The 502,519-nt window shown below is 44.6% G+C and overlaps 4 protein-coding genes across 24 annotated transcripts; 3 read left to right on the top strand and 1 right to left on the bottom strand.

Moving 5' to 3' along the window:
• The first annotated feature begins 6,631 nt into the window (after nt 1–6,631).
• Nucleotides 6,632–21,669, top strand: ASB18 (ankyrin repeat and SOCS box containing 18). 2 transcript variants are annotated; one of them, XM_057422570.1, is made up of 6 exons: nt 6,632–6,784; nt 9,892–10,162; nt 11,108–11,375; nt 19,192–19,687; nt 20,307–20,420; nt 21,240–21,669. In XM_057422570.1, the coding sequence occupies exons 2-6, from the start codon at nt 9,922–9,924 to the stop codon at nt 21,423–21,425; spliced, it is 1,305 nt and encodes a 434-aa protein (XP_057278553.1). In that variant the 5' UTR covers nt 6,632–6,784; nt 9,892–9,921; the 3' UTR covers nt 21,426–21,669. The 2 variants fall into 2 exon arrangements, with proteins under 2 accessions (XP_057278553.1, XP_057278543.1); XM_057422560.1 differs by lacking the exon at nt 6,632–6,784 and having other exon boundaries at nt 9,678–10,162.
• Nucleotides 21,670–29,508: 7,839 nt separating this feature from the next.
• GBX2 (gastrulation brain homeobox 2) lies at nt 29,509–31,161 on the top strand. Its single transcript, XM_057421904.1, has 2 exons — nt 29,509–30,152; nt 30,536–31,161. Exons 1-2 carry the CDS (start codon nt 29,642–29,644, stop codon nt 31,057–31,059), a joined length of 1,035 nt encoding a protein of 344 aa, XP_057277887.1. The 5' UTR covers nt 29,509–29,641; the 3' UTR covers nt 31,060–31,161.
• Nucleotides 31,162–49,668: 18,507 nt separating this feature from the next.
• On the bottom strand, nt 49,669–370,105 carry AGAP1 (ArfGAP with GTPase domain, ankyrin repeat and PH domain 1). Of its 8 annotated transcripts, none has more exons than XM_057422254.1 (20): nt 369,904–370,105; nt 277,908–277,966; nt 273,585–273,672; nt 272,862–272,873; nt 261,295–261,380; nt 257,216–257,357; nt 253,498–253,632; nt 229,260–229,387; nt 218,973–219,128; nt 214,185–214,277; nt 181,056–181,160; nt 168,310–168,478; nt 153,290–153,451; nt 134,271–134,432; nt 101,953–102,030; nt 93,086–93,240; nt 91,128–91,218; nt 84,522–84,744; nt 51,416–51,671; nt 49,669–51,023 (listed from the first exon to the last, which is right to left on the bottom strand). In XM_057422254.1, the coding sequence occupies exons 1-20, from the start codon at nt 370,064–370,066 to the stop codon at nt 50,820–50,822; spliced, it is 2,667 nt and encodes an 888-aa protein (XP_057278237.1). In that variant the 5' UTR covers nt 370,067–370,105; the 3' UTR covers nt 49,669–50,819. The 8 variants fall into 8 exon arrangements, with proteins under 8 accessions (XP_057278237.1, XP_057278264.1, XP_057278211.1 ...); XM_057422281.1 differs by lacking the exon at nt 369,904–370,105 and adding an exon at nt 346,876–347,083; XM_057422228.1 differs by lacking the exon at nt 369,904–370,105 and adding an exon at nt 307,277–308,506.
• A 78,755-nt stretch (nt 370,106–448,860) lies between these two features.
• On the top strand, nt 448,861–499,184 carry TRPM8 (transient receptor potential cation channel subfamily M member 8). Of its 13 annotated transcripts, none has more exons than XM_057422310.1 (26): nt 448,861–448,961; nt 459,815–459,919; nt 461,162–461,235; nt 463,621–463,777; nt 467,311–467,488; nt 467,853–468,007; nt 468,608–468,782; nt 469,750–469,817; nt 471,217–471,414; nt 473,741–473,843; nt 474,675–474,793; nt 475,134–475,424; nt 476,020–476,115; nt 477,007–477,136; nt 480,031–480,176; nt 480,650–480,762; nt 481,225–481,441; nt 484,278–484,369; nt 485,389–485,527; nt 486,311–486,482; nt 486,727–486,904; nt 489,546–489,736; nt 492,401–492,500; nt 493,844–493,877; nt 496,046–496,132; nt 498,094–499,184. In XM_057422310.1, the coding sequence occupies exons 2-25, from the start codon at nt 459,821–459,823 to the stop codon at nt 496,094–496,096; spliced, it is 3,276 nt and encodes a 1,091-aa protein (XP_057278293.1). In that variant the 5' UTR covers nt 448,861–448,961; nt 459,815–459,820; the 3' UTR covers nt 496,097–496,132; nt 498,094–499,184. The 13 variants fall into 13 exon arrangements, 12 of the variants coding, with proteins under 12 accessions (XP_057278293.1, XP_057278291.1, XP_057278286.1 ...); XM_057422308.1 differs by having other exon boundaries at nt 467,835–468,007; nt 481,225–481,432; XM_057422303.1 differs by having other exon boundaries at nt 467,835–468,007.
• The last annotated feature ends 3,335 nt before the right edge of the window (nt 499,185–502,519 follow it).

The following is a 502,519-nucleotide window of genomic DNA, read 5'->3' as shown; positions in this document are numbered from 1 at the left end:
TGTACTTCATCATAAGATAATTTACCAATAAATTAATTGCCTTAATTGCTTCCTCCAAACCCAGGAGAACCACATATGACATGACTTCTAAAAAGTGTTTGTGCTCATCCCCATTCTCCTGCTTTAACCACGCTGAGGAGGAGCCCCCTTTGAAACACTCAGGAACAGCTGAGAAAGAGGGAGCAAAGTGTGACTTCACCCTCCCAGAGGCAATCAAGTCTTGGCATAACCCTGCCCTGTGGATTCTAACGTGTTTTAAATATAGCCTGTGAGTCCATGCTTGGAGTAGGAGCCCAGGTTTCAGTGTCAGCTTTGCAGGGTCCTGGGTGTTGGGCAAACAGCACAGACCCCATTGAGGCAAGGGGGAGCACCTGGAAGCCATTCTCACCCACATTCCTGTTGTACCAATTCCTCACATCCCCTCTGCCTCCCCAAAATACCAATAACCCTCAATCCCCTTCAGATGAGCGTCAGCCAAACCAGCCAGAGCAGAGGCTCGAGCTGCAGCTGATGGACCTGCTCCAGCTGGAAGTAACTTGCTGCCAATTTCCCACAAGGCAAAAAAGTGCCATAAATCAGAATTTCAGGAGTGCACAGGATACCCTGCCTCAGAGCAGCTCGTTGAAACCCTATCAGTAAGCCCAAGAAACACAAGTTTATATAGTGCTTGGAATAAGCTTGAGTAAGTAACCAATACCAAGTCAAGCTTTAAATCATCCCCAGCCAGCTTGGGAAGAGCCCCACAGTCTCTATCCCTGTTGGCATCCGACCGAAGGCAGCCCCAGTCCCACGCAGCCAGGCAGGAGGCTGCATCCTTGAACAAGGAAGAGGGGAAACCAGCTCTTGCCAGGGAAACAGCAGCAGCCACCATGAAGTCAGGCTTCCACAATGTGCCTTTGGTATTATTAGGTCCCTGGCTTATGTCAAGCGCTTGGGTTATGCCGCTGTGGCCAAAGCCCTTTAATCAGACACTACAACTCCAGTTAAACACGGTGCCAGCACTCCCCTCTCATCCCTTCCAATTCTACATGAGCTATTTTGCCTCACTGACCTGCACTGATTTAAGAGACAGGGTTATCAGGAGCACTGCCGCACAGGGACTTTCACAACCAGCACTGAAGTTCCCTGGCAACCACAGCAAGTCACCCGGAGCTCCCAACCCTCCTTTCCCCAGGAGCTTAGGACAAGTTTACCACTGCTTTCCTCTCCAGGAGATGGAGGAAAGCTCCCTCCAGAGCACAGTGGGTGAGGACAGCCTTTTCCTCCAGCTTCTTGGTTTACGTGGGTTTTAATGCATTAACGGAGCTCTTCGGGAACGGGCTGCACCAGACCCACCACTTTGGCACATGCTCATCCACCAATATGGGGGGATCAGCCCAATTGCAAAATGCTGCTAAATCCTTATTGATGATGATGATTCCTCCTGGTCCTAGGCAGTCTGCATCATGCCAGGCTGGCCAATGGGTCCAGCTCCATGTGGGAGCAGCCCAAAGGAATCCATCTCCCTGGCCAGAGACAATTCCCAGCCACACAGCACCCGTGCAGCTTATTGTTGCCATCAGAACTGAAAAACAAGCTTCCATTTCTCAGCAAACCCCCGAAATCCAGCAGCACAAAGTGAAGCTGACTGTTCCATTAACTCCCATCCTGCATCAGCAATTCTCTAAAGTGTGGAAACATTATAATTGACTTTTCTGCTTGTAGCAAAATGTCATTTTTCCTTAATACTTCCTAAGTCAGTAATGCATTTCAAAAGCCTCCGATGCCACTACTACAACAGGACTTACAAATTAGCACATTTTTAGCTTTTCATTAAACACAATACCAAAAAAAGAAAGTCTCATCATATTAAGGGTTTCTCTCCTCATTATCCAAAGTACTGCGACTTTGGAACTTCGAGCAGCAAATTATAATGCACTCAGCCTGGCTCCATTGTAAATGAGGGCTTCAAAAAAGGTGTCATGTAGTCGGGCCCTCTTTAAGCACTGAAAATATTGGAGTCTATTTGAAAACGCCTTATGTAGTCTCTCACTAGCCTTGCAAATCATCACAGCACCGGGTAGGGCTGCCTTTTATTTTTTGCCTCATGGCATCAAGCCATTTCTATTCCGACCAGAAAAAGAGGATTATTTCTTGCTGGGATTTCAAGGAATAAAACCCCTGTACCTAAGCTAACAAGCTGCATAAAATCCCCGAATCCTTCAGGGCTCTTGTTCAGCTCCGCACAGCATCCATGGGGCTGGCCCCTTCAAAGGGGAGGGGGTTTCTCCAGCCAAGGATGCTTTCTGGAGGCCACTGGTAAAACGCGGTGCAATCAAAGGCACGGTGCCTGCAGCTCATACCCAAGCTCTGTGCTGAAGAGCTGCCACCCTGGGAGGATGCTGCAGAAGAGGGGATGTTTCTTTAGCAGAGCAAACAAGCTCCAGCCCATTCTTCCATGCCAAAAGCATCAAGCACAGGCTGGGGTTACAGACAGGGGATATAACATGGGATGTGCAGCAGGGGAGCAGGGAAAGGCTCACATTCTGCTCCTGGAACCCCCCCTGGAGCATCCAGGCTCTGCTCCCACTGCCCAGAAGCCTTAAGGCCAAAAGATGGGAGATGTAGACTCCACACTTCTCCTCTATTCCCAGTCCTCTGGAAAAAGACTGAACTCATCCCTAATCTCCTCCACACGACTCCAAACAAAGCCAATGCTGCCCAGGTTCCCACAGGTGGGACACCCCTCTCCTTAAACATGCTTACGCTTTAAGTTACTCAAACTAGCAATAAGGTCATCATTGAGAAGACAGGTAAGTGCACTCAGAAGCAAAGGGGCAGAGGCATGGAATAAGGCCATTTGCTTCTGCTGTTGCAAGGCAGCATCAAGATAAAGGGCATTTCCTAATGGCCACTTCCAGCTCCCTTACTTTAGGCTCCTCTCCTGCCTCAGTTTCCCCCAAAACATGAACATGCAACCAGCAGCAATGCAAGGATTGACACAAACACTGAGAAGAGATGAAGGACATCTCTCGGTACAGGCTCAAATAAATGGGAAACACCAACAAACCTCAACGTAAGCAACAGAGAGCAAGGAACTGAACAAGGAGAACCTGCAAATGAAAGCTAAATACCAGCACCACGACAAAAGCAAACACAAGGAACTTTCTTTCCACTGAGGAATCACAGGAACACAGTTGAACACCAGGCAGGAAAAGGACTTCAAGCGCTGCTTTGCCCATTGATGGGCGCGCGGCCGGCTTCCCACTTATTCTCCACCTCTCATGTCTCTTCACAGCGCCTGACTAGAGTCAAGCTCAACGGGGTCTTCTTTCCCCACTGATTCCGCCAAGCCCGTTCCCTTGGCTGTGGTTTCGCTGGATAGTAGGTAGGGACAGTGGGAATCTCGTTCATCCATTCATGCGTGTCACTAGTTAGATGACGACAGCCCATAGCCAACCACCAAACTCTCAGGGGCTCAGGGCTGAGGCTGTTATCTGCTCAGTGAATCACCTGCAAATGGGAAGCACCCGCCCGCACAGCAGGAGGAATTCAGGTGCTGGAATGGGTCGTTGGTAAAGCCAAAGGGACATGAAGCCTGGGGAAGGTCCCCATCCTTTCCTCTATGGGGTGGCCAGGGTAAGGTTCCAGTGTACACATCAGGCTCTCGCAGCACCTCGGCTGGTTGGAACCTTTCCTAGAGGTTTCCATCCACATTTCAGGGCAATAGGTTCTTTCAGCAGAGGACCAGAGGTGCTGGTTTTCAATTCCAGGCACATCGTTATTTGACCTAGCTCCTGGAATCTGTATCATACAAGGAAAAAACACTGAGCCTGCCCACCCAAAGGCTCCTTCATGGAGTGGGACTTGTGTGCTTCTTAAGTAAAAAAACCTCAGGATCAGACTCCAGAAATTAAAAGAAACAAGATGAAGGGGAAAGCGAATGGGCTGAAACAAGCGGAAAACCACTCTGGTTGGGTTTGGAGGCTATTTGGAAAACAAGGGAAAATCTTGGCATCAACCATTAAAGACAGGATACAGAATGATGGGCGGTCGAGCAAGAGCTTGGGGAGAGGTTAAGGGCTGGGTGCAACCCTGACCTCTTGTTAGGAGTAACTGGAGCTGTGAATAGACAGGAGGAGATGAAATCAGCACAAAATCTAGCCAAGTTACACCCATGAATCCTTTAAACAAAGGTGCATCTGAGAGATGGCTCCATCCCAAAAGCTCACAAAAAGCCTCTCAGGCAGTGCCCATGATGGGCAGGGAGGTATGTTTAAAATGCATCAGCTCAGCCTGGAATGTGGGGTCTTAGTGGCAGCATTTCCAAGCCTAATGGAAGGGTGGTGGCTCTCCATCCCACCACCTCTGTCAGCCTAAGAGGACCCAGTGGGAGCAACCCCTCCTCTCCCATTGGAGTGGGTTGGAGGTGCCGCATCATGTCCTAAGAACCTGCCCCATTCTTCCATCCTCTTCTCCAGCCAATCCAGGAGATGCCGCCATCCCCGAGCCAAGATAAAGCTCATGGCAGGGGATTGGAATGGGATGATGGGTCCTTTCCAACCCAAACCATTCTATGTCATTCTATGCTTCTGGGATGTTGCTGCAACACCAGTGACATGCCACCCCCTGGCAAGCAATGCATCCCTCTCTGCCTGCTTAGGAAGCTCTCTTGGGGGGGGGATGTCAGCATGATGGATGGTCCCATCATCAGCACTGGCTCCCGAGAACCAGCAGCCTTATCCCAGCAACCTGTAATTTCAGAGGCGGTGCTCCCAGCCCATAGCCCACCGGTGATAGGGAGAGGTGGGAATGACAGGAATGAAGCAGGCAAACCAGATGGCTCTCTCGTTAAAGTGCAGCTGCACCAAGGAGAGGTCACAGCTGTAATGAATCGGGCCGAGTCCCCACTAATTAACACTGACAAGAGAGGTTCAGATGTGCCTAGTAGTAAGGAATAAATCAGTGCCCCCAGAAATGGATGCAGCCAATGAGGGATGGTTGAGTTTGTTCTTCTCTGTCCCAGAGGGCAAGCAATTATCTCCATAACTTTCTAGTTAGGGTGCACTTGGGAAGCACATTTTCCGATGCACAAATACCTTCCTTCCACAACTCCGATACTCCTTCAGGTGTCAAAAGCTAACCTTGCTCAGGAGCAAAACTACATGGGTATGAAACTAAGCAAAGGGCTTGTATTTAAGCTCATGGTACCATCCAGCTCCTCTGTTTCTACCTCTTGTAGCATTCTGGTAAAGCAAAGCCTGTTGAATGTCAGCGATGCTTCTGGTGGAGACCCAGCTAAGGAACAGCGTGAATCTGCTTCAGTTCTCATGGGTAGCAAAAGGGCTGGTGCTGGAGTCCCGAGATACCTAATGCTGGATCCTCGCCTTTATAGGTAGCCAGCCTGCAAGAGGTGGTATTGACTCATGGCACATCATAGCCCTGGCGTCTCCCATCCCAGGAGATGGTCCTACATTATGGACCCTAATCCCTTCCAATTTCCTCCTTCCCTTTCCTCCCCTGCAATCACAGCCTCTCTCCTCCTCCTATAGGTGCTTACATTGAAGCTGGCCAGCTTAGGGTATCAAAGTTCGAGAAAAAGAGACATTACATAGCAAATCCAGCACCATGGCTTTGGCACAGGGGGACACCAGCCCTTGTACTGCTCATGTGAAGGGGTTTAAACCCCCTTGGGTGAGTTCGGGCAACCCTTAAAAGCAAACACCACCCTCAACCCCTCACTACCCACTACTACTGAGAGCTTCATGTCTGTACCCACTCGTGTCTCTCGCCAAGAGCATTTTGCAGCCCGGAGCAACATAGGCACTGCAGCCCAGCACCTGCCTTTGCCAAGGGGGCTCTACCAGCACTGTAGGATAAGGAAGGGAGAAATGAAACCAAAGACCCGCAGCCTTTACAGCCCTCAGAGCACAACTTCAGGAGTATCTGCTAAAAATAACCCATCTCCTTGCTGCTGCAGACGAAGGGTGAGCTGATAAAGAGCAAACACCATCACCCAGCCTCCTCCTGTCAAGGGGCACGTGATGGAGGCCAGCCCGAGATGGTTTCCAGGCTGGCAACAGGGAGACATCCCATGAGCGCATTACTGAGGGGTTAAATAATTGGACGGGCTCTTCCTCGCCTTTCAAAGGGGATGCGCTCCAGGCCTGGATTCCCAGGGGATAACTCACACAGCTGCAATTCTCCAGCGGGGAGGGAGGAGAGAGGAAGCCTTGTATTTTTAGTTAAGCTAGGAGCTATAGGGGTTTGACTCCTATAACTGATGGGAAAAGGCAGGGGTGGGGAGAGAAAAGCCTGGTTGTAAGGACTGGAAAGGGTGTTTTGTTTTTAATTGAATTAAATTACAACAAAGGGCTGCTACAAACCAGCACTACACAGCATCTTCCTGTGTTACATGAAGCTGTTAAAGGAAAATGTTTCAGCGCTGTTTAAATATTATCTAATTTCCAATAAAACCTGGGCAAAATCAATGCACCTCGGGACGGGTTTGTACTTCCCTGGGCAGCAGCTTTGGAATGAGACACACACACACACACCCCCCTGCACAGATGTTTTGTCTTGGTGGCATTAATCCTGCGTCTCAGCAGACACATAACTGGGCAGCGCTGTCACATGGAGCAGGGGGAGTGCTGGGAATATAAGCGTGGGGATGTTTTGGCAGCAGGGTGCTTGTTTGCAGGGTGGTACCTAGCTCCAAGACAGGAGATCCCAAGCCTCCCACCCCACACTGGTACCCAAGGGGAAGAGCAAGCATCGCCCTGGAGAGCTGCTCTCACCATCCAAGGTAAGCTTGGACAGTGGTTGGTGGCATCGCCATCCTGCCTGCCCCGCTCTGGGTTCCCCCCTGTGGGCACAGCATCCAGCTCATTGTGAGGGGTAAAAGGGGGTGCAAGCTCTAGGTCAGCCACACATTGCAACCTGTGAGCAGCTGGAGGAGGCAGTGCCGCTGCCTGCCAGCCCCTGGGCTCCTTCACCCTGCTGGAGATGCCCCTGGAAAGCATGGAAACATTAAAATTATGCCATTCCCTGCTGCCAGAGGGCAGCTGTAAATCACAGCGGCCATCCCAGGAGCTCCTCACCAGCACATCTGGACTCACCGGATTTGCTAAGGCAGCTCCATGGGGCTGTTTTTAAGCAGCAGGGCAGGTTATTACAGGCTGGAATCTCCCCAGTGTGAGCACTAAGTTGTTATGTGGCAGCTGAACTTGGGGAGCAAGCTCGCGCTGAAGTAATTTTGCTTCTGTGTATCGTGCTCTTTCATGTGCCAGGAATGAGTTTTCCTCGTAATGCGAAGCCAGCACAGACAATTTAAGTCATTATTAATAGATACACTTGATCTGAGGAAGTAAAATGCTTAATGTTTTGTTAAATGAGGTGTACTCTGCAAACAGTCATATGCAGGGAGAAGGTTAAGATGTTCCCCCCACGTTAGAGATTAATGGGTGCAAGGCTACTGCTAATGAAGTGCTCACCCTCGCCAATGTTTGGGACCCGAGTCTGTGTAGAAACAGCTCTTACTGAAGCAAGGACACACAAGGATGATCCCAGGCATAACCAGTTGCAGGATCAGGACCTCAGGATCCCGAGGAATGAGGACTGGAATGCTGGGAGATGTGCCTAGCACAGGACTGGCAGAGGAGGGGGTTAGGGCTGCTGGGTCCCAGCCTTACTCCACCACCCAAAATCACTGCCTTTAAGGTAACAAGTAGCTTTTAACCAGTTGAAGCCCCCTCAGTTTACCCTTCAAAACCCAACCAGTCCCATTCTGGCCAGCCCCAGGATGCTCTGCGGGTGTCCTGTCTGCCAGCTCCTCGCTGCAGTAAATCACTGCCTGTACAGCAGCATTCCCCTTATAAACACAGAAACAGCGATTCATCCTGACATCACTTCCCACTCACCAGTGGAAAAAGCACTTGACTTGGCTGGCAGGAGCTCAGGCTCCTGCATTTATATGTGCCACTCATCTGCAAGAGGACGATTTCTTTCTGCTCTTGCTGGCCCCGGCTATTTTTAACCCCCTCTTTCAGTGATGCTGTTAATCCTGTCATTACCGTGACCCAAGGAGTGAGTGTTACATGCAAATCAACACTGATTAAAAGGCTCGCGAGAAGGGGTCACAGGGTATTTCAACACACTCTCAACAGCAGCTTAATGCCAGGCACACATACATGCACTCAACCCTAACAGAATTAGCCCATGTCTGACCAAGCAGGTCTAGACTCCCTGCTAGACTCCCCAGCTGCAGAGCAGGAGGTGGTCCATGCAATGGGAAGGTGATTCCCACATGAAGGCATGCTTCTTGTGGAGACATTACAGGATTGCTAATGAGCAGAGAGGGAAAGCGAGCCAGGGCTGCGGAAAGATGACCCAGGACAAGTTCCTGGGGAAAACAACCTTCATCCATGCTGCTCCATAGGTCTCTAAACCATCTCCTGTGCTGGCTAAGGGACCCCAGGGGATAACAAGGATGGTTTTCATACCAGAGCAGTGCTTTGAGGAGGTGGTTCGGTTTACAGCATAAGGGTGAACAGGCACAGAGAGGCTGGAGGCAGCTGAATAGCAACACGTGGTGAAAGAAGAGAGAAAGACAAGGGGATTTGGAGGTTACAAACCAATCGAGGAGGGAAGGCCAGCCTTGAGTTCAAAGCAGAGAAAGAAAACCACCTAGGCTGACCTCAAATTAGCTCCCTCTGCAAATGCAGGTGAACAAGAACCTCAAAGCAGGGCTCTTTTACATAGGGATGTCAAACCAGACCCCTCTGGCTCAGCACAACCCCATCCTGAGTGGACGCACTGTGATTTTATTGTGGTTCCATGCCCTTCCCATGGTCTTCAGGCCAGTGGTTGAATGCCACCAAAGCCATGCTGGAGAAACTCAAAGAGAAACCTCAGATGACTCTTGCAGGGCTGGCACAAGGATGCTCACAGTGGCCTGCAGGAGCCCAGCAAGGTCCCTGTTCACAGGGAGCTACAGAGAAGGTCCCAGACATCTCTTCCAGCCTCAGGTTGACTCCACAAAGCACTTGAGCAGCACCTCCACGTCCGTTCTGCTTTGATGCAGTTTAACATCCTCCCAGGATCCTCTTTGATGATGTTTATTCTCCGGGTAGGGGGATGTAAGAGCTAAAGGGGGTATCGTGTCACTCACAGCCTCCAAGTCACGAGATGCCGAGGTCTATTCTCGTCCCCACCGTGCACTTCTCCCGTGACCCTGAGGAAAGGAGCCACGAGCCTCAGGGCAGCAGGAGTTGGGGACGCTCTGCTGGCATCCATCCCTGTGCTTAAATGGCAGCAGAGTCTTTCTCTCTCCTATACAAGGCATGAGCAGGGAAAACGGCTCCCCCTGCCAAAGCCCCAGAGGGATTTGTACCTCGCTGGCCTTGCCAAGTGTTTTGCATCCCTGCAGGGATACACCGGTGTGTGGTGTTGGCCACTAATGTAAAGCTCTGATTTTTAATTATAGTAGCCATGAGGCTGGAAACAGGCAAAACTGCCTCAGAGAAAAAAAAATATAGTGTTAGGTGGAGAAAGCCCCCCCAGTTTTTTAGCTCAGAGCACACAGTAAGGTTATATGGCATTGGGCACACAAGAGCTGACTAAAGTTCTTCTTTTCTGTTGTTTTTTACCCCCTAAATAGCACCTTTTTCCCCCCAGCCTAAACACCCATGTCCCATGCTGCTGCCTGCAATTACACCGGTGATTTAATCCAAGAGGTACTGCCACAACACAGCCCAGTGACCGTCTGACCCTCATTGTATCACATACCCATTATCATCTGACCCCGGTGGAGTTATAAATACAACAACAGTAGAGACCTAACTGGATTATAATTAGACAATGAGCCCAGGAGGATGGGAACAATGAACTATAAAAGCCCATCTACCCTCCCAGCTAGGACCTACACACACGGGAAGCACCAGAATGGGCGAGTTACCAGGACCTGTAACAGAAAAGCTACAGATTTCCCCCAAATTGGATTTGGAGCATCCTCTAACAGCTCACGCTCCTGCCACCAAGTATTACACAGCCCTGGTCACGGGAGACCTGCAAAGCCTCGAGGTGCTGACCGACCGGTACTATCAAGATGTGAACCTGGTTTTTGAGATCAGTAAAGATGAGCTGGAGTGGCAGGTGAAAAGCCAAGCGTCTTATGGACTCTCAGGTACTTCTCCCTTAAAGGCCAGAAACATTAAATAAAGCCAGGTATTTACTAACCCTAAGTGGGAGAGTTGCAGTGCACTGCAGGGCTTAACTCTGCTTTTATAGCACCTGCTCCTGAGGTGGCTGGCTCCTGTTAGCTGACTCTGCCCTGCAGCCCTACCCATAAATATCCAGCACTTCCTTTCACTACTGTATTCTCTTCTGCACATACTAACCCACCAGAAGGGCAGGGAGGTGTAAAACGTGTGTGTACACAGGATCCCATTCAGGCTGTGTTGGGGCACTGTGTGGCTTAGGCATGCTTGCAAGAGGGCTCACAGCCCAGATTCTCTGTGCAGGGGCTCAGAAAGAGCAGCCTGGTCCTATCTGGAAGGAGCAAGACGCTCCCAGGTTAGTGGTACCTGGTGCCGCTCAACCCCAGATGCTCTCCATGGTCACCAGGTGCTCACCGAGCACTGTGCATCTACTGATGGTCCTGGAGGTGATGGGAAACGCATCTTGCTCCAGCTAAGCCCAAAAACCAACATCCCTTCCCCAGCCCTGCATGCTCCCACCAATTCGGGTGCCCTCATGCCCAGCCCAGTCCCAGCAAAGACAGGTTTTTTTTTCCCTCACCTGGTGCCGATGGGGTATTTCCGAGCTGCCTTTCAGCTGCTGCAACAGGGTCTTGCACACAGGATCCCCTACCCAACCGATTACGGGCAGGATATCGGTTTACCCACCTCGTGCTGTTCGAAATCCTGCTCCTGGATGCGCAGGCACCAGGGGGTGAATTCCCCTTCCTCTCTTGCCAGCAGCTCTTGGAGCAGCCACCAGGCTCTTTGTAACACCGAGGGAGCTGGAGGAGCCCACGGAAGCAGCGGGGTACTGGTGCTGTGCATCCCCAGGCCCGGTGCCCGGGAGGGAGCCCCGCGGCTCACCCGTCCTCGCTCGCTTGTCCCCGCAGGGCTGTGGTCGCTGGAGTACAAGCGGGAGCTGAGCACCCCGCTGTGCCTCGCCGCCCGCCGCGGCCACGCCGCCGTCCTGCGCTACCTCCTCCGCCGTCGGGCAGACCCCGACCTGGCGCCGGGCGGGCGCGGGCCCCTGCACGAAGCCTGTCTCGGGGCTCACACGGAGTGCGCCGCGCTGCTGCTGCAGCACAGGGCTGACCCCAACCTGCGGAGCGACCAGGGGCTGGCCCCGCTGCACCTCTGCACCACGCGGGACTCGCTGGGGTAAGGAGAGGAGCGCCCTCAGCATCCCCCCCTCAAACTGATAATCTCGCATCCCCTGCAAGGGCACCTCAGGGTTTTGCCTCTGTGGGGTGCAAAACCAGATGTTGTGGTCCCTGGCAGGGTTCCTGTGCGCTCCTGCACCTCCTGGTTGCAGCAGCTGCTGCTGCAGCACGCTCAGTGCACATAAAAAGGGGGCATTTCAGTGCTGGGAGCATTGCATGGCCCAGGTCTTCTTCCCACAGACAGGAGCAGCCCAGCCTGGCTCCATGTGCTTTTGCTTCCTTCTCTCTTCTGATGGTTTATCCTAAAATCACTATGTCCTGCATCCCTGGTGCAACACACTTTCCTCTGGGAGATGCTCAGGATGGGTACAGTCACAGGCACGTAGGTCACCCTAACCTCCTGTGCTCCTCAGCCCATGCCAACCCCATCCACAAGGCATGTGGTGCCAAACAGGGTGCCCACTCTCCTCCTAAAATCTGATCCCTAGGGGCATAGCAAAGGGATGGGGTCTGCGGAATGGGTTACAGATGGATCCACCTTGGTTTATAGCTGGGGTTAAGGCTTGGCCACGTGCATCTGCTCCCTTCTCACCCTGGATCAGCATCACGCAGAGATGAACATAACCATTGCCTGGAAAACTAAGCTTTGCATGTATGTCTCAGTAAGACTTTAAGTGCCCAAGGAACTTGGATTTGTATAGCTTAACTACAAGGAGGTGGCGAAGGCAAGGTTCCCACTATGGATCCCATGTACCATGGGCGAGGCAAATTGCTCTGCAAAAGAAAAGCAGCCAGAGAGGAAAAGGTTTTTAGATGTAAATACCTTGAGCCCAGTTCACAACTAAGAGTCTCTGTAAGATGGCCAAAACCCAAGCATTAATCAAATTCTGGTTCAGCCAAATATCTAGGGATTAATCAAAAGCATCCTTGGTGTGAAGAGGGTTTGAAGGAGCGGGATGGGTAAGGGAGGATGCTACAAGCAGCACTCATCACTAACAAGGAGCTGGTTTTAATTCCTTTACCCAAACTCCCTCTTGACCTTAAAGCTTTCAGGCTTCAAACCCAAAGCCACCCTAAAAGCCCTGGGGGCGGAGAGGGAGGGAATTTTAGCCTTCACCAACCTGCTCTCCCCAATAGAGTTGGGGCACAGAAACCAACCTGGCGCATGGAGAAGACCCCACAGTCCTGTTTTCAGCCAGGTACTATCCAGCTTGGAAAAGTGTGTATACATACACATATATATATGTGTGTGTGTATGTATATATATATGTATATACACACACTAAAAATGGGCCATTGTCATTGATTTACATGTTATTTCCCCCAGAAGGATGGAGGGGGATGGCAGGTGAGCCAGGGAACAGGGATCAGACACATGCAACATGGAAACAGATGAGTTACAAGCCCTTGAATATTGGGGCTTTATAATGGAAATGCTAAGAGACCCTTAACTATGCTACCCGGCGCTACGGGGGCTTCTACAATAACTGAGGCAACTCCCTTGAAAGATCAAAAATTAATAGACATTTCAGACAGGGTTTGAGGTTTCGACCACTGCTTTTCAATTGCGAAGACTTTGCTAAAGTTAGAGACTGAGGAGGTCAAGCTTTGGGTAACACAAACATTTCCTCTTTGATTAGGGGGAGACTACTTTACCTTGCCTTTTTTCACTATTTTTTTATATATTTTTTTTTTATTGAGGAGTAGATTTTAGGTCATCCTTAATTTTTTCCTGACAATAAAGAGCAGGTCATTGACCTACATAGAGAGCTATTTTATTTTTCTCCCTCTCGATAACAATGGCCAGAACACCTATGTGCCGGGTTCTTCTGTATTCCCATATACTCGGCAATTCACCATGGGGGCAGGACTTAAAACCTTTGAGCCTCTCAGTGACTGGGATAAAAAAAAATTATCTGGGCTTCCTTCCAGCCATTTGAGCTTCAGAATCCATGAGATTTCAACAAAAAGGATATCAGAGCTTTAATCTAGGAGCTTTTTGAAGAGATGGAAAAAAAAAGTTCCAGTAAAGTTCAGTCTTACCTTCTTCACTTTAGGAGCTGTTCATGCCAACGTCGGCCTATTTAGTAGAGTTCCTCTCCTTGACCTCTTTTTTACAGCGGAGATAATTAACATGGTGGGGTAAGATGAGTCTCTAAATTCACTGCACTCTCTCCCTGGTGCTCTCCCGTTTCCCTCTTAAAGCTGGGATGATTAAAGGAGTCTGCCTTTATTGGCACCCCAAAAAAAATAACACAAAAATAATTGAGGGGGAGAGGAAGAGTCTCAGCTCTCCCGGCGGTGCTGGGGGGAAGAGCAGGCATGGGGCGGTGGGAAGGCACATCGCAGGGACGCAGGATGTAGCTCCCACCTCCCATCACGGTACCCACAGCACAAGGGATGGCGAATGCCAGCTACTGCATTTGTGGAGTCCTCCTTCAGATCTTTCCGAGTGGAAAAAAGCTCTCTGAAGATCCCAGGTTTCCCATGCAGCAAGGGAGAGCCTACCTGAAGAGAAACCCCCCAGGATTCTCCAGCCTTCCACAGGGGAAAGAGAGCTTAGTCAAGGCAAGGAAGGAGAAAAGATGTCATCCCTACATCTGTGCAATTTGGGCTTGTGGGTGAGTGATGCCCTTGCATACGGTTCTTCAAGGTGTCTCTTCACTCTGGGAGCTGAAACTACAGTTATCTGCTGGCCCTGAGCCTCCAGCTCTCAGGGATGGGAAATAAATGGTGGGATGAGTCATAGAATCACAGCCTGGTTTGTGTTGGAAGGGACCTTAAAGCTCACCCAGTTCCAACCCCTGCCACGGGCAGGGACACCTTCCACTAGAGCAGGGTGCTCCAAGCCCCCGTGTCCAACCTGGCCTTGAACACTGCCAGGGATGGGGCAGGAGGAGAGTCGGTGTCCATGCAAGAAGCAATAGGGTAGGGAGTGAACGCAAGACTGCCAGCATGGGAACACAGGGCAGGTTTTGCTTAGGGAATGTTAGATGAGGATAGCACACCATGGGAGGAATTAACAGGAAAACAGGAGCCAAGCAGGAAGGCAGGTACCTAAAAAGGCAACGTGATCAAGATAGATGGGCTCCCAAATGCCAGGGAGATGGGCACTGACCTGCCATTGGTGGACCCAACCCATGAGCGCTTTCCAGTTACTCCATCACTGGCCTGGACACACTGCCCTTTTGGCTATGGGAAATAAGTGTTACTACAAATGAGAAGAGATCACAGATTGCAAAAGACAGCATTTAGCATCATCTAGTGCTAAACCTCATCCTCTGCTCTGATCAGCACTGCTGATCTTGAACAAGAAAAAAAGTGCCCAAAAGGGGACACAAAGCACTACCCAAGGCCTGACCCTGCTTTTTGAAGAAGCTGCTCCCTAGGTTGGTGTGACAAAATGAGGGCTCATACAAATGAGTTTCCATGGCTCACAAAGTTTTGGCAAGGAGGCAGTAATGCAGGGAGTAGTGCTCCTGGTCCCCCACACTGGCACAGCATCGCTGGGGCTCACCAGTAGGCTTGCAGTGCTCCACATTTCATCTTTTAAAGAAAACCAGGCTTCCTTCTTGTAGGGAATTAATAAGAATAATCCCTGCATTGGAGAAGGCTGGGGTTTTCCCCCAAGTGGGATCAATCCTGCAATAAATCACAGAAAGATGAAGAGATGGTCACTTGAATACCATGAAAAACAACCAAGCGAAGGATGGGAAAGCCTCACTCCAGCTCCAGGGATGGGGGGGGAGGAAATGAACAGGGGATTTTTCCATAGGAATACTGGGGGCCTGAGCAGGTTTTGGGGACAGGAATTCTCCTGCAGCCTTCGCTGCCCCAACCTCCTGCTCCTCCTGCTGGTTATTCATCACAGCCCATTTCAAGTTAAATCCTGCTTTCCCAGACAGAGCATTTTTCATCCCAAATGGAGCAGGATGCTGGGACCCTTGACCCATCAGCATCAGGCAGGACATGCCCATCTCAGAGCAGGGGATGGCAATGGGCACATCCTACCTGACGCTGCACTGATGTCTGCTCTGACTCTATGGAGGAGTGAGGAAGGAAAATAAACCCCAAAACATTTTATCCCATTTATTTGAGCTAGGACCCCAGCACAAGGCAAACCTGTACTACTAACACCAGTTACTAACAACACAAATCAGTGTGACTTTAAGCTGATGAGTGACTTGCCCAAGCAAGGGAGACATTCAGGTGTGTTACCCATCACCTGCAAATGAGTTAGAAGGGTTTAGAAAGGACTTTAAACAAGTCAGAATTAGCTCTGTGTGAGTGGCTCATTGAAGGTATTGCTGCCACCAGCAAGCTGCTCAGCCAGGTTGATGGTACCCAGATGGATGGAAAACAAACTGGTTTGCTTTGCCACCCTGTGCCTGAGTTTCTGCTACACTAAACCTGTGGCTTCTTACTGTATTCCCAGAAAACTGGGGAGAAGCCCTCAAAAAAGTAGCAAACAATTGCTGGGCCTTATCTGCTGGGATTTGAGTCTAAGCTGATAGTGAATAATGGGGTGTTAACAGGAAACAAACAAGAAGCCAGAGTCACTGGTGATGTGTTAACCATATGAATGCATAAACAGATATTAGAGGCTAAAATAAGAGCATATTGCCAACAAACATGAATGGCATCTACCCAGCACCTGCTGATGCCCCATACATCCGAACAGAAGGCACATGCTCCACACAGGGGCCTCCCATTTGTATTAACTAGAGGACATCACCACATATTTATAGCCCCTTACTAACATTCCCTTTTTGCAGAGGGAAAAGTATCCAGGGGGATAATTCAGTATCAGCTGACTTGGGTTTCTTCCAACAAGTTAGCCATTGAACTTGATAACCATAAAGAATAACCCTTCAGCAAGACAGCATCTGGGAAGGATGGCATTTCCACTTTGGTATCTCTGAAAGGATATTTGAGATGTCCAACATTCCACTCTCTGTAACGGAAAACCCCATGGCGGTGTGAGGATGCTTGGCTGGAGGGGCTAGGCACAGCTCTTAGCTTTTCCAGGCAACCCATGCCATGCCAACCTTTACCTGAAATAAAGGGCAGGGGAATATTCCAGGGAATATTCCAGTATTCCCTCTGCCTTGCCTATGCAGATGTAACTCTTCAGCCTGGGCACTCTGCATACACAGCACATGCCAAAATCAATGTGGTACCTGTGCTCAGGGTCTTTGGCAGAGCTGCCTCCTTGCCAACAAAGTTTTACCAACCAGCAGCATCCAGCAAGTACCGAAAAGGCCTCAGTGAGAAAGCCATTGCTTGAGAAAGGGACTGAACATGATTTAGGATAAAAAGGGAATTGTAAAGTAAGGATCCGAGGATTTGGGGGCTGGCACAACCCCACATTCAGTCCACAGCACAGTGGTGAGATCCACCGTGGGCTGTCAGCACCTGGGAGTAATGCACCTGCAAAGGCCACAGAAAACAGTCTCTCCCCACACATCCTGCAGGAGATGTTTTTCCTGGTAAATTCAGGCTCGATACACATGGGAAAAACAGCCCAAGGAGGCATTTGCAAATCCCACACCACCAAGGACAGTGAATGTCTCACCAGCTCCTGTCAAACCTTAGGGGAGTGGTGCTGCAGGTCCAAAAAGTTTCAAGTAGATAGTATTATTAATAATACTACTACTAATAATGTTATTATTTTCCCCACATATGTCAGCTTTCATCTGGGCCAGGAAAAACAAGCAATACCCTGGCACTATCCTTCCTCCCTGGGGCTCCTCTTCCTTCCCATCCCTCCTGCTGGAGGGATCAGGCTGGGACTCTGCTCCCCAGCAGTTCTCCCTCATTTTGATTCTGTATCAGCTCAGAACCTCACCTACGCTCTGACACCTGAGCTAAAAGTGTATTGGAGGAAAGGTCAACAGGCATGGGGCTCAACGTTGATCCTCCTCCCTGGTCCCCAGACAGCCACTGCTGAGGCTTCCTGAAGGTCGGCTCTTCCCACCTCCCTAGCAGCATTCCTTGGGAAACACAAGCTTGCCATGTTTTCAAGGTCTCCCTTGGACAGCATGTGGGTCTGCCCCCTCCCTCCAAACAGTACCTCCTCCATGCTGCAGCGGTGAGCTCAGCCCCATGCACTAACCTAGGCAGTGACATTGAGCTGTGCCAGCCCCGGTAGCTCCCGGCAGGAGATGGAGCACTCACTCTGATTCATTTAGACTGGCGGATCACATCCATTTACTCACACACACACACACAGGAAACCCCAACCCATCGGGACATACCAGGCATCTTTAACCCTGTCCATTGTCAGAAGGATGCAGGCAGGAAACTCTAATGGGAACCAGTGTTGCCACTCTGCAGCAGGCACAACCCCTCTTTGCAACCACACATGGTAACGTTAGAGAGAAGAAGAAATGGGAGCAGCAAATGGGGATTTGGTTTCCTTACCTTGATTTATAGCTTATGGAGACTGCAGGTGCTGCAACTCCATTGTTACTGGGTGCAGACAAGCCAGCAAAACTCATTACCACAGCCTTAAACCACCTGTGAAGGTGTTCCTTGTCAGAACAGTCAGAAAAACAATCCTTAAGTCCTCTATGGGGTAGGAGCCCAACACAGGAGTTTGGGTGCCTTAACAAGAGAAGAATAATCCGTTTTTATACACAAACAACCCCACACTGCTGCACAGAGGGGTTACAAAGGGTTCAGTTCTGTTCCAAGCACAGATTATTAAGGTGGAGGCAGTGGTTTAGGATGTTTTCAGCTGAGAAACATGGTGGATGGCAGCCACAGGGTGGGATTGTGTAGATCATCTCCGTAACACCCCAGGGCTGTACCCATGCAGGGACATGAAACAGCACCCAACAGGTTAATGGCGCAAAGGAGCCCATCACCCCATGTCTCCTCATTATGGCTGGATGCATCCCGCATCCCGCATCCCACACCGGCCAGGACAGACCCAGCTAGCATGGCTTAGTCGTGCTCCAGCACTGCCCAACCACTGGCACAGCTGGGTCAGGCATCACTGCTCACAGGTGGGACCCTACTGGGTCAAGGTGGTCAGAGATGCCCCCCCTCCACCGCAGTCCTGGTCCAGCTCTGGGGCAACAGCACAAGAGGGAAGTGGAGCTGTTGGAGCGAGGCCAGAGGAGGCCATGGAGATGCTGCGAGGGCTGGAGCAGCTCTGCTCTGGAGCCAGGCTGAGAGAGCTGAGCTGGGTCAGCCTGGAGAAGAGAAGGCTCCTTCAGGGGAGACCTTAGAGCAGCTCCAGTGCCTAAAGGGGCTACAGGAAACCTGGAGAGGGGCTTTGGACAAGGGCCTGTAGGGACAGGACAAGGGGAATGGCTTTAACCTGCCAGAACAGGGGAGACTGAGATGAGCTCTTAGGCAGAAGCTCTTCCCTGTGAGGGTGCTGAGGCGCTGGCACAGGGTGCCCAGAGAAGCTGTAGCTGCCCCATCCCTGGCAGTGTTCAAGGCCAGGTTGGACACAGGGGCTTGGAGCAACCTGCTCTAGTGGAAGGTGTCCCTGCCCGTGGCAGGGGTTGGAACTGGGTGAACTTTGAGGTCCTTTCCAGCCCAAACCATTCTATGGTTCTGTGAATGATGCTGGTCAAGGGTAAGAGGCAGAGTTGCCCAAACCATCATCACCTACACTGTGGTGGGCACCAGGGCACAGGGTCACCCTTCCCAGCCTCTGCTGCTCTCTCCCCATATCCCTACCACAATCCCTTTGGGAGCCCAGCTCCAGCATGACCCCCATTCTCCCCCCCACTGCCTCCCACCCTGTTATCCCTGCTCCATCTCCGCAGTGCACGCCCCATCTCCTCACCTCTTTGCAGATGTGCCAAGCTCCTCCTGAGACACGGAGCCACCGTCAACCTGCCGAGTGAGGACAGGGGGGAGACAGCTCTGCATGTGGCGGCCAGGCACTGCCTCTGCGACCATGCCTGGCTCTACCTGCGCCACGGGGCACACATGGACGCACTCAGCACGCAGGAGGAGACAGCGCTCAACATCCTCTGCGGGCAGGCACCGGGCGCCGAGGGATGCCTGCAGCTCTGCCGGCTCCTGGCTGCCCACGGTGCCAATGTGGATGCCCGGGATGAGGCACGGAGGAGCCCCTTGCACAAGGCTTGTGGGGCTGCCAACGCCGGCCTGGCACGTTTCCTCCTGCAGCACGGGGCTGATGTCAATGCCATTGACTACAATGGCATGTCCCCGCTGGGCTGTGTGCTGCAGGGCGCTGCCTTCAAACGGGACCTGCGGCCCCATGTTGTCGTCCAACTGCTGCTCAACCATGGCTCCCAGAAGATATGGCCCCCCGCCTTTGCCAAGGTACCTCCAAAACCAGCCCCCTATGGCCACTCACAATGGGGAGGTTGCAGGTGGTGATGGGGGCTTTGGGAAGAGCGAGAGAACTTGGGAAAGCCTCTAGGTCCAGGCAGGGAGATGGGACCATGGCACTGGGTTGGCCGTGCTGCTGGGAATGATGGAAAAGGCAACAACTGTATGGTGTGGCAGCAGGGAAATGTAGGCAGGGCAAAGGCAGGTGGGAGGCAGCATGGCCGTGGGGGACCAGCAAGGAGGAGTTTTCCTGCCTGGGAATGTCAGAGATAGGCTTGGTGCATCAGCTGTCAGTGCAGCCGCCATATGGCTCTGTGATTCGTTGGTTTTACATCAGTAAAGAAAATATTATCCTGGCTTATCAAGCCAAAAATGTAAATAAGGAGCAAGGGGCACATCCAGAGGAATAAGTGCCACAGCAAGGCAGATCTTCCCACTGCTTCACACATGGAGAATGATCTCCAAAGCATGCCAGGACAAAACCTACACATGCCTGATATCCCAGCCTGGACCACAGTGGCGTGGGACAAGCCCTGGCTGCAGCGCGGGGACCCTGTCCCCCTCTGGGGCAAGTATCTGTGCCTGACCCCCTCCCATTGCCCATGACTAGGTGCTGAAGTCCTGCGCAGCCGTGCCGGAGGTCGTCGAAGTCCTCTTCAATTCCTACTCACAAATTTCCATCTCCAGGAAGTGGGCTGAGGCCGTGCCGGAGGAGGTGCTTCAGGTGAGGTAGAGATGGGGGCTTGGCAGGGACAGCAGAGCCCTGGGGGGGGGGAGGGGGGGGGTACCTACCAAGAGGTGTTTTCCCCACCCAGACTTCACTTGGGTGGGGGAGAAAAGAAAAGGGATAGTCCTCAGAGCACTACCACACACCTGAGTCATCATAGAACCTTCTTTAGCTCCATCAACACCAAACCCGCCTGCCCTGCAATAAGATACAGTCCCAGCATCTGGAAGTGACCCTCAATCCAGAACCATTGCTCAGGCACCCACACCACATGTTCTGGGTTCTAAAAGCTTGTCCCCAGGTGTGCAACAGGTCTGGCCAGTCTGCTATTGAGTGATCTCTGCTGCCTTGCCCCTACAGGCCTTTGATGACCCTAGCTGCAAGGGGGAATGGCTGCTGAAGTGCAAATAAAGCTCTTCAGCAGGTTCTAGGGGATGGGAGAAAGGGGGTTTGTTCCAAGCTAAGGAAAATGCTGAGGCTGCACAGAGCAGTGCTTCTTTGTTTCCCCATCTTAGAAACAAGCAGGTCTCTTCTGCATCAGCTCTAAGGCTTTCTGCAGGGATGCTGAGAGCATCCTCCCCAAACAGCTCTTGTGGCAAGGCTGGCTTTCTCCATGTGTGCTTCCACAGGAGCATTCCTCATCTAGCTCTTGCTCACAGGAGCCACCTCAGCTCAACAGCTCTTTAACATCACCAGTGGGTTTCTTACCTCCTCCCCTTAGATCCGCATCTCAAAAGTATCTCTGGCTTATTTGGCTTCGTTGGGAACAAAACCCACCCAATGATGCTCCTGTTTCTCCCTCCTCCCCCTTTGCAGCAGCACCAGCTATTCTACGAGTCCCTTTTCCAGCTGGCGGGCACAGTCCGGTGCCTGCAGCATTTGTGCCGCTCCTCCATTCGGGACAAGTTTGGCAACAAATGCCATTGCCTTATCCCTCTGCTGCCTGTGCCCAAGCCGCTGCGTGATTACCTTCTGCTGGTGCCTGAAGGAGTCGTGCTTTGAAGGGCTGAGAGGAGCCGGCTGAGGTCCACCATCCAGCCCTCCCTTGGTGTAGCGCATCCGCATCCACTTCTGTCATCCTGGTGGAGGAGCAGCGCATCCGGTGATGGATGGTTGTTTTTCAGGGATTTATAATGTAACTAAAAGGTGCTTTCGGCTGTAACTTTGTATAGATTTTTTTTTTCTTCCCCTAATTGTGCTTTAAATAGATTATAAAGAGTAATAAAATGATTAGTAGATGTTACAAGCATGCTGCAGATAGGAAGGGTAGTCATTATAAAGGCTCTCTACAAAGCAGCTGGGCTCCTCAGGTGTGCCAAGGCAAGCACCGCGGCAGATGACTAAAATCAGCCCACGCAGGCATCAAATCCCCTTGGATAATCTCCCCTGTGAGTGACACAAGCAGAACTGAGAGCAGAGGTGCGGCATGGAAGCTGTTAGCAGGATGCAGTATCCAGTGGCACTAATATAGACTGTAAAATAGACCAAAAAATCCACTTTTTAAAGGTAGAATCTACGAAGAGTTGGTCACTCCACACAGGACCCGAGGTGGGGGGTGCTGCAGCCCCCTATTTCTCCCAGTTCCCCGCAGTCCAAAGGATGCACCAGCACCTCCTACACCCATTGTGCCTATCGCTGCTCCCAAAGCAGAAGAGTTTGGGCTTTCATTTCACATAGTGACTTGGCAAAAGCTACCAGGAGGAGCAAAGATCTGTTTTCTCACACCCTGAGGCTTCCCAAATTGATTCCTGTTGAACCAAAGCAAGTGTGTGCACATGCCCCTCGGAAGAACAGCTGTCCTTGTGCTAGCAGCTCTGCCGCCAAATTGTTCCATGGCTTAATTACACTCGCTATTTAAATAGGAGTACACATAAATAAATCAGCCTTTTTGCACATTTGGGCTGTGCACCAGCACCCAGTGCTATGATGGGTTATACAGGCGATGCACAGCACGCTGGCAGCATCCCTGAGCCAGTGTTCATGGAGCAGGGAGTGCCCAAATGGGGAGGGAAAGGAAATTCTCCTCCTTCCCAGCTTCCACCTGCTGCTTCTGCAGCTTCCCTCACTCTTTATGCTGTGTACAGACGCCGCCAAGTTCCCCTGTGTTCCCCATCTTTGGTGCCTCTCCCACACAGGAATGCCCCATGGCAAAGCCCCATGACACATTGAGACCTGGCACTTCATGACTTCAGTGGCTCCTTTACTTCATGGTTTGTTTCAGTGGGGGTAGAACTGAAAGGGATTAAGGGAAAACACATCCTGGCTGAGTCATTGTGTGGCTGAACCAGCCAAATCTAAATGTTGGTGCTTCTAATGAGCCTTTCATCTTTAGTGTAGCCCCCGAGTAGAGAAGAATGACATGTTTTACATCCGTATTGGGCAAGCTTGCATGGAGATAGAGTCCCACCAGGCGATCCCATCTTCCCCCCAAATCCATGGCCTCAGTTCTACACCTGCAGCTACCCATGGAGGAAAAAAATGGACATCAAAGGGGTGTAGGGATGGCGGGGGGGGGGGGGGGGGGGGGGAGGGAAAGACTCCTTGCCGCGGGCAGAAGGGTGGCAGGGGTGTAGGGAAGGATGGAAAAGTAGCGGGAAGGGGAAGGGGAAGGGGAAGGGGAAGGGAAGGGAAGGGAAGGGAAGGGAAGGGAAGGGAAGGGAAGGGAAGGGAAGGGAAGGGAAGGGAAGGGAAGGGAAGGGAAGGGAAGGGAAGGGAAGGGAAGGGAAGGGAAGGGAAGGGAAGGAGAGTGGCAAACACCACGGACGAGCTGGGCTGCTCCCCACCCACCCACCCCCCCGCTGCCTGCGCGGCGCCCCGAGGCCAGCAGGGGGCGCCCTGGTCTCGGCCGCTGCCGTCGGGGGCGGGAGCCGCCGGTACCGCGGGCTGCGGAGGCTCCGCACGGAGCCGGGGGAACATCGGAAAAGGGGAAAAAGGGGGGGAAAGGGAGGAAAAAAAGTAAAAAATCTATAAATTTGATGGGCTTGGGGTTTCCCCCCACCACGGTTTAAGCCATTCTGCCGGTGGCCGCGCGGCTCAACTGGGGCTGCTAAGTTTGGCAGGCGGGCAAAAGAGCGGGTGGGTATATACACACATACATATGTGTGTACATATATATACACACACGAACATATATATATGTCAGGGTTTTTTTCCTCCTGCCGGCACCTTGTTTTGATGCAGATGTTATGGGAATGGATCATTTCCATTCTCTTTTCCTTTTTTATTCCAGCAGCTAAAGACGGGAGGTCACATTAACTTATAATACGGAGACACATAAAAATGCGATTATGCCTGCTAAACAGAACACAGTAGGCTGCTAGTTAAGACAATGAGATTTCCAGGAAGCGATGCATAAATTCTTCCCCAAAATGACACATTTTTCACGTTTCATTCCAATTAAATTACTGAGGCAGCGAACACACCATACATTTGGGTGAAATGAAGGGGTTTCTGGGCTTTTTTTTCTTCTGTAAGTCTATCCGGATGCGCGTGTTTTATGAAAGGCGGTTAATATTAAGCTGCTATTAAGGAAAAAAATGTCAGAGACCTTCGCTCCTCGCCTTTTCCTTGTGGCGGGGCTGGTCTGTCTCGGTTTTCCACCCTGCAGCAATAAAACCACCGATGGTCCCGGCCGGCAGCGGCTGCAAAATAAGCTCCAAATAATAGGAATTACCCGCCCTGATGCACACACGTCTCTGTTTGCTGGTTAAACAGCCGGGGATGGGGAGAACTAAGGATACACACACACACACCCCCACACCCCCCAAAAAAAAAGAGGCTTTTCCAGCCAGTCGGGTGTTTTCCGACCCAGGCTCCCTCCGAAGCCGCAGCCGGAACCCCCGGGGCGGCTGCGGGATGAAGTAGTGGGCTGTTTTGAAGGGGGGGGGGGGGATGTTATCCCTATGAGAATTGCTTGCTCCCCACCACCTTCTCAACGGCTGCAAAAGGGGCTCATCAGGGTGGTAATCAAGCCCCGAAGTGGTGTCCCCGGTAATGAAACCGCATTTGATTTTATGATGGTTTTATTTTCCGAAGCAGAGCGAGGCAGCGCGCAGGCTGCGCTGAGGCGGGTGATCCGCAAAGCAATCCCAACCCGAAATGAGATTTCGCCTTCTCTTTTTTTTTCTCCCCTCTCGTAGTCCTAATGAACCTGATTGCAGGAACATTTATAATCCCCCATGGCTTTAAATGAAATCAGATATAATCAGGAGCTATGGGGAAAGGGAGTGTTTACAGGCAGAGATTGGGAAGTGCTGCTGTATTAGTAAAGATGCTGTTCCTTCTATTGATGTCTAAAATGATGGATAATGTGAGAATGGCAAATATACTATTTGTCTAATGGCTCTGCAATTAAATTCCCCTGTAAATGACCCATGCCTCATTTCATCCTAATCTATGGAATTTTGATTGAATTCGTCAGCTCTAATTGAAAAATACTGCACTTTAATGTCTGCAGTGCAGTTTCAGGACCGCGCTGGTTTTAATGAGACGGTGCCCCTCTGACCTGGGAATATTTGAGACTTTTAGTCGGGATTTTTTTAAACTGCCGGATTTCTCCACGATCTTCCCGGGAAAACCGTGCCTGGGAGTGCGTGTGGCTTTTCCACCGCTAGAGAGAATCTCTCCGCAGCGATGCGGTTTGTTCAGCGTCTCCTTTGGTCTTCTTAAAATATTTGGACTCGGGTTATTTAAGTACATATCAATTAAAAGGGGGGGGGAATATATAAATAGAAAAATCGCCCATTTTCCCCTCATCCGAACGAATTTCGGGGTAGGAGTCGGGATTACTAAAGCCAAATGTCTTTTCTTTAACCTGCACGGCGTTATTTTTACCCTTTTAGCCTATTTTTCCCATCCCGAAAATCCCGAGAACCTTCGAGTTTGTTCCCAAAAAAACGAAAGAGACAAACCCCACAAACAGGGGGAAATACAACAAAACAGATGAAAAAGAATTAAACCAACAAACCCGCGTAGCACATCAACAGTGCGGGGAAGAGATCCCCCCCTTAGGAGCGACGGGGGGGGGGGGGGGGGGGGGGGGCAGTCCCAGCTCCCCGCGGGGCCGCGCTCCCAGTTCAAACGGGAACACGGGAAGCAGTTAATGGGATTAAGCGACCAATGATGGAGGCTGGGGGGGGGGGGATCGGTTTGTTTTGGTTTTTCTCTTTCCGTGCTTGGAATCCGAAGGGGGAGGCGGCAGAGGCTTTCCCGGGGCTGTGGTTCGCACCCCTCGGCGCTCAACCTTTGCCAGTGGCCAAATCTTCCTTCCCCAATCCCCATCCCGCTTATTCCCAGCTCCTGCAAGCCCCAACACACTGAAATAAACCCACGGCCACGCACAGAACAGCCTCCCCGCTGCAGGGGTGACGCAGGTAGAGGATGGAGAGCCCCGGCTGCACCCCTTATTTTAGTGTTCAGGGCTCACACCTAATCCCTGCAGCATTAAGTACACACTGATTGCGGGGGAAAGAGTAGTTTTGCTAACAGTCTCCCCTCTTACATATCCCCTCCCTAGAAAAGTCACTTTAAAAACATAAAGGCACAGTGGGGCGAGATGCTTTTGGTGACGTTCCCCATGCGAAGGCATAGTGTCTTCCAAGAACGAGCTTGCCAGGATCTCCATAAACCTGAGTTTTGCCTCTGATAAAGTCATTTGGTTTATCATCCTTTACAAAATAAACCTCATTCATCTCCCAACCCCTCCTCAATGGCCCAGCAGCAGAGTGGACCCTGCTCCAAGTGGTACACCCCCAAATACCCGGTGGGAGGATGGATATGAGCCCCTGTATCCCACATGGAAACCCACAGCACAGCTCCCTGCAAACAGGCTGGAGGTGCCCAAAGGGCCAGAAGCAGCCAATCAGCCCCCAGGTAGGTGAAAGGGATGCTCTTGACCTCTGCCACCCCATAGACTTGCACCTGGCTCAAGAACCTCCAGGTTTTTCTCTTGCTTCCTGGCTCCCCTGTTTCTCTTCCCTTCAAAGAGCTGTATCTCCCTCCCTACACGGATCTGGGGGACAATCTCTCTAGCACATCCCCACCAAAACCTGCCTAATTCACGTATCTGATGCTCCTTTTCTGGGAAGGTTATTTTGGGGAGGAATCCGCCAGGAGCCACCTGCTCTTCAGCAGCCCCTATTTGGTGATGCATGAGCCTCCCCAAGCAGCGTTTGGTACCATGTTTCAAGCTGCGCCCGTGAAGAACCAGGTCTGCACCCACGTGCGGCCCAGTCAGGGGACTTCCCCCACCTCCCAACCAAGCATGACCCTCCAAAGTGCTGATTTCTACCATATAATCAGAGTTAGACCTGCTGGGAAAGGCTCTTCCCATGTCCCAGCCGCGGCAGGGGTCCCTCCATGGGGCACGAGGGGGGGGGCTCCCCTGTTTGCCCTTCACCTCCCTCCCGCCTGTTACACTTCCCAGGCACAATCACGCCGCGACAATCAGGAGATCGCCGACGTTTTTCTCCGGGAGAAAAATCAGCTAATTATGTGCCGAACAAAAAGCCCATTCTCGCCTGCAATAATGCTCCCGTCTTGCAAAGGCACTTGTTTGTGGGCAAATTTTGAAGAGGGCCGACAATAAAAACAGCTGCAGGAGCTGGGTGTTGGTACACATTTCCATGCCCTGCCACATTACCATGCCTAATTATCTCCCCTTCCCGCAACCAAAGGCAGTTTCCTGAAGAGAGATGATTTTTGTTTCCCCCCTCCTCGCTTTTCTATTGAAACGAAAGCTTTGCTTCTCGGCAAGGATTTCCAGCCTGCTCCGGTTGGATTTGGAAGGAGTGGGGATGCTGCTGATTTGGGGGGCTGGAGGGTTTAGCTCGCCTCCATCCACCATGGTGGGAGGCAAAAGAGGAGCTGTGATCGGAGGATGCCTGCTGCTGGATCACAGGGAAGGGGTGGAAGGGAATAAATATCAGATAGAAACAACCACACGTGTGGCTATGAAGCATCTACAGGGGAGAGCGAAGTCTTGCCAGTGCAGTGCTGGGAGAAATCCCGAGCACTACATCACTGCACATATGGTGGCCTCCGCGAGACGGAGCCGGGACATATGGAAATGAGCTGTATAAGTAAACTTTTCCCAGTCCCTTGAAGTCAGAGATGGGCCCCAAAAGTGTGTGTGTGCACACACATCCCCAGCAGCAGCTGCATCCGTGGACGCCAACCCTGTCTCTGCCACATCGCCAGGAAAAAGCGTTTCTCCAGCAGAAACGCAGTGTTGGGGAGGGGAAAATCCCTAAATCCAGTCCTTGGGTGACCAGTGGGTTTGGTACCCCCAAAAGCTGCGTTAAGCCAGGAATGGGGACTCAGATGCAGGACCGGCTGGTGAAACTGCTCCGAGGGCCAAAAGCAATAACCCCCTCACTAATCGTTTCTGCCAAGAAAAGAACGGTTTCAGATGTTGGCTGGAAATGGATAAACTGACCCAGATATCCAGGGGTAGGGTGGGGGGCAGCTCCCCTTTTTGGGGACACCACCAGGCTTCAGTGGTGGGAATGGGTTTGGGGGGCGGGGGGGGGGGCTGCAAATGGGACTTGATGAGGGCTGGGTGGGAGGTTGTGATAAACCTCCCCCCCCCCGCCGAGACAAAACCCAGCTGGCATGTTTTGGGTGGGTAAAGCCTCTGCTGCTTTGAAAGGGGGTGTTCCTTGGGCCATGCAGCCAATGCTGGAGGGACCACCCTCACCCCTTGCCTTGTCCCCATGTGCCCCATGGGGTTTGCGGGGCATGGAGGGTGGGATTTGGGGGACAGAGTGTGGCTGTCCCTATCCTTAGCTGCTGGGAGGTGTCACCTTCCTCATGGGGTATGCAGCCCCCCAGCCTCACATCTGCCATCCTACTCTGGAAAAACATGAGCATCAATTAACCAGAAACGAGCACTGGGCCATTAGGAGCTTCCCAACCAGGCAGGAACAGGATCTGCCGCTGCCCCTTGCTTCAGGGGGATACCCCCCTCAGCCAGAAACCACTTGGAGTCGCGGTTTGTGCCCAAAAGCCTTCCAAACTAAGCCCAGAGGCGCAGTCAGCACCATTGTCCCGGGAAGGCTTCAACTTCCCAAAGGCAGGAGGGATCCCAACTCCAGCCAGCTCCAAACCCCCTCTTCTCCCCCCCCCCCTTCTCCTCTCTCTTTTTGCATTTAATTTTATTTTCCAAACCACTTGATCTTTCCTTGGGAACCTCCATTAATTGCCTGGGTTTGCCTCTTCGCCTGGTCCCTTTATCATTATTTATGGCCTTTGAAATGGTGTAAAGTTCCCTTGACGTTCAATTTACAAGTTTAGGGGCTTTTATTTTTTTCCTTCCCCCCCCACCTCCCCCTTTTTTTTTTTGTCCCAGCTTTTGTCCTCTCCAAAGACATCGTGTTGGAAAAGGCTTTGAGCCGGCCAACATGAGAGGCTCGCCGGAGAAAAGGGAGCAGCCCTCCATCGCTTTTAATTCCGCCGTGTTGCTGAATGGCTCTTTTACATAATTGCAGAAGCAATTTCAAAGCCAAGCCAAGGGGCTGACTTTACCCAGAACCACATGGAGCCTATTTGGGGGCTTTTAAAGGGGAAAAAAAAAAGGGGGGGGGGGGGAAGGGAGAGAAAAGCATGAATAAAATAGGGGGTTTTGTCAAAAATAAAATAAAAAGGGGGTTTTCAATGCTTTTGGAGGCATCAAATCGGTGTGTCCGATGGGCATGAATGTCACACGCCCCGGGGGAGCAGGGGGGACCCCACTGCGGCCCCGACGGCACCGCGGGCTCCCGGTGTGCCCGCGGCCGCTCACGCGTGGACCGCCCCGTCCAGCGGCCGTGATGCTGCTGCGCCGTGGGGAGGGGGGTGTGAACAGAGGAGGTGCTAGGGGCGTGTCCGCCTCCTTACGCCCCGCCTCTCCGCCCTCCCGCCCAATGGCAGGCGGCGGCGGCGGCCACGTGGGGCGGGCAGGGTTCCCAGCCGGGCAAAATGTGAATGGGCGCAGGGGAGCGCGGGCGGGCAGAGCGGCGCGGTGGCGGCGGCGGCGGGCGGGCTCCGCGGGGGCGCACGCGGCGGCGGGCGGGGGCCAGCCCCGATGTGCGGGCGGCGGCGGCGGGCGGCGGCCCCGCTCCGCCCCGGCGCTGCCCGGGCGCTGCCCCACGCGTGAGCGCGGCCCCGAGGAGGAGCAGCAGCGGCGGCGGCGGCAGGAGGAGGAGGAGGAGGAAGGAGGTCGCTCCCGCCGCCGCTCCGGCATGAGCGCGGCTTTCCAGCCCTCGCTGATGATGATGCAGCGCCCGCTGGGAAGCAGCACGGCCTTCAGCATCGACTCGCTCATCGGCAGCCCCCCGCCGCCCGCCCCCGGCCACTTCGTCTACACCGGCTACCCCATGTTCATGCCCTACCGGCCCGTGGTGCTGCCGCCGCCCCCCCCGCCGCCCCCGGCGCTACCGCAGGGCGCACTCCAGCCGGCGCTGCCCCCCGCGCATCCCCACCACCACCAGCTCCCCAGCCTGCCCACGGGTTTCTGCTCCAGCCTGGCCCAGGGCATGGCCCTCACCTCCACCCTCATGGCCACGCTGCCCGGCACCTTCCCCGCCTCCCCCCAGCACCAAGAGGCCGCCAGGAAGTTCGCACCCCCGGGGAACTTCGATAAAGCCGAGGGGATTCCCCCGGACGGCGGCGGCGACGATGGCAAAGCCTTCCTGGGGAAGGACGGAGCCCTCCTGCCATTCCCCGCCGCCGACGCCGTCCAGGCCTCCCTCGGTGAGTGAGCGCCGGCACCGGCGGGGCAAGAGAGGGGGGGGATCGGGGTCTCGCCGTCCTCTCCGCGCAGCATAAGCCGGCGGGGCTGGCTGGGAGGGGGTCGTGGCATGGGGCAGCTCCAGAGACGGGGGACACCCTTGGGGGGAAGCAGGACTGGTGGCGGGGGTCCGCTGGCCGCAAGGCCGAGGAGGGGGAGAAGGAAGGTTTCAAGTCCCAGCAGCTTGAAATAACAGAAATCAAATAAATCCATCCGAATGCCGCAAAAAAAAGAAACGCAAAGTGAAAAATTTTAGGGCGATTGCTGGACCTGTGGCCCGGGGGGCACGGTGGCCATAGGACAGAGGGTACTGAATACTAACGAAAGGCCTCTGCTTCGCTTTCAGCCGGGGCTCTCCGGGGCCAGGGGAAGGAGGACCCCAAAGCAGAAGAGGATGCGAAAGGCAAGGAGGAAAGTTTCTCCATGGACAGCGATCTAGACTATAGCTCGGACGACAACATCCCCGGCCAGGCGGCTCACAAGGAAGAGGACTCTGGCAACGCGCTGGAGGAAAACCCCCAAAACCCCCCCAATTCCACCAACACCACATCCACGGGCAAAAACCGGCGGAGGCGGACAGCCTTCACCAGCGAGCAGCTGCTGGAGCTGGAGAAGGAGTTTCACTGCAAAAAGTACTTGTCCCTGACGGAGAGGTCCCAGATCGCTCACGCCCTCAAACTCAGCGAGGTGCAGGTGAAAATCTGGTTCCAGAACAGACGGGCTAAATGGAAACGGGTCAAGGCGGGCAACGCCAACTCCAAGACAGGGGAGCCCTCCCGAAACCCTAAGATCGTGGTCCCCATCCCGGTGCACGTCAGTAGGTTTGCGATCAGGAGTCAGCACCAGCAGCTGGAGCAAGCCCGACCCTGATCTCTCCCTGCGCTGCTTCAGAGTCACAAGTTTTTGAGGGAAAACTTTCCAAAAATCGGGGTTTCAAAACAACCCACCCGAAAAAAAGAAAAAAAAGAAAGAAAGAAAAATAAGACAAAAAGCAGCAGCAGAAAAATAACCACAAACACAACCCCTAAAGCAGCCGACAACCAACGAGACGAAATCCCACGCGACCGCGCCGCAAATCCCCACCACGACCGAACTTTAAAGCCAAACTTACAGAGTCAAGCAGAGTCTGAGAAGGCAGAGGCTTGGGAGCTGCATTGGTCCGGAGCAGGAATATCAAACCCTGGGAAGAGACACGCACATATTTATTAGCACGCTGCCCCGTTGCTGTCTTGGCCGCGATGGGGACCACAGACGCGGTGTCGGCGCCGGATCCAGCAGCGTGCTCCCCCCCTCCTCATCGGCAGCGATATCCCCAGCGAAACCTGCCTTTAGCCACTCTTTGGGGGTTCTGTTTCTTACCGGGGGAGAAAGGTAAAAATAACCCAAAACAAACAAAGACGAGAGAACAAAACCGAAAGAGAACCAAGAGTTTCATTTCATGCCTTTTTTTTTATTGTTTGATTTGATGGCCGAGGGCTCAGTGGCAGGCACTGGGGGACGGGTTTTTAAATCTATTTTTTGCCTGGCTTTCTGTCGATTTGGTTTGCCTATTCTACTAAGCCATGTTTAACAAGAGAGAGAAAGAGGGGAGGGCGGGGGGGGTGGGAGAAAAATAGCACGATCTTCTCTATTGTGTTTAATTTATTTCAATGTAGCTTATTTCCTTATAAGTTATGAAATTTAAAAGCAAACTAAGTCTTGTGAATAAAAACTGACAAAGAAACAAAAGAGACAAAAAAGAAGCCCTCCATCCCCCGGTTGTTCTGTCCACGAGCTGCCGTGGAGCTGATTTTCTTTCCCCCTCCTGCGCTGCCAGAGCGGACCGATGCTCCTCTCGCCTTATTATAGCGAAGCCACATTTATTGTCGGGGAGGGGAGAAATGGGGAAAAAAGTTTCCTTTTCTTCTGGGGGCGTGTATGAAAACAGGGGAAAAAAAGCTTTTTGTGCAGATAAATGGGGAGGAGGCAGGAGCACTCCCCATATCCCCCCCCCCCGGCATCCCCTATCTCCATGTTTTGGGGGTGCAGCCGCTGGTGTTGCCCCACGGTCACACATACCCCCCTTTAAAGGGGTCGGGACGCTGCGGCCCGGGAGCGGTGATGGGGGAGTCCCACTTGTGTCCCCCCGTTTCCCCCCTTTGCATCCTTTTAATCCCGTTTTCTCGCCCGTTTTACACATCCAGTGCCGGTGAAACCGTTCCTTGGCGGCGGCTATTTGGGATGCAAAAGCATTAATTTCCGAGGAAAACGGGGTGCGGGGAAGAGCCCTGAAATTAAACTAGAGGGATGGGGGCAACCAAGGGAGCGATTCGCTCCAGAGGTAACGGTGAGGCTCGCGGGGCACGCTGCGGCGGGTACACCGAGGTTCGGCGGTGGTCACATCAGTTACAGCCCTTGAGCTTCATCATCTATTTATTAGTATTATTATCGTTATTATTATCACTATTATTTTGCGGGGCCGGGTTCGGAGGGGCTGGAGGCGGCTCCGGGGGGTTGGAGCTGGGGGGGGGGGGTCCCCTCTCCCACCAGCCGCTGCCCCCGAAACCAAACCCTGCTCCTTTGGTTCGTTTGAAAAGATGTTATTAATAATAATGATAATAATAAAGATAATTTTCGGATTCGTTTCTGCTCGGGAGTGAGCGGGGAGCCGGGACACGCTTGATGCCACCCGACCCCCCCCCGCCGCAGTCCTTTCCTGACGGGTTTTCCCAGGGCTGCTCCTCTTCGGATCTCGCTTTCCTTTCGTGATTATTAAGTATGTTAACGTATTTGGCTTTGCTTTTGGTGTAAACGGGATGCTCGTGGGAAGCGCAACTACCCCGGAACCGGCTAGGGCAGACGGCAGCCCGGCTGTACCCCCCCACTGGGCTATGTGGGGTGTCGTATTTTAGGGAGGAGCAGCTGCTCCTCACCCCCGTGTCCCCCCATCCAACCCCACCGCGGGGCATCCCTCCCTCTACATCTGCCCTAGGCACGGGAAAGTTATTTGCTCCGCGAGCTGGGGTCCCCCATTGCAATCCCCACCCCCCCGTACACAGGAACGGGGCTTTGGGGCTGGAAGGGGGGAGCCCCCGGGCCGGGGGGCCGGAGGAGAAGGAGATAAACAAGCGAGGGGGTTGATAGCTGTCATCATCACCATCATCATGGCTTTCATTTGGCTGCCTAATGAGTCAGATCAGAGGCAGAGAGAAAAATTGTCAATCGCCCGGGCTCTAATGAATTTTTTTGCAAATTGTAATCAAGCCAGGCCGTCTCAGCTCGCTGATTAATGAGACCCAGGAGGCCCGGCCAGCACCTCAGCTTTTTATTCCATCCCGTCCTCCCTGCACTAAATTAACAGCAACTTGTCTGAGCTTCAAATTAACTCCCAATGATTAATCCTGATGGGGGGGTCTGAAGAATAGCTCGTCCTAATAGGCACTGGCCTCTGATGCTGTTTGAAATTAATACACTTCCCCTTTGGCTGCCGGCTTTAATCCAAGGTTGGGTTTTGACATCACTATATTTGTTGTTACAATAAATTCCTCTTACATCTGCAGATCAAATAATTGCACTGCTCAGGGAGCGCAGCAGAAATGCCGGCCCGCTTTGCGGCAGCCCAAAGTGGGAGAGGAAGGGAAGCTGCCCGCTCCTCGCCTCCAGCCTGCCTTAGGAGAACCCCTTTTATATATACACATATAACATAGACATTTATAGAGATATTTTATATATACACACATATAACCTTTAAGGCACTTCTGCTCAGCAGCGCTGGGATGTGCCCGGAGGGGACAACCCCTCTCAGGCCAAGCAAGGAGCTTGCTGCCTCCCTCTTAAATAAGACATCATGGTTTTAAATACATCCCCCCAATGCCTTATCCCCTCACTGCAGCGACCCAGCAAACTCACCGCATGCCGGGGCTGCCACAGAGACCAGATGAAGTCAGTGCATGCCAGAGCAGGGGATGAGGGACGACTCCTACTTCCCAAGAAGGGACGGAGCAGCTTCTGCCTTGTTTTTATTTGTATTGATTTAATTGGTTTAATGATTTCAGCTGGGACTGGGCAGGCTCACTTTAGTGCCTTTTATCTGCCCCTGTTGCCCCGAGGCATGCACCGACAAGGACTCCTTTGTGCCTGGGTGGAGGGCACAAATAACCCCTCCGTCGGGGTTACCCTCTGTGATAGAGGGGGTCTCCCTTCCAAGCACCCCCTTGAGTGGGGCCACCCCTAGTATCTGGAGACAGGACTGAGGGAATCTGTCCCCCTGCTGGGAATAGCCCCTACCCAAGGGCTGGGCATCTTCCCCATTTCCCAACGGGTGCACGTTACCCCCCTGCAATAGACATGCACCCCTTGGGGCTCTCTGTCCTGCAGGATCACTCCCCCATCCCTGCACATGCTTCCACAGGGCCATATCAATCTTCATCGGCGAAGAGGAGAGCGATGAGGCCGGTAAGCGGCCGCCAATGCAAATTCCCACCGTCACTGTCATAAAGCACCCGGCACCCTGACACAAAAAAGCAACACCATATGTACGAAGACAACCTGTATGAATTATAAATTACATCATAAAAATTGATTGCCTATCCCAACCCTTCGGAAACACACACGGTGGTGCTGGTGGTGGAGAAACTCCAGCCCCCAACCCAGGCAGAAACCCACCCTGTGCAGCAACTGGCTGCCCCAGGGCAGGAGGGGATGCAGGAGGGGATGCTGATGCTCTGCCAAGCCACCCTGCATCCCCCATGGGTGCGAGGTCCCTTCCCGTCCCCCTCCTCCCGCCACCGCGGGATGCTTGCCCGCCCCTTGCTTGCTCTTTTCTCCCTCCTGCTATGCCTGGCCCATAGAGAGCCTTAATCTATTTATTTCAAGCCACTTCATCCTCTCTCCCGCTTTTGTCCCAGCCCCAGCCTCTGGCTTTGTGGCAGGACCGCTGAGGTTTTAAAAGCCCCTTCCCCTATAGTTTGAGGTCTCCTTGGCTGCCTGAATTACAATGGCTAAAACAGGATTACACTGACCTGATCCTATTAAACTCGCCAATCGATCTGTGCCGCCCTCCCTCCAGCTCCGAAAACTTACTCACCCAACTTTCCCCAGGGTTCAGCCTGGGAAGGGGAGAAGCGGAAGGCTGCCTTCCCAGCAGGCCTGATGGAGGAAGGATGGATGGAGGCTATTTACTGTGGGTTTTTGGAGCCACTTGGGTTTTAAATCTCTGCTTTAGCTCCCAGCATCTCGGCCCCGAAGGAGAACGCAGTGTTTTCCCTGTCTTGCAGGTGCACTGATTGCCCAGCCCCGGGGGGAGATTAAGTCATATAGGTGCATCTTGCAGAAAGGGTATTTTAGCTACAAGCAAAACAATTCTCCCTCTCTTTGGTACGGGCAAACCCGAAGCTGCCTGCTTTGGAGCATGCAGGCTCATGGTCCTCCTACAAACCACCAAAGGAGGGAGAAAACCCCTGCGAATAAACAGCCTCATCCCCTTGCCGTGGTGCTGAGCGTGCCAGAGTGGATCCTGACAGAGCCAGTCCTTCCTCCCTTTCACTTACAAAAGGAGTGGAGGAAGAGCAGCACGGACCCAGCTTCATGCTCTCCTCAGCGGGTAAAGGGACCTCGGATCGGTGGTGTTCTCATGTGGCAGGGGATGCTCTGCATTGCTCAGTGCTGGGGCATGGCACCATCTGCAGAGGAACGGGCACCTGGAATTAATCCCCTGCCATCCCCTGGGAAGATCATTACAAGGCAGGGGAATAATCTGGGAATGGCAGTAAAACATAGGGTGTTTACACTGACCTGCCAGGATGACGGAATGAGTGGCAAGGGGCCTGGATGAGTGGCAAAGGGCCTATCGCCGACTCCGAGGGAGCACTTTTAATGCTCGAATCCTATTAATTAACAGAGCAAAAGACAAACTGAGGACTCCCATTTATAATTTTCTAGGAGCATGTTAGCAGCAGTGAGGAGCTGGAGCTCACAGGGTGAGTATGTGCTGCCAAGTGCCTGCAGCTCTTCCCTCCTCACATCCCCGAGCTACTCTAGAAGGTACCAATACCCCAGAAATGGCCTCCCCAAAAGGGGCATTAGCAGTGATTTATTTATTTACTGAAGGTAACATATCCTGATACTCTCCGGGGTGACAAAAGCTACATCTGCCCAAGTGTAAACAGAAATCATGACTGCTTTCCTTCTGCTTGCAGTCCTGTTCAAGAGGTCTGTTCTTGCAGCAAAAGCATCTGAACTCAGAAAGGATGTGGGAAAACATGACTATGGCCCTAAAAGCCCCTTGCTGGTATTCCTAGAACAGCCAAAAGCCATGGGCACAGTTATACAAACTAAGTGATTGCTTTTTCTTTACTGGCAACCTTGACTCAATGTGAACCAGATGATTCATTTGGGTTACGGCACCATCTCTTCACCGAAAGCCCTCTCGCAGGTATCCCCAAAGCAGCCTCAGGGCATGTCCCATTATCCCAAATTTAGCAGCTAGGGGTAACGTACCCTCTGAAATATACACATATACACAGCCCACCTCAAAACCCTGCATTAAAATTGCCAGGTCACCCTCTTGCCACTTTTCAAGGCCCTGGACAGGCACCCAAGAGACTGCAAGCTTTTAAAACCCAAACCCCAACATCTTCTTCTTAGTGTTTTTCACCCAAAACATCAAGAGGATTTGGGCTGATGTTCTTTCTCCCTTCCTCTCCCAAACCCCAAGAGCCCCCCCCCCCCACTATACAGCAACATATCCCAAAGAATCAAAACACCGCACAAGGACAAGTGCAAAGAGTAGCCCTGTCCAACTGGCACCAGTCACAGCAGCTTTCTCCCCCTAACCACATTCATCTCTTCACACGGGCAGGATGGATGATAGTGGAGACCTTCTGCAAACCTCACAACCTGTAGATACGCCACCGAGCACTGAACATTTACAAATAGCCTGCTCATTGCTAAGAAGCCACTCGGGCTTTTATGAATGTCATTATGGCCGTGGTCTAATGGCATCTATCAAAAACATTGCCTTTCTGAATTAGGGTAATGGTCATTTTTAAGACACACATCTGTATTTTCTTAAGCAGATGCCTGGCTCCTAAGCCCACAACTGCTATTTCTTCCCCTCCCCAATTATTTTTATATTTCTCCATTTCCAAAGCAGCAATAAGTTCCCGCGAAAGAAGGGTAATGGGAAGTCTCTCTCTAAGAGAAATTGTTAATTTGGGATTTATAAAGGACTTTCCTTAATGAATAATAGTTGAGATCGATCTGTCTTCCTGCCTCATTCTGCAAAGTAACATTTGTAAAGTAAGGTGATCCCAATTACTCCCTCTAATAGCCCTCTCCAGCAAGAGCTTTCAGAGCCACAGCCATGAAACCCACCCGCCTGCCTCTGCTCCCCCAGTGCCACGAGCACCGCCTGCATTGGAGCTTCCTGGCTTCATCCTGTTCATGATTCCCCATCTCCCTGCCTGACGCGGACCAGCTCCATCACCTGAAACCCCCAGGGTGGGATGCGGAGAAGGATGCTCCATGTGGGCTATTCCACACTGCTATTGTCAACCCTCTTCACCACGGTCTGGAGGGGGTCTGCAGCCCCTCGATGCTCTGACACCTTCTGGTTTATCAGAGGGAGGAGATCATTGTCCCTGAGTGCCTGCACAGGGAGCAAATCCTGGCACTAAAGGGCCCTTGAATCACCCGGAGGGTGGCAGCGTGAACAGCGGTGACGGCAGCGAGAGCCAGACAGGCTCAAATTAGAAGCAAGGCTTTTCTTGTCTTTTTTTCCCCCTCTTTTTTCCTTTTTTTTTTTTTTTCCCCTTAAAATGAGGAGGACCATTAAAGATCAGAGCCAGGTATCAAGGTTTGGGATGGGGAGGGAGGTGGGTATCTCCAGGCCACAGGGTCTTCAGTTCAGGGATGGATGCTTTAGGGGAAGAGATGCTTTAGCTGAGTGTGGGGTTTTGCCATAGGTGCCTTCTCCAGCTGTTTTGCCATCTCTCCCTTTTCATGCTGCATCCCCTTCCCTTTGGTTCCTCTTTATGGCAGGAAATGAACGTGTGGAAATTCCATTCCTCTCGTTCCTTTGCTTGGTGCCACCCAGATGTGTGTCCCCATCCCACATCCAGAGAATGGCAGCACTTCTGGAGCCAAGGGAAGGGACATTTCACCATGCTTTAATTAACAAGCCCTGCTTCCCTGGCTCCCCAACATTTGGGATAGAGGCAGGCTCTGCCACAGCACCAATGCTGTGCTCAAGAGACATCCAGCATCAGCCCAGGGATGTTCCAGCAAACCCAGGGAGCACCAATGCCACTTTCCTGGTAATCCCAGGAGAAAAGAAAAATCCAGAAAATTTTCCCCTTTTTATTTTTTTTTTTATTTAAAGCAAAATAAACTTCTCTTTCCTGTCACATTTGTGCAGCCAGAGGGAACTGAGAAGGGCAACTTACAAGAGGCTTCAAAAGAGATGACCCATGGACGACACTGCCTTTGGACGCCTTGTCCCAGCCATAAGGACTATTTTGGGTGCTCTGTGACTCTGCAGCATGCGAAGGGCAGGACACTCCCCTTTTCCTGCCTGCAGGCATCATCCTGCAGGTGAGCCAGAGCCGGTCTGAGCTGGGCATGGTGCTTGTACCAGCCCTCACCCCACAGGGAAGGGATGCTGCGGGTACCACCCTGCCTGCATCCGAGCTCAGGCACTCACTGGACAAATACTGCCAGCTCCGAGCGCTGGAAAGGGTGAAATCCTGATGTATTTGTTCACCTGGCACAAACCTCAGTGCTGCCAGTATTAACCGGCCAGGCCGATTAGTGGCAGCCATCAGCCACTAAATAAATTGGAACCATCTCCAGACCTGATTAGCTTGCTAATTAAGCTCAGTTACAGGGAAATCTGCAGTCAATCAGCCCGGCCATTACCAGTTGGATCTGCAGAGCGGGAGCCGTAGATGCTGCATCTCTAGTGGGGAAGAGGAGGAGGGAAGGAAGGGGGTACCCAAATCCATGTTCCTCAGCAGCAACTGGGGATGCTTTTCCATCCGGGGTGATTTCTGGCAGCCTTTGGTGAGCCCCGATGCTGTCGTGGGGGGACTGCCCTTTTCTTCTTCAGTCGCCACCATTCCAGTCCAGAATGCCCCCAAAGAGCTTATTGGGAAGTGTAGACACGGGACTGGGGTGGGGGCTGCTTCCCCTCCCTTTCCCACAGCAATCTGCAGCTCTGACACCTCTCTCTGGCTCCCAGCTCTTCCCTCCTTCACCCACACAGCACTTGGGGACCTGCACCAAGATGCTGATGGGCATTTTCATCCAGCATAGAAGCCAAAGGCTCCCAGTGGTTCCTTCTTGCCTGCAAAGGAGGTGCAGCATCTCCTGTAGGGCCCAAGGCAGAGGTAGGGTTTCAAGATGTGTGCCCATTGTTGCTGCCAGCATTGCAGGATGAGGTGTTTTGGCATTCAGGGACCCCCTTGCTCCATCCAGCTGCAGACTCGCAATCTTGGCAGCTGCCAGTGGGTATCAGGCATTTGCTTTTCTCTCTACCTCATCTTTCCCTCTGGCCTTGGCAGCCCAAGACCGCTTGGTATCCCAGCCCTTGCTTCATTAGATGGAAAGACCTGGCCTTTGGTGCCTACTAATCCTCCAAGATGCCTGCACCAAAATGACACTAAATGATCATTTTCTACCGCAGAAGATGATGAGGAGATGCTCTACACCTGAACAACAAGCAGTGCTCGGTGTTGGCAGCACCAATGCTGAGCCATTTCCTCACAGGCTTGAGCAAACACCCCAGGTGTGCTATGTTCCCTAGGAGCCCAGCATTAATCCCTCGAGCAACAGGAAAGATCTAGCTGGGTGGTTTTGCCACTCTGCATCCCTCCTGCCCCATGGCACAGCATCACCTTTTTCCTTCCTCTGCTTTAGCTCTTCCCATTCCCTCATTGGCAGTCACAGGGAGTCTCCCTGGCTTAAAACCAACCAGCTCTGGAAGTCGGGGGGTGGAGATCAGCGGGGGCAGAATGCAAATACATCCGTGCTAATTGCTGGCAGTGGTGCTGCGTGTGGAGCGTGGTTGTTGTGGCTGCATTTATTGGCCAATTAAGGGTTTTACTGAACATGAGGTGAGATAAACGACTGCCTGGCGTCAGCCTGTGGTTCCCTACTGCACATTTGGTGGTTTCACCAGGAGGAACCAGCCATGCTCCCCTCTCTCAGGCAGTGCTCTATGGTTGGACTTAAGATCTTAAACGTCTTTTCCAATGTACATGATTCCATGGTTCCCTGATGGTTTGGGGCATCGCTCAGGTGGGATGCTATGTGGAACGCCCTACCAGGGACAAAACACATGGCCTGCTTTCCCTGCTCCATATGCACCGCAGGAACAGAGTAAAAGCGGTAAAAGGATGAGTTCAGAAGAGTTTTATGCAGACATGCTGCCCCCCAGCCTGGGCTTTCCATAGGGCGTTAATGAACAAGTAAGGAACAGTAAATTTGATGAGGAAATATTCTGGATGAGGGCTATAAGCAGGCAGCACCTACGGAGGAAGCGTCTTCTGGGCTCTGGAGGTTTCCTAAGCTGGTGCTCCCAGCATCCATCAAGGCTAATCCTTTGCAGACAAGGGTGGAAATGCACCCTTATGCAAGGCCTTATGACAGAATGAGACTGGTCTGCACAGGAATTGCTTTTTAATAATTAAAAAGAAAAAAAGGAAAAAAAGAAAAAAAGTTGTTTTTTTTTCTTCCCCCACTCCCTTGATGGGAATCCACAGCTTTCCTTCGAAAACTTTTCCTGACCCCTGTTCCTTTGCAGTAGGATACTGCCTTTTCTCCTTAGGCTTCTGTGAATGTCACCAGATGAGTGTTTCAGTGGTACAGAGGGGTGGACTTGGGGTAGGTGAGAAATGTGGGGATGAAAGATGTGCTCCACCATCCCTGGCACCAGGACCTTCCAGGAGAAGCCAGATCTCAGGAGGGTTGTCAGGGAGAGGACCCATGCCCATCACAAAATCAAACCCCGCACCCCTTTGAGAGAGCAAAGGAGGGAAGGGACGGATGGTTCCCAATAGCTTTACACCCAGGGGGAGTCCAAAACAAGTTCTCCCATATTCCAAGTTCCTATTTCAAATCCAGAATGGGAGAACACAAAGTACCCACCTCCTACTTTGGTGCTGGGTGGATGGGGTTAAACACGGTGCAAGAACCTCGCGACAACAAAGGTGTACAGTCACTGCATGACAGAACAGTGCTGTAGAGCCCCCAAATGAACAAGATAGAACACTCACAAGCAATCCTGTAGGTTTTCACCCCCACAATGATGCTACAGCCTCCCTGGAGCACTTGGAGAACTGAGGAGCAGCAAAGGACACAGAAACCCTCCCCGATGCCACAAACTAATCCTCCTCAGGCAGGACAGAACCGATGGCTCCCTGCTGGTGGGAGGCCTGATGGGATGGGCACCATGAAGAATGAACAGATTTACACCAAGGCACAAGGAAATGTAAAGGATAAACCCCCCAAAACCCCCAATCCCATTGTGTGGGCAGCCCCGCTCAGCCCATGAAGATGCAAACTCACCTTTCCAGGTCTTCTCTTGAGCAAAACCCTGCTGCAGTGAGGTCTCTGGTCCCGTGATGCATCGGACATCCCATGTGTCTTGGCATCAGTCTTGACTACGCTGCCCTTTAATAACAGCCCATGCACTGTGCTGCTTGCAAGACCAGGAAAAGAGCCCTCTCCAATCTGCTGCTTCTCCCCTGCTTGTCTATGGTTATCAGATCCCCCTCGTTGTGTCTTGTTTTTGAGGGAAATTCCTCACCTTTTCTTCATAGTTCTGCTACTTTCTGACCATCCCTGATTTCTCTGTGTCTTTGATAAGGTGGGACAAGCATTGATGGCCAAACTATAGCACTGGCTGTCTCGCTCCATTGTGGATCTTTAAATCTTGCATTTCCTCACCTCAGAGCATGTATTTAGGTCATTTCCCTTTCCTCCCCCCTTAATGAAGGTTTAGTTGCTCTCTAGGTACCCACCTTGGCACCACACAGCTCCCTTTAACATTATGCAGCTTTCCTGCAGCCACTCAGTGTTATCACCAACCCATTGAGACACACTGGTCCCGGCAGGGACCCTTCCAGCATGTGCCTGCTTACCACCCATCACTCCTTGCTTCCCTCTCCATCCCATCTCCCAACTTCCCGCATTAAGGCAGTATTTTGCCTTCTCCTTGGGCCTACTTAAGCTTCCTGATTCCTTCTCATGGTGTACTCAGGCCAAGACCTTTAACAAGGTAAATAAATGTGTCAATCAGGTGCCCATTGTTCAGGGCTTTAAACGACTTGTTCAGAGCAGCCTAATAGAGAGCCATGATTTCCCTTCAAAGAAGTGATTAGACCAGACCATACCATGACCTTAAAGATGTTTTATTATTCTTATTTTAAATGATCATTTCAACCAATTTAGCAGATACAGATGTAACCGTTAGTGGCCTAATTCCTTGGATCTCCTCCAGAGACTCTTAAAGCTGAGGTGCAACATTTACTACTCTCTCTTCCTCAGGGAGAATAGCTGTTTTTAATGAAAGCTCGCATATTTTCTTTGCTGGGAGATCTGTCATTCAGTTCATCAGCACTTTCGGAACTCTTAGATATACACCATTACAGCCCCGTTGACTTATTGCTTTTTAATTTATCAATTTGCACCATTACCAGCTCTTCTGACATCCCAGCTCTCAGATAATACTTCATCTTTATTACTGGCAAAGAGTGACAGTATCTCATCGTTAACCAGAGAAGGAAGTGGGGCCAGGGCAGGTGTCTCTCAATAACACGGCAATGAAGACTCGAGCAAAGAAGCAAGCTGTGACGAACAAGTTTTCTTGTCTTTATTAGAAAGAGACCTATACAATAGAGCAGCCTCTCTCTGCGGTACTTTACAGCTTTTTTTCCTTTTTTTTTTTTAATTATTATTATTTTTTAATTATTTAGAATACTGTACAGCTGACACAAAAACCCCAATGCGGAGAGAGGGAGGAAAGGGGAACAGAATACAAACTGGCATACTGAATCAAACCAAACCCATATGAAACAACAAGCAAAGTGAAATGTTTGTCAATCAGTTTAATTACAGTACAAACAATATAAATAAAGCATCGTTGAGTCATTGTAAAACAAACTTGCTGAATGAGGTAATATAAAAACCAACAACAAAAGACTTCTTTTTTTTTTTCTTATTTTTAATCATTTCCACACTCTCTGGTCATCGTTTGTACATTACTATTTACAGGAACAGAAAACCCCAAACAAACTCAAAAACTCACTAGAAAGCCTGCCATGTACTAGGTATCTTGTGCCTCTATCCCAAGCAGAGGTGTCCCTACTCACCTGGGCTCCCTTTCTCCCCATCCCAACCAGAAAGACAAACATCACAAAGCAGAACAACTGAAAGACTTGGGGGCTAAATGCAGCTGAACCTAAAATCTGGCCTTTGCAGGCAGTCACAGGGTATTAAGGAAGAAAGGAAAAGAAACCAGTGCATGCATCTGCTTCCCAAGTGGCGTCAACGGCACATCCTATAATAAAGGTGCTGGCGAGATAGAACCTCAAATTACAACTCCGCTGAAACCAGGGGCCCAACTCAAAACATACACTCAAACCCTGCTGAAGTTGAGAGGCTTAAGGCAGCAGGAGCTGCAGGATCAGGCCCCTGGCAATCCCAAACCACAGTCCAAAGGCAACAGTTACACAAAACAAGCCCCTGGTGTTCTAAAAGACCCTCAACTCCCATTACCTCGTCAGTTTGTGCACCCACTGCACAAGTGAAAGAGGCTCTTGACACTGGAATAGGAAGAGAGGGCTGCACTGAAGGCATGCAGTCTCCTGGAAGCTTGGCATTTCCATGGAGCAAAGGGCTGTGCTTTCAGAGGACGGGTACGTCCCATTTTCCCCATGGATTGGCAAAACGAGCTGCGCAGACTCAATGGAGAATCCAGCTGAGTCTCTGGATATACTGGAAGGAGCACCTGGAGGGGTTTCCAACAGCATTCCAAAGGGGTTCTTTTGCCACAGGCACAAGAAGGGGAAATAAAAGATCCTTCACGTTTCCTACTGTACTTTGCCCAGCTCCAGCAAACATCCTTCTTGCCCTGCCAGACTTGCACACCACCCCTCCCGTTCATTTCCCCCGATGAGGACTATAAACCAAAAGCAACAATAGATATGGTCAAGTTTTCCTGGACTACCTGGTTCATGCAGGTCTCTGTATGAGCCCTGACTGCCTTATGGCTCACAAGCATCCCAGTGAGCCTGTACCTCGTATTCCTGCATCTCTCCATCCCTCTCACAGGGGTCCCCCATCCTGCGCCTGCCTTCTGTGCTCTTGGGAATGGCAGGTCTTTAGCTGGGAAACTTGGGATTGTTTAGAAAGATCTAACTAAAAGCCTGGCTCTAGCCATTGATTTTGATTCATGTGTAAGTGTGCACTTTCCACGCTTGCTCACAGCAGGATGCAGCACATACATATGCACACATATGCACACTGAATGCAAAGCACATGTTGTTAGTGCCCTCCATGTGATACACCACTGCCTTTACCTTAGGACTCAAACCAGACTTCACTTCATCCACCAATTCAACTCAACTCAATCTCAGATTCAGGAACTAGTTGCCAAGTAACAACCCACCTTCAGCACCAAGCCCCTTTCTATGGTCCTGCTTGAGACCTTCAGCTCAGGTCAGACACCACCAAGCTGTCCGCTTGGAGGGGTTTTACCGCCTGCGCCTTGTCATTCAAGAGGACCAGGGAAGCGTTTTCAGCTACTTCAGTTCTCAGAAACAAACACCCCACCAATTGGCTCTGGGAAATGGGGCACACACAAAAGACCTGATGGCGCATTCACTGCCAACAAGCAACATGGTCATCCCAAACGCATGCCATGAGACCTCTGTAAGCATCCCCACCCACCCCCCCTTCACATTTTGTACATAACACACAGGCAAAAGTTACTGGCTCTGAAGCACTGCAGAACAGTCAATCCTGAGTGCTGGAAGCGAAACACACATCCAGAACGCTCATGGCCAAGAGAAAGCTGAAGCTCTGCCTGCCACCAGAACTGACCGCTACCACTTGAGTATGCCACAGTGATTTGGGAGACAGGCAGACATAGAGACATGAAGAGGCTACAATGCTGAAATGCACAAAGACATTATTTTATCTGCCCACAAGCAACATTTCCCCCCCCCCCCCAAACATTCAGGGACCGGTAGTAAACAACGGGAGTCAATTCACACACTATTGCTGGCACCCTGAAATGAAACACAGTGGTCAAGATGACCAGAAACATGCTCAGTGATGTGGGGTTTCCGATGGCTCTAAACTCCCCCCCTACCCCCCCAAAACCAACCTTTTGTTTTCAGAGATCATGCAATCCTCCTCTTAACACAGGAACTATTCACAGCTCCTGAAGATCATGGCCAAAACCCTTCGAACCTCCCCTTAAAAACATGAGACAGATTCAGTTAACTGTCTTGGGATGAGATCACCCAACATGTACTTTAAAAACTGGCCCATGCTAAGCAACAAAACCAAACCTAGAATATCCTAATACAACCAAGCTACCTACCTACAGCTTTGGGTATTTTGCTCTATTACCTCTACATTTCTTTCAAACAGGAGATGATTTTCTAATAAAACCATTCAAACTGACCTTTTTGTAGCTCTAGAACTTAAGAAGTTTTTCATTGCAAAACCTTTTCATTTGGGTTAATTTAGAGTCTATCTACCTCAAAAAGAACTTCAATCTGGAGCGAGGTTTTCTTCTGCTACGCAGAAACACAAGACCATCCCAAAATGGTTTTCTACACAATACATTTCACCCACAAATCACCAAGAATGGAAGGAGGTGTTGGGCTGAGGACCAGAGGCTAACAGCCAGAGACCCCACATACAAACTGCTGGAGCAGCCACTAGAGGGGACACAAAGATGCCAGATGATGAGATACTGGTGGGCAATGTCTCCTACCTGGCCAGGCTGCTCCAGACTCCAGGCTCAGTCCCCGGTGCTGTCCTCCAGTTGTTGCTGGAGTCCCTCCAGCAACAACTACCATTTGTTCCTTGCTAAGGTGCAAACGTGGCTCCCCGAGACATTTGGAAAGGGCTCCTTTGGGACGCCCTTGCGAAATCTGTGCTTCTCTCCACTAGTACTACTTTCTACTAGAAACTACAAATTACTTCATTTTTTCCTTATCTCCATACAAATATAAACCATGAAGCTATTCAAACCTCAGATAACCTAATTATACACTACATTACAGTGTCTAAGCCCGTACCTGCATTCTCACCTCTATTCCTCTCCCTACACCGCTCAGCTTCCTCTGGCCAGGGGAAATCTCCAAGTGCAGCTAAAGCTTCTTTTTGCCCTAACACACATAACTTAAAGGAATGGAGAAAAGACAGCAAATCAAACAATAGTCATGTTCACACCGTTATTATGCACTGGGCCCAGATGCTTAAAAATCCTCTCTACCTTCAAGGAGCTCAGCTGGCTTTCTGAGCATTGCCTAGCTCAAAATATACCAAGGTACTCCAAAAAGAGCTTTTCTGATGCCTCCTGTATCGGAAATCTGGTAACCAAAGCCCTTGGCCATATATCTGCACTGGCAGGACCCTGAATATTCCCAAGGTTAGATCTTACTCCTCATAAATAGCAAGGAGAAGTAAACCCTCCTCAAATCTGGCAACATCAAAGTTCAGATGCTGGATCTGACACATCCAACCTGATCTCCACTGTTCAAAAGCAATTAGCTTAAAACAAACAGCAGGAAAGTGCTGATGTTACTAGCAACAGCTGGCTTGCTCCTAGTCTTTTAGTTGGCTGGATAAAGTGCAGAGGAAGGGGAATTTAACGGTATCTGGGAGGATGCAAAGGGTTAAATGGGGGATGCAATGAAAACCACAGCCACAGACTCCATTTCTGGAGAGAACAGCTTTAGCTAATATGTTTCTGCTGGGATTTCTTACTGACTGGATCTCGATTTGGTTTTAATTTCCTCATAACATGCTCAAAGGGCCTAAACAGCCTGGCAAGTGGGTTCCCTAAGAGCAATGAGAGCGAAACATGAGACGAAGAACAGAAAAGGGATAGGTTAACAGAGTGAAAGCAAGGGGAATGATTCTTGACGGTTCTCGAGGTGTCACTTTATATTCCCTGTTTCCACACCCAGATGGCTCCAAGAATACTCTTTGCAAAGTGCAAACGCATCCCCTGAATAGCACATGGAGCCCAGAGACCTTGGCTCACAAAGCCAAGACATCTTCTGGACCTCAGCCATGGAAACCTCCTCCATCCTTGCTCTCAGCTGTGGTGGGAAGGTGTTTCTCCTCCTTTACCATACAAAAAGGGGACGGAGAGTATGCTGGTGGTCCATCCCACCATCAGAAGGTGCCACAGTTTTTCCCAGCCATCCAACCAAACCCATTTGAACAGGGGATGCTGTAGCCAGCAGCCGTGAAGCACAGACCCTCGGTCTGTTCCCCCAGGGCTGGAGCATCACCAGCTGTAGTGTGTTGGAGAGATGGTGCTGGGTCAGCTCTCGTCTTTCAAAGGGGTCATGACTGGGTATCCTCCCCATAGATCCCTAACACATTTGGGCAAGCCATCACATAGCCTATGCTGCCCCAACATAGTTACTGCCAATGCTTACACCTCCATGGGAAAACTATGTTTAGGCTGAAAGCAACTGTGTTACTGATTGATTAAAGTAAGAGGTGATTAGCTGGCTGGCCTGGGTGCATTAATTTCTCCTATAATACAGTGGAATTCAGTCTCCTAAAAATATGCTGTGTTTGCCTTCAGAAAATCTTTGATGAAAGGAGCATATAATTCTACTTGCAATCTGCATGACAGCCTGGCTGCCCTCGTTCCTCAACCATCACTCTCTGCTTTACAAGAGGAACGTGGCCCAAGGAGAGCACTGCATTAGGTACAGAACATATTTTCAATTAGGAACAAACCCAGCTCTGAAACAGAATGTGCATCGAGAACTTAATGGCAGCAAATCTGCCTGCAATGTGTTTGAAACACTGGACTTGGGGTTTGGATACAAATGCCCTTAATGCTCCCAGGGGAACAGCAGGCAGCTATAGCACCTCGGGGACCATGAGCTGTGATTCCTGAATCCCCACTGTGCTCCCCACATAGGGGTGTAAAGCTCATGAGCACCAAGACACAGCAGGCTTCACAGCATCCCCTTCAGGTAGCTGCATGTTACATGGGCTGTCCTGTAACTAAGGACTACCCCTAAGTACCAAAGATCAGGGAGCTGCATTGGAATGATGGAGAAACTGCATTAGACACCCTTCCTCGGTTTAAAACACAATTTGACTTATCCCACTATGAAGAGAATCAGCTGGAGCCTTACTCTGCTGCAGCCAGCCTATGGGGGCTGAAGAAAGATTTCCCCCTCCCCAGCAGTCAAAGGTGTATATGGAAACAACGTACAACACGAGAACACCACCAAAGAGGAAAAGCTGGTCAATACCCTCATGCTTCCACTCTGAGGCTCACTTTTCTTCCGTAACTTGATGATTTTACATCAAATCCCTAATTTTCTATTTTTTTTCCCCATAAGATAACCAGATGATGCTTTTTTTTTCTCCACATTTTGTCCACATCCAGTTTATTTAGCAATTGCTACGCTCCTCCCATTCGTAGGCTAAATGGAATCCAGAGCCCCAAGGAAGAGAACCACTGAAGGCTTGGGAAATAAATATGAGCAGGTAGATTTGCAAATTACTATGCTGTGTGCACCTCACTGCCTTCACATAATTGCTCCTTTGCCATTGAATTCAGTTGAGTTTTCAACTTTCCCTGTGATAGACCCTTCCCCCATCTTCACACTGCCATATGCCACTTAAAAAGAAATCACTTTTCTGCCTGCCAAACCCCATGCTTCCGCATGCCAGAATCCTACTTGGCTGGACACGGGAGAAGCTGGGATCTTCCTGGGAATACCAAAACCATCAACTCAAATATTAAAACTTGGAATTCAAGTGAACTGTCCAGGCTACTTTCACAAGCCGTTTTTCTTCCAGCAAGCAGCCAAGTTGGGAGTCAAGTGCAGCCATGCCCTGCCTGCCGCGGTGAAGGCTATCAATTCTGAGCTTAATCAAATCTGATCGTCCCACAGCCGGGCTTGGGCTTTTTGTCTTGGCTTGTGAAAGCTTTGTGACTCTGGGAGTAAAACACATTTACAGCGCTGAGGAACAGCCTCTTTTTCCTTTCTGAAAGGTCTCACACACCTTGCATTTTCTTGCCAAAACCACCAGCATCTCCTTCTGATACCCTCCTCAAAGGCTGGCGATGGAAACAAGAGTTCACTGCTGGGAATATTGTCAACGTACAATGATCTGCGATGCACAGACCCTAACTAGTTGCACATTATTTAGCTCACATCCATTACAGTTTATAAATTAACAGAGATGTCATTTTCTGTACAACAACAAAAAAATAATCAATGCATATTATTTGTTTTTTATTCAAATAGATTTTACATACATATCATCTAGAGACACAATACAAAAATCTGTATAAGTTAGGCAATGCATCACAGGAGTGACCAAAAACTCAACACATTTACCTTGGCAAAATGACAGAACCTATGTCTGCTGCCTGAAAAAATATTAGCCTTTAATGCGTTTATTAATTTCACTAAACGTACTTGAAATGCTTTTCCTTAGCAGTGTTCATTATTCCTTTCTGTGTTTCAGACTTACTCTTATTTATTTTTTCCATTTTGTTTTTACACCGAGGAGACTGCAGTCAAATAACACTCAGCAACTCATTTCCTCTCTTTGGACTGAAAAATTAAACAGATACTAAATTATGACAGTGAATTTAGAAAGGAGGGCTCCAAGGGCTTGAAAGAACATGTCTGAGATAATATGATGCTTCTAAGAATATTGCAATCACATCCAAGCAATCACCGAAGCGTGCCATGTAACTACCTCCTCAGCTAATATGCTTTTTTCTCCGTGATGACTAATCATGTTCTATTAAACAGCGGTAATGCTGGAAGAACTCAACTATACAAGTGTAATGAAGCCAGTATTCTCCCCGGACAGATTAGCTACAACTGATTTGACACATACCATCATAGGAGCTTCAAACCTGACAAACTCTGTGCTTGCTTCTGATTTATGCCGTCAAGCTCTTCAGAGAAGAGAATGAAATCCAGGCGTTGCGTTTGGTAGAGGTGAAATGTACTGATGTGCTTAACTGTCAGTTACAGAAAGTCACCATCTCTCCTTCCTTCTCTTGCTCGCCTCTCCCTCCGCCCCTTCCCTCCACGCTTGGGGAGCCTGGTCCCCCCCCGGGGACGACCGCTCTCCCATGGTCCCGGTGCCACGCGCAGCGTGTCCTGCTCAACCCCCATGCACTCGCCTGCTTGTTTCCATCGTTGGAGAGCTGCCACTGAAACAACTGCTTTCTCTGCAGCCCCTTTTGCTCCTTCTCATCCCCTCACTGTTTCCGGATGGGACAGGGATGTACCAAAGGGAAAAGGGGAAAGGAGAGTTACCAGACTCACAGAGCAGAGCTGTGATGGGGATGGAGGAATATGAGGCTGCGGATGTAATTCAGGTCAGCGAATACACGAGTGAGCTCCTCCTCAGATGATGGTGGGCATCCTTCCGCTGCTGTTGTTCCGGTTATTGTTCTTCCTGGACAAGTTTGGAGTGGCCATGAGGACGAAGCGCTCGTCGGGGCAGCCGTACTGGAGGAGAACATCAATGCACTCCTGGCTGGAGGCCTGCCGGGCATAGGCCAACGCTGTGTTTCCATGGGCATCGCGTGCCATCACGTCGACGCCATACTACAGAAAGAAGAGAGGTGGTGTTGCCAAGACAGCATTAAAATAGAGGAGTGGATTCGGGACAAACAGAATCATAGAATGGTTTGTGCTGAAGGGACCTTAAAGCTCACCCAGTTCCAGCCCTCTGCTACAGGCAGGGACACCTTCCACTAGAGCAGGGTGCTCCAAGCCCCTGTGTCCAACCTGGCCTTGAACACTGCCAGGGATGGGGCAGCCACAGCTTCTCTGGGCACCCTGTGCCAGCACCTCACCACCCTCACAGGGAAGAGCTGCTGCCTAAGAGCTCATCTCAATCTACCCTCTGGCAGGTTAAAGCCTTAGGTCCTGCCGAGGGACACGGCTAAGCAAAAACCAAACCAGCCAGCTCCCTCCCCTGGACACCAAGTACTTACCCAAATCAAGAGCTGCACTAGCACCACGTTTCCTTTCCTGCATGCCAAGTGGAGGGCAGTGCGCCCATCACCGTCTCCGCAGGTCTCGTTCACCTCTTCCCGCGTCCCATGGGCCAGGAGCAGGATGACTGTCCGCAAGTCCTCCTCAGCTGTAGCCCTCAGGAGATGCTGGCCCAGAGAAAGCTCCAGACACTGCAGCGGGGCAAGGAAGAGCTTCTGCTCATATTTTGCACGTATCCAGAGCTCTTTCTCTTCCCTGGAGAAGCCAAAGGAGAAGGTCACTCTGAGCTACCTTTGTTGCCTCTAACTGGTGGCAGTTCAGGTACCAGCACACTAGCAAACAGCAGTTAACCAACCAGGAGATTATCCCCCCTTAAAATATTTGGCAAGAAAGCCCTCACAGAAACAGTTCATCCAAACCTAGACGTGCCGCAATGTTTGTGTCACCCATCTCATCAGTACTGAGCCGTATTACTGCAGTGCCCAAGATCCCCCTTCCTTGATGCCATGTCTATGGGGTGGTAAGATCACAACATCCAGTAGGTCTTAAAAAGCCCTGCAGTGCAAGAGCCCTCACTGTCATGAAGAGCAAAGACCAGCCAGGCAGCGTGGCTGCATGTTAAGGTTCTGCTGCAAAATATGTCACAGAAAACGCACTGATTTCTGTATCTAAGACCAGAAGTAACCAAGCACCTTGAGCCTGCGTTTCAGACAGGAAGGCAAGCCTTGAAAGACACAGCCATGCTTGCAGGGGTGCGTTTTCCTTCTACAAGTTCCAGTGCAAAAGGCATATGGATGCTTCCTCTGTTTTTCCAAAACGCAAACCCCCAAACCTGTACTTTGAAGCATCGTTTCCTTCTGGTAGGTCAAAGAACTACCAAAAGCTTTCTGCCTCCTATTAGATTACAGGAGAACAAGGACTACAAACAAGTCCCTCAACTCTCCATTAAAAAAATTACCATACAATTATATGATCTAAGAGATCAAGCCCTAGACAAAGTCCCATTTAGAGGCACCTCAGGTAATCTGTTCAGCCTGTGAGAACCACATACATCACCTCAACCAGGCAACTTGTTACTGGTGACAGATTCTCTCTCCTGGAGTACAAAAGGCAAAGCTCTGTTTATGCCTTTCAGCCCTGTTTACACTACTCCCAGTAATCTAGTGTCAGGTTAGCCCTAATCTGTTTTTAAATACTTAGGTAAACAGATCCTTCCAACAGCAAATCTGGATTAGTTTTGCATCATTTCCTGGTACATGTGGAGTGACCTTGCTTTGACCTGCCTGGATGCTTTCAGGCACAGCTTCCCAAAGCATGAGCTTCTCTACCCCGACTACAATTTACCCTACAAACAGGTCCAGGGCTCTCCCCCTCCCCACCAGAAACAAAGCACAAACACAAAATGAACACAAAGAGTGCTTCGTTTAAATCAAACCTTTGAATGCCTCCTGCAAGCTAAAAGACACAAAAAACCCACTCCAAACATTTGGGGAGCTGCAAATTAACCTTTTATGGCAGGCTCTGATAATGAGAGTATCATTTCAGGTATTCCAGATGGAGAGGAGGAAGAAAAAGACTTCTGTTACTGTTGCATCTTTAATTAATGTCCTTTATATTTTGTTTTAAGGTAAAAAAATCAAACCAGAACCAGAACTTTATGCCATGAAAAGGATACAGTAACATGCAATTATTTCTGACAAAATGGGTCTTCTTGCACCACTGCAACAGTTCTGCTTCCCGTATTCACCTAGAGTATCTTCAAGAATGCTTAGCAAATATCTCATCTATGTTTTTTAAACACGGACAGAGGGATTGACAGTATAACCGATATATCCAACTACACGTTTAAAACATGCCAGACTGGAAATTGAAGTGATTCAACCTGTGCTGTTCTACAACAGTGGCACACGTCAGGACCTAGGTAATTTACTTCTTAGACATCCATACATCCTAAAAGCAAAATATATCTCAGACACATAACTAATACAACTGTTTTAGCCTAGTCAATCTTCCCTCTTTAGCCTAGTGCAATCTTCCCTTCATCTTCTCCAGAGCATCTTTTGAGTGATAGTAACTTTTGGCTCCTGTCAGAGCACTGGCTGCTGTGACTGCCACGGCTTGAAGTCCCTTCCTGTTTAGAGAACAAGCTGTTTTATACAAGTCTCCCACTCCTAATCAGAATTTACATGCAACTAAAATAGTGACTCCATGATATGTACCAAAATAAAGACAATAAATGCCAGGCAGAGGCTTGCAGAGCTTTAGGTTACTGATTTACAGATCCACTGACATTTGCCATGTGTTGCAGGGGAGCAATCCAAAGGCAATGCTGCTGCTCTTGGAAGGCTGCAAGAGAGCAAGATAGATACCAACAACCCAATCCTGCTCAGGTTTATCCTACTGCTTCAAAAGTCTGCCAAAAGAACAGAGAACACCCTTAAAAATAAACCTAAAGAGAAAAGGAATGTGCTGCTACTTGCATTAGTGACGGAGAGGATGCAAATGGTCCTTTCTTAAGACACTCTCCTGCAGCATGATCAACTAACCCGTAACAGCTCTGCATTAATGATGACTGTATGCTCCCGGCAGGATTCATCCCTTAACCGGAGGAAATCTGATGCAGAGCTGGGGACCAGCTACGAAGACACTGGGCCCCTCAGAAGATGCTCACTGGTGTGGCTGGTCAGAGCAGGACCCTGCAGGCTGTGCCACTGGGCTAAACTCGCCTAGAAATTCAACCTCTGCATGTGTTATTTCACCTCAGTTCAGTTTCCTGCAGGGCCCCAAAAGACTCAATTCATTAAGGTCCAATTTTACTTTTGGAGTCTCATGTGGTGGGAACACAGCAAACGCTACAGACAAAAATAAAGGTGTTTTAAGAGCCTCAGACATCTGGGGGCAGCGTGTCACTGACATCAACTGTTAAGACAGATCAAGGTCCTGCCCATCAGTACCAACTGGGCACAAGAAAGATAACTTCATTTGGATTTTCTGCTAAAAATCTGTTTCAGAAACGAGTCTCTTTGTCTGACCCAATTCCCTCTGGGGTGCCGTGTCGCCACAAAATCTGTTTCTCAAGGCCCAGGATAGTGTTCTGGGCAGTGGCATGGGGCACAGCGTATGTTTCCAGCCATCTGGTTGTTGCTTCCTCCACGGTAAGCACACGGCGCTTGCCTTGGCAGGTTGGTGGGAGTGTGATATAATCAATCTGCCAGGCCTCCCCATATTTGTACTTCAACCATCGTCCTCCATACCAAAGAGGCTTTAACTGCTTGACTTCTTCAACTGCAGCACATGTTTCACAGTCGTGAATAACCTGGGCAATAGTGCCTATTGTTGAGTCCACCTTTTGATCATGAACCCATCTATATGTTGTATCTCTGCCCTGATGGCCTGAAGTGTCATAGGCCCATCGGGCTAAAAATAATTCACCCTTATGAATTAAGGGTGAATTCACCCTTTGCCAATCTAAACCCATCTTTGGGTGGACTGGCAAATAGATTTGGATAGATTGGCAAATTCACCATCTGAGCCACTTCAGTCTTGGTAGCAAACACTACAGACAAAAATAAAGGTGTTTTAAGAGCTTCAGACATCTGGGGGCAGCGTGCCACTGACACTGACTACTACATCAGATGGACGTCTTGCTTAACAGTCCAAGCTGGGCACAAGAAAGATACATCATTTGGGTTTTCTGGTAGAAAAAGTAACTTTATCATAGAGGCAAGAGGCAAAATACACTTGCCCATGCCTCATGGAACAGCCAAAATGTAGAGAGACTGGTTTTCTATGAGTATCTAGAAAGTCAACATCTATGAACACCCTCCCTACATCTCTGTGCACAAACCATTTCATTTTGAATGGGAAGTCCTGGGGACTTCCCTGGAAGACAACTTCAGCTCTGCTGCTCACATCACCTCAGCAATGCCGACAACATGACATCAATACTGAAACTGTTGCTCTGATGCCCAAATTTCACTTCTGGGATCCACAGCTTGTCTTGGTTGAGGTTTCATTTCCCCGGAGGAAGGCCAGTCCAAGAGCAGAGTTGTCAGCAGTAGATCACTTAACCTCACTGCAGTTCCCTGGAGGACCACTGTTCACATCCCCTGTTAGCTAATGAGCTAAAAAATGAATTATTGGAGCGGTCAGCAATAAGCAGGAAGAGGAGGCACAGTGTTTCATTTCAGCCAGCGCTGACATACCTTTAAATAAATCAACTGAATAAGAGTACGAGGAAATGTGGGCAAGAGCAACCCATCAGAAAGACACTGAACCAATCCCTAAAAATAAAGGAAACATACATCAGCTTGTAAATATGTCCCCCATTTTCTTCCCTTCGCTGTAGTCCTGGGAACTTCTGCTCTAAATGACCCCTTCAATCCCAGAGCTTTTCAGTTGTAGCTGTCAAAGCCAAACCAAGGCTCTTTTACTGAACTTTTGAAGTCCAGTGGAGTCCTTTCCTCAGGACCAGACTAAAGCCAATGTACTGGGAAGGCAACATCATGTGCTCAGATCGCTTCAATGCTATGTAATGCTGGAGAACGTGTGAGCTGCCTCCTCCTCATCTGTATTAAAATGACTTTTTTGCAGGGATCACCCTAACTGCTATATTTTCATTGCAGATATACAAAAAAATTAATGGATTATAAACTCTACCTAGGAGGTCAAAGAGAAACAAAAAAATAACAGAAGATCAGACTTTCCTTGAGCCTTTTATCTCTGAAGCTATCTGTTCAAACCCAGACTGCTGATACAAACTTCAAACCTCAGCGCTCATGCAAGGGCCAGATGCAACAGAGTAAGACTCCAAAATACCCTGTGGTACCAGGAGAGGACTGAGCCACCAAACCTTGGCCAAAAAAAAGTACCACCAAGCTCTTTGCTCACGCAGGAGCATCACCAGTGAATTCTAACGTACACACAGTGGTGTGAACAATGAAATCTCTGCCACGGCAGTGATGCTGTACATAGGTAAAGGGTTACTAGAAACAGATGAAAATTTCAGTTCTCAGTTTATTTTGATCTAATTAGGTGCTTGCTTCTCAAGATAATGTCCAATTATTTAAATTACACTGCCAGCCACATCACATCATTATTATCTGGAAGCATGAATACTGGGCACTGTAAGGGGGAGGGCTAACTGGGTAGCCTGAGAGAACATGAAGAGCAGATTTGCTTAGAGCACAGCTTCACTCAAGGGGCTTCACTGCAATCCTCCCTTGTGGATTTGCACCAGAGATGTTCATTTAGGAGCCCATGTCCTACACGCCTCAGCCCCACAGAGTACACCGTGTGGCTCTCCCACCCGCAGCTTTACACCCAACAAATCTGAGCAGGATACACTGCTGGTCTCAACTCTCCATCCTACTCCTCCTTGCTCCCATTCACCTCTGCCTTCATTTGTACCTCACATACACTTGGTGGAGAGCAATGAAACGCAAACAGGAAAAGGATGTGTAGGGAGGAAATAAAAGCCATGTCATATGGTGCCTCAGAACCAGTTGTGCAGGAAACAGCATGCAGATGAAGAGCCTGAGAACTTGCCATCAGAATACAACAGCTCCAGTGCAAGAGCAGCCTTGCTCTTACCTTGTTCTTACCAAAGTGATAACAAGGATGACACAAAATGTTGTGCCACTTGCTTGTTATCTAAAATGACTCCCATTTGTTAAAAGGTGCAGTGAAATTCTACAAGGTAGCATTACTAACGCAATGGACAGCAGGCATTTAACCACGGCAGAGCATTGATTTCTCGCCACCAGAAATATGGAGCACGCTTGGCACAGGCATTTTGAAGTGAGGTTTTATCACCCACACACCTCTGACAACACTAAAAACCTCTTGAAATCTTTTATCTTTTCTTCACTCTTGCTAAAGAAAAGAATTCTGTCACTGAGGAGGCCTCTAAATGGTCTCTCTCGCGTTGCTGTGCCTGTGTATTGCCACTGCTGGTTGCTCACTGAAGTACAACCATGTAACACAGTAGCAACCTGGCCAGCTCAGCGAGAGCACTACCGCATTTCTCTCCTGTTGGCTGGCTGACAAGTTTACTGTGTCTCTTCCAAGAAAAGGAAATAAATCTAACCCCGTACCACCCAACCTGCCGGACAGTCCCATAATGCGTCATTACCTTTGTGGTCCAGCATGGAAGAAGCTGCATCACCCAATGACCAGCCCCAGGCAGCCGGTTGTGCCAGGGTTACATGTTTAAACAACCCCCTCTGCGACGACCATAGGGTGCATCCCATAAACTGCATGGCTTTGCATAGAGTCAGCAATGCAATGCTGGGATGGGTAAAAGAGAAACACTGGGGTTGGGGGCAGGGATGGGGAACACAAGATGAAGGGATTGAAATGTTGGGGAAAGTCCATGATGTTTTTAATTGCAACTAGCAAGGGGGGGAAAAGAAGAGAAGGCGAGAAGAAAGGGCTAGCAGCAAGGAATTTCCAAAGTGTCTTCCTGCCCCAAGCAAAGCAGGAACTGGGAGGAGAGGCATGGAAGAGGAGCCGGGAACAATATGCTGAGAAAACACAGGGGCTTCCTCTCTCTGCAGGAGAAGACCCCACTCTATTGCAAAGCAAGTGCTTAGCAGTTGACTGCTTCCTAGCATGCATGCCTTCTCTCCCTGGCTGCGTTGCTAAGGGGGAAGGCGCACAAGCCCACCGGGGATATATAGGTCCCTGGCAAACAAGAGGGCTCCAGACAGCAAACAAAGACTGATGGGTATTTATTCCTTAATTACGAAAAGCTTTTAAGAAACAGCCCACTGTAAATCCCGCCTGCCGAGGAAAGGGACCAGGATTTATGTGTGCCAGGGCAAAGAGGAAATAAATATCTCTCTGGCTCCTGATCAATATTATGAGTGTTTTGCCAACCTACAGGGTGTTTTATGAGCTGGAAGGACAGAAAGGGATCATTAATAATTAAATAAAGTCAACCTATTAAGCTTATTACTTCTTACAAGTTAAACATCCCTGATGGACGAAGACCAGCCCTATAGGAGAGCCACAGATAAGACAGCCCATGTCTTGTCTTGGACTCTGGACTAAGGCTGTCCAGCATAGTAACCCAGCTTGGAAATAATTTGGCTACACTTGGGGAAGTTATGTGGCTGAGGACTGCGTTCACACCGCTGTTAAACTGCGGTTTTGTCCACCAGTGAAGATAGGCAGAGAGGGACAATTCAGTGCCATAAAAACATGCCAAACTCAAGTTACTTCTCCTACCATCAGACCTATTCAAGCAACCAAACCAAATCATCAGTCCCAAAAGACAGGTGGCTTCCCATAAGAAGCATGCCTAAAGGCCCTCACGCTGTTGGGGAGCTGTTTTCTTCAGCCCACAGGTCAGGAGCTTCTCTACCATTAGCTTCACTAATGCATTTCCCAGTTTTCCTTTAATAGCTGTGTGTTTAAAGGTAAAACAAAAAGCCCTACTGTGCATGACAGAGACTGCTCAGACGTGCAGAGCTGAATGTGCTTCTCAAATTAATCATGTCCTGCACGACACTTACCAGTACCATAATTCAGATTCAGCGGAGCTTCTCTACTTTCTTTGCCCTCTCTTCTGACAGCATCCCCCTCCAAAATAGCTGCTACCTCTGCACTTGTAGGCTAGCCTTCTAGTGATGCCACAGGGTAAGCAGCAGCTCTCCCTTAGGCATTAAGACAGCTGCAGGATTTATCACTGCACAACATTAATTACCAGCCTGGCCAAGACATCAAGGTTTACTGACTTCAGGCTCTTTAGATAAATACCCTGCAACTGTGGGCTCTGATACAGCACATCAAATTGCAGCAAAGTTATGTTTTCATTGCAAGACACTCAATCTAATCATTTTTAAGGTGTACGCAAAGAAATATATTACGCCTGAGGTTTCCTCCATATAAAGTTAAGCAAAAGCTTTGCGACATAAAATGGCAAGGAATGCTGCCGATGCTAAGAAAAGGCTTATTAAGTTGAGAATAAAGACTGTGTGACAACTGTAAGCCCTGCAAGCTGGTTAGGTCTTTTCTCAACAGAAATCCGAGCATTTTTGTTCCATGCAACTGTGTGAAATGAAAACAGTCCCTAAAGATTTAACAAAAAGCTTGAAGAATGCCACAAATTGTACTTTTCTACTAACCCTGAAAGCCCCAGAATTTTTCTAAGAGCATTGCCAGCAACATTCAGGAGGAAAAAAACACTGACAATGGTGAGCTCTCAGGATTTGAAACACTTAGCTTGGTGAAAACAACTTAAAAAGCACTGCGAACAGTGAAGGAAGATGGGTTTCTGGTAGGATGTGCAAGGAGAGACCTTATGAGAATCTGGAATACAACAGCCATGAATGATCACTCCTTTGCACCCACCCTCTGCTGACCAAAACACTATTCATTTCCTGATCCAATTCCTTTTACCTAGATATTTGATGTACAAGCCTACGAACATCCATGTAGAATTTAAACCAAAACATACCATTGTGCTGGCTACCAAAAATAAGCTAATAAGTTATCACTGTGTGGTTCTAGATATATACATGGACTGCTTCAATTTCTTGGGTGGTCAACCTCAACACTTGGGCATACTACAAGTATTACCTAGAAAAGCCAATAGCTGCTCTACAACAGTTGCCTGGGCATGCTAAACCCAAGGAGTATATTCACTTCTTGCTTGTTTGCAGTAACACATATATATGCAGAGAATCATAATTGCAAACAAGTATCTAATGCCTTTCATTATTCATGTGTAACCATACTTAACCTGATGTCTTAAGTGTATAAATCAAATTGCATTGTGCCAGTACCTAAACACAGACTGGAAATTTCAATTTACAATTTGATATACAGTCACTCAGGTTAGAAGATTCCATTAATTTGCAATTTGTTAACACTAATTTTCTCCTACAGGAAGGCAATGCTTAATGCAACAGTATTTTAAATATAGCTCAAGAAATCATTCCAGGTTTTTTTTTTCCTTTTTTTTGAGGGAAAAAGTATGAAAATTCCATTTTCCCACAAAATTTGGCAAAAAAATTCCATTTTCCCACAAAACATGGCAGTCATTTTGAACAGTTCTGAATGCTACTAAAAATCAACTGTTAGGAAAGGCTTTTTGGAAGTCAAGGTAATCTGTTATCTTGGTTATTCATGCCTAAAAATCTAGCTATTTCCAACCCAAACTGGGCTTCTGCTTCCATATTCTTATTAGAGGAAGCTCTTGTACAGCGTTCAGGGGAGGAGGGAGTGACATACAAATATTTCAATGCATAAATCTCAATAATCTGTGCCAGGTGAGAGACGGAGCGAGGTAGCCAAGTGAGGTTCCCACCGAGCCTGAGTAATGTGGCATGTAACAGGGATGTACATCAGCGATGTGGCTCCTCCCGTGATGCGACTATCACAGCGCATTAAGGATACCATAACAGTCGCTGATGTGATCTGCTTTGGAACGTATCACATCATAAACAGATGAGAGAAGAGAAATGGAGCTTTTCCTAGGCTTGTAATGCTGTAAAGTGGAGAAGCAGCACAACTATGAGTGCACCAATGCCTTATAAATAATGAGATGGGGGGGGGGGGGGAGACCCTCCACTCTACCCAAAGGGCTGACAAACTTGCAGCAGAGACATTAAAGAGATCTCAAATGAGAGCTTGCTTTAGTACACAAAGGCGGCTTCAATGATCCAAAATGAAAAAACATGCTGTGGGCTGCAGAAGGGGAACTCAATCTTTATGTGACAATCAGGAACTGGAAGAGGGCAGTCTAATTACAATGCTTCACAAAGACCTTCCAAAATTTTCTTGACAATTTTGATCCTCTGTTACCAATAACTCCCACAGTTTGGTTTGCAAAGAAAAACAAAAGCCCTTTCAGGGGGCTTTAATACCTTAATTCCAGCACAAGCAATAAGATAGTACTTCTTGGAGTTTTTGGGGAAAAAAACCCCACAACATTACACTGAATTTATGTAAGAGATAAAAACCCACAAGTAATGAACATTGTATTTGAGAAGACTGTGAAGAAAAACACATTTGGAGCAGCAAGCAAATAAAACAAATGCTTGTGCTGCACAAGTCAGTAGTGCAAGGCAGGCACGTTTGCAGCTGAAGGTCTAGAGGGCTGGAAAGTAGTCAGACCATCCCTGCGGGCAGCACTCCTATGACCCTTGTTCTTCAGATGCTACAGGGACCTCTCCCATCTGCCGCCTTCCTCTTCCAACATCTCCTCATCAGTGATTCCAATACATCCCATGCCCTCCTCTTCCTCTCCAACACATCTTCCCTTCTTCACCAACACATCTTTGCCTGTTCCACTTACGCCACCTCTAGTGGTGGCTTCACCAGAGCTACTCTGGCTGCCTCGAACATCTCCCTGAGGCTAAGGACTATACAAAAATCATCATACTTTTCCATTTTTAATGACCACTTTTATTTAGTAAACACGATGCCTGTTGTGCCAAGTTACATCTCCTGAAGTATTCTCTCTGTTCAGCAAATGATGGGATTTCCCTCTACCTCAGTTTCAGCGGATTGCAGGGGTTTGGTGCCTTTCTAAAGCCACAAATGGTAATAAAAGGCTGTTAGTATAGGCCAGCTCACATGTCTGAAAGAGCAAAGACGAAGAATTAACTTGAGCAACTAAGACTGAAAAAAGACTTGAGAACTCCTCAGCAGTTAAACACCCACAGAAATCTGTACCTAAGAAATGAAACCTTAATGCTGTTTTTTCCTGTGTATTTTCAACAACGGGACATGCAACACTGGAATTGGCCAAATGCGTCCCAAAAGGTGAGATTAGAAATGGACTCAGCTTTCAAAAGACACCCGAGTGCTCAAGTACTGCTGAGGCCTTTCTAATTGCACACCTCTGCTGATTAATCACTTGTAAACCTTTAGGCTTTTATGATTTACAAGCCATAGGGTTGGTGCTTAACAGTGGGAAACCCACATAAAACCTGACAGCAAAGAAAATCCACACCAGAGACACTTCCAAAAGTGACAGCAAGCTCTGCTTGGAGAGCACCTCTGGAGAGAGGTGTGCAGGGATTGAAAAGCCGTGTGCCAGAATTAAAGCCTCTTGGCCGAACGCTCTCAGTGCGTAAGTGCCCTCTCTTTTCCAGCTACTTCCCTGCAAATCCCTCTTCAGGACACATTTGGAAATGATTTAAAAAAGATAAACCACCCTTAATCTGTTACCAATTAGGAGAAACATGTGAATATTATTTTCTAATTTGTGACTCCATCTTAAAAGCAAAATCACTGAAATAATTACATCGGCTCCTGAATATTTCTATTGTGCTCCCAAAAAAACCCCAGGAATAGTGGGTATGTCCTCTCCTGGCTGATATGCCCCAGGGCTGAATGTATCAATAAGTACCATCAAAGCCCTGAATGCGAACTGCCAACAAACTGTAATTTCTGGTTTGTGGCAGCTGCAGCCCAAGGGCTGCCAAACTGATTAGTTACCTCCTAACGGTCTTTGTGCAACTTGGGTCTGCAGCGAGGAGGTGGGAAGGAGAGCAAGCCAAGGAGGGTAGAAGTTGCATAGTAAACACACAGTGTTCAAGTTGTCCGCTACACAAGTGACCGGTCTCCAGCAGGCTGTTGATGTACAAGCTCTAAGCCAGGATTTATGTGAGCGGCGACGGAGGCTTCCTTTTAAAACCCAGACGCAGTGTGACTTGAGTGACTAACTCCTGAAAATTGGTAATTTCCTGGTGGTTAGCAGGAGAAGGCCTGCCAATGAGAAAGCAGAAGCTGCTAATAAATTTATAGTGCGTTATATGCCAATTAGACCCCTTCAGCCCTTCAAGAGGCAGCAGCACCAATCAGGTTATCATTCCACAAATGTACTCTTTAGAGCTGATCTCATCACAAATCAATCCTGCATTTAAAGTGCAATTCTCATTAGCATTACTTGGGAATGCACTTGTGAGACAATGCAAGCAGGTATTTTTCCTCTCCCCTCTAAGTGTCCTTCCCCAACGCCTTGTGCACTGCTATTTACTTCTCGCACACAGTCACGTCTGAACTTCAAATGGTAAATAGTCATTTTGAGTATCACATTAATTCTACATTGAACCAGATTTATTACACACATCATACTTGGGAGTTTCACTGTCATTCACAAGCCAGCCGTGAACTTCCTGGTTAAATTACATCCTCGTATCTGACCACGCACCATGCAATATTCTATCAATACCGTGACTCAAGAGCAGATCCTTCAGCTTCCCACCCCATGACATCCACAAGTGCTAAGACAGACAATACTGCTTATTTGGGCATTCAGAAAAAGCAACAATACAGAAGTGGGGAAAAATATATAGTCTGCATGGTTTAGCATCTTCAGCATACATCCAGATCTACCTTAAACCTCTGGTTACAGCTTAAATCACATCTTACAGTCTGTGCAAGCCACACTGCATTTTGGATGCTTTGCAAAGCAAGTTTGCCTTTATTTTCTGCCGAGCAAAGCCAGAAACAAGACTTGTTTCAGCTATGTAACCTACGGCAATATAAAGATGCCTCCTGGTCAGGAGCACAAGCCAAGCTGAGTCACTGATAATGCATTTTCCTTTTCCTTCTCAAGCTAGGTTCAGACCTCAGAGCACAAGTAGCAGACAAATGTCCTATAACTGTAGTTGTTTTGGCTCCGAGTGTGACGGAGTGCTCTTGTTGGGGCTCAGGAAACAGGTTGTGGGAACTTCCGAGCTTGCGCCATGAAGAACAAACCACCATAGACTTTCACAGTGCTTTGCTCTCCTCCTTGTGCACTGAGATGCCCAAGAGCACCAGGATACGGCAGCCCATGCTGGAAGGCAGACTGAAGGAACAAGACCTCCCTAATGCAGGGATTACCAAAGCAACCTTCACCTCCCCGTTCCCTCTCCTGTGCAGTCAGGTAAACTCATCTTTAGTCATGGTAGGACCAAATTCTACTTGCCCCTGCCTCACTCATTTCAGGTTTTGCAGAGCCTCTTCACAAAAGAAACCTCAGGAAGAGCGGTGCACGATGCCTCAAGCCTTGGGCTGTCACCTGCATCTTATTTCTACTTAACCTCTTAAATAACATTGGAATTCACTTTGTCCCCTGATGGGCGCCGTAATGAGAACCACCCGTCAATCATGGCTCCATTAGCTTGCACAGACTTCCACTTCCTGAAACAATTTATTGGATTCCCAGAAGCGAATGGACCTTCTTCCTTTTGAGCTGGGTTTTTTTTGGGGGAGCTATTCAGCGGGAGCGGGTCTCCCTTCTGTTCCTGCTGAGCCAGCATTGTTCCCCCCCGTTTGCTCATGAAAACCGTTTCCTGAGTTGACCCACCTCTTCTTGTCCCAGGCAGGCCGAATGTTTGCCAAAACCTCCTTTTGACTGCTCAGTTCAGCGGCCCTATACAAAACCCACCAGCTGTTTCCAGCCACTGGGGCAGGGGAAGGAGCCAATTGTGCTATTAACCCCTTCCCAACAAAAACCCTCTGCAGAAGGTCTGCTTGGGTTGGGCAGTTGGTTGCATGAATCCATCGTCCTTAGGGCAGATGAGCAGGACTCCAAGGTAGCTCCTTCTTACTTAGGAGAAAAGGATCTGCTTCCATTTAGTGTGAAACTAAAAACAATTTTGTTTTCTTCTTCCTTTCTCTTGGTTACACTCAAATTGCAGCTCAAAGAAAAAAAATCTCCCTAATAGAAGCTAAAACTGCTTTCATTGAAACATTATCCTTAAAGGAGGATTTTCATTTCCCTGAGTGTGTGCAGTCCTTATGAGGTTCATTTGCAATGTGCCTATCTGTTTTGATGGGATAATAAAACGTCTTTTATTTAAAAATATTTCCATTTCCCCCCAAAGGGATTTAAATGGTCAGTTAATCTTTCTGCTTCAGAACAACCCACTGAGTAAATAAAAGAGGGCTCGAGATGATATAAACCAATGTTTTTTTTTCCCCCTAACACTGGTCTCAAAGACTAAAATACAACTGTACCTGAGCATCAGCTGTAGGGCTTTTTTAGTATAAATCAGTTTAAGTTCTAGCCTGGGAAAGAATAAAATGGAAACAAGATGATAGTTATCTCTAGCCTTCTGTGATTCTCAAGTCAATAGTAAATGGGGGGACTCGTTAGTGCCATAGTGATCCAATCAGGATGAAATTATGCAGTCATGTAAGAAATAATATCTATTAGGCTAATTTAATCAACGAATACTTTACAGATGAATTAGAATGCAGAATCCAATTATTTCAAACATTTGGACTGTCAGCCAGTGTGTTTCTGAAGCGGCGGAAGGGGAGAAAAGGAAGGTTTAAGGAGCTTTTTTAAGATGAGGGTGGCTGGGCTGTATTTATAGCAGGATAGCTTCTAACAGCAACAAACCTGACAACTACAATCAGCACCTTCTGCAGCTCAGAGGGCTCACGCACGGGCAGCTCTAATCTAACCCCTCTCCACGGCTCCTGGGGCACCTTCCTTCCTCTGGGATATTGGTATGGACAGCTTGATTTGCTATTTTCAGTGGCTGATAATTAGTCTTACTAACTTCCCCTTGCCAGTCACCCTTTTAAAAGAAGCCTTACACTCTAATTACAATTGGTCTTTTTATTGTGAAGAGAAGATATGCCCCTGGATTAGAGCAAAATACCCTGCAGAACTCCACGTAGTATTTATTTCCCTTGAAAATGAAGAGCTCGCCTTACAACAGCAAATGAAGGGAAATAGTATAAAACATCATTACTACTAGGAGGAGAAATCGGTTTAAAATGCAACTTGACTCGAACAGGAGAGGAAAGAACTGAGAGCTGTGAGTACGCATAGGTCATATCCTTGCTCCAGCACAACTCAACATCTATTTGTCAGATCACAAGAGGATCCTAATACTCATGAGAAGACAGTTATTCCTCCACCCATGAGAAGTGACTGAGAGAAGTCTCCTCATCACCTTTCATCATTTAAGGTGGACTCAAGTCCCTCAGCACTTCTCAAGAACTAGTGAAATATCTTACACACATGTCTACACTGGACAGTCCCATCATGTGGGGCCTGCCCATTGCATTTACTATCAGAGCAGTTATTTCAAGAACTGAAGATGGCAAATGAGGATGTTCTGCTCGTGCCTACAGGTTGAAAATGACGTTTTCCCCCTCTCTCATCATTAATGGACAAGCTACACTGAAAGCTATTACTAGCTTGTACAGTAGAAAACAAGGCTATAAGAAAGCGATGAAGTCTCTATCTCATGGACTTATCTTTTACAAAGAGCTGAATAAGCTTCATACTGTGCCTTAAGCTAAAACCACCTCATGCCATTCTGCTGGCTTATGCATTCCTTTTGAATATTTGAGCAACAGCATGAAGAACACAGAAAACCTTGTGCCTGCTGCAGAATGTAGATGCCCCATTGCTCTGCAAGGTCTGTGCTGTGATTCCCAGCATACCTGTGATCCAAACATTCTGCTGCCCTATCATCTGGAGCTGTTAATGGACTCTCATTGACTGGCTCCTGCTTATTTAAACATTTAATGCTCTTCTGATGCCCAAATGATGCCTGTTTCATGTGACGGATTAGCACAGAATACAGCAGTGACAGTTTTCTGCAATCTGTGGAATATCACATTTTGATTACTTCAGGAGGAGAAAGTAAAGTTCTAAGTAAACTGTTTGAGTGATAAGGAGCAGAGGAATACTTAATGTGGTGGTTCTTTGGAAGCTTAATGAATGCCTGGCAGGACTATGATGAGTCTCCATAGAAGATGGGCAATGGTTCTGGGGAGATTTAAGGTGTTTATTGCTCAAATAAAACAAAGCCAAGTGACATGAGTAGGTGCAGTAGCAGCAGCACAGGGTGACTGCAAGCTGCTGATCGAGACCAAGTGCAATTCTCATTTTTGCAGAGCAAAATCAAACAAATTTCCCAGCTTGCCTATAGAACACTGATGGTTATTTAAGGAATTGCAGATGCTGCTTCTCTTCGCCAAGGAACTGGTTTTCATAGTGCCCTAGTTAATGCTGGTGTTGGTCTACTTCTGGTTGGGAAATTATTTAACAGTACCTTTTTAAGGTGAAGATACAAGATCCGTAGGGGACTTGCTCCTTCAGTGGCAGCATTTCCAGCTATGAGACTATCAACTTCAAGCTGAGAAAGGTTATCCAAAAGGAGTGCTCTTAGCATGGTGATCTGGCTGCCCCCTGCTGAAGTTTGTAAGCACTGATGCCTAGTAAATGTAGTAACTTTTGCTCCAAAGCCACGTGTAGAGCTTCTCTGAAGAGACAGGCTGGCTTCTTATCCATTACCAAACACTCTTATTCAGGGCTTTGATGGCAATAACATGTCAACAATCTTCTTGTGTGGTGATAGAAGCTTCCAGATGTGACCTCCCCACTCTGAAACTGTTGCTGAACTGCATCTTTGTGAAGATCCCCAAAGCTCTCACTGACTGCAAGCAAGGAAGGGACTCTGTATTGAAAGCATCCTCCCAAAACAGCTCAGACTAAGGGAATCTTATGAGACAGAAGGAAGAAAAGAAGCCACTGGTGAAGGGTAAGATGCATTTGAAGGGAGGGCTGTGTCAGAAGCACCTTCTCCTTCAAAAAAGGGAGCTTCGCCAGAGCCCACAGTGCTGTTCTGCTATGAAAAAAGGCACAGTTACAGTGGTGAAGAGAACTGATTGTTTTATCTTCAGTTTCCTAATTTCTGGGTAGGGTTGATGGATGTTTTGGACAGAGGAGGCTGAAAGGAGGCTTTGTGACCCCAGATGATTAAAACAGTTGTTTTGAGTGGAGTTTGTCTAGTCTGAAAAGAAGTGGGGGAGACTCCAACTAATCCATCAGTGATCTACTGCTGGCAGACAGATGCATTGATTAGAAATGACAGCGCTGCAACAAGTTTGATATCCAAGTGCAGTGGAACTAGCTAGCTGTCATATGCTGTTGAAAATGCTGCTTGAGAGCTACAACTATGCTGGTGATCTTCAGCTTTTCTAGCTTACTTCAACATCCAGTGTGTGCTCTGATGGCAACACCAGTGGCTCTGCTGGTGCTCCAAGGAGGGTAAAGATGCTCCTCGTAATGAAGAATGCTTACAACTGTATTTGCAGGCTGAGAACACAGTGGCTCTGGAGGATGCTTTCATATTTCAGGTGCAGAGCAGAACCCAATGACTGATATTATTGCTGACTATCAAAACAGACTATGCAAGAGCAAGGACTAAGGAAGGATCTGTTGTCTTCCCTGAAAAATGCTTGACTTTCCAGAGCTATTAGGTGGGGCCATCACATGTCCCAAATTACTTGTCCTTTGCTGCTAATGTTCAGGATGAGATACTTAAGTGGTAAGTAAGAATCAATTCTCTCTACTGGAAAAGGCTGGACCCTCAAAAAGAAATAATTCCTGATTATTCTGAAATCCAAACAATGTGGCAGACCCAGCTGGTTACCTTATATGGCTTTTATAGTGGAAAAAAAGGCTCCTATTATTGATGTGACCTGGCAATTCAAGTTGGTCTATCAAGGCCTATTAAGATAAGGTCTATCACGTTTTTGAGAGGCTTCTTTTAGCTCCTGGAACAGACAAGATGTACCATGAAGAACTGCCGGGTCAGACCCTAAATCACATCTTGGTGGGGAATGCATGGATCCCAGCCCTGCCTTGCCGAACCACGGCCAGTCCCAGTAATCCCGCTGTTTGCTTGCAGTCCATGTTTTGGGAATCGCTTCTGAGGAACACAATAACCTGGTAGCCCCCTCAAATCCTGTCTGGATGCTTTGAGAAAAGCTATTGCTCCCTTAGAGATCAAGTGGGCAGCAGCCCCTTAACAGGAACTGGTCTATGAGCTACCACCACATGTCTAATTAATGACCCTGCCGGTCGCAGCTGGAAGAGCTGAGCTGGGGGTGATTAATTAAATTAGCTGGCAGAGGAAATTACAGTGGAAAAGCCAAAGTTTGATTGCTCCATAATTAACCACAGTGCAAATAATATCTGCATCTATAACTTCCAGCGATGAGATCAGAAGCCAATTGAATTTGGCACTGATTGAAGCTGTAAATATCCTGTGGTGAAAAATGATAGGTTTGTTCTGCAGGGAAAACTTACAGAAATGGACACGCAGCGGATGCAAGAGGGGAGCAGGGGACATGGGAGGAAAAAGCACTGGAATTAGATCTTGATTTCAGTTGATTTCTGGAGTGATCGAGGACTCAACATGGAACAGGATGAAATATTTAAGTAATCTGCTCTAGCTGCTGAATGCTGCCAGATTCCTTGTCAGAGATCCTATAAAGTAAAGGCCACCTAGATCATTAGGTCCCTTGCCTTGCTCCCTGTCATGTATTTACTCATGGATGGGATTCACTGCTTTGCCTGGGAGATGACTGTACAGCTTAAGGTAACCGGTCCAAACACCTCCTCTCAATTACATCCCCTCCTCCTAGGAGCACTTGCTTGAATTACAAGACCCCCTTTTCACAAGTAGTGCGTCACCTCCAAACGCCTGCAAGCGCCTCCATCCCCATGATTACAATCATTTCATTAACCCCTTCAGCATCTCCTCCTGAAGATGCTCACTGAAGACTCAAAATCTTTCTTACCACTTCTCCCAAACTCCCTTTCTTGTATGGAAAGTTATGGTCTTGACATGCACCCATTCTGATCCCTGCATCAAGCTGAATTACTGTGAGTCTTATCCCACTTACGCTGCTGATGTAGTTCTGGCTTAAAGAAAGCTCACGTTTTTAACTGAGGCTTGAGATGCCCCCACAAAGGAGCTAAGCTTTATTTACACGCTTTGCAATCTGCTACCCAATGTACTCCTGATTAAAACCTCATATTCCAGGTTTTTCCTTATTTTTTTTAAGCAGTGGAACTAGTTTTCCTGAGTGTTTAATAGCGAAACGGCACTACAGACCTATACTAAAAGAGTATTTCCCATTTTATGCATTTTATACATTATGTTGCTCTGCTTGATAAATACACAGTTGGGAAATACACATGCCTGAGAGGAAACTGTACTGTCAAGATTCCATTATAAACCCAGAACCAAATACTCTGAGGCCAGTAAGAATCAGACATTAGCAAAAGGCCCCCAGATCACACTGAACCCCCTGAGGAAACCTGGAAGCAAGCACTTCAACTGAGAGCTGAGTGCTGGGTTTGGGCCAGGCAGCAATTCAATCTCCTGCTTTTTGTGGAAAAGGCTTTCCCTACAACAGCAAACAGAGAGGTGCAATAGAAGCAGATGTGCAGGCTGGAGCAGCTGGTGCCAAGGACCCTCTATATTAATGATCCAGGGGCGTTACTTTGAACTGAACGAGTCTCTTCCTTTGAATTAAACATTCCCAACTACACAAGAGGTTCAAAGCACCATGGGTTGGCCCCTTCAAGTAGAGTGTGGAGCACATGTGGAGCTGCCAAGTGGGCTTCTTCAAAGAGAAACCAGTTTGTATGGACCATCTCATGAACCAAACTAGTACCTTCTGCTCCAGACCAATACACTCACGTAGATCATAGAATCATGGAATGGTTTGGTTTGGAAGGGACTTTAAAGGTTATCTAATTCAACCCCCTGACACAGGCAGGGACACCTTAGATATGAGCACCTACTTTTGCGATCCAACCCACCTTACCAAGTCTGCTGTCTTGCACTGAGCGGTACCAACCGGCCCATGTAAAAGCAAATTACAACTCCTCAATATGCATGAAAACAACAGCACTACATTGATTGCAAGTGCAAAAGTCCTGCTCTGCTTTGTCATTCCTTTTTGACTGAGAAGAGCCCAGACCAATCGTAAGCACCGTGAGAAGACTTCTCCAAGTACATTAGCAAACATCACAGGTATTAATTGCTGTCTGACAAAATAGGTGCCTCCAAATTTACAAGCTACCCTGCCCACGTACATACTCACAAAGTGCCCACTAAATACTGCTTGACAAATTAGTCTCATGATTAACTGGAGACTTAGCCAGTTTCCCTGTAGAGGAGCCAGGCACTGCATCCCATTTCCCTCCTCAGAAACACACAGTCCTGTTCTTGCTCTGGTGCATCCTGCCCCTTTCTGTAAGTCAAGAAGCTCTGTTTATCCCAAGTTATGTATCTCAAATAAAATAAAACCAGTTTCAGGTTTTTTTTTACCACTTTATTACTCCTGAGCTGTCTGCACTATCTTTTGCTTTACCCTGAAGGCCTTCCCTGTAGGCTGGGTTGATGCTGGTCCTTTTCTGAAGGGTATTTTCTTTGCACTACAGAAACATCCCTTCTGAAGACCACAGTAAAATTTATACCAGGACACCTCATGCTCTCTCCACTCTTATTGCACATTTTAACCCATACACTGATAACCAATATATGTGCTGACACACTGGAACATCCTTGGCAGTGTTCAAGGCCAGGTTGGATGGGGCTTGGAGCAAGCTGCTGTAGTGGAAGGTGTCCCTGCCCATGGCAGGAAGATGGAACTGGATGAGCTTTAAGGGCCCTTCCAACCCAAACCATTCTACAATCCTATGATTAAATGAGCTGTCTGGCTCCATTAACAAATGCCAACTAAAACACTGGATTTGGACATATACTAATTTCACAAGTCCCAAAATGTGATCAGAAGAGTGACTTTCTGGACACTCTTCTCTCATTTCATCTCATGTTTTTCTGTGCGCATTTTGTGCATTCCTAGAGCCTCATCTGCTCCTCCACATGCCCCACAAACACCCCAAGGCCCCTTGTAAAACACACTATGTCCTTAATTCAAAATACCAGTGACTTATTTGTAACAGAACTGCCATCACAGATACTTGGCATTTCAAAGGGACCTTTGGCAGGACCTTTAAGCAGCCTCCCAGTATGTTCCATGGAGACGCCATCAAACCTGTGTGCCAGCTACCTGCAGCTGTGCTGGTCTCAGGTCTGATCAGCTACAGGCAAGGGGCTTCGCACAGACTGGGTTTTGAAAGCCCATGAATCAGAAAGAAATTCCATCACATAATTAAGAAATGTTCCCCTTCCCCAATTTTAAATCCTCTGTTGGCTTTAATTAACTTGCCCTAAAGCAATAAGCCATGCAATGAGGTTGGCTTGAAAGTATAAAGCAAGTATGAAGTAAAACTCTGACAAGTATAAAGTGAGTTGTCTCTGCACAGCTCCCTGCCCCACTCACATTTCAAGGTATGGGATGTTCTCCCTTCTGCACCTCTTTTTTTCACCCCTGGCTCTTTAACATGCAAACTCAGTAGTATTTTACAGCCTGCCTCCATGAAGGAAAACCCACATCCAGCTACACAAAAAGAGAAATCCAGCTACACATAGATGGATAGGGCTTGGAGCAACCTGCTTTAGTGGAAGGTGACCCTGCCCATAGAACTAGATGAGATTTAAGGCCCCTTCCAACCCAAACCATTCTAGGATTGAATGACAGTCATCCCATGCACAGGCAGAGAACTGGGAATTTCCTGGAGCCCATGGGTTATCTGCAGTGTGCACACTAGTAAATCCTCGTCTTCTCCCAGAGAAAGCAAGCACTGACCTACACCAATACTCTCCCACCAGTGATGGTGTTCATGGCTGGGTGCACCTATACCAACCACAACTGCAGTTGTGTTTGCTCCGCTCTCTACAACCACCTGAAAGAAGATTGCAGTGAGGTGCATCTGGTCTCTGCTCCCAGGGAACGAGGGATGGCACAAGAGGAAATGGCCTCAAGCTGCACCAGGGCAGGTTTAGATGGAGCTGAGGAACAATTCCTTCCCCACAGGGTGCTCAGGCATTGGAACAGGCTGCCCAGGGCAGGGCTGGAGTCACCGTCCCTGCAAGTGCTCACACACAGTGGAGACGAGGCCTCAGTGCCATGGGTTAGTGGTGGCCTTGGCAGTGCTGGGGAACGGTTGGACTGGATGAGCTTAAAGGGCTTTTCCAACCTGGTTGATTCTGTGATTCTACTTCTAAAAATTGCAACTGCAATAATAATTTAAATCCATTAAAGCTTCTATTTCTCCGCAACAAGAGTCCAATCAAATAACTTTGATTTCTGTAGCTGCTTATCCCTTTCTTTTTTTTTTTTGCCTTAATACAACAGGCCAATCCAAGCAATCTCAGGTATCTATTTATGGCCGGTCTCAGCGGTGGAAGTGGCCAAAGCAGATCTGGTCAGGAAGGGCTCAGACAGGAGCACATGCATGCAATTAGCCAAGGATTAGAGCTGCAGATTTCTGCTTCTTGAGAAAGGGAAAAAGTCAACTTCTAGATATATCTCAAGCTGGAGGCTGAAGATCTCCTTCAGTTTTAGTACATAAGTGACACAAGCCTATTCTTTCCACTTGTGGAGGAGTCTTAAAGCTGTTAACTGAGGCTGTGATTTAATTGTGAGTGCACTTGGTCTCAAGTCCAGCTGGCGCTGTAGAGAAGTGAAAATACATTAAAAACATCACTTGGAAATTCTGACCTGGATGAAACCAGGAAAATTTAAATCTTTTGGGGAAAAAGAAAAGTTAGCTGGGAGATTTCTAGGCCATGACATAATCATCTGTTCAGCATGAAGACTTTTTGAAGCTTATCCTATCCATACCTTTTGAGGCTTACCAATTATTAAGGGATGGCTTCTTCTCACTACCGTACGTCTCTGCAGACCCGCACAAAAAGTGCTCCAGCAACAGGACTTTGCACTGTCTGCACAATTTAGTTAATAGGCACAGCGAGGCATTTTATCTCACTCTAATTCCTCCCCTCTAAAGGCTCCCATTCGTCACCTGCGCTCACCTCAACACATTTTAGCCTGCTATTTAATTACTTTAAAGCTGGAGTGATGGTGGTCTTATTTCTTCCGGTCACTCTTTCCTTTCAGGGGTTTGCTGCTGGCTCCCCTACCAGGCCCTGCACATCTAAAAATCCAGCAGGCAGTGCATTGCCTCTGACAAACGGATAATATTTGAGAGCCGTGGGTACACTGCTTTTGGGCTGATGTGTATATCAAGTTTCAGTCCAGTCAAAAGCCAGCACCATCTTTTCACTGCTGCCCTTTTCATTTAGTTATCTTACTGAAGTCTTATCTCCCCAGTCCCTTGCCAGAGGCTACCAGCTTCCTGCAGAGCCAGAAACAAAGCTCAGTCTTAAACAAAGGGGGAAAAAAATCACAACTGAAAGTTGGTCACAGTTACTGTTATGGAGCCCTGCAGGTTCTGTAGCCACGACTAAAGCAAAGGCATGCTGTTGCTTCTGTGCCTAGTGTCACTGGCCAGCAAAGCCACCAGTAGCACGGCAAGGTATTGCCTTTCTTTCAAGTAGTGTTAAACCTCATCACCGCTGGTTTTAGGCACGTTCTTTTCCCTGCTGCCATCCAAATAACCACTAAAACCAGCCGAAATGGTCAAAAACAATGCGGGAGAATGAAGGAACACAACTACCGTCACCACTAGTGACAGCTACCATGAGCTTGATGCCCATGCAACACAACCTTCCCAGAGCATCCTGTCTGAATTAAGCCCAGGAAAAAGGAAACATGAGGATCACCCTTCCTCCCTCTCAGTGTAACCAGTAACAGCCTGATCTCATAATACACCACAACTGGTTCATGTATCTCTTAACAGCAGAAAATGCATGTAGAGGTGTTAAAAATAACTGATATAATTAAGCTTCAGCAGCACAAACCAGGAAGAAACTGGCTTTACAGCAACTGCTCTTATGCCACATAAAGAAACCAACCTGAATTACATGCTTAGTTAAACCATGACCTTACACAGGAGAAGTTAGAAGAACAGGTTAAACACCGAGTACACAGGAAAGTTTCAAATAAAAAGACAATGTTTTATGTAAGTTTTCTTTCTATATAAGAATAAATATTTGTTAAGGTGCTGGCTATTTCCCTTGCAGTTAAGCAGATCTGTCGAATACCTCAGCAGAACGAAGCTCTCAATGTGCAGTACTTTCTGAACTCTTAATGAGCATCTCATAGATGAGCCTTATGCCTTCTAGAGTAAATTTCATCCTTCAGTTGCTCTTAGCTTGACATATTTAACATGAAACTCTCCATATTTATTCCTCAGGTGCTGTGGAGGAGCAGATATGTGCATGCACAAACACACTGAGCGGTGGCAAGGAACTTAGTATTAGTGTAAATATGAAAATGGGTTCAAGTAAGCCCAGCTAATGTCACTGTAGTCCCCTCCAGAGGCTTAATCATTTCTGTGTTTCTGAACCAGGAGTTGCTCCTGGAGTCACAGAAGTATCTGTTGTCCTCCCAGTAAAAAATCCAACTGATCTGATAGATGCTAAGGCCTGAAAATAAGGAGCACATGAGCTTTGTCAAATTTCTAGTGCTGGTGTGGGGTTTTTTAGGTTTAAATACTCATCTGTGTTGTGCTTGCCCATCTCAGAGTTCTGACTCTGTAAAGCTGCACTGCACTGTACTGCTAATTCAGGTATTTCACCAAAATAAGCACCATAAAACCCCTTGCTTGGGTCCTGAACTCCAATCCTACATTTCCTGAAGTGTAACAGCCCATCAGCTTCTTTTTAGGGAATTTCAGCTTAACTCTTGTGCTTTTCAGTGTGTGACAGCCAAATGCACACAAAAGCAGAACCAAAACTTGTTGAGCATCTCAGCAGAATCAAGGCATCTTGAGGTGACTGTACCTCCAAGATAAACATTTTAGTCTCTATCACCTGTCTTACTGAGAAACCTCAAGAGGCAGAGTGACCACAAACAACTCTGACTTATAAGATGACCAAATGTCACTGGAACTGTAAGAAAATGGCATAGAGCGGCTGCTGACTGCCTCTTCCCTCTGTTGTTGAAAACAAAGCTATCTGCCTCCTCTTTCAAGGTCCCTTGAAGGCTCTTCCCTTCTTTTAATCTTTAGTTCAGTATCCAAAGCTTGACCATTGCCTCTGGCTCACAACTCCGATCTTCATCTGAGTTTGAGGAAGGATCCTGGTCTCTTATCTAGGAGGTATCTTAGCGAGCAGGTTATCAAAACAAGGCCACAACACACTGGTCTCCTCTGTCCTCTTCAAAGGGATGAACAACAAATGGATGTATGGATAGTCCAACGCATGACAAACATCAGAGGAAATGAGAAGGAGACAAAAGCAGTGAGGACTTCTTTGGCTCTTCTCTCCAAAATTCCTAGGCTACACCAGCGATGTTTGGTCAAACTGTGCAGAAGGTTGCAGAAGTTGGTAAGGAAGATGAGGAGGATGTATTATAAACACAGGATAATGGGAAATCTCAGCTGACCACAGGTCGTGTGGGTCCTTACCTGCTCTAGTGGAAGGTGTCCCTGCTCATGGCAGGGGGTTGGAACTGGATGAGCTTTAAGGGCCCTTCCAACCCAAACCATTCTACAATTCTATAACAAACTACGTCACAGCACCTACAGAGCGTGCATCTGTTACACGTGAGGTATGAACGCACAGAGCAGTGTCCCACCTCCATATACATGTAACTCTAAACAGTCAGAGAACTTATTCAAGCGGTACTTACACTATTTAGATTAAAAAGAAGAGAACAGTATCATGGCTTTTACACCTCTGCTTTTTAACTAATGCATTTCAGAAGGGGACAAAAATACTTCCCTTGCATGTTTCTCTTTCACAGGCAGTAAGGAGAATAATGATTATACTCATAATGGCAAACTGGGTTTCTTTGTTTACAAAGGGTTGAGTTTTTATCAAAGGCTCATTTGCACATAAGAAAAATGCAATCAAACCAGGGAGCATTTCAACTATAGCGCTCATTCCTTTGGATAACGAAGGCTGATGGTTCTGTTGCTGTTCTGGTTTGACTTTTAGGCATCCAGGCATCTCCCAGCCACCACACAGGCACCAGGGTTTTCCTGGATCGGGTCCTAGATGACAAGAGCTGCCAAGCAGCTACAAGGACAATAAAACACGCTGTACTACTCCTAACCTTCATCTTTGGAGTACTGCATTTGAGCTGCTGAGGCCTCAAAATGGTGAAATCAGACCAGCCACCACCCAAGCTGACATTTCATTTGCCTCACTAAGTTATTCTTATTAGATGCATTTCCTGGAAGCTACTGGTAAGTGACAATTTATTTCTTTGTTTTCTTTCTTTTTGTTTAATTTCATTTAAAACCAATCACAATTACTCTAATCTGAAAGGATGCAATCTACCATGTCAGAACGAACCAGCTCAGTCCCACAGCCGTACGGGGAAAGCTTCTAAGTTTCCTGGCAGCGATGAATCAGTCTCTTTCTTTATGTGTGCATTGGAAAATGCAATACTGTTGTACCTAATAATTTATTATACATTCTCTTCATTATCTTTATGAAATATCTGCTGTCCAAATCAGAGCTAACAGAGACCGGGAGATGTGCTGCTCAGGGTAGTTCAGCAACCAGAAAGACCAGGAGTGAGTTACGACTTGCAGTGTTTGTGTTTTTCTTCTTTTTCTCCCTTTTTATCACCTCCTTCCCCAATTCTCCCCCATTTTTAGGCTTCACTGAAATATCTGAAGTCAAACCTGAGGTCCCCCAGCAGCTGCAGGGTCAGCAGAAGCCCAGCTGTCTAAACTTTATTGGCAGTAAATGTCATTCTCGCACACAAACCGCACGCCTGGAAAACCCAAAGGCACATCTTGGGCTATCACATCCCATCACGCTCCCCGACGAGATGTGAAAACTGAAATGGAAAACGTCAACAAAGTCCGGCCGCGGTGAGGAGCGGGGCATGCCCGCTGACAAGCGTGCCGCAGTGACAGAAATGGACTTGGAGTTGCAATTAGTAGCACTGTCATTTTCGGCCGCTCCTGCCAATTAATTAAGCCTGTCAAATGGAAAAGCAGCGGCATTCACATGATAATTTATATAGGGAGAGACTGGCCGAGCAAAGCTGCTGCTGCAGCCAACAAAATGCCCTCCGAGCACTTAAAAGGAAAATAAAATAAGAATATAAAGGGGGGGGGAGAGAGAGAAAGAAAGTTAAACTGTCCTTGTTATAATTGTTAACTCTGATCGCTCAAGTAGAAGACGGGCTGATTAAAACTCCAAAGGAGCCCCTAGCTCGCTTAAATCTCAGAGTCCGGAATGATAGAATCAGAGGAGTTTATTCATACCATTAAGCCCCAGAGAACTTAATTGAAAGAAGAGCATAGCCTGGACCTTGACAAGCGGGAGGTCACAGTAATTGCTGCCGGACATATTTAACATTAAGATAATCAGGCCATTAATTACCCTTTGGATCATTAAATCAGCCAGTTGCAAAATGAAATTTCTGCCTCTATTACTCACTTGAGAGACCACAGGGGTGGCTTTTAATTTATCAGTGAGCTTGAGATACAAAGGACCAGGCTTGGGGAGGAAGGAAAGGGGGAGAAAGGAGGGGGTCTGCTTCAGCAGAGGCAGGAATATCAATCCGCCATGCTTGGTGATCTTGGCAAATTAACTAGGTAAGATAACCTCAGCTTCTAAAGGCAGAAGCTGGGGGTATGTAAATAGATGAGGGCAGACAGGGAGATCAGAGCCTGCACACCACTTAGCAGGATAATAAAGGAAATCATCCTTGATTATCAGTGCTAATTTGGACACTGCCGGTAGCTTGTTATGCGTGTTCTGAGTAGCATTTAATTAATTCAATTGCTTGTTAATGAGGGAAGTGACATGTGGGGAGCAGATGCCACCCAACTGCAGATGGGTTCTGGTCAGCCCTTCACAATAAAATCTTTTTTTTTTCTTTTTTTTTTTTTTCCTTTTAAAATTTCTTTTTCCAAACACCCTTCCCCCAGCCCCGCAATAGGAAAGGTGTCAGGCATGGAGGAGCATTCAAAAGGCACAAAACACTGACCTCATCAGGCCAAGAACGGCTAAGAAACCAGACCTGACAATTGTGGATAGAGAGGTACTGATGTTCCCCCAGGCCCCATTTGTAACGCTGCGGCCTTATGCCAGGAATCGCAGACCAACAGGACTGTAACAGCAATCTGATGGCCAAAAGGAACAAGAAAGGAGAGAGAAATGAAACAGAGCATCCTCACAAGATTCAGGATACAATACCGGGATCTTAACTACTTGCTTTCACTGGGTTTACCCTTAATCTGTGCTATTTGTAAAGAAGGAATAGTTATTTCCATCGATAAAGGAAACACAGTTTAACTGTTTTCCTCCAAGTTGCTTCCCAGTTATCCCCCAGAAACCAGTGCATGCTCAGCATAGCTGACACTGGCCTTGAAACAGCAAGCCAGGCTTCAGATTAGGCTTGTAGGAGTCTGCTAAATATAGTCGAGCTGGCACCATTACATTCAGTTTGTTAGTGAGCGAGGGACCAAACTGGACCTTACATTGTAAGGTGAACATCAATTCCCAACACTGCCGGCTCCTAACTCTGGCCTTCTCATCACCTTTGGTAACCAGGATAAACAGGGTGACTGCCGTGCAGACAGACTACCTCAGCAAAACTGCTGCACATGCTCTAAGCTCCATTTAAAGGGTTGCTGCCTGGGGCTGCCTGAGCTTCTACTACTCATCCCTCCCCTTAAAAATAATTTTTAATGGAGTTGGAAGTTCTTGCTATTTGAGTATTCTCAGAAAGATGCAAAAATGATGAAACCCTTCCTTCGCCTTGAAGGTTTGCCTGTAGCTGATACAAATATTCAGCATCACTTGAGCAGGACAATAAAAAGCATGGCTGAGATGGTACCTGGATATGACACTGCCCTCCCTCCTCTTGGCCAGAGGAAAATGCTAACAGCATCTTAGGAAGTTGATGGTGGCAAAGCAAGGCTGCAACCCAGAAGCCACATGGCAAGATTCGTACATCGAGAAAGCAAAACATGCGAGGTGTGTCCAGAAAAAGGCTAAAGATCTAGTGGGAGAGCTACATTCCAATACAAAAGGGTCTAGGCAAAATACAGTGCAGATTCCGCAGGCTGACTTAACCCAACTCCCACATTCCTCCGTGGAGCAGTTCTGCCCCACCGGGCTACTCCTGTGTCACACCACTCCAAATCAATGTTTTAAGAGTGTGCTTAAATACTATCAATAGCAATTAGAGGGGATAATCCTGATCTCATCCCCAGACCCGGTTAATTGTCGCAACATTGATTTACTCTAATTTGACTTCTCACTCCAAATTAAACCTGCATTACCAAAGGAGGAACCGCAGGCAAACTCTGCCCATGCCCCCCTCCTCTCCAAGACAATAAATTTCATATTGAATACCTCTGGAAGAAACCCAGCAGTTGTTGCAGGATCCATACGGAAAGATCTTTTTCCTCCCCCCCCCCCCCCCCCCTTCTTTTTTTTCTTCCTGCGAGTAATTAAAAGATGCTTTTCTTGACTAATGATCCCCCTGTTTAGGAATGGGAAGTCGATATTCCTTCACCAGCAGTCAGCTTCAATTTGTCACAGGGCTCCTGAAGTTTGAGCGGCGGTTCTCAGGGCTGTTGGTAATTGCTGGAACCAATTACCAGCTTTCCAAAGCTGACCTAATCAGGGACCCATGGACACCACTGCTCAGAGGCCAGCTGGTCCCCCCCTCACATCCATGTACTTGCCTGCGCTTGGGTTTGCTGCTGCTTCATCAACTCCTCGTCGTTGCGAGCTCGTGTTCATTCCTCTTCCCGTCTTCACACCCAACACCCTCAGACTGAACTTTGCCTCAAGCTACTGTTTACTCTATGCTGCTTCCATGGGGAACCCATTGCACCTGTCCTGCTTCCCACTTTGATGCTAGAGGCCATCCAAGGTGTTGCCTTCGGTCCAGAGGCATGGAATAACCTGGAGATCTGCTTGTTTCAGAAGCTGCCTGTCAGACTTGATGAGACTTGGACTGTGGTCATGTTACAGGACATACCTGGGCAATATATCCTTGATGAAAGCAACAGCAGTAATGCTTTTTGCTATGAAACTCCCAGGCTTTGAGTTCACACCCTCCAATCCCAATTTCTGACCTTGTTATCTAAATACGTTTCCAGGTTTATCCTTCCCCATGACCTTCTCAGAAAAGGAGTTTAAAATGAATTTGAATGGATGAGGGATGGGCCATAAGTTGTACTCACAGCCTGGCACAGCTCTGTTTGTAGAAATATTAGTGACATGGTCCTGATTAAGACTCCTTAATTATGCCATGACCTAGAGTAGCCATCTGTCAATCCCTCCTGCAAAACATCATCTCCCTGGGGCTCTCCGCCCTTTCCTCTACAACAGGAATGCATGGGATGCCACTGCAATGCCTCAGTGATCAGTGCCAACTACTCCCAAGCTGAAGGGGCTCCTTTTGAAGCCATGTCAAGACTTTCAGGCTCCTTTTAATCCAGAATGTGAATGCTCCTTGAGCCTCCAAGCCCAACAGATTCAGTGTGGGTGGAAAAGTCAGTAACTCTCTTATTTTCCCCTAAAAAGCCTGTGGGTTTCCACCAACGGCTTCATCTCCAATAGAAAGATGCAGCATGAAATCGTGAAACCCATGTATATGCTCTACATACATGTATCCCTTCTATAAGTGTGTATTAAGAGAGGGTCCCCAACAAATATCCTTGGGGAGCTGAGATTTGGAGTTCTGGTGGAGGAGCGATGGAAGGAGTCCAAGGATATTTGGAGATCAGAGAAGAAACAGGCATTCAGCCAAACTCCCGAAGGGGAAGAAAGCTGAGAGCTAGTACTGGGGAGCTGCTCCTGCCCATGCTGATGAGCTCTGGGACCAGCCAGACTCTAAAAGTCACTGTGTGAGGAGGCTAACACACCCAATGTGCTCCTGCTCTACAGACCCCCATCAGATAGGGGAGGGAATTACTCCCATGTGTTCCTCCTGAACTTGTTCATACCCCATTCCCTTCTGCAGCCCCACTCTACTTGCTTGGCTTTTCCCCAGTCCCTCCACTTTGGTTGCCTCTTCCCCCTTCAGTCCCTCATCAACAGAAAAAGGGGGTTTTGTTTAACCCTATATCAGGTCCGTTGTAGCTGATTCTGATTGGCCTCCTCAAGCCAAACTGCAAACAGTAGTGAGAAATGGAATACACAACTTACAGCTAAAGAACTTGAACTTACTCTCTTGTGGTATCTTGGGCAGGAGGAGCATGATGCTGGTAGAGACCACAGCAGAGGCACAGACTGAAAAAGCTTTCAGGTATTTATGTGAAAAAGATCACTTCAGTCCCTGCTGCAAGGGGCAGAAAACAATGGGAGCAGCAAAGCAAGATTCCAATTGCTTTGTGGAAGAACTTGCACATAACCCTAATTCTACTTCTAGCAGCTCCTGTATCACGTAAGTGTGCACCTGGAAACAGATCTGGACAGACACAGTTATAAAATGCATCCTTCTGTCCAAAAATGTTATAGTGCAGGAAGGAAAATGTGATTCTGTCACTGAAACATAAGCAGCTGAATAGAAACATGAAGATGAACAGAAACAATGAAGAATTAAAATAAGCCCTGAGCATGAAATACAAAGAGAACAAAGTTGATTTTCTTTAAGTATCCAATTCCAAACACAAACCTCTGGATTACTGAATTCAAATGGATGGTTTTCTTTTCAGTCACATGTATTTCAGATTTCTCATTATAATATCATTACTATATGAGTACTAAAATGATGTTGTTCTTTAAAAACATCAAAATCCAATTAAGAGTAAGTCTTTTTTCCTTTTAAGTATTTATAACTGTGGTATCTCTCCAGCTCACCTCAGTAGTAAGGAGCAACATGTATTTGTTAGGCACAACAATATAAGGTCTTTCGATTAAAGGGATACTGATGACTGAAAGGCAGCATTGATTTCAATCTACCTGATGAAATAATTATATTCACTAATAATATACACTTATACAGCAGACATACAGGTTACGTATGAACAAAACCTCTGTGGAGGTCCCCCTGAGCATTCTCACACGTCGTCATTCATCTAAGTAGCCTGATTAATGTACTGGCTTCATTCTCGAAGATGAACCAAAGGTGGCACCAAAAATTCATTTTTCAGTGCTAACGAAATAATGCAATAAGAAACACTTTATTACAGACAACAGCACAAACCTACTCCTACACCACAGGAAGTGGCCCAGGTATATGCTCCCAGGTTATAATTTCACTTGATCTGGTACTCGAAAAAGCAGGATCCAGAGATATACACCAACAAAACCCCAACATAATTCCCTCTGATTTCTCTCATATGCAGGAAGCAAACATAGAGCTAAACCTCAATCACACCGTTTGCCACCTGGGGACCTACCAGTGCTCAGATGTTGGGTATCCCACTGGAGCTGCCCCTAAGACAATAACAGTGCACTTCTGAAGACAACTTCAGAGGCTGGCCCAGCCCTGCAAGGAGGTCCTTCTCCTCCCCAAACCCCTGCCGAAATGCAGTCTGTCAGAGGTCATTCTGCTTCCCCCCCAAGCCAATATGTTAGTTCTAACTAGCAGCACTTACATCTCAAACCTACTCACATCAGGAAAGTACTTTCAAAACACCTTTCTTTGACACCGATTAGATAAATTAAAGTTTTTGGTATGACAACGTACTGCAGCTAGATTTTCACTGCGCTGAGCTATGAGTGGTAGGTAAAACACTGTTCCCATTGGAAACACCACCCCCCCAACATATATTCTCACATATATTATAACAGAAGTAAGCAAGACCACAGTGAGCAGAACTTGCACCATCTGTGCTGACAACCTGATGGCAGGTACAAATTCCTGGGTGAGCATGAACTACTTAAGGCATAATAACTAATGACAAACTGAGAGGCCAAGAGTAGGGAACTTTGTGGCTGACCGAAACAAAGGGATGCATTATGGGATCAGTCAGACTGAGGAACAGCCAGGCAGGGGGTTCCAGTCTCCCACTGTGATGTCGGTCAGTCAACTAGCAAAAACACTGTAGGGCTGCTGAGGAAACCTTCACAAGAGTGCAAAAGTAATGGGGTCACTCATCTTTTGACATCTTTGACACACGTTCCTCCTCGGCATGCACTGAAGATATATAGATAGATAGATATATATATATACACACACACATCATGACTTTTACAAGGCATACTCCAAGGGAGAATTTGCAAAGGCCATACTGTAAAACATTGCAACGCCCTACCACCTCTGACTGAGAATCGTGAAGGAGGATTTATGTGCTCACAGCTTGCAGTATGTGGAGGATCACATCCTACCCGCCCGCTGTGTGCCACAGTGAGATGGAGGAAGCAAGCTTACCTTGTGGAGTCTGGAGAAGGTTTCATGTGGCCCTGGCTGCTCTCCTCCCAAACGCTGTTTGCCAGCTCGTTCCCGATAGAAGACATCACCTTAATGAGCTCTATAGGCCAGTCATCCAGGTCAAGAGAGCGGACCCGTGAGAGGTGTGTGCCAAGGTTTCGGTGTATACCTGAGCATTCGATACATATAAGTGCCCCCAGATTCAGGCTGGCCCAGTCAGGGTCTAGGGGAAGAAGAAACACAAGCAATTAGACAACAAAACACCTAACAAAGCTTAATGTTTATGGTTAAGGGTTTTAGCTCTGGGTGTACACTGGGCTGCATCAAAAGAAGCGTGACCAGCAGGTTGAGGGAGGTGATCCTGCCCCTCTGCTCTGCTCTGGTGAGGCCCCACTTGCAGCACTGTGTGCAGTTCTGGTGTCCTCAGCATACAAGGACATGGAGCTGTTGGAGCAAGTCCAGAAGAGGGCCATGAGGATGAGCAGGAGATACATAGCTTCTGTATGAAGACAGGCTGAGAACATTGGGGCTGTTCAGCCTGGAGAAGCTGTGTGGAGACCTCAGAGCAGCTTCCAGTGTCTGAAGGGGGCTACAAGGATGCTGGGGAGGGACTCTTCATTAGGGACTGTAGTGATAGGACAAGGGGTGATGGGTTCAAACTGAAACAGGGGAAGTTCAGGTTGGAGATAAGGCAGAAGCTCTTCCCTGTGAGGGTGCTGAGGCACTGGCACAGGGTGCCCAGAGAAGCTGTGGCTGCCCCATCCCTGGCAGTGTTCCAGGCCAGGTTGGATGGGGTTGGAACTAGATGACCTTTTTAAGTCCCTTCCAACCCAAACCCTTCTATGATTTACTCTAACCTCTATGATTCTATGAAAAATAATGAAGAATGCATGTGTCCTGTCCAAAAGCAGAGCTGGGAGGTCTTCAATCTGGTCAACTTTGCCCCATGGAGATACCAACCCTTCTGAGAAAACCCTCAAGGAATAAGAAAATCACTGGGGGTGGGATGGAGTGCTATCCTCAAAAGATGCCTCATTGCACCTTCAGTTGAAAGAAAAATATGACTTAGAAAAGAAGAAAACACCAACGTAGTGGCAGGTAGCTGATGATGAAGTAGTGGAGAAAACCCCTCCTTGGGAATCTAGAGCCACCCATAACCAGTTACAAGGGAAAAAGGAGGAAAAATCCCAGAGTGACTAGATAGGATGTCTCTGTTGCTGACTGTATCAACTCCCTTATATATAGACTCCACACATGGTTTTTACATCTAACACACCATGGGTATGTTTTCATCTCCAAGATCAGGGAGATCAGTACTAAGATGAAAATGCGATACTCTGAACAGTACCAGTCGTAGTGTATGAGCCAGGATTGCACCGACGCACACATACAAAATAACCCCACAAATGAGAAAACTGGGACAAATTTGGGAAATTCCAAGTCATTTCCCAAGATGGCTCACTTTCTTGTCATTGTCCTGTGTTATTTAAATGTAACTTGGTATGAATCTCCCTCTCCCCAACAAACGGGCATTATAACAAGTGCAATGAAAGGCACAAGGGAGGAATTTTTGGTGGCTTGTTTTCTCCCCCCCCCTGCTGTCACATCTCTTCTTCTCACCTTACCCTGGGCCTCTCAAAGAACTGTCTTAGCCTATCACAAATGCCAAGCAGGGTATTAATTGAGAGGGTAGACAATTTCTATCCAAATCTAAATAAGAAGAATCCTCCACCTCATTTCACTTGAGCAGAAAGTGTTTAAGAAGTTCCTGTCCATACCAGGTCTTACCTAGGAATACACAGTATTTCAGACTTAAAAAAACCAAGATGAGCCAAAGCTCCAGCCATGCTTTCCAAGCCCTTGCTAAGACAACCATGACAATCTGCTTTCCTGCCTACTTCATCAGGTCACCTCTACCAGTTTTGGTGTCTTGGCAGTGGGGGAACTAAGAGTACATTTGAAACACACTAAAAACCCTGAAACACTGATTTGTTGAGAAAAGCTTAAGTAACAGAGCAGATACTCTTTGGAAATTTGCCAACTGTGACTGGGAATGAAATCTCTGCCCCTGCCCTGCAAAGGCCATGCTGATCTTCACTATAATAAAAAGCCACAAGCTCAAAGAGGCACAAACTCAGAATGAAGCAAGAGAAAAGAACACCGATTTAGTTTTCCAGTTATTCTAGCTGATGTTAAGGACCCGACCTCCCTCCCAAATCCCTCTGTGCTCTTGAAGCACATCTAATGCATCTTCTACTAAATACATTTGTTAAATATTCACCTACTTCCAATGGGAGGTGCTGGTGCAATTGAAGCAATGACACCAAAGCAAAGCACCAAGAAGTTACATGGAAGTTTGTTAAGAAAGCATTTTAAATGTCAACAGTCTGCCACCTCACAGCTGAGTTGGAAGGTGGCAAACTAGGAAAGGCAAATAGTGAACTCATTACAGACACCCAGTGAGAAACCAGACTTGCTGGTCTTGGTTACAGCTGGCTAATGCAGAGGCTCTAATGAGGAGCTTGGACAAGTGACATTGTTCAATGGACTCTGGGAAAAACTGACACGGTGCTACTTATGACATTAACTCCAGTGCATGCACATGAAAACCTGTTCTCCAAAGGATGTGTGCTAGATAATTATTGGTGGGTAGTGACTCCTGTTAAGGCATCTCCTTCTTGCCATATGTAGTAGAGCACTTGTAAAATCTCATGCTTGAAAACTGTTAGCACCAATTCAGACTGGAAAGAAGCACAAGTGGTTACAAGCCATAACTATTCACACTGGGGTTTCTGGGTGCCTTTTCAAGAAGGTGATTAAAAAAATCAGCTCCCTTTACCTGCTGATGCTAAGAGTAATTCGGAATTGGAGGATGCTCAGAATACTTGTAAGCAGGTGGTAGGCCTTTCTCCAGTGCGCACATATCCAGATTTGATGGTAAAAGAGAGGAAAAAGCCCGTTCAATGCAGGTGGGGGTGTTAGGAAGGTAGATTCCCCTCTTTGCTTTACTTACAATTTGTCGAACAGAATATGAGCTCTTTTTAACATGGCTGAATACATCCAGATGACAATTTTCAGCTGTCCATATTCTTAAAAGATGTTTAGCTCCCTCCTTCTCTAAAAACCTCCTCCCCACTTTGACTTGCACCTCAAGCTGATTGATCATTTGAAGGTGAAATCTCCTGGAGCAGCTCTTTTAGGAGAATAACCCCTCCCCACCATCTCCTTCATCCTTTTGGACCTGTGGTGGCTGATGAAAGGCTTTGCCATGCTAAATCCTCATGAGTTCAGCATGTGTTAGATAGCTCTGGGCTGAGCAGAGGGAATCTTTAAAGGGAGGAGGAGAAAGGCCAGGGAAAGAAGAAGCAGGGGTGAAGGCATCTTGCAGAGTCACAGCAGAAGAGAGAGAAGAGTTTGCATCACTCCTATGCTTTGAGAGGTTTTTTCCTATTCTGCATATAAAGTTGAATCTTGTGATTGGCACAGTAGACCTGCAGGGCCACCCAAATGATAACTTCAGTGTTTGGCTCTCAGATACAAAATGTACCATAGCAAATTATTAGACTATTGGACTGGAAAACTCATGATGAGACTCTGCATCTTTAAGCCCTCCCTGTTTTCTTCTGCAACAGAAAAGACCTGATATTCCACGCTCTCCAGATTATCTTGGAAGTGACTCATATTTATCCTCTGCTCTGCTCTTTAAGACAAGAAGAACTAAAACCTTTTTGGGGCAGAAATTTAGCTGGGTTTACCTAAGCAATCTGATCATCTTCAGTGCCTTCTCCAGACAGGAGCCAGCACTGGGACTTCAACACTCTGGGAAAAGGCAACATCACTTTCCTTCTGAAACATGAAATGAGATCTTCTTGGGAAAAACCGCCAGCACTAAGGAGCATTTTACCTTACCTCTTGCTCCGGGATGTGAATGTTAAAAAAGGATTTGGAAAAAGTTTACTCTGAGACTGCCAAAGGCACATGGATGCTGCTAGTGCTACTGCTGCTGATTAACATCCAACAAGGCAGAAATTCCCTGGTGAAACAAAGTGCTGCCATGAAGTGCTAAAAAGGCAAAGAGCTCAAGAAAGAGAAAGAATGAGACTTCTGAAGTGGAAGATTGATGGCTCTTCAATAGAGCTGAGGGACAGCAACATCTCATATTCCTTTGCTCCCAAACATCTGGCTTTGTGAAGATGCAAACTATGTGAACTTTCCACAGGAGAGCTGGTGTTTGTGATGCTAAACGCTCTGGGGGGTAAAGACTTGCACAAGCAAGGCAGAAAGGAGAGAAGGAAATAAAGCAAACCCTGGCAAAAAACTGGCAGGCTGAGATTCACCTCATGCTCGTGTTCACATTTTAAGATAAACTGCTTTGGAAATGTCTCAAACTTCTTCTAAAGAACTATGGTAGCCTTAAAATCAGGAAGGCCAAACAGCAAGAAGAGTCCCAGAGGGTATAAATCATCCCCAAGAATACAAACAATCAAGAGGTTCCAAATTCCCCTCTCTCCCTCCCCTCTACACTACAAAACAGAGCATTGAGTGTTGCCAAAAAGGGCAGTCCAAGCCTGCCCCCTCCCAGCAACATGTTCTTGGCACATCCCTCCTGCTGGCACCATGTACCTGTGGCCAACTTGACCCATGAAACAATCTGGAGGAAAAGCAGCCTGGCTGAAATGGGAATAAAAAAAAACAAAGGAAAAAGAAAACAAGAGTGCTGCCTTCTCCATGCACAATCATTTTCCTGATTAAACATTGAGCCTGGTTGCATAAATACATGCACGACTGGAGAGAAACACGTATCTCTGGGGTTAGCCTGGATGGGGCTTGGAGCAAGCTGCTCTAGTGAAAGGTGTCCCTCCCCATGGCAGGGGGTTGAAACTGGATGAGCTTTAAGGTCCCTTCCAATCCAATCCAGTCTGGGATTCTATGAACTGGATCACGGATGTATCATAAGGATGTGCATGAGGGGGGGAAGTCGCCTGGGACACACATTCCCCCTCCACCTGGGTGACCAGTTAGCAGGGTCTAGAAAATGCCACCCACAGCTCTACAGACAGACTGAATAGAAATCAGTAACGGTCCCATTGTGGTCTGCTCACAGACAGCAGCGAGTACTTCAAATGAGCTAAATATTCATCTAGGTCACCTGAAGACCCTGTCCTTCTTATATACAGTGCAGCATCTTACATACCTTTGACTTGAACTGCATCAAAGCTTTGGTGTAAATCTGAATGACTACCAGGTCAATATGAAAGAACTTTAATGAGTGTTGGGCTGTATATGTCAATATATGTATATACCAGTCAAACCAACATTTTCATTTGTTTATTGCATGCTGGATTACTAGCCACTGGAATGTAAAGACCTTAATTTACCAACATTGCTATTATTTCTTTCAGTCTGTGAAATTTCTGCTCAACAAGCTGTTCCTCCAGCATCCCAGTTCTGGTGCTCAAGGCCTGGTCCAGGCAGGCCTCACATCCCTGTGTGCTGAACCACCGGGGACAGCTGCCTTTCTTCTTGATCCATCTCCTATGGACAGCACATGGGTATCTGACAGTGTCCAACTAAAACCAGTCTGGATGTGAAGCTGTTAACGTGCTAACCACCTTCCCTTCAAGCCTTCTAAGCATGAGGCAGGGGATAACAGGGATTTCTGGTGGATGACTGAATGAGTTAAATCAGCAGATAGCAAATTAATTGTGCACAAGCATTAGCATGTCAGTATGACTGTTCATTTTAGAGTGAACTGGGATGCTGGGATGCCTTGGACTAGTAGTCACAATCCTAAACAACAAGTCTTAAAATCAAAAAAGAACTGTACCAAAAGGAAAAAACAAGGACGTTTTTCCATGTGAAGCACTTGTAAAAAACACCAGAAAAGTTCTGACTTTCAAGTATCAAAGAAATACAAATGCGCAAGTGCTCAATCCTTCTGCTTCTACAATTAATTGCTTTACAGCAAGAGTACTTCCTTTTTGTGGCTTTGTTGCAAGCCCCTGGAACTGAAGAGCACCAGAATAATGACCTCAGACAGGGTTAGTGAGGTGAACCACAGCTCAAAGTATTCTTGAGAATACTTTCTGAGCACTACGTATGTGTTTTAAAAAATAAAGAAAGGGAAAGAAACACAAAGGGGAGGAAAAAAGAAAGATCCCAAATCAAGTTTTCAAGTATCCAGATATAATGAGCAATGACTTTGGTTTCTTTTGACAAGGAACCCTAAAAAAAAACAAACCGAAAGAATACCAATCAAGCTCTTTGAAAACAGCACCATGGCACATCTGCCCTCTCCATGCAAAACAGGAGGAAAACAGAAGTTACAACTTCTTTTTCTTTGACAGAAAGTAAAGAAATGATGACATTTAGAAGTGGGATGTGAAAGGGGAAAAATGAGGATGCACTGATGCAACATATATTGAGCACAAATGAACATAAAATAAAGCTGATAAAGCAAACTCCGTAATGAAGCATATAGAATATAATACCAAATATAATGCCAAAACAGACAAAGCCCGTGGTGGGTGTTCACTCAAGTCTTGGCCAAGGAGAAGTGCTGGCCAAGAAGAGGTCTATTTTCTGAAGTGATGTGACCATACTTACTCTGTGCTTCACAGTCCACACAGTGGGAATTGCCTCTGATGTTCCTTATGGACTGAAGGGCCATGGCCTCATTCTGACTTGTCAGGCGGGACTGAATAGATGGAAAGAAATGTAGAAACAACACATAAGGACCCAGTAACATCGGATGACACAACTGTCACGTCAATGAATGGCACAACTCAAAGCTTAGACCAAGGTTGAATGAACATGGTCAAGGAACCTCAAGTCTTGGTTTGCCTCTCAACAGTGATCCTTTGGCATTTCCAAGTACTGCAAGTCCAAACCTGCCAAGCAGGGACTCCTCTTCCCTCCCATGTTTCTTGACAGCATCATATTCCTCCCAGGGATCTCTACCCTGTGCAAGAGCTCCCAGTGCTCTGGGGTCTATTCTAAGAAGGGGGGAGAGTGCACTGAGGAAAACTGAGTCTGGAAATGAAGCCTGCTATTCATAAGAACAGGAGTCACAGGTTAGGTTTGCTTTTTGAGATAAATTAGATAAGAATATTATCGTATAAAATCAATGTCTTTTATTGATGTGTGTGCTTTTGTTAATGAAGACTAAGGGATGGTTTGCAAAAGCAGCTGAAACCTTTTTATCATCCAAAGGTCAGATTTAATCAGATGGCACTCCATGATGACCTGCCAATGACCTCTACTTGGACCTGGAGACACTGTCACAAGGTACAACAGTTCAACTCAACTGTCTTGTGAGCTCTCAGAGAAGTAAACTGTTAGTTATAGCAAGTGATGGACTCTTTGCAATGAACTGATTTAAACAGCATGAGGACCAGGTCTTAAGTATGGCAATGTGGGGATGTGTCCTCCTGACCTACCAATGGGACGCCTACTAAACCTGTTCAACTAAGTGCACTTTGCTATTCCAACTAGTTCTTCTGACATGTTTTGATAGCTCAGTAATACTTTACAGGAAAGAAACCTCCTGGAGCCACTTACCAGGCACTCTTTATCCTCTTTTGGTTTTTTTTATATAGGTGTGAGTGTACACATTTCCTCCTTTGTGTTCCCTTAACGTACATATTAGAATGTGTAAACCCAAGAAAGGCAAGAAAATATGTAAGCAGTGATTTTTCACTATCTCAGAAATACATATTGGAAACAAATTCTTTTCACTTTTAATAGAATGGGAAGTAAATTATGTTGATGATAATCACTGGTGTCTGATCTACTCTGGCAGCTCAGGGTAATGAAAGCAGGCATTCATTCTACCATATCAGTCTCCTTGCAATATAAAGTCATTAAAGACAACACTTAGGCGGATGATGCTAAAGGATCTAGAGGTCTGAACAGTTATTGCACAGTTCTCTTCCTTGACTACCACTCAACACCTTGCCCTCTAGCTGTGAAGAGTGAGCAGACACAGAGACTCAAGAAGCAGGAGCTCTCTGGCCCCTCTAAAGATAAGGGATGTATGAAGAAGTCTCAGATTTTAAACATCGATTCTGAGAGGAAAGGAGAACAAATTGCTTCTGTCATCATATGAAAGCATTGCAAGGTGGAAGGCCCGGTCCTCTTAGGTCATGTTCTTCTTTCTCCAAAATGCTTTGATGAACTGTTTCTGGATTTGCTTTGTTTTAAGACAAAAACCCGTAACAATTTATTTCAGTGAAATTAAAGAAAAGATAAATTGCATCTACGCTTTAGTTTCTGTGATTTGCATTATTCCATCAGGGCAGAATCCTATGGCTGAACATTATTGCACATTTATGGTTAGGTCAGCCAGAATGCTGAGTTAAATTCTGCCATGCAGCAGCTTAGCAGATTTAACTTGAGATTTGACTTGTAAATACATTGGTTTTGGGGTCTGCCTCTGCTCTCCTCTGCAACAGGCTTTTCCTCAAGCGCCTTCTGCAGATCTCTAACCTGACACAAAGCTGAATCTGCATCACTGACTACACCACACAACTTCTTTATTTTCAGTATTCCTCTGTGCACCTTACCTTGTTCTTGCTGCTCTCACATGACTGTAAACTGGCCAAGATCTGACTCTCTATGGCTTGTACCCACGCATCTCTTTCTTCATATGTGGTAGCTTCAAAGTGCCAAGTCTGGCCGGTGAGAGAGACAATGATAAACTCGAAGTTTTCTTCTTGCTCTGAAAAAGACATGCAATACGAAGAGAAGGTTAAGTTTAAGGATACTGACAACTAGGCCTAAACTATCTTTGTTGATGAGCATTTCTTCAATACAACAAGCGAAAGCAGGTCTGGATTGTTGAGGTTTGAGGCTAGATACAGCCAATTCCCTTGCAGTTGCACATCAGAAAACAGCTTGCAGATCCACTGCGTTTATTCTCCAAATGTTATACAGATAAAGTACTGTCATGGGTACATATTCAGTTCCTCTGTGTGTATGTGAGGGTGGTATCAAGGCTATACCCTTCTGGAACACAAAGTGGATAACAAGCATTATTTAGATTTAAACCTGAGGTGCTAAGAGCTACATAATGTAAAAATCAAAGCATGCCATAAAATAACTTAAAAGATGAATGGACTGTTAAAGGCTGACAATACAGAAAATTTCATGATTTCCCCTCTTCCTTCAAGCAGTTTCTTACATGCACAGATTATATTAAAAGTGGATGTGTACATTTTCCTGTCTGCAGCATAAATACACTGGGTTATAATAGAGGATTAAAATCAGTTCAACCTATTCAGCACTCATGTTCGACATGGGAGATGAGAAAATGATCTGAGAAACTCGCAGAAAGGGTCAGTGAAATATCCTTAGGGCTACTAGAGTACAAGGACAAGTATTCAGGCCAGGGGATGGCAGCCTATGAATCTACCAGTAGAAGTGAAATAAATGGACACACACTCCAACCACACATGGGACACCAAAGTCAAATGAAAAAAGAAATCAAGGAAACTGAAACAGAGCAAGTGGAATTAGGAAGGGCAGGCATGAAGCATGAAAAGGCAAAGAATAATAGAGCACAAAGTTCTGGTGAACATCAGCCATAACGGGCATTAGAGTGAGCATTTACATTCACTTGTGTGCTAATGACTTATTATATATTCAGAGCCATGAAACTCCTGCATCACCTTGTCATCCACAAGCGTGCAAAGATAAGTGACAAATCTGGCACTAGCTTTAAAGACAGCACTGTTGCTCACTGGCAGTCATTTTCTCAAGCTGTGGCACAACTGGTTTTCTTTGATAAACTCCATGTTAGCAAGGCCAGTGCCTACTGCTTTAATGATGCCTCAAGAAAGCAGCAGAAGGTGAGAATGCATCTTGAGGTGAGAATAAACACAGAGGTGAAGGTTATTTCCAGGTGCATGAGGGCATAGGCTATGTTATTTTACTGGGATAACCAGGAAAAGAAAGAGAAGAGAAATGATGCAACCTGATAGCTACAGCCAGATTAGCAACATCGTTAGAGACAAACAAGTAGAATCATTATCCAAAATGTTATGAATAACTCATGACAAAAGCCGTATTTACAGAGTTTATGAAAAAGCAGCAAGAGGAAACTACAGTAAATGAATTAATGTTGAGTCCTGTCTGCTGTAGGGTGACACAGTTATGATCATCTACTTATGCAGATGGGTATGTCAGTGGAGGGAGGTACAGACATACTGAAGTTCTGCATCTGTTGATGAAAACAAAGAATGATGATGAAAGAAGAGAACATGAAAAGCTGAATTCCACCTGCAGCAGCCCCCTGCAGAGATCCATTTAGGAAATTCATCATTTTTAGGCCTTTCAGTGGCTTTTCAGTGATAAAGCGTATTCCTGAAATCTTACTAAAGGAGGATTTCCTCACACCTCCTTTTTGGGCAGGGAGGAGTAGGGACACAAAGACACAGAAGGGGACAATGAGAGAGGAGACTTCTGCAGCACACTGACAGGGATGACTTCTCAATACATAGCAACTCAACAAGAAGTTGAGAGGAGGGGCTTTGGACAAGGGCCTGTAGAGACAGGACGAGGAAAATGGCTTCAACATGTCAGAGGGGAGACTGAGATGAGCTCTTAGGCAGAAGCTCTTCCCTGTGAGGGTGCTGAGGCACTGGCACAGGGTGCCCAGAGAAGCTGTGGCTGCCCCATCCCTGGCAGTGTTCAAGGCCAGGTTGGACACAGGGGCTTGGAGCAATCTGCTCTAGTGGAAGGTGTCCCTGCCCATGGCAGGGGTTAGAACTGGATGACTCCCTTCCAACCCAAACCATCTATGACTCTATGAAGAATATACAGTATATAACTAATACTCAACAAGTATATATGGTATATCTTTACAGAGCCACACTATACTACTCCTCTACCATGGCTTTCCAGCACCACAATTCCAGACCTCAAAAGAAGTATATACAATCAAGCTGCTGCATCACTGAAGCCTCTTATCTTCTCTCTGCCAATAATCCCTATCACATACATGAAGCTTATCACACACATGAAGCAAACGCCCCACAGAAATAAACGCTGCAATTCAGCCAGTGTCCCATTGCAAAGTGAGGCTGAAATCCCGTCCCTGCAGCAGCACCTCTGCAAGCTTTGTTTCTCAGAAATGTTACACAAGGTTATTCCCCTGCTTACAGGAGACCTATGGCAGAGGACACAATCCTGGCTATTCAGGCAAGTGGAATGGAATTCAGGAAACACCTCCAGCCGTTCCCCGTGGTCACTCTTTTATATGCTGTCTCCTTTTCCCAAAGGAGAGGCTCCCTTGTTTTATCTCCTGACCTTTCTGCTGTGACCAGCTTACACTGTGACAAAAGCTGCCAAGATCTTACACAGCCTTTGTGGCTGTGGATTGCAAAGTCCACACAGGACACTGGTGAGTCTGTCCCAGTATGGCCCCACCATGGGTTAAGAGGGCTGCAGCACGTTTTAAGGCTGGGCTGGAAGGATGTTTTCAGTACATCACTAAGAAATCTTGGTCATCGCAGATGATACATTAAGAACATGTAAGTTTTTACTCTCTGATATCTACTGTGTTTCAGGTATACTCCTTAAGGAGCTCAGCTGAAAAGCAACCGTGCCAGTTGAAGATGTGTTCAGTAATACATTCTCTGTTCATATACACCACATTTTGTAGGCCCAACTGGGAAACAAAGCAGCAGTGGTGCCTGCTGCACATCACCCACAGGGCAATGCCTACAAGAGGCGAGTAGCAAATGCGGCTGTCCTCAACCACCACATACACCGACAGGAAAATCCAGGCAGGAGGATGGAATTTTCCTCTTCAGTCAAATTATAGGTTGTGCTATTTAAATCCCTGTGGGCCCAATCACAAAATTTTATTAAACAGTTTTCCATGTTTAACAGTTATTCACAGAAAGGTCCACTATAATAGTATTTTAGCACCATCAACCTGTCGAAATCAACCTGCCCAATTACTCCAAACTACATTAATAACACCGGATATTACACTAATTGTGTCCAGTTTCTATGCAGACGAGGTCCCACGGGGCTAATTTTGCATCCTCAGGGGCAAGCAACTTAGCCATCAAGCTGATTTCCCCAGGAATCCCTCCTCATTACACAGGTCCAGGCTGTCAAACTTCTTCCTTTTTTTTAAACTAAAAAAAAGAGGTTAATGGGCCAATCAGTCATCAATTATTTCCTGGGAGGCCAGCAGGCAAAGGGTTAAAGTGGGAAGAACCAGCTGCAACTGAGTTCCATTTGGAAGTTATCAACAGGAGATGTCTCAAATGATGTTGCTGTTGTTTGGTTTGCCCTTTGCTTTAAAGTGGTGGGGGCCAGGATGGGCAATGAGCTGAAACTGTCAGATTATGATGAGATGAACCCAAAGCCATTTATTTCTTCAGTGGAAGTGGACGTGCAACGAGGAAATTTTAGGAAAACCATTGCACTCTCGTAACCACCAAGCCCCTTCCAAGCAGCACCAAGGTCCCACTGTTTATGCTGCACTGTTTGCACCATTATCCTTTCATAGTGAAATTAACTACATTTAAGCCAAGGTCACATTTATTTTGCTCTGCCAAAAGTCAGACATGGCTACAGCCCACCACTTACAGCAAACAAGAGATAGAGCTCCTCAGAAGCAAAGGATTGTGCAAGGGAAATCAAACATTTAGGCATGGTCTCACCGCATTCCCGTACCAATGCCTGTGTTAACTGTATGACACAGAGATCAGATTTAGAAAACTACACTGTCAACGACTACAGGATGCAATTAGTCTGTAACTTGCTTTAGAGAGATCAATTAAGTCTACTACAATGTAGAGAAAATGCAAGTCCGGAAGCAGTTGCACCTCTTGGTATCCTGCAAGATCGGTTCTAAATGGTGTGCAAAGATCAGTTTGTTCCAAATTTCCACTTCCCACATCTTTTATTCTCAATATTAAGGGTTTCAGAAATAGCCACCAACACCTTGCACCAGAGTGGGGTAACCACAAGCACAGCTTGAAGCCAATGGAAGACAAGGGCTCCTTTCCACCAGGCACTCTACAGTCAGGAATTACAGCCATCCCAAAAGTTTCCTTTTAAACAAAACCATTATTTCTATTTTCCATGGCTATAAAACAGACACTCACCAGGCTTCAGGCACCTCTCACAAGCAGACATGAATATTCTACCAGAATCAGAAATAAAACTGGATCTTCTGGCCTCCAAGCCAACCAGCCTCTTTCACTAGGTGCCAGATCGTGTGTTTGCTGTCATCAGAGGACCCTGCTGCTGCTGCTAATGAACAGTAACTCACTGTGCATGTCTGGTGTAGGATGCCACTCAGACAGGAAACACTTTCCAGAAACAAGAAGTCAAGTGCAGAGCCAACAGATTCTCAGTGGTGTATTTCAAACACCTGTGAAGCACCTTCAAGAGTTGAGGTTACAGCCTGAAACCTAGTCAAGTCTGCCTCAAGTAATACTGAGACCTATTTAAACTCCCTTTTTATTCACGCCCTCCTCCCCCTCTCTGTTCAAGCACCCTTTCTTAATAACCCTTCATCTTTTCAAAAGGATGGGAATGAAACAGCGCCAATATGCTCAGCAACCCACATCAGATGTTAACAATATACAATTTGTTTACAATGAAGGCACGTTGGTATTTACGTACTATATGATGTTAACTAGTGTTACCTTTTGCCACTTGGTGTAAATTATCCCTGCAACTCAGAAGATAAGTATGTTTATTAGCAGCCTCAATTAAGGAAATATTTGTGCCATGTCCCACTGGGCATGACTATGCTAATACTTCTCTCCCCTTTCCAAACCCAGTGTCTAAATCTAATTAGTTTTGAAAATCTACCCTATGAGGACAAAATAGCTCTGCTGTTGGTCGCCCACAGCTCTTGATAAAGGTTGTGTTTCACTGGAAGAATTTTGCAGTGGTGCTGTTTTCTATCACTACCTGTGAGTGACAAACTGGTGATGAAAGGCTGGTTCCTCCCCATACGTACTTCTTATTCTATCTGGATGCCGAGGCAACATGGTTTGAATAAATCCATGAAGTAATGCGAGTCTACACTTGCATTAGGTGTTTCCTGATGTGTTTCAAGCTTGAGGTTTCCTTCCAATATGACAACTCCCATGGCAGGGGAATTGGAACTGGATGATCTCGAGGTTCTTTCCAACCCACGCTATTCTATGATTCTATGACACATGTTTCAAAGCTGAAGAGCTTGCTTAACTAAAGGGTGTTGTGAAGGTGAGTCTATAGAGCAGAGCTTACCTCAGGTGCTCCCATCCATCTGCCATCAACATTCCACACAGGCACAGTACCACAGCAGCAGTTATCACTAACTTCTAACCAAAACACAGTTTGAGAGTTAATGAATATGCAGAAGAAAAGTTTTCCAGGAAAGCCTGGCCCTGTTTAACATGTCAGACAGGTAACCAACAAGAGTGGAAAGGTAAGGATTTAATATCTTTATGCATGTTAAAGCAGAGCACAGCCATTTACTTTCTTAAAGATAAGCCTTTCTGCGGTGCTGCAAAATCTACTGATATAGGAAAAGTAATTCTGTATTTCAATTATATTCAGGAACAAGTGACTCTAGCTTGTCGTATAACCAGAGTAGGGTCTGGTTTAAGGATAACACAGTGACATTATGTACGTTCCCCCTAGAGAATCAAAGCATTGCTTAAAGACCGCCTGCCTGCAATAAGGAGCAGGTGGGACTTTTGTATTTGTCAGTGGCTCCCTATAGAAAAAAAACCCAAATCTGAAAATGAGAGAGTTTTAGGCAAACTCTGAAATGAAGAAAATAAAGTTTCTTGCAATCACACAGAACTGACAGAGGACCAGCGGAGGACACACCTGTATGATGTCTGCTTCTTTCTGCCCTCAGAAGCTTGAGTCCTTCAGCTGTGATCTTGTACCCAGCCAACTCTGTGAATATCCTGCCCTTCCTCACTCCTCTGTGACCAGACCTATCAGTAATGGGTCAAGCAATAGCCATGGGTCAGTAACAGCCAGGAAGAGGACTGCCAGCGTTGCACGGCATACAGCAAAAGGGGACCATATGTAAGCAAAACCGACCCACTACGTTGAGGACCATCCATATACCTGCTTCTGCCAAGCACCTACAAAATCAGTTGCATCATCTGAACTGCAGATTTCTCCATCTTAATCAGAGATTTACTACCTGGAAGCATAGAAAATACCTAAAAATAACAGAACCAGTGTTAAAAAACACTGGAGAGGCTGGTTCCTAGATCACGCTTTCAAAAATGGGACCGTACACAATGGAAATGGGTTTTGTCTGTAGAAAAGTGGAAGTGCAATTGAGCAAGCACGCGTTAAAGACCAAAGCAGGTTTGTTATTCTGGACTGTCATTTCCTATCATCATCCTGTTTTTTGAAGGCATAATTATCTAAACATGTGGCTTTTAATACTTACAGTGCTCATTAACTCAGCATTTGCATGTCTCACCATTCCAGCTTCCACACAAAGACTGACGGTACCGGCTCAAAGATGCAAAGCTATGGAGCACATTGATTGCTCTGTTTTCACTGGGGATAATACCTCCAGAAAGAGATACCTTTGCCTAACTTCAGAAGTTGGTTTTGATGATAGGTCTCAAAACTCTTTGGGCTGTGGCCAGCAGGAACATGCTCCCACATGCTTATCCAAGGTGCCTTTGATACTTGGTTTGATCAGTAAGAACAAAAGGTTACTCAAACTAGCCTGGCTGTAAACCACAAGGGAATTCTTCATACTTGTTTCCCTGGTGCCGTTTCCTAACAGGTAGATATAAAATCATAAGCTTCTCAAGCAGGAACAATGAACACGCCGATTAGAAGAAAAATCTGGTTGGGAGATAAAAGCCAGCAAATACGCAGAAAACAAAAATACACAGAAAATGGCAAATCACTAAAAAGTATCTTGTTTCCTATTAAGTGGGAAAAAAACCACACCCAAACCTATTAATATCTGACAACCCCATTCTCTCATTTCATAGTTGACACTTCCTGCAAAATATGCAGGAATACTGCGTATTTTATACTGCAAAACCATCAAAATGGAGCGTTTTGCTCTGAAAAGGGGATAATTTTGCATTTCCGCTGAGAAAGAAACCAAAATTACAACTTAAAACCCCAAAAAGCTTCCTTAAGAAGCTGCAGGAAAAAAATCCCACTTTTGTTTCCTCCCTACACTTTGTTTGGCAGCAAGAGCAAGGCAATAGAGCAGTAATTGTGCAAAAGAAAGGACGGTGATATAAATCACCAAAGGTTAATGATCAGGATGTGAACAGAGGGACTTGTTTACAGAAATAGCATGCAATTTAAAATTTACAAGAGATTTAATGCCACCGCTTGGCAATCACTAAAATCAACAGCCCAGAAAACAGTGACATTAAGAAAAATATTACAGTTATAATCATTCCAAAATAAGTCAATTAGTGTTAGGGCATGCGCTCGCGATTACTTGACCCATTTGCTTTGCACTTAAGTGAAGAGAAAAAAGAAATCCCCCCTCCTTTATACTGAGATTACTGAGTTGTGACCTATTTTGCATTCTCTATTTCTCCCACCATCCCTCTTGCATGCTGCTGGAGATGGTGGTGGAGGGTGGTGGGTGTTTTTTTTGCTCTCCTTGCCTAGCTTCCAAGTAATTCTGACCTCTGACATTTGTAATAAAACAGGGAAAAAAAGAAGGAAGTTTATAATTGTGTTGTTCAAATGAAGGTGGGGAGAGGGGGGGTGGAATATAAAATTCAATGTGCTATTATAGCAAAGCCATGACGGCTGTCTTCGGTGGAAAAAAAGCAATGTAAGTCAATTTGTGAACTTTGCCACCAGGTGACCTTTAGAAATACAACAATATACAGAATTTACAAGCAAGAGTAGCACATGCAAATGACCCGGCACTGTCTCGCCTTTGGATTAGAGCTGCAAAGAGCATTACGGAGAAGGCTTGCACAAAGCAAATTAAGACTGTTACTTAAATGTCACGGCACACTATTGTATTTGGCTACAGATCATTACACCTGATACTAACACTTTTAAAAACTGTAATAACTTGGGAAGTATTACATTGAGTGCCCACATGTAGAAAGAAATATATATATATATAAAAAAAATAGAAAAAAAGGGAAGAAAATGGGTTCCTGCAGTAATTTAAACATCACCACTCCACGACGAGAGGGAAAGGTCAAAATTTAAGTAAGCTGAAAGGAACATGAATGGCAAACTAAAAAGCACAACCAACACACACACAAAAAGGATGAAAAGACCAAGTGGAATGACTCTGCAAACACAAGATGAAAGCACGCATGCTTTGGGCAAATTTGATTTCCATGCCTGCACTGGGGAAGGGGGAGACGCAAGGAGGACGCAGGGTAAAAAATAAAGGGTAAGAGAGGAGGTGTCCATCTACAACGGGTGGGTTTGTTACCTTCAGTGTTGGTGCTGCTGCTGCTGTATATATTTCGCAGGCTACCAACACGGTTTAGTTTCCAAGCTTTGCGTTTGGCTGCGTCCAGAGAGCAGGAGGGGAAGAGAAAAAAACAAAAAGAGAATAAAAATAACGAAAAAGGGAGGAAAGAAAGAAATGAAAAAAAGGGGAGAAAGGAAACATCAAAATAGCATGTGAAGTAAAATACAAGCGCGAGCCTCGTAACACGAAGAGCTGCACACAGAAAATGCACACGGGACTTTACAGCCTCTGCGATCCACGGACAATATGGAAAGCCTCTTATCGAGGGTGATTTTTGAAAGGCTCTAAAACATGACACGATCTGACAAGATTAAATGGATCTGCTATTGGAATAGACAAAACCAGAGCAGTAGAAGTACAAAAATGCAGGAAGTATTTGTACAAAGGATACACGACCAGACAAAAACAGCTACTGCAAAATGGGATTTAATTAATGACGAAACACAGCCAGACAAGAGCTCTTTCTCCTTCACAAGCCTGTACCGCTCACTTAGTGCTTGTAGTTCACCTTTAAACCACTTCTTTACATCATCACCTTTAAAAGTTGAGGTGATGATGCAATAACCTTAAATCCTCATAACAACAAACTGTTATTTGTAGCTTTGAGCTTAGAGAGATTACTTAATTATTTTGAAGGTTGTCAAGTAGACATGGATGCAATTGATGCCTATGGTCCTCCCTTCCTCCCCCAGGCAAATCACTGCAAAAAAATCAAAGTGTATATTCTTCCTGTAAGAGGCAATACCCTCACTTCTTAGAATTGCCCCAAAATTGGAGATTCTCCGAGTTCCCAGCTGCTGTTTTACAATTAGCAGAAAATACTGCTCAAAAGCACTCCAGTCCCGTGCTCATTAGGAAAAAAACCACATTTTTACCTTCTTTTAAACTGACATGTTTCGCCTCAAGAGTGAATTCACAGCATGAAAAGTACCTTCAATCAACAATATGCTTGCTTAGCCTGAGTTTCATCAGGCAGGAACAGTATGAAGCATCTGAGTCCACCATGACACTGCTGGACCCTAACAGTGACTAAAAGAACAGCATTGTGCACTCTTCTTCATGCATACACATCCCCACATCTGAGGAGGTAACTGTGTACCTGCTAAAGTGCTACCTCTATCAGCTTTCCAGCTTACCTAGTTAAGAAATAATGATGCAGCACTGCTTGGCATGCAACTGCTTGTTAAAATCTGTTTTATAGGAGCAAGCAAGAGACCACTGGAGTCAGTGATAAGTGGAAGAGCATCCAGACCTCCTTTTGAGCCGCCCTTCCTAGCAGGTCACCCAGCCCTCCTGTCCACAGACAGTGGAGAGCTTTCAGTTTGGGTGTGAGGCTTCTAGAAAGTTACATTAATTACGATTAATTTCTATGACATGCATCATTGATACATGTAGAAATGGCTTACACAGAGGCAGTCCAGACCAGCCTGTAAAACTCTTCCATAATTTTAGTAACATCATTTCCTCCTTGGAAAATGACTCCCACAGCAGTGCAGGAAGAAATTAAACACACCATGCTTGCACATACCAGAGTTTTCATAGATCTGTAAGTCACAGGACAGGAAACAGCCTCAAGCTGCACCAGGGGAGGTTTAGATGGAGCTGAGGAACAATTCCTTCCCCACAGGGTGCTCAGGCATTGGAACTGGCTGCCCAGGGCAGGGCTGGAGTCACCGTCCCTGCAAGTGCTCACACACCGCGGAGATGAGGCCTCAGTGCCATGGGTTAGTGGTGGCCTTGGCAGGGCTGGGGAACGGTTGGACTGGCTGAGCTTAAAGGGCTTTCCCAACCTGGCTGATTGTGGTTGTACGTTTGAAATTGGAAGAGTCTTCCACTCCCATACAGGTCAGAGTAAAACTCAGCTCGTAAACCTGGAGTACACCCATTCCCATCCTCACCGCAGATGCTCCTCACCCTTTAGGATGACATCAACATCTCACAACGTCATGAGTACTGTGATAACAACTGTTTTACATTTTTCTTTCTATATTTATGAACTTTAACAAAACTCTTGATTTTCAGCTAAAGTGCTAAGGCTGCAAGAGAACTGTCCAAACACCTAGTGTTAATCTACATGCTGTTTTAATAAAGCCATCTGCGGGCTTTAATGCTATGTACTCAAAAAGGAGGACCTGGATGTCTGCATGACATCCTATAGAATGCATCGCACTGAAATGAAAATAGATAACAATATCTGAAAGGAAAAGTTACATCTCTAAAAACTAAAGTTCATCAAATCTATAAATATCTTCACTGAGTGCATCCTTCAGTATGAAAACCCCCTTCAGTTTTCAGACCTATTTAACATGTCCCAACACCTAGAGAGGCACAATTTCCTAGCAGAAAACTTGTTTTTCCTGAGAAACATTTACATATAAATAGGCAAAATCGAGGTTTGGCACCCTTCAGAAAGAGAAGATGGTCTCCAGTACACAAAGACCTTTTCCCAGTCCCTTTTCATTTTTCACACTTTAATGGCACGTTAGAGTATGGCCGTATGAGCAGGAAGTGAACTCGCAGCCTGGTTTTCTATTAACCTATTGATGAAATAATCCATTTTAATGTGTTAAGTGTAATGCCTTTTTCTTCTCTTTAAACAAATGGACTTTTCCACAGTGATGCTGAAGCCCTGATACATCTGAGTGTGTCCTTTAGCATCGATTAGGCTCCTGCCTGCCTCCTCAAGGTGCTCCGCTGTCTTGAGGATTCAATAATATTATCAGCAGCAGTGTTTGGACACTGCCAAGCGCAGCCTCCGCCAGGTGATTGATGTGCATGTAAGCACCAGGGCCCAGCTTAGCCATCCTACCCTGCCTGCCTTCAAAATTACACACTGGCTACACATTTTTGTGACCTACCAACAAGGCTTTAATGGGCACCGAAGTCTGTTATTTATCTGGCTTGTCCTTGACTTCTATCCCAGGACATCCTTTCCGTCCCATCTGGGTTCCAAAGTTAATTCAACAAAAGCTCTTGCTGCCAACTCTGCATGCATATATATATACACACATAAAGTATATATACACTTAAACAACTAAACCCCAGCTGGTTTCCAATAAAAAAGCTATAAGAAGTACTTATTCCATTATTTAATAGCAAACAAAGCCCCCTAATTAGAAAGACAAGACCTTTCTTCAAGGTATATTGATTTCAAGTATTTTCTGGAAGCCTGTTTTCCTCAAAGAAGCCACAAAGAAGCATCTCTGACTAGAAAATCCTGGACAAACACCTCTCTCAGACACCAAGTATCTGGAATGAAGTTAACTATTTCCCAGAAGACAGCGGGTATTTAGCTTGTACTGAAACTGCAACTAGCATTCTGCCTCCTATGTCGTGCTACCTCAACGTGAATGACTAATGTATTTTACTAATGTTTCAAGAAAATCTTCTATTAACTTTGACACTTGCCCTTATCTCTGGCTTCACAGCTGACAAAAACAACACTTCAGAAATCAAAGCAGTCCCCCCATCTTAACCAGTGTGTAGATATGGTGTAGCAGCGCAGTTTCTGCTCTTATCCAAACTCATTAACTCCAGAAACATAGATTGCCAAGATGAAATTCCTATCACTGCTGGGTAAATTCATTTGTGCATCCTAACACTCAGTCTGGACCAGCACAAGCAGTCATTCATTATCTGTCACCCAACAGCACAGAGCTCAGCTTTTAACAACCCTGCAAAACAACACTAGGATGGTTGCTACCTTCAATTTGGTGTAAGCCATTGTCCAGCCATTCCTCCTGGTAGCAACCACAGGAAGAAATCACAATGCACCCAACCATGAAGGCTTTGACTCTCAGAGCCTGAGATGTGTTTCTCTAAGAAAAAGGGTTAAAGTGCTTTATTGAGTTCTTGTGAGGAAACTGCTTACAACTGTATCATCTGTGATGGGATGCATCATGCATCATGCGCGCATGCGGTTCACGTGTACTGGGGTGTCTTGTTCAAACCAGAGAATCAAAGACTGGTTTGGGTTGGGAGAGACCTTAAAGCTCCATCCAGTTCCAACCCCTGCCACAGGCAGGGACACCTTCCACTAGAGCAGGTTGCTCCAAGCCCCATTCAACCTGGCCTTGAGCACTGACAGCAATGGGGCAGGCAGAATCATCTTTCCAGAGGCTTTGAGCTCTTCTGGAGTTAAGCAAGGCTCCCACTCCTTTTGTGTTCCAGAGTAACATCCTGCTTGCTTACTCTTAAAATATATCACCCCCACCAATTTGTCCTTTTTCCCCAACCACATGAGAACAGTCTGGCCTCCAGATCTACATCTTGGACCTTTACAAACCTGTACAATACTGGAATGGTCAGAATTGTTTACTACTGTGGCTTTCCTAATATAGAACTTCAACAAACTGCTTAAATCAAATGGAGGAGGATCTGTGGCTGTAGAGTACATAGAGAGCATGGGAGTTGTGAAAGTCCTTTCTGTGTCTCTGTAGGCACTGACTGGACTCACTGTGCAGGACCAGAGGCAATTCCACTCCATTATTGCAGTTGTCTAGGTCCTTATCTGCAGCTTTTCAGTGTGTAAGGAGGGACTGTAATGCACACACCCTGAAGTGGAAGCTATACAGGTTATTTAAGGCTCTACAAGTCTTTGAACATCCAAACACCGCCGAAAGAGAGCACTAAAAACTGATTCCAAATAGAAGATACTTAAATCTAGTGGGAGATGATTACGTGTTAGGCCTATTAACAATAAAATGGTGGCAACAGCTTGCCTGTTCAGCTGAAGCTCTGGGAGGACATCCAGCTGTATCTGGAGACACAGGCAAGCCTCTGTTTGCTGATGACTTTGAGTACTCCACTTTGGGAGCTGAACTGCACTGATTTAACATACATTCTAAGTGTAAAACAAACTTGCTTATGCATTTTTACTGTGTACATCTTAAACTGAGAATAGGTATGTCAGTATATGAAGCAGAAAACAAGGCTTCAGTACAGACTTTTGTTAAGATATGGAATAACTGGGAATCAATTAAACTTAATCACTCCCAATTACCACATATCTTTGTATTTGTTCAGGCAATAACTTTGCATCTGTGAGCCACCCCTTGCAGGCAGAATTTCTGTGTTTGCTTGCTTTAATAGGGCTGCTATTTATTCTGCGTTAATGAAACTACTTTTCCTGTCTAGTTTTGATTAGTTAGGTGTTGTAGTAAATATGTTTACCGCTGCTATGATCACACACTGTTATCTCTAAATGCAATAGATGTTTTTTACAAAGCACTCTCACCCATGTGTGATCTGAGGATACATCACTTTGATACCTGTGAAGTTCCCTTAAGATACTATACTCAATAAAGCACCAGATTAACCCCCTTTAACTTGCTCAAATTCACTTCTTGATACACTTTGCTAAGCAGAAATTGCCTTTTATTCTTAGGAGAGTCTTAATACCTAAGCCTCCCACTAAAAAACCTTCCTCTGCCACTGCACTGAGGAACTCCAGACATGTTAATGTCACCTCTGGTCTCCATGTGACAGAGTTCTTTGTTGATTAGATAAATAGTCCTCAGATAGCTGATTAAAAAATGATGTAGCCATTCGGTTGTGTGTCCAAGCCTTGTCAGCCATGTTGGATGTTAAAGTGTGCATGAATTACATCCCTGGAGTGTGCTGAACAGTGCTGATTAAATGAGGCACGCCACAGCCCTCAGCATCAATTATCAGAAATAATAGGATCTTTTCACCTACGCTGGAGGAAGGGGGCTGGGGCTGGAATGCCACTCGCTCCTCAGAACATCTCATCATCATCAGCTGCACCACATAAATAATGCTGTCCATTCACCTAAGGACGCTTGTTTATTTATTCTTATTGTGCAACAATTAAAGACAGGGAAGATGTATGAGGAAAAACCTTCTCTCATGGCATAGGCCAGGGGAACGCCGGAAAAATAGGGGTGTATTTGGTACATTTGCCTCTCTGCGTGAGAGGCAAACCTGAGCATCAGAGGGGTATTTCAGGATAAACACCGGGACCATCTAGCTGCCACCCCACTGGGAAAAAGATTCTGCGCTTCAGCCCTCCCCCTGCTCCTTCTCAACTCCTTCTGCATTGTGTGTGGATGCACCAGGAGCTGTAAAAGCGTGGACTGGGAATTCTTATTTCTTGCTGGTCAGCAGAACAGCGATTTGCTCAACAAGACTGTGCTCTTTCACAAGAGGACTGGAATGACTGTGTTAAGATGCAACCCAAGAGGTTCCTACACCATGTAAACTTGTTTCTATGACTGTGGAGGGGCTTGACAATTGCTTTACCCTACATGGAAGCAGCAATGACAGAAATTCCTCAAAAAGGGTTACCCCCCCCCCCCCCCCCCCCCAACAAAAAACAAATCAAAACTGGCACATCTGATGTATGACATTCAGGAAGCAAAATAATCTGGATCCATTAAGTTTCTAGATCTGACCAACACTTAAAATAAAACCACTGACAAAGTGCAAGTATCTTATAAATGTGTACACTACTTTCCTCTAATTCCTAACAAATGCACGCAGTATAGCTACCAAATCAGATTCCCAAAGTCGAGCATCTATTAACACTCGAAAGTGACTCTGATGTTTGCAAACATTTCTGCTTAATGCATTGCTGTTGATAGGACAGACCAAAAAAGTGAAGCCAAAAGATAGAAGATTTAACTGCTGCAGTTAACCTACAAGGTAACAGCCCGTAATATGCCCTTCTTGGATACCAGGATACTCAAAGAAACAAGCTGCAGGGAATTACTGAAGTGCCGAGTTAAAAACACAGCCCAAACACATGTAAAACTAAATGTCTGAACAAACACAAAACCTGAAATCCTTTCAGTGGTCTATTTTAAACTCACACAACACTCTAAAAGTCATACTTCAAATAACATTAATAGTTGATTACATTTGGCTTCCATTCAGCTCTGAACATTTAGAATGAAGGGAAAAAAATGCAAACACATTCATAGTTCTACTCGTGACAGGGGAAAAGTTTCTTTAATTAAACACTTCTAAAATAGCTTTTTAATTCTTCTTCCCCTTTCCCTCCCATAAGAGTTCTCCACTGAAACTTCAGCAGCAGGTAAAGAAGCCACTGAACTCTTTCAGTGCATTTCCAATACACTATAAACATACAAGATCCAAATCGACAAAAGTAAATGTTAATTGGGAACATTTTCCTCTGTTTTTCATTATCTGAAGCAGAAAATTATGGCTCTTTTCTACACACACAAAAATCCTTTTCAACCACCTAGAAAAACTGTCTTTTAATAAAAGCTTGAAATTATACTATCATATTTCAAAGGCAACGAACAGTTAAAGCAGCTAATCAAAGGTATAATTATTTAATGACTACTACTCATGCTATCTAACAGGGCTGTAATTGCTTGGCTGTGATCACTAGACCACCAGCTTCAACAGTGGAAAACAAGTACTTTGCTTGTAGCATTTGATCGACCAATTTCTATGGTTAGTTTCTCCAGTGGGGTTGCCTTCACGAGGCTTGTGGTGTTCCATAAGGAATGAAGAGAATCAGTTTGTCAACTTGCCTCTGCTTCTTTCGTACGCATTTGTACAACAAAGAACTGCAGAGGAAAACAAAATATTTCCCTTGACGAAATGGGATTTGTCAAAATCATCATTGATTCCTTTTCCCCCTTTTAGGGCCACATCAGAGTTTTCTGTAAACCCCAGCTGACCCCACTACAGTAATTCACATGCAAACACCACCCACAATGCGCTTATTGAAAATGGTATTTGTAACTTAATTGCACTTTGGTATTTATTGTCCCTATTAATCTACTCCAGATACAGCAGCACATAAATGCACCCTCTGACTCTGTTCCATTGTCAGTAGCAAGTCTTTTACAGCTAGAAATAGGAGGAGAATAACCTGGCATCATCAGGTATTAATTACAAGAGCTATCCAGAAGCTCTGCAAGTGTACAGACTATGTTGGCTTATTACTGGTTTGGTAACAATGCACTTAAGGAAAGGCAGCTCCTGTCATTATATCTTATCATCAATACTAAATATGAACTACTGCTATTATAGTTCTTTTGTGCCACTAATGCATCTTTGCTGAACAGTCAGATTTGACACAAGACGCTGGGCCCTCTGGAATTCCAAAGATATTTGAATTCCTACCCAGTTATCTAGTCAAGATCTGGATTTCAAGATCAGTCTCATAGTTGCAGTTAGCATCACTGGAGTTCAAGCAACACCACCACCCGAGATGCTACTCTGTAAAACGCACCATTACTAAACCCAACCCATGTATTCAGAAGGAGAGCAGGAAAAAGCATTGCATGGGATGGCTGAAGAGGAAATGGAGTGTGAGGGAAGCATCTGGGACACAGAGAAGAGGAAGGTTAGAGGTGCAAGAGCGGGACATATGGGGGAAGTCTGTTATTCACCATCAGCCCACCTTCTTTCTGCTGTTTAGACACAGTATTGACTCCGTGAAAAGCTTCCTTGCTTACTCCATGCAGAACCACTATTTTTATGGCATGATGGATTTATTCTTGTTTCGGACCATCAGTTTCCTCTATGGATAGGGAGACAACAATCTTGCCGCTATAGACTGATAAACAAGGAGCATTTAAATCCATTAAGCAAAGAGGCATTGTTCTGTACCCTTCTCCCTCTGAACAAAAAGCAGCCACATCTTGATAGTGCGAGCAATTACTGTCAAGAAAACAGTTCCAAAACAACACAAAGAGCTGCTTCTGCTCAAAGGAGTTAAGATTCTCACTGCTCATTTCTAAAAGATACCCTCAACAAAGGCACCTGCAAATTTCCCACGTATTAGGCCATTGCTTTTTCATTAAATTTCTTTTCCAATGAGGTGTCAGAGTGGAAATACTACAAACTAAAAGTAAAATATACTGCAATAACGTAGTATTGTTGGGCTGAATTAATGCCCAAAAGAGCACCTTTGTTTCTTCCCATAGCAGAAAACCCATCACCTGTTTGAAGATAAAAAATATTTAAGTATGAAGTAGGATGGGAAGGAGCTGCCTGCACGATCAATGTGCTTCACAGCATGTGCTATCAGGGTATCCTGCAAGACACAAACCGAAGCTGAGCAGGTATGCAGGCAGCAGGGAACACCCAGATTTATGTAATTCTCACAGTTGTCATTTCCCTGAGATTTTTTCTAAATACATATGATGAAGAGTTAGATTTTCCCAAAGACCTGGTTATGCTGCTTATCTTGGGTTTATTTTGTCCAGCATTTAGCAAAATTAGCTTACAGTCATAAAGGAGACTTCCTGCTACCCTCATAGTTATCGAAGGAGGTATCTAAGGTCTCTATAGAAGTCTTTTAATACAGTATAAAGCTAGACAAGGCATTCAAGTCACTTTGTTAATTCCAGCTTTCACTTATCCTGAAATTTAAAACAATTATAAAACTAAACCATAAGATCACAGAATGATTTAGGTTGGAAGGGACCAAAAAGCCCATCCAGTTCCAACCCCCTGCAACAGGAAGGGACACCTTCCACCAGAGCAGGTTTTTCCAAGCCCTGTCCAACCTGACCTTGAACACTGCCAGGGATGGGGCAGCCACAGCTTCTCTGGGCACCCTGTGCCAGTGCCTCAGCACTCTCACAGGGAAGAACTTCTGCCTCAGATCTAACCTGAACTTCCCCTGCTTCAGTTTGAACCCATCACCCCTTGTCCTGTCGCTACAGCCCCTGATGAAGAGTCCCCCTCCAGCATCCTTGTAGCCCCCTTCAGACACTGGAAGCCAGAACTACACACAGTACTCCAAGTGGGGTCTCAACAGAGCAGAGTAGAGAGGGATTCAAAACAATACCTTGTGCTACACCAGATAACAAAAGGCATCCTAGAAATGGGCTCATTTGAAGAATCTCCTTCCTTTGCAAAAATCCACCCCAGAATCCACGCTCAGCACTTTGCCCTCCAGCATGCTAAGCACTGACAGGCACATCTGAAGAGCATGCAAGCACAAATCTCTTCTGTTTGTTCTTGGGAAATCACGTCCATATGTGAGCAGACACAGCACTACTTTCTACTGCAGCTGTATACAACATGAATTCTTTGTTAATTTTCATCACTTGTAAAAATAAGCATGAGTCAATCTGCCAGTATTAGGTGTTTAATAATTAAGCTTAGCATGTCACTCTGTGGTGCAACTTTGCGTGTTAGTATAAGGATTCCTCACTGGGGAAATTCTAGTTGGAGAGATTTATTGTGTCAAGGTCTTTTCCTACAAACTACTAAACCATCAGTAATGGTTATTTCTCTATAAACCTGAATGCTTGTGCTAAAACAGGAAGGTCACCATCTTCACTTCTGCCTGAGCTTCTGCATCAGCCTGCACCGACAAGAGAAGATGACTTCCACTTCCTTCCCTTGGCTTCATTAGCAAACACAGACCCACAGATGCTGGGTCCTACATTGCGAGGAGGACAACCTGAAGGCACAGAGGGTTTGTTGGAGCTATGGATTAGGGAGAAGTTCCTATCCAGTAGCACATCACAACACCTGCACTTAGGTGTGCTCTCAGAAAGTTCATCAATTTGCATTTCTGGACTCCCCAAAGCCTGCAAGATTTAACAGCTAGCTCAAAGCCAGCAACAGGACAAAGAAGCATAGGCCTTTAACAAGCAGCTTACAGAGCAGCCAACTTAACTTCCTGAACTCACTGCTCAACCAGTGGTTACTACAACGACCTACAAGGGAGTCTGAAGGTCTCTCCCTCTTTGGGCAGGTAGTCTTAACCCAGGTCTCTTCCCCTGGGAAAATATTATGACTCTTCCATTTTAAACTTCTGGTGGGAATACAAAAATTCCTTCCACTGGGAGAGTCAACATTTTGTCTCTTCTCCATACACTGCATCTGAATTTCAAAGAGCTTCACAAGCAGGAAGTTACTGTTACCTACATTTGTATTGGATGGGGCTGCTCAGATTTACTCAAAGTTGTTCATTTGCACCTAAAATGTAAAACCTCACCATCTGCCCAGACCCCCTTTAGAACAAACCCAACAAGACCAGGGCTAACTCCTGACTCTCTGGGGCTGCTCTTACAGGAAGGTTATCATCCCTCTCATTTCACTTGTTTCAGAAGCTGCAGTTGCAGCAAGTCCCTGGGGAGATGCTGTGATTAGCTTTAGATTGAAGAACCTGGAAAAAAAAGGATACAATTGTGCATTTGCATGCACAACCACCACACGGCAGTGGGATAAAGCAAATCCAGGAGGCTCAACAGATTCAAGAGCTTCCCATCTAAGTTGCACTGCCTTTCATCTCTCAGTACAACAGGGAGTAAGGACTGTGTTTTGACTGGAAAGATACATATTAAATCTTGCATTTACATCAGACACTGGTGTCAAAGGCTTCCTCACTAGCCAAAGCTCTGAGTTGTTAACTGCTAAATGGCTAAACGACAATGGCTGTTACTAATCGCTTATTGAATAATGAAAGTGACACAACTGATAAAAGGTTTCAATCCTGGCAAAAAATGATTTATAGGATTTCACTCTGCTGGCACTGTTATTTGTATGACAAATGGTTGGACAGACACCAGTTAATCTCTGCACACCTCCAACTCTGCTGTGGCAGCTTCTGCCAGAGCATCCAAATAATCAAGAACCGCTAACAATACAGCCACACTGTCGTGAGGGGCTGAATGCTGGTATTTTATCAAGGCTGATCCCCAAATCAATTTAAGCAATGGATTTCTTTCCCTCAGTGGGGGAGGGAATGCACGGTGAGAAAGAGGAGGAGTATCATAAAAACGGGAAAGCCACAGCTTGCAGCTAGGACCGCTGGCGCAGAAATGAAATCATCAATACAACGAAGACATTAATGAGTTCAGAAAGCTCACTATAGTTGCTAGATTTCTTTTTGGTGATGGCAAAATCCAACCTACAGCATCATACAGAGCTGTCAGGATCGTTGCAGTGTAATATCACACTGCCTGCTGTGTAATGCAAATCCCATTTTCCCCTCCGATGGGAGAGAGGGATGTGGCTGCTTTTGAGGCAGTACAACATAGGATTCCCCCCTTGCCCTGCCTTGAGAAATGAATCAAGCTTTGTATTTATAAGCAGTCCATCAAGAGTAGCTTTATCTCATTGGTTGTATTGGTATTATCCTACTTCCTGCACAAGTCAAACCTATTTTATCAAGCCAGTGTTTCAAAAGCAGTGCACCCCTCTGAGTGCTGAGCTTCCCAGAACTGGCCTCTCTCGAGTTATCATTCAAATCTGCACCCAAATTTGTCATTTTTCTTACTAAAACGATATCACACCTACTTCTATTGAATGAAGCTGGAGAATTCTGCCAACTCAATAAAGTGATGAACCACAGATTTGTATATTCACGTGATGCAGTTCGCCTAGTACGTGCATTAATATAGCTCACACCTTGCAAATGATTAACTACAAACTCTACACAAGCCCATTAGATTTAAAAGCAGGTTCACATACAGTAGCGGTAGTAAGATAACTTACTCCCTCATCTCATTTTGCTGTTAAAAAAGTTGAATTTAAAATAAACAGCATACTACAATGCAAATAAGACACAATAAAACCAGCTTTTACATGAATGCCAAAGGGTCAAGCAGTCTCATCATATTTAAAGGTTACGCAGTACTTGTAGTGCCCATTTAGAATATGGCCTACAAAGACAAGCTTTCACTCAGTTCTCCACTATTTCCATATAGGCCTTCGTGTAGTGCAGCACTTTGCCACTGCAAGTGTTTTTAGGCTGTAGGAGGCTGATGGTGGGAATTTGAGCAACCTACTCTAGTGGAAGGTGTCCCTGCCCATGGCAGGGGGTTGGAACTGGATGAGCTTTGAGGTCCCTTCCAACCCAAACCGTTGTGTGATTCTGTGATTCTATTTTGATCACTTGTGCTCAACACATGAACAAAGAGTATTTTAGTGAACAGATGTGGAGGTTCACGCAAGGCAGACGCTGGCGTGGTGGAAGTGCATCAGAAAGAGTGGATGCTGTGATGGGCATTCAGACCAGAGAGTGTCAGCCCATCGTTGATGTGATACAGCAGAAAAGGCCATTGGGAAGGACACCAAGTGAAGGGTGACAGCGAAAAGTGGTGGGCCAAGGGAGCGGTCATTGCAGCAGTATCTGGATGGAGCTCAGTGGGTACCACATTTATGGAGGCCAGGAAAAAGGATGCTACAGCAGTTGAGATATGAGGTGGTGAAAGAGGTCGAAGTCAAAAGATGAAGCCCAGATCACATACTCCAGTGACACTCAGAGCTAAAGATGGCATTTTTCTCAGTCACAATGACTTGTAAAGGACAGAGCAATGCAGGTTTTAAGGAAGCTGGTGTAGCTACACAGTGCTAGAGAATACAAAGCCCCACACATCTGAATCTCTGAGTCAGCCAGAGAAAGACAAGAGCTCAGTTTGCATGTGCACATGTGAGATTGTTCAGAGAAGATGAGAAGGGCACCTGACAAAGCAGATGTAGCAAGAAGAATTTTCTTCAGAAGGCCTAAAATATCCCTGGAAAGGTAAAAGTCTTACAGGCTGTGCTCCCACTAACAGGAGAAAGGAGGATAGAGTATGGGAAGCAAGGAAAAAAACTCCTCCATAACACCAAAAAGCATGTGGCTGAAACCAAAACCCAAGTCAACTCTTCCCGGTGTTTGGATGATGGATAGCCATTTACAACTGTTTCTTGTGATCTACTGGTTAGACATTTCAAGCCTCTTAATTGAAATTACACTGATTCTTTCTCTAGTGCTTATCCAGCTTCTTGTTTTAAAGTTCACATTATCAGGCAGGACTAACTCAGTGTATTTGCGCTTGACAAATACCTGTCATAATGTAGCATTAAAAAGTGCTCAGCTTTTTATCACTTGACAGAGATTTAGACAACGCTGTCACTTCCTCTGCCAGTGGAAATCATTTTCTAATCATATCACATATCAGCCTTCCCATTGTGTTGCACAGGATCAATATGAGGTTAAACTACATAAAAGATTCTTCAGGATCCCTTCCCTCTTTTCAGCTACAAGCATAATACCGGTATCATCCCATTCTCCAAAACATTCCCACTGCTGCAAGATCCCTTCAGAATGATGTGACAGTCCATTAGGAAGCTCTTCTTAATCCTGACCACAGCCGATCTGGTTGTGCAGCTATAAATACTAATAATTAAATAAGCCAACACACCCTATTTATAAGTACAAATTTAAGGTAAGATGAATTCTATTTTTCCCAATGGTAGAATATTTCTGGCTTTTTCTTTTTGAAATCAGGATTCATTATTATAACATTTTGTCAAGCATTAGGTTCAAATCATGGCTAGAACTTACCTGTTGTTGATGAATTGAAGAAATTCCTCTTTCATCAGCCTTACAGACCTCACACTGTAGAGAGCACCAATTCTTTCTAATATTTTTAATTTCCTTTATCAATAATTTACATGTTCTGTGTTCTGATCCATATTCATTGCCACCACCTTCACTATCCTTCCCATTGACGCTTTCTTAAATTGCTACCTCCACTTCTACTCTTAATCATAATGCTTCTTAAAACACAGAACCCTTTCCAGTGGAGAACTTTTGCACTTCTTCTTCCCTAAACATTTTCAGATTATTCACATAATTATGTTTAACCTTTCCCTCCACACAAGTTCTCTCACCATCATTCATGGTTACAGAAAATAAGCCTGCTAAAAGCTTGGATTTGTGTATATCTGTATATATATATATTAATGAAGAGAACTAGTTACGTTTGTTCAAGGCAAGAGGAATTAAGCTTCTCTTGTACAATCACAATCTCAATTTTGAGCATTTGAATTATTGCTGTGTTGGAGTGGGGCTGAAGACATTTAATTACTTACTTGGCATCTCCCAGGCATCAGGTATTAGCATAACCCTGCTGTATTCTTCTCGTGCATCCATCACCTCTGTAAAAGGCAGCAGAGGTTCCACCCTTCCACGCAGAGTTAAGGTGCAGGTAGTCACAGTCATTGGTGGCACAGGAAGAACACCCCGCATAATGGGATGAGATTATTGCCTAAACACTGTGCAATCTACTATAATAAAAGCTGATGGACTAGCAGATTCTTTCTTTTATTTGGCATATCTGCATGTGTGCACAAGTTAAAGGCTGCTTGCTCGGTGGGCAAGATCAAATGGGTTTGGTAAAGAAACTAAGCATGGAAAACCAAGCAAAAGCAAGGTACTACCATAGGTAATACAAAGCCTGCTCATGAGAAAACCAGAGCTATCAACCAGAGGCTGCTCTGCTGGGTTCCCTCCAGAGCTATAAAACACATTTTCCACAGGTAAGCCACAACATCACTGAGAGGATATAAAATCCTTAAAAATTCAGTAACCAATACAGTCTGCTTTTCCTGCTTGAAACAGGAATACACTGGATGTACCAAAAGATCATGAGTAACTGATCCAAGCTCTCAGGTTAGTGTAACTGGTAAACAGGAAAACTTCACCCTACTGACTGATGTAGTGTAGACTGGGCTGGAAAGTAGTTTCACCCCAAAAGTGGAGGGGAAACAATGCAACCTGTCCCCAGAGTCATACAGCTGAAATCTAAACAGGAATTGAAAGGGGAATGTTCATGGTAAGTTTCTTAGTATTTCCACAGTTCTCATTTCAACCTACTCCATTCCTCCTATCCCCTTGCAAAAGTGGCTGGACTTCTGACTTGTATTACCATTATGGAGGCTGCATGGCATTTGGCAGTACCTTTGCCTTGCAGATAAAAATCTTCATTGCCTCTTTCCCCAAAGCTTTTCAAGAGGAAAAAGAAGGGGATAAAAAAATACATTCATTTTGAATTTGTCAATCAAAATCTCAAGCATACTGTGGCGGTTGATGTGTTAGGACAGACTTACAACGCTCTGAAAAATGAGTACCTGGTAGGGACTAAGAGCTAGGAGGTGATAATTCCTCCTGATGCTGAACGTGGCATTGCCCTTGAAATGACAAAACCGCTTTTGTACTTGGCGGGGTCTCCATGATCTACTTTGCTCTGGAAGGATAGCTGGAATGAACAAGAACCCCATTCTCTTGACGTGCCATGGAGTTAAGTTTCTTGTATATTCAACGTCTTCCTACACGCAGGACCAAAGCACAGAACAAGGAGGGAGTCAAAGAGACCAACGTGCTGCCTCCTGCATTGCTCAGAAGATCATTTTGGATTTTATTCTGGCTCTGTTCAGGCTCTGGGGGACAGTTGATGTCAATCTTTTCTTCTTCTTTCCAAAGTGTTGTAGGTTAAACTTTGCGTCTAACAACCTTGGCAGCGTCCCTTTACATTTTTTAGACGAGCCATTGAGTAGTATTATGACAAATTATGGGGCCTGATGGTATGTAACAAGAACATGTCCTCAAGTCAAAGGCTGTGGAGGAAATAAAAAGCCTGAAAGAATTATTTCTGGTAAAAAAGGAAGAAAGAAATGTGTTCCTCTTCATTAGTGTAAGGAATTGCAGATGGTGAAATATTTCAATTAACCATGAAGTGGCGTTTCCTTGTTCAGCGACTGTATTCACTTCAGACAGCATGTAGAAGACCCAAACTCTTCCTTTGCTTGTGGAGTCATACAGACAATATACACACAACTTTGAAAAGCATCTTCTTTAAAGCAAAGCTGCCTTTTACATGGTATTTTCTGTACTTCTTTGGTATCGTTCTTCATTATGGAAATAATCTGTATGAAATCAATGTTTCTATCTGAGTCAACTTGACTCTGCTTTGTTGACTGAAAGGAACAGGCTGCTGGCTGTGATGCCAACTCACTGGTGATAAAGGTGTTGAAGCAGCTGAGTTCATTATTAATAGATTATGTAAAAATATTTCCTGAGAGTCATCAGTTGTTTGTCTGGGAATAGCTTTTTAATAACAGCCACAAAATAAAGGAAAACCTCGATGAACTATATGGATATTTTCATTACTAAAGGCAGCAGATAATTATCAATATGGTCAAGAAAAAAACAAAACTGTACTGCCAATCTCTTCTGCAGCTGGTTTTTCATGTCATAATAGTTCTGAACATAGCGTGTGCTCTTTAGTTAGTACCAAGACAGAGTACTGCACTTAAAATCATTGGTATATGCTATTTTGCAGAAGCAGATCCTGATGTAGACCTGTGCTTAGGAGCTTTGGCCATAGCTCACCATAAGTCAGTAATTATGAAGCTAATCCTTACCCAAACTCATCTTCAGAGCAAACCCACCATCATCTCCTAAACCAGTTCTAACGTTGTTTAAGATGACTGAGTAAACTGCAGATAAACATCAACTTTACAGATAAACACCTGCTCTACTATTTAGTGTGAGATGTGATGATTATTTGTTTTTTTAAGATCATAACATAAATCAAAGCCCAGGTGTTCTCTTCTGTAGTGAAATCCCTCCCCATCATTCTAGTACATCCCATTCCTTCATGAGGCACTAACAGTCTGTTACTAAAGTTTACCTTCTCCTTTGGATAAGGGATCAAGAGATTATCTATAGGTAACAGTGACCTAATTATTAATACAAGGCTTGCCTATGCAAACTGGGATCTAACTGTATACTGAGAGTCTGAGAAAGAACAGAGTTGACAAATCGCTAAAATCGATTTTCACATGCTCTGTCTCATCACTTTGGATCCTCACACCAGATTCTTTAAGTAATCTGGTGAGTTTTAACTTACTATTACACATTAAGCACATATTAATCTGTCAGTTACTACAACTAGGTTTGTTATGCTTCACTTAAGCAGCAATGCCTTGTAAGCATCCTATGAAACTCAAGTATGGTGCCTGCAAGCGGGGATATTTTAAAGAACTTGGTTGTGGACAAATTACCCTTGAGGAGTGCTTAGTTTAAGGATGAAAATGTACACATTTGTTATTTACAGGACTTCAACAGAACCTCTCATTTGAGGACGAACTACTGAACTATTTAGTATTTAAACAGACTTGAAGTCTCACAGCATCATTTCTAAAAAGTGTATTCCATTCACATATTGTCTTCAATCTCTGTAATTACCTGTACTATTTTATATATGGCTCTACAGATGTCTATTTAAGAAGTCAACTTGTAATTAACTGTACAGCCTCTTGGGGAGCCCCAGCACAGCTAAATAAAGAACGGGGGAAAATATAAGTATCTTTGGGTCGAGCTCCATGATACACGGAACTTTCCAGCAACCCTTTCATGCAAAACTTCCTATAGTGTGCTGAGAGAATCATGGAATGGTTTGGGATGGAAGAGACCTTAAAGCTCATCCAGTTCCAATCCCCTACCATGGGCAGGGACACCTTCCACCAGAACAGGTTGCTCCAAGCCCCTGTGTCCAACCTGGCCTTGAACACTGCCAGGGATGGGGCAGCCACAGCTTCTCTGGGCATCCTGTGCCAGCACCTCAGCACCCTCACAGGGAAGAGCTTCTGCCTAAGAGCTCATCTCAGTCTCCCCTCTGGCAGGCTAAAGCCATTCCCCTTGGCCTGTCCCTACAGGCTCTGGTAGAAAGTATTTCCCCATGTTTCTCTAAGTCTCATTCATATATTGTTCATTTAGAAGAAAAATTAATATTAAATGAGCATCAGCACAAGGAAAACGAAACTTTTGCAGATACCATTCTGGTCTGAATGGTGGGTATTCATCCAGGCTGCATTAAGTTTTGACTGGTAAAATATGTTTAGCACTTGCATGGAGGAGAAAGCTGTGGTGATCACTCTACAGAGATCTATCAGGATGGCTCTTTACTATCAGCAATGTGTCTCAAGCTACAGGGCACAAGCCATCACGCAGGAGGCTGAAATGTCAACTCCTCATGCAGAGTATTTCCCCTTGACATACTGAAAACTGTAACTTCTGCAGCTGAAGTTGGAATATGAAAGTCAATGTGTACTACTTCATTAGAAATACCCCCCACATTCCTCTGCCACTGTAGATGACACATGGCAAGAATGAACTGTGAGCCTAAGGAAACAAGTTATGGGAAATGGAAAGTATGTTTGGTCACTTCCTATTCAAAATACCTTTTCTTGTCTGATTTCCACCTTTCTAAGCTCAGACTACCTTGACATTCCTTTATGGTGAGCATGTCCAAAAAGTAATCCAACCAAAAAGTAATTATGCATGTGACAATGATGACATTAAGCCAAATCTTAAGTAAATCATGAACTATACGCTTATGCATAAATGTGCTGGTTAAAGCATTCAGTTTGTCTGGAAATGGGCTGGATCACTTTGGTGTTTTGTCTACCATTAGGAAGTATTACCTTGGCTGAAAAGAACCAGTATTTAGGGTAATCACAAACTGGTCACCAGTGCTAATAATTTTCCAGTGATGGTTTCCAAACTAAAATGCCCCTTTTTCTCCTCCTTGGCAATGCACAGCCACTGAAGTCCCAAAAGGAGGAGCTCGGGAAAGGAGACATAAAAGGGAGCTGAAACAGTCTTCAACGGAGCTGCCAATTCCTTGTCAAATGAAGCAGAGTCAGAAATACTCCAGCCTAGCTTTGTCATCCATCACTGGAAACTGCAGCTCTCCCTCCCCAGATCAAAAAGACAGATTCAAACCACTGGAGAAGGAGGCACAAAGGAAGTTAAAGTCAAGTCAATGCTGCATCAGTTTGAAAACCTCCATGAAGATGACTCATCTGTGGCTGTAGAAGCTGACAAATGCCAAACAACCTCTTCTTGGAGGTCCCCTGGAAACTGAAGCCTACCAGGTGAGAATTGTATTCTATCAATTTTGAAAACCAAAACCAAACCAACACAGGTATTTCCTGCATTTCAGCATCCCATTCAAATGGGAAATTGGCCATGATATGTATGAGCCTCACTGGAGTTGGTGTCACTGCAGACACTGTGCTGTTAAATATGCTATGAGATGCTTGCAAGGTATCGTCTGCTACAAAGGAATCTGTTCCATCATAGTCTCCTCCCAACTCTTAGATAAATAATCCTTCAGGGAAAGCATGAGAGACTGTGGCTGCCCCACCCCTGGCAGTGTTCAAGGCCAGTCTGGACACAGGGGCTTGGAGCAACCTGCTCTAGTGGAAGGTGTCCCTGCCTGTGGCAGGGGTTGGAACTGGATGAGCTTTAAGGCCCCTTCCAACCCAAACCAGTCTGGGATTCTATGATTCTGTGTAGTCCCACAGGCAGAGTTGGTAGCAGGCTCACACAACTGAGTCCACCGTTCAAAGAAAGTCATCAGAGCCAATGAAGTAGAACTTTTCCCCCTTAGAAGTCCACCTTTAAGAGCTGACCATGGGCCTTGTGGTTTATTACAACTAGGGCACTAAAGGCTTGGTTCAAAACCTCACCAAGAAAGAAGCACACCAAGGGCCGTCAGCCACTGAGAAATTCCTGTCTCAGTGCAGGTGGCAGAAGGCTGATGAGCGCACAGTAATCCTGGCTGCTGGTATAGGGATAAGCACAGACAGATCAGCAAATACACACATATAGCGAAGTTTCTTTTCCAAAGAAGAAGGATGAAAAAAAGGTTCTCATTGCTCTTGTGGGCTGCTGAGCAGTAGCAAAATCCTACAGAATAAACCACATAAATCCCCCCAAACTAGGCTATGGAATATTGGACGACAGCTGAACCTGAATTCATTGGAAGAAACCCCAACAGCTGTATTGCAAAGAGCAAAAAACTGCCAAGACTGACTCTTTTAGTTGCTCTTAATTCTGCTTTGGCCCCTGTACGGGAAATGAGAACTGATCTTAAAAACCAGAAGGAATTACAAAAACAAACAAAAAATAAAGTGAAAGCTGTTTTCAAAGCGTAGGACTGGCCAGCACAGGATTAGTTTCAATTAGAACATATCACATCAATTTAAGGGGAAGGAATAGAAGAGGTGCAGCATCCATAAGGAAGGGAGGCTGAGAGCCTGCAATGTCTTTTGACAGGACTCTTATCACTGCAGCCAGCAGTGGGCAGGTAGAACAGAATTATACTCCCAAGCAGAAATAACACTTTGGGGTGTTTTTTGCAGTATTTTGACTGCATCTTTTCACTGCCAGTCACAGCATATTCCAAGCAGGGCAAACATAAGCTCTTCATCTGACACGTGCCTAATACAATGTTGTACTTCAGCCTACTATAAAGTCCTATTCCCATCCCTACAAGCTATATATGCAGCCAAGAACCACGTACTGTAGGATATTTCATTCTGAGAAACAAGACTGGTGGTACTGGAACAAGAAGCATTGCTTATGAACCAGTATTTCTCATATGGTGCTTCGAGTTGGATGTACACACTTTCAATGATTTTTCATTTGAGAAGGAATGTGAATTAAGAAAGATGTGACGTTTTTATAGGCAAGAAATTAACAGCAGCCTCATCAGCCTCTAAGACAAGAGAATCTAAACTAAGGACCCAGCTACTGACCTTTTGCTGCTTTGAAAGCACGCAAATTCATCCTCATTATGGGATGAAACCGGCACTTGCTCTGCTTGGTAACGTCATCTTCGTACCACTTGCAGATAAACTGAACACTCAGTGAAACAGGTGAAGAAAAGACAGGTTCTAACAGCCTGAAGGTTAAACTGGATTCATTTGGAAAACCTGGAAACTGAGACGCTGTAATTTAACATGTGCTCAACATGTGTGCTCAGCAGCAACTGGAAATGAAATATATTAAATATTATCAAACGTTACATCATTAAATATAAATTAGATGGAAACAGGGGAAAGCTAAAAATTGACTAGGAGTTTAGCTACTCTAAATGGCTAATCCGTCCATTTTTCACCTGAAGCCCTCTCCAATACAGTTTTGCCATTAAGCAAAAACCTAAAGAAAGGTAATCAATTCCAACTAAAAAGCACTTCTCCCGGAATGACTGCACTTCAAACCCCTGGCTGGCTGCCAGCCCCCCCAGACAACAGCTATCAATGTTTCTGACTATCACAGGAGCATGAGGGGCCATGCATAATTGACTAGAAGATGGGCTAAAACTGTGCCCAATCAGTGTGTGATCAAAACCGCGTGGAATATTCAGCGCCACTTGATTACATGGAGGCACGTCCTTTCGCTCTCCTCAGGAAATCTCTTCAAGGTCCAGAGTACTGTAATAAGATCATTACTGTCAAGCGGTACGAATCGCAGGCAATGAGTCTTGGGATAGGAAGTCATACTTCACAAGCTCCTCTGGTCTTTTTTTTTCCCCTCTCCCCCCTATCCCCCCACCTTCTCTTTTTGTATTTGACTGCGTGTTGAGGCAGCAAGGCGACGAGGTGACAGATAATGATCACATCACTGTGTGGCAACTAGAAAGGCACTTTTAAGAAAGACCACAGAGAAATCAGCTTAACAGAAACTCAAACAATCTTTTCTGGGGGGGGGGGGGGTGTCTTCTCCCCCCCCCCCCTTCCCCCTCAAAAATTAAATAGAATTAAACTGCACAGTGTTCTCCTTTCATGAATTGTGATTTAATGCCATTGAATGTAATCATTTGATAGATTTTCATATTATACCAAAGCCTATTACCTCACAGACAAATGGGCAATTTTCTCCATCTCACACTCACAAAAGAAACCTTTATTATTTCTTTTTTTTCCCCTCCTTTCTGGAGGGGGGGAAGTGGTGGAAAATGTCAATGGTGAGGCCTGTTCAAGTTTGCTTTTTACCTACTCCTTTCACTGGAGTTGCGCACTACACATAATGCATAACACCTATCACAAGTAACCTATCCTTAAAGAGAAAGGTGGAGGGCTTGAAAACAGATTAAAGCACGGGGTATAAAACAAACACGCAGCAAGCTCAGCACTGAAATCTCATGCACAGCACGTGCATCTGCAGTAGAGGCTTCAGATGGAAAGATACCAAGTATCTGCTCACTGAATTTGGCAGCTAATTCAAGGCAACTATTTGATTAACACTTGACAAAACAACACAGGTTGGAAATGACTGACAGGTCAGGAATTGGAAGTAAACGGTCTACATTACTGTTACGGGGTTGTCTAGTAAATGCCTGACATCAATACCACAGAGCACCAAAACTGGAACAAATCCAGAGCTGCGTTTCCAAATGGAAAAGGCTGCTATGGTGAGACAAGAGCCTACCGCTCAGGGAAAGGTAAAGCCAGTCTAGGTAAGAACCCCCACCTCCATTTATGGAAGATGAGATCCGGTACCATGGAGCTCTCCACTTGGCATCTCACTTTCAAGGAACCCACCCTCTCATATTAGTTGGTCACCCTTTCAAACACATACCATTTGGAGGCTCCTCAGAAAAAGATGAAAGTATCCAGCTCCACACTTCACAGACTCTCGCTGGCTCTATTGCTGTGCGAGAACCACAGGTGCCCATCACTTGCCAAGTACATGATGCTGCTATTGCAGCTTAGAGTCCAAGCGAGATTGGAACACCACGACCCCAACCTACCCTTTGAAAATAACTGCATGAAGAGACTAACACCCATGAACACATAAAAATGAGGGAAAAACTATGCTTAAAAATAACAATCTCAGGATTCATTATTAACTTTGGAATCACAAAGAGAAATTGTAAAGGGAATCACCATCTCTTCAAGGAAACCATTTTAACTTGCTCAGGCTTCTGCACTTTGCCCACTTTAAGAAAACTTTCTAGGAGAAATACACACATACTCAACAACTTGTTTAGTAAAATCGTTCATACCCACTGTGTCACCTTCCTCAGTTTTGCTTCGGACCTGCTTTTTCAAAGGTGTCACAAATGTTTTGACACAGAACCAAAATGAAAAGGGCAAAAAGAGTTCCTGATCTATAGGTTGTTACTGAATGTTAAAGCCTAAGAGTGCTGCAAAAAAATCCTGCCAGCAATAAAAAGGGAGCAGAGGAAGCATCTGGCCACAACCAGCAAAATACAGAGTCTGTGTGTAGCAGAACTAGCAAATTCCCCAAGCCTGTAATGCCTTCTACAATGCACAAAAGAGAATATCAGACTCATGACGCTGGGCAAATCCTGTGTATGCAGACTCTTGAACTGGAATCAGCTGGAAACATCATTTCCACTCTCACTTCCATGTAAGCAGACAGTATTAGGTCCACCTACATTCACAAACTTTACCAAATGAGACTTCCTACATGCCTCTTGCTGGATGCCATTGCCTGGAATCCCTTTATTTGGAACACAGAGGGGAGGTGACTGTGAAAGCTGTGCATCTGGGAGCCATCACCATTTGTTTGACCTGGATTTAAAGGCAGATATGGTTTCACTGTCCATTGAGGGTCTTCAGACCTGGCACAAGGAGGCTGATTACACAAGCAGGATTTCCTGACACCATGCTCACATCAGGTCTTAGCCCTAAGTACACACTGAGTAACAGCTGGTATTCTTCAGGGCTTACCCACAATGGACTAAAACGTATGGTTCTGCAACGAAATAGTTACTTCTACATTCTATTCTGTGTGTACCTCTTGATTATGAGTTCTTTTTAGCATAATGCCAAGAGCATGTTTCATAACCCTAGGGTAGATCAGACCCACTGACACATTCCCCCTTGAATTCCAGGTGTGAGCTACACATGGCAAACTTCCACAATCAAGCCATTGGCATTAATCACACGTTCCATATTATGAATAAAAAGCATGTCTGTAATCTGCTGACATCCCATCAACCTTCCCCTCAAAGCTGCCCTGTGCCTCCTAAGGCAAAAACCCATTTAACTAGCCACAGAGAAGCAGAGCATGTGAACAGCCACCACAGGCTGGGGCATGAGGTCCACTTTGCTATGCTTTACACAACAGCTAGTGGGAGATGCCTACTAAAAGCAGAATGGCAACAGATAAAGGAACGTGTACCCTGCTACAGCTTCCAGAACAGTCCATGGCTGGAGGACTTCCTGGGAGAGGTTGCAGTCTTTTAAGATACTTTAATTCAGGTATATAGATTCATAATGAAATTACATGGTCTTATGCTCTGGATAAACTGGCAAGGAGCTTGTAAGATAGAGATGCTTCCTTACATAACAAAATGGATCTAACTTCTCCAGCAGGATTAATATTTTATAAGCACTTCTTGCTATCTTGTAGACATCCTCTTGTGGACATCAGGAACCTTTTCCATAATCCAGGTCTCTGGCTCAGACTGACAGCATAGTTTTAAAGGACACTAATTACCTGAAGCCAGTAAAATGTTAAGGTGTCACTGGTTTTCATTCAATTATGAAGCTGCTTAAAACTTGTTCCTTTTCCAAAAAACCAGGCTAAATCACAGAGCAGCACTTGTACCAAGGATACGCAGCGTACCCTTCTGCAGTCACACAGCACTTCATGTAATAAGAACGGGACACTCTTTAGAGAGATGTAGGGGAAAAATGTGCTATCTTTCTCTAACTATCCATATGTGCCAGTCTGTACAACCACCACCACTTCACCCTGGGACTTATCCTTTCCAGAATCCCCTTTCCTGCTGACCACCACTGCAACACTTTTCCTTTCAACCAGGTAGGTGGAACCAGCAGCCTCTTTTGACCCTGAGCTAACAGTGGTTTTAAAGAGAAGAAGGACTCTTTCAACTTGTTTAGCCTGCAATGAAGTAGGTTAAAACAATAGATGAGCTTCACCTCCCTTGTCTTTTGCTCCTCAGCATCAACATAAATGCCTTTCAGCAGCAAACCTTTCATGTCAGATAGGCTGTGACAACGGAGGCTGCAGGATTCCCAACGAGTGACCTTTATGCCTTGGTTGAAAGCAAGTCTCTGAAGGTTCAGTCTAGATTTTATTAATTTCTGCCCTCCTGTTTCTCAGGTGCACAGCCACCGGCCAGTTCTGTGTCTCCTACAAGGCAGCAAATGAACTTACTGATAAATTACAACCAAAGAGTGTTTTGACACTGAATAGGTGATAACCTCGGAGACACTTGCAGTACGCTCAAATCAAAACAAGCATTTGGCATTACAGACAACAGATATGGTCACATACTGTTGATTCCTTTTCATGCTGACAGAAGGAAAATACAGCTGAGTACTTTGCTCAGTTTTCTTTCATTTTTAATGGCAACTAAGCCCTGGGTTGCTTTTTTTTTGGGGGGGGGAGGAGGTGGGATTAAGTATTTTTACCTACAGAGCAGCTAGAACAGAGAATGGCTGGATCAGGCAAGGCCTACAACTCCTCTGAGTTAACCCACAAAATAAGGATGTAGATGCTGATCAAACCACACTCCTAAAACCTTCCCAAAAGCAAGTTTGCTACACTGCAGGTTTAGTGACGATGAACAAAGCAGAACTTGGCTTTTCTGTGTGCAAAATGCAATTTGCTGAAGTTTCTGCAGTGTTTCATGCACAGGAGGATGACACAAATGACATTACTATCAACACATTGTATATGAAGACAATTCAGCAGTAACCCTCAATGAATTATTTACCCCCCCCCCCCTTCCCAGTTACCTGCTTATACTGCAAACCCTACCAGTTCCAAACAAATGCTTCTTTTCTTCGTTCAACGTTGCAGTCAAAACACCATTTTGGTATCAATATCACTTGAAATATTGCTGAATATTTTTTAAATGGTTGGAACATTTACCTTTTAAAACTTGAGACACTGAAGAGACCAGAAATAGAAGCAAAACATATTCTCACCAAACTGACAACCACAAGATGAAGAGAAATTGAGAGAGAAGAAGCCCAACTGAGAGAGCTAGGCTGGTTCAGCCTGGAGAAGAGAAGGCTCCTTAAGGGGAGACCTTAGAGCAGCTCCAGTGCCTAAAGGGGCTCCAGGAAACCTGGAGAGGGGCTTTGGACAAGGGCCTGCATGGACAGGACAAGGGGAATGGCTTTAACCTGCCAGAACAGGGGAGACTGAGATGAGCTCTTGGGCAGAAGATCTTCCCTGTGAGGGTGCTGAGGTGCTGGCACAGGGTGCCCAGAGAAGCTGTGGCTGCCCCATCCCTGGCAGTGTTCAAGGCCACATTGGACATGGGCTTGGAGCAACCTGCTCTAGTGGAAGGTCTCCCTACCTGTGCAGGGGGTTGGAACTGGATGAGCTTTAAGGTCCCTTCCAACACAAACCAGTCTGGGATTGTACGATTCTATGTAATACTACAAGACAGGATGGAAACACACTCTTCTGTCTATATTTTTTTAGAGGAGGAAAAGCTTAAGATCTCTCTTACATTTAAGGAGGGTATAACTGTAAAAAAATGGGCCTGGAAATCCTTAAGGAATGCCCATTTTCCCCTCCTGATCAATAAGTTTTTATTATTGCTTTACCACACCTAGGGAATCTCCTGTCCCAAACTAGTGTGCTCAGCCATCATGTGCATTGCAGCAGTAGCAGAATCCCAGCGCAGGCTACATACACAGGTACCCTGCAACGGACTGAAAAGAGCTTTTACTTGTAAAAGTTTTGGTGGCAGCTTAGTTCTGTGCATCCCTTCAAGGAATATAATCCATAAAGGGACCTTGACATCCAATAGATTTGATTCCAAAGGTTACATACTCTTTAATAGGTGAGCAGTTTTGCCCTTGTTGCAGCTGCAGGTCAAGATATTAGATTTCACATCTTCCTTGCAGAGAAAAGAGAGTGACGATACTGTGACTTTTTGTGCTGGAAAGGTTTCTGAACATCCTGTCCTCTGACAATGTCAGAATGTTTCTTCCAGACCATAAAAAGCCAAGGAAAAAAAAGGCACCAAGTAAAAATATATCCCATCATCATGGTGCTTAATTCAATATGTTACAAACAAATATTAGCATTAGCAAAGTCAAGTCCATCTGTCAAACAAAGAATCTACTCTCCCACAAACACTAGCTCATTGTTTGCATCTGTTTCACTGAACAGGCCTAGAAAGGTGTGCCAGCAGGTAGATCATGGGATGCTGAGGAAAGCTTTGGGTGAGAAACTGCAGGTAAAATACATTTTTTTTTTCATGCATCATGTACTGCATTTCAGTTAACAGCTGTATTGCTTCCAGTTTACACAAAAACCAAACTTTCAGGCATTACAGATTCCATCCATCGTAGAATCATATACAATGAGAGAACGGTTTGGGTTGGAAAGGACCTTAATGCTCATGTAGTTCCAAGGGCAGGACCTTCCACTAGAGCAGGCTGCTCCAAAGCCCCTGTGTCCAAGCTGGCCTTGAACACTGCCAGGGATGGGGCAACCTATGCAGCTTAGAAACCAGATTAAAGCATCTTTGCTCATTGCTAGAAGTACCAATGAAAAGTCTGACTAAACCCTGGTTTTCCATCCACAGAAAACAAATGACCGTATTTTCATTTAGAATGTAACTACAGTTCATCTTCAATGCTCCCCAAGATTTGTGACATTCAGTGCCATATAAAACATGCATGTGAAGAACACAAGCTTTTGAAGTATCTTTACTGGTTCTCCCCAGGGAAATTACCTATACAGTTCCTCAGTTCACCCTTAGCTACAAGCCAGAAAGTGTACATCTAGAGTTGGGGGCTAGATCAGAAAAGCAAAGGGAAAAGCAATCACTTTACAAGGGGCAGAGAACAAATATCTTTGTGTTCAGAAGATAAACACAAAAGATCCTTCAAAAGTTCTTTAGAAACCAATGAAGAAGAACGTGGAACATAGATTTACAGAGAAAAAGCAGAACTTGAAGAGTTCACCAAGTTGCTGATCAGGTTTATTATTCTATCATCAATTCCTCTTTTTCATCTCCATCGACATGGAGAGGAACACAGAGGATTGTTTTGCCTATGCTGGGAGAGAAAGTAAATTCAAAGCACTGTGCTGGCAGCTGCATTGCATCTCCTTGACCAAAGGAGTGGATTCTCCTCACCTGGAGCAACTGGACTGGCCCTACAGGAGGCAGCAATGTTGGCCCCACTGGCCAGAGCTCTTAGTCAATGGAATAATTGCAGAGCACAGATGATCCAGATTTGATGCTGAAAGACGGCTTTCTATAGCTCCTAAAATCTCAGTGATGGATTGAGGGCAGGCAGGTTCACAGCCATGAAGTTTTAAAGCTGCCTAATAAGAGCGAGAAGAATCAACAGTGGGAAAGGTCTTTCTGTGAAGAGTATTTCCAAGAAAGCTTTTTAATTTTTCTACGTGCTTTCAAGCTGAAAAACCTTCCTATTACCACTGAACACAGCACTAGCTATTCCACTAACTGCAGCAGCACAAGGGTACCAAACCACACCAGGCTCTGAGCAGCTATTCCCCTTTGAATCACAGCACTGTACAATCCTGCTCTGAGCAAGTTTAGACAGCATGGTGGGAAAAACACTGCTGGTTGCTGGCACCTTTCCTAATGTAAGCATTCCTGCTGTTAACCTCAAAAACATGGAGACATTTTTCAGTGGCAAGTTCTGTGCAGGGAACTAAAGAACAACTCTCTGGGTTTCAGAGAGAACTGGGAATATTTTCCCCAGAATCTCATTTTCCAAAGCAGGGAATGAATGTTAATTTTCATCCAACCGCATCACAGTTGCTTCAGGATTTTTGTTACTGGAACCATTGTCTCTAAAACCTGTAGAAGGAGAAACCGAAGAAGATGAAAGAATCAATCCCAGAAAGAGAGGGCTGTGCATGTGCAGATAGTGTGGAGAAAGAAGAATCAGCATGACCTTTATGGAAGGGCATAAAAGAGTTGAGCATCAGTCCTTGGAATTAGTGAATCACCCTGGGTTCATTAGTGCCCATCATCGTGATATCTGAATACTTGGGCAGAGGTCAGTGATCAAAGCAGGCATGTTCAAGCAGAAAAAGAGACTGCAAAGTGAAGTAAAAATGCCTGAGTTTGCTGAAGACCAGATTTAAGTCTCATTGAACACCTCAGCTTTGCTACAGATAAAAATGAAGGAACCCAGAATTCCTATTTGAAAGCTGACACTTGAAACATGCCTAGACCCAAAGGAAGGCAACATACAATCTAGAATTACCCAAATCATTTAACTCTGATCCATTGTAACTGTCTGAGAATACCTACTGCAGGAGGATCCTCCTCTGTTTTTTTCACAGTGTGCCTCAGGATTTCCAGAAGGAACAAAGATACGGTTCTCCCATGATTATCACTACAATCTTCGGTAGCCCATTTTCAACAGGTCACTCTGTGTATAGCAAACACTTGTTCAAAGTTTCTGAGGCAAAGCATGAATGTCTCAGAACATCTTCCTTTGACTGTTTAATGTGGATTTGTGGTCTTCAGAACTGCAGTAATCCTCTGAGGGTTTAAATTTACATTTACAGCCAGCGTAGAGGAAGGGAAATCATAGAACCCCAGACTGGTTTATGTTGGAAGGGACCTTAAAGCTCATCCAGTTCCAACCCCCTGCCACAGGCAGGGACACCTTCCACTAGAGCAGGGTGCTCCAAGCCCCTGTGTCCAACCTGGCCTTGAGCACTGCCAGTGATGGGGCAGCCACAGCTTCTCTGGGCACCCTGTGCCAGCGCCTCAGCACCCTCACAGGGAAGAGCTTCTGCCTAAGAGCTCATCACAATCTACCATCTTTCACCTATGAAAGAGTGCCTATCTCGTAAGACATGTAAGAAGAGGCAGGTCAAAGAAGGCTGATGGGCTAATGTAGAGATATAAAGACTGTAAAAGCAAGTGCTGGCATTCATTGCTACTTTTAAAGCTCCCTGTGTTTTACTTGGTTGCTCCTTGCCAACTAGTTCTTGCCCTCTGGAAGCATATTTATCCCATTTCTATGAGAGGGGACAATTCTGCAGAGTCATTGCAAAGCGATTTCAGACTAACATGTTACAATGCTGGAACACAAGAAGAGCAAGAGGAAACAGAGAAAGTTGAAGGAGCATGTACTTCCCACTCCAATCAGAACAGGGGCTTCAGGGACGAGATGCACAAAAACTGCATATCCCCCATTGCTCGCTGCGGGTCAGGAACCTGCGCCTGCAGACCAGGACCACACAGGTTCCAGCGCCAGTGGCTTGTGAAAATAATCTCCCCAGAAGAAAGAAAACACACATGTATTAACTACTGAGAAAGAGATTTTCAAAGGCTCTTGATATCCAGCTGGTCTTGATTCATATTGACTTCAACAAAATAGTCTTGGACCAATGGTGAGCACTCTGAAAAAGCCCCTCTTCAACTTGCCATTGAGGTATGAAAATACAAGGTATAAAAAGAGATTGTCAAATAAAATAAAGTCTACAAATTAAAAATAAAAGGTTACAATAAAATTTGGCTTTAGGCCATAAACTAGGGGGAAACTGACAGCAAAGACAGTTAAATGATGGCAAAGAGAACGCAACAGGAGCTTGTCTGAAAAAAAAGCTGATGGCTTTTAGAAAAGGATTTGTATAGATAGGTGGGGAAATAAATTCCGGATGGGACAGCAGCGCAATTGAGAAATTAAATAAATGGCAAATAAGGATGACTAAGTAGTAGTTAACATGCCCCTTCTCAGTTGTATACTATTATTACATCTATTTTTAATGTCTCTTCAGCTGTCTGCAATTGTCATCCTTTCTTCAGAACTTGTTCCAATGCTCTTTGATACTGAATTAGCTGTTTTTCACTCTCCGATGCTTACAACCACATCTTGTTCTTACTCAACACTCCCCCTTTCCAACAATGTTATTCCATTGTCTCTGTTTTTCATCTCTCCTCATATGTTGACTCCCCAGTTTCTAAGCCCTCCAACTACCCTTGTTCATCTTCTTTTTTTTTCTGGAGCTCTTTTGGTTGAATCCTAGCATGTTTCTTTTCTTCTTTTCTAAAGATATAAGCATGTTTTATATCATATCTGGCTACTGTACACATTGTTACCCCTTCAGAAGGGCACTGAACAGCGATAGCAGTGTTCGTGTTGGAAATAGTAAGCTAAACTAAGGGAAAAAAAGAAGTTCTTTTTGGCTTTTGCTTTCTGGTTCTTAAAAAAGAACCCAAACATTTAAACTCTCTCCTTTTCCTTTTTATCCTCGAATAACACAATCTGTCCATGAGCAGCTGAATATTCAAACAATAACTGGCACCAGAAGTGTTGGCAATTCTGGAGCTCAGGATGTGTCTAAGGTGAAGTGATAACACTAGATTTAATAATACTGAAAAAACACACAAGTTCTAATGTGATGCGATGGGCTACTGAGTGAACCTGACTTTTTCACCTCGCAAGTATGCCATTCCTTACCTTTATAGCTAATGATGCTCCATATTAACTTGGGGACACTAATTTATATATCAAAAAAAATCACTTCCAAACACGTTTCACACAAACTCGCCATCTTGATGCCTCAGATTATTCAGCTTCACCATTAAAAGATCAGTCTTTAATTTATCTACTTCAAGACAATTCTGTTTACCTTCCATATTCCAAACCAACAGTGTAGTTGAGTTGTACTTAACCACGCTCTTTGGAATGCTATGTTCAATACTCAGACTTCCAGCATAGAGGAAGCTTACCTTCAGCTGTGCCCGAGATACCATCAGCTTTGAAATTGCTTGTGCTTTTCTTCCGGCGGTGTTTCTTTCTGTTCGCATGAGGTGAAGGAGGTGGATCAAGTTTGGGGCTTGTTGTACTTGATATACTTGGGCTTGAACACACAGAATCTCCTAACCCAGTATCTGCAGTTTGGGGTGAAGGGTAGGGGAAGGGGGGGAAGAAGGAACAACAAAAATACTACATCATTTGACTTAATGGTTGCCAAAATCCAAGATATAACTCCTTGCAGTCTATAGCAGCTAATTTCCTGAGCTCATTGACTTCCAAAGGCTACAGGGGAGTCTCCTAACAATACCCATTAGTTTTTCAAACAGGTACAACAAAGCAACTTGGCTGAAGTTATGATTCAAGTCCTACTATATCAACAGTACCCTGCATCAGTTTTAGAAGCAGACCAGCTGGAACACACACAAACCAATGGGAAATCACTTTATTACTTCCAATTGCTCTTTCTTTCAAAGTACTAGAATTATAGAATCCCAGACTGGTTTGGGTTGAAGGGACCTTAAAGCTCATCCAGTTCTAATGCCCAGCCATGGGCAGGGACACCTTCCTCTAGAGCAGGTTGCTCCAAGCCCCTGTGTCCAACCTGGCCTTGAGCACTGCCAGGGATGGGGCAGCCACAGCTTCTCTGAGCACCCTGTATCTTACCGATCCTCAAATTAACTCATGTAACACTAGTCTAGTTTAATACATAGTGGAGCAAATACCCAAACATCCTCTGGACACTATCTGCTTTCATTCATATTAGAGACAGACACACATAGAAAAGGCGGCGATGGCAATAAAGGTGCTAAAATAAGGTAATTAATGTATGCTGGGTAGAAAAAAGTACTACTATGTTCAGTGTGTTTAGTTTCCCACTGTAGTAGCTAGGGTAGCATAACATGCAACCATTTTAAGAACTAATGGCAGAGTCATTTTCTTCCCTCTCCCACCCAATACCTCACACAACCAAATCAAAATGAAAAGCTGGTGACCTCCTCCTCCCATAAGCAGAGACCACAGTCTCTTCCCTGGTCCAGGTAATACATGAATGCCTTCTCTTTGAAGTAGTTCTTGTTTCTTCATGTAACAGCCACATTTAACACAAGTTTAGGCAATGAAGACATACTTGAAATGTCACTTTCCATCTGGGTCCTTTCATGTAGTAAATACTTTAGCAACCTTAATCCAGTATTTTACCCCAAGGCTGGTAATATGGTTTTGGTTTAACTGCAACCACTGTTTGGGTTGTGATTAGTGCTAAATGCAGTTCTTTTTTGTTGGTTTTGTTTTAGTTTTAATCATGAAATTTAACATAACACCCTACACTTTAAGTATAGTGTTTGCTATCATGGAAAGCAAAGCTTTTTCCAGAGCCAGAACAGCACTTAAGATGAATTAATATAGAAAAATATAAAGCCAAAGATTATTTAAAGAGTAACTTTTGGTTCTTTGAATAACTAAATCCACATACAACTGCCTATGTGATAAAGAAACACGCTTTTTTCCCCTAATAAATTTACTTACTAATTACCCATTAAGCACAGTTGTGCTGCAAGTTATTAGGTGGGGATAAATTATGTAGCTGAATGCCTGGCAACAGAGCCCAAATCAAACATAAGCTTTTTGTTCAGGATTTTTGTTCTTTTCCCTATGTCCACCATTTTGTAACTACTCACCAAGGATTTAACCAAAACTGGGAACTATGGGAATGGATTTACTACAGATCTGTGTAGGAGACTTTAAGTATTTGACCCATAAATGTTCAAAGTAACTATCCTGCAAGGGTTTGCTATCTCTCCAGGTGAAGAGGAAGGCAATCCCTGATGAAAATCCACGCCAGTGCTCTGCATGCTCTTTGTAAAGGGGACATGGATACCTTTGGCTCCTTGACACTGAACAGAACGTGCAAAAGAAGATGCCAGCAATACAAAGGCATGACCATGGATGCAAGCTGATTACTGCTGGGCCTAAATATTGACTTGAGAAGGTACAAGGGCTGCCTTCATCACCACTTGCGACTGCAGTATCAACCGTGATGCCTCGGACCCATAAAACAGGGAAGAAATGGTGCTCTGACACAAAACCACAGGGTATGTTTTTCAGTAGGATCCTTGTTTAAGAAGGTGAAGGTAGATCTATGCAATCACTGCAGCTTAGTCTAATTTATAGGCTATAAATTGCACTAACAAAACCCGCTCGTGGGCTCTGAAGAATGAGGACCGTACGGTCTGACTACTTGCACTGGGAAGCTGAAGAATTAACCTCCTGTGGTAAATCCTCGTGATCCACAGCCCTTTCCAGGTAATAACCTGCCGTCCTTGTGTCAAACGGCTCTGTAGCGAAGAGCCCGAAGCTTTCCCTCCCCCTCAACCACAAGAGAGATGCGAGTTGCTCATAAACGGGTGCCGAGCCGATATTGTTGGTGTATTAATGCCCCGTATTCCCAGCTTCGGAGACCACCCTTTGAAGATGGAAGTTATTTAACATTCTCCTGGTTTAAAATATGAGCAATCAAAAGGCGCCGGGCTTACATGCTGTGCTTTCCCATTTCCCACTACTTCTCTTGCCTGACATGGTATTCTTCAAATTGAAAAGAGGGCTCCTGAAAGCCCAGCTTCGGAAAACTGTAAATGAGTTCAGGCTTCAGCCCACTGAATACAATCTCATCCTCCTGACTGAATACAAATAATGCATTTTATTTTGTATCAATTACCACACCTGAGAACAGACGACCACTGCTGGAGCTATTAAATAAATATATATATATAGGGTAAGGGAAAAGGCACGCCAAATTAAAAAAGCAAGCACCTCATTACTCCACACCTAAACCAGCTTTGACAGAGGCACTGGAACTCATAAGATGCGTTTCGCTGGGTTGGGATGGGCTGTTTTGCAGCCATCCCGCACGTTCAATGTCAGCCATTAGTTCTTCCCAATCGGGCATCAATGTTCAACACACACCCAAAAAAATATATAATACTAGTAATAATAATAACAATCTGCAGCCTCTCCGAGCTTCAATACTTGAAGTATGAGTCAAAGAAGCAGTTTCACTTTTCACTCGGGAAGCTGACAAGCATGACTAGAGGGGGAATAAAATAACATTCAGTTCGCATAAATATCAAGCAGGCTGCTTGAGACTGATGGGCCAGGAATGTATTCTTAGCCATCATTCTGGCAGACAGGCCCAAGGACACTCATAACTTATTTTACAATCATTTAGTTTCAGCTCAAGTGGAAAACGTGACAACTTATCTCTGCTGACAAGATGCCATATCGAACCTTACAATTAACTCTCCCACGATTATCTGCCCAGCCCATCATTAGCTTTGCAGTTTTTGATGGACTGTACAGGCAGCTTTCCTTGATGACGGTCATCATTTGCAGGGTGTATGTCTATATTATACAACATTAAGGACAAAACTCTCCCCTTGCCATGTAGCTGGGGTTATCCTGACCAGCACATCCTCAGTTCTGCAACTGCTAAGCCAGGTTTTTAAGTGATGTGCTGCAATGTGCTGCTGAAAAATGTCCTCTCCTCCAAAACAGAGCATCACCATGCTCCAGCCTATGCCTGCTGCTGCCTGCAGCCCAGACAAGCGAGCTAGAGATGCCCATGCCCTCTCCCAGCAAACAGCCAACCTACCTCCCTGCCCTCCTCTAACACCAGTGCCATTATTAACTCCTCTCAGCTGTGAATGAGAGCTGTCATGAGCTGGATCCTTGCAGTTTACCTCTGCATGCTCACAACACCTTAAGGAGGATGTCATGAATTTCACGTGTGCATTTGTCCACTTTCTATACCAACAGGAGAACAGGTTTCTCATTAACGGTGAGCTTCCAGCTTTGCAGCATCATGGAATAACAGGAGGTTTATACCAAGAGATAGCAGGACTTCTACACAAAGCAGTACGAGAAAGTACGTTTCAGAAAAAACAGTAAAATAGACAATTCAGAGTACACATTGAGGGTAAGCTGACATCTATGCAAGTTATTTGAGGTCATTTAAATATGTGTAGTACCTCGCTCCATACCCAGGAGGAACGTGTGATACCTGGTAAACAAGCCCCTTGTTACCAGAAGATGGGATATTAAATAAGCCAACCACTCTGCTGTTAGCACAGTGATTTTTTTTCTATAGGTGCATGACACATGGGATAAGACAAAGACTGTGGTAGGAGAAATAAGAGTTGCAAAGGAAGAAGTATCTTGCCTACAACTACAACCCAGAACTATGAGATGGAACATTAAATGAACAAAGGAACCAACCAAACCTTCTCAGCAGAGTCTCAAGGGCTGTGCTGTTGTACTGTGCTTCATTTGTCATTTGAAACACATCTGCAATCAGTTTCAGGGCAGTATTCTCCTAGTTTGATCCCAGGCCAGTATTATATGTTTGTAAGAGGTAACATTCTATGCAAGTCTCACTTCTCATCTTCTTACAGTTTCGGCTGTATTATATGGAAGGTGCACGCGCTCCACAAAATGATCTCAAAAGACAACTCCATCTGTGCCTTGTAAGGACATTGCAAGAGTCCTCCTGGATTAGAAAAGGGTAAGAAATCCACAGAAATCCATAGGATCCTAGACTGGTTTGTGTTGGAAGGGACCTTAAAGCTCATTCAGTCCCAACCCCTGCCACAGGCAGGGACGCCTTCCACTAGGGCAGGTTGCTCCAAGCTCTGTCCAACCTGGCCTTGAACACTGCCAGGGATGGAGCAGCCACAACACACACAACCTTCTCTCCTCCCCTGTGTAATTCAAAGCCGGCCTGTGCTTCCTTGGTGCCCCTAGCACAGTATGAGTAACTTCCACCCCAAATTTCTCAGCATCTGCACCGAGAATGTCTGAGATTTGAATTGAAGCCGTTTCTTCTTCACTGCTTGCAGTGCCTGCGTTATAGAGCTGCAGAAGATACCAGCACAGGAACCAAGGAGGAGAAGAAAATGAGGGACAATAAAAGCAGGTATGAGTGCCCCAGGCCATGGTAAAGGAGCTGGAGGTGTAAAAAGCATGAGGAAAAGGGGCAACATACAAGGTACAGGTATAGCACAGCACAAAGGCAGAGGTATAAAAATCTGTAAGAGTGGAGCTTCATCTTTGGCCCACAGTTCCTATTCTCTCTCTCCCACACAACCCTCTCTCCTGTGTAACCATGTGCAGTGGAAACAAGGATATTCTGACCTCTTCTATTTTCAAGTCTTTTGATTTATTCCGTATTTTTGTCAAATCACCTATTTACAAGAACTTGAAACAAACTCAACAGGTGACGCTATTCTCCAGAGACCAAAGTCAAGCTTGATCTGGTTTACATTTTTCTTGCATCTTCTTGTTACATTTTTCCAACAGGCTTTCAAAGTGAAATTAGACTTTTTTGTCAAGCCCAGCTCCCCAACATGGCCTTATTCTCAAGTGGCTGGAGATTGATTAATTTGGGTTTTTGATTTGCCCAAGTGACAAGAAGGCAGACGTTAACAAAAGCGGGACCCGTGAATGGGATCAATTAAAGAGCAGAAGCAGCAACACAATTAATAGCACCAGGTTCAAGAGGAAAAAGAAAGCGCTGATGACGAAAACAACAGCAACAGCTCTGACTGCAGCAGGAATCTTTGCCGCGACCCAAGGAAGGCTGGATCCAAAGAGGGTGTTTCAGAACTTTTACTATGCCATTAGTGGTGAAATGAAATAACGCAAAGATGTCGGTAGCTGGTGGACTGAATAATAAAAAAATAGCTGGACACTTTCATCTTCTACACATGTGTTTTAAATAGAGGTGAAAAAAAGCAATCCTTTTATTTAAACACGGGAAGCAATAGACTAAAACCATCTGTAGTTGTATTTCAGACCCATTTCCCCAAGCTGAGATTTTTCTGGCTGTGAAATCCAATGCTCTACAGCTTCCCTTTACAGCTATTACCATAAATGTTCTATCAAGTTCTTTATATTCCTCCTCTGCCTCAAACTGAAGTTAAAGGGATGCTGCAATTGCACAATGACTGCAGAAAGCTGGAGTCAGGCACGGATGGTACAGGACTGACATTAAAATCCTGTCAAAACTGCAGCCTGGCAGAAGTCTGTGGATGGTAATAAACACTCAGAAGTGGGGGAGAAGGGGTGGCACGAGATTACAGCCTACAGACAAAATAAAGAAGGCAGAAATGTCTGAAGTACAGAGAGCTCATACCTTTGGTAGGAATTAGGTTCATCCAGTCATCGTTTAGCTGAATTCAGCTTGGACACTCAAGCTATCGAGGGCTTAAATTAACCTGCTGCACTGAAGGAAATTAAAAGGAAGCTCTGAGCAGAACTGGGGGATGGAGATGAAAGAGCCTCAGGAGTATTCTCTTTCCACGGCGTCTACCATTTTTCCAGTCTTGTGCCTAAAGCCTGTAAATCACAAAGCTATCCTGTCATGTACAGAAAACTCCACTGAATGCCTAAGTTACTGCCTCCTTCCCTCTCATAGCAATTTCAATTAAATAAGGAAAACTAAGATTCCTTCTGGGGGGGGGGAAGGAAAAAGAAAGGGTCTCTTTACCTCTCTGTCTCCCTGCTTTTGGAGGGTCTGGCTTTTGCTATGCGTTCGCATGCCGCAAGCAAAGCAGACCTGGAGGCATGGCAAGATCGTTTCCCCTTGGCAGCCTAATAAGCCACTTTGTGAGAAGTGAGGGACATCATCCACAGTCTTGAGAGATAGAGTCAGGCTCATGACAGCAAGGCACAGGTATCAGAAGGACTGGCTTCAGTAATGTCAGAGATAGTAAAGCCCTTGTTACAATCTCTGTTATCTAAAGGCAACACAAAGTTACTTCTAGCTCATTTTCTACTGATATGCAATGTCTGACCATCATAAAGGAAGCATGAAAGCAAAAATGCAATATAGTGCTTAAACATTCCCCCCCCCCCCCCCCCCCCCCCCCAGTATATTGCTCAGTACATTTTCCCTCCTAAGGAGCACCCTAATACAGTGCTAGTAAAACACCATCCTGCTCCTTAGAAATCAAAGTATTGCTAGCAAGAAGAAAAGCAACTGTATTTTGTTAACTCCCTTTCAAAGCTGTCTTATGAAGTTAGCTTCTCATACCACAGAAGTAATTTACCATCTTACAAAAGGAGAGGATACACCTATTCTTGAGCAACCCTCCTGTGTTGCCAATTCAGTGGCAAGCAAAGTAAAGACTACTGAATATTAGAGCACCTGCAAGCCTCAGAACATGAAACAAGAATGAGATGCTAATCTCTCTTCCACACATCTTGCTTACAGCAGCTTTAGTTCTCAGGGGTAGAGATATTATGAACTACTCCCTGAGTGAACACAGTTTGCTAATCTGTTTTATCCTCCATTATGCAGATGCTTCTTTGCCTCCTTTGTACTGTGTGCTGAATATGCCCTGTGGAAAGATCAAACATGACAAGTTGTTTGAATACATAAGGACAACAAACTAGAAAGAGATGTAAGTCTTAGATGTTGTAGGATTGCAACCACATCCCAAGGCAAACTAACTCCATGGCTCCCACTGAATAAACCCACAGTCTAGATGTATAAGAGATGTCTCTAATTCTTCTGGCATAATGTTTTCACTGGGCAGCATCAGATCCTTTGAAAAGATGTGATTCTTACATGGTGTCACCCTGAATTGCTACAAACTGTGTGTATGATGCTATGGGCATTGCTCCTCCTGGCCATTAAGTGTATACAAAATGGGAAGGTGAGGAATATTACAAAAGGCAGCTGGTTATGGGGATTCATTCCAGGTAAGTAGTTCTTAGCCACCCTGTGAGGGAGAAAGGAGATAGATGGTCCTTTTAAAGACAAACCATACGGCTGTGGAATGTTTTCAGGGCAGTATCTCCTGCTTCGATTCCAGGTTAGTTTATCTCCCACTTCTGAAGACAGGTAATAATCAGACACCTCGAGGAAGTTACCAACTGTGGCACTCTGGACCTAGCAAACCCACCAAGACCACCCCAAGAAATGATGATCTGCAGAAAAGCAAACACTTGGAAGCACCACTAAAAGAACACGTTCTGGATACACAAGCTACACCATGACCGAGTACACACAACACCATGTGACAAATACTATCTTATATCCTTGTCAAAATGGTATGCATAATAAAGTCACCTTAATTACACAGAGAGGGTCAGAGCTCTGCCTGATCTAACAATCAGCATCGTCTTCTAATTGGAAAAAACCCTCAATTAACAATAGCATGCATTGAAACAGAGCCTTGAGGTCTCGAGGCACTCGGAAAATAATGAACCCATGCTCTACTGCATCATTTCCTACTGAAATATTTACCTTGTATTGCAGGATAGGCAAAATAAAGACAGAAAGGAAGAACCGACTCTCTTCAAAGAAAAGCTCAGCGCCAGAAAGATGTCTCTGTCTCTACTCTTGTACTTTAACCTTCAGTCAGTATATAACCTGTGAGCAGCTTCAAGCATCAAACCCACTCACTGGTAATTGAGGAGAGGTTAGGTAGCTCTCCACTGTCAGTCCACAAGACTTCAGTGACAAGCCCAAATATCAGTGATTTGGAAAAAAAAAAAAATCAAGAGACTTTCACCATTAACATTTTCCAATTAAAGCTGAATAACTGCTGTATAATAAATAGGTTGTTAACGGCATCACGGCGGGTAGGAAAAGGCTAAGGCTTTCCTGGTAAAGTATGCCATGAGCACCAGCATCAGAAAGGAAAAGAAATAATGGAAGCAACACCAAGTATACTCTTAATCAAAGACAAAAATCAAACATTTTCCTATTGTAGAAATCTATAGAGGAAAAGTAAAGCATTTAACATAAAGCAACGTCTTTGCCACCCCTTATAGGTGTCAGATAACACAACTGTCATTGACAAACATTTTATCAACCACTCTTTCTAGCTCTTACCAGCTCTTCTGAGGGTTCAGATAACCAGAGCCAGGGCCCTTCTTTTGCTCTCACAAAACCCATGCATCAGAAAAGCCACTCGCCTGGAGTGACGTGTAAACTGGATATTCCTCATCGACCTGGGCTGCAGGTGGCACACACGATGGCTGCATTAAGGGATGAGATCAACTGTAACAAATGAAGGGCCCAGAGACTTGAAAGGAGATGCTCTTCCACCTGCGGGGAAGGCCAGGTCTCTGCGCTTCAGCTGTCCCCCAACAATCAGCAGGTTGTGAAGGACTTGAGCATCGGATCTAACACAGAGGCTTCTTTCACTCCTTGAACTGTGTATACTGTGAAGCAGCTTTGAAGTGTTGGATTCCATAGGTAACATATACACAACGTCCCTGTACCCACTGCCCTGTGATCTGGACTGGAAAGAAACGAAGCCTGCAAACAGGCATGCTTGATGAGGCAACAGCTCTCATGTTGATTGGAACAGAAACTTCATTAAGCTGGAGAAGAAATGAAACCACTGTGTGTATTTCTTGCACTCACTTTGCCCAGATCCTGGCCAAAACAAAGCAGTGTGCTTCTGGACATGCCATAAACAAGAAATCTAATTATTACAGGCATATATGTGTATTTCCAAAGTATGGATATAAAAAGAGGAATTCTGAAATCGCAAATTACTCTGATAGCAGCTATACATTAACCTTTTATATGCTCAACTTTGTGCTTAAAACATACCTAAACTTTATCATATTTAGAATTTGTATTATTATTATAATATAAATTTAGATTATTAAAATTTATATCAAATGGTTAAGTAAACTAAAAGAGTGTCAATCTAGTAAGCTTGCTCTTTTTGCTCCCTGAGTCTTACTTAAAAGGTGCTTAAATGTGGAATGCACTGGGCTCACGACATTTTTAAGCTGCATTATTTGAATCAGAACAGTTTATGAAGTGTCACACTTTGCACTTATGTCTTTTCTTGAGACTGCGTCTCTCAACTTCTACTATTCTCTGCAAACATAATTTACTTTTCTAAGTTCATACTGGGTGAATTTGGCTTGTGTACTTTATTTCCTTGTAATTATGATTGATCAAACTACATCACTCCTGAATGTACACAGGCATCCTCACATCAAATGCTGCTCTTCAGCTTAGCTAGTGCCAAAAGGCCTGCCCTTCTGCTGCTGCTGCTGCTGAATGTGGTCAGTGTGTTGATGTTTCAGCCACTCTTTTAACAGTCTAAAGTCCAAGACCACAGGTCACATTTACTTCTGAGATACTGGGGAAAAACAACTGATCCTCTATCTCAACCTACCTGGCAAGTGACCTGCCAAGAAACATCAGAGCAAAGCTCATTCCAGGCTGCAAACATTTCAGATTAAAGCAATCTTAAAATACAAACATGTGAAAAACACCTTTGAAAGATTAAACTATCTTTTTATACAGATGAGACTGGAGGACAGCCTCCCTGGTGAAGAACTCACTTTGTGCAGGGGTGCGATCATCTTCAGTATTAACCCTTCCACTCTGACACATACTAATATAGAAACAGAGAACAGGATATGTTTTACAGACTTCTAGGTACAGTAAAAACTGTCAAATGTCAGACATCTGAGCTACAGAGAACTGGCTTGCTGCTGAAGTTCCACAGGAAGACAGTTGTGGAGATAAATAAATAAATATATATGTATTTGTCCTGGTTTGGACTGGGACAGAGTTAATTTTTTCTTAGTAGATCATACGGTGCTATGCTTCGGATCTGGTGTGAGAATAATGTTGATAACACACCGATGTTGCTCTAAAACAAGGACTTCTCAGTCTCCCATGCTCTGCCAGTGGGGAGAGGCACAAGAAGCTGAGAGGGAGCACGGCCAGGACAGCGGACTCGCACTAGCCAAAGGAATATGCCATACCACAGCATGTCATGCTCGGGGATAGAGACTAGGGGGAGCTGGCTGTGAGGCACCTACCCGTTACTGGCGTATCCACTTTCCCGCCCTGGGAAGTCCTGATTTTTGGCTACTTAAATACTGAGTGGGACGCTGCAACACACTAACCCTGTGCCTGGACGGTCAGGAATGAGGAGTAAGACACAAGCTTGACGAGGTGATAAAGAGAAGATTCACTGTTCTCACTATTCTTTAGCCAGGCTAAAGTTTATGCTTCAATAATAAAAATACAGTGCTTTGGTTTGGGTTATTTGTTTTCTTTTCTCCTGAGTGGGGACAAACAGAGGAGATTTGAGAATCAAATCCAGCTACAGGCAGAAAAAGCACTGATTCATTGAACGCTGCTAGACAATCAAGTTAGGTTAATCATAGAACCACAGAATGATTTAGGTTGGAGGGACCTTAAAGCTCATCCAGCTCTAACCCCCTGCCACAGGCAGGGACACCTTCCACTAGAGCAGGTTGCTCCAAGCCCCCATGTCCAACCTGGCCTTGAACACTGCCAGGGATGGGGCAGCCACAGCTTCTCTGGGCACCCTGTGCCAGCACCTCAGCACCCTCACAGGGAAGAACTTCTGCCTAAGAGCTCATCTCAATCTCCCCTGTTCTGGCAGGTGAAAGCAATTCCCTTTGGCCTATTGCTACAGTCCCTGATGAAGTGTCCCTCCCCAGCATCCTTGTAGCCCCCTTCAGACACTGGAAGCTGCTCTGAGGTCCCCATGCAGCGTCTCTTCTCCAGACTGAACAGCCCCAATGTTCTCAGCCTCTCTCCATACGGGAGGTGCTCCAGCCACTGATCCTCCTCATGGCCTCCTCTGGACTTGCTCCAGCAGCCCCATGTCCTTCATCAGCGTGATGTCTAATCAACGTCAGTACCAGAAACTCCCCCCCCATGTTTTTCTCCCCTGTTGTAAGAAACATTCCAGGCACATCCTGATTTCAGTTTGAAATCTAAGTGAAACTGAATGCAAAATATGCATCTAAGCATCCATAAGCAAATGGTGGGGAAAACCAAAGCTTTATAGTTCCACTCAAAAAGTTAATTTAGTCACAAAAACAAATTACTGACAGACATTTGGCACTTGAGGCTGTGAACAAGATTAAGATGAGCAGGAGGTTGCCAATGTCAAATTATCTGAAGATGAAACCTCACATTTCTTGCCATTTTGGAGCCAAGCACAGGTTTTAATTGGTGAATGCAACAATTCTTTATATTTTAATGAGGGGGAGTGCAGAAAGAAGAGGATCTTAAACAAGAAAGCAGATGGGTTTCTGGAAAAGTGCAGAACTGTAAAAATCCATATAATACAGCTCACCATTTAAAAAGCAGCACCAGGTAAATGCAGAAGTACTTAGCTGAAATGCAGCAAACTTGTGTGGAAATACCCCCTCCTTAAACTAACATCACAACGCAGCTCAGTTTAAACCTCAAAGGTTTATTGGTGCCATCTCACCCCTCCAGCATGGACACGGAAACTGAAGAACCGCTTTCGTAAGTTTCATTCCTTTAACTCATCATAGAGACATGGAATGGTCCGGGTTGGAAAGGACCTTAAAGCTCATCCAGGTCCAAACCTTGCCACAGGCAGGGACACCTTCCACTAGAGCAGGCTGCTTCAAGCCCCATCCAACCTGGCCTTGTACACTTTGAACCCATACTGCAGACAGGCAGCACACTGCAGTGGTTTTGCTCCTTGACCAGGTTTGCTTTCAAGTGTAGCACACTGGGCAGAGTTTGAGGAACACCTCCTAGTGCTCTTCATCCGTACAACTTGGATGCTCTTCATCCATCATTTTGGCAAAACACACATACCCAGAGAACACGAGATAGTGCCTGTATTTTGTGAACTTGGGTCGGAATGTCCACAATCTTAAGGCGATCTCAAAGTTTCCATTCAACTGAGATTCTTACAGTCTACAAAACAGAATAGGTAAGCACTGAGTCCTACTACTTCTGGATGCTAACACATTCCTAAAACACCACAGGCAGAGAGCATCATTTAACACTCTGAAACCCTCTTCAGAGAGCTCATCCTTCCGCTGACACCATTCTGGAGAAGAAAGCTCAGTGAAAAGACAAATGGGACATACGCGTATATCTCAGAAGCAATCAGAATGATCAGATTTCCTTGCTGACCCCTTTTCAGCTGAGCACTGAAATGCTACGGCTTCCTCCTGCTTTACAACGTTCTAGAAGCCAGTATGAAACACCACCACTCCTAAGGTCTCATTTAAATATAAGACAGCCTTTGGTATCCTCCTGGCCATCTCGCTGCAATGGAAAAATGATGAATGACCCAACTGTGACACTAATAGAGCAGAACATCTAGCCGCAAATGTCATACTCCTGGAGAGTGTCAAGATCTCTACTTCAAACGCCTTATGGTGAGGATCTAGAAGGAGATTCGGAATGCACAGAGACAATGAAAGCTGCATGAGTGAAAACTGCTAAACTTACAGTCTAAACAAGGTGGTTCTGGCAGATTGTTTGGGTAATTGTGCAAAATACGGTAAGGATGTTCCTGTACTCTCTCTCAAGACAACATCATCTGCTTTGAAACCAAGGATGAAGTTTGAGCCTGATTTATTATTATAAGGAACTTACTTGTCACCCCCAGCACAGCAGGAGCTCTGCCCTGCATGCCTTACATTACTCTTGGGAGCCACAGGTTGCAAAACTGCATCTTCCCCTGTATAAGTGAACATCAATCTGAATTCTAAAGTGCTGCAGGATAATTCTTGCTGTGCATTACTGGCCACAAGGAAGGTGCTACAGTGATTCTGATGATGAGAAAATACCAGTTTCCTATTCCATTTCTTGACTGAGTAAAGGCAGACGCATGCCGGTGGAAGCCCAGCTACCTAAGACGTTTATGTGAGTCTTTCTGGTTGACTAAGCTGTTTGAGGGAAGAGCTTGTCAAGCATGTGAGCTAGATTTTAATACTGGAAGTTTTGAGTCTGCAACCTCATGCTGAAAGGGGGTAATTATCCAGAAAAGGCTCAAAAGTTGTACTTGATAACCCAAGGTTCCTTGAGGTATGTTAGGCTGTTTAGAAAGCAGAAGGCAAGAAGAAGTCATTGCTAGCAGAGTTTATTCTGGCTGAACTGGCAAAGGTTCCCTCTGGAACTATGTGCCAGAAGCAATTTGTCTGTTGATAACAAGAGGGTATGCAAAGTACATGAATGTTCCCTTGTCCTTATTAAAGACAATGTAAATTATTTGCACATATTCTGTCTTCTACATGGCAAATTTTACAATAGTAAATATTAGGAACTGCAGGAAAACCCGGAATAACTCTAGAGAAAACAGAACCCAACAGCCCTTTCCCTTTAGATTTGCTTCTCAGTAACGATTTCCTTCTTTAGAAAGAAGAAAAAAGCTCCTCCAACTGAAACCACTGATGTACTTTAACACTATAAATCTATTTGGAATGATATCACAGAATCAAGGAATGGTTTGTGTTGGAAGGGACCTCAAAGCTCATCCAGTCCCAACCCCTGCCACAGGCAGGGACACCTTCCACTAGAGCAGGGTACTCCAAGCCCCTGTGTCCAACGTGGCCTTGAACACTGCCAGGGATGGGGCAGCCACAGCTTCTCTGGGCACCCTGTGCCAGCGCCTCAGCACCCTCACAGGGAAGAATATAATTTATCCTAGTCAAGAACTTGCCTATTGAATTCCTACAACTTACAATGATGCTTTCTGGTTCCCTTTTGAAACGAAAGTGTTAGGACTGTTAGAAGCAGGTTGAACCATTTTCTTTTTCTATGTACAGCAGAAGACTCCATCATTTAATCATTCCAAGTGCTCACGACCAGAGAAGTAAGGCAAGTTGTAAGGTCTGCATTAATATAAACACTCCAATGACCTTTCATACCCTATGGCACAGTGAGAACTCAATTTTACATCAATAAACCCTAACAGCAAACTGTTCGAAACTCCAAAGACACCAGGTATTACAACTTACATAAATTACAGCTGAGATCAAATGGCCCGTACAAGCAATTGTACAGTGATAAAGCCTAAGTGGATGATATTTAAACAGATACTTGATTTACTGCAGAATTTTATATCATGCTAGAATTCAAATGTCAATTTACAAGTCCGGAGGAAAGAAATTCCTGTCCATTGCAAACTACTGTTTGCAGTGCTGTTTCAGAAGAGCTTAATATTGTAAGTTTAAGGAAGAAAACCTTCCCTCTGATAGTCTCAGGACACAATCTTAGAAGCCAAACTATAAACCCTGACATTTAAAAAGAGAATGAACAAGTTACTTTGGAAATAACATCCTCAGCCTTCTGTAAGTGAAGTCTAATGAAGCTGATTTGTGCAGTACAGGTGGCTGTGGTTTCTTCCATCAACCCTTCTGATGTTCAGTTTAAAGATCTGTCTCTCAGGCTCTTTAGGGATGCACAACTGTGAAGGCTGGAGGAACAGCGCCATAACCTATTAGTAGCAGCAACACCACTAGTTAATATTCATCTGCTGTCCATTGCAATCATGCAGATGCATATTCTTGAACCAAAAACTTCAACACCTAAGCAGGTTACGAATGGCTCCCCTGAGACCAGACAACCTTCTTATTCCCCAGCAGCGAGCGAATAGAGGTAACTCTGGGTGAAATGAGAAAGAGCCATTAAAGAAAAGATTTATCAAAGGAAAAAAACTGAAGGCTTCCAATGCGATCCAGGAAAACCTCTTGGCCAATAGCTGCAGCAGCAGTAATTGTTCTAAATCTATCAATAAAGCTAAGCTGCTCCTTCATTGACTGCAAACACCAATTTCTTTCATGGAGGATTATAAGTTGATGCTCATGGTCTCTCTACTGCCATTAGGGTGATAAACAGTTTAAACTACATCAGGATCTGACATGTAGATCAATTCTGAGTCCATAAAGAATCTACACAAGAGCTTCCTGGACAGGGATTTACTGCCCCCAGTTTTTATTCTCTCTTGCTGCTAAAATTACTTCTGTCAAGTACTTAAAAGAGCCAGGGAAAAAATAAAAAGTAAAAAAGAATTAATTTTTCATGTGCTGCTGGAAAGGTCTTTTTAAATTCCAGAGTTTTTAAGGCAAATATGTTCCTGCTTTTAAAATCAAGCTGAACAGTGGGTGGTATTTAGCTAAACAGCGAGCCGCTCGCACGGTCCGCTCACTATCAAGCAGACAGCAATTTGAAACACTGAACTAAGCTGTCTAGATTTTCTCTGAGGGCAGTCACAGGCTTCACGTTACCAGCACCAAATGATATTAGACATTTAATTTTAAACTTCAGGTACTTAAATGTAAAACCTTACAACAGTAATAGTCATAAAGCAGTGGGGCATTCCATTTCAGAGAATGGATTTTTCTATTTTTCCCCTTTAATTTAACCAGCACCTCCTGTTTTGTGGCTCTGCCCACTACAAAGTAATTTATCTAATTAGGAGATGTTCACAGCTGCTTGAAAGACAGAAGCCCCAGGAAACCAAAGGTCTGGTTTCGAAGACTTTGAAAAGTTCTCTGGAGCCACACAAAGTATTAATTTAATGGGGGGGGGGGAAGAAGGTGCAGAGAAAAATTGAATCCCAATATGTTATTTTGTCTACAATAAAACTATGTGACAATAAGCACCATATTCTCCCATACACTGGCATTTGAATTCCAAATGATGCTTAGCTTCTTGCCGTACCTGCTGCTTTCACAGTGTTACCTTTTTATGAGTAAAATTCAACCTCTTTTAATGGAGGAAAAATACCCCCTGAAATTAAAAAGGGTTTTTCATGCGTCAACTTGCCAACCTAAAGGACACATCTCCGAGCTTACCGAAGGATGAGACAATGAGAGCAGTGAATTATGCTGGAGGTTTTGGAGCAGGTTTAGCACAGTCTTGTTTTCTGCTAACCTAAAACACACCTCACCATCAGTCCAATTTCCTCCACATATTTATAAAGTTAAAAATACACCTTGCAGAACCTCTGCAGGAAATTGTTCAAGCCCAGCTTATTCAGAGGTACCCACCAGTCACCTGCGTTTTTTGAGTAGGTATTTCATAGGTAATTCTAGCTGTCGTCTCTTCTGATCCAGAAGTAATCGCAGATGAATGTCAAGTCAGAAAAGGGTACTGCACATACTTGGTAATACAGAGGAGAAAAGGTTCCCTTCACCAGGAATTAAAAGCCAGCTGAAGCTCAGCATCAGGAGCAAAGCACAAGTCCAGCACAGATCTCAAAACCAGAAGCAGCATTACAGTGTAAAGGGGAAAGGGAAAAGTAGGAACTTCGGTTGAATTTCTACTTTTCAACATTCTGATTACATGCCACTTTGAGGAACTTTCTGATCTGCATTTTGAAGACTTTCGTCTCCTATAGCCTCAGTTGGCGCTAAGGAGCACAGGGATGATATATGCTCACCTGCCTATAGGTATGTCAAGCTATAAAGGACTGGAGACTATTTTGTCTTTCACTTGCCTTCCTTCTAGTGCAAACATACAATATTCTCCAACTTTTCTTTGAAAAGCTACAGTATAAAAGAAGGGTGCAGAAAGCCAAAGCTGTGATATAACCTTTCAAAAGGAAAACAGAATTGGGATGGATTAAAACGATAAAGCAGCTCAGGAAAAAGAGAGACACATCTACATCCTTAACTGTGAAATCAGTTCAGTCTAAAGGAATTCATGTAGGGCAATGCAGATTGCCCTATAAGACTAACCAGTTTCTAAAGGAATGGAGGAGTTGAGTGGACACAGAAGGGAACAGTGCTGAAGCATTTTATCTTGTTGATGAACAGGATCTACAGCTGTCACCGAGGCCGAAATAAATTGTGTTTGCTATAGAAATACTTGGTCAAAATCAGTACCATTCTGATGCAAACACCATGCTCCTGAAGATGTCACCCACAGGCTCCATAAATGTATGTGCTGCAGTTATCATAGAATCATAGACTGGTTTGTGTTGGAAGGGACCTTAAAACTCATCCAGTTCCAGGCCCTTGCCATGGGAAGGGACACCTTCCACTAGAGCAGGTTGCTACAACTTCCATCTAATCTGGCCAGTTACTATGGACTTGAGAGCTAATGCCACTCAGAGCCAAGGTGACTGTGATTTTAAACCCTCCATTCTCATAAAGTGGCACTGAAAAGCTGCCCAAAGCTGCTTAAAAACCCAGAGACAGTATCAGGACTATGAAAACCTTATACAGATACATATATATATATATATATGCATATATATACAGGACATGTGAAATACTTTTTCATATTCCTGTAATTCTCACTATTTTAGGGATAAGCCATTCAGAAACAACTTTCCTCCCCCCTTTTCCTGTCCTATTGACATTTCTCCCCATTACCCATATTCTCAGTTTCTTCTCAGTTCACTCTCTTTCACACGTTCTTCTCCTTTTCCCCATTTCATGAACTTTCCATGGTTTCTCCAACTGCCTGTTAAATCCTACACTTCAGGACACATACACTCCAATGCTATGAACCATCTCTGCACCACAACATATTAGAAACACCCATGTCCCAGCACACCCACCACAGCTGCTTCCAGGATGCTCTGATTTGCTTGGTAGCAGGTCAGCTATAGGTGAATAGCATTATATCCCTGTCCTTAGCAGGCACTTCACTGAGGCCAAAGGCACCATTTTGTTACCACATATCATGCCTACCCTTTAGAAACCACACCCCCTGTCTCCCTGATACAATCTAATCACTGCAAAGCACCATCTGGAATAGTGTTTGCTCCTTTTAATGCTGTTAAATGCTCCACAGAGAAAACACTATGACTATGCCAGTAGTGTGCACACATTAAAGCAAGAGCACAGCAGGGAAAGGACATCCCGATGAAAAGATGTGGAGGATAATTTACTACTAAACACCTACCACACAGAGTAAGGAAATAAGAATATCAAGTGAGTAACCTACATGATGTACCTGAAACTAAAATGAAGCTGTATTGTATCAGCTCTCCTTACTGATAAAGAATTGTACTGATCTGTTTCCTAATCTGATTTCTCTTTTTCTCCCAAATGCCACAAGTTTGGCTTCCAACCGAGCATCTGGGTGAACATCAGACTGTTTGGGTCTTTTTCTTCCCTTTAAAAAAGTGAACGACCAGACTCCCCCTTCACCCCAAAGCAGATAATCCCCCCCCAGCTCCAGGTTTCTTACCACTGCTAATGCCAGAGTTTGCAATGACTGTTGCCTCACTCCACTGATCTGCACTGGAGACCGAGTAAGAGCGCTGATGCATACCATCCGGACGGCTGTTGAAGGAGACTAGACTGATCCCACTTGCCATCTGAGACACAGATGTGCTAGTAGTCACGTTCCCTAGACATAAATGGAAAACAAATTGTGTCAATAGAGAAGACAAAATCGATTTGCATGAAGATGGATGGGTGCATCTTAACAGAGCATCAAAAGAGGTCACTTAACCAACACCAAAACCAAGCAGCCCTCCTTGCAACAATGATGGGTGATCAGCTTGGGGCACCGCAGATTTCGGCAGCCCTCTCAAATCCGGCTAGGAACTTCTGACACAAGAGACCGAATTGTCAAGATTTCACCTCATCCTTTCATTCCTCTTCTAGGAAACACCACCTTCCACAACCCTGCTACCAATCACATCCTGTATAGGTTCTCCACTTGATACAGGCAAACACGGAGCATGCAAGGCAGACTGCACAGAAAAGGAAGGTATTCATGAAAACCACTGTTCACACAAGCAACCGAGATGAGCCAACGAAGACTTTAAACCAATCTACCTCAACTCCACAACTTTAAACCAATCTACCTCAAAATACTATTTCACGTAAGCATGTAGCCCAAGTAAAGCCAAGAACACAGCCATGGGGAGCAAGTGACTGGTAGCACTGCAAGACCAAACAAGACACTTAGACTTTTAATCTTAAAACAGTATCACGACACAAAGCACACACTAGAGGTTTGTTCCATTGACTGCAAACATCATTCCTGCGTCTCGTCTCACAGCAACACACCCGTCACAGCTCTGTCTGAAGGTCTATGATGCTACAGGTGAGATACAACAATAGCCTTTCCCCAGCATACATGAGAAACAAGTATTTTCCTCATCACTGAGGTCTGGAACAACAAAATGCTGGGAAGTGTGTGTGAGGGGCAGCAACAGGAACAGGTGGCTCTGGGGAGATGAGCTTTAAAGTTCTTTCCAACACAAACCAGGCCGGGATTCTATGATCTGGTTGAATAAATGCTCAGAGTCAAAACAATAAAAACCTTTGCAGAAAGTCAGGTTTCTGATGGTTTCAGTCACAACTTGATACGGGCTCAAGTCCGCTCGACAGTGTTGGTTTCTGAGTGTATTTGAGTCCAGTTCTATCACAAGACTTGCATATTGCAAAGATACAAAGATTTTACAATGCTACTTCTATTCCTCACGGCAGGCTCTCACAAATTACCCCACAGGTCTTCTATGGATTTAAGAATACTCTTTAAGAACACACATAAAGGGAAAGAGAGACAATTTTACAGAACACCCTAACACTTTGCATTTCCATTGCACCTTCTACTGATGAGTTCAGAAAAATTAATGAATTAATTTTCAATGCTCCTGTGAGGTTGTTAATTATCTGCTATCATTTCCCCCATTTTTCGGAGGTTAAATGACCCAGGGCCACAAAGGAAGATTGTGGCAGACTTGAAAATAAAACCCAGATCTCCCGACTCCCAGTTCTATCATTATGTCTTTTCCCAGAGCAGCCTTTGGGAAGACAGCAGAGCTCTGTGAACTACTTTGTGTTATTAGAGTTGGCGTAATTGTCCCTTTCTCTCTTCCCCTTTCCCAAGACTAAATCTCATCTTTAGCCCCTAGCACAGATCCAGCACTATAGTATCTGTCCACCTGCATCTTCAATGCACTTACACAGTCCCAAGAACTTCTGCATGGTAATTTCTGCTTTGGAGATATGAAATAGATACAGGATTTTGGAACCATGTTGGGACCTCCCAGTGCAGTGCTGTAGCTACTGGCGCATAATTCCTCTCTAATCACCTTCCCTGGGCAACCCTTTTGTCCAAAAGAATCCCATAATTAGAGCATCATCTGCCAAAGTATTGGAAAAATTTATGCCTCCAATATCTTCAGGATATTACGTTCTTGACTCCATCAACTGAGAGCAAGTTGCTAGTGCTGGTATTTTAGCACCTTCCAAAGAAATGTTCAACAAAGAAAGCAGGCCTACAGAAATGCAGGTACAAAGCAGAGGATCAGGTTATAGCTCAGTGTCCTCAAGTCACAACAGATAATGGAAATACTAGCTAACAGTACACAGATTTTAAGATTTCTTAGAAGAAATATCTCCTTCCAAATGAACTTGTGTAATGCTACTGATGCTCACTTTGGAATAACCTTTTCCTGTTGTTTTCACAATCTATTAATAAATGATTTTGATGATACACCACATGAAAGGGAGAGGCTGACATCAGTGACTGAACTTCAGACCAAGTGGACTCTAGAAACTTGAGATTTAGGCCAACATCAACACCATGTGGACCAATAAAGAGATGCCCTAAGATTTGCTCCTAGGGCAGGACAACCTGGTGGAGCAGCGGAGGATGGGGAACAATTGGTTGAGCAGCAGCACTGCTGTGAAGGACTAAGAGTCAACAGTGGATGTCACAATGTGTGGTAACACTGTACTTGACACAAACCACAAGCTGGGCATCTGAAACGCTGTACACAGTGTCTCCCACTTAAAAAAGATGGTTGGGAAATTAGAAAAAAGCCAGCAGAGAACTACCAAGACAGTCAAATCTCTTTGGTTTTGCTGTACGACCTTTTTAGGCATCTTTAGGTTATTACTAGTAAATAGCTTTGGAAACAACTTGTTTTCTTCACAAGCATCTTTAGGTTATTACTGGTAAATAGCTTTGGAAACAACTTGTTTTCTTCACAAGCATCCACCTTGCCAAACTCAAGAGCAATGTCACAAAAGTGCACTTTTAGCCTGTAGCTATCTTTCACATGGCACCTAGAAAAATGGGAAGCCACATGTAATGAATTCCTGGAAACAATTACTGGATGACCCATCCATGTTACCCTGTGCTGGGAGTTGCTCTCTCTCAGCAATAATATGTTGACATCTTCTGACCAGTTCACATTTGAACATAAGTTTTAAGTCACTTCCAGTGACAGGACAAGGGGCAATGGGTGTAAACTGGAGCATAGGAGGTTCCATGTGAACATCAGGAAAAATTTCTTTACTGCGAGAGTGACAGAGCACTGGAACAGGTTGCCCAGGGGGGTTGTGGAGTCTCCTACGTTGGAGATATTCAAGGCCCGCCTGGACAAGTTCCTGTGTGATGTACTCTAGGTTACCCTGCTCTTGCAGGGGGGTTGGACTAGATGATCTTTTGAGGTCCCTTCCAACCCTTGGGGTTCTGTGATTCTGTGATTCCAACCATGATGCAAAAGCAAAACCTTAGAAAAGAGAATATCAAGACTTCTACATCATCATGTCTGCACCCATTTTCACCTTAATACCACCTTCTGAAACTCCATCCCCCATGTTACTGCATCAAACTGTTGAGTACGTGACTTATTCTGCAAACCTAATAAGAATTATTCTTCCATTTAATGTTTCTGAAAGGTACTGCCATAGCGTGATAGACCTGCTGCCTGCACCCCTTGCATTAATACTTATTCAAGGTTAAATTCGACTTTCTTCACGTGCTGTAAGGTTTTCATGGTACATCAGGCCATGCAAGCCAGAATCCATGGGTAGATATCAAAAGGACTGGACTATAGAAACAAAGTGTGCCCTTTCCCCTCCCTTTCTGAATGTGTTCAGCTCTAGCACAAAGTTGTTACTTACAACCTTATTTCAGAATCATTATTTCCCAATTTATAGCTCAATTTTCCACTTCTCAGTTTAACTGCAGCATGCCAGGACATGGATTCCACCACCCCAGTAGGCACTAATGGCATCACACCAAAACAAGGACTACTGGAAGTCAGCTACTGCTCTTGCACACTTTGTACGCTGCACAGTGCTTCTACGAAACAGTCCTATGGATTTTCCGGTCTGTAACAGGCAAACCCCAACCCAGACACCTCAACAAAGCATTTCTGCTCAAGGATAATGCCTCAATAGAAAGCATCTCAGTCTTTCAGAAGAAAAGTGAAAGACAGTTAAAAAGAGGATGCCAGCAATACTCATTGAGAAGTGAACCCTGTACACTGGGTTGGGCACATGAAGCCTTTACATCACGCTTTAGAAGCAATGGCCTTCCTTGATGCATTCTGCCTCTGCTGTCTCCCCCGCTTGTACATGCATACACACACATACGTATATATCACAGAATCCCAGACTGGTTTGGGTTGGAAGGGAGCTTAAAGCTCATCCAGTTCCAAACCCTGCCATGAGCAGGTGTCTAAGAGCTCATCTCAATCTCCCCTGTTCTGGCAGGTTAAAGCCATTCCCCTTGGCCTGTCCCTAGAGGCCCTTGTCCAAAGCCCCTCTCAAGGTTTCTTGTCAGCCCCCTTTGTATCTACCTATCTGTAGACAGAGAAGATACATACATTGACATTAACACGAAATCCATGGTCAGCTACCTGGCCGATTCAGGAGCTGTGAAAGAGTGCTTCTTCAAATACAGCATATATGCATCAGCTGGTTGTTTAAGTTGATTAGCAGGGGGCAGTTAAATTACTATGCTAATCCATGTATTCTCAGCACTGTTTCCTTGATATGGATATGTGTATATGCTTACTGGGAAGCCTTGATTAGTTCAAGCTTCAATGTGTCAAAGGCTCCAGATTCTTTCCAAAGAATAATTTCAGCTGTACTCGCATCCCTAAAGTGTGGGAGCTGATTTGAAAAGGTACTTACCTCTACCATATGCTATTTTTCTTTAAACAATTTGCATTTCAAAGTGAATATGGCATTTATATTTGAATGAATATCAGTATGTTGCCAGAACTCGTCTCAAATGAGCGAAAAAAAAGATGCTGGTCTCCTATTGAACAAAAATGTTTTTATCTACCAAAGGAGCATCAAAGGGAGAGTTCCTCTTTCTAGCTCTAGACAGCTTTATTAAAACTATCTTTTCTGATATTATAAAATACCCTGTTACGATCGCGCTTACAAAACGTTCAAACAATTAAGCTCTACAAAACCCATCCAAATTAAGATTCAAGGCAATTTCCAGCTTGGGTTAAAGCTCAGCAGAAGAGCCTCTACGAAAAGTGAGAGCACTTACACAGAATCCAAAGTGTATGTCCATCTATTCAGGGTAAATAGCCACGAACAGCAAGGAACAAATAAAGACAAGAGGCTCAGCAGAAGATCTGCAGAGTAGTGCATTCCTGTGTGTACATATAAAGAAAGAGGCTGACAGAAACACACACACTAGGGGTAGAACATGTCTCCGTTTCCTATGCACAGAGGGACTTTCTGACAGCACCATATCATAACACTTAGAAATAGGAGGAAAATAAGATTTAAACAAAACCAGGACCATACAGGATGCTAAGTGCACATCTAGTCAGTAAAACCCAAAAGATGAAGACTCAGTGTTCTATAAAAATGTGAATAAAATATACAATAAAGTTTAACAGAATGTTATCTTACATAAATGGTTATCTTACATCTGCACAGAGACCTCAGAGCAGCTGCCAGTGTCTGAAGGGGGCTACAAGGATGCTGGAGAGGGACTCTGCATCAGGGACTGTAGCGACAGGACAAGGGGTGATGGATTGAAACTTAGGGGAGATTTAGGCTAGAAGCTCTTCCCTGTGGGGGTGCTGAGGTGCTGGCACAGGGTGCCCAGAGAAGCTGTGGCTGCCTCATCACTGGCAGTCTTCAAGGCCAGGTTGGACACAGGGGCTTGGAGCAACCTGCTCTAGTGGAAGGTGTCCCTGCCTGTGGCAGGGGTTGGAACTGGAGGAGCTTTAAGGTCCCTTCAACCCAAACCATTCCTTGATTCTACATATGCAGTAACCTGCCCAACTATATAAGAAACCATTCAAGGTTTTTGCCTCTTTCTCCTGTAACAGAACAGGATGATGACAACATCTTAGCTATTCCTCTTTTGCCATCTTTTAGCTTTAACAGAAAGAGCACAGTGAATCCTCACTGGGCAGCACAGGTTATTTTAACACACCCACCACTTTAAACTGAGCCTTCACCAAGGACACCACCCACTAGTTACAAATGCACAATGCGTATCATTCGCAACTATACCCTAAGAGGCCAGATACAAATGACATCGCTGCATGGAGGTGGTCACACATTCGTGATTTCTCCCAAACAAATCACTTAGTTACAAGAAGTTGTATTCAGAGTGCAACTAATATACTCTTGGATTTATGAGACGAGCAGAGATTGCAGGGGTCGTGAAGCAGAACTGTATTTTTCTATGCAGCAGCAGCATGTGAGACCTGCAGAGAGTGGCTGCACAGAAGCACAGAAAGACTGAAGCAGATGAACTAGAGCCGATGCTTTCACCATGGCCGTGGTTTATTTGTGTTACCCTCTTCATGTTCACAATGAGTTTCTCTTCCAAAAAAGAAAAGAAATTAACCTCTTAAGGCCAGAGGGCTGCGCTCACCAGCTGTTAGAACTAATGAAAAATACATTAGAGTTGTGGGTCAGGAAATCCTGACTCTTGATATCAGAGGGTTAATTGTTTCAAATCATGTTGGGTCAATTTATGTTGCAGGAATACTGCCTATTCTTGAAATGCCCTCTAATTCAGTAAAAGGCACTGTCAAGTAGATTAGATTGGCTGTTGGTTGCCTGTTCAAAACCCACTCCTGACGCTGCTCCCTGAAGTTTCTTCAGGCATCAGGGTGCAAAAGGAAAGCGAAAGAGGCCACTCTGCCAGCTGCAAAAAGATGAAAAGCATTCCCTTCCCCTTCCGCAATTCCGCATTGCCCTGATGAACCAGTTCCTAGAGTTGTACAGGTATCTTTCCATTGGACAAATCTTTCCTAAAAGTGGGTGACCATCCAAGCTGCACCACTTTCTGCCTCCTGCTTTGCCTATAAGCATGCATGCTGGGACAACTCCTGCTTTAGCTGGAAAATCTGGGAATGGCTCTTCTGGGTTCCATCCACTTGCTGCTTCACATCCCAGCATCCATGTGTTACAGATGCATCCTCCTTCCCTTCCCTTGCCACCTCTGGAGATCGGGTTCTGCACTAAAATCTGGGAAAAGTACTACTTACAGCATTTTGCCTCTCCAGCTGAGTCAGGGAAGTCCGCATTGGAAAGTACTGCACAGGCATCAGAGCTCTTTCTGGCCACATTTTCGTTAAGAGAGAGCCAAAGAGCTCCAGCTTCTATAACCAGGTTCTTGAGTCAGGTTGTCAGTGGGGGGAATGGACTGGATTCTGACTGAATGACACTGATTCTGTCTGCTGCTTCAATCTGACTGCCGCGTGTGAACAGCACATTGCTCGTGCCTTGGGTCTATCAGGGACCTAAAATAACTTCAGCTTACCTGTACACAGAACAAGAAAAGAGTAAGACAACAGTTTTGGGGAACAGTGATTCCAAAACACGCTGGTTCCAGCACTGAAACTCTCCTTCAATACACTGAGAAGCTTTTTCAATGCTGTAGCAGGCGACTTCCTTGTGGGTTTTACTGATTTTGAAGATGATTTTATTTTTTCCAGAAGCATTTATTTGCTGAACCAATTTCCTGAGGATAAGCAGCTATTAATAGAGGAAGACGTTCCATCTCACAGCCTGGCAGGGTAGCCTCTGCGAACAGGGCTTGATTAGTAGTGTACAAACTGAGAAGGGTCAATACTAATGAACAAGCAAGGCAATGCCAAGAAATATCCTGGCAGTGAAGGACATGGTGCTGGGATTATAACGAGAAAAGCTATTATTCTCAGAGCATGCCAAACCAACACAGCAAGCGTGGAGGAAAATTAAGTCATCAGAGGAGACATCTCTTCTAAAGGAAAGTTAAACCCAAGATCTTCACCACAGGCTTACGCTCAAGATCCCAGACTATTTATTCTACTGGGATCAAAGTGTGTTTTCCCTTCCCAGCAGGCATATTACTATTATTTTTCAGCAGTTTTAAAAAATAATAGTAATAAATAAGGTATGCTTTGCTTTCTGGCCAAGAACTGGTTGTTACCTGCTTGTTAAGGGATTGCATCTATGGAGGTGACCATTTTACACTGGCAAACGCTCTACTTTGGATTGCTGTTATTGGTTGTGAATCCTGTTCACAACTGTGAATCTAACTTGGCAAGAAAAAAACAACAGTGCAAAATGAAACCATCCCGAGGTATTATGCTGCTCACTCGTAAAGCGAAGCATGAGTAGGGGCCCGAGGCAAAAGATGTAAAATGCTTCCTAATCTATTTGACTTGGCTGTGGAAGTTATTAACAACGCAATTGGAGAGGGGCTGGGAAGGAAGAGACTTACTTGTGGTGCTGGATCTACAACAGAAGCTGATTAAGATGAACCAAATGAACTTTGGGAGCCTTCCACCAGCCTACAAACCTGTCCAAGCTCTGCGAGTGGCATCCAGAGCCTCTTTGGGATGGGGAGGGACGACTGCTGGTATTCAAACACCCCCAGACGCTTCAGGAAATGGAACAAAGAAACTTTATTTCCGAACAAGAGACAATAGATACAAATGGGAGATGACTTTTTTTTTTTCCCTCCTATAGCTATTGCCACTGTAACAGCAGCTAAGTGAATGCATGTCTGCAGTGTGAGCAGTTTTGATAAACAGCCTCTGCGGGCCACACAACGGGGATAATGTATCCTTAAGTACTGCCAATGAGCTGCCATTCTGCACAGCCAATTACTTCTGTGCGTCTGTCACTCAAAGGAAAAATGACTGAGCCCATTAGATCAAACCTTTGTCACTGTTCCTAATGCACTCTTAGGCCTCATTAATCTGAGGGAGCAGCAACACAGCCGCCGGTGCCTCATTGCCTCCCCCACAACAGGCCCACGTGAATCTTCTCATCTCTCCCCCAAGTGCACCACGTTAATCAAGCTCTCCTTATTACCCCGGTCCCTGTCACGCCGGAGAGCGCTCTCTCTCTTAAATGCTCTCATTATGGTCCATCTTTAGAGCTGGCTGAGTGGGGAGAAAAAAAAAGCAAGAGCCAGAGAGAAAGAGAAGAGGAAAAAGCAAGTCCGATCGCATTAATATTCATGACAATAATTAGTATTCTAGGTCACTGAATATTCATGCTATTAGTTTGGCTTTTTATGGGTTTGCTGGATGTCCTGATTGCTGGAGTGTGGAGGAAAACAGCATGGTTGGGACTTTAGATGTCAACGGCAGTTCAATACTCAAAACACATTTGTGAATTTTTTTCCCCTTTTGGTAAATCAGCTTCGAGCCTCCTGATGGCTTTAATATTTTAAAATCACTGGGGGGAGAAAGAGCGAGCAATTCCGCAAAGGTCTGAACATCCAACCAAGCAGTGCTACAAGGGGGAACCAGCACAAACCGGCGAGGCTGCATTGGGTGGACAAGACAGATGTGGGATTTTATTCAGGATATGGCGTAACGGAGGCATGAAAATCAACCTGGGAAGAACAGGCAGGGACTGAGCAGCACTGGCTGCATCTTGTCCAGCATCTACATTCATCCCATCATTTCTACCCTTCACCTACATCACCATCACTAGAGATGGGCACCATCAAGAAAGAATCCTAGGACAGATCATTGTTTCCTTCTTTCCTTAAAGAGCAAACGCTTTCCTCTCCCCTCCTCAATATTCAACAAATGCAATTCTTTTATCAAATACATATTTCATCAACACTAATATTTGCTCTGCTCCCTTTCCCCCACTATTAAGCAATACAGGCTACTAAGACAGAAGTATTTCTCTCTTGCTCTGGAAAGAGCAAATCCTAGTCCAAAGGTACTGGAGAGGACGACCTTGAGGGATCCCCTTCTAGTGAGATAAAAGGGAATTCTCCGCTGCACTTAAAATTGGGCTTTTTTTCCTTTGAAACAAGCAAACTGACAACCTCTCCTTTCCTTCGCTGCAGCCGTATATCACTGAACTAACAGCAAACCCAACCACATGGAAAATTGACTTGGGTGATTAATGGCAAAAGTAAGTCACAAACTTGCATTTGTACTCTGTGGCAACATCGTAAAACTCCCACTAAAGTTGAAGCACACGAAATGTTTCATGGTAACACAAGCCAAGGGAGGTACACATAGACTGCATCGGCAGCGAATAACTAACAACTACCAACCTCTGGCACAGTCAAGTCAGACAGTGCTCCAGCACAACAATTTCAGTCATCTCCAAGGAGTTCACAGCAGATTCCAGTATTCAGGATTCAGTTCTGTGTTTATCTGCAAAGGAACCCAAGATCTACAGGCTCTGGAGCAACTGCCTATTCCAGCAAGCTCTTGGCTTGATACATTTTTTACTCATCAACAGCCCAAAAGGGATTTGAATCGTCATAGTCACCTCCAATTAAAAGGTTATTATGAAAATGCTGATGAATTCAGTAATAGCAGCCTTCCAATATTTGAAGGGGGCTACAAGGATGCTGGAGAGGGACTCTTCATCAGGGGCTGTAGCAACAGGACAAAGGGGCGGTAGGCTGAAACTTAAACAGGGGAGATTTAGGCTAGACGTTAGAGCAGAAGTTCTTCCCTGTGAGGGTGCTGAGGCACTGACACAGGGTGCCCAGAGAAGCTGTGGCTGCCCCATCCCTGCAGTGTTCAAGGCCAGGCTGGACACAGGGGCTTGGAGCACCCTGCTCTAGTGGAAGGTGTCCCTGCCTCTGGCAGGGGGTTGGAACGGGATGAGCTTAAGGCCCTTTCCAACCCAAACCTGTGATTCCATGATTCTAATTCAATAGACTTGGCATCAAGACTTGAATTCACAACACATCACAACAGAGGAGTGATCCTAACCATGGTTTTTCATCATGCTTCTCCTGCATATGGCATGCCACACTTCAGAGGGTACTGGCTCTCAGTAATGAACTCAGAAGCTATTAATTCAGATGTGGGAAACAGCTACCCAACTGACTACGGTAGAGCTGCAGCCTGTAAGTCAGGCTTAAAAGGTAAAACAAGAGTAATGCAGTGGTTCAAGAACAGAATTACTAGACGGATACCAGAACCTAAAGTCACCATGCCAGAATGTGAGAAGATACATTAATGGAAACCCAGTTCCCTATGTTTTTAGCAGAAAGCTCTGGAAAGGAGTCAATTCCAACTCATTTGCTTCCCAGTACTTCAGGGTAAAGTAAAATTCCTAATGACCACTATGCTGATTTGATAGATGATCACAGTTAATAACAGATAGAAACCTCACATTTATAAACATGTGAAGACGCCGTGCTTATAACATGTCTGCAATGTCAGATACACTTAGCAGATAACAACCTTTAGCATACTTAACGATGGCTATGTAGCTAACACATTTGAGGATAATTCACATACTGTACAGTCACTATCGTAAGTAAATTTAATAGCACCAAATTATTTAAATGAAGTGTTAATCAGGAAACAATTTATCTCTACACCATAAGCTATTTTTAGATGTGAACTTTCTACATCAGTGGCTCTTGCTGCAGCTCAGGCTTTGGGTTGTTTGTAGAGGAGAAGAAATAAATGACTCCTGGGAGAGATTTCAGGAATAAGTTCACCTTCAGGTCATCCAGCTCAAACCCAGCCCAACTTGGGAGTAACTGAAACCTAGATCCTCTCCTGCTCCAAAGTCATCAAGAGCCGAGTCAGCTTCTAAAAGGCACAGAGACGTGGCCAGTGCCTGATTTCCAGGACTGCCAGCCCTTGGACACTGCTGCCATCTGCTACCAACTGACAGCTGGAATTAAGCAAGTCCTCAAGTTACCCTGTTCTGCAGTACTTCCAACTGAGATGCATCATTCACTGCCATGTAAGTTTAACGGAAATTCAAGTTTCTTAAGCGTCATTCAACAACCTTAAGACATCACAAAAGTAAACATAACCCAAACTATCCCAAGTCTGCCCGTGTGCTACCTCCTATGTGTATGGGTACCAGTCTCTGAGAGAGCACCCCCATAGCATGTATTTTCATAGAATCCTAGACAGCTTTGGTTTGGAAGGGAGCTTAAAGCTCACTCAGTTCCAGCCCCCTGCCACAGGCAGGGACACCTTCCACTAGAGCAGGTTGCTCCAAGCCCCTGTGTCCAACCTGGCCTTCAACACTGCCAGGGATGGGGCAGCCACAGCTTCTCTGGGCACCCTGTGCCAGCGCCTCAGCACCCTCACAGAAGAGCTTCTGCCTAAGAGCTCATCTCAGTCTCCCCTCTGGCAGGTTAAAGCCACTCCCCTTGTTCTTTTACAACCCAGCAGTTGACAGGCAAGAGGCTTTGGCTTTTTCTCCCTATCAGACCAGCTGATGTGTTGTCATCTTCCCAAAAAGCACGAAATTCCACTAAGAGAAAACTGTGCTGAGCATTCGTGAAAGAATGAATTTAAAACTTGACAGTTACAGGCCATCAAACAGACATCTAATACAGATACATATACTTATTAGCAACACTGGCACTGAAAGCCATACTTAAGGGGCAGCAACAGTGTTTAGCAACAGACCACTGATAGCTTCAAATGAAGACATCATGTGAGATAAGCACTATTTGACTGTTTCAACAATAAAAACTGCCTTTTTGGTTTTGATGTTTGAGTGAAAGCAAGTTCAGCTATTTCTAGGAACACAAGTTAGTGGCAAATCTCAGCAGAAGAACGCTTTCAGCGGGCCTGGGCTATCACCACGTATAAGCAAATACGATGAATTCTATTCTGAGGGGCAGTCTGAGACATGATGTTTTAATGGCATTCGTTTAGTATCTTAGCTGCTTTTCAGTAACCTGCACACAGTTCTGTAGCAGCACAAAGAAAATGAGTCTGTTCCTGACTACATCAGACAATTACATGAAATACTCTTCTCACTCATAAGCACAGCAAGTAAAATTCTACTTGAGGTCCCAAATCTGCGTTGGCTGAAGCACAGAAGAACAGAAAACATCATGTTTTGGGAAGAGGCAACATGTGAAGCTGTGAGAATGCAGTATATTTGCAGGCCTAGAAATAAAAAGAGCAAGTGCTGATTCTTTCTGTGTCTGGTCCAAATTTCCTCTGTACAGCAAGTCCATGTACAGAAACCTCCCAAAGGAAAATCAGTGCTAATTTCAGCACGGCAATCAATTCTAATGCATTACACAAGATGAAGACAACATTTTACTAACAGAACAATTGAGAAAAAGCTCTGGGACAGCAGCATAGAGTGCAAATGTTTTTAGTTGCATGAGAGATAACTGCAGAGATCCCACAAGACCTCCTGGAACTCCAGAATCTGGGCACTGAGTACCTACAGGTCTCCTACACAACAGAAGCTGTGACCCCCTGCATAAAATCGACTGTCAATATACCTGATCACATGAAAGCTGAGGCTAACAAGCTAGGCACAGCTGCTGACAGTGTCTTCTTTACCAGACTAGTACTTTCCTGGTATTTTAAAATCACTCCCTGCAATGCAACTCTTTAGTCTTACCTGAACACAAGAGTATTGAGAGTGACAGACAGACTGATGTAGAGCTGAGCTGTGGCTCCCCATCCCTGGCAGTGCTCAAGGCCAGGCTGGACGGGGCTTGGAGCAACCTGCTCTAGTGGAAGGTGTCCCTGCCTGTGGCAGGGGTTGGGACTGGATGAGCTATAAGGTCCCTTCCAACCCAAACCCATCTGGGATTCTATGAAATGTGCAATACCCAATTCAAGGTCACAGAGAAGCTGTTTCCATCTGACCTGACAATTTAAGAGCATGCCAAAACATGTAAATCCCATGCTATAAACTTTATATTAGTATGTATCTCTAAACGTGTTTCCAGACACATACTTCTCTGGAGCAAACAAGTAATTTTTGCCTCTGTTCAAAGGCTTTAAAAGATGATTATCTCTTATTGCAACGTCTTACCACTGGTTTACGGACTCAGTCCAGCATTTTTCTTCCCTAAATATGCTGAAACCCAGAAACATTCCCATCACCCAGTCACGGAAACTGAAGAGCAAAAGGGAAAACTCCAAACCAACCATGAAGAATTCTCTGCTATGAGCTCCTCCAGTGACAATGCCAGCTCGGTGCCTCTTGAGAGGTAGGTTACAACTTGATGTTCAGGCTTCAGACATTTCGGGTCCCAGGCCAAACTAGTATAACATGCCACAGACCTCACCAGGGATGGCTGCTCAATGGCACCACTGCAAAGCCACATGGCTTTGTTTCCTAATGTTTTTTAACCATTCATCTCAATAAGCAGCATCCGCAGCTGGAAGGAAAATTCTTCTCCTCTTCCCCTAACACAGGGGAATGCGCTTTGCAAAAATGCAGGGAATTACATCTTGTCTTAAAGCATAACTATGAATATACAGGAGAAGACTCTTTAATAGCATGGTGATCCTTCCTGTGGTTGCTCATGCTACGTGTGCAGTGTGTACTGCACAGGGACAGAAGTATATTTGGATGTCAGCACATGCTGGAGGTGCCTATGTTAACCATAAATGCAAAAGGCACTCAGCACTTTATGGACTTCATCCCAAACATGCTGACAAAACCTCCATACCAACATTATACGTTATGAGTTTTATAGAAACTGTGCATTTTACAAGAGAAACGGTCTCAAATGTTATTCCTTAATGCAATCTTTTAAATCCACTTTAGCTGTATGACAAGTACTTCAGCAAACAATAAACTGTGTTGTTTAGAGCTCACAAGGAGTCATAAACCACTTCCATAAATGAACTAAAATAGCTTTCTGCAGAAGCATCTTGCTGTTGGAAAGCCCAGAATTAGCCACCCTCCTCAAGGTGGAAAGAGACACCACAAAAAGCCCTTTCAAATGATACATTTCTTTTTTTAACCGGAGTATTAGACCTAACTAGATCAGTTGTAAGGTAAAATCTATTCTTCATATATGTTAATTCACATGAAGTTATGTAGGGTTTTGGCAAGTATAAGGTAACAAATACAAAAAGATGGACGTTGCAGGTTACTTAGAATCTCTTGTGGAGGCTTAGTGTTGCACATCAGTGGTTATTTGGAGTTGTAAATTAACAACACATAGGATCCCCATCACAGTGGTATGTGACAATTGCCTCCAGGCTCTGGCAATGCAGCCTTTCCCTTTACTTCCCTAGCATGATATTCTCTTACCTGAATTGGGCGAGATGTGTAAACTGCTCATGTCCTTGGACAGGCCGTTTGTTTTGGGACTGGAAATGGGGGCACAAGCTGACGTGGCTCGGGGTGGCCTCTTCCCGGGGACTTTCACAGTGGTTCTCAGCAAGTCAATCTCCTTCCCGTGAACGTTCTGCATATAGTCCTAGTGCAAGGAAAAAGAAAACCCCAAGCAACATCAATCAGGTTGTTCTGGAAGCAACAGAACTGGTCATAAGAGTTTTGGTTTTGTAAGACAGCCAGCCAGCACCCACCATGTGTTTCCCCTTCCTTCCGTTTTCTTGATAACCCCTTTAATCTTTCTCACTGCAAATACTCCTAACGAAGCCTGAAGCTTTATAATCCACCCCCCCAGCTACAGGTTGGATAAGAGGCAATTTACAACATGACTAGTTCTGAGCCACATGTCAGAGTTCACCAGCTAGAAGGTCCCAAAGAGAAGACAAGGCTGACTGTCCCCCATGAGCATGCTTACTTGTGTCTCCTCTATGCCAGCATTTTATGCACCTATCTCTTTCTTCCTCAAACCTGGCTGAAACTGGTCAGCAGGCACAAAAGTTATCCTACACACACACACAAAATCATAGAAGGGCAAAACTTATGCAAATTATATCCAATTAAGCACACTGAAAGCTGGAAACTAGAAGTGGAGAAGGCTTTTCCCAATTCTTGTTTGGAAAGCCCACAAACAGGAAATAATCAGATGAAGCTGTGGGAAGACAGCAGCCATCTGACTGGAGAAATCCATGGGAAAGTTCTGCAAAAAGCTTCTGGAAAAACAGGCCCTTGAGATTGTGCTTTCCAGCTCCAAAGGCATTTCCTAAATTATCCATGAGCTGCTTCAGATGAAAACAGAAAAGCAACTGGACATAGATGTCTCTGTCAGAAGGAAAAGGACAATTCATCAGAAGAGAGATTTCCAGTAGAGACAGTGAATGCTAAAGCCCATTCACAAGACACCAAAGTTTTCATCTCCTGGTACACATGGTTGTTGTTATTTGTGTTCCAGAAAACATAACTGAAACTGGAACAACTATGAGAACACTGAAAGAAACAAAGGAGACTGTTCTTTAGCAGAAGACATCCCAGGCAGATAGCACAGGATAGCAAAATCAAGGTGGAAAGGGGTAAAGAGCGCTGCACAAAACTACAACTCGGTCTATATACCCCAAGAGGAAACCAGCAATTTGAACTACAGACTGGGAAAAGAACTGGGCTTAAGCCCAATTCTTTCTCAGATGGAGCTTGATCAGCTTGTAGATGCCTGGGTGATGCTGAGTGGCTGCATGAGCAAAGACTCACCAGCACAGATGTAACTCCCAGTTGTCGACATGGCCAGGGCATGATTTAGCCAGATGATAGGCGTTACAGGAAAGACTACTGATCTTAACTAGGTTGGTTCCAAACACAAGTCTGTACATCGCCAGAGCATCAATTCTACAAGTAAATACCCGGATGGACTAAAAGCACACCCAAAGTCTAACTCACTGCTGTCACAAGAGAGCAATCAGCTCCCTCATAAAAATCCTTCAATCTTTGGTCAGTTTTGACAATACAAATTACATATTCCACCCCAAAAAAAACCCCCATCAACAACCTACGGCTGGACCAGCACTTATTTCCTCATGGGTAATATTAATCTGGGATAAACCTCCCAAACTAAGCCAACACCATCTTTCTTTGGGAATTATTAACAGCAAAAAATGGGGGGGGGGGGGGAGAGGCTGAAAACTTTGTGGGGTGACAATAGAGAGCTCTGCTGCCAACAAAGGCAATCCATTAATAACAATTCATTTGCTAGGTGTTAGAAATGAACAAAACTGCTCCATCCATAAACTATCAAGTTGGCATTAACTTTCTTGTTCAGTGTCAGTTCTTCACAAATTAAAATACAATAAGCAGAACATAATTAAGCATTTATTGCTTATGGGCTTTAAAATGAGCCTTAATCAGATAGTGACTGAACCTCAGCGTGTACTCTTTTTAATAGACACATTTTGTTTAATGTAAAACCACCAGCGGTTCAGTTTGAGGAGGTGTTTATTCCAAATTCTTCAGCTGAATAGCACGTATGATTTCCCTGCTTCCCTGCCAACTTGTGAGATGTGACAGAGCATTATTGAAGCCCTTTTAATTGAGAGTAAACCAGGCTTTGGTGAGCTATAAACCATTCGAGAGAGTAAGTGAATGTTGGCAAGCAGGAAATAAAAGTGCCGGAGCCATACCGTTCTTGTATGAGAAGTGCCCCAACACAACAGATGCCACATAGGTATTAATGTCAGCTTAAATATTTATAGGGATATATCAAATGTAAACAATAAAGCCTCTTTCATTGTGTGCAAGATGCATAGTGATAATCTCTGCGGTCCCCCAAGGAGGAGAGGCAAGCCTTGGGTTTCCAGCCACCGGAGCATCCATCCCCACGCACACTCCCTCAGATCTGCACTTGGGGAATAAAAGTTGGGACTACAAAATAATGTCGCCGCTTCAGAAGCGCAACGGAGGGTTTGATCAGATTAGAACAGATGAGGGTCTTGCTGTCATCTGGAATATGCTGTGTTAAAGAGAAGACAGCAAGCCTGATTTTGATATGCAAATGTTACAGATATAACTCCCATAGATGTTAGCTGTAGAAAATGCTGATCCGAGAAAAAAGGGGAAAAAAGCCCTTTAACAAGGCATGAGGGTAATTCAAAGCCAAGTACTTTTAAACAGCACTTAACAAGTCCCTAGAGCCCACTCAACAGTGGGCCACCCCAGAAGTGCCATCTTCTGCCCCTCAACAGCTTGAAAAAGTAGTAATTGCAAATCCATTTGCATTTTTCTTCTTAACTTGTCCATGTTCATCATTCAACAATGCGGGGGGGGGGAACCCCAAATGAAAAAGGAGAAAAGCAAGCAGCAAAGGCAAAGGAACCCTCCCCAAACATGTGGATAACAGGAGAAGCCAGCGCCCTGGTCCCCCGCACTCCTGCGCCGGCGCCTTTGCCAGCGCTTGTTTTCTACATTTCGCTCCTAATTATGTTGCATCTATTGCCATACACTTAATTAGCTGCATTAATGTGATTTCTTTTCACATAGTCAAGCAATTAAGAGCTATGATTGAGTTTCATTCAATTAGCCTCAACAAACATGCTAATTGATGTCCCAGATGCAAATGAGGTGCAGTGAGAGAAACCTGCTAGCAATTGAGAGTTGTGGTGGGGAGACCCCCCAGCTCCCAGCTTGCTGACAGCAGCACAGCTTAACATGGCTCTCACCTTCCGTGGGGGGGAGACGAGCCATTAGTGCCTCAGTTGTCCCAAAGAGATCCCTACAGGAATAATGGGCAGTGCTTGAATCAAATCAACGTTGTCTCCAATTCTCACAACGGCTGGTATGAGCCGGAGCAGAGCGCAGCGTTTTCCTGCAGCAGGGTGAGCATGGCAGACCCTGTGAATGCTGTGGTTTCTTAAGCGAAGGACCATAAAAGGTCTTCATCTCATCTCCCAGCTTGTGAAATACTACACAGGTAATGGCCTGCAGCTATCAGTAACTGGCAACTTAATCTTAGTCAGCTGTGGGGCGATGCTGCCTCTTCCAGTTAGGGCCAGAACGAATCAATCAATCAATAATCCCTACAGATACACTTGCAATGTTGATTCTCATTGCTTTTCATCCTGAGGTTACCATTAGAGCTTTGCTCAAATATCGTGCTGCTGAAGTGTTAATTTGACTACTCAAGGCCATTGACCATTATCTAGAAGACTAAATAAACTGTGAATAAAATATCAGTGAAAATCATAAAAGCTGCATTGACTGAAGGTGACACAAAATAGTACTTGACAGCAGCACAAAATGAATTGAGTAAGAAAGACATGATGTGCCACAACACAGAATAATGTAGAGCAAAATGACTTCTGTTCTGCTCTTAATACAGCTCTCTGCTTACAATAGCCAAAATTCATTTAACCAATTAACTGAAGAGCAGCTTTTCAGACATGCAAATTGAGCAAATGGGCATGAGCATGTTTTCTAAACAGACCTACCAAAAAGAAACAATGCTATAAAAATCCAAGGAAAGGGATTCATTTAGGATGAACACTGCTATTTTAGGCATGGCACACAGGGACATGGTTTAGTGGTGGACTTCGAAGTGATAAATTAATGGTTGGACTCGACCTTAACAGTCTTTTCCAACCTAAATGATTCTGTGATTCTATTTGGGGGGGGGGGGGGCTTTTTGATTTCAAATGCCAGCAATCATTAAACTTGACGCAATACATCACGATGTTTGATTGCCATCATAACTGATAGCCCTCAAAGACAGAGAAGACACTCCACCAAGGGCCACAAGCTGAACTCAAGCTAAGTGATGCTGCCAGCTCACTGCCTACTTCCTCCTGGACAAGACTGAAGACAACAGGCAAAACATCTCTTCTTCTACAGCTCAGTGCTGCTGCTGCCTGCTTAGCCCCTTATTCAGGGTAGAAGGACACATGGATCAGATGGAGGGAAAGGCAGAAGAAAGTGCTAGTTGCTGCATCCATGAAACTGGGATTCAAATTCACATCATCCAAGCCTACCCCAGTTACCTCAACAAAGACTTCACTAGAGGACCACTGAGCATGTTGCAGCATGTTTCATCCCCAGCATGATCCTTCAGTTAAAGATGAGCTTTAAGGTCTCTTACAACCCAAACCAGTCTGGCATTCTATGTGACACTGTGGATCTCAAAACCATGGAGTTTAAGGATTTTCAAATGTCTCTATCAAAAAATGATGGTCATTTCCATCACACACACACACACACACACACACAAAATGCCTAATACCTAGGTTGCATTTCAAACCCATAGCATTTCATTAGCAGTGTATTAAGCAAGAAACTGTGTACGAATGCTGAGTTACTGAATATAGAATTTATCAGTCAGTACCTTGAGAACTAAATCCCCATGGCTTGTTTGTACTGCCGCCTGCATGCAAAGCAGGAGTACAAACCTGTGTCCTTAAGGCAGGGGTTCTCCTCTTGATTTGCACAACTGCAAAATACTTTCAAGGTAATGGAAAACAAGCCCATGAAGAAGGACAAACAGAAGGCTCAAGCTGCAGAAGACAGCCTTCTGTGGCTGGGCTCAGCTGGATAAAGGAAAAACTTCACTGATGTGAATGTCCCATCCCTGGCTTTGCTCAAGGCCAGGTGGGAGGGGGCATGGAACAACCTGATCTAGTGGAAGGTGTCCCTGCCCATGGCAGGGGGTTAGAACCACATGATCTTGAGGCCCTTTCAAACCCAAACCATTCTATGATTGAAGTTGTATTTTTTACATCATGGCACCAGGTGAATCGGACTCAAAGCTCGCATCAAAACCACTCATCTCAGGATTGGCACGCGTCATAATACTAATGCTCTGAAAAATACCTGCTCCCTCCTAGACAGCCTCCCCATGTGTTTCTTCCACCCTTTTCCAATGTACAACACACCACAAAAGAGAGGCTCTCTGAGACCAGTGCCTATAATGGTACACAAGTAAGAACATCACACTTTTTCTCATTTTAAGCCACTATAATCTCTCAGAAGCAGCCTGGCTTTCCCAACATTAGGAACAGGTCCAGGCCAGGATCATTCTCAGATGTGTCCCTCTGAAACTTCATCTCATAGAAGGTTTTCCCCACCGTTCAACCAGACGAAACACTCCCAAGGGTCAGCTCCCTGAGGCTGTGATAGTGTGTCCTGATTGGAGGTGAAATCGAAATTATTATGGAAAAGAAAGTTTATGGCTGCTCATCCGGATGACATTTGAAAACGGTGGGTGGCCTAGATTCTGAAACACAATTCCCACTTCCTGAGCTGACCCACAAAACCTATTGTTCACCTTCGGCAACAACAAAACCCAATCCCCTTCGCCCTAAACCAACAACCAAAGGACCAAAGGACCAAAGCCCCAATCCTCCGGGAAATGGATGGATGAAGCCTTGACTTTTGTGGCAGTCAGACATTTTTATTGCAAAATGCCGTCTGGAAAAGATGCAAAACAAAATTGGTAAAGTGCAGAAAGAAGAAAGGGGTGGGGGGGGGGGGTGGGGGGGGAAGAAAACAAAAGGCCCCCTTCCCTTTGCTTATTGAGTTCAAAGGCATAACATGCAGCACCCTGCAGCAAATGGGAAGCTACACTAATTTTAAAGCCATAAAACACTATAAAGTGCCCTGCGGGGCAGGACTACACTGAAGCTAGTTGCACCTAAATAAGACATGGTTCATTTACTTCGCAGCTTAGCCTAATGTAATCATCAGTGGATTTCTAGCCTAGAGTTGTAACAGGCAAATAGCCGATGCTGCAGAGGCGACACTCCCAGCCATTGAGGGGCCTCGGCTAGATTGCTGTTGATTAGAAGATTTTTCAGTTTTGACAAGCCCTTAATGAACATAAATCGCTCCTTGATTGGTTTCCAGTTGGGGCCACAGGCACACCTAAGAAGAAACTCAAGTCTCCAACTCCTCACTTCCCGCCCTGTCCACCGCCACCTTCCCAAGGAAGGACCTCGGCAACAAACTTACCATAGGGTTATGAGCCACAGTGGAATGTAGTCATCAAATGTGCCTGTTAAATTAGCCATCCTCTGCATATAAATATGGGCATAATATCATTCAGCTTCATCATGTATAGTTAATCTTAAGAAAAGCAATGAAATGCTTCTGGGGAGAACAGAGGAATGGAAAACGCTGATTACCCTAAAGCATTCTGTCCTGACAAAAAGAAGGTCATCTCAACTCTCTTTTATTCACATTGGGAATCAAGAACATTACATTTCCATAACAAAAAAACATTGATTATATCTCTACTGTGGTGTGAATCAGTTTGAGCGGTGTTGCAGGGGGGGAGAAGTCAAGGCAACACTTTCAACGCAACAGCAGCTTCGCCAAATGTTTGTGTTTGTTTTAAATGGATCACTCATTTTCATAACATTCGAAGGAAATCCTCCTGTCTGCACTTCACTTCTCAGTCAGCCTTTGTAACAAGAACTGCTGTAAAAGACAAATCAGAGTTTTACCATCCTGAGTAATTTATGAAGCGCTTATATCCCCAGCACTTAGCTCTGCTGGACAGGAAGCTCTACTTTTATAAAGCCCCGTGATTAATTAATAGCTTGGCTTTTGCCATTTAAATTGCAACTCATTCTGAAGCCAAAAATTTTCCTGCCTTTTCCTGCTTTTCCTGCCTGAACAGAGGGCAGATGTGACACTGAAATGTATGGTTGCTGCTCCCCACTACATGCTGCAAGTTTGCGCTGCAACAGCAGTACCGCATTTGGCACAATATCCTACGCTAATGACATGATACATCTTGTCATGCCCTCTGAAATGAATGATTTGGAAACAAAAAATGCTTCCTGTTTGCCTCATTTGTGACCTGGGAGTATCTGCAAGAAGTCATGGAAGTGACTGTGAGAAGTTACTGTGAGTGATCAGTCTCCTTCTCCTTTCCCAGGGCCTGGCATTATGTATTTGGTGTAATTCCCAGGGTAGTTTGCTGACCATCAGTAACTACAACCTAATTTTACACTGGGCAGGGCAGGTGCAATGGCACTTTCAAGCAAGACTCTTTCTAGTTTGAAAAGCCACAAAACCAGGGGGGTGGAAAATAACTGGCCTTGACACCTATCCTAAATGACAGGTCTCACTTAAGGACAGCAAATGCATTTTAGCTTCTATTTTCCCCATCCGTTCTTCAGTTTTCCTCCCAACCTAATTTTCTCTCTGTTACATCTTCAGGATGTTAGATGAAATGTAAGAAAGGAGAATGCTGCTCTAAACGCAGCTTTGATGAAAAGGCCAGTCATGTTGAGTGGCAAAGAAATGGCATCAACTCATCGGCTGTAATAAGCAATTACTATACATGTATTTTGTAACTGTCCCTATAATTTGTATTTTCTATCACAACCAATGTTTTAGGGGTATTAATGGATGCAATAACTTTACACACGCTTCAGACAGATTTATCTTCATCACCGCTCGAACTGTATCCTCTTTTTTGCTCTGTAGGATTTGCTTTGATCACTACACTTTCAGGAGGCAGAGCTACATCTTGTGTGAAAAACAACACATGCATATCTCTTTGTCAGTTCAAATATGTATTGACCGAAGCCTGATTTCAGGATTAGGCGTTCACGGAAAGGCCAGATAGAATGGCTTTCAGAGTCAGCCAATATTCAGCTTTACATTCCTTTGAAGGAAAAACAGAGAGAGGGGAAAAAAGGGCATACACGATGGTATTTGAAATATGTAAGAGCATGAATATTTCTATTAAAGCAACACAAACACCACACTTTGGAGCTATTAAACAGCCTGAGGTAAGGTAACCCTGAAAATAAGGCTGAACCGAAGCAATGGCTGTAGGGGGTTACGCATAAGCGTGAAGGTGAGTGCTGCTCCTTGGTAAAACAACCCCCAGCTCCATTGCCAGACTACCCCAGCCATGCACAAAGATGTCACACAGCCCACCTAGCATGGTGGTCTCTTAAAAATAAGGAGAGATGGAATACTTCATTGGCACTGGCACAGGGTGCCCAGAGAAGCTGTGGCTGCCCCATCCCTGGCAGTGTTCAAGGCCAGGTTGGACACAGGGGCTTGGAGCAACCTGCTCTAGCAGAAGGTGTCCCTGCCTGTGGCAAGCATTGGAATCAGTTGAGCTTTAAGGTCCCAGGGCCTCACCACCCTCACAGGGAGGAACTTCTGCCTTATATCTAACCTAAATATTCTAAGTATCTAACCTATTTTCAAGGAAGAGGTTTGAAACTGTGGCTGTCTCAGATGAATTGGGCGGACAGCAGACCAGGTGAATCCACACACTTCTCAAGGAGACAAAGGTAGGTTGTACCCCCCATCACTGTTACAATCCTACACAGCTCAATGCAGGTTATCAAACCGTATCAGTGAGGGTGGGAACAAGGAGTAAGAGTGGCACTGCTGCAATACAGACCTCAGCAAGCAAAAATCAACATCTCCATGTAGGTTTTACATACCAGGGGTGCTCCAGATGGACATCAGACCTACCTCATGTATTCAAGAAGGTGTTCTTCCCCCATAAGGTGCAACTGCACTGTGCTTTTATTTGAAATCAAATCTAGAACAAATTAAATGTAAAAGGGAAAGAATGTGCCTTTTTTCTTTTCATGAATGAGGGGCACTGGTGGTGATAAGGATTCAAGAGCAGACAATGGACATCCACAGCTAAAGTTTTGCCATCTACTGACCTGCGGCACGATGGCAACCCTCTGGCAGACAGACAGTGGTGCAACATCATCAGGTATTTATCAGAGTAAGGCTTAGCTAAAGCAGCAGGATGTAATGCTGCGCAGCAGGTACCCTGGTGAATGCATTTTGGGAGCCTTTGTGCATGGCACTCTGCCATTAAGAGCCAAGAGATGCCCAGACAAATTCCCACATGTCCCTTTGGGGAGGCTGATACTGAATTTGCCAGCCAGAATTTTAGTCATCCACTCAACAGCTATACTCCAGAAGCACAAGATGAATAGGGAGCTATGGTGAACTTTGAAGCCTGCAGGTCAAAGTTCTCTCTCATTATCCCCACCATTTTCTATCGGCACAGCTCCTCAGCATCCCAAGGGACGGGAAGGTTTGAGGCTCTTGAAAAAACCTGACATGACCAAGTCAGAAAACAGTAGGGTGCTTATGTACATGTATTTTTCTTTCCCCGTTTCTCTCTCCCCCCACTTTCTTGAAAAGAAAGAATATGAATTTAGCTATTGTGTCAGACGTCAACCCGGTGGCATTAGGAGTTACTCATTTAGCTGGCACAATACAGCAGTCATTTCAACATGCTGCCCTGCCAAACAGGCCTGACCCTTCCAGGGACACCTCCTCTGTAAGAAAGTACTCATTTGATTTTTCACTCCCCACCCCAAAACCTTTCATTTCGTAGCCAATCCTTTCAAGGAGGATGACAGGACTGATTTCTGCAATAAGGACACATTCTCTGTATTAAAACACTGCCTTCATGCCCAAGCTGCTACTGAACACATCCATCAGAGACAACCGAGCCACTTCTGGCCAAACCTCTGGCAATATTGAACACAGAGCTCTCTATCAGCCGTTAAATATTATAATAGATTCTTCCAATGCAGGTGGTTAGGGTCTGACTTTTGTCAGAGTTCTGTCTGGGGGAAAACCATTCACTTCATTCACTCAGCAATACCCAAGGGGAACTTCTGACTTTCCTGCCTATAAAGTTGTGTACAAACTATGCCAGGAGTGCAACTGACTTCAATCTAGTTCTGCCTCTTCCTCCCACTGAGGTTTGCATTGGGGCTGTTCAGCCTGGAGAAGAGAAGGCTGCATGGAGACCTTATAGCAGCCTTTCAGTATCTGAAGGGGGCCTACAGGGATGCTGGAGAGGGTCTCTTCATTAGGGACTGTAGTGATAGGACAAAGGGTAACGGGTTAAAACTTAAGCAGGGGAAGTTTAGATTGGATATAAGGAGGAAATTCTTTCCTGTTAGGGTGGTGAGGCACTGGAATGGGTTGCCCAGGGAGGTTGTGAATGCTCCATTCCTGGCAGTGTTCAAGACCAGGCTGGACGAAGCCTTGGGTGATATGGTTTAGCCGGAGGTGTCCCTGCCCATGGCAGGGGGGTTGGAACTGGATGATCTTAAGGTCCTTTCCAACCCTAACGATTCTATGATTCTATGATTCTAAGATGCTACTCACATACTACTACAGCCCGATGGGTGAAGAGTGCTCAGGAGGGTATATGAACAATACTTAAATGACAATAAATAGCCCACTGACAGTATGTAGCACAGTGACTCTGTGAAGACTAAAGACAACAGAAGGCTCTACCACCTACCCATGTACAGCTAAGGAAAAGCAGCATCTTAAAACCTCTCCAATCTATGCAAGGAGAGCTAATGGAAGCTAAGGAAGCGAATGGAAGTATGAAGCCATGTACCTTTTTATTGGGGTGGGGGCACATGATGGGGGACAGAGGGAAACAATTACAGGCTAGTAATTACTTCTTTAAATGGATTCTCTCTAATCTCCAATGGATTTACCTCTAATCTCAAAGTAATTACCTCTAATCTCAATGGAGTCTCACTCTGGGGGACACTAAGCAGCTCCAGGGAAGCCTTCAGAGAAGAAGTACTCTATTGTCTGCAAGAGGCAATGAAAACCTAACACGTGCACAGCGACTGCCAGGAACAATAGAGCACTTCCACAAAGCAAGGAAGGGATTTGGGCACCAACAATGGCAGCTTGTCTCCTCCTTGCTTGATGACCCAGAGTTGGCCAACACAACCTAAGGGAAACCCATGTGGGAGCTCCATGGGGAGCGTGCAGTACCTGTGCTTCCCTTCTGTGAGCAACACCAATACACAATTCAGGTATTTCAAGACTACTTGATGGCAGAATTCCCAAAATTTAAAGGCATTAAGAGTGGCCAAAGAGGACAGACTTGCCCAGTTTCACAAAAAGGAACAGTAAAAAGCTTGCTCTAGAGCCCAGTAGCTGAGGGACAAGATTCCTGACAGAAAGCAGCAATGCCTTTAAGTTAGTTGTCATCTAACATTAAATTGTTTTTAAGAGACATGGATGTAACATCAGCAACTATAGCAAAGCATTATTAGTCAGGGTCTGAGACTATGAAATCTTGTGTCAGGTCAGAGAAAGTGATAATATTCTGCAGCCAGGGAACAGCAAGTTGGTGCAAGCACAGCATCAAGTGGCCATGCTCCTCAGACAGCACCCATCTAAAGCAGAAACTCCCTGCATCAGTTCCACTTGCAGGTCTATAAGCCTCAGATCACCTATAAGCCCATGAAATGCATCTGATCAAAACCTTGATTTTTCACTCCTTAATGAAAAATTGCCCAGAAGCTCAAAACGACCAATAGGTTTAGAAACTATTCCTAAAAACATTACAACTGGCTACCCTCAGGTTTTCCTATGTGTTATGATGATAAAATACAAACCCAGATAAGACTGTAAAGATCTTTGTGAGGGTCACACCATGTTTTTTGTCCTATTTTACCATGGCCTGTAGTACAGAGCAAGGGAGGGAGCTGCAATCCCCTGGGACTTTCAAGATCTGGAGTCCCCACATCATCTCTGTCTTTTGAAGTGCTCTGGCATGGAACAAGCTCACTTCTGTTGCTGGTGTGGCTGGGGCAGAAGAGGTGGGCCACTTCTGAGGAAGATCACTGTGCTCCTTCCACCCCCAAACCAGACCTAGAGACTGTGTTATGCACTCATTGAGGAGAAACAGACAAGATCTTTAGCCAGAGACAATGACAGATGCCTCAGTGTGAAGTTTTCTGGCACATTTTAATATCTAAGCCATTTTCAAACCAAGCCATAACCACTGCACACCACAAATACCAGAACTTCCCTCACTCTTTACTACAGCTAGGGCACTTGTTCTTGAAAAATGCTTTTGGTTTTGAATCAAGTCTGTAAAAACATCAGCACAAAATAAAGGTTTAAACCACCTCTTGAGATGCAAAGGGAACCCCAGTTCCAAGGGGTTCAAAGGAACTTGACTGTATTCAGCCTTGCACCAGTGAGTTTTATTTCAGATTATGCCTTTTTCAGATGGGGGGAATGAAGAGAGAGGAAGAAGTTCCCCCACCAAAGAGGGTTCAACAGAACCACATCAGACACACTTAGTACCACTGCTTTATAAGGGCCTGATGCTGCTAAACATTCAGAGAGGATGGTGTACTCACATGTAAACTGGGATGGTAGGTCAGCACACCGTTGTCGCACAACGTCACGTATTTCTTCTTCCACTCTTTATTCAGTGACTTGCCACTTCGCTTTAGCAGCATACCCTATCAGAGCAGAAAAGAAACAAATACCATTAATACTCTTACAAATACCATCAACACTCTTGCCAAGACACAGCTATTGAAGACACAGAAAGAGATAAATATCATTGCCAACAATTCTAGTAACTTCCTTCTGCAAGTTACTCGCTTTCCCCTGCTTCTCCCAGGATGTACGTTTGCTCCCTCAGAAGCTTCAGTGTTTGCAATTTAGGAGGAAAAGCTCTAAATGAGGCTTTCATAAAGCAAGTACAGTAAACAGGAAAGGCTTTAACAGCTCTGGCTTTATTCAACAGGTAGAGAATCCCAGAATCCCAGACTGGTTTATGTTGGAAGAGCATACGTTTGTATGTTCTCATTCCCTTCTGCAGTAAGGTACCACCGCAATGGAAATCCTACCAGCTATTCATTCCAGCAAGCAACAACAATTCCAGGCAAGAGCAACAAAATGGAAACAGGCCAAATACAAAGTTTTCCCAGTAAATTCTGGATAATTTAATGAAAGAGGTGGGCAAGGTGACTCACCTTCCCAAACATTGTATTCAACCTAAACATCAGTGATGAATGCTAACAATCCACAGCTGAGATAAAGTCATCATTGTGTTCACACGGACAAGGACTGCTTCTACATATGAACCCATTCACCGCTTAAAAATAGGAAGTCACTTAGAAAAGCAAAATATACCATGCTGTAGCACAGTGTGGGTGGTAAATGAAGCCATGCTTTAACAATGCACTTCCCTAGGAAAAAAAACAAGCTAGAAGGCAGTTCCCAATGAATTCATACAGTACTTAGGTTACTGAAAGTCTACTGGAGTGTGGAGACACTATGTACAGTACCTACCTCACCAGATCCACCGATCAAGTTCCAATAAAGGGAGACAGATTAATTTCATTAAATCATAAACCTACATCATAAATCTAAATCAATACCAACTTAGTTCTCTAATCCCCATAAAATTAGTTTTTCCATTCTAATTTTCCACAGAAATAAGAAAACAGGACATAGATAGTTGCACTATCAAGCACGGTGCTTCCAGCTCCCATGGAGTTGGTTTTGGTCGAGGTGGGTTAAAAAACCTTGAAAGCAAGTTATGCTATCTTTATCCAGAGAGAGACAAATCCTGGATGTTTTAAGACCCTTGTCACAATCCATATGAACCAACAACTCTCCTTTTGCAACCAGAGAGATGAACCCAGTCGGAAAACCCAAGTTCACAACCGTTGCTGGCCACACACCCTGAATAGCACTTCAGAGAACAACCCTTCCCAAGTTACAGCAACCTGTGGATGGGCCCGTAAAGAAAAGCTGGTGTTGGACGAGTGACTGACACAGTGGTACAACTCCAAACTTCCTGACAGTCTGAGGGTCACATTTCTGGGTTTTTGTGCTTCTTTGCTATGACTCAAAACTTTTCCAAGAGAGAATGGGGTTTCTGTAACACTGTCTTACAAAAGCTTCCATGAGCGCGTCTTGCACATCCCAATTACTGTCTTCCAGTGCTTAGACGTTGTTTTCTTCTATTAAAAAATGAAAGCTTATTCCTGCCTTTGACGTGTGTGTTTGTCTATAGTAGGTGCTCTGTCGCTTCACCTTTCCCATCTTTCATACCTCACCTGCAGCACGTTTGCTGGCGTTTGGGGGACCTAATTCTAGTTACGGCTGTGCTACGGGGATCAAAAATTATTCTTTCCCTGCCAGGGTTTGTTCTTCAGACCTTTTAATGGGGAAAAAGCTGTAAAGATCAGAAGATCACAACAGTGATTTCCCCCCCCCCCCCCCCCCCCAGCCTTTTTCTACACCTTTGAAAAAGGCAAAAAATATGTAATTCACCCCTTTTTAGCTGGCCCTTTGCTAGCTAGAAAACATGTCATGATTCAGGTAGTTTTCAGTTCATCCCAATTATAGCTCCAATAAATAGTAAAAACCCACCACTTTCATGATTTTTACTACACGAGTTCCGCTGCTCTCAAGGTGTGAACTATGAAATTCAGGTTTTGGATCAAAATTAAGAAAATGATTCAAAATGAGGTTTCTCACCTTGCTTTTCAATGTAAAAAAGCCACCACCTCAGCATTAAATAGGGATGCTGTACCTATTTATGCCTAACTAACAAACCAGATTGCCCAATCCACTTTCTTTATGCTCTAACTTGGCAAAAAAGAATAGATTTTTGTATTAGGTGAGAATGAAAAATATCTGCCAGAGGAAACTGCTCTGAATCATAAAATAGTTAGGGTTGGAAAGGACCTTAAGATCATCTAGTTCCAACCCCCAATACAAGGGGCCAACATACACTGTTTCAGAGCAGAAGCCTATGTACCATAAAGCACACTTTTCTTTCCCCCAAGGCCAGAGACTACCACTTTGTCTGGGGTAATTAGATAGAATGGTCCAGAGAGATGCTCTTAGTATGGGAGTTCAGATCAGTTATAAACGCACTTTAACAGTAACTAAACCTAAAAAACCCCAAGAAAACAACAACAGCAACAACAAAAAAACCAATAGATGGCCCATATATGACAAGAAACGTTATTAGAAGAAAATAATAGAAAAAGCCCTTCACTTCAGTCACATTATGTCTACATTTAAGTCACATCAGATACTCTTACCTAGGACACAAGATACATGGTCCCACTGACCTTTGGTACCTCTAAGCAAATTTAGAGCTAGTTTGGGCACATCTCTAGTCCCAGCCAAGCAGCCCCTACATACACACAGCACAGCAGAGAAATCACATTTAGTCACCAAGCGATGCAGTAAGGGATGAAGTAAATCAACTTCCACTTCAAAATACACATTTATCCCTCCCGATAATCTCTGCCTCAGATTATTATTAATTGGATAACATTATTTCTCCTAATGTGTATGAAATCTTTCACTTGTTACAGTCTTCCCTCTGCAGTTCGGTCCAGCTAACCCAAAGCCTCCAGACTCAACACTAGGAATTTAACACCTCTGATTTCCCCCCAAACTGCGGAGAACTTCACACTTCAAATTCAACTTTTCCACCACCTCCCCTCCAAAACTGCCAATCCTGTGTCTGACGGGGGAACGTTTCTCCAACCAGCCTGAACCAGCTTGTACTTTTCATGAGCCACAGGAAAGAGACGTCAAGCGGAGTGCACAAACTTCACTTGTTGGGTTTTTGCTCGAGGAACTGCGTCACTGCACAAAGCAATGGAGTCTGTACGTACTGCGAGCTCTTTATTAGTAATGTGTATGCTACGTCTAGTCCCAGGAGGTCATTGCAAGCCAAAAGCAATGTTAAGTGTACAAGCTTTAAATAACTTACAAAGTTAATGTAATGAATGTAAGTGTTATCTGAAATCCATCACTCAGTGGCTTGCCATAGCCTCAAGCTGTGATAAAACACCACTCATAAATTTATATTAAAACTCTGTTCAATAGCAATTATTTACCAACAAAGATTTATTGATTGCATTTGCTGTTAGAGACTGGGGCCCTAACTGAGTCAATCTGCTTACGCTGTTGAGCTTCAGGGCACCAGGAGAAGTTACAGACTGCCATTAGGCTCTGCATCCCAATCATTACTGCGAGAGCAGGAGCAGCTAATGAAAAGCCACCAGTGTAGGACTGATTGGTCTTAAGGTAAGAAGCAAAACACCCAACATGGGTTAAGGGACCACTACACATAACATACACAGTTCATGTTAATGCACAGTAATTGGCTAAATCTCGCCCCTCACATGCCTTCCCATGAGCTACAAACCTTGCTCGCTTAAACAACAAATGAAGACAAATGGTGAAACAATTATGATCTTGGGTTTGAGAAATATTTCAGGTTTTAAGCAGCAAATTATCAGCACTTAAGAAAGAGACCTGAGGAAGTTGCTTTATTAAGCAACATGAAAGATGCTGGTATGTCAGCTCCCTTAGTTTCTCAGATAGATGGTAGCAGAAGAGACTTAAATACTTCCCAGGTGTGGAGTAACATACTTCATCACTTTCCCATGTATTTTGGCTTTTCCAGGTGCCACAAGATACAAAGGGCTTCACAAACAGTATAATTAACACAGTGATCATGGCTTAACTGAGCACATGGTTTTCCATTTCCTGTTAGCACTTGACTTGAGGTTGGGTTTTTCTTGTTTGTGGGGTTTTTGAGTGGTTGGTTTTGGTTTGCTTGTTTTAATACGACCTGGTACATTTGGCTTTTCTTGGCAATGCCAAGTACAAATGAACCTCTTGGAAAAGACAGTATGGTACTTCGGTTGCCATTCCTTTTCAGAAGTGCACACCACTGCCATGGCTAAGGTACTGCCATCATGCGGGTTTTTTCTTCCCCTCCCTAATTTTTAGCCAACCCCATCCAGTTACCATGATGTTGTTTTGACAAAATGAAATATGTAACCTTGCATTTAATCATTAGAAGTCTAAATGGCTCTATTTCCACACAGGTTCTCAGTTCTCGTAACGGTGATTAGTAGCCAGCAATGCTATGAATTTGACAGCTCTATCATTTGCATCCTGTTCACAACAGGAAAGCCTCATACTCATTAGAAACATCTTCACAGAGCTGCAAGGACAACCATTCATAGCCAGGCTCACGAACTGTTACACATGAATTCTGGACAATAAAACATTCACTTCCTCTAAATCTATCAACATCATGAACAAATGCTGGTAAATCCTCCAGGACTGCATGACCAGCCAGCTTTAGGTAGCCTGGCCAGCAGCACTGAGTCTGGTCTCGCTTGTCCTAATAGCAAATGAGAGATTTGCTCTTAGTTGATCTCCTCTGCTTCCGGAATTTAACTGCAACAGGTTGCAGTTGTGGTGGCCCCATCCCTGGCAGTGTTCAAGGCCAGGTTGGACACAGGGGCTTGGAGCAACCTGCTCTAGTGGAAGGTGTCCCTGCCCATGGCAGGGGTTGGAGCTGGATGAACTTTAAGGTCCCTTCCAACACAAACCAGGCTGGGATTCTATGAATCCTTCCATACAAATGTAACTTGTTTTCTTGATTTCCCAAACTTCAGTATTTATATCCCACAAATTTAAGGGAATGCTGGTCAATTAGCTATGAGGCTTTTTTAGTTTTACAGTTGGAAACTTGTAGTAAACATCTCTTATAGTAACAGGGTGCAACTGGGGACCAACTGAACCACAAACCAAAGGCTACAGAAAGGCTACGGAATGCCTCTAAAGAGATCTGAAAACAGAAGACCTTAAAGGTTCTTCAACTTTACTATCTAACAACACTGCAAAACCCCCTGAAAGACTCCATGTATTCTTACTGCAGCCAGGCACACTAAGGACATGGTAAATGGGAAGAAGCAGCAGCTTAGTGCCTTCTGTTATTGTGGTTTTATTTTTAATGACTGCTCCAACAACTCAGCATCCAGATTCTGACCTTACCCACCAAGAGCAGGTAATGCCCAAGTTCTCCTGATACGCAGCAAATAACTTTAAAGGTAAGCATTCACAACTCCCTGGCTTGCAGCTGTAGGGCTTTTAAAAGGTAGGGTATGTACTTCCAACATGGCACAGGCAAGGATTCCTCAAGGATGTTGCTGAGAACAGGAACCTACTCACTGTACTTTAAGCATGGTGTGGTTGAGAAGAGACAACTGCGCTGCGATGTGGGGACTAAAGGATAGGAAACCATTATCTGTATGTCACATTCACCCACCTAACGAGCAACTTTATGAAGAGGCAAAAAGATGATCATATAAGAACGCTGTCTAAAGAAGAACTGGAATGGAATGCTGAAGATCCAGCTGTGCTGCAGGATCCAGATGGAGCAATAAGCACTGCTCTGGCAAAGCACTGCAAGTCCAAAGCTGCTTTTGTCTGCCACCATAACAGTCCAGACACCCAAACGGGCATCAGAAGACAATGCAGGACATGCAGTTGAAGGACACTGATGCTCAGTAAGACAGTTCCTGAGTTTTCCTTCAGTTTGACAGCTTTGTGAAAGGGGCAGTCTTTTCTTAGCCCCCGTTTATGATTATTTCTAAAATTAGACTTTATAAAACCAAGAGCACCTTGCATACTCTGCAGCCATCTCTATGTCCTTTCTACAGAGTTTAAATCCAAATGTGCTACAAAATGCAATTCCATATTTAAAGGAATGGCACATCTCCCGCTCTAAACCCAGTTTACCTCTGTGCACGAGGCACAGCACCTAATAAGTCACAATATTTTCCTGCCTTGCAGTAGTTTCTATCTCTGTCGCATTATGAGGTTTGTTCCAATTTCCCTGGCCTGGTGAAAAAATAATAATCACAGCCCTTAATAATCTCAAGCAGTCGGTTTATTAACCCCTTGGCATTGGCAGTTGTGGTTTCCCTGACACCATCGTCAGCACTGATGTGAAATGCACCGTGATGCAAATCATTAAGCTTAGTGTGGGAGAAACCAGGCGGCTGATGCCAAGGGGTCTAAGTCAGCAGCAGAGGAGCCGGCAGTGATCGGCTCCGATTGAACTCTTACCTTTTGCTCCAGCACCACGCACTGAGCTCTAACTACCCTGCCCACAACTGAAGTCAGCACTCACGCCAACCGCCTCGCTGAAACACTGCTGCTTAGACTGAAATTAGAAGGAAAAACAACACTGGGAAACTGATCCATTGTGAGCAAACCCGGCTGCGTGTAACGGGTCATTTGGAAAAGGCTCCAAGAGCAGAAACATCCCTGGTGGCAGAGATGGCTGAAGGGTCAGGGATGAAAAAGAAGCAACAAAACATTTATTTCCCTTCAGAAACAAACAGAGCATTTATGGGGGGTGTGTGTATGATATACAGATAAAGAAAGGAATCATCACACAGGCATCGCTACTGCTAGGTAGACGATACAGCTCTCATTACAGTAGGGCTCCATTCCCTGAACCCTGAAATTCTCTTTATCATATTTTATATAAAGTCGGGATTTGGAGGGGGAAGGGGGTTCATGGGAGAAAAGCCATGAAAAGCTTAAAACCCAATTTTAACTTTCTATCCTGATACTACAGTGTTTCCATAGAAACATCAGGCAGACCACTTAAGAGCAGCTTTTTTTTGTAGCCATGTTTGGCACCATACCCCTCCCCTGGACAATCTATTATTTCACAAATGGATGCTTTTTGCGGCTTGTTCTGTGCAGGCTCCGATGAAGGGGGGAAAAGAAAAAGGCTACTGGATCTTTAACCAGTTCCCTTGTGGCCCCCTCCCTTTTTTGTTGGTAATATTTCTGTCATTCTGCCAGGGTATATGGTACAAAGGGTTACACTTTAATTGAGCTGTCAGCATCTCCAACAATCCTATAAAACTCCGATTATGCACGGCGGGGTTAGTGACACACTTGTTATTGTGGATGCCCTATTTGCTAAACCCGAGCCCCCCCCTCACAGGTCACATCACCCACATGACCTTCCTGTCATTAGCCGCGTCTATTCCTACCTCACTGCTGTGAAAATCACACAAGCGAAGGCTTCAAAGCCCTTGCCAGGACTGAATTCGACCAGGAGCTAATCACCCACAAATCCAGCTCAAATGGCAATAATTGGCTAAACTGCTCACCTCTCCAGAGCTCAGCAGTAATTTGGGATAATAAAGAAAAGAATTATTCAGCTAACTGCCCTGAAATGTATGCTTTGTGACCGACACACTTCACATTTTAATAATGATGGACACAAAATCCAATTTAATACAGCATCTCCTGAATAACAAACCCAAGAACACTGGCAGGGGAAAAAGAAGTCTGCCTTCTATGTGTTTTTTTGTTAAAGTGTGTTCCATGTTATTGTGCAGAAAGGATCCACACATCATGGTGGGAAATTTGGGGCCCAAAAGGGGCTCCGTGAACAACCCTCAGAAACTCTGCCCTAGAATGGGATTTAAATATTATCATTTTATTTCTTTTTAATCAGAAGGACTGGCCCTCGTTTTGCCGAATGGTTGGACCTCCGAGTCCTTCAACTTTGGTAGGGATAAGATAAGAAACACCCTCTTTTCCTCTACAGTAGGAGGCAACCTTCTCATTATTCAACCACTGCCTCATCGCCTCATTTTACTTTTACACCTCTGTGCTCTGGTCACAGGACTGTCAGCACCCATGACCCCACTGCATACACCTGCTGGATAGGTAGCGACACTGCCTGGACCACCACTTCATGATGTGACCAGCCTCCCAGGACACAAAGAGCTGTAAAGATGCTCCATCAATCTTCCACCCACCCACCCACCCCATTCTCCTCCGTCCTATCTCTCCTAAGACCAAGGAAAAAACCACGCAAGTGTACGTGAATACACACACACACATACAGCAACACTGACTGCAAGCCCTGACTTGTCCTACCGCTGATATAGCTGAGTATATTTGAAGGCTCTTCTATACCAAAGTACCTCCACAGCTACCATGCCACCCTGAACCTCAGTGAAAACCTAACCAAGGCCATTTCCAAGGATTTAAAGGTACAATTGAAAGAGCTTTCAAATACAGGTTTATTACGCTCTGTACTTAGGTTGTCACTGCAAAAAGGCAAAGCTACTGCTGTCATTAACAAAGTAAACAGGTTTTACTCCGATAGATGTTACAGAAATTACAGTTAGCAAAACAGGAGACATTGCCAGTGTCGGTCATCTGAAAGAACTTTGCCGAGGAATTATAAATCAGTGCTTTTGGCAAAGTGGTTGTTATCAGGTATCTTGAAGCAGTAACTTCAGACAACCCAAAATTTATTTAACATGGCTCAAACAGGTACTTGTGAGGAAAACCAAGCTAGTTTTGTGTAGGCATGCTCCGGTTTATATATAGCACACGCTCCTCCTCGCCCCCACTTACCAAGCCTAGCATTAATCAGTGCAATTCCCAAATAAAGGGTTCTGCGCATTGTGTCAGCAAGTTAAAAATGGCAATATTGTATTAATGTTAAAATCACTTCAGATACAATACTTTCTATGTAGTATATTTCATGGCTCATTTGCTTCAACAGATATTAAGCTTCAGTCAACAATTAACTACTGACACCCTTTTTTTTATTCTCTTAAAACCAAGAAGACGTAGCAGAAAAGCCAAGGCACAACTTGGATTTATTAAATGGCTGCTAATTCAGTGTCACCAGTTTATTTTCTTTCTATCAAGTATCCATTCTTGAGAACAACAGGGTCACTTAATCTACACTGCAGCTGAATTGAAATTCAGATTTGAGCCACACAGCACTTATTTTAGTCTAAGATTCGCTGTAAGTGCATCTGTTTAAAAGACCATTTAAACTGTTAATTGTTTTTCACTTACCATATAAGATTATTCCCAAATACAACTATTTAAGTGAACATTTAAATGTGTTTTGTATCCAACACTTGCTCTATTTATACTGATAGGAAAACAGTGCATCAGAAAATATTAGCATGTGGAGCCACTCGCTGGTTTTCTGCACCAAACCCACTGGCGCTCCCTTACCCTTTCCTGGTACTACTGCTTCAAAGCTTGGACATAAGAAGAACCATCACACTTCCTACTTCCTGAATCAAAGGACATTATGATGGCCATAGGAGCAAACCCAAGGTGTTGATGGAAGACTCTGTCCTACCTCCCTGCCCACTCAGAAGCATGTTACAGCATGCTCGGGATGGAAACCCAACCCATCACAGTGATGTTAACCCAAGCCATATTCTGCATTTCACAAGGCATTTCCATCTATCAGAAGATGGTAGATATTTGGATTGCTGGCTCATGCCCAAATGATATCAGAAAAGGGCTAGGCTGGTCTGGCCTGCAAGCCAGAGGAGTATAATTAATACAAGACGCTGTAACTAAGGTGACAGTGACTAAATTCTATCTATCCCTAGGAAGTATCTATCCCTAGGAATGGCTGTTACGTAAAACTTGGCAGCAAAGTGTGATGCTCCACAAACTGTATCCCATTAGTAAAAGCACATGGCTAGGCACAGCTCTGCTTGGGCATTTCTGTACATCAGATTTTTCCATGTGAAGCCTTAAATTCAGGGTGAACTCTTTATGTGTGATCCATAATACAGAATATGGATTGCTTTGATATACCTCAGGTAATTTAATGCACTGGTCACTCAGGATTTTAACGTTTTAGAATAGTCAGTAGCGAGAGCAGGTAGAGCAAGGGCTGTTACCCAGCACTCAGGCTCAGGAGAAGCCTTATAGCATCTTCCAGGACCTAAAGGGGCTGCAAGAAGCCTGGAGAGGGGCTTTGGACAAGGGCCTGTAGGGACAGGACAAGGGGGAATGGCTTTAACCTGCCAGAGGTGAGATGTATGTATGTATTTCTATGAATGAAGACTTCTGTCTGAAGGAGTCAATCCAGGACTTTTTAAAGCAGAAAGCCAAAAGATGTTTCCAGAAACAAAGATACTTGCTCTTCCCAAAGTAAGGAGACACACCACCTATTTTCCCTGTAAGAGCAGTCTTTCACACATGTTGATCCTTCCATTTTAAGCATATATGTAACATCATCAATATTTTAGTTGAACTGGCAACAGAAAAACACTACACAAGTGAGCTGCTCCCCTCCAGAGGCTATTACTGCTTTATGAGAGAGTATGTGAGAAGCAGTTAGCTTGCAGGCGATGCAGAAGAACATTGTGATCAGAAAAGGTAATTTATAAAGATCATTTATGGATTTCTCTGTGCAGTTCCTTGGCTGGAGACTGGGCATGTTCTAACGCACTGCAGACAATCTCCCTCAAAATAACAGAATCCATTATTTAGTTAAGCAATCAGCCACTGACAAGACGAAAGGCTAATTTTTAACCACATTTTCCAACTTTCCATAGCTAAAACAACGTGTTTGCAAAGAGAAATACAAAAATACATAAATAAAAATGCAAGGTACCCAGAGTGCAGCTAATGGGATTTGACGCTGGCTTTAATTTTAATGAAGAAAGTTGCCAGTAGCAACAAAACTGTCAGCAGCAGCCAAGCACCATTAATAAAGACCCAGACAACATTAGTGGCACAGCAACAGTACAAAAGGTTCCCCCCGGTTCATGCTGTGCTAAATTGGCTGCCCAATTTTTCTTAAGTGTCCATACTATTTAGAAGACAATTTATTAATTTTTGTCATCCATTGTCACTTGACAGGCCATCATTTTGCATCCCGGATTTGAGATGAAAACTAATTGAAAAGACTGGCAGTATTTATGAGGTGTATTATTTGTCAATTACGGTTGATAATGATACTTGGTACTACCAACTTTAACACCCTTGCGCTCGGGTGTGTCAGTCGGACTCCTTTTCTCTCTCATTTCCATGTTAGCTCTACAAAAGGGACAAAAAGCAATGATCAAATCAATTGAGAGAAGTCAATCCCTCAATCAATGCTCTGAAATCACCAGAGTGGGGAAAAAGGCACCTCTGTGGCTCAGGAAATCACAGCTTTCTCTCAATGAGACCTTCCAGGTCCGTTTCCTACGAACAGAACAGAGCTGCAAATATATCATCATTTGAATTACCTCTGCAACTTTATCCAGGCTGCCTAAAGCAGAAGGTTTTGCTGGCTTATCACTGACTTCAAAGTGGCACGTCTTAAATCCAGGCATTCCAACTCTCCCCTTATCACAGTAAGTTTGTTATTTCAGGTTGGATATAAGGCAGAAGTTCTCCCCTGTGAGGGTGCTGAGGTGCTGGCATAGGGTGCCCAGAGAAGCTGTGACTGCCCCATCCCTGGCAGTGTTCAAGGCCAGGTTGGACACAGGGGCTTGGAGCAACCTGCTCTAGTGGAAGTTGTACCTGCCCATGGCAGGGTTTGGAACTGGATGAGCTTTAAGGTCCTTTTCAACACAAACCAGGCTGGGATTCTATGATTCTATGAGAAAAGCTTTTACCATTTGTAAGTTTCCATCACTGTTCCTGGCATCTCTCAGGAGAACACCCTGTAAAATGGTATCATAATTCGAGTGTTTAAATGGCAAACCAAAATGGCATGGACCTCACAGTGAATCCTAGAGATTTGATACCAATTAACACCCTGAAAGGGTAGAAATCTGTCAACTACAGGCAATGTAGCATAAACTTCTAGCACAACAGGATTGCTCACAGGCTGAAGTACCCATAATACTCTGGGATTAGCTGCTACCAGTGTCAGTACTGGTTTACAACCATGGAATGGCTCGGGCTGAAGGGACCTTAAAGCTCATCCAGTTCCAACCCTCTGCCACAGAAAGGCTGAACTGGAGGGACTTCACAAACCACAAGCATTGCACCACAGCATCTGCAAGGTTCCAAGACCCACTAGGACTAGGACAGTTGCTAAGCTATTACTCCAAAATGGAACAGGTTTGCTCTGCCATCAGTAGTTGGAACTGGATGAGCCACCCAAACCTTCACTGAAATGGTGCTCATCTGAAGCCTGATGCTGAAGATGAGCAGATGAAGCCCCATCTTCAATATTGTAAGACATGGGAGACTTCACCTCTAATGCAAGAAACCCCAGCTGAAAAGAAAACCAACTTGTTTTTGACCAGTTTTCTTCTCCAGCAGGTAAACCTGTCTATAAAAACCAGCTCCATGCCACATGCTTCCTGTAAACACAGCAAGAAAGCTCCTTTTCTCCAACGCATCTGTAAAAGGATGATGCCTTGAAAGAGGATAAATTCGACACCAAATCCCCTTAATCTAGCTCAGTGGGCAGACAGAACCAGACACCTTTTACAATCTTGATGTTTTTAAGATAAGTGTAAAATTTCTACCCCTACTGCAAGCAACCCAGTTCAACCCATGATATAAGGGAGATAAGGTCACTGAAAGAAACAGCGTAAAAATCTCATTTATTTTCTCAGCATTGTTGAGGTGAATTGCACAGCAGAAGAAATTAAGGGTTCTTTGTACGCATCCGAACTTCCCGAGGATATTTCTTTGACTAAATCTCCCTTTTTAACCTCTTTGTTGCAAAGTGTCAGCAGCGTATCAGCGCCAGGGACAGTGACTAACACACACAAGCCGCTCTGCGAGCTATCGCGAGTCCAATCTGGAGTTCACCTCCATGTTAACTCCTACCGCTAATTCATCATCCCAGCACCCGACAGCCAGGCTGATTGTGAGCCTTACAGGACAATAAGGGTCTCGGCTGACCACCAAAAACCAGCCCAAGGGAGGAGGGGTTGATGGGCACGGACCTGGAGAAGGCCTAAGATAAGTGCTGGCTGTCAGTGCAAGGACAAAGAAGGGCAGGCCCTGGGGAGAGAAAGGAGATAAAAAAAAAATCTCGACAACTGCTTTATCTGATGAGGGTTATGGCTAATTAATTATAAACTCAATTACCTAACCCTTACTTCAGCAGTCTCTATTCATTAAGAGATAAAACCTGACTGACTGCTAACTTTCTCTTGCACACATTGCACGCACAACTCGCTCGCTCTGGATGTGCACCCTTTACTGCACTATTCCTTAAAAAAGATCTCCAAAAGCCTCCGTAACTGTCAACTTTGTGCTCACAGGATGGAAGAGTTCTCCTTTCTTCCCCCCCTCTACCACCCAGTGCACCCTCTGTTGCACAATGGGAGGGCCAGGCCTCCATGCTGTGCATTGGCATTTAAAAGACATTAAACAATAGGCATTATGACATCAAAGCCTCTTTTTCACAGCCAAGTTTCTGCCTCCATGGGCTTCTGATCTAGTTCACATTTTCAATGGAGCTTTTAATTTTGGGTGCTAACAATGTAGCTTGCTGGCATCAACTAAATATTATTTTCCCAAAGTTTGATGGTAACCAGCAGAACTGAATTGGAATAAGGAATGAACTCTAAAAGCCCTTAGCAAAGCCAACACTTGCTAATAAACCAAACTGAATTTGGCATGTAACGTATTAAAAACGTCTGTTGTGTGGCTATTTGGATTCCACATGCATTCCTGTGGTGCTTGGCCTTTCCTCCTGCTGAAGTTCTTGCCCCCTCGCGTCCTGCTTGACACGAGCTCAAACAGCCTTGCAGAATCAATCCTGGCCATTAAAAGAAGGCTCCTCTTCATCTCTTTCCAAAGACTGTAGACCTGGCTTGCTCTCACCTTTTGAATCCATGGATATTCTCAAATCCCTGTTGCACTCTGGTTGCCCTCTGCTCTCGCTTTTCCATTTCTACAGGATAATGTTTTCTAGATATTTTTTTTTATATGGAGGTTTCATATATATATATATATATATATATATATATATATATGAATGATATCTATATCATATGCATCTATGAATTGGAAAGGATCATATATATCTATGGATTGGACTTGGATTGGAAAGGACCATCCAGTTCCACCGGCCCTGCAATAGGCAGGGACTCCTCACACCAGACCATGTCACTCAAGGCTTTGTCCACTGCCAGGGATGGAGCGTTTACCACTTCTCTGTGCACCCTGTGCTAGCGCCTCAGCACCCTCACAGGGAAGAGCTTCTGCCTTATCTCCAACCTAAACTTCCCCTGTTTCAGTTTAAACCCCTCACCCCTTGTCGTATCACTAAAGTCCCTGATGAAGAGTCTCTCTCCGCATCCTTGCAGGCAGATACTGGAAGGCTGCTATGAAGTCTCCACGCATATATGTGTATGTATGTATCTGCATCTATCTCTGTATACATGAAACAAGGTGATCACACTCACATGGTATTTACATTGTTTCAGAACTGTTTCAAAGAATACCCAGCTTTGTGTCTTAACACCTAGTCCTATTCCAAATGACTGTAAAGAATATTTACAGGACATGACATTTTGGGTCATTCAAGACATATGGACTTTTAGGTCATTTGTTCTTACTCTGTATACACCAAAGGACATAAGAACAACATAGTAAACCAATCAGACCAGCTGACAGACATTATGCAAGTCTTCACTGTGATGACATGAGCATATGATAGTATTTAAAACTAATCATACAATCATAGGATCAACTCAGTTGGAAAAAACCTTTAGGATCATCAAGTCCAACCATTCTCCAGCACTGCCAAGGCCACCACTAACCCATGGCACTGAGGGTCTCATCTAAACAGTTCTTGAACGCTTATTTTGGTCTTGGTTATTATTATTTGGTCTTTGTTATTACCTTAAATAAAAAGGATTTATTTTACTGATACTTATGTTCTTGGATTTGAATGATAAAGTCCAATGGTTCATTTCTCTCCTATGCTGCTTACAAGTGGCAACTTTCTCTTCTGAAATTTGTTTCTGCATCTGGTTCCCTTCCTTGCTTATCTTGCTGACACCTGACTGCGACCTTCAGTAAGTACTGGCTTGTTTAGTTCAGTCTTTGGAGACTTTCCTAAGAAGATAAAATCTGTCAAAAGTAAGACATGTCACTCCATAATGTAAAAACTTCAATCGGAATTGTGTGTCCAATGATCTTAAAGCCTATCCCATGGAGAAATGCAACTATAACTAAAGGCTGCTTTGATAGAGACTTGAAACACTTGAGAAGAAAACACTGTAATCCCATTTAGTAGCCAAGTCAATGTTGGCAATCTTCTAGATGAAGTGTGAAAAAATAATACAGCCTTCTTTCCATCCTGAGCATCTATCGGGAATATCAATTCCATCAATTTCCCTCACCATAACCGATTTTAAACTCAATTATTATTTTAGTATTTCATATTACTTCCTTGCTTCCCTTCTGCATTCAGTTGGAAAGCTTCTATACTTTGTATATACTAATACTACAGTTGATCAGCTTCTTGTAATTCTCTTCAACTTCCAGTCTTTTTTACTTGATGGCATTTCAGATACCACATTTCAAGAATAAGCATGTCTGAACACTCAGTTGTCTCTTTGACCAGAAATTCTGAGGATGCTCCAAACTGTTAACATCAATGAGTTTTTTAAAGCCATCCCATTCCCTTCAGCAGGGGGGCTGGAACTAGGTGATCTTTAAGGTCCCTTCCAACCCAAACCATTCTATGATTCTATTCTTCACCCATAAATGCATTTACAGATGATTACTGTATACTGAATAAAAATACAGTTTTCTGTTTGTATTCTGAAAGATACAAGAAGCTCTGCATTAGGTTTATTCCAAGTTATGTATCTGAGGTTGCCTAGGAAGCTGTCATCTCTGATCAAACCCAAAACTCAAAAGCTGTTAAAAAAAGGCAGATACAGCCATCATTTTGCTTTTCTTTCCCATAATTTAATAAATCCATGAAATACCTACTCAGCAGAAAGTGAAGGAACAAGCATACACTAAGCAACAAAACCCAGAACATCTCATTTGTTTTTAAGCTGCCTTCTACCACAACTCTTCCCCTCTTTGATAGGAGCATCTCCATTACCAGAATCCAGTTATGCTCTGACCTCACTTTTCATTAACGTGTACAAAGCTCATGGCTCGCTCCTTATTATTTCAAGTTCTTGCATGTACTGACCATTTTAAGTCTCTTGCCATGTCTGGAAGTGTTCCCCAATCCCTGGAAGTGTTTAAGGCCAGGCTGGATAAGGCTTGGAGCAACCTGGTCTAGCAGAAGAGGTCCCTGCCTGTGGCAGGGGAAATGTAACTAGATAAGCTTTAAGGTCCTTCCCAACTCAAACCATTCTGTGAATCTACATATTCACTTTTATATAGTCCTATAACATTTTATCTGAAGATGATTATACTTTGAACAAATTACAGCTTAAAAGCAACAAAACAGTAACAAACAGTAAAAAACCCCAATGCCGCTTTCAATCCACAATTTCACAGAGCTATTTCACTTAAAAATATAAACTATGCTTGAAACAGCCCCACACTCTTAATACTGTTCTCTCAATTGCCTTCCCATCACACTAACAGTATGAGGTAAAAAGGAAGACTTCTGCCATTCATCAATAGAGGAGTTATTCATCCGAAGTTTATTATCTCAGGTAATTTGATCAATACACTTCACCTTTATAGTACAGTTGTCCTTGTGAGCAAAGCATTTTGCGTTTTATAGTGAGATGGTTATTATGAAGGCTATTCATAGGGAAATCCTATGCAGTTAAAAGTTTTTCCAATTAACTACATTTAACATCATTTAAGTCATAAAATGGCGGTTACATTTCACATCATGTTGTCTAAGTGTGGCAGTGCTTAGAAAGCACTTAGCACACATTTGGCAAACACATCACCCACTACTTTCAAGTGGAAATCAAGAAAGCCCTGCCAGCAAATAGAGAAAGACCTTTTCAATACAAAGTCATGAATATGCACCAAAAAAAGCATGCAGAAGAACATTGCAAAGGACCGCCTCAGAGTTTCCGCAGCCCTAAGAATGCTCCTCAGTGTCAATCCCTCTTTTCCCTTTGTGCCATGTCAGCACTCTTTCATCATGTTTCTTTGCAAGTTCTGGTGGTTCTTTGCAATTGTGGTGTTTGTGTGGTTGAGCTACGAGCCTCCAGTGACTTACAGCACAGGAGAACAAACTGCCTGATGGCCTCTGGGATGGAGATCTCCAAACCCACTATCCTCACTCCACATCTAATGCGTGTAGCATCCAAGCTGTCTCCTCAGTTGCTAGCATCCAGCATAAGGCACCACAAAGGAAGTGGGAAAATCCTCTGAAACAGAAGCAAAAGACTAAATTCTCATCCATCAGCTATTCTAAGGAGAGGAACCTCTAAAAACTTGCTCAAAAAATACAAAATTATTATTCCTTGCGTGACGTCCTCAGAACAAACTAGTTCTTTAAAGTCCTATCAACACTTATAATTGGCCCTTGTTGGCCAATAGAAGGAGGCATTTGCAACTTTTCCCAGGAAATTATATTCTAAATCCTTCATGAGGTGGACCTTGTCCTTTTCTGAGGAAACTTGATAGCAGTCTTTAGTATTCACTGGCGTAATTAGGACTGCAGTTAATTTCATTAAATTCTCTTGCTGCTAAATGAAGCAGATTATGAGACATCTTTTATTGCAAGGCATGAAATTACAGCCTGTCAGCTGCCAATGGTAGAGTAAAACTAATGAATTACAGGGTAAATAACACCAGAATTAACCAGCCAATTTAACATAGCAGAGAACAAAGTCATTTTTACTTAGAGCTCTGGTGAACATCACCACCACCGGGATACCTTTCAGCTGAAAGGGAACCAACTCAAGGAGCCTCAAACCTATATACCCGGGGAAAAGATGGATTCATTGTGCAGCAGTGGTAGAAAGCCAACACTGCCATAAGCTAGTAGGAGTAAGTCAGGTAAGTACTAGCTGTATCATTGCTAAAATATGTAAATCGTGGTCTCTCCAAGTGGTTTGCGTAGTTGGAGGTTGGTCTATTCTGCTAAGAGGACCAGGAGTCTGCCTGCTGACATAGCCCTAGCGTGTCATTTCACCAGCCATAGCACATGTCCCTTCCTACCCCTCAAACAAGGGAAGGTGACAAAAAAAAAAAAAAGGTAATTTGTGCCTTTTTCTTCTTTTTTTGAACAGTTTCAGACCAGAGTGACAGCAGGTTTAGGGAACATTGCTTATGGGAAAACTGAAGATGCTGGGTAGAGGTTTATGGGAGCGGAGATCAACAAATCTCAGAGAGGAAATCACCCACTGATGATGCATTCTCAGAAACCCCAAGAATTTCTACTTAAAATAGATCTTTTTTTCTAATAAGATGATACAATCGCTGTTACTCCTTCTGTAAAAGGAAGCATACAAATACATGTGGCACTAAATCATTCAAGACTGTGAAAGTAACTGCAGGATCTTCTATGAGAGCAACAACCAAGGAAAGTATATCAGGCACCCAAAAGCTGTAGTGATATAGAAGAGTAAAACTTCTGTGCCTTCACTGCCAAAACCATACTCTTGTATGCTCTATGGGACCAGGACACCAGCACCATCCAGAAAGTCCAGAAAAAAAAATGACCTATGCATAAAGCATTCCTGCAGCAGAATAAAACTGAAACCAAAGCTGAGTTTAGAAATGACAATCACTGCATCTGCCATCAATTCAGAAATGAGATTTCTCTTGCAGATAGAATCTCCAAGCACACATACATAGGACACAGGAAAGATGCATTGCTCTCTGAAGTACAATTGAACTCACCGAAGCCCTTCATGAAATACTAACACACTGGATCGATCTTACTAGTCTTGCCCTGGAAATCAGCCCTAGCCCACTGCAGGTGTTCCACACCCTAGGCAGAGAGCCTTTTGGTTTAGCCGCCAGAATTTCAAATTCCCATCATATGCATTTTAGGTGATTATTTTAACACCAGCAGAACTGTTCTGGACCAACATTGGGAGCTTGCTTTCAGACTTCATCAGTGGAAAAATCAGCACGCTGACAGCATGCATGCATCAACTGCAGAGCATGCTATTGAAACCTGTAGACTGAAAGCTCTTCAGACTGTTCAATTGAAAACAGCTGGGAGGCATTGACAAGGTGCCAAAGCAGCAGAGAACCAGAGGCACTGATGCACTGCTTCAAGCTACCAATCGATCACCAGGCTTCATGCTTAAAGACATCAGTACCTTAAGAACGAGGCATCTCTAGGGACTGGTGTGGCACCTTCTGAAAGATGCTCATGATTTTTACTGTTATTGGAGATGTCACCTGTTTTTTATTCTTGCTTCCATCTCCTCCTTTGTTCATCTTTGCCCTCCTTCCTCTTACTTGTTTAATACAGACTTGGCTTCTTACTTTTACATTTGAGTTCTCTCCCTCAAATTCTGTTACGCATCATGCTGATATTTTCCCCCCCGTTCTCTTACCTTTGAAGCCCCTTGCTTTTGTCTGCCCCCTCCCAGAAGGGGAGCTTCTCCCCCAGGAAGCAGGGATCTTGCACTCTTCGTGCTCCATATGCAGGTGAAAACCCTCCTGCTTCCCTACATCTCACCACCCTTAATAAGTGTCATTTAGCATGAATTAAGCACAACTTAATCTGTATCAGGATTACAGATACCACTGTGTTGCAAGATTGAAGCACTAGCAACGATCACGCACATATTATTTCTCAGTGACAAACACAGTATTGCCATGAATTACAAACTGACAGCAACATTTGCTGTACAAAGGACTGATTCAGGAAGTGCTCTGAAGAAGTTCTTTGCTTTGCCATTAGCTTAAACAAAACTGACACGTCAATTTGCAAAATGTTGAGCACACTTCAGCAAGGGATGGATGCAGAAAGGGTCTGTGCAGCTCATCCACCAGACACAGCACTGGAAAGGGGAAGTTTAGGTTGGATATAAGGAGGAAATTCTTTCCTGTTAGGGTGGTGAGGCACTGGAATGGGTTGCCCAGGGAGGTTGTGAATGCTCCATCCCTGGCAGTGTTCAAGACCAGGCTGGATGAAGCCTTGGGTGATATGGTTTAGCGGGAGGTGTCCCTGCCCACAGCAGGGGGGTTGGAACTGGATGATCTTAAGGTCCTTTCCAACCCTAATTATTCTATGATTCTGTGATGGATGGACTTCAGGAGACCTCGATCACACAAACCCCAAAACATACACATGGATTTTAACAATCATAGAATCGTGATCAGAAAATGGTTTGTGATGGAAGGGACCTTAAAGCTCATCCAGTTCTATCCCCGCCATGGGCAGGGACACCTTCCACAAGAGCAGGGTGCTCCAGGTTGTTTTTAATTTGGCCATGAAACATCTGATTCCCAAAGTGATGGTACCCATGTTTAAACAGCCCCTATTCTCTTCCATTCCAATGGATTGCCCGCTTTCAGACAGTACAATTTCTAAATAATTCAACCATTTTCTTTGCTATTTTAATTGATTTTTCTTTCCAATACCTCCTGCACATGAATATGTCTTAATGCCCCCCCCCCCATTCATGTGAGAAGAGAACATTAGATGTTAATCTAGCTACTTGATTTGTAGCAGTTCTCCAGTTCTCTACCCAACCATTTAAATACTGTCATTCATAATAGGGTGATATACTGTACTATAAACCCTTTGGTAAATGGTATGTCTTAGTATTTTTCTTGTGACAAAGAATCATATTAGTTATTAAAGGGGAAAGAAATGTGCTCAGTGCTCAGACTTCCCTACAGAATCTCACTGCTTCACAGTTTCCACCCCTTTTAAAAAGAAAATCCAAGTCACTAAGCTTATATTGTTTCCATAAGGAAGATGTCATCCAGTCGGATAATCCCCAAAATCCAGCAGCCTTCTCTTAGTATCAAGCCTGAAATCATCCCTTCCTTATCACCACACATCCATGTACATACATCTCACAGCATAGCAGCAACATTTCTTTTTCCTGGCAAACACACTATAGATTTCAATGCATAATTACAACTGCTCTGTCCTAGCTAAACCCTCTGTAATTAGCCTCCTAATCTCATAAGCAGTGATCTGATACGGGAGCTTACATCACTATTGACAACATGCCCTGATTACTGTGCTGGCCAGAGAAAAACACCTTTAGCCAGAGAATGATCTGGCTGTAGAGCCACAGAGGTGGGATTTTCTGCCTTGAGCCCTTTGCCTAATCAGTGTGTGTCTTCAATGAGCTTGTGTGCATCTTCCAGCGAAGCACAGAATCACAGACTCAACCAGGTTGGAAAAGACCTTTAAGCTCATCCGGTCCACCCACTGCCCAGTACTGCCAAGGCCACCACTAACCCATGGCACTGAGGCCTCATCTCCACAGTGTGTGAACACTTGCAGGGATGGTGACTCCAGCCCTGCCCTGGGCAGCCTGTTCCAATGCCTGTAGAATCCTAGAATGGTTTGGGTTGGAAGGAACCTTAAAGATTATCAAGATTTACAAATTAAATCTCATTTTGTTCAGTCACCAACTCCAGTCCTTGTCCCTTTTCTGATGTGCCTCTCCCTGCTGGCATTTCAGCTTTAGCCTAGAGAGGACTAATGGGATGGCTACATGTTTACTTGCGCTTCCAACACTGCTGTTAATGGCCTTGGTGAATGGCACCAGCCCTAGATCTGAACAAAGCTGGGCCCTCCCTTCCAGCTAGCTCAGGCCATAGTCTGGCTTTAGGTTTTGTTTCCAATCTTACAAAGCGCTTTCAATCCACATCTTGGTTTTAGCCAAAACACATTTGGATAAACTCTCAATTAAGATGCAGTGAGGCAGAGTCAAAATGCTGCACTAACATCTAAGGATTTTACATCTCTTGTATTTGTTTCATAAATGTATTTTGAAATTCTACAAAAACAATTGAGTTTTTCTGGCAACTTTCAGCCTATATAAACCACTCTGTATTCCTCACTGTTACATTAAGCTACTGCAGCTGGGTGTTGGCATTACTTGTGTCTTCCTCCTAATCCTACGTATAAGCTTCTTTCAAGCTTTACAGCTCTAGGACAGCTGTAAGTGAAATATACCCATGTCAACTAAGCATATCATTCATCTCCAAATGACTGTAATGTGAAGGATCCTTTGGAATAAACACAACATCCAGTTATGTCATTTTTAACTTTCTTCTGACTCATGCAAGAGAACCCTCAAGATTTTGATTTGATTTTTGTGTTAGCAATTGCACTACTGAATTATGCCCTTTAAAATCAAAAAACTGAAGTGCCAACATCTGGCCTGGCTGCTGAGACTGCTCTAAAGATGTGTTGATAATTACTGCAGACAGGAAGGGTTCTGGAGAACTGAAGCAGGATGAGAGAAGACACCACTTGAACAAAGGTGCAAGGACTGCCATAGGAGGTCTTCCGATTACCGATAACAAAGCAGTTTATAGGCAGAGTACCTACATTTCAAAGACCCCCTGCTCCCTCCTCCAAGCAATATCCCTTCTTCATCCCATTTGCTCTCTTTAATGTGCCATTGCGACTTACACTCTGGATAAATGCTTGCTCATGCGGTAAATCCTAACAGTGCCAATGCTTCTCTTAAATACAAACAAACTAAAGAACCCCCACCCCAAAACAAAAGGGCCTCCAAGAATGCTGGGGAAGGACTCTTTATCAGGGACTGTAGCAACAGGACAAGGGGTGATGGGTTCAAACTGAAACAGGGGAAGTTCAGGTTGGGGATAAGGCAGAAGCTCTTCCCCGTGAGGGTGCTGAGGTGCTGGCACAGGGTGCCCAGAGAAGCTGTGGCTGCCCCATCCCTGGCAGTGTTCAAGGCCACATTGGACATGGGCTTGGAGCAACCTGCTCTAGTGGAAGGTGTCCCTGCCCACGGCAGGGGTTGGAACTGGATGAGGTTTGAGGCCCCTTCCAACCCAAACCGTTCCATGATTCTATGATATTGGACCAACAGTATCAAATCAAATACCAGTCAAACCCTGTTTCAGCTCCACATGAAATTACCAGACAATTAAAAGGCAGCAAAAGACTGACGAAAATATTTCAAATGCCCCAAGTTTGCCTCATTCAAAAAGATCAGCTAAAGGGCTTTCAGTGCGTGCTGTTCAGTTTACTCTTTTGATTGCTTTACCACTATGTAAATCAATTTGTTAATGTTCCTTACAAAATGCATGAGCCAGTTATACTGACAAACACACAAAGCTCATTCGTAATTAGCAGTTAATTAGTAAGAAGGAACAGATGCTGTTAGAGTTTCAGCAGGCGAACAGGTTCTGTAAACAATGCTTATAAATCTAAATGAATTTATTAACTGCAATGCAACTGTCACCGCTTTGCTGGCAACCATACAAATATGGTGGAATCCCCAAAACATCTTTACTACATATTAATAATCATCGTGTCAACCCAAGTCTAGCAGGCAGTCTCACTTGCTAACTGTCATAAGCTTTCTACTTAATCTTCTTATGTCACTTCTCCAGCCTAATTTCCCATGCCCTCAGAGGAAGAGCTCCAGTCTCCCAAGTTAGCCCAGATGCACAAAGACTCACATCCATATCACAGCAGCTCCTTGAAATAAGGGAAATGTTTGTCTTGCACCAATACCCATGAACTGAAAGCGGGAAAGACTACAAACAGCTTGGAAAGCACGTCTTGCTCAAGAGGAGTTTGTGGTAACCTTCTTTATAACGACTATTGCTCAACAAGATGCCACAAATACTAAGGCATGAGCAGATCTGATCCATTAAAAATAACTAAAGGTCAATTATTTTGATATATTGATATAAATATCTAGATATTGATAGGACAAGGGTGAATGGTTTTAAGCAGGAAGAAGGGAGACTGAGATGAGCTCTTCAGCAGAAGTTCTTCCCTGTGAGGGTGCCGAGGCGCTGGCACAGGGTGCTCAGAGAAGCTGTGGCTGCCCCATCCCTGGCAGTGTTCAAGGCCAGGTTGGACACAGGGGCTTGGAGCACCCTGCTCTAGTGGAAGGTGTCCCTGCCTGTGGCAGGGGTTGGAACTGGAGGAGCTTGAAGGTCCCTTCCAACCCATACCAGTCTCAGACTCTGTAATTTCCACTCTCATTATAAAATGATTTCCTCGATAAGACACTGAGTGATGCCACAGGTTTTTTGTTTTTTTTTTAATTATCTGGGCAGATGTAGATGGCTCAAATAGAAATATAGCCTCTTGTAAGCATCTGCTAGATGCAACTATTAAAGATGTATCTAGACACAAGCACCTTGAGTTAAAGGCTTTTGGCCAGGGGCCAGTTCTTAGGCTAAGTGTAACAGTGAAGATACCTTTGTGACCTCATTGCTGTCAATCTCTGCATGTCGCACTGAGATGCCACCTTGATGTATTGCATCATCTCAGCACTGGAAAAGTATAATAAATTTGTTAAAATCATATTATGGCTTTCTCTTTATTGATGTTCTCTTTTATCCCTACATTGCTCTTGATCATTGCCTCCTGTACCCCAAAGTATTCTGACACTTCTTCAATATGTTCTGTACTTGATTTCAATGTGGTCTCCAGGATTTGCAACACTCCAGCACATAGAACAGCGTGGGAACACTCCATGTGTATTAAGTTCTTCAAAGCTTCACAGGAGAGGCTGCTTGGTTTGCTTCCTGCAGGCTCCAGTCCTCCAGCTTCTCTGGGCACCCTGTGCCAACACCTCAGCCCTCTCATAGGGAAGAGCTTCTGCCTAAGAGCTCATCTCAGTCTCCCCTGTTCTGGCAGGTTAAAGCCATTCCCCTTGTCCCGTCCCTACAGGCCCTTGTCCAAAGCCCCTCTCCAGGTTTCCTGTAGCCCCTTCAGTCACTGGAAGGCTGCTCAGAGAGGTATAAATTCAAGTAAGCTTCCTGAAACTGCAAAAAGCCAATTAAATCCAGGAACTTTTTAATGCCGTTTTATTCCAAATACTTAAAGACTACTGCTTTTCTTGGGATGGCATCCGAATATAATCACAGAAAAACCACACAAAACCAACTTCCACAGTCAAATGAAACATTATTCCAGGCAGGCACATGGAGCTATTGCCATTCCTCTGATGTAAGGGCACATTTGATCTAATTGGAAAAAATATTTCAAGTGCACTGGGAATAGTCACTGTTAACTGAATGCAACAACGAAACAGGAAAAAAGAGCATGCAGACCCCAGGGAATTACCAAATCAATTAACAACTAATTCAGGAACTAATTTCTGTATTGCCTCTTAGCACAAAACTGCATCTTTAATTTCTCCTGCAATAAGCATCACCATGATAGTCCTAACACACTCTGACGCTTCAAATGAGTTTACAAGTATCTCTTTTTGATTGGCTATATAACATTATTTCTTCACAGTTCAGTGCAACCACAGCCAAGTGCTCTGGAATATTTAATTATACTGGTAGCTACCAGTTAACAATTTACAGAAGCACAGTGAGTACAAAACATTTTATAACTAGTAATCAGCTAATTAAAACCACAGCAAAATATGTATGTTCTGACTGTAAACACTTGCAGAGGAATTACACAGAAGATTTCAGCACTAAGAGTATTTGGCTAAAAACCCTACCCTTGTGTTTGTACAAGCAGATCTGGATACTGATTACTGTGATTAGGCAGAAGTGTGACAGCGGAAATTACACCTTACACTAGATAGAGATAAATAAAAGCTATGTCATCTGCCCGTTCCTGTAAATCACATCATTCCTCAGTTTTGGAAAGCCACTCTCTGGAGACACCAACACTGGCTTGCAAACAACTATCTTGAAGCCCACATGACCAAAGTAGAAGCATTCTGGTGAATGCTTTGGTGTGGAAGATAGAGCAGAAGCAGCACCACAGTGCTTTGGGCCTCTTTGTCAGTAAACCTTCCCCAGGCACCTTGCACTAGAGCAGGTTATTCCAAGCCCCATCTAACCTGGCCCTGAACACTGCCAGGGACACGGCAGCCACAACTGCTCTGGGCAACCTCTGCCCAGAAGCCATAGGATAAGCCCTCAGCAATGGGTCACAGAGCCTACTGATGTACGAGTTGTAGCACCGTGTGTCCGTCCTGCTCTTCCTGTACCATCCGTTTTCACCCAGTCAATTCAGATGAATTAAGCAACAATAGATGCTACGATGGTTGCCTATTTGTTCTCTTTTTGTAGACTCAAACATTTATATTCAGGAAACCTGCTGCAAAAAGCATGTGTTGTTTATGATGATGGTGGGTCTCAGCTCTGACACTTGCCTGAAGCATTCCAGGGCTCTTCTGCTAGTGAGGATGACTGAGGACAGCACTTTGACTGACTAAACGTGGCAGACAATCACTTCTCAAAACCCATTTCCAAGACAGTGCCATACTTGCTGTAGCGCTCTAACAGCTGTACAGACAGCCCTGGGTATCTTAGGGGAAAATACATTTCGGGTAGGATGTTCCTTCTGGTTCAACGGGAAGGACCAAGATAACCTAGCATTGTGTGTCATTCCACAAAGAAATGTGTAACCAGCACTGCACACAAACACCCAGCTGGAGTTAAGGATTAACAAAACACAAGAAGGTTAGGAAGGAAAACAGCACTGGTCAAGCAGAGGCAGGACTGACCTGCACAGGTAAAGAACTGAAGAGAAGGAAGCTGAGCGGCACAGAGCACTAGGCACACAGGTCAGACAGATAATGGAGCAAAGCCCATTAAAATCCACCTTAAGCTTTAAAACCCCTCTTTTGGAAATGGATCAATGAAGACTGATAGTTACAGTCCCAACTATTTAGGCTAAAAGTTTGCAACAAGACAACTTGGAGAGGGACTTTTTACAAGGGCATGTAGTGACACGACAAGGGGAAAGGATTTAAGCTGACAAAGGGAAGATTTAGATTAGATGTTAGGAATAAATCCTTCAGTATGAGGGTGCTGAGGCGCTGGCACAGGGTGCCCAGAGAAGCTGTGGCTGCCCCATCCCTGGCAGTGTTCAAGGCCAGGTTGGACACAGGGGCTTGGAGCAACATGCTCTAGTGGAAGGTGTCCCTGCCTGTGGGTCCTTTAAGGGACCTTTAAGGTCCCATTCAACTCAAACCGTTCTAGGATCCCATGAGCCTATGAGCTCTGGAAATGTAGTGATCAGAACTAAGGGAAGAAGTGCAAATGAACAGTCTAAACTTGTATGTTCTGACAGAAGGAAGGGAAATGGTCAGTACCAGAAGATCCTGCCTCACCTCACAGCTCTTCTCCTCGCCCTCCACAGCACAGACTGCCACTGCTCAGGCTGCAAGCGGCTGCTGCTTGAGTTTTCTAGCAAAGCCTCTCCCAGACAAATATACCAGGAGTGACTGCTAAGACCAAGTCTAATAAAAGCAAAGTTTGATATAAACTACACTGAAATCCTTTCTGGTTTCAGGGCCATGCAGCTATTGGCAATCTCAGAGCATGCAGGGGAGAGTAGGTTGGGAAAAAAAACAGTGAGAAATAAAGCAATTCCCAGTTTCCCAGAGATTCCTTCCACAGAGCAGTGCACAGTCAATGTATAAAGAGTTCACTAGCAAAAAACCTTAATGAAATAAAAAGTTTGGATTCTGCCTTTCTGAAGGACATCTTCAAAAGAGCCTAAAAAAAGATTTTCCCCTGAATTTTGGACAAATTGCTTCAGTTATTCTTCTAAGGCTGGAGCACTTGGGAAAGGATGGAAAATTGACAATACGGTAGTTGGCTTGGAACACAAAAAGTTAAGTAAAGCCTAAGTAAGACATTCCATTTTCTCCATTAACACAACCCTTTGCACACGGAGAAAGGCGATGGATTTTGAAGTTCACCTTTGCAAGTCATGGATGCCAAGTTTTTCACTAAGCCATCAGCGTAACATTAACCAGAACGTTTCTCTTCAATCCAGTTTGCTGTTCCTAAAGGATGCAGGAATTTGGGGCCTCAAGAGGTGCAGCACCTCTCGGGGTAAGCCAAGGAGGGCAGAGGCAACCTGACACAATGTATTTTGACCAGTTATTGGTAAAGGAAGAGTCAAGGTTAGAGAGTTGGGCTATATCATCATATGAGCATCTGTGATGGAGTGCAAATGGCAAATAGAAGAGGGTCTGAAAGCTGAAAGTCAAGGCCGGCTCTTACGTATTTATTTACACTCTAATGGGGGGAGGATGGGGAGAGGAGAGGAGAAGAAAATAAATAATAAAAGAAAGAGCACACAGCTGCCACCCCAACCCCAGACCTCCCATCTGCCACCCACGATTTGCATGTCACCTTCTCCAGGCTCATTTGTACTTCATTAACTGCCATTGACTTAACAAGATTTATGCAAATGACACCATAGGAGCTCACTAACTCCCACTGCAATCAAGTGATTATGTATGTACAATTCTCCACAGCAATGAAAAATTAATACATGACAAGCCCCCTCACCGCTGAGCCGAGCTTCTTGCTTTTATTTTTCTTGTTGTGCTTTTCTTCATTTGAATATGCCCTACTGATACAGCTTTGGCAAGAGTGCAGCAAGCAAAGTCATCTTCCCCAACTGCTACAACCCCTGGCCTCAACTGTGAAACCACGTCACCCTAAACCCTACAGCCTAATCCATGCTGCAAAATGCACACTCAGGCTATCGGGAGCAAGTCTTCCTGGTCAGGGGAAGTGGTTTTGAACAGAGGATACTCCAAACAGAGTGAGCCACTCATCCAAAGTTGGCTTTAAGTGGTATTAGCAATGCTAAAGGAGACAGCTTCAGGAGTTTCAGTTTAAGCACCTCTTTCTCAGACATACAGAACTTTCTGTTGATTTTAACATTGGGCTAACACTGCTCCAGACATTTTCTGTCTTTATTTGATCAGGAGAAGGTATTTAAATAGCAAGTGAGATTTCTTTTTCTTTGATTATGGCATTTGTAGACCTCAGAGGATGCTAAAAGCACTGTCAGCCTACAAGAAACCTGGAGAGGGGCTTTGGACAAGTGCCTACAGGTACAGGGCAAAGGGGAATGGCTTTAACCTGACAGAGGGGGGGACGGAGATGAACTCTTAGAAAGAAGCTGTTCCCTGTGAGGGTGCTGAGGCACTGGCACAGGGTGCCCAGAGAAGCTGTGGCTGCCCCATCCCTGGCAGTGCTCGAGGCCAGGTTGGACACAGGGGCTTGGAGCACCCTGCTCTAGTGGAAGGTGTCCCTGCCTGTGGCAGGGGTTGGAACTGGATGAGCTTGAAGGTCCTTTCCAACACAAACCATACTGTGATTCTGTGATTTCTGCAGTGTCAGAGTTCAGAGCTGAAAATAAGGCTGAACCGAAGCAATGGCTGTAGGGGGTTACGCATAAGCGTGAAGGTGAGTGCTGCTCCTTGGTAAAGCAACCCCCAGCTCCATTGCCAGACTACCCCAGCCATGCACAAAGATGTCACACAGCCCACCTAGCATGGTGGTCTCTTGAAAATAAGGAGAGATGGAATACTTCATTGGCACTGGCACACTAGCAACCTGCTCTAGTGGAAGGTGTTCCTTCTTGTGGCAGGGGTTGGAACTGGATGAGCTTTAAGGTCCCTTCCAACACAAACCAAGCTGGGGTTCTGTGATTTAAGGTGTGCTGATCCCACTGTGCACGCAGGTGTTTGTACCTCCCTGGATAACTGCCCTTCCCAAAATTCCACTCAACAGTATTTTGGCAGAAGTTAACAGTTGAATTTTGAAAACATTCCTGATTTTCCCTGCCTACATTTTGGGTTTCTACTGGGAGCAAGTTTTGTCAGAACAGTTTTATATGGCTTAGCCCAATAAAACCTATTTAGCACTGCAGTGAAAAGTGATTTTTATCATTTCAAAAAGACAGAAAGAATAAGAACATTAACTCTTTGACCAGATTGCTTTGCATTATGGATATAGCTCTGAAGGAGCAAGGTGTGTCCTTGGAAGGAAATACGCCATTTCACAGTTTTCCCTATTTCACAGCATCACAGAGTGGTTTGGGTTGCTATTTGCTGTTTCGTAATGACACGATTTTCAGCTTAGAACACAAAATCCACTGTATTTGAGCTTCAACCATCACTTACAGTTTGTTTGGGGTTTTTCTCAGGGGAGGTGAGACGAGGCAGTGTAAATCTGCTCAGAAGCTCAACCAACACAACTGAAGCACTTATCTACAAGCGTGAGCTTGGACTTCTGCCTTGCACCAGAAGCACTCCCTTGCCAGCAGCCCTTATGAAGTATTGCTGGCAAGCACATAGAGGGAGAATCCACAGAGAATAAAACAATGCACTGACACAGCAGAGAGTAAACAGGCCTCATCGCTCCATGCTTATGAAGATGTCCCAAAGACATAATAGAAGAGCGAGTACTCCAGTAGCACGGGGCAGGGCAGTGAAGTGACTTCCAGGCTAACAGGAGAACAAAGACTGGAAAACGTGCTGACAGAAAGATCAAAAGAAATTATCATTTAATGGTATCATGATGCTGGAGAGGGACTCTTCATCAGGGGGTGCAGTGATAGGACAAGGGGTGATAGGTTCAAACTGAAACAGGGGAAGTTCAAGTTGGAGATAAGGCAGAAGTTCTTCCCTGTGAGGGTGCTGAGGCGCTGGCACAGGGTGCCCAGGGCAGTGGTGGAGTCACCGTCCCTGGATGTATTTAAAAGAGGTGTAGATGTGCACTTATGGGGACAGTTTAGTGGTGGACTGGGCAAGTGTAGGTTTACAATTGGACTTGGTATCTTAAAGGTCTTTCCCAACCTGACAATTCTGTGATTCCCTGGCCATCTGTCACAGAGACATCTCAGGACGGAAGGAGCTTCTCACTGGAAGAAGGACAGCAACATGACATCCTACAATTTTTAGGTCAAAAAAGTTCCTTTTCACAGTTACTGCATAAAAGAGCGCATCCCAATCTCCCCTCTGGCAGGTTAAAGCCATTCCCCTTGTTCTGTCCCTGCAGGCCCTTGTCCAAAGCCCCTCTCCCGGTTTCTTGCAGCACCTTTAGGCACTGGGAGGGTGCTCTAAGGTCTCCCTGAAGACTATCCACAAAGCAGAAAACCTGTGAACTCCAAAATACTTTCTCTTGACGTACAAGCACCATGTGAAACACCACTGAGAGCAGCCATGCTCCAGCACTGTGTACCACGCACCCCCCCCTTCTAGCACGTACAAAGTCTTGACGAATAGGATGTATCTGCTGGCCTCAGACCTGCTCAAATATTTGCTGCTAATTCCTTGTAAATGACAAAATGCAATCACCATAATTGGGAATAATAACAAGAAGTCCACCAAGTAGGGGTTGCGGGGGGAATTCTTCAATACAGACATTCAAGAGACTGGAAGGGGTGTTTCATTACAGCGTGGAATAGTGCAATCACACTTAAAACGCTTCTCTTACAATGCTCTTCCACCAAGTGCATGTTTAATCAGATTAATTTCATACAACAGCATTTCAGAAAAGAACAGCATGGATGCCTTGAATAAATATTGACAAGTGTAATCCTCAGTTTTTCATTCTCAGCTGTGTTCACAGACACTTTTGTTTAATTACCATTACCCAAAAGAGTTCCAGCCGGTCTAACCCATCTCATACCATACAAAAGCTGGAGGAAAAAAAACTGTAGCCTTTTTTAAATGCCTGGAATCTCCTTCCCTGAACGCAGAGCCAAATACTGAGCTGCTCTGCTTTCAAACTGCTCTGCTCAATTGCAGTGTGTTTGATTAAAATTTGCCTACTAGAGATTCAGAGGCATGACAGCACTTCTGCTGCCTGATGGTCCCTAAAGGTCTTTTTAGCTGCCTTTAATAAGGAAAAATCACTGCAAACAGGTATCTCCCTCACCCCCCAAAAGAAATAAACCCCCAAAACACACAAACCCACCTCCAAATAGGAGGCCGAGGGCTATATGGTAAGATGGGAGCATGGACTGAAGCGGCAAGTGACCCTCTGAAGGGTAAGAAAGCCACCAAAAGAAACAGAAAACAACCACATGAGAAGAAAACAAGCTCCCGTGCCTCAGCACTTTTGCCATCTCCAGCAAAGTAACTCACATGAAAGTAAACCCTTGCAAACACTATTCCATAAGCTATTTGTGAAGCACCCTTTACAAATGCTTAGCGTGGTGTTTTAAACCCTGTGATTTCAGTGTAATCTGATTTGAGAAAGAAAATGATCTCATTCACCCCAATCCTTCACGTCACATGCTGGCATTGCTTTTGCCTTTCAAAGGAGTGTTCACAACTCCAATTTAGCATTGAGTTTCCGGGCTAATGAAAGTGCATCCAGGCTAGTAAACCAGACCAAAACAAATCCTTGAATTCAAGTCCTGTTGTGTAATGAGGAAGTTTAATTAAGGCCACACATTACAGCTGTAAACGTTCTCTTATATAATAAGGTCTAAATGAAACTGAACCTAATCAAAGTTACAATTCCTTCATTAGCAAATTACAAACAAGAGCGCACAGCTGACACACCGGCTCTGATTATCACAACTAATTGCCTCGTTGTTACAAACCAGCCTGAAACTGTGTTCAGATGTCCGTCTGCAGTAGCAAATTAGGGCCACATCAGGCTATTTCTGCGATCACAAGGGGCTCTTGTAGAGCGATCTGATTTACCCTGCCGACTGGCAGCACACGGCCCAATCAAAGCCCCCTCTACAAAGGCCGCTTTGAAGCCAGCACAGCCTAGAAACCCGCTCCATATGCAGGCCGGCAGACTGCACTTCATTAGGCCTGTTGTCACATTTTCCCTCTTCTTATTCTAATGATCCTATTTTAATACACATAGGAACCTCTCCTAATTGATGTCAAGTGAGTGACTTCCACATTCATCACCAGAGCACATCAAACAGATCTTGGCGCACGGGCCGGCATCAGAGTGTTTAAGACCCGAGGTGTGTCTCCAACTATGGAAAGCAGGGGGAAAAAAAATAAAGAGGAAATAAAAAAGAAGTATTTCGGCATTACCTGTTTAATTGGGATTGCGCGACCGCTTCCAATGCTATCTGTTCTGCTCTCCAGGACCTTCTTCTCTTTGTCTGGGTCACTCCCTTTCCGAGACTGTAGAGCAAAAAGAAAGTTTATGCTCCATTAAATGTAGCACTTTATAGAGAGCCCCCCCCCCCCCTTTTTTTTCCTTTAAGCAATTAAAACCAGAAGTAGTTTGACACATAAATACAGTCCCAAAGGTCATGAGTTAGAATCTACGGAAGTACGCAACCTTCCTAAAACCCCAATGCTGAAACCTGCCTGTCATGTCCAACCACGCGCTAGTTTGAAATGGCATTTGGGTTCAAGCAATTCTCACTGCCTGAAGATCCAGCGGATCAGAGGACGTGTTTCTGAAGTTTCCAATCATAGCTCCAACAGGAGAGAAGGTTCCAGCTTCTCATTCTCATTAAAAAGGGTGATACATACATGCATACATTTAACTTGCATCTATGTGGGGTTTAGAAATGTTATAGATGACTGAGCAATGTGATTTTACGATGCTGGTTTTGATTCTAGTGACTTTGATTTGTTATTTTTGTCTACTTTTGGATGCTTAGAAAGTTGGAATTGCAAGAAAAGGGAGTGACTGATGCTGACAAAAAGTTACCTGAACACAATGAAGAAAAATCAGCATGAGGAAAATGTAACCAGTGTTGAAAACTTGAATTGCCTCATCTTGCTGGGAATGTTAAGGTGTGATTCAGATTCCAGTCTGATATTGTGAAAGAATGCCCGAGCATAATGATTTTGACAGATTTATTTTATTACAAAAAGACCGGAGAGTCATCCTCCTTAATAACTGAACTGACAAGTGACAACTTCACTCCATTACTTTTCAATAGGAACATTACTCACGCAATATTGAAAATGGGAAAACATTTTCATGTGATTTTCAAATCAGAGATGATATATGAAAGTAATACATTTGTGGTGCCCAGTACCACAATGGGAAGTTAATGAAAACCAGGGAGACACAAGATCCCGCTTTTCATATTCAGTAGAAAGAGAGGTTTAAAAGGCACTGAAATCGGGAGAACAGTGAGGACTGGAAATAACTAACACTCGTTTCCATATTATACGAAGGAGTGGAAGGAAGAAAAAATCCCCAAAGCAGTTGCCTTTGGGCACGAGAGGAGGGAAGGGGAGGGCGAAAACCCATGAAGGAGGACTTTAAGAAGCACCATTCTAAGCAACACATTTACCCAGCAGGGATCCCGTGCTGCTTTCCCCGCTCCGCCGGGAACAGGCTCCTATCAGTAGTTACTATGGTTTGGGGCTATGGAATGACGTGCTGGGGAATTAAACAAAGAATAAATGAAAGAAAGCAAAACAAGTGGGAGGGGTGAAATCCACTGTTCAGGATAACTATTGTTCCTCGCCCTTCAAGCCACATTTCTGAATCTGAAAGTGCCACTTCCCAATAATACAAGGCAAAACAATGCTTCAATGGCGCAAAGCGCCCGTTAGTGACATCTTAAAGAAACTCACTGAAGGCACCAAATCCTTGGGAGGGAAGTTGTCAACCTGAATGTTTCTCTTTTACTATTTGGGTTTTTACAAGGAAGGATCCTGCCTCTGAAAAGCAGAATCAATATTCACACACTCTTCTTCATGTTTAGTTTTAAATCATCACATCTTCCATTCCATACTAGTACCTGCATCTGGGAAGAAGCCATTGCACACAGAAGGGAAATACCTATGTGCAAAACACCGTCAAATGCCAAAAGTAAAGAAATGTAGCAACTTCTGTTAGGCAGGTTCTATTCTAGCTGCCTGCAATCACAGAACACGTAACATTTTCAAGGGTAGAATCTTAGCTGGTTCCACTATTTACAAAGATAAAATGCGCACTTAAATAGAGATCTTTTATGCTTTTATACTTTTGGCACATACAATGCACCTTACATCCAATAGCATATAATAAAATAGACTGTAAACCATACTGGACAACATTTCCTAGGACTTCTTCTGATGTCAGTTTTATTTAAAACTTCATTCAAGCAAACAAGCCCAAAAAAATCCAAACACCTGCATGAACGTAATTTGTCTCATTTCCCCTTTGCACCAGAAGTCATACATAGACCGAAAACATAGAGCCTTACCCAATTTATGGCTGGGAAACAAGATTTAGTGTCAGAAGGATATAGAATCCAGTCCTGAGAGCCCCAGAGGTGAGGAAACTGATCTCTACCAGTGGAAACTGAGATTGAGTTTGTCTGAACTTCTAAGTCATGCTTATATTTCACACTGATGTAACACAGGTAACACTGAATATGGGAAAGGAGATGTGTTTAACTGTACCACAAGTTCATTCATCCCACACTGGATTGTTCACAGAGTTACAATCAGTTCTGTGCTGAAGTGGACCTCATGTACATCTCCCCTGTGCTATACACTATTATTTAGTTGTCCCTGTTACCACACTGCACTAAACAAAGGACATTCACCCTTCTGCTAATATACAATCTATTTTATCACCGAACTACAAAGTCAGCTATTGCATCAATAGCTTTACAGCACATATTGATATTCAAAGTCAGAAAGATCAGATATGGCGTTTAATGCACTTAAACATAAACATGCTGCAAATTCTCGAGCCTATTCCCACTCCAAAGCTGTAATCGATTTAAAAACAATCAGATCTGTTTTCTCCTTAAGCCAATTTTCTTCCAACACTAAAAGATCTTCATGTAGGAAACTAAAGCTATTACCTATGCTAGATCACAAGGGGTAATTTGCAATTAAACAGAAATAGATTTGCTTCTGGAAGTGATAAAGGCGTAAGTAACAGGCTAAGAAAGAAGCACAGCAAGAAACCCGGAGCTAAACACTAAAATATTTTGATGACACACTCTGTTAGTAGCTAGACAGAAAATGCTGGTCATCTCTTTATTCAATTAAAGCATTCCAGGTTAGAACTTGGCTGATACAGCATGAAAACCAGGGTACAGCAGGGTCACTGTTAAATACAACAGGATGTGGATTACAGGGCAAGGCATTACACGGCATTCAATATGCCCAGGTCTTAAAGACAGAACTAATTCTGAAGAGTCAAATTATTATTTTCTTTTTCCACAGGACTTGCATCTCCCCAATCTCCCCCTGGTTATGAGACATTAAGACAACGACCAACATCCTCCCACTGCAGTAAATTTGTTTCTCACTGTGCTATTAATTTTCAGAAAGCAGAGCTTTAGTCTATTTGTTTATGGTAAATACAGCTGAGGTCATCATCTTCTCAAACCTTTGCTGGAGACAGGTATGTATTTTCTCCACTCGTTTTTCCAAATTTACATTTACTCCAATATAAAACATCCCCTGTTTCCCAAAGGTCAACAACATCCACACAGCCCTTTGAGCATTTTACGCATCCTTCAGACCAGGCTCAGTCGATGAAGGCTTTTCTGGGATGCTGGAGCATCTCGGATGGATTTCCAGAGGTAGAACTCTGCTGCCAGTTTCTGGGCTGACACTGACATCTAGTGGGGTTGGTAACTCCTGAGTATGCCCTGTCAGCAGTGAGTATTCTCACCACCAGCAAGAAATCCATACGACTGCTATAAAATACTAGCATCAAAACTGGATACTTTTCCACACGTTGCTCATTTTTGCCTCTTATTGATATCTAGACATTTGCACCTAGAGACAAACATGTGGTTTGCACTCTTCTGTAGGAGTTTAAAAGATCTTCTTTGAAATCAGAATACCACTGTGGGGATGGAACATTAAATGGGATCACTGGGACCCGTGCTGTGTCACTCAGCACTCCAAAACGAGGACAAAACTTTCTCCCTGCTGAAGGCCGAGAGGTCAGATTTTGTTTAGAACACAAGGAAATGGTTTTCCTGGTTTTGTCTGTGGTTCCCTGGATACAACCAAGGAGCAAGCCAGCTTTAGGAAGCAAACATGACATTCCCTTTGGAATGCAAACCCATAAATTCTTTATGACAGGGAGGCCGTGACTTTCTGAATGCAACCAACACGTAGCTACAATCACCACAGGACTTCACGTGAGCCCACAGGGATTCTGTGTTTGCTATAAAACATATGAAGTGTCAAAAACCTGCATACAAGACCCCAATTACAACCCCACGGCATTCAGCAAGACTCTAAACTGAGGAAATCGTCACTCAAGGCTTCATTATCATCTCCCAAACTCTTTACGCATAATGAAGGCCTATCATAATGGACCAGTCAAGCTTCTTATTTAGTACATTTTTCTGCCTCTCAATGAAGCAAAACCCAGACGGTTTGAGAAGAAAAAAATCTCCATCACCTCTCTTAACCCTGGAAGATAAAAGTGAGTTGACACTGTAGAGTACTAAAAATAGCACAGGGTAGTTATCTAGTGAGACAGCACTGTATTCCCATGGTAAACCTGGAGACTTCTCTGCAAACACAGGAGACCTGACTCAGCAGTATTATGCAGTCTAAGGGCAGGACTGGGGAGCAGAGGTCTTTGATTACTGCCAATCCAGGCAATCTAGACAGGTCTGAGAATTCAAGTTGGACAAAGACTTCAGAACTCAACTGTGGATTCACTTGTTTTACTGCAGTTCCCAACAGGATAACTTCATTTAGCTTCTGTTCAAGTCCTCAAAGAGAACCAGCCCGTGGTAATTCTAAGATGCTTTTGAGCCTACAAATCCATCCCAACATTCCCGTCTGGATTAGACCACCTCAACTCCATAGGGCTGAAGTACAGGCCACCAGCACAGGGCACTATGGATAATACAGCAAGAGTCTCTTCCTTGGCTCACTCACCGTAAAGAGGTTGGACCGGCGCTTGGACTGTTTACGGACAGGAGTTGGTGTGTTGGCAGTGGGAGGAACATCAATCCGTAGCTCCTTCTGGCTGGTGCTTGGAGTTGATGGGACAGAGGAGGAATAATCACTTAAACTCCCTCCTCCATTACTGGTCTGCAAGGATTAAAGTCAGTTTTAAACAGTGATACACTGCTTTCAAGAAATTACAATCCCCAGCTGTCTCTTACTTAGTCCTGATACACAAGAACAGCAGCCTATGCTCAGGAGCACAGTGGGAATGCCCTACTGCCACCTTCCACACATGTCTATTCTAAGCCCTTTCAATATTTTCCTTGCCATTAGGTTTTGAAAACAGAGCTAGTTCTGTTGCTGTGGAATGTACAGTTTCATTCTACACAATATAACCTAGCTGGATAGAAACCCTTTCATTTGGTGTATTAGTCTATGAGTAAGCAAAACATTGGGGAAAGTCTGTAAATTCTGTTTTCTACTTTAAAATCCCAAATTCTGCCCCAAACCTAAGAAAAAAAGTATTTAGTGCCATAGAACTGCATAGCTGGACTTGATCCTAATCTGGAGACACCAGTTCACTGAAAGTAATTCAATGTTGTAAAATGGCTACTACAGGGAGAGACTGTTCTGAACAACCGTCAGAGAGTTTTGATAGTTCCGAGATGCTTAAGTCATTGGTACAGAGATCGACAACTTTAAAGGAAGACATTCCAATTTATTCCAAGTAGCCAAAACTGTCAAGTTACATCATAGTCTTGAAAGAAATAAAACACTTAGTCCATAAAGCAATTAATGAACTGAGGTAGCAAGTCACTAATATCAGGAAGGTGAGGAGACTGGACAGAATGGAAAGAACCAAAAGGTGAAGAACAACAGAGTCACTTTTTTGTTGTATTTAATTATTACTACACTTAACATAAGTAAGTACTAAAAACATAATTAAAAGAACGTGGAAGTAGTCTGGAAAGACAAAACAACAGGTTTGGTTTTTTTTTCCCTATGGATACAAGTATCCATATCTTTTGCGGATACAGAGGTAGTGACAGATCAAGGGGTGATGGGTTCAACCTGAAACAGAAGTTCAGGTTGGATATAAGGAAGAAGGAAGGTTCAAGGGATGCATGGGGATGATGACAAATGAATTGCTTTAACCTGCCAGAACAGGGGAGATAGAGATGAGCTCTTAGGCAGAAGCTCTTCCCTGTAAGGGCGCTGAGGCACTGCTGGCACAGGGTGCCCAGAGAAGCTGTGGCTGCCCCATCCCTGGCAGTGTTCAAGGCCAGGTTGGACACAGGGGCTTGGAGCAACCTGCTCCAGTGGAAGGTGTCCCTGCCTGTGGCAGGGGGTTGGAACTGGATGAGCTTTAAGATCCCTTCTAACCCAAACCAGCCCGTAGTTCTATGATTCTCAGCTATAATGCACATGCTGATGGGGGACTGGTGCAGGGCAAAGGAGGAAAATTCTGCACGCTGTCGGTGAAAAGCTCACCAGAAGAGCAGCAGTGGGTAAAGGGTCTGGACAACAACCCCCACATAACTTATGGGGGAGCAGCATAAAGGTCTGCGACACACACAAAAGGGTGAAAGAACCATTTTAGAGCAGCCAACTTTCCTAAAAGAAGGTAAGAGGGTACTCCCAGGATGCCTGAGGAGGATTCTCCCATGACACTTAGCCTGTTATTTGGTCTCATCTTAATTGCTGTGGGTAGGAATTCCTCAAGTAAAGCTGATCAAAAGGAAAAGCACTCCAATGTCTACTCTCCATCATTGCTCCTACACCACTGACTGGTCCTATACATGCACAAAGCTGCCATACAAGCAATTGTATGGACAAGAATCTCAAGTTGCAAGCAGTCAAGATGAAACCTCTGAAGGAGAACCAAGCAAGAGACAAGCCTTTGTCCAGTTGAAGTCTCTTCTAATGATTTCAAGTCTTCTTCTGATTCTTCCAGCTTTGCCAAACTGCCTTTTTATTAACTTCTAAATTCAAGAAGCAAAGGATAAAAGGAAGAGGTATGAGAGAAAGGCCAACCACTACAGATGGAAATACAGGAACATCACTTCTGGAAGTCACTGTTTCTCTGTAAACGACAACGTGTTCCTCAGCTCACTTCCATGTCACAAAATAGGGCTGACAATACAGTAAATGAACTTTTTGATGGCAAAAGTTCACTTCTAGTGTCCTAACAGACAATGGCCTGCACAAAGACACACCGAGCCTGTGGAAGTCAGTGATTCCCTCTCCAAACCAACACAGGGAAGACTCTTGAATGAAAAGGTTATGACAAAACACGTACCTGAGAGCCTCAAAGTGATTGCCAGATGCTTGCTGAAGTTCAAACAGCCAAACCACTCGCCATATCAGAGGTGAGGAGGGTGGTGTGGAAGCCTTAATAACGTGGCTCACAAAAGAAGGGATAGGAAGAGAACATCTGGAAAGTCAACTACTGTAAAACAGCATTAGGAAAGGAGACCAGAGATGCTGGTGTCAAGGAATGGCTTTCAGACTAGAATGGGGAGAACTTAGTGGCCACTCTGCCATGACTGAACCAAACCAGGGTGGGGAAAATGAGGGAGAAAGGAAGGAAGCACCCATTAATGGGAAACAGCACAGAGCACACTGAACATTAAACTATGCAGCTGCAAGGCTCACCCAAGGAGAAGGTGACAATAAGTGATGAAGGTGGTGGAGAAAAGAAAGATCAGAACAGGGTTATGCCCCAAAACACTTAGAAGAAGCCTGTTCTACAGAAAGGAGAGGAACAAGACAAGAACATTCAGATGGACATTGACAACAGGATGTGAACCACAAGCTGTTGAAAAATAAGGGTTGCATCTCTGTTTCAAGATATTGATCCAGTTGATAATGCACCAAAAGCCTTATTTTTCGAACTAAAATGAACACATTTCTAGCCTAACTGCCTATTGCCCAGACAGAGCACACACAGGATTCCCTAAAAATTTACCCTTTTTAATCTTTCATCATCTCAGAGCATCATTTTAGACTTTCTGATGTGAGACACTTGCTCCCAGATTTGTAAGTGATTTATTTTCCAGGAATGAGTAACTCCTAAAGGGAAACATATACAGGTTGGGCATTCTAGTCCCCAAAGCCAAACAGGGGCAGTTATTTCTCTTCACACATACTAACTCCATTGGATTTCCACCTTTTTTGGTTTCAAAATAGGCTGTATCAAATCACTGGCTGGACAATAAATATGATCTATTTCAAGAAAAGAGTTACAAGTGGAAAACTTCAAGGTTTCCACAGAATAAAAGCATGGCTTCCAACACCCAACAAGCTCCAACTCCTACTGAGGGTGCCACAAATTAGCAAATGTATAAACCCCATATGGCTGCTCTGAAACACCTCCATGGAGAGAATGGGTTTGACAAGAAAGAGGTCAAACATGACTTCCAAGATATAGCAATATCAAATGCAACCAGACAAGATATTCTTGGTAACATCTGAGTTTAATGCACTGTGCTGAAGGAAACAAAAGGTGGCAAGGCGTCTGTGTCAGGTTGGTTGCTTGCACCAAATCTCAGGACCTTGCCACATTAAGATTGTAGAGATCAGGTTCCTGCCGTTAGTATGCAAGCGCTTAATGAGAAGCTCACTGGAATGAAGGACAGGATTTAGGACACGTGGCAATAACTGGAAGTCACAGAAATTAATGTTTGTCTCAGTTCATAAATATCAAGTCAGTGCACGTGAAGAACACTCTTCCTTACAGCACTTGTAACCCGACACAAATCTAACATAAAACCAGTTGTTGGCTGTAGACATGGTCAAATTTGTGGCAAAGAAAGCAATGAAATAAGCACTTGAACACCCACTGGGACATGACACAGCTTAATGTTACCTTCTCAAACAAACCTTTCCATCGAGCTGCTCTCAGGATTTGGCCATAGCTGAGATGTCAGCATAAAGGGCCATTTCTGAGCCACTTCTTAACCAAAGCCATGGCACTAAGGACAGAGGTCTATCTAATGACTCTAGGGAAGGAAACTATTAGCCTCAGCACAACCATTTACACAGATATGTTCCTGTTTGGCTTTCTGGAGTGTCAGACTGTCCCATCCTCATTAAGGCACCATGCCTATTCTCAAGCTTGTTTGGCTTGTGAACATACACAGTACAACCTTGTCCTTCCTTCCTTCTAGAAGATAGCGAGCCTGATGGTGGTCAGTGTACTTCAGCACACCCATAGGCCTTTCATTTCAGGGAGATGTTATTACTAGAACACACCTTGTGTGCATGGCCAATACTCCAGTTACAGAAAAGTATATACCTTGGGTATCTACACAGGCTTCTAGCTTTGCTGCTGCATAGATTGATGCTAAAAACCCTCAAGGTCATGGCAGCACGAACAAATTTAGCAGACTGTGCTGTAACTAGACAAGAACAACTCAGATGAAGCTATCAACCTGGCATAACTTGGCCAAGCAGGTCCATTCAATGCAGCTACCCCAAAGGCAATCACTGCCAATGAAAGCATTAAAGCATTAAACCCCATGGCAGCGGTTGGAACTAGATGAGCTTTAAGGTCCCTTCCAACCCAAACCAGGCTGGGATTCTGTGATTCTAACAACAAGGTAGAGGAAAGCAGACAGACCAAAAAGCGCCAAGAGAATGTGAAGACAACTTCTGAAGATAAACCAAGCTGGCACATGCAAGTCACCTCAATGAAATCACTAAGAACATATAATAATTAGCCAATGATGTGACAACAGGCTGCAATAACACAGTGGCACAGCAGAGTTATAAACTGGAAAACCCAAGAGAAGATCAAGTCTGAGTGTGAAGTTTAAGAGGCCTTAGAAAGAACAAGGAATCAATGGGCTAACAAAACTAACACAGGCACCTTACTGTGGTCCTGTGAAGATGAAGAAAGGAGGAAGAAGTACACCAACAGATGCACTGAGTGTTACAATTGGAGTTCTAGAGAATGCACATCGAGATACACTTGTGTATTGCACATGAATGAAGGGGAATATATATATATATATATGCTTACTTTAAATAAATGTTAGAGAAACAGACCAATAAATACAAGATGTTTGTGGTGTATGTTGCAATGGTGTAATTGTTTGCACTATTAAACAATAATGCAAATATTTTCACTTCTCCTTTAGTCTGTATTTTGCAATTACATGAAAAAGAAGGAAAAGCTGCTTAAGCAATATCGTCCCTTCTTTATTCAAGTGCCCAAAATATCACAGCAGAATATTCCATCCCAAATGACCCCCACTATAAATAAGATAATTGTACCCCACCATTTAGTGCTTACCCATAAGCAGGTCTCATATACAGTAAAATAATGGATGATTAAGCTGACTGCACTTTGCTTTTAATAGTTTAATTTACATATTTAGACAATCATGGTGTAGTAAAAACTTTATGGAGGCATGGTGCTGGCATAAATAATGCATCTTCACATACCTGCAGCAGGGAGAAGGGAGCAAGCTGGTGTGCTAGCACTGGTTAGTGAACTATACATTAAGCTCTGTACCTTTCTCAGGTATAATGCAGATCTCCCAAGAGAGTGACACTGAGGACCAGCAAATGTATTTCTTTGCAGAAAGAAATACTCGTAGTATAGGCAGACATGGAAATATGGTGCCATTTCAATCCCTTCTTACAGCAGAACAAAGAGCTGAGTTCCAGGAAAGGCACGAAGCATGAAAATACACACAGACTACAGCTTTCAAGGAATTAAAGTCAGTGGTAGACAATCATTTCATTTTCACCTTCAAAACCATAGTCCACCAGTAAGTTCACACAGATAGGGACTCACAGCTGGAATCTCCACATCAGAGAATACAATCCCAGCCTGGTTTGTGTTGGAAGGGACCTTAAAGCTCATTCAGTTCCAACCCCTGCCACAGGCAGGAACACCTTCCACTGGAGCAGGTTGCTCCAAGCCCCTGTGTCCAACCTGGCCTTGAACACTGCCAGGGATGGGGCAGCCACAGCTTCTCTGGGCACCCTGGGCCAGCGCCTCAGCACCCTCACAGGGAAGAGCTTCTGCCTTATCTCCAACCTGAACTTCCCCTGTTTCAGTTTGAACCCATCACCCCTTGTCCTATCTCTGCAGTCCCTGATGAAGAGCCCCTCTCCAGGATCTTTGCAGCCCCCTTCAGACACTGGAAGCTGCTCTGAGGTCTCCATGCAGCTTCTCTTCTCCAGGCTGAACAGCCCCAATGTTCTCAGCCTGTCTTTGTATGGGAGCTGCTCTATCATCAGTTCGTCTGAGGAGAGGCTGAAGTCCTTCACACAAACATCAACTATAGGTGTCATGCCATGGGGTTTGCAGATGTTTTACTGCAGTGTAAATAGGCACAACTCCAGGTAACTACTCAACAGGTTACCCAGGACAGGGTTACTTCACACAGACTGCTGATTCACATTGAGCACAGGTGGAATGTACCTAGGACCAACAACAGCGCCCACCTGAGCTGCTTTACGGTTTTGGAACAACGCGATCTCCACTTTCTGGGTCTGGGCAGAAGAAAGAGTGTTTTGGAACTGCTGGATATTTGCACTATTCTTATAACTTAATAATTCCTTCCTGCTATGTCAGGTGGAAAAGACAAGCAACTCCATTACAGGAATGAGTTTAGGGAAAAGGAATTCCTATGTGGTTTTGTGATGTAAAGGTAACTCACATGCTATTTTGAAATAAGGTTTTGTGTGGTCTACAAGCGTATCATCATGCCTAGGAAGATCAGCAAGGGGGTGGCAGTAGGGGCAATCAAAGGTGGGATAGAGATACGGAGGACACTAGATACAGAGGAGGCTGGTCTATACTGCCCTGGTGTTCATTATTTCTTGTGGATCTTCAAAGCAGAAGGCCCAAAATAGACCCAAAATGCCCTGTGTCCGATAAGAGCCTTTTAATAGACTTAAAAACACTGCTCCCTCTCAAAACAGCTCAGTCTATCTCTTGAAGGGTTCATTAAAATGAGAACGTGAGCTGTTAACTCAAGTACTTCCTAATGCATCAGCCAGATGAATTATTTCCTACCAGAATATAAGCAATATTGCACCATCCTTCTTGTTGGCACAGTATACAATAGTTCTGTCCATCATGAATCATAAATAATAACCTTGGATTTGAGAGTAAAATTCTTTGCATGCATTCTGTGCTGCCCTAAAAGCCAATATATGTATATGACATACTTGCACCAAGGGCTATTGGCTCTGGCTATGAAAGGGTTCTAAGTCAAACCCTCACCCTGACCGACATACAGGCATTATAAAGCCAAGAGAAGGAAAGCGGAAGCAGAACCTGCTGCAAACACAAGTGGATTTTGTCATTGGAAGAGGAAGCATCTCATTCTGTGAAAGAGGTCTCTGGAAACAGAATACATGAGCGTTGATGTGTCCGAGAGCATCTTTTGCAAGGGGATAGTACTTGGGTATTCACCACCTTGGACGATAGGACATGAGCACAGATATGCATCCAAACACACAAACAATTCTTTCACCATTTGAAAACTGGAAACTATTGGGTAGAAAAGCCCTTCTTGGTATTAAGCCTTAGAATGTCCCCCAGGGTATGCAAAGGGCAGTGTGGGGAAGGTGACATCTCTTTTCTGTTTCTCTTTTTGGTCTCTAAAACCTAAACTCTTGACTGCAGGGCCCATCTGGAGAGTTTGCAGGAGTTAGATCATCAGGATGATCCAACAAGAGAAGGAACAATATGTTTCTTTATGTGAAGTGATCTGTGTAATCACTACTTCCAAAGGCCTTCGCTCCTGTGGCGAATGCAAGTGGCAGGGCACAGGAATGGTAACATTTTTGATTCACGAAGGAAATCTTCAGTGAAACATCATTACGTCAAAAGAGATGCTCTAAAGGGCAAGACAGCAGCCAGTCTTCCAGCCAAGATCAGAGACGGCAAACCTTCCCCCAGATCACCTGAAACTTGGAATTGCAGTTGCAAAGTGCTTTTAAGTCTAGCATAAGGATTCAGCTTCCTTTCCTTAAATAAGGTCATACTGCCTTTAAGTGCAGCACAAAGGCGGTAAGACATGAAAAAGATTTATGGCCTGTACTTTTAGGCATGACATCAGTCTCAGAAGACAGACAATCTCTGACTGGGATTGCAATTGTCCCATTAGAGAATTACGCGAAGTGGTAAAGGCAGTAAAGAACACAATTTCATTTTTATTGAAACAGATTGTAGGGATCCTTACCACAAAAGCTGCCTTGTCTTGATTCTCCCAGACAGTTCTTATCACTGGCAAGAAGTCTGCTTTACAAACTGCTTATCTAGAATTTGGCTTCCAAACTAACCTTGGGTAGGAGACTGGTAAGAACCTAGATATTTGATGTTCTGCAGCAAACAAGCTTCATTAACAAGAAGGGTGACCATAACTGCTTTAAGACAAGGCAGAACATAGCAGCTTAGCAGCTGGCTAAGACTGGATAGTACAAAGAATCATCTATCCTCTTTAGACTAAAGACTTGAAAAACTATTCTCATCCTGCTTGTTTTATCTGTGGTCTCGGCCTGCTGGCTGAGTAAACCAGGTCGCCCTTGGATCCAAGAGTAAGGTCCATACTGGAAATAGTGCCATTTGCTCTCCACATTTCTGTGACAGCACAGTTTTCTCTTTCACTACTGAAGAGGATGGGTCTCAGCCCCTACCCGCAGCGTAATTCCTCTCAGTCTGAAAGTGTGAACACACACAGCTGACTGGAGGAAGCTGCTTGGAAGAAAACATTCCACACAGATGGTTAGTTCCAAGTGCCTGTGGCAATGAACTGCTCAGATACAGTGGCTGAGGAAACTTGGTCAGTGTCAGATATGACAAGAAAGGGGAGAACATCTTCCATGTGAGGAACTTGTGCTTCCCCAGAAGGTGATGGGGTTCTTCAGAAGAGTCGTGCACCTCAGAAACAGGGGAGCTGAACTTCAGCATTTCCTTGTGGTGTGATCAGCAGAAGGGAGAGTCAGTCTGAGGTATCCACGCTCAGCTCAAGGCAGAACATCTCACAGCAAAGAACTAAGACCAAACTGGCATCTGCATCTTTAGAGTTAACCCAGGGGTGGGAGTTTCCACCAGAGCACAAAAGGACACCAGTCACTACAACCACAGGAAAACCACCTTCATCTTGTGGTATAAATCTGAACAGAGTGCTTTCAGAATAGAATAAGATGTCAAAATAGACTGGGGGGAGGTGGGGAGATAAGAAAACTTCTTCCCCCAGGTAGAACACTTCTTCATTATACATTCTCAGCGTGGGAGAAAGGTCCACAGATAAAACCAAACCTCACACGGGTGGCTTGAGGCTGCAACATAACCTCAGAAGACATTGGCGGACTCTTGGGTTCAGACTGACAAACATGCCAGGAGAGCTGGTGGGCATCACACACTTTAGACCGCTCTAGTGGCAATGAGGAATCCAGGCCACAGCCTGTAAGGCTCACAGTGACGGCCCTACACAATCATCTGCTGAATGAGAGAGCACAGCAGGAACACAATCTGCCTGGCTGCAAAGGTCTTGGAGCTGAATGACAGAGCTTATATACATCCTAACTGTGAGCGCACACAGAGATTAGCACTTGACACTGGGAAATAAAGACAGCGAGGAAGGGTACCTCAAGGGAAATACAGAGGGTGCATTAATGCATGTGGGTAACAACTCTGCGAGTTAGAAAAGTGCCATATTAACCTTACGTCTCCAAAAATACCATCAAGGCCATCAGACTTTCCTGCCATACATTACAGTAGCATTTTGTTTTCACACATAGTACCTACAAGACATATATTGCTGTCATTCAAGGGGAATCATTTCAATTAAGCATGACATGACAAGAGACAGGCAATTACAACTGCGCACAGCGCTCACAAATGTGCAGCTCTAGCATGCTAACCACTGAGATACCCAGCTATTAGCACTTAGCACACAACTGAATGAGAAAAAGAACCAAAACCATAGCGAGGTAATTGTAAAACCCAGCACAGCAAATCCTGCTATAGTAACAATTGGTCTACTCAGAGCAGCAGGCTGCTGGGCATAAATCAGTGCATATGATCAAAGATGGCTTTAAAGCCAAACTATTTTACTGTAGCAGTTCCTGAAACAAAGTTAAGCCAATTAAACAAAACCCAATATTGCTTCAGACTACAGATCACTGCTACCCCTTCCAAAAAATGCCAGCTTCTTATCAAGCAGCAGAAAGTGCCCTGACATTAATACAGGAGATGAAAAGCAATCTCTGTTACTTTGTCAAGCAAGCATTCATTATAGTCTGTACCTGGCTGATATGTACAGCAGAAACCTGGGCAGAACACACAGATGAGTGGCTTGGAGAGTTTGGCAGAGATTTGCAGGGTCCAATTGAGAGCTGCTGTTTCTTCCTTGTTGCAACGATCTTCTGAGCAACTGAAGAAAAACAGAGCATACAAGAAGGTAAGCTATAGTATACACTGGAAAATACAGTGTGGCATAAGAACACAGAACAAACAATACGCAAAAGAAGGTTTTCCATTGCCAAAGCCTACTCCAAGGCATCTGGGAGAACTTAGAGCACCTTCAGGGCCTAATAGGGTGACAAGAAACCTGGAGAGGGGCTTTGGACAAGGACCTGTAGGGACAGAACAAGGGGAATGGCTTTAACCTGCCAGAACAGGGGAGACTGAGATGAGCTCTTGGGCAGAAGCTCTTCCCTGTGAGGGTGCTGAGGCGCTGGCACAGGGTGCCCAGAGAAGCTGTGGCTGCCCCATCCCTGGCAGTGTTCAAGGCCAGGTTGGACACAGGGGCTTGGAGCAACCTGCTCTAGTGGAAGGTGTCCCTGCCTGTGGCAGGGGTTGGAACTGGATGAGCTTTAAGGTCCCTTCCAACCCAAACCAGTCAGGGATCCTATGAAACATCCAATTAAGATGGCAGATGCCGATCTTCCACAATATGTTCCATGTGAGACTTCATCTCCGTTCTCCACATGGATGAAATTGTTCCACAGCTCTTACTCCACCAGGTGAGCACCAGAGAACCAGTAACATCCCAGCAGAAGGGGAAGTGGCAGGAGTTACAAAAAGCAATGCCAGGAATGCTGTAACAAGCTCAATACACGCTTTAACACCACACTAACAAAGCTTATATGCATGCATTTTTCATTCTTCTTTGGGATATCCTCCTTGCAGATAGAACATAAAGATGAACAACAACCAGGCTCAAGTGTGTCTCGCTGCCATTTACTAGTACAGTCCTGAAAGGTGTCCTGCATCACAGGAGGAAAGATGTCCATTAGGAAAGCTTCACTCCTAGTCCAAGCTGGTTTAGTTTACAAGGAGAGTATTCTCTGCTGCTGCTGAGGAAAATAAGGTGAACTTCCCTTCCTTACTGGATACTGCATCAGGATGATCAGTTTTGGAAACCACAAACTTAAAGCATTTAAGGTCCATTCCAACCGAAACCATTCTAGGATATATGATTTTAGGAAACAAACACTAACTGGAATAATAAAACTGATGAAGGTTTCCTGGCACAGAATACCTTGATTAGTGGTGCCACCCACCCCACCCCATCCCATCCCATTTCCTTATGGAAAGAAACTAAATTCAGCTTCACCGCATGCAGTCATCTCCATGAAGTGAAGCACTTTATGCAACTGGTGCAAAGGAGTCTGCAGTCACTTGCACCGCCTCCACCAAAGCCAGCCAGGGAGGCAGAACAGCACCAGTTATTGGCATCTACTTAAAAAGCCACGCAGAAGCTGCTTGCAATGAAACTAACAGCATTCAATCTGTCTGGTTCAGAAAATACAGGAAGATATTTATGCAAGCGCCACCATTATTTTCCCCAATACACTGTAACACAGGCAGAGATCTTGGGCAGCAGCAGAAGCGCACAATTTCTTCTCAAATGAATGCAATGCTAATAATAAACTGGTCTGTGGGTTATGTTTTTCATGTAAATGAATGATGCCACAGCCATGATTTAGTGAGAACACATCATGTAAAAAATGGCTCCTATATATGAAGAAGCAGCTTCATTAGTTACATCCCACCTCCAATAGGCCTCTTATCATCCTGAAAGGATGATATCAATTAATTTATCTTCCCCTGGCATATTGATCATAACCTTCATCAGCTAATCATGTTTAAATTACAGAGGAATATCGTGGCACTCTGTCATTTCAGACCCATTGGTTTATCGATCTGGAGCCTGGAAACCATGTATTCAACTATTTTAAAACACATTAGTGGATGCAAAGAGCAAACCGAAGGTCAGCTTTCAGCATATGCACATGGATCTGTCTTCATCGTACATGGTAAAGACCTAAATTAAGACCAAAACTGAATTAAAACCCACATGTGAATGAAAACCACCTTCCCAGCAAAAGCATCCACTCTCTCATGGGAGAGGTAGTTAGTCAAGGGAAATATTTACCTCTTTGCTTCCATCTGAATACAGGTGTGTTTGGAGCCGCACATTAACATATATAATGCAGTCTTGCCGAATGAGGAAAGCACAAGGAAAATACAACCTAAGCCAGGCCGAACTCACCTACTCAAACACACGAAGGGAACGCTAGCCGAGTACTACAAAAGCATACACGAAGAGGATAAATACGTTTTCAAATGCAAAAAGAAGAGTACAAGTTGTTACGCTAGAACTGTGAATGACTCCAGAACTAGGAATTACTGATGTGTGGATTACTCTTACTCACAAAGCGGCTGGGAATGAAACCTTACACAGAGCAGCACAAAGGGTAACTTACCCTGTGCACTGTAAAACAGGTCAAATAGCAGCCTAAGCTCTAATGTCCCCTACTTAGAGTTGTGCTGTGAGCTCTAGAACAGCCCATTCCCTCTGTTCGAAAAATGTGTCTGTTAGAAAAAAAGTGTCCCCTTAATGGCAACCCCCTTCTGAGCTGCCAAACCTTCCCAATTCCCCCTCCGTTTCAGCAACAAGCCTAACATTCCCCCTGAGCACAGTTCCTTCCATGTCTCCCCTCTCTTCATTAAGGAACCTACTCTGCTTTGAGCCACCAAACAGTTTTTGCTTCTTTCACTGAGGTCCTGTAGCTGTCACTCCATAATTAGACCACATTCAATATTCAAGTGCTCAGAGCTACTTGCCCTTGGATATGATGGAGGTACAAACTTCACAAGTATCTAAAGGAGGACCTTGACACTTCAAAGTCTGCGACATATGAAAGATGTGACTGATCATCTGTGGGGCAACCACTGGCCTGTCAAAAGACCTCCTGTGCTCCTTCTAAAGCTACCTCGAGAGGAGATGAAACCTAAATCTTGCCCATCAGAAGCCAGTAAAAGGGGGGTCAGCACTGTCGTGGTTTAACCCCTCCCAGAAACTAAGCACCACCCAGCCACTTGCTTCCTCCCCCAGGTGGGGATGAGGAGAGAATCGGAAGAGTAAAAGAAAATTCCTGGTTGAGATTAAGACAGTTTAATGGTGAAAGCAAAAGCTGAAGACACAAGCAAAGCAAACAAGGTATTCCTTTAGAACTTCCTATGGCCAGGAAGGTGTTCAGCCAAGACAGCAGGGCTCCATCATGCATAACAGACTTCGGAAGACAAACACCATCACTTCACATGTCCCCCTTTTCTCCTTCCCCCAGCTTTACATGCTGAGCATGACGCCCTATGGTGTGGGGTATCCCAGACTGATTTGTATTGGAAGGGACCTTAAAGCTCATCCAGTTCCAGCCCCTGCCACAGGCAGGGACACCTTCCACTAGAGCAGGCTGCTCCAAGCTCCTGTGTTCAACCTGGCCTTGAACACTGCCAGTGTTGGAGCAACCACAATCCATTTCCGCATCTTCTGTTCCACAAAGAATATCCTGAAATACCCCAAACTCAAAATGAAAACCCCACAGACCTGCTGGCGCCTTCAGACATGGGAAGTTTGGGAAGAAAACCCCCACAGGTAAATGCTTGTATAGCAAGAGAGAAACACACCATAATTGTAAGAATGAACACCAGATGCAGAGAACAGACAGGCTGAACTCGTTGTTCAGCCCAAACCCATCTCTATTATTACTTCTTTGTAATAGACTCAAAGTGATCACTCATCAGCTGCTTAGCAGTGGTAGGAAAAACCCTTAAACCAACACATTTTATTTCCAGAGCTACAATTCTCTCCAAGTTCACACTGCATTTATGAGCAGCTTTGTTGTGTACATACAAATATATGCAAAAGCACGACTTCTGGCCAGTACCACCACTGCTGAAAAACATACAGCAATAAATAGTGCTCTTCAGGAGCGCCTGACGCAAGTTGTGGCAGTACCTAAACATCTTCCTGCTGTTAATGAAAGCCAACTATTGTACTTCATTAACCAACTAAAGGCTACTCAAGAGTCAAAACTGTCAGATTAATACTGAAGTGTCTGTAATTGAAATGTGAGGCCAGAGGAAGCTCCACAATTAAACCAAACGATAGGCTACAAAGGGAGCAGAGAATGCAGGAAAGCAGAAATATTTCTGCCCAAAGCTTTCAGGTTCCATCTCATCCCTAAGATGATTCAGTGCTTCTGAGTTTCATGCAAGCATACTTGCTAAGATAGGTTTCTAAAACAGATGAATACTGACTTAGTCAGTGGCAGAGAGCAAAAATAATCAAGACAGTGACAAGCATTTCAACTGTTTTTCAAGATCAATGGCATTCTCTCTACTTTTATATACGCAATTAAGCTATCAGATACTAAGATTTTTATATTAAGCCATCTATCTGCAGTACAAAAAGCCAATCAAAGTTCATTTGCAAAGTCAAGAACTCTTCTGCAAATAAACAGGGATATACCAAGGATATTTAGAGCCGATATTTAGCAAATATTTGGTCTTTGGGGAAGACTGATGCTTGTTTCTTGTCCATTTCAACTTGATTTCACAAGGCAGGATGACTACAAGTTACGCTTTGCTTTAAGGCCTTGTTAATCCCATGTGAAATTCTTGGTGTGCAAGATGAATAAAAGGTCCAAGTTTGGAGAGAAAGCTCTTGACTTGAATGCCTCTTCTTCCATGCCTGACCTAGCTCACCAAAACAGAATTAACCTTCCCACCCCCTGCCACTTTCATCTCCAATACTACTTTTTGTTAGTCAAACCGCTTATTTCTAAGCGGCTCCTGCTAACTTCTCTCCGGCTTGCCTATTGGAAGGACCTACCCGGGCTCACAGTCTCTGAGCTGTAAAGCCATGTTCCCACACCCCGGCTCAGCAGATCCGCATGCAAACCACCACCATCACCACGCCATTGGCATGTGGGGAAAAAATACCTGGATGCTAAGTTTTGCCTAACACAGCTCTCCTGTCCCGTGATCAGCTGTGTGGGGCTGACAAGGAGAAGCCTGAATTCACTCCTGTGAGGAACAGCGGGTCACCTCCTCTCCCCGAAACCCAGAGCTGCGCCTCCATAATGAAGTGATTCCTCTTTGTGCTCTGTTTCGGAGCTAATCACCATTAGAAATCTTGTTGCCAGAGTAACTGCTCTGACAGAGTTGTCTTTCCTTGGTTCAAAGGGCTGTTCACATGTCAACTCCTTGTGCCGTGTGAGGCTGCTTTGGCGGGGGCAGCCGGGTCTCTCAAATCTCATTAGCACAGCTTCATTCAAGTATAAGGACAAGAAAGGCAGAGAACCGAGGGGAAAAGGCTCCTTACAAGAAGTTCAAGACACAAGGTAAGGCTGTCTCATCTAGCAACGCACTTCTTGAAACTGAATGCACAAAAGTATCTCTGCATCGCACAATAGATGCATTTAGGGAAACCTCCTTTAGCCCAGACCTGATCTCTCCTCAGTTTTAACATGGGTCCTGGAAAATGTCCAGAGGTATCAACAGTCTGATCACTGCTCTTTCCCAAAAGGCAGTTACCACTGCGCCCTTTATGTGGCTGTTTCTTTAAGCAAGGAACACTTGATATAATAAAAGGGAAGACTCCAGGAATAAAATACCTGTAACATCTGGCAATATTTCTCTTCTCAGTTATCACCGGTACAAGAGTATTTAGGAGATACAAACAGTTGTCTTAAATTACAACCAGTTTAAACCAAAATTGGTTTCTCATGAAAACATGTATAAGGACCATTCATCTCACTGTGTGTCCAACGCAGTGAGTAAACACTGGCCTCAGTGAAAACCTGCCACTCTGTGCAAGACATGGGAAGGCAAGAATCATGCAGTATGTTTGCTTCCATTTACTGACAGGCAGAAAATAGCTTTCGGCTGAAGTCAGAATGCTCATGGCTGACTGAAAAACAACAGAAAGGATAAACACTCATGAATACCTATTATAACTGCTGGGGGAAAGTGGGAAAAAAAAGCCCAAACCCACAAAACCCTCCAAAACAACTGGAAGTTTACACAAAGATTAACTTTCATCTCATGCAATACTCCCCCATACACAGAAATCACTTTGAATGACAAACACATCACGTCTCAAATTCAAATGCTCAATTCACATGAGTGATCTGTGAGAGGTGAAGAATGAGTGCCATTAAACCCCAATGTTCTTGCCAAGCTGAAGGGCCAGATTTCTGAAAAGGAAAGCTGGCTTTTTGAAACCCTATGACAAACTTTAACTCTTCTTGCAAACTTGCGTGTTGGAGTAACACTCATGACGGTTACCGATCTCATGCACTTACAGGCCTTCAAAAGATCTCTGCCTACCAAATGCATAGAATAATAACCTTACTGCAACTGGTGCTAAACCAGATGCTTGATAAGATGGTGATTTATAAGGAAGGCTAAGTAATACATGCACTGTACTGCATCTTTGACAAGAGCGTGCTCTCACTGTAAAGTCAAAGGCCACAGTGGTACTTTTAAGTCTGAGAATAGTTACATTTCATCATGAGGCTTTCTTGAAAAATTGGATTCTCTGCTTAAATGATAACAATTGTGAAAAGGGAGTTTTACACAAGGACAAGGTAAAAACAACTGTCTTTGTGCTTTAAATTGCAAGGAAGGGAAATAGCTTCAGAAACATCACAATCGTCACCCTCTATTTTCAGACACCAAACATGAGGACAACCAAGAACACCACCATCCAGCTTGACCCCAAGCTGCTTGTGTCCCATCTGGAGCTGACGTGCTCATCTCTTGCTTCCTCCCCATCTTTGTTAGAATCCCAGACTGGTTTGGGTTGGAAGGGACCTTAAAAGATCAGGCAGTTCCAACCCCCTGACATTATCCAGGCACACCCCTGCACTCAGTGCCTGCACATGCAGCAGGCTAAAGGGTCTCTGCAAGCTGGTTTGAACAATGTGCAGATTAATGCTTCATATTCCATGTTTACAATAAGTAAGTGTTCAATAAAAATCAATTTATTCCACAATTACATATTAGAGGCGAAGCAGTAATAACTGCAAGAGCAAGCACTAACCACAACGGCTTCTGAATGGGAAACATTAATGTAAGCACCCATTATTAAGGCCATTGTGCTTGTTATTTTGAATTCAATCCATTTTTAAGGCAACTTTTATACTTCTCTGTTTCAAGGGCAGCCTGGCATAATGTGCTATAACACAGAAATGAGTGCTGAACACCTCTAGTATCTGGGCTTGGATGGGGGTATTTCTTGTCTCCTTTCGGGCTGGGGGGAAGCCAGTTTGTATTTCATGTGTCCTGCATGTCTTGCCAATAGATTTTCCTGTGCTGCTGAAGGGGACATTTCTGCCAAGGGACATCCCCATTATATGTAAAAAAAACCCTAAGTCTCATCCTCAGAACTCTTTCCCGTTTTAGTTCTTGCCAACAATGATGAAGGCATTCCATGTAACATTATTAACAGTCAGTCTAACACTGTGTTCTTGTGTGCAAGCACCTCTTATGCAAAACTGAGGCAAGCAGATGCATGAAACCAGCACACAATAGAGGCTGGAGTTGCATCAGATACCACTTCTAGCAGGAAAATCAGGTGAAGAACTTTTTAACCCAGGTCTTTCCAGTGATCTGGTTTATGCTGCAGTCCAACAGTAAGGTAGTATGAGCACAACATTTAGCCAGACACTTCTCAACCTATTCTTCATTGTACAAACAGTGCGCTGTAAAGCCACACGTGTAGAGATGAGTCATGATTCTGCACCAAACACAAATCCACTTGACACTCTTATTAACTAACTTCCATTTCACTTTATAGCATGACCAACAAGAGTAGGAAAAGGAAGTGAGCAAGATTCAAACTATCTGACCAAAACAATAACAGTTTCTATAGTGCAAAGCACCAAAAGCATTAGGAAGTTTTACAGTACAATGTGCTTGGTTTACAAAGCTTTGCTTCTTAAAACAGTCTTTTTATATACATGCATGATACCTGTGATTTTACTGCTTGACTAAACCACACTTAACTTTGAAGTGCTGGGTAGTCATATAAAGCAGAGAGCTTTCACTCCTCTATTGTTTCCCCGTACTTTCCAAGCACAAGGAAAGCATCTCAACACAGCCTTCTGGTGAAGCAAGGTACTTCACACGGGACATGCCTCTGCCTCAGCGAGAGCCTGGCAAGCACAGAGATGTGTAAACCACTGAATACATTTTAAGTGCTATCACTCTATTTCTGCTATGTGAAACTTCTTGCTTTTGCAGGCTCAAAAGACTCAACAAATGAAAACAGGTACTTCAAGAAAGACAAACTACAGGAGACATGGTATTAAACAATGCCAATGCCAAAGCAAACCTGCTCTAGTTGAAGGTGTCCCTGCCCATGGAAGGGGCTTGGAACAGGATGAGCTTTAAGGTCTCTTTCAACCCAAACCAGGCTGGGATCCTATGATTCAGCTGGCAAGTCAAAAGGTAACATGCTATTAAAATAGCTGCCTAAGAACAAAGGCATCTCCACCATGATTTCACGCCATGGAAAGACAAGCAGCTTCCTACACTATGCAGGTAAAATCATGCAAACAAACTGATCTCTTAAGTATTAATATTGATAGTTGTTGTTACAAGCAAGTGTGTTAACATGAAGCAAAATCCTTGGCTAGCTGTGAATGACTACGATACAATGATAGAAAAAACCTGCCTTGTCTGATTAACTCGTTGTCTTCCTTGTGGTATATGTTTTACTATAAAGCTGTAATTTAGACAAAAGCTTATTTAAGATTAATCCAGTGAAAGCTTCAAAGTTGCTCCCAAAATAGGAAGACAAATTTTAATACAGGAGCCAATTCTTACCTGAATTCCCTTTATCTTATTACATTAAAACAAATTTGTCTTCATTTATGTCTCCATTACCTTGTAGGGCTGTTAATTTGCTGGATATGAAGCTATTGTGTGATTGCTCCTTTTATTTGAGGGATTTAAATTCTGACTATAATAAACAGTTACCTTCAGGGTGGAACAAAGTCAAGGCTACTCATGTAATACTCATTAATGGAATAAAAATAATTGCCAACATAACCCACATTACAAAGAAGTCAGTGGTTTTATTGTGTGATTACAAAGGATTCTCAAAAGTATTAAAGTTGCATCTTATTGCTAAAGCACACCATTATCTCACCCTACTAAAACAATTTTACAACTCCTCAGATGCAGATTGTTTCCAAGATCTATTTGGCTATTTCATAATACAAGGAATTAGGAAATGCATGTACGAACACACATTTTATATTGAAAAATACCTTTTCACGTCCACCACAGTTAATAATTGAGTTCAGCTACAACAGGCTAAGTTCAGTGTTAGTGTGTCTAGAAGACGTCATACAATTCTCCTTAAAAACAATTTCAAAACACACCTTCTTCGTACCTTTGTTTTTTTGTGATGCTTTCACTGAGCTACGTATTTCAGCTCTGGCTCTTCAGAAACAGCAACTTTTCCTGTCTTACCAGGCACAAAAATCGTTAGGAATAAGACTCACTATTAAATATCTTGAATCAATGTCACAGGTATGACTAACACTGTGTATCAGTCACTCCCAACTGTGATGCAAATCACTGTCTCCCCAGATTAGGTAAGCAAGTATATCAATAAATCACAGAATGGTTAGAGTTGGAAGGAACTTTGTGTGACCTACATGGAAGAACAAACAGTTTGCAAAGCAAACCCAACAGTAATACTACAGCAACATCCAAAAGATGCAAAAACACATCATTGCTTCTAAAAAAGGGTAAGTTCTAGATGGTCACCATCAACATCAAGAAGTACAGCAACGTTCTTGTCCTTCAAAACCTTCCTCAAAACAAACCACCAGGGAGCTAAATAAGATTAAATAAGCCACCTCAGCTGAGGAGTTCCTTGTCCACCAAGCCACCAAAATCTACCTCTCAGACACAATCATTTACATTAGAAAAAGCTTATTGTAACCAAGACTGCTGCTTCATTCACAGGTGGAATAAATCCTGCTCCAAAAACACTCTCCACAAATCCAACAGCAATATAAAGTCATCTTCTCTATTACTAAAGGCTAAATTCTGTATTTGTTTTGTTTTCTGTGGCTTTTCTGCACATTCAGCTGTCATAAAAGCAGTTTCCCACCAGAGCAGAAGCATCATAGAGCATTTAACATCAATCTCACAAAACATATAAGTCCCCCTTTGCACTTTAATCATTTGCTAACAGTTACAATAAGATTGTATTAAATATTTAAACTGCCCTACTTAATGCAATTTACCTTCAAAGGTCCATTTCCAGAGAATGAATTCGAATGATATAAATGTCGAACACTTGATCAGATTTATTGCGCTGAGGAATATTTCTCTTGATACAGATCTGAGGAGTGAAGGCTAATGGCTTGAGTTTTATTACTTTTTAAGCACTTAATGGGGAAATTTAGACATTTTCACAAGACTAAGCTTCAGCCAGAATGGAGCATTTGCAGAATGACAGTGCAGAAGAAAGCTGTGCCATCGCTTTAGAGACTACCAGTTCAATGGTGTTATTAATGGAGAGACGAATGTGAAGTATTTATCCAGATAATTTGTCACACAACAGTTAGGCCTGAGTGCCTCTCTGCTAAACAGGGATAGGGAAGAAAAGTGGAAGACAAGCAGAAACTGCTGCCTGCAGCCAAATATCTGTACTGAACTGGGACCAAAATGCACAACCCTAGGGGAAGAGCAGCAACCTGCTCTAGTGGAAGGTGTCCCTGCCCATAGTAGGGGCTTGGGACTGGATGAGCTTTAAGGTCCCTTCCAACACAGACCAGTCTGGGATTCCATGAAGACAACTAAAGTCACACAGCTTGTAAAATAAGTAGCTAAGTGATGCTGCTCAAGCTAAAATGAATCAGTTCCTGCAGGTGAGCAACAGATACACACTGGTTAGTTACCCAAGCACTGACAAATTACAGATAAAGCTACCACCTTCCCACCTTCCCATTCCAGCCATGTCTTCCATAAACACACAAAGTGCTTCTAAAATACAAATAGTTTTGCTTGTCCAAAAAGATTTTATTTTTTAAAACTGGAAGACATGAGGGAGTCCTCAGATTTCAATTAATGTTGAGATACTTATCCAATCCATCATCAAATGCTATAAATTTCCTACATTTCTCATTAGTTACATCATTGCACAGCTTAAATCTAAACCTACCTTTCCTCAAGACTGTAAATTATGATGCCTAAGACACAAGCAACTGTATCAGCCATCAGAAGAGGCATAAATGATGAGCGCAAGTCAATTTTATCTACGCTAAACTGAAGCTGATTTACTCCCCATCACTTTCTACACAACAGTATCTCCAGCAGAAGTGCTTCTAGCACACTACATCTCTTGGAGTTTGCATACATGACTTGAAGTTGGCAATGGCCCGTCTTTACTAACGTTAACGAGTTTTATGAACAAAATCCAATTTTCTATGGAAAAAAGTCTTTCATCAGCATCTGCCAATAATGTTCCTTCATTAAATGCATACAGGGAAAGGTTTATTTTCCTTCAAGCTCTACATTTAAAACCATTCTGATGACTCTGAAAAGCATCTTCAGCCTTTTCAAAGGGCGCTTTGAAAGATACTCCAGAAGGTACCTAACAGCTTGTATCTTGTATGCACGCAGTAACAAGCTTGCTTGTCTCTCACTTCTCTTCCCTATCCCTGTTTAGCAGAGAGGCACTCAGGTCTAACTGTTGTGTGACAAACAATATGTAACACGCAGCATCTTGTGTGCCGATAAGTCTTGGGGTTTACCATACTGAACCCAAAAGGAATAAGCATTCATACATTTATTAACAAAACTGTTTGCTTTTTGGTCTTATACCAGCTATTCTAATAATTACTCTTCTGCATTAAAGCTCCTGCAGGTGATGAACCAGCACTCACTCTGAGCAAGGTATTACTTTCCCTGTAGTTGCTACCAACCCTGCAAAGCCTGGCTGACAGCAGCACACTGCTTTACTTACATCCAAGGACTGAGAACAAGGCCTAGATATTCCTTTTAAAACCCAATATAACGGTGTTACACAAGCAATTCACAAATGCATGATCACCACATGAACACACATTCCCATTTCTCTATAACATCTGCTTCACGCTTACTAACATTGGTTATTGATCTTAAATCCACTGCCAAGGGATGGCACTGGTTTCCCCAGACGACGGGATGACTCCTGACCATACAGGAACGCTGTGGGTGTTGTCAGCTCTGTCCAGTGCTCATGGCCACAGCAACACTCAGCAGCACCCTCCCTTCTCTGGGCATTGCTGGATCTCACCCCATCACCATAAGGACAAAGATCCTTCCTTGGAAGAAGCTCTACTGGAAATGAAGGCTTAAATCATGCTGACTGTGACGGCACCCATCAAGAAACCACTTCTCCCAAACCTCAGATGCTAGGCAGTTCAAATGAGCAAGGAAAACTCTTCCCTTCCTTACACAGCCTCCGTGTGTTTAAATCTCATCCTGGTGGGAACAGCTTATTGACATGACATTTGCAGTACCTCAGGCACAGGCGTTGGCAAGAAAAGGATGAGCCCATCACACAGAGCAGTTGGCAGCATTAAGTAACAGCCAAGAAAACACAGGAATTTTAACCCCAAACCTCTCCAAGTTCTGAATGAACTGAGGGTGTGCACAGGGAGCAACCAGCTGACACCAAACCAGTTTGCAAGAGTCTCCATTTTCTAGTAATCCCTTAATAAAAGTAGTTGACCCCTGTGCCCAACAGCCACATTTAATGGTAGGATAATTTTCATAACAGAGGCAGCCCACACAGTGCTATCCATCAGCTCACTGCTTCAAATAGAGCATGCACTGATAAAACCAGCCTACATGGATCACAGGAAGATTACCACCTGTAAAGGCAAAATTAATGAAATGCTAAAATACATATAAATGGGCTACTCAAAAAGTAGTTTTATATTCTACAGACTTAGCTCTGCCTTATACAATACAATACTATGTCGTATTTGTTTTCCACCAAACAGTAACTAGATCTTACAATGGAAAGTTTGGCCATGTGCACATGCACAGCTCAAATAAAACCATATCCCAGCCTGGTTTGTGTTGGAAGGGACCTTAAAGCCCATCCAGTTCCAACCCCCTGCCATGGGCAGGGACACCTTCCACTAGAGCAGGTTGCTCCAAGCCCTGTTTAACCATTCAATTTCAGAAGTGAATCCAGATCAAGGAATCTCCATAGAGAAAGAGGAAACACCATGTATTTTAAACACAGCAGCAGTGCCGGATGTTTTCTGGCATAGGAATTCAGGAGATTTAATGCCATCACTTATTCTGGTTTACTGCACACACCACCCCCCATACATTCATGCAGCCTTTTAACCTCTGAATACACAAGTGCTAATAATCCCAGAGAAGCAAACAGGTTCAATAGGATTTGCATATGCATACGGATTAGCTGAAAGGGAATGATTTGCAATGCATTTCAGAAATCTCTTCTGAAGAACAATCTATGCTAATAATAAACTCTGATGTTTAAAACATGTTTGGTACACAACAGAGAACATTACAAAAGGATTATGTTTATTACATCAGTTTTAGATGTTTGATAGCTCAGACAAAAAGCACCCCTTTATTGTAAGAGGAAAAAGCAAGCTATTCTCTTTCATAAATGTTACTAAATACACCACAAACACACCCAGGAACAGACAGAAGTTATAGAAACTAATAGATATAAACGCACTATCAGCATCTTGGCAAGAGCTTTTTTGTTTGCCAACTCAGATGAAAGAGCTTCAGTGTGCTGGATACCAGCAATAACAAACAAAACAATTACTCTTTGGAATCTCAAGGGATTGCTACAAATACCACAGCACAATGCACCAACAACCCCCAGGCTTCCTACTGCCTCCTGCCTTTGTTCTAACAGACTGCTTTCTACCCTGAGCACAGGTTTTGTTTCCAGGAGCTCCAAACCCCCTCTGGTGATGCTCTGAGCAGGTTGGTGGTGGTCTCACAGTTTTATAGTAAGGGGCAGAGGGCATCTTCCCTTAGGTTTGCTCTTGGGACAAGCCCCCTTGTCAAAGTGCAGGTACTGTCACTCTCTTTCCAGCTTCTGTTACAGCTCCACCAGGAACTGCAGCATGGCAAAATATAGGGATGTATTTCCATAATTCAACCTAGCTAACAGGACATCTGACATGTCTATTCCTCTACTGAGAGTAAGGCTCTGCAAGAAGCAAGACAATTGAGCAGCAGTGATATCTTCCCAAGGTACTAGACACAAGCAGCAACACAAGAGCCTAACACAGACTGTAAAGTGACAAGGAACAGATCAGCACATGAAAATCTAAGCCAAAAATTAAAAGCATGCTTCAACATGTTAAAGCCCACCATGTATTCAGGGAGGCTGGTATGTAAAACACCTTGTGTTCTTATTAAAGCAGTGGTGGATTGCTATAGATTGGAACTGATACTCTATGCTCAACATCACAAGGAGGGTAGATACTGTCATTTTCCACATATGCGTACTGAACTGAACACAACCTCCACCTCTGAGAGAAGCAGCACAGTCCTTCAGATGAGCACCTGTGTCACATCAGCACACAGAACTAGGATTTAACCTATGGATGCAATACAGACATTGCTGACACACACATGTTCAACAGTGACTTAATATTTGATAGAGGACCTATTGGTGGGACAATGATAAAACCCCTACTGTATTTGTGATCCTGACTGAGGTGGAACCCATGCAGCAATACAATCTCCACGTTTACACCACCAGCTTTCAGAAAAAGCAGAGGGTTTAAAAAATAAGGAATTTTCAAGCTTTTTCCCCCATCCCAGAATTTGCTTCCACTTCAGTTTGTGGTGCTAATGGAAAACAATTCCTAATTGCTTGCAAGCCACGCTATGAATATGCTCATAACGTTTTATCGCTCACACAGCTTCCATGACCCTATAAAACAGACCGCTTGCGCCTCTCACCCGCGGGCCTATCACCAATAAAAACCAATTGACCACCGAACAACTACCACACTTCGTGCCCAGCATTTCTCTTCAAGTCTGTATTAAGAGCTATGAACCTACTAGAGCAATTCTGAACCTTCAGTACTGAGTTCTTTCACAGTTTGATGGAATGCATCAACATTCTTGTTTCCACCAAGTGAAGGATTTGTGCATGATGAACACAGCCTTTCATTTACTGTACTCTTCAGAGGACGTAACAGAGGTCACCCAGTTCTGCATCACTAGTACCCATGTTTCAAGTAACGTGCCTCACTGCATCCACTTCAAATGAAGACTTAAAGAAAGCGCCATAAAACTGACCCTTTAAAATCTAAGTGTCACATGGAAAGCTCTGCAGAGATAGCTGTTTTCTACAGTGAATGACACACTAACCAGAGCTAGAAACCTTCCTGGAACTTGTACTAGGCACCACATCACCCATCTCCTCTGTACAAACCACAGCACTTAAACGTCATACCCTGGGCTGTAACCCCTCATCCCATTATTTAATTCCAAGAATGTGAAAAACTGATGCAGACGTGTCATTGCAAGATTTCTTTCTCTTCTTTCCTCCACCTGCATTTGAGTCTGGGTGCAGAGATGAAGAAATCTGCCAATGACATGGAGTTGTGTGGTGCACTCAGCAAGCTGCAGGGAGAGATGGGATCCAGAAGGGCCTGGACAGGCTGGAGAGGTAGGACCGTGCAAACCTCATGGAGTTCAACCAGGCCATGGCAAGGTCCTGCACATGGACTGGGGCAATCAAATAGCAGACACAGGCTGGGGGAGATTGGATGGAGCAGCCCTAAGGAGAAGGACTTGGGGTGTTTGGTGAGGAGAAGCTCCCCATGACCCAACTTCAGTGTGTGCTTGAGCCCAGAACCCACGTGGAACGGTAAGAAACTGAAGTTTGGAACTTTTGAACAAGAAACAGCTTAAATATCCCCAGTGTTCAGACTGAAGAGCAGTAACTGAGTCTAGAAACACTGCTCAGCAGTGCCAGGAAGAAACGTGGTGGCAGGGCCAGGATTCCTCATGATGTCACACCCTCCAGGCAGGGGTGAACCCTGAGTCCTTGGCTCACTCACAAGAGGCTATGAAGTCCATTGCCTCCCTCTGTCCCCAGCTGCCATCAGGCCCATTGGCAGGAAGGAAGGGGCTGTAGACCTGGAGCAGTGCCCAGGGACCCCCCCCACTCATGCCGTGCTCCATTGACACTGGAATACGACATTAAAACATTCATTTTATGTTTGTTTATAGCCCAATGGGCTCTTGGAAGGGGTCTGAGGGTTTGAAGCTTTGGGCTAAGCTGTGCTAATGACATCCCTTTTATTTTGCCTTCATAAAATATAGAAGTAAATACACATATCTGGAGCTGGCAACCAAAAAGGTGTTTCCTGGTACTGTGGCAGCATGGAGGAGCACAGCAAAGCCTCATCAGGCTGACCCAGGCCATCACCCACCAGCCTAACTAAGGAGCAATGAGAGCAGCACATCGTTTTGGATGCCGCACCGCATCCACGGGTGCCTTCCTGAATGCTCTGAGCTGTTACTTGCTCAACTCCAGGGAATCCCAGGAGCCAAGAGAGATGTTCCTCAGCTGTACCCTGCACTGTGGTGGCACCACAAATGCCTATCCCAAATGGAAGACGCTTTCAGGCCGTACCTAGTGCAAGAGTGAATATTGCCTCTTCCTCAAACAGCTGTCAGCAGAAGAGGACTAAGACTTTATTTACTTCCCATTAGACTGATTAACATTTCCTAATGAAAACACATCCATAAAAGCTGACTTGATAATACTGATAACAAGTGACAGCCTTTCCCTGCAATCCGGCTGTATGAGGATTAATTTGTCATCTTCCATCCCTTAGTGTAGAATTTGCAATTCAAGGTACCCTCTTTAGACACAGTCCTTCCACATGACATTACAGATACCATTTGGATTTGGAAAGAAAGCATTTCTGGTAAATGTTTACAGACAGACACACTCCATAATGAAAAATTAGTTGATCTGCAAATAAAGCATCCAAAACCAACAGCAAAAACACAGCCCCTGAGCTAACTTGTGAGGTCCAAACTGGGAGGCAGCATTGGCAGAAGCTATTGCCCAAACCTAAACAAAACCCAACTCTAAAGAATGCATGCTTTCTTAAGAAAGACATGGCAGCAGCAATGCCATCCATGGGATGTAACACAAGTGAGCTGCATCAAAAATCTTCCCCTACGTGCATCTGCACAGAATGTGACAGGTCCCACAATGCCTCAAGAGTGAGGCTCTGAACTCTGACACTGTAGAAATCACAGGATCCCAGACTAGTTTGTGTTGGAAGGGACCTTAAAGCTCATCCAGTTCCAACCCCTGCCATGAGCAGGGACACCTTCCACTAGAGCAGGTTGCTCCAAACCCCTGTGTCCAACCTGGCCTTGAACACTGCCAGGGATGGGGCAGCCACAGCTTCTCTGGGCACCCTGTGCCAGCACCTCAGCACCCTCACATGGAAGAGCTTCTGCCTAAGAGCTCATCTCAATCTCCCCTGTTCTGGCAGGTTAAAGCCATTCCCCTTGTCCTGTCCCTACAGGCCCTTGTCCAAAGCCCCTCTCCAGGTTTCGTGGAGTGCCCTTTAGTCACTGGAGCTGCTCTAAGGTCTCCCCTTAAGGAGCCTTCTCTTCTCCAGGCTGAACCAGCCCAGCTCTCTCAGCCTGGCTCCAGAGCAGAGCTGCTCCAGCCCTTGCAGCATCTCCATGGCCTCCTCTGGACCTGCTCAAGCAGATTCACATGCCTTCACAGTAGAGTTCAGTATGTACGTACATATACACACACAAGACATACAGTTCTGTGTAATCTTAATGACACAAGTGGGCGCCCTTAAGACGGGTTTCATCTCCCCAGAATTAAGAAATTTCAAAGTTCTAAATCTAACGTGAACAACCAGGAGGTTTCCAGCATTTTGCCATCCCTGTACAGTTACAGATGTACCCACAGCAACAAAAAGGATCTCCATGCTGAAAGCTTATGTTGAGAGATGTAAATACCTTTTACTCTGATCACTAGCAGGCATACAACCCAAGTGAACTGCTAAGCTACAGGAACAGACTCAATTCTGCACCAAAATTAGATTCAACCCCTTTTGTTTCAATTCAATTGATGGTAACATTTTTTCCTCTCAATATGTGAATGTTTGCTTCTCCTCTGCCACGTCAGAGAACTGCAGAGCTCACAGTTAAATGGGTCAAAGCCAATCTGAACATAAAGCAGGGAAAGATGTGCAATTATGAATACATCATGAACAAAAATAAAAGCAATTCTTATGCATTAATGGTACATCAAGCTAATTCAAGAAGGCTAAAATCATTAAAAAGGCATCCCGGGGCAGTACACAGTCATTACAACCCTGTGCTGACAGGAAACGTTAAAATAATCATTTCCAGTGTCATTGACAAAATCCATTCTGATAAGTAGGGGAAAAAAACCCAACCCAGCCCTAATTCTTAATTGGGAAATCTGAAGTAAAATGGATCTTATTTGCACTTGATCTGATTTTACAAGATAATTACCCCATTCAACAACTTTGTATTCCAAGTATCAGGAATTTATCAAGCTCCTTCATTGGACACGTTATTAAGCTAATCCCCTGGAACCTGGAATCTGTCTTTCTTACTTCAAAGTGAAATTCAGGGCCTGCTCGGTGCAGCTCCATCTTCAAACTGCATCAAAGTTTAGACCTGAGTGGGACCAGGCTGAAGGTTAACAACAACCCTCCACAATGCTCAAACTTGTGCTCTATGTTAGCACACAAGCTCTTCCACACACCAGCCGACTGTCACATTGCAGATGCCTGAACGCTGCCTGCATGTAGAAATTTGCAAGCTCCATCACAATACTGGAACAGTTTAATTTGTAAACTATGACTGGGGTATTGGAAAAGGAGGGATTCATCATAAGCACACCCCAAAGGACTAACAATAAGCACCCTGAGAAGTGCTGACCACAAATTAGTTTTCAGCTTCTTTAAGCATTAACAGTTATCATCACAGAACCATAGAATAGTTAGGGTTGGAAAGGACCTTAAGATCATCACATTCCAACCCCCCTGCCATGGGCAGGGACACCTCACACCGAATCATATCACCCAAAGCCTCCTCCAACCTGGTCTTGAACACTGCCAGGGATGGAGCGTTCACAACCTCCTGGGCAACCCATTCCAGTGCCTCACCACCCTCACAGGAAAGAATTTCCTCCTTATATCCAATCTAAACTTCCCCTGTTTAAGTTTGAACCCATTACCCCTTGTCCTGTCACTACAGTCCCTAATGAAGAGTCCCTCCCCAGCATCCCTATAGGCCCCCTTCAGATACTGGAAGGCTGCTATGAGGTCGCCATTACCTAAGAATACACAGATGTGCATTCACTATACAGCCTTCATAGAAAGTTGCTGATGACAAAAGGGAAATACTATTGTAAAGCAGTATTTGTGTAACAAAACAGGAACCTATGGACTTGAAGATCTTACAGGTCTTTCCAACCTAAATGATGCTATGGTTCTATACTCTTACCATCAACAGTGAGTTTATCAACTCCAATGAAGCACTGTAAGCAGTGTGTTTGGATTTAATAATCATTCAAATTAAATTCTTCTAGCACTCAACCGTGGGGAAAATAGGAAATGAGTTATGAGAGACAGAAGTCGTAACAGATGACCACTAACAGAGTTAAGTGGATGCTTGGAGGGGAAAGATCAGAAATCTGATGTCTAATGTGTGTGCAGTGAAGGAGTAAAAGACCCCTTAATGCCACTTCCATTTCTTCCTCCAAAAGGTAAATCTGCATCACACCAAGGCAGAAAACAGAAACAAGAACTTCAATTTTAGAAAAAGCTTGTAAAACAGCATCTTTTTGTAAAAAAAAAGGCTCCAGGGAGACCTTATTGTGGCATTTCAATACCTTAAGGGGACCTACAAGAAAGCTGGAGAGGGGCACTGTATAGGGGCCTGTACAGATAAGACACTGGGAATGGCTTTAACCTGCCAGAGGGGTGATTGAGATGAGATCTTAGGCAGATGAGATCTAAGGTCCCTTCCAACCCAAACCAGTCTGGGATTCTATGATTCTATGAAAACTAGAAGTTGGTATGTTAAAGAAAAGCCTACTGTGACTTGGACTGGTAACAGGGGCTTGGACAATGGAAGTTTACAGATTCAGATTTACCAACTCACTGGCAAGACAGAGTTCCTGAAAATCAGAAGGGAGAGAGGAAGGACAGAGTGCAGCTGGGCTCTAAGTTACATATGAGAATCTCAGCTGATGCAAACCACCACACACTATTGGACTTGGTTAAAAAACATCCAACAGGAGAAGTTGCTGTGTGCAAAACAAGAGCACTGATCCTAATGTGACTAAAGCAAAGCAAATCTCACCTACTGAACCTGATGCAACAGCTACATTAAGAAAATAACCCCAAATCACCCAAACACCTCAGAATAAAACCCTACCTACAGCAATCAACATCATGCTAAAGGCTGAAAAGAAGTGTTTATCAAGGTGATAAGCCAGCAAAAAGCTGTGGGACCTTGGTCAACATACTGAAATACCCTCACAGACCTAGAAAAGCAAACACTTGGAGCTTAGAAACACCAAGCATTACCTACCCTGGAATATAATCAATAGTGAGTAAATCCTGTACTTAAATCCCAGGAACAGAGAGCTATGCAGCTGGAAGCAAAGTCTAAAACCAATTTCAATACAGAGAAAACAGATTTAATAGGCCTAAATAGCTTCATGTTTTACGTACAGCTACTTTTCCTTAGCTACACACAATAAACCCCCCGTGTTATCCATTAACATAGTAATGAAATGCAGTAACTGGCCTGCACCCCTTTCAAGTTTGCTGAGAATCACAGTTCATTTATGAAGGCGGCTGGCACTGACTCAGGGTTTGCTGAGAATCATAAGAAATGCTTAAGAGCATTTAGAAGACCTCTGCATAGCCTGGCCCTTCTACCCTCCTTTCCCTTTGTTCACTTTACTCCCCTCATCCCTTTCCTTTGTTCACTGACAATATTTACATCAAGAAGTGGTCTTCTGGAGTCACACGATGCTTTCTGATGTTGGATAATTGGTTCCATTTATTCTGCAGAGGACGTGAACACAAAGAGAAGTTATTAGCTGCTGCTGTGTGCTGCCTGCTTTTGAGCAAACAGGGCTCCCAAGTCCCTTGAGGGAGATGCAAGAGTCAGAGCCTCCAGAGGTTGTATTGCAGAATTCACTTGAATTTAAAGCAAAGAAAACCAAACACAATCAAACATGATGCCCCCAACTTACAAACCCCAAGCAACCAGCACCCCACCAAACCTTTAAACCATGGGTATGGAGTTCAAGTCATGCAACTGGGCAGACATTTGGCTGCCTTGGTGAAGAGAGGTCCTGATTCCTTTAGTCTAACATGAAGAGGAGCCACTCCAGTTTAACAGCACCTTCAGAGAACATGGCATTAAGCAGAAACCAGCAAGGTAACAGACTGGCTGCACATAGTGAAGACTCACAAAGCACTAAGATGTTCTATAGTTGATGTGCAGCAATGCCAAGTCACGAGCCATTGTGGAAAGTTTTACTGCACTACATGAGGTGCGACTGCATACATTTACATTTCATGCTTATCAACATACAAGGAAGTTATGTGTACAAAAACAGTGTGCATTTTATGATGTTATCTTTAATTGCCTATTGAATACAATTTCACATAATACATGTATTGCAGAATACACCCCGTGTGCTGGGCTGAACCCCAGAGCGTGAGCAGCAGCTCAGGGAGGGGATCCTGCCCCTCTGCTACACTCTGGGGAGACCCTCCTGCAGTCCTGATCCAGCTCTGGGGCAACAGCACAAGAGGGATGTGGAGCTGCTGGAGCAAGGCCAGAGGAGGGACAGAGATGCTGTGAGTCCTATCACTATTGATAGGCCCTGATGAAGAGTCCCTCTCCAGCATCCCTGTAGCCCCCTTCAGACACTGGAAGCTGCTCTGAGGTCTCTGCACAGCTTCTCTTCTCCAGGCTGAACAGCCCCAATGTTCTCAGCCTGTCTCCATACAGGAGCTGCTCCAGCCCCTGCTCATCCTCACGGCTTCCTCTGGACTTGCTCCAACAGCTCCATGTGCTTCTTATGCTTAGGACACCAGAACTGCACACAGTGCTGCAAGTGGGGGGGTCTCACCAGAGCAAAGGGGCAGGAATCCAGTGCTCCCTATTAACAACTTGTCCTGGTCATTCACACCCCTCACTTTATGGGGTTAAGAAGTTGCTTTGTTTCCTGCTGAAAGGAACAGCAAAAATGATCAGGAATTGGATTTTGTCCCAGACGTGTCTGGCAACTGTAGCACGTTTATACAGCAGCATTCCTAATCCTAAGAGTTGGCAAATAGGAAGTAGTTGGTGGGCTGCCATGTAGGTTCAACAAAACCTTGATATTCCTTAAACACATGATCAATTCTTTCTAATTACTACTGAAACTAAGCAGAGGCACAAAGGAGCTTCCGGGAAGCTTCCAAGTTTATCACAGCAGCTGTGTGCCAAGAGACTTGTCTCTCAGAAGGTCCATGAGAAGGAAGGAAAATAAACTCAGATTAAAACCATTGCCTGTACAATGATGCACAAACACCACGGCTTGGAATATAGCATTAAAAATCTAACTCTAGCCAGCACTCCAATTAAACGTACTAACAAAAGCCCCTAATGCTTCTTTGAAATCCATATTCAATATGGGAAACCTAGTTAGGGAAAACAGTAATTTCTGCAACTAGTTCAAGAGTAAACAGAGAGCAAGGCATAAAAAGAGAGTTTCAGATGCTGCCCTCTGGAATCCTACCACCAAGATGGGTAAGAACACCCTTATGTGGAACTAATCCCAGTACATGTTAGTATTTTCTATTTAAAAACGTGAATGTTTAGAGTGTTTTTGTCATGTTTCCTGTCTTTGTACGCATCTCCCACAGGACTGAGGGGACCCTGTCTCACATAACCACAATGAAAAGCCAGCAACAAAACCCCTGCAGAACTCTGAGAAGTACTTCAATGTAATGCAGAAGGTTTTTACATGCAGAAGAACTTCTGTGATGAAGAGAGGACACGTTCAGTCACTTAAATCACCATAGAGAAGACAGCAAAGCCCCAAGACTCCCGACTGAATTTCCACTAGAGGGTGCACAAAGCCCATCTCATACAGCAACGACCAAGGTCAGCATTGCTTCTCCAGCCACAGAAACTCCTCGGAAGGGTGACTCTTCCAAGAGAGGTACAGATGGTCAGACAGAACTTTTGGTTACTTGGTTTTGCCTTGTTTTGTGTTTTGTTCTATTTTGAGATGGTAAATCGTGGTCTTAAGTACCTCCTATAAGGCCAATTAAACCACTACAGCTAATCATGTTTTAAATCACAGTTAAGCTGCCAACACCAAACACTCCATGAATGTCACACCTTACTGCTCATGATTACCCTATTCCTATCAATTTTCCCCATTTATTTTCACTGTCTCAAATGTGCAAGACAATCTTCAACTACTTTGCACAAGCAGCCTCCCGGTGTCTCCACAAGCACTGTAAATAAGGAAAACTTTGCTAAAGTAACTCAAGCAACAAAGAAAACTGAAAAACAAATGAAGACTAAAACCAGCTTAAGGCTAAAGGTGGTGGCAGAGAACACACCAGTGAAGAAGTGCTGTGTTCAGCATAAGGAGCCCTCTACCTCCCTTAAGGTAATATCATAGAATCATGGAATGCTTTGGGTTGGAAGGGACGTTAAAGCTTAACCAGTTCCAACCCCTGCCACAGGCAGGGACACCTTCCACTAGAGCAGGTTGCTCCAAGCCCCTGTGTCAAGCCTGGCCTTGAACACTGCCAGGGATGGGGCAGCCACAGCTTCTCTGGGCACTCTGTGCCAGCACCACAGCACCCTCACAAGGAAGAACTTCTGCCTTGTATCCAACCTGAACTTCCCCTGTTTCACTTTGAACCCATTACCCCTTGTTCTATCGCTACAGATGTTAATATAACAAAAGATATCCCTAAAACCAAGCACTTTCTGTAATTAAACAATAATGAATACTTCCAAAACAGGTTATTCCAAAATAACCACTGAGACATCAGTGGTTATTTCAAAAGCCAGCTACAGTATTGTGTGATAAATGAAAGAAATTCTCTTTACCATCTTGGAAGACTCTCTCCACATTGAGCCCGTATGTAGCACAGGTTTCATAGTAAGTGCATCTCTTCAGATCATTCGATAATTTCCTTGCTCTGGCATCGTCTATGACACGCGGATTACTGGAACTGATGGCATCTACAGCAACAACAAGAAAAAAATACATCTTTCAATGAAAGCATTACCTTACAATTACCAATACCCCAGCAGTGAATGCACGTACAAACCGTAAGACTTTATTACTATGAACACTGACTCGTATAATCCCAGACTGACTTGGGTTGGAAGGGACCTTAAAGCCCATCCAGTTCCAACCCGCTGCCATGGGCAGGGACACCTTCCACTAGAGCAGGCTGTTCCATGCCCATTCAACCACTTTACCTATGCCTGATCTTGATCTCCCCTCTGGCAGGTTAAAGCCATTCCCCTTGTCCTGTCCCTACAGGCCCTTGTCCAAAGCTCCTCTCCAGGTTTCCTGTAGCCCTTTAGCACTGGAGCTGCTCTGAGGTCTCCCCTTAAGGAGCCTTCTCTTCTCCAGGCTGAACCAGCCCAGCTCTCTCAGCCCGGTTCCAGAGCAGAGCAGCTCCAGCCCTTACAGCATCTTCAAATGATCATGTCAAATAACTTTTAGGTCTCCTATAAGCATCAGCATTGGCTTACCAGTAACCCTCACCTGTAGAACGTGAAGCACAAAATATGACACTTTTCTAAAGACAAGAAGGTTTTCAGTAGCGAAACAACGGAATGGGGGGAGAAATGGTACAAGGTATTACTGCAGCACTTGGGGAAGGTGTTAAGATTTGCACAGAAGAGAGCTAGCCAACACTAAGACTCGGCCTTCAGCACTTCTTGCAAATGACTGAGTCTCAAACCCTGCTGTAAAGGCACCCACGAGACATTGTGTGAACGCACTGCAAAGCCAATAAAAACAGTATTTACCTAAACAAGTAATAACCCTTCATACCTCACTGCAAGAGCTACTTTCTATGCATGCTTTTCAACTCCAATGTAGAGCTTATCCATAGGAGGTGGAAAACACACCTTACACCAGAAGAAAACAACAACCTTGCTAAAGTTTCTTTGTTGCTACTCCACCACAGCAAAGAACTCTACAGAGCTTATACTGCTTGACTACTATACAGTGACAATGCTATGAACATATCCGAAGCAGCAACATCTTTTGTTCTGGTGGTATTATGGTTAATTCTTAGCTCTGGGAACAGTAAGTCCTAAGATGAGACAGCAGTGCAATCCCTTCTACAATACTGCAGCTACCACCTCACCCCCACCACAAGCACTGGCTTCAGCAATCAGAATTGCCCAGGATATTTGCCTTAAAATTTCCTATTGTCCAAGGCAGCAATACTACATTTGTTATTTGGGAAAGAAAAAAGCCTCATGTGAGCATGAAGTCAGCGAGTATTGCAATGCTGCATCTCAGGCTCTGCTCTGCGCCTCACATGACCATAGCTCAAGTGATGTTCTCACTACCTTCTCAGGAGATCCAATGAATTAAACCAGAGCAGCTCCTTGGAAAGCTGACCAGAGATTGATTTATTTTGTTAATCACAGCAGAGGGCGCTGAGAACATTTAACCAGGACAGAACTGAGAAGCAGCATTGGATTCCTGAAGCACATTCAGCCCTACAGCCTGGCCCACCACAGAATAGAGGCAGAGGAGAATGCCCAGAATCCCAGACTGGTTTGGGTTGGAAAGGATCTTAAAGCTCATCCAGTTCTAACCCCTGCCACAGGCAGGGACACCTTCCACTAGAGCAGGGTGCTCCAAGCCCTGTCCAACCTGGCATCAGGCCAGTGCTAACATTTTGGGAGAGATTTCATTTCACAGCTCATTTCCAGTCAACACCAACAAGCTGGATGTCTAACAGGTACAATTAGATTAATGTATTCAACAAGCAGATTTATGTATTTCATTTCACTGCACTGTTTGACAATTCATGAAGCCAAAAATCTGTATTTTTTTCTGATGTTTACTCCCAGAATTAGAAGTATTTCCGTCTTTAAGTGAGTCCAGAGGAGGCCATGGAGATGCTGGGAGGGCTGGAGCAGCTCTGCTCTGGAGCCAGGCTGAGAGAGCTGGGCTGGTTCAGCCTGGGGAAGAGAAGGCTCCTTAAGGGGAGACCTTAGAGCAGCTCCAGTGCCTAAAGGGGCTACAGGAAACCTGGAGAAGGGCTTTGGACAGGGGCTTGTAGGGACAGGACATAGGGAATAGCTTTAACCTGCCAGAGGGGAGACTGAGATGAGCTCTTAGGCAGAAGCTGTTCCCTGTGAGGGTGCTGAGGCGCTGGCACAGGGTGCCCAGAGAAGCTGTGGCTGCCCCATCCCTGGCAGTGTTCAAGGCCAGGTTGGACACAGGGGCTTGGAGCAACCTGCTCTAGTGGAAGGTGTCCCTGCCCGTGGCAGGGGTTGGAGCTGGATGAGCTTTGAGGTCCCTTCCAACACAAACCAGGCTGGGATATTCTGTGATTTGAAAAAATCCCTTTTGCATCAGTGCTGCAACAGAAAAATAAAGAACCAAATTCCTTTACTCAGAATAATGGGACCAAAATTGAAAACCCCAGTGTCGGAAGTGCAGAAATAAAAGGGAAACGTTTCCCCTTTTCTTTTCTTAACTCCAGTTTCGAGCTGACACTGTGGCTCTTCAGAGCAGCTCATTTCTGCTTTCTGGCTGTAGTTTCTGCTATCCTAGGACTTTCTGTGTCCCTGCTTCCCTTTTCATTTCTTTATCATCTGTTTCCGCCCTACAGCCTGGTTGTGATTCCTCCTTCTGTGCTCCCCACACTTCCCCTGCCTTCATGTGGCAGCTTGGCAGGCAGGCAGGGGAAAGCAAACTCCTCTCTGACCACAAGACTGACAATAGAATAAGCTGAGAGAGCACTGAAAAGCTTCAATAGCCCCCAGACCAGCAGTATACGCTAAAAAGGAAGATGCCCAGAAAGAAACCTACAAGGGCAACTCAAGACATTAATGTGATGCACTGGAAAAACAAGGCAGGAATATCCAAAAGACAGCTCAGATGCTGAAGAAATTGAAATATTACTGGTACTTTTCCCTTGCCAAGTTTCCCCATAGGACAACTATGGCTTGCTGCTGTTTCAGAACAGGGTTTGGGAAAACAGGATAGGGTGTGCGTGTGTGTTTGTTTCAGGTGGCAAAACACTGCCACTGCATTCCTATTGGATTTAAAGGGTGGTCGGAGATACTGAGCAGGGGCATGGTTCACACATTCTTCTTAAAACACTGCTGAAATTTGCTGATCTCTGATCCATCTGCTCTTAGGAATGCCAGGGTATTGATCACTTCTGGATACCCAGCTGAACAGGTTTGACTTGCAGCACTTTGTTACACCGCCTTTTCACCTGCCCAAGTTCAGCATTAACACCTCCCTGTGGACCCACAAACCCACTGGGACCAGCAATCACTGAAAAGATTTCTTTGGAATACTCTCTGCAATAACCCCTCTCCCAAAGATGCTGCAGAGATATTTGTCTCCCACCTCAAATCAGTCCTTGCAATGCTATAGCCCTGCAGCAAGGCAGCTGAGGAAGCCCAGAAGGCAGAACAACCCCCTGCTGAAGAAGAGCCAGTTTACCCACAGGCTCTCATCATCAGACGAGTGGCAGGAAGACAGGGGAAAGGATGGGACACGGCTTTGCCAGCTTGGAATAGAAATACACTCATAAATCAAGGCTTCACTTACCCTGGGTTCCCACTAGTACCATTGGGATTTCACTAGTGTTCCGATAGTTAGCCATACGGCTGTAGTAGTGGTAAACAGTCTGGAAGCTAATTTCATCTTCCAAGCTGAAGACAAATATAACAGCATCCACCCACATGGCAAACTGCAGAATACAAATGGAAAAGGCATACGGTGAGAAAGCAGGAAGAAGAAAACAGATAAACAATCTTACCTTACTCGGAGGGAAATACACATCAGAGAAACTTAGTGACAACAAGCAAGGCCTTAAAAGTGGCCAAAAAGGATGAGTTTCATCACTCTGCAAGTGATGGGGATCTGGGATATGCAAAGGCTTTTCTCCATTCTCGCAAACACATTTCTCCTTCACAGTATATGGTATTACAAATCCAACTAATATCAGTGCATACTGGGTTTGATTCACTGAAAAAGAAAACGTTGCAGCCACTGATTTGTGACTTTTAAATGAGTAACAATTATCTCTGGGCACTTGATTGAATGCCCTGTTCAGTGTGTTATTTCCCCACCCTGTGATTTACATGCATGCACAATGATGTTTCAGTTAATGCCAGGCCACGTGTTATGGTTGTGGTCTGACAGCATTGTCAGTAATTCTCATACCTTGATCAATGTCCAAAACACATTCCTTTCAGATTTCCCTTTCAGCAAACAGCACTGAGCGCCTTGTTCAGCTTTCAGAGTGAAAGCAAACTATTGTCTCAAGGCATCAGTAATGTAAAAGACACGAATATACAAGGGCTAAGGCAAGGAGCTCCTGAAGTAACCATGCAAGTGAAAAAGTTTCAGCTCACAACTGAAATCACAGAATCCCAGCCTGGTTTGTGTTGGAAAGGACCTCAAAGCTCATCCAGTTCCAAACCCTGCCACAGGCAGGGACACCTCACACTAGAGCAGGTTGCTCCAAGCCCCTGTGTCCAACATGGCCTTCAACACTGCCAGGGATGGGGCAGCCACAGCTTCTCTGGGCACCCTGTGCCAGCGCCTCAGCACCCTCACAGGGAAGAGCTTCTGCCCAAGAGCTCATCTCAGTCTCCCCTCTGGCAGGTTGAAGACATTCCCCTTGTCCTGTCCCTACAGGCCTCTGTCCAAAGCCCCTCTCCAGGTTTCTTGGAGCCCCTTTAGGCACTGGAGCTGCTCTAAGGTCACCCCTTAAGGAGCCTTCTCCAAGCTGAAGAAGCCCAACAAATTAAGACTGTTTAAACACATCTACCACAGCAGTAGATATCAAAAAAGGACTGAAGTTAAGCTTACCTCACCTCACTGCCTTTGTTTTTCCGTGACTCCATTCCTACTGAAATTCAGACCAATGGAAACAACCTTTGGCCATTTGTATTCATGCTCTTCATTATATTACTACCATATTACACCAGGTAGCTTGGGGACACATTGAACACACAGAGAGCTGCAAGGAGGCTCCACTGGGAAACCATTTGCTAAGTTTTACACCGCTACCTTGCCTTTGTAAGCACTTCCTTCTGCCCTACAAACCCTTGCAGTTCTCTCTCTCTGCTGTTGCAGTATTTCAACTACTTCCCTCACTCGTTTGTAGACTGACACGCTCTCAGTTTTCATAAGGTATCCCAAGCTGGCATATGCAAAGGGAAGCTAAAGAAGAGCCAACAGTATGAAGCTGGAAAGCACTTTCTGTACTCAAGTTGCTGAGCTCATCAGAGCTCATCCTCTTTCAGAGTCAGGAGCTACTAGTACTTCTTACCTATTTTTCATACAGCAAATTAGCCAATAATTTAAGTTAATGTGCATATTCATGACTATATTGTGCTTGAAACCAAATCTCACCACTGCATCTCTTATGGATGTAATAACAAGCAAGAAAGGTTTGAGGTTTTCAAGCCAGTCAGGACAATCTTCTAGATGGTAACAACAGGACTGCTTACACACAGCCCAGTCACTGCCAGAATGTGGTCAATCACCAGGCTGTTAAATTTCAACAATTCAAACCGGAAGGTCTATCCAAAGACACCGGAGATGGCATCATTGGGACTTATTATAGAAGGGTTCTCACTGGTCAGACTCAGCAGCATCACACTGAGAACTCTTCCTTAAGCGACAACATCCTTCCATCAGTTTGGAAGCTAACAGTCTCTCTAGATTTCCTTAATGCTTCATCAGTGTGTAGCAGCAGCCTCCTAATGAAGATCTTACGAGGTGTCCCTGTCCAGAGCAGGGGCTTGGAACTGGAGGAACTTTGAGGTCCCTTCCAACACAAACCAGTCTGGGATTCTGATATTCCTTTTCATTATGTAGTTATTCATATTGATGAACCTGAAAGCAAACTTTTTATTCCAGGAATGAAAAAGCATTTTAAAGATCTTTAACAAACACACAACTCAAAATAACGCCTAAAAAATCCAACATCAATTACACATCAAACACATCTTCTGAAAGGTGAAACCGCACTAACACCTCCAACCTTCCTGGACTCGTGATTTGCTAAAGAACAAACCTCAGCCACACCAGGAATTCAAACCTCCACATTTACCTAGCCTAGACCAAAAGCCAAACACCCTGTCTGTTATTAGTGTGCAGTCAGCTCCAATGAACTCTGCAAACCCCTTTCTTCAGGGAGAAGAATACTGAGATTACTGCACGCACCTTTACAGATCCACTTGTTATGTTTTTAGATGAGTGAACCCTCTCTAAGCACTAGGGCCTAGAAACTGTTGTGCACTTCAGCCAAATTATTCACTGCCTCCAACAGAGCACTTCTTGTAGGCTCCTGCCTCACACAGCTGCAGATGTGTCAGCGACACTGATCTTTTGTTTTTCTTTTAACTTCCTTCCAGGATGTCTCTCTTGGTCTCCATTTCCTCCACCTCCTTTCCCTTCTGCTTTGTCCAGGCACCTTCCCCATGCTCCAATCCTCCTGCTGCTAATGAGCAATAGTGAAGCTTTGAACCACAAGCTGCTGCTGCTGGCACCGCTCCCGTTCAGCTGTTTGGCGACAGCATAGTTCCTGCTGCTACATTTTATTTATTCATTTATTTATCTCTTTTGGAAGCTGATGCACTACTGAACAGCCGTGCAAAGCAAGGCCAGGGCAGCCAATGCCCCTGAGGAACCTGATCGTGCCCAGGTAAGAAGAGGTAGAAGGGAGGACGCTTGAAGGCAAGCATGCTGCCTGCCGGCAGGCTGGCAGAGTCTGCAGTGATTAAAGCATCACAAAAGCAAACACTTCCCATCACTCCAAATAGAGTAACAGAGTTAAGCACACAGAAGCACAAGCTCTTTCCAAGCCAAACCCCAAGAAGTCACCTTCTACGAGACAAGGAGGTAACACACCTATAGAGAAATCAAGTTAGGAATCTGGTAACTCAATGGTGCTGGACTGGGACTCACATAGCACATAGTTCAGTCTTAAATAGCATGGGGAGCAACCAGTGGAAGTAATAGGGCATGCAAAGATCTGTACACAAGTATGTGCGTCACTGGACATGCATCTATTTTATATTTTCATAACATGAATCACAGAAGGGCTTGGGTTGGAAGGGACCTTAAAGTTCATCCAGTTCCAACCCCTGCCACAGGAAGGGACACCTCACACTAGAGCAGGGTGCTCCAAGCCCCTGTGTCCAACCTGGCCTTGAACACTGCCAGGGATGGGGCAGCCACAGCTTCTCTGGGCACCCTGTGCCAGCACCTCAGCACCCTCACAGGGAACAGCTTCTGCCTAAGAGCTCATCTCAGTCTCCCCTCTGGCAGGTTAAAGCCATTAAAGAATTGGCCATTCGGTTTAAATCACATTAATAATTTAGAGCTTCTAACTCAGAAGAAAACTGACATCTGAAACATACACTTTTGTTCACAGTGGAAGCATATGGGTTAGGCAGTCAGTGTAAGTTAACTGCGCATCTCTACTACAGTTTCACATGGTAACTGAAATTCCAAACAGTTTCTAAACAGAATATTTATCACCCGAGGGCAATAGATAGATTTTCCCAGCAGGAAGATGAGGAGGAGCCAGGAAAGAACAAACCAAAGCCAGTTCTCTTACAGGAAGGAAACTGCCGCGAGGTGGATAAAGCTCTATATGCAATGCTCACCTGTGCCTCTGGAGGGCCACCTTCATCTCTAATCAGCAGCAGATAGCTTTGTCCATCAACTACTATCTCCTTCTTGAATCTCCCACCTGTCACACAAAGTAACTCGTTACAGCACAGAAGAGGGGAAAAATACAACATAGAAAAAGGCTTCACTTGTGGAAAAAGGGGCTTCCTTCAGGTCTTTTGCAAATGAATTAAGTACTGTGAATCCCAGTCAGGCTCACGTGCATACACACAGGGATTACTTGTAAATTATGTGAATTTAAATCACATACTCAAAGAAATAAGGCTAATGTAGAAAACGCAAAAGCTTTCATTCCCACGTTAGGTTTTGATATGTACAGTTACAAGAGAGTCGCCTTTGCTTTATATAATGGTGAAAAATGCATCTCCAAGAAAGGCAAACATGGGACAGCTGCACACAAATAGTACCGTGTATCGTAACTAGAATAAATTTCTTGTGGGACTTGGCATTTCCTCAAGAGAAGCCCAGTTCTTGCAGCACACATGTGATGTTATGAAAATGACACTTCTATATCCACAAACCACAGTTAGGGGAAAATAGCAGACACATGTTAGACAACAAAACTACAATGGTGGTACCTCTGCAGAGATGTACTAAGCTAACAGAGAACGCTGTGCCACTTACTAGCAGGAGGAATTAAAGACCTACTCTGGAGATCAGGATGAAGCAGCTGCACCATTACCTCCTCTCTCCACCGGCCTCATGGGGACTTCAAGCGTGACCCAAGAGCAGAATGGGGATTGCTTTCCTTTGGGGTTAAGCATGTTTTGGGCATGCTGCTGTGTCTCATGCCAGACTTCAGATAACAACAAATCACATTTAGGGCTTCTAGTGTGACCGAGCCTAAGCCAGGATTAGTAAACTTGGCCTTCCTAAGTAGCTGGAAGCAAAACCACTCATATCTGCCCACCTAAGTCACAAAGGTCCCCAGGCACCCACGCGTAGCATCATCCAACCACCTCACATCTGAAGTTACCAGACTAAGATGGAACACATCTATTAACACACCCTAACCTTCTTGCTTCATCCCTATTGTTTTAACAGGAATTATTTCCAATTGGACCCTATTTCCCCACTACACTTGCATCACAACTTGTCATACTACCAAAATGGATGCATGTAACGTGACAGGTGAGAAAAACAACTCTGACCTGTTCTCCCAACAACCTCCCTAAACAAGTCAGTCAGCACATACACTGATCCTCTGCACAAAACCTTCTAACCTTAAGGGAACACCAAACCAGCTTAGACCCACCATTCCCCCAACCCAACCATTACAACAGCTTTTAAATCAGGATCATTGAGCAGTTCAGCAATATGCAGTACTTAAGCATGGTTTAGTAAGAGACATAGGAAGAGGGGTGGGTGGTTGTGGTTTTCTTGCTGATGGCTTCTTGTTTGTTTGCTGTTTTCTTATAAACCTACCCTGCTATAAAAGCTTAGCAGCACCAAACATGCAGCAATTAAGCCTGGCACATTGCTGGTTGTTTAATTGCACAGAAGGAGTAGGTGTAGAGATTTTCATTCTCTTGCTCCCAAATTAGATTTCAAATTTTGCCTCTGAAGATCAAGTGGCAGATAAAGATACATTTATCATCAGAGAACTTGAAAAGAGCTATTAAAACCAAGCATCCAACTTTTAAAGGGAACTAGTCTCAGCTCTCAGGAACTGAATTTCTATTAACCAGACCATTATTTCTATACATCATCAATTAATTGTATACGCTTCACAACCAAGTGGTAAAGATGAAGAATTACTTAACGTATAGCCCTCCAGAGAGACTCTTTAAAGCTGTAAGTAACAATGGGAACGCCGTGTATGTATGTGATAGAAGAGTGAAAGTTCTGGGTAATTGCCATTTCCTATTTCCTTTTTTTCCAGCACTGAAAGCTCACACAGCTAATTATAAAACCCTACCGACTGCATGCAGTTGAGAGCCAGCTCATTATTCCCTTGTGTCAATGGGAAGCCTTTCAAGTCTCCCTGGATCTTCAAACAGTCCTCCGACACAGAAAGGAGGTACAGGCAAGGTGAAATGAAAAGCTTAAGCAGAGAAGTGGAAAAATCAGAACTGAGAACCCCCATGGATGCCATTAAACTGTACATCCACAAATGGCAGCACCAAGAGGTTTATACCTGAGAGCTGCTTCATGGTCACCAATGATTTTGTTTGTGGGAGCACCTTTAAGAAATGTTCCCTATTTAATAGTTATCTAACAGCACTCTTCCTACAGGAATCCACACTGAGGGACCTGCTTGTACACTCTGCCTTCCCCAAAACACTATGTGGAGCTCAATACAATGATAACGTGTTGTTATTCCCAGTATTAAACTCAAATCCTGACACGCTGCACCACTTCACCATGGTCTGTCACACTGGAAGAGCAGTGCTGCACTCAATGGGCATGCAGTCAATCCAAATCTATTCCAGTGGCTTCTCCACCCTTAAAAGCCGAGTGTGCCTCTTATCTAGAATATGCACTGGTTCCTTACACGTCCTCATGAATTTATTCATTGATTTTTGTTTGGGTTTAGATATTTCAGGATAAATCATTTCAATCTAATAACCCCTCCAACCAAAGTGCTTAAAAGACTACCCTGCATTTTCCATCTGTGCTAAGCATTTCAAATCCCATCTGAAGATGCAGAAATGTAACAGCAGACTCTCACTCACCCCCAAATAAGATGTTATGCCAATCTGAGATTAAAGCAGGATGAACGCCTACTAACTTATGTTTCTACACCATTAAAGAGCCCTTATCGCGAGCACATCATAACACCAGGTACTACACAGGACAGAGATTGGGAAAACCTACCTCAATATCAAGAATTTACACAAATGAAAGTATAATTAGTGAAGAATATACAGATTTCTGCCAGCACATAAACCCAATGCTGGACGTTTGCCCTGCAGGTATCTGTGGTCATAAGATTAAGGCAAACAACAGACTGATCTTGCCTTAGATCTTATGAGGCCTGACATGACCCATCCAGTCAGCAAGTGAAAGCAGTGCAAGGGCAGAGTTTTTTGATGGTTTGGCTTGGAATTAGTTGTTTTCTTAAAAATCCATGTTTGGAGTTTGTAAAGCATCACAGAGCCATTGGAAAAGAGGAATTAGACAGATCAGCCATTTCAAATACTGAACTACCACAACTTGCCAAAGGAAGTCAGAAATCTCCCCTGGCTACAAAATACCACTCTGTTTCTCAATACCAGTATATATGCTAGAACCAAAAAACACTGCCTAAACTGACAACACTGAAACAAAGAAATGACCTTCTTAATTGAAAGAGCGAGCTCAAAAACCCCACAGCACTAGTCCCGAGGGAGGCAGCTTTGTTCCAGTCCCATCAGTATTATGACACATGCAGCTTTTTAATGAGGGAATTTCTCAACTCCCATATGTACCTGCCAAAGGAGGTCACTGATAAGAGCAAGACTGGCAGCCTGGACCACAGCTCTGAAGGATGGGAGAGATTTTGCTCCTGCTATGTCCTTAAAGGCTCATCAGAGCACAAAGATGCTGAAGGGCAAGGTGTGCAAGTCAGTACTGGGGTTACATTTACTTGCAGCCCCAAGCCCACCTCTAAAACTATCTAAAAGGACATACCAGTGAATCCCTAAATAACTCCAGAGACAGCCAGATAGAGCTGGAAATGGTTTTCATGACATGTCAGAGCAATTGTGTAAAAAACAAATCACTGTATCTGTGTGGAAGCTTTCATACGGGTGGGTTTTAGGAGATGGTTTATTTCTCTAAACCTCTGCATTATACCCGGTTTTCCAGGGCAAGATCATTACCAATCCACACAGCTTGTTTACAAAACACGTCCAAAAGGAAGGCAAATATTCTTCCTGCATATGAATCACACGCAATACTCACTAGAAGACAGAGTGCTGATTCCGATGCAACCCCTACACCCACCTTACATGCATTCGGCCAGATTCCAACTATACAAATGCTCCCCATAAAAATTCAGCTTTGATCAATATAAAACTAAACAAACGCCGTGCATCAGTGGTTTACAACCACAGCTAAAGACCCAGCACACGTCAAACGCCAGGCTGAGGGAATCAACAAAAGCTCCCTAATCTCATTTCTATGCACGTCATTCTACAGAGGGTAGCGCTGTGAATCAGCAGCGGTACGAAGCTGTCCTTCAGGGAAAACAGAGGCTCATTTTAAAGACCACACACCTTTGTCATCAAAGGTGCTTTATATTGTGCAAGCTTTCTATTACAGAGGGAATTCCATGAAGGAAGGTTTTCATATAGCTCTGGAAGCCCTTCCCCTGGCTGAGAGCTGCTCCCCTGCGTAATTGCTCACCGAAGCACGGGCTGATTTTCATGCTGTATCCCCAGGCTCGACTGCATTCACCAGGCTCTTTATTCAAGCAAATTGCCACGGGGATGAAGTTAGTTGGCCATATGAGAAAGATAAATTTGGGGGGCTGGCCACATAACAAAGCCATGCAGCAGCTGAATGTCTCCCATAACCAGGGGGCAGGGCAGACAGGAGAGGAGGCAGGAGATAAGGCTGAAGCAGCCATAAAAGCCTTTATTTTCTGTTCCCAATGAGAGATGAATTTTGACAACAGTGGTCACTTGCCTTATACAGATTCTCTCCTTTTTTTCCCCTCTAAGATAGAAAAGACAGTGCCGGGAACCTGGCTCCTATTTTGGGAAACGTGAAAAAGTCCTTTATTCCCTCTGCTCATACACACACACACACACACACACACACACACACACCCCCCTCATTTCAGGACCAAACATAGGTTGAAAAGATCAGAAAACAAATATGCTCACAAGATCTGCCACTAAGCAGAAGCACTACAGAACAACTGCAACCAATGCATGTGGTACAGTTTATTGCTACCCCAATTTTGTATTTAAAGAAAGGACTTGAAAAATGCTTTTCCCAGCATTTCCCCAAAAGCACATTATTACACAAGCAGCATTGAAACTGAATTTTCACCAGATCAAGTTGTGCTCGGTGCTTCATAGCAATTCAGATAGGTAATAGCAGCACAGCAGCTAACACAACCTGTTCTACATGTCAAGTTGGCCTTTGGGCATCCCCTTTATGCAAATATTGTGTTAGGCAACACCTGAGATACCGTTAATGACAGATGTGCAGCCCTGAGAAGGACTTGGGGTGTTGGGTGAGGAGAAGCTCCCCATGACCTAGCTTCAGTGTGCACTTGAGCCCATAACCCCCCCCTCCTGTGTGCTGGATGCACCCCCAGAGCGTGAGCAGCAGCTCAGGGAGGGGATGTCGAGTGATACCAATATGAAAGGTTTCAGTGAAGTACAGATGGAAAAGAGATGTTTGTACCAGTAAAATCTAACAAGCTACTTCATACTGACCCTTCTGTTATCCTGTTTTAAAGGGAATATTTTGGGAGGTAATTAAAACACAAAAGAAACCCAAACCATAAACAGGGATGATGATAGTTTCTTTGTCTAGGTCTCCTCAGCAGATCTCAGAGTCATTTCTTTCTGTGTGCTCAGAAAGATATAGTGTAATCACAGCTAGCTAAGTCCGATTTTAACTTCAGGGTTACTATTTGGAATGTAACACTATAATGAAAGGACAGATATTATAGGAGGCAGCTATAAACTGAGTATAAAAACTGGAGGGATATTTAAAAATGAGAGAGGGAAAGGAAAAAAAGGCACCTGAAATCTCTGCTTTAGTGCTTATAGGAGTCAATTCTCGGGTTTATCGGGATTATACCATTCAGGGTCTGTCAGTACGTATGTTAAGATCTTGGAAATTACATTGGAAGCTGTAAAGCTGAAGTTACACACAGAAGGTTTGAGCAGTCTTGGCAGGAGATGATTGATTTGTTAGATTGAAAGGCAGAATGGGCTGGTGTCTGGAACACTGTATGTGTGAGAAGCCAACTTTTAAGGAACTGAAGTGAAAAAGAGCTCTGGTATTTGAAATCATGGGGCTAACTTTGTAAGGAAACTTCATAGCATCGTGGAATGATTTGTGCTGGAAGGGACCTTAAAGCTCATCCAGTTCCAACCCCTTGCCATGGGCAGGGACACCTTCCACTAGAGCAGGTTGCTCCAAGCCCCTGTGTCCAACATGGCCTTCAACACTGCCAGGGATGGGGCAGCCACAGCTTCTCTGGGCACCCTGTGCCAGCGCCTCAGCACCCTCACAGGGAAGAACTTCTGCCTAAGAGCTCATCTCAGTCTCCCCTCTGTCAGGTTAAAGCCATTCCCCTTGTTCTGTCCCTACAGGCCCTTGCCCAAAGCCCCTCTTCCAGGTTTCTTGAAGGCCACAATAAGGTCTCCCCAGAGCCTTCTCTTTGAGATTTCTTTAGAAAGTGGTGTTTTGGGGATGTAAACTTCTTAAACTTGAAAAGACGGGTGACAGAAACAGGTAGGAGTGTACTAAAGTAGTATTACATCCTGCCCAAAGAAGCTGACTGCTGCTGTTTGGGTTTTGTTGGTCTGCAGCTGGCTTGATAAAAATAACCTTTTAAAATTAGACCTGTAGTGTATATCCAGTCAGTGGGTGAGCCATGTAAGCACCTGCCTGCCCCTGCTGTCAGTAACGCAAGTAAAACTAAAAAGCTGTTGGATATGCCTGATTTCCTATCTTATCAATGGGAAGTGACCCATTAATTTAATTGTAGGTGCTTGTCACCTGGCACTATGGGGACAGACAGGTTCTTTCATGGATCCTTTGGAGGATGGTGACACTGTTTGTTTGCCTTACCAAATGGTGTTAGTTGTGCTGACTGTATTAGCAGAGAACCTGGGTATACCCCTATAAATGTACAGATACCTTTCTTTTCCTCTTTCATTTTAATTCTTAGCAAGTTATAGCTTTAAAAATACTCAAGCATCTTCATCTGAAGAGTTTTACTGTCTGAATAAGCTCAAACATCTGACATTCTGAGTGTGCCCCAATGGGATCTGCACTAAAGCTGTGCTGAGCATTGGTGGTCCTGCTGAGAACGCTAAATACAAGGACAAAGCAGCAGTGCAGGATACTTCAAATCATCCCCAGTTGTAAGCTGCTGGTGATGTGAGGATTAGGACGAGCTATCTTCTGTCTGCCCTCCACAGGAATGCACAGCTGCTCGTCTGCAGGGCCAGTGGTTCGCCACCCTACCACATGTCTTCAGCTGGTTGATTCCACATAGGCAGAGGACTCTCCTTTTGTCCCTAAAATGCAGCTTTTGCTTTTCCCCACTCTATTTTTCTAACTTGTTTTGGTAATGCTGAAGTACCATCCAATTTCCTAACATAATTGCAGTCCTACCTGCTTCATTATCTAGGAATTAAATAGCCTGTAACTTCTATCTTTGAGGTTATTAATGAAGTATGTGTGTGAGATTTGAAACTCCTGCAGAAACTTGCATTGAGATCATACCTTCTTTAAGATGAATCATTTGATGAGTACCAAGTGTGGCTTTACCTCTACATCTCCACTCCTATGACAGTCATTTTATTAAGCCCAGGCTTCTCTAATAGGCTTACAAACAGTGTGCCAGTGACCATCAGAAGCTTTATACAGAAAATACAACATAGTGTATTGTTGTATTTTCTGACTTAATGCAGTGAAGGAAACTTCATAGAATCCCAGATTGGTTTGGGCTCATCCAGTACCAACCCCCTGCGACAGGCAGGGATACCTTCCACTAGAGAAGGTTGCTCGAAGCCCTGTCCATTTCCCCTTGTCCTGTCCCTACAGGCCCCTGTCTGAAGTCCGTCTCCAGGTTTCTTGTGGCCCCTTTTGGGTATATTTAATTTAGGCAACGTTTTAACCTTGCTTAAAGGCTGGCTCTTTTTTTACTCACTTATCTTGGAGGCTAATTCATCACTTTCCTTCTGTTTGAAATATACCACTAGACTGGAATCTCAGCCTGGTTACTGTACTTCTGGCTTCTCCTTTTCTCTCACCAAGTCTTCTAACAGGGAGAATCTGTCATGGAAGTGTTCCCCCTCCCTGCACCCACATGTCTAATAACTACATTTGTGTGTAACGTGTAGTCTATGAAGCACCACAACTTCCCTGTTTTCTATAGATGCTGCTGGTGACTGGTTGAGGTTAATGGAGGATTTCATTCTAGCTGGCTTGTGCTCAGCCACGACTGGGCTGCAGCAGGACATCAGCCTGTTCCTCATTAGCTTAAATGCAGTCCCAGTCAGGTAGTTCAGGACCGCACTGCTCTACCTATTACATTTTCCACCTCTTGGAAAGGAGGCCACAGACCTTTGCAAACATGTCATTTAGCATAACTGCATCTATTTGTCCTCAGGATGAAGCCCCCACCTCTTCATTTTCTATCTAACCATATTAAATGGCATTAATCACAGTCTCTGATTCCGTGCCGTTTTAACAGCTAATCATTTGAGGATGCTATATTTTACTGAATGCTTCAAAACTTAAGATTCAGTTGATCTCCATTCAAGTGATCACCAGGTTTTGTGGACCCAGGAGATCTGGCCTTTTATGGAAGCCCTGTAAATATGTCAATGAATGTATCTCAAAATGAAGTTGTTAAATGTCACTGCAGATGCTACTAAAATTCCAGAATAAGCCTTGTTAGAGAATCACAGAATCAACCAGGCTGGAAAAGATGATTTTTGGGTTAAAAAAAAAGTGATTTTTAGGTAAAGTTTGGAAAGCAAGGAAAGGATCACAGCTTTCTGGAAAACACATACAGGTCTTATTCTATACCTGCTATTGGTGGAATACATATTGGTTGTAGCCCTTAACATGTAAGAGACCTCTAACCGAAATTAAATGGTACTTGCAACATGATGCAACTTATCCTTCAGGGACACAATGAGGGTACCAGTACAGTGGTACTCTGCTGAGTCTTCTCTACAAACAGGTAGGAAGAGATGCCTATTAGCGGCTAAAACAGCTCTCCAGGGTGGGCTGAATCCCCACAAGTGCCACCACCATGATTCTGTTTCCTCAGCAGGGAACCTGTTTCTTCTCAACCCTCATTTCAGCTCTTGTGTATCTTTGAATTTAAGGGGAAACATGAGCTCAGGTTCCCTTTCTTGGCTTTCTTAAACAAAAGATCACCCTGGACAGATTTAGCAGTGCATGTTGACACTTGGTTGCCTGTTCTAGCATCTCACTTTATTGTGGCAGTGGGATGGGAGAGAAAAAAACCCTCCTTTTCCTCATCCCAGCCGAAACAACTCAGACTACAACTTCTCTGTTTCCCCCTTTTATGAATTAGGCTTACTGGGAAAAATACACTGAAATAATCATGACACGAACTGGGGCATTCGCAAAGATGCGCAAAAGCCTCAGTTGTATTTCATCTCCATTTCAGAAACAAACCCCAAAAGAGACACTCTTGACACTCACTGTTCCTGTAATCTTCAATTCACTTTAGCCTGCAAAGTACTTGGTGTCAAATACCAAGCCCACCACATTCCATTTTGTCCCTACAGGTAGTATTCCAAGTATACAAGAGAACGGGTTGCACGTATCCGACTTGTTCCAGCTATGTAAAAACCCCAGCACACTGTTCAGTAGTAGGTTTCCTTACAACAACTTTGAAGGTTCTTAGAAGATCACAGATGACTAAAATACCCCATTTCCAATCACTTCCTTTTTGTATCATTACAGAAACAAAATCCCAAGTCCTAGCCTACTGAAATCCCCACTTGTGACAGGGTAATACATGATTTCTTTTCTTACATCAAAATACATCTGATTTAAACATGTGTCACGTAGGACAGCTTTGTGCATGTTAAATATGCAAAGAAAAGTCAAAGTTGATTTTCTTCCCAAGGCAAACGTATTCTTTGAGAAAACAAAGGTTTTCATGTTACAACCACACTCAGAGGCTCAAATTAATCACCAACAGAAATAAATGATGCCAAGCAATGGCACAAAACTGCTTTAGGCTTTAGCGTGATCTGATTCTGCCTCTCAGTGGAGAGGTGGTGTCTGGCAGCAAGGGAAATACCTTGTCTTCAAGAAAGGTGCTGAAGGAAACATGAAACCATCTTCTACGTTTCACATGGATTTAGTGGAATGCTGAAGCTACCTTAAAGGCCTGGAGGATATCTGGCACTTGTCTAACTCAGGGCAGGTTTCGTGGTAATTGTAGCAATTCAGAAAGCAATGGATAGCAAAAATAGTGATCCTGGGTCACAATCATCATTTTCACATGAAGCATGCATCCATCTTCTTACCAATTGGCTATTACTTATATGATGCCTGAGAAACTTTGCTGTCATGAAGCTGTTTGCAGTCAGTGAACTTGGGGTTTCTTAATTCGTCAAGTACCTGACGCTTCAATGTCTGATATATGTAACTCTTCTTTATCCAATTTAACAATATGGCACATTTCTACCACCTCAGAAAAGAGGAAGATCTGCACTGGTCTCTAAAGGAGAAGATTCCACTTAGCTCCATTTATCAACAGCTCTGTTCCTGTACAGAATAGGAAACCCAAAAGTCCCCATCACAAATGCAACAGAACCATCTGCATTGCTGCTGGTTTTCCTATAGAACAGCAGCCTTGGATGAGGAAGACAGAAACTACTATTAAATCACTACTACAGATCTTTACTAAGGGTGAGTTCAGTTTCCTTTAACACTGACTTAGATGAGAAATCTTGACCCTACCCCTCGCAAGGTGAATTAGAGCTCTTAATTATTCCAGTTTTCCTACAGCTAATGAAATGGGCTGGTGTCATTAGTGAGGCTGGTGTCATTAGTGAGGCTTGTCAGCTACACTTCTGTGCAAAGCCGTGATTTGACACTGCTTTTGTAATATAATCCTTTCAGGAAAAACAGTCGGAAAGTCACTCAAGCACTGTAAATACAACTCCTTGAAGACAAAGAGGACAGATGGCAACGCTCGCAAGGAACACCACCTAAAATATTCATCATTTAGGAGGAGAGGGCTGTTAACCCTGTGAACAACCAAGACATTTCACTCTTGCAGGAAAAAAAGCCCCATCGTTTTCCGCTCATGAAAGGAGGGCAGAGATCTGTAGGGGTACTCATTGTTTTTTGCTCAAGACCTGTATTCAGTGGATCTTCATGCTACACAACCATTCCTCAGTGTCAGCATCCAGAAGCAGCAGGCATAAATGTGATCTACATACAATTCTGTCGCAAGGCTCAATTATCACCCCATCAGTCCTGGCTACAAAGCAGCAAAAATATTTAGGAGAAGCTTATAAACTGTTACTGCAATTACACAAGGAAAAGCCTTGTCCATCCCTCCCTTTCCCTCTCCTCCCATTTTAACTGCAATTCAAGCCTGTTAAAATGTCAAGCACTGTGTTTAATAGCTTCCTTTTGGTAAGAGTTAATTCGAAACAAATGTTATCATAGATGCATGAAGCTACAAACTACTGCTGAAAAGATAACTACAGCAAGAGACAAAAACAGTGAGATGTACTAAAGACTAGAAATCAAAAGGGAACAAATCAAAATGATACACAAAACAAGGGGAAAACACTCTAGTACAGAAACCATCGGCTGTCTCTTCTAAACAAGAGCTGCCATGAAGACAATGTATAGTTACCTGCATCCATATCTGCAAAGAATGGAACAGCCAGTAAGGAAAAGAAGGAACCAGAAATTCAGTGTCTCAGAGTTGGATTTAAAAGTTCGTAAGGAGAACAGATAAAAAAAGATATAATCAAAAAGGTATTTAGTGTGAGATACACCTCTATAAGGTACTACAATGGCTTTGATTTCAGGCTATAAACCTGGATTCATGTTTAACACCATGTTTTCATGTATAAATTCATTTTCTATGGCACAAGAACTTAAAAGCAACCAAAACAGGCAACTGCAAGGCTAAAGATTTAATATATTAAATAAGGAACAAGTTACATCTTTATTGAGGTTTGTGAAGTTGTTTTATTCTCCCAACATCCCAAACCAAAGGGCCCAATTCTGCAGAAATCAGCTACTAGATACAGTAATGGTGGCTTCTGACAGCCACACTGAAAGCAGCAACAACTGAGAGCAGTTAACTCTTCTCCATACAGAGCTAGAAGTCTCCTATATGGACATATCATGAATGCCAAAGTATTTAAGGATGCTAAGTAGTTATGAACAAGCTACAATTATACTCATCGGATATACTTATCTCAGTCTGGAAAATGTTAAAGGCAAAACCTCCATGAACAGTGAAATAGCAAATCAGGTTCTTTACTGATTAAGTTCTGCATGACTGAAAATGAATAAAGACGGGGGGGGGGGGGGGGGGGGGGGGGGCGGAATGTGCATATTCACATACCTTCAGGTGATTCCTCTTGGACATAGGTGCCAGTCAGATACCGGTGTACAAGCGCAGACTTGCCACTTGCGAGGTTGCCCACAATCCCCTGGGATTGGGAAAAGAAAGGAGGAATGAAGTTCAACTGCAATTAATCCCTGCAAAAAGCAGGATGTTCAACATACAGAACAACAGAAACACTCCAAAACATGATGACACATACAGTAACTATTCAAAGGCTAATGTATAAACCAGAATCAGTCTGGGTTAGTAGCACTCCTTTATTCAGCTCACCACCAATGCTAAGTGGGAACATGAAACAGACTTGAGGGAAGAAGCCTGAAGCTCAGAGCAAGGTTGTCACCTCTACTGAATCACAGCATCACAGATTGGTTTGAACTGGAAGGGATCTTCAAGCTCATCCAGTCCCAACCCCCTGCCATGGGCAGGGACACCTTCCACTAGGGCAAGGTGCTCCAAGCTCCATCCAATCTGGCCTGAAATGTTAACACATCACTAACCCCTTATATTGGAGGATACCTCTGTAGGCTTTCCACTGCGTGATCCACATTGTCTAGCTACTGAAACACACACGTGATACATGTGGCTAGAGACAGACAAATCTTGGCATGCTCACTGATATGTTGAAGTTCCTTACTTCACCAAGAAGTTTACAACTCAAACTGTCCATGCTCAAACATCTGCACTGGGGTGTCAAGAGCCAAACAGAAGTACTCAGTCTTAATGAAATGTCTTTTTAGTTTCCTTGCTCAATTCAGCTGTCCCTGTCGAACACGATCCTGAGTGTATTGTGCTTAGTTCTGGGGGGAGGAGACAGGAACTTACTTCATCCTTTAAAAGAAACCCAAGCCTACTCTGCTTTTAAATGTTTATCTTGACCGTAACCAAAAGGTTCAAAACATAAGATCCCTGGAGACAGCATGAACTCTGCTGAGCCTTTGGTGTGAGTTTGCCAATTTGACAGAGGCAGCACAAACAAGTTACACATTAATGGCCATTCTCCACTCCATTTTCCTCCTCCTAATTGGTAACTAATGAAAGAAACCATCCTCCTTGTGAAAAATTGCCTACACCAACAGAGTAGTGCCACCTTAAACAGTTCTGGAGCTGGGGGAGGAATAATTATCTACTCTTTCCAACCACAACAACTCTCAGCTCAAACAAGGGTAACGGTTCTGCAAAGGATACCCACTTCATCTCTACAGCCAAGATGCAAGAACAGCTCAGATGAAGAAGCAACTTGAAAAGAGAGTAAATGGAAGGCAGTCTTGCACCACCCTTCAGCCCCTATGATGGCATAAGAAATAGAAGCAAAAAAGAAATATAACCCAGGAAACCCACTGGGGGATAACTGCTATCGAGGAGCAGTCCCACAGAATGCAAAGTTAAAACTCACACAAACCCAAAGCAATTTTCCTCAAACCTGACTATAAAAATCTCCATTTGCAGCACAGCTTTGTTTGTCCTGGACAACTACTTCAGAAAGCATTCAGGAGGCAGCTACCTCCTTCCCCTCCTCATCTGGTACAAGAGATGATTAAGATCTCACCCTGGTGCCTGCACTGGAAGAGCCAGGGCAGCCACCTCTTTTCTACCAGATATGAAACCAGAACATGAAATTCACATCCAGCAGAATCAGCATTCTGCTGCTTCATGCAGTGCTCTGGGTCTCTGCACACACAACCTCTGAAAACAAGGAGCAATACACTTTACACTGGACAAATCTGACTTCTAACACCATCTCTCTCTTAATCAGGGCTTAGTTCTAAGGATGATCCCCCACAGTATGACAAGTATGCCAGCATGTTTTTACTGCAGTCATATTCCCGTCTCCCACATTTTAGATACAAACAACGCGAGTCATTTCTATTTATTTATGGATACCTATGAAATGCACAACAAGATGATCTTCAGGTCCCTTCCAACTTGCAATCATTTGATGATTCTATGTTATGGAACAAAAAATGGCACCTTCACCCAGTTCAGAGATGAGAAAATTCATCTAACAAGGCTACAGCACGATGCTCTATCAGTTCTGGCTTGTGCAACATTGAATCATTTATTTGCATGTGTCAGACATGCTGTAAAAACAAATCCAAACCCATCTGCCCACATCCTACAAAAGCCTGTTTGGAAAAATGCAGGAATGCATCACTGGAACTTGGCATTTGGAGGCTATTCAGCACAGAAGGCTGGCTGCACTTGGCATACTCCTTGGTAACAAATGAAATGATTTTGTCCAAGATGCTCTCGTATTTATTCAGCATAACACATCCTTATTGCACACTGGGATAAATGGGATCCAGGGGTACCACCACCACCACTCAGGAAAGGTCCAGCTCTCACTCAGCTGGCCTAGCACGCTCTTGACCGTAACAGAAGCCTCATCATCCATAAGTAAAACTCAGTGGTAGCATCTGATCAAGCAGAAACACAAGAAATCAAGCCCAATAGGGCTAAAAAGGGAGGCAGAGGGAAAGACCGGCGTTCTTTGAGAAACACATGCACTGGCTTTCCTTTATTGCAACCCTGCAAGCACAGATGAGGAGGCTGGAAGCAGGGGAATGACACTGGGCTGACTCACTGCACCAACCCCTTCCCAAGGGCAGTGGTGTAGGAAAGGCAGAGTGGACTGTGGATGGAGTCACCCATTTGCCCTTCCTGCTGCAGCACAAGTTCTCAGCCACTGCTGGTGCTGCCACCTTCAATCATTTGCAGGGGGATAATTAAATCATCATTTTTGTCATGGTAAGAGTTCTGCTTTTATCCGGGATTACACAACCTGAAGCCTTGGATGGCAATCTCTTACCCCTTATGCATGCTGACCTCTTAAAATCAATTCTCTACAGCAGCAGCCACACAGCCAAAGTTTATTTTCCTACCACTAGTTCAGACAACATGGTAGCCCAAGAAACAACCGTACCCAGGACCAGTTCATGATGCTCAGCAACTGGTTGTGTTCTGTACTTCAACATATAACAATCACAGCTTTGCTCTCACCTGCAAGAACCAAGTTTATTGGTGGATGCTGTGAATGATTAGGGGTAAGAGAAGTGGAAGGGATGAACAAGGAAAACCTCGATCCTCCCCAGCACAAGCTCACTAATACCACAGTGGACTGGACACATATTCAAGAACATCTTCCAGGCCTAAATTCTTATTGTTATCGTGCAAGGTATTTGGGGAGATACTTGTTTTCCAAATTACTCCATCAGTTAAACTGAATCTGGTGAGCCTCTGTACGCCTTTCCTGTCTTAAACAGTTACATCCATTGACTACCACGTTTTTCTTCTACTTAGCATGTGCACTGCTGAAATCAAAACTGAAACATAACTGGAGCTGGGAGGAAGCTGCTTCAGTTAATATGCCATGCTGTGTAAGAACATTTATCATGTCAATATAAATTCCACCTCCATAACCACTATTACCAACGCAAGTTACGAAAAAGACATTTACCACATGAGAAATGGGGTAGTAAGGCATGGGCCCAGGTGCCCATTCTTAAACGCATCCAGTTTCAGCTCTCCTCCAGTGACCATTGGACAACAGAAGCTGAACACAGATGCCAGCCAAAGACACTCCCAAATTCTGTACCTTGGGTACCACCATCATTCTGTAGCATCTGAGAAACTGATCGTGCTGAAATTTGGACTTCCATGTGGTAAACATCACAGTGATCTGGCCTCAGTAACCCTGTGCTGTTGGTTTGATAGCCACTCTGAGGAGGTTTCAGCCCTCATTCCCAGCCTTCGTGTTCACAGCACTTAAAGGGCAAATCTGGGAAATTTCCCCAATTTGTCTCCATGTTACTTTTGCCTTTTCTTCTACCCACATGGAAAATGGCTTGGCCAAGTGCAAAGTTATTGTGAGCAGCTATTAATTCACTCTTCACTCTTATAGCAAAATGTACGCTTTGACACCTCCAGAATATTGGGATTTTTTGATATTCAGTAAATTCAGTTAAATTCTTTTAAGAGAGGAAAAAGGACATTTGTGCCTTCAAAACACTGTGAAAACTTACTAAGGTGAGATAAATAGAGCTTTACGTATCACCTAACTAACTAGCTAACTTCCACTTTCTCCTCTTACAGAAGACTTCCCTACTGAAAAGACCACCTGGCTAGTGTAGCCAAACAAGTTGAAACAGCAGTAATATATAGATATAAACTATATAAACAGATCTTTGAAGCCTGATTATAAAAAGACAAACTTCATACAGATATTTCTGTAGGAAAAATTATTTTCTATATGTTATTAATGTAGCTTACAAGACTTTCACTTGCATGTAACATTATCAGAGATGGAAGTAAATAGAAACTCACCACTTTCAGCTCTGGTACAGATCGGCTTAGTGTCCATTCCTGGCTATTTACAAAGGCATCTGTAAAAGCGGACAACAGGCACAAAATCAGTACAATGACATTTCATGGTCTGCTACACAGGATATCGTGCTAAGGTGTTGGGTAGATGAAAGCAAAGTCACACTCAGTCTAACATGAAAAACACTATGGGTTCGGATGCATTACACCCATTCTGCTGCTCACTGTTAGCAAGTCAAGCTGTATCATCTCCACTGGCATTAGCATGCTCAAACTAACTCCAGTCCTCCAGGGCTATGAAAAAAACACTTTCAATGTGTACATGGTGAAACTGTTTCTCAACTACCACAATACATTTCTTCCTTACAAGAACAGCCTCAGACTGCTCATCACGCTGCAATTCTGGTTGCCACCATCAGCAGTAGCTTCGCCACCCAGGTAAAGGAGAATATTTGCCTGTTCTAAAAACATGATGGTTTTTCCTTAGTGTCAACAACTGCAATTACCAGCACCAGTGCTAACACCTCTGCCCAGCTAAAGGACAGTATCTGTTTCTTCTGGAAACATGCTGGTTTTCAGTAGCACAATCCAGACAGGAATAAACCACAAAGCCATTCACTATAAAATGGAATTAAAACTACTGGGGTTTGGGAGAGGGCTGATTTCTGGAAAACTGGCAAGTTCAGTTCATCATTGCTCCCAACAGAAACTGAGTCCGGAGGACTGCATCAGATCCAACCTCATCAACAATTCCACACCAAACAAAGGGAAAAAAAGCTCCAATTTTCTGCCTCCAAAACCATTTATCATTTTTTCCCCTCTCTAAGGGACTGAAAACAAACAGATAATGATATTTCCAATACAAATCAAAGCAGCATTACTCTGAACCTCGATTCAACCCTCAATAAGACCATGCAAACCAGATGAAAGCCTGTGTCTTACATGCACAGAACGCTCCTCCCAAGCAGATCAGATGCAACTCTACAGTAATGAAACAGCACTGAATGAAGTCCCAGCATTACAATCAATTCCTAATGGTATGGGAAACAAGAAATAAGAGGTGAAAAGTATTCCTGACCATGCTGTCCATAGGCAAGCAAAGGTTTTGCAAGCCACTGCTTCCCCTCTGACACAACAGTCAGGAAAAGGCTATTTCATTTTGAAAATCAAGAAGTTGGAAGCAATTTCCTACCCCAGGTGGTATCCTCACTAACTTAAACCACAAGCTATAAGCAAGCTTTCCCAGTGCCTAACTAAAGACAACCACAAAAGGAAAGAACTGACCATAATGAGAGGCCACCAAACCAAAGAGTTCCCTTTTCACAAACCTACTTCTTCATGGTATGAAAGTGCAGGTGTCCCAAGAGATGCTTCTGTAACTTGACTTGCTGATTTTGTTCAGCACTTATGAAACACTAATGAAGGCTCACAATTATAAAGTGCTGATTTAATCACTGCATGTTTAATCCCAGTAAAGGTATCAACTAACGTGTACTTATAAAACTGATGCTTTGAATTCATGTTTTTTCTTCTCTAAACAGAACTCATTAGTCAGCCTTTAATTTCACTGATAGCCTCTATCTCACAGCAAAATCACATCAGAGCTAACCAGCAAAATGCACATTTTACAACGCAAGATGTTGGAACAAGAAATACTACCCCAGTAGTCTTCCACTATAGCAGTTTTTACTAGGTATTAATTACATGTGAATGCGTAACAGACCCAAGCTAACCCGTGTTCTGCTTCGTAACCCAAAGTACCATTTGCATTTTGTACTTCTGCTCCAAAACACTTTTTCCTGACAATTCCAAAACTGTATGTTTGTATGATTCCACATAATGTTTGTATAGCACGATTTGAACACGCCTATTTCTCTTTTCCCCATACTTGTGCATGTATTATTCCTTCCTTCATCAATATGTGCAAAAGATGGATACATGGATAAAAGTTAAACAGGCCCTTTTATCTGCACGACTCAGCAGCAGCAGAACAAGCCAAGGTCATACAACACAAGGCGGTTTCAGCTGATCTCCAGATTCTTCGGAGTCAAGGAAAACCATCAGTCTTAGGCAAGCATTACACTTCACTGGTGGGGTGTGTGTGTGTGAGAACACTCTATCGATGTTGACAAGCTTCAATAAAATAGGAAGATTAAAAGGCAAGCGAGCAGATCACTGCCACCTTGGAGAACTGCAAAAAGCCATTTAAGCCAAGGGGCAGACTCACAAAGGGAACAAGAACATCAGAAGCTCCATCACTTCTTCAAGAAACAGGACAACAGACAGTGTTTTGTAAGATCTGTAACTTCTAACAGGCTAAATCAGGAAGGAGAGGAAATGAAAGGTAAACTTCCATAAAGCCATGAGGCCAAAAGACAAAAGTAGAAAGATGACAGCTGCAGAGAGGAAGAATAATCCAGTCTAAGGCGTGGATTTATTCCGCCTGCATGGTCCTTCTTTCACTGAAGCACACCAATTCCACCCAACAACCTTCAAAACAAACTGTCCCAGACAGCAAGAGATGATCCCCTATATTTCCCACGTTAATAAATGCATCTTAATTCTGATGAGCTATAGAGTAAGAGAAATTCAATAAAACAAACTTTAGACGGCCCTGGGCTTCTTGACAAAGCTACATGCCCCTTTTCATTATGTACATGGTTACAGCTACACACACAGGTTTTGAGCACCCACAATACTCGAGAATATTTGAAATACTATTTTATTGCCAAAATATACCTGTTAAGGAAAAAGATGACCTCAATCCAACCCATTTAAACTAAAATTTCACATTATGACTATCTTCAATTTGCAATTAAATTACAGATGGTTTCCACTGCCTCTTCCACAAACAAAACCCCTGAACTTTTACTATGAGATCTATGGGGTCATCTTCCCTTGGGAGTGTAATTTACGCTTCCAACCCATGGAATAGCACGTATGAGCAGAGAGTATCCATATCAAAAGCTGTCTTTTGTTTTTCAACAGATAGGTAATGAATAAGACAATTTATATATAAAAAGGGCCTTTTGGAACCTAACACACTCTTCCAACTATTTTATGCAAAGCTTAAAAATAAGCATGATGGAATATTTTCCTAGTGTACTGTACTGGAACCGAGTTGGAGCTTTGACTTGAAGTACTGAGAGATTACCCCTCCTCTGAAAAATGCATGTTTTAGTAGCCGCACAAGTCTCAACCCAAAAGCTGCTCATTTCCCTCTTTGCTGAGAAAATTAGCACACAAGCTTTGGGAAATACAGTCTGAAAGGGCTGCTTTGATATGGTTCCAAAAGAAAGATGTGTGGCTTTATCTGCATACTGTGGGCAAGTGGGAACATAGAGAATATTTTCTGTACCTGTTCGCACTCGGGTTTTTACCTCCAAAGTAGGAAGGAACTGAATATTGCTCGTAACGCAGAAGCAATTGATGGGGGGGAATCAGCGAGGGATGCAGTTGTTGGTACTTTAACTTCATTCACATGTTTTTGAGGGCGCCTCTTCTTACAAAACAGAAAAAGATCTTTAGCTGAGGCTTTCCAAAGGAATCCCTTGGCTTCTTCCTTCTTTCTTTCATAGCTTTTCCCCGTTTAAAAGAGCAGCAAAGGGTCTTCAGAACAACCTGAGGGAAGCTCTTCCTAAGCAGGTTTCCAAGCATCATGGAAGATTTAAGTCTTTTAATGTCATACTGCAGAGACATGTGCCTGCTCTTTGCTCATCCCTCCTTGTGCACTGGTTTGCCAATACATTTTCATCTCAGTGAGAGAAAAAAAGAAATCCACCAGCTTCTCGGGCTTTGGACTCAGTTGCCACTCAAGGGTGAGATACAACCATGACAATAAAGGACAAAACAAAGGTGAGTGGAGTAAAAACAGTGCAAGGAGTGAAGCAGAGGCTCCTGTGCTGCCACTGCTGATGGTGGGGCTGTGGGCTGCTGTGATGGTGCTGAGGCAGCTGAGGTTCTTATTGTTCAATTAGCCAACAGACCTGGTTGGCTTGGGGGGAGTTTTGGAGCAGGAAGGATCCAATGGATGGCAAGGGTGGTGTGAATCTAATCAGCCCCAGCTGGAAGTATTTAGTGTGGGCTGATGAGCTGCTTTACAGCTGTTGCCTATGGCAGTAAATGGAGTTCATTTAGGTTATTAGAGGGCCTCCAGCATTAAAAATCAGACATGGAGGCAGACAGGCTTTTGCTGTGGTTGTTTCTATAACTGCTATGAAACTTCTCCAGTTCTCATATGGGACTTGCCTCCCCTCTTCTTGAACCATGGATGGTTGAACTGACCCTGCTGTCCCTCAGTAACATTGGTTTGCTTTGATATTTATTTAGTTTTTAGTAACTGGTCCTGGGTTTGAAGATGGAAACTTGGATTTTTTTTTTTGTTTGGAAACTTACTCTAAACAGGGTTTCATACACAGTGTTGAAGCACTCAGACCTTCTTGAAAGCCTGCTGTTGTCCTATGCTATGGAGAACACAGACCTTGGCAAGAATGGCCATCAAAGCCCAAGATTTTACCACAACACTGTGCTCACGGGGAACAATATAGCATGTACACCTGGTTCTTACTATTGGAACTAATCCAGAAGGTTCCTCTGACTGGAGCCGAGTTACTAAACTGAGGATTTAAAATAGCCAGGAATCATCCTGTAGTTTGCGCTTCAGCATAGCGATGCATAAGTGGCATAGAGAAACTGTACATGCAGTAGTGGAAATGTTAAGGAAAATTAGAAATATGAAGAAAAACAGATGCTATTATACGGAAAAGTAAAATTTGAGGAAGCAAATGCATCTTCAACTGTCTTCTGGTGCATGTTTTAAAGAGAAAGAAATGACTGACACCATGCGTATTTGAAGCTTTGATCACTGATGCAGAAGTTAAACGAACAGGACATACAACTGCGATTAATTATTGACGAAAGTCATTCCTTTCATATGTAGAGCCTGTACTTAGCTGTGAAGGTTGAGTTCACTTGAATTCCAAAGTTGGGAAGTAATGCAAACAAGACCCCAGTTGATCAGCTTCATACATGTGGTTCTATTTATTATGCAAATCTCTTCCAATATGTTTAAATCAACATGCAGTAGTGGGGCTCTTCTTTCTGCAGCAGAGTGTGTTTGGGGACTATACAGTTTGTACTTTGCACGCTGCAGTTCGATGCATCCAATGCTTTATAGCCATGCTGTCACTTTAAGTTAGCTCTCTTCATTTAAAATAGAAGAAAACCAAAAAGGCAAATCCCAAAGCTTGTTTGTCATGTTCTATCTGCAAGTATTTGACCTCTTCACTTCAACTTCTATGGGTCTTTGGATTAACTCAGAATAAATCACTACTACCAGAGTCATTTGTACTTGAACTATGCTGGTTAGCTGGGTATTTCAATGTCCACACAAATGATAGTGCATGAACAAGGTTTTGCTAAAGAGACCAGCAGCTGAACATTCAAGACATGTTCTCACTGTCCTCATCACATTATGGAATCCCAGCCTGGTTTGGGTTGGGAGAGACCTTAAAGCTCACCCAGTTCCAACCCCCTGCCATGGGCAGGGACACCTTCCACTAGAGCAGATTGCTCCAAGCCCCTGTGTCCAACCTGGCCTTGAACACTGCCAGGGATGGGGCAGCCACAGCTTCTCTGAGCACCCTGGGCCAGCGCCTCAACACCCTCACAGGGAAGAGCTTCTGCCTAAGAGCTCATCTCAGTCTCCCCTCTGGCAGGTTAAAGCCATTTCCCTTGTCCTGTCCCTACAGGCCCTTGTCCTTGAAGCCAGGTCATGGGGAGCTTCTCACCCAACACCCCCAAGTCCTTAGGGCTGCTCCATCCAGTCTCCCCTAGCCTATGTTTGTGCTGGGGACTGCCCCAAACCCGGCGCAGTATAGATTATAGAGCTCTCCCCTATAAACCAATTAGAAATCACTGCTGCACCAACACAGCTCCAAACATCTCCCTTTTTCTTTCCTGAGACTCAGAAGTGTCACTTGATCTTCTTATGCAGTCTGAACAAAAAGGAGAATTGCAGTGTGGTCCCGTCCCTTCCCAGCCCTTCTCTGCACAGCTTCAGCTGGGGAATCCAGCCAGGCTCTGATGAATGCTGGGAAGTGACGTCCCATCACGCACATCACTGCATTTACACTTCATCAACAGGATTAATACACACATTGCAGAGGAATTTATTTACCGTCTGAAAACAAGAAAGATTTTTGTGAGCTGCCAGTTTAAAAGCCTCCCTCATCCACCCCTGTGTTGTCAGAGAGGATAAAAACCCAAGAGCTGCTCCAGTTCCAACATAAACGTTTGATATTGGTCAGATTTATCCCTGGCACTACCTACTTGCTATTTATAAGGTGGAAAACTGCACTGAGCTCAGCTTTTTTAAGGCATCAGGCACCTCAGCCGAAGCTCATTAGAGCCCCACACACATTTGATGTCTGAAACTCCATGCCCTGTAACAGAGAACCATATTAAACAGATATTTAGGTCAAAACCATTAATCTATCTTCCAGCAGCAACCGGCTGCTGCAACAGCATTATCCTTTGTGCTGCCATGGAAACAAAAGGAGGACCAGTGATGGGAAGAGGTACACGACCTGATCAGTCCATGAGTGAGCCTTGCCCAAAATACACTGTGGGGCTTGGGAATTTCATAGAATCATAGAACCATCTGGGTTGGAAAGGACCTTAAAGCTCACCCAGTTCCAACTCCCTGCATGGGCAGGGACATCTTCCACTAGAGGAAGGTGCTTCAAGCCCCATCCAACCTGCACAGGTAGTTGTTATTTACTACATTTATTATAAAGCTATAATGTAGTAGGACACTTGCTGCAGCACAGATCCCTCCAATAACTGCTGCTGGGTTTTTTCAAAGGGGAAGAATCAACTATTTATACATGATACGTATTTAGACACGATTTCCTAATTTTGAGGACGTTCTATACACCAGAGGACCCTCCCTCTTATCTGGCGGCAGCTCAGCTCGAGTCTCTAAGCAAGAGCAATTCTTTCATTCATCAAAAGCATCCAATTTCCCTTCTCCCCCTCTAAAGAACTCCAGTAAATGTGAGACAAGACTTCCCCCAGAGAAGCCAAGTCCACCCTTTCCCAATACATCATTTATCCATCTATGGAGTTTAGTCTGTTTCTCAGCTTGGTGGTTGCATGCTCCAAGCGTGATTAATGTAGACAGTGGCAAACTTTACCCCCTGTCACACCCATGCAGCCATGATGAAGTCAATATAGTTAAATGGGTGTGATCAACTTGCAAATCATGGAATAGTTTGAGTTGAAAGCAACCTTAAAGCTCACCCAGTTCCAACTCCCTGCCTTGGGCAGGGACACCTTCCACTAGAGCAGGTTGCTCCAAGCCCCGTAACAGCTTGGCCAATGCTCTTCTACGCACCTACTCTTCCCTCTCAAGTCACCTGCAAGCAAACATTGCTGGACCAGGCTGTAAAGTAAGTAACAGTGCAACCAAAGATGCTTCATTCTTCTGCTGCCCTGAACCATCTGGTGCAGCCGGAGCACCCAGACCCAAAAACAGGCAGTATCAAAGCTCAATTACTTACAAACTGACTCCTGGCCCAACTTCCTTGCTTGTCACCCACAACCTGTGCTCTGCCACCAGATGATCATTCAGCTTTACTTCCGTTCTTTCAATTGTGGCTATCGAAAGTGGGCCCAGCATGTTTGCAGAGGAGTACACCTAGAAAAACATCTCCCTCCTCCACCAGGGAGATTATGAGTTGTTTATGCAACACATTGCTAAAAACATTTTTTAGAGCTCGAGTCATGTCTCTCAGATTGCTATGGTGGTTGTCAAAACAGAGCCTTCTTTTCCCTGCCTATACCATATGTAATACTAAGGCCACTTTCCCTAAGCTGATATCACCCATGCAAGATTTGGAGATGATTAGTGGAAAATACACAAATGAGACAGCGTTCTCCAGAGACCGGCACAGCAGGAATGATCTGATGGGGTTTATATTTATTAGCCTGATGCACATCTAACTTGTTTAAACAAGGCTTTTGTCAAATGTCAAAAAAATGTTCATGCAATCCAAGGCATGCTCTCCAAGGGAATTAATGCTGAGCTGGAACCAATGTGAGAGCCTTAGTTACAGCAACAAGGAAACAGTGAAAAGGGGCCCCTTTTGATTGCAAATAGATCTGCCGAGATAGAAAGGTTTATTTCCTAATAGCAGAGATGGAGAATCTAGAGCAGGACATTGGGGTGGTAACACTCAGGTTGGGTCTGTGTGAAAGCCTCTCTCCCTGCCTTCACGGGGAAAGTGTCCAGTTCCAACCCCCTGCCACAGGCAGGGACACCTTCCATAGACCAGGTTGCTCCAAGCCCTGTCCAACCCGGCCTTGAACACTGCCAGGAATGGGATATGGATGGGGAAGAAGCAGAGAGAAAGCAAAGCAAAGAAGGAAGGACTCAGGGCTGCCATTATCTTAAAACTGCCTCCAAAATAAGAGTTACAAAAAGTAGTATGCGACTAAATGCTATTAAAAACCAGTTTCCTTCCCCAGCTTCCTATTGAAAGAGCACCTGCTATTAACAAGGCATTTCATAAAGCAGCAGACCTGCACAAGGAGAAAATATTTATTCTTGAGACTCATTTGTGAGATGAACTTTAGACTCAGTGAGTAACTGTAACACAAAGCTGCTTTCTTTGATTGCCATTCGTAGATAAACTGCAAGTCTGCAGGGAGCTGAAAGCAAGCAAATCCACTGCTGCCATCCCAAGGTTTGCAACTGTTCACCCTCATTCCTTCACCTTCTCCTCCCAGGCAGCCTGTCCCACACCTCACCCTTGATTCATTCATCACACTGAAGCAGCAGCAAGAGAGTCTGACCAAAAAGATGCTGCAAACCACAGGCAAGCTCACACTGAATTCAACTTTTCCCCAAGTTAACAGTCACTGCAAGTTTGAAAGGTCTGACATGTCACCTCCACTCTGCAAGGGTTGAACCATCATCATCATTACTACACCGATTGTCTCCATTACACAAGCCATGCTCCCAACTCACATCCCCCCACACGATGTGAAGAATTAGTGCAATACCTCCAATTGCTGGGACCTAAACCACGGTAGAACCTTGAAGCTACTATGGCATTCTTTTGAAAGCAAACCAATCCAGGCTATAGGCAAATACCAAACTCCTCATATTCTCCATTGGAAAACTGTGGTTTTAGCTTTGCCAGAACTGGTAATATTGCATTTTTTATAAACACTCACTCAGGAATAAGCTGTTCCGAGTCTTTGCAAAGATCCTGCCCTCTGGCTATATTCTCATGTAGATTTCCTGGGTGAAGCCAAGAAACTCAAGTGTGTTTTCAGAGCTCCATCAGGTTCCCATCACCTCAGGCACGTACTTGAAACGCAAATGACTGTACTAGACATGATGTATTTAAAGAAGCCCATGCAGAGTTCAGGAATCTGAAAACAATTTAGCTACACCCAAGAGACCTGCCACCTCCTTCCTTACAAACCAGCTCCGATGCTTTTCATACCCACTATTTTACAGCACACCAGAGAGCCCTCTTCTAAGGAAAATGTGGGAAAAGAACCAGATCTTGCTGCATCTTCACAGTGTTCTGGCTTGACTCATGACATACCCTAGCAAGCCACACTGTAAACCGACTCCTTACTAAACCCCTGCTTCCGAACACATAAAACCTACTCCCGCTTCATATTCTGCTCCCTGTTAATGCCATAACCTCCTATTGCCTTTTCCCGAGCTGAGAAAAGCAAGCTGGAGGCCAGTTATCCCATCAAGGCTTTTATTCTTTTTCACCTCTGTACCACTTCCTAAGGTAAACTCCACTGTTTCAGCCACTGAAATCCACTATGAGGAATTCTCTGCATGTTTGGAAAAAAAAAAACTGGAAATGAAAACCACACAAAGATCTAAAATGTGTTTCAGAGCTAACAAGAAGGGTGTCAGCCTCTACTGCAGCAACACCACTAGCACACACACTAAAGCAAATGATTAACACAATCAAGCGCAGCCTTCAAACTGTGATAAAACACAGCCATTTGCAAGCAGTACAATGGAAAACCAGCAAGCAAACAGCTACACTCAACCTGTCTCAAAGCCACCCAAAAAGCAGTAGAACACCAGACTACACTAAATGCACACTTCTAGCATCTTGGAAAGCATCAGAGGCACCAAGTCTACCGCCCTTGTAAAGCTGCTCTGTTGGAGCCTTGTGCTGGCTACAGCTCCAGCCAGGCACTGTGCAGCTTCATTTTCAAGGTGCAAAAATGGCAATTTTTTGCATTTTTTTTCTCCCCATCTGGGGACTTCCTCTCCAATTCTGCAAACCCCAATTGAAAATGGAAATGAAAATCCTCCTGCTTCTCCACACCATCTACTCTGCTAGGCCAAAGGTAGCATGGTACCAGCAGAGGGCAAACCAAAGGTCAACGTGGCCCCAGCACCCTGTTCTCAGGAGCAGCAGTGCGAGGCTGGGTTAGGCATGTTTACCTGACTGATGTGTGCTGATCTGCTGCAGTTCAAACAGGATTGACAATTTCTGTTCAAACCTTTCACAGTGCTACCAAAAGCTGCACTTGGATGAATTAAGTGGAACTTAAACTGCCTTTAAGATAGTACATACAGAGACAACATGTGGTTAGCACATCAAGTCAGTTACTGGTGCTGATCAAAACAATTCCTGGCTCCTCCTCCCTGTTTAAATGGATTGCTTTTTCCCAAGCAAAGGCGGGCACAAGGATGAGCACAGAGCAAACTGCAGCTGCTGCCAACAGCTGGAGCAGGAACCATCTCGGCTATGGGATTTTGGAACCAGGGCTTGTTTTAAGCTACAGCGCACCAAAGTTCACATCCCAGATTGGAAACAAAGCAAACCCCAAAATAAACTTCACTGTCTTCCTAATTAAAGAGATTCATTCCTTCAAGAAAGCGACATAACCACTGCTCTGGGGTTAAGAACCTATATTTAGCACTCGGTCCTTCCAACGCTGTGACTGAGCCTGCATGAGCAGGCCAGAGCCCGACTGCCCATGAAGCATTATTAAAAGCTCTATCTAGAAAGTGGGTTTTTCACATAACTTGATTTGAAATGCCACAGAAAAGGAAGAATCCCAGACAAGTTTATGCTGGAAAGGACCTTAAAACTTATCCAGCTCCAATGGCAGGGACGCCTTCCACTAAAGCAGGTTGCTCCAAGCCCCATCCAACCTGGCCTTGAAAGGTTTGGAAACCAAAGAAAAAAACAAGTATTTCCAATTTAACTGTCTTCATTTTGCTCTAAGAAACTGTGGTCCCAAAGGCATGGAATATGAACATTCCACCTCCCCAATGAGAGTTAAGTACTGCCGCATTAACTGTGACCCAAAGCACTACTCAAAGCATTGTCACCAACAAGCAGCTGGACTTTAAGGAAGCCAAGCCAGGCTGCTTTATAAAGCACTTTTCTGCCACAGGGCTAGATACACAACTCCAAACTGATATGACATGGAGGGGGGGGTGTATTCTGCTTGCATTCAGTGTTCTTTCAAAGCTTCCAATATTTCAATAACCAAGGGGAAAAAAACAACCAGATTTGAAATCACACTTGAGCATATGTGAGCCAGTAAACTTAAATGGCAGTGTTAGGTACTGCCATTGCTATCTTGAAGATGAGGTCTTCTAAGAAGCAACAAGTTTCTGCTTGAAACATGGTCTCAAACAATGCTTGTAGCACTGGGGTTTGGGACTAGAGGTCTTTAAGGTCCCTTCCAACCCAAACCACCCTATGATTCTATAAACCACATTGCAGATTTCTTTCTCTTCAAGAGCTCAAGTTATCTTGCTCCAAGATGAGTAAAGAATTCTTCAGATTAAGCAGATGTGCTTATTACCCATGCACGCAAGAGAATAAAGTGACAGACCCTTGCGTTTGCTTGTAACTCAAAAAATGAGACCTACCCAGCACTGAGATCCATCCATTCCACACAATTGTAATGTTCTTCCATTCATGGATAAATAAACTATTTGATATCCTAAATTCCACCAAGAAAACCAGCCAAAAAACCCCAACTCATCTCATAATGGGTGGTTTGGGTGATCTGCAACATCTGTAATCACATCTGCAGACCATTTAATGCAAGGCAGAGTAACAGAGCATGTATCAGCTGGCTCAAATTAACACTTCACCTTTATCACTTGCAGAAGTAGTTCCTCATGGGCTGAGAACCACCCATTACTCATGCCTCTGCTGACTCACAGAAATACTAATCAGCCTTCATAAGGTGGTGTCCCACCATGTCATGCAAATTCCTGCCAACTCATAGAGAAAGGGAGGCCTCAGTTAACATGAATCATTTGACAAGATGTATCTGGGTATGTAACAGAATACCCACTATAAAACACAATCAGAATCAACAGTTCTAGGAGCTCGTACTTATTGATGATAAAACACAGGTCCTCCAGTAAAGTGCACAGCAAAGGAACAGGGGTTTCACATAATCCAGACTGTCCAACTCATTTCTCTTTATTCAGACAGTAAGATGAGTATCTCATGGCAATTTGCTCCCCTTATCTGCCTCAGTGCCAGCCTCTAGTGCAAGTGCATAATATTTATCTACCATCTGGGACTGCCCAGTTCACTAGGGCTGCAGGTTATCAGGGAACCTACTGGAGTAGCAACATCAAATCACGCTGCACTTTCCTCTGGTACCAGCTATATGTGGCTAAGAAACAGAGTGAAAAAGCACATAGCCATTTTATGCAGGATTATGATTTCAGAATTAAATGCTGAACACAAGCCTACTGGTTTTATTGAAGAACTGAACAATTAGGGTCCAGTTTCATTAAGTTCTGTTTTATTTTACTTCGTTCAAAGATGGATCAAGGCCTCACATCACTGCTCCCTCAGTCTGCCAGAGATGACTCCAAGCCCCATAAACATTGTCTCCAAGCTGGGGAGATGCCTCTTGTAAGGTAATACTCCATCATTACAGCTTAAGTCCACCTTCAGCATCCCCTGTTCTACCCCATTGTCCTGGGTTCAGCAGTAGCAGTCATGTTTCTCCTCCTTGGTAGCTGGTGCAGTGCAGTGTTTTGACTTTCAGCTCAGGAACAGAGCTGATAGAGATGTTTTGGTTTGGCCAAGGACTTTGTGAGCCTCATGCTCTGCCAGGGAGGAGGGGAAGCTGGGAGGAAGCAGAGACAGGACACCTGACCCAAACTGACCAAAGAGGTATTCCATACCACAGCACGTCATGCCCAGGATGTAACTGGGAGTTAGCCGGAAGGGCTGGGAGACGGCAGGGTTGGAGGAGGTATGGGTCGGTGCTTGGTCGGGGACTGGGGGGCCGAGTTATCAGTTGGTTGGTGGTGAGGTGTTGTATTCTCTTCCCTTGTTATTTCTATTATCATTGTTATTATTGGTAGTAGCAGTAGTGATTTGTGTTATACCTTAGTTACTAAACTGTTCTTATCTCAACCCGTGGGAGTTGCATTCTTTTGATTCTCCTCTCCGTCCCTCCGAGAGCAGGGGGAGGGCAAGAAAGGGGGGGAAGTGAGCGAACGAATTACCTGACTGGGTTTAAACCACGACACCCATACATGATGTATACATAGCAGAAATTGCTGGCATCACAGTTCCTAAGAGCTAAGCAAGATGTGTACAATCAGACATGTTTATCATCTGCAATACTCTGAAGTGATTATCATCATTGAAAACTATGCTGAGGCTACACTGGGGGGAGGAAACCCCAAAACACCCACACCACAGAGGCTGCCCTTCACAGGAGAGGTTTTATGGAGGCTCATGCACTACCTGCAGAAGCTAAACCAGTAAACTCACCCCTGGCCCAGCTGACAAGCAGAACAGTCTTGATTTTATGATCAACATACCCATATTCACAGCAGTCAGCAGCATCTCTGACTACTTCACAGATCTGCCCAATCAACTTCTAAATAACATTTTCCCCATTGAAAATAATACCCAGAAACCCATCCCAAACAACCAGCAGGCAGCCACAAAGGTCTCTCGAGGAATTAATTAATGTTCCATGATTCTGTGATAGAGGCAGTGAAGAAGAAACCCATTACAGATTTCTGGCTGAAAATTGTGCCTCTGAACAAAACACCTACTCAAGATCACATCCATCTGAAAATCTCCTATCACTCTACAAGCTCTGTACCTTGCAGCTTAAACTATCTACTACTTGACTGTTCACAAGGTTTTGATCTGCTATTCAAGTAATCCCAAGCTTTACCCATGTAGGTGAACTGTTCCACAAAGCCTGTGCCTCCATCCTTCCCAACTACTCATCATAGTCATAGAATCCCAGCCTGGTTTGGGCTGGAAGGGACCTTAAAGCTCATCCAGTTCCAACCCCCTGCCCCTTTTCTAGTTAAAAGAGAACAAGGCCACACACCCCCCACCACAACCTTGTATCTGATCTAAAAGCCGCTGCCAAGGGGAGAAGGCAAAGTACCATCACCCCTACCGCACCTGTCACATCAAACAGACAATGCCTTCAGAAGTCATTTAGCTGTCTCCTCAACATCTAAAACACTGGAGAAGCCTGATTACTCATGAAGCTAACAGAAATACAAGTGGGAGTTACTACAGAATACAACCAGAAAACACAAAAGAACATGAAAATGCCAGTTCTGTTGCTTATTCAACCGGACAACTACCTTCCCATGCATCCCAAAGGATTCCCTTCAGAGCGACAGGGAACCTGGACGGTTGGAGCCCACAAGCAGTTATTCACAACTGCAGGAGGCATTTTAACCTGGAGCTAAAGCAAGCTTATGGAAATTGAAAGGTGAATTTTGATTGCTTGCCAGTCCCTATTGATCATTTTTGCACACATGCACACACACACAATATTAATGATGATGAATTTCCAAAGGAACTGTTGGAAATCACAACATAAAAACCGGAAAGCTGACATCACCCAATTCAGATTTGGGAAATCAATCAGATTAGGAACGACAAGATCCTCTGCATAAGCAATACAAGTTTCCAGTACTTTGATGCAGACACTGTATTTGAAAACTACTCCAGTATTCTAGCCTATCACACAACACAAACCCAGTGTAAGCAGTGAGGATTTTGAAGCTACCATGAAAGCATTTGCCAACTGGATCCTCCAAAAGGCAGCCATCTATCCCAAAACACAAACAAGACAACCACTGACATTATGGACAAATGCCGACATTAAACATGCTATAACACTGCAGCAATGAGTCTGAATACCCATGCCAAAACTCACAGGGAGCCTGATCCCCTCGAGCTATATTAAAGCAGACTCTTTATCAAAAGAGCAATGCTCAAACCTGAGCTGAGCTACTACAAACCACAAAAAATCCCCTACCTCCCCCTGCATCAAATTAACACTAAAGGGGAAATGTGATGCCATTCTTTCAGGGTTCCTTTCAGGGTTCCTTCAGCGCACCATGTTTTCTCCTTGCAGCAATTCCTACGCCACTGAAGTTCTTTTCAGTCATTTCCAAACCATTTCCAGAAGTGATTTATAACATCAGGCACAAAAGCTACAAACAGCACAAGAGTCTATGGAAAACTTGAACTTAGTGTTGCGTTTTTCCATGTATGCTGGCCTAAGAGGACTAGAACATGCTGCACACATCTGTGTAACTCCAGTCCAGGGCCTGAGATGTCAATAAGATCTCCTGTAGGTTCAGCAGAATTACAAGGCAACCACTGCAATTCCCAAGGGATATCCCAGACTTAAATATTCCCTTATTCCATGAAATTAAACTGCTCAAAAAGCTGCTATGGCCAAGACATGACATACTCATTCCTGAAGATTCAGGTGCCCAGAAACCCAAAAGACTTCAAAAGCGATGCTGTGATTCAAACTGCATTGAAACCGAAGTGTTGCCAACATCTCTGATGGAAGCACTGAAAATTAAAACTAAACCCCCCTCAAAAAAAACACAAGCAAAAAAGCCTCAAAGTGAGTTTTAAGGTTTTAAGCTCAAGTCATCTGCTGGAAAAAAACAAAACATCAGAATGAAAAGGAAAACCAAAATCAAGAGCATGCCAGCAGAGAGCTTATTTCAACAGCCAGGAACTGTCACTGATGTTACTGGTTCCACAATCATATTTTCCTAGGTTTGGGCTGTTGAGTGCACAATGCACTAAGCAAACATGAAGAAATGATGCTGGTAAAACTGACTTAAAGGGATTTCATAATGTGTAATTTAACACAAGTGCTTTTATAACTCAACACTTCCATGCCTTCCAAGCCCAGGAGGACAGGTCACAGCTGGACTCCAAACTCAGATTGCAGAATCATGGAATGGGTTTGTGTTGGGAGGGACCTTAAAGCTCACCCAGTTCCAACCCCTGCCATGGGCAGGGACACCTTCCACTAGAGGAGGTTGCTCCAAGCCCCTGTGTCCAACCTGCCCTTGAACACTGCCAGGGATAGGGCAGCCACAGCTTCCCTGGGCACCCTGTGCCAGCGCCTCAGCACCCTCACAGGGAAGAACCTATAGACTCTGTATATATAGTCTTCACTATATATATCTACACATATATCATAGGTATAGCAGATCTTAAGGTCCTTTCCAACCCTAACTATTCTATGATTCTATACATATCATATATACGATAATATTTATGCAGAAATCTATTTTTCTTCATCTTCAGAGGAAAAGTAACACTAATTTTACAGGTTTGCTGTGATTTCCATTCAGTTTTTACTGCCCATTTCTACAAGGAACCCTTCCAGCATCCTCCCCCAAGGCGTGACAGCATTCCCAGAGCTGCTTGTCATGCTGGCAAGCCCATGGAGGACAAGGGACAGCACATGTAAACAGAAAAGGCCAGCAGTGTTTGTGATGACTGCAGTGACACATTCCTAGGATTATTCTGCAAGAAAAGAACTCAGATTGGGTCCAAAGAGAAACAAACTTTTGAGTTTGAGGTTGAAGCATGTAATCCTGCTGTAACAGAGCGTGTGCATGGTGCAGAACCAGTGGCACCAGGAATTCTATGTAGTGGATGAATGTGCAAACCTTGTGTTTCTCTGGGTAACACAACTCCCTCCTGCAGGCAGAGAACAGTTAAATTCCTCCTTTATTCCCACCCCCCACCCCCCTCCCACTGCTCCAGTGAGCGGGCTGGCAAGGAGACTGCATGCAGATAGGGCTGGAAAAGCCAATGCAGAGTGACAGGCAGTCCTACACACACTTCTGAAGCCACCAGCAAAACACTTGCAGCTCAACCACGCAAGCAGCAGGGTATTTTGGGACAGGATACTGGCTCTGAAGATGACTGGAACTCAAGGAAGGCTGTATTCAAATGCTGTGCTTGTGGAAACAGGATTACACTCATGTAAGTCAGTAGCAGCATGCAGTAACCAGCTCCATCACTCACTACTAAACACAGTCAAGTCCCCAGTATCAAACTGGTTTCATTAGCAGTACTTGCACACAAAATTGCTATTGTGCCTTCTCCATTATTTATCCACACTATATATGGGCAACATTACACGGACTGCAGTTGATGTCTCAACCTGGTGGCCCTAAAAATACAAACTCGCATGCATACTTGGATCACACTCGATTTCTTCTTTATTGGGGATGGAAAGGGATTTGTTATCAGTCAATTCCTTACATACTTTGCAAGGGTAGAAGGTTAAGGCAAGCTGTGACATGAGCATACTCTGTAAGTATACAGAAAAGGAGCTTTATCCCAACACCTCTTCTTAAAGAAGGGATGGGGGGTTACTGCAGGAAACCATGATGCACATCACCTATGCTTCTGTCCAAGCAACTTCCAGGAGTGTCTCTGAAGGACAACTTCCTTCAGCATGCTTATTCCTTTTCCAAGTCCCCTGGATAAAAGGATTCCTAGGAGAAAGCCCACAAAGTGCCCACATGCACATCAAGGACCTGCAGGGACTTAATAGTGAAGAGTGACTGATATAGCAGACTTACATTAAATACTAACATGTAAGACTGAACTCCATCATGCACAAGCACAGCAGAGCCTCCATTTTGATGGGACAAAGGCATGTATATATATCATAGGAGGGGGTTAACACAGTACCACTTCACAGTTACCTAGAGCAAAGCTGTAATTAACACAGCAACTAAATCCCACTTCATTCTTTTAAATGCAGGTTTCCATTCCTCCATCTAAAGCAATTCCAGGAAAGCCCTCTTCCCAGATGCTCCTGTGTACCACCTGGCGCCCAGGACAGAGAGCGACAACCGTTCTTGTGCAGATGTTCCAGTGGTTGTATGAAGCAGAGACAGATGCTGCAACACAAGACAGTCACATCACCTTGGTCACCAGCAGTATTACTATTGCCTGCCACTAACAGGGATCAACAGCCAAGTGAAAATTGGGCTGGGAATGAATTTCTGCAGTGCACAAGGACTAAGGAACAGAACTAACAGGCTTTCCAGCCTCCAGGTGAACAGCAGCAGCAGCAGCTCATTTCTTGCAGACCTTCAGACTAGTCAGGAAGGACCAAAAGGTCCCTCCAAATCAATCACTGGTACTTCACTGCACCCAAATCAGGAACAGGGATGAAAACTGCCCATAGGCAGCCCTGGCAAAATCCATCCAACAGGAAGCTGTTGTTCCTTAAACCAAGAATCTAGTGCAGATAGTAAGAAAACTGGTACTCCTCTTGCTGAGGAGATTCCGTCATCTACCCAGGAGGCCCTGGATTGGGAATGCTCCAAGTGCAAGAAGCATCTATGGAAGCACCTATACATATCAAGGAGCACCTGTTTGGAAGATGACCACTTCTGAAAGAGGTACCTACAGCTGAATGACAGAACCAGACCTGTTTTAATCCTGCTGTCCTTGAAGGCAAGACTATCTGTTTCTGCTAGGAAGCTGCAAGATTGGGTAGGGCATTTTGAGTTATGAACTGCTCTTACACAGACCGAGGGAACTAACAAAAACATCTCTTTTAGCTTAACCAATAAAGTGTAACTTGGCAATCGCAGCAGAAATACACAGAACCGAAGACAAGACAACACAGCACAGCCACCTTAAAACACAGAACACCATGCTGTCCAGGACCTATGCTGTCGGAGCCACCATGAAACCAGATGACATCATCTGTCAAACTAGAAACTCTCCAGTTTTAGAGCATCATTATATACCAGCAACCAGGCACAGCTGAACTGAAGAACATACACATTCCATGGCAGCACACTGTTTTTTCTTCCTTAAATTGGGACTCTCTCAAAATGCTTTTCAGAAGTTCTTCACTGAATCAGTTCTGTTTACTGAAGATGGCAGTTAGAATTAACAACAAGTCTTGAGATGACTGCAGTGCCCTGTGATCAGCCTCAACTTATCTTGAACTCTCCTCCCTGCTTCAGGTTAAAAATAAGTCAGTTCAAAGGCCTGGAGGTCAACTGCATTAGCAGGTAATTCACTCACACAGGGAAACCAGGAGGCTCTGCAGAGCTTCCACAGCGCCAGGGTGCCTGGCTGAAGATAGAAAGCAGGAGGTGATATTGAAAGGGGGTCACAATCTCAGGAACATTTCACTCTCAACATCATGCAAACCAACCAGAGGACTTTGCTTTGCACTCCCCACCCATTATGCTCACAAAACCAAGAGATAAGAAAGGGCAAGAAAAGGGAAGGATTCCCACAACCACGTTTTCAACACAGCTAAACATACTCACAGTATTTCCATGCCTACGGTACATACATACAGTAATCATCAAGCCTGCTTACCCATCTTACCACACAGACACGGTGCCAAACATAGATCTCTTATCTGATCTCAACCTACTCTTTCCATAGCCTATCATTCCCACATGTCTTCAGACCAACTTCACCTTGAGTCACCCAGGAAGCTCAGCAGCTATCTGAACTGAAAATCAGGAATTTCATCAGAGAACTTCAGGTCCTCTCCCAGGTCCTGTCCCCACCTAACCCAGAATCCCACGTTCATCTCTTCATTCACAACATTACCATCACAGGCAGCCAGTTCCAGCGCTCTGCCACCCTCAACATAAAGCTCTTCCTCATGTCGAGGTGGAACTTGTGCTTCAGTTCATGGCCATTGCTCGTCGTCCTGTTGCTGGGCACCACTGGAATGAATTTGGCACCATCCTCCTGGCACCTGCCTTTAAGACACTGATCTGCACTGATGAGATCCCCTTTCAGTCTGCTCTCCTCTAGACTAAACAGGCCCAGCTCCTGCAATCTCTCCTCACACAAAAGATGCTCCAGACCCCTGAGAATCCCTGTGGCCTCTACTGGACCCTCTTCAGCAGCTCCTTGTCTTTCTTGTACTGGGGAGCCCAGCACTGGACACAGCGCTCCAGGTGTGGCCTCACCAGGGTCAACAGAGGGGGAGCATCACCTCCCTCGACTGCTGTCACCCTCCTCCTGATGCATCCCATGATACTCTTGTGCCTCCTGGTTCAAGGGCACACTGGTGGCTAGTGGTCAACTTGTCATCCACCAGTACCCCCAGGTCCTTCCCAGCTGAAGGTCAGACCCAGCCTATGCTGCTGTATTTTACCCAGAACTGCTCACATTCAGTGGCATTTAGCTAACAATGTCCAGGTTACCCTGTGCCCTGGAGAACTACAGGCCATGCTTGCCATTAACAAGAAAGCACAAGGGGTCAAGCACTGAGAAGAGCCAGCGTTATCCCTGTTGAAAGACTCTCTGTGGCATGATTTCCTTCCATTGATATAGACCACCGAACAGCACTGAAAACAAATCGCTTCTCATCTTTCCAAGTTCCTGCTTTCTCACCAGAAATGCACCCAAAATGACAAGATGGGTTAGTGATTTGGTTCTGGAAGGTGGGTGTGAACAGCCACACACACCTGAATATCCCAACTTCATCATCAACAGGTGATGTCAAAAAGAGCACATTCTGAGGACAGAAATTAGACTCCTCTTATGAAAACCAATTTGCCATTGCTAAATTTTGCACTAGGAAACTGGCTGCCAACACACAATGAGGGCATTGAACCAAGCACCCTTTATAACAGTGAAAAAAATAGATGGATGTCACTGCTGTGAAGTGAGCACACGAAGTAACAGAACAGCTTGGAGAAAACATTTCACTTGGAAACACACTTGACCAAGTTACCTCAGCAGAAACACAGCACTATGGGGTGTAAACTAGGAATCGGATCCATGGTTTGTTAAAGCACTGGTGCGAGTACGTAACACCATAGTGCCAGGCTCACTTCTCACTTGAGGAAATGACAAGAGACCACCAGCACTTTGCCACCAGTACACAGGTGAAGAGGCATTAGCCTGACCAGCTATCATATGGGAAGGAAAAAAAGATGACAAAACCAACCCAAAACCCAATAGCAGAACAACTGCATTTCTCTAAACAACTGCAGTGGAGCTGGGCAACACGAACACATCTCTAGCTACACTGTGACCTGGAGAGCAAAAGTAGGCAGGCAAAAGCTTTCAAGTGCTTCTGAGCCAGTATTTCAAATACCTCCTGAATTCCTCCTACATAAAATCAGGCCTGCCTTCTGTCGTGGTTTAAGCCCAGTCAGTAACTTAGAACCAGGAATTACAACAAAGTACTTCAATGGAAATACAAGACACTTTAGTCTTCAGCAAAAGCTTTCCACAGCAAAGAGCAATCCCCATTTACAAAGCAGCAGCAGATACTCAACAGCTTGAGGTTCAGTTCAGTACTCACTTGGGATTAGGGAACTAGCAGCCCACTTGCATGGCTTCTTAAAGGTGGGAAATAGAAGATGATGGACTAGCAAAGCCGTAAGAAGAGTTCAAAGGTTTACCTATGGAAGAAGATATGCTCATACTTCAACTCACTCTACATGGCAGCACTGATAGCAGCTCACCACACATTTTAGGAGGCATGATACCACTGCATTCCCTGACAATCCACAAAATCATCCCTGTTTGAAAAGGAATGTTATGTCCATATTATATGTCACATTGAGATTTACACTGTCCAGCATCTGGAGTCGCCAAAGTCTGAAGTCAGCTCCAGAAACAGGCACAATAACCTGCTGTCTCTGCACAGGGAAATGGATTTGTCTCCCACCTGGGCACTGTCACTAGATAACGCGCCTTAGGTTCTTCTAGCTCTGTAGTGGAAAACACCACTTCCATCGTCACAGAATGAACATGGGAAACAGTGTGCAAAATCATGGATTGGTTGGAAGAAGTTACTTGTATGGATGTATTTTATACCATACTTGGGACAAGGTTCTCTAAAAAGGACTGGAAAAGGCACGAGAAGTAAACTAAGAAATAAACAGTAAGACAAGAATTATAACAAAGTACTTTAATGGAGATACAGGGCAGCCAAAGTGGAGGGGACGAGAGGATATACACACTGAAAGGGATACCAGTGACAGCCAGTAATGATCTGCCACACTGGACTGTGAGGAAGAGCAGCCTGAGCAAGGACACCAACTATCTGCAGCTGAGCATGGGGTAAAAAGGGTGATTTTCAACTGAAGTCAGGTGAGGAAAAACCTAAATGTCTCTCCAAGCCCTGAGCACAATCCCCTGAACACCAGGACATTCCACTGTAACAGCTTCAACAATGAGAACCACACAAGAGTTAAACCTTCCATTGTCCAGGAGCACGAAGTAAGATTTTTCCCTGCAGGACACAGAGATCAAGACAGAAGAGCTGTTGCCTTGCCAACATAAATATTTCTGTATTGCTGAACACAAGAGCTTCTGAATTAGGATGTTGCATAAGGAACAGTTAGGTCAACATCCCAGTTTCCCAGGCAGTCTACTCTGATCCAAGTGCAGTTAACAGCCCTGGAAGAACAGGAGATGCTTTGGGCAGTATGTAATTCTGATGCTCATCCCAAAGAAGGCTTTGGTTTTCAGGAGCTACGCGTGACCATCAGCTCTGCCATACTCCATCACAGCAACACCAGTGGTGCTAAAGGCCACCGATTTTGGGGGGTTCAGTCTAAATAAAGAACTGCCATTTAACTGTGAGAACAAGCAGTAACTCATTAATGTGGGACAACAACACCAGAAGGATGTGGAACCGTTGGAGCGAGTCCAGAGGAGGCCATGGAGATGCTGCGAGGGCTGGAGCAGCTCTGCTCTGGAGCCAGGCTGAGAGAGCTGGGCTGGTCCAGCCTGGAGAAGAGAAGGCTCCTTAAGGGGAGACCTTAGAGCAGCTCCAGTGCCTGAAGGGGCTACAGGAAACCTGGAAAGGGGCTTTGGACAAGGGCCTGTAGGGACAGGACAAGGGGAATGGCTTTAACCTGCCAGAACAGGGGAGACTGAGATGAGCTCTTAGGCAGAAGCTCTTCCCTGTGAGGGTGCTGAGGCGCTGGCACAGGGTGCCCAGAGAAGCTGTGGCTGCCCCATCCCTGGCAGTGTTCAAGGCCAGGTTGGACACAGGGGCTTGGAGCAAGCTGCACTACTGGAAGGTGTCCCTGCCCATGGCAGGGGGTTGGGAATGGATGAGCTTTAAGGTCCCTTTGATACAAACCAGTCTGGGATACTATGCTTACTTTCACGTCAAGAAAAAGACAAAACACCATGCTCTTCAGACCCAGATAACATCAGCATCCACAGAAACCAGCAGGACAAATAAGGATTGAGTGCATCTTGACAGATGCATTACATTTCCTTACAAATACAACCACAAATACAGCTGCAGTAAGTGGCTTAGCACTCACTTTTAGAAGTAACTTTTCCCTTACGTTTAATTCACGGACACTGCCATTAGGCAACTGCTTGCATGGCAGTAACACATAAGAAACTACTGGCGTTAGAGAGCCCTCTTCTCAAAACCCATCCATATATATGTACATACATAGCGAGTCCAACACAAGCACAAGAGTATTTTTAGGAATGCAGATTCTCTACCAAACCAGCCAGACAAGCTGACTGACAAATAAATGCAAATGAATAAAGAGGTATTATAAATAACTTGGAAGTGGCAGGAGTTGGCAGCACTGAGCACAGTATTTGAGCTCCCCTTTGTATCTAAGTTGCAAAACATCATCACCTAACACTTCCAAGAGTAAAGATCTGCTCTGGGGCTTCATTCACAAAATGGAAGTGTAGCTCACAAGCATTCAAACCGCACTGTGAAGAACAAGAACCTTTTGCTAACGATAGGATCTGTCTAAGAAACTTCCACATTACTTCTTAATAAATACCTCCAAGGCAGAAATTAACTTCATCAAGCTCAGGAGCTGAGAGTCATCATCAATTCAGCTAAAAATAACAGCTGTTTGATGTAACCAGAACTGACATTGCTGATTTTTTCTATTTCATTTAATGCTTCTTTTCTCTCTATAAACTAGTGAAAATAAAGGTAACAAATAATAGGTTTCAAGTAATCTATAGCCCCTCCCCTATCAGGTTAGGACTAACTTTGTGTACCACCCAAGTGGAGTATTTACAACCAGGAAATACAGATGTGCCTGCATCATAAATCACAGTTACTGGATCTGACATTATGGCCAGATCCTATGGGGGTTCCCCATAAAAGACCTTACTGTAATGTCTTAATACACTTCGAGATTTACTTTGTGTTATGACTTCAGACAAGTGACCTTTCCATCTTCATCTGTGCGACCTCAAAGTAACCCAAAACATATGAAAAGAAGTACTAACCACGAAGCTAAATGTTAACTTCACTGAACCCACTTCACAAGTACTCATTCAAATTAGACTAACCAACGCTTAAGACTATCAATCAATGGCAAAAACCAACCCTTATGTTGCCCCAAGTCCCTGCCTGTTCCAAAGGGATCACAGCCGATAAAGACCACGAGTTTCAGCACCCCTCCACTGCCTTCTCCCCAAAGAAAAACTCAAGGAATACCAAACCCCACCATTTAAGTTTTACTAATGTCTTCTGTGCATAGTAGAAAAAAGCCTGTAGGAAGCTACACTGCGCTATGTGCTTATTATCTTGATGGGATTTATCGCCTGTTTTGTAGGAAGATGAAAACATTTGGTACTATTTTGTCAATAAAGCAGAAGTATTTTTGTCAAACACTGTCATTATATACCAATCTGAAACATCAGAATCAGCTAACAGCCTATTTTAAGCTTCCATCAAGATAATAGGTTTATGTTGGATGCTTTTCATGAACAAAATTGATGGTAGTTTCTCAAGTTCAATATACTGACATCTCTTTTTCCTCACACATGAAAAAACCCATTCTGTGTTTTTTGGCAGAAACTGCCTTTCCCTGTGTTTACCACGGTTGCCTAGGGGAAATCCTGACACTGATTATCAAAAGCAACACTACTACATTAACAGGCTGCATTAATGACCTCTTTTTTAATCCTATGCAGCTCAAAGTGAAAATTAACATGCAGGCATTTGAAAGACATTTGTGCTCGCTCCCTGCTTCCCAAGCATCTATTTCTAAGGCTATAACCATGCCAAAGAAAACTGTAGTTACTTGCTATGTCAACTATCATCTTACACAAATCACTGGGTAACTGCATAGCTGTACTAGGGCAATCACTATTAAACTACCAGTGGTCATCGGCACAGCAGTCTCAAAATGAGCTCGGCAGGGAAGGGCCAAACTGTTCACTCCAAATACACCCGAGTGATTCTTCAGTGGTGATCCAAGAGGCCAAGACCTGAATGCAACACTAACAACGCTGCACAGCATGTGACATACTGCTTTGAAATGCTCTTTTGTCAAATAGAGCGATTTTAAGTTCTGGCTGCTTAACTGCTAAAGAGAAAAAGGGTTCAGCATCTGGGAACAGTGATTCCATCTTCCACAGCAAACTGACCATTGCCTCCAGTCAAGAATTGCTAATGGCTGAAGCAGCAACTCTGAGCAACCCTTCCTTTGGTCTCAGAGGAAAACCCAAACTCCGTTGTTAACTCTAGGCTTACAAGGCTTAGGAAACAGTTCTAAAGTAACCTGGTCCTTCCTGGCACACTGAGCATCCCCAGATGCAAGACAAGTAGTTAGGATAAAAGGAAGAAAAGAAATCATGTTTTAAATGGTTCTTTTCACTGTGCAGACTGTGTTTTGGTCACCTACATGAGCTTCACTACATCCACACAGCACCATTATCTGCGGTGGTACAAGCGAGCAGCAGGTCTCTGGCAAAACAAGAAGGATGCTAGTTGAATTTACAGAGCTTGGTTGGTTAGGAATGGAGATGAATGCCCACACCACACTTCTACAGAAGCATTCAGTGATCTCTCCCAAGGAAGTTTCCCATTCCTGCCACCAGGCATTCAACTATTGAGTTAATACAGAGCAACAATGAAATTCTATGTTTCTTTTCATTTTTACCAGAAAAAACAAAGACCACGACTGGAGCATCTGGCATAGGCTCCAATATTGTGCAAACATTAATCCATCTCTAATTCAGGCCATGACCTTAATACCAGTCCAGTTCTTAATCATCTGGCTGGGCCAGTGCAGCTAGCACTCATTTCACTTGACACAAGACCTACCTAATAACTAACATAAACCTGCCACAGTGCTTGACAATGCTTCTCTTACTTCCCAATTGCAATCTACTGACCTGCTGGATTTTGTTTTCATAACAACTTCTAGACTGTACTCACAACAGCCAAATCACCTCAAAGAATCCCAGAAGACTTTATTAAAGAAAGGGACTCTCCAGTATTGAAAAAGGAACATGCTCATACCAGCACAGCACCAAAAACCTGAAGCTACAAAATGGGAAACTATGTAGTCTCACTTCCAACACATCTGCATCATAGCACCCAAATTTCATGTGCTCCAAAGCTGTGCCTGCTCACCCACATGAGTGCACAGGTAGTTTGAGGGGCTGCTGCTTTGAGGGGAAATGCCAGCAGCATAGAAGAGTAGGGACCATACCATGGTAGCAAGCAAGAGATGACATAGAACTAAACAAGAATTGTCCCAAGTGAAGCTCTGAGAGAAAAGACTGAAGGCCTCCAGAGATCACTCATCAGCTTCCCTCTACTTCCCATGACTATAAACAGCAGAGAATTTGAGATAAGAGCTTCAAACTAGCTCCTCAGGGGGAAAAACCTCAAAAGACCAGTTTATCATATGATAATGATACTCCTTTTGATAGCCTACAATTCTGAGTCACAAATCTGCTTAATATATCCTAAAGAGCGGTTATCCAAACAACTTAAAACAAAAGCAACAAGTGAGAACCACTGAAGAAGCTGCTGGCTTAAAACCCCACTGTCCCAGAGCCACCTTCCTCTTCCAACAGAGCAGCAAGAGTTCCTCTCATGAAAAACATCATGAAGACTTTGAGGGGAACAAAGCTGAGATGAAGAACATTTCCCTTTAACTCTCCTAAATAGTTTTAAGGCAGAAAGAGTTTCCCTTGCTTCCCTTGAAGATTTCTCCTACTTTTTTCTTTGCATGGTAGATATCTAAGAACTTTTCTAGCTTCAAATAAATGTATGTACAGGTTGAATACCATGACATAAATCTACTGGAATCAGGAACAAGTGAATTTCAAAATTAACCTTTTGATATTCAGATGGAAAAATACTCCACTATGAGAGCAGGAGCATCGGTACAGGATTAGCCTGCTGTGTAACAGCTATTTGAAACCAGGCTAAAGCACTGTCATATTCTGAACACAAAGCCAGCCATGAAGGTACCTTGCTCTGTAGTCCAGAAGACATTACATTAATGTGTTGCAAACCTCACAGAAGTGGAGACCATGCACAATACCCGCAGCATTCCAGGCAGCGGTTTGTCCACTGCATCTTCCCCACCTGTGCCTTCAGCCTTTCTTCCGTTAACAGTTAACTCGTGCTTCCAAAGAAATTGGATCAACACAGGAACTGTAGTTCACCTTAGCTGGGAATTCAGTGTTTGGATCCCCTGCTTTCCAGTGCAAAGGTAATTAGGAACAAGCAATATCATACAGGCACATACTGGCTTTCTGGAGCCACCATCCACCAACCTAAAGCCACATCTCCAGATCCAGGATGCATTTTATGGAAAACAAGCCTCAAAGTTACTGTTACCAGCTAAATTTGACAGCAGCGCATAAAGGAAAAACCTCTCCGGAACATCTTAATGCTGCGTATCAACAGTTACTGATTAACTGAAGTCTTCAACTTATCTGAGGCCAAAAGGACTGCGCTCTGTGTGTATGTATGACTGCTGCACAGGAACAGTGGAAGCAAATTGGTGCAGGACAGGCATAAATAGTTGCATAAAGTAACTCTCTGTTGTGGTTACCTCGAACTTTAACCAAGGTCAGACCACAGTTTCCATCAAGATTATAAGCCCACATGAATGCCTCTACACCAATAAAATATTACAATCTTCAGTTGCTAGGTCTAAATATTTGGCTTTGCTCCTTGTGCCTCAAACTCCAGGCACGCTCCGCTCACAGCAGGACTTCTGGATCCACAACGGGCTGGTAGCACCATGAAGCATCTGCAGCCATTGCTTCCCTACAATAAACCACCCAGCCCAATTCAACAGCTGCTATACCTGTGCCTTGTAGAAAAACACCAACTTACACATCATTTGCCACTTCGATAAGCACTCAGTGCTCAAATGCTATTCTAATTAAAACATTTCATCACAGTTACCTATTAAAGGTTTGAAGAGCACAGCTAGGAAGCAAGCACCCTATCTCACAGAGAAGCTCCACAACCAGCATTTCTGGTTTAACGCGTCCCAGTCAATGATACCATGATCCTTTCAGATCCTTACAGCAAGCAACTAGGCAGCTCTCACTTCACAGTAAAGGTCGCTTTCAAGTTTTCCTTGTATCCTAGGGATTCACAAAGCCTGAGATTTCCAACCCCATCTCCATCTAGCACTGACAACACTCTGACTAGTTAGATTTGTACATAGCTATATAAAACAAAGACCACGGCTTCTGAGTTTGTGTCTATAAATACAGCACATTTGGTTTAAGTTCTTCTGTGGCAGAAGTGGGTTAGGATTTACCACGCTTTGATATCAGTATTCACCTGCTACTCCAAAGGAAGCAGGCATATTTCTGACTACCATAACCCACCTTTAGGATGACAGAAGTCTTTCTCCAAGGGGAAAGTCCCAACGCTGCACAGCACTGGGCCACCCAGTGACCTACATACACCAGTGGTGGAGTTCAGCTTCCACTCTGTAATTAAACGACCTAGACTCGTCTCACTCAGCTGTGCTAGAACACACAATCAATCAACCCAGAGAGTGCCGTTTGGTTCAGGAGGCACACAGCCCAACCTGAGCTCACCACAGCTGCCAAGCGACACACTACTACACGTGCCATACCCACTACTGCGTACAACCATCACGTACCTTAGAGCCGTATCTCCCTCTCTTCATGCAAAATGGTCCTTTCACCCCACCACCCCTCACCACCGATGCGGAGCTCTGCAGCAAACCCCCCACCACCGCCCAGCCCCTCTAACGAGACAAGGAAGGGCACCTTTGTGCGGGGACCCATTGATGCTCTCGGAGCTTGACTGCATGTCCACTGTGGCTCTCCGGAGGCTGCTGAAATAAGCCCTGGACCTGGAGAAGCTGCTGCGGGGGGACCGCCCGTGAGGGCCGCCGAAGAGGGCGGAGGTGCCGTCCTTTCGGGCGAAGATGCCGCTGAAGAACCGCAGAAGCCGGTGCTCGTGGGCGGCGGCGGCGGGGCCCTCCCGGCCCAGCCGCTCCGAGAGCCGCTGCAGGTCGCTGTTATCCAGGGTCCGGTTCTTGCTCTTGCTCCGCTCCCAGCGCTCCAGCTGGGAGAGCGGGTCCGCCTGGCTCAGCACCTCGCCTACATCCAGCGTGTTCCGCTTCTCGGGGGGTCCGGCGGCGGGCGGCGAGCCCCGAACCGTGGCACCCCCGCCCTGGCCCGGCGGCGGCGCGGGGAGGCAGCCGGAGCTACTGTGCCGACGCACCCGGGCCGGCGCCCGCGGCAGCTCCCCGCCGCCGCTCCAGTGCCTGAAGCTGAAGCTCCGCCGCAGCAGGCCCGGCTGCCGCCAGGGGCTCTGCCCCCGCTCCGCCGCCGGGGCCTCGCCCGAGCGGCCTGACGGCGGGCCGCTACCCGCCGGCCCCACATCCTCGTCCGTCGGGGAGGCTGCGGGCCCGGCCCCGCCGCCACAGGTGTCCGCCGGCTCCCCGCCGCGCTCCGGGGCAGGGCTGCCCCGCGGCCCCCCGAGGGCCAGCTCGGCGGGGAAGGGCGGCCCCGCTCGCCGCGGCACCTTGAGGCGACCCAGCTCCAGCTGCCCCGTGCTGAGGGTCCTGAAGGTGCGGAAGCCGCAGGGGCTGGGGACGCGGTCCCGCTCCTCGCCTTCTTCCTCGCCCTCCTCCTCCTCCACCAGCAGCAGCCCGGCCCTGGTGAGGCTGGAGGAGCCCGGCGCACGGCTCCCCCCGCGCCGCCCGCGGCGGGGCAGCTCCGGGCCGGGATGGCCGCTCTCGGGCGCCAACAGCTCCTTCTTCACCATGGTCACGGAGATGCGGTACACGGTCTTCCGCTGCGGGGTGCCCCGCTGCATCCTCTCCGGGGAGGAGGCGGCGGCCGGCGGCTCGCTGCTGCTGTCCAGAAGATACATGTCTGTCCCCGCTGCCCTCCTCCCTTCAGGCGGCAGCATCCAGCGCGGGCATCGCAACGAGATGGAGGTGTCGGAGAGACGTGGGTTCCCTGGAACCGCGAATGGAAACGCAGAACCGCAACCCGATTAAAATGATATTAATAATAGAAATGGGTTCTAAAGCCACGCCGAGGTGTCGGAGCCGGCGGCGGGGTCACCCCCGCTCCCGCTCCCCGCCGGCGACCGCCGCCATCCAGCCCCTTCCGCGACACATCCAGAGAGCAGCTACGTCCGTGCCGCGGCCGCATGCATCGTCCTGCGGATCCCGAAATGCATTGCCGGGGAGCAGCACTGTCCGGTGTTCACGGGATTAGAGCAGCAACAGCAACCCTCGATTTCATTGTTTACCGCACGTTTGCGGATCCTGCCTCCTTTCCCCCCCTCCGCCGGGTAAATCCGATTAGTTCCGTCCGCAGGCTGGGGGGGGGGGGGGGGGGGGGAGCGGGCAGCGCCGGCCCCGCTGCCCCTGCGGGGCTGCAAGGGGGCCCGCTTGGGAACGCAAACGCCGCCGTTCGCCCGCCGCGGGTGCCGGAGCGCCCGGCCCAAGCGCACGCCCCTGGGCGGGCAGGCGGCGGCGGCGGCGAGCGCAGGGCGGGCGGGCAGCGGCAGTCGCGGCTCGCCCAAGGCCCGGACTGGAGTCCCGCCCGCACAGGAGCAGGAGGGAAGCGGCGAGACGCAAGGCAAGGAGGGACGGCGTCAGGGAGCACGGGGCGCAGCCGGGAGGAAGGGCAGCGCCAATGCACCGCTTGTTTTCCCTCTTCTAAACCCACCACTCTCATTGCCCAGCCAACAGCACCATGCAGGCCCATGCGAGGGCAACGCAAGTCTTAAACCAAGATTTTAAGTGCATCTGAGCCGACCGTGCTGTACATCCCAAGATCCTGGATGCAGGATGACTGGAGAGCAACACAGCCTTTTTCACAGAATCCCAGCCGGGTTTTGGCTGGAAGGGACCTTAAAGCTCATGAGGCCCCAATTCCCTGTCACGAGCGGGAACACCTTCCACTAGAGCAGGTTGCTCCAAGCCACATCCAACCTGGCCTTCAACACGGCCTTCACTGAATATTTGAACTGGATGCACTCCTTTCACACCCATCCTGCCAATGCTCCAGCAGTCCAGAGCAGGGTTGCTGAAGTAATTAACAACCAATAGACACCAACACTGAAAAAAAGTCCTAAGAAAGCCCTGATGGCAGACACAGGAATTTAATAAATATAAGGACTAAGGTTTGTGGGTTCCATGATTAATAAAGCTCCAAAACCCATCCTCGACTGCCTTGTACAGCCCTTCCAAGCCTACAATCAAACACCTTTTACCAATGCCAATAAGGTTCAAAAGCAGTAAGTACATAAAAATGAATTGAAGATATAAAGGAGATCCCTGAGCAGCTCAAGGGGCCAAGAAGAAACCTGGGAAGGGGCTTTGGCCAAGGGCCTGTAGCTTTAAGATCCCTTCCAACCCAAGCCAGGCTGGGATTCTGTGTATCTTCAGCAGACACCTGATCAAAACCCACCTTACAGAAAAAGCCTTAAGACCAGCCAAACCTAAGCTCTCCCTTGACCAGCCTGAGCACAGTTCGCAGCTCCTTGTAAATGTGGTTCACTACCATATGACAACAGGAGATGTTCCCATTTCTCAGCCACCCCAAAGGCCATTTCCCATAGGTATTCCTAAGGTAGGTGCCAGAACCTGTTAAGGAACACGAGTCTAATAAGAAATCCAGAATAATCATCACAAACTACACACTAACTGAATGCAAATCCCGAGAACCACCGCACTGGGCACCGACATTGTGGCTCCAGCGGGATCCGGGCCGCAGTTTCCAGCGCGCCGCTCCAGCAAAGCGAGCCGCTTTCAGGAGTGGAATGGACCATTTCTCATCCTCCGGGATGACGGACCCCTTCCCAGGAACCACTTCCAGCGGCAGGCAAACAGCCCGCACATTCCTGCCAGCCTCTCCGGGGCATCCCCCGGCCTCTGCCTCTGTCCCGGCGCTGCAGGCTGGGAATACTCCATCCATCATCCAGCTCGAGGTGCTGCAACAGCTCCTCCACGGGGAGGAGCAGATCATAAGCTCTGGCGAGCTGCATACTCATCACAACTCGCTACCCTGCGACTTCTTCAAAGGCTTCTTGTAAATAAGACTTCTTGTAACACAACTGCCTTTGCTGACAGTCCATACCCCATCATCTGCAGGTCTTGTCTTGCTTCACCAATGGAGAGAGAAAGGACAACAGCTTTAAGGAATCTGTCGTGAGTTTGCCCCAGAGCAGGGGCATAATTCACAGAATAGAACCACAGATTGGTTTCCTGTAGCCCCTTTAGGCACTGGAGCTGCTCTAAGGTCTCCCCTTAAGGAGCCTTCTCTTCTCCAGGCTGAACCAGCCCATGGGCTTCATGTTGAATATTCTGTCCAAAACTACTATGGAGGCCTATGCAGTACACTTCACTGAAGGGATTCTGCCTGGAGTCCGTGCACAGCATCGCTTCACTGTGCCCACATCAGCCAAGACCTGAGCAGTCTGAGCAGCAACAGCACATCCTCCCTGTCCGACTACTCCTCCCATTGTGCAATTAGCACGGATCCGGTCCCAGAACAGAAGTCTCTCAGGCCCTGGGACAAGAACAGCCAGAGGCCACAGCAGCCAACCCAAACAAGTCATTTGGCTCACAGCCCACACTGTGTGTCCTGAAGGGCCCTCGACAGCAGATCCCAGTTACCTCTCCTTCTGCAGGCGGCTGGAAGCACCGACTATGACACACACACACAAGGATGAGGCTTCTGGAAGGTGCCAGGTCCACTGCTCTGATGACACGAGTATGCACCCTTCATTTACCACACCTAACCAAACACCTGCAAATCATATGCTACCTTCTGCCAAGGACATGGAATACCTCCAAAGGATTTTGCTTGACAAAGTCTTACTGACCCTCAAAGATATTGACATTCAAAAGCAATGTCATGCAAATCCTCCATTCAATGTAGCCATTAAGGGTCAGAATTGCCACTTGTCATTCTACTGCTGAGGTCAAGCCTACCTACATTGCTTTGCAGACCAACATCAGCAACAGAACCAGCCCCCAGTGTGTTTCTACAAGAAACATAAAGCCTTTTGACTATGTGGAATATAACAATTTGACTTGCCACTCTACAACTGCCTGACAGGAGGATGGAGCCAGGAGGGGCTGGGCTCTGATCCAAAGGAACAAGGGACGGGACAAGAGGAAACGGCTTCAGGCTGCACCAGGGGAGGTTTAGATGGAGCTGAGGAACAATTCCTTCCCCACAGTGTGCTCAGGCATTGGAACAGGCTGCCCAGGGCAGGGCTGGAGTCACTGTCCAAGGCCTCAGTGCCATGGGTTAGTGGTGGCCTTGGCAGTGCTGGGGAGTGGTTGGACTGGGTGAGCTTAAAGGTCTTTTCCAACCTGGTTGAGTCTGTGACTTTTTCACATGGGCTCATCCACAACACTGCCACCCAAGCAGCAAAACCCAGCCTGATGCTAAAGCTGTTCCCCACCAGAGGAGCACTCCACTGCAACTCAGTATCACCATCTTCAGGAACAAAACCCAATCCTCTGTTTAAATCACTGCAGTGAAATACAGGTAACGTGGGTGTCTCTGATACATCTTAAAATGCTTCAACAATCTTACATGGACTGTGCCATCACTGTCTGCTCTGCTTTACAACCCCAGCGCTGTGGTAGTATGAGCTGCATCAGTAGCAAGACAATGCACTGCTAAAATGAGGCCATGAATTAAAATACACCAGATTAAAACAAAAACAGGGATGAAAACTAGGATCAGGAGAAATGCAGAGGGAGCACAGCACTTGTGAATGCAGCATTCGTTGATTCCCATCCCAAATCATGTTCTGGAGTTTCCCAGCATCACTTTGCATTTTCTCTGCTCCCAAGAACTCTTTGCTAAAAGACACCTGGATTTCACATTCTTGCACACTCCATCACTCCAGGCAGACAGCATCATTCCAAGCAGCTGTTCCTGGATAAAAAAAACTATGATGGAAGACTAAATTAGGTCACCTGAACAGTTCTTAGAGGAATTCAGATGTGATTTCACTTTTCTGTTGTAGAGATACTGTGCTCCATCCGCTGTTTGTCATTACAGATCAGTTCAATGAGGAAACAAGAGGAGGCATCTGGACCAAAACAACATTGTGCTGGAGGGTACCAGCAATACAGAGACCAAATTCACGGTCTCTCTCAAGCCACAGGGTTTGCATTAAGCCACTGATGTGTGTTCTTCTGTCACTGTGCACTTGTCCATTTAAACAAGCCTGAATTCACTGTAGGCAATTCTTTACTAAGATGACGAACAGAGCTCTCACAACAATACAGAAAATAGAAGCTACCAGCAAGAAGTCAGCATTTGTTATCAATAATGATCTTACTGTCAGCACAATGAAACCACATTCCTGCCCTAAAAACACTGGATGCTGAGCAGGAAAGAAAATAAGGGTGATGGGATGTGTAGTAAAAAATGTAACTCAGTAATTTGTCTCTCACCAGCAGGGAAACAGAATGTTTGCTTGCCTCCAGTTGAGGGTAAACAAGGTTGCAGCAAGCTCATTCAAAGCGCATAACACTTCAATGGGCCTCCCATCCCTTGCAGAGATCTCGCAAGGGGGTCACAACAGAAGCTATCCCATACACAGAAGCAGCACATGTCCTAGGAACAGAAAACTGACTCCAACAGCAGTTCCTCACACTGTGTGCTTTCAAGCTTCAAGAGGTCAGTGTCCCTGCTCCAGGAAGGTGATATGCTTCAATGCCAGGGCTGTTCTGCCATATGGGATAACACAGTGTACAGTACTTGTCCTGTTAATTCCTAAATGTGGATTATACTACTTCCTTTCACTCAGATTATACCTCTTATGTACTACACAGATTGTACCTCTTATGTATACTTATTATGTACTTTATGTAGCCTAAAAGGCTCATGCTTCACGAGAATATATTCTTTTATACTAGAAATAAAATAATGAAACACCTTTGACTCGCAGCTGTTCAGTGAAGATGAATGAAGGGGAAACGGGAAAAAGCAAGAGTTAAATCAATTATCTTCTTGGGTTTTTAGCATGATCCATGCTGAAGATACTGTTTTGAAAGAATTCTCTTATTGGACAGCTTCAAGCAAGCCCTGAATTGCACTATTTCTGATGTCCAAGTGTGGCAGATTTCATCACTGCAATTTACTTAAAAGAACAGAACAAATCTCATCTTTTAAAGGGGAAAAGCATGAAAAGTCTTCATTTTCTTTCTGCATGACTAAGATTATCCTTCCCCTTTCTGCCTTGAGCTGCTGGAGCCATTACAATAAATACATTTCACTTATCCATCTGCTGCTCTTCGGCTTAAAAGCAAAACACCTTACTGCAGCTGTATTTCTACTGAATAAAACAGGATAGTCCCAAGTTATCATCTCACCAAACAAACAGGCATCCAGAGAATTAAGTACACAGGATTCATCGTCCCACTTTAAGTATAGATCTTTGTAGGTCACATCATCTGACGCAGGACTCACAGGCTTCTGCTGCTCCAGAACGTAACTGAAGCAGCACAGCAGGCAGAAGTAAACCACAGAAACCACGTTTTCCCTTCATTCATCCTTTAGGACACTGAAGCATGCAGCACCCTGCCCCGAGAGCTGTAGTGTGCACCTTCACAGTGCTCAATCTGCCCACTGAAGGTGGCACAATTAACGAAGTTTATAATCCTCGCATTCCCCCAGGGCTTTTGGTATGGAATGGCCAATATTAAAGCCACCCCCATTTTGTGCTCTGCTGTCTCCCAGCATTCTGGTGACTAAAACTCACATACACTCGTCAAACTCCAGTCAAGAGCTGTAGATGAAGCAGACCACAGTATAAAACCAAACCACATCACTTCATAGGCAAACATTAACTGTTAAAACTGAGGCAGCAGGCACTAAAGCAGTACACCATCACCCTAAGGAACTCAGCAGAGATGCTACAAGTTCTCCCTGCCCCTGCAATGTTAGCACTGAGTTACCTGCAGTTTTACATGCTCCTATGGGGAAAGGAGAAGTGTTACCACTCTGCAGCCCCACAATCAACTTCCCAAATGATCCCAAAACTCAGCTTCCACTTTAATCCAAGCTGCTAACATAGAATCCCAGACTGGTTTGGGTTGGAAGGCACCTTAAAGGTCAAGGCCAGGTTGGACACAGGGGCTTGGAGCAACCTGCTCTAGTGGAAGGTGTCCCTGTCCATGGCAGGGGCTGGAGCTTGATGAGCTTTAAGGTCCCTTCATCCCAAGCCATTCTGGGATTCTATGATAACATGAAACCAACCTGAGTAGTGGTGTTTTCAAGCCATCCTGGAGCTAAGTAGCCACAAAGGTTTAGCAAATACAAAGATCATGGGTTTGGATAAATGCTTTTCTGAAAACTATATCTTGATCCAAAGGGGCACTAAAATACATAGCATAAGATGGTAAAACACACTATGCAAGTCAGCAGACCTAACCAGCTTCAATTCATATGTAGCTTGCTCAAGTCTTGATTAACACAGCAGCTACACCTGCACAACTACCTTCAGCTTTACAGCTCTGCCACTTCTGCAGCTCCAGCCTGGTTCCACCCTTCATAAATTCCACAGAACAAACCTTTCTCTTAGCCATCACAGCCCCTTTTCTTTGGCTTCGGGAAGTTACACAACACAGTATGAATGTGCGTGTCGAGTTCAGGTTTACTTACACTTCTGTCTGTAGCATGTGGATCTCTGCGAACTCCACACACAGCCACCAAAGAGAATGGAACTACTACCATGCATTTGGAAGAAGGAAGGGAAGAGAAAGCTAGAATTAGATCAGAAAATCAGTCTTGCGAAATGTACCCCGTGACAGATAATAGCTGCTTGTATGTACAAGCCGGTAATAACAGGCCTGGGAGTCTGTCAAGAGTTGACTTGTCAAAAATAACACAGGACACAGGAAGTTGGAAGCTGGAAGTGAGGGTGGATAGTAAGAAAATAGAGCTAAAAAAAACCCAAATCAGCACAGAACCCCCTGTGGCTGGGTTAGGCTTGGCCAGGGCCATCCACCAGACATCCTAGGAGAGCACAGGCACACCAGGACCATGCTCTTGCAGGCCCTACTCTACCAAGATGCTGACAGTGCTTACTGCTACACAGACAGCACCAGCTGGTAGCAGCGAGCTTTTCGGCACCCCTCAGCATCGACAGCACTCAAGCCCCAGTGTGCATCAGGTGTGAGAACACAGTCAGCTGCTCTCCTGTATCAGTCTTCTCCACAGAGCAGCAACGTTTGAACTGAGAAACAAGTTACAAGCACCTGCATGTGCTGCTCTGATCTCCTCTGACACAACGGACCACGTCTCACACGCCACCGAGACAGATTTGTTTCTGTAACTCTGTACAAGGCCATGGGATGGATCCTGCACACCCTTTTAGGTGTTTAAATATCACAAGACAGTGGAAAACCTTCAGGTCCTTGCTACAAAGAAGCTGCAACACTACGAGACAGTAGCCAAGGAAGCTGAAGGGGCTCAAGGGTTTCCTTCCAGATTTGCAGGAGTGTTAAGTAGGGAATGGTGGCAGGAGGCAGAGATCTGAAACAGAGGTTTACATCTGCTGGAAAATACTATGGAATACCAGCACTCCAGTACTTCCAACACTTTCTGTATGTTCAGTTTGCCCCTATGTAATGGACACAGATACTACTTGAATGCAAGATTAAAACCTGAATATCAGTATTTTCCATTGATGAGATTTCTTACAGGAACTTCTAATACACATCTATTTGTCTTAATTCAGTAAGTTCACAAATCCCCCCTTACAGATACACCGTTTCACACCCTATTTCTTTCATCATGTTGCTGGCAAGAAGCGTTATGATGGACAATATGGCTGTTATCTGAAGTCCTACCAAGCAGTTTTAATGTAGAAGATTCATCTTTTACCACTTTAGAAGCTCTGCCTGAAAGAGAAGCACTGATTAACTCGCAGACCATGAGGAAACACACTTTTATCTGTGAATTTTGATTAGCCTAGCTCTGAAAGGAAAAGCCAGCTCCTGAAGCCAGCCCTTCCGTCACACATGAGATTATAAATCATGATGTTTCCTCCCTGTCCTCCACTTCTGCTCTCGCCCTCTCCCATTCTTCAAATGGTTTCCATGCCATTTCATTAACAGGATAAGAAAATGAGCATCATTTTCTAACACACACACACAAAAGGGGGATGGGGGCTGGAAAATTCCCTTCCTTGCTTTCACTGGTGCAGCTCCAAAGCTAAGCAAGCCCAGCTGCTCAGGAAATACCATTGTCATGAACACATTATTGAACATGGAAGAATCAATGGAGATCCCTGTCAGAAGTTTCCCATGCTGCAGACAGGCCAGCAATGATCTAGCTCTTAGGAAACACTTCTCAGCCATGTTCAGCAACTTCATTCTTCAAAATCCAGGCACGTGATCAAAATTCCTTAAGAAGAAATCAAATCACACGTAAATGAAGTGAATTTGAGTCATTTCAATGGGAAGCAGGAGCTGCTCTTCATTACTAGCACCTGACCTAACACTACTTTCACTACACATTGCATTTACTCCAGCCCAAGTGAGGAAAACAACAGTTGTAGCTGAACACGAGTTCCTCTCAAACAGCAAAACCTACTCAGTTTGTGACTGGCTGCTTCTTGGATTCTGTGTTAACAACACGGAAAACACATTAAAGGGCAACTTCAGCCTATTTTGTTATAAATACCTTAATACTACTGAGGTTTCTCTTACTCAGCTGGTAGTGAGGGGCAGTTTTATGAAGCTGAAGTTCCTAGAAGTGCTAGGGGCTCTCCATGACAGCTGTGATGAAGATTTCCCACACCACCTATGCTATTTATCTCAAAATCATGTAATTTCATGTGCCAAACACTGTCCTCAGTCTTAACAAGAGAAAGCTAAGGGTGGAGAGAGCACCTAGAGCTATCTAGCCCTGCTCCAGGTTTCCTGTAGCCCCATTAGGCACTGAAGCTGCTCTAAGGTCTCCCCATAAGGAGCCTTCTCCAGGTTGAAGCAGCCCACCTCTCTCAGCTTGGCTCCAGAACACAGGTAAACATCTAAAGTACTTCAAGAACAGCTTATAAAAGGATGACTTATACATGTATCCTAAGGTTTCTGAACACCTTACATCACAATAAAAGCAAAGTTTCTACATGGGCCACTGAAAACACTCATGAGAAGAACAGTATTCAGCACACCTGGGTAAGGAAGTCAAATAACCCTGTCAGCACTGGCATTGCTTCACTATTCCATAGCTTGAGAAGTTGAGAAAACATCCTTTTTCTTGTTGTTATTAAAGCTTTTATATTTAGGAATCAAAGGTGAATTTCAAGAGGTCCAGAACACTACAACAGTGGGAGAAACACTATTGGCAAATGCATTCACCTATGCAAAAATCTTACATACTGAATTGCCGTCACATCAGAAAGCCACCCTGGGCTACTATAAGCACATATGCCACTAAGAGATGACAAATGCCTATTAAGCAAAAGAATCCTAATTGTTGTTAGGACCAGGTAGGGATGACAGCTTAGAGGGTTTTTCATTTAAAGGCCTTCAATTCCTCAAGGAAGGGTAACAGAAGCATTATTCAAAGAAATTCTCTTTACAGCTTTCTCTCGGAGGCTGTGTCTAACACGGTGCGATGAAGAGCATCTTCACCTTCCCTCAAGTGCTTGTTTCATCAGTGGTACCACAAGGAAAGCCTAAATAGATGCACAGACAGCTCTGAGTTACCACCCTTGGGTACTCCAGCACTAACTTCAAGCATGCTTTTCAGACTCTTATGCAGAACAACACATCCCAGTTTTTTTTTGTTGCCAACTAATGTATGTAAATACACTTGACTACATTGAGAAGAGCTCAGGCTATACTTTAGCTACATTCTGCTCTACACCAGTTTTGCTACGATAAGCACATCATTCCATCACATAACTCTCTAGATGCAAAGAGGAGTTGTCAAACTCATCCAGCAAGGTCAAGCATTTAGAAAAGGTCAAGTTGTGCAGTGCATTCCTCACCAGGTCAGGGAGAACACACCCCAGCTCCTGGCTTTCCATTTCTGCACAAATACATGCTTGAAAGTCAATTGCTCACCTTCAGTTACACCTCCAGTCCCACACCACGCACCCCAGCTTACTCCAGTGTTGCATTATGTATTGGTAATAAAACTGCTAACTTCGGCTGCTTTGGTGGTTCTAAACTGAATTCTCTGCAGAAGAATTACTTTGAAGACCACTTTTCAAGTTATAAATACTTAACTCATCACTATTGCTCTGAAAAGTAAAGTTGATTTCTAGCATTCCTCAATTCTGCCACATCAACTGAAATGTACCTGGAATGGTGCTCACACTGCTGCCTGTAACTCCTGACCCAGACCAGAGAAGGGTAAAGGTGACAACACAATCTCCACACTCTGTCCTGCAAACAATGCAAAGAAACCATGCTGGATACTACAGCATCTACACATCGAGGAATCTAACAGGGCCCATTCTCAATACCTCATATTCAGAGCTCTAGCAGACAGCTTAACTGAAAAGACATCCCAGGACTGAAAAGCACAGCTCTTTAAACAAATACAGGTTCACATGCAGCTGAATGAAGAACCATAAGAACTAGCATGCTGGACAGCCAGTCCATGGAGAACCCTTCAGATACCACTAGCATTAAACCACTGAAGTTTACTGCATATGCATGAGCCAAACTTCCACAGTTGGTTTTGCATTGGGTTTTTTTTAGTGCATCTTTCTTCTGATTCCAAAACACAGGTTTCATCCCACATCAGCCTAAGCTAACAGTTACACTAGTGATGCTAGCAAGCACTCTGACCTCAGTAAAAGGTCCCTCTAGCCAGCAATTATTCAGTAGCACTTCAAAACACTGCTCCCAATATGCACCTGAAGGCTGGCTCATCTAAATCATTGCGTGAGGATGATGCTGTATCTCCCCACTAACTTGCCTTTATACCCCAGGCAGGGGCTGGGGTAAATGCTTTGAGTAAAAAGCATTCTGCAGAAATACAGTGCTCTGCTGCTCCTATTGTGAGCTATTCCATTAACCTGAAGTCACAGCATTTGTTAATGCTCCAGATTACTTTGCAGAAGTTACCTTCATAGTCTCTCAAGTTATGATATGAAACAAGCTTTGTGAACCAGAGTCCTGAAGGGCCTGGCAAGTAAGAGGAAAAGCCACATCTTGAAGCTGAAGATTAAAAGGCTGCTTTTAAGTAAAGATTAGTCCTACCAGATGAAAGCTGTAAAGGTGATGTATTTGCCTTCCTGCATACAGAGAATGTGATATGTCAAAAATTCATTCAACAATTCAAGTCTTGTCCACCTTGAAAAACAATGAATGGCTCCCTTCTTATCGGGAAAGGATTTTCAAGTATGCTCCTTATGCTTCTACTATGGCTTTTAGGTCCAAGTTGAATAGTTTGCTTTTGGCATCTGTGAACCTAAATACCAACAGATACTGACCAGAAGGAAATTCTTATTGGGATGATTTACACCTTCTTGATTCTAACAACAATTTCGTAGGCATATTACATCATACACACTTGCACTACAATTCCCACTTGTTATTACACAGCATAAGTCCCCAGTGTTATACCTTATAACAATATAACTACATAGTCCAAAGTTCAGCATATACACGTTAAATGTTATTTCAGCAGGCAATGCCACAAGACAAAGCCCCAGTAAACATTTGGTATCTATTTCTGAACCAAATACGCAGTATGCTACTCTTATACAATCACTCACATGCTAATCTCTAACTGCACAGCCCATCTCCATTAATACTTAATAGGTTATGCTGGCTTATTAATATCCTTACTATATCAAGCAGTTTGAATAGCAGATACTGTAAAACGTGTTAGAAGTAATTCCATTTATAACTTGAGATACAACTCAGCCAAGGCTCCCTGTGCATTTCTTATCCCATGCATGTAACCAAGAGTCACATAAATCACCATGGGAGGTGAATAAAGAAAAATGGCACTGCTTTGCAGTGGCGTCCACTGTGGGCATGCAAACAGTCACTTCATGTAATCGAGTTATGAGCAGCAAGTTCTTTTAACCATTATTCAGTACTTGATGATCATCTTGTCACAGGGAACAGTATGAGAATTAGGACAAATATCATTAGGTCTCAGATTTTGGGTTGCAAGCACAGCCAGAATGGGCAGATACTGATAAAACTTCCCCGTTTCCCCCCTAATTTCAAGCATCTGAGAAACAGAAGAAAAGGATTTCCGAGGAGGGGGAAAAAAGGAAGGAAAAAAAACCCAAACCACATCAGCACTCAGTAGCTCACTGAAACACAGATGAGCTGAGTAAGCGGATTTGAAGGTTGCCAGGTTTTTTGTATTTGGGCACTCCCAAGATGTTTGGGGTTTAAATTAACTTGTAAAGTTACTAATCATATAATCAAAACACTCTTGAAGAATGTTTAAAGACCCAAATGCCATAACAAAGGTTATCAGGTAGAAATATATTTGAGCTGTGAAAAGCCTTTATCCAAACTATGAAGCCATCTGAAATTCACTGAATTTGGGAAATTATTCTGGATCAGACTGGTTTGGTTTGGAAGGGAGCTTAAAATTCATCCAGTTCCAACCCCCTGCCATGGGCAGGGACACCTTCCACTAGAGCAGGTTGCTCCAAGTCCCATCCAGCCTGACCTGAACAATTAGTAGATTTGGCCTCAGCAGTACAAGAAGCCCTCACAAATCTTTAGTTAGTTCCTAGCCATGCAAGTAACTTTCACACCAGCTAACACACAGGAAATATATCCCAATCAGAGCAAGCTTAGCCCATTTTGTCTGCTAGCTCCTGCATACAGAATCACTAGGTTGACAATGACCGTTTATTTAAGATGTATACACTTGAAGTTGAAAGCTGGAAAAGGACGACAATGATGTCAAAGAAATCTAAAACCAAAGATGCTTATTGCCTTACTTGCACCCTTTTACCTAGGTAATACAATACAGTGAATGTCCAAAACACTCGGTGAAAATCAGTCATCATATACCTCTAGTTTGGACTATGGCTTTATGGCAACAAAGAGCCCACCATGCCGATGGGTATGATGACTCTAAGCACTGAAGAAACTGAGGGGAGTTGTGGCTTTTCAGTGGGCTTTGGGGTTGGTTGATTGATTTTATCTTTTTCTTGGTTGGCTGTTTGGTATTTGTGTCTTCTGGGGTTTTGTTTGTCTTGTCTGTGGGTAGGAAAGTATCACAGCGTCACAGTATTGTTAAGAGTGGAAGAGATCTCTGGAGATGATTCAGTCCAAACCCTTGTCAAGGCAGGGCTACCCAGAGCAGGTTACACAGGAAATTAATTCAAACCTACCTGACAGCAATGAAGGAGCACGTTCCTGACCTCAAAACCTGTCCCCTTCATTGGGAAGGAAATAGCATGAAGAATTTACTTAAGAGAGAAAGATCGCAACTGCTGTCCCACTAAACCAGCACATGGAGAAGAACACTGCCAGGTGAAGAGTTCAAACTGTTCATAGGACCTTTTACAAGTTACAACATGGAGGTTGGATCTGGATGAGCTTTAAGGTCCCTTCCAACCCAAACCAGGCTGGGATTCCATGATTCTGTCCCAAAGGCATCAGCAAGAGTACAAAAGGCTACACACTGATTTAGCCTTAGTGATTCAGTGCCAGAGTACCCTTTGCACTTGGGTAGCCTTTCATACATCTGCTAGCACTTCTAAGTCCTTCCCCTGTACATTAGTGTGCATTAATGCTACAAGACTTTTACATGTTAAAAACCAGATGTAGATGGACAGGATTTGCTGACATTCCTTCTAATCACAGCAAGATCCATCTTCTGAAAGTAGTTCAGTTATTCCTACAAATTTAACTAATCAGACCCAAGACTGTTTATCTGCTATTACCATCAAATCCCTACTGCTCAAGTTTTCACACAGCAATGTTGGCAAAAGGTCTGCTTCTTAATTCCAAGTAAGCTTTTGTACACATTCTTATGTTATACAGGGCAGGGTGCTCATGCACCATGTCAACTAAGAGCTAATGAATAATAGCTATAGAAGAGTGATGGCCACTTCAGATATACCAAGTAGGTATTTAGGCAGGTAACTTCAGATTATTTCTGATCCTTAAAGCTGGAGCTAACAATTAACTTGAATTTCAGATAATTCTGAAGTTAACAACAGGATACCTAAGAGCTCAAAGTCATGCTTGAATTTTGTGCTCTTCTTCATAACCCAACCACTCAACACTGAACATCAGCTGCTGGATTTAACACAGCCAGCCAAATACGCTTTTTAGTTTTGGGCACAAGGCTGAAAGTTTAATGCAACTGAAATTTCCTACTGAGAGCAAGTAACATGCAACTTCAACTCCTATGAACGCACTGACACTGATTAAAGAGGCTCTAAAAGCAGAAATGTATCTAGATTCCTTGCTTGGTTTCTGCTGTGTGCAAGATCTTTCTCAGTCTTAAAGTTGAGCATTGAGTCAAGATACCCAAAATACTAAAGACACCTAGCAGAATACAGCATGGGCCAAGCAGCTTAAGAACAAGCTACATACATGTTGTCCCCACTGCTCTTCCCAGTCATACAGTCAGAGAAAACCTGAGGTTGGATGGGACCTCTGAAGATCAACTACTCTAATGCACTGCTCAAACCCTCCTTACTCTTAAATGTATCACACTTCCCTTTGCCAGGCTGAACATACCCAGTCCACATCTCACCCCATGTTAGGGGCATCAGCTCTGTCTTAGCAGCCCTCTAACTCCAGTATAACAGTGTACTTGCTCAGAAACCCAAAACAGGACACAGCTACCCAGCTATCATCTCAGGAATACTAAACGGAGCAAGGATGACTTTCCTTGGCCATCTGGCTTACACTCTTGCTAAGAAGCCCCAAGTACATTTGGCCTCCTCTACAAGGGCACACTGCTGACTCCTTCCCCATATCTCACCAACTTGTGTTTCAAGTATATGGCAGGAGATCACATCAAAGGCCTTCCTAAAACATAGGTATTCAACATATATTGCTGTGCCGTTGCCCACAGAGCCAACCATATGGTCATGGAAGGCAACAGGGTGAGGCACAAAACCGACCCTGGCTGTCCCCATTCATCTGCTTAGAAATGGCTTCATAGAGACTCTGCTTCATAAGCTTCCCCACAGTGGAAGCTGGGCTTACTGGCCTGTCATTCCCTGGATTCCCCTTTCACATTTTTAAGACAAATGCAGCAATTGCCTCTTTCCTGTCACCTGGAGCTTCCCCAGTTGCCATAATAATTCCAAGATGACAAGAAGTGGCTTTCCAATTATGTGATCCAGTCCTCAGCATCCTCAGATACATGTCAGCTTTCTACCCTGGCATGGCCCCCATTATCACCCATTACTGACTTTTCAGGTAAGCAGCAGCTAAGGTGTAACAAGAGGTAATCAAGAGAGACTTCAGGGCCTTGGAACAACTGGTTAAGGGATCAGGAGCACAAGCAGTGCTCTCCTGTGTCCTTCCAGTTCCAGGGAAGGATAAGGAATGAAGCAGGAAGAGCCAGCACATCAATATCTGGCTCCAAGCCTGGTGTCACTGGCACAACTTGGGGGGGTTTTGATAATGGGTGAGTCTACACACCATCAGGCCTGCTGGCAATAGATGGGGTACATTAGTCTCAAAGGGGAAAAGGAGTTAACAGGGTTTATTAAAAGAGCTTTAAAACCAGAACTAAAGGCAAAATAAGCAGTAATTGATCCAAATACTTACATTCTTTCAGTTGTTTAACACAGAAATAATTTGTTCTTCACACAGGCCTCAGAATGACCCACTGATACAAGTCAAAGCTGATGCTCACACCCATGCATGTGTATATGAAATATTCATGTAGATGAAACCTTTATTTCATGAAGGGTTTTATGCAGGTGCTTAAAGACATCTAATGAAACATTTATTGCTCTTTTCAAGAACTCAAGCCTTCTCCAACACATATATTCCTAGCTTAAAGTATTCCTGAATCTCCATGTTCCTCCATTACAGCAAACTACAACCTGGCTCATCTACTGCTGTAAGTATTTATATTCACAATGGAAAGAGCTCCAGCAGTTTCACATGTATTCCTGATTTAACTGCTCAACAAATATAATGTTAAAGGTTAATCTTGAGACAGGGAAACAGATGTTCAGTCAAAAGGGAATTTTTCTCAAGAGGAGATACCCAGGAAGTTTGTCTTTCCAATATACTCCAGCCCACAGAATTTCCCACCACACTTACCCAACTGGGAAAAATTAGGAATCAGCCTCCAATTTAACTGTGTATTTAGCAGAAACAACAACTTCGAGGACTTAAGCATGTAGTATTATAAAGCATTTCAAACATTATTAAAAAGCATCCATAACATTATGCTATATATATATACACATACTAAGCATACATGCCTTTTATTAATAACATAATTCTTGTTACAAGCTTCAAAATAAGCTTTCATTAGTTTAAAATCCAAGCCATTAACTTGTTTAAGCTTAAATGATAAGCAAAGCATTCAGTCCAGCTTCTAAACCATGTAACATTGCACAGGTAAGCTGAATACCCTTGGATAAATTTGCCAAGTAGGCAAGAAGGCCTTCAGAACGGAAGCTAGTTCTGAGCTACTTCCTAACTAGAGTACCTGAGCAAAGAGAATCAGCCAACAGCCCCAAAGCTGTTTACAGCCCATAGGAATCCTCTTTACACCATGCACAGAACAGCTGAGATTGGGGGGAACCTCTCCTGATAATCCAGCCCAAGCCTCCTGCTGGGGCAGGATCACAGGGAGCAAGACTGTGTCCTGCTGGGGTCTGGATAACCCCATAGGTGGAAACTCCACAGCCTCTTGGGCAGCTTGTTCCACTATTGGACCGGTCTCATGGTCAAAGAGCATTTTCTTGTGTTCAGATGGGATTCCACATACTGCAGTTTGTGCCCATTGCCTCTTGCCCCATCAGTGTGCACTGGTGAGTCTGCCTCCTCCTTCATTCCCTCCTGTCAAGTACCTGGACAAATGGGTATGATCATTCCCAAGCCTTTTCCTCCCTAGGCTGAGCAGTCTCAGCTCTCTTAGCTTCTCCTCATACAAAAGATGCTCCAGACCTTTAGTTCTCTTTGTGGCCTTGTAGTGGACTTGCTCAAGTAAATCTGTATCTTACTTGTAGAGGTAAACTCACAATTACTAGTAGTACTCTAGATGTGGCCTCACTGGCACTGGATAGAAGAAGAAACTTCTCCCTCTGCCTCCTTTAGTAGTTCTTCACAAGAGGAATTCAACTGTGCCTTTCACTACAACCATGGCAATCATTAGGAATAAGGAAGGTAATGCTGAGGCTAGGCTAAGGACTGCCTTTTCGTGATCTACTATGTATGTTTCTTGCATCTAGGAGAATTTTTGTGCATGCTAAATTTAACCTCTTGTGCTTGCCAGATCTTGCTTCATTCTGCATGAGAAACACAAAACCACTTCAGTAAATCCGCAACAACATAGCTTTATAACACACATTGCCAGCATGCAAACACCACCAAGTTACCTCTGGCTCAAGTTTAGCGTTTTCCAGGTGCCAAAATGAAATACTTACCAATGTATCTTGCTTGGCAAGCATCCAGCTGCAGTTGTCACTATGTTCTAGTTACCTGCCACAGTAGAAGGCTGTGTTTCAAAATGAAGATAAAATACCTATCCCCCAAAAAAAGTAGGGGATCAGATATTCATTTAACATTTCACACAGATCCTACTGATGATGGGACATCCTCTAGAACAGCTTGAAATCCCTTGAGGCTCTACCACATCCTCTATTTGTCAACCCAGAAAACAGAAGAGCTCTGAACCAAGCCTCTATGCACAAGAAGAGGAGCTGAAGGGGACAATACAGAAACAGGGCAAATACAAAGTCTGTGTCTAATCATACAATATGTAGTGAACTCCTGACTTTCAGCTAACTTTCAGTGTCCCATTGCACAAAGTTCCCTAAAAACAAAAATTATCTGCAGAGTAATTTAAAAAGAATTAGGATCAGATATTCTTGGAAGTTCTTTTGCATTTAACTTCTATGCTGTAACATAAAAAGCAGCAGAGCTTTACACAAGGACATACTTGCCTATCCGCATATAGTACAGGTATTGTCAGTCTGTGCTCTTTCCAAACAAACCATCAAGAACACAAGCAGAGCAACATCAAACCATGCTCATCCACCACCCAGTTCAGTATGGGATATACTTGTTTCCTGGATACACACAGAAACGCCTCTTAGACAGTCCCTGCTTCAACCAAAGTACCCATCTTCCAACTGGCAGCCCCCTGCCCAAAGACATCCTCATTTTGATCTTCTCCAATTTAGGTGTCAAACTCTCCAGCAGCAAGAAGATTGCTGTCACTGACACCAATTGTTATCATTGATAAAACTACTGCTTGTTTGCAGTTCAAGCTGGAAAACTCCATCTCCCAATAGACTTGCACTACCTCATCATACCAACACCTACACATAGATATTTGTGTTCATCATGGTAATACTCATTACATCAAGCCATCTTTCCTAAGTTGGTTACAGCCACATATTATCTCCCATCTGACCTTCATTTCTTTTGCTGTGCTACATTTCACCCAGCATCCTCCCAACTCTTTCAAGCGCATACACTTAGCCTAGAAAGACCCCATTGCACGTGTCGCTTAGGTGATGTTTCTAACCTCAAACAAAGCAGGAAAAGTGATTTGTGCTTCATTTTGTATGATGAGCCTTTCAAGGCAGTTTCTGCAATACCAGATCACTGCAGGTAATTGAGATTCTCCTTCAGTTCCAACGTTGCTACTGTGAGCACAAAGGACTGGGAAAATGCTCTTTGGTATTCCAGTAGGCACGCCAGTGGATTATGACCTTCCCATCCGATGATATTTTGTACCTGTGTTTTGTAATTGTATCTCACATCTAGTATCCACAGCTACAAGGTTCATGTGAATGTATCAGCTACATAAAATTACTTCCACAGTTCCTTGTCCAGCATTCAAACAGAAACGAACTCTTTACATCACTGTGATGTCCAAGAACATTCATTTCATTTTGGGGTAGCACTGTTAAACCAAAAACCTGAAAAGGGGATTTGCTGTTTACTGTAGAAGTATTCCACCCCAGCGAGGAGTAAGAGGAGGAGCACATCTGGAGCAGGCACAGACCAGAACATCAAATAGCTCTGCTTCAGTCATTTCATTACAGACGTACCAATCTGGAAAAAAGCAGGAGACCTGCCTGCTGGGAGACCTGGGGTCAGCAGCCCTGGAGAGGAGCCTGGCTGGGAGGGAGGGCCAGGAAGGGAAGGAAACACAACAGGCCACTGATAAGATCAGGCGCCTGCGCCCCAGAGCCTGACATGGCTCCAGCTTCCAGCCTGAAAGAGAACATCTTTAAAAGCAATACAGCCATGGAGAGAGCACAGGCGTGGAGGTCCAGCACAGGGGTCACGCCACAAACTGCCCTTCAACTCTGCTTCTGAAAGCAATGTACATTCATCATCTTCTGCCTGCTGCAAAGATGGAAGGTGCCCTCCAAAGCTTCACAGGCAACGTGGAAAGGAGCTGTGCTGGAACTGGATGAGCTTTAAGGTCCCTTCCAACACAAACCAGGCTGGGATTCTATGATTTCAAGAATATCATCATAATGCAGTGAGCTTCCCAGTCTCCAAGGATTTCATCTTTCTAGAGGACCTAGTAAAAGGGGATATCACTCTTCAGTGAAAGACCTGCTATTGCTTCTCTAACCACCTTAGAAAAGAACCATCACCCCTCTCCCACCGTTCCAGGCTCCTGGAACAGCAGCATGACACAGCTCTGTGCAACGCAGCAATACCAATGGGCCAGAAAACCAAGGACATGGCAGCAGGAGTGGCAGCAAATGAAAAAAAAAAAAAAAAAAAAAAAATCAATGCCTTCACCTTCCTAAACACATCAGCAGGTCTCTGGGGAGACGCAAATAGAGCGTCAAGTCCCATTACCTTTCCATAGTGAAGGTTTTCTGCTGCAAGATGACTCTGACCAGAAACAAGAAAAGATGTGTTCTCAGTGTTAGCAGTTTTGATAGCAAAGCCAGGTCTCTGCCTTGTTTTCTACTTGAGGTTTCTCATTTCAGTTTTAGCTAGGCAGTTTTCAGTACAAACACCTACCCTTGGAGACCTGCTGAGGGTAATGTTACAATTTCACTCGTACCTCAATCCTCCAAGTTCTACTGAACATTTACAATTTCCTTACTATATAATTAGACCTCTAGTACGTTAAGAATTTTTACCTCATCCCCATTGCTTTATGTTAAACCATACACATGATTTTATCCTCATTCCATACCTTGTATTTTACCCTCATTCCATACCTTACATTTTATCCCCATTCTATACCTTACAGTAGTTTAACTTGGTAAGTAACATGCTCTGCACAAAATGTTGTCCTTGCTTAAAATTCAAGCTGCTCAAAAGCAACGAATATCCACACAATGTCAGACCAATGATGTGGAAGGGAAGGGTGGCTCCTCCAGGCGGTTGTCAGGTTTTTTAATCCACCAGGAACAGTGCATTTAAACTCACAAACCCATGAAATAGCAAGATTTCCCCAGAAATGATGGCAAATGATTGCCACTAAGCAGGAAAGAACTAATGGTGGGAGAGGAGCAGAGGTGGGAATCACGTCACCTCCAGCCAAAACTCTGTATTTCACAGTAACCCAGTCTAGGCACATCCTAAGTCTGCTTCATGGAATCGAGTGCTGGCAAAGTTATCACCAAATAAATAGGAAATAAACTCTCTATTCTTCCATAGAAATGACCTAAAACAATAGCGAAGAAAACCTTAATGCACAAAGATATTGCTTTTAATTATTCCCTGTACTTGAAGTAATTCACACCATTTACAGTGATTCATGCCACTTGCTCCTGTGCTGAACACACTTTAGGAAGTACAGTACTAACTCCATAAACAAGAACACATTGTTTGCAATTAAACTGCTGTGTATTTTAATTGCATAGCATTTCAAACTAGACTCTTTACTGCATTAAAACTGCAACGGGATTGCCTTTACATGTATCTAGGAATGCACAGAACCCACAGAACAGCCAGAAGGCAAATGCTTCTAAGAAGTAGGTCACTCCTGCTGCTTCAAAATTATTTACAAGCCCCAAACAACATTTTAGGGGAACAGCTTTAACCTTACAGGTATTACAGTCAAACCAAGCACATCCACTTAAGGATGGGAGCAAAATGTTCCATTTCAGAAGCTACTCAAATAATAGACTGACTTCAAACAGCCCCCTTCGTAAAAGCTCTAATATAATAGCAACTGATGTTATATTTAGGCAAACACATAGTTAAATGAGGTACAACTGTCCAAAGTGTGGCATATAATAACATCTAGGTGTGTTCCATAAGAATTTGTATTCATGGGCTTTGGAAGGAATCATCGAATCCCAGACTGGTTTGGGCTGGAAGGGACCTTAAAGCTCATTCAGTTCCAACCCCTGCCATGGGCAGGGACACCTTCCACTAGAGCAGGGTGCTCCAAGCCCCTGTGTCCAACCTGGCCTTGAACACTGCCAGGGATGGGGCAGCCACAGCTTCTCTGGGCACCCTGGGCCAGCGCCTCAGCACCCTCACAGGGAAGAGCTTCTGCCTTATCTCCGACCTGAACTTCCCCTGTTTCAGTTTGAACCCATCACCCCTTGTCCTACCACTACAGTCCCTGATGAAAAGCCCCTCCCCAGCATCCTTGCAGGCCCTTCAAATATTCAGAATGCCTCAGAATGTACAAATTCAGTCTCAAGGAAAGCTTGTATTTGACTAGTTTTCCCTGCTTTCTAGACAAAAAACACCCCCACAATGACTTCCAAACTTCTAATTCACAGGAGCCCAGACATTTTGCTAGCTCCATGCTAGTTGTAGCTGACCTGCAACAGCTCTTCTGACATATCAACAACAGCATTCGAAAGACCACGCCTTCACTTCAACACAATGCTCTGTTTTCTTACAGCACTTTGGCAAATCCCTCTTTACAGACAACCATCATATACTGAAGAGCTAAAAACCCCACAACTATAAAAGCCCATCCTTCACAAGGCTGATCCTGAAGTAATGCTGCAGTGCAACATCCAGTTTTGCTTGGGAGTTCAACTCCTCCCTCCATAGACTTCACATCAGAGTACGCTTTGAGCAGGTTGACTCTCTAAACCTGCTAATGGTGGGCTCCTTAAACCAACTAATTGTGGGCAAGTCACCAAAGAAATGTGACTTCCTAGTATTTCATTTAGCTGGCAAACTAACAGGCTTCTGTGGCTGTAGACATCTTCAGACCTCAGTCATATATACACTTCCACTTCCCACCTAAACCTACTCCAGTCTTTCCAGGATACAGCAATATCAGCAAGGGAAAAACATGTCAACAGTACCACTTATCAGTACACATAGGATGTGTACACTGGTTCACCTGGAATGACCTTCCTTACCACACTCAGCTAGGCACCAGATGTGATGGAAACATGTCATTCCCCCCATCCTAATACTACTTAAGCATTTCCCGCTCTGATGTAATGGGTGAATTAGTACCTGCTACAGAACAAAGGAAATCATTTCAGGAAGGAATTGCCCTGAACCATGATTTTAAGTGTAAAAAACACCTCAACCACCTACAGTCATGCAGAAAACAACATAATAGAATCACTCCATCAAAACTACTTGAACTCAAAATCCCTCATTAGTTCAAATGGGGATATAAAATGCAGAATTAAAACCGTATCGGTAGTACCACCGATGGGGTTTAGTTTGCATGTATCTCTTCGTACAGGCATGCCAAAGCATCTGAGTAACGTGTAACTTCGCTTGGTCCAACTAGCTGGCAACCGCAAACCAGTGACACTTCAGGGGCCCTACAAAATTCCAGCCCTATCTGGTTCAGTTGAACAGAAATCACAACAAACCTGCAAAGGCCAAAAGCTTACCCTCAGTGCCAAGAGCTTCAAATATGTTGGCTACAGCTCTTACTACTTGTCACAAAGAAGAAGGGAAAAGCTACCTTATGGTTTGGAAGGTCAGCAAAGGAAAACTACAGGTACCTCAAATCAGAAGACTCAAAAAGCCACAGGATGAATTTGTGATTTTTTTAATTACCATTGTGTATGACCTTATGTCCTGGGTTCAGCAGTAGCAGTCATTTTTCCCCTTCTTGGTAGCTGGTGTAGTGCAGTGTTTTGACTTTCAGCTCGGGAACAGAGCTGATAACAATGATGTTTTGGTTTGGCCAAGGACTTTGTGAGCCTCATGCTCTGCCAGGGGGAGGGGAAGCCGGGAGGAAGCAGAGACAGGACACCTGACCCAAACTGACCAAAGAGGTATTCCATACCACAGCACGTCATGCCCAGGATGTAACTGGGAGTTAGCCGGAAGGGCTGGGAGACTGCAGGGTTGGAGGAGGTATGGGTCGGAGCTTGGTCGGGCTTGGGGGCCGAGTTATCGGTCAGCTGGTGCTGAGGTGTTGTATTCTCTTCCCTTGTTATTTCCTTTATCATTATTATCATTGGTGGTAGCAGTAGTGATTTGTGTTATACCTTAGTTACTAAACTGTTCTTATCTCAACCCGTGGGAGTTGCATTCTTTTCGATTCTCCTCTCCGTCCCTCCGGGAGTAGGGGGAGGGAAAGAAGGGGGGGGGGGTGAGTGAACGAGTTACCTGACTGGGTTTAAACCACGACACCTTAGCAAAAGGAAATAAACTTGGAAGGGACATAAAGATGAACTGAAAACACAGATCCGGAAAATCCTGGTTCTTTTATTATAGAAGTAAAAGATGCATTGACTGGATGCACCTCATCAGAAAGGCCATATTCTGACACTCATATCACAGCATCACAATGTTTCAGAGAACTGCTCAGGTATTCAAGTCTGAATTGTCAGACCCACTGCTACAGGAGACCTGGGTACCAGGCAAAGGAAAGAAAACCATCCTTAATGCAAAGGACCTGCTGTCATCAACACTGCTTTTCACAATAGCACAGCAAGAAGCAGAAGCCAGTATTAGGAATGCATTGGCTCCCTACCCATCAGCTGATTCCAAAGACAGGCAACCTACTGCTTGCATAGAGCTGGTGACATTTGTGACTCAATGCAGAACTTCCATGATGCCTGAAGTTGCAAAACCGAGAGCAAATAGCCCAAATGTAGGTTGCCTTCTACAAAGAATAGCAAACTTCTTATTTACAACTTAAAAAAGAAGCAATATGCAAAATAAAACATATCCACAGTATCCTCGAGAACATATATTTGAAGCAACAAGCACCACAGTATAGCTTGGATTTTAAAGGAGTTATTTCAGCCCAGTATTACTGCTATTAGAAGATGAGCTCCTGAAGTGGACAGCTTTTAAAGATAATAGAAATGATTTTATAGCAATTACATCTGTTTCTTTCATAGCAAAAGCAGTACAAAGAGCTCTGAAAAGCACGCAAGTACTCAGTCATTTTACAAGTTGGGACTAATGCAACTTATCTGTCCTGTTTATACATGCCTCCCACACTGTTTTCAGAAAGCATCTAAATACATGTAGAGTGAAAGCAAACAGCCCATCACACTGGAAAAGAAGCATTCAATCCAAAAGAACATGCTCAGAGAGTTTATCTTCCATGCATTTCACTACAACTTGGCCCCAAGTGCTTTAGTAATAGGAAATCCAAGCTGGAGTTCTGGATAAGGAAGCAACAAGTTTAAGGCACTTCTGTCTATTGATCCACACAGAATGGCCAGGAACCATTCTAATTCCCAGTTCACACATCTTCAGCCTTATTCACAAGTGGGTAGCAGAAAGGGAAGGTCTTTATTTCCCTTGCCCCAAATGACAGCAACTCAGGAGGATTCTTCTGTTTTGTTAACATCGTATCTTACAGTCATGCAGTACTAGTCGTTTGAGGCAAAGAACAAGGAAGCAGGGGAAGGAGCCTGGGGGAAGAAGGGGAAGAAGTTAAGGAGCCCAGGTAGTGCTGGGGCAATGATTGGACTCAATGACTTTACAGGCCTTTTCCAATCTAAACGATCCTGTGATTCTATGTTGCCACAGCACATGAATGCTGTAACTACACAAGGCTTTGAGACTGTTCTAAAAGCAGACGGAAACAGAATAAAACAAGCACCATGGTAAGGCGCTGGCACAGGGTGCCCCATCCCTGGCAGTGTTCAAGGCCAGGTTGGACACAGGGGCTTGGAGCAACCTGCTCTAGTGGAAGGTGTCCCTGCCCATGGCAGGGGTTTGGAACTTGATGAGCATTAAGGTCCCTTCGACACAAACCAGGCTGGAATTTTGTGATTCTAAGAGTAAGAGCATGTGCTGAGAGGGCTTTTATTTGTGCATGGTGAAGGCATGTTAAAATAGAGATAAAGCACCCAGTGTACTAGAAAGCTGGGCGTCCAATTTTTCTCTTAATGGCTGGGGGCAAAGAGGAAAAATAGCTTTGACCCACTTCTGCAGAAACCCATATGACCACTCCATGTTAAGCTAACATGAAAACAGAATGTGTTCCTATTCTGTGCATGCATTCTCTACAGAGAACAGCTGACCCAAAGGGATTTGTAATTCTCTTCACTTCCCTGTTTATGGCAAGGGATCTCTGGTAAAAAACGCTATTTTATAATAAACACTATCTGCAGATAAAAAGCAGTAAGTCTTGTGCTATGGTACAAGAGCTTGGAAAAAGAAGTAAACACAATCAGACATCTCTTTCAAGCAAGAATCACAAATAAAACCCTCTCTGTAACAGCAGCGTCTCTATCATTCCCACCAGGGTTACTCTGCTGCAGAAGCAGCACTTGCAGTGAATAATCATCAGCATCCATATGGAATAATGATAAATGTGTTAGAGAATATGGAAGCTCACCAGGATAACAGAATTATGAGAAGGCAAGTCATTTACATAGGCTGAGCTTCCCTTCACATCCAGCTTTCCCTTTATTCTTAAAGCAACCCATTCTCCAGCACATTTTTTTTTCTATTAACAATAGCAAACCCAAAAAGCTCCCTGCATCCAAGCAATGTATGTGCTCACGGGGTATTTCCACATTCAGGAAAAACATTCGTTCTTTCTATACCCCAGGTATAGACATAACATATATTCAGTGTTTCCCTTTCACACTGCAGATGCTAAGAGTCCCCCTCAAATACATTCAATTCATAACCAACCCATTCTTCTCTCCATCTTAGAAGACTTTAAGAGCCTCACCCTTTATTTCAAGGTCAACTACCAGCTGGTTTCACCACACCTGATGCCTCAGCAGTTACAGATCAAAACCTCCACTCCTTGATCTAAACCAACAATCAAACCACCTTCCTTGGGTCCACCTCCTCTTCAATGAATGCCTGTTACGTACATTGCACAGTGTACTTACAAACACCACTGCCCTGCAAGTGCATTGCAAGAAGATTTAGAAAGCCTAGAGCAAGGAAAAGGACAGGAGAGAACGCGACCTTTCTGTTATCAAGGAAGGATACTGAAGAGCACAAAGCAGCTCAGAACGTAACATCACTTTGGTGGTGTACATTTGAAACATGGCTCTCATCTTTACCACCCTCCACAGAGCCATGTAGAGAGGACTGACAAGCCATGCAGCATGAGCAGATGGGTAAGGTGCAGCACCAGTGCTCAACCCAGTGCTTGCTGATTATGGGTAGAGCACTCACCACAACCTGCTCCCAGATAATCCTCCTTTATGAAGGTTTTTAGACTTGAAAGCTCAAGAGTATCACAAATTTTGAGCAAGTGTTGTTACTCATTGCTTCTCTTGCACACAATTTGGTAGAAAAGCATGCCCACAGGTGAAAACTGAAGCTCACTTCACAACTTCTTACCTCAGCATCCTCACAGTTGTGGAACATACCACTAATTATTTCAGTTGTCTTGCCAAAGGATACCTCAAGGGAGGAACCAAATCACCACATTCCCGAAGGTTAACAGGTACGTAAATAGACACAAGGTTTTTTCTATCAACATTTTCATGACCCTCTGAACATAGAGAAAGAACACCACCTTTCCACGTACCTACCAGCTTCCTCCCCTTCAAAGAGAAGGTCCATATGGATTTTGTGAGCAGCAATAAAAGCATAATTGAGATTTACACCCCTATCTACATAAATTCCTCTTGATTTTAACTAGAAAGGTGAAGAAATTTCCTTCCCCTCACTACGCAAATCCTGTTAGTTGCTAACTAAGTACTTGTCAGTGTGAATGACTAACAGCAAAGAATATTTCATACATCATCTGGAAAGAGCCAAGCCCCTGAGATCTCATTATCAGAACCAAGTGTCCCAGCTGACATGAATTATTTACCTCAAACCAGTGCTTTTGATTATGCACATGCATTAAATGCTGAAGGTGCATCTGTGCCCCAGTTTTAAAACAACCATGTGGAAACAAAGCCAGAAAGTGTGCTCAAATATAGCATCCGTTCCATAAAACAAGATGATGCTCTTGGCTGATAAGCTCCAGTTCACCTATCCCATGTGATAGTGCACAGATGTTTCCACTACAACCTGAAGGTAAATGATAATAGAGGCTGGAGAACACAAGCATTTTTCTTCCTTTTCTCTTGACAGTGGCAGAAAACAAAGTTCTTGGTCACATGTACCCAAAGCACAAGGTAATCCATTTCATTTATGAGAGTGACAGTACACAGGGGGACACAGATACATCAAAATACACTCATTTTCACTAAGCTCATCTGCTTTAGGCCTCTTTCTACCTGATACAGTGTGATTTCAGAAAACATTACCTGAGATACAGTAACACCTAATGGACTGCAGCATGGAAACTCCAACAGTGGGATCTTCTCTCTTTCTCTCCCCATAAGAAGGCAGCTCTAAGTGGGCTACCTGATCACAGCTTGACCAAAGCAGAGTGAGACCTCACTTGTGTCTCTGGGACCATACCATACACTCAAGTTCATTTACCCCTTCCCTTCTGCTAACATCACTCAAGTCAACAGATGTCTTCATAAAACATTTTCGTGCCTATGACAGCCATCAAGGTAACTACCAAACACAAACATGGCAATGCCCATTTCAATACTAAATCGCATTTTAAGCTTGTGTAGAATCATTAATTTCATGTATCAGTTCATAACACTAGTCAGATAAACAACCCAAGTAGGTATGGATGAGCCTTAAAGCCCCTTCCAATCCAAACCATTCTAGGAATCTATGTTAGTCATGCTGTGGTTTCATCAGGTGGACCAAAAGGAACATCTGGTTACACCACCTCTTCAGAACTCCTTACCAGCTTGCAGATATTTACAACCATAACACAGCACAGAGCAATTATCAAGCCAACAAGGAACAGAAACATGTCCCCTAAGGATCTGTGAACAGCCTACATTGATAATTTTAACCACCAAACTAGACCTCTCACGGGGGATCTTTTACAAGCAATGGGATTTAACATCCACAAGTGCTTCTGGAAAAGCTAACTACAGGCAGAACAAATCAGACAATGAGCAATAGGAGAAACCCACAGAATAACACCTCAGGTTACCTCCTGGGTGCAGCTCGCACCTGAAAACAATCAGTACTGACCTCTGGTATCTCACTTCCCAGGTTTATGGTGTTGAGGTTTGTTTGCCCTTGAATTACACAAACCTGCCTTCAGATTTCAAACAGATACAGAGAACATGGGTTTATAAACATAAGCAAAATAACCCTGTTGGTGCAAACACAAAACACACCAGGTCCCTGCTCTGCTACCAAATACAGCTAAATTACTTGTGCACTTGAGACAAAGGTTAACAACCCAATTCTTCCCTATTTTTGCCTTCTCTCCAACTCTTCTAATTCCTATCATTTACACCTTCAAACCCCTCTCCAAACCCCAGCTTTCCTCTCAAAGCACCATGCCAAAGATCCTTCCTGTTGGATTTTTATCTTGCATCCTCTCTCACAGCAGTCACCAGTGACCTGCTACAAGCTCTCTCCCCTCATAACAAAGGAGAAAGAACCCTGCACACTGGGTTAACAATCCTCCCATACACTAGGATTTAAAATGTGAGCATTTGAAAGGTACATTGCCACAAGTGTTCTCATGTAATGCACTGCCTGTCACTCTCCCGGCTATGCCAGCAGAAGAAGGGAACTATTGAGCTCAGCTCTTGCATCTGTACATAGCTGTATCGTTACACTTAACTACGAGCCTTGTTTGAATCAAAGAGTATGGGTTTAAAATTCAAGTGACCATTTCAATGGGCTTCTCAGCATTCTTTAGCAGCAATGAGAAATATTGCTCCTTCCCAAGCTTGGTCGGCCTCAGAGTAATGGCCAGTACACCTCATGCTTCTACTCCATCACTACAGATCTACAGACTAATGCTCTTTAGGAAATGACAGCGCCATGCTGCCACAACTGCTATCATCTGCGAGATTAATGATGTCTAATTGAGAAAGGCAGTTATCATTAATAGATTCTGAAATTAAGAAGAGGATTTCATACTGTAAGCAAGCCTGATAAGCTTGTGGGACAAGACTGACCATCACGCAGCTCAGACACACACCCCAAGAGCCTGCATTCGGCTAAACCAGCTTTCTTCTTTTATCTCATTTTAAACAACAGGATGGTATTATAAATCAAAAGGCAGCCTAGAAAACCACTGTAAGAGAATCAATTCTCATCACGAGTCACAGGGTTAGAAGAGCCCCAAAACACTTTAACAGAACACTAATTCCTTACATAAATCATGAAGGGAAAGGAGAAAACCTGGGAAAAGCCCCATGCTGCAGGAATACTTGTGCAGTGCCCTTTTGAGTTCGAGTCCTATTAAAAACAGGCCTTCTTAATTTCTTCTGCAAGTCTCATGAAAGGCAAAACCAAACTACCAGTTCTCATGTCGCTATGTATCACCCATTAGCATCCTTTCCATCTTCAAAGGACTAGAGCATCGAGCTTGACTAACGTATCTCATTACCTCCATCTACTGGTAGGAGCTGCTGTTTGTAAAACAATAAAACCTCAAACCTACACCAGAACTGCTTTCACACACTGCACCATTAAAAATAACAGCATCAGAACTACTGATAATGAAAGTAGTAAGAGGGTAGAATACAAGGGTAATACAAACATTTCAACTCAAAAAACATTAAAGGCCAGTCTACCTGATACACCTCATACCATTTTTTGGTGTCTACGATTCATTCACCCCTACCAGTATAAGAAATTTGCCTTTGGATTGAAACCTAAACAGCAGGAGTCAGCCAGAGATACGTTGTTTTATTTGTTTCCAGTATAAGAGTCAAACTGCAAGGTCAAGGTGATTTCACATTAAGCTTCGCAGCCTTTACTGGTAACACATTAGAACTACAGACTGGTTTGGGGTGAAGGGACCTTAAAGCTCATGCAGTTCAAATCCCCTGCCACAGACAGGGACACCTTCCACCAGAGCAGGCTGCTCCAAGCCCCTGTGGCCAACCTGGCCTTGAAATACCCAAGATCTCATCCCAGTCTCCCCTCTGGCAGGTTAAAGACATACCCCTTGTCCTGTCCCTACATCCCTTTTCCAATGCCCCTCTCCAGGTTTCTTGTAGCCCCTTTAGGTAATGGAAGACTGTTATAAGGTCTCCCCTGACAGACACATTAGACATGCTTCTCTCTCCACGTAGTATCACTTATGTCAGAATTTCTTTTTAAACAGGAAAGCATGTTTAGCCTTCAAAGTTGTTCCAACTTGCTTTCCATGGTAACCCACATATGGTTGATGTTACTAAAATTACTCGGAACTTAATTCTTCTAATTCCAGATGCTACATTTCCTAAACTGATGAACAACACACACACTAAATGAAACAAAGCATGCTAACCTGCTATCACTTCAGTAGTAACATACTGGAAATAACTAGTCAATGTAGCTACTTATCAGCACTGCTGGTTACCTTTGTCAGTTGTAGTTGAGCTTTGAAATTACAATTTCACATCTGTGACAAAATAAGTCATTGCTTCTTTATTATCATTACTATTTGCAAGCAAATACCATCATATTTATTCATGCTACTTAATTCCAAAGCCAGGGTAGGGGGTAAACTGCTGCTCTCAGTACCTTCCTTATTATACTGAATGCTTCCACTCATTCCTAAACATGTGTTACGATAGACAGCTAAGCCAAGGCTTACATTTTCATCCACAAGCGGCACTGGCCATGAAGATGCTCACTACCAATTGCTGCCTCTAAAAAGCAATAACAGCTTCTATTTCCAAAGCTTCCTACCATCTTTCCTGGACTAGCACAAGCTCTCCAGCTTGTGCTTCATCAGTACTTTACTGCATTTACTACATTGCTACCTCTACTACATTAGTACTTCAGCATGCGAGCTCTACTCCACACAGCTTAGAAGGCACTCAGCCACACTCCTCCTGCAAACCAGTTCTTTGAAGAGTTAAAAGAAGCTAAGAAGGAGCTAAATAACTCACTAGAAGTAAGTCACATTAAAAGTAGTTTGAGCAGTAAATAAGACTGATGGTCTCCAAAAATTTGATTCCCTTACGTTAATTCTTACTGGATGGGACCTTTAGACATGCCTGGCAACTTTCCTTACATTCAGCTGTCCTTTTTAAAGTATTAGCTTAATTTAAGACACAAAACTATTCTTTCTAATGCAATAAAATGCATGCTTTCATTTTCCCCAGTTACTTTCATGCCATTTATTGTATCCTCCCCATACCCGACTCTCATAGTTGTCAATAACCAGAAGGGGGCAACATTTTAAACAGCATGTAAAGACAATATCGATGTTATCCATTGTCAAGCCCTTTGCCATGCTCATTGTTACCAAGTAAAAATGACCACATTGTCTCAGAGCTCCTTACTGGTACTGCTGCAAGGAAAATTTCCACTTCATCTATTTACAGAACCAAGAATTTTAATGAGTGACTCGATCAGAAAACTTCTTGTAAGCATTGAATGAAGTATTTCACTGCAGTACACTGCCATGATGCTTCAGGCTAAGCAGAGCAACTGTTCGGCAGAAACATTACTATCAACTAGGAGGAAAGGAATGTATTTGTTATTTCATGCACTGAATTTAAGCTCAGAAATAAGACCTTTCCTGAAGCATTTCAGATTCTTTATTTACCACAGAGTTGCTAAACTGGACTCAGTACATCTGCCCCAGAATGATATTTGTTCAAGCAATATGCTTAACTTAGAGACTAAAATCAAAGGACAATCCATTTAAGACAAGGGCAATGCAAAACCTTTAATCTCGTGATAAATAAAACTGAATCAGTTGTTCTTTGAAATTCAGCAAGCAAAACATGCTCTGATCCACTCGTTTCAAGGCAGCACTGTTCACTGATCCACAAGTGAGCCATGCAATTCTCTAAGAGACTGCTGCTATGGTGATGCCTCTTCAAGTGTGACCAAGGTCCAAAAAAAACCCACTGTGGAGAACATGGCAAAGAGCTCCACTGGCTGTTCTATAGTCTGTTTGGAGTGCAGGAAAGAAATGTTCCTATAGCAGAAGAATTGTTTCAAAATCAACACAAGAGAAAATTTAAATGCTATCAAAATTTAACTTGAATTCACTCAAGAGGTGCGTTTTTCCTGATATGGATGCTAACAGGCTGCATTACTTACATTTCTTTCCAAAGACTTTTGACTTCATAATGCAAACCCATCAGTGGGATTCACTAAGTATTTCACTTGAATTCCAAGAAACAAAGTTCATCCAGTTCCAACCCCAGCCACGGGCAGGGACACCTTCCACTAGAGCAGGTTGCTCCAAGCCCCTGTGTCCAACCTGGCCTTGAACACTGCCAGGGATGGGGTAGCCACAGCTTCTCTGGGCACTCTCAGCACCCTCACAGGGAAGAACTTCTGCCTAAGAGCTCATCTCAATCTCCCCTCTGGCAGGTTAAAACCATTCCCCTTGGCCTGTCCCTACAGGCCCTTGTCCAAAGCCCCTCTCCAGGTCTGACCAAGCATGCAGCCAAGCAGTCTACTGAAGCAGAACACACAGTGCTCAAGGCTCACGGGAAACCTGCAGGCCAAAAGACTGTTTCATCATGTGGAACTGGCACCTTTTCTAACCAAGTATCAGAAAGCATTCAGTACTACTGATGCCTGCGTATTAACAGCAGAAGAGATGTTTTGAACTCGCATTATCTGGGTGCAAGGATGTAAGGCTTGGCATTCTGATACACTACCAGAATCTTACATGATTTTAGCCCAGTTTCCATGAAAACTAAGTACTTGCTATGTAAGTCAGGTTTATTTCTTTCAATTCTCCACAGTTTCACAGATGGATTGAGTTTTAAAACCCCCAATAAATAAATACATGAATATTTTAGAACAGAAAATTGGGCCAAAAAAAATTGATGTAAAACATTAAGTCACAGAAGATGAAGCAGAGAGGCCGCACTGAATTCCTAATGCTGGTTTAGATGCTTAGTCCCAGTCTCACCTACCCCCACTGATCTCATAGGAAACTGGCCTTTTATAGCTTAGCATTATGTCAACTTATCAAGAGTTAGGAACATGAAGTTTTACATTTTTTCCAGTTTATCTGGGTAATTAGGCAGCCTTTTAGGGAATGAAAGATCATGAACCACAAAGATCCTGACCCGAGATCAAACAGCTCATTTCAGTATTCATATGATCCCCCTCAGATGTGTTGCCAGAATTGCACTTCCTGTGCAGAAGCTGCTCTAAGCAAAACATTCACAGAGACCCACAATATAGAAGGCAGGACAAGTGCTTATTAATAAAAAAGCTTTTCATTTATCTTATTCTAAAAGAAGTAAATGTGTAATTATTTCTACAATCAGATATTGGCTGATGAACTGTATTTAGTTTTTGTGTAAACAGCATCTCAGACATCGGAGCAAGGAGTACCTGCCCCACTTCAAACACTACTCAATAGCAAAGAATAAGCCCTACAAGGCCCAGAGCCAACATAAAAGGCGATGCGACTCCTGGATACCCACTGGCAAGTTACATCCTTCAATCCCATGTTCCTGGAAGAAGATTTTAACGTCACTTGCCAGGTACCTTTGGAGTTTCACCACACTGACACCACAGAGGAAACTCTCACCAGAACCTTCTTCTGCTTTCAATGTCACCAGAATTACTATTATAGTTCCTCATGTACAAACCAGTTCTGCACTTACCAATGATTAATGATCACTAACCTGAAATACCCCTGTTTATCAAAAATCAGACTTGAGGATACCAGAATGATAAGACCCCACAAAATTCAACTGAAAATAGATGCATAAGCCCTTGTGTTCACTTTAACCACATGATTAGTACAGGGCCTGAGAGCAGCAGCTGCAAAGATGCTCAAACTAACGTAATTCTTCCCCACAGAAAAGATTATTCACAACAGCAATCAGTATTTCACCATCAGAGATTATGAACAACATCTGTATCTTCTGTTCTGCAGAGGTACAACCTACTAAATCAAGACTGAGCTGCCCACAGCACAGTATTTATTTTACTACACTGTTCTACTATTAAGACATTATTCAATGAATATGGTCCCACTAAAGACAAAAATCCACAATGACCATTCACTTGCCAATCCCCTTAGAATACTATGAATATTGCAGATCATAGCAGAAACACTCCTGCTCCACCTCTAAGAGTAAAAGCTTTATCTATATTTACAGCAACAATGAGGATTTGGATTTTTTAAGCATTAAGCATGCCTATTAAAAACACTGACAAACTGGAATGTTCTCTCTCATTAAAGAGCTCCTTCTCTTTCTTTACTACACAGTTCCCAGCACACAGGGACTTTCAATTAATCTCCCAAGTCCCTGTGAAAATGAAATGCTCCAGTTGTTCTGAGCAGTCCGAACACTCAGAAGTTTATCAACATTGCTCTTTTCCAGAGCCAGATGCTTTTAGCAGCTTGACAATATTACTTTGATACAGAAGAGTTCATAAAACCCTCAGTTCATCTGTAACTCTACTACCTATGTTTCGGTATAAATGTTAGGGCTGCCTGTTACATCCTTTTCTAGCAAGCATCCATCACCTATATAAGAGAAAACAAAAAGCCCACCCTATGAAAGTGCTATTTCAGTTCTTAGCACCAAAATGTTGCTGTCCATCTCCTAAACCTTCTCCTGGAAGTTCATCTTGAACTTCTGGATGTTTCACTCACTCAGCACTAGTGAGGTGGCACCTCCAATCTTGTGTTCATCTCTAGGCCCCTCACTACAAGGGAGACACTGAGGTGCTGGAGTGGGGCTAGAAAAGGACAACGGAGCTGGTGCAGGGCCTGGAGCACAAGTGTAATGGGGAACAGCTGAGGGACCTGGGGGTTCAGTCTGGAGAAGAGAAGGCTCAGGGGGGACCTTATCGCTCCCTACAACTGCCTGACAGGAGGATGGAGCCAGGAGGGGCTGGGCTCTGCTCCCAAGGAACAAGGGATGGGACAAGAGGAAACGGCCTCAAGCTGCACCAGGGCAGGTTTAGATGGAGCTGAGGAACAATTTCTTCCCCAGAGGGTGCTCAGGCATTGGAACAGGCTGCCCAGGGCAGGGCTGGAGTCACCGTCCCTGCAAGTGTTCACACACCGTGGAGACGTGGCCTCAGTGCCATGGGTTAGTGGTGGCCTTGGCAGTGCTGGGGAATGGTTGGACTGGGTGAGCTTAAAGGGCTTTTCCAATCTGCTGATTCTGTGATTCACCATCAGGATCTCCAGTCTGAAAGGGAGCAATGTTGCTTAGAGTCACACTGACAAGAAGCTGATGAATCCCATAGCCCCAGGGCTTCTATAAAAGCCGGTATAGAATCATGTTATCCAGCTGCACTACCACACACCATAAATAGTATCAGTATGTATTTATATTTACCAAAAGCCCAAAGAACTGCCAGCAGCATTAGAGTGTCAATGGGTTTAGTTCCACTTATTCTGTATGTGTGTGTTACTAATCATGCTCAACTACCATGTTTTGACTGATACCAAGCACAGCTGAGTTTATATTGTGCAGAATTCAATTAGTGCTCCCTGCCAACAGCAGCAAACTCTGGATTTATTTTGGGGTTTCTTGTTGCTGCTGCTGGATTTAGAGGAAGTTTCCAGACTTCTGTCTTCAGGATAAAGGAACTCGAAGCAAAAGCATGAAGTTTGGGGTATTCCGAAATGCCTCAGCAGACAGCAAGCATTGTTCATGACCACTACACTAGCATTTACTTCCACTAGTTGCTGCTGGGGTAGCAATAAGCACAAGGATTACAATTCACCTGAGCTTCCAGAAACTGGAATTAACATGGATACTCCTTATAGACAAAAAAAACAACAACAACAACAAAAACAAAAAAACAAAAAACAAAAACTAACCCTAAATTAAAGATCCTCCAAAGCAAAGAGCTCAATTTTTTTGTTAGATGGAGTTTAGTCATCACTGATGAGAAACTTCCCATCACATCAGTATTCACTAATTTAAGCAGTCATTCAGACCAACATTTAGAAAAGGCTTCTGGCATCACTGAGCCTTACCTATTGCCATTGTATTTAGAACTACAGATATTTTCTATATAAGAGGTTCCCAAATAGAAGCTCAAAGTTTAACATCACTGCAGGATTTTGTCTGCTGCATAAGGAATAGTGAAATCACAGTGTTTCAGTAAAGAAGTCCTGGCAGCCCAGGGCTTACTTTTATTGTTATCTAACTAGCTAATGAGGAACTATAGTGATATTAAACTAACTCAGAGTTGCTCAGGCCACACAAGTAATACCAGGGTCTTAAATAACTCTTCACTGCAAAGATTAAGACTCTGCTATTGACAGATCTTTAAGATGCTAAACCTCATGTTTAGAAGTATTCTTTTGTGACAGAATCACTGGAACACGCAGAATTGAACTGGGGGGAATTACCAAAATGACTCTTTCAGTGCTCTGCCAGGGGAAGAGGCTGCTTCCATTACAACTATGCCATGAATCAGTACTTTTGGCTTACGAGGATTTCTTACAGAATACCTGTACCCAAACCACTCTAACGATGCTCAGCTAACATTACCAAAGCATGGCCTCACGACAAACAACCTGTCTCCAGTACTATGCTTATCACAACTGCTTATCAGCGCTGGTGAACATTCATAGAAGCACAGAGTGGCTCAGGTTGGAAGGGACCTTAAAGCTCATCCAGTTCCAACACCCTGCCACGGGCAGGGACACCTTCCATTAGAGCAGCTTGCTCCAAGCCCTGTCCAACCTGGCCCTGAACACTGCCAGGGATGGGGCAGTCACAGCTTCCTTGGGCAGCCTGGCATCAGCACTGAAGGTCTTTCTGCACGCACAAGTCAAGCTGAGGTGGTACTCAAGAAATTGTTGCTAAAGCTTTAAAAGTCACTTCTTGGGCAATAAGAATCCCCCAGCATTAGGCAGTGAATCTCTCGATTCAGTTTCAATCCCTAAAAATGATCTACTGGTACAGAACTCACAGACATGAGAACACATGAAGGAAATGTGTAACAGCAGACTGAGTCTCTCAGTAGCTATATTGTAACAGGAAGGTATGGAACCCATCTCATCTCTTTTACTCATGCCCTCTCCAAATCCAACGCACAGCAACAAAGCAGGTCATGAGTTTCCTGTAAGAATTGTACCAGCCTATCAAATATTCAAAAGCACTGCAGATGTCTGCAGTCCTTCCTGAAAGCCTTTTTCAGAGCACCAAAGAGGACATAGGAATTAATTAACCGTTTCCAAACATTCCACTTCTATAAACCATCACCTTTCTTCAGATGTTTTTAACTGAAAATGAGTCTGACCCTCCAAGGTTTTCAGTCCTTGATAACTATTAACAGCGTGTTTGCTTAGCCAGGCTTCCAAAAGACTGCATAGAAACCTACTGCTTTCTGCACAACCTTAAGCAGTAGCTATGTCCCACTGAAGCTTTTCTGAAAGCTCCAGGCTGCACATCAGCCACACATTGCACAACAGCCACACACTGCACATCAGGTTATCACTTCCACAAGCCAAAACTGAAATACAAAAACACAGAATTACATGCACTGCATGAAGACCCTCTTCAAAATCATCAGGAATGCCTAGGAATCACTTTCACTTATTAATTTACTCTACCCGCAGCACACTTAGTCATACAGTTAGTGAGTTTTCTTAAATGAGATTTCTTCCTGCCAAACACATCTCCATTTCACAGAGGCATTAGCTGAATACCAACAGAGAGGACCGATTCTTTTTTCAGCTCCAGCTGCAAGGTACCCATCTGAACAATTCTGACAGGCTGAGCTTATGGTATTCCAAGCAATCCTTTATTAATGCCTTAGTTAAGAATCGGGTTTTAGATGCCTGTTTCTAAGTAAGAAACGTGCCAAAGACATTATTTTCCTAATGGAAACTGTACTGGAAGCTAGAAAACATCATACCTATATTTGAAACGCTGTCTTCTTTCAGTTCCTTTGCAATGAATAACATCCTTCCCCACAACAGCAAGGTGCAGCAATCAGCTTGTGCACTACCTAGATGCACAGATGCTGCTTCAAACACATTGCCAAGACTGTAAATTCATTTGTCAGAGAAGATAGAGCTCTTCAAGGTCGCAGCTTCAGCCATCCAAAGGTACACCGCTGCTTTTACATCCTACCAGGCAATAGCTTTTTCACTCTTGCATAACAGGAAGAGTTGCCAGTCACCCGTGCTTCCACCCACAGCCCTGACCGGGAGGAGCAGCCTCCTGTGTGCCCACGCTCAGCTCTCCCATGAGCTGATGGAAGAAGCTGCCAGATCAAACACTCAGAGCACAGCTCAGAGGCTTCTGCAAATACAACAGCAGCTGCTCCTGGAGTCCACGCTCTCAATATCCAGCACAACCAAGACCCTTCTATAAGGCCTCCTATTTCCTTAACCAGGTTTAACACTGCACTCTGCATCTGCTGGCAAAAGGCTGCCTGACAGCAATTTAGTTCTTAGCCTGATAACCAGGGTAGAAGACCCCTTTCCTTAGCATGTCATTTGTCACTGCTTCAGGTGTTAGATGGGGGCTGTTTCAGGCTTCAGGAATCCCCCAAGCACATGAGAAAGTGCAGACCCCACTCAGTTTTACCAGCCTTACTGCAGAAGCCTGTTACCAAAGCACAGTCCTCACAGTGACTGAACACACTGTTGTCACTGGAAATTGGCATTGACACTTTCGCATCTACCACCACAGACTTGTTAGGGATTGAATCAGTCATCGACTCATGAGATTACCACCACAGCTGAAAACATATATTCTTAGGAGCCTTCCTCTTGCACCATGACCTATCTTGAACTGTCATAGAAATTCAACCTGCCAAACAACCCAGTACAAAGTCCATGTAATTGTATCTTCTTAAGTACACCCGCACTTGGCAACAAGCCTTCCACAGATACCTTTTTGTTCATGTGTTGGTTAAGTTTCATTCAAGTCATCGCAGCCTCTTTTTTCCCTGGAGCAGCGACTGGTATTTGCGAAGTCTCAAGTTGCTAAAGTAAGCCCAGTCTGGCACTTCCCATTTCAGGAAAGGCACATCCAAGCAGGTATATCACGTCAGCAGCAGCAAGGCCTGCTATGGATTAGCAGCCTATACTAACTGCAACAGCGATGTCTCCTTAACATTTCTCACTAACTTGATCCATGTTCCATGGCCGAACCAGTTAACTTGGTCTATAATTGCAAGTTTTTCCCCTTCTACCACCTGTACTTTGTCTTGAGAACTTGATCCCTACTTCCATCTTTCCAGCTTTAGTCTTGACTCCTATGCACACCTCAGATGACCTAAAGTGGAGCAGAAACAGAGCCCTAAGTGGAAAATGTTAGAGAGGCACAATATAACGTAAAGCAGAAGCCATTCTGAATCTTACTTACAAAAAGTCCCTTACCTAGGTCCATCCTTTTATTTTCTCTCTTACCATGACTTTCATGGGTATGTCAGGTCAATGCACTTAAAGAACTAGTTCTGTAGTACACAAAGTAACATTTGATCTGTTACAGTCTATCTGCTATTGCAAATAAGGAGCCATCTACCTGCTTAATTCAGAAACTGAATACAAAGATCCCACAGAACTCGTGTTTATTCACTTCTCAGATTAGAAATGCCCCAGTGATTCTGTTCCAACAGAACCAACATTACTCAATAGTGCACTCTGAAGCTTTAAGCACAAACCAGCTATGACAGCTTTATATTTGTCAGATGAATTGGATGAAACGGAATAAGCCAATTTATACAAGAAAATAAGCTCAGTACAATTCTTCAGTCTTTTTCCTATCACTCAGTTTCTGCTTACTCAGGTACTAAATGGTTCAGGTCTGGCTTTTGAGTTTCTGTAGTATGAGAGGAGGTTTATGAACTCAGAGCTACTCTTATTTCCAGCTGCAAAGGTGTTCAAAACACTAGCTCCATTTGAGAACTTCCAGTTTACGGCTGAATTACAACCATTTGGTTAATTTTTGACCCTTTAGCAAGTATCCCATAATGAGTGCATTGCTTAATGTATTTCCAGCAGTCATAACCAACCACCTAATATCTTATCCATGTTTGTCATTATCTGACGTCTAAGTCGACCTAGGTCTAAACAGACTACATGTATTTTCCAGTTAAATATGATGTTTTAAGTACACCATTGTGCCTTTCCAAATATAAGATAATGATTTCTTAGCATTACTTATCACTTAAAGAATTCCTACTTGCTGGAATTGCTTTATAGCTGCCTAGTAAAGCATTACATTATTAGACAACTCAATGGAATTCAGTCCTCATCATGGCTTCAAAAGCTCTTCTGCTATTATAATCTGATCAGTGTAATTCAGCTATTACTCAGCATTGTACACTGGTTTTGTTGATGCAGCAAGGGGGTGGTTTCTTTAAGCTACAGGAAAATAACTGCAAGACTAATCCTTTAGCAACAGCTTCAGTTCCACATATCCCCATCCTTACAGCAAAGCCTTCTTTGAGGTTTCTCATATACAAGAGATGACAAACCAGTTCAGACCAACTATTTCAAGTCTTAAACTACCTAACTTCCACACATCAACTGGGTTCCTGCCACTTCAATGACACAAAGCTCATCCTTCCACAAACAGGCAGCTGCACTCAACTGGTTTAGGCCCAGAACTAAGTCTGAATGAAACCACAGGCTTGTTTGGAGATCTGTTTTACAAGTGCATTTGCAGGCTCCATCTCCAATCCTCACTTCCCACAGATGCCTTCACTGTGAGGTAGACCACAAAATGCACAGTCATGAACTGAACAGCTGAGCCTCCAAATACTTCAGGCTTTAAGAGTGACCTAAAATAACTCTACTGGCAAAGCAGAGGGAGCTTCAGAACTGCTACCCCCATCAGCAGCATCTGATGTACCATGCTTTCTGTACACTTACCTTTTTACTACTGAAGCTGCAATCTGACCTTGTAAAAGCTTCTGATACTTGCTTAACAGCAGCAGTGGATGGATAGATATCTCCTCATGGTTGGTTCCAAAACTGTATGCTCTTGTGTCACATTTCTTTCCCAAAATAAGCGCTCTTATTGATGTAGGGCCAGCTCCCACTGTTAGCAATCACGTTAGTGCTTTCAAGCAAGCCTTTAGAAGCACTCTCAGTGTAGTCCTTACAAGGTAAAGTTCACAGCAGCATTTCCTGTAGGCCCTTTCCCTCTCTATCCTGGCTTATGCTTCAAGTCAGTATTCAGAGTTGTCACCTATCAGCAGTTGTTATGATAGATGTGAGGTGCTAGCAAAGCTCTATTCTTCAAGCTGCCTGCCAGAGCTTGCCTCACCCAAAGCAGCCTGGCAAAGAGATTCACCCCAACCTTAATAAAGAGATACTGAAGAACTAGTTTATGTCTTCTTTTTTCAACATGAGAATAAGCCCAGCAAGACAGACCTGCATTATTACAAAGTATTTCCAAAGCCCATTGAAATCCACAATTCAGAAAGTTGCCAAAGAAAGGGGTTTGAAATGGATGAAATTCTTGTATTTGATTCATAAGCCTCTGTTAATGTTTGGCACAGCCACTACAGCTGCCAACCCATACCTCAAAATGCATATGCCCCATCCCATTCTAACACGGGGATTCCCTTGTAGCAAGGCTCATTTATGGAGAAGAAATTGGACTAACTTCCTGGTGTCTTTAGTTTGGAACAAGAACTTCATCAATATGAGGCACGAGAAGACAAGCAAAGCCTGAATTCAACTGGATTGGTCAATTTAAGCTAAGTGCAACTGTTGAACTGAGCCCTCCCCTCACTGGAGATTATTCTTAATAGCAAGAACTTCCTGTCCTTTAAGGTGTTTTCTACATTTCCTCCCTACCCATCAACCAACTCACACTGATCCCCTTTTCCACTTGCACAGTGCTAGAGAATGCACTAGTTCAAACCTCAGTAATACATCTCTTGCTCTAAACCTCTGAGCTGAGAAGGGTGGCTACAGATGCACCTCACTCTTGTCCTTCCATACAAACCCAAGATACTTTTCTGAATGTGTTTATTACCTTGGGCATCCATTCACCTCCTGTTTCAGTTTCCTACTTATCATCAGCTCTTTCATGCAAGTGTAAGCATTAATACAAGCCTGAGACACCCTGAAGATCTTCTGGAGAAGCTCTGTCTATCTCCATCATTAGCTATTAGTGTAGAGAAGGAAACTCATCAGAAGGCTCTTTAAGAAGATGAGGGTAATAATAAGGTAGCGGCAATCAGTTATTCCAACACTTAAAAGTACAATCACAGGCAGGAGAGAACAGAGTGTATCATATGGACAGCAAGCCAGTCACTTCAGGCTTTTTACTTTAGGTTCCTGCCTGAGTTTCAGATCAAAAATCAGACACAACTGATCCATAAAACAACTAAAACTCATTTCCAACTAACCAGCTTCAACATCACCAACTTCTTATCTGTAACAAAGCAAAAGGTAACAAGCTATTACAGCTAAGTCTTCAAATAAGTGAAGATACCAAATTCTTATGGACCTTTTCATGTACTACTCCTTTTTACATTGCACTTCAGTGGCTCAAAGTACATCTCAATTCTTCCCACTGAACAGTTATTAGGCCCAAGTCAAAATGCTTCTCTTCCTGCTCAGCCACAACAGCTTGCTCTCCATCCTTTCTCATAAATCCCATTATATCATTCTCGTAACAACAGCTCAGAGAATGCAAGAAGATCCAGTTTCTTTGCTACATTTATTATTGCAGTTATTATCCTGCAACAGTTAGCCAAGTGAGCATCTGACAAAGTCCTAAAAAGCATCATTGTCTAAAACCTTCTCCAAGCTCATCAGCCACAACTGATTTTAGACATGACCCAACAGTGCAGGAATTCTGGAGATCCGCAAAACCTGATGAAATAATAAAGCTCCAAGTAGCAGCCAGCAGCAAAGTCAGCTTGATCCCTGCTTCTGATCTGCATACAGATCACAGTTCATTGGCAGCTCTGTTTGCTAAATGAGGCTCTGAAGGTGTCCAACTTGAATGATAAAGCCTGGTGAACTTCTCATAAAGCACCAGGTTGGAAGGGGCCTCAAGGATCATCTGGCCCAACATTTCTTGGTAAAGCATTAGATGCCTCACCACCCTGTCCAGCCAAATCTTAACAGCGTCCAGTGTTGGGGAATCTACCACTTCCCCTGGGGAGATTACTCCAATGGCTGATTGTTCTCACTGGGAAAATATTTTCTTTAGTGTTCAACTGGATTCTCCCCAGGAGTAACTTGCACCCATCACTCCTTGTCTTTTCCATGTCCTGGAGTGTTCAGTTCAGAGTACAGTGTCATTTCTGTAGTTCAGCTGACAAGCGACTCTTGCTGTTCAGTACTATGCCCTATTTGTCCTGCTAAGCCCATAAACAAGCTGAGGCAAAGTTCCAGTTCTGAACACAGTATTTACACCAAACCCCACTTTTTCTATTGATAAACAAGCATCAGACCTAGCAGCTGGCTCAACATTTCCAAGAAATAATATAGGATTTGGCAGATTTGTTTGGAAAGATAATCCTTGCAAGTGATTACAGGATCAAGCATTCAATCAGACTTAAGCATTCAATACACACTCTGTGTCTGTTTACAAACACCTGGTAGTAATCACTTGTTCTAGACAGAAAGGAACAAGAAAAGGAGTAAGAATTGGTTCTGAAGAGCCAGTATTTCTTTCTAGGTACCTTGAGACAAATGTTACCTTCAATTACGTGACAAAGAATGGCTATTATCAGAGGCAGTCACCCACACCTGCAGCCCTGGTTCAGACAAGTGGCACTCCGCCATCCCTGTTCCTCTCCTCACACAGCTTCAGCTGCCACACAGACCACACTTAAACCAGGAGAAACACCTATGCTTCAGCTCATGCCATTAGGAAAATGATCTGATTTCTGAGGCTTCCTCAAAGTAGCCCAGTTACCTCGCTCCTTGTCCTCACACAGGCAGCAAGCTCCTCTCCCAAGCAGGTCCTTCTCTGTCACATAAGATTATGAGCATTTTCCTTACATTGAGGAAAACCTTTGAAAAGCAGCTGAAAGTTTGTGGTTCCTTTTCAGGTTTGTTGTGATAAAGACTTTAACTACAGAGATATGTGAGGATGTCCGTTCATCGCCCGCACAGCAAACAGCGAAGGCATAACAAAAGCACAGCACAGAGCCTGGTTAAGGCTGCTGCTAACAGAAGACAGCACAGTTATCAAGATGATCAAAACTTAGAAGCCATTCACCAAGGAGCAGTGAAAACAAACTTTATTGCTTTTAATATCAAGATCAATCAGCTTTATATTAGAAACTAACTGTAGTATCAGTGGCTATCAGAGACCTCAATCACCAGAGCCCTTCAAGGAAAGGCTTCAGATGGGCTGAGAACACCAGGGGTAAGCACCTGGTGTCCAATTGACAGTGCTTCCCCTTATCAACACCACACAGAATCACAGATTTGTTTAGGTTGGAAAAGACCTTTAAGATAATAATGTCCAACTGTTAACCCAGCACTGCCAAGCCCACGCTAACCCATATCCCTTAGTGCTTGTGCCAGAGAGGTGGTCACCCCTTTTGGTGTCACCAAGCTTTGCCAGGAGATCAAACCCTGAATGCAGAGCGGTCCATCCACTGTGGGATGACAGATACAGGTTCACTGGTGACAGCCGCAGTAAGCTCTAAGTTAGCACTTAGACCAATTCCTACATTTCCACCTGGATGCCAGCACAAGAGATCACCTTTGACATGCTGAATCCTTGTTCCACAGGATTAGTACTTGTCTTTAATACATGCTCAGGCATAGGTATATTGCTTGAAGTCTGCACAGCCTGTGCAGTTACTTGACCTATGTGAGCATCAGTCAAGAACTCCAGAGCCTCAACCACAACAGAATTAAACACAGAACTTGCACATAATACAGTAATTTTTACACATCTTCGGGGAGTGAAAAGTCCCTTTCTTTTCAATTCTAGTAAATATGAGCTGGTACTGGCATTTCAAGAACACATGCTCCAAAATTAGCAGCAGCAGTTAACAGCATGCATTTTTAAAAGGCCAACACTGCCTAGCAATAAGACAGAATGTGTTTTCATTAAGCATCACCTAGAACTTGAGACCCAAGTCATGTGGAAGATGCTTTAATTTCAGAGAAGAGCATTCTTTACTTAACTGATCAGGGGTAATACTAGTCACTAACAATATGCTCAGGGAAGATGCTCACAAACTGAGCAGCAGTGAGTTCTTTAGTGAGGCTTCTGTAATCCCATTAACTAATAGCTACCTGGAATAATGTCCTAGCAACAGATCTGTCTCAGATGTTCATTGCATTCCAAAAGACACAAAAACAAAGAGCACACTTCCTCCTGTTCACGTACTCTGATTGCCCATCTGTAACACAAGTTAGAAATCACATTACCTTGTATCTGGCAACAGAGAACTTGGTTTAAACTTCACAACTCTTTCACCATTACAACATTTCTGTGCTACGATGCATTTAGAATATCAACATGATCACCACAAGTTTTAGGAAGGCCATAGCCAGAACAACAAGATGGAAAAACACTTGCCAGAAATGCAGCACAAAAACACAGGGTCTGCAGCAGACATACCAGTTTGCTCTGTCATTTCTCTCCACTGAGCACTTTCTCAATAAACTAAAAACATCCCAGTATGTGCTCTGAAACCTGAGGATTTGAAAAACAGGGTACATCAAACTTCCAAGCAGGCTTAGCTTCATTGCAAGCAGAACAGCAAAGAACACTCACAGATCCACCCTACAAGACTGTGTTCTGCTCAAAAGCACTTAACACCTCAAGTTGCTAAGCCCCACACATTCCCAGCCAGTCCCATGTTCTAGATTATGATTCTCCTTTACTTACTTTACTTTAAGAGATGTCCACTGATCCAAAACAGCCACTTAAGGAAATTCACACTCAGTGGACTTGTTTCCCTCCATTCCCCCCAGCACAGATTGATTCAGCCAGTCCTCTGCAGTACCATTGCTTTGATAACTAGATGTTTACTTCATAGGCAGTATCATTACATGTATTTTCCACAGCATGGCATGGTCCTCCACACCCACTGACAGAAGGGGGCAAATACAGAGCAGACCAATCTCATAGTACAGACTGAAAAGACTGAGTGCAAGGACACCCACTCAAACCTACTCAAGCACTCACACATCTATCCGTTTGGGATAAATCAGCGTTTTCCAGAGAATGTCAAGTGTCCAATGCAAAACTTCACTGACTGGTTTGGCCAACAGGTGCTCCCATAAGTGTGCAATTAATCTCAACAATAACAAATTACCACAGTCAACCATTCATTAAAACATTACTTAAATTATACCATACCAAGCTGTCAACACAGAGCAGCATTAGCATAGAACAATATGACTTCAAGAATGTGGTGCTCCTTTCCTTTAAGCCCAGGACACAGCACACAGAATCACAGGATCAGCCAGGTTGGAAAAGCCCTTTAAGCTCACCCAGTCCAACCATTCCCCAGCACTGCCAAGGCCACCACTAACCCATGGCACTGAGGCCTCGTCTCCACAGTGTGTGAACACTTGCAGGGACGGTGACTCCAGCACTGCCCTGGGCAGCCTGTTCCAATGCCTGAGCACCCTCTGGGGAAGAAACTGTTCCTCAGCTCCAGTCATCACCCTCACAGTAAAAAACTTCTTCCTCCTATCTAACCTAAATCCCCCTGTTTCGGTTTGAACACACCACCCCTGGTCCTATCACTACAGTCCCCGATGAACTGCTGCTCTTCAAAGTAATTAACTAATTACTTATTTTTTTACAGTGAGCCGGTTTCTGAAAGGGCAGAACTTGTCAAAGGAGGTGATGGGGTGGAAGGACCCTCCTCTTTTAGCAACAGTGAATTACTTGTTACAGGCTCACCCACTCCCAAGCTATACTCTCAGTGAAGATCTGTATCCATTGTCAGCAATGTTCATACATTTTTACTTCACTTTACCAAAAACCTTTCACATTCCTAGTATTATTTTCAGCTATATCTGAACTGGGAATCAAGCGGCACATCACCTCAGTCTGAATAGAAGCTAAAGGGAAGGCCCAAAGAGCACAGAAATATCACCCTCGAGTCACAAACTTACCTGACTAACTTACCCTGCAAGCCTCCTGACAACAGTTTTACGAAGCCTGGTTATTGCAGTTTTCCCCAAAGACTGTCTTAGTACTGCAGCTACTTTATTCATTATTAATCAGGCCTCAGCTGCTTCAATACATCATTTACATAAGATTAGCAATAGGCCAACTGTCAGCAAATACTTTATCCTTTGCTCAACGTAAAGCCTTCACCTCCTAGAGAGCAGACACAAAGACTAAGTTAGAATGTTTGTTTCTTTTTACCCAAGTCAGTTTGGCCACTGGATGAAAACCACCATGTTACAGCAAACCTCACATGCAAACAGGAAAAGTCACAGAGTCACAAAGTGCACCACTAAATGGGATCAGAATTAGATTTGATATCTCAGTTATTTCAATCTGAGGTCACAATTTGTCATTAGCAAGGTGCTTTACATATTCCTTCCTACAAATCCTCCCCTGTCACACTGCACTTGAATGCAACATAAATAAAAGCAACTTGATTTATTGTCACTCCTCTGTTCAGGAAATGAACGCAGGACTCTTTCATTTTAAACACTTCAAAGCTAACTGCAAATTAATACAATTCCTGACAAGTAGATGGAAGATGCAAATTAAACAAGTGCCACAGCCTACTTGTAGCTAAAAATCTTTGCCTTTAAATCAGATGCTCATTATGTACACTATATATCAATGGCTAAATACAGAAGTCAGACTTAAAGCTGGCAGTCAGAGGGACCAGAAGCAGAACCAAGTCCAATGTCAGAGCCCTTCACAACACTCAAACAGACGAAAATGGTATTCTGGAAGCCTTCAGAATTCCCCTCAAGTTCTGTCATTCTGGTTTATATCCCAAAGTCTCCCAGGAAGAGCTGCTGGTCTGGAAGCATTACGACAATTTGCTGCTGCTTATTTCCAGAAGCTAACAGCCTGCAACCATCCATGAAGTCTGCTAGAGTAAAACCAACATACACTAAGGCCTCTATATTGCAGCCATCACCCCCTTTTCAATGGCCTGTTTGTCCTGCTTTGAAGCGAACACTAAGGAAAAAAAAGGTTCTTTCAAGTTTGAAAACCACTACCTATTCCATGCCTCAAGTATATATAGTTATCTTGACCATTAAACTCTATTTGTACAGCTTCATAGGCATTACTTACTTACAAGCTGCATGGTTAAAAACTAAACCCTGCACTCTCCCCCCAGGTAATGACTTCGCATCTCACATTTCTCATCAGCATAGAGGTTTCTATCTGTCCACCTTTCCAAGGAGAACATTACACCTCATACAGTTCTCATACACAACTCCCATGCACTCAAATTCCATTTGTTCTCACTTTTTGTTGTGCTCAAGACAACTATGTCCATACAGAAACAGTCTGAGCAACTGATAGAATCACAGAATGAACTAGGTTGGAAAAGACCTTGAGATCAAGTCCAAAATGATTCTAGCTCCAGGACCAGTAGCAACCACCAAATGGGCTTTCAGATCAGTCCTGGGCCATGTAGAAGTGCTTATGGAATAGCTTGGCCACAGCATTCAACACATAAATCCCACTTTGGATGGCAACAACTGGCTCTTACAAAGAGTCAACATTTTCAAGACCTTAGTAAACTATCTTCTAAGACTCATAATTTTATGTTCTGCTTGAAAAGGCTGGACTATTATCCAGCTATCACTTAACTATCACTGCTTTTGATTTGAGTCTGTACAAGACAGTGGTACTCCAGTACTTTGGCAATACAAAACCTGAAGGCCATAATCAGTGTTGCTACCACTCCTGCTGGTTTTCAGAGCTTTATGGACATTTAAACCATGTCTTTTCCAGTTTAAGCCTACTGCACTCATTCTCCATTTTAGCTTTTTATACTTCTAATGCTTCAACAAGCACCTGATATGCACACAAACATCTTTTTCTTCAATCCCGACATGGTCCTCCCAGGACAAACACACACCCTAAGAACAGAAGTGAAGCTAACAGGGATTAACCCAACCAGATCAAGAGTCACAAGATAGTAGAGGGGGGTTCTGGAATCATGTAATCACAGAATAGTTAGGGTTGGAAAGGACCTTAAGTTCATCTAGCTCCAACTCCCCTGACATGGGCAGGGACACCTCACACTATAGCTTTCTCCACACACATCCCCAGTGGAAGCTGTATGTTAATGACTGTACAGGGAATGTGTTCCCCAGAGGTCCTCCCTCTGCTGACATAGCTTTTTATTGATTTAAAACGTTAAGAGAGGCAGGCAAGAGACTAACACTGAGGGAATAGACACACTTCATATTCAGGCTATTTAACCGTTTCTCAACACCCAGCTGTTTCAGAATCTGCTGGAGAACACATCTCAAAACTCATCCCATTTAAAACTACAAGACTTTCTCAGCATACTCGAGCCAGCTTCAGTGTAGTTAGCTCAGGTGTTAACAACACTGATAGCACACAACATCATTATGGCCTAAACATCCTGTACACAGCCCATTAATAAGTCCCACAACCTGCATGAGACCTCTGCATTAGCCTAAAGAGTTGTGTGCCAGCTTCAATATGCCACATGAGCTTTAAGGTCCCTTCCAACCCAAACCAGTCTGTGATGCTATGAAATGGATTAACATGGCACAGTAACAGAGGTCCCTCTGACAGCACCTTTCACTGAAATCAAGGAATATCAGAGGACTTCTCAAGTGGCTCACCTTAGTGTTGCTTTCTTCCAAGATGATAGTAATTGCAGTCAAGTTTCTAGCAGGTAGCCGCTCAGCCTGAATAAACTACCTTATTGACATAGTGATTTAAAGCAAAACCCATCTGCTTTGCTCACTGCAGTTTCTGCTGCTCTGGAGGCATGTATGCATCACTGCAAATTCAAATGGCACATCACATCATTCACTAGCTAGAACTGCACAGTCAACTATCATACATATTCTACCTTTACCATACAGATAAGGGCAATGTTTCAGTTTAAGGATGGAAAAAAAACAAAAAACAGCATGCTTTGAAAAAGTATTTTTCCAGAGGCGGTTTAAACACCATGAAGAACAACGAGACTACATTAAAACCATATTACAGTGACTAAAATCACAGGATCATGGAATGATTTCAGTTGGAAGGTTCCTTAAAGCTCATCCAGTCCCTACAGGCCCTTGTCCAAAGCCCCTCTCCAGGTTTCCTGAACCCCCTTTAGGTGTTGGATGGAAAAGTACATAAGATCAGGGCCCTCCAATTGTTTCTGTTTGTTGCTGGCCAGTGTTAAAAAACATATAATGCCCTATTCTAAAACCTTTTGTCAGACAAATGGGAAAGGACTAGAAAGCAAGCAATTAGTACATGCAGCTCACATCAACCACCACAGCAATTAGCAGCATAAATCAAGCCAGCAATGCGCTAACTTCATTCACTCTATGATGCAGGAAGCAAGATGTTCCAGTAAGCAAAAGATTCCTAGCACTGTCTTTCTGTAAGCCATGTAGCAACCCTGACTTCAGCTAAAATCCTAGCTTTAAAATGCATGAAGCAGTTACCAAGGCAGATGCTCACTGTAAATATTTGTGTCCTGCCTGGCTAGCAGTGTCAGCAGCTGATTAACACCATCACTGCCTCCTTCAGGGGGTTACACACCGATGTATTCACAGCATCTTTGCCTCAAGCAAGCTGTGCCCTTTTGGCCAGCTCCACCCCACTCGAATTAGGATTTTTCAAGAGAAGGCAACAGCAAGATCCTTCCACCCATCAACTAATGCACTGTTATCCATCTAGATGCTATTCCATGCTGTAATCTCACAGCAGCGTTTCTGAAGCTTAATTAACGCAGGTTGAAATTAGTCTTATTTTGCATGAGAAAAGTAATGAAATGAGACTGAATAGATGAGCTGCCACAGGGTAAAGGAATAGCTTTCCAGAGCTTGTTTCTATTCCATCCTGCTTTCATTTATTTAACTCCAAGAGTGAACCAACAGCAGCTTCAGGTTCAAGTAACAGAACTGCCACAGAAAAGTGATAAACGACTCTAGGAGAGCCCCAAAGCACTAAGGCTGCAGCTATAGATTTTCTTCACATAGAGCATACCAGTAGCATTGCCAAGTTTCATGCAAAGGTTCAGCTTCATGTCATGGACACCATCCCGTGCAGAAGCTTGCCCTGAGATCCACAGAACTTTTTCAATCCCAAATTCTAAGAGCAATCTAAGCCAAATGTTCTCTGAGCAATGTCTTTTGTAGGAAAACTACTATTGAGCCTATAATCACAGCATCAAAAAAGAAAGTAATCCTATGATGACTTTAGTGTGTATTAAAAGCACTAACAAAACATTACTAGAAAAGCATTTATAAACTCTATCACACCTTTGATTGATTTTATGCTCAGGAAAGCAAAGGAGCATTACTTTTCTTCACTGTCATTATTCCTTAGTTTTGATGGCTGACACTTGCACCTGGGGAACACAAGCAGGGATACTTTCTCTCCAGGAGCAAAGCTGGTGCAATTCATGACAAAAAGATTTGCAGCTGCTTTATCAGCATTCTATCAAATGCCATACCTATCAAGATTTTTTCAAGCTATCATTCTATGTTTAGTGCTGAACAGTGGAGTTATCCAAATCAGAGATATACAGCCCATCTTTCTCTCAGGAGCTTGATGCCCATTTCGAACTATGCCTCCAATACTATATAGAACAGCAGGCATGAGGATGTATGGCAATTTAGCGACCTCCTATCTGACTTTCACCTATTTATCTTATTGCTTAGTATCTCTGAGGAAATTCACTGCTATCTCCCTGCTACGCTCACCTTCCATGTTAGCACAAATCCATATGCCAGCCACCTCCTTATTTAAGCATCCTGAGACACTTGCATTAGTAACCAAGCGATGCACAAAGCCCTGCTGTGGTTCACAACTGGTTAACTGGGACACACAGACATTAGCCAAGTGAAGTGGTATACATTTAAATGCCTGCTGTCTGGACACTCAGAGTGCCATGCTTTTGGCATATTTCCTCTAGAGAACACGGTTGCTGTGATACCTAAAAGATGGGCTCCTGGCTGCTCTGCTGAGCACGGGAAGTGGCACCAGTAAGATATAATGGCAATCACACGTTTGTACACTACCATACATTCAACAGAGTAGTGAGAGTAAGTTACAGCATGACTACAAAATCTTGTAGCAGTGACTATATTGATGCATCTTATGTTATGTTACTGGAAAATACAGTTGTAAACTACGCATACAGTGGTGTAAGTGAACAGAAAATTTACTGTCAGGAAAAATTTCATCTGCAGCTTTAGTTCAATAGAAAATGTAAGCATCACCAAGCTCAAGTCAAAGTGGGTTCTCTACAGGTTTCATGTTAACTTGCATGAGCATTAGTTTGGTTGAGGCTCTAAACGCTCCTTCAATCCCTTCCAAACTGCTCTGGATTCCATTCCAGTAAGCTTAAGAGGCCCTTTGCCTGCCTGTACAGCCATACAGAAGGCAAACTTACCACAATAGCTGCCTAATCATTAGGCTGACATTCATTAGCCAACTATGCAAACAAATAAGGCTATAAAACAAGACAATGAAATTACCCATTTCACACACACCTCAACCCTGCGGCTTTAATGCTTGCTTCCTGAAGTGGTTAACTGAAGCTTACTTCAGCAACAAGAAAAAGGAAAACTCAAGTCATTCACTGGGTTTGACACACACTGACAACTTAACACACTTATTTGTACACTTACACAGGCCCTACAGACAGTATTAGCCAGAAACCTGGCATTAATGAGGTTGAATGTGCATATCCTGATTAACACATCTGCTTCCATCCACCCACAAGAGGACATTAAATACTTCCAGAGGGCTTTCGAATTGCCAGCTGCCCAAAAGGGATTCACTCCTAACAGAGGAACCTGACTACCTCTCTCTTTCCACCTTGGAACTCAGAATCTAAAGCAAGCTTTCTAACTAGTCGCAGATCCCTGGTAGCCCAAACCCATCTGAGCCAGACAGCACTGGAGCCTTATTTCCAATATCAGTCACAAGATCCTTGCAGCATTTACAACCTTATCACAACTACGGAAATACAAATTAATTGCAAACAACTTGGGATCAAAAGCTCTGTTCAGAAGACTAGGAAATAGTTGGAAAGTTTTTTCCATACAGATGGAACAGAACTGAAGTGTTCCCGATTTCGTAAAATCCTGTTTAAAGCTTAACCTCATTGCTCCAAAAGCATTTCAGTGCCCTGTACCCACAGACTGAAGAGTTTATTGCTGCACTTGAACTATATCTTCTCACCGTGTTTGAACACTAAAACAGGTTCAGCAATGAGGTTCAATACCAATGACTTCAAACAGCAAAACATAACCACCACTTACTTCACCATGGGGACTCCCTGTGTCTATCTCTCCATAGAGAGATGACTTCCATGAAAGTATATTTATATTCTAATGGTACAGAATTCCAGAAGTCTTTAAGTCAAACAACAGCAGCATCTCACAACTGGTCCATATCTAGCACTATCTTTGCTCAATTATTTCAAGTTACTGTGAGAATATAAGAGAAGAATAGGCACAGTTTTCCCTCAGTATAGGTGACAAAGCACAAGCAGTGCTGGAAGGCAGTCAAGGACAAAACCTAATACTACAGAATACAAATCTCTTATTCTCACAGATATTCAGATTATTGAAGCCTTTTAATTCAATACCTTCCCAGAACAGAGAACTTTATCCACTGTGGTTACTAAAGAATCATTTTAGGTTTCTTCCCCACAAATGATGTAAAGCTCTGTGTGCGTGAGTCAAAGAATACCCTGAAAAAAACAAACTCTCCAGAAGCAGATGTTTGCATCTGTCAGCAAAAAGTCACACAGCTGAGATGCAACTGACTTCTCCATCTCAGCTAATACGACTTTGGGAGCTTATGTTACCCCTTCTTCAAAGATATGCCAAAAATACCAGCACTGCCATTTACCTTGCTAACTGGTAAGGACAAAACCAATTCCTGATTGTTACCCAGTAAAGAACAAGGTATCCCTCAGTTTGGGCTGAAGTTTTTCAACTGCTTGGCATTATTAATGGCTTTAAACTTAAAGAGGGGGAATTCAGATTAAACATTAGGGAAAAAAATCTTCACTGTGAGGGTGGTGACTGACAAAAAGAGCCTTTGTTTGGGGAGCTGGAGTGACTTAAAAAAAGAAAACACTTTTTTTGTGTGTGTGCTTGAACTTTTTGAGGATTTTGGCTTTAAGAAAGAATGACGAGCTGGGCTTGTTCAGCCTGAAGAGAAGGCTCCTTAAGGGGAGACCTCAGAGCAGCTCCGGTGCCTAAAGGGGCTCCAGGAAACCTGGAGAGTGGCTTTGGACAAGGGCCTGTAGGGACAGGACAAGGGGAATGGCTTTACCCTGCCAGAACAGGGGAGATAGAGATGAACTCTTGGGCAGAAGCTCTTCCCTGTGAGGGTGCTGAGGCGCTGGCTCAGGGTGCCCAGAGAAGCTGTGGCTGCCCCATCCCTGGCAGTGTTCAAGGCCAGGTTGGACACAGGGGCTTGGAGCAACCTGCTCTAGTGGAAAGTGTCCCTGCCTGTGGCAGGGGTCGGAGCTGGATGAGCTTTAAGGTCTCTTCCAACCCAAACCAGTCTGGAATGCTATTCTGTGATTCCCAACCTCCATCATTTGCCAAAGAAAAAGTGTGTTTTGGGTTGGATTTTTTGTTTCACTTACAAACATACCATAGTCTAACACTTACAAGTGCATCCCTTAATTATTAACAGCTAATAACATACATCATATTCCCACATCAGTTTTCACTACATGATCCAAGATTCAAACAACCTGAAGTTAAGCTACGGGTACCTTCAGTGCTGGATAACACAGTATTTCTCATAAGGTGTAAACACACTCCACTTCAGCATCTACGTCACCTTTCAAACATGCAAGTGCCATTTTGTACTTCACTAAGCACAATGCAGAACGTAAACAAAGCAATCCATGTTACAAGGTATGCTGCCTCTCCCAAAGTGCTTGAGATCAGCCAAAGCAAAGCACATGTCCAACCCGCTGCCTCACTGAGTGCCCCCTCTTCTTAGGGAGCAAGACTCATTTGCCAGTTTAAATAGAATTAAAAGCAGTGATCTGTATACACAGCAGCATGAACCCTTGGTTCAGCATTACTGCATGCTGCTTTAAACTAATCCCCCAAAGCAAACGGTGGGAGAAGCCTGGCACGCTCCTGAAAAGCCTCAAGCCTCACAACACATTTGTTCCATCATCAGTTAACCCACAGCATGTCTCCTTCTTTGCACAAGGAAAAAAGTTATCCTCAGCAATTAATGGTTTAAGGCTTTCCTCTGGATTTGTAACTTGCGTGCCACTCGCTCAAAGCATCTGATACATAATCATGCAGCTTTTGCTGAGTGAGAAGAGTGACAAAGCACGGATTAAGAGGAACTTCAGCCAGGAATTTCAGTCACAACTATCAAACCTAACTTGGCAGCTAAAGTTAGGGACAAGCATTTGAATTTTCACTCATTGACACATTTTCACTTACCTTCCTCATTGAAAACAAAGGTCTTTCCATGTTGATACTAGCCACCAAAACTACAAGGTAGGTACTGCATTACATCAATCTGTCCACACTGAAAGGTCACAAACGGCAAGATGGAATGCTACCTTTTAGTTAGGTTAACACACAACTTGGTCCACAAAGTCAGGTATCACAAAGAGCAGGAAAAGGCATTAAGAGACTTGTTCCAAACGTATTGCACTGGCTCTGCCCAAGTCAATGCTTTCCATGTATATGCATGCTCAGTACTTACACAGATGCATTTATGCACTGGGTAGAGATAATGGGTTCAGATTCCCTACCTCTGAATCACACAGACTGAATCCCCCAGCAAACAAACACAAAGGCATATTCCCAGCATGCTCTGCTGTTGCCTTCTCTCCCAGGAATCTGAAGCAAGATGGCTCTCTGGAGAATCAGCTTCAGCCTTTCAAATTTCATAGCTTGATCCAAATTACACAGGCAATAGCACAGTGATAACAATAGCTTCAACAAGGTGATTGTTATTAAGGTTTCACAATGAAACTCTTATGCATTACTTGGAGGGTTTTCCAGCTTTGGTCATTTATGCCTAAACATCTGAACTATACCATAATTTTTTTGATGTATGGAAACATTACAACATATTCCCAAAGAAATCCCCTCCCCAAGAGCTTGGCTTATTTACTTGCACAGAGGTCCCCAGCTGCTGGATCCAAGTCTGCTTCAACAGAATAGCTAAGAAAAGGGAGTGACTGGTATTCAAATAGTTTTCAGAGTGATCCAAACCATCCTAGGATTTCCAAGTTGTGGCTCTGATACAACCTTATGCCAACTCTTGTACTACAATCAGCTTCTGCTCCTAGTCATGAGCTCTCTACATCTGCAGGAAGGCTCGCATTATTAAGAGGCAGCTACTACGCAGCAGTGATGCACCCTCACCTTATCACTAAGCTGGCAAGTTAAAGCAAAGTCCCATGTTTTCAACTAATAATGATATCCTTTCCACATTAGGAAGCCAAAGAAGGTTGCTCATTGATGTGCCTGTCATTTTTCTATCATCAAGCAGGAGAGAACAAGCACATTAAGCAGGAAAAAGGGCTGTGGTCTTATATTTCACAACAGAGAACAATGTTCTTGGAGGATATACATTTTTCAACTCAGTTGTCTCATACACTTCAGCAGCCACAGAAGTGTTAACATATTACCTCAACTCCAAAATTGAGTATAACTTCTCCTGTAAGACAGTGCCATGATAGCATTGAACCCCCAACATGCTCAACACCAGCATTTAAAGAGCTGCAAAGTTAAATGGCTCCAAGAAAAGAAAGGCCATAAGAGGCAATAACACCAAAGTGGAGTCCCACATCAGGTAACATATATGCCTCTAATGCATCAGATGCTTTTCCTCCACCCTAAATTTCTTTCTTTGCAAGAAACCACACCTTTAAAAGTGACTGAACAAGAAAATAAAGCAAGATTTATACCTCCTACCATTCGCTCCCACCCACCCTTGTCTGGTGTAGGATCATCTTTGCACGGTCCTGAACATGTAATTTCCAAGCATACAGGTTTCGTATTTGCTCTAAGACTTCGATTATTCCTGGAGCCACCATTTCAAAACTCAAAGCAGTATTCACAATCTACTTTTCAATTTTACATTAAAAATAGAATAGGAATCACAAAATGAGCTGGAGGACAGCAATTCATAACTGAGCAATGGCTGGTATGGCATCTGTAAGAATTAAAGCACAAATTCCCCTCTGATTAATACATAAAATCAGATTTCCTGTTTGGGATGGAAAGACACACTGAAGCCTGTGTCTTTAGTATCTCTGCTTTACTAGTGGAGGATTCAAGTTATCTCCCAGTTAGGAAAACACGCTTCAACCCTGCAGTGAAGCAGAACGTGTTTTGATGAGCTTGCTAAGTGTAAAACGATAGCAAACTATTTCAGATGCTCCACACTTGCTGCATTAGCATCTGTTCAGAGTTAAGTACATTGGCAAAAGTGTCTTTATATAATAGTAGCCAAGATAACATTGACATTGGTGAATTGTTTTAAAATCCTTTCATGTAGCACTAGAAATTACGTTTTCCACTCTCTTTCCTTGGATTTGCATCATTTGGAACATTTTATAACAATATAGTACCAGTCTCAGTCTGGATGACTGAAACTGGAGCTGACATATTCAGTGCTACCTACCCCTACGTATCTAAATGCACACCTTTAGACCATCATACTTTGAAACCTCCACATGCCTCCAGTATTTTAAAGACCAAATTCACCTTCTCTTTATCCCATTTCTAGGCACACAATATTCCTGATATAAGAACTGCTTAATACTGATCACGTTCTGATGCATCTATCCACCAAACTGAGCTCATGAACTACAGAACACATGAAGACAGGTTTTACTACAGTTAACAGCCTAAATAATAATATCTAAAACTGTTTGGCTACTTCGTATGAATTTCATATCAAAACAGAATGGAAATACATGCTTTTAAACTACTGACTTTGCAAGTCTGTTAAACAGGAGAACCTCAATGTAACCAGTTCTCCAGTGAGTTAAAAATAATGAACTAATCTCACTCAGAGCTCTTTTACCCAATATCGCAACTAACTTAGAATAATATAAGGAAAAAAAAAAAATCTCTGTGCAAAAAACATTGCCATGTCAATTGCGGACCCAATGCAGAAGCATTAGCACTTGCTCTCCTAGGTTTAGATACAACTCATGTACTTGAACATCAAAAACCTCTGCTGCTGAAAGGCCAGTTTTGATTTCACATTATTTCAGCAGTCTAGCAAGTATGTCCAAACATTCCTATAATCAACTCAAAACCTAAAGAGTTTACATTGCCAATGAAATCTAAAGTGTTGGGAATCATCATAGAATGGTTAGTGTTAGAAGGGACCTTAAGTTCATACAGTTCCAACCCCCTGCCATGGGCAGGGACACCTTCCACTACAGCAGGATGCTTCAAGCTCTGTCCAACACTAGAACACTGGCAGGGAATTTGGGAGGACAGTGCCATTCCATATGGAAAACAAAATTCTGAGACCAAGCAACAGCATCTCCACTGAAATAAGTTTTAAATTGCTTTAGATTCCAGCTATGATCTCCTCCAGAGCTGTCAAGCCTCTCTTGAGCAGAAAGGTATCATCTGAGCTGTTCAAGGAGCACCTGTTGATTGGAGCTGCAGCTTAAAGCAACCTGAACTAACAAGACTTCTTTAATGGGTACAGTTCTCATTCTGCTTGAAGGAACTACTTCAACAGGAAGTTATTTAACATTTTCTCATGCCAGCCCCATGCCAACCACACCACAGCTGCCAGTGAAAAAGCTGAGCACCTTGAACTCAAAAGGTTCTGTGGTTTGGGGAGCATTATTACAACACTAAACTCTTTGCAGCAGAACTGGAATCAAACAGTCACAACAGAGATAACTGTTCCCAAGTTCTTACTCCATGCAACAAGGCATCATCACACAGTTTTACAAGCTGGAATCACTGAGGAACAGATAAAGGAAGTTGTTTGGGCTATTTTAACTACATGCAATGTTTAATATTTAAGAGCTGAAGAGCCCTCAGAACAGACAAGACTTCAGATACACACATTTCTAGATAAAACTTTCCCATGAATCACATGCACTGGTTTCATGACTCAAGTGTCCAATCTAAGCAAATTGCCTGCACAAATTTTACTCTGCTTTGGGAACACATTTGCAGGCTGCTATTTTGGTTTTCAAGTCTTTGTGACTGACAAATGAACTGAGCTACACTTCGGTAACACAAATCATTAATACATGAAAAGAGTAACACAAGTCACACTGTGAAGATAACATGCGGTATTTCACATCCTCCTTCCACTTCAGCTTGGCTGTATCACTGTATCCCAAGCATCTGATTCAAGAAACACATTTATACCACATAAATATGTATTATTTGCCACCTAAAAAAAAAAAAAAAAAAAAGAGAAGTTCCTCGAAGGCATCGTCTATCCCGCAAAATCCAAAAACACAAGGCAAGAAAGTGACTGGGGTACCTGTGCCATGTCCTTCCAACAACAGGAAAGGACACGTTTCTATCTCTTTGGTGAAAGAGGAGAGCACAAATGACCCTCAGAAGGGAACAACCCAGACTCCAGGAAGCTAAAACCGCACGCCACAACTTCAACAGTGACTAACACAACAGAGAATACGCACATACCCAGTCGGGTGCAGAGACTTAGCTGGGGAACATGTTCTTTAATAAGTGACAGGCACTGCCAGCCTCAGTGACTCACTATACAAGACACTAAAAGGGGGTGTTTGCCTCCTCCCCCCTAAAACGTTAACATTATGTCTATTACGCCTGTGTCTGTCTATTAAACATTATGCCTATCTATTCAAGCTTGATCTGGCTCTGGAGCAGTGCAACAGCAGCCTTTCACGCAACAATCCCAATAGCAGCTTTTCCATCAGGACTTTTTTATCACATATAGTTTAAGGACAAGCAGGCCATCAACACAAGATGTTTTCAAGCAGCTCTGTGCTTCAGCTGCTGTACACCACACTCTGCTAGCCTGAACCCCTTCCGAAATAGTGGCAGGCTATTTCAGTAGCTAAAGCACACAATGCAAAGCTTATGGAGTTCTCGTGCAAAACAACTCAACAATTTCTTCTTAAAACAGATGTTCTTGGCCAATTCCATCCAATCTCTTTAACTCCAGAGAGAGTTAAGAAAAATACCTGCAGACTTCCCAATCCTGACTATTTTTCCTCTTATTTTGCACATCCTAAGCAGTTTGCGAGTCTCCGTAGTGCTCCTTCGGGGACAGAAGCACATAAATCCAAGCTTAGAAGACTGTTATCTCCATCTTGCCTCCAAACCTGTTCTCACACCGCTGCGCAGGCACAGCACCGCTCTGTAACCAGCTGCACATCCTGCGTACCCGCCGCTAAACCGCAACCCGCACTTTACACGTCTTTAAATCACAAACCGCACGGAGCACCGAAGAAAACCTCATTTCCCCCCACCCCTCTGCAGGCAAAGCGAGCATCCCGCTTTCCCCACCACAGCTCAGTCCCAGCAGGACCGCAGGCAAGTAGCAAAACAACTTCTCCCCACAGCGCCGTGCTCTCAACACATTCACCTCTCCCTCGGCTGCGGAGGAAAACCCGCACCGAGGGGCCGCGCTGGGCATGGGGACCGATGGGGACCAGGCCAAGAGACCTCTCTACCGCCCGATAAAGCCTGGACCGGGTAGGCGGCTGCTCCCAGCGAGCCAGCACTGCCCTGCGTGCAGGGCCATGGCATGGGGGGCTCCCCTCGCCGCCTCTGCCCCGCTGCCCGCCGCGCCGGAGTCGCCGTCTCACCTTCGATGGCGATGACATGCTCGCGGATCTGGTTCTGCAGCACCGGCTCTTCCACCCGCTCCAGCAGCTCGTAGACGGAGTAGATGTTGGGGTGCACCGACTCGAAGCGCTGGATCTCGGCCCGGATGGCTGCCGAGTTAGCCAGTTGCTGCTGGTAGTTCATGGCGCGGCCGCTCCCCTCCGCCGCCTTCCCTCCGCGCACCGAGACCCCCGCGTAGGCCGGCGGGCGGCGGCGGCGAGGCGGGGCGCGCAGCGGGAGCAAGGGGTGGGGGGGAGCGCCCCGGCCGCCTCACTCACCGGACCCCCCGCCCCGAGCCGGCAGCAGCCCTTGGCCTCGCCGCCCGCAAGGGAAGCCGCCGCCGTTGCCCGCCCGCTGTCACTTCACGGCAGCGCCAGGGTAGCGCGACCCGGCCGGCCCCGGCCCCATGGAGCCGCTGAGCTCCCGGCCGGCCCCCGCCGCCTCAACTCCACAGCGCCCGCTCCACGCCGCCCCCCTCACCCCCCGCGCCGGCAGCCAATGGCCGGACCCGCCTCAGCCTCACGCACCCCCCCCCCGTCTCCACGCAGGCCCAGCCTCGCTCTCGTGCCCTGCGCGCCGCACGCGGCTCCGCTCTCCGCGGGACAACCGGCGCCCGCAGCCCCCCCCCAACCCACACGGACCCCAACACCCCTCCTCCCCACCGTCCTTCTCCTCTCCCCGCGGCACGCTCTTACGCAGGCCACGCCCCCGGGTACGTCACCGCGCAAGCCGATGGCCACGCCCCGCCCCGCCCGCTCGCCAGCGCTGTGTCCGCCGCATAGCACTCTGGGAAATGTAGTCTTGGGGTAAGCGGTTGGGGGGCACACGCTTAGGTACCGCGTGGGGCGCGTTCATTCGCCGTGTGACGGCGGGCCCGGGCACTCCCCCGGCTCCATCTGCCACCTCCTTCTGCCGCCTCCGCGGCAGGGCGAGGGCGCAGTGGCTGTCCTGTGGGTGGCCCCGTGCGCGCAGCAGTGCACGGCATGTGGAGGAAGACCCCCGGTGCGGGACGAGGCCGTGGTGCGGAACCTGGCGGGGAAGGCCCTCACAGAGGAGCCGAGCATGGCCCCGTGGGCTCCCCGCGCTTCTGCTGAGCCCCTCGCCCCCGCTGAAGTCTTGGAAGTGATCTGGCTACGAGGTTTGTGCAGAAAGACCCGTGGAAGGGGTGCCCGGGGGGGTTATGGAGTCTCCCTCTCTGGACACATCCTGCGTGAGCTGCGCTGCCTGGCCCTGGTTGGACTGGAGCATCTCCAGAGGTCCCTTCCAGCCCCAGTGAGGCTGTGAAAGGGCTCTATCTGGGTTGCTTACAGCTGCAGGGGTTGCAATAGCTGTGGCAGGGCTCACAAGTCACTGACCTGTGCAAGTCGTAGCTGTGCTTTGTGATACATCACCGGGCGCGTAAAGCGCTGCCTTGCCCTGCAAGCTTTGGCAAGACTCCAGCCACAGTCCCAGCAGCATTGAAAACATCAGTGTTCTCAGTCAAAAAACCTGGAATAAGCAGAAATATCTCATTTACTCCATACAAATTGTGGTCTAATGAAGCATCTCTGTCATTAAGTTTTATTAAGAGTATCATCTGCAAGCCAGCTATGTGCAGAGTTGACCATTCACCTCGATGAATCAGTTTTTAGCATCATTTTATGGATTTAAACTCCAAAGCTGTGATGTGGAGCAAACTTCAACACAGAAAACAGTTCAGCACAAGGGGCAAAGCAGTTGATGTCGTCTACCTGGACTTGTACAGTGTTCGACACTGCTGCTCAATACATCAGCATTATTCCTGAGGTGAGCAGTTGGGACCAATTTATGCCATACATGCAGTAACTAGTATCTGATGGGTAGATAGTCCCTGTAACACTTAGGCATTAAGCTTCTTGATGCTATGGCTCATATCAGAAAACAAACTATAGCGGTTACAGGGGAAGCTGTGATACAAGATTGAGGTTCTGGATACTACTGAGTGTGTTACTGGAAGAACAGATGTGCCTATTAAGAGCAAATAGCTTTCACCCTCACATGAATATGAAATGAGCTGTGTATGTCAGCAGTGAGAACTGGGATGGGGCTGAGGGATCACTGGAGCCTGACTTCTCTGTCTGGGTCAGCGCCTCTGAATTCATAGAATCACAGTTTTCAGTTACCAAAGGGAGCTTATTGTTCCCTAGGTAGTCACTTCCTGCAAATTTTCCCATTCCAGTCATCAGTTTGGGAAGTCGTTAATTCAAGCTGAGGGACTAAAGCTTTCTCAGTTCCAGGTGCTGTACTACAGCAGAACAGCTCATTTTCTTCTTCAAGCTCTTCTGCTCATTGGAACAGTTGAGGGCGAGAGGGCAAATATGGTCGCAGATATCTGTGTAAGAAAGTGGGGAGAATATAGTTAGTCCCTGCTTCCACTAGGGAGTGTCACTCAGGTGTTTGTGCTGATAAAAACCTGTGAACCTTAAGAAGCTTTTTACTTTCATTTACCTTAAGCTGCTTGGATAAGCTAATGGTATGTAGAAAGCTACTACTTGAAAGCTGTAATTCTCCCCTTTTGCTCCCTCTATTGTGATCTGGAGCAGAAGCTTTTCCTTCCAGAAAATGCCAAAGCGAGCAGCAGAGCAGAGAGTTAGGCAATAGCCTCTGTTGTATGTGGGGCTGATTGTTTCCGCTGCTGCTGTACACTTCGTATTCTTCCAGCTCTACAATTTGTGGCAGGCTCAGATGTAGAAAACAAGTCCCAGAGTAGTCTAAACTGTAAATGAATGCAACTACTGCCCACAAATAGTTGGAGCATTAAAACCCTGTGTTAGTATAAAGCCTTTTTGTAGTACTCTGAGCCATAGACCTTTTGTGAAGCTTTTGCTACCCTGATTTTCTACTACATAATAGCTTTCATGTAAAATTAGAGCAAAATGTAATCTGTTGTTGCAGCTTACATAGATTTTCTGTGTAAGAAGGCTGATAACAGTAAGTATTTGCAAGTGCTTGTAGCTGAGATTAGCCTGAAACATTGCTAGTGATGCTGGATACATCTCTCCAATATTAAACTCTGTTCTAGAGAGTCTGGCATCCGAAGCGCTCCATCAACGTTTAATATGAATTGGTAAAGAGGATAACCTTGGCACTACTGCTGTGAGCATCAATTCAGATTCAGGTTTTCGGGTTTCTTGGGTGTGGGACATGGCTAACTTGGGCACTTCACAGCTTTTCTGGGTTTGCTGTTGACGAAGGTGAGCTGACCACTAGAATTGGTGCTTGTCCCTGAGGCTGGGGAAGTCATGAAGCTCAGACAATTTTAGGTATCAGCTAAAATTGAAGCTCAGACAATCAAGTATAGAATGGCTGATGGGCTTTAAGTAAAGCACGCAGGCTGGTCCTGGCCCCAGGGTGGGTCGGCCTTTTGGCACTGATCTTCCTTTCTGAGGGTGAAAGCTTCCCAGGAGTGAAGCTTCCCACTGCACTGTGCTCCCATGCAGTTGGTCCTGTACTTAAGTCTATAACAAAGTTGCGTCTGTGGTGGCTCCTACTCCTCCTCCCTATCTGGCAAATCCACTCATTGCCATGATTCCAAAAAGTAAATTGAATGGTTTCATTCTGATTTCAGTACCTTATTCCTTGAAGGTATTCAGGAACTGGAAAGCAGCACTGAGTCAGCATTGCAAACGGCTCAGCCTCCTAACAGATGACTAACCCTAATCCGCTTCATGCTATTCCCAGTCTGTCCACCATGGCCTAACTCTACAGAAGGTACAGGAAAGAATTTTGGGGATATGCAGTTGATGAACTCGGACTTAAGGCATATGGACAATTAATTTTTGCTTTTAGAACTGTGTCAGTAAAAACAAGCAACAGGGTTTGACCTTAATGGACGTATGATTGTAGAAAAGCTCCATGGAGAAGGTACAGGCAGAGTTCGCAATCCATTAAGCTGACATTTGAGAAGAGATCTTGGAAATGGAGAACTCTTGTGGAATTTCATTTGCACACCTACTGTGACCTCCATCTTATGCTTTTTTTCTGACATGGTGGAGCAGGTTTTCTGACTGTTGAAATGGGAATTAGGCAGGACTAGCTTGTAGTTACTAAATCAGTAGCTGGAATGTTGATTGGGAAAAAGAGCTGAAGCTTCCTATCCTGATCTGTGCCAGGATTTAACGTAAATACACTCAGCTATCACAGCCAGCTAGACACAGAGACTTGTTTGTAGACCTAGCAGAAAGGGGATTAACTGAGAAAACTGAGAACATGAGGACTCTTGGGCCTTCTGAGAGAAACTATAAGAGTAGCTAACAGTTTGAGCAACATTTCACTTGACTTGGACTATATCAGTGTCTGTTCATGATCTTGAACCCTGGTTGTTCATGTGATTATTGTTGGTATAAGCAGTGTTTTGGTTTAATATGCAGGGTGTGTCTGGAAAAAATACGGGACATAGAGTGTGAGAGATGCATCTTTGTGCCTAATAATACTGCCATTGCTGTGAAGACTGAAATGAAAGCCATGAAAACAGATATGGAAACATCAACTTTTCCTGCATGATCTTTGTCATACTCTGCAGTGGAATGTCAGTATGAAAAATAGGTTAAGCATCCTCTGGTAACAAATTGGGATGAAATTCTTTTATTTTACTGGGTAAAGATGTGGGTCAGTCAGTTACTATTACAGAGTGATTAGATTGCTCAAGAGGCTTTGAAACAAATGTAACTAATGAATTAACCTCATTCACAGAGTGTGAAATCTGTTCTAGGAGAGCTGCCAACTAGCTCAAACAATACTAATTATGGAGTATCAACAACAAGCATTTGTCAGAGCTGTAGCTAGCTCCTCAGTGTTCCTGTCCTAACTGGGAGAATGCTGTTCTGTACCAAATCTGCTTGGAAAAAAAAGGTGGGCTGGCAAAAGCAACCTGCATTTCTGAACATGAGAAGCACAGATCCGTTGTGAGGTCAAATTATCCTGCTGTAAGGGGTCTTCTACTCAGAAATGAACTGCATACTCGCATTCTGCTGCAGAGCAATGAGCTAACATATGTTCACCCCATGGGGAAAGGTGTCCTGAAGTCACCTCTTGTTTCCAGTTTTTCACTAACCTGAAATGTTAAAAGGAACCATCACTTCAACTGGTCAAGTTTTGGCTCCTTCTTAATCTGAGTTTCACTGTAAAACCATTTATAGTATCTACAGGTTTGCAGCACTATTATCTTAATTAAACCAAAGACACTGCTCAGATCTGGAGGCTGCGCTGTAGCTTTGCTTAGACTGATAATGGTTCTGTTCTAGTTTTAAAGCAGGGACTTCAAATGTTTACAGTGAAAATAAATGGCTTCTTCAGGTGAAGAAAGATGGTTTTAAGTCTTAAGTTTGACCTGTGCTATCCAAAGCTTAGTTTCATTTCAGCAAAGACAGGCTGAGACAGTTGTGCTTTTTCAGCCTGGAGAAGAGAAGGTTCAGGGGGGACCTCGGAACAGTCTTTTAATACCTAAAGGGGGCCTACAAAAACCTAGAGAGGCGCTTTGGACAAGGACCTGTAGGGACAGGACAAGCGGGTGAGCTTTAATACCCATTGAATATCCATTCTATTGTGTTCTTTAAGGTCTCTTCCAGCCCAAACCCTTGTAGGATTCTATGATTCTAAGGCTTGAATCATGTGCAATAAAAGCTCTGTTCAATTGCAGGTGATGTGATATGGGTACCCTGGGTCAGGGCTCAGCTAACATCCTGAATTTTATACCATGCTGGATCCAGTGAAAGCTTCATATGCCAGTTCTGAGATACTCAGCACTTCATTGAGCTCTTCTCATGGCTAAATATGATTACATGAAAGCGTCTCTAAGCTTGTTGCTGTTGTCACTTTACTGACAGAGAATCAATATTTGATTTGCCACATAATTCCGTGTTAAGCCTGGATCTCACTTCAGCTGTCATACGCTGCCAGGGCTTTAATCGTTACGGAAAATTGTAGGCTCAGTTGTTACCTTTGAACTTTCAGACCCACGCTATTGGTTTAATGCAGAAACACCACAGGAAAGGTCACTGTAGTTGAAACTGATCTGTTAGAACACTTACCTTAATTCTTAATAACGTGTATAACATTTACTGATAAGGAATGAAGAAACAGGATGAGAAGGGCTACTAAAATGAGTAAGGGTCTGGAGCATCTCTCATGAGGAAAGGCTAAGGGAGCTGGGCCTGTTCAGCCTAGCAATGTACCTGTTGCTGAAAACACTAAGCATGCTCCATTATGGGAGGTCTAAAGAGCAGTATGGATCTTCCTGTTGTGAAGGAGGCATTGATCTGCCCTTGTTCTTCCCTTTCCCCCTCCAGAATAGGAAGTCTTCACAGACTTCGTGCTGCCACAAATGTTCCCTTTGGTCTGAAGGGAAGGCAGAACATCTGGAATACAGCCCTGCTGCTTGTTACAGGCAGGTCTGGCCACTTACCAAAGACACTAGTTCTACTGATGGTGTTTATTTGTGTATGTATTTGACATCAGTTTAACTTGAAATTGCCTTTCTTTGGAGCTTGCCTTTCAAAATAAGTGATATTTACCTGGCATAATAACTCCAGCCCTTCAGCTTTCCCGTGGGAGCAATTCCCCCATGGGATGACTTGCAAGCTGTTGCAGCACAGTCAGCCCCTCATCCCCAGTGGACAGTATTGCTGAACACTGCTGTGGCTCAGAAAAGGGTTTCCAAAGGGCTGTCATCTAGGTCATGATTGCCAAAGAATCTGGTGGGATTTACTGTGTGTCTGTGTGCTGCTTAACAGCGCACTGAGTAACAACTCACAGGTTTGTCATGACAAAGACAGGGCTCCCAGAGCTTGCTTGTGCTGCAGTGCAGGCTGTGGAAGGATCGCAGGAAGAATTCCCTGGAAAGGGTCTGGTGCTCACTGCCTGTATGCATCACCTTGTATGCCCCCTTTCTGTAGCTTTCTCATAAAGATGTTATAAAATCCCATGGGCTGTTTGTGTAGAGACAAGGAAGAGCTTCTGGCACATCTCCACCGTCACATTTTGCTTATGATTTTACCAGGTTTGTCTGTTCTAGTTCTGTTCATAAACTGGGCTTAATGGTAGAGTCCTGGAAACGTTCCCACCTGCAAAAGCCAGGCTATTCCCTCTGCAGTAATTAATTGCAGTTTGAAAGCCCTTCACCAGGCATGTATCAGAACATTAACATAAAAAACCCATGTTCTCTGGCTTCTAAATCATGTAAAGGACATAGTAAAGAAGTGTCTTGTTTTCTATGTAGGGTTAGCTTCCAGAAATGCTTTGGACTTGCCCAAATCTCATGTTACCTTCCATGTGCATGGATTTACTAGGTCAGTAAGTTAAAACTACACAAGGGACCTCATGTCCTAGACATCCAAAGTTTACCCAGCTCTTGCAGTTTAAAACACAGGTTTGTTGTGCTGGCTGTTAGGAATATGCAGTCTGCCACTCAAAGTGTTATGTCTGATCCCCCTTAGTAGTTGAACTCTTGTCTCAATATGCCTTTAAGTACACACATCTTTAACAGAGAGAGCAGGAGGCTACCCTATAACCTATTGATTTATAAAATATGAGAGGCTTGAATTCTCCTGGAACAAATGCTCATGTACTTAAATTCACTGGCTGTGAATTGTAAAGGAATCTCCTTCTGGCATTGCAGTTCCTATGATGGCTTCTTTGAGATTTGCTGGACCTGAGCTGTGTCAGCTGCACTTGCTTCCAGCTTACTGAGAAGTATGGACCTAATGCCACGAGCTAGTACAAACTTGGAACTGGGAGCTACTGGGACCTGCTCTGGTGGGGAAGGAGTTTCTGCAGTGTTGCAGTTCAGGGAGGGCAGGTTGCTCCCAGTCAAGGTGCACAACCTGAAGTGTATGTTTGATGCCACTGAAGATCACCTGCAGCAAAGGCCAGAAATCCTGTGTAAGGAGTGCTTCCTCATGTGGATGGAAGTGACTACCTTGGAAGTAGGATAATTTATATCCCTTCTTCAAAGCTAATTGCTGATTTCTTTTATGTCTAATTCTAGCCTCTAGCAGTGTTATTTGCTGCTCACTGGGTCGTGTGCAAGCATTGAAGCAAGCTGGAGGAGGAGATTTTAAAGCCAAATGTTGCCAAAAATTAATGCAGCTTCTTTGTTGAGGTCTGAGCCCTGGCCCCACAGCCTTCCATTGTGGAGTGCTCAAAAGCACCAGAAGTGGGTCCTTCAGCAGAGAAGCCCTGTGTAAAAGGGAGTTGTCTTACTGCTACTAGGAAGGCAAATAATACACACGATCTTGTCGATGATCTTGTTTCTGTGCTTAGGAGGGGAACAAATACATTGTGCTTGGGTTGTATTGCATGTTTAAAGTGAGATAAACTCACTGGAAGTGAAGAGGAATGAAAGAGTTAAGAAGTGAATGGGATGAGGGCCTTAAGGAGCTGTTAGAAATTGAAAATACTGAAAGGGAAGCTTCCAAAAGCTGGACATTGCTCATAGCCACTGTTTGACTTGCACAATAAGCAGCTGAAGGATGATGTCAGGACTCAGATGTATGGGCTCAGATGTATTTTGTCTGCTGGAAAACATTTCCTCTGCTTTGTAGAGGCTGCTTAGATCCCTTCTGCTGCCCTTGTTTGCAAAGTTTGACGCCTGCAGAGGGAAGGGCTGGTCTCCTTTGCCAGCATCTGAAGGTGGACACTGTGTTAAAAAGGGAGGTCAAGTGTGGTTCAGCAGCTTTCAAAAGAGGTCTTGGGTATGTTAAGCACAACGCTTCATTTAAAGCCAGAAGACTGAATTGTGGCACCCTTCAAAGAAGTTGTTACTTTTAGCATGGCTTCAGTGGCACTATCACGTCCCTGAAAGTGTTCCTAAGGCAGCGCTGTTCCTAAGTCTGCAGCATGGAATGCTTTGCTTTCAAAGCAGCATACAAAGCTGAAACACCTCAAAGCTTAGCCTCATCTTTGTCTACAGTTTCAACTTGTGTCACTACTTTGAAATGCAAGGTAAAATATAGACTTAGGTCTCCTTGAACTCAAGAGGTTTGAGGAAACTACAGACATGATGGACCTGCATTTTGCAGGCAGGGGAGTAGGATGCAGGCAAAGCTCTGCCCTTTGTCCTTAGCCCAGTACAGAATGCAACAGAGTGCTGTTGACCCAGATCTCAAAGGTCAAAAACCAGGGAGTTTTGGCACTAGTTTTCTGAATAGCAGGCAGTATGAAGTAACATGAAAGTATGGAATGGATTCTTTTCAGTCATGTGGGCTGTCACAAGTATTACTGCCCATTATCTTTGCGCCCTAAGCTGAATCTTGATGACTGCAGAATCCTCAGTGCTCCCGACAAGGCTGCAAAGTCTTGGCTGAATCAGAAAGGCTCAAAGTCAAATCAGCCATCATGAAATCTAATAAAGCAAGAGAAAAACTGCTGCAGTGGTCTCCAACAGCAGCACTTTACGTGCTTTGAGAACTATAACACAATTTGTGCTTTGGTCTATTCACTACTTGATTTGAAAAAGGTGTAGTGGACCTTTAAATACTGCCTGAGCAAATTCAGGGGCACACATAGACCTGTGGTGTTAAGCTCTATGTAACCTGGGATAGAGTACTCTCAAAGCTGAGATAAACTATTGCAGCAGTGGTTCTGTTTCTTAGCCTGGGGATGGAATAAATGGGATAGAAAACTCATTCTTCATACAGCTGACAAACACATGTGCACATCTGCTGGAGCTATGCATGCTATGTAGACCTGAAATCGCCGTTGCCTTGCAGAACATGAAATCTGGATGGGTAATGTTATCTACCATGAAATACTTGGCAGAAGTCTCAAAAGCTAATTTCAGCTCTATACTTTGTTCTTTAAGGGAAATACTAGGTTTAAGTGGAAGCTAATGCTTTAGGTTGAAGAACTTTTCATCATGGCTCTCATGTCTAAATCCTAGAATGGTTTGGGTTGGAAGGGACCTTAAAGCTCACCCAGTTCCAACCCCTTGTCATGGGCAGGGACACCTTCCACTTGAGCAGGTTGCTCCAAGCCCCTGTGTCCAACCTGGCCTTGAACAATGCCAGGGATGGGGCAGCCACAGCTTCTCTGGGCACCCTGTGCCAGCGCCTCAGCACCCTCACAGGGAAGAGCTTCTGCCTGAGAGCTCATCTCAATCTCCCCTGTTCTGGCAGATTAAAGCCATTCCCCTTGTCCTGTCCCTACAGGCCCTTGTCCAAAGCCCCTCTCCAGGTTTCCTGCAGCCTCTTTAGGCACGGGAGCTGCTCTGAGGTCTCCCCTTAAGGAGCCTTCTCTTCTCCAGGTAATAGATAAATCAACTTGCAGGTTCAGTTAAGACTGCACTCCAAGGATGTACCACTCCTGCCCATAAACTTGGTTGTCTGATGCCAATCTGAATAATGTCTATGGATGGAAAGATTTGATTTGATGGCCTGAGACCCCACCTCTGGGGGACAGAGGTCAGAGTTCTAGCTGGGGTGGGTGCATGGTAAGGATCAGTTGTAATGCTCAGGGGTACACTTCTGCAAATCCTCACACTGGGTTTGGGTTACTGCTCTAGGAGCCAGGTTAGTCACCAAGAATCACTCTAAGGTAGCTAGGTCTGCTAGTGGATAGTAAAAATGAAGAGCACAGCTTCAGTGGTGATCACAGCTTGTCCTGGGTTCAGCAGTAGCAGTCATGTTTCCCCTTCTTGGTAGCTGGTGCAGTGCAGTGTTTTGACTTTCGGCCTGGGAACAGAGCTGATAACAAGGATGTTTTGGTTTGGCCAAGGACTTTGTGAGCCTCATGCTCTGCCAGGGAGGAGGGGAAGCCGGGAGGAAGCAGAGACAGGACACCTGACCCAAACGGACCAAAGAGGTATTCCATACCACAGCACGTCATGCCCAGGATGTAACTGGGAGTTAGCCGGAAGGGCTGGGGGACTGCAGGGTTGGAGGAGGTATCGGTCGGAGCTTGGTCGGGCTGAGGGGGGCAAGTTATCGGTCAGCTGGTGCTGAGGTGTTGTATTCTCTTCCCTTGTTATTTCCTTTATCATTATTATCATTGGTGGTAGCAGTAGTGATTTGTGTTATACCTTAGTTACTAAACTGTTCTTATCTCAACCCGTGGGAGTTGCATTCTTTTTGACTCTCCTTTCCGTCCCTCCGGGAGCAGGGGAAGGGCACGAAAGGGGGGGAGGTGAGTGAACAAGTTACCTGACTGGGTTTAAACCACGACACAGCTGCATGCCAGTTCTGCATTCTTGGAGTCCGAGTGAAAGACCTAGTCTTTTCTCTAGGGTTGTGGCTGGGATCCAGTGAATGTTACAGTATTCACAGGAGCCTGTTCTTTCTTGAGAGCCTAATGTCAAGCAGAAATCACAATGTGGTAACTGCGTCTTAAACCTTGTTGAAAATAATACCAAGAGGAAGTGTGCCTCTGAGTGAGAAAACAGCTGGGAAGGACAGAGTAAGGTGAAGCAACTCCATACCCAAAACAGCATTACAGCATGCAAAGAAATACAAGGAAGTGAAGAGTCACTTCCCAGAACACTTTCCCTCTGTAACAGTGAGTTCATTTACTGTGGCAGGAGTGAGCAGTCTTAGGGTGACTTGGAGCTTCTCTGTCACAGTAACCAAAACAAAGATGTAATAGAGTTGCTGGGTGCTCTAAACAGTCTGCACAGAAACCTTCCAAAGGGACATTTCATTGCACAGTGGTAGGGACAATCACCACTGCCTCTGGTGTTAGAAGCAAAACCAAAATCAACATGAAGTGTAGTATTTAGTGGGAAATAAGGCAGTTAAATACAAGAATTGATCACATTTGTCTAATAGCTCTCTTTGTAACAGGGCCAGTAAGAGGCAGTCAATAACACTCTCTTCCTGCAAGAGATTCCAGGGGCTGTGCTGTGACCACCTTCTGATTGAGACTCTCTACCTGCTCTGGAGAGACACTTGAAATGGTTCAGTGTTTAGATGTTTCTAGGAAGCATTCAGAGCAGAACAGACATGAAAGCTATGTAATAGATGGGTCAGTTTGGGGCCTGGCATACTTGAACTTCCAGCATTGCAGTGGTTATGAATCTTGTACTGCACCAGGAAAGGAGTTTGGCTTCTTGTGGCCACTGGCACCGGGCTAGCATTTGCCTTTGGAAGGTGAGTTGTCTTGTTTTGTTAGACTGTTGGCTGACAGCAGGTTTTTCTATGTAAAGAAAGGAATCCAAAACCACTCATAAAGTGTTTCAGAATTTAATAAGGAGATGAATTCAAGGTGTCTTTTGGCTGGAAGTGCATCTGTCTTGTTGCTGAACTGTAGAGGTGGCAGGGATAGACAGGTTAAATATCATTAATCATACCTGATCTATATTGAAGCATGTAGCAAAAGGGTGGGCAGTGTAAGGAATGAAACAAACTTGGGGTCTTTCCAAGTGGGGGATGCCAACAGACTTGCATCCTTTCACCTCAGTCTTCTGGGACAGATTATCTGGAAGCAGTTAATCAAATGCTTGCTTGGGTATGTACAATGGGCTCAATATTCAATCTGTATGGCACATGGGTGTTATAAATCAGCATCACCTGAAAGAAGAAGATGAACTGTAAAGATGCTGAAAGTGCTCTAAGCTTCTCTCAGCTGCTTTGAAGTACCTGCGTAACAGCAATAGAAACAGGCATTGTTGCAAAGAAAATCATCTCAGCAATGGCCAAATTGGGTTTCATAATCAGTATAATATAAAAGAAGGTGCCAAAGAAATGCAAGGTGGGGAATAAATCATTATGCACATGGTTGAGCAGGACTCTCTAGCCTCAAAAGGTTTATTCTTCAAGAAGAGGTTATTGGTCATTTGGCAGCTGAGGTTAACAGAGATATTGTAGGGGTTTGTGACTAATGTTAGTGTTGAAGTCATGGTCATCTTTTAGTTCTGCTTCTATCCGTGATGCAATAAGATGTGATAGAATTATGAGTTTGTCATAGATCTCAGACTTTATCTGAAAATTCATGATGATTTGGCATAATGCATATGATGGAAGAGCAGCTTTTGTGTCTTGCCAGCCTCTTTCTGTCACTTCAATCTGCTTTTTGAAGTAAGAAGACACTGGAGTTGATATGTGAGTTGATATGATCAGTGCCAGCGAACTCGTTTCTAGTCAGCAGGCTGCCTTCTGAAGGCTTCTGCTGCTGATACTCACTTCAGCATTTGTCTGATTGGAATAAACCATTAACATGTGTTAAAAGCTGCCTGGATCAGCTCTAGACAAGCTAATGATGAACTCCGGCAAGCAAATCCTTCTCTTTGTGTGTTAGTTAGACTTTAGACTTCAACGCTCTGAACTGAAAGGGAGAAAACATCCCAGCACTTGACATGAGCCCTTGCTCTGGGACAAACAGTTTCTCTTGTCTCATGTAAACTGCTTGCAGGTATCTAGTGTACAATATCCTTGCAAAGATAAAAAAGGAAACAAAATAAGTGGAGAAGCTATTTAAGAGTTCCATGTCCTTACGTGCTTCCTTATGGGTAGGTCTTCTTGCAAGAAAGTCTGTTGTGAGGACACAATTTTAAGCCTGAAAACAATGGATTTGGAGACTACTGACACATTGCCAGAGAAAGTTTTCTCTAAACATAGCCTAAACTTTGTGAAAGTTCTTGTTGGTTTAACCCAGGCATTACGTTTCATCTGCTTAGCACTGGCAGCTCTACTGCTACAGCCCACTTGTGTATTTCCTGCAAAGCAACTGGAGAAAGCACGTTTTGGGGGCAGAAATGATGGGGTGTAATTGTTTCACATTGGCACAAATGAACTGGCTGATGAGATATGAGCGTAGACTATTCATAGTCAATCTCCTTTCATCTTAGTAATGCCCTATGGTAGAGCTGTCAAGGCTCTGACAATACTAGTTGTCCTCAGTGGCTTTGAGCAGCCTAACCTAGGGCTTGAGGCTCTTCCCTGTGAAAGCTTTATGGCACACATAAACCAAGAGGCTAGCACGGTTGATTTTCAGTGTTTTCAGCAAAGAGTTTACTGATACCAGTGAAGTTTGTCACCATATTATTTCATAGAATCATAGAATGGTTTGGGTTGAAGGGACCTTAAAGCCCATCCAGTTCCAACCCCCTGCCACGGGCAGGGACACCTTCCACCAGAGCAGGTTGCTCCAAGCCCCTGTGTCCAACCTGGCCTTGAACACTGCCAGGGATGGGGCAGCCACAGCTTCTCTGAGCATCCTGTGCCAGCACCTCAGCATCCTCACAGGAAAGAACTTCTGCCTAAGAGCTCATCTCAACCTCCCCTGTTCTGGCAGGTTAAAGCCATTCCCATTGTCCTGTCCTTACAGTCCCTGATGAAGAGTCCCTTCCCAGCATCCTTGTAGCCCACTTCAGACACTGGAAGCTGCTCTGAGGTCTCCATGCAGCTTCTCTTCTCCAGGCTGAACAGCGTCAGTTTCCTCAGCTCATTTATCTGAGCTTGCTCAAAGTCACTTGTTTGAGGCAGGGAAGTGAGGGCTGAGGTTGAACAATTGAACCACTAAAGCCGCATCCAAGCTGCCTGGACAGGAAGCCAGGAGAAGCAATTCAGTGTAGTCACCTCCTGTCTTTACGTGCTCTTAATGAGCTGTCTTCATACAATTTGGCATTTTGAAACAAGCTTTTGGTTAGTTCTATGGAAACACGAGCTCTGTGGCAACCGAGCACAAAAAGGGAATTGGATAGAACATTATGCTGCTTTGCATAAATCCATAGGACATGAAGCATTTGAATACTGCATCTAATGACAGGAATGGAAAGAGCTCACAAGTTACAGATCTGCTTCTATTTTTTGTTTTAAGTTGGGTCTTTGTAAATAAGATATTAACTGCAGAAGACTGTATCTGAGCGAAGCTGGCTGTGGCTTGGGGAATCAAGGTGTGATTCTCTCTATGTTCTTAGCTAGGCAGCTCCTGTTGACCTCACCAAAGTAGCTTGTTAGACTGAGTTAACCTTTTCTGTGATCTGGCAAGGTGGTGAATGGCGCAGTGAGATACTGCTGAGCGTTTCCAAGGGGTGAGAAGAGGATGCCTATTCCTCAGTCTTAAGCTGGGTGCTGATTAACTTGGGTCAGTCAAGTAAATGGACAGCCATGCCTGTTTAAAACTTGGCAACATGCAGCTTGCTGTCGCTAGTTCGGAGCATGTATTGATTTCCTGAAAACAGAATTCTTAACTACATCCAAAGAGAAAAGTAACCACCATCTAAAGCCCACACACTTGCTTTCTGATGAGCTCATTCTGTCTGATGAAGCATACAGTGACATTTGACTGACCTTGTCAGCTGGAGGGGTGAATGGATGAAAGAAATGAGCTTTCAGTCTCTGACTGAACATGTTTCATATGCTGGGCAGGAGGTCAGTGTGATTCATCCTTCCCATTTGCTGGGTGGCCTGTATTTGAAGTGAGAAATCTGTGCTTCCAGAGATTGAATGTTTCTTGGTCCTTGAATCTACTACAGGTGCCTTTCCAAACTGATAGCCAGTTTCTGTGAAGCTGCCACACTTTATCATGTCTCTCTAAATGTGACTTAATGTGATTCTTTGGTTTGGCCCTAAAACCCAAGGCTTCCCTTGTAGCACGAGGCCAGTAGCTGACTGCATTCCTTACTGTGCCATGGGCCACTGCAGCTTCAAGGAGCGCCTGATCCCACTGTTCAGATTATGGAGTTGCTTCTAGAAGACACCCTCACTTGCTCCTTATCTAAGCAACACTGCTCTGAGTGTGGAAAAGGATGTGCGGCTTCTGTGCTTAACTAAACAGTGCATCTCTTTTAATGAGACTGCCTGGTACCAGGCTTGAAGAAGGAAGCAGTCTCAGTACAGGTCTAATGCTGTCCACAGCAAACTCTGAGAAGAAACGCTAATAAGCTCATACTACCTCCCTGTAAGCATGCCTCAGCTGAATTACCTGCTTAAAAGGCCCCTTAGGAAAAGTGTGCTGTGCATGAGGATCTCTATAGGAGTTGAATTAGAATCATAGATTCATAGAAAGTTCATAGAATCCCAGACTGGTTTGTGTTGGGAGAGACCTTAAAGCTCATCCAGTTCCAAGCCCCTGCCACGGGATCTCATCTAAATCTCCTCTCTTTTCAGCTTAAAGCCATTCCCCTTGTCCTGTCACTAAAAAGTCCCTCTCCAGATTTCTTGTAGGCTCCCTTTAGGTATTGGAAGACTGTTACAAGGTCTCCCTTTAAGGAGCCTTCTCTTCTCCAGGCTAAACAAGCCCAGGTCTCTCAGCCTGGCTGCAGAGCAGAGCTGCTCCAGAGCTCTGTTAGGTGGTGTCCTTCTGATAAGATGATGTCCTTTAAGAAACATAATTGTTCTGAAGTCTCTTTAAGAACTGGGCCTGTAGTTCCTAATTACCTTGTTCTTCTTGCCTGGGACAGCTGAATAATTATGATCTGAGCTGGGTAAATGAATGCAGCAAAGCGATGATCTTAAATGTGATCAGCCACCCATTGCTCCAACAGGAAGTATGATAATTTAATAACAGAGCCTTGCAGGAGATCAGCATGATTGTAAGAATGCTGCAGAATGTGTGCTGAAGTTTGCCTAAGAATTAATCAAGTTAGCTTTGCTTGTAAGGTGCTGGAACTTGTCCATGCTCCAGCTGAAGCCTGAAGTGATTTCTAGATGAGCAATGTGTTAAGTGAGCAGAAACCTAATCAGTAATTGATAGATCTTATTGCATGTTCCTGTCACCATACTGTCTCCGATAGACAGACCAGATTGAGCCACTGAGCCCTTCGTGCAGCTTCTAAGTAGCTTTAACTGTACTCTAGTGATATTAGAGGGCTCATTATGCTAACAGTTCTGAAAGTTGAACCCACAAAGTGAGAAAGTAGCACACTAATAGAATTTATCCAGCACCTTGGCCATTATTAGCTTGCATAGGAGGGCTAAATGTAAAAGGGAGATGGAGGATTACTGTCTAGACAGCTAGGCAAATGCCAGGTCAATTTTTCAAGACACTGACTGCAAGGTGTTTTAACACTTCATCCTTTATCATGGGTGCAGTCTGCCCAGATGGTCTGGTAGTTACTGATCCTATAGCCAAGAGACTTGAAGGTTTGCCAAGATTGTATTGCTTGGAAAAGTGAATGAACTGAAAGCTGATGAACAAAATAGAGAGGTGGCTGAGGCTGTGGAACTAGTATAACAGCAGTGGAATGCTTGAACAGCTTGGACTGAATGACAGCTGTAGGTCCAGATCTCCTTATGGTAATGTAAGTGTTCTTGGACTTGAAACTGAGAAGCAAAACAGAAGGAGAGTTGAGAAAAAAATGTACTACTCAAGATGAAGGTATACACATACAATGTTTGAAATGAGAGCATAGAGAAACAGGGCTATATTCTCATAGCTGTGCAGCTTACTGGCTCACCCTTCTCCCTCCCAGCTCTTCTGTTGATGTCAATCTTCTCCAATCTGGTGCATGAAGAAGTGTTTTTTAGGTGTGAGAGCAAACACCAGACTCCACCAATATGTTTCTCTGTTCCTTGTGTCTGTTGCTTTGATGCCCTGCTGCAGCTAGTGAAGGCAGGGGTCCTGTTCAAGTCTCACTTTCTGCCTCTGACAAGACTGCTCCAAGCCAGGACTGGAGTATGTGAAATTCCAGAAGTGATTGCCAGGAAAACCTTTCTAGAACAAAACCCCAATGTAGTCCATGCTGCTTTGCGTGACAGTGTTGTATTTGAGCTGAACAATAGCGTTTTACACAATATGATGGAGCAGGAGGCGATGGATAACAACACTGTTGCCCAGAGCAGTTGCTCCTATCAGACCTATGGAGATTCATACAGGGTATGATTAACAGTTCCCATCAAGCAGAATCTTAAAAAGCTGTTCACAAAGAGGGAAGGCAAGCTGATAATGGTTCCTAATGATAGCTCTTACAGAGGACTTGCTATCCAGCACTTCATAAGAAGCCATCTGCCACAGAGAGCACAATGGAGCTGCGGCATAATTCCTAATGTGGGGCATGACCTGCTATGTAGCAGACAGAAACCTGGGTATGGCATTCCTTTGATGTAGCTGGGATTGCTCCCCTGCAGAGTTCATAAGCAAAATTTCATGTTCTCAGGTAGTGGTTTATTGCCCAACTTTGGGGTGTACCAGCTGAAACTGGTCCATGGCTACTGCAGATACACCAAAGATGCTCCCATGAGCCCCTGACTATTCTGTGCCTGTGCCCTTTGCAGAATTCCTGAGGAAAACTTAGATGTGCTGCATTATTGCATCTTAAGCATTAGAGAGCTGGTTGGCACTGGATGATTTCCCCCTTGGGTAGATCATCTATGTAGGGAAACGGTAAAGCACACACCTCTGCGCATTTCATAGCATAAATAATGGCAGCACCCAGGTTTGGTACAGGGGGAGCACCACTTACGCCTTATTGAAGCATCAAATTGGAAGACAGAACTGGGTACTGTGTCCTGGAAGCAGTTAGCTGATCAGCTTTTATGCTGTACTTGAAATCTGATTTCACTGTTCAAGCAAACCCACTTTGCTTATCCTTACAGAAAACAAAAACTAGTACTTTAGTACCCTGAGTTTAACTTTACATACTAGAGTAGCGCAATACAAGCATAGGAACATAGTCGTGTGACCTGAATGGAGTGACATGATGAGGTGAAAAGCTTGTTATGTAGTCCTTTCTGCAGCCCACACTCTCTAGTGCTCCTGTGTAGCCTCGTCTGTATATGTTTCCAGTTACATTTTCTACCCATTTCCTTACATAAGCCTAGCACTCGGTATCTTTTATGTGAGATGCCATACATTCCTTCAGCTTCTGACCCTGTTGCTTCCATTCTCTTTAGGGTGCCTAGTTTACATTTTATCTTGAGCTTTGACTGCTGTTTTGTTCCCTGAACTGTTAATACGAGCTGTGTGCTGGGAGAGCTGACTTGTAAGGCAGCTGTCTCTCTTTGGCAAGAGAGAACCCTAGAAGTTCATTTCTAAATGATCAATAAATAGGGAACATCCCAAGTAAGTCTGCCCTGGCTTCAATGGGAGCCAGGAATTTACTCATATTAAGTGATGTTTACTGTTGGGAGTCAGGAAGCAGCTTTATCTTCCATAAAGACTTGAGAGATGTGAGCGGGGGGTCTAATCTATTGGATGAAATGCTATGGTGGTAGTCAGTGGAGCTTAAATGTGGCTGGCAGGCCTGTCTGGTAACCACATAGTTTCCTTTCCTTCTTAAGATGGATTAGCAAGTAAAACTACTAAGGGTGCATTCAAGCACTCGAAACCTGAGAAATGACTGTGTTTCAAGAGCACATCTGTTAGCCACATTGGTGCGCCAGTCAGGCCAACTGCAACTCCATTTTTTCCTCTGGATTGTGGCAATACCCATTTCTTTTTGACTGCAGTAAAACGACACATTTTTGAACGAAATTGACTGAGTTTTGGGAGAGTTAGGAATCGAGGCACAAAATTCTGTTTTTCCAGCTGTTTCCCCTGAAATCCATGTATTGTCCTTTTAATTGTCTGAGAATCAGTGACTCCTGTCTGAATGGGACCATCACATTTGACAGCCCTGCCTGTGAAACCTCTTTCACCACTCTTCAAATGCTTCTAATTCATTTCCCACAAACCTATGGTTGTCATGAGGATTTAACCTCTATTCTCAGTGGGGCTTTCATTTCCACAGGCACATGAGAAGCTTGCCCTATACTATCCCAGCAAATACAACCATGATGGACTTGTTACAGCATCAGGAAAGATGCTGCTTTCTGAGAAATTACGTGACTAAAAGGCTAGAAAATGTGGAAAATCCAAACAAGAAATGTTTCAGAAGAAATCTGAAATGAGCTTTGGCAAAACCACTCAGATTCTTGTCTCTGGTAAATGGAAACTGATAAATAATGGAAACTACTACATAATTTTGGTGATGATGCTTCAAATGTAGGAAGTCAAATGCATCACAGTTCCCTGGCTCTCTTGCTGTCTAGTTTCTTATGGCTGCATTCCATTTTTAAAAGGCAATATTCCCATATTGCTCTGAGCACTGTGGTAGTCACTAAGCTTTAGCCATCATATCAGAGGCTTGAGGCAGATATAAGTCACTGAATAGTTTTATCTCAATCAGGCTTTGTTATGTGACCCTCACACTGGAAGAGCCCTTCTTCCAAATTGCCTTCTCCCACCAACTGATGAGTTTAGAGCTAATGTTGGGAAAGGGAAACACCATTACCCCAAAGCACAATGAATTTCATAAGTCAGCTCAGCCCGTATTCTATTTTACTATTTCATGCCAATTCCCCTTAATATTCAGCTTCATATGCTGGTTTTTAGGTCAGGCTAAGAGAAACTGTCGGTATTAAGTGCTGCACATGCATGAAAGGAATATTCTCATTGTGGTAGTAGAAGGTGTCTAAGAATGCCTACACAGTAGGCATATTGTACTGCTCATGTCTTCTCTGAGCTCTGTAAATAGTGCACTGAACTATTAGAGGCAGCTACTCCCCCTCATGCTAGTATTGCTTAGGGAAAAGCAAGGCTCATCTAGTTTCTATATAATAAGGTTTCCTTAATGGTTGAAGTCAATGAGCTTTGCGAACTTGTGGGCATGGTATTTTGCACTTAGATTCAAATAGATAAGGAAAAATAATATAAATGGGTTATTGCAACTTAAATTTAAGAATAAGCAAACCAAATTGATTATGCTGAGAAAGGTGTTCTCTCCAAAGGCACAATGTGTTTTGTGATGATTCCATTAAGGATTTTATGACTTTAGATATGGCCTAGCATAATGCTTTTACATGGAGGAACAGCATGATGGATGGTGAGTTTCAGCAGTGAAATAGAAGTGCTGCTCTTCAGCTGTGCTCAGAGTTGTTTACCAGCTCTTGAGACTTCATTAAAAAGAATATACTGCCCATCTTCGTATGGAAATAGTGGAATACTAGAAACATCCATTGGCTTTGATGTTATTGTTTACTGCTTAAAAATCAGATGTATCCAGGTGTCATACTTTTATTTCATATGAGTGATTATCAGAAATGCTGCTGCTTTCCTATGACTCATGAATCTCAGCATCATAGCCCAGAGAAGCTGCAGGAGGTGCACACTCAGTTTGTGGACTTGGAGAAAACATCATTTAATGTAGGGTAAAGCAGCCAGAGCAAAACACGTGGAAGCCAGCATGTACCCTAGTGTGTCCACGTGCTGGATCAGGACTGCCTCTGCAGGTATGGTGCCTCAGCAATGCTTGAATTCAGCTGCATCGGGCTGAGCTTCAGTGCTGGCTGTGATGCTGGATGGATACTTCTCTCTTTCCTGCTGTCCTGCTGTGTCTGTGCAGAATGCAGAATGTTATGGCAGTATCTGACAAGTCTGTTCCACTACTTTCACATTAATTAAATTAGCTGATAAAGCTAAGGTAAGATGTGATGGAATTGTAATGGAAAGAAAAACACAACCCCCACCAAACAGGGGGCTTTAACTTTTAACTTTGATTGAAATGTATTTGTAGGACAAGTTATTTGCAGGTTAGTTTCATAGAGTCATAGAATGGTTTGGGTTGGAAGGGACCTTAAAGTTCATCTGGTGCAATTGCCCCATCCCTGGCAGTGCTCAAGGCCAGGTTGGACAGAGGGGATTGGAGCAATCTCCTCTAGTGGAAGGTGTCCCTGCCTGTGGCAGGGATTGGAACTGGATGAGCTTTAAGGTCCCTTCCAACACAAACCAGTCTGGGATTCTATGATTTTCTATTTTTCTGCCAATTGGGATGATTCTGCTTCTGAAATTTTAGTCTCAACTAAGTAGCAGTTTGGGGAATGCATGTATGTTTGTCTGGAATAAGTATCAGGTAAGAGCAGGAAAGACGTTGTCCATCAGATGTTTGTGCTTTGAATTGGCCGTATCAGGAAGTCTTCAACTAGTTATATTCCCTAGACAACAGTTATAGGAAACTGCCATTTCAGTTGTGTTAGTACCTCTGTTAATCCTGTAACAGTACCCGATAACTCCCTTTGTAGGGGTATGTGCAGAAAAACACAGCTAAACCATAGATCTATGAATTCCTGGCAGTTGTGCAAAATACATCTATTTATATACCTTATGTTGTGACCACTTCAAACCCAGACTTTTCATGTCCTTTCTCTCCCAGGAAATAGCTTCAGTCACCTCTAATAACAGAAGTCTTTTTTGGCTGCTGTTGCAGGAAATAGAACTTAATGGCCTCTAACCAAGTAATGGCAGAATATTTCCCATAATAATCCCTAGGTCATGGCCAACATTTGCTGTACACTACTGGCAGTTACAACGGATGAGGGGTATTTTGCCATCATGATAAACAAGATGGGAATAACAGAGGCACAGCCTCACAGCTCGGTAGCTGCTAATAGGGGATTACCTCCTCGTCTCTAGGCTCTAGGAGAGGGTTGCCCCTCAAAGCTGTTGCAGCCAGATAATTTGTACATCTTCCCATCTACTGCTCACCCTTTGTCTAAGAAATGCTTTAAATGAACATACACTGTCTTTGCCCCTGTTTTCCCTGCTGCATATCCAGTGCTATTAGCAAACTGGGACGAGGTAAACATCATATTACAATTGCAGGTCCATGGAGCTGAAGCATGCCTTGGGAGCATTTTGTACAGTTCCGTCTTGGACCATGAGAGCCTTGAATGTACTTTTGGGCATCAGGTTACTTGAGGGATAGAAAAGAGCATCTTTTAAAGAAATAAAAGATTTTTGTTTATTATTTACTTATAATTTTAGACACAAACTAAACGTTAATTTTTGTCAGTCCTGAGCATTCACTAAAGGCTTCCTCTGCATTCCTGACTATGATATGTGGAGTGGAAAACCATAATCCTATCTGCTCAAATCTTTCCAACTGCATCTAGTGTAATTACCAAATTGAATCTTGTGATAACTGAAGCACTTGATTTATTGCATCCAGCCTGTGAGATATAAAGTTGCATAATGCTAGGCTGCTGTACAAAGCCTGTTATCTGCAATTACATGAGAGTGTCTCTTTTCCTCTTGGAAAGGTGGTTGGAGTGACATTTGAAATATGGCTTGAGGGAACACGCCTGCCTGAAAAGGAGCAGCTGATTTTGGGTTATTCTGGGAGGCTGAGCATATGGTGCAGCACAAGGCCAAGCAAGTTCCTCCCTGTGCTTTGCCAGCCTGTCTCTTAGCGTTCCCTGCAGTCTTCTCTCCCGCCTTGGCAGGCAGTTTTGCATCCCTCTTTTACAGCTAGTTAACTATGGTGTTAAGACATTGCCTTTTCCTATGACCTGGCTTCATCATGCTGGGAAGTCACAGCCCAGTGGCCACATAGCAATGTAATGCTTGTCTTACAACTGGGTGGATACCTCTCATTTCACTCCTTGCACTGCACGTGGTCAAACCTATCACTGTATTTTTCCACAGTAGTATCAACTGTGGTGTCCAAATTATCTTCACTGGCCTCTGCTCACTGTTTCCTCCCTTTTGTATGGTTGGTTGAGCTCAAAGATGAAGAAGGCATTTGTTCTAGAATAAAACTAATTGGCTCTTAAAAGCAAGAACTGATTTGAGCCTTGATTAGAGCCAAGACCCTTCAAAAGCAACTGTCTGCTAAAGAAGCCTTTATATTGCCTTGGCATTAACTTTATCTGGGAGGTTGGGTCTGGCTAATGATGAATTATTCTGTTGCAATTCCATGAGACTGAAGTGTGACACAAGCTCATTAGAGAAATCCTATGAAATCAAGAACATGGGAAAGTCTAAAAGAGAGGAAATGCAGTGGTGTAGCAATGCTGGGAATTCATTAGATCAGATTCTCAGGCACTGAGTTAGTGCTTTGTGGTGGAGAGTTGATATTTCCAGTGGAGAGCTCAATCACTTAACAGGGTTTAGGTGGATTATGCTGATGCTGGGTGCTCTGCACAAGGAAAGATCTCAAATCTCCAGGCAAATATGCACTTTTGGATGCTTCTCTGCACATCTGCAATGTCTTTAATGTGTGGTGCTAAGGGCTTGCTCAGTTCTCTAATAGTGCAGCTCGAACATACTTGTAATGTGGTTTGGAGACAGCACGGCTGCTGCCCTTGTCCTTTTAATTGCAGTGCCATGGATGATTTGGGAGACAAATCATTTGTCATTCTGAAAAATGAATCCAAATACTTGCTTGTGGGGAAAGAAGCAAGGTCCATGCTCCATGCTCAGTGCTGCATGTACTGCAATTAGAAGCAGCTCTCTAGAGTTGAGCTGGATGCCTGTTGCATGAGCACAGAAAGCTCAATATTCCAAGTGGCTTCTCAGAAGAAGGGACACTGTTAGCTCTGAGGTGACAGAGCTCTTGAAGTGTGTATCTAGCTGAAGGCAGCAATTGTGCAGCTTCTTGGAGATCAGTGTGCTGCTGATAGATTAAAAACCAGAATAAACCCAGAGCAGACCAAGCCAGAGGGGTACAGCACATACTGAATATGACAGTAATAGTACCACTGGTTCCACTCCCATTAGCCTGATTTTACTTACAGTTAGGTATCAGTTGTGACTGATACAATGGATTTGGGCAATAGCTTGCCATGACTTTCATGTTTCATCCTCCTAACTGAAATACAGCGTGCTGTGTTTTTGAGGCTAGCAGCATCCTATTAGAAATACAAGAAATTAGTTATTCAGGCTTCTTAATGGGGAGCCTTATTTTTTTGGCAGCCCAGCATTGTAGAAGACAAGCTTTATAATGCCTTGGTTGGAACTAGATCTTTTAGTATCTGCAGATTGTATAAAATATTACAGCAGGAATAATGCCTCACTTGCCTTGCACTGTGCTATGGCATCCTGCTTTTGTCCTTGACACCAACAGCAAGGCACAGACCTGTTAAATAACACCTCCAACTCAGCAAAAGATAGTGGGATCCTGGTGCTATAAAAATGGTAAGGAATCCAACCTCTCTCAGCATGCTGTTGCCATCTAAAACTGAGATCAAATACTTCTCTCAGGCAGTTTGCTTGCATTCCAACTGTGTAATTTTGGACTCAGAAGGAACTTGAAAATGTATCTCACCAAACAGTGTTGATAATTTTCCTTCTTATCTGTTTCAGTAGGATGGTCTGATTAGTTCTCTGCAGTGGTTGTGCTTCTTTCACACTTAAAAATACAACACATTACAAAGTTTCCTTCCCTCTCACACTGGATAAGCTAAATGGGAAGTTCTTATGAGCACTTAAATGTTCCATTCCTGGCAGTGTTCAAGGCCAGGTTGGATGGGGCTTGGAGCAACCTGCTCTAGTGGAAGGTGTTCCTGCCTGTGGCAGGGGGTTGGAACTAGAGGAGCTTTAAGGTCCCTGTCACATGTGATGTTAATTGATGACTAGCATGTTCCTTTCCTTCCTACTTCCTAGGAAGGGAAAGCTGGTCTTTGGGCAGAGATGTACGATCCTTCTTAGTGCCTTCAGAGGCCTGGTGCGCTATGAATAGCTGAGGAGGCAGACAACATGCTGGGGTTGTGCAGCCCAAAAGTAACTCAGTGGTTTTAGCTATCTGAAGATCATGGCTTGTCCTTGCTCGTACTGAATGGTTTCAAACATGCCATGGATGACGATAGCTCTCTTCAGTTGGCCAACCCCTAGGTAGAAAGTCCAGAGCTTGTTTATCTTGCATCTTAAATATCCTGTGAGACATCTTGGATAGTTGTTTCCCTGGTTCTGTCTGGTCTTCCGAAGACTTTCAAGTTGTGTGAGCAAAGGTTATGTCATGGACCAATATGTATTCCTTGGGTCAATGCCCAGGAAGCTAAGTCTGGCACATCCCACCCTTTATTTGCATGAAGAAACTGAAAAGTTCATATGAGGAATTGTCTTTTATGCAAGAGACACACGAATATTCATCCAGTATCCATAAAACTGGAAGATAATGTTCTGATTCATCCTCTGTGTGTGAAAGGAGAAAATAAAAGACAAAAGGATGGCTTGTGCTGGCTTTGTTTTCCTCTTGCAGGCAGTGCTGGAGCTGAAGTTGCATTAACAGACCTGTTAATAACATATTCCGTAACAGCCAGAGCAGCTCATACTTAATGGAAAAACACAAAATGTTCCATTGGGAAACAATTGCCCTTTATGCAGGATGCATTTCTTCTCTCTCTCTTTAGTTTAAGGAATCTTACTTGGAACAAAACAAAGCTTGTCCCTTCAGACGTCCTCTGTTCATGCTGTTCTCTCCCCAAACCAGACTCGTAATCCCTTGTTTGGCCGACATAATCACTTGCACAAATATCAGTTGAGATAGCACAGACAGATTATAGCTTCCAGCAGGATGAGGGAGGATGGGTCAGGCTTTAAATACCTCTGCCTTTATGCAACTGTTTTTCCTAAGGATAAAACAAGGGGAATATAAACAAGAATTCTGTAGGCAGATGGCCTTTAGTAACCTCTCCACGAGGCATCAACAGCTTGTAAATAAGAAGTGGTCCAGAGAGCAAGCCCGGACTGCAAATGAGTTTCCAGACCTGGGTGTGGAAAGCCTTGTTGCACAGCAGAAGGGGAAGATGCTATTCCACAATACAATGCTAATGGGGTATGTGTAGATAATTATCAGTAAAGAGTGAAAGCCACTGTAGAAGATAACATTCTTGCCTTGTTTTAAACCTTGGTTGACAGCTGATTCTTGCAGCTATTTAATGCAGTGGTTGTTAACTTGGGAAGATAGAGGATACCTTTAGGAGCCATAAAAGTGGGAGCTTCATGTTCTCATTTGATCGTGGCCTTGGTATAGGTCATTCTTCTGTTTCCCTGGGAGTGTTGCTAAACTCGTAAGGATATAGGGAAGTTTGACCTGTTGTGATGTAAGCATTGGGTGCAGTGTAACGTGTGACAAGCACCTGTTTCTAATCCAGACCTATAAATCATAGCATCAGAGACTGATTTGTGTTGGAAGGGACCATAAAGCTCCTCCAGTTCCAACCCCCTGCCACAGGCAGGGACACCTTCCACTAGAGCAGGTTGCTCCAAGCCCCTGTGTCCAGCCTGGCCTTGAACACTGCCAGGGATGGGGCAGCCACAGCTTCTCTGGGTACCCTGTGCCAGTGCCTCAGCACCCCCACAGGGAAGAACTTCTTCCTTGAGAATCCCTACAGATCCAGTCTATTTTCCTTACAAATTTTCCCATCTCTCTGCTTTAGCCTTTGCATGACTGACCTCAAAGACTGAATTGTAATTTTCCAAACTAAGTTAAGGGATTCTCAAGCTCTACAAATTGGCATCAATATGTCTGTAATGCAACAGGATGAATAAAACATCCAGAGATATCTTGAAAGATTACTCTTAGACTGTACTGGAACTGGTACATCTCAAAATGGGCTCACTCAGTTTCTGCCTTTTTTACCAGTTGGCTATGATCCATGTGTATATATACAAAGGACATAGAAAGACTTTTTCTAGTCTGTGAGGAGTCTGCAGGTAGAAGAGATAATATGGAGAGGAGATGAAGACTATTGCATTGACTTGGTGTGGAAGGAACTCTGGAAATACTTCCCCACCCAGCAGCAGTTCCAAATGTAAAGCAGGTAACTTGCCCAAATGTCTGCTTTGGGTGGGATTGCCATACACTAATGATTTTGGTACTCTTTTTTTCCTAGCTGGAAGAGGACATTGTTTCAGACTTCTCAGTGAGTTCCCTTTTCTCTTGATTACCTAACAGTTGTTTAAGCCAGCATTTCTGGTTACTTGTACAGCAAACAGTGCAGAAAAAAATTCATTCTTAGCATCTTCCTGATGCCAAGAAATCCCTGATTTCATCTGCTAAGTCTTGCGTGTAGGATTTTAGTTGGAGGCCAGAGATAAATAACAGAACATAACCCATGCTATCAAACAACTGCTTTTGTAGGATGTTTGAGGGCCTTTTCTGCATGTGATTTGGAGAAAACTATTACCTTTTTAGTACTGGACCTGAGATACTGTGTGCAGAGCTGTGAATCACAGCTACTCAAATTGGGTAAGATGAGCTTTAAGGTCCCTTCCAACAGAAACCAGTCTGGGATTCTGTGATTGTTGCAAAGTGTTTCCATACTCAATCGAAAGATTGTAATAGGGAAGATGCCTGTTTTCCTAGGAAAGCATAGCAATAACAATGGAAAAGCAAAGTTTGACTGGATTAACCTGAGTCTTTGTGAGATGTAATTCTAAACTAGCCTTTACCTTCAGCATGCTACAGTCAAAACTGGACACTTGGGGAAGAGATTATGATAAATGCATTAGGAAACTTGCCTGGCGAAGCTTTTTTCCCCTTGTACCAACACACATGTAAATCTTGCAGGCTGCATGCCCAGTGTGGGTGTAAGGCTTAGTTATGATTCAGCAAAATGGAATGTAAATCCAATCTCCTATAATGAAATGAGTGGGAACATTTTGGACTTTCATTAAGTTCATACTGTAAAAAAGATAATTCGGAGAGCAGCTTCCAGCTCCTGGAAGATAGCTTGAAAAAAACATGATTAGTGATGGAGGGAACTGAAGCTTTTGTTGAACTTAAACCTTCCATGAGGAATGTCTGTAACATCATCTTATCCCTGGTGCCAAGCATGACTTGAGAAGTGAAATCGTTGAGTCTCTGAAAGACATAGACAAATTGAATTTAACACAGAAAGGTTGCCAATAGCTGGTTTAGGCTCTGGCTCTGAGCTCAAGAGCTATTGGAAGTGGTAGGAATTGTTAGTAAAACTAATATTCAAGAAATGACACCTTAATCACTGCAGCCAAAGGCCAAATTGAATAGAGAACAGAGTGGGATGGTGGAAGTGAAGTACGAGTCAGCTGGGCTAACTCACACCCTCCTTGTTATGAAGCAGAGAGCAGGAGTTGAACCACAGGCTTTACCCAGAGCCAGTGGCAGGACATTAATTGGATGTATACTTTGACATCCTCCTAAAGATGACCTGATCCTGCAGGTGGTCATGCAAGTGCACAGACCTGCACTTGAGATGTTAGGGGGAAAAAAACCTTTAGAAGCAGAGACAATGGACTCTCCACTGTTTCCCACTATGTTTTGAACTGCAGTTTGGGTGCTAGGCAGGTAGAACGATGCAAACAACACAGCACATCATGTGAGGAGTGATTGTGTAGTCCACATTAACCTGTAGCACCTCTACAATTGTAGTTGTTTACTGCAGTTACATTTGCTGGAAGATTCACCAGAAGACATCAGGATAACCGTTTGTGTTACACCACCAATAGGATGCTGATGAAGAGAGGCTATAAAACGAATGTAAATATAATTACAGGTGCCATGAAGAGGCAGATGAACCAAAGGTAATTTGGTAGAGAAAACCCAGGGTAGTGTTGAAAATCAGTGTTTGCAATAGCAGGCTGTATGCACAGACCTGTATTGTTCCTGGAGGAGGAGGAAGAGCTGGTTGTATTTGAAGGTTACAGAGCAGGTTAGAGGCTGGAGAACAAGCTGTAGCCAGTGCAGCCACCAAGGTACCTGTCACATGCGCAACTGCTACAAGCCTGGCTAGTGGCAGGAGACTACAAACCACAGCAGGGTGGGCAGGGTGAAGGAGCTGTCGCACGGGAGCCCCAGCCAACAGCGAAGCATCCAAGGGGCTGTAATAGCTACTGGAGCAGAGCAGCATGCCATGTGTAACGCTCATTGGGGCAGCGAGAACTGTCACAACAGCAGGAAGGCACTTTGCAATTAAATGAGTGGATGGTTCTTCGCAGAGCAAAGCGAGAGCACAGGCTGAACGCTGCCTTGTGAGTTCTCTGTTGTGCTTACATACACATGATATGCGAACATGGGAAGTACTCAACACCTACAATCCTGAAATAACTTACATGTATGAAAGATAAAGGCCTTAAAGGCCTGGTAGTCTGTGTGTTATATTACAGGCATGAGACATTAGATAAGGTTGAAGAATCTGGCCTCCTCTTCACGGAAGCCTGGAGAAATAATTATGCTCTTCCCTTGGTGGGTAACAGCTCAACAAAGCAGTAGCTTACAGCATGTGCTGACTCTCCCAACTGTGAATTACTGTTCTGCAGCACTGCAGTATGCTCCTGGTTGTCAGCCTTGGGACTGGCTAATGCATTGACACTCTGGATATTCCTGTATTCAGTCTCATCTTACAGCATGTGTCCTATTGAATAGGATTGAAGATGCCTAAAAATGAGCCTGCTACCTGGAAGTTTGTCCTTATGGTTATAGGTGCTAGTAGACTGCATTGAAGCGCTGCCTAATCAAACTGATCAAATTCACATTCCAGAGCACAGGCATTTCTGAACTAAAATTTAGAAGTCACAGATGGAGCTGGCTGGAAAAAGTCCAAGTGATTGGAAACAGAGCCCAGGACAAGACAGAGTCGAGGTTGTTTCCTTGAGCTGAGAAAATGGGCAAGCCCCAGCTGCTCAGCTTGTCTGGAGCAGACAGCTGTAGAAAACATTTTGCTGTGCAGCAAAAGGGCAAATATTAGGATGCCAGAAGACTCGCTTGGAGTTTGGCTTGCATAGTTGAGCTCTGGGTTCAGTTCTGGCCCTCCCCCTGGACCAGCATTGTTCTTCAGGGTGAAGCAAGAGCAGGATTTGCTCTGCTGGCCAGTGACCATGAAGTTCCTGGTTTTATACTTGAATGCTGAAGTGCTCATTAATATTGCACCACAATCCCTTTGCAGAGGCTCTTGTTTAATACCTGTGTGGTAACAGGAGCAGCAGGACTGGGTCTCAGTGCCCACCTTCAGTAAGTGAAGTAAAGGAATAAGCATGAATACAAAATACTGCTCGGTGTAGCTGTCCAGGAGGAAATGGGACTTTGAACAGTGATTAGAAAGATAGTGGCCTGCTCTGCTTTTGGTTTGCAACATAAGAAAATAAATCTCAGGCTCTTTAGGGTTGTGCCTATGTGAAAATTAAAGGATTAAAGATGGCATAAACCAAACCCCTGCTCAAGGGAGCATCATCACTGTGTACATGCGAGGGAACACCATCAAGTGAGAGATGCTTTTGATGCAAATATTGTGGTGACTCCCAAGTGCCTTTTTAAAAGGACAGTGTTGATGTGCAGCTCTGGTGCTGGGTAACCACAGGGAAGCAAAGCCATCTCAGCGTAGGATCTGCCACTCCAGTGAGCCCCATCTGTCAGCATTCATACACTCCAGCAGAACAGTGCTGGGAAGTGGATCTGGAAGGGCAGAAGATACAGGAATTCAGTGTAAACTCATGATTCTCATGACTTCTGTACCCACAGAATAAAATCACAGGACCTTAAAATCTTTCTTCTTCAGGATCAGTGATAGATCAGCAAAACATTGAAACTTAGGAAAAGTATGAAACTTCAGCCATGCTCACACCATAGCATATGTTCCTTTGTGGCTGTTTTTCCATTTCTGTTTGGACACTAGAATAAGGTTTTACTATTCCAAACTGCCCCAATGTTTTCTTCCAGTGGATTGCTGGGAGCAGCCGGATCCGGAGGTTAAACAATTGCAGCCTGTGAAAAGAGACTGGGTTGGGAGCACCAGTGTCATGATGCACAGCCGGAAAAGAATTCCTGCAACAAAAAGATCTGTTAATGAATTCTGAGTATTTATAGCTCTGTGAGCTTTCCTGCAGAGTTCATCTCCATGGGAAGTTATTAGCTCAAAAGTGAGCTTAGTCACAAGCCGCTTATAGGGAATATTTCTATTTATAACAGTCTCATTACAGTAGCTGGTGTGCTGGTGCTTCTATGACATGGTTATTTACTAGTTGAGGCATCCAGTCCTGCTCGGGTTAAAATGTATTCCTATAGACATAACTGTCTTCATGGGGAAAGGGCTACCCAACCCTAACAAGTAGAGGAACACGTGCTATGTGAAGGTGGGATGGACAAGGGGAGAGGGAGGTGTTAAAGCCCTATTCTTTGCCCAGTAACCCTGTATTTACACTGAGCATCAAACCAGGGTTCCCATGGCGTGGAATAATGGGAAATGTATCAATGCTAATGTTGTGTATTAGTTTTTCATCCATTTCCTGATGTATCTGTTCAGGGCTTTCTGAAGCAAAGATGCCATTTGCAGTGCAGGGTGAACGGGGGTACATATGTCAGCCCAGCAGAACAGCTTGTACTGTGAACTGATATTAAGGCCATTCATGCATGAGGTAATTTGGTTTATAATAGTAGCAGAAAGCCTGCCTGTGCACCGGTGCAGCAGCCTGCTGGCCATCAGGGAATGAAAATCCCATTGCTGGCTGGGGATGGGAATAAAGATGAGTTTACGCCCAGATGGATTTCATGGGGTTTATGGTCATGCAGAGCCTCCCTGTTTGTTGTCTGTGCCACAGTTCTGGGACAGGAATCTTTCCTTTGGCTCTGCAAGCATCCTTCTGCAGGAAGTTGTGCCTAGAGAAGCTGTAATCCTTCCTTACAGTTGGTTGGGATCTTGCTGTGGATCTGGCTGCATTGCTGCTGCTGGAATGCACCACACCAGCCTGCAAGTGGCAGCTGCAGCTCACTTGATATGATGGGTTATGTTATTTGGAGCTATTTGGAGTCTGATAATGCCCTGCAGGGATGAGGCAAATGGGAAATGAGGAAATCTAAGGATTTGGCCTGGGTCGTATTTGTGAATAAGCAAAAATTGATTCTTCCATCTTAATTCTGGGTTTAGCCCCAGCTTGTATGTGCCTTCTGCGGGCTTTGGGGTTTTTAGGGTTTTCAGTGCAGTTTGACTTAGAGGAAGGCCTTAAGATCAAGCATTGCTCGGTGCCATGCTGCCCTTCCACACATGAGGTGTGAGAGTTGCTATGAAGTTTGTAGTGCTCTGTATGTACTAAGCACTCCAGTTAAACAGCTCATTCATTCACAGTTACACTTCAGACCAGTTTAGTGCAAGCAATCAAGACTTGAATAAAGCCTGGGCCCATGCTGAATTGATTCCCGGAGCAGAACAGGAATTTGGCATGATTTGGCTCTGTTCTGTGATACGGCGCTTGGAGCTGTGCCTCAGCTTATCCACAAGTGGTACCTTGACACCAGTGCAGAATGAGGTCTTTGCAAGCAAAAGAGAAGGAAGCTGCTGTGGAAGAATACTGGCAAGTACAAGGCCGCACAAAGAGGTGGTGGTAATGGCTCATATTGTAAGCAGAACAGGGTATGGCTCTGTCTTGCTGTCCATAAACTGTGAGCATGAGAATGATGATGGCCCAGTGCATTTCCCCAGCTGCAGATCATGAGACCATGGACTAGAGAAGCCTCAGTTATTCAGCTTTGCACTTCAAAGATTATTACTGAGAATTGAGAAACACTTACTTAGAACTGTTCCTCTGTTCGCCAAAGTGACATGTTCATGTCAGCTTCCCCTTGTGAGGATCCAGTTTTCCACACTGACCTTCCCTCCTACTGCAAATCTGCAACTGAGAGCTGAAAAGTTGAGTTGAGATCCTCGGAGAATGAGAGCAGAGCCAGTGCTAATCCTTAGCCACGAACACTCAGTGCCTCTACAAAGCAGTGCTGGGGCTTAGTTCTCAGCTGGCTCACAGGGAAGCATACCTTTATGTGAGGATCAGAGTGTTAAGATAGGAGGCTAGGCCTTTAGAAACTTCAGGATAACAGTCCTGTGGTTAAATCAACACTTCCAAGCCGGGTGTACTCATAGTCACTTCTGCCAAGGAAACTATTCAAAGTACTGCAAGGGACTCGCAGGTTAACCCTTGAGGAGCTACAGTCACACCCATTTTGGCAAGGAACCCTGCCAGGTCAGCCATAAAGGGCACAGCCAGGATTACAAAAGGGTATTAAAGGTTTATGCTGCTAAGTCCAAATAGGGTAAACTTGTTATACCAGCTCATGTGTTCCAGGAAAACTGCTGCCACTGCAGTAAAACGCACATGGACTTCAACCACCAGCCTCTGCCACAGAGGCAGAGGATGGAGCTGACTGATGGAAGGAGGCGAGCAGTCTTTAGTTAGTGGCGAGTTTTACTGGCACCCACTCAAGTCCAGCTTTAGTTTTATTCATATCCTTTGCCCAGTTTAACTTCTGTGCATGCTCAGATTGAAACACCAACTCAGTCCCTTTCTAATAGAAAACGTTCTTCCATACTGGCTTTTTCCAGCCTAGAAATAGTTAAGAGCCACTTTTTATTAGGTTGACATTACCACCTGAAGTGCTACTTTGACTTTTGGAGAGCCCCGCTCTTTTGTCAGCTCAGCAAACACCTTGCTTCCTCAGAATAGTGGGGAAAGGCTCAGGCAGAGCTCTGTTGTAGCATATACTATTTCCCCCCATGGCACTTAAAGCTGAACAGCTTCTGAAGGAAAGAAGGAGACAAACCTCTGACTAAATTTCCAGTTCCAGCTGAAACAGGAGCAAAAGCACGTGAAAGTATGGAATAGGACGGAAGAATCAATGCATCTGGTATGATTTGGACAAGTAAAAGCTCAATGCCACTATCTATTTCTGGAGGCATCACATTGTAATATCAAACATTCAGTATCAGAAAGCCAACAAGTCACTTCAGCTCTCAGGCATTTATAACCACATTGTTAATTCCTACTTGGTAATAGTTACAAAACATCAGCTGTTACTACAAGCCTGCTCTTTTAGATTGACTAATAACCAAGCTGTTGCCCTTTAGCCATATAGATACTCCTCTGTTGACAAGTAACAACATGCGAGAGAGGAGCACTTGGCATCTGTGCCCTGACTCCTGCTTTGCACAAACAGCTTTGCACGAGTTGAGCATTGCTCAAATGAAAGTCTCAGCAGTCTCTGGAAGCTCTGACAGGACCGATCTTGGAACCTGCTCTAGATCTGCTTTCACTCCAAGCTTTAAGTTCTCTTGGAAAACAAAAGTAGGAATTCTCCAATGTTTCCTGCCCCGGGCTCTTCCACACACATAATAACTGTGCTTCTGCAAGGGAACATTTCATAGCTTCCTTGTCAGAGGAAATAAACATTGCTGCTGCTCTGTATGCTTCTACGGTCCTGCTCTGTAGCTGAGGGCAAGCAGCAGTAGCTCTCGAGAGGCTACCCTGAGCTGTGTCTTCCCTGCAGAAGACAGCCAAGGTTTGGATTTATATTTAATGACTTCTGGTTTTCATTAAAACCCAAATGGGTCTTAGTTTTCTTCTGTCACACCGGGTAAGAAACACTCAATTCTTACAGGCAGAGCAGTCATGGTGCCAGATTTAAGCTTTTCTTAATCTTCTCAGGGAATGACTTACAGTGAGGAAGCACTTGAACTCCCCTGAAACAGCCATTTTATTGAGTGGCAGCAGCCCAATTCTGTAAGAAGTATCAGTATAAAGACAAATGTGTTTGATGAAGGCTTCTGCTGATGCCAACATGAGACACCAGCAAGGCTGAGGGGTAAAAACCTGCATGGGCAGCTAAGAAAGAGAGCCAGTTCTGTGTGGGATGAGTGTAAAAATACCCTATGAAATATTGCCAGCTCCTGAGTCCTCTTTGCATCATTTTAGCTTTCCACATAAGGCATTGACATGCTTCATTTGAAAGTGATTCATTTCAGCATTAAAGGTTTGTCACTGCTTTGGTTTGTTGGAGCTCTTTATTATCAGGGTTGCCATAACATGCTTTTTGTGGATTGACAGGATCCCTGCATTCAGGATATGGGGATGGAGATGCTTGGGAACACACATTTGCATGGTAGCAAGTTTCTTCTGGTCTTGAAAGAAGCCAGCATCCTCGGGAGTAACTTCAAGTAGATCAATGAAGGTCAGGAGTCCTGTTTCTCAGGCTGGCCAGCAGAGCACTGGCTTTGCAGATCATGTTTTGTCTAGAGTCAAGGACCCATCAGTTACAGGCATCACATAAAAGGTCTGCATGTGACAAGGCTCATTATTTAGTGGCAGTGTGGGCTTCCAGCTGACCTTTCAGCTGTACAGGCATCTGCAGCTCCAGTTCCCCCTCTGGGTAAAATCAGACAGATCCTCTGTTCATTGTCACAAACACTTCAGGTAGCACTTTGTCTTCAGTGTATGTCCAAACCTGTTGCAAACTTGTGTGACTATTTCAGTGAAACCCATTGCAAATGGAGGTGTAGCATTGGAGTATCTCAGGTTCATCAACCACATCTGGAGAGATTTGATGGCATATAAAACTCTGGCCCTGCAGGGTAGGGTTCAGCTGACCTCCTGTGGGTTTATGAATCACAGTGTTGCCTCACCAACCAAAAACTTAGGTCAACCTCAGCTTCTAGAAGGGATGCCTGCAATGATATGTAGTATATTTAACAAAGGAAAAATGCATCCTCAGGGGTCCTGAGCAACAGTTAATAACAGCCAGTGACAGTAAATGAGTGGTATTACAGAGGTTTTGGTAAAGGAGCTCAACTAATGGCTTTAACCACAGCAGACTGAAGCTGGATTTGAGGGGAGCCTGATACTGCAATCTTCATTGATTCTGCAATTGCTAAGGCAGCTTAAGCAACACAAACCATGCCATCATTCATCATTCCATCATTCTAATTGGGTTATTGTACTTTATATTCAAATACTGTGACAGTAAAGGACTCCTAGATACTGTGAATTGATGGATACTTGCTATGTAAATGTGATCAATTCTGCATTAGTTTATGCATAATTCTGCATAAGCTCCAGCATTCGCACTAGTGCAAGTGCCAGTGATGCTGTGCCAAAGGTTAGGACAAGGTGCGACAGTTGGCTACCTGCAGCTGGTGAGATTCCAGACTCACAGGCATCAGTGCCTTCGATCGGGCGATCCGAAGTGTAAGCAAATAGAAGTGTTTGCCCCAGGTTTGAAGTGGTTTGAGCCTGTGGCCTGGGAGGAGGAAAAACCCTTTTATTGTCAGTTGAGATTGCGTGAGGGAACCTATAAAACCTGTCAAGAGCTTCAGCAATGCCTCAAACTGTCCTGATCTGCATCGCCGGAAGGCACACGCTGAACACACAGCACTGTAACTGCCACTGTATGGTCTGTTATAGCCCTGGCTCTCTGGCTGATGTTCAAAGAACCTGCTGAGCCATGAACAATTCAGATCAAGGTGAATTACTTCCCAGTGTTACAGTTCATAGTCCCAGTGTTCAGGGTGTGTTTATCTTGCTCCCCATCTGTGCAAAGTGTGTGGCTTTCGAGGTGTGCTTGTGTAACATGCTCTGGCAATGCAGTTTATCAGTCAGGTACATGAACTGCATGAGTCTGTACAGCCTACGCTGACTGACCCAAGTAACAGTGCAGAAGCTGGTTACGTGTTGGACCTGACTGGCCGTGAGGCAGGTGGAGGCTTTGAGAACCTGTTGAATAACTGGCTCCCTTCATAAACTGGTGCAAATATATAGCTTCTTGAGTAGTCGCTTAGGGTTATTGTAACTGTTGATAGCTTGCTAGTTTGAAGCTGGTAAGGTCCTTTCCAACCCTAACTTTTCTTATTCTATGATTTTAAAACCTGTTAAATAAGTATTCCCATATTTGTGTGGAACAAAAATGTAGCTTCTACTGGGAACATGCACAAATGCTCGAGCCTGCTTTCCAGCACTTAGTACCTGCAGCAGGCGGATGGAGTACAAAGAAGACAGCACTTCCATATGTACCTTCTTGGTACAGTTTGAGAATCCCTTGGTTCTGTTCACCTCAGGGCAAAACTATGGCAGAAATGTTTGCTGGGAAGCTCTCTGCATGCATGGTGGGAGAGGAGATGCTGTTTGCTACTACCTAAACTTACCTGCTTGCGGTATCCCCAGCTTTGGCTTCCAGGTTGATGTGCGTATAACCCTTTAAAAAGGGAAATACGTGAAACAAGGAAGGAGGAGTGTGGTTGAGGATGGTGAAAGTTCTTTACAACTTTTGCTTTTACAATTCAGCACTTCAAAGAGCAGGAAATGGAGAATTACAAGTTCCTGGTGCAAATCTGTGCATCCTGAGAACGTGCATGAAGAATTGCCTTTGTGGATTTCCAGTGGAAATACTTGTAGGGATTTGAACCATCCAAGCAAATCTTTCCAGTCAGCTGAGGGGCTAAAGTGCTGTAGTGCTGTATGGGGACTTTATGCATAGTACTCTGCAGCATGCAGAGAGAAAGGGTTTTGCCAGGAATAAAATAGGGAAGAGAAGAATCCAAGTGTTGTTCTCAGGACAGGCTAGCCAGGATCTCAAACATGAATCAGGAATGGGAGGTGCAAAAGTGAAGCTGCCATCCCAGTAACTATGTGGAATGGATGGTAAATGGAGACAAGACCCAAAAATGAGACTGAGTGCTCAGGTTGGACTGCAATCTTAGCAGCAAGATTCAGAGGCCATACTGTGATTTTGGTGTTTGGGAAGGAGGAGGAAAAATAAGTACTAGTGAGGTAGGATAACCAGCATTGCAGTGAGCAGAGCAGGTTTGAAGGGTGGACTTTCCTTTTGGAACAATAAGGGATTATTTTCACTGCCTGTCAGTCACTGAAAGAACAGAATTCGGTTTCAATGCGGACAGACTGGAACATGTCCCGTTTCTGCTTGCTCTACACTGCTCCAGGGCAGATGGTGAGAGCACATTGACTGACAGAAGTACCTAGAAAAGTCAGTTTAGGCTTCCAGGGAGAAGACATTGATGGCATGGAAGGCAGCAGAAAGATGAGATGTAGCTGGAGGAGAGGTGTAGGCATAATCTCTTCTGGATGAGGACAGAGATTTCCTGTAACATGGATTTCCATTCCTGCCATTTCATTTGTTAAATGCAAGTTTGTAGCTTTGCTGCCAAGAGTTCTGAGGTTTTTGAACAGGAGGACATGACTATAAAGTAATTTAAAGAGACAGAGTTTAGAAGGCAGGTCAGGCCAGGTCATGGGTAAAATCCGAAGGCAAACTGAGATTCAGCAGAGGAGAGTTGGAGAAGGAAGAATGGCCAACAGGAAATGAAGCTACAACAATAAACCTTATCCTGAAAAATGCCAGATTGTTTTTCATTCCAATAGGAGGATCTGCCTTGGTTCTCAGGGTAGAACTCCGTTTGGTGGGATAGTAAAAAAAACAACTTGCTCTCTGGGGAAAATGTGCTGTGCCGGATGTCCAGGCGCTGGGTGAAGCGCTTTGCGCTTCCTGCTGAAGTCAGATTTCAAATACATGGAATTTAGATTAATTGAACTAAAGATATGGAGTGATGACTCCCACAGAGCAGAGAAAAACATGTGCAGTATCCTGTGCCCATGAATTCAGCTGGGGTAGAGCCCAGTCCCCACTGCACCAAGACTTTGCAGCTCCCTTGGCTGGGTTACATGAGTCTAGTTCACTGTGGTCCAGTTTCTGCAGCCTTCTCCACTGAAGAAGTGTGATGGAGGGAGCTGGGTCTGCTTCACTCAAAGGTGAATCCCACACCAGCTGGGATCTATCCATAACTTGCTAGAGAAAAGGAGTCATGGAACGGAAGAGGGAGAGAGCTGCTTGTAGTTCCCAGCGCTCCCTTGAGACCAAGGAGCTTCCTTCCTGCTTCATCTCTTGATGTAGCGGGCCTCGCAGCCTGTGGTTTCCTTGGACTGGTGCTGTTGTAACATACGGGTTTTGGAGAAGAATAGTTATGCGTAATAGTTCTGGCTCACTGAATTCTACCAGTGCCATAATCTTGAGCACAAAGCCTGTTAAACTGCACATTGCCTTTGTAAAAACTTCAGTCAGAAGTGACCTTGTTGCCTCTCTTACAGCAGAAAACCTCAAGCTTCAGCAGGAATGGTTTATAGCACAGCAGTGGCTGGGATGTGCTTGGCTCAGTACTAAATGTATTTTGAAGGTACTAAGTCAAAAAGTATCTGATCATAGACGTGGGTGGGGAGATAGATGTTCTTTCCATGTGTTTTCAGGATTAGGTTTTGGTCACTAAGTGTTGGATGAGGAACCAAGGTCAGCACGTGAAGATGTTTGAGTGAATTTAATACTAATTGTAAGCAATAATATGTGCTAACACCTATGTCAGGAGACTGACCTGCAGTTCATTTGAAAGAATAGGGGGGAATGCTCTCTTTCTCAAACCCTGGCCAAGAGTTAAAGGCTCTGGCAGTCAGCTTTGACTTGAGAAGGTCATTGTGTTTCCTAGTAGGTGATGATCCTTTTGTCTCAAAAACATTATTTGGAGGAGAAGAGGAGGTGGAACAAGCCTCCAACACCCATTCAGTTGTTGTCAGCAATGTAACATGAGGCAATGTGAGCTCTTAGGCTGACAAATTATTCAACTATCTAGGCTTTAGAAGGCTTGTTTTGCCAGCTATCTATATATTAGAAATATAAACCACCATGTGTCAGTACTTCGACATAAATTTGAGTGATTTCTTTTTGCTTGCAACTCTTTGATGACTTTATAGACTTTGCAGTTGCAGTGTGCCATTGGGAGGATTAAGTTGTGATTTGCCAGTCTTTGACACAGACTAAAATGAATGCAAAGGCTTTTTGAGTCTTACAGGCTATCATGCCAGGACATGCCAAAGAAGCTCTAGGAAGATGGAAGTGCTTGTGGGTTTATTAAGAAATGCAAGGAATGTGGAGTATTTCACATCAATAAATGTCAGTCTCTAGCTTCCAGCTCACTACTGCTGAGACAATTTCCTCCTGCTTGAGCAGAAGTCTGGAGGGATAACAACCAAGCTAGAAAATGTTGGCTCTCAGCCTTTACCATGAAATGGAGGAAAAGAACACACCATCATCTTTTCCTTTCCAGTAAGTCTATCATCACCTTTGAGGTACTCACACAAGAATAGAGATGCTGGTTAGGAGTAGAAAACAGCAGTGCCATAACCTTTCAGAGGCCACCTGGATCACAAGGTGGCATGTACTGCCACGGGGTGCTGACTGCACAGGAGATCAATGGCAAGATGTGCAGAAAAGGGCTCTGGGGGACAGCTTTCTGTATTTGTCATCCATGGCCAGAGTTAAGTCTTCTCGTCTGTTCTCACTGCTTACCTATTGCTGGCTCTTGCTGGCAGAGCCAAATATCTACCCTGTGCTTCCCTGACTGGTGAATGGGGATGTGCCTCCATAGACACCACATGTTGCAGAAGCAGCTACCCAGTGTGAATGCTTGGGGTTTTGGCCTTCACTGTGGCTGCCTGGAATTTGCAGCTCTGTGGCCAAACTGCCCAGACAGCGAAGGACATTTTAATACCAAATCCATGAACAAATCAATTTACTTCAGTAAGCTACTTAGGGGCCCATCTGGTAGCTGCTAATTTACAGACTGGGCCATCTGCCACTATCAGAAGCTGGGAAGACTGGGAAGGTTACCCAACAGAGCCAACAGTTTAGCTCTGTTTTCATTCCCCCCCTCCTCAATGCTGTGGTTTGTGTCACTGCTCACTGACAGCAATGGCAGCGGCTTCTGTCCTGAAATCCAGACTTCTCCAACCTTGGGTAATGTTGAATGCCTGGGAGCCGCTGCTGCTGTGACTCAGCAGTTGTCCCTGGCTCTGTTTATGCAGTGTTCAAGCTCCTGACAGCAGGATGCTTTGGGAAGCTGTGTTTCTACCCAGCACCTGGATGTTTTAGCTTGGTGCGGCAGGATATGTGGAAAATGTATTGTTAATGTGTGTTATTAAAGCCTTCCCCTCTTGGGTTTCAGAATGCCTTTGCTCAAATGGAAACAGTAAGATATGTGGTATGGAGAGCAAATCTTTCAAGAGCTATAGATTTGTTCCCTGTTTGAGCTGGTTTTGAAGATGTTTGGGGACTTGAGAGATGAAGGTAATTGCAAATTCTTCAGTAAAGGTCAGCTCCAAAACGTGGTCATAGAATCCCAGCCTGGTTTGTGTTGGAAGGGACCTTAAAGCTCATCCAGTTCCAAACCCCCTGCCACGGGCAGAGACACCTTCCACTAGAGCAGGTTGTAGTGTGTGGTCAGTCCAGTACTGCTGGTGTTCAGGAGGCTGTGACAACCTTAGAGCACAGCTCCCTGTGTCTGGATCAGGATGTTTCCTCTCCATGGCATGCTGCCATTGTGTTCCTCAAGGTGGACATAACTTGTCAGTGTTTTCCTTCAATGGGAATGCAAACGAGCCACCAGCTTCAGCTCTAGAGTGCAAGCACTTCTCTGCTGTTGAGCCTGTGCAATCTGAATGCTTAGTTGAGGCCAGTTTCATTTCTTCTCTTTCTCTGGGGTGTCTATCTCCATGGATGCTCTTCTGCTCTAGTTTGGCAGTTAGCCCTTCATGAGTGAGCTAATGGTTGGTATTGGTCAAGGTTTACATTACTAAGTCTCATCATCTGCTCTTGGTGGATGCCAGCTCTAACAGTGTTTATAATTTGGGTACAGTTTTCTGTTTGAAGATGGTGTGGTGAAGCTGAGCTGAATGTCTTACTATAGGAGAAAATTCCAATTAGGAAAAGCCTTAGTCTGAGTACAGTTTTCCCTTACAAATGTATTTATATGCCCTTCAAAAAGAGTAGGAATTTAATCCATGCTTCTTTTCTGCTGACTGGATAATGTAGGCTCTGGCAGCCTGAGCAGTGGAAGTTGTGGCATACAGGATTTACATGTTCTTCAGCTGTTAGCTGTACAGACGGGGAAAACCAAATCAGTGCACCAGGCCCAACACTGATCTGAAGGTCTGACCCTGAGAACTCCTTTGGGCTTCCCTGCATTAAGATGCAGGTCATCCTAAGAGGGGAAACCGCAGCAGCAACAAAGCAAAACCAGCTTTTTGTTGTAAAAGCAAAGACCCAAAGCCTCTCCTTACTTCTTGAGACTGAAGATATTCTGCCTACCAGGACAAAGGCTTCCTACTGGAAGTTTGGGGCTGCAGTTTCTTTTTCCTCTGAGCATGCTTTTCCTCACTTACTGTGATTGAATGTCTTACCCTTAGGGGGCATATTGATTGAATGCTCTCTCAGTCTCTGCTTTAAGAACTGGGAGGGCCCAGAGGAAAGGTTACCCATAGGGGTCCTGTGGCTAATGTGATTAAAAATGATTTGGCTGTGGAAGAGAGAATGTTGTTGTTCTCCATTCTGCTCCTCTGCAAAGAGATAACACTGATGCTGACTACAGAAGTGATAGGTCATGCATGTTCAGTTTGAACAGCTATTTAAAGGCAGTTTCAATAGGGCTGCTCTTTGGGAGTCTAATAAGTAAAAGTTATTCCATTTAGCTCAGTCTAATCCCAAGGATATCTCTTACCCTACTCTTCTTGGAACCCAAGCTAGCAAAATATTAAGGTAAAAGGTGCTGTATTTAGAGGAGATTAGATCTCAAAGGCAGAGTTACCATTTTTTATGATGGAATTTGGGTGCTGAGCACTGATCTGTTTTGTCCTCACAAAGCTTATACATTAATGCTGCTAAGCTATTGTACAGTTCGTGACTGGAGGCCCAAGGTTAGCCTAGGTCTCCTTGCAGTGGTTGTGGTGGGTGCTGTGCTCATGAAGCTCTCATTATCCCTTGCTGCTTCCCTGTTGGAGCCATAGTGAACGTGATGGCTCATTGTGCAATTGGAAAGGTCCTTCAGGTGCAGCAGTTTGGGATAATGCAACTGTGAAGACACAGGCTCTGCCCCAGCTGTGTCTTGTTTCTCTCAAGGCTATAAATGGGGCTGAATTGCGGCATGCCCCTATGATGGGGTAGTGCTAAGAAGAGAGGAGGGGGGAGCTTCTAGCTCTGAAGTCTAGACCTGACTTTGTGGTGTCCTGTTCCACCCTTGTGTTGTGCAGGAGGAGCCGGAGGGCGTGTTTTATGTGCCTGCTGTCCTTAGGAAGCTCATGGAGGGCTCCCCTGGCCAGGTGCTGACTTTCTGAGCTGTTGAAAGTATGCAGGGACTCCAGGGTTTTGTGATGATCCACTGACCGTATATGAAGATGCTTTAATATTTCTGATTCAGAATTGAATGCGAAGGCAGGAAGGTAAGTACACATCCTACTGCAAGCTTGAGTACTGGTAAGGGGCTTTTAGGGGCTGAGTCTGTTTTGTTGGCGTCTGTGGATTGATTTTGCTTGTTTTGGTCAGGCATGCACTCGTGGGAGAGGCACTATACCTCTGGTAGCATTGGAATTTGAGGATGTTGGCCCCAGTACCAGAAGCTGTGATTTCCTTCTCCTGCAAGTCTATTTTCCCCATCTTTGATTGCCCACTGTGAGTACGGCATTGCTGGAATGATAAAAACACCCATGGCAAGTAAGTCTTGGCTATTTAAGTGATGTGTTATGGTGTCAATACAGTAATGAACATTGCATTTCTGAAAGTAAGCTGCATAGCTACCCAGGGCTTCTAGGTTTGTATATAGAAATACTGGTGAGAAGGGCTTCAGCCTCATTTAGTGGATTCTGCTGGAATAGTGTGATGGGAATGGATCAGCCTGAGCTCCTTATGGGTGTTTCTCTGGAAGATACTCCCCAGGCAAATGAAGTTCCTTTGTGCTTTGAACAAGTTAATCAATGACTCATTTTTGTGGTTATTGCTTTCCTTATTGTGGGCTTCTTTGCTCAGTAAAATTTCTGTTGTGCCTTTAGCCTGTGTTTTCATCTCTATTTTCAAAGCTTTGTTTCCTTCCTTTATGGAAGGAGGCAAATCTTGCATGTGTGAAGTATCCTGAAAAACCTGCAGCAGAGATGTATGCAAGCTATGCAAGTACAGCTTTGGAAGTGCAGGGAGTTTTACACAGCGAAGGAAAAATTCTTGCAAGAGGTGAGATGTACCTTTAAAGCCACTTTATAAACCAAGTCATTTATTTGTGTTGTGTCTACATCCCTCTGTTTGTCCTCTGAGGGATGCTACTGCCTGTCACCACCCTTGTGTATGGCATCTGGTAAAATAATAATGTAGCAACTTGGGGATTGGCAGTGCCATAACCTAACAAGAGCTAATAATGTGTTGTTTGTTGGTTTTGAGTTGGCCATTGATTTCTTACTTTACTGGCTCTTTTGGTGCAGAGAACAGCAGAGTGCCAGTTGGCAATCCTTGGCTATTGAGTACCTGCAGTGTCCCATTAGAGCTTTCCTTTTTCTTGCCTTAGGAAATAAGTTTTGAGTTCTTCTAACAAAGAATTCCAGCATCTTCCGGAGGCCAGAACCTTGGTTGGACTGGGGTTGCTGTGAATAGAAATGGACATCTTGGAGGTAAGAATGGGTATAGTGGATAATGGATCATGTTTGGTAGCCAGATGAGATTGACCCAGATGGGAAATGCTTTGTCTGCTCAAAGGCTGGATTAGCAGTGAAATGCTGAGCTTCATCTGAGGTGAAGCAAGAGGAAAATCAAGAGTTGGACTCACAAAGTGGTTTGTGTTGGAAGGGCCCTTAAATCTCACCCAGTTCCAAACCCCTGCCGTGGGCAGGGACACCTTCCACTAGGGCAGGTTGCTGTAAGCCCTGTCCAACCTGGCCTTGAATACTGCCAGGGATGGGGCAGCCACAGCTTCCCTGGGCACCCTGTGCCAGTGCCTCAGCTGGTGTGAGATGTGGGGTTGTACCCAAGATGGGAAAATCTACAGTGGTTTCATATCTTCCTCTGCTTGCAGTGGCTTCACATAGCAGTAGGAGAGGCTGGGCCTTAGGCACTGCCAGTTGCCACTTTTCTCTGAACTGGACACTGAGACACTCTGGAGTGTGTGTCTAGAGGCTGAAGTATTACACTGTTAGTACTGGCTGTGGTAGAGCTGGGCAGGAATGAGAAGGGAGCAGGGCTCGGCTGAAGACAGCCAAATTGGGAAGCTGTCACTGTATTTGTCAGATAATTCTGGCAGAACTGAATCTGTTATGACATGGCTTTTCCAGACTCCTAAATACAGCCATCTCCTGGGGGTGCTAAACTTTTGCTTTTCAGAGGCTGTGAGCTCTTAACTGCAGTTATGTTTAGAGATGGGACATTTCCCCCAAGCTTAGTAGGAAAATGTCATATATAGCAAAACTACTTTAGGGTTCAGGTACATCTTGCAATGAAGTAGTTTAACCTAACCAAGCAATACAATGTTTTAATAAAACTGCCAAGAAATAAGTAAGGATTGTAGCTGTGTTCATTATTGAATAGCATAAATCTTTCAAACTCTGTCCTGGAGCAAGGCAAGCCGGTATTCCTGTTTCAAGGCTCAACACATCGTGGTATTAAGACTGGCTGCTACTTGCAGTGGGAGCAAAGATGGTCCTTCCATCCCTTCTGTCCCAGCATTGTCATGTTCCCCCAGGGACTCCCCCAGTTTTAGCTCCAATTTATTTGGGCTCAACTAGCATGAATTTGAGTGGGAATGTGTGTATAGAGGCTTAACTTACTCCTTGCTGAATAATACACCCTTGTTGGGGCTGTTCATTTGACAGTTAATCTATTTTCTGTGATCCAGTTCTCCTCACTCCGCTTCTTGCTAGGACAGTGGCAGAAGCTTCAAGTACAGTAAGCTTTTGGCTGGTGTTGCTCTGAGACTACCCCTCACATCCCTACCTGAACTAGAGATGTGTGTTTCATGCCATGACATCAAGAGCCTGGAGCCTGAAAATGTCTGTGCTTGTAGTTGCTTGAGATTGTGACTGGTGGCATTTATCCCTTTCACATGACTTGCTTATCTAGATGCCTTATCACAATGGAGGTGTTTCTGCTGTGCAGAAGGGTAGCTCAGAAAAGGTAAATCCCTCTTCTAGATGTGGGCATTGGTGCGAAAGGGCTTGCCTTGAGTGAAGGAGGAGGTGGAGGAGAGCTGGCCCCACAACTCTGGCAGAAAAGGCTGCTTCAGGTGGGCAGTTTAGCCCCCAAGGCTGCAGAACTGTCTGGCTGGTTCCCAGGCAATCAGCTGTGAAGGATGCATGGCTCTGCAGTTGTGATCTCTGCTTGCTCTGGCTCGGCACCATGGGGAGGTGCCATGGACGAGCCCTGGAGTGAGCCTTGGGTGCAAGCACTGAAGTTCAGTGTGGGAAGAGCTGCCCCTTGGCTGGGGCAACACATGTAGCCTGTGCCCGGCCTTACACCCAGACACTAGCAGTTTTGCTCAGTAAAATGGAATGCAGCATGCTTAGGCTCAGGAAGAGATGAACGAGTTGTTTCAGGTATTTAGATGCTGCTTCTTGCATGCTCTGTGTTTTTCAGGTAGCTTGAGTGGTTCCCTGCAGGGTCCTCTGTTCTGCTGCTCTGTGTGATGGCCCTGGATTACATCAGTGTTAGTTTATGGATGCAATTAATAACTTGGATTTAAGATGCTCCTGTAAGCATTGTGAAAAGGAGTCATCTGTAACCGCCAGTTGGTGTTGTTAGACCTTTGGCTTGCTCATGTCCTGTGACTGGAAGCATCTGGCAGTAGGTAAGACCAGTTTTCTGTGTAAGTATTGCTTTATATTTAAATTTCTGTTTAGTTCAGAGTTTTCTGATGTAACATTAGCTCAGTTTTTGTGCTCTTAAACTTTTCCTGCAGAACTTTAAAGTGTGGTTTAAACTGAAACCTGCTTTTATTATTTTCCACTCAACTGTCAGTCAGTTGACTGCATTTTTTTGACTACATGATAAATGCCTTCAATTTCAACATATTTTTGTGCTGTCTGCTCAGCTGTAGAAAAAGGAGCTCAGTGAGCTCTAGTGACTCAGTTATGCAGTGACATTGTGTGATAATGCAGCACTTCACCTGCCTGGCTATGGGTAAGGCCAGCGCTCAGGACTTGTAGGCTGAGACTCTTGAAATAGCACCAAAACTGCCAAAGTCTCGGATGGTGTCCCCTGCATTAGGCAGTGAGGTTGCTGTTAAGTTGTGTACTGTGCCTTTTGCTGGCACATATCCATTAGTGCTTAACTGAAGAACTGTGAGCCAGCCACAGGCAGCACTTGGAAACCAAAAGGAGTCACAGGCATCTTCACTCTATATTACGGTGTTTAGGTTAAAAGGGATAATCCAGCCCAAGCCTCCTCCTAGGGCAGGATCACAGGGAGCAAGACTGTGTCCTGCTGGGGTCTGGATAACCCCATAGGTGGAAACTCCACAGCCTCTTGGGCAGCTTGTTCCACTATTGGACCGGTCTCATGGTCAAAGAGCATTTTCTTGTGTTCAGATGGGATTCCACATACTGCAGTTTGTGCCCATTGCCTCTTGCCCCATCAGTGTGCACTGGTGAGTCTGCCTCCTCCTTCATTCCCTCCTGTCAAGTACCTGGACAAATGGATATGATCATTCCCAAGCTTTTTCCTCTCTAGGCTGAGCAGTCCCAGCTCTCTTCGCTTCCTCATACAAAAGATGCTCCAGACTTTTAGGTGTATTTTTGACCTTGTGCCGGACTTGCTCAAGTAAATCCACATCTTGTAGAGAGGAGCACAGACCTGGGCATGGTACTTGAAATGCAGAGCTGAATAGATGGAAAGGAAATGCCTGGATCCTGGCCAAACAGGATGTTAAAGGGATGTGAGAGTATCACATTCCCCAAGTTATCTTCATGAGGGATGGACAGCCGGGGGGGCAGAGCTTGTTTAAAAACAGTCTGAGACTATATAAAAAGCCTGATGGGTGAAGGAAGTGAGCAATGCCTGTAAATATGTGATGGGAAAAAGTAGTGTGTTAGACAAGCAGTAAATCATCTTGAGAGACACTGCAGTGAGTTATTGGAAGTAGCTATGAGAAGTTAGTGGGACACACATACACAGAAGCCCTGTAACACAGTTGTATGTGAAGTATTTTTTCAGATGCAGCTTGGGTATGGCTTTAAGAATTATCTGTTGCATCGAAGAAGATAAACTTGTATCAGAAAGGTGCATGCATTGGGAGGGAGAGAGAGGAAACTGCTGGTTATAAGTTTGGAGTGCTGTGTGTTCCAGTGATGGGCTGGAGGGAGCAAAATCCATGAGTCTTACAAAGTAATAGCTGGGTAAAGGCCATTAGGGAGCACAAGTGCTGGATGAATAAATGGCCCAAGGAATTGTAAATTCAGACACTGGTATGGATAATAACTTGATCTGGCTAAATAAAAGGCTGGAAAATACTATTTGTTCAAAGCTGTCAACTCAAAGATTGCTGTTTTCAGACCTGCTATTCCAGTGTGTTCTCTCAGTGGGTTATTTTGACTCTTCTGATTCAGATGTGTGAGTTGGTGTAGATGCCCCAGAGTTGGCACCAACTCTTCTTTGCAGTGAGAGATGCAGTTCAAGAGATGAGCAGCCAGATCTGGCCTTGAACGCTGCCAGGGATGGGGCAGCCACAGCTTCCCTGGGCACCCTGTGCCAGCGCCTCAGCAGCCTCACAGAGAAGTAACCTCATGGTTATCTGCAGCTGATCATGTGAAGAAAAGCCTGATGACCCTTGATGTAACCTGTAAGTCTGGTCATTGCAATGGCAGTAGGACTGGTCTGGTTTTCTGCTTCAGCCACTCAGACTATTTCTTCTCAACAGCTTTCTTACCAGTGCCTTTTGAGTTTCCTATAGGGAAGTGTTACATACCCAAGCCAGGTATCAAAATCAATAGATGATGATGATGAGTATAATTTTTTTTATGCACAGAATGGGAACTTTGCCTGCCAAGGCTCTTCATTCCTGCCCCCTTCTCCTGTCAGTTTAACCTGTAGTCTCTGGAGCATTAACCTAACTTGGCATTCCTCAACATCACAGCATTTGTGTTTGAGATTATGACCTCTTAATCAAGGAATATGGATGGAAATGCCTACGAAGGCAATGCAAGCCACTCCGGGCAGATTGAAGCTGCAATCCTGTGTTAGCCTTCAGGAGGCAGAGCGCTGAGATGTAACCTCTTGCTGCTGCAGACCTGTGTGCCATCCCCGAGTGAGTAGCTATGTGGGGTGGTGGGTCTGAGCAGGAGTGCTGTGCACATGCCTTGGAGTACAACAGGAAGAGGTGGGGTGAGCCCTTGTGGGCTGAGGGCTGTAGCTTGAATTCCTCTTGCTAATGCATCCTAGCAAGTGCTTAGTAGCTATTGCATGGGAGTTGTCAGGGTTTGTGTATTCAGATTCTCATCGTGTTTCAGATGAGGAGCTTTAACGGCAGAGTCCCTATCACAAACCTGCCATTTGAAAGCAGTGTTATATTTAGCTGTTTTTTATTACTAGCAACTTCAGCAGTTGAAATGGGACCTTGGGGCTTCAAAGCAGCTGCTTGGTTAAGGAAGCATTGCTGAATAAAAGCTCCCTGCTCTGCTATCCTCCCCCTGCTTTTCTGTGCTCCCAGCTGTGTCAGCCCAGCAGCAAGGAAGGGAAGTTGGCCTTGAAGTGAATCTAAAGAGGAAAGAGAGTGAGGAGAGGTGGAGTTAGCCAGCTAAATGCAATAGCAGCCTGCAGTGTGGGAAGATGAGAAAGCAGAAGCAAAGAGACTGATGCTTGAATCTCTGTGTGGGTGAGCTCTGTGGAGCAAGGTCTGAATAGAGGGGAGGACCCAAGGAGTTTAAAGACTGAACACATTCAGTGGAAAAGGCAGGGATTACAAATCCTTGTTCTCTCTGGAATAACAATCAAAGGAAAAAGGTAAGGGGGACAAGGAAGATGCGAGTGAAACCAGTGCCAAATGCCACTTAAAACATGAGCCTCGCGCAAATAAGAGACTGTGGAATGGGAGGACACCCTGAAGTCTTACTGGTGTAATGCCAGAAGGAGAGAACAATAAATGGACATGTGAGAATACTGTAGGCATGATACTCCTATTTCACTAACTTCTTCTTTTGGCTGAGTAACTGTGCTCTAAGCTGTCACTGGCAATACTTGCTTTAGTCCTTAGTGCAGCCCAAGTGTTCTGCTACTTCAGAATATGAAAATAACTGGCAAATAGAATGTCTTCTTACTTTGCTAACTTCTTTTTGTAAGAAGAGATTAGCGGAAACCTGGAGACAGTAGGATGGCATTTGCTTTCTATAGCACTCCTGGCTTCAATAGAGAGCAGTGTGGCTTTTTGCCAAGTCTAACACATTTGAGTTCAACTCCACATATTTTAGGCCGCTTGGAATAAATCAGAATCTTAAATGTATTCAGCCTCAGAAGGTCACTTTGAACTGCTGCAAGTGGCTTGGCTGCAGCTTTGAAGGCTTGGAGGGAGTTAAAAGTATGACCAGAAGTAAACAAAATTGGGGGGGGGGGGGGGAACCTTGTTTATACCTTTTAGGGTAGTGCAAGAGCTGGTCTGCAGCCTGTTTTGTCAGCAGGGCTGCTGCTATATGTGCAGTCGGTCCCCTGCAATTAATTGCTAATGGCCCTTGCCTTTCAGTAAGGAGCATTTCCCTCTTTGAACTAGAAGAAGGTGGAGCACAGAAGTGGCTTGCTTGGCCTTTCCACAGTGCTTGAAGTAGGTTCTTAATGTGGAGTCCTGTGCCCCAGCCAGCCCTTGCCACAAAGACATTGCTCTTATCTAAGATCTGTGAGACTGGTGATAGGGTTGGGGCTCAGTGATTGTTCCAAGAGGGTGGTCAGTGGGACAGGGCATCTGTGAGTGCAGCCCCTCAGCCCAGCCATATCTACTGAATCCACAACTGTTTAGTAGTTGTAGGTAACTGCAGCACTGCTCACCCTTTCTTTCCTTTGGCAATGGTATCAGAGCAGTGACTCACAAGAGAAAAACACTAAATTTCTAAGGGTTTTCAGAACCTGGTGTGCCTCTGAATCGTTTTCTGACAGCCACATACTGTTAATGGGAAAGGGCTGAACCTTGCTGACTGCTCCTGTTTTTCTCATTTTTATGGAGAGCTGGAGAAAGACAAGGCTGGTGTTTAGAACTCGAAGGTACTGGGTGCTTCAACTATGCCAATATTGCTGGTAAAGGGTGTGGAGCACAGGTGTGATGGGGAGCAGCTGAGGAACCTGGGGGGTTCAGTCTGGAGAAGAGAAGGCTCAGGGGGACCTTATCACTCCCTACAACTGCTTGACAGGAGGATGGAGCCAGGAGGGGCTGGGCTCTGCTCCCAAGGAACAAGGGATGGGACAAGAGGAAACAGCCTCAAGCTGCACCAGGAGAGGTTTAGATGGAGCTGAGGAGCAATTCCTTCCCCACAGGGTGCTCAGGCATTGGAACAGGCTGCCCAGGGCAGGGCTGGAGTCACTGTCCCTGCAAGTGTTCACACACCGTGGAGACGAGGCCTCAGTGCCATGGGTTAGTGGTGGCCTTGGCAGTGCTGGGGAGCAGTTGGACTGGATGAGCTTAAAGGGCTTTTCCATAGGTTGATCCTTTGTTGGTGAAACTGCTGAGTGCCCCATCCTTTTGTAGAAAGGGTTCTGGCTTTTCAGCTGTCCCCCAGTCTACTTGTGACCACTGTTAAGTCCCGAGAGGGGTGTATGAGCTGGTCCTTGGAGCCTGACTCAACCTGCGAAGCCACCAGCTGGAAAACAGTGAGGAGCACATGTATGGAGCTCTGCATGATCAAAATGAGATGATGCAGTTCCATAGTCTAGCTGCAGACTTAGATTTTTTTCTTTTTTTTTCCCCCTTTCTGATCAGCTCTATTTTCAGCAGAACTTGGTGTTTATTTCTCTGGGAAGGCAGTAGAAATGGTGAGCCCCCATGTACTACTCTCTTCCTGCCTCTTGGACCTGTGTATAGTGGGTGTTGAAGAGTATAGCAACTCGGCTATAAGAGCAGCTTTCAACCTACTGAAACGGGAGGCTTTATTTCACTGTGCCTCTCTTAAAAGCAGAACAGCTTTCTTTCTGCTCTGTCTCCTGCAGAGTGCCAGGCTCCCCCAAATGACAGAATAAATCCACTTTTTCCCTCCTAGCTCTCCTTTGAGAGGCTCATGAAAGCCCTGCTCTCTGAAAAGCACTTAGGAGCCTTAAAATGCATAAGAGTATCAAAGTGTGATGTGAAAGCATAATCTCCATAATCAGATTTTTGGGTTTATCTGGGCTTTCTGTACAGAAAAGGCTGTCTGAGGTGTTCTGTGCAGAAATCTGGACTCTGACCTTCTCTTTCACCCCTCTTTAGTATGCAGCAAATGTCTGATTTTGGCCTGTCATGTCAAACTTTGGGAGGACAGATGAGAAATCTAAGTGACTCTTCAAGCTGAAAATGCCTGAAACAGGATGGACGTGTTTAAGCCAACAGTGTAGCCTTTCTACCAAAGATGTACTAAATGAGACATGGCAAATAAATCAGCTTGCCTGATGGGGTTTCAGGACTCAGTGGTTCAGATGAGTGTGGATGTTTGTGGTTTCTTGTGGCTTTGTATTCCTAGGATGCCATAGAAAGCAAACATGAGTAGGCTGGGTGGGGCATGCATGTGACAATGGACATGAGCAGGCTTGGTTCATTTAATAACAATGGATAAAACCTGATGGATGAGGCTTTCTAGTAGGTGCACTGAAGCAAAGGATAGACCTACAAAACATGTTCTCCTTGCAGTAATCCTGATAAGGCCGGATAGGGCCCTGAAGTGCTGTCTTAGAGGTATCAGTTACAGAGAGCTATGTTTTGTGCTGGAGGATTTGAAACTTAATGCAGCCCAGCGAGTTGCAGCTGAGACTGGGACTTGCATTTACTTGCCCATGAGGTCTCAAAAAGCAGATGGTGAGAAGGTGAAAAGGTATCTGAGGGTTTGAAGCCTTTGAGATTAAAACAAAAAAAAAGTGTGAATAGGTATAAAATCTAGGATACAGGAATGGTTTGTGCAATCTGTGACCTATTAGGTGGTAACAGTGATGAGAACTAGCATTGGAGAGTTTATTGCCTTAGCCTGGGGAAAGGTACATCCAGATTCATATATCTGATTTGCTGTAGCTTTTCTTGGGGAGGATCCTAGAAGCTGTATCCTTTGATGGAGCAAAGAATGGTTATAGAGTTATTCCTCTAGCTGAACTTTTCTATGAAAACATGACTTTTTCCAGGAACACACAAAAATAGAAGCCAGCTCTTCCTAGCCATGATAGCGTATGGCCATAAGCTCAGCTTGGGAGTTTACCACTTCATGCAGCTACTCCAAATGGGTTAAATGCTTCTGTAATAGAAATGACCTGAGAAATCAGGTTCATTACTGCATTCTCCCACCTCCAGGCTGGTGTTTGGAGTCTCAGGCATTTAAATGAGTTGTCTTAAATGGAGTCTTTAAATTCTTCACTGCCTCTGATGCCAATGTGGAAGAGCTTTGCTGTGCTTCCCAGGCTGGCTTGGTGTCCTCAGCTAACAGATCCTTGCAGGTTGTGCTCTGTGTGTGAGCCTCATAGACTGGTTTGTGTTGGAAGGTACCTGAAAGCTTATCCAGTTCCAACTCCTTGCCATGGGCAGGGACACCTTCCGCTACTCACTGTTGACTCTAGGGGCTACTGGGTGACAGTGGGCACTGCACACCCTTTCCTGTGCCTTCCCTTCTGTCCTGGGTTTAGCAGTAGCAGTCATTTTTTCTCCTTCTTAGTAGCTGGTGCAATGCTGTGTTTTTGACTTTTGGCCTGGGAACAGAGCTGATGACACCGATGTTTTTAGTTACTGCTCAAATGTTTGGTCTGACCAAGGACTTTGTGAGTCTGATGCCCTGCCAGGGAGGAGGGGAAGCTGGAAGGAAGCAGAGACAAGACACCTGACCCAAACTGACCAAAGAGGTATTCCATACCACAGCATGTCATGGCTGGAATGTAACTGGGAGTTACCCGGAAGGGCACTCTCCCTGCTCCGTCGAGCTTTTTTCGGCGGGTGGTATCGTATTCTCTTCCCTTGTTATTTCTCTCACCATTATTATTATTGGTGTTAGCAGCAGTGATTTGTGTTATACCTTAGTTACTAAACTGTTCTTATCTCAGCCTGTGGGAGTTGCATTCTTTCAGTTCTCCTCCCCATCCCTCTGGGGGTGGCAAGAGGGGAAGGGAAGAAGGGGGGGGGGGGGGTTAGAACCTGTGTGGCTGACTTGCTGACAGGGCTTAAACCATGACACCCTCTCATCTAACTGCTTCTGTGTTATAGATATGTTGATGGCTATTCAGCTTGCCTAGGGTTTACTTTTCAGGCTATTTGATTTGGTGAAGCTCTACTGAGTTGTGCATAACTGTAGCTAGCTACAGCTCACCTCTGCAAGCCTTGTGCTTCAGTTGAAAAACTGTGTTTACTGTTCTTCAGTTCTTGGGAACTGAATGTTTTCTGTAGAAATGTGGAACAAGTCCTACTTTTGGCTGAAGTCTGTGTTAGCCTATTACAGAAATTGGGCAGCTGCCCAAAAGTCTGCCAAGTGGCAAAACCTATTGCCGTTAAAGCTGTGAACAAATAAGATTGGTAGGTAAGTCTATGCCCCCTTGTGCCCCTGCTGTTATAAACACTGCAACAGGATTCATATGGACATCAAAATCCTGACCAAGTTCAGCTTCCCCTGAACTATTCTGATGCTTTAGTAGTGACCTGCTTGAAAATGCAGCCAGTAATGTAATTGAGAAAGCAACTCACCTTCTGTTGCTTAATTGCTTTCCGTGTCTATCCAGTCCACTTTGAAGAAGCTTTGTTGGATGGCACACCAGGTTTCTCCTTAATTACTGGTGCATGGTAATAGCCATGTTATTAGTTATGAATATAATGTGCATGTGTTATAGTGGGACAGTGCTTTATGGCATGTAAGTGTATTTGAGGTGTTACAGATAATCTTCACACAGGATTTTGAAGCCCTTTAATGACAGTGGTCTTTCACAGCTGCGTAGTGTTTAATTCCCCTGTGTTTAAGGGCGCCTGCAATAATGGTACTTCATCATGCAGTGTGGAAATTGTGCTGCCTGGTTGTGGTGAGGGTTCTAATGGTCCTCAGCATGCCTGGAAAACACAATTGCTAATGCAGAAATGGATCAGGCATACTAATAAATGGGATGAAGAACTCCTAGGAGTATTTTGGCACCGATGTCTTCCTCAAGGTGCTTAGTATATGTTGGCTTAAAAAAAGGCCTATTTAGTAATCCAATTGTTAAAAGGATATAGGTTCAATTAAGTGTTGGCACCTCACTGTGCACCTAGGAGTAGTGACTCTATGTAATCCCTTCTTTGTTAGCTCACATGATAGCTTTGCCAGGGCACTTCTGAGAAGTAGATTCAGATGCCCTGAAATGACAAAGTACTTCTGGCGATTAACTTTGGCTGAATTACTTTCATAAATAGGCCATGACCCCCAAGGAGCAACAGAAAGAGGGTTGAGTCCTTAACTGTAAAACACAGAAGTGGCTTTGTAGCACTGGAGGCTGTTACATACAGAGATGATGGAGATTTCGAGCTAGTAATGGCTAAGTGTGCTGAGCTGTGCAGCATCCAGTTGCCTGCGGATGGGAATTTGGAAATCTCATTTGTGCATTGCTAACTCCAGCCTTGGTTCAAGATTTAAAGAAGGTGTTTGTGGTGGGGTGTGTTTTGCTCCAGGTTGCTCACTCAACTGATCATGCAAGTCCCCTGCTGTTCACATGCTTTGCACATGTGCCCTGTTTGACTGTGGCTCTGGTGACAGGATCACCTGTTTTCCTGTGTGCTTTCCTTTTCAGCATCTTTGGTAGGATATCAGTTGGTGCAGATGTGGAGCCAGGTGTGGTCCTTATTTCAGCTTCTGTAGTTACACACTGTCATCTCCTCTTTGCTTATACATTAATATGGTCCCATGCTGCAGTCCTGAGCCTCCCTCTACCTGTTCAACATGAGCAGTCGAGCAGTAGCAGTAAGACCAGCAAGGCTCTTCAGAGGGTATCAGGGTTCTATTCAGTGCAACACAAGAGGAAAGGTATTACAGGAAATGGGGAAGACAGAATCTCTATATAGTTCATTGCAGTATTTTCATTCCTTTTTAAAGTGCTTTTAGAAGCGTTGGGCCACTGCATTTTGTAGAGAAGTAGAAACTCTAAACCATGTCTAAATGCTAGCCATGGGAACAGCAGTGTTTACTCTTGCTGCCCTGGGGGTTGTGGAAGAAATCGGTCCCAAGGATCCATGGCTGATGAAATAAGTTGCAAAGAGGAGAGCAAACACTAAAAATGCCCATTTACGTGATTGTGCTAAAGCACAAATGCTATTCCTGCCATAGATTCCCAAATTTAGCAAAACTGAAGTGACTGGACAAAACTCCATCTGTTTCCAGCAGAACCAAACATGATGAAATGAAGCATGACTAAACCATGCAGGCAAACACACTTGTGTCCTGAATTAAATCTGTATGTGGGCTGTGCTTCAGTGCTATGCACAAAGAGTGAAACTGGCTGTGGAGAGGACAAAAACCATGTCACAAACACATGTGACTGCTTTGATGTGCTGTGCAGTGAGGCGATAGCTTTGCTAAAACCTGGCCAGCCAGCAGCATCACTTGCTTTTCTGCAAGCACGCAACTAATAAAATTCTTTGTAGGTCTTCATATACTTGCTGTACTGATGGGGGGGGCTTTATTCACAACATGGGTACCAAGCAGATAGGGCATGCAAGTCTCATGCTCAGTGTCCTGGTGGCTGCACACAGCTGTGTTTGAAGCAGGGTAGATGCTCGCAAGGGATCCTTACCCATATGGTTACTGTTTTCCTGCCTCTTGCTCTTGTCAGGGCAGCTACTCGCTGTTCCCTGATTTTTTGTCTCCCATTTGGAATGATGCAGCAAGGCTTGATTCAGTAATTTTGCACTTTCCTTAAATCCATTTTCCTTGATACTTTCTTCCTGGTCTCTGGGATTCTGCCCCAGGTACACTTGCACAGCTTGTCTGTCATTGGCACAGAGCAGCTGCTGCAGCTTGCTATGCCACGTGTCTTGTACAAGTTCTGTAGAAGAGATGAGCTATGCCCTGCATCCTGTTGTTTGGAGAAGAGAAGGCTCTGGCAACTGGATGTTGACGCAGGGGTGGGACAGTCGTAGAGCCTCTAAAGACTGTTCTGTGCTGTGATTGTGTCAGTTTGTGTAGGAGTGGCAGAAAACAGCAGCTATTTGACATGAGGTGATCCATTCAGCTCCAGTGTCAAGAAGTCTTAGTGGTGGGCTCGAGTTGATGAAAAAGGGGGTTTTCACACAGGGCTGGAACTGGTGGGGAGAGGGGGTAGAGAGCACTTTCCAAATAATCATTTGTCTGTTCCCTCTAGAAACTGAAGGCTTCATTTAAATAGCATCCCTCCCACAACATGCTTGCTGTAGTAAATACTATGCCATGAAAGTAATGCCTTCAGAGACAGTTGTGATTGTAGGGGACTTGACTGTTTGTGTCCACAGTCCTTGAACAAGACTCCAGCCTGTGGTCTTCCTTGTTAGCAGCCTTCATTTTCTCTTTACAGTATGATCTCAATCTTCTGTTATGGAAATCAAAATGCAGCTGAGAGGAGCAAAGAAGAAACAGCTCTTGGCTTTATACTAGTGCTCATTTGCATCCTTCCATCCTGGATCAAGCTTTCTCAGCTTCACTTATTCATGTTAACACAAACTTTGTCCATAGTTTGCAAACATTTGTTAGTGTTGGTGTGAATCTGTTAAGCTAGATCTTTTTTTACCTCTCCTCCCTTTAATTGCATGTTGTGGTTTGACTGCTGTAGTTATCAAGGTAGTAGTGTGCAACTGCAGGGTTGCACATTCTGACCTTGAGAAATGTATTCTTAGATGTCTTCCATATGGTAAGTGATGCAATTGCATCACCACAGTTGCAAGGACACCTCTCAGGCTTGATTAGTGTCTAGAAGTCCCTAAAGCATTCCTTCAGGGAGATGTTAGTGGTCCAGTATATCCTATATTGGCTTAACTTAGATATACAACTCTTTAAAATTGAGTGTAGCTGCTTCACAGTGAAATAATCAGGGAGGAAAAGGCCTTGGGGGTGTTGGTCAGTGAGAAGCTCCTCATGACCTGGCTTCAGTGTGTGCTTGAGCCCAGAACCCCACTGTGTGTGGGGATAGTGTGAGGAGCAGAAAAGACCTGGGCTCTGAGTAAGCTCTGCTCAGCTGTAACAAAACTATCCCTGTGTTACCAACACCGTTTCCAGCACAAATCCTAAATGTAGCCCCATACCAGCTACTATGAAAGTAATTCCTTTAACAAAAAGTATTATCCTTAAGCTACATATCTATTTAAGTTACCTGTAAAAATTAAGAGTACACAGTTTATATGCTGATGTGTAGGATTTGACAGCAAAAGTACCTGCACTTTAATCACTTGCGCAGTTACTGTTTCTGTACTTCTGGGATGGACTGGGTACTGGACTTGGGGTTTGAAGAAATACCTCAACTAGGACCACCTCACAGGTATGGTTCAGTAGCTTCTAGGCAGGCCTTCGTGCCAATAACTGTGCAATGAGCAGTATAAACCCAACAAAAGAAGCTGCTTCGTTGTCCTACACCCCAAATGACTATCAATGGGATTTTTTTTACCAACATACCTTGGTTGACAGTCTGAATTGGCTCAAACAAGCAGTTTGTATAACTAGACACGAGTGCTTCAGTTAAATATAAATTACAAGTAATGACCAAACCTCGTAGGACCTGCTCAGTATTTGTCTTAGAATAGTATTCAAGTGGATTTTAAATCGGAGTCATCAGATCAACAGGGAAGGCTTCAGGTTTCATTGTCCAACAGCTTGAACAGTGTTAAACTGTATTGGCTTTCCCTCCTGGCATGTAATGATCTGATTGCTTTGTGCCTTTTCTTATGGGTTAAAAACTGTGGTCACAAGCTCATGAACACTTGGGGTTCATGGTGAGTGCCTGGTCTTTGCCCATATTTTCTCTTAACAGAAAACCCAGCTTGGTGAAAAGCTCAAATGAGTAGCTGCAGTGGGAGTGCTGTGAGGTGGAAGAGGAAGCCAGCTAAGGTGAAGTCTGAGTACTCTCACTTCAATGTGTATATGTTGAGTTTGGGGTAAGAATGCTTATAGTAAAGTGAAGGAAGGTGGGCAGGGGAGCTTGCCCCCGGGCTACAGATGTAAGGGCACTGACCAACTCTGCCTGCCTACCTCTCCTCTCCCAGCATGGTGGTGCTTGAGGATTTAAACATGCATCTGATGATTTGACCAGATCTTGTTTTAATGATGTCTGGGCCTAGTTAGACAAAGGTACTCCTTTGTCCTCACAATGTGTCTGCAGTTCCTTACTGGGTCACCTCTTTGTCCCTGTGCTAAACCTAGGGACTGACTTCTATCAAGGGCTAACTGGCTTTGGGGGATTTTGACAGCACTGGCATAGCTCAGATTTGGAGTTCAGTGCTAAGAAGTATTTTAAGCCCTGTGTCAGGAGTGGTTTGAGTAGGGCTCAGTAGTGTATCACTTAACCTCTGTACCCAGGCTAGCATAAATCCTCCTCTTTATCTCTTATGGGCCTGAATTGTTACAAATAATAGTGACCAAGCTGAGCAGTTTTTCTTTTACATGCACTAATGGGTAATAAAAGAGGCAGGAGGAGTGAGCTCTGAGTAGTGCTATGCCCAAGCCAGAGGGAAGAAGAGACTTTTAATCTGCTTTTAGATGTGAAATTGTTTCTCTGGACACAACGCTTTAGCCTGCAGATACTGAGTATTCAGTGTGACAATATGTGGCTGGGGAAAAAAAAAGGAGGGGACAGAAAGGGGAGAGCAAGAAGGAAAAAGGTGGGGAGGCTCCACTTAGCACCGCCTGACTATGCTGTGCTCAGCACTAGTCATACCCAGTGGGGTTGGTTCTATTCAGCACAGGCAATAGCTTAGCTGGATCTATTGTAGCCTCTGTCAATTAGCTCAGGTCCTAGGGTTTCAGATGGATTTTTCTGTAAATGTGAATAAACTGTCAGTTTGAATGTATTTTTCCATAGAGGAGATACTGAGCTGAAGTCCTCCCTTTAGCCAGAGCACATGGATGACAACTATACAAAACTTAGCCTGTTTTGGCCCAATCTAGCACTGTTTCTGAGTGGCTAAACACAAATAACTGCTTCAATGTAATAACTCTGAGTAATAACTGGAAGCTGGGCTTGGGGTTGGTAGGCTTGATGTCTCACAGGCAAAGTAACCGACGCTCATAATGAGTGTGAATGTTTAGTAGTTAGAGGAGAAAGTGCTGCTGAAGTGGAAATGTTTCTACTTTTGTCTTCAAAGGCAAATACTTTAAATAGGACCAGGATCTAGAGATGTTCCTCACTTAGAGCTGTGCATCTGGAGCTGTAAGGAGTAAGACTTGTGACTTCTGTCCAAAGAACCTCTGGACTAAGGGAACTCCTCTCAGTCCATGTCTCCGAGTGCTCTTCTTTGGGTTGTGCATTCTCAGCAGCTGGAAGACGGCACTATCATGGAATTGTGCAGTAATGAAGCATGAATATTTCAGTCTTTGGGAATCATGAGAAGGGAAACCCTGCTGCCAACTACAGAAGCTGAGCAGCTAGGCTGGGGTGGTGTGCATCTGGTGAAACATCTAGCAATCTGTTGAACATGTCCTCCAACAGGCTAAGAATGCAGTAAAGGAGTAGAAAGAAATCCAAGTGGTTTCTCGCACAGACTTATTGTGACTTTAATTTGGTGTTAGAATCATAGAATAATTAGGGTTGGAAAGGACCTTAAGATCATCTAGTTCCAACCCCCTGCCATGGGCAGGGACACCTTACTCTAAATCACATCAACCAAGGCCTCGTCCAGCCTGGCCTTGAACACTGCCAGGGATGGAGCATTCACAACCTCCCTGGGCAACCTATTCCAGTGCCTCACCACCCTAACAGGAAAGAATTTCCTTCTTATATCCAACCTAAACTTCCCCTCTTTAAGTTTTAACCCATTACCCATTGTCCTGTTACTACATTCCCTAATGAAGAGTCCCTCCCCAGCATCCCTATAGGCCCGCTTCAGATACTGGAAGGTTGCTATGAGGTCTCCACGCAGCCTTCTCTTCTCCAGGCTGAACAGCCCCAACTTCCTCAGCCTGTCTTCATACAGGAGGTGCTCCAGTCCCCTGATCATCCTCGTGGCCTCCTCTGGACTTGTTCCAACAGTTCCATGTCCTTTTTATGTTGAGGACACCAGAACTGCACACAAGACTCCAGGTGAGCTCTCATGAGAGCAGAGTAGAGGGGCAGGATCACCTCCTTTGACCTGCTGGTCACACTCCTTTTGATGCAGCCCAGGATACGGTTGGCTTTCTGGGCTGCAAGCACACACTGAAGCCAGTTCATGTTCATTTTCTCATCAACCAGCACCCCCAAGTCCTTCTCCACAGGGCTGCTCTGAATCTCTTCTCTGCCCAACCTGTAGCTGTGCCTGGGATTGCTCCGACCCAGGTGCAGGACCTTGCACTTGGCATGGTTAAACTTCATGAGGTTGGCATCAGCCCACCTCACAAGCGTGTCAAGGTCCCTCTGGATGGCATTCCTTCCCTCCAGCATATCAACTGAATCACACAGCTTGGTGTCCTCGGCAAACTTGCTGAGGGCGCACTCAATCCCACTGTCCATGTCAGCGACAAAGATGTTGAACAAGACCAGTCCCAACACCGATCCCTGAGGGACACCACTCATTACTGGTCTCCAGCCGGACATTGAGTCATTGACCACAGCTCTTTGCATGCGGCCATCCAGGCAGTTCTTTAGCCACCGAGTGGTCTGTCCATCAAATTGATGTCTCTCCAATTTAGAGACAAGGATCTCGTGTGGGACAGTGTCAGACACTTTGCACAAGTCCAGGTAGATGTCATCAACTGCTCTACCCCTGTCCATCAGTTCTGTAGCCCCATCATAGAAGGCCACCAAATTGGTCATGCAGGATTTCCCCTTAGTGAAGCCATGCTGGCTGTCACCAAGCACCTTGTTGATTTTCATGTGCCTTAGCATGCCTTCCAGGAGAATCTGCTCCAAGATTTTGCCAGGCACAGAGGTGAGACTGACTGGTCTGTAGTTCCCCGGGTCATCCATTTTCCCCTTCTTGAAAATGGGGGTTATATTTCCCTTTTTCCAGTTGTTGGGAACTTCACCTGACTGCCAGGATTTCTCAAATATGATGGCCAGTGGCTTAGCAACTTCATTCACCAGCTCCTTCAGGACCCGCGGATGGATTTCATCAGGTTCCAGGGACTTGTGCACGTTCAGATATTTAAGATGGTCTCAAACCAGTTCCTCTCCTACAGTGGGCCCAAGGTCTTCATTCTTACAGTCCCTGCGTCTGCCTTCCAAGGCTTGGGTGGTGCAGTCAGTGCCTTTGGCAGTGAAGACCGAGGCAAAGAAGTCATTCAAACCTCAGCCTTCTCCAAATCCTGTGTAGCCAGTTCTCCTGAGAGCTTCTGGAGAGGGCCTACGTTGTCCCTAGTCTGTCTTTTATTTGCTATGTACCTGTAGAATCCCTTCCTGTTATCCTTAACATCCCTAGCCAAGTTTAATTCTAACTGGGCCTTAGCTTTCCTAACCTGGTCCCTAGCTTCCCGGACAACATCCCTGTACTCTTCCCATGCCACCTGTCCTTGCTTCCACTTATAAGCCTCTTTTTTCAATTGAATTTTCCTCAGGACCTCCTTATCCATCCAAGGAGGTCTCCTGGCCCTCCTGCTGCACTTCCTTCTGGTTGGGATGCAACACTCCTGAGCTTGCAGCAGGTGATCCTTGAATATCAACCAACAGTCTTGGTTCCCCCTGCCCTCTAGGGGTGTATCCCATGGAACCTTCCGAAGCAGGTTCCTGAAGAGGCCAAAGTCTGCTCTCCTGAAGTCCAGGGCAGTGAGCTTGCTGCACGCTCTTCTCACTGTCCTGAGGATCTCAAATTCGACCGTCTCATGATCGCTGCATCCAAGGCTGCCCTGGAGCGTCACATTTCCAACGAGCCCTTCCCTGTTGGTGAGCACGAGGTCAAGCATGGCACCTCTCCTTGTCGGCTCATTACTTGCAGAAGGCAGTTGCCTTCCACACAATGGAGGAACCTCCTGGATTGCTTGTGCTGGGCCGTACTGTCCTTCTAACAGATGTCAGGGTGGTTGAAGTCACCCATGAGAGCAAGAGCCTGTGAGTGTGAGGCTGTTCCTACCTGTCTATAGAGTGCTTCATTTGCAGGTTCTCCTTGATCAGGCGGTCTGTAACAGATCCCCACAGTAATGTCTCCCATTGCTGTTCTCCCTTTAACCCTGACCCACAAACTCTCTGTGGACTGCTCACCTGTTCCCAGACAGAGTTCCATACTCTCCAGCCTATACCTAACATAAATGGCAACTCTCCCTCCCCGCCTGCCATTCCAACACTCCAGTCATAGGAGCCATCCCACCATGTTTCTGTGATGCCTATTATATCATACCCCCGTAGATGTGCATAGATGTGTTCCTGGGATTTATAAAGAAAAATGTAATTGGATTTCCAATTAAGGTAGAAAAGGGAAGCAAAGGAAGCCTGTCTGGTAGAATCTGCTCTGGTGTTATACTTGCAAGGGGGTACTTGGAGGCAGTCAACATGAAGGCACAAAGGGGTTGGTTCTCTTTCAGGACTAGTTTAACAGCCTTAACATAGGATTTGGGACCTAGAAGGTAAGCGTTTTTTCTAGGTGGGAATTACTGTTCTTTACCAGAAAGCTTAGACTGATGTCAGTGGATAAGAAAACATCTTCAGTACTTCCTGAAGTGGCTCCTGGCAATGCTTCATTGGTAGGTTCTTAACTCAAGCTGTAGACCTGTTGGCATAGGTGAGGATGGTGAAGGTGGTGAGGCACTGGCACAGGGTGCCCAGAGAAGCTGTAGCTGCCCCAACCCTGGCAGTGCTTGTGGCCAGGTTGGATGAGGCTTGGAGCAACCTGCTCTAGTGGAAGTCGGATGAGGCTTGGAGCAACCTGCTCTGTGGCAGGGGGTTGGGACTGGATGAGCTGTAAGGTCCCTTCTAAAACAAATCGTTCCATGAGTCTGTGATGATGACTTGCTTCTCTTCAAGACAGATGTGACGCAGTTTACCTAAAGCATTGAAAAGACTGGCTAAAATAGCAGGGGCTCATTGAAGGGAAACAAAAGATCATGACAACTGAGTGAAACAAACAAGGTAAGAACAAGCACAGACTAATCCTCATGAGGAATTCAGGCCTGCCTGCCTAGCACTGGGGTGTGATGCTGTGTGAGCAAGCATGCATTGGGATCTGTTACAGCCTTGGAAAAAGACTGAAGGTTTGACCCCCTGAATAGGTCCAAGCTTAAAAACCCTTCTTTCAAGACTGAGAGGCCATCTTCTACGGGGAGTGTCCTCTGCCTCTTAAATTTGATGGGGTGGATGACAGAGGAAGCTTAGTGGTCCAAGGGAGGTGCAGGTACTCTTTAGATATAGGCACTTCCAGGTTGAGTTTAAGGTACTGAGCAAGTTGAGGAGGACACCAATGATTTGCCAGAAAATGAAGGTAGAAATCAAAGAGCAGATCTGATGCATCTGGAGGGGCCTATGTTTCTGAGGTGTCATTGCAAGCTGTGGTCTTGCCCTGTGGAGGAAGATCTCTGGAGGGTTGCTCCAAGCCCCCTCCAGCCTGGCCTTGAACACTGCCAGGGATGGGGCAGCCACAGCTTCTCTGGGCACCCTGTGCCAGCGCCTCAGCACCCTCACAGGGAAGAGCTTCTGCCTAAGAGCTCATCTCAGTCTCCCCTGTTCTGGCAGGTTAAAGCCATTCCCCTTGTCCTGTCCCTACACACCCTTGTCCAAAGCCCCTCTCCAGGTTTCCTCTAGCCCCTTTAGGCACGGGAGCTGCTCTAAGGTCTCTTCTTAAGGAGCTTTCTCTTCTCCAGGCTGGACAAGCCCAGCCCTGGAGACAGGCTGACAGAGCTGAGCTGCTCTAAATCTCTTTTTAGTGTTCTTCAGGCCTCACTTGAGCCTATCTGTAGTACGTTGCTACAAAAATAGACTGGCTTCCTCCATTCTTGGGTATGATGACTCTGCTGACAGCAGTGTTGTCAGCTGGTTTGTAGTTGGGCTTTATTAAACCAAGGTGCTAATATGCTTTGATTTATGTGTTTGACTACATGGGAAGGCTTAAGCCAGCAGGCTCCAAAGCCCTGTGTTGGATTTGTTTGTAAATGTAGACACTTAATGGTGAAAAAGGGTATTCCATCACTTCAGAGCCTGCAGATGAGTATCTGAACCTGTGCCCTCAGCACTTCCAAACTGTAATTAAGAGTTCAGGCATGTCTGACTGAGGCAGCTTGGCTTGGCAGGGGAGAGGACTGTTTTCCCTGTAATATGAAAGATTAAGTCCTAATTACCTAGCTGAAGATCTGGTGTCACTCATGCTGAGTGACTGGATGCAGTGCCTGAAGATATAATTTCACTTTAGGGGATCAACTGTAATTGCTTGGCCAGCAATGTGTTCCAACATACCTGATCTCATCATGTTTTGACGCAGGGAGACATTTAAGTCCTGGAGATCCCCGAGTCTTTTCTGCAGCCTGGGAAGGAAGTGAAAAGCAAACTGCTAAACCTGCTTCTTTCCCAAGCTGTGCTGCAGCATTCTTGGGATGTGCTTGCTGCTGCAGTGTTGCAGAGCCAGCCCAGCACTGTGTCAGGGGACTGAATTACTTCTGTCGCATGCTGTTTGTGCTTTCAGCCTCCTCCCAGTGGTGAGTGAAGCAAAGCCACCGAACAGCACATGTGTACACCTATGTATGTGTGTTAAAGACAAGGGGGTTACCTGTACCTAAACCTGTGCAAGTGTCTTGGTGCCCTCACAGGGAAGAACTTATGCCTAAGAGTTTATCTCTGTCTCCTCTCTGGCAGGTTAAAGCCATTTCCCCCTTGCCCTGTCCCTACAGGCTCTTGTCCAAAGTCTCCAGGACAGGAGCTGTGGAGGCCATGAGAGCTGGGTTTTCCCAGAAGAGCTGTGAGTTCTGCAGCTGGTGCTAGTTTTCTTTCATTTCTTGGATGATCTGTTTCCTTGGTAGAACAAATGGAGCTGGAAGCATTTGAGCAGTCATTTTGCATATATTTTCCAGATAAAATTCACTTTCATAGGGAACACCTTGAAACCTCATATCTAAGTGTCTATTTAGTTCTGCATTGATAGCTTTGTACCAGGGAAAAACAGGCAGAATTACCTGCTGTACCTCCCTTCAGCTGGTTGTAGCTGTGCTAATAAACATCTAACAGGGTCTGACCTCAGATGCAAGCTAAGTTCTTCTGTACAAATGTTTGTTGTAAATAATGTGGTTGTTATCACAAGGTAAAAGGAAGCATGTTTGAAACTGGGGGGAATGAATATGTGCCAGAAGATAAAAACATCAGGAACTGCTTTCCATTCCTGGGCTAAGGCAATCTCACTGCTGCATCATTGCATCTGCTGTATTAGCTGGTACAGGGGAATTATTAGATGCAGCTCATATGTAGGGTCTGTGCACGTGGTTCTGAGGTGGACAAAATGTGAAGAGAGGAAGGATTCTTATGAAAGGGAGTGTCTTATTGGAGAGGTGTGAGCAAGAAAGAGAGCATGTGTGTGGAATACTTGGGGGTGACTGGCATAGCCAACTGAAAGGAGAGAGCAGCCCTGAGACTGGGAGGTTGAGTCTCTTCATATATTTTTAAGCTCATTGAACCACAGAGTTCTTCAGGTTGGAGAGGACCTCGAAGATCATAAAATTCAACTCTTAACCCAGCACTGCTGAGTCTACCATTAAACCATGTCCTTAAATGCCACATCTGTTTTTAATACTTCCAGTGTTTTGGCTTCTTAAGAGGAAGTGGATCAGCTGAGAGTGATGGTATAGTATTGCTTAATGTATGGTTGCTGTAGCTGGCTTTAGTTGGTGATTTTGCTTAGTTTGTGATTGAGGAAATGATTTCCTTATTTTCTACAGTTGAGACCTGCTGGTGTTTCTGCTGGTAACCTGGGTTAAAGCTGTAACTGCAGCCAGCAACGCCACCTTGCCCACACGATCCTGTTGTAGTCCAGTTAGTTTAGGTAACCATGCAAGTGCCAAAGTTTAGATCTAATGCAGGCAGGTCCTGAGTTGCTTCCCATTCTTATGCAGGACAGAGACCCCAAGACTGGATCAGTCATAGGTCTTGGAGCAACCTGCTCTAGTGGAAGGTGTCCCTGCCTGTGATGGGGATGAGCTTTAAGATTGCTTCCAACCCAGACCAGTCTGTTTCTGTGCTATATGTATGTGCTGTGTCTGACTCTGGTCAGACATCCCCAAAGCGAACTCCTTAGCGTAATAACTCTCTGCTTTAACCATTGTTTTGTAACTTCTGAGATAGGCAAATTTATGTTCTTACAGTGTTGGCCTTAGGGATCTTGTTATAAATGTGTGTTAATCTGTGTGATAACTATATGATGATCTCTACAAATGTAATACAAGAAACATGCATCTTTGGTGGGGGAAAAGCCCTCTTTTGGTTGAACTTACTGGATCTTTACAGCACTTTGGTTTTGAGGCAAGGTGTTCAATAACTAGAAGAAGCTTGACACTTCTAGGACTACATGTGCCGCAGGACAAAAATAGCTCTCATTAATATTGCAAATGCCTTTTTTTTGCCAGAGGGTGGCAGCAGGAAAGGGCTTGCGTTTACCGTTCTGGGAAGGGGAATGACTTGTCTCAGCTGCGGAAGCAAAATCCCATCTGCTTCACGGGCGAGTTAGTGCATACCCAAATAGTTCCACCTGCAGCCAAATGAGATGTTGAACAAAGCAGGAAATAAGGGTTGGAGCTGGTGGGTTACATTGAATTAAGCTTAAAGAGTGCCAAACCAGTGACCTTCTCTGACACACTATGCCGGCTTGGAAGGGAAAAGAATCCATTGAAGAAACTGTTAAAATACAAAGTGTGTGCATGTGGGGGAATTAAGTGTATGTAAACCCATCAATCTTTTGGAACTGTAATTAAGGCATTTAATTTAAATAAGACTATTTGAAAGAGTTCAACTGCCAAATCTGTGCTCCTTTCATTGCACTATTCATAAGGAAGTAATAATGCAAAGCACACATTTTTTCCTACTTTGATGTGTTCCATCAAGCTGTGTTGGTACAACCTTTAGAATGTTTGTCGAAATACTTATTGCCTGCTTCCCTATTCAGCTTGTAGAGGTGGCATATATTTAGGTGAGAGACTGAAGTATGTATTCAGTCTCTTAATAGCAAATGCAGTGGGTTTATTGTGAGGCATTGATTGAGTACTTACAAATGCAGTACCAACAAACCCAGGCATGTTCTGTATAGCTGTAAGGAGATGTACTGCAGTGTGCTTCTGGAGCTCCAGCTGTTGGCCAGTCCCCTGTCACTTAGGTGGCTGCAGAGGTAATTTGCTAAACAGTCTGCTGGGATTGGATTTATCCTGCTGCCACAGTTGCACTGGCTTTGGAACGATGACCTTTCCTGTCCTGGTGTGCCTTTCTCCAGTGGGCTGTGATAGTCTGTGCTTCCACACCCTACTGACACACTACTGCTCAAATAATCAGTCCACACCAACCTGTTCTATTCCCTTCCTGTGCCTCGAGGGGCAGGAGGAGGAGGGCTTTAGTGTTAGAAGTAACAGAAGTGCACTTGCACCTGGAAGTCACATCTAGCATGGCTTGTGCACATGCAGTAGATTCTGGATGTAGTGGTGAGGAAAAGTGTGTACCTGGCAAAACTGAACAGTCTTTTCTGAACCATGAGCAAAGGTATTCCAAAGGCACTGGTTGGTGATGCCTATGCAGGCCCTCAGGAGGAGCATGTCGGCAATAGTGAGGGAACAGGCTGGCATGCCAGTGGGAAGCTGCTGCAATCAGCTGGGTGCTGCCTGCAGCAGGCAGGGTTATGGGAGCTGGGAGGGTGAAATGTTGCCAAATCCTACACCCAGCTGAGTCCCAGTGGGAGAACTGCTGTGGCTTGCCAAAGAACAGAGTATTGGGAAGAGGAGGCAGTAGTGTTGCACCATGGATCCAAGGGGTCACCTGAGAGATGGGGCCAGAGGCAGGGCTGGAGACGGGCACACAGACCAAATAGCTCAGGCCAAGACCTAGAGCAGGTGCTCAGCACCAAGCTGAATGGGAGCCCTTGGGCAAAACTGGAGGTAGGGACTTCTGTTGAGGCTGCTCTGGGAAGTTGAGGGCTATTGGTACCATCAGGGATGCTAGAAGGAAGAGGATGGTGAGTACAGGGCCACAGAAATGGGCATGCTGCACACTAGCAGGTCCCTGGTGGTACCAGCAGCACTTAACAGTCCTACCCAGAGGCTCCCCTTTAAGTCAATGCTGGGCGCCCAGCATATGGATGCTCCTTGGAGAGAACATCTCCCTGAGCATGTAAGAGTGGGAAGTACTTTGACAGATAAATATGGATTAGACAAGTCCTGGTTTCTGACTTCCTACATTCAAGTGATGTTTTCCAAATGTCACTTGGAAAAGCAAGAGCAGACTATAACAGGCAGCTTCTTCTGTTGGTTACATAGGTCAGCACCCCAATTTAAAGAAGTCTGAGATGTCTCTGAGCTTAACTGTGTTTTGACAGTAGTCTTTTGGGGGAAGAAATGCTTAAATGCTTTTGTGTTGCCTGTTATGGTTAAGACTCTTAACTGGAGGCAGTTGTTGCAGAAATAAATCCAGATTTACCAAGTGAATTGTACTGTGGAATCTGGCATCTGTCAGCTCAGTCTTGGCTGAAAGCTTCCATCCTTGGCTACCTTCTCATCTATCCTTAGCTGGTCATCTCTTCAAATTGGATCAAACAAGTAGGATACACAAAATAGAGCTGAGACAATAGATCACAGAAGCCTTTTCTCAAACACCGGTGCTTGGCTGTGTATCTTGTGGTAAGTTTATGCTGGGCATTCTGATGTTTCCCATGTGATGTACAGCACAGCTCGATGCCTTCAGATGAGATACCTTAAAAGCAGCAGGAAGCTTTCTCAGAACTCAGCTGGGCTTTGTGCTCATGAATAAAAGATTGCTTGCCTTGTTTTAGTTCTGCATTTTGTGTGCTGAGACACGAGTGGTGACAGAAGCAAAATCAGGAGACTGTTCTGTGGAATAAAACTAGGTTTGATTGCTTTGACTGTCAAATACTGATGTCCGTGCTGGGTTGAAATTATGCACCCCTTGTAGCAGAAAATACCTGTTGCACGTATGGCTGTGGGATGTAATGCTGTCACCTTATGGCAGGCTGTTGTATAGTTCCAGGAGGAACTGCAGCTCTGCTCAAGTCCCCAGTGAGATGCTCAGTGTTCCCTCAGGGTGCATTCCCAGCCATCTGATCTGGGTTTTTTTTTCTTCTCGTTGCTTTTGCAGAGCAAAGAGGTCTTTGACTAATGTGACCTCTGAAGCCCATCACATCAAGAAGCAGAAGGCTCCACCCAACCATACAGAGTGATGAAATTAGGCAGAGAACCACCTCATTTGTATCCGCTGTGGTCAAAAGGAGCCCAGACAGAGGTAATATGTTAAAAGATGAGATCTTAAAAATGTATTTTAAGGAAGGCTAGAGGAGTTGCAGTCACAGTGGACAAGGGCCATTATTTTCACTCTTGGCTCATTTTGTGCCTTTCTGGACAGCGGAATACTTAAATTCAAAGTAGCTTTGTGGGCTTTGAACAGCCTTTCTGCTGCAACCTTAACCCAAAGGCTTGGAGAAGCTCATGATCCCCTTTACGTTTAACCTCTGCCTGCCCAGGCACTGTTCTGCACGTACCACCTGGCCTTCAAGCCTGTCCTGTGCCCTTCAGATCCCTTGGCCATGTTGTAATTGCTACTTCCTTATACCAGAGGAGCCTGTGGGCAGTGCTACCGAGTACTAGGGATTAAACCATCTGCCTGCCCTTACCTTTATCTTGCAGTGCAGAAAGTTCTCCTGTGCCTGTCATTGTCTGACTATAGAAGCAATGAAAAAAGTTGTTTTCTTGTCAGAAAATCTTATCTTGAATAATTGAACTGGAAGAATCTTTTTGACGGACAGGGTGTGCTAAGCATTCAGGTGGGATTTGGAGGCCTGTTTAATGCTCTACCACTTGCAGTTTCTAGCATAGAATTGTGAAATGGTTTGGGTTGGAAAGGACCTTAAAGTTCATCCAGTTTCAACCCCCTGCTACAGCCAGGGACACCTTCCCTGAGAGCAGATTGCTCCGAGCCCTGTCCAACCTGGCCTTGAACACTGCCAGGGATGGGGCAGCTACAGCTTCTCTGGGCACTCTGTGCCAGCACCTCACCATATCTAAAGGGGCATACACTTACCTAGACTATTCTCTCCTTACAGTGTTAGCTCAAGTAAATAGCTTTTTGAAAAATACTTTAGAGTCCTAGGCCCTGAGAATTTATTTTGGTATTGGAGCAAGCATCAACCAAACACAGTGTTCCCATGGGGGAAGTGCCTTCATTAAAACGCTTTCCTACTCAAATTGTGTTCTATTTAAAATTTACATAACCCAACAGTAGAAACAACCTGAACACGGGTTTGATATTTAATATTATACCACCAAAGTGACTGTTAATGAATATATCAATACGGAAAAAGTCTTAATACATTCCTTTATGAAGATGAGCTTTAACGTTCCAACACAAACACTACTATAATTCTATGAATTTCACATCGCACATTCTGATTCCACAACATTACTGCAGTGCCTGACCCGCTAATTATTCAGCTGGTGTAAGCACAGCAGCACGTTTCCCTGTGTGGTAGTTGTTACTGTAGACGAGGTTTGCTGAGCATCTTGGCTCGCCGCGGTACCCAGCTGGGTACTCCTCTTACTCGTGGGACATCTAGTGGCAGAAAGGAGACTGTTTTGTAAGTCAAAAGGGTATTTAGAAAACCAATAAAAAGGGTGCTGAAACTTGGTTTGTTTTGTTTTCTGTTGTTTTTTTTTTCTCTGTATGTTAATTTGTAAGGTTGAAAGAATTCTGTGGGCTTTAAACAGTGGTATTTGAAAACCTTGCTGGCTCTTAGATATATGAGCAGTTTGTGTGGAATCAGCAAGGACAAACTGCAGCTTGCTGTTGTTCCCTTAATGTTGCTCTACTGAGAAAGAGCTTCAAGACTTGCTGTGAAACAGTTCTACCTGAAAAAGATTTCTCTTTATTCCAGCTAGCTTCTGTCTCATGACACTCAACTGCTCTATCCAGAAGCTGTTTATACCTTTTATTATATATTGGTGGGCTTTCTCTCTGGTATATCCTATGGCCATAAGATTCTAAGAGCAAATGTGAGGCTCCTGAGCAGCTGGAGCAGACTTCAGCCTGGCTGTGTTGTGGGAATACAGGTGAGTAGCAAGGCTAGCCGGCAGGGAAAGTTATTTTGTTTATAAGTCTTGCTGTACCTGCAGGTTATCCAGCATATTGCTCGATAGTCTCTGCAGAAAGAAGGCTTTTAGCAGGTACGATATGGGATGTGGCAGCTCCTATTTTCATTCTGGTTTCTTCTCTCCAGGCCTGGGAGAGATATAGCACAGTCCAAAATAATAATCTTATATAATTCCATAATAATATATAATCCCAAAATAATGGATACAGAAGGTGTCTTCTAAACACCAGCAGCCCAGGGTTCTGCATGGCACTGAGCTTACACAGCAAAGAGTTTCCTGGTCATCTTTCAGCTGCTCGGTTTCTTTCCTGTGGCTCTGTAAAAATAACTGAGGAAACAGTGGAATGTTCTTCCGTTTTGCCTCTTGTTTTTTTTTATAACTCTTCACTCTTGGCAAAACCCGTACAAATCATCTTCTTTGATGGAGTAGGAAGGGCTAATCTGAACTTCCGTAACAGCCTCAGATATTTCAGAGCAGAATCAGATCTGTAATGTAACTGCTCTTAAATATTTGCTTTAATAGTGTGGGTATTATCACCTTTCTAGTACATGACCTGTTTGAGCATTTCTTCTTGTTTTTTCCATTATGTTCTGTACCCTTAAGGGCACAGAATCCATTTAGAAAGTAAATTGATATTCCTCTGACCCTAAGTTTTGGGGATTGAATTGCTCAGAGATTTCCATTAGGGCCCTGTTACATCAGAGTTCTTTGAGTCGGTCTCTGCACTTCAAATGGTCATGGCTCTTCCCCTTGCAACCAGCATGTGATATCAGTGAGTATAGAATCATAGAATCGTTAGGGTTGGAAAGGACCTTAAGATCATTTAGTTCCAACCCCCCTGCCATGGACAGGGACAACTCGCACTAAACCATCTCACCCAAGGCTTTGTCTAACCTGGCCTTGAACTCTGTGAGGGTTGGAGTATTCACAATTTCCTTGGGCAACCCATTCCAGTGCCTCACTGCCCTAACAGTAAAGAACTTCTTCCTCGTATCCAATCTAAACTTCCCCTGTTCAAGTTTGAACCCGTTACCCCTTGTCCTGTCACTACAGTCCCTAATGAAGAGTCCCTCCCCAGCATCCCTATAGGCCCCCTTCAGATACTGCAAGGCTGCTATGAGGTCTCCCTGCAGCCTTCTCTTCTCCAGGCTGAACAGCTCCAACATTCTCAGCCTGTCTTCGTACAGGAGGTGCTCCAGTCCCCTGATCATCCTCGTGGCCTCCTCTGGACTTGTTCCAACAGTTCCATGTCCTTTTTATGTTGAGGACACCAGAACTGCACACAATACTCCAGGTGAGGTCTCACAAGAGCAGAGTTAGAGGGGCAGGATCACCTCCTTTGACCTGCTGGTCACGCTCCTTTTGATGCAGCCCAGGATACGGTTGGCTTTCTGGGCTGCAAGCACACACTGAAGCCAGTTCATGTTCATTTTCTCATCAACCAGCACCCCCAAGTCCTTCTCTGCAGGGCTGCTCTGAATCTCTCCTCTGCCCAACCTGTAGCTGTGCCTGGGATTGCTCCGACCCAGGTGTAGGACCTTGCACTTGGCATGGTTAAACTTCATAGGTTGGCATCAACCCACCTCACAAGCGTGTCAAGGTCCCTCTGGATGGCATTCCTTCCCTCCAGGATATCAACTGAACCACACAGCTTGGTGTCATTGGCAAACTTGCTGAGGGCGCACTCAATCCCACTGTCTACGTCGCAACAAAGATGTTGAACAAGACCAGTCCCAGCACCGATCCCTGAGGGACACCACTCGTTACTGGTCTCCAGCTGGACATTGAGCCATTGACCACAACTGTGTGTGCAGCCATCCAGCCAGTTCTTTATCCACCAAGTGGTCCATCCATCAAATTGATGTCTCTCCAATTTAGAGACAAGGATGTTGTGCAGGACAGTGTCGAACGCTTTGCACAAGTCCAGGTAGATGTCATCAACTGCTCTACCCCTGTCCATCAGTTCTGTAGCCCCATCATAGAAGGCCACCAAATTGGTCATGCAGGATTTCCCCTTAGTGAAGCCATGCTGGCTGTCACCAAGCACCTTGTTGATTTTCATGTGCCTTAGCATGCCTTCCAGGAGAATCTGCTCCAAGATTTTGCCAGGCACAGAGGTGAGACTGACTGGTCTGTAGTTCCCCGGGTCATCCATTTTCCCCTTCTTGAAAATGGGGGTTATATTTCCCTTTTTCCAGTTGTTGGGAACTTCACCTGACTGCCAGGATTTCTCAAATATGATGGCCAGCAGCTTTGCAACTTCATTCACCAGCTCCTTCAGGACCCGCGGATGGATCTCATCAAGTCCCAGGGACTTGTGTACATTCAGGTTTTTAAGATGGTCTCGAATCAGATCCTCTCCTACAGTGGGCCCAGGGTCTTCGTTCTCACAGTCCCTGCGTCTGCCTTCCAAGATTTGGGTGGTGCGAGCAGAGCCTTTGCCAGTGAAGACCGAGGCAAAGAAGTCATTCAGAACTTCAGCCTTCTCCAAATCCTGTGTAGCCAGTTCTCCTGAGAGCTTCCATAGGGGGCCTGCGTTGTCCCTAGTCTGTTTTTTATTTGCTATGTACCTGTAGAATTCCTTCCTGTTATCCTTAACATCCCTAGCCAAATTTAATTCTAATTGGGACTTGGCTTTCCTAACCTGGTCCCTAGCTTCCCGTACAACATCCCTGTATTCTTCAGCCCCAGTATGGGCTGATGTGCATTTAGATGTTAGGTGGCATCTTCAGAGGGGATGGAAGGCATGGGAGCCCAGTGACACTCCTGTTGCTTCACCCCAGTAGGCATCTAAGCGCCATGAAGATGGATGTTCATTCCCTTCCCCTCCCTCCAACTCCCAGCAGAATAAGGAACAAAATAGGAAGAGCAAAAGATTCCTCTTCTTTTTCTTCTCTAAGCGTGATGCTACATGGTATGAACTATTGCTCTGGTTGCTTCAGAACACAGCATCACATAGAATCATAGAATCCCAGCCTGGCTTGTGGTGGAAGGGACCTCAAAGCTCAACCAGTTCCAACCCCCTGCCACAGGCAGGGCCACTGTCCACTAGACAAGGTTGCTCCACACCCCATCCAACTGAGCCTTGATGGCAGCACCTCACATGATTAAAGGGGTGAATTTATCTTTTTCTCCATACTCTACTATTTTTTTCAGAGGGCTCCTTATCTGCTTATCATCTTCAGATAAGCAGTAGGTGTCCTACTTCCCTGCCTCTGAAGTGGGTTGCCTGATGACTGCAGGCTCAGGTTTGAAACACGAAGATTAGGTATCAAATTCAGTTGGTTAATTTGGTATCTTACCTCCATCCCAGTCAGACCCAACGCGGGCTCTGAGGCAATCCAGCCACTCCAGCTTCTAAAGTGTGTAGGAACAATGTGGGAGGTGGTAGAGCAATGCAAGGCAGTCTGTGTGGGAAGCTGTTTTCAGCTTGATATTCAAGGGTATTTGCCACCCAAGAGAAGATGGAGCAGCAATGAGCTCCATTTTTTACTTTCTTTCCAGTTCTGTAAGAGGGGATTTGGGAAAAGCAATTGTAGGACATAAGCAGAGGTTTTCCAAGAGATAAGGGAGGGAACTGCACATAGGAATGCTGTGTGCCTGGGAGACAGCAGGCTTATAGGACCACAAGTGGCTGATGCAGCCCTACCTCCATAGGTGCTTGCACAGTGTGGTGCTCTATACTTAGCTAGGAATATACACAGGGAATGGCAGCTCTTTTCATTCTGGGCTTTCATGGCATCCTGCACTTTAGGTGGTACACACTGAAAAGCCAGGCAAGTCTCCTTGATGAGCATAGCTTATGTGTCTGGGAGTTGGTTTCTCTCTTTCCAGATATCTACTGCACTTATGTGGGCCCTCAAGATATATTCTCACCTCTCAGTCAATATGATGGAGACACCAAGTCTGTCCGCATGGTTTGTGGCTCTATGTTGTATACTTGTTTTGTTCGGACATCACGGAGGAAGACTGTCCTCCTCAGCCCCATGGAGAGCTGGTGTGGCTCTGTGGGATAGAGCCACAGAGCCTATGGGCAGAGGAGCCTCCCAGAGCTCAGAGGGGATGGACACAGGGCTTCCTTCCCATAACTTGGAAAGGCTTCAGGAGGGAAGGGCAGGGGCTTCAAAGGCATTCACCCAAGCCCAACATCACAAGACATTTTGGAGAGACTCAAGGCCATGGAATTTGTTGTTACTCAGAATGCTGGAGTTGGAGAGGTGGTAACCCCATTGTGAGTCAGGAGAGAGACTTCTCTGTAAACCTTTCTATTCCAACTTATTCTGCCTCCTCTAGTTAATCCTGTAGCAATTCTAGATCATACTTTGGTAATAGCAATTTTTTCTTGTGTGTTTCAATATTTAAACCAAAGAATAACCTAGGCTATTGCACCATGAACCATCATGTTGCCAGCATGATGGTCAGCAGGCACCATTATCTCTGAAGTGAGGGTGCTTGAGGCACTTAGAATATGAGGGCTTGTCATTAGTCCTGTGAATGGATGCACATTCTCACACTGGGAATCTCAGAATTTGTTGATATGAACAGTAACTTACTCTAGACTGGCTTCAGGCATCGTTCAAGCCTTTCATTTCGTCACTTCATGCTCAGAGACATGCCTGGCTTTGGATATACTGGGTAGTCTTCTCTGTAGCCAGCCTAGCTGCTTCTGCGTGCCTTCTGCCTTGTACCCCTCCTTGTACCTGGTTGTGAATGTACAAGTGTAAACTGTATGATACTGTGGCATGTTCTGATGAAAGGAGGGAATGATTTTCATGGAGATCCCTTTGGGGCAAATATTTCTTCTCTTTATAAGCCTATAGTGGACTGTTGCCTCTGTCATCCGTATCAAAGCTAGGGAAAAGACAGCTTTGTGCCTACCTGAAGCACTTGGGTTGTCTTCTGTTTTCATGGTTTAGAGGAAATCTTGCCACATAATTGCTTGAGTAAAGCAGCATCCCTCCTCTACAGACCTCCGTGGGCTTCTCTGAAGATCCTTTTTCTAGTTGTTTTGAATCATGGAATCAGCTGGGTTGGAAAAGACCTTTGAGATCATTGAGCCCAACCATTACCCCAGCACTGCCAAGCCCACCACCAACCCACGTCACTGAGAGCAAACTGATCTCCCCTCATGGCTGCCTTCATGATCTCCAGTCACAGCCACCCCTCATCTGCCCCCCCATAGTGGCCCCACACTCCATAGCTGCCGCCCCTACCCCTCACAGCCGCCCCTTGTGGCCCATGGCTGCCCCTGCTCTCCCCTCACAACTGCCCCATCACTCACTTTATGATCTTCTCTTATGGCTGCCCCTCCTGTCCCCTCATGATCTCTACTCGTGACCACCCTGTCTCTTCCCTCATGATCTTCCCTCATGCCCCCTGTCCCCTGCTATCCCCTCAGAATCTCCCTTCACCTCTCATGGCTGTTCCTCCTGTCAACTCATGCTCTCTCCTCAGGCGTCAAGACCATCACACTTCTCCCCTCATGGCTGCCACTGCTCTCCCATCTTGATCTTCCTCACTCCTTATTGCCACCCCTCCTGCCCCTCACAATCTCTCCTCATGACCACCCCATCTCTCCTCTCTTGATCTTCCCTCATTGCTGCCCCTGCTTTCCCCTCATGATCTCCCCTCACCTCTCCTGTCCACTCACAATCTCTCCTCATCCCTCATGGCTGCCCCTGCTCTCTCCACACAATCTTCATCACCCCTCGTGGCTGCCTCTCCTGCTCCTCACGATCTCTTCTCATGACCACCCCCATTTCTCCCCTCATGATCTTCCCTCATGGCTGCCCCTCCTTTCCCCTCATGATCTCCCCTCACACACCTCATGATCACTCCACTTCTCTCCTCATGATCTCCCCTCATGGCCACCCCTGCTGTCCCCTCATGTCCCCTTACCTAAGCAGACAGCTCTTTCCATGTTGTGCACCATTTGCTTGTGAGACCATGACCTCTCACGGTGACTGAATTTGGAAGCAGATACCAGACTGTTTTCTGCTCTCCTTTGGATGCTCAGCTAATCCCTTCCATCCAGCAGTTCATCAGTCGGAGTGAGTAACAGCCCACGACTGCACCTCGCCATGAAGACGGTGCACAACAGTGGATGGCAGGTTCAGGTTCTGCATGTGGTTCTTGTGTGGCGCGTTTCTGGTAGCTGGAAGACCAAAGACTTGACTGCCTTTGGCGTGTTGTGCCCATCTGAACACCTTGTCTGATGTGCTGATATCCAGGGACATCTGTAAGTATGCAAGGTGTATTTCAGCATCATCCAAAGTATAGTTCTGAAGACTGGTTTGAAAATGAGCTCTAGACACATGTGTACTGAGGAGGGCTTGGAAGAGTGACATAATGTGGACACTGGCTTTTGAGAGAGGAACCTTGAGATTTTGGTAACTTACCCATACTAGTCATGTATATTTCTGCTAGCAGCATCTCCTTGACATCTGAGGTAGAATCATAGAACAGGTAGGGTTGGAAGGGACCTCATCCAGTCCTAACCCCCTGCCATGGGCAGAGATACCTTCCACTAGAGCAGGCAAGATCTGGGCTGGAGAATGGCAGGATTTAATGCTATTACATGTTTCTTTCGGCTGAACCAATGATGCTATTGGGAATCTGGTCAACTTTACAGTTCTAATGACTGGGGCAAGTCTGTAGAGGAACTTGTGGGCTCTGTGAGGGGTAAGAACTGGTCTTTCTGGCTGTGGAAATCCAATGCCTGCCTCTCCCATTCCTCTTCTGCCAGAGTGTCTTTTTTCCTGTAGTCATGTTGGTTGAGCCCTGTGTCTATGCACACTTGCTCTTGGTTTTCCTCCGTTGCGCTTTAAACTGTGTCAATTAGACATATTAGAAAGGAAATTTCCATGACTGACAGCAGGACAGCAGGTTAAGAGGGACGTTGGGGCTCACTGCTGGGAAGGGAGCAGAATAGCACGGAGTGGATTCGGGTAACAAAAAATATCAGCGCACATGCTGCTGTGCTGAAAAGTTGCTTTAGAGACTGACTTGATTCTCAGATACCAAGTGTTAAGCTGGTCCTTTCACCATTTAACCTCACCTTCTATGTGGTGGAAAATTACTGCCCTCATGTTCTCTCTTCGTCCTGTTGTAATACTAAATACTCTCCAAGAGATGCTTATCTATGCTGTTAATGTGTAGTAATGGGATTGCTATTTTAAAAATCGATACAAATATCACACTAAAAAAGAAAGGCTGCTCGATGAGGCTGTCAGAGAGCTGTTTTAATAGAGCTGACATTTGAGACACTTCCCCCAGAAGTACTCTTCCAGTTTCAAATTACTTTCTAAATGTTGCTGCTTGCAGACTCCGGGCTTGCTAATACAAGTTGTCAGAGTGAAAACCTCTCTCTGCCGTTTCAGAGGAGCTGGGAGTCAGAAATATGTTCATTATTGTTTCAATTGATCAAGAACTTGTTCTCTCACAAATTAGGGAGCGGCAGCTCCAAGCACATACTTGATTTTTTTTGTGGTTTCAGCCCATCTGGAAGGTTGGAGAAGCTGGAGAGTTGAAGATGATGTGAAAGTTTAGGATGGCTCTTCCTAGTACTGCTACTTACAGTGTGAAAAGCAGAATTATGCTAACTTGATGGAAGCTGGTTTTTAGATGCCAAAAATTTGCTAGCAGACGGTATGCATTGATAATGAAGGTATTTGAAGTTGTCTTTAATATCCTTTTCATATTTTAACAGTATTTCTTACAGCTCTGTTTAGAATTGTCTCAGTTGTCCCCCTCTTTCAGTGTACTCACAGCCTTCATCAAATTCAGGGCAAAGTCTTTGGGGTGTGTATGTTCTGGTGAGAGCCTGAGACCAAAAATACGTTACCGGTGCCAGTAGCTTGAAGACTTGCAAATCATAGAATCAGAAAGGTTGGAAAAGACCTTTAAGATCATAGTATCCCGGACTGGTTTGTGTTGGAAGGGACCAATTCCAACCCCAGCCACAGGCAGGGACACCTTCCACTAGAGCAGGTTGCTCCAAGCCCTGTCCAAGCTGGTCCAGAACTGGTGCCTTTCAATCTCTGGTTTTGGTATTCACTATATATTAGGAATCGCAGCGATTTCTGCAGAATTGAATAAACACCCGTTTAAAACCTTACTCTGGTTTAAAGAGCGCAGATCTTCAGCTTTGCCCTATTTACATTTAAAATATTTTTGGGTTCATAGTCTTAGTGTGGTGTTTAATGGCATGGAATATGGTTTCTTTATCTACAGGCCAAATCTACTCTCAGGCAGGCCAAGCCTCAAGAGCTTGCTTGCCCTCATCAGTTGGTGTGGCAGACCAGGTTTGCTCATAGTTTAATTCATGTTCTTTTGCCTTTGCTCAGTTACCCTGTCCATCACTGCCTCAGTGCTGCTGGTAATTCTCTCCCTCCCTGGTCATTCCTAGTTTAAAGCTCGATTTACCAATTCCTCCATGCTGCTGAGAAACTGGTGTCTTATGGTCATAGAAACTAAAATCAACACCAGCCAACATCAACCTTACAATCACTTGTAGACCCGCAAATCAGTGCCTTTCTCCTCATGCCATTTTTCGTCACCAGCAAGACTGAAGAGAAGAACATGGCCCACGTCCCCATGTCCCTGACTTTCCCCCAGAGCTGTATAGTCAGATAGCCCAGATCCTTGGCTTGAAGGCACTTCGGATTCCTCTTCAACTTTGAGGGTTGTGAACCTTTTCTGTTAAAACCCGTTCTAATTGTAGAAGTAACTACAATTGTAAGAAACTTTAGGAGAGTGTCAAAAGAAACTGCATTGTCCCCAAGAACAGAGTTGATAAAGTGACCGTGTTGGAGTTTTAACGCTGGGGATGAAGTGAAGGTAATATTTGGCTTTTTTTCAGCTCTCATCTTGGTCACCATGTTACCTTTTTCAGTGTTATGGCTGTATTGTGAAACTGCTTTTTTCATGGCATGCTTTCAGCTAGATCCAAGGTTAATGGCAGCACAGAAGCCAGAGGTTCTAGCTCCACTGAAGGTTACTTACAGACCAGAATAGCTACAGCACACTTAAACCTACTAGCTGTTCTTAGGAGGAAACCTCTGGTCCTCAGACTTTGAGTGATCTTTATCCTTGTGAATAATAGTGTCAGGGAGAAAATGAGTGAATGCTTTGTACTGCCAACTTGCTGAGGATGTGCTGGAAGAAAGGCAAGTGTGTCCAGAATCGCCAGCCCTGCCAGAAATGCATACTGTGTGCAATGCTATCGCGTTCTAGAGAGACATTTACTGCCAGAATTGAGGCTGTATGTTCAGAGTGGGGAAGGAGGGAAAGTAAGACAGGGGTTCCTTCCCCTTTTGGCAGCTAGAGACTCTGGTTTTGGTGGAAGAGGTGCTTCATATTCTAATCCATCCTGCTCAGGAAGTGCAGGGAATGCCTCAGAAGCACTCCAGGGGTGTAACTACAGACTACACTTCACCTTTGTGCCTGACCTTGGGCTTATGCTGCTCTTCCCCTTGAAGTCTGCTAAAGTCCCCAGACACCAAGCTCCTTATGGTCTTGGGAAAGCAATGAAATGTATAAGTGAGAGGATCAAATTCATGGTTTACTCTAAATTGCTTCTTTTTCATTTTAATGCTGCGTGATGGACATAAAATCAAACTTAGAAGCCACCCCTGTAAAGAATAGACCGCTGAGGGGTTTTAAGCACACAGGCTTGACAGCAGCAGCTGATTAATAATTAATGAAACTAATCCCAATGAAAGAAATATACCTTTGCTAATCTAGAATTGCTTGGAAGCTTATTCATACATTTTCCATGAGAATCTTTTCCATGTAAGACTCTGGGAAAAGTATATTTAGTGTTTGTTTGCTTTCAGCTCTGGTTTTCAGCGGATATTGCCTGAAACAGTGTCTTAATCAGTCTGACCTCAGCCTCCAGGGGATTGTTTTCCATTGACTATCTCTTCCTCCTCCCCTCTCTGTGTGCTGCAGTTCTTGATAGAGCTGCTATGTTTGAGGCTAAGAGTGTGTTTGTGTCTCTCTTTTTTGGGGGGATGAAGCTGATCTAAAGTGTCCTAAACTTTTAATCTCATCCCCTCACCCCTCTTCAGTTTTGAAGCTTGAACACTTTCTCAGAACACTTCCGTCAAATGAAGTGCATAAGAGCCTGAGGTGCACAATTGCTCTAGTCACTGAGTATTCAGAAGCTGCAAATTGCATAATTATTTTTAGTGGCTTTCGTTTCTTTTTAAGGCTTTTACAGAAAGAATGTGCCAGTGTTCTGTTCAGACCTATTAATATTTCACACCAAAATGCACTTTTAAAGCTTTCTGGGCTAACATGCTTCTCAGAATGACTTCACCCGTTGTTATCCAAATGCTGTGGGCTCTCACACTTAAGTGTCTGCATTTAGGAATAGAAGTTGTTAAAAAGGTTTTTAAATGCATGTGAAGCAGCAGATAAGAAGGGAGGGTAGGACCAAGTTTCCTGCTCTGTCATAATCAGCTTTCAAGGTTCCCTAACTCTAGGTTTCTGTATCTGTGCAAGGTCACAGTTAGGTTTGTATAGGAGACTGTCCTCTCTAAGTGAGACTAGCTGGACAGTCAGGATAATAGAGGTATTTCTAATAGATTTGGGCTCTGTCAGTAATCCCTACAAATAAAATATCTGTAAATGCCAAAATATTACCATTTTGCACTAGGTTATGGTCTCCACAGGGTGCCCTGTGGTGTGTCATTGCGGACTTGATGGGATATTCTATTAAATACCTTGGAAAGGCAAATGGCTAAAAATAACTACATTTGTTTCAGTAATTCATGTTAAATCGCTGTGACTTGAGCAGCCAGCTGGAAATCTGCCGTCCTACAAGGTTTGCTATTCAAAATGAGCAAGAATCTCTGGGGCTGGGTATCTTTTATGAAACTTTATCTCCAGCAGCATACTTGTCTTTCTGAATACAGGAAGAAATGAGTAACCAGAAAGTGGTGCCTGTAAAGAACCCTGTCTCTTGGGCAGCTCTCTCCACAGAGAAGTGCTCCTTAGGCTTTGCCAACACTCCTAAAGCTCAAAATCAGCTCTATCGGTGGTTTTGTTGCCAAAGTTGTACTGGAATGGGCCTTGCCACACCTTTGCTTAAGGTAGGACTTTGGTATACTTTGGTTGACCTTTCTTGCAAAGAAAAATACCTTCTGCAGCTCCTCATTTGATATATAATATAAATATATGTAAATATAACCCAGAAGTTAAGCCACCAAATTTCCTGTATTATCTGAAAGGAAAGAAACTTGCAGTGGCTAGTTACGTGCATGTTAGTGGATTACACACACAGAAAAAGGAATCAGATCTCCCTTTCTTTGCTAAAAAAAAAAACAAAAGGGGAGGAGAGAAGAAGAGGAGAAGACAACATCTGTCCTTGTCCTTGATTTGAAGAGTCTCCTCTGCTTTATTTCAGTGCTTTTGTGGGTTGCTTCTCCTTAGCCAGAGCTGGGAAATTATAAAAGCCACAAGCAGGGAACTTCTCAGCTTTGCTGAGAGCAGTTGGGTATGTAAGGAGCCAGGTGAGGTAGAGAGCCAAAGGGCATGGAGTTGAAATGGCAGCTAATGAGCTTTGTCTCTCACCAGGTTTATTGTGTTCATGCTAATTGCATTCAAGGTGCTTTTGAGGATAAGAAGTGCTAAAGTATTGTCTCACAGTTCCCATTTAATAACTTTCATGGCTTTCTCCTCCTCCTTTTCTAATGTTGTTGAGAAATTCAGTCTCTAAGCTGGAAAGCTGGTGTTTCTTTGTTCTCCCCAGTGGTTATGAATCCAAAATCACAACATAAAAAGGGTAAGGAGCCATGCAAGCTGTACCTCTGCTCAAGATGAGTTTCTGCAGTTTGGATATAAAGGGGAAAAGCTGGTCATTGTAGCAAGCAATAAAAGAAGGTACAGAAGGCAGGTCACACACAGTAAATGAGCTTCTACACGCAACTGCATCAGGGTCTGCATCTGGCTCTGCTTCTGTTCCCAGCTTCTGTTCCCAGCTTGCAGCCAAAGAAAACTAAATCCAGAGGGATTTCTGTGATAGAAATATTCTTTGTGAATCTCCATGTAAGGTTTTGGTTTAGCTTCTGTAGTTAGGAAGTACCCTGGCTGTTCCATGACAGGATCTGGCATTTTGTTCTTCCTGGTGGTCTGCTGGGAGAACTTAGACTAGGGAAGGGTTGTGCAAATACAGATGTGGATATGGCAAGGTAATGCAAGGGGTTTTTTTGCTGGTTATCCGCTTAGACGTCCTGGCCCACTGGCTGTGTGCTGGGAACACATTCCTATGTGCATCATTCCCTCCACCTGGTTTCCAAGAGGAGTAAAGCCTGGGGCTGGGTGAGTGGAGGGAGCAAAGTGCATGGCATCAGGTTCTTTAGTCTGGATGTTTTGGGATCATGCTTTGGAAAGCACTTGTGCAGTTCAGTGCCACCCCTCATTCCAAGAAATAGCACTGTGAGCTTTTGACCATCAGCAGAGATTCAAACCACATCAGCTTGTTTTTAATGGTTGTGTTTTCAACAGCAGATCTTTAATTCCAACCTGTTTGTTTTGGCTTGGGTGTTATTCTTTCCCTCTTGTTCTGGAGTTACTTTGGATCAGGAGCTTCTGCCCTCAAGAGCCAGATGTATTTTCTCCTTACATGCTCATCCACCGCAGTGCAAACTAAAGTAGGATTGGGGGGGTGCTTGAGCTTGTGAGGTGGTTATATATCCCCTTAGAGGGAGATTGAAATGATGTAGAAGGTTCTCCAGCAAGAAGTCTGCTTTCTGCAATGGGAGAGGACCAGGAACAGTCTGGCTCTCCAAGGAGTCACTGTGAGTATCATCCAACAGATATTACTCTTACTAAAGCAAATAGCTTTAATCTAAAGGCAGAAGAAAACCAGATTACTTTGCACTGATGAGTGTCAAGCAAAAAACTGTGGAACAGAGAGTAAGATTTTTTTATTGAGTCAAAATATCAGTTGTAAAACCCTGGTTTGCAACCACCAGTGTTTCCACGACCTCGCATTAAATTAGATTAATAGGTGTTGATTTTAGAACTGTTTCATTATCTTCTGATACATTAAAACCTAATCATTTATTCCCACAGGCATTTTCTTATACTTCTGGCTTTTTAATAGTGTTGTTGATTGCCTAAATTAGCTGCAGCATCGTTACCAGTTCCTGTGGTACACTGGCAGTGTTGCTGTGCTCTTCCCCGTCACCTGCAACTGTTATTTCCTGCACCCTGGTGCAATTATGCCTGCCTTAACTGGTGGATAATCCTGCCATTGCTTGCTCTGGTGCGTTGTCTCTTCCTCCCTGCCCTCCCCTGAAAGGAAAGCATGACACTGTTAAAAAAGGAGGGGCTTTGCAAGCTGAACTATATCAAACCCTTCCTCTTTGAGTCATGATTTCAGTAGGACTGCAGGGGGACATTCTGGAGACTTTGGTAAGTGCTCCATGGTGCTGTGTTCTCAGATGCTGATTTCTGTACTTAGGAATAGATACTTTTGAGATGCTGGAATTGAGGTAGCTGTGTAGCTGAAGTTGGGCAGCATCCTTGTCTTTTCTGGGAGCTTTCACATAAAGCCAGTTGCTAGAACTGTGTTAATGCAAATAGTGGTTAGATTTATCTGAAAGCTTTCTGAGGATGGGAACTGCTCTTGCTTTTCAGTTGCGGCCAACTTGTTAAAAGCCTAGTTATTGAGGTGTCTTTAGAACTAGTTATTTTTTGTCACTTCTTTGCTTTTTTTCTAGTCATCTCCAAGCTGAAGACTTCCTTGGGGATATGCTGCTTCAACTGCTGTGGAAGTCATAGTATTAGTCTTATACCTTAGAGGATTATTCTGCTGTTTATTTAATGGTTATTACTCTCGAATTGTGTTAGCTTAAAGTCATGCTTTAATGCACTAGTCTGTGCTTTATAAATGCCTTTGTATATATTTAACAGGTTAGAAATGCAATAGAAAATGAACTGTGTTTGCCTGTACATAAACCACTGCTGTGTCACATCTTTTAAAGTATGGGACTGCTGTGCTGTTTCTAACACTCATGGGGCTCGTGAGCTTTGCTTACAAACACCAGCTGAATACTGTGGTATCAATGCAGCTCTTGAGAACTTAACGCTGAAGTTTAAGGCCAGGATTTTCAGGGTTCCTTTGTACTCCTGCTGACTTTGCTGCAGTTATAGCAAATATCAATTACTTACAAAAACACTGAGGCAAACTTGAAATCCTTTCATATTTGGAATGAATAATTCCTTGTTTCCTTTTCATCTTCTCTCTGTACAGTTGTGTCCATAGTGACTTGTCTGGTGTTAAGTTATTAAACAAATCAACAACTAAAGTAAAGCCCTATCAATAAATAAGCTGCTTAGATCTAGACCAAAATGTATTAGCCTTATGTTGAATTACAGCTTTAAAAACCTCTTTACACCAAACCTCAATATTATGAAATAATAGGAATTGCTTTCTGGGTTAAGAAATATGTCTCTCAATGCACAGCTGCCAGTCTTAGTGAAATAAGTGATGTGGTAGAGGGGGTGCCTGTGAGGTTTTTCTTTGTTTTAAAGAACCTGGTGGGTTTAGGGACACTTCTCTCTCAGCCTCACCTTAGTTGTTACCAGTTAGCACTTCACAAGGGCAGGATGATTTCTTTGTAGCTGGAGGCATCTCAGTTTCTCTGGCAGTGTGTCCTTGTAGAAGAGGAACTGCTTCTCTGCAGTTCCGTGATCCTTGCTTGTCAGTTTGAAGCCTCTGCATATGTGTATGGCTTCCCCCTTTTCCTTAGTGTGTGCCGTTTGACAAGCCTGCCCCATCAGATAACCTCCCTGGAATAAGTGTTCCCACCTTTCCCATATGCTTACCAGTTAATGCGGTCGACTAGGTTAGGGTCTGCTCCCTTACTGTCTGTCAGTCAGGTTTTCCTTCCTGCATGTTCTTGTTTGTGGCTTCCTTCTTTTCTTAACCCTTTTCCCATTGAAAAGCCCCTTGAGCAGATGCCCATAAAGGAACATCCGCTCTCTCCTTCCACAGACTCTTGCAATTCCTGGGCAAATAAAGAAATGCTTCTTTTCTGAAGCAGGGCATGACCAGGCTGGTGGCCTCTTTGGAGGGCATTTTGTTCTTGTGTTCTGCTGATGATGAGCTGCTTTAGTGAGCTTTCTACAAAGTCTTCTCCTGAATCTGGTGCAAAGCTTGTCAGACTTTTGTCCTTGCTCTGAAGATAGGATGTGATGGAGTTAGTAATGCAAAGGAGATCACAAGCTTCAAAGCAGGGAGAGTGCTTTATTTCCTGCTGCAGCTTCTACTTGAGAGGCAGTGTATCAACTTTCTGCAGTGCTGAAAGAGGAAATAGCTGTGGTGGGCGTCTGTGGAAGGTGGTGTGGTGCTTAGAAGCTCAAGGTACCCATGGAGTCCACATGGAACGTAACCAAATAGCCAGATCATGTACCTGGTATTTGGGTTTGTGCCTGAATCACACTATTACATGATTTTCACATGGCATGCAGGCTAGCTCAGTATTGTCTTGGGAGGCCTGAGATGAGATTTGTAACTGCTGCCACACTGGTGCTGATATAGACCAGGATGTTGGTGGCTTCCTGGCTGCCTGGGCACAAGCTGCTCATATTCAGGTCCATCAACCAGCACCCCCAGCTCCTTTTCCATGAGCAGTTTCCAGCCGCTCTTCCCCAAGGATGGAGCGTTTCAGGGGGTTGTGGCCCAAGTGCAGGACCCGGCACTTTGTCTTGTTGAACCTCATCCCATTGGCCACAGCCATGATGAAATACATTTTCTAGACTTTTGCCTTTTCTTGGGTTTAAGTCATTCCTGTTGCGTGCAGAAGGTGGGAAGGAAGAAGGCAGATTTTTCCATGCTCTTCCATTACTTAGCAGTGGGAGAGTGATTGTGATCCCAAGTGTGCTGAAGAATGTGGGGGAGTAGCTGTGGACTTCCACCATGCACAGTGAGCAACACTGAGTCAGTTGTGTTCCACCTTAGAATGAAGTGGTTTTAAAATAGCTGTGAAGTAGAAATGTACATTTTTGTTGTGGAGAATTGCCTTTTCTTTCTTGCTTTAGGGCTTGCTCATACGACACTCCATCATTCTATTTATGACTACAGCTTCCCACTGCCTGTGCCATCCCTATTTTGTCAAGTGCCCTAAGTAAATTGTTTCACACTCACTAGTTTTTGGATCTCAGAAACTATATATTTATACAGGAGTGCTTCATCAGACCTGGAGAGTGTAGTGTGTGTTCCTGTGTCTGAGAGGGACAGGAATCCATAGAGCAGCAGGACCACCTGAGAGGCAAGCCCAAGGAGAGGGAAAAGGAGAGAGAACAGTTTGGGGAGGGAAAGTAGGATTTGAGGTCACCACATTAGCTGGCTGCCAGCCTTCCTTTCAGAGCAAGACCTTTTCCAGTGCTCACAAAGGAACATTAAGGGAACTGAAGTATTTGCTGCTAGCATAAATAGGATTTTGTTCTGTGTTTTGGTGCAGATGAAGGGATGCTCCTTCAAAGACACTGAGGTCAGTCCAGTGTCTGCTCTCAAGGGTAATGAAGTGTTGTAACTTCTTAACTTTTTGGACCCAATAAACTTAAAATCCACTTGTTCTTCAGATCACACGTATGGACTCTTATCCTTGTTAGAGGAGGAGTCCTGAAGGATCAGTGTTCAGGTGCTGTAGCTATTCTAAGCTTCTGGTGTACTGAGAGGCCACGTGAGCTGCAGTTTGCTTTCTCTGTGATGGATCTGTTCCTCCTTAACATCCCCTTTAGTTTGTAAATACACTACATTAGGAATTGCTTATTGTATATGAATACTGAATAGCAAGCATGCCCATCAGAAAGGAAGGCAAATTGAGACATGGCAATGAATTGAATGGGGTGGCATATAAGGTATGTTCCTTTCTCAAAGCATGTTGACTTGGAGTTCTTTTTCATGCAGGGAAAGAAAGAGGAAAGTGTAGTGTGAAAGAAAATATTTTCTCTAAATGTTAGTTTCACCTTTTAGGGATCAGTACTCCTCCTCATTCTTTATGCTGGATTCAAATTAACCTCTCCTTTGCCTTCCTAGGGTACTGGTACCTCTCCCCCTCCGCTGTGCTCTTTCAGGTCTCGATGAGCACCATGCGGCACCGAAGAAATGGCAATTTTGAGAGCTCCAGACTCCTTTATTCCAGCATGTCTCGCAGCATCGATGTGTCCTGCAGTGACGCTGTGAGTAGCTGCTCCTTCCTTGCTAAGCTTGCCTGTTGTCTTGGGAGTGAGCCAGAGTCCTTTATGAACTGGGTCATGTCAGAAGGAGAGGGATTGATTTGTCAATTTTCCCTTTATGGAGAAAGTCTTCCTAGCCAGTGACCCTGCAACAGTAGCACTGGTGCTTTGTTAGCATGGTTAAAGTCTAAGATGCATTGCATTCCTTTTTGATCCCTGTAACTTTTATGTACATTCTTAGTCACTTCTGGTTTTCAATTCCTTTTCCTATTTCAGAGACAAATCCTCTCATCTCGAAGTCTCTATAAAGAACTCCCCAACCTCTTCATGCAACTTGATGGCAAAGGCAGACAACATATCATTATGTTAAACATCCCTTTCAAGCCTCAATGCTTTGCTGATCACAGCGATTGTCTGGCAGTTTTCTTGCTTCTGAAGGCCTAATGACAAGCTCTTGGGTCGTTAGCAAGTGGTTCCCCCTCCCTTTTATTTTTCTGGTCTTGCATCGTTGTGGCTGCTTATGTTCTTTTCCATTTTCTTTTTGGATTTTATACTTTTAATGCTTTTCTGTTTGGAATTGAACTGCTGTTTAACTACTAGGGTTCTGTCAAAGTGGGAAACTAACAATAGTTGTAAGTCTTCCCTTTTCATCCCGAGGTAAATCTGTTCTTCAATACAAAACTCCCAAACCTTTATCATCAAGTGAGAAATCTTTTATTGCTTTCCTACCTTGCAAGGGCATATTAGGAATGAATTTGCATTTCCCAAATGTGAAAGCTTCCCCTGTGCTTGTGGTTTCCAGGTTAATGGTTAAACAAGCTGGAGAGACTTGGCATTCCACTGAGCTCACATAAAGCTCCACTTTTAAGTTGTTCAGGTCTCCTGCTGGGGTCTTTTGAATGAAAATAGCTCCTACCCTAGAGGGTGTTAAAGTCTACTTCTGTATTTCCTTGGGAAGAAACAGTGTTGGCCACAGTCTTTAAGCAGTATCTGCATCACTTAACCCCAAAGATATTGGTAGTGCTAAGTTACTGCAAACATGGCAGTGCATGCAAATGGGAATGCTTCATAGTTTACAGCTACCTGGATTGTGCTACTGAAATCAAGTAACGTATTTTCTATGTGGGTCTTTTGGATTAAAAGCTGACATTAAAATAAGCTCTCCAGCAATTCTTAGGGCATGAAATCTATTCTTCTGGTTTAGGAGTTATTGTAAGTAAAATTTTCTCTTTAATTCTTTTCAAGGATTTGGTCAGCTTCATCCAAGAGAACTTTAAGAAGAGAGAATGTGTCTTTTTTACAAAGGACACCAAGTCAATGTAAGCAGATATTCTCATGTTTTATGGGCATGGGGGTGCTGAGGATGTTCTGTGATTCTTATAATGATTAATTAGAATTGTATAGTATAATTCTATAGTATCATGATTATTATAATTCTTATTGCTAAGCCAATGGGAAGCAAACTTCTCAGGGTTTTATGAAGAGGCTGAACCCAGCAATGCAGCCTGACCTCAGGACAACTTCTTTCCTTGCTTGGCTTGTTTGCATGTGCCTGGGGTATTCTGCAGTCACAGTCAAAATAACAGGAAGGCTGGTGGTTGGACGGGCATGCCGGGGTGCTTCTGCCAGCTCCAGACCAGTGATCTCCAAACAATTTCATTGCACAGCCCATCAGTAACAACTTGCTGAGCATACCCCCCAGTATGTGTTTATTTATGAGCTAGATATATCTACTATAGTAATAATACATTATAAACCAGACATAAACACAGCAATCAAAAAAGGATGAGAGAAAGATGAAATAAACAACAGTTTTGATATTACATTTTTCAAGTTTGTTTAATAAACACCTTTCACTTTGGAGTTCACTGCTCCAGACTCTGGGGTTTGTATAAAAACTGGAAATAACAGGTTTTGGGGTTAATACACAAGTATCTTGATAGAATCAGCCAGGTTGGAAAAGCCCTTTAAGCTCATCCAGTCCAACCATTCCACAGCACTGCCAAGGCCACCACTAACCCATGGTACTGAGGCCTCGTCTCCACGGTGTGTGAACACTTGCAGGGACGGTGACTCCAGCCCTGCCCTGGGCAGCCTGTTCCAATGCCTGAGCACCCTGTGGGGAAGGAATTGTTCCTCAGCCCCATCTAAACCTGCCCTGGTGCAGCTTGAGGCCGTTTCCTCTTGTCCCATCCCTTGTTCCTTGGGAGCAGAGCCCGGCCCCTCCTGGCTCCATCCTCCTGTCAGGCAGTTGTAGGGAGCGATAAGGTCCCCCCTGAGCCTTCTCTTCTCCGGAATGAAACCCCAGGTCCCTCAGCCATTCCCTATCACACTTGTGCTCCAGGCCCTGCACTAGTTCCATTGCCCTTCTCTGGCCCTGCTCCAGCGCCTCAATGTCTCTCTTGTAGTGAGGGGCCCAGAGCTGAACACAGGATTCGAGGTGCAGCCTCACCAGTGCCCAGTACAGGGGCCAGTCCCTGCCCTGGCCCTGCTGCCACACTGGTGCTGATACAGGCCAGGATGCTGGTGGTTTCTTGGCTGCCTGGGTACAAGCTGCTCCTGTTCAGCTGTATCTATCAGCACCTGGTGCCAGCGCCTCACCACTCTCACAGGGAAGAGCTTCTGCCCAAGATCTGAATTTTCCTAGCTTTCCCTAGTCCTGCACAACTGAAGTCCTAGTTCTTCCTACCTTTGATGCAATTTCAGTGTTGGTGAGGAGGGCATTGGTAGTGACTGCACAATGTGCCGTGCATCAGATAAGAGGTGGTGGTGGTGGAAATATGCTAGGAACACAGTAAACTGCCTGTAAAATCTGCTCAGAGACCAGATTCCCATTGCTTCTTGATTTGAATATGTCTTAAGCATGCTTAGCCGTCAGTCATGCCCGGAGTTTGCATTGAAAATGGTTACTCTTGGTAGTCATCTTAGTGAGCTCTTCATATGGATGAGAGCACAAAAAGGGAAAGAAATCATAAGTATCCATCAGGTTAGCAGCAGATTAGGTCACTTCTGATGGTGTCTGATGTTCTGGTTCATGTTCTTCATTTCTATGTAGAGTTGTAGTTTCAGATATGCAGCTGGTGACCGAACTTTATTTGTGATAAGGAAAAAGGGCCTATATGCAAGGCAGTCCAGAAGTGTCAGCTCATCTCTCTACATAGCCTGCTTCCTGAGATAATGCTCCACTCCATTGCCCAGTGCTATATAGAAGCTGATTATCAAGAAGTAGCTGGTCTCTTAGCTGTTGACTTGTCATGCTGCAAATCCGAGTAGAGTCCCTCGTACAACTGGTTCTGCAGCTCCACCTGCTGCTTGGCTTGAGTTGTGTTGGTACAACCCTGCTCCCAGACTTTGCGCTTCATGTGACTGCTGCTTTAGGCACCCTTTATTCTACAAGCTCTGGGTTCATTGCAGTATCATTGGATCCTGAAATGGATTGGGTTGGAAGAGACCTTAAAGCTCATCCAGTTCCTACCCCCTGCCACAGGCAGCAACACCTTCCACTAGAGCAGGTTGCTCCAAGCCCCTGTGTCCAACCTGGCCTTGAACACTGCCAGGGATGGGGCATAACACCTCTTGGGAATTTCATCATTAAGCAGAAACTGTGAAAATGTTCTGTCTTTTGTTAATAAACATGTCAGAACTTGTTTTTCCGTGCTCAGGATGATAACCTGGGGTTCTGTGTGTGTTCATTCTTCTTTCAGGGGTAACTTATGTAAATGTGGATACCCTGAAAATCAGCACATAGAGGGCACTCAGATTAATACCAATGAAAAATGGAACTACAAGAAGCACACTAAGGAACTTCCTACTGATGCCTTTGGGGACATTCAGTTTGAAAACATGGGAAAAAGAGGAAAGGTAAGCGGGAGTATTGAGGGTATATGTCAGGCGCCTGTTGGGAGCACTGTATCCAGAGTCCTGAACCCTATGCCAGTGGAACTCTTGAAAAGCAGGGAAGGGGAAGACAAAGTTGATATTATTGTAATGGAAATGGAAGGTGTTAGGCTACAAAGGAAACAAGCTTCTTTCTCAAGCCCTGAATATAGGTAAGAAAGAATAATTTCTTCTGTTATTTGTTTCATAGGCTGGCGATAGGAGGGAAAAGAGGTTCTCTGTTTCCAGGCAGGGCAGAAGAATGGGGGGATGAGGTGGTTGCTTGCTTTTCCTAGTAGCTGGGTTTATTACAACTGGCCTGGAATACAATTGTAAAGGTCTTGGGCTAGGTGAATTAAATTTCAACTAGATCTGTGTCTCACTGGAATTCTGTACCCTGATTATGTCCGTGTGTGGTTACAGTGGCCAGTGTGTGGTCCCTGTCTATATGGAAATGTCATGGTGTTGAAGAGTAGCTTAGCACCCTTCTACCTATCTTTAGTGGTGAACCTAACAGGATAAGCTGAAGTACCTGAATGATCAAGCTCCTGATCAAGATACTTTGTTCCTGACTGTTTGACTTTAACACCACTACAAGGCTGGGGTTTTTGGGGAATACTGCACCTTTCCAGTGTGGACTAACTTATGCTTTAGAAATAAAATGATGTGAGGGTGTACACTAGTACAAGTCTTGGGTGAGGAGTATGTGTAACATGCTTTGCCTTCAAAGGTGCAGCAGGATCCAGGAGATGATAATCATAGGGTTTTCATATCTGTAGGTGGTGTAAGACCTCTCTTTGGAGGATCTGCACTGTTCAGTGCAGAAGCTGCACTTACCTGCTTACTACTCCATAAAGTCATTATTCATGCTTTGTAATGGCTTTACCATGGTGCAGCATGTCATCCAGTGTCTGCCTACAGAGCTTGTCAACCTATATTCCCTTCTTCCCCAGATGTTCTGTGTGTTGGTCATTGCAGTCTGTGGGTGTACTGTGCTCCGTTCCATACAGTAGTATTTTAGGTCTTGGTCTGGCCACTCTGCAGGATGTTGTGCAGTGCTGGGACAGGTGTTCCACATCTTCCTATGGTAATTTTGTTTGGAAGGGCTCTGCAAGGTTTTCTAGCCAAATCTGTTGCTTAGAGGATATCCTCACAGACCATCTTGCTCAGCCCTATAACTGATTGAATATAGGGTGGAGATCCTACAGTGACAGTACATTCACTGGGAATCTAAGGGATCAGTGAAACTTCAGAGGTTTTATTCTGCTGGATTTTAATCTTTTCCTGTGTTTTTCCTTGGTGTGGGGACAGGAGTGGAGGGGTGGGAAGAAGTAAAGAGCTGGCATTGCTGTTTGTGATGATTTATAGTGGTACTGTATGAGGAGTCACATGTGGCTGAGCTCATCTGTCTCTTCTAAATGACTGGTATTTACCAACAGTGCAGCTTGCTTGAGACAATCAAAATAAATGAGGGAAATGAGAACATGCTATGTAAATTAATTGAGTTTGGTTTATGCAAAGTAGCAGAAATGAAGTATTTTGGTGTGAAAAAAAGACTGAGGGTTTTGAATCATGATTAAACCATATCCAAGTACTTCACATATTTCTTGATATGTCTCTTTTAGCTTCGTAGTACTTTGCTGTCGTTGCTGTGTACCTTTACTGAAAGGAGAAATAGCTTTCTCTATTGCCACATTTCAGAGTTCTCAAAGCTTAAATGTTCTTTCCTTACGCTGTGTTCCCCTTCCCACATTGCAAATCAGTTTGCTCATAGTTGTTTCAGGAGGACTCTCAAGGTCCATGTGCATGTTTCAAAGCATACTTTGTTCAAATACTGCAGATAAGTCTCCTAATTTATCCCATCAACACGCCAGCTGGAGTTACATCTCTGTTCTCCATTCTCATTCCCTATACTGTAAGGCATGTCTTAAAACATGGCAAAGTATTTTCTCTTTCTGTTATGCGCGATGGGGAGGATGTCAAACCCAAGGTAACCTAAGAACCGCCGACTATTATCAGTGAGGGATGGGAAGTTTTATACCCTGCATCATGTTTTTTAGGACAGATGAGTCCTAAAAGGCTCTGGACAGATCTATTGGATATGAACAGACCAATAACATCTCTGCACTTTGTAAGTTCTGCCTAAATGCTCACTGTTTCTGCAGTGTAGCTCAGCTCCTGTAACATCCAAGAGCACTGCAGTTGCTGTCTTTTATGTTCTGGTACCCTCAAGCTGATAAATGCTTCTCTGAACACCTCTCTGAGTTCAGGTGCTGAAACACTTGGCATCGTCTGTGTTGGAGGGCTGGATCGGTCATGGTTGGTGTGCACCAGGAGATGGCACCGTTGTACCTCAGAGAAAGAAATTGCCTGCACTGGGGGGAGGTTCAGCTGCTTGAGTAGAGCCTTGCCAAGGACTTAAGCGTCAGACGTGTAGTTGCTAGTACCTTGTATGAAACTTAAGTGTAATTGAAGTGTGCTTTCAGTTATACACTGTGATGATGTATGAGGGAAGCTGTACAAGCAACTCGGCTGCAGCATCTTTTGTTTGGTACTTGCTTTATAGGGATGAAAACAGCATGTATAGATGAAAACAACATGTATAGATGAAAACGACATGTCGTTCAATTGGAAACCTTAATTGTTGGTGCAACGGAGGTAGTCATACAGGTTCAAGGTACTTTTTGCTCTGTAGTTAGAAATGCCTTCTAACTACAGAGCTAAGAGAATGTGCTGTGGGGATGGCCCCGTGGAGCACTTAATTCTGCTGGTAAGCTCTATGGGGGGAGAGGCCCTTCTCTCCTGAAAAACACCTAAAGCTTCATGTGGCTGATGCTTCTCAGAGCAGAAGCTGTGGGAGTCCCCTGGCTCTCCTGTGTAGCTGCTGGAGCCTGTTAGGCTTCCTCCATGATATGCTTTTCTGAGACACATGCAATAAGTACTCCTGGGAGCCTGTCCTGGAACACATCGATAGGCCCTTTCAGTGAAGTTAAATGTCTCTCAAGATATGAACATTTTCTTCTCACATACATTGCTCAAGCTTTACTACGTATTTAATGAAGTTATGGGTTATACTTAAGATGCTGTTGTGGGTATATGTTACAATAGGGACACCACGCACGTGGAGCCTGGAATTTATAGCTCATTCAATAAAGGCTTAGTAGTGTAATCAACATACAACTGTAATTATTAGATCACTTGGAACAATGCTACCACTAATCCATGATCTAAGCTATAATTAGCACTGGTACAGTTAAAATTGTTACACCATAAGATTCTTCAGTGTTATGTGCATCCTTCCAATGTTCCTCTGAACTCCAAGGTCAGTGCTCTTGCCTTCCTCTAGAGGAAGGTGGGCTGGATGCCTGGGGGAGATAAAGATGCTTTAGAAGAAGAAACGAAGACTTCATCACCTTTTGTCTGCTGGCTGTTGGCATAAGACTGTTTGTTAGAGAGCACCATGTTCCCAACTATCACTATTTACTTCTTGCTATGTTTGTTCTTTTCTCTCTCCCAAGTACATCCGTTTGTCATGCGACACAGACTCTGAAACACTCTATGATCTCATGACCCAGCACTGGCACCTGAAGACACCAAACCTTGTAATCTCTGTCACTGGGGGTGCAAAGAACTTTGCCCTCAAGCCCCGGATGCGCAAGATATTCAGCAGGCTGATCTACATCGCCCAGTCCAAAGGTAAAGACCTGCAGGTGTGCCTGCACAAATGTATTCCTGCATAATACTGTTGGAGAGGCAGCAGCTCAAAGGATCAAGCAGGGAAGCAGGGCATTCAATTTGTTTCTGCTTGGCTGGCACACTTGGGGCAAATGTGACCTAATGGTTTGGAAGTAACAGGGTTGAGAACTAGTCATGAGCTGCCCAGATAAAGTAAGGTGTGTAGCATACCTTTTGTGTTTAACTGAAGAATAAATGACTCTTCTGAAGTCTTAAGAGGGATATGGGATGTTGTATCCTAAAGGTACTGCATTAGGAGGGTGGATGTTCCAGGGCATCTCTCCAGGCTTTTGGATGTTTTCTGCAGGGGCCTGGATTTTCACAGGAGGCACGCATTACGGGCTGATGAAGTACATCGGGGAGGTGGTCAGAGACAACACCATCAGTCGGAGCTCAGAGGAGAATGTGGTGGCTATTGGCATAGCAGCCTGGGGCATGATTTCCAACCGGGAAAGCCTGATCCGCAGTGGTGATACTGACGTAAGAACCATGTCTGGGTTGGTGGGAAGGGGGAGGCTTGGCCATTAGTTATACAGGTTATGTCCCTGACTGACTGCTGCTATCGTTTTAACAGTATCTGTGCTAGGCTGGTGCTGTCAGCCCTGAGATGTCTGAGCTCAGTGCTCAGTCAAGCTCTGCTTGTATGTCTGGGAAAGCAGAGCTCAGGAGAGTGCTTTCCAGTGTAGTGTTTGTGTAGAAGCACATCTCTGTGTACTTGAACAGGACTACTTTGTCCTCAGCAATTCAACCTGGGCCCAGCTTTTCTTCAGTGTATGTAGCAGTGAGACAAAACATCAGAAGTTCTTCCTAGAATAGGAGTAAACTAAACAGTTCTCACAGAATCCCAGGTTGTTTCGGGTTGGAAGGGACCTTAAAGCTCATCCAGTTTCAACCCCTGCCACGGGCAGGGACACCTTCCACTAGAGCAGGTTGCTCCAAGCCCTGTCCAACCTGGTCTTGACCACTAATGAGGAATAGTTGGTTGCTGGGGGGGTTCAGCTGCCACCAGCTTGTCCTTGAAGGCTTGTGCATGCTCTGCCCTTGGGTCTGTTAAAACAAACGCTGTGCTTGTGCTTCCAGGGGTACTACTTGGCGCACTACATAATGGATGATCTCAAGAGAGACCCTCTCTATTGCCTGGATAATAATCACACCCATCTCTTACTGGTTGATAATGGCACCCATGGACAGCCAGCGACAGAAGCCAAAGTACGAACTCAGTTAGAGAAGTACATTTCAGAGCGGGTTATCCCAGGTACGTGTGAATGGGAGGCTGCAGACTTCCTTCTCCTTAGTCCTTGCTTTGGGGCTGATGTACAGTAATTTCCTGGGGACAAAAGGGTAGTGATAGCATTGTTTGGATGCTGAGCTGGAAGAGATGTGGTAACTGCACACCCAGTGCTATTCAGAAAAATGCCCCTCCCTTTATCTTCCTTCCTTTATGTGATAGTAATCCTTTGTGAGACACAGCAAATGGTCTGGTTTAGCAATACAGCCTTCCCTCCTTTTCTGCTATCTGTTGGAAGCTTACCTTGGTGCTGAATTCCATGTAGCTGAAGCACAATAACTTGTTGCAGGAGCTGAAATAAGGCTTCTCTGAAGAAATCAATTTGTGAAATCCATCTGCAAACTGCTCCTGAATCATTTCAGGCCCTTCTTTGCCAAAATGGGTAAAAAATACCCAAAACCTTGAAAGGAAATTCTGAGTTAAAGAGGTTTTGGGGTTAGTTTTTACTGTGTACCTCAGCTGAAGCATCCTTGCTGTTAGTCATGATTAAGCACCCAGAATCATGACAAAAATTGGGATGTCTGTTAAACACTAGCTCATAGAGTTATGGGATTCCTCGCTTTCCTTTGCTATTGGAAGTGTGGAATCAGAGGTTCTGGCTTGGGATAAGAACCACAGCGTGGTCAAAGCAATAAGTAACTACAGTAAAATCACATTTGGGGGACTCTGGAGCTACTAAAAGTGATACCTGATAGGAGGAAACAATCACCTGTTGGAAGGGTGTCTGAAGGGAGCTGTGCAGAACATCAGGCAAAAATAACTCTCCATTGAAACCAGGAAGAACTGTTAATGGATTTGGCAAAATCAACAGTAATCCAGTAGTGAAGTGTTTGCATGAACTGCTTGTAAATCTGTCAGGAAAAAGGAGGTGTTCAAGCTGCATCAATGGGTTCACTCTTTTCCTTTCTTGCTTTTCTCTTGGCATGTTTCACAGAATCTAATTATGGTGGGAAGATTCCAATCGTGTGTTTTGCCCAAGGTGGAGGAAAAGAGACTTTGAAAGTAAGTTTATTTCTTTTACCCATTTCCAAGAGTGACAACCGGGACATTGCTTTAGGAGTTAAGAGAGGTTATGCCACAAGCAACTTTATCAAGTAGACAGTCCTGTTATTACTGAAGCTTGCCCAGCACTTGCTGTGGAAAGACTTGGCTTGCAATTGGATTGAAGTTTGTTTCAGTTAAGATTTTCTGTGCAAGAAGTTTCTGCCTCAGGCTGACATCCTTGGAAACTGTTGGCTGGGACAGTTCAGTTCTTCCATAGCAAATCCAGCATGGAAATGTTTCTCCTGTGTTAATTTGAGCAGCAGTCAGAAGTGTCTTTGTCGGTCATTTAGGTGTCAAGCTTTTTAGTACCATTTTGCCTGAACTTAGCTTTGGGAAAACTTGGCTTGCTCATGCTCAGTGGAGATGAGTGCTCCCTTGTGATACACAGGGAGGAGCTGTGCTGGAGATACTCCGGCTTTGAGCTTGCTTGAACTGCCTCATGGTTGCTGCTCCTGAGAACTGTGGTCTGCACCTACTTTAGATGTAGGCAGCTGAGCAAGGCAGGAGGGCTCCGCTGACTCTGACCCTTCTAAGCCTAGAAAGGGAGGGAGCAGGCATCACCTTCAGATAGATGACAAGTTGGAAGAGGATGAACCTTGCAAGAGTGAAGGTGAGTGGCCTGCACAGAGAGGGGTTGTGACTGAGGGAGCAAAGGGACCTAGCAGCAGGGAATTCAAACCAAGGTCATGTGCAGTCAGGATGTGTGGGAAGGGCATGGTAACTGTGAGGATGAGATGGCTCTAATGAACAGCAAGAAGAGGAGCTGACGTAGCCTGGGCTGCAGGACTTTGAGAAAAAACTGGCAAATGGGCTGGAATTGCAAGAGGGTAGAATGCAGTGAAAAGAGTATGTCAGTGCTTGAGTCAATAAAACTGAAACAGGTGATATTTATGATCTTTTCTTTTGGGTGATCTTGGTACTACCTTTTGTGCCCAGAGCTATGCCCTTCAGATTGGCTTGTCAGATGATAATGGGAATTCAAAGGACATTCTTTGTAACTGCTTCACTGCTAAGATTAATCAATTACTCTGAACCAGGCCGTTATCCCAGCCTCCCTGTATGCTCCCTGGGTCTTTGGGTTCCATTCACATGATTAATTTCAGCTTTGCTCCCAGATAGATTGTAAGTGAATACAGATGCAGAGTTCAGTGTCTTAATCAGAGGTCCCAAGATGAAATGAAGCATCCATTCAGGTTTTAGAGCAAACCTGAAAATGAAATGTTAAATATGCCCTGCTCTGGACCATGGATTCCTGTTTTTCTCACCTAACTCTACAATCTCTAGTCTTTTTACTGAATAGTAATCTCCTAACACAGTCATGCTTCAAGTGATCACCTGTCCTTCTCTGGCTCCCTAGTCTATCAATGTGGCCATCAAGAGTAAGATTCCCTGTGTTGTGGTGGAAGGCTCTGGTCGGATTGCTGATGTTATTGCTAGCTTGATGGAGGCAGAAGGCACTCTTGCTTCTTCATGCGTCAAGGAGAGCTTGCTCAGGTATCTGCCTCGCACTATTTCAAGGCTCTCGGAAGAGGAGACTGAAAGCTGGATCAAATGGGTAAGTGTAGGCTACTTCAGGGAGCTGAAAGTGGGAGGAGGATAGAGGAAACAGGAGGTCAGGAGCAGCTAGTGACTTCTAAATCAGTGATGTTGTTATCTGGTGATACACCTATAGGATGTGTGGGGCTCCTTGCCATGGTATATCCATAGAGATTCCAAAAAGAAAAATCCCAAACTCTTATAACTTACAGGGATTGGAACAAAAAGAGTGGGGACTGCAATCTTTTGGGTGGGCAGCACATGTCCAGGCACAGGAGAGCCAAAACCACATGGTTTGTCTGCTCCCTGGATGCTTGCTATTGCTCTGGAGCAATGTCTGCTGTAGGTGTCTATTGGCTGATGTGCTGGTTGGGGTTGCTATTTTGTGTGCTTTGTAAACGTGGAGAAATGGGCTGTTTGCTGAATCAGGCCTCACGCTGCTACATCCTGCTCAGAGACAAAGGGTTAGCGCTGCTACCTCATGGACTTTGATACTGGAGTGATTCTATTTTGGCATTCTTTCATTTGTTGCTAAAGTTCCCGTCTTCCTGCATCCCTTAAGATACTGATTTCCCTTCCAGAGTAGGAGTGGGATGTTTAGGACTAGAGGCTTACTTGGTCAGGATTTCACCACAGCAGCGTCCCTTTGCCATCTCCATCAGGACTTTGTTAGCAGTGACTTACTACACTGTGTACGTGGAATGAAGTTGAAGGTACAACACTGCATATACATCAGCAAAATCTTCTTTTACTCTTCCTTACCTCTTTGAGCAGAGGTAGTGCTTTCAGGATATAGTCACCCATATGGAACTGTTCATTACAAGAGTGTTTTCTGGAGACTGGGAAAACTGGAGAAGTAAGGAGAGCATCTGCTAGCTTAGGTTGCTTGTAACTCTCTGGCTACCTGACCTTCAGGACAACCTCGTTTTAGATATGCTTCTGCAATCTTTAAAACATTGGAGTTCTTGATATTGAGGTGTTAGTTCCAAGAACTTCTCAGCTCAGTGAACAAGCCATTAACTTGAGCTAATTGACTTTCTCAGTTAACTGCCCAATGCTTTAGCTTGGCGTCTGATTTGGTTTTCCTCTCTTGGTTAATTTTCTCCTACCCACGCTCACAGTGGGGAGTCACTGAACATTCAAATCTCAGTTGAAGCTCATAATGGGGGGTGGAAAAGGGAATATTGCATTTAAGGCCCCTTCTCTCAGTTTTCTGCGCCCCAGCCTGTATTTTTTTTCATGACTGCACCATTGTGACTAGTTTGCAGGCACCAGAGAGGAATTCAGACAGTGAAACATTTGTATTTTCTTTGATATAAACCAATCAAAGCTGCTGGAATTGAAGTCTGAACAGCTATTGAAGTTCAAGCAGCTGTTGTTTCTGGCAAGGCTCCACTCAAATCTCTTGGTCAGAGCTTGGCAGAGTGAGTCCATGGGACAACCTGCAAGTTCCACTGGGGAACCTGCTTCATTTGCCCCTGTTACAAGCAACGGGCTTGGACTAGATCTCCAGAGCTATTTTCCAATCTCAGCAATTTTCTGCTTCTTTAATAAGAAACTTACAGGGAAAAGGGTAGGAATGGCCTTTTGCAGAGACAGTCCTGCAGAAACCACATCTGAACTTGCACTTTGAGCCTGGGGGCTGTGGCATCCAACCCCAAAGAGGAAGAACAGCCCCTGAGCCTCTGGTTTCCAGAAGGTTCCATTGCACCTGCACCATTGCACCTGCTCCATTGCTTCCCTGCACCAGCTCCATTGCCCTTCTCTGGCCCTGCTCCAGCACCTCAGTGTCTCTCTTGTAATCTTGTAAAATCAATAATCTTGTTTAAGATTAACAAATTTGTAATAAGGTTGTAATAAGAGAAATAATCTTGTCCAAGATTAGTAAATCTTGAAATAATCTTGTCTAAGATTATTTGTTTTCTACATGCTCGAATGGAAGGAACATTATAAGGGCTGGTTATGTGAGAAGTGTCCTCTGTTTTTCACAAAGCACGAGGATGTAGAAACTGTTCTCTAACAAACAAGACCTTTATTGAAACTTATGCTGTTACAATCTGTTTTTTCTTGATGAGTAGTTTGTAATTACTGAGATTAGATCATTTTGGTTATGACATTCTGCATAGGCGATTCACAATTCTTTGCTGTATGTTCAGAGGAGAATTAATCTTGTACTTTGGTGACTTGAAAATAAATCTTATAAGCTACTGCTATCTGCACTTGATTAAATTTTAACTGTACACGGCAATAGGACTGATGGGAAGCAGCTTTGCTGTGATGTGATGGGAAATTTCCTTTAAAGAACAGCCAAGATTGCTTTGAAATGGAACTGTTGCTTTTTGTAGATCAAAGAAGTCCTTGAGAGCCCTCATTTATTGACAGTTATCAAAATAGAAGAAGCTGGAGATGAAATTGTGAGCAATGCCATCTCTTTCGCTCTCTACAAAGGCAAGTGATTGGTTCTCTGGTTTGGTTGTTGGTTGGTTTTCAGGGGGAGTTTCTTCTGTTAAATAAATGAAACAAAGATGGCTATTTGCTTTTTAGAACAGGTTTCCTTAAGCTTCTGACACGATGTGGAGCTTGTCTTCATCTGGAGTGGTGTGGACAGGCTACAGCAGCATTATGGGATGTGTTAGTGCAGGTGAGATAGAGACACAGTCCAGATAATTGGGAAGGCATTTAGCAGAGCCTTTAGAATGCTGGTATGACATCTCTGAGAGCAGCACACAAGTATGCAAGACAACAGGGAGTCGGGAAGCCAAGCAAATGATCTTCTGTAGTTATACTGTTTATCCTGTAAATGGATTACTCAGCATCCTCCAATGTAAAAACAAGTATCTTCTGGTATATATGTTGATTATCCAATTCCAACCCCCTGCCATGGGCAGGGATACCTCAAACTAGACCATGTCACCCACGGCCCTGTCCACCCTGGAGCTTCTCGCGATGTTTCTTGCATAGGGCCCAACTGAGAGGAATTCCTGCAGAATTTCTTATGTGTAGGGGATGCAGGATACTGAGGAGCCTGAAAGATACATTGTGCTGATTGTGGTTAATGATGTGCTCCTTGCAGTTCATCTGTGGTCTATGTTGGACAATAGATATGACTCTAAGTCGACAGCATCTTGTAATACCCAGTCGGGAAGATGGGCATCAGTCTGGGGAAAGACACTTGATATGGGTCTTGTCAGGTAGACTGTGAAAGCAGAGACAAACAAGTACACCAGGAAGCTCCTCTGCCTCTGTTTTTTTACCTGGAGGATTGTTTCTTCTCTGCAGCTTTCAGCACCAATGAACATGACAGGGATAACTGGAATGGGCAGCTGAAGCTGCTGCTGGAGTGGAACCAGTTGGACCTGGCCAGTGATGAGATCTTCACCAATGACCGAAACTGGGAGGTACAGACCACTTCTGTCTGACTGTGTCATGTCAGAGACATGGGAAAGGGGAGCAGGGGGAAGAGGAACATCGTAACAGCAGCCACTATCTCAGCACCGTCTGAGGTTGATAAGTACAAGCGTCCATTCCTCCTTGCACTGACATCACTGGCTGCAAAGGTTATCTGCCCATGCCAGAAGTACTTTAGGCCACCCAACAAAGGCAGTTTCATACAGAACAAACTGATTAAAATGTGGCAGCATGAAGGAAAATGTGGCAGGTAGCCACATGTGTCAGGCCGTTAGTAAGCTTTACATGTCTCTCATGCTCCCTAATAGTTGCTTTTCCATTTCTTCCTAGTCTGCTGACCTACAGGATGTCATGTTCACAGCCCTAGTGAAAGACAGGCCCAAATTTGTCCGACTCTTCCTGGAAAATGGTTTGAATCTGAGGAAGTTCCTAACCACAGAGGTCCTTCGAGAGCTGTACACCAACAACTTCAGCAGCCTGGTTTTCAAGAATCTGCAGATCGCAAAGAACTCCTATAATGATGCACTCCTCACATTCGTGTGGAAGATGGTTGAAGACTTCCGAAGGGGTCTCAAAAGAGATGACAAAAATAGCAAGGATGAGATGGAGATACAGCTTTCAGTAAGTGATGAACAGGGATTAAAATTATCATAGAATCCCAGACTGGTTTGGGTTGGAAGGGACCTTTAAAGCTCATCCAGTTCCACCCCCCTGCCCTATACAGGGACACCTTCCACTAGAGCAGGTTGATCCAAGCCCTGTCCAACCTGGCCTTGTATCAGCCTTGTTTTACATTTAATATACTGTCCCATTTTACAAGTGCATGTAAGGGTCATTTAAGCACAATAAAAATGGGTGAGTTTGGGTGTTGAGTTGAAGTATTTCCTATTGGAGCAATCAATGCTCTAGTTATAATTTATACCAGTGTCAATCCAGAGGCTGATACAGAGGTGCCAGGTGAGCATGAGGAATTTGCACTCATAGTTTAGTACAGACTCTAGTATCTTAAACCTTGCTTGTTGCAGGAGTGTCCTTTTGCACTTCATGTAATATAACCTAAGTGTGTGATAAGTGCTAGATAGCCAAGAGAGAGGATCAATGGGATCTGGCTGTAAAAGCAAGGAAGTATGAAAGCAGGAGAGTGGCAGCCTAGGATTTGCTCCTGTTAAGAACAGTTTGGTGAGCCTGGGTCTGAGGAGTTGTTGCTTTCTTTCAGGATGAGTGTCCTATCACAAGGCACCCATTGCAAGCTCTGTTTATTTGGTCAGTTCTTCAGAACAAGAAAGAGTTGTCTAAAGTCATCTGGGAGCAAGTAAGTTGAGTTCTCCTCTATCCCTCTTAGCAAACAGCACAGTGGTGTTCCTTGTCTTTGGTTTATAGGCCTTTGAAGGCTCTGGATCCATCTTCAAACACAAAACTACAGGAGATAATTTCTAGCTGACTCTGTAAGTAGGTTTAATATTATCAATTTTGTGTTTGAATGTGGATTTCCTTTGGATGACATTTTCCCAATGTCATGTTTGAATCAGCAGTCCAAGCTAGTATTTACCTATAGCTCTGTGTTCTTGTCTGTGCTCAAACTTGGATGCAGACCTCCCACCCATTCCACACTATGGATGTGTTCTGATTCCAGGTATTTGATTTAAATCAATTTCTAATCTTGATTAGACACTACATTTACTGTATTAAATACATATTTTCAGTCTGAAAATGCGAGGCTAATGCAAGCAAAGCTAATGGATGCTCCTGATCACATTGCTCTTCATGTCTGAAACTGTTTCTTCCCTGTACAAGTGACTGCATGTGTCCAAAACAAAGTGCTTCTTCCCTGCACATGTAGATGGAATGGAATGGACTAATGTAGTCCATTAGGGCAGTTCTGGGTACACCTAACTAGTCCAGCTGGGTGCACAGTGGAATTCGTAGTGTAGCTTGTGACAAAGCAGACCCAATTTTGTGACTCTTCAGCTGGAGATACTGATATCAGCAAAGCTGATGCTTAACTGTTGAACACAAGACCTTTTCCAGTTGCTCACAGTGCTATTATCAAGTCAGATAGCTATCCTTAGTTTTGTGGGACACGATCTTCCTTTGCCAGTCTTGACTGGGAATTGAGCAGCTGCAAAGAAAGGAGTATGGCTTTAAAGACTCTGTCACATTCCCTTTGCAGAGGGCTTTGCATGACTGAACTCTCTCTCCATAGACCAGAGGCTGCACTTTGGCAGCCCTTGGGGCCAGTAAGCTCCTCAAAAGCATGGCAAAGGTGAAGAATGATATAAATGCTGCTGGGGAGTCTGAGGAACTTGCTAATGAGTATGAAACAAGAGCAGTAGGTAAGTACCTTCCTTAAGTCCTTTAGAAATGTAATATGAGGGGGCAGAGATCAGGAAAACAACTTGTTTTAATGCTCTCCAGGTCTGGTGCTTTATCAGTGGTTGCATAGTGCTGGTTTGATTTTGTGCAGGGCAAAATTGATAACCCTGCTTGTTTTGTTCAGCAAAAATGCTGAACTTTGCCTGAAATGCTGCCTAGAAATCCAGCCTGGATGTTAAAGAAGAGAAATGGCATCTCCAAAGGAAGTAGAAAGAAAGCTTTATTTAGAAAACTAGATATCCAACATTAAATGCTTCCTTTTAATGTGTTTTTACTGCTTGGAAATCTCTTCCACACCATCTGTTCCGAGCAGAAACTGTGTGTCCTGTCTGAACAGCTTGTCTCTAAGAGTGGGCGTTGTGGGGGAAGGTTTGGGTAGAGAATTTCTTTCCTTGGGAAGAAAAGCTACCTACCTTTAATGGCAGGGTTGCCAGAAATAGGAGAATATAGAGTAAGAGAAGTTTTCTGTGTGAGTGCTGGTAATTTCAGGTTGAGAAAAGCCACCTTTCAGGTATTATTTGGGGGAGTGAGAAGAAATGGCAGTAAAAAAGTGTATTGAATTCCTCAATTCTGAGCTGCAAAGTCATCATATACCTTCCTTATTCTGGGAAGTAATATTGTTGGTAATCGATAATTCAGAGCTATCTGAGGTTTTGGTATCTTTTTTCTTCTATATAACCTTCAGTTTCCCCATTTGCAAGTGATTCAGAATGGAGCTCTGCATCTCCTGGGCTTGAGTGGCCAGTAACTTCTTATTTAATGGGGGTGATGGGTGACAGGAGAGCAGGGGGATGTTCTTTTGCTTTAGCACTTCCATTTTCTGGAGCAATAATGCTGATGTTTCCTCAGTGTCCAGTTATTCTGCAAGTTATTCAGAGAACCATGCTAATGAAAACCAGATACCATAGCAGGGATCCATTTGTAGCACCCACAACTTACAAAGCCAAGCTTATCTGTGGTGAACCCTGTGGTGCAGGACCTGGGTTCCTAAACTCGTAGGGAGATACAACAGGGTGTTTCCTCTGGGGCTGTATTGCAGGTTATGGCCTTGTTCTCTTGCATGGTGCAGAAAACAGTGGATCTCTGTAACTGCTTTGCTGCCCAGCAATTTGCTGTCACCACCATACATCAGATTAGGTGACAGGTAAACTGTAGTAGTCCTGCAGGTTCAATACGAAGCCATAGAAATGTTGCTGGAAACAGCTTCTGGAAGTCTCAGGTGCAATCTTGTTGTTGAGGTGGTGTTGTCCCCAGGAATAGATCAGTTCAGTCATGGCTTCATTTAGCCAAATCTTGGAAATCACAGAATCACAGAATGGTTTGGGTTTGGAGGGACCTTCAAAGCTCATCCAGTTCCAACCCCCCTGCAATGAGCAGGGACACCTTCCACTAGATCAGGTTGCCCAGAACCACATCCAGCCTGGCCTTGAATGTCTCCAGGGATGGAGCATCCACCACCTCTCTGGACAGCCTGTGCCAGGTTTTACCACTCTCATTGTACAAAACTCCTTCCTTACATCAGCCTGAATCCCCCCTCTTTTAGTTCAAAACCATCACGCCTCATCCTGTCATAACAGGCCGTGTTAAAAAGCCTTTTCCCATCTTTCTTACGGGCTCCTTTTCCAAACTGAAAGGTCACAATAGTCTCCACAGATGGATATTGGTTTATTGCTCCTAAAAGCAGACCATGTTTGTTCTTTTTCTGGGCTAGTGGAGACTAGATTGGCCTGTTGGAACTTAAGCGTCATTTGAGTGTACATGTCAGCAAAGCTATTTCACCATTCACTGAGGGGTGGCTCGAGGCCACACTGAAAATATCTTGCTTGTTACCAGAAAGTATCTCCTCCTTCACAAGGCAAAAACTGCTTCAGTAGATATTCCTAAAGCTATATACATCCCTCAGGCCTTGATTATTTAGCAAGACACTGCGAATAACACATCCCATTGAAGTCTGTCTATCAAGATCTGTCTGCATATTGCAGGGTATGTGATAACACCAGCCAAAAGCATTGCTGTGTGTGTACATCCTTGCTGTTATGGTGATGCAGCTGTTTGAAATGCCTGGGGAAATGTGCTGTTGGAGAGAAGTGCTTCTAGTGAAGGTTGCTGTGTTTTAGGAGAGGCTGGATCACTCTTGAGGGCAGTTGTGCTGTCACAGATAAACCAATACGGAGCGGTGCCTTTGAGTGGGAAACATGCAGAGCTGGAAAGAGAAATATTTTTACTCTAAATGCATGTTAGTGGCAAAAATCTATGGGCAGAATAAGATGACTGGGGCTGTTCTAAACTCAACTATATTTGTAGTGCATTTCCCAGTGAAAAAGATTAAGGTTCTGACCTTGTTCAACCTTACTGTTAATATGGGACTACTGAGACTGACTAGGTCATTAAAATCATAGAATGGTTTTGGCTGGAAGGGACCTTCAAAGGTCATCTAGTCCAACCCCCCTGCAATGAGCAGGTACATCTTCAACTTGATCAGGTTGCTCACAACCACATCCAGCCTGGCCTTAGATCAATGCTAAATGAATGAGAAGATGAAACAAGCAGATATACTGAGTCATTTGAGTAGGAGAAGTTCCTATTTCTCACTCAATTTTTAGCAGCTCAATTTGGGCTGGTTTAGTATTTCAGTTTTCCATCCAGACGTGAATTCTTCATACATGAAAGTGGGGTTGTAAAGCAACACACAACCTGTTTTACCATGCTGAAAGTGCGGCAAGAGTTCTTGTGTCTGCATGCTTTAGTATTATGAACATTACACTTTGGAAATCACTGAAGACAATTGCACCCAAGTTGGTGGGAAATTGAATCTGAGCACAGAGCTCAGTGTGGGGCTGCCTCTTCCCTCTAGAGTTGTTCACTGAGTGCTACAGCAATGACGAAGATCTGGCTGAGCAGCTGATGACTTACTCCTGTGAAGCCTGGGGAGGGAGCAATTGTCTGAAACTAGCAGTGGAAGCTAGAGACCAGCAGTTCATCGCACAGCCAGGAGTGCAGGTAACGGCACAGAAAGGAAGGTGCATCGATTACTGTAACTCTGAATACCTTAAAAATACCCTTCTTTGGAAATAGAAGGTGGCTGATTTGCCCACAAATGCTAAGTCAGGAGAGGAAGAGCTGATGAAGAGCTGTAAATCACGATGAGGTGGATGATAAAGACCACCTGAAGTGACTTCTCCCTTGCACAGCTTTGTGTCTGCATAGTGTGGATGTGCTACCCACTGTGAAGTACCTTATACATCAGATCAAACCTCATTTTTAACCCCTCATTGTGTAGGCTGTAGATGGCTGGACTGAGGAACCAGCACACTGTTAGTAACACCAAGCTTGCTGTATTTTTGAAACAGGAATCCCAGGTATTTTGATTGAAATCTCAATGATTTGGTTTTTTTTTTTCCTAAATCTAATAGCATTCCCAGGTTATTTTGTTGCTGTTAGAACAAATGAGGATATTTTCTTTTTCCCTACAGAATTTCCTTTCCAAGCAGTGGTATGGAGAGATTTCAAGAGATACTAATAACTGGAAGATTATACTGTGTCTGTTCTTTTTCCCTTTAATAGGCTGTGGCTTCATCTCATTCAGGTAATCAACTGGCTTCTCATTATGAGAAGCAATACAAGTCAGTCATAGAAACGTGGGGCAGTTCCGGTCAGAAGGGACCTCTGGAGATGATCCAGTCCAACCCCTTTCTCAAAGCAGGGTCAGCTGGAGCAGGTTGCCCAGGATTGTGTCCAGTTGAGGTTTGAGTATCTCCGAGGATGGATACTCTAAATCCACTGTGGAGAACCTGCTTCGGTGTTCAGTCACTCTCAAACAGATATTTAATAGCTGAATAGAATTTTGACAGATCATATCCTCACTCTGCTCTGGAGTTAAGATGTGCCAGTTTCACTGCATGCCTGAAGTCAGAGCATGCATTCACCTTGAAAGTAATGCCCTATTCTAGACATTGAGCCTTTCTCATTTTCACTTTGATGAAGAACAGAAATGTTTCCAGGTGTAAAAGCTCTGCTTTGACACCTTTTCCCTCTTTCAATTCCTCAGGAAAAAGCCTGTGGAGAAGAGTAAGAAACTCTTTCTGTATTATGTGTCTTTCTTCACCTCCCCCTTTGTGGTCTTCTCCTGGAATGTCATCTTCTACATCGCTTTCCTGTTACTCTTCGCCTACGTGTTGCTTATGGATTTCCAGAAGGAACCTACCGCCCTGGAGATCATCCTTTACGTCCTGGTCTTCATTCTGCTTTGTGATGAAGTGAGACAAGTAGGCAGTGCTTGCAACCCAAAACCATTTAGTGCTAGATTAAAAAGTTAAATTAAACCCAAAAATACTTAGTGCCTTGTGGTTTTTACCCTCCTAGTAGCGTGAGGAAGTGCAGGCTGCTTCGGAGTTAAAGGGGAACCACTTCTTGGTAGATATGTTCAGGCAACTCAAGGCACAGTTAACTTCTTTTTTAACCCTCCTATTTGTGTCCCAATAGCTGCAGAGTCCATGCACCGAGAGGAATTTGTATTGACTTTGAAGCTGTGTGGATTAAACTGATGCCAGTGGAGATATTTCTCAGGAATGCTTGGCTTCGATTTCCAAAGCAGTTGAGATCAGGAAGTTAGATTTAACACATTTATCTTGGTGCATACCTCTAGATCAAATGATTTCTGCCTCTTCAGAAGAGAAAGGATGTGTGGTTTCAGTGCAGAGCTGCTTTCCCATTGTCCTGTAAGGCAGTCTCCATATGAGTGTTTTTGGATCAGACCACCCTGCAATAACATTTCTTACATTGAGATCAAATGACATTGCTGAGTGTTGATGTTATTGTGCTTAACTTGCTGTGTGGTCTTTTTCCTTTCCAGTAGTCAAGGTGGTGGGTACCCTGGTTAAGGCAGCTTTCTTTGCTAAGGAAAATGGGGGAAAAAGTCAAAGACTGTTGCAATGAGAACACCAATGGAGTGTTGTTTCTGCTGATTTAGGCTCTGTCTCTGGATCTGTCACTGCACTTCCTGTGTGCACCCAGCAAAAGTCCTGGGGAAAACCTTAGGGATAGAACCCTTTTTTTCCTCCCAGTGTCACTATTTGTCAGTACCCTGAGCAGGTAGAACAGCTTCAGATCCCAGGAATCCCATTAGTTGGTGGCCAAACTTTTGTTGGCCAAAGTTTGATTGTGGGAGTCAAAACAGAGATTTTTATTGAGGGTTTAAAGTTATCTTAAGCCTATTTTGGATTCAAACCTATCTTGCTAAGGGGCAAGATGCAGGGCAATGTCCCAATAAGAGTGATGTTGCCTGGAGTCGCGCTGTAGCTGCTGCAGTCAGGTAACTGGGGAGGAATCAGCCCTCTGATTAGAGTGGTGTCTGCGGGAGTGACAGCTAGACGTGGTTCCAAATGTAAAACAGGTTGTGTCACTGTTCAGGGGGACTGAGCTGTATCTGAATCATAAGGCACTGACTGGCTCAGCCCTGTTTTCACTTCTGATGGAAGTTCTAAGGGAATTTTAACTAGCTGGAGCTACTTTCTCATGTCCTGTTTAGAGCTGTCATGACAATAATGAAATGGGAGATGCCTTTTTCCTGCTCTCTTCTTAGCCGCATGGATGTAGCCTCCAGTGAGGTGATTGGGAAAACTTACAGGATGTGCAGGAAAGCCCTGTTTTCTCAAATGGAGAAGGAGTCTGGACCAAACCTCCATGCACATTAAGCTTTTAGCAATGGCAAGTGCTTGATATTTGAAGGACTGAACAGCACTGCAGCCCTGATTGTTCTCATCTCCTTACACACACCTACCTTGGCTTTATCTCTGTTTCTGCTTTAGACCAAAATCTCTTTCCTCCACCCACAATTGTGTCCTTAATAGAAGAGGGATCAGGCTTAAACTTGCTGCATTTAATACAGCTGTGGTGCAGCGATATACTTACTGCTTTGTGAAGGACATTTGGACCAGATGCATCCAGCTGTTCATACAAAACTGCTCGCTGCCATTTATAGCAAGACAACTTATGTTTGATTTAGGGGGTTACTAAACAGAGACAACCCAAAGCCATTGGTGTCAGAAATGCTGTCCCTACTCAGTGCACAGCCGCTGGTAGCTTCAGTAGTAAGAAAGGTGTGTGTGAGTCTCAAGATGCTGAAATAGTGTCTGGTAATACCTTGAGCCTGACACCCTAGTCACTTCCACGGCTGTCCATTTTTAGCAGTGGATCCCATTGTGTGAACACAATGCAACAGTTGTGCAACTGGAATAGCAAAGTGACAGTTCCAGAGGCTCACTGCTTATAGAGTCAGTACTCTACTAAGCTTTGATTTCAATGGAAATTAAAAGAATTAGGATCAGGGACTTAGTCTATTTCTTCAGGCCTGGCAGAGGTTTCTCCTACTTAAGCTACTTGTCTTAATTAGTCCCCTCTGAATTGGATCCAGAAGTTGCCCAATCTTTTGGTCCAGGGTGCAGTACCAATCAGACTGAGAATGGGGAGAGATTTCCACTAGACTTGCAATTCAGAAATAGGAAGTCAGGTAATGGAAAGAATAAATGTAATACCTAGCAGCAGTTTGCTGACCATGACATGATCCACGATGAGCTCAAATGGTGTACACATGTGAGCACCAAGTACATCAATCTCAGCTCTTGTCAGAACTGGTTCTTCCTCTCCCCATTCAGAAGCACCCATGTGGTTGTGTTATGTCCTCTGAGCACAGTAACCTGCACTGTGGTGTAATGTATCACCCATGTGCTTAACTGCTCCCAGTGCAAGAGCAGTAGTAACTTAGGACATCCAGGTTAAGGAGTTCTAAACACACAAAATCTTGACCAGTAGTCTTACTAGAATTTAACAGTGACAATATGTTTTCAATGACCATGATTTCTGGCATTCCTGGGTAGATTAAACTCCCTCTTTTAGGGAAAGTTAAAAACAATCTGATCTCTCCTGTACCTGTTATGTGTGACAGAAAATCAAATGGGCAAGGAAACAATCCTTCCTATTGCAGTGAGTGGAGTATTTACCCATGAGGATGTCCAGTGGGGAGAGATAGGGAAAGAAGGATGAGCTCCCTCCCTGCTGGCCAGTGCTCTATAGTCATTACTTTCTGCTCTTTTTCCTTCCCAGTGGTACATGAATGGCAGTAAGTATTTCTCAGATCTGTGGAATGTTATGGATACACTGGCAATCTTCTACTTCATAGCAGGGATTGTGTTCAGGTGAGTAGTGTCTTTTCTTGTGGCTATGTTATGCTTTGCTTCCTTTCTGGGTTTTGATTACAATCTGTAATGAGATTTTGGGAAGTGATGTGTTCATGAAGCTCCCTCTTCTTTTTGAAGACCATAAATACTGCCAAGTCTTGACTCTAAAGCTGTAAAAGCAAATACAGAGAGTAAAGTCATTAGGGAACATCTGCATGTGCTGGTTTTTATTCTATGTTTAATGGAAGTTGAGTCTATCCCTGGACTCAAAGATGGCTTTTCTAAGCTCAGATCTTTCTGGCCAGCAGGACAGACCTTCTTAATGCTTAGGTTTGGATGAGCATGTTTAGAAGAGTATGACTGAAGTAAACTTAGGTTTCATGACACTGCCTTCAAGCCTGGCTGTATAGACTGTATCAGAGTTGCAGGATGAGATGCTTAATAGCTGAGAGAGTCAGAAGTTCTTTGGGATTTTCCATGACTCTTCTTCCTGACTATTGAGTGTGGCAATCTGGACTCTTTGAGCTTTAGTGTGTTGTATGTAAGGAGACTGTAGTTGTACTCACAGCAGTCTAACAGCATATCAATAGCTCATGTAAGCTGTTTTACATGAATGGGTGAGTTAACAACCATGACAAGGGAACGATGGAAACAGGGTTTACAGTGTAATTGTGCAGCCAATGTAAATTACTAAATTGTGTGATTTAGTTTTTGTTGTCTCTGTGCAGGAGAGTGCTCATTGCACTGATGTGTTTGGAGGGCTGTGGGAGCAAAGGTACAAGATTTCTATGCTGATCCTAGTTTTAGAGGGGTAGAGGAGACCCAGCAGCAATGTAGTTAAGATAGGAAGGGTGTAAACATGTTGTACATTAACCAGTGCCATCAGGTGGGAGTGGGTGGCAGAGCATGGGGCCCTTGGTAGCTGTGCTGTGTTTTCCAGTTACTCATTTTCCACTCCTCCTTTCAGTGTATTTATGTCTGACTTCTTCATGCTTTACACAATGCTTCTCTTCATTCTCTTTTGCTGTCTCCATCAGGCTTCACTCCGATGAAAGCTCTTGGTATTCTGGGAGAGTCATTTTCTGTTTGGACTACATAGTTTTTACTCTGAGGCTGATCCATATTTTCACAGTTAGCAGAAATCTAGGACCCAAAATCATTATGCTGCAGAGGATGGTAAGATTCTGGCAGCTCTTCAAGAGAGTCTGAATAAATGATGTGACACCTTTTCTTTTGCTCCTCAAAAGTGAAAATTGCCACTGTTCTTATGAGAGCAGCAAGTTCTCTCTTCTTAAATCTGCTAAACAGAATGAATTAAGATTTAAAAAGCCCTAATTAAGTGCAGGGCCTTTTTCTATCCCTCTGCACAGGGGGAGAATAAAGATCAGGCTGAAGATCAGAAGAGGAAATATTTCCTCGTAGCTTTTGTCTTCCACTTCTCACATGTTTCAGCGATGTTCCATCACTCCTGTTACTCACATGAGCATTCCCCAAACAAGACATGATGGATGGTAAATGCTATAGGAGGAGGATTTCTGTCTTCCACTGCATCCATCATACAAGTAACTGGAGAGGTGGGTGGTGAGGAGCCTAATGGAGTGGCTAATTCTGTCCTTGTAGCTGGAAGGGGTGTTTGCCAGCAGACAAGGAAAGGTAATGGGAAGAGAGTGGGCTTCTCTCTTCCTATCGAACACATCCCTGGTAGTGTTGTGGTTACATAAGCAGTTTTGAAGTTCCCTAAGTGGGAACAGTCAATTATTTGCATGTGTGTGTTGGTGACTGTGAATTCATGGAGCAGTGATCTGAAAACTTGCATTCAGGTGGTGCTTACTCCTTTGTGCTTTCTAGTATTTGTTTCTTTTCCACCCTGATATCCAATTGGAATGAAAGCAAGCCATGTGTGGCTTGGAACAGGCATGCACTGGGGCACTGATGCAACTGCTTGTTGTTCTTTTTCAGATGATAGACGTCTTCTTCTTCCTCTTCCTTTTTGCTGTGTGGATGGTGGCCTTTGGGGTGGCCAGGCAAGGGATCCTGAGGAAGAACGAGCACCGCTGGGAGTGGATATTTCGATCTGTCATCTATGAGCCGTACCTGGCTATGTTTGGCCAGTACCCTGATGATGTTGACGGTAGCTATCTTGGGTGGGAATCTCTCCTGGCGGGGTTGGGGGGCAGGGGAAGGCTTCCCTGGCTGTCAACTCCTGTGCTGATTCCTTTCCTCCAAGCGCTGAGGCAAGATTTGATGTCTGATGGGGAGGTGGGGAAGGAAGAGGCCGCTTGTGCTGTGGTCAATGGCAGTCCCTGGGGCTAAACCCAGCAGAAGAAGGAGGAGAGGGCGGGCTCACTGTTTGCTCTCCTCTCTTGCCCTCTGAGGTACCACCTACAACTTTGACCGCTGCACATTTTCTGGGAATGAGTCCAAGCCCTTGTGTGTGGAGCTGGATGCCAACAACCAACCCCGCTTCCCGGAGTGGATTACCATTCCCCTGGTCTGCATTTACATGCTTTCAACTAACATCCTCCTTGTGAACCTGCTTGTGGCCATGTTTGGGTATGTAACAAAGCAGCGATCACTTGCTTGTGTTCTCTTGAATCCTGTGTTCAGTTCTGGGCCCTTCAGTACAATAGAGACACTGAGGTGCTGGAGTGGGGTCAGAGAAGGGCAATGGAGCTGGTGCAGGGCCTGGAGCACAAGTGTGATGGGGAACGGCTGAGGGACCTGGGGGGTTCAGTCTGGAGAAGAGAAGGCTCAGGGGGGACCTTATCGCTCCCTACAACTGCCTGATAGGAGGATGGAGCCAGGAGGGGTTGGGCTCTGCTCCCAAGGAACAAGGGATGGGACAAGAGGAAACGGCCTCAAGCTGCACCGGGGCAGGTTTAGATGGAGCTGAGGAACAATTCCTTCCCCACAGGGTGCTCAGGCATTGGAACAGGCTGCTCAGGGCAGGGCTGGAGTCACCGTCCCTGCAAGTGCTCACACACCATGGAGACGAGGCCTCAGTGCCATGGGTTAGTGGTGGCCTTGGCAGTGCTGGGGAGCGGTTGGACTGGGTGAGCTTAAAGGGCTTTTCCAACCTGGTTGTTTCTCTGATTCTCTATCAGTATCCCTCTGAGAAAGGGAATGAAGTCCTGGAAAATACCAGGAAGCCAGTGTTTCCACTGTGCCTGGGTCTTTTGCAGAGGAATTGCTGGGACTAGTCTGGACAGGGCTCCCAGCTTGAAACAGACCTCTCAAGTTAAGGGTTTGCTGTGGGGAGGTGAGCAAAGGCAAAGTGGTGCAACGTTTCTCACAGCAGCCTGATCAAATTTGTTACGTTCTGGGGAGGGATGGCTGCCTCTCCTACTGCCTCTGTAAGCATGAAACCAACCCCCTGTGTGAACCATTTTGATATGGTAATTTGTCTATGGGTCTGCCAGTCAGGAGGCCTATTCTGGCATCTTGGGAGATGTAACACCATGTAATCAGGCATCTGAAATGTGGTGCTGGAAATTGCTGACTGTATTCAGCAGTGGTTTGCAAATAAAGATGGTGGCTAGTGTGCACATTATCTAATATATATTGACTGCACTGGGACCAGCAAGAGCAGGGAAAAATCTTTCCAGCTTCTGTCAGGAATCTCTGCTATTTGCACTGCAAGCTCTGACACACAGTTAACAGTGGCAAGTCCTTGGTACCAGACTTGGGGAGTGTGTTGCTCTCCTGCCTCATTTCTTACTTGTGAATAGAGTTGTATTGGTGCTGGGCCTCTGTTCTACAGCCCATCTCTGCTTCTTTTCTGCTTCACACTCCCCTGCAGCATAACACAAATACAGCCTGGACATATTCCTGAGGTCCACTACATCTACTTGTGTATTTTGATGGGACCTTGGCAGTGACAGGCTTAGCAGGAATTTGCTTTGGCAACAGGATTGTTTACAGAATTGCTGAGAACTCTTGATCCACCTCAAGAGGCTCTCTCTGCTGAATGGCAGTGCCAGTTTTTCCTGGCCTGAGATGTGTTAGTGTGGTGAGTGGAGAATGCCTCAGCTTTAGGGTCTGTTCTCCCCTCTGCTCTGAACCTTTCTTCCCATGCTGAGCTGGACTCCAGGGACACTCAGAGAAGTGATTTTTGGCAAGGCAGCTGGGACTGGTGCAGTATATCTATTTATTGTACATGTGTTTTGCTAACCTGCGCAGGACCGGAGACAGTGCTTATACTCCCTTGGAAGGGTGAAAGCAATTAACAAAGTAAAGCAGTAAGCCAGCTCTACCCTAGAAGTCTTTGATATGTGTTAGAACACTTACTTTACCAACAGCACAGTAAATGCTCTAGCTGATACTTATGTCAGTAAACCCCTCGGTTTTGCCAGTTCAGCCTATTTTGTGGAAAGACCCAGCATGAATTTGCTAATGACACTCTGGAAGCTTTCCATAGTTCATTTTAATGGCAAACTGAGCAACTAAATCAAGCAGGAGCACTGGATTGTACTGAAGTCAGGAAGCCCAGTGGGCAGACAGCAGTCCCAGCTCATTTTCTCTTGCTGCAGTTAGAAATGTGTGAGATCTGTGACATCTCCTTCTATGACTAATGTGTACATAGTATTTGTCAGTCTTTAACCATGCTGGTGTCTATTAGACACCAATCCAACCAGTGCCTCATTTTTGGAATTCAGGATCATATTTATCTTCTAAACCAAAATACAGCTTCCACCAGGTGAAGGTTTCAGCTTCTCTTGTGTAAGGGTCTATTAGGATCTCAGCACAGATGTTTTGAAAGCATCCATCTGCCATTTAGTGTCAGTGATGAAGGGTCAGGCAGTCTGAGCTGTGATTGTTGCTTTGTCGGGTTCCTACAGTAGGTTTGCTCCATGCCTGAAGCATTCTTAATGCTTTTAAAAAAGTCTCAGGAGCTTTTAATTCTCTTGTAAATGTTTTATTTTTAGGGCCTTTTTGTTTTGCTTAGGAAGAAGTTAGCTGATGAGTTAATGAGACACAGTACCTTGCAAAGCAGCATCCTGTTCTCATGTGTCTAGGCTGGAAGAAAACTGCCTAGAGCGAAGGTACTGAAAGTAGGTGCAGTATTTTCTCCCTCTTCCAGCCTCGGGATGACTTTAGAAAACTAAGTGCTGGTATAATGAAAGGAAACACTGTGCTACTTGGCTCTGATGGAGGTCATAATGCTGTATGTGTTTTCTCTTTCTTCACCTCCTAGTTACACTGTTGGATCAGTACAAGAGAACAACGACCAGGTATGGAAGTTCCAGCGTTACTTCTTGGTCCAAGAATACTGCAGTCGCTTGACTATCCCCTTCCCTTTCGTCATCTTTGCCTACATATTCATGGTGACGAGGAAGTGTATCAAAATCTGCTGTAAGAAAGAAAGTAAAGAGCCGTCTATTTGCTGTGAGTTGGATCATTCCTTACTGTCTAAAAGTCAGCTCTGTGGCCAAGGCATTGCAACTCTTCCATGGCATTCTGTGCTTAATCCAGGTGGTTAGTGTGTTGATAGGAAGTACCCAAGGGCAATGTGGACCTTGGAGGAGGTGGTTGTACTGAAAATGAAGAGCAGCTCATTGTGTTCTCTATCAAATGCAAATCCACTGGGTTGCTAGAAATCTCTTCAGCAAGATTCAAATCATACTTGTGTACTGTGCAGACTTTGCCAGTGCTGTCCTGTCCAAGCCATTTCAAGGCAGAATTACCTCACATATGTAAATCAAATTAATCCTATCAGTTTAGGGCTGCCTGTGCCTTGAGAGTTTGGGAGGGTTTTTTTTTGGATTAAAGCACTGAATAAGTTCATCCAGAGCCAGCAGCAGGTGAAAGTCATCTTCATGGTCTGCATGGAAAATGTAAACCAGCCACACGAGGGCCATGCAGGTGCTCCAAGGGCTGGAGCAGCTCTGCTCTGGAGCCAGTCTGAGAGAACTGGACTAGGTCAGCCTGGAGAAGAGAAGGCTCCTTAAGGGGAGACCTCAGAGCAGCTCCAGTGCCTAAAGGGGCTACAGGAAACCTGGAGAGGGGCTTTGGACAAGGGCCTGTGGAGACAGGCCAAGGGGAATGGCTTTAACCTGCCAGAGGGGAGACTGAGATGAGCTCTTAGGCAGAAGCTCTTCCCTGTGAGGGTGCTGAGGCGCTGGCACAGGGTGCCCAGAGAAGCTGTGGCTGCCCCATCCCTGGCAGTGTTCAAGGCCAGGTTGGACACGGGGGCTTGGAGCACCCTGCTCTAGTGGAAGGTGTCCCTGCCTGTGGCAGGGGGTTGGAACTGGGTGAGCTTTAAGGTCCCTCCAAACCAAACCAGTCTGGGATTCTATGATCCCTTTTGCCATTAACATCTGATAGGGTGTCCCTCATGCACTGTTATCTGGTGGCAGAGATCCCTGATCTTGCAGGCTCTGTATGTTTAGGTAACTAGTACAAGAGGTGCTCTTAGTCTCTGCTTGCCAATCTGCCTTCTGGAGTTGCATTTCTTTCTGTCCTCCCATTACAGTACCTGCTAGGGCAGCCTGCTGGAGGACAGTCGTTTTCAGAGGCTCCCCTGTCTTTGTTAGTTGGTGGGTCACTGAAAGAGAACTGAGATTCTTCTGACCCTCTGGGCATGGCCAAATAGGCAGACTGCTTCAAAAATGCAGGAGTGGCTCTGTCAGTCCTGCAGCTATTTCCCCCTTATTTATTCTCTCAGAGAGCAAAGAGATGAATTGTTTTAACAAGCTTTCCCCCCTAACACATGGAGTGTTTTCTCTTTTTCTCCCTTTTTTAAGAGCCATTTAGAAGCAGATGAGAGAGGATAAGTTGAGTTAATTGACAGGCTTATTCCCATCCATCAGCAACCTGACTGTTGCCCTGCAGCACAGGCTGGTTTTGTCACTAGTTCAGGAGAAAGATGCCTGCCTTGGGGTATAAATTCCTTAACACTGACTAAATTGTTTTGGATGTACAAATCACTGTTTGGTTTCCTGGCTGCGGAGGTGGTTTAACAGCAGGTATTTCTGCTTGAGTGATGCACAGTTGATGTTGCAGTTCTAAAAGAAATAAAGATATATCCTGGGCTACACCAAAAGAAGCATAACCAGCAGGTCGAAGGAGTGATCCTGCCCCACTACTCTGCTCTGGTGAGACCCCACTTGCAGCACTGTGTGCAGTTCTGGTGTCCTCAATGTAAGAAGGATGTGAAGCTGTTGGAGCAAGTTCAGAGGAGGCCATGAGGATAATCAGGGGCTGGAACACCTCCAGTATGGAGAGAGGCTGAGAACATTGAGACTGTTCAGCCTGGAGAAGAGAAGCTGTGTGGAGACCTCACAGCAGCTTCCAGTGTCTGAAGGGGGCTACAAGGATGCTGGAGAGGGACTCTGCGTCAGGGACTGTAGCGATAAGACCAGGGGTGATGGGTTCAAACCAGACAAGCACTGGGTGAAGGAAATGTAACTTCAGTCAGTTGCTAGCTGTGGGCTTCTTATCTTTCTGTTATTAATCCCACATGGTTTGTGCTGTCCTGTTGGGACGGGATCAAATATAGAATATTATCCTGGAGGGCTTTGTTGCCTCGGAGTGGTTTGCTCTGTGTCACTCCTTAATTTACATCAGTAGGAGATGCTTTGTAGAGAAGACAGCGCCTCATCATTTTGGATTGTTTTAGTTCAGAGATAAGTTATACACCACAGGTCTTAACACATTACTCTTAGTGATCTAATATAGGGCAATGTAGAAACAACTGGAAAGCTCAAACCCAGATAGGAACTTTCTGGAATGTCCTATACCTGTTGAAGCGGCTGCCATTTCACTGGTGTTGACCAAGACCCAAAAAAGATCCTCTTAGGGGGTTTTGTTCATATTTTCTTTTCTTTTAACCAACTGTGGTCGTCAGGAGCATACAGTGAAATGTGTTAATGTTCTTGTTACCAGAGCTATGTCACAGGTGGAAAGTGGGGCTGCAAATGCTTTGGATGCAGAGAAGGGACTCATTAGCTTTGGAATGCAAGCACTAACCCAGCCTTTTTGCATCTTAGCATTGGCAAGTCAAATTAACTGAATCTGGTGTTGTTGTTTTTCTTCACATCCATTTCCCAGGCTCAAAAAATGAGGACAATGAGATTCTGGCATGGGAAGCTGTCATGAAGGAAAATTACCTTGTCAAAATCAATACCAAAGCAAATGATTCGTCAGAAGAGTATGTCTGCCCTTCTTTGTCTTCACTCTCTTAACTTTCTGTTGAATATTTGTAGTGCAGGCAAGTTTTCAGCAGCTCTAAATGTTTGCAAACTAATGAGTAATAAATAAACTCAGAATAAATGTGCCCTTTATTCTTCCAAGGAAGTTGATGGGGTTTTTTTGTCCTGTTTTTTTCACCAAAAGAGAAAATGTTCCTATAGTGTTTCGAGGTCTCATTGTGGAAAGTAGTGCTATCAGCTGACCGGTTTTGTACCGTTAGAGGTTTGTATTGTATATTAGCAAAAAAGCCTTCACCAACAGGGTGCTCAGGCTTTGGAACAGGCTGCCCAGGGCAGTGGTTGGGTCACCATCCCTGGAGCTATTTAAAACACGTGTACATGTGCCACTTAGGGACATGTATTGGTGGTGGCCTTGACAGTGTTAGGTTTATGGTTGGACTCGATCTTAAAAGTATTTTCCAACCTAAATGATTCTAGGATTATGCAGTTAGAGAATGTTTAGTGTGAGATGTGGAATGTCAAGCATTCCCACATCACCAATCTGTGTATCTGTATGGATATGTATATAATCTATGGATCTGTACCTGATAGCATGACAGGAAAGACCTCAGGAGGGGAAGATGCTATCTGGTATGATGGTGACTTGGAGTACTCATTTTTGGCTGCTATCTCATGACACTTTATCTTTGGGATCTGTCTTGGTGTTTTCAAAGTAATAGGATGAGGATAAAGAAATCTAGGAAACAGAACAGTAACGTCTGTGTCTGATGGCTTAATTTTGTGGCTAGCTTATAGCAGCCTGACCCTCTAAATTGAATGTAATGGAAGAGCTGATAAGAATGGGCAGGAAAGACCAGACTCTTTCATGCTCCTCTGGCCTTGCTGTAGACACTGCTGTTCACAGTGAAGTGTTTAGGTTAAGACTACCCAGAGGCACTCAGAAGTCAAAGAAATACACAAAAAATAGCTTTGATTCTGGAAGCAGAAGTGTCTTTTCAAAGAAAATGGAATAGCACAGCATTAATGGTAATTCATATGTTAACTCATATACTTGTAATGAAACTGACGCCAAGCCTCCTGGAGCCCTGCCTTCTTGGGAGGATGAAACACTGGTGTTCCCAAGCAGCCTGGTTTGTTACTGAGCTCTGACTACATGTGAAGAGGGCAGCCTTCTGATAACTGATTCCAGTGGCTTTGGCTCCACTCTTTGGCGAGAGATGAGGACTAGATCTCTTAGCTCCAGACAGACTTCTGCACAGTTTTGCAAAGGGTGGAGGGGGGTTAGCCAAGGCATCACCATTACCAGGACTCAGCCTTTCTTCTCTTTTCTCTTTGTTTTCAGGATGGTGCATCGATTTAGACAACTGGATGCAAAGGTACTTGTGTTTCAGACTGTTCTGGGTTATGCACTTCTATCTAGTAAAGTAGTATCCATGTATTATTCATGAGGACAAGCACTGAGAGTCATGTGCAGTCTTTGTTACTATTACCAGGGCACCGTTTGGGCTGGGCTTTTTTGAGCACGCACCTTTGATCCCATATGTGAAGAGAAGCTGTGTGGAGACCTCATAGCAGCCTTCCAATATCATCAGGGACTGTAGAGATAGGAAAAAGGGTGATGGGTTCAAACTGAAACAGGGGAAGTTCAGGCTGGAGATAAGGCAGAAGCTCTTCCCTGTGAGGGTGCCGAGGTGCTGGCACAGGGTGCCCAGAGAAGCTGTGGCTGCCCCATCCCTGGCAGTGTTCAAGGCCAGGTTGGACACAGGGGCTTGGAGCAACCTGCTCTAGTGGAAGGTGTCCCTGCCCATCGCAGGGGGTTGGAACTGGATGATCTTAAGGTCCTTTCCAACCCAAACCAGTCTGTGATTCAATGTAGCTGCAAACTGTGCTGGAAAATGAAGTAGAAAGATAGCTGCCTAGTACTAAAGTGTTTCTTGGTATTCCTTATTGAATAGAATAGAATTTAAAATAACCTCTCTCTGTTAAAACTTCAGTATTCTGCTGTGTAACAGGCCCATGAAGCACTGATGGAAGAAAGGGCATTACACACTTAAGAGTATGCCCTTCTCAAACATGTTCTGTCAAGTTCAGCTTCCAGTGCTGAAAACATGAGGTGATGAACCCAACTTTGTTGTTGTTGATGTTGCTTAAAGTCTGCTGATAAAATGAAGTGGTAGTTCAGCTATATTGTGGCAACTTTGGTGGTGCTTCAGATAGCACAGGCAACATCTTCTAGGTAAACAAAGGATGCTCCATACATATTGCAGGGCAGGAAGACCTTTAATTACAATTAAAATGAACAATTCTTATCTGATTCAGAGAAATATCTTGTGCTGAAGCAATATAAAGCTACCAATCTACTGGAGAGCACATTATTATCAAAAGTGTCATACAAGTATACATTTTATGACTGATACTGAAAAGACCTTTGCAATGGGTATTCTTTGAGACTTGATTGAGATGCTAGGGAGCTGCTTTGCTGTGAAAAACAGACTTGTTAGAAGTCCAAGGGTGAAAAGGCCCCTATAGACTTCAGAATACTGCTTTTGACTGCTGTCAAATCATTTAGATTGCAAGGTAATGATTTGCTTTCAAGACTGAAGTGGAAATGGTGAGTCACTGAGGATGTGTCTAGTGATGCTCCTCTTGAAAGTATAATACAGCAACCTTAATTCTCTGCTGAAAGGTAATCCCTAAATGGTGCTTTTTATTCTCTGAGGGAATATCTTGCAGCAAGTTGTTTTGTCTATCCATGCCTTCAGCTTTAGCGAGAGAAAGACAGAGGCTAGTGCTTAGGAGCAGTGCCCTTGAGAGCCAGGCACTCCAGGCATACCTCACCGCCTCTCACTTGAAGTGATGTCCTAAAAGCAGCCCTGAGGATGCATCTGAGTCCTAAGCATGAGCCTTGGTCCTGGGGTAAATTTGTCTTTAAACCTGATGACCCAAGGAATAAGAGAGTTCATTTAGGACAAGGGGAAAGGGTTTGAGTCAGCTCCATGTGAATAGTCCATGGAATTCCACTGATGTGCAGTTTCTGCTTTAAAAAGGAGTACAAGGAGTTGGAGTACAGTTGGGAGCCTGGTGCCTGCTTGTTAACTAGGCGACACATGCAGTAATGCTCGCTGCATTAATTGCAATGATGAAAGTGGCAATTGGGAGTGTCCTTTCAAGCACTGTTGCGTTTTGTGTAACGTTTGGAGAGGCAGTTACTCATAGCATGTGATTTATTAGCATTGCTTTACTGTGAGAACAACATTGACACCACGCTGTGACTACTGAATACAAGAAGCAGACGGTGCTCAAAAGTAGTGACTGGCATCTACACAGGGTAGTCAGAGAGGCAAGAGTTTAATAAGGGGTTTAATAAGGGGGTTTAATGCCTGCTCTTGCTATGTTGTAAGGTATTTCCTAGGGTATTTCAAGGAACTTACTATTGCTTACTTGTTCTTTTCCTTTCCCTTCATCCTAAGCTGCCATCATCTGTTGGAATGAGTAAGATTGACTTTAAATAACCCAAGATGCTTCTTTCTTTTTCTTTTCTAAGCTCTCTGATTTGAAAGGCCTTCTCAAAGAGATTGCCAGCAAAATCAAATGAAGGCAGCTGAAACCCAAGAGCACCCACCTGAGCAGGGTAAGCCTTCTTTAAATCCATTCTCTGACTTGAATAAGTTATCAGTATCTGTGATGTTAAATCAGGATGTCTCTGGAAGAAGACTTAGTATTAATTATTGATGCTTGTATTGATGTTGTCTAATATTAGAAAAGAAATAAGAGCTAAATTCTGTTCTTTGTTTGTTTCTTATGAAAACCACCGTTTTCCAGATGGTGTTTCTAGCAGTTTTTGGCACAGCTTGAAGCATCTTATTTTGCTCCCTTGCCTTTGTATAAGTGTGAATAACCCAGGGTTGAGCTCTCTCTGTGTTAGCGGCCCTCTGGAAAATTTGGAGTTGCTGGGCTGGATCCTTTACTCTTGGTTCATTTTAAGTCTGAAGAACATAAAAGCCAAATGGAGAGGACAGAATTGTAGGTAGGAAGAGGTTTATTTTCCCACTCTCACACTGGGGCATTATGGTGGATGACTAGAGCCTGCCTGTGTCCTATACAATAAACCACAGAGTCAAGAGTTGACCCAAAGTCTCCAGAGCTGCAGTTCAGTGTCCAGTCATGAGCCTTGTGTCCTTTGTCATCAAGTTCTGCGGAAGAACTCGGTTGGAACCACAGGTTCCAGTGAGACGTGAAAGCCAGACAGGATATTGATGAATGTGGAGAATGCTGACTTCTTTAAAGACAACAGGTTAAGAAGTGTAGCTGTTCAAAAGGATAATTTGGAATGACTTGATCAGCCTGAACATCAGAGCCTGGCTCCTTGTCCCATAGGAGGTTTTCCTGCAAAACAGCTTATACCTATTCCAAACATTCCTGAATCCATTGTCTCACCATTTTTCAGGGATAACTTTATATTCCCTTGACCTGAAGTTCAGATTCTTTACGAATGACTTGCAGCCACATAATAAAAGCTGTAAGGAACCCCAGTTACTGGGCTTATTCTTGAATGCAGTAAACTCCAGGTCACCTAGAGAATAGTCAGGGGAATAACAGAACTGTGGAGGTCATCTAGTGCGACCCTGCTCCAAACAGCACCAACTCAGATGAAAGTTAGCTGCAGTTTGGCTTGAGAAATAGGTTATAATTCAGCAAGAACAAATGCACATTTTACAGTTCCCTGGGAATTACTGGCTACACAGGCACAGAATGGGGGAAAATCTGATGAGGCAGCAGTTGCACGGAGAAGGGCCTGAAATCATAGAATGGAATAGTAAATAGCTAATCTTTTGCTGTCCGTGAGATGTATGAAGTAGTCCTGCTGCTTATAGTGCAATGAATCCTCTGTTGGGTACAGCATCCAGTGTTAGCACTAAGCTTTAAAGAAGATGATGGAGTGGCTGCAGAGAGTTCAGAACAATGCCAAGAGGAACTGGAAGCCTTAGCAACATAAAGTATAGAAAGGAGTGAATGAATTACAGTTAAATAGCCTGGGAAAGAAGATACGTGTTTATGATGGAGCTTGTGGAAACAGCCTCTCATTATAGCTAAGTAGTGCCTTGACAAGATGGAGCCCCTTTCCAGTTCATGCCTGGTGAACTGTCTGGATGGCATCCTGGTGTGATCAAACTGGTTTGCATGTGAGCTGCCCTGGCTCTGGAGCTGAGCCTTGGCACAGCTCCAGTCCCCAGTCACACAGTCATTGTGTGAACAAAGACATTAGTGTCTCACAGGAAGCAAATGTGTGTATTCTGCTATCTCATCTGAAAGGGAGTACTTATATTGCGTTGACCATCTTCAGGATGAGCTGCTGGATTGGCCATTCCAGGTCCTTTGCACGCAGGTGTTCCTTTTGCTTTCAGTTCCTGACAGTTAGTATCCCTGCTACTCTGCTAAGACACCCTATTCCGGATGGATGCTACGAAGAGCTCCTTTATCCCAAGTATTGCACAAGACATCCAGTTTTCTCAGCTGATACATGAGGATGAAAGCAGAATGTTGAGCTGGCCTAGGAGCTCAACTCTATCTTCTTTTCTTTTGCTCATACAGGTACAGCTTCATCAAGAACAGTTCCTCTGAGCTGGCAGTAGCCACCAAGCCAATGGTAACTGACCCACCAGACCATCAATGTCTCAGCAGGAGTTACTAGGATTTCTTTTGTTGGTTTAATTTTTTTGATCAAACAGCCATTTTTGCTAGTTGCAAGATGATGGTAAAACATGAAGATGACTGTTTATCTCCTGGCAGGGCTCCCATTCTGCCCAAGCTTTCCTTTTTCCTCCTTTCCCCTGATGTTCAATGGCAGCAATTAGTCCTTGTCAGCTGCTGTTAAAAAGCACTCCTTATTCCAAGAGTTCTGTTGCTGCTGCCAAAATCACTTTGCTTTTCAATTTCACTCAAAGGGGCCTGTTCATGGGTTTCCTTTAGCCACTAATTACTTGTCTTAATGAATCAATCTCCCTTCTCTTTCCTTTGTGTAGTAGCCAGATCGAGCTTGTTCACTGCATGGCCTGTCTGTCAGACCTGCTGAGGTCTGTAATGCTGGCATGCCACAATACAATGTATTTCAGCATCATCCCCTGGAGGAAAGGCAGCCTTTGGTCCAACCCTGCATCCACAGCTCTGACTCTACATGACCAGTGGGGACGTCTTCCTGCTCTTCCTGGAACTGTGCAGCAATGCAGAAGCTCAGCTATTACAGCCCCACATGGGAGAGACTGAGTTAATCTACAGAGTGTTTCCAAAGGCCTGATGTGCAACCCTTGCTTGTTTCTTTAGTGACAATTTGTATACTGGGATCACTGCAATTCATTTTAACATGTGACTGCAGATGTTTGCATTTTGAAATGGAGGAAAGACTTTATCGTGATGCTCTCTATGGCACAGTTGCTCTTCCTGCTTTCTGTCTGAAATAGCAGCAGAATTGTGTGGCATTTGGTGTGGTAGAGCTGGGTGCATGACTAACTGAAGGGAAACTGCTACAAATAGCACTTATTTACCTTGCAAAGCATTGTGTCTGTCTTCATCCCCATGAACAATGAATGAACCATCTCCCAGGGTGCTAGATTCTTGAAGGTTGAGGTAGTTTCCTTTTGCCTGGCAAGGGCTATCATAATCCATACACTTGACCAAAAAGCCTGTGTGCATAAGAGCATGCTCCAGTTTGGGTCTCCTGTGGCAACAAATTGGTCCAAGATGGTGAAGACAAGCCTGGTTTGTGTGGTTGGGTGTTTGCTTCAGTGCTGGGGTATGAAGCCCTGCTGCACTACCAATAGCACTGTTACTTGTTTACATGTGGAAATATTTTGTGTTTTCCTGTTGAAAGGTTTAGAAAGGGCTCAGGCTTTCATTTCTTTCTTGGGCTTTGCATCATAAACTATGACAAGTTTCCTTTCTAGAAATTACTTTTCCTGTGTTATTTGTATGCCTTGAATGTGAAAACTGTGCTTTTAAGTTCATGCCTTTCATATATAAAGCCTGCAGTGTACTCGCCAGTAGCTCTGGTGATCTGTTCTTCTCTCAAATGGTGAATGTCATTTGGAACCATGTTCTGAAAGCTCAGAACCCTGGTGTCTGACCTTGCCTGCTGCTGCATCCCATCACCACCTGCCTGCATCCCACACATGTCCCTGCCCTTGGGCACCCTGTGCTAGCGCCTCAGCACCCTCACAAGGAAGAACTGCCTAAGATCTCATCTCAGTCTCCCCTGTTCTGGAAGGTTAAAGCCATTCCCCTTGTCCTGTCCCTACAGGCCCTTGTCCAAAGCCCCTCTCCAGGTTTCCTGCAGCCCCTTCAGGCACTGGAGCTGCTCTGAGGTCTCCCCTTAAGGAGCCTTCACTTCTCCAGGCTGACCCAGCCCAGCTCTCTCAGCCTGGCTCCAGAGCAGAGCTGCTTCAGCCCTGAAAGGAGCTGACATCCTTTTCATCCGTTTCAGACATCCTGAAAGGAGCTGAATGCTGTCTGCTGTTCTTGACGTGTGAGGGCTTGGCTGGTTTCAGGATGACTCTGGACTGTTGTGGGTATGAGGGGGTACTATGTGTACACAAGCTGGCCTTTAGGCAGCCAGTCCTGTCACCCTGGGTCCCATCAGAGCCTCCTGGCAACCTTGCATCCATGTGCTGCTCAACACTGGGCTGTCCTGGGCATTGATTTTAGGACGACTCTTCCCTAACCTGATGGATGCTTTCAACATCTTATAGTGCAGGTTGTTTTCCTGTGGAAATGTCCTACATCTGTCCCCAGGGGTGGAGGCCCTGGTGTGGGATGGAGAACCACAGGGACGGGAGGATGCAGCATGGCTCAGTGCTGATACTTGAGGCTCCTGGAGGAATGACCCTGCCTCTTGGTAAGGAGGGATATGTGTGCTGCTGGAGCCTGCCGTGGGGATCTTAGCATGAAAGTGGTGCCTGGGTGTTGTAAATATGGCTTTCCTCACAGAGGAGTTAGCTTACATATTTTTGCCCCTGGCTGTCTCCTGCTTTTCCATTATTAATTTGATTTAAAACATTGATATGATACTGTCTCAAGGCAGATTTGTGTCGAGTTCTTTTCCTGCAGCACCATATAACTGGGTAGTAGCTCTTATTTTATGCCATTCCTATTTTTCTTATGTGTAGGATGTTAATGTGTTTCCAGTACCAGCATTATAAAGCTGTCAGCTAAGATACACGTAAATCTAATATTCTCCCTGTTAATTTATGAGATGAGTTTTCTGCAATCAGGAAATCTTTCTGGTGAAAAGGAATCTTAATGAGATCATATGAAATGCCCTTTCTTTTCTTGAAGAGGTATTTACTTTGCTCGAAAGATGTAGATTTGCTCTTTATGGTAAATAGCTGAAAGCCATTGTGTTTTATCTGCAGTGTGGGCTGAGTCAAGGAGACAATGAAATGACAGTTAAAAGTATTGGCTCGAGAAAGGCTATCTGAGTAAGTGAAGGCTGAAAGTATTCTGCTTGCCTAAGCTGGTGCCTGGTATGCAGGCACTGGGAAAAGGGCTTTAGGGAGTTGAGGAATTAATCATGGGCCATAATAAAACCTTGATTGCAATAAATCTGCTTTCAGTGAAATTTCAGGTTCATAAACAGAGGATGGTTTCCTCCTCCTAGCAGGAGCAAGACTGCAGGATGAGGCTGTAACCACACGGCTGTGTGGAAGTGAAGTGCTGCTTGGTTTCTCCAGCATGCCCCATTTTGGCTGGAGTGCACTCAGATGCTAAAGGAAAGGGCTTCACTTATAATGAACCATTTAGTCACAAACTTCATCTTTCTTTCCTTTTCTGGTTACAAAATAGTGACCAAATAGACATTAGGGATCTGGAAAGACTGCATCAATGGGTTGTGGCCAATGGAATGAGGTTCAACAAGGCAAAGTGCTGGATCCTGCACCTGGGCCACAACAGCACCCTGACATTTTGTGTTAACCAGGTTGCTCCAAGCCCTGTCCAACTTGAACACTTCCAGTAGAACTACAAGACACTCAAACACTGACGTCTCAGAAGAGAGGAGGGAGAAAACCTGGACAAGTATGATTATGGTCAGCAAGGCTTAATAAATAAATACATTTAAACCCAGATACAGCTCTTGGCTTTTCAGGTAACAGTCTGTGGGTCTGGAGGTAATGTTTGCCTTGCGTTAGCCGCAGTGATGTGCCAGTGACCCCTGAGAGCTGTAACTGCTGACCTGGCAGGCACAGCAAATCTAAATATTTAGAGTTTCAAAGGCTCAAAGCAGTGAAGTGAGAGCTCTGAGGTTCTGCTGCAGGCTGTGATGTTTCAGAACAGTCATGCAGGATGTGTTATTGGGTTTTGTCTGCTGTAATGTGTGCTTTGCATTGCTTCACTCCCAAAGTCCACTTCCTGCCACAGCAGTAGAACTTGTGTAGGTTTAGGTTGCCTCCATTAGAGCTGCATGTATGGTGCGCTTCAGAAGTGCAGAGTGAAAGGGTTTCGGCTCTGCCTTGGTGCATTTACAAAGATGTTTCCTTTAATCTTAGGAAAATTACTGTTAAGACATAAGTTCCAATGGCAAACCTTGCAGACAATGAGACTTCCATGGTATAAACTTCAGGCTTAGGAAATACACCTGGTTTCATCCTTAATAGTGTAGATGCGGGAAGCTGAGGTGTCACTGTAGTCACTTCACTTTAACCTCCTTTTGACTGCCTAATCTTCAAGTGCTTCACAGTGGAAGGCTTTATCTGGCACTGAGAAACACAGACAGTGTGGCAGAGGGTAACATCTTGGGCAACCTGATTTAGTTGAAGATGTCCCTGTTCATTACAGGGGGGTTGCACTACATGAGCTTTGAAGGTCCCTTCCAACCCCCCATTCTGTGATTCTATGATCTTATGAAAGCAAATAGAGAAACTGGAGTAAAAAAAGATGTTTCCTCCTTCTCAGGTGGTCCAGGGCTGGAGAACAGTGAGCAGCCCATGGGCAGCATTTTTCTGTACTGGCTCTATGGTTGTCTGCTAGC

This window comes from Pezoporus wallicus, unplaced genomic scaffold (assembly GCF_028554395.1).
Source record: "Pezoporus wallicus isolate ANWC-B61680 ecotype Strahan unplaced genomic scaffold, APGP_CSIRO_Pwel_v1 contig_3488, whole genome shotgun sequence".
Classification (NCBI taxonomy): domain Eukaryota; kingdom Metazoa; phylum Chordata; class Aves; order Psittaciformes; family Psittacidae; genus Pezoporus; species Pezoporus wallicus.
Note: the sequence above shows the minus strand (reverse complement) of the source record. Positions and strands in the feature narration are given on the sequence as shown.

Coding starts and splice junctions, on each gene's coding strand:
- GBX2 (XM_057421904.1), top strand. CDS start 29,642: ATGAGCGCGGCTTTCCAGCCCTCGCTGATGATGATGCAGCGCCCGCTG. Junction 30,153..30,535: donor CGCCGTCCAGGCCTCCCTCG/GTGAGTGAGCGC, acceptor CTTCGCTTTCAG/CCGGGGCTCTCCGGGGCCAG.
- TRPM8 (XM_057422303.1), top strand. CDS start 459,821: ATGAGCACCATGCGGCACCGAAGAAATGGCAATTTTGAGAGCTCCAGA. Junction 461,236..463,620: donor ACAAAGGACACCAAGTCAAT/GTAAGCAGATAT, acceptor TTCTTCTTTCAG/GGGTAACTTATGTAAATGTG. Junction 475,425..476,019: donor AGATGGAGATACAGCTTTCA/GTAAGTGATGAA, acceptor GCTTTCTTTCAG/GATGAGTGTCCTATCACAAG.
- AGAP1 (XM_057422228.1), bottom strand. CDS start 308,429: ATGCTGCCGCCTGAAGGGAGGAGGGCAGCGGGGACAGACATGTATCTT. Junction 214,278..218,972: donor GCCGGTCCAACCTCTTTACG/GTGAGTGAGCCA, acceptor TTTGCTCTACAG/TCTCGGAAAGGGAGTGACCC. Junction 91,219..93,085: donor GTGAGAGCAGCAAGAACAAG/GTAAGGTGCACA, acceptor CCATCTATTCAG/TCCCGCCTGACAAGTCAGAA.
- ASB18 (XM_057422570.1), top strand. CDS start 9,922: ATGGGCGAGTTACCAGGACCTGTAACAGAAAAGCTACAGATTTCCCCC. Junction 10,163..11,107: donor AGCGTCTTATGGACTCTCAG/GTACTTCTCCCT, acceptor TTGTCCCCGCAG/GGCTGTGGTCGCTGGAGTAC. Junction 20,421..21,239: donor TGCCGGAGGAGGTGCTTCAG/GTGAGGTAGAGA, acceptor CCCCCTTTGCAG/CAGCACCAGCTATTCTACGA.